This window comes from Pimephales promelas, chromosome 24 (genome assembly GCF_988280905.1).
Source record: "Pimephales promelas chromosome 24, fPimPro1.hap1.1, whole genome shotgun sequence".
Classification (NCBI taxonomy): Eukaryota; Metazoa; Chordata; class Actinopteri; order Cypriniformes; family Leuciscidae; genus Pimephales; species Pimephales promelas.
This window is the reverse complement of record NC_142792.1, coordinates 5,661,480-6,114,903: the sequence shown is the minus strand read 5'-3', so window position 1 is coordinate 6,114,903 and position 453,424 is coordinate 5,661,480. Positions and strand designations below refer to the sequence as shown.

The following is a 453,424-nucleotide window of genomic DNA, read 5'->3' as shown; positions in this document are numbered from 1 at the left end:
TGTGCCTCTTTCTTTAGAGGTTCTCAACCTTGTTGTGTTCATCTAAACCCTAAAGTGCAAAATTGGTTAACATAATACGCCATATGATTTTAAGTAATGGGCCAAATAAATTAAAGTCAGCATGAAATGGAAATTTGACGTATATCAAACAGCTTCTTAAACTATACTCTTGGATAGTTGCCGTTTGCTAGTAGAGTTCTGTGATGACTTATTTTTGCAGGCTAATCCAGAAGTTAGCATCACCCAATATATATATTTTTCCCATCTGATTTTGGATTATAGCAGAAAATAGCCTATTCTTCACAAATGAACAGAACTTCAATGAATTTTGAAACCTAAATGCAATCGCCTTCTATAAACAAACTATGTGGTTGCCTGACTCTTTCAGTCTTTGTTTAAAAACATTTTCCCTGAATGTTCAAGTTATAGTTATGATAGGCTATGAAAGCCAATAGATGACTTTACCTGTTCGGCTGGGGATGTTTAATGTCCCTGACAATTTCTGCAGTCCCATTTTACATATATTTTGTAGAATAAAACGTGAAAACACGACCTTATTTCAGTCAGGCTATTTAACCAAAACCCACTCACTGCATCCGAATATACTTTAATGGTAGGTGAAAACCATATAGTATGACCAAATTCATAGTAGGCTATGTGAAAAGTACCTGGATGACCTACGACCTCTGGCGAGATTCTGAAGTGTGCATTTGATAGACACTTACTGTCCCATAAGTCCATGGGAGAGGATTTGTGGATTGAGGTGAAGTGACACAACTGACGACGTATGTCAGATGATAGTGACAGCATGGCAGATGTTGTACGTCCAAATTTCATTCATACTTCACATTCATACTATGATTTTTAACAGTCGCAAAGTAAGTTTCAAATCAAATGTACGTAGTACTTACTAGGCTATATGCGATTTTGGACACAGCAATTGACTTAGTTTTGGCCTACAAAATTACATCATCCCTGCAGCACATTACTGTGATTTCATGCAAGCGGGAAGTTTATTGATGCGATAGATCTTTGCCAGGGAAACGGTTTGAAAACAGTAATTCTGTGTGCCAATTCACATAATATCCACCCTTAATAGTTTTCTAGATTAGTGATCAACCTAGATGATTAGTATATGAAATTGGGATGCAAAGATTATTTTTGCAATTCTGTTTGTTGTGTTTGGTACAGAAAATACAGGTCACCTTAGGTGTTACCACTTCTCACCTGAGATAACATTTTCTACAGTGAATTTTGTCCCCAAAATACCCCAAATGTTCCCAGCATGACAAAAGAAAGTGTCGGAAGCAATTACAATTAGCATTATTGCAACATAAAAAATATGATGATAGTGAAAAAGCGTGTGACTCTTGATGTACTGGTGGCTGAATAACTGATCAGTTGGAAAAATATGACCATCATCATATGAACAGGGTGAACGCGTGGGGTCACATTCAGTACAGCAATAGCATGACATTCACATTGCATATATAAAGCATAATTGTAACCCAAACCGGTGAGGTGTCTCTCCATGGCAGGGGCCAAAGAACTTCACCACACTAAATTCAGCTTTATTCAACCATCCATTATGTAATTACACTCACGCATACACACAGACACAAAGACTTGAGCAAATGATCGTCTAATTGGTGCGGAGCGGTTAACTGTATGTGTTGCTGTCCTTGTTGATTAGATTCTGTTTCAGTCTTTGCATCTGAATGTAATGTGTGAGGTGTTCGTGTGTTAGCGCATTAGCGAGGTGTCGGAACGAGGGGCCCATCAGCTCGTTAATGAGCAGAAACGCTAATCGTGTTTCACAGTGACACAAACGCAATTAAAACATCTGTACCGCGGCGACCTGATCTTGCACGTCTTTCTCTCCTTTCCCTTAATGCTAATGTTTTGCAAACAGAGAGTGAGAAGTTGACTGTTATTTTGACACCTGTCAATCATATTGGCTTAAAAGTCTTAATTCAGAGCAGTGATGTCTCACTTTTCATGACATAATAGCCAGTATGAAAGCTGCTGCCATGATGCTAAAATGTTTATATAGTGATGAAAATACTAATCAATACATTAGGATGCAAGCTTATAGCTATTGATAAGCATTTGTGGTCAAACACACTCAGCATGCAGAAAAGGCCTTTAACAACCCAAAGAAAGGCGCATGTCTCTGCAGGGGAGTGGGGTTTCTCATTTATTATGACAAATTAAACCAGCATTTAGATTATGATATCCTAAAGCTCAGAGACTCACACGCGCTGCCTCGCTCTCTCCGTCCCACCCACAGCCCTCCCTCATCCTCTCTAAAATGATGCATGGATAGTCGGCCCGGTGTTGTCCTTATGATGGATAGAGCACTTTGGGGAAAATTTCAGTTCACGACCACCCTTGAAGAGAAGCTTAAGTAAAACTCTCTTTAATATTGTAATGGAGAACAGAGAGAGAGAGAGAAGCACCCAAAATTAAACCCCTTTAGATGATCTAATGTATGCTATATGATATGAATGCCATGTAACTTTGAGAGGAGGATACGGGATGATTGATGCTCATTTTTGCTGTTTTCCAGGTTCACTGTATCCAGGAAAGAGATGCAGATTAGGACCGTCATAGTGTGGATTTCAGGTGATTTCTGTGGACAATGAGAAGTAATTATCATACTAAAGAGATATCAGACCACCTGCTGGTGTTTAATACACTTGGATGGCCTAACACAGACACATAGACCTTGATATTATAAAACCAGCGGCGATAAACAGGTCAGATGTCCATTTATATATCAGTGCTTTTTAAAATATAGACAAAAATTAAGTTAAGGTATCACACATTGTAGAAATTTGAATAGTGTAGAATGAAATGACAAACAGAGCGATTTTAAACCCACTACCATTGGCTCCAATATGACAATGAGATTGTAATGATATGATAATTGTATGGTAATCTGGTAAGGTTATTCAGAAGGGGAGGGGAGGTTTCTGACGGAGCAACTGTCAAAATGCCACACGTTATAAACATTAAAAAACACTAACTGAAATACATAGTGAAGGATAACACTGGATGAGACGGCTTCTATAACTCATAATTAGAAAATCAAATAATGCAAGCCAAGTAGGCTAACTAATAAACGGTTGCATTGTGATGAAGTGATAGCTTAGCCTACTTACAGACATTATCAAAATAAGAAGCATTAAATAGCTAACATGCCAAGACTGGCATAAACTGACAAATATACAGGACATAATAAAACTTCACTGTCCAGGAATAATAAATATCGAGTTATTCACAGTTTTGGGGGACGAGGGCTGGAAATGTATGTGTGCTGCTCTCTAGTGTTGAGTATTTGTTATTGCATCGACATCTACTTGTTTTACATAAGTTTTTTTCCCCCCACAGTAGTTTATTATGCCTATTAATTTTTTTTTACACCAATTAGACCTACGCCAGTCTCTCAACATCGTTTCCACCATATGTTGATACCACTTGAGTAGCGTTTTTTCATTACTTTCCAGCTTTTAATAAAAGTTTTTTACTTAAGGAAAACGTCAGCTTTTCCAATTATGATTCCAATTATCAAAAAGATTGAACCTATCATTAAGCTGTGATAAATAAAGATATAACCTGTTATAACTGATCTTCTTCTTTTAAATCTTTGACCTCTTCTTATATAAATTTAAATAGGCTATGCATTCTAAATAAATAAAAAAAAGGGATTGTTCAAATGAAGTGGTAAAATTAAATCCAAATAGCAGGTTTCAAACAGAAGCTATGTTGGTTTATGTTGGCCGGTTTTGTCCTTATGTTATTGTGACGTGTCTTTGGTCGGAGTGACTCAGCAGCTCTGGTGACGGTCAGTTGATGTGATTACAGACTTGAGGTCATTGTTTGTGCATGTTTGTTTATTAAATCAAATCAATTGCTGTTCTTCAGAGTAAGAAATATTTCTACAGCAACCTGAACCATCAAACTAAAATTTAGCACTGGCATTTAGCAATTTTGGTCTGCAACCAATCAATTCATATCCATCCATCCAGAAGCTGCATTTTGAGCCCTTCTTGTTCTTTCTGACAGTTTTAGCCTACATATCCGAGTTGATTCAGTCACTGATGATTGAAGTGGTGGAGGCCATCAACAACTCCTCCATGTTGAAAAATCTCACATTTGGCCAGAAGATCTAATTTAAATGATAAAATTGCAGCTTGATGTCAAGTTTCGTGATCACTATGATAGTGGTTCTAATTTTTCATAACAGTGACTTGATATGCTAATTTAGGTATGGGCAAAGGCATATTTTGTGTATGGTCATATTCATTTATGGGTAATTGAAGAGAAATCAATGGGTGCAGTATAAAAGCTATTACACTACATGACAGTAAATTTTATTCACTATTTGTTTTAGGGCTCATTTCCATTCACTGGTAAAACTGGTCTACCTATAAAAAAAAGTAAAAAAAAAAAAATACTATTTGATGATATTTTAAATATTTGTAAAAAAAAATGTGTTGGTTTAACTTAAAAAAATTAAGTAACCTGGTTACCTTAAGAAAAAGTGAGTTAATACAATGAAACTTAAAATAATAAGTTATCTGAACTAAATAAATAAAGAAAAAAATGTTGTGATAACAAATCTTGAAAAATTTTTTTACAGTGTAATCTCCATTCTGAGTCGCAAAGAAAGAAGTAGATTAATGCTCCACACTAGTGTGTTTACAGTAGCCTAGTCCAACCAAGCGAAATATCTAGCTAAATGAGAGTGTGTATATGTGTAGACTTCGACTGTTCATTTGCCACTCATGCCAGTTTCTTGACTACGCTGATTAGAAGCAGTATTCCTCAGCTGTCAGGCTGACTGAAAACAATCAAAGGCTCCATACCCCCAATCACCACAGCTCTCTCCCCGAGCGCCGCCGCCGCAATCAGCCGCTGATTAGGGAACCTGTCGCCCTTCTCCAGCCTGCAGCGGGGGTTAATTCCTGCGTCAGATGGTGTCGCAGAGGGCCACGCAGAGGGGAATGAGAACGTGAGCTGGATGATATTGGACGGATAAAGCCGCCTTGTCAATCACTTGGGATTCACTGTAAAGGCTCAAAGACTCTCTTCATCTCTCTCTTTCCCCCTCTCCAGGGCTGGGATAATCTATTTAAGCCAAATGTGTGGATGCACCAATTAAATCAGACACTGCTTGGAAATGTTTGCCTATTTTCAACACCTGAAAGCAATCTGATAACATGGTTGGATAAATAATGCATTTACCTTGCATTGCACATAACATATTGCATATTTTATTTCTCTACTGATTCTATTTTTTCATTGCTACTTTTACATATTTATCTTTTACATATTTTACATATTTTACATATTCATGTTTCTCCCCATAGCCAATATATAGATTTCTGTTATTTTGCTCTATTTTATTTTGTCTCTCTGCAGCTGAAAGAAACAACACTTAATGCGGTTTGTTTAGAAAAATAAACCGACTGATTTCACTAAATGATCGATTTGATCAATTGACTTTATCATTATATTAGAGAATTAGGCATAGTTATTGTGAATCGATAAAATAATATTATTTTATTTATGATTTATTTGGTTTATTTTTCTTAATTTCTTAATATGAAAAAAATGATTTACCACATTAAATAACATGTTAATAATGCAATCTTTCTCTGCACTGCACTGCGGGACTTTTATGATCAGCTTTTTATTAATATCTCATTAAGTAATTTATTAATTTCTCCAGGTTGATTGTGAATTATATCCTATACAATGACAATTAATTAAAAAAATAAAAAATAAAAGTGTGCTTTTGTACCAGTGTTGTAATGGGACACTGGGCGGAGATTAGTGTATCTGCGCATGTGCGGATGTGAGTCATTGTAAAGTTTCGTTTAGTTTAATCTCAGCTCAGTTGAGAACCCCACCGTTTTTGGATAAACCAGAAGCGGAAAACCAAGGTATGAATTTGTTTCATAACATATTTTATTTACCAAAGTGGAAAAGAGACACTAAAGCTTTCGGTTTAAGGTAAGTTTGTCCAGCCGTTATACAGATGCGTCTTGACGTCACTCATAGCATGTCGATGTATGAGTTTAGTGGAACGTTTTTGTTTGTTTTGGTGTTTGTTTACAATAACAAGGTGTGTTCACATGCTAACATGAGTCTAAATACATTTAGTTTAGTTGCTAGTTAGTAAATAAAGCAGGCTTTTATACTCAACCAGCGTTTAGATATGACAGTTCTGACATCAGCTGTCAGTTTGGCAACAGTTAGTTTCCACATCATAAAGAACTTGTTTTAGTCATGCAAAGTGTTGCTAAACTATGTCATAACACTAATCGGCCTACACTATTCACCCTGTTTGACAGACAGCCTATGCATGTGTGAGCTGTCTTAACTAAACTGACATATCTTAAAATATGTCCGTGTAATTGTTCTGTCTCAAGATGCACATTGTACAAAAGACAATGTACATTGTCTTTTTCTAAGGCAAGGCATGTTAAAAAAAAACTATTGAAATGTACTAATTGAACTAAGGCTTAATCCTGGCTTTATCTGAGCTATGTCTGTGAAACCAAGCCTATGGGAAGTTAATGTAACTGGTCTTTAGAGAAGTAGAAAGTAAGAAGTATAATCTTGCGTCCTTACATTAGGTGAAATTATTTAGTTATTTTCTAAAATTAAATCTCTGCTGAAATATGTTTTGCTTTCACATCTGTCGGTCTTCAAAGTTCCCTCAGACACATTGCAAACCAAAGAATTTCCCACTTCTGTTTTTGTTATTTGACACGCACAGTAGGATTGTGACTTGTTACTGTAAAGTGTTCTGGAGGTAGCTACACTATATATTTTTATTCAGTAATTTTGTCTTGTTCTCCAGTACCAATATCTAAACAACAAGGGGTCATTGGATGCCCATTTTCCACAAGTTGGGATGATTCTTTAGGGTCTTCATGTAAAGTTTGTAACATACTTTGGTTAAAATTCCTCAATGGTTGTGTAAATCAACAACTTATTTACCTCCTCAAAAACAGCTCTGTTCACAGCGACCCGTTTCAGTGTCTCTTTAAATGATGATGAGCAACTACTCACCCAACCCCTCTATCCCCAATCCCCAAGGGACGTGTTGACAAAAGACATGTAAAAACAGTGGGACAGTCTGTCAGTAGTTGTGGGCGGAGCATGAGCAATATGACATCATATTGCACAGAAAATATGAACGGCTTGATTATTGAGAGTGTTTAGGCTTTTTGTGAATAAAAGAAGGTGAATGGATTTTTTTTTTCATTGTATTCGTCTATGGTGGTTGTGTCCACAGACTGCAAAGACACCCTTATATGAAAACACCATAATGCATCCGATGGCCCCTTTAAATCAAGATACACTTATTTTGATTAAAACAAAACACAAATTTAATTCAAAGGGAAAAAACAAGATTTTCCATACCTCACTGACAGATATTTTTCCTATTTTTAAGCATAAACTCGCTTAATTTTGACCTAATATCTTAACTCTATATCATTGTCTTGATTATGTTTTTTTTGTTTTGTTTTATGTACATTTGTTAATCTGTTTTTTTGTTGTTGTTTAGAGCCACTTCAGAGTGAGTAAAACTCTTATGCATGACCACCGAACAGTGAAAACGCAGAGCAGTATGTAATGATATATGATTATATTCCTTGATTTAAACATGAGTCACCTGACCAAGTGAAAAAATCATCTAAAAGCAGAAGAAGAACTGTAGGAGGACATAGACTCCACAGACACAGGGTGGAGTGAAAAGGGGCTTAGATTATGACTAAGGATATAATGGTAGTACATTGAATCATTGTGATATCACATGACAACATAAGGTTCAAACGTTTATCATGAATACAGTCACCAGTAATCCACAATTTACAGCCTTATCATGTCCACAAAGCCCTCCAAACCTTTTTTGTGTAAATGGAACATAGTCATGTGATCTATTCTAGACCAAGGGGTTTTCAAATCTCAGGAGATCACCAGACCATTGTGTAATTCTGTTTTGTTTGCAATAAAGTTATAAAGGAGCCCCTCTAGAGTTTGAACTGAAGTGCATGCGACATTTCACGTCCTTGCATTGATTTGCCATTCACAACACTGAATGGAATCTCATGTGGCGGTACCAGTGATGATATGACTGAGAATAAGATGGCATGCTGTGATCTATTCTTGGTATATAGACCTTATTCAGAGCAGTGCCATGACAGGTATGAAAGTGAGGCTGTGTGGGATAGACTTACCGTGTTTCCAATGGCCGCTGTAAAAAGCTAAATAAAGCTCCTAGATTACTTACAATTTTCCACAGCTTATTTTGTCGTGAGTTTTTTGTCAACTAAAATTTCTTGGAAAGATATTTTTCCTGTGTTTCATGAGCAGAACAAAACGAAAACACATTAAATAACAGTACAGCCCATTGAAGAGACGCATGTCTATCCCTCACAGCCTCGCTTTCATTCTCATTAAAAATCAAAGATGGCGCTGCCGTCAATAAGGCGTATACTTTGTTCAGACTTACACCAGTTTACATTTAGAATAGTGTTCGAAACCAACCTGTGACAAACCACACTAGATAAAGTAATCTTCTCAATGTTCCTAGAAGCGAAAGCTCTTATTGTTCTGCGTTTTAATTTTGCTGCCCTACTGACTGGAATAGTTTACAGAAAGGACAGAAAATTTATGCAAATATGCTTATATTTGTTCAATCTTTTACAAAATTGGTCATTAGTGCTTTGAACAACTGCTTTTTTGTGTGTTTTTGTATATGTCTCTGAATGTAATGCATGTACAGCAATGGCCAAAAGTCAAGTTCGGACTTTGATAAAATTGACATCTTGATTTAAATATTAATAAAAATGAGTAAAAAAATTGCAATCCTCTAATGTAGTTGTGTTTGGAGTCAATTGTTTTATTTGTAATTTGTTAATTTAATTTTTGGCCAGGCTGTCCTACTAATAAATTACGAACGCATGCAAAAACAAGAAAGAACCAATATGAAATATTAATAACTCATTATATTGTAGTCAATATATGTTTTTTCCAGCGAGCTTTTTGTTTTTCTATGTATTTTTTTTGCACAGTAAAATCAAACCTGTTGCTGTAGTTTGCCTTTTTTGCCAAATAATTTTGTCAGAGAAGTACCTTAACCAAGTTTTTGGCTTTTTTTTAGTCTTTTGTTCTTCACTCATATTTAATGAAACTTGTTGAGGGTGTTTCTTTTCCTGGCATAGGTCATTGTAAATAAGAAACTGACTTGTCTGTATAAATGAAGGTGAACAAACAAACAATAGTCACCTGTGATGTTGATGGCATATGTGTGCCACTGAAACGGATCTTTTCAGAGACAGCAAAAAAGCTGTTTGTGTGCCCTGAAAAGAAATCCTTGTATGATTTGTATCTGTATCTACTCCAGATGGCCTCCACATGGTGGGGGCAGCTCTCTATGTCGGTGGATAATGGCACTGTCCATGTGGACAACAGTAGCTGTTTCAGTGCCACGCAGAGCACTGTGCTGAAGGGGGTGAATTTCGGAGGTGTACCCATCGTTCTAATGCTCGATTGTATAGTCTTCCTGGTAAGTTAGTTGGGATTCAGTTGACTTGCGCTGTTAGCGCCATCCAATTACATCTGCACCAACCAATCAAACCACATAATGCTGTGTATCATCCTGCAGGTGCTGCTATTGGTCTTCACTGTGATCAGAAGGAGACTGTGGGATTATGGGAGACTCGCTCTTGTTGCAGAGACCGAAGGGTATGTGACATTAAGGCAGTACTAGTTGCAACAGAAACATACAGTGCCATACTGTTACTATCGGAAACATAGTGTCTAAAAATGTATTGTGAAATAAAACGTTAAACTAGCTAATATTAGTATTTAAAAAGATTGCCGTTTCAGAGACTTCAGTAAACGACATTACCGTAGAATGACATCATCCGTATCCATTGAGGAGCCTGAGTACGAGAAGGTGAGTTTAGAACACATCATCCTCATTATGACATCATTCATGACATCATCAACATCTTCCTCATTTCCTGTAGGGTTGCTGCTCTTGGGTCACCTTTATCGTCAATATGGAGTAAGTGTTGTTATGTTTATACCCTGAATGCTTTTGCCTGTTGATATTGTCACTTATTCCTAATTTAAATAGGGAAGTGCACGTGGGTCTTAATAAAATAAACCGAGAAGTGAAACTGAAATTTGTGTGTGTGTGCAGTGAGTCTACAGTCCAGGAGAGATGTGGGGTGGATGCAGTACATTATCTGTCATTTCAGAAGCACTTGATCTCCCTGCTCTTGCTCATCTGTGTGCTGTCTGTGTCCGTCATCCTACCAGTCAACCTGTCCGGGGACCTGCTGGGTAGCTCGCTCATGCAATTACAAAAAAATTCAATATGGTCTCAAGAAGACTTCATACAGTAGCTTGGCTAATGGCTATGAACCCTAGTTTTCTTTGTCAGCAAAAGACTGACTTATAACTGTGTTCCAGGCAATGATCCATACAGTTTCGGGAGAACCACTATAGGGAATCTTAAGCAGGGGTATGTATTGTACTGTATGTGTCTATGCACATATGACTGCAGGTATCTGTGTGTGTGTCTATTTGAACTGTATTTTATATGATGTCTCCGCAGTGATAAGCTGCTTTGGCTGCACACTGTATTTGCTGTTTTATATCTCATGATCACGGTGGCCCTGCTGAGACGCCACACCTCTAAAATGAAGGGAACCAAGAGAGAGATAGTAAGCCACCCTGACATTTCTCTCTCATACACACACATACATGCTGGTTAGTGTCAGTCTAACCCTGGTTTATTTTTCCATAGGCCAGAAACACCCTGTTTGTGAGGTCTGTACCCACTGCAGCCAGCGATGAGAGTATAAAAACTCATTTTGTGTAAGTGGGATGACTTTTCCAATCTCTTTATTATTTTGAGCCATTCATCCAAACATCTTTTACATCCCATCTGTGTGTAAAGCATGATCTCAGCTTACATAATGTGGGTGGGTTGGACCTCAAAGGCAGCTTCTGACCAAAAGACTTATTGTTCAATTACAGTAATTGATTAACATTACAGATATGGATCATATTTAACAATAATAATAACAATATAATTTTGGCAGCAAATGGAATGTTCATTTGAGTGACCGATTGGTTCAAACAATGGTTTGAGTTGGGCCTGTAGTACCTGTTTGTCTGAGCAAAGTTAGACGGGGGATGTGGTTGAGAAAATTATGATTATTTTTGCAATTCTGCTTGGTGCCACTGATGTGGAAATCACTCAGTTAACTTAAGGTATTAACATGTCTTGATGTATATTTGTTTTCAGGGAGGCATACCCTACTTGTCAAGTGACTGAAGTTAACTTGTGTTATGACGTTGCCAAACTGATTGACCTGGACAGAAACAGGTGAGAGTGACAATTTGACTCAATATTATTTGTAGTTGTCCAAATATCTTATAGGACATACTCTCACTATGTCTAATAGTGTTATTTTAGTATCATTGAGATACCATTATAGTTTTTCTCGGAAGAGTTTGACATGTTAATGTGTTTGTTCTTGGCTGAATAGATATGCTACGCTGCTGATATTACGGCCAGGGCTCTGAACCGATTCAAGGAGTGAAAACTAAAAACTAAAAAAAAACTCAAAATTTTAACAGTCCAGTTTAATTGTTATGAAAAGAAATGCTAATTTGAAATGACCATTAACTGGTTAATACCAATATTTTATCGTTCTGTTTAATATTTTAATTTGGCAGTCACCCAATCATGATTTCAAATTATGTATTTTGTTCATGCATAATTTTTTCAACATCTTACTGGATGTTGTTTAATACATTCAGCAAAAGTCATAGCCATGATTAGATGGCAAATACCAGACTGATTCTTCTCAGTTCTTCAAATACATAAAACATTAGCCATTGCAAACATTGTGAAGAACCAGTTTCAAAGAACCAGTTCTTTATTTACCCTTGCACTGCAAACTGTCTCGAAACTGTGCAGGACTTCATTCACGATTGAGGCGGATGGAGCTCGGAAAGCATGCTGCAAACTGCTACATCAAACACTTGACCAACTACTTAAATGTAATGTTTTAAATACAGCAAGCTCATTGGCTACAGATGAAATGGGAACCAATCAGCTTGTGCCATTAGTAAATTATGCAATTGTTAGAAGATCGCAAGGATCTATCAGCCTGCTCCATCTAGAGTTACATGACGGACCTTGGTATTTATTTTAGTACATCAAGTTAAACTAAATGAAAATTGGCCATGCTTTTAATTTAAGATTGTTTTTAATATTAGTCAAATGTGGTAACCCTGGTATGATCATTCATATTTTAGTATTATAGTAAGAGTTCTATCATTAACTGTTTTGTTTGTGTATTTTTCTATTGTAATACTTTGTAACAGAAAACGGGCAGAAAACAACCTGCAGCATTACCGTAAGCTACTCGATCGCCAGGGACAACGTGGGGTCATCAACCCGCGCCCATGCAGCCACCTGTGCTGCTGCTGCCACTGTGAGGGGTGTGAAAAGGTGAGTACGACCATCATTAGCAGTGGCCTTGTTTTGACTTTGGGCATCTAAATAATGTGTGTGTTTGTGTGTAGGTTGATGCTATAGAGTTCTACAGCTCACAAGAAGCTGCTTTGATTGAGGAGGAAGATAAACTAAAGGAGAGTAGGCTGTCCCCTCTGGGCATGGCATTTGTCACCCTCCAAAATGAGTACATGGCCGCTTAGTAAGTGATTCACACTCAGACTCAACTGCCCATTTAAGGAAGCTATGCGTAAAAATTATGCCGGCTTAGAAGAATGTTTTTACCTGAATATATATAAGGCAGAATGAATTGCGATTATCCCGGAAAATAATCCCTACGATCGTGGATGGAGTCAAAGAAATCTTATTAATATAATTTTAGACCGAAGTATTTTCCAGTATAATTTCAGCTCATTTGGCTTTTAAACGTATGTCCTTTGTCTTTCTTCACAGTATTCTGAAAGATTTCAACGCTCTAGACTGTGGAGGCGGGACAAGGGGTGTGGTCGGAGAAGAAATGGGTGGGGGAATCACGTGCGGGTGTGGCCGAGAGCCTCAGCCGTCCTCTAAGAGTGCAGAGCTGAGGGTGCACAAATGGAAAGTGTATTACGCTCCTCACCCTAATAATATTTACTGGTATGTCCTATTATGCCTTTTCGGAGCAAAATATTTAATATTACAACCTGCTTGTTATAGACAATATAATACCCATTCACAATTCTGCTCATCATAATCTCACATTCTGTCTCTTTCAGGGAGAATTTGTCATTACGTGGGTGGCATTGGTGGCTACGCTGTGTGCTTCTGAATGTTTCACTCTTCTTCCTCCTCTTCTTCCTCACAACACCCTCCATCATCATCACCACCATGGACAAGTTTAATGTCACCAAGCCCATTCACTATCTGAACGTATGTGATTGAACACTGCACTTATAATGATGTATGTTTGCGCATAGATGGAGTTCAGTGCGTGTTTGAAAACGACTGTTTGTTGTTTTTGTAGAGTGCCGTTATAAGCCAGTTCTTTCCCACTCTTCTACTGTGGACCTTCTCTGCCCTGTTGCCCACTATAGTGTATTACTCTACACTGGGAGAATCTCACTGGACCAGGTAGTCATCAACACAGAAACACACACTCAAACTCAAACACGTTCACTCAGTAATGCGTGTCTTTCTGTGTGTGTAGGTCTAGTGAGAATATGAGCATGATGTACAAGCTCTACATATTTCTGATCTTCATGGTGTTGATTTTGCCATCACTGGGTCTCACCAGGTAAGAGCTCTTTAGATCTTTCTCCATATTTGTATACACACACTTTTTCTGTTTACTAACTAAGTTAAGGGTTGAGATGCACGATTAATTAATTTTGAAATGTCTCACTGTGGTTATCAACTATTTAATGTGATTTAATTAAAGGGGATATATGTACGATTTTTCATGTAACAAAAATAAAAAAAAACGAGACTTCCTAGGTTGTTTAATGAAGCCTGTAGAGTAGACTGATTTTTATGTGAAGGACTTACCGGGAACATTTATGTGACATTTGCTTGTGCTTCGGGGGAACCTCTCTTCCGTTTAATGACTCATGGAATGTTTAGGACAGTGTTTCCCAACCCTGTTCCTGGCGGCACACTTTGTCTCCCTAATCAAACACACCCGATTCAACCCATCAGCTCATTAACCCACCTGATTATGAGCTGATGGGTTGAATCAGGTGTGTTTGATAAGGGAGACAAAGAATACATGCAGTGTTGGTGTGCCGCCAGGAACAGGGTTGGGAAACGCTGGTTTAGGATAATGAGCTGTTCTATATGTTCTAAGGAAGAATGCAAAGAATTTAGTTAGTTAGTTCTAAGCAAAGAATGAAAAATAATTTCACCGGCATTGAATCATGTTCAGTCACTTGTACGTTATGAGTGTGACCACGAGCAATATGTTGTTGGCTGCAGTTCACTTAATGGCCACCTGTGTCGCTAATAACAATGGTTTCTGAATTCTGCATATAGTCCCTTTTAAATAAGAATACGAGCTGCCTTTTTCAGAGTGACGTGCAGCACTGGGTTCATCAACATTGATAGTGTTTTCATATTACTATTATTATATATTATTGTTATTTTTATTAATATTATTATTAGTAGTAGTAGTAGTAATATTAGGATTATTAGTATTATTTTCATAAATACTATTTTTTTTATTTCACAGTGAAATATTCCAATAGTAATATTACCAAATTTGTTAAATTAGCATATATTTAGCAAATTTGCAGCCCTGCTACAAGCACAGCAAACCTGGAGCTTTTATAAACATTGCATTTTTTGCTCTGTTGTGGATTACAGTCTAACTTAACGGTTTCATTGTTAACCTTAAAATGTCCATAAACTAATTCTTGATTAGTGTTTAATGGGTCTAAAATGTTCACAAAATCAGTATGTATTCAGATGCGCTCTCTTTCCACTCAGTCTGGACGTGTTCTTCCGCTGGTTGTTTGACAATTCGTCTGAGGGAAAGCTGAGGTTTGAGTGAGTATACTTGTGGTTTTATTCGCTCAAATCAGAATGATTTATTCCTTTTGTGACAAGCATCCTCTCTTTGTCTATCTCAGGTGTGTGTTTTTACCTGATCAGGGGGCGTTCTTTGTAAATTACGTGATCACAGCGGCTCTGGTGGGCACAGGCATGGAGCTGCTGAGGTTGCCAGGGTTACTGCTCTACATCGTGCGTCTGGCACTCGCCCATTCGGCTGCTGAGAGGAAATATGTTAAACAGGTCATTTTTTGACATCCATCCATCCCTTGAAACTGATTTAAAGAGAATTAACAGGAATGTGTTTCTGATCCACTTAATCTTGTCTCTCTGTAGAATCAGGCATACGAGTTTCAGTACGGGGCTATGTACGGATGGACTCTGTGTGTGTTCACGGTCATCATGGCGTACAGCATCACCTGTCCTGTCATCGTCCCTTTCGGTCTGATTTTTTTTTTCTTAAGGCCTGTACACATTATTAGTGTGTGTAACATTACATCAACATAAGTCAATGTTTGCAGGTCTGCTGTACTTGTTGCTGAAACACCTGGTGGACAAACACAACCTGTACTTCGCTTACCTGCCCGCCCGCCTTGACCGGCAAGTTCACCTGGGAGCTGTCAATCAAGCGTTGGCTGCACCAATCATATGCTTGATGTGGCTTTATTTTTTCTCTGTGCTCAGGACAGGTAACGTCCACTAACTGGCTGATTAAATCAATGTTTCTCAGGCGTTCTGTTTATCGTATTATTTTGTTTGATCCATAGTGTGTGTTTGTATATATTGACTGTTCACACAGGCTTCATGGCAGTCACGTCACTGTTCACACTAGTGGTTCTGTGCGTCACCATCTTTATCTGTATAAGCTACACTTGCTTTGGACACTTCAAATACCTCAGTCCCCACAACTACAACGTAAGCTGCTTTGTTCTCTATCAGAGTTTTGTCTGACTATTGTTATAGTTTCACCATCATTTAATAGTTATTAATAAACCACCCTCATTTAATCAATTAAACCACTTACATACACAAACAAAAATCTTTTTTTTTTTATCCCTACATTTCTCATGTTCTCTGTTTCCAAATTCAGATTTCTTATTGTACGCTATAAATATTGTTGGCTCTGTGATGTATTGCCTATTCTCCTCTACTGTAAGTTGCTTTGGATCAATACATCTGCAAAATGCACTTAATGTAATTGTGTATGTCTGTGATTCAGATTAAGGAGGAAGATGAAGACGCTGCATCATCATGTTCATCGGCAAGTTTCACATTTTTACATTATACATTATCACACATTTTGTTTTTAATTGATAGATTTCGTAATGACCAAAATCTTTCTTACTCTACGTAGGTGTATCTTCCTAAAGTTCTGAACCCAGACGCATCGTCTTCTGATGAGTGCAGCACTCGGCAATCTTACGGCACGACAGACACAAGCCCGCCTTTTCTCAGCACTGAGGAAGACTGTCCAGCCTCTGATATCTAACAACAATTATCAGTCTACATGTAGACTGATCCGACTGCCCTTTGGAGGAAATGGTTCTTGCCATATTGGCGTTTGGAGGTCAGTGGAGATGGAGGGGGATATACTTTTGAAAAAAATCACTCAAGCTTTTTTCTTTTTTTTTTTTCCCTCATGCACACTGAGAACAATGAGGAACGTTTAATCATAAACTGCCATATAACAAATGCAAAAGGAAGCTTTTTGGGAATAATTTCTTCTAACCAAAGAAAAACTCTGCCAATCAAACACGCTGTCCATACATTTCTACATCACAAAAGCAACTTTGCCAATGAGCACTTGCCAAGGAGTACAAATATAACTTGAGCAGATCAAAGCGCACATGAATCATGGCACTCGTGCCTTGTTGGAAACAACTTAACATACTTTATAACTGTAATTTGTGTGTGTGTGTGTGCATGCGCGAGAGAGAGAAGAATGTACATATTGATTGTTATTCTTAACGTTTTCTGTTTAAATCAAAGTTTTGTATACATATGTTAATATATTGATATTGATATTGAGCTCATGGCTCAGTGGCCGTTCATTAGTCATTCTATAATTTAGGGTACATTTCACATCAGCAAACATGTGTAAAAACAACATGCTTTCTCAATAAAACAGCTATTGGTTTCAGTTTATATAGGGTGTTTAGGTAGTAATATAGTAATATAGTTTTTGCGGACATTAATAAAATTGATATATTTTCTTATTTGAAAGAAAATTGAATTAAACTCAAATCTATTTTTCTAAGGTGTTTAGATTGTAGAAATACATTTTAACTCAATCTATTTTTCTAAGGTATTTAGATTGTAGAAATAAATTTAATATGGATGAACATTTTTTTATCCATTATTTTGAACTCGATGCCCCCTCTCCAAAATGTGGACATTGCAAAAACTGTGATTTAAGGGATACAAAGGCAATGTCAAGCACCTGAAAAACTGTATGCATAAAATATCGGTGTGACATTATAGTGTGCATTCTCTTAATGGACAAAATATGAAATGTCAAGAATTTTTTTTTTTTTTATCAGAGGACATGAAATGTACCCTAAATTGTAGAATGACCCATTTGTGTGTCTTGTGTATATATGGTTTATGAGGACACAAATGTGTATAATGACAGGTATTTCAACGTCAACATGGTTTATGGTTTACTTCCTGGGACCCCATAAATTGTGTGTGTGTGAAAGAATGAATAGAATGTATTTGGCTCATAAGTGGCTTTTTGAAGGCTTCATCACTAGGTGGCGGTGTTGCTTTCTGATTGTTCTTGGACTTAGAGCAATGGCATAATGTCAATTTCCAGAGAAAAAGAATTGTGCAAAGATTGAATTTACAGTAAGGCACTTAGAATGACGCAAACAGGGCAATGCATAAACCTTAAAATGCACACTGCTTCGAAAGTACAGCCTCAATACTTACGCATTCATGAGACTAGTGTGATATCACTTGCTATGTAAAGTTCAACTTAAGTGTCCTGACCACATAATGCCTGTAACTTTTGCATGATATCCGCAAGTATACCAGAAATAGACTGTTTACATGGAGCAAATTCTAGTTTGCAAATTCATACACCTAGAAAAGTGTTCCTGTGTCAAAGGATTATTCAGAAAACATTGATCAGAAACAGGGATTTGCTAAAAAAAGTTACATTTCTTCTTTTAACTGTAATGCAAAGGGAAGATGTTGTGTGTGTATATGAAGAGAAACTGTTTATATGGTTCCTGTGCATGTGTTTTAGTTCTGTATTAATTATATGATTGGAACAGAAACCCAATTGTTTGATCATTTAAACTGCTCAACCTCAAGTCTCATAGTCTTAAGCCTCAGATTTTCCTGGAAATGGATGAATGAATGTTCTCCACTCACACACTTGACACATTTGTCCTGACTGTAGTTTTCAGCTCATTAGTCAGGAAGGATAGAGCAAAATCGTCTTACTTTAACACCATAAACAGCCCACAAACTCGGTGGCCAGAGAGAGTGACCTGCTACGAACACCAGGATCAGTGTTCAAAACTCCATAACAGAAACTGATCTAATGACTGTGTGTGTCTGTCATTTGCAAACTTTTTTTCTTTTCTTTTTTCGAGGCAATGACAGCCAATAGTAAAGATTTCTTCCAGTGTTTTGCCTGTTGCCATTTAGGAAGGTCAGCTTATAAAGCAGGGTACCATCATGTTGAAAAGCTGGCTTCACTTTTAGGTTGCCAAATATGTTGTTGCACAGACAATTCGAAACTGAATAGTTAAGTTAAGCTTAAGCTTTAGCTTTGTGAAAGTCAAAAATCTAAGTTGCGATAGTATTTTCTTCCCTATTGAGATGTATGAGTGAAACGGCTTCTCGAATAAGAAAAATACATGGCGGTGCTTGATTCTGTCCATGCGGATTTGATTGGATGGTTCTAATTTGCTATTGGTCATCTCATGTGAGTGAGAGGCTGACCCGCCCTCATATCAGTAAACGCATCATCCGAGAGGAGAAGCGATGGGCACATGAATGGACAACTCATGTATAATCAACATTGCAATGTTCCATAATACAATAAGAATTGTCCATTTTTATATCATAGTGACTTTTTTTATAAGTTTTTTTTTTTCCTGGATTTGGGCGTGTAATAGGACGGATCTTTATACAAAACACTTTTTAAATCAAACATCACAGATCTTACACTACAGGTCACATTTTAGTGTTAAACCACATATGCACAATCATATACATGTCGTTTTACAACTTCAGTTCATTCTGTGTGAGCTAGAAATAACAGCATTTACAGTCTTTGACACCATGTTAAACCCTAATAGACTCTAATGCCAATATGAAACTTCAGAGAAAAGATGCATTTGAGTCAAACAAAGAATTTCGGTAATCGTTTATAAGGACCGAAAACATGCGGAGAGCAGGTCAAGTTTCACTGAATGGTGTTTGTTGGGGGCCTCAAGGTGGCAAAACTCCCAGACCAATGCATTCTGGTTATAAAGTAAGTCAAGTGTTGGCAGCTGAAGCCAATCTAGAAAACCCTTATTGCACCTCTACAATAGTGAAAACATCTGCTGGAGGCCTGGATGGAAATCAATGATTAAGAAAGTAAATAAACACTTTTTTATTATTAGTTTTGCTTGCTAAGACAAGCACCACTGTTACTATTCCTAATGATTATGGATTTAAACAAACCCATAATACTACATATAAACTTCACAATGTAACTCAACCATTGCTGTTTTTTTTTTGCCCTAATCATGAATGATAAATCACACTTTTTTTTTCTTCATATGACAAAAAAGGTAGGAAAAAGTTTCATTGAGGAGAGATTCAAGTTGTATAGAGACCATAGAAACCATATAGCAACACATTAGAAACAGTTTACAAATCATCATAGTGATATTTGTACAGAGAAAAACCTAAGAAAGTACTATTTCTTAATCCTGTAAACTGGGCTCTGGACAAGTGGACATGATATGGATTCTGTCATGTAGCTCTCTGTCATAGTTGAACATGCGCACACACACAAAAACACTGAATGGCTCATCTCCAGCTGTGTTTGGTCTTTGAAACTACAGGAACTACTTATTATTGCATTTGTATGTGATGTCTTGAAATAGCCCAAAGATGATTCACCCCTCCATTAACACAGACGAAGATGTTTCCTCCTCTCCTCCTCTTTTCAGATGGTGCACGCTCTTTTCAGAAGCCATGATTGATGCCGCCTCTGACCCCGTGACCCGGAGTACGTATGACTGATCTCTATGCCAGCCAACCACAAAGCCCGACGGCATTGATTTCCCCTTCTGATCCCTCCCTTTTGTCTGCTGGGATTATTCCCATGGCAACGCCGGTGGTCCGTAAGGTAACGTTCTCAGAGCCGAGAGTAATAGACCCTCGCCAAGCCCTGGGGGTAAACTTATTCCACTTCACCCAGACTTTAAGGGAAAACTAATAGCAAAGTTTTGTTTCCTTGCCAGACGTCTCTTAAGGTTTGCAGAGTTTACTCAGCGAAGAAACAGAGCCAGAAAGAAGAAGAAGAAAAAAAAACGAGAAAAGAAACTGAAGAATTAGAGGGAGAATTCCCAGATTGGGACATTTGCTCTATTATCTGATCGTCAGAATAAGGGATTGTTCACCAAAACCATTTCTGACTTGTTCTCTGTCATCATTTACTCAACTTTGTGTCATTGAATATGATTTTATTTCTAGTGGGGAAAAAACAGAATGGAGACAAGAACTGAGATGTCTCACTTTTTGTGAGTAACATTTTGAAACGTTTTTTTTTTTTTTTGCTCTCAATTCCCATCTATTTTTCCGTATATGGAAATGTGTCGATGGTTTTTACTGTTATCTGACAGCATGGTGCTCATGAAAGTCATGTGGAAGTCTTTTAAGGGCCATTCATTGACACAGAACACATTTTTGTGGCAAGGTCTAGAGACACGTTTTTTAAAAGTAGAAATTATTTTAGCTTTGTGTTATGAGAAGTCATGCACGAGACAATGCAAAAGATGTCAGCACACCGTTTAAATGCAGTTGTCTAGTGCATTTGCATTGAAAAACAATGAAAAACTAGGGCAGTGGAATGGAAATTTGTGTTGTGTGAACGGCTCCTTATGGTGCTTTTTGTTCGTTTGGAGCTTGACAACTTCTTTTACTTTTACTCCACATGACTTTCATGAGCACCATGTTGAAGATAACAGGAAACCATCGACACATTTCCATATACCGAAAAATAGATGGGATTTGAGAGCAAAAAAAAAAATGGAATGGAAATTATGTGACTTGTGTGAACGGCTCCTTATGGTGCTTTTTGTTCGTTTGGAGCTTGACAACTTCATTTACTTTTACTCCACAGAAAAAGGTGATCTGAATATTCTGAAAAACATCTTTTGTGTTCCACAGAAGAGAAGAACGTCATATGGGAACAATGTAAGGGTGAGTCAAGGAATTTTCATTTTTGGAAAAACTAACCCTGGTTCCACTGTAAAGAAAAAATGGTTTACTCTTATAGTAAACTGTAAAAAAAAATCTAAATAAAAACGGAAAAGGTAACTAGTAATTTCCTGTAACCCTAAAACACAATACAATGCATAATTTAAAACACACGGAAAACACCTGTGAATAATCTATATGGAATATTTCATCATATTAGCACAGTACATTTGACCCTATTTTACAGATAGTGTAAATAAAATAAGTTATAAGTATATAACTATAAGTTATAAGTATATAATATAAGCCCCTATACATAATTACTATAATAGCATACAAATAATGCTAAAAGGCTTTTGTATCCATGCCGGAGGCGTCTATTTACGTCAAAGTTGGGTCAAGCAGCAAAACCTAAACAGAAGTTAGTGCACCTTAATCGGTCATGTTGATTACTACCGACTGAGACTAGCATGAGACAAATCTTGTCCAAAGAATTGAAATCCAGACATCTTTACTTCATCTCCACCCTCATTTCTCTCTTCCTCTCCTCCTCATCCTCCCCTTCCTGTCTCAAATCTTCCCCCGTTCGTGGTCTTTCAGGAGGGCTTGCGCTTTGTGAGTTATAGCCCGAGGCGGGTGTGATGTTGTCGCCACTAATCTCCTGTGAATGAGGCTGTCCGTCTGTGTGCGTGTTGAACTTGTGTGCCGCTAACTCAACGGGGCCTTTGTGGCTAACCGTTCCTTGACAGCGCTGAAGTACCGTTCCTAATCACAGTAATGCAGACATACGAGTCTGCTAGTGCGCACACACACGGATCCGCTTTAAGAGAATAGAGAGTGCTAAGCACTTGACACCTGTAACGGATGTTGCTTGTCAAGGTTTTACCGTGCAGGAAAGCTTATAGCACACATGCAGTTTCCAACCTATTAATGTAAACCCAGATTTACGGTTCATCAGCTCCTGTAGGTAAATAACCTGTAGAAGAATAACAAAGTGCAGTAAACGGTAAAACTATTTGCGTTATACAAACCAGTGTGTATATTAGCCTATTATGATAATGAAATTCAAATAATATGATGACAATATAAACTGCTTAACTTGTAATAATAAATGTACTAAGTGTATGAAGTTAGAACCGCCACGATACTAACAATTTAATCCTTAAATTAAAAGGAAAATAAGAAATTATGTTTTTCCTAGAAAAAAAAAATTAAACTTTTTTTATTTATTGCATTGTATGCATTTATCTTCATGACAATTATGTAATTTCTATTTAGTGTAATGATTATTCTCATTACTGCAATACATTAATGCAAATCATCCTGGCCAGACACAATTATTAGATTTTTTTTTTAAATAGTTTTTAGTTTAATGCAGCATGAATCGAAAGCAGTTCAACAAATGCTGTCATGATGTATAAATACTTCACAAATTTATCTATATGTAAATTTGGGGATGAAATGTTCTTAATTGTTATTAAAATAGTCACAATACAAATAAATAAATAAATACAATTATTATTATTAATATATAAAACTATAATTGCCTAAATGTTTTGTTTCAATTTTGGGGTGAAATATGAATTTAGTGTAAGGGCAGTAAAACTAACTAACTTGAATAATAAATAGATATATATTTAAAATTATGATAATTTATATAATTATAAATAAACTTATGTCAATCTGATTAATCGTGATTAATCGCATTTAACTTTAAACATTTTATTTGTTTATATATATATATATATATATATATATGCACACACATGCACAGACATACAGTAGGCCTATATATAATATATATGTAAAAATATAATAATATATATTAACCTTATACAAACACAAAGTTTAATGTTAGATGCGATTAATCGACTTGACAGCACTAATAAAACTATCATTACTTTTTTTTCCATGATTTTGGGTTGAAATGTGACTTTGATAAGGTTTCTATAATGCATGTGCAAAAGCGAACTCAAACTTCCCTCGCTAGGCTCTGTTTGCTATCATCATGTGTTCACAACAGGCAGCTGACTTCTCCCGTCACCCAGGGCTGCTGTTAACAGCACAGTTCACACGTTCGGTGTGTGAAGCTGTTGGTATCACGCAGAGGGCATTAGGTCGCACAGAACACACATCCTGCCAGCTGTGTCAGATGCTTCCTGTTTGTCTCTCTCAACAGATGAAGAGCGACCGATCTGTTCATCACACATGCTAAGAAAAAATTATAAACATATATTTACATGATATTTTTAAAAAGAATATTATAAATCTATAATGTAAATATATTGCTATGTGAGCAATAAACTATTAATGTGTTTCTCAAAAGTTAATTTTCTAAGTAAGATATTTCAGTTTGTACCTCTAGTGAGCTGAGTGTCTATGAGTAGCTATAGCAACAGGCTACTAGGGCTTTTGTTTACCTTAGCAACCACAGAGTCACTGGAGAGACTGACGGTGATTAGCTTGCTAGCTGCAGCTTTCTAACAAGAAAAATAAATACATATTACTTAAATATTAATTTCAATTCTTTTGTAAATATATATTTGTCAGTGAATAGAGATGGACTCTGATTCTTTGCATTACTCTTTGGATTTAACTGCTGGTAATGGTTTGACTCTGAGCAGTGAGCAGAGAGCTGCTCTTCAAACCTCTCTGGTCATACTGAAGAGAAGTTACAAATTCAGCCGGGTTTTATTTTGGGGAAAGATTTTGGGGTTAAAATGTGACTATTTTATTGCTCAAGGTGTTGAAGAGGATGAAATGAAGGGAAAAAAGTCTTTGTACAGGTAAGAAATCATGCTTATTCTTTATATAACTGCTTGTTATTAACTCATTGTGATTGTGTATAATGCTGGGCTGTAACCACCATAGACATTTAGGGACATTTTAGATATACAAGTAAGAATGAATACATCCTTATTATTATTTGTTTTATTTATTTATTTATTTGTTTTTATTTATTCAATGAATAATTCCCCTTTAATACTTTAATTACTTAATGTTCGATACATGGTTGTGACCTTGCCTTAATGTGTTACAATTTCAATACAGTTCAATAGGTTTTATAACTCAATTCATTTTGTAGATATGATCTTTATATTAGGGCTGTACAAAAATTAATTGCGATTAATCGCATCCAAAATAAAAGTCTGTGTTTACATAATATATTTGTGTGTGCTGTATATAATTATTTTGTATATATAAATACACACACATGCATGTATATATTTAAGAAAATGTGTTATTCATATATAAAATATTTATATTTATATAATATAGATTATGTATTTTTATATATATACAGAATTTAAGCGCAAATAATTCTTAAATATATACATGCATGCATAGGTATTTATTTATACAAAATAATTATATACAGCACACACAAATATATTATGTGAAGAGAGACTTTTATTTTGGATGCGATTAATCGCAATTAATTTTTGCACAGCCCTACTTTATATATTAAATTAATTAAATATTTTATATATTTTAGTTTTGTAGTTTTTTCTCAATTCCATTATTTCTTTAATCTTTTTAGTGAGTTCTTTCTAAAATAATTTTTGATTCTGTTTGTCTGTCTTTCTATCTTTTTTAATCATTAAACAGTTTAAACTGCTTAGATTGGTACCTGCTGCCAAAAGCCACTGAGTCCATGACTGCAGACGTGGCATTAGCCGCACAGGGGCGATTCACGGGCGACCCGTCCCATGAGTACGAGCACACAGAGACACGCACTGAGGGAGAGGGGGACGAAGCCACGGAGGTAGAGGTCACGGTGAGAGGACTCGCGGACCATTGGAATACACGACACAGATGGGGCTATAATAAGCATGAGGAAACAGGAAAATAGATTCAGCTAAATTATTAAAAGCTCATCTTGGTTTATTTGGTGCATCTGCACTTCAAGATGGTGGCATGTTTGTGTCTTTTATAAAATGCAGATCTTACTTCGCTGATTTTTAGAAATCAAAGTATCTAAACATTTCGAGGGAAAGTAAAACACACGCACGCACACACAAAGCATGATGAATGTTGTGTTTATGTGGACGTGGTAATGTTTGGATGTAAAACAACTGTTATTATTTATGCGGTTTTCTGTTTATCCATGGTTTATAATGTAGTAAACATGGTAGATGGCAGGCGGCTTGTTGAATGTTTATAGAGCGACTAACATGGCTCCCTTTCTGCAGGTGAAAGTGAATGAGGCGAGTCGATTGGCCACGACCGTGTCAAACATCGATAGAGATGTGTCTGTAGTGCCACGCGGTGCATTTACAAAGAGTCCCAGTGGCAAAGTGCAGATGAACCGAAGCTTTGGAGGTATGCTTACAATCAAACCCTTAGAAGTGTTTGTATATGCTTTCCACCGGAAATCAGATGCAGCTGTGTGAATTTAAAACTAAAGTGAAATGAAATGTCACTTTGAAAAGTCACTTTCTTGTATCAGTCTTCAGTTTATCTCTTTATGTTGTCATTTATTTGAATGATCCGACCCCAGATCAGTTTTAAGTTTGGCACATGATCGCAGGTCTACATCCCACTGAAGCTGCGAAACTTCGCAACTACCTGCACTTTCGTGAACCGGTTAACCTGAAAAAGAAGTCCATCTTAGAAATGTCTGATCTGAACCCCGCTCTCGACTTCCTAGATCCTTTGAGTGAGGACATTCCCAAAGGTAATTAAAAGGAATGATCTTTCATTACCTTTATGTGGATGATTTATTCTTGATGCTGTTTTATTTCCAGGCACAATATTTTTTCTGAATGTCCTTGTGGAGGTTTCCAGTCCCCACCCTGTAATGAAACGTTGGCACTGAAGTCCGACCCCTCTTTTGCTTTAGACTTTATAATTCAAAGGTGAACAACACCTGTTAACACCACTATACTTTCCCAAAAATTATGCTGACATGAAAATTGCATTTAGGAAGTCTTAATAGTGGTGGGAAATATGAGGATGGTGCAAAAATCCTTCTGCAAAGCATCCCATGATCCCTGTTGCTGGATTTCCCTGTGTTAGTGACAGATATGATTTGGCAGCTGCCTAAGGCCGAGCGAAAGCCAAGGAGACATCTGGGGTGTTGTTCGGCAAACTATGATCCCATTGTTCTCTTTTCTTTCTGGGAAGAAGCGTTTGAGGGATTGCCATTTTCTACATCAATGATAAATTTCCCGTCTCATATATCTTGGTGTGTCTTCCTGCAATGTTTGTCATTTGGGAGTGAACTAACAAAGCAATTATTCAGAAAACTATTCGCCTGGCCATGTTGTTCTCCGCAAATGCAAGTCAGACATAAGCTTGCTGAAAGGTATTCGTCCAGCTCGCTTCATGAAGCAGACCACTACTGATTGTTTAACATCGAGTTCCTCAAGGAATATCTGGTTCTGCTGATCCTGAATCTTAACCAGATGGATTCAGATTTGTTTAACATACCGAGCAAAGCACTAGAACATCATTGAGCTTTCCTGAAAAACATGACTCTGGCATTTATGCCTCATAGAGCCCTCGGTGCAAGATTAATAGTGACCTCCTGCGAAATGTGACCTTAAAGTGTAAAGATAGTTGAGGTAGGAGAAGTCTGTGATCACCCATCAAGGCCTACGTGAGTTATAGGATAAAGAAGCATTTCCTCACAGGGAATATTGTTATCGGACTCCGATTTAGAAGCCAAATGCTGCTTTGTTGTTTCTCGGTCGAGTTTGAAGGCACAGTCACCCTACTGGAGACATGCCCAGACTTAGAAACATCTCAGCTGTTTCATTAAAGGAGGCGATCTGTCCTTTATCTCTCTCTCTCTAAGGTATAGCCCCTCACCTTTGTTTCGTCTTTAAAAACTGAAAAAGTAGAGCAGGTCTCAGACAGAAGGTATTTATCCGCCCTGCCTAACAGTTTTTCACTTTTTCCCCTTGACCAATCAGGTGGAAAAAAAACCAATCCCCTCTCAAGAAGTGCCAGAGGGGAACAGGTTCATCTGGACTTCTCAAATAGTGGGTAAAGGAGACTGGGAATGGCAGTGGTATTTACCGCTGCCCTCCTTCGGCTTCACTCGGGTTTCCTTGAATGTGGTCTGGACGAGGAAAAAGTTGTGAGACTTCTCAAGAACTTGGACAGGCAGAAATTTTTGTATAACCACATGGTTTTTAAACAAATATATAACATATTAAGCGAAATGGTTTTGTTCAGTGTTGATGGAAGTATCTTGTCTGATCTTGCCAGTCTTATCTAATATCTAATTTCTCGGACGAGAAAATCGAATTACCACACATTTTTCTCAAAAGCTTTTCTTACTAGCATAATGTCATGGTCGTGTATTTTGATGAGCTCTCTATAGAACTGCAGTCTGTTAAATATTTGGACTCATAATAAGTCGAAGAGTCACAATGGACATTTTTGTAGACTTTTGAGTGTTTTAGGTTAAACACTGTTAGCAGTTAATGTTCGGAGCTGCAGTTCAAACACAGACTTCATTGGCACGGGGCTTTGCGGTACTGGGCACGAGCCAATGTCGGCAGCTGGATACAGGGGCCACCCAGACAGAAAGACCCCAGAACGCCTCTTCTTTATACACTGCTGTGATGATAGTTATCCATAACTGAGCCAACTCTCTATCACACCACTTTCTTCTCCCGACTTTACTCTGCTGCTGTCACACTATCAGAGTCTGGATTCTGTCAATTGTTAGGTTTAATGGTTTAAAATTCAGGTTCAGTTTATGCAAAATGCTTTTTGCTCTTTGATCTTGCACAGTAGGATAATTCTAGTCATTTTTTTTTTCATACTTTGTTTGTTCTTCATGCAGGGTCATGGAGCCTGCAGCTTGAGCGGGGCGGCACTGTGTGTGTATTACGCAGTTTGCTCTGGTTGGGTCTCACCTCCTTCCATGTTCCTCAGACCCCTCAGCATGGGTACATCTACATGGGAGATGGACTTATAAACCTGGACCTGCCCTTCATGTTATAGCAGCCAAACTATCTCCTTGTTTTTGGTGCCACATTTTAAAGACAGCACAAGTTATTGTGTAATCAACTCTGTGGCCTTACATTCACTGTAATTTTCTTTCAGTCAAGAAAACATAAACACGTCAACATGTTTGGAAAGTTGGAGTTGCGTTGGTGTTTCAACCCTTAAAGCAGACACGAAAGTGTACCTTGCTTTCTCTCTGGCAGAAACACATGCACACTTAGTAACAGCTGCTATTGAGGTAAACAACCATTTTATTTGCACATCTGCCTTTCCAAATCAGACACTGGGAAGGGTAACCAAAATCAGAGGGATGAACAAAGATGTTTCAGTGCTCTCTGGTTCATCAATTTACAGTCTTTTTGAGGCAATGAACTACATGAAAAGGTGCAAATTCTTTGCCATTGATCCTCTCTGTCCCATAAAGGAAGTCACTGTTTCAATTGGGTAAACAGCTCTGTACATCATTGCTTTATGTACAGTGGTTTAGGGCCGTATCTGACGTTGTTTTTCAGGGCGGGATGTCCGACATTCATTCTCTTCTTACACCATTTCAGCCCTTTCTTGAAGATGGGCTTCACAGACTTCACAGAGTAACGTGTCAGATACCTGAAAAAGACCGTAAGAGACAGTTAGACTTGTGGGAGGCACCCAATATAAAAAAAGGCACAAGCAAATATGGCTCATCAAATGTGTGACATTATAAAGCGCTATTTGGTGCTGTTGTGGCATCTGAGGTGATCGTACCGGTTGAGAGGTGGGTTGGGTTTAGGTTTTGGAACATGGCCTTCAGGTAAGGGGGGTTTATGATCTGGTAGGAGACCTAGAAAAAAATAGTAGCTGACTTATTGTAATTATTAATATGTACATCAAAACAGATAAGGGTAGTGATGCTTAAATCAAGATATTTTTAAATGTTTGTTAAAGGGAAAGTGTATATCTGACTGGCTACCATAAAACCATTATAGATGTTGTATTACATCCATTTTATTGAAATTGACACTGACAACTGACTGTTTTCACACAACAAATAGGGTAACATCAGATTAAGTCCAATCTCTTAAATGAAAGTTCCAACTCACCTGCCCGATGGGCCATCTGTACACAAATTGCTATCTTGTTATGTTCCTGAGCACAGAGGCCTGTAATGCGCCGGGGAAGCATCCCGCCATCTGAACGAATGAACTGACTAAGTAACAGCACGTCCTGCATCATGTATGAGAATAAGAGAGACAAGTCTTAAAGATAATGAGATACAGGTAATGGTTTACACATGTGCAAGCACTTACGGTGTAGTTGTATTTGTTCTGCAGGTTCCATCTGTAGATAGGACAGGCAGCTTTGGGATTGGGAGGTTGTAGTTGTGCCGATGTAGGCTCTATAACACCTTCAATCTGAGAAAATAGTGAAAAAATATGCATTATATTTTAGGCCTGGTTTCACAGAGAGGGCTTAGATTAAGCCAGGATTAGGCCCGTGTTTTAGAGAAAACAAAACATTACTGGTTTGCATCTTGAGACAAAACAATGGCACTGACATATTTTAAGAAATGTCAGTGCAAATTGCTATCAGTAAAAACAGCTCAAAAATGCATTTTAGTTTGGGACTAGGCTTAAATCCCGTGTGTGAAACCGGGACTAGCATAATTGCTGGTTCAATCCAAAGAAGAGATGAGACAGACAGTTCTATTCTGGAAGCTTGAAGGACCATCATTGCAACTGGAATATTGTTTTGTTTATTTCATGATAAATTGCTTTCTAAAATGTGCATCTGGGACGCTACTTACAACTGTTGTTTTGCCCTCCTTGTTCTCCACCACTGTGAAACACAAAATGCACAAGAATTTATAACACCCCATGATGCAGCAGACATTCAGAATGACACAGAAGTAAACTTCTTGCTTTGATAGCATTAGAGAATGCAATTCAAAATGTAAAAACTGCTTTTATTTTGCATTCTTCTAATTTATAGGGTTGTTTTTTTTTTTTTTGGATAGAAATTATGTTAATCGGCAAAACTGCGTAAAACGTTAGGTTGATAAATCAACTTAATTTCTTTGTATTTTTATACGTCAACGTATTATTCTAATAACAACATGCATTCTGGAAAGTCTGTGCAAAACCCATTGATTATTTGATTAACTTAGTGGCTTAAAATTGTGTAGATAGAATGTTATGTCTTATGTCCTAGACGTAATAATATGTCTTTAAAATGTTCTATTGTATTTCAATTCAATAAACTTAATTGTTCTATTATATCGCAGATTTTCAAGATGCGCTCATGCTTTAAAGCAGCACTAAGTTAGATATAATTATAATATAATACATAAAGAGGACGATGCTATCATGTCTCGAAATCATACTCCAGTAAACTCACCATGTCTAAGTCCGCGACACGACACACTACCCAAAAAAGAGAACTGTGGTATCCTCTGAAATAAGCCCTTGTTGATGATATCGCTTTGGACGGACCTCAGCACTGTCCTTGCGGACTGCACAACACAGCGCGCCGCCATTATCAGACAGTCGTTTCCTGGTTAATTACGCATTTCCGCCTCCTTGTGAAACGTGAGTGGAGCGCCAGTGTTGTGTGGCGGCGTTTGGCGGTTAATGCAAATTCGTCATCCTAGGAAATAATTCATTAAGTAACTTAACGTCTTGTACTTTGTTTCTGAACGCTTTGTGAGGTGTGAATAACATTAATAAAACCCTGCTCCATTTCACTAGCTTTCGTTTTTAACTTACGCGGTTTATTTCATTTTACAGGAGTACCTTAAGCACCAGGTAAACACACGTTTAACAGTTAACGTTTTAAAACAATTAATTACTAAACTACATTTATTAAGATTAATTACGATCTTTTTGTGCAGATATGGCATTCATTACAGTTTGTCAAACTGACTGACGATGTATTTTCTGGGAGAACCATCTAGACGAGCAGATGTCAGTTAACTTAAAGGTAGGCTAAGTTAAGGTGAGTTGATGACTTGTAAACAGACTGTATTTTGTAAGTGTGGCATTATTTGACATTGCAATATATTTTTAATTCAAATTTATTGTATATTGCTTTAATGAGAAAAGAGAAAACTGAAATAAAAAAATAAAAACAGCTTAAACAGATTAGCAAAGGTAGATTTAGTAGAGGTACATTGCTTACATGTTTTACATTCACTGTGTTCAGAGAAACAGGTGTGGAGATACGAATAAGTTGACCACAATTACTGATAGCATTAGTAAGATTACTTTTATAATTTGATTTAAACACAGTAAGCTATAACCATGTGTAGCCCAGTTTTTGCTTTTGCAACAGTTAAAGACCTTGTGCTTATCATGAATTTAGTGGAGGCAAAATCTTCTGTAAGAGCAGATTTAGCTACAGTAACAGACGCTTACGTTAAGTTAAATATCTTATCTACTGTCTACTAGCACCACATGAATCAAGACAATTCAAAGAAATTAAAAAAGGTTAAGGTGAAGAATTAACTCGTTTTATCTGACTAGATATCTTTCAGGAGCAATAAACATTGTGCTGTGATTTGTATTCACAATAGAGTATAAAGGCACTTTGTGGTGATGCAGTGATTTATTCACATACTATCTGTCACCAGTCATGGACTTTTTAATTGTTATTTATTACAGTTTTATTTATTAGACTTTTTATTACAGTTACCAAACTGCACCTTCATAACTAGACTTAAGCATCCATCAATGTCTAAGTGAAAGTTCTGAAAGTCATTCATGAATTCAAATCAAGTTTTATGTAGTTTGATCTAGACAGATTGAAGTTGATTTACAGTGTTGCTTTCATTAAAACATCTCATATAAACTTACCAGAGATTTACAGATGTAAGATTGTCACTGTTTCTAATACTGGAAACAATTGTGTCTCTGAATGTTTTTGAATTGCTTTTTAATATGAATACTTTTCATAAATCGTATTAATTTGAATCCGACAGAGCAAAAAGGTTGGACTCAAATTACAGTTTAGGTATGAGGCAAGACTTCACTCTGAATTTATGGGGACTGTGTGGTCTGGAAATGCTTTTCTTCCAGATGTTTTCAGATTTTCACAGTGTGTAAAATTCATTGATTTGTATGCTTGGAGAGGGGAATAACCTCAAATATATCTACAGTGTCTTGATTGGAAATGATATAATAAATAAACATATAATATGTGTTGATATGAGACGTTTTTTAGACATTAAGCCTGAAGTGGAGTTTTAGTTTCAAACACCCTGAAGCAGTTAAACAATGATGTAGACAAACTGTAAAAATCCCTAACTACCTTCAGAAGACCTTCAGAAAAAATGACAGAGCTCAACGACACAGGAACATGTCCTGACATTCTCTTACAGTGTTTGAGATGCAGGTGTTTTGCCTTGAGTTTTTGTTATTTGATTGCGATTGTAGAATCTTTGCTGACCCCCTATGTCCCTCATGTAAACAGACTTTCACAAAACATGTAGATTAGGAGACAGTGAGACAGGCATTATGTGATTATGCATGTGGATGCTACATATATTGACATCAAGGAGTTTTCATTTTGTTCAGTTTTCTTTTTATTATAAGCTGAATTGTGTTGGTTGAAAAGAAAAACCTCTAGACAGAAAAGGCAGTCTTACTGATGGTAGGTGATAAAATGGCTCATAGATTTGCTCATCATCTTGGTGTAATCTCACAAAGAAAGGCCTTTTTGTGCGTTTGTAAAATTACGTAAAAAGCCTTCTCATTTATCTCTCCTCACTTTTAAGGGAACCGCGAATGCCTGACCACCTTATTCACAGTCCTTGGCAAATATCTCAGTAGTACTGATGGAAATGGATGTTAACAAAGTCGTCTCTTTAGTGAACAAGCACATAAATTCACACGGATAGTTATTGGCCATTACACTGGCGCCCCTTGATCTGGTGGACCTTTTGAATTTCTGGCAGCTTCGCTAAAGTTATTGGTGTGTTGAATAATAGGCTCCTCTTGTACTTTCACACAAAACAGTCGATTAGAGAGCTCTTATGGGGTTGTTGAAGCCCTCTGGTTGTTGTTATTATGTCTGTCCATCTTGATTTACTGATGTAGGTGATGTAGTGTGTATCACTGAAAGAGGGCAGATCTCTTAAAAATAAAGGGAACTTCGAAGAGATTTCACGCAAAGACTTTCAGATTCATGACGACATATCTTGGGAGCAGAATTTGAGGAAAATTGTGGGAAACCTTTTCAATAACCCCCCAATGCTGTTTAATGAGAGGAATCTTTTGAAAAACATAAAAGACTGGAAATAGTGTTTGTTGTTTAATAATACTTATATTATATTAGTATCGTGTGCCAAGTCCCGATTAGAGCCCGACCGATAAAGGATTTTGAAGGCCGATACCGATACAAATATTTTGGGTTTTAAAATCGGGTATTCCGATATATCGGCCGATATTTTTTTTGCATAAAATATTGTTGGATTTTACACATGTGTAAAAGAAAAGCTAACTTTTCTGCACAAGGTACGTTTGATACTTTTTCTCTATGTCTAAATGTTCACTCCTCGCAAGTATAACTTACATTTTACAATGCAGGGACTGTAACTAGAGATATGCTAGTTATAAATACAGTAATCATTACTTTCTTTAGGCAGAAAAAGTTCATTGTGGTTTCCAAGCTCATTAATGTTAACGTTAGCGGTCTTCCACTGATAATAGTGGTATTAGCTATAGCTTTGTGGTTAGCTAGTCTATGATGAGCCATAATTTAGCAATAGATGACATCATACTGCAAATTGTAAAACATACATTTTCAATATAACAGGCCAAGGAGAGATGATTGAAGCGTGTTTCATCTGTTTTTATTTTTTAAATATTTATTTATCGGCCATTATAGCCGCCGATACCGATATTTTGGAAAATGCCTAATATCGGCCGATAATATCGATCTGGCTCTAGTCCCGATGATATAAGAGCGTCTGTAACAGTAATGCAATCAGAATTGGGACATCTGTTAATCTTGAATTTCACCCATAATTTAAGAGCAGTAGTCAAAAGTTTGCCTATTTTGGGATCCAGAAAGTGATAGGGCTTTCTGATCATGTTTTTGTGTGTGTGTTGTGTTGGTTGTGTTGCACAAAGCAGGCTTTGTTTCTCCAAACTCATTCTTTTGGTCATTAACACTTCAGTGGTCACATTCCTTGACAAAAGAGCTGTACAAAAATGGCATGTAAAGTGTCTGACCATCTTCTCATGGGCTTTGATATTCAAATGAAATGTGTAACTCCCTAAATAGCATCTGATCCAAGTGTGGACTGATGGGGATAAATCAGATCACTTTCAGAAGATGAAAAGAATGCTTCTGACGTCCCTACAGACAGAGATGGAGGACAATGGCTCCATGTTGATTCAGTGTCACTGTGAGAAGTTATGGGTGTGCGCTGGAGGTTAGCACCACAGAAACATGTAGGGGGTGACGAGCTTGACTGCAGGAAGAGCCATGTAGAGGTCATAGACGATATGAAAGTGCTGATGCAGACAGTAACATTGCCTCGAGAATAAGAGCACTGGTCAGAAGGAAGTCATCCTTATCCTGTATTGTGGTCATAGATAAGCCATCCACAATATGAATACTATGCATTTGGATTTGTCTCGCTGTTTATGGATTGTGCTGTTTGACTGTTTGTATGCAGTCTAGTAAAAATACCAGTGCAAATACTCATGTAGGCTCACTGTCTGACTTTGGTATTTTCCAAATTACCCAAGTTGAAAAGCCCCTGTAATTCAATTAACCCTTCCTCACACCCTCCCTCCCTGCCCTTGCTCTCCATCACTCTCTCTCTCTCTTTTTCCCATTCCCTTTCTTCTCTGCTCCCACACTGAAGCCAGGCGGCTGGAGAGGCTCTGGGTGTACGTGCAGAGTGGCAGAGGCTCTACTCAAAGAATCAATGCGCTTTTGGAAAAGCCTCAGGAGATTCAGGCCTCTCCATGTCCCCGTTCTTTCTCTTTCTGCCCAGACTCTTCACATCCGCCAGCTTCTATCCTCATGTGCCCTTTTCATTCTCTCACTTCCTCTCTCTTTCTGTCTGTCTCCCTCTCTCCACCTTTCTCTAGTTCAGGCAAATATATGCGTACGCTTCGGCCCCATTAGCGTTAATGTCATGCAAGGTGCATCCAAGTCAACACAATGACTGATAGACTCCCGAGAGCTTGTAGTGCAGGAAAGGAAACATTCAGCTTTTTCTTTGTCTTTTACACTTTGTGATTGAGATTCAGTGTAGAGGAAATGTAAAGTTAGTTGATAAGTTGTTTCTACGACAGCTCTCTGACACACGGTGTAACGCATATCCTAATTCCTCGCTTAATTTTGTTCACTCCTTGCTGCCAAGCATTATATCAGTGAACAATATGATAGGCGACAGATAGTCGACCCTGACTCTAGGGCGATTTAGAGTCGAGGAATTGACTCTTTTGGAGGCGACTCCCCATCACTAAGTAAGCAATACATGACTCAGCCCCGCTTTTAAATGTGGTTGTCACTCCTGAAACTTTAAAGTGTGTATGGGCCCTTAGAGATATTGTGAGATATATGATTAACACCTAAATACTGAAAAAAAGGTTTAGAATATCTCTTCCCTGTTACTACTTCTTTTACACCATGCATGAATCTACTTTAACTCAGACTTTGAAATATATTTAGAGTAGGTGTTTGAGTTGCGATTCTCGTGACACCCCCTATGTCAAATGTGGCTTTCAGAGGGAATGAGCCCCTGCCATGAAGATGATATCACTTGTCGTTTTCTCACTGTCACTATCAGTCCTGTTCCCCTGTTGAATTATTTGCACGACCATGTGCGTATCATAATCCACCCACTGGCCGCTGGGTAGCTTTCAGTAATAAATGTGGCCCTGAAAAGTGTTTTGACATTTGAGTAGCACTAGATGAATTGCAATAGATAAAAAAAATATTAATGTAACATCTGCAAACAAAAAATGTGAGATATTATCTCCCAGATTTTTAAGTCTTAAGTGTCCAAATGCATTTCAGGATTATAGCCTGCATTACTTAACTGACTTGCTGTGGAAACCTCAGGTGTGTTTACCTTTTACTGTTGTGCTTAAACTGTCCAATAGGGGGTAGTATAATTGTTAGAGAAAAAGCTTGCGCTAAACATTGCATTGTGAAAATCTTTGACTGTCTACAGATTCATGTGGACTGGGAGATGTGCCAGATAGGAGACATTTGGGGAAAAAACTGAGTAATATTGCAATCATATATAATGTTTTTGAATTAACATAAGATACATTTTATTCTAAACACACTCCAAGAGAAGAGCTAGTCTAAACTATAAGTATCTTTAGCACTATAAAGGGAGTATGTGATGCTAGCCTGGAAAGTATGTGCTTCGATAAGAAATGTTCCTGTTGACAGGCTCATAAGTTAAAAGGTGAAATGTATGATTTTATTAATGCATCATTGTTCTTGTTATCCAGATGACCTTCTTTAGCCCCCAATTTATCATTCTTAAGTCAACACAATTAAAAAATCCTAGAAACAGTCTACAGTTTGTAAGCCTGAAGGACACTCCATTCACATAGTTACAGCGCATTGTGTGTGTCTAGGGGGGAATTCTGTGAAAAACCCCTATGCCCTGTTCTCTGCTCAGTTGGGGGTCATTCACTGTCAAAGACTTGAGACTGTCTCCTTCAGCTTCTCTGTCAGCGTAGAGAGGAAAAGCAGGTAATCAAGAGCTTCTTTAGTCTGAAGTATAGGCCTAATTAGAAGACACTCTTAAGAAATTTGAGGAAAAACAAGGTATTAAGCTACAAAGGTCAGATCCCATCATCTTAATGTACCTTTATGTGCACAGACAAACTGTAGGACGTTCTTCAGTATAGAAAGAATAACTTAAAAACATTTCAGTTTTTGTGAATCAATGTTATGAGATGACTTAAACATGTACTGGGAAGTAGGGCTGCACGATTATGACAAAAATCATAATTGTCGATTATTTCCTTGAAATTGTAATTGCGATTATTAATTACGATTATCACAATTTACATTGAATGATGTTTTGAACAGCTTTATGCCATTGTTCGAAGTGACTGCATGCAAATTGTTATATCAAAATAAAACAGCTGAAAACTCCTGAAAAACTTTCAATGCTTTTCTATGGTTTAAAGTAACACCAGTAACTTTTCCTCTTCGGTCGCCCTACTGGTTGGAAACGAAATTGTCCATTGCCGCTGTCGTAAATAATTTTGCCTACCGTCGCAAGCATGCACGCTCGCCGTTTATCCAGCACCGGCTTTAGAATGAACGATGTCCACAGACAAGGTAGAGTATGTTACATGAATTCATGAAAGGATGACCCAGACAGCAAACTGACATTGAATCAACGTGGAAACGACGTCTCTCATGACATTGAAACAACGTTGATTTTGCTCATCGAATTAACGTTGAACCAACGTCAGACGCGGCATTCTTCAAAGCTAAATGAAAATCGAAAATTGGTTTGCTTTCATAACGTTGAAACAACACGTTGATTTCAAGTTGATTTTCCGTTAGTTTTGAAAGAATGACGCGTCTGACGTTGGTTCAACGTTAATTCGATGAGCAAAACAATGTCAGATCAACGTTGTTTCGATGTCATATTTCCACGTTGATTCAATGTCAGTCTGCTATCTGGGGATGTATTGCGACATCAGAAACGAAGCAAACGAAATAATGACTATTGTAGTGCTTGATGTAAAGCAGTCGAATTTTGTACTGTGGTCGGGTTTCTACCTGAAACCCGAAGTTACATAGTGCCAGTAAAATTGATACAGACCTCGTCAGGCGACGGCAGAAGTGCCTTTCACCCTGTTACGACTTGATGAACCACTGATAAGATTTTGGAAACATTATTTTAAGTAAACAATGTTAGATAGTGTTGCTTTAATGCTAATTATAATTATAATGTTACACTAACTAAAATTAAAACAATGGGGAAAAAAACCCTTAAGATAAGCTGTAAAAAAACACATTTTAAGCACACAGAATAATGTAAGTGGACTTTTTATAATTGTGCCTTTGAACGATTACATAATTGTGGCATCCATAATTGTAATCGCGATTACAAATTCGATTAATTGTGCAGCCCTACTGGGAAGTATGTAAATCATCAGAGTTTGACATTAAAGCACAAATGGTTTACCTCACCTTTGGACACATTTTAACCGCTGAGCTAGTAATCATGTAAATGCAACTTGACTAACTACACTGATATTGGTCCTGATATTGTGTTACATACAAGAAGATGTAGTCATTGTTGAGACTAACTTCCGCCCACCAAGGGAGTTGTCCAACAAGAGCAGAAGATTGAAGAGTAGTTTTTTGAGATTCCCTGGGCTTGAGTTTTAGTATGCCACCTGTTCAATGTTTTCCTTTCAGTCATTGTGCAAATCTGCACAAATTTCTCTGCATCGTATGGACCATTAAACTTATACCAGGCTTCTGTGGGTACCCACCCTACATTGTGTATTTTCAGAGTTAGCCTCATGTTTTAAACCTTTTCGTGTATCAAGATATTTTGATAATATTAGTTTGAAGCACTGAGGGAAGACTGACATTGAGGTGAACCCTACTGTGTTCGGTCTGTGGGGTTTGTTTAGCTGCTTTTGAGGAAGAGGCGCAAGTATTTGGTTTTTCCTCTCTTGCATACTGCCTCCTAAGGATTTCTATCCATCCAAGCAAAGCTCAGTTGAAGCAGAACATTTTCTAGGACTAGACATTGCCAAGCGGTTGGCATCATGCTGCTTGAAGAATCTCCTTTATGTTTACTTTTCGTATTCGCTTTGGCAAGTGGTCTGCATCACTCCCTGGAGAAGTGCTATCCTATTTTATGCTATTCTGCACTTTTTGTCAAATCAGCTGGAAGTTCAAAGATCAACAGCAAGAGAACCTAGATTCTCATTTGAGCAGAAAAGCCAGACCTTTACTGAAATGCTTGAAGAAACGTGTCAATATTGTGATTAATAAACCTCCTGGAGTTTCCCCATGAACTAAGGTGACGGATAAGGAAAGTTGAGGAGTTTCTACTTCAAATGTGAATGTCAACCCCTGTCAGTGGTTGGGGCAGATGTCAGGCCTCAACACATGTGCTGAGGCGGTGCAGAGCTGATTAATCACCTTGTGAGGTAGCCAACATGTATAATAAGTTTGGAGTTTCTGCTATTCTCATACATACCATATCCTATCATAGAACCCCTCTGAATTCCTGTTTTAAGTTAATATTAAAATAAGTTACATTGGAAGTTTTAACTATGTGAAACGTTGGAGGAGATGGTGATTTCTTAAGTGTGTAAGAGTGTTTTTTTTTTGTTGGTCACCTCTCTGTGTGAAAGTCATTATTTATTTATTTTTTTCACTTAGCTGACCCTTCTGTAATAAAACCATACTGTAGATTTCTGTCCTGTAACAACTCTACGGTACCTTACTGCATTATGTAATAGCCTATAGGAGGAGAAAGGGAGAATGAAATCACAAGACTCCAGCATTAGCAAAACACAACCTTCAAAAAAATTGTAGAAACCAACATTTTTATTCACCTCCTCTCTGTCTCTTTACTTAGACACTAGTGTTTATGGTGGGAAGTGTTGGAGAACGCTACACATCAAAGAGATGAGCATGGCTTCGAACTCCTGCTCTCACATCTGCTTGAGCAACATGGGACAGAATCCTAAAGTATTTGGGAAAAATTGATGGGTGTGAAAGACTTTAAATCTACGTTTGGCACCGGCGATTCTCCTTTTCTGCTACGTTTTATCATCTTTCTACTTAATATAAAGTCCACTTTAAGTGAGTCTCCCCATGAGCAGTTGTTTGGATTTTGCCAGTGGACTTAAAGCTCTGACCTTATGAAGCATCTTTCCATGACAAGCAATAAAACACACCCCTGATGCATGACCCTGAAGAGCAGATGGATGGACGGATGCTTCACACAAAACCAACATGAGATTGTGTCTAAGAATGGATGGCTATTATTGTTACATCTGTTTCTGATCAATGTTCTGTCCATGGGACGTTAGCCTGACAGGAAGTGCTTAGCAGGAAAAAAGGGAGACCGTTGTTCTTAACTGTAAGGCAAGGCCCTCGACCTGTTTGCTCCGAACCAAGCTAGACCCCAATTTAACTCTCCTCGTTTCCATTGCAACTGGACTAGATGCTACAATGATATACAAAGGTATATTATGCAGGAAAACTGAAAACAGTTGATGGAATACAGTATATAGTGTTTAGGAGGAGGTTATATACAAGAAATGTGAAGAATTTAGTAGTGAACAAGGCTATTTGCTCCTAACTATAGCATATTACCATCTATTGGTTTCATAGAACTGTCTTGCTACTGAGAGACAGTTTGATTCACTGTTCTCAGTAACCCATAAAAGACAAACCATCAGTTACCACAGCTGTGCTGTACTGTCCAAAAGTCCAAGAGGGACTTCCTCCGTTCACATGAAGTCTGCTTTCCTCCCATAAGCCTGACAGGCTGTTGATTACTATATAGGGCTCATATGTTAACTGGCTCCCCTACCGGAGTAAGCATGGATCTGATTATGGGTAAGTGCGTTGAATAACCAGAAGCCTCTAGAGAGGTAGTTAATATGAAACAGACCTCTATACAATACCAACAAATCATGAAGAGGCCTGTCTCTTTGTGTGTGTGTGTGTCTCTGTGTGTGTGTGTATATATATATATATATATATATATATATATATATATATATATGTATATATACACAGTATAAATATATTTGCCTGTGACTATACTGTGTGTGCAATTAGAAAAGGTTTTACATGTCATTATTAGGTGTGAACTAGGATAAGTCCTGCTTTAGTGGTCTCACATCTCACATCATCTACTGGCTTTATTGGCTAAACTGGTTACCACAGTCATGGCCATGTCCTCTGGAGATGTCTTTGGGAACTTGTATGTGAGAGTTCTTTGGGAAATTTTTAATATGCCCAGTTTATTAAAAATATGTTGTTTACTTGTTTCTTTCAGAGCTGAAGCAACCAGACAGTCCAGAGCTTGCTAAAAACCTCTGAATCATCCTACAGAAATGGTGATAAATGTAAATGTAGATTTGACCATAATGCAGATCAATCTTTTGAGGAGTTTGGTCTTTATTAAAACGTTTTTATTTTAGCTAAACCATACTTCTCTTCATTATGGTGACCCTAAAAGACAGTTTTTTTGTGTATTAATCTACTAAAGATTCAGGTCTCTGAAGAAGCACAATCAGATGGGGTTATCATATCGCTACATAACTGCATAAAGTCTGAACTTCAGATAAAGATTAACTTTACATTTGCACTGGATATGCTTGGACCGGACATTTCCTCTCAGTTTGTCTTTTTGCTTGTTTATCTTGTTGGAGCCTATAAGGAGATTCGTTTTTACACTGGGAATGTTTGCTGAGTCCGAGCACGATTGTTCCTGGTGCTCCTTGCAGCGGTGGTCTGGTTTCACACTCAACTTGATTCTATCAAACCCTGGTGCACTTGTGTTTATCTTATGTCAATCCAAACACGCAAGACCCATGATAGAAAACAGAACGCGGGTTAAAGGTGTATCAGCGATTGTGGGTGACATCACTTCTGTTTGTGTTTGAAGCGAGATCCCAAACAAACCGAGTTAGCTCGCCCCTCCCACCTGTTTCGTGCATCATGAAAAAAACGATCATGCACGCGCATTTCTTAAAGTGACAAAAACACACTATATTCAGATTGACAGTCTACCTTAATGATGGCTCATTCTGCTGGGTAAGTCATTATAGTTGTTTTCTAACATAATTTTATAACCAAGGAAATATAATATCTGTTACAAACACTTTCAATATTTGTTATTTTAAAATAGGCTTTTTTTTTTACTTCGTATGCATGAACATTATGTTATCAACTACATAGCTAGCTTCCAGCTTTTCTCCCAGCTAACAGAATCATAATTTGTAATATAAATCGTAATGGAAACATAATGTCTCCTAATAAGACTTTTCCTGACAAAGAGAATTTCGAGTGTAAACCTCTGTCAATCCCCAATGAATTCCCTGTTATATCAGTGATGAAGAATGATATTGAAGCATTAATTTGAGTAGACAAGTTCAAGATTCATAAAACCACAACCTCTCTAGTGGTTTTGATATACGAGAAACCCACTTGGCTTCATGCCTATTAGATAAATCACAGACACATAAATTGCTGGGAGCTTTGCCAGAACGGGTTCAAATAACTTGCCAATCACAGACTGTCATTCAATTTGGGTCTTTATCACATAATATTTTTTCAGCACTGTATATTTTCTTTAATTAACAAGAAGATTTTTAACATTGACTATATCCTACTGAGGTTTCTCAACTTTCAGGGGTACGACCCTGTCTCCAATATATATCTTTAGATGCTGAACGTTCAACGTTCACTAGGGGACCTTTTATCCATGGACTATGATGCCATTCTCATCTTACCTTGTGCATATGAAAAAGCTTTGCCTTTCCATGTCTGGAGTGACCCCTAGTCTGAATCGTTTCTCACAGTAAGTTTGAACATGCTTGTAATGTCTTGTTTAGGAAGTAGGCTCAGTTCTTTGTTGGCTTGTGTGCACCGTTGGGTCTGGAGAACGAGGCCTCTGTTCTCTCTGGTCTTCCCTTTAGGAATGTCTGGCTAGAGGCACTGTGAAGGCCTGTAATCCTAGTATCCTGGCAGTGGAACGCATTGAAACTGCTCCAGATATTGCTAAGAAGCTTAAAAAACCCAGGCTGGAAATTCAATTACCTTTTCCTTCACTCTGGTGGTCACGTGAAAAGAAATCACTCTGAGTAATAACTTATTTTGTTCTATCATCGTGAATCTCCTGGGATGGCTTCCCCAAGTGCCCTTGGAGTTTCCTCTCTTCCCCTACATCCACAGCAAATAGCCTTTTTTTTTTTGGACCGTATGGCTGTTTTTCATGGATATTCTTCCATATCACTGTTCCATGCAATACCCATTAAGCCTTTCTAAATTTCAGTGCTCATTATCCACTCAAACTCCATATTTGTATATATTAAACATTTGTCCCGATAGATGTCCTCTTGTCAGGATGTAATGTCATGGTTTGTTTTAAGAAATTTCTTGCTTGATCCCTCAGGCTTGCTTGTTTTACAGAAAACAGACAGAAGGCAATTGGAATTCTTAGTGGATGAAGTACTGTTGGACGGGGACGCTGAATTACATTATAGCCATACTGCAACCATCTATTAAAAAGGAGAACAGGGTTCATGTTTAAATCTCAAAACAGATTTTTCTGTTCCTAATGTTCTAGTGATGATAATACCCCTGTTCAATTTCAGCAATAAGGCCTAGGAAAAAAACATCCAACTTTGGCCTAAATTTGCAATATCGCACACAGCAACCACATAGAAATCCAAAATAATCACTGCACTATTATGAGTTTATGCAGTATTTCAAAAGACTGAACATTTCTCCAATACTTTTTTATTCCTTGCTTAATGTTTTTGTCAATATTTAGCTGCCTTGCTAATGACAATATATTGGTATACGATATTAATGACTCTTTAAGACCAATGTTGAGAGCTGACAACTAGTTGATGTTACTCCATATTTTAAGCAGAACAACTGGATGAGACCATCCCATTTTTAAGAACTTTTCTCAGCTTCTGACTTTTGTTTCATTGGGAATGTTTTTTTTTATATTCTCTGTAGATAAAAGGGAAAAAGGTTTATTCTGAACCTGATAATGTGGAGGAGGGTTCACAGAGAACATTTTAGCTCAGTTCCCTTCAGAATATCATCAGTTTGCACGAGGAAATCTGGTCCTGTATAGACAAAGCAAACAAACAAAAAAATAAAAGCTAAATAAATTTAGCAGGCAAAGACGCAGCTCATCTTAAAACTGATTGATTTAAATTGTTGTTTTGATATATTTACAGATGTGATGTGAAATCAACGTAAATGTATGTACTTGATGGTTTTTATCCAAAAACTAGAAAGCTGACACTAATGCTTTTTTGAGGTTAACATACACATCTGGGTTTGGTTAAGAGTGGAGGTGTTTCCTCTGGGCCGTTCAGCTTTCTTTCACCTCTCGCCTTTCAGTGTCGTCGGACTTTACTCTCTACATGGTGCTACTCTGAAATATGACGCATCCATCGACATCTTAGGATTTATTCTTGGTTTATAGCTCCTCTGAGGCCCCTTATCCTTCACTTATCAGCTCATTTTTCTGTCTGCAGAGACCTAACACCCCTATTATCATCTAACACAGCACTCTAGGGTGATAAACAGACTATGGAGTTCATGTCTTGGTGATCGGCTCACGTGAATAGAGCCTGTGTTACCTGCTTACCCCTCAGGTTTCCAGAAGGTGATGCTAAATCTGGCCAAATGTGAGGTATGATGTCAGGAGAAAAGATGTTATCCAATGTTTCTGTCTGTCCAGTGTTCCTGTTGTGACGTTAGATCATTAAGCACATCTTGTTACTGTTGGGGTGCTACTAAAATATATCCTCTAAAAAAGACAGCTGTTAATGTACTGAGACAGATAGATAGCTACTGGTTATAAAATATGAGAAAAGTAACTTTTTCTCCGGAAGCAGGTTGTTAAATACTGAAGAGATGAAAAAGTTTGTCTGGCTGATTTACGGCAATTCTTAGCATATAAGCTACCAGGTTTCAATGCACAGATGAGTATGAGATGCACAGAAGTGGATGAGTTCAGAGAGAAAGACACATATTCTCAGTGTTATTTTTAATGAACTTTAAATGTTTAAAATTTTAAAAAGTTAATTTACTGTGGAGTAATGTATTAATGTAATAAAGTATGTTGCAGAATTGTCCCATTTGCATGCAAAGACTCCATATTTTCACTTTAAATGGTGCTGGTTCTCGTGTCAGAACCAGTGTATTTAACATAATATATCTCCCTGTTTTTGTGCTTTTTATGATTCGGCAAGTGTACGTATCCACTATGGGGAAAGTAGAGCTTTTCAATATTGTCAGTAAATAAATAGAAAAGTTAAGCTTGTAAATGATGGTGTAAATTCAGAAAGTATTATGATGCTCTGATTATGCTATCATTTTTTATATAAAGTGTCGTAGACACCCGGGCAATACAGCTGGGGATGAGTGCATCTTGATGAGTTTGATTGTGTTACTGTGAATGTTTGTGCATGTGTTTGAGACAGCTTTGTTTGTTTGCTTTTTTTCTCTCTTTCATTCCGTCTTTGTCTCTTGCTCTTTTTCGTTCCCTTATTTCCATAATAGGCCTTAAGGTTTAGGTCTAAAAATAGAGCCACCTGACCTAAAACACACAAACAAACATATTTAGGTAATGTTGCAAACACAGAAACTCATCATTCTGTCTAGCTTTTTCTGTTATTTACACACACACATATACAAAAGTGACAGTTCTAGTTTGCAATGGGGCACCAGGAAAGAATAGTGTGGTAGTGCCAGAACCCACTGATGTTAGTCAGACTGCAGAAATATCCATATACCTCAGACAGCAGACAGGGAGTTTGTGCCAAACCTCTCAGCCGAAAACACACATCCACACGCAAATAGTGACCTTAGAGAGGTTTAAACAAACTTACAAACATAAACACACTGAAATCCAAACAGGCAACCTCATTTGTGCACAATACGGTTGTTAAAGCGTTGCACGTATAGCCATCCAAGCTCACAAAGAAAGGCTGAGCAAAGGCCTCTGTGCTTTTCATCTCCAATGCTTTTACTCATTCATCTGACAAGCATGGAATTCAGTGTAGCAGTGTACATAATGGTGGTTTAAGGTGCAGTGTATGGTAGTGTCCAGACCACCATGCTCACTGTCCTCTCCACAGTCGGAGAGAGGCAAATTGTCGGTCGCTAATCCGCCTTAAAAGAGTGGAATCCTTAAGCAGCAGTCAGCTTTGATCCACACCCAGAGAGATAAAAGATTTTAAGCCAGACAACTGCTTTTACATTTTTTTTCCGCTTTCCTTGATGTGTTCTCTGTCCTTTCACTCATTTGTCACATCTTTTTTTTTTTTTTTGTCAAAATAACCTCACATGTGATAGAAAAGAGAGACCGGATGGCCTTGAGTACAAAGAACGGACCGATAGATGTCATTGATGTGAACGTTTGCATTATCAGAAACTCATCCTGCTTTGTGCTAAATGCCATTTGGGTTCATCCTTGTATTTTGCACCTGAACCAGACAACAGTGGACTGTGGCACCAACCTCAAAGAATTTACTGCAAAAGAAATAGAACATCTTTTTTTTACTAAAATGTTTAAAATGATGTGCACTTATGTGAGTTTTAAAATACTTGTTTCAATTGCTTGGTCCAAACCCAAGTTTGATTCCACCCACCTTCCGCTGCCCACTCAGGTCTTATTTCTAACAGTGTTATTGTTTTTTTTTTTTCAAACTACAGCATGATTGCACCTTCAATAGGAGCACCAACTGTTTATCACTTTAGTTGGCTAACAAGTTACTATTTTACTTGTCTTGTACAGAACAAGCAGAGAATGACTGAACTGTGAACTCAGGTGGCATTTGCTAGTGTTTACACTAAAACAAAGCGAACTCTGTCTTCACATCGGGTTTGCACTAAAACTGTTAAAGCCATCAGTGGACAAGAGATGTGAATACTACTCACTTGAGATTTGCTATTATTTACTTTCAGTTGTGTAATATTAATTAGTGAAAAATGTTTGAAAATAAAGTAATTCTGCATTGGATTTAAAACTTTTTGTGATGCTACATTCATAGCCATAGATGTCAGTTCAGGAGATGACTAAGGCTACTTAGTGTATCTGTTAAGTTAGAGATGACCTAGCTTAACATTTGATATATATATATATATATACTGGTGTCTTACTGAACTCAAAAAGAGATCTGAGCAAGGCATTGACTGATTTGTTGTACACACTCTTGCTTGAAAAGAGAACACCCAAATACACGGCTTGTAGAGGTTAAGGAGTACAGCTGGGAGCAGCTTACTGAGTAATTTATCTTTCAGCATAGTAATTAACCAAGAGAGGAATGAAAGCACAACTACCTTACTTCCCTTACTTCTCTCAACCCTCTTTCTCTCCTAACTACTGAGCTGCATTTCTTGCTCTCTTTATCTGAAGTATTTATCATATCAGACTTGTATATTATCCCTGGCAACTGCATGTGATTGTACACTGTGTGTGTATGTTGGCTCACAACTTATCTCTTCACTCTATGAATGACTACACAGGCACATACACACACTCCTGCTTGACTGAACTTCTTTCATTTGCAATACAGTCTGCCTTTAAAAAGATAAAAACAATGTTTTGAAAATTTTCAGTATTATTTTTATCTTCTCTAAGAAGATAGATATTTCTAAATTTCTTTCCTAGATATTTCTATTTATTTTAGTGTGAACTCTTATGTTTGAATAACCATCTGGATATAAGAACCTAAGATAAAACTCCTCACAGAAACCACTAACCTTCATATAAATATGATGCATGAAATCTGATTTGCTGCACGTACTTTGTCAATGTGACATCACTATGTTTTGTCATTTAGTTAGAAGAGCTGATGTTGTAAGTGTGATATCTGCATCATCACTGCAGGTGGAGGGGATCTCTGCATGTCAACTTTCTGATTCAGGGTGTATTTATAAGAGATACTTGGTAAACATTTGGTAATCTTGTGCAGGGCGATTTGGATACAGTTTGTTTTACAACTGGCTTTAGAAATAGTAATAGCTCTTGTAATTTCACAGTTATGGTTGATTGAACTGTGTGTGAGTAGAGAGGGACCTTTCCATTTAACAGCATAAATCCATCAGTCACACACAACTACAGATTAAAGCAATTATTCTAAACTCATTATGGTCACAATTTAACCTAATTTGGCTCCTTTCCAGTGATCTCAGAGATCACTGGCTCAAGGAGCTGATACAACCCAGTCTGTTCTTAATTAGATAGTCATCTAATTAGTCCACTTTAATTTGAGTTGCAAATTGCCTTGATCATTGTAAGTGTGATTATAGTATAGATTTATTGACTTTCTTAGCCATTTGTCATGTAGGCTATGTTTGTTAGCTTAAGAAATGGAGTGTGTAAATGTAATGTTTTTTTTTAATTTGGTTAAGTTGAGTAGTAAAATTGAGATTTTTTTTGTGTGTTTTTTGTATTATTTTAGTAAGTGCTGACAGGGAAGCACCTCAAATGGGATCTTTCTTGAAACCATATGACTTGGACTTAAGTGTCATGACTGCATCTCTATCAACTCCCATCAAAAATCTGACCACGTCTCCTCTAAAAAAACAATCCAGAGTGCAAGAAACAGAAAGAGTTTGATTGGGATGGGTGGGGCGTACAAGCAGAGCATTGCACTGACAATTAGACAACCAAAAGTAAGCTGAAATGAGAAACCAATACCAGCACAAATACAAAAGAGTTTTCTCAAACATATAGATTGGAAAAGTAAATGTTTGGAGAGAGAAGAAGGAAAATAAAGGTCAGGACCTGCTCAGTATTTACAGCTCCTCACAGTTGCCAGGGTACAAATCTCTTAATATGCATTCTCAGTGAATATATTTCTTAACATTTAGGCTAGTGAATGTCTTAGAAAGAGTGAAAGTGGAGAGAGGGGACATGAAATAAGAAAGTTCAGAAGATCAGAGAAAGTGTCCTGCAAGCCCCCTGCTATGGAGGAAATTAATGTTTGGGTTGTGACGGACGTGTAACTGAGAAGGGTGGTCAACTCTGACTCTTTATCGCCCCAGCACTGCATGGGATGTTGAATTAGATGGAGAAGAGTTAGTGTGTGTTTGTGTGTCTATATGCATATGGTATACTTATCCATTTGTTTCGGTGATCGTGCTAATTGCTGTTAAATGTGCCATTGCAGTGCACTCTTATCTCAAATATCACCATAGACTTAAAAGTTCAGCAAAAAATATACCAACATTGGTTTCGGGCCCAAATTGACTGAAACACCTATAATTACTCCACTCCACAGCAAAAAAAAATCTATCTGAGCTTTTTTTTTCTTTTTCTGAATTGCACCGAGCAGAGAAAAAATAAATATATATTTTATTATCAAAACAATAAATATGATAAACCACCCACAAGTGAAAATACAAATGTTGATCATCTCCCAACATGGTCTCATGTCTAGATCTGGGTTGATTAGATGGTAATCGTACAATCAGTTCTCGTAGTCAACATGTTGAATTCAGGAGAAATGGGCTGGAGTAGACTTTGACAAGGGCCAAATTGTTATGGCCTGACAAATAGTTCACAGTATTTCTGAAACGGCAAGGCTTATGGATTGGTCCTGGTCAGCAGTGACGAGAACCCACCGACAGTGGTCCGAGGAGAAACAAACCACAAACCGGTGACGGTGTTTAATGCATGAGGGCAAGGCTATGTCGTTTGGTCCTGACTGCAGAAGTCACAGAAATTTTCAATGATGGTTACAGGAGGATTGTGTCAAAATACATAGTACATCACTGCTGTGTATGAGGCTGCTTGAGCTGCAGACCTATGCCTATGATGTCCCCTACCGTCAAAAGGACGTCCAATGTGCATTCAAGTGTTGGAACTGGACCTTGGAGCAGTGGAAAAGGTTGTCTGGTTATATCAGTCCCGTTTGCTTTTGCATAATGTCATGGACGGCTGTGTACGTGTGCGCCATTCACCTTGGGTAAGTAATGCCAAAGGAAGATGACTGCTGGTAAAGGGAGTGTGATGCTTTGGGCAATGTTCTGCTGACTTCAAACAAAGTGTTCCCTGATGGCAGTGAGTGCATACATTGTTAAGGGATGGTTTGAGGGAAGAGTTCAAGGTGTTACCCTAACCTGCAAATTCCCCAGATCTCAATCTGATTGAGGATCTGTTGGATGTGCTGAATACTGCAGCTCCACCTCGAAACTTATAGGCAACTTAATGGTGCCAGATCCCACAGAACACCTTCAGTGGCCATGGTTTGGTGGGTCTCCTCTCTTTTTTTCGGTACAGAGATCAACAGCATTTTAGGCAGGTGGTTATAATGTTTTGTCTTATTGGTATATACTGAATAATTTGTTCAATACTAAATTTTTTTTTTTTTTTTAAATAGTTCAGTGTAAAATGTTTTGCCCAGAATCTTTGTGTGCAATGTATCTTTGTTTATTAGGGCTTTGGGCCAGTTTCAGAAAGGTGCTCCACCATACTGATTGTTAGATTAGCAACATGCTAATGTCAAACTCGTGCGTGGATGGAGTTGTTACCTATGTAGAATATGATTTTATTGTAAGTTGATGTGTAACATTTTATTGCACTACAAAGCTTGCTGCATTTTTTTAGGATGTGAAAATCAAAGAAAATATGAAATTGCCCAACTCATCAATTTTATTTTGACCAAAAGCACGTCACATTGTAATTGTCATTTTTGAGCGTTAGTATTGCAGTGAGCTTTTTTCCTTTCCTTTCCGTGCCTCAGTGTTTCGGTGATTGATTGAGTGGCAATTATAGTATAATGAATGAAGCTGTGACATTTCTGCTGTCTGCTTAGCAGCACAAACTCAGATGAGGATAGGAGCTGAACCCAGTGCACCATTTCTATTTTTCTCTCTTATCACCTGACATAATTACATTTTGAGTCCTAAAAATAGAGTCTGCAATGACCGGTCTTGTCCAGTATGTTGTTCTCTGTCTACACTTTTTAGTTGCACGTTTTTACCTTTGTCTTTGCTTGGCTATTTGGCTCTTTATATTTAAAACTTGTGCAAACAAGCAAAGCACAAGCACTATGGCCAAAGAAACCAGTCTGAGCTATATTTGAGAAACCAAAGAAAAAGGAATGAAAAAAAAGGATGACAAAAAGGAAAAAGAAAGGGAGGAATGGACAGGAAAACAAATTACTTGGCTGGGAGGGTTTAGAAGACATTCTAGGGTTTTTAGAAGAGGTTGCTACTGACAGTAGATTTCTGTTCTCAAGCAAAAAGAAATAGATAAGAAAAACGTAAATCACTTGTATCTCTTTTAACACTCTCGCATCAAAAATCATTGACTGTCTCCTATTTTAACATATTTTATTTTGTCACCATGACAGATATAATATATATATAAAGAAAGAAAGAAAAGTTTACATTAATGGGAAGAAAAAAAACTTTAAATGGTATAGAATCCATCATGGTAATATTCATTGTACTTCCTGTAAAAATATACTTTTTTCTAATTTTTACAGTAATGAGAATCAGAATTGACAATAGCTGCGTTTCCATTACCCTTCAAATTATGCAAATTGAAATTGAAAATTGAAAATACTCCCAATGGAAATATATCACCATATATATATGAAGAGTTCAGATGCAAAAGCCTCTAAGTGCCATTTGAAATTTTCTTCTAGAATGATAATTTTTATCAAGCTTGTATATTTAAGTTCAGTAATTTCACTTAAATGCCAATGACGATTATCATTTAAGTGAAATTACTGAACTTAAATATACAAGCTTGAGAAAAATTATCATTCTAGAAGAAATTTTCAAATGTCACTTAGAGGCTTTAGCATCTGAACTCTTCAAATAACTGCCATATATCGCAAAAGGTTTTTACGCTTGCATGAGGTGGTTTTTCAGGCAATTCGAAAAAGGAATATTTATGCAAAACTGCAATGGAATCATTTTTTTTATTTACAGGGCATCTGCTGTATGTATACACTATACAAGCTACTAGAGGCCCTATTGCATTGCACAACTGAAAAAAGGTTGATTTGTTCATCCTGAAATTCTGAATCCACAGTACCTCTGTGAAATCATGTACTATACCTCCCAGAAGTACGTGGCCTCTCCCAAATATATGAAGCTTTTCTTTGCCATTAATGCTTGGATAACATGCCTATGTCTCCTTCGATTAAAAAGATGTTGGTAAACCTATCAACATCCGTCGCCATGATTTTTGGAGTGACTTATCGTGACTTATAGGAAAAAAATGTTTTAGTCGCATAACATTGGTTAATAGAAACGCTGTTATTTCGCAATAGTATTTTCATCGACATTTAAAAAAAAATATTGCAAAATTTTTGTTCAATTCTGCAATGGAAACGTGGCTATGTGGTTAAAAACTTTGGAAGTAAATGTGCATACGTCATAATGCAAAAAACATTCACATGCTTCATTTTCATTACGCAAACTATGATTTATTTTTTTACTTCTTTGATTTTAGGGTGAAGTGTTTTCAGATTCACCAACGTGTTTCCATAGAGATGGTGATGACCTCAAGCAAGATAGAGGGAAATAAGAATGATGAGGGTGTCTAAAGATAATGAACTTTTTTAAGTGCCGTGCATTAACCGCAGGTCAGTGGAGTCTGACGCCGTGGAGGGGGGCTGCAGGAGACCAGTAGAGCTTTGTGGGGAGAAAAGGTCAAGGCCGGAACGGATGGAGATGATGGCGAAGGTCAAATGCTGGGGAGGAAAAGACAAACAAGGAAAAAAGGAGAAAGAGGGAGACAAACAGAGAGAGAGAGACTGAGAAGGATGGGTTGAAGATGGCCACTAAATCACTAAATGTGGTTACAAAGACATCAGCAGCTTTTTATGTTCCCATACAGTCTGTTCTTGTGTTTTTCTTTTGTGTTTGTGTGTGTGGATAATGGACGTACAAAGAGAGTTTACCAGAAAACAGAAAGGAGGTGATGCGTGCAATTTACTCTTTCCAAACAAGCAGGGTCTGGCATGAATCATATTTCCACTTTATTTGTGTTTTACATTAACTTAGACCGTAAGCTGTTTTATCACAGATCCACTGTATGTTCCCAGGAGTATTTGAGTATTATAGCTGGAGGAGACAAATTATCACACAGGAAAGTCAATCTGTTTATTTTATCAGCCTGTATATCAGCTCACACAAGATTGGCTTTGTGCTAGTTTAGTAGATACAGCAGATAGAAAGACATACTTAATCAAACCTCAAGGGAAAATAAGGACATGCAGGAAACGTGACCGGTTTAGACTAGCACAAATGCGCATGACAAACCTTTACACGCTGTGATAAAAGCGAGCCAATGAGGTATTATATATACATAGATAGCATGGCAAAAACCATGCCACGTGTATATGATGTGCCTGTAGTGTGTGTGTGCTTATGTGTGGTTTTATGGCTATAATTACATTAAATGACTGGAAAGGCCCATTTCCCCTACGCCTGCTTAACCCGGTGATTAAGACGGGTCATCGCTACTCACCCGTCAATACTCACACACAGCTCCATTTACACCAATCCTCAACAACACAAACGTTGTGTGATGGAGACTCACTCACTCATGCTTATTATCAGTTACTTTTGCACTATAGTTTCCAGTGCTGTCGATACTTATCTGCGATCACGTCTTTATCAGAGCGCTTTAACACACTCTAAGTTTCAGTTTACTGAGAAGTTTGTTGAGGCTGCTTCATGCTTCTCTTGGAGGAAAATTGTTTTAGAGGTAGCACAAGTTATCACGTTTAGATGAAAGATTACAAAGGAAAACTTTGCATTAAGAATGGTTTTCACGTTGACTTTAATGAGACATTTTAGGAATTTTAGAAATTTTCTATAAAACAGGTTCTAAACATGTGTTTTCATTTATGCTTTTGGTTGCCATATGACTAGCGTATTACAATAAAGTGAAATAACCCAACCCCCCAAACCCACCACCCTTGCAGTTTAACTGCGTTCGCACGAATGTGCTTTGATGTGGCTAACCCTAATGCAAACACACAAATCAGGGCCACAGAAAGTGTCTGCATTGCTGACAACAGCTTTCATTTGCTAATGGGCTTCTGACCCAGAACCAGGGCCCACCTGCCGCCCCAGGCAACCAGACAGCAGGCGCTGATGAGGTTCTTCAGGCCTGATTCTGGTTCTGCAACACTGATTCTGATGAGACTAGGGTTAAAACCAAACTGTTCAGATTGTTTCAGACAGTTTGTCATTATTGTTATATCAATTACATTGTGATTATAGCATGGATGACATGGTTTATTTCACACCGTTTATGTGTAGTCAATGTTTCCTATTCCTATCAATTTAATATTAAACAGGACAGATAAAAAGCTTACCAGATAAATGGTAAATTCGTTAGGCTAGCTATTGTGTTATATAAATGGACCCTTTCACCTCACCGCAATTTTTATTCCTGCTTTTTGTTAATCCAGTTTTTTTGGAAGGGAGTCTTTGGCCTTGATGCTCTTTCTCTTGTCTGTCTGCTTGTCTCTTTCTCTTCATTTTATCTAAACTCTTTGAACCCTTGTTATATTCTTCTCTGGATTAGTGCAGTCAGCTGTGTTTGGGTGAGAGTGTGAGAAAGTCAGGTTCAGTAGCGACTGAGTTCATCTCATCCCCCACACTATCTCTTTCCAGCCCTTTTCCGAACTTTGGCTTCCTGCCTATTAACCGTCACCTGTCTGCTTCGTACCATTCATAACTTGTGAAGTGCCTCAGGGAGCAAGAATGTGCCCATTCACAAGAGCTCTTGTGTCTTCTATTTATTCACATAGTGAATAAAATATAACCTTTTTTCCATCAATTTTCTCTAGTCATGGAATACAACACGATTTTGGCCTGAAACATCAACATGGTTGAGGTGGTTTCAGTACTGATTTTTGAGTTCTGTCTCTCAATTGCATAGTAGACCGTCTGCTATTTAAAACAGAGGTTTTGTGCATTTTTGTCTGTACCTCTCTGTGTTGTGTAAGCAGGACTGACGTGGCGTGAGTAAGGTGTGTGGTCAGAACCACTTCCAGTTGTTGTTGTGGTAGGATGTCGTCTTCTTGTAAACCAGACACTCTCTAAGCAAATATGTACATACACTTAGGTGTGTGTCCATTGGTTAAATACCTTCTTTAGCACTCTGTAGATTATGTTCTAAAGCACACACGTACCCTCTTGCACAAGTTTGTACATTGTTTAAATGCAAAACTCATCTTAATACCAGGTGTAAACAGGGCTTTTGTCGCAATGATCACATTGTATTTTTTTAAATCCAATATTCTATAGATTAATAATGTTTTATGTACTTTGTGTAAAAACAAAGTTTGATTTGACAATTATAATTAAGCAGATTTGCACTTTTTCACCCATTTCTACACAAATTTCACGGTTCTGTTCCTGACATGAATGAAGGATCAGCCTAAAAAGGAAGCATGAGGTTTTTCACACTTTGCTCTGTTATTTCAAACATGCATAGAAGGTTGTTGATGGAGGTCTGTTTTTGTGTGTTTAAGTGCGTGTGGTCGCGTGTTTGTGGTTTGCGGCTCACCTCAGTGGCTATCCGCCGAAAAGTGATCTCTCTATTGTCCTGAATATAGACATATAGAAAATTCCGAACTGTGTTAGAGAAAATTCCTGATATCTCGATATAAGCAGCAATGCAAAATTAAATTTTTAAATCTCTTGTTTCTAAATTTTTCCCCTGAGGACTCCTCTAGCAATTTTCAGAGAAAACTTTATTTTATTCGCCAAGACTCCAAAGTCTGTGATCAAAATCAGCGATTTAAATATGAAGATTTCCAGTCAAATTCTTCAGAAAGCAATTGATCTGTCTTGCATTATGTTTATACATTTATTAAATACCTTCTGAACGTCCTTTTTTTGTATACTGTATGTCAACATCTGTCTTTCTTTTATACATTTCTTTAATTATTTTAAGAACACATACTTTTATTAGTCTTATAGAAAGACTTTTATAGAGACTTTGAGGAGAAGAGACTAAAATAGTGACTTAAATGAGAGCATTGATGTGGCATTCAGGCAGAACCGTGGTATATCTGACTCCCAATCCTGGACTCTCCCCAGCACACTCTCTTTGATTACAACTTCTCAATGACAGCTTTCACCTCATTCTCATTTGTCCTCCCACACACACACACACATACACAGCAGAATGTCCCACAGAACAAACATTAAAAGTGGGTTAAGAGATGCATCTATCACATACTGCATGTGTGTGTGTGTGGGTGTTTGCAATTGTTGATTGTCTTTTTGTAGACATTAACTTTTGTTGTTATTTTCCCATCAGTTCAGAATTCATTCTTGTGATAACTTAGAGCTTTTTAGCTTGTGGATCAGATGTGGGTAAGAGAAATCTGATTCTTGATCAGTGGCTCCAGAGGATTCTCTGATTTCAGTGTCAAACGCAGGAAGAGCTCTCCGCTGTTCCTGCCAACCCAGGTGGTTTCCCACTGAAGAATCTCTTTGGCTCCTTCTGTTGGTCAGATAATATCACAGAGAAAATCAACTGACAATCTATTTACAACAGATTACAGATTCACAATGAATTAGGGTCTTGATTTCACCTTCACTCAAAATACAGCAAGAATAGCAACTCAGATAACCTGTTGTAGAACCCTGAACTTTAGTTTCGCAAGCAGTTTGCAAACCGTTTGTATTGTAGTAGATTATTCAAGGCATTTAGTTGTAACATTGAGCAAACCCCGCACTGACCGCATAAACTTCTCCCACACCGCTCCACATCCTGAATGTCTCCAGCACTGTAATGTAGTTTCCTGAATGGTCATTTGTCCACTTGGTTCCAACTGTCATAACATTTGACAAAAATGAATCAATATGGCAAAGGGGATGCCTATGATCGTAATCTCTGTACAGTCTCTCCTTCTCCTTAAAGTAGGGATGCACCGATCCACATTTTTTCACTTCCGATCCGATCCCGATACCCGACTTTGGATATCGGCCGATACCGATACTTTTCCGATACCAGAGCTGTGTTTGCTTTAATATTATTTATCATTATTGTTGATTTTATATGATGTTGAAATAAACTCCTCTCTACAGGCTAGGATGATATGTGCGTATGTATGTCAGTATATATATATTAAACAATAGATAGACAATTAAACAAAGATACACATTATACAGGCCTACACAGTGCTTTAATTTCAGGAAGGTCTACTAACATTATTCAGGTATGGTCTAAAAAGAATTATAATAAAGTAATCAAAAGTAAAATAGCACTGCAAAGCTTACCATAGATAGATTTATGCTTATTAGAGCTGAAGTAATTCATTCAAGAGCTGTGAGTGATTTTCTCTTTGCCTTTTTTTGTTGTTTGACTCTCAGTAATGTCGCAATCGTCACATTTATACTGCTGCCCCTTTAAGAACGAGTTCAGATTTCATATCTACTGATGCAGCATATTTTCTCCCAACTACTTCCATAACTACGTTCATTTTAGACATAAACGGTTTAAGTGTTAATATCCAAGCCGGTCGGTTTGACATTTTTCTTGTGCAGGCTACATTTGATCGTTTAGACGCGCATATGAAGCCCAGAGTATAATTTGCTTGTCTTGTTGAGGTCTGTTTCGGAGCGCGCGCGCGCATTGGGAACAGCATTTCTTGCGCAAATTTTGTGCTTTTAAGCTCTCTTTATTATTAAAAGTGTCCCGCAATTTACCAACAGCAGAGCCTGCATTTTACAACAATCACAGATCGTGCTGATTCTGTCTTAAAGTTTTAGTATTAAGGAGAAATGACAGCGCACCGCCGCGATGGGAAGAAAGTTGGCTAGACAGAATGCGGCTATTGTTTTTAATGTTTTTTTTACCTCAATATATTCTTTAATCTTTGGAAATCAGACTAATATCATAGATATAACCAGGCTACGTTTCCTCTGTCGTCACTCATTAAGCAGGGCTGTCGTGTTGTGCGTGCTGTGGGACTGCGTGAGAGATCTCTCTCTTTCTCTTCTGGACTGCGAATTGCAAACATGCATCACAGACAAATAGTTTAATTAATACGGCTTTGCAAACATTTCATTTTGCGGTCTTGCTCTGCTGCGGTGTTTCCAGTGTGAAGTATTTCCACACAGCGAACATGTTGGTAGCTCAATCCTATCCTGCTAGCTGGCTGCAAACTGCGGAATGGATTTCCTGAGTGGGGGTCTGTGTGTCTCATTGAGCCCTATTTTTTACAGTCTATGATTGAGCTGCACCTCCGTTCAGAATATCCATTCCACAGTTTGCAGCCAGCTATCAGACTAGCAGGCCCGGGGAATCCCTTTTGGAGTCATTTCAGCAGACAACGTTAAAGCGCAGACATGGATCATAAATATCGGATTTCTCCGCAGGTTGGATCGGAAAAATCCGATACGTGAATTACGCTGGTATCGGTCCCGATACCGATACTGGATCGGATCGGCCCCATCCCTACCTTAAAGGGATAGTTCACTTTGAAACTCAACAAACCTATATGGCCTTTAAAAGGTGCAATGTGTACTACTTTTATTTTGGTAGCAGATAATGCGGTAAGTGGGATGTTTGCTGACGTCCCTTCAAGGGTATCAGATGACGCTTTTCCACCGCTGGTACGGTTTGGTGTGGCTTAGTACAGTTCGGCGCGGCACGGTTCGGCTCGCTTCGCTTTTCCACTGCGTGGTACGACTCGGCTCGACACGGCACGGCTTGGTTCACTTTAGCTCGGTTGCTTTTCCACTGGAGTTAGTACCGCTTTAAAGTGGGTGGGATTATAGACTGATCGATAACAGCGGTGGCTGTTACTGGCTATTTAAATCTAGCGGGGTTATACAATGACGCTGGTACTGACGATTCTGTCTGACCAATCAGTGATCTGCAGTGTTTCACGTCACATTTAGTACCGGTACGGTATGCTTAGAACCTCAACAGACCAGGTACCATTAAAAGCGAGCCGAAGCGAGCCGTACCGTACCATGCAGTGGAAAAGCGCCAAACCGTGCCGTACCAAACCGTACCGTACCGTACCATGCAGTGGAAAAGCGCCAAGAGAGGATGGGTATCAGGGTCACTAGAACACACTAAGATGTCATACAGTGTGTTGAGCCTGATGAAGAAAAAGACTGACAAAGAGAAATGGACAAGGTGGAGAACAACTTGGCTCGAGAGATGAGGCAATTTGAGGAGTAAAATACAAACTAAGCACAGAGACTCTGAGTTAAAACAGATCTAAAACTACAGATCCCAAAGGGAATGGAGCTAAACTAATACATAGCCTGCAGGAGGGGGATGGGAATTTTACTTTCTGCTCACTTTCATACATCCTCCTCCTCCATCATCATAGCCTTTCATTCAAAAATAAAGCCAAAAAGACATTTTTGGATGTCACAACAGCCTTGTTTCTTATCTTATTCCTATAATTGTTAAAATGGCAACTGAGAAAGTAACCATGCTTTTTTTGGCTTCTGTCCCAGCATATGCTAATACACACAGAGCTGGTTTAACCCTGATCCTCTGCTTGATTTCTGGATTCATGGTGATTTTGTTCTGTACTATGTTTAATAGTCTCTACATTCTAGTCTTTGTCTGTGATCTGGTTCTATGAAACTGTTTGTTTTGAAAGTGTTTGTCAGAGAAGTCATACTTGACAGATTTTATGTGTTTCCTCAAGTCTTGAATCATTAAATATCTATGCTCTCCCCCATTGAAGACTGATTCCCTTGCCTCTACTCTGAGTAAAAGTGAATTTGGCTGGTTTGAGTCTACTCAAAACTTGTAAGCTCTGGCTGTGAGCTCTCAGATGAGTATTACGAGAAACCCATCATCGTGATGATGGGCCACCATGCACGAAGTTTTACCTCGTAAAGAGATCTGTCATTATAGTGGAAGATTTGCCCCAGGGGGTCTTCGCTTTCACTGCCGCTCTGGTGCTGGAGAGACAGAAGCGCCACACTGTACACACACGCACACACACACACACACACACACACACACACACAGGGGAAATTGGCCCCTGAAATGTGATACGTACTGTGAGGTAGGGCCATGATCTTTCTCTTTCACACCCCCCCACAATGAAACACAAATATATGTATAAAATCAAAAACCTTCACACATGAAACACTTCAGACTCCCACCTTCCCCATCCAACCATCCATGTCTTGTTGATCTTTAAGGCTTTAGGCTAAGAAATTCCACAAAACCACTCAAACAATCAACCCTCGCCTCGCACAAACACAGATCTTAAAAGAAACATCCGCACAATACTCTCAACCAAGTAGTCTCACCCATACACGCACCACTTTCAAACAAATACTAAAGCCTTATAAAGTATTTTAAAAAGCTTTGGCAATCACAGATGTTTTCTATAGTTTGGCTATGTCATTGTAGCATTTTTATAAAAGTATGTGTTTTTTTTGTATTTTTTTACAAGTTTCAAAATGATTTTATCCAAGTCCAAGTCTGCCTTAGTGCCAGAAGGAAAAGGAAAATAAAAAAGCGCTCATGTTTGTTTGCTTTAGAGCCTGAGCTGGTCTGATCAAATACTTTAAAGGAATTGTTGATCCAAAAATCTAAATTTTACTAACCCATATATCTTTCTGACCTGAATGACCTTCTTAATGTGAAAAGCAAAATAAGATTTGTAATGTGTTCACACTTCTCTTCACCATAAAATGAAAAAGCATATGAAGAGTTCAGATGCAAAAGCCATTTGAAATTTTCTTCTAGAATGATCATTTTTATCAAGCTTGTATATTTAAGTTCAGTGATTTCACTTAAATGGCAATGATGATTACCTATTAATTGTTATTTAAGTGAAATTACTGAAATTAAATATACAAGTTTGATAAAAATCATCATTCAAGAAGAAAATTTCAAATGGCATTTAGAGGCTTTTGCATCTGAACTCTTCATATGTTAACTAAAAAATCTGCCACAACCATAAAAGTGGGACTACAATTAGTGTGCCATATCTTCCAAATCTTCTAAGCCCATAAGAAGTATGAAGACTTGTCATCCCAGATTTTATGTCAGTCTAACCACTGTAAGACTTGTAAGTGATCTCCTATATGTTCTTTTTAAAAAAGGCGAATATTGACGTATGGTCAAAAGACCGGGTTGGTGTACCATGCATTGTGTGGGTGAATGATGCAAGAAATCATATTTTGGGGGGAATTTTTGCATTTAAAATGACAAAGACTGGAAAAATGCTGGAAAATTACTTAGTGTGACCATGACACATGGAGTAACAAGACATGCAGTTTTCCACTGGATAAATTGTCATTGTGGTCAGGGTGAGACATTGCATGTTATAAATCTTGTGAGTAATACTGCTAAAGGAGTTTTGGAGCTTATAACTTATTTTATATTTGCCTATCCATTCACAGACAAGACTCCTGTTCTCCTTCCTCATGTCTGCATTAGTATTTATCTCTTACTGTTGCTCCAATATACCTTCACCACCACATCAGAAGTCAAAGGTTATAGGCGTAACACCCTCATTCAATCAAGCAAAGAGGAATAAGGATTTTAGGAAGCATCATGTTTAGCTGCTCAGTCAGGCGTTTGACATTTTAGGCCAGCCTTGAATCCTGTCCCAGGAACAGACCCTTTTTTCAGGAGAGCAATGATGAGGCCTAACACTGTCAGGCGGCTATGACCCAAACCAGCGAGGGGTTACTAGCTTTACCTTCCGGAAGACGACAGAACCATAACTGGACCACAGGGTGTGTGTTTTGGACATACTGGTAACTCTTAATACCCAGAAATCTTTGCCAAAAAACTAGCAACCTTATTTTATACGCTTAAAAAAAAGTATCTCTCAATCCAAGTCTTGCGATGTGTATCCAGGAGCAGGTGAGGAATTTTGAATGCTTATATTTAAATTCATGTTTCCTTTTTGTTTTTCAACTTTTTGTGTGAACTGGGGATAAGTTCAACCCATAAAGCACTCCTGCAGTAATTATAAGCATCCACTTTTAAAGGAGCATTTCAATGTGTCATTCAAATTTGTTTGTTTTAAACGTGTCCCCTTTTTTCGGTTAGTGAAGTTGCTTGTGCATGGACAAATAATGACTGCATCTTTCCACAGTGGACTACATACCCTATCCTTCTGCCTTTCTAGGAAATTTCCATTTCTGTTTAATCATGCGCAGGTGCTATAAAATACAGTAAGAGCTTGTAATTTATACCCTATCACTCACACCAAACCACCCAAGCCGACTTTGTGGAGAAATGTTTTTGCTAAAAGTGTAGCCTCTCTGTGGAAATCTTGAGCTGAGGTACTTCTGATTTCTCGGAAATGTTCATGTGTTGTAATAAAATAGTGTTCATGAAGACCTGCCAGTTTACACGTAGCACAGAGTAAGAGACACACATGTACACTTTTGAAACATCTGCTGACTGTCACCTCATGGAGTGATAGTGCAGAGATGTTTGAGTGATTGGTACTCATCCCCTTTGAAGGTATCCAACAGATTGGATAAAGTTACAGATTGAAAACTTCCTTGTTTGAAGGCTTTACATCAAGGCCTGACTGCCGCCCCCTGCCATTTTTTTCCAAACGGCTATATCCATAAAGATCCTTTCAAGTGCCATATGGTTTGGTTTTGACATGCTAGGCTGTACAGAGAGCTAAGATATATGTTGAGTGTTTACACTTGATTGGTATTACATGCGGTTCTAGCATGTTGTCTCCCCGATGCCAACCTCCTGAATTTTCGATCTGTTGCACTGCAGGAACAAAAATACTCAAGGGGCCAATTTATCACTTTTGGACTACATCGGGTGTTTTGGAGTTTTTTTTACGGTTAGCAGATGAATCATTCCTCTTCTATTGATATGTCTTAAATATGAAGGGAGTGTCAGTATTTGCCATGTTTCTGGGAAAGCATTGATGGACATTCGATGTAGGGCTCTACTCTTAAAGGTTGCTTTCGGGTCGGGTAGATGTGCGCTACAACACTGCTGCGCACTTGCCACAGCTGGAGGGGTCGGGGGTCACTTGCTCTGCTATCAAAATGGCAGTGATTTATTGGCCATTTAAGTTTAATGACTAAATTCATCTGCTTTGTGTCCTGTCCAAGAATCTGTCAGTTCCTCGGATATTCTGATTAGCTCAGACGAGGTTTCTCATTGTGGAATACTCTGGAATACTCCTACAACTGAACCATGGGACTCAGAACTGCTCTAACTTTAAGCCACTTAAAGCAAGATCAGCATTTGAAACAGTAATTATCAAATACAAATGGTTGTTATGAACAAACATATCTACGTATGTCCATGTTCCAATTTTAATACTCACCATAGTGAATCAGGGTAAGACAAAAACACATTTTGGAAGGATTGATGGTGTATTGACTTAAACATTTTTGTTAATTTTGAACATAAAAAAGTTACATAGTGCACCTTTTATTGTTGAACGTACAAATAATCCAAATATGACCTATTCAAGTTGCCACTTGCAAGGTTAGTGACTAATCCCACTGGGTAAGGACTTCTAAAAAATTAGGTTAATATGCCACCTTCAGGGATGATGCAACCACATAATCAGGTTTCACGATGAACTTTTCACGATGATTTTATTTAGGAATATTCTGGGTTAAGTAAAAGTTAAGCTTTGTCAAGCCATATACCACAGAAACTAATTTCAACTAGTCCCTTGGTGCTTTGACCGTTATGTATTTACAAGGACTGTCTATGGTGCAAGCATACAACTGATGCTCTCAATAGAGCTTGTATTAAACGTGGAACACTTTGGAAAACGTTTTAATAATTTGATTAGTTTCAGAGTAAACCCTTGATGGCTGTGGAATATTTTAACAGATATGGAAGAAATTTCCCCCAATTCTTTTTCTGAATATTTGAGATGTGCTTTTACTGGAACACCAGTTCTTGCATTTAGGGTTGAGTCTAATCTGGACCTGGCCACGAGCCATTTCATTCCCCTCTGACACCGACCTGTGTGAGTGTGTGTGTGTGGAAGGGAGTGGTATGCAAGACTCGCCCCATACCTGAGTGAGTGATAGTGAAGTGTAATGGATTCTCTTTGTTAAGCACAGATCAAGAGCTGCTAGAGCTGAACACTAGACAGAACTATGAATGAACCAATGAAATCGAGTGTTAAATGCCACTCAAGAGAGAAATTGATTTTAAACAAATGCAAACTTCATGAAAATCAAACAATACACCTTTTCCAATACACATTTCCCTTTTTTTTTTTTGACTGCCTGTGTATGGAATGAATGGGGGAAATGTTGATGAAAATGTTGGTGGTCAGTCACTGTTGAAAGTACAGTCGTTTTTGATGATTTCCCCTCTGTGGGTCTGTGTTTGGGCACTGAATCTTTCTGGATGAGTAGGAGTGTGAACTTCATTAGTTTTGTCCTTTCTTTGTTTCTGCTGAGTTTGCATTGTTTCTAAAAGGTGGCAGTGGAGCTCATATCTGTCTTGTTATTTTTCAATTAAAATCTGACGTGCGAACTACACTAACAAAAAAAAAAAAAACAAATGTCGCTTTTCAGCACCTCCTACGTCAGCTTCTCTTTTTTAACTCGTTCTGTCCTGCTCTCTTCTGTCTTTTTTGTCTTATTTGAGTGTATCCACTTACTTCTTTCTCTGAGACTTCCTCCCACTCTTTCACCTTGCACTCAAGGTTTCCACTCAGACTAAACAGCTCTTACTGAGGTGTGTGTCCGTCTGAGTTTGTGACTTTCTGCAGTTGCTGAGACATGCTATTTGGTGAAGGATTTCTGTATGGCCAAGATATGCAATCAGGCTGTATCTAATGTACAGTATATTAAGACGCATTTGAACGTAATCTTAGTAATCTTACTCCAAGTGGCTTTCAATGCATGTTCAGGAACATGGGAGTGAAGTCCGGTGTTGCCAGATCTGGGGAGAAAACCAAGCAACCTAGTCTGACAATAACTTCTGTAATATTGCCTCACAAAAATAAGTCTACATCAGGGACCCTGTTAGTGTTAGAACTGTTAGTGGTTTCTGTTGATGTGGATGCTATGGATCAATGGGAATTGATTGATGTCGTTGATCTGATTTATTTTAGTATAAATTTACAAACAATCAGAAATGCTGGAAGTAAGCTCACACATTGAAACGCATGAATGCCCATATATTGATAAGCCCCAAAATTACTTTGAGTGGACATGGCAACACGGGGAAGCCCCTTACCCGTGCAATACGTGTAATGACAGGCAGATGGCGCCAATGCAACTCACAGTAAACCAAATGAGTCAAGAACTTCAAATTGTTGCTAAATAGAAGTTTTTGTTTTATTAAAAATTATTCTTAAAAGCAGAGGTTGAGATTCTTTTAGTCTCATGAACCGAGTGTCTAATCTAAGAGGATTTTATGTATTGGGATGAAAGAAGGGATCCTATTTGAAAGAAAATGCACATGAAAATCTATCTAGACAATTGCCTACGTGTGAAATTGTCACAGGAGGAAAACCCTTTTCTACAAAAAGACCACTTAATGTCCACTTAATGTAGCCTAATGGAAAAATAGGTGTGTGAAATTGTTTATGGAAGCAGAAAAAGGGATGTAAATTCGAGCGGGTCTCGCGCGCTGGCCGGACTGACCGCACATGTCCAGCGTGCGCTTGAAGCGAGTCCGTGCTTCATACGCGCTGGCGCGCGCGCACACCAGTACGTGGTGATGGACACACACACTTACACATGTGATCACGCCCTCATTACCTAGCACTCTTTCCGTTTTCCAAGCAACCTTGCATATGACCGAGAAGCCCAAAAGGGCGTCATCGCTCCCGTCATGTGATGCTGATGATATTCAAACTGGGATTACGCACACATAATGTAGACCGCTATGCCTCTGCACGTACGACCTATCATTACGCAGCGGATATTAGGGTACTTATTGATATATATAGCCTATAATACATTTTCAAAATGTTGAAATGTAATAAAGGAATAAATCAAGCCCTACTATTTGCCATATTTCATGCTGTTATTAAATAAAATGGGGGGACATCAAGGCTACTGAAATCCTTTTTTTCACTGATTGTTATATTATTGTTATAACTAGTGTAATGTGTATAATGAAATTGTAATAAAAAGGCAACATAATATATACTGTGTGTATATATATATATATATATATATATATATATATATATATATATATATATATATATATATATATATATATATATATATATATATATATATATATATATATATATATATATATATTAATTATTCATTGGTGGTCTCTGACTTTTGGATCAAACAGTAACGCATACAAATAGCAAATAAGGAATATGTCCAGTCATCCTTTATAAAAGTAAGCACTGTAGGGTGATCATAAATAGGTTTATTTTACTATAATGTGGGCTCACTATGGTCCCGCTTTTTATACAGCTACATAGAAAATAAATAAACGTAAAACGTTTGAATGTTATATTTTTAAGGCTAATTAAATCCTTTTTAAACAATTTAAAGTATTTAATTAGAACATACCCTGAACTACGACTTACTGCGACTATGGACAAAGCTTATTATTCAGAAATAGCCTATATTTGACCGATGAAAGACGCAATTGACCAATCGAAATCAATGATTTCAGAGAGCAACTTGCAATAAGAGGGATGACTCTTTGCTCATTTGATTAAACAGTATCCGTAATAACATAATTGATACCAGGCCAGCACTCTGTAATTAGAGAGTGAGATCTCTCGTTTAACAGAAGCTATAGGAGTTATCAATAAGCCCACATCTGCGCATTGAACTTAACTGAGACACTGACACCACTATAGCCACGCCCATCCCAGTGACTCGTCCAATGGCGTGAGTTTCAATCTCACTGCGGTGCAAGAACAGACCGACAGCTGAAGCTGTTCGTTAAAACCGGGGAACGGCGGCGTCCGTGATCATTCATAACGGCAAGGGGGAGAACTTGAGAATCAAGCTGACAAATCAAACAGGAAGCGGAATTAAAGCAGGGTTCATTCGTAGGGACTAGAAGTGCGCTTGGATATAGCATTCTCTCTTCGGCTTCTTTGTGTCCTCACTGGTATCACTGTATGGGCAATACTGAAAGTTTTATCAGCGAGTGAGTTTCTTATCCATTCTGCGTCCCTTTCCCAATGAACCCAACGCACTTGGAGACGGGCGGCAGGCTAAGCATGGGATTACTTTTGTGATGTGGATTGTAATAGCCTTGGAAGAAAAAATTGATCTACTTCTCAACAATGTGAGAGGACCTGCGTCCTGGATTCTCATATTTCTGGATATTCTGAAAATAATCGGCAACAGCTGAGAGACGTTATAACATATTTTCCGTGGGTCTCACGCTCTCTCAGGTGTCTGCATGCGTGTTGTGAGACCAACATGGGATTGTTGTTGCCCCTCTAGATCGGACCCCGTGTGAAGAAGAAGCCTTTACTCATGTCTAACTTGCTTTCTGAGACCTTTACCAATGCGTTTGCTAAAGTCCGCCTATCATCGGATAGGGTTTTAAAAAGAGTTATTCGCCTTATAAATTCAATCATGAACTTTGCCGTTGGCGTGCTGCAGTTATTTATTGTGACGCTTCTGTATTTTTCAGCTGTCAAGGTAAGTTTTATATCCCTTTGCATACATTTAGAGTAAGACGGTTGAATTTGAAATAGTGTTATTTCGAATGTAATGTCTGCGCCAATATTGGACGTCCTTGTGTTTCCCCTTGCGAGGTCATTGACCATGTTTTGCCAAGCTCTTCAAAATTACGCGAACAAGCCAATCTGATCATCCCACATTGAGCCATTTAACACTGTAGACAAGTTACAACCGGGGAAAGACGGATATATACGCAACCCAAGTTCATTCAACTGTTTGGAAGTTTGTTGTCGATTTTGGTCAAGGCCCTACCATAACCACCTTAGTGATATTATTACGCTTTAAAGGCGCAGCTACAGTATACAGTTCACCGCGCACCAACATATCCGGCCTCAGGAGACCACAATATGAAAGAGATATAAATCATTAGGTGTGATTTCAGCTTATTCAAAACTTTTTATATTCAAGGGCATGGATGAATACAAATAAACCTGCCAATCAGTTTGACAATCTGATGAAGTTTGTGCTTCTATCAATGGCATCATCTGAATCTCAGCCATTAAATCACAAGCTATGCTAAACCCATATCAAACCCCCCAAAAAGTTCAGCTGGTCTGTTAAAGTGAGTAAAAGGCTCAGCTGGAATGGGGGGGGGGGGGGGGGGGGGAAGCTTCATTGATAAGTGCACGTGCCTCCATGGAGCTTCTGCAAAATCTGAAGTGTGAGATCTGACATGTTCACAAGTCCCTAATGCAGAGTTCAAGGCCAGTTTTGATTTGATACTAGACTCGTGACAAAAGACTATCAAGGCCAAGTTTAAGTCAAGTCTCAGATCGTTCAAGGCCAAGTCTTAAGTCCCTTTTTAATACAGTTTTCTGTATACTACAGGTTAATACTATACATGTTGATATGTGCACTTGAGGAAAATAATCATTGAGAATCATTCTTTGTGATGGGCAACAATTATTATTATGATTATTAACTTTGAAAATGAAATAAGGTAATTTGTTGCATCATCCTAAAACTTGAGTAATGATGATGTGGTGAATAACTAGTCAAACCTGTTTGGACTCTTGATTATTGAACATATTTGTGAACAAATATGTATAACTGAATGCAGTCTTTAAAAATGAATTTCTTTCAAAAAGTTGTTGTTGTTTTGTTTTTTACTACAGAGTGCCTACATACCCAGGGAGGGAGGCAAAAGCACATATGACGGTGAGTTTCTGCTTGAACTCAATGGTGTCATCCAGAAACTGGACACATACAACGCCCTCTGGTGGATGGGTTAAGAGGGCAATGCTGTGCCTTCAATCACACTGTAACACACTGTAAAGCTTAAGATAAATTGTTGTATTTATTAGAAGCTCACGATCCAGTCTGGTTTGTATTACATCTTAACATACAAAATCTCAGAGGGATAATTTGGATCACGCATTGCCGAACTGCTCATTGCTCAATCTGTTAAGCCTAGAGAACAAGACTACACATTATTAAATTACAATACATTTGTGCTTTAATTCTTCATGTAAAAAAGAGACTCAAAAAGCTGTGCATATACACACAGGCTACTTTGGGGTCTACTTTTTAAGTAGGCCGAGTGCAACACAAGGAATGTACATGATTTAAATGGACACCCCTGTCAGTCACAAATTCCTAGAAGGGCTCCCTGATTTCCAAACTGCGTTGGCCATGAAAAAATTGTGCAACTCTTGGCCAAAAAGATCCTACGTTTTTGGGACACAAAACAAACAAACAAGTAATTGATTTTCCTCTTTTTTTCTCTAACTTGCAGTGGTGCCATTCATGGAGGTGTATAACAAGTCACTTTGTCGTCCTCGGGAGGTGCTGGTGGAAATTCAACAGGAATACCCCGATGACATAGAGCATATCTTTATACCGTCCTGTGTGGTTCTCACCCGCTGTGCTGGGTGCTGCAATGATGAGATGATGGAATGCGCCCCCACCGTCACATACAACATTACCTTGGAGGTCAGAGACCCCTAACTTCCAGACTGTTGCTCTCTTTTTCTCTCTATATTCTCCCACTATCTGTCTGAATCTTGTTAAGTCTACTTTTTGGAAACCCTACACTCTTCTACTTTGTCTCCCACATCCAAACCCTTTATCTCTCTGTTTTTGGCCAAGCTAACAGGGTTTTTTTCTGAATGAGAGTAGCCAATTTTTAGGTAGTGTTGAATGTAGTGTTTACTTAAAGGGATAGTTCACCCAGAAATGAAAATTGTCATAATTTACTCACCATTTATGAGTTTCTTTTCTTATGTTTAACACAAAAGAAGATATTTTAAAGAATCTTGGTAAGGACATACTTGCTTCTCAATGAAGTCAGGACGTCAATAGCTACCGTCAACTGTATTTTTACCAACATTCTTTAAAACATCTTCTTTTGATATGATATCAAAACGGTCATTTTTTAGCAAACTGTCCCTTTAACAATAACACTGCCTTATATGTCTAAGATGTGGTGTTTTAATGTTTGTCATTGTTTTTTTTTTTCCCGTAGATTAAAAGATTGAAACCACTCCGTCATCAAGGTGACTTTTTCATGAGTTTTTCAGAACACAGTGAATGCCAGTGCCGGTAAGAATCCTCATGTCTACACTCATACATACCTATAGCTACCTAAATGGGGATAAATGATTTCTTACCCATGAAAGAAAACCTTTTCCATTTAAAAAAAAAAAGTTTACTTTTGAAGACTTTACTACAAGAAAGCTTGTCCCTAGAGGATAAGCTTTTGGGGACACTTCTTAATGCCATCCATTATCTGCTCTATAATTGTATTTAATATAACTGAGGGGTGTTAGTGGATGTTTGTCTGTTGTTTTGTGCTCACAACAAACACTTAGGTAATGTCTCCCTATTTTTGTTGCTCTTTCAGGCTGAAAAAAGATCTTCCAGAGAAAAGAGAAAAGTGAGTGACATTGTTCTTGTGTGTGTGTGTGTTTGTATGTGCGTGTGTGTGCTTTTGCTCTTGCATTATTTTGTCATTTTCCCCTCCATCATTCTTGCATTCATTCTTGTTTCCTAATCTCTCTGGCTTTATCTCAATCACTCTTATCGCTCCACCTAGGTGTATTCCTTCTTGTTTTCCTTTTCTCCCTGATCCTTTCATCTAAGCTTGTTGCTTTTCATGTTACATAAAGCCATAAAATCTGATCGTGAGAGAACAGTGGAACTCTTTACAGGTGATTTAGATCTTGAAAATCGTTAGTTGCATCATTGTCGAACTGAAGCTAAACTAAAACTAGGACTGGGTGATTTAATGTATGCCTGATATCTGCTGGCAATATTGTAAATATCTCATGACAATCAGTTGTGATCACCTCTGATTCAACAATTTGTTCATCACTCAAAAGTAATATTGTGAAAGAAAAAAAAATACTAAGCTCTAGGCCTAGCACGAGACCAGAACTACTGCTTTTGTTTATCAGATGAACTGAGAAACTCTCTAACCCTTACTCCATTATCTGATCTCACTTCCTTTTTGATGCCTTCATGTCGTTGCACGTTGCTCTCTCAAGTGTAAATTCAGCCCCTCAGGTGTGTGAAGAGCTGCTTGAAAAGGTGTGTGAGTCTCGCCCTCTAGTTCAATGCCCTCGCCCTACATTCATCTCAGCGTCGGCTAAGCTCTGCTTTACGATTTGAGGTTCATTGAGGTAACGGAGAGATTTGTCATCTCTGAAGTGTCTTTACGTCCGGCGATAAGATAATGTTTTCAGGGTTTGTTTATGAGCCCGTTTCCATTCCTCAGAGATACTGCAGCGGTCAGTCAACCCCCTTGCCTTATGCCTCCCTCTCACCAGAGAATGTGGGCCGAAGTGTTTGAAAAGTTTACTGAAGTTGAGGGTGTTGATCTTGTGGCTGATGTGTTATGGGTCAGAGGTTATCTCTAGGGGTTTAAAAAGTTGAAATGCTTTCTGGTTCTGGTAAACAAGTGGCCCTTTGACACAGTGGCTGTTCTACGACAGCACCATGTCCACAGACACTGATGACAGTGATTGAATTTGATCTATGAAAAGAATGAATGTAATCGTAGAGAATAACCAGCCTGATTTGTCAAATTCAACTTCATAGTCTCGACGTTCTCGTTTGTAAGAGATGAAATGATTGATTAAATTAAACGTTTTCACATTGTTTTAGTGAATATTGCATATGTCGGCATTGAAAAACCCATGTGATCAACCAGTAATGCAAATAACCTTAGAGATCGCAGCACATCGGTTTGTACTCTGATTGCGAGATAGGGGAAAGTTCACATTCTTGCTGCCTGACGTGTCTGACGTGATATGCCAGGATTCTGAACGGTAAATGTAAGTGTATGTTGCTAATGCTGAGTGTTGATTTGCTGATTGATCACTCACTAATATAAGAGAGTTCAATCTCACCCGTAGACTTTTTGAATCAGCGTGTCTGTGTTTTGCACTAGCTAGGAATCCTGCTAACATTAGTGATGCTTTTGAAGATTTAATGCCTTGTTTATTTATTGAAAGTGCTTCGTGAGAGAGATTCTGAAATATTGGCGAATTTTCCCAGAGCCTGACTGGCTCTTTTTATTTCAAATTCATGACTAACGCCCCTGGAGTTTGCTGTCGTGTCGGGCACCAATACCAGAATAAGAAGAGAAAGATGTGTTTTAGTGGGACATGTTTACTGAGGTTTCCATCTGGATCATTTTAGCACTACGTTCATTGCAATCTGACTGTGTGGATGATTCTTTTGCAACAACTCCGATTCAGTTTTTGTTTTTCGATGTTGTTCTTTGTTTGTCATGTTCCCTTTTCCAGAAAACCCCGGAAGGGCAAAGGCCAAAAGCGAAAGAGAAAGAAAAACCGTGAAAAAAAGCGGGATTTGTACGTCACCTCTGCGTTCGCCTCCTCTCACCTGCACCTGAGTGTGGCAATCTTGGTCGTCAAATTAATTTGGGAGGAGGTTTTAGTCCTCCTTTAATCACTGTATTTCTGTCGGACGGTGTTAATTGCCATTAATCCATCAACTCCTCTGCCACTTAATTAAAACTGACCACGCCACAAAACCACATGCTCGATCTCTGCTCTCACAGAGCTTGCCTTACTAATGCAGAAGCACATGCTAAAACCATTACCATAAACAACGTGTGGCCAAATTGGATTTGTTTTTGCGAAAGGTACAAACAAGTAGAGTGCAATGCAAGAGTGACTGTCAACTTTTAGAGTCAGAAATGTTTTCCCATTCAGTCTCCTTAGGCATCTTTGTTAAAGCGTTCTAAGCCTTTAACCAAACCATTCAACTCCAAGATGAATCATAGGAATACAACCTTTGATTTGAACAAAGCAAGTATTTGGAAAGAAGTAGTCTCTTATTAGAGAGTGTATTATTCATTCCATGCGGCGTTGTGAATGATGTAATCCAAACAAGAGCCACAATACACTAACAAATCTGACAAGTCATTAATTGTAGGAATAAACCAAAATGTATACAGACGATACAATTTGACATGCAAAGAAATTACATATATTGGTTGTGGGTATGGAAAATCCTTGGATTTCGTCATTAGCAGTGCTTTATGGGAATGGACAGGCAGTGGCCTCAGATTTGTTCTCATTTCCAAGGTTGGTTCTCACGTTCTCTTATTGGAGGACCTTGCTTAATGATTGTGAGTAGTGCAGCACATTTCATGGTAAATCAGAAATGAAAAATTGCAAAAGCACCATCGCTTAACTTCCTCTGAGCTCAGGGTAGGTCTGTCTGTTTTTCAATGGGGGAATGAATGGGATTTCTATCTCTGGAGCCGCACCGTTGCGCTCTATAGTTTGTGCCGCAGGACTTAATAAATAAATGAAGCTCTATGATTGGAGGAGGCGAGCAGTGGTGAGGTAGCCGACATAAAAACTCACCTGACCCACTCAGCATGGCTTTCTGTTGATGGTACTAATTTGTTTTCACAATATTTCTGTTGAAATCACTACCTTGTTTGTGCCGCTTCCTGTTTTTGGAATGTGAATTATTGTTCTCACATTTTTTTATTGTATTATGACCATCCTCCTCACATTGTTCTGTCCTCTCTGACATATGAGAAGGATTGTGTGAGATGTTTTTTTTTTTAATTCATTGCATTGCTGTGAGTTTTGTTTTGTCATGCTGCGTGAGCTCTGCCGCACAGCATTACGAAAGTCAAACAGCCTGTTTACTTTGGTGCTTCTCCCAGTAATTGGAAAGTGAAATGTATTTCAAAGAAATGCGTACATGAGGACAATCTGCTCCTGTGAGACTGATGCTTTTGAGGTCAGTATTTTGCTGAGGGTTTGGGTTTTCATATAAAAAAAATAAATAAATAAATAAATAAATTAGATTTAAGGCCTGTCGAGACAAAGATCATGAAAGTATGTTTTTGTTTGCACCACAACTATTCACAATGAATTTATAACATTCTCTGAGAAGATTTGGTTTTCAAGTTTGGATGTAAAGTCTTATTGTGACTTAAAGGAGTAGTTCACTTAAAAAAACTTTTACTGATGATTTACTCACCCCCATGTCATCCAAGATGCTCACGTCTTTCTTTCTTCAGTCGAAAAGAAATTCAGGTTTTTGATGAAAACATTCCAGGATTTTCACCATATAATGGACTTCAATGGGAACCAAACGGTTCAAGGTTTCAGTGCAGCTTCAAAGGGCTTTAAACGACACCAGGCGATGAATAAGGGCCTTATCTGGGACTCTTCGAGTCATGACTCGAAAAAAGATTTGTTCATTTTGATGAGCGAGTTTGAACAGGAGAGTCACGAACGCACATCACAGAACAGAGCAAGACGAGCATTTGAGCTTATAAAACTTAAACTTTTTTATTTCTTTTTTTAAATGACCGATCGTTTCGCTAGATAAGAGCGAATTTATTTCTTAATTTATTTTTGACTGAAGAAAGAAAGACATGGACATCTTGGAAGACATGGGGGTGAGTAAATTTTCAGCAAAAGTTTTTTTAAAAGTGAACTACTCCTTTAATACTAAGAATGATGTGGTGCTCATGTAGGTATAAATCTGACATTTCCCTAACAGACCTTTTTCACACAATATTCCAGTACTTTTTTCCTGTCAAGAAAGTGGCCAAAGCACATAAATTGGTAAACTATAAGTCTTGTGCATGTTTTTCATGCCAATCGTTCTTTGAGTAAATAGGCCTTTACACTGTTGTGATTTTAAAGTGAGGTCAGGGTTAAATGTAGAATTCAGAATGTGGTTTTGATAAGCCTGTCCTCAGAGCAATATTGGCTTCAAACAAGGTCAGCTGGCACAAATGCGTGTGAATCTTAGAGTCCATCATTTCGTACTGTACTGATGATCCAACACTACAAGAAGCAATAAACTGAAACACTGGATTCGTATGCACTGTTCTCTCTCTGCCTTTTATTCCAGTATGCTTTTCTAAAATGGAAAGTTTGTGGTTGTTTTTATTGTTTTCTTGCATTAACTGAGCTTGCAGGTGCATGGCCACATCCTGCCTATAACTTTTTACACTCTCCAAACCCCCTCGGACCCTCAGAAGGTGTGAAACCGTGGTACCAGACCAGGGTGGCTCATAAAGTGTACTGCTTGACTCACCGAATGTCTTTGTGTGTATGTTTGGGTGAAAGTGTTTATTAATGGCCTTTACTATGTGTCAGCAGTAATCTCCCCCAATCCTTCTCCTCTTCTCGTTCTCTCACTCTTCAGTAGTCAGTGTGAGCCTTGCTGTTCTACATGCTCTGAAAGGAGAAGAAGGTTGTTTGTTCAAGACCCCGAGACGTGTCAGTGCTCCTGTAAACACTCTGAAGCCGACTGCAGGTCTAGACAACTAGAACTCAACGAAAGGACCTGCAGGTGTGTTTGTAAATCTACATTTTTCTTGTTTATCTACACATGTTAGTGCAAGACTGGCCTTCCTGTTTTTGTATTGTCATGTAAATCCCTTGACAAAAGTTGTGCTGTTCAGAGGTTGATCTTTTATTTAAAGCAACAATGTCATCACTTACTCATCGTCACATTGTTTCAAACCCTATGCTCCCTTAAAAGTGTCTGTTGCTGCTTCTTTAAATACAAGCTTTGTCTCAGATCTTTCTCCTAAACAACTGAAAGATATGTTGATGTATTAAAAGGTCTGGTAAACGTTGCATCTTAGTAAATCAGTGTACAGTTTGAGACATTGATGCACCTCTTCTGAAAATGAAGGAGACATATGTCAGAAGGAGCCTTTGTTTGGCAGGAACCTTGAGCAAAGGTTTAATCTTCTTCCTATCTATGATAAAGCAATTGAGATGTTATAGAAATTTCACTTGTGAATTTTCTACTTACTTTCCCAGATGTGACAAACCACGGAGGTGAACCGAACAGATTTCAGAATGGACTCTGACATGAAGGAATATTTCACCAATAATTCACAGCACTTTGAACTTTCAGCTTGAACTTTGGTCTCATTTTTCCATCACGGAGAATGAAGTGGGGGGTAAATAGTCAATGAAATGCTCTGTCTGTATATTTTCATGATTTTCACGTGTGTATTAAGCGAACCGAGAGACTGAAAGCACAGGATTTGATTTGCTGCTAAAGGGTCTAAAAGACCTACGTAAACGTTTCTGATCTTGGCTGGCATGCGTAAAGTCGTACTCGGAAGTCGTACTCAACGAAACGCATCACTGGATTGGGGTCTGCTGTGCATTTTTTTATGTGAATCTAAATGTAAACGAGCGCAAACAAAACATTTGGAGGACTGCAAAAGTGTGTCGGCGTCCATTACACGCTGTGGAATCATTCCTCCCAGTACGTGAACACTGAACACACTGAGTGTGTTTTTAGAAATGGACAAATGACTGGAGTTTTGGTGGTAGACCGAACTGATTCTGTCGGTGGAATGTCACACAGTGATGCCATGGAAACCTGCTGGGCGCTGTGGTAAATGTTTGCACCAGAGCTCAAGAGGATTTTGGTCATATTCACTCCTTAAAGGGATATTCATTTTTTGACATGTTTGGAAACCACTTTGAAAAGGGATAGTTCACCCAAAAATGAAAATTCTGTCATTCATTTCTCACCCTAATGTCGTTCCAAACGAGTAAGACTATCATTCATCTTCAGAAAACACAAATTAAGACGCTTCAAAAAGTTCATAAAGAGATTGTAAAAACGAATCCATATGAATCGAGTGGTTTAGTTCAAATTACCCAAAGTGCTTTATTTGATATTTAAATGTTCACATTTAAATATTGCGGAGGGACAGAAAGCTCTCAGATTTCATCAAAAAGATCTTCATTTGTGTTCCGAAAATGTCCAAAAGTCATGAACGATATGAGGGCGAATAAATGATGACAAAATTAAATATTTTGGGTGAACTATAGCTTTAAGATGACAATTCTGTGCTAGGTTTTTTTGTTGTCGTTCAGCTAGTTCTTAACTTTTAGTCCAAATCTATTCCCCCGAAAAAATTCAGTAATTTATGATTATTATTATTTTTTTGTTTTTGTTTTAGAATATTTTCAGTATTCTATCTCTTTGTATTTAATTTGACCTATTTATGTGCAGTGTTATGTTAAAATGGATCTTTTTTTTGTCTGCAAAGCTCCATGGCTGTCTGGAGAAAAAAAAGCTTTTCATCCTGTTTTATTTTCCATAGATGAACAGAGAAACATTCCTATAACTGATCAGTGAGTCATGTTGCCAACTGCCTTGACTTTGCCGCCTTACTGCAGATGTGTGTGTGTGTGTGTGTGCCGTGATCTCTAACAAACTGTGTATATGTGATTTTGTGTGTATACGAGGCTGGTGTTTGTGTGCGTGTATGTGAGTACGTTTTGGCGAAACAGTCTTGAAGAAACCGTCTTGATGTCATACGTATTGAATAACAATATAGCAGCCAAATGTAAATATAGGCCAAACTCATGTCACCTTTTACTTCTACTATAATAAGATCTAACAAGCTGAAACGGTTTACTCAAATGTGGTCTGGTTTGATTTGAGTTTTACAGTTTAAACATTATTTATTTACTCTATGTAAATATGTTGGATATTAACATCTTTTTGTGTCTGTGTAATGTAGTACAGCATATTTATTTTCAAATTATATTGCCCTTTTTCTATAAAATTGTGTTTGAAAACTTTCACAGTTTTGATGCGTCTGTACTGTGCGATAACGTGAAAACACCCCAAGATCATAATCTTGATTCTTTTATGAGTCCAGAAGCATCATTGCCATTCAGGAGCATGTATGATGTTAATTATTTTTGTAGACCAATCGCCTTCTGCAAATAATTTTGTCTCGATTGTATCCATACACACTGTACCGTATTGCATTGGCCACATCCCATGTTGGGTTTAACGTCAGGAAACTTTTCAATGAATCACTGCAGGTCAAGCGTCATGCCAAAATTATATTCATGTACTCATTTACATTTAATTTTTACTACACTTCACTCCATCTTGGCACTAGATGTTGCTTGCATTCCTGGAATAATTACTAAATTTCATGAAACATGTTTTAAAAAAATTTTTTAACAACTTTATGCACTTAAAAAAAATGCATTGAAATGCATATCAGTGTTAGGCCTTAAAACAATGCTTGATTTTTCTATTAGTTGTTTTAGAAGTTGCCTAAAGTTGCATCGCTCACAGATTACCTTTCAAAGCGATATTTTTATCCCGAATGTGTGTGTCCTCCACATGGTAGTTCATCCTCGGAGCACATTACCTAGAAATGTTTTGATCTGTTAAACTATAAAACATACAAATGTTAAACTAGCCATTACCATTCCAGACATTTCCCATATGTCTCGCTAAACCTGAGCCCACTGGTCCATGTGATCATCAGAAAGGCAGGCATCAGTAGATCAGTGTTAATGAGGCTTAGGTTTAAGAGCAGGTTGTGGAACTTTGTGTGTTTGTTTTGAAACAGCTGATTTTAGCCTGAGCGGCGCTCCACTAACACTAGATTAGCCAATATGTTTGACATAATATGAGCACGTGAAGCACTTAAGAGCAGCCGATTAACACTACCTATGAAATATAAGATAATCCTCATGCCACTCTCCCCCCACCTGCACAGGCCCCTCAGCTGCTTAAATACCCCAAGAATGTTGTAAGTGACTTAATCTGTGATTAGAGGAATTTTGGGTTGGCAGGTTCTCGTCTCCGGTGCAAATCATCATAGTGTTGGATCTGCCGGTGAACTTTACCCCATCAGTTTAACTTCGAGTTAAATGGCATGAACTGGAAGGTTGTAGGTTTAAATCCCAGATATTTCATGAATTTCTGCCAATCAGGAAATGGCCATGTTTCCTTCACTTGTAACTGATATAATTGACTGGATACTTCACTTAGTGCCACTGTTTGAAATATTTATAGGGCTGTCAAACGATTAATCGCGATTAATCGCATTCAAAATAAAAGTTTGTGTTTACATAATATTTGTTGGTGCACTGTGTTTAATTATTTTGTATATATATAAATACACGCATGCTTGAATATATTTAAGAAATATTTTCATGCATTTACTGTATGTAGATTTATATATAACTTATATATAGATATAAATATTTTATATATAAATAATATTTTTTCCTAAATATACGCATATGTATTTATATATATATACACAAAATAATTATACACAGTGCACCCACATATATTATGTAAACACAAACTTTTATTTTGGATGCGAGTAATCATTTGACAGCCCAAAATATTTAACTTAACTCTAAATGAATTTAATATTAAACCCCTTTTTTTATTTAGCCAATTTGCATGTCCTTGTACATTACTAACTGTTATTTTTTTCAGAATTTTTTCTGAAGGTTTTTTCTGTATAAGATACCACCTAAATCTTGCCTTTAATTGAAATTAAAATCATGGATTGTCTATGTACTTTCTGGCGATGTGCAACATTTGTATTTCCCCTCAATATCCATTAAGCCTTATGTAGTGAAATTTCGCCAATTTTAATTTTTTCACACAGTGTGTCCGTATTTAAAGGGGTAATTCCCCCAAAATGTTTAAATTCTCTATAATTTACTCACCCTCAAGTTGTTCCAAACCTGTATGAATTTCTTTCTTCTGCTGAACACAGAAGAAGATATTTTGATGAATGTCAGTAACCAAACAGTTGAAGGTCCCTATTGATTTCCATAGTATCCATTTACTATAGCTAAATTTGTTGTGCTCTTTCACATTACTAATCCGCTATCAATTCAAATTAAATGAACTCTAAACCTACTGTGACAGGGTTGAAATCATTTTGTTAGTTACTTTGCAAGGCTGTAACCACCTATTTTGCATAACCAAATCTGCACAATGCACAAATGCATCTATTAGGCTCTGTATCCTGAGAATGAGCTTAGATGTGGGATCAGATCCATTGGGACATATAGATCACAGTGCTGAGTCTTGAGCTCTTGATTTTATTGTTTATCAAGCGGTCATAAATTAGTGCCATGTGTAATTGTCATGTTGCTGAAAATAAACTGGAATTTACCCTCATTTCCAACAGTGTGGCGTGACCAAGGTCTGCGTCTTTGCAGTCCACACCCTGCTGTCTGTAGAGACGTGCACTCTGTCAGGAACATGCAATTGTCCAATGGCATCATTACTCATCTGTCCACGTCTCACACCTGTGTGTGAGAGCATCAGATTAGGTGCGTGCTCACCTACACATACTCCATTTGCATGTACAACCACCATTTAGTCATCAGTCTTATACAACACAGCAATATTTAACATTTTGTTGGCATCACTTAGGGTATGGAAATATCTTGGGAATGAATAAACAACCCATTTGAAATTTCCTTGCCAATCTTTTTTTTTTTAAGCGTTGTGGTTTGTATAAAAGCGGACTATGCTTTAGTCAAATGCACGTGTTACGGATTGTTCTCAGACAGAATGCATCTGATTCACTTAAGTTTGCTTGGAGATTATATAAAGTTTGTAAAGTGATGACATTTTGAATTTGACGAAACTCGGATATTTCAAATGTGATGATAGCATTACATTCTAAAATCAAATTCTGTGTAATTATGAGTTTGTATTCACTGTCGTAGAAGAAAGTAATGGATTATTCGGCAGTCTGAGTCAAAAGAGCTCACCCCCATGTCTTTGGTTCAGAGATATGGCCAGTTCAATTTATCATATGGTTGTTAGGGTAGTCTAAATGGTTGCTAGGGTGTGTTTTTCCCGCATAAACCTCGCTGTGGTCATGACAGTCAATGCGAGTCTCGTTTTCTGTTGGTTGTGCACGGAAATAAAAATATAACAATACAAAAACATTCCGATGCGTGATGCATTACATTTCCGTTTCCTGTGTAAATATGCTTATGCCACATTAAAAAGCTCTTTTGTCTGGGGGATAAACCATGGCAAAAAAAGATCAATACTTTCATCATTGAATCATACAATGTACAAAGAATGAGTCACTAAGGCTTTTCACTGTGCTTTACACTGGGTTTTAATGTTTCAATTGGTTTCAATGTTTTCACTGCACTTTACACTGGGGTTTAATGTCTTTCAAACCTGGATTTCAAAATCAGGTTAATCCAAGGGTTGGTCCTCCGACCTCCCAATTTTGTTTAAGAAGATAATTATTATGCATTTAGCTGATGTCAGACGGGGAGTTTTGGTCAAATGTGATCAAATGTCTGTGAAATTACTCCAGTGTGGATCTGATCATCTCTATGTGTGTCAGTTAGCGTTAAGTGTGTTGTCCAAGTCATGCTTATTTTCCCTCTGAACTTCCCTCTCCTTCCCCGTCTTTCTTACACCAAAGCTAAACGTAGTTTTTCTTGGATCACACAATTTTGGAAAAGTATAAACAACCATTGCACTCTCAATCAAAGTCCGCAAGACTAAACACACAGTCATCCACACACACAAAGACAAATTCTCTCATTTGCATTGAAATAAACACTCTGGAATTCTCTTGCATCCCTCTATACTTGTTGAATCTGTGATTTTTGACTTTAAACAATGCAAATGTGAGTCTTTAATGGGAATCCTGTGGGCTTTTTACTTGAAATTGTAAACTCGGTGTCATAAAGCCCTGGGTTATTTTAGAGTGTGTTCACACTTGGCATGTTTGATTCAATTAGAATGAACCCTGGTGCGAATGCTCTGAAGCGCATATCCCACCACACAGCGTTGTTTTAGATGTTCGGTAATTTGTGAATATTATCAAAATATATGTAATAAAAGCAGACCAATCAGTTTGTGAACATATCCCTATGTCTTTAGGTTTGGTATCTTTTGGTGCAGTGTAAAAATGCCAATGTGAACGCTTTGGTCTGAACCAAGCAACCAAACTATAAGTGTGAACACACTCTTATATTCCACACTTTGATACTTTTACTTTGGGTTTGTTTATCCTCCTGATCATTCAGGTTTCCAGATTTCACACTCTACGTGTGTAACCCTGGGTTAAACATCTAATTTGCATATTTATAAGGTTAATTTAAAATTTTTAAGAAGTGGTCCACCCGCTGTGGTTGGCTCTTAATCTTCTCAGATACAAAAAAGTATTTTTTTTTATCACTCTGGTAACCCAAATTAAACGAAGTGTGTGAAAGTCTTTGTTAGTGTGAATGAATATTTAATGACATCACTGAGACTGATTACTAGTGGTTGTTTGTTGCTAAAAAATAACTGCATCACTGCAAATATGGTTCTCTGGGTTAAAAGATATTAAGTGCGTTGTGAGAAGCCTGCTTAACTCATTGTGAGTTTGAACTATTTGGCTACGATATTACTTGAGAAAATAAGAAATGAGTTTGCTGGTCACGTCCCTATTTTATTAAAAACCTCACTCTCTCCTGAAAGTCTCATAAGCCTTTTTAGCTTCATAAGTTTTTGGATCTGTTTTAGGAATTAGTTTTTTTGTGTGTGTATTTGATTGACAGTTGGTAATATTGTGTGTGTGTTCTGACAGGAGTCTTTAGCACAGGCTTTTGTCTGTCATATCGTCTCTATTTCTTCTCGAGTGTGTGATGGAGTGTTAGCGAGTGATTAGTCTGTAGTGTTGCTAAGAGACCAGTTTAAAGCATTCCACACATTTTCCAATTATTCCTTCATTCCAGGCTGTTAAAATCATTGACATGTGATTAGTGTCTCTTCTGAGGGTTGAGCTGATCCCAGTGTTTGGGTGTTCCCACATTAAAAATGACGGAAAGCGTTTTAATAGGAAGCGGTTTTTTGTATGTTGTGGTTTTCATATACATGCTTTTATTAATTTCGATGAAGTATCTATTTATTGGTTGTTATAAAATTCATATTTAATACATTAGGGTAGCACTTCATTTTGATTGCCCATATGGTCCAGACATTCCATTAACTTTAGCAACTTCTAACTAACTAGGCCTACTATTTTTGACTAAAGATGTCATCTAGCCGTCATTAGAGTATTAGTTGACTGTTGCTTAATATCTGTTAACACTTTATTCTGATGCTCGCCAACAGATATCCCTCTAAATAAGTAACGTTGCAGTTTCTACATACATGTCAATTGACTAACTCTAACAGTCTACTATAGTCTGCTTATACTCTAATGAGAGTTAGTTGCAAAATTACTTATAATTAGTAGAATGTCAAAAGTGGACCATTAAAATAAAGTGTAACCAAACTTATTTTTATTTTTACATCTGGGAGAATGTAACTTCACATGTCCACATTGAAAGAAATATAATTGAAATTGACCATTTTAACTCTTTATCATTCACATTACTGTAATGCATCCAGATTTTGATAATTATTTTTGTTAATTATTCTAACAAATAGTATATAATAACATCATCCTGTCTAGACAGAGTGATTTAGAAAACAAATTAAAGTACAACCCTTTTTTGTGGTAATAATGTACATATTAAATATGTCATTGTATTTGCATTACAATAATGAGAATTGGGGGTATTCAACTGTAATGGAAAATGTTTAAAAAAAAACATAATGCTCCTAAACTTAGTTTCAAAGTACATTTATGCACCCAGGACATAGTTTTGTTTTCCTCATGAATCCTTTAGTTATTCGTGTATTGCTTATATTTTATTATTAACATAGAATTACACAATTACACATTAATTACATATTAATTACACAAGCTCCGAAGTGGCCTAATTTAGATTTTTATGGTGTTTTCCATGAAATAATCGGAGCTTATCTGAGGTGAGAGTGGCTTCCCACTCAACACTGATAGTATACTTTCATTTGCAGAGGGAAACACATTATCTTGTGCAGCAAGGAATCTAGGCTTGGGTGGTCAATGAGATGCAGTGAATCATTTTTCAGAGACCATCTGCAATGCATTTTTGTGTTATATATATGAAATGTGTTTAGCTGAAATAAAGTGTGTCGAATGTTAATGTATACTCACTGTGGTATACTCATATACAGGGCTGTACGAATGTTTACAGCATGCCATATTCAGTGTGCTGCTTCCTCACACAAAGGAACTGTATAGTGTGTGTGTGTTCCTACTTAAGCATAATATACTTTACTACACTCCTAATGTACTTTGCTTCATTTTTTTCATGAATAAATGAGTTTATTGATTATTGACAGGGAGTGAGAAGTTCAGGAATATCTTAAAGGGATAGTTTATCCCAAAATGAACTTTTTGTCAAGTACTTGAATTTGCATCAGGTTTGAACATGTTGATTTGCTGGGCGGAAGGTGAGTTGTTCAGCGAATCATGTTTTATGTGATTTCAGAAAACGTGACTTCACTTTTATGATGCTTTTTTTTTTTTGTCTTACAAGTCTATTTACTGCATCTTAGAAGGTCACTGCAACAACACACAGGTGTATGAGAACATGATGACTGAGTTTTAATTATGAGATTTGGTCAGTTATGCTAGTTAAACCATAGAAAGCCCAACTTGAAATATCAAATGGCTCAAGTGAACTGTGGGATAGAGACTGCGAGAAAGAACGGTCAGTCAGACGCATTGTCTGCATGTCTCTGGAGTCATACCGCAACTACAAGCATTTGTGTCCCTGTGACTCGAGGTCTGAGTGACAGGCCTTAATCTGCATCTGTGTGTGTTTATAAAGGTTATAAAGCGTTTTTGGTGGACGTCCAGGGTTCAGGTTATCTGTACGCTTCGAAACGGAGTGGTATGCGATCAGCTGCAGCGAGAGTTCACAGTATCTGATTTCTTCCAAGTGGAGAGACTAAACCAGAAAGGCTAAACGCATACAGATCTCCATCTCATTAGCCTTTGCTTTGTTGCTGTAATCATGTAGCACATTAAAAATAGATCAAAACAGATGGATGCACTTTAAAAAAATGTGACTTTACGGGACAGTTTGTCCTTAAACTATGTGTGTAAACGCACAAACTAGAAAGAGTATGTGGCCGCTATACAGATGTTTGCCTCACCTTTGCATGAGCAGAATCAAAGCGGAACTGCAACAGTGTAATAAATCAGCTCAAAGTATGTGACCCATATACTGACCTGACCTCAACACTTCACTGGCACTCTTTTACTGGCTGTTTCTGACTCTTTCCTTATCACACACTTCCCAGCACGCACAATTATGCTTTAAATGTTGTGACAAAGTGCAACATTTTTACCATAAAATGTTTTTTTTTTTTTTTTTTGTATGTATGAAATTAAAATGTTTGGTGATCCAAAAAATATCTCTTAATTGCTTTCATTTTCTGTCTTAACACAACTAAAAAAAATTGTCTTTATCAAAATTTACACAACACCAACTCTTATTAGCCTAAGCATTTTGACCGTTCATTTACACAACTGTGTTTTGGAGGCCTGAAAGCGCAAAGTTTTGCATACGGGTTTCAAAGTGAACGTTTTTGAAAACGATACCCTTAGCATCTCCATCTAAACGACAAAATCATGAATTTGTGAAAACAGTGACGTCATGTGCATGCATATTACAGTGCGTAGTGTTTCTTTGCAAAGTGACATCGCCAACTACAGGTCTGGCATGCATACAGCATTTTAAGTCGTTTCCGCGGATCTGTGCGAACGGGAGATCATTTTGATGAAGTTGTTTATCCTTAAACCATGTTTAGTATAATTTTGGTCTTGTTTTCTTTAACCATGTGTAGTTTTGTTAATGGTTTTCTAGGATAATGGCATGTCATGCATGTTGGCATCTGGCTAATTTGACTAGCTTCTTACAGTATGTGTGCCCAAAAAGGATTTTCTCCTCTGTTTCAAAAGCTGATAAGCCTGTTTATTTTGCTATCATAATTACACATCATTGTATGGTTATGTTGCTATGTATTATTATTACACAAGTATAAGTTTGTATGATTAGACACATTTTATTTGTATTTCTTAATTTAAATTTGAACTTAGGTGTATGTAATTTGTTCCTTTATTTTTATTATTATTGCATTTGAATTTTTGCATCCAGAGCAAAATGTAGTCGGCCCTACTTAAGGATCATTTATGTAATGTGGTGTGAAGTATCTCACCTCTAAAAAGCTGTCTAGATATGCTAACAAGATAATATAAAGGATTTTTAAAGCATAAATAAATCCCTTAGTATCAATTTGCTCTGATTTTATAATAAAATCTGTCGAGATGATGTTTTAAGTGAGTATTTTCACATTTTAATGTTGTATTTTTGGTTTTTAAGATTTATTTCCCCTTAAAATGATAACTTTTCACCGTTTGATCTTTGGTAATTTAAATGTTTAAACTGCTCATTGTCTTTTGCTTCAGTTTCTACTTTTAAAACATAACCTAACTGCAATCAAAATGTAACAGTGTCAAAATGTTTTGTATGTACACCACAGCAGCAACACAACTGCATTGTTTGCAATGTGTGTGTGTGTGTGTCTGTTACTTGCACCTGCTGTCGCTCTGACACACGGAGGAACTTGTGAATAACTTTCCCTTTTATTGCCATATCCTTTTGTTAGCATCCTCTCACCTCACCTTACTGACCTGTGACCCTTTTGTGTGCTGTGCTTAGGGACGCTGTCATCACCGTGGGCCTTAGAGATGGAAAAATGACAGAGCTATGCAGGGGGCCGAGAGTTTCTGGCTGTAACGTGACCCTGCAGATGCTTCAGTCATGCCTGCTATTAGAGGCCTTCGCATGGGCCTCAACCCCCTCCTCCAGGGTCTGGATGGCCTGACCACCACTGCTGGGGGTTTGGCCGGGAAGACGTGGGATGATCAAACAACACTGAGGTGAGTTATAACCTCTGGCAGACCATCACAGTGACTTGTGTGTATGTGTGTGTATATGTTGGGTAAAAGTGGCCTGATCTCATGTGTCATAGAAAAGGCTCAGAGAGAGAAGAGGGTGAGAGAGTAACAGAGAGGGACAGAAATAGGGGGATGGAGAGAGAGGGAATGTGTATAGATGTCACTGATGTTACCCTCACACAGCAGCAGAAGACAATTAAAACAAACTATAAATGAACGTACAGGAGTCACAGCACAGTTTTAAGAGTCGGTATCAGCTTTATGAACGGAACCGTAGTCAATAACTAAAGCCATCTGTTGCATCAACTGTAGCTCAAGGCGCACTCATCCTAATGTAAAGGCTTCTTTTTTACATTAGACATATCTAAACGTTCTTAAATGAGATACATTTACTTAGGAAGCAAAATTAGTTAACGTATTAAGTCTTATCTTCCAATGTCTTGTTAATGTTTCTGATTAAAGTTGAGTTATACTGTCAGTGTGCCAAAAATATATGCCATCTAGAGTTTCATAACAGACATTTGTAAATCTGCCAATGGGGTATAAAACAAAAGTAAAACTTGTTTTCCCCTTGAATTAAGTTTATTTTTCCTACCCCCATTGGTAGATCTACAAAGTTCTGTCATGAAACTCGGTCCTTAACTCAATCTGCTTGCAACCACATCGTTCTCTTTAGGGCACAGCTGATTGGTTCCTGCTGTATCATAAGCCAATGAGCTTTCAGCTCAACCTTCAAATATTCAAATATTTTCTGTAGCAGTTCCAGCTACACCTGTATAGATCTCCTACAGGGTTAATTGATGTACTCTATACTCTATATACAGCAGCATTTCTTACTTGCTCACAGCAGCATGTTGTGTGTGTATTGGCAGTAGCAAGTCCTCTACTTGTTTTTTACTCCATTTTTCTGTAGTGTATCCTCTCTCAGGTTCAGCAAATTGGCAGAAAATGTCTGAGAAGATGAAACTAGAACTATAGTTCTGAATAAAAATGTAAAATAATAACCATTATCATTATCTGTCACTGTGTAACTTTTATGCAGAGCTGCAACATCTGTCCCTGATAGAATTTGACACATGCACCTCCCTTAATGTGTGCATTTACTGTTAGATTGTGCTTAATTTTATTATGCATGTACATTTTTACCACTATTCAGTTTTCCCCCATTGATCAGTCTGCAGACTTCATCTGCTGCTTCTGTGGAAGGATTGCCTCTCTTGCTCTCTCATGGTTTCTCTCCCTCACAAATCTGATTTTCTATTTATATCCACGGCATCTCCACGTAGTGCCGGAACAGTGTGAGCCTTCCACTCATGCTCTGATATATTTTTCCCAAACACAGGCCAACATTCACTTACAGCATTAAACACACACACTCCTTTCTCTCATATTCGTATTTTTAAAATCTTGATTTTCTAGACTATTTATTTAATTCTACTTTAACACTCTAAAAAAAGCTGGTGTAGAATTTACTTAAACTTTTTACTTAGAAATTGCTAGGGAATTTTACAATTAATTACAAAGACACAAGTATCTTATGACCTTGAAGAAAGACTGAAAAATCACACTTTTTTTATATTTATATTTATATTTTTATAGTGTTGTAACTTTTTGTATTACTTTTGCTCATATATATATATATATATATATATATATATATATATAGAGAGAGCTAGTGATTTAAACAAAAAGTATGAAGTACTTTTCTTCGTATTAAACTTTTATGCAATGGATATGAATTGAAGGCGATCCAAGCCCTACAGACTATAAAACACCCTACTGACTAACTGACTAATTCTAACCATTCAGAAAACCCTGAATTGTGTTGGCGAGTTGCATCATGCAGCCCATCCAGATTTAATCATTTTTTCAGTTAATGATTTGCAAAATAATTTAAACTGTGAACTTTCCTTTCAAAAATGTTTCTGAGTGGTATTACACAATCTTTGGCATTTGCTACCATGATATAATAGTGTGTGTGTGTGTGTGGACATCACTTTGCCCACTGACAGAGGAAAAAAAAAGGCAAATGAAAAGAAGAGTTCTTGAAAGACTTTGAGTCAGTGTGGTTTCCCTGGTTGGTTTATAGAAGTATATATTAGTCTTCCTGTGGAAAAACCTATGCATACAAATGTCTTTTGCTGCCCTAAATAGAAATTTATGTAATTGTAGCTGTCACAGAGATGAAATATTTCCCATAGTTTCAAAGAGATCTAGAGAATCTGTCAACTTTTGAGCAAAGAGTCTGTCTACTTTTTCCTGCAGGATAGATCGAATAATACTACAATGCTTTGGCTTTTACATTGTAGAGGTTTGTAAAATGTTTTAGTTGGATGGGGTGCATTAAAAAAGCCCAAATAACTCAACCACCCTCCATAAATCTTTGGTGTGGTCATCCCATTTAATTTATTAGAGATGTCATGGGATTTAGATGAACACAATCCGCTTACGTTTATTACTGTATTGACTATTAACTAATTGCACAAATGGCCCAAATTACCCCATTTTTGATAGTTTTGATGGATGAGAGCAAATGCAAGGATTGACGCCAACTGAGCCATTTAGTTTGAAAAAGAAGCCAACTTAAATCTTAATGTTGGACGTTTTTGGATACTTAAAGGTGTTTTGAATGATCAATTTTGTTTTTCTTGGTATCCAAATCAAGTCTATGGCAAAGAATCTTGTGAGATGAACGATTACGCCTCCCTTAAAACATCACTTCCAGAAAGCCTTTGGTCAAACGTCAATAGAAGAATAATGAGTTGGTTTTGTGCGCCAAATATTAATTAAACGGAATCAGTGATGATCATTTGCTGAAGCCCAGAAAGCTATAGCTATAACAAAATCTGGACTATTTTAGACCATTTCCCGCCTTTCAGTTGCAACACAATGACACTTTAGGAGGGGAAACTGTACATTTACCAGGAATAGGGCAACAAAACTTGCCCTGTTATTTAAAATGAAACTTAGCACAAATTACATTACAAAATTTGTCTGCCTCATCCATCCCAGCATTCTCTGTATGCCTCTATTGAACAATACCAAAGGTGTCAGACACGCTAACACCTGAGAATAGAGACCGATCAGAAGTGATCTCATTAGACTCGTGCAAGCCGGGCTTGTGTGTTCAGTATAATGGCAGTAATGGATTTCAAACACGCCGCATTGCCCACGTTTGTTAGAAAAACACTGAGCCATTAAGGCCAGAGGGCCTGGCACAGCAAATATTTGGCCACGGATGAAGGTAAGGGTCATGTGATTGGTTTTATGGCACTCAGATTTTCCACATGTAACAATTACTTCAGAGCAGCATGTCACGTGGACCTGTAATTACTCCAAATTAAATGCTCTGCAAAGGCCAAACACTGGCCTGCGAAATCTTAAAGTCTCATCGAAACCTATTATAATTGAGCACATTATCTTACATGAGCGTGTTTCCCATCTGTTTGTGCAGTGATATTTGATAATGGAACCGAGTTTACTGTAAATAGTCATCATTGCTGAATTGAGAAAACATTGCATAACCTAAAAGTTAACTCTTTTTTTAAATTTGTATTCAAGTGTAGCTATGCCTAATAAAAATCACTGTAATTATAGGCTTCTATGTGAACATATTGACATCAAAGCTGTTGCATGAAACTAAAATGAGAAAATAAAAGTTGACTAGTGCACTTGCTCAGACATGTTTCTCATTGACACTTAATGGCATCACATATCAAATCGAGCCTGACTCTTATCATTTCCTTGAAAACAGGAAAATAAACTTAGGAAACGTCTTTAGTTTAGATAAAAAATCAAAACAAGTTGATTATCAATTTTATATGTGGCTGCTTTCTAGTCCAAGTTATATTCTGGTCTAGTCTATGGGATTTTTAGAGTACATTTACAAGAAAAGGCATGTCACTTTTTTCTAATTTCATGTTTAATTTAGCGGTACTTTGTAATTATTTGTGAAATTAACAAGCAAATTCCATTTTTTTATGTAGCATGGCTGTCCTCAATGAGCCACAAGATTTGAGGCATCATTTATTTCCATAACTTAACGTGTGGGAGTTTGAGAAATATAGTAATAGTGACGTTTGCCTTCGCAAACACTACTAAATGTTATGCCACAGATGCACTAGCAATGATAGGACAGCGTGGCATTCAACTACCAATTGGTTGGGAATGGATGTTTGGTAAGTCACGAATAGCCCACTAATGTCCCATTTTAACAAACCCTCCCCTGGTTGTTGACCGGTAGCCTAAACATAGCAAGGACGACGGACAGAAGCGCCCCTGAAGTTTCTAGGAAACGTGTGTTACTATCTTAAAATCAATACAGTAATGTGATAACACACCACTGGGTGGAAATCCTGCTTCAATATCACCACAACTTAAGTTGGCATTTTGAGTTTAATGCTAACGGCCAGTTCAACCGTGCTGATAAGACATGGCCAGATGCAGTTGAACAGTGGAAGTGACTGTGGCTTATCCTGTTCTGTTCAAATCTGTTAAGCTGACTCATGCGGTTGTACTCAGTTGATCTCATGCCAATGCTCTGGCACAAAGACTAGGAAATGTTCATCAGGGCTTCAAGAAGGCAACCTCCTGCTGTCTCTGTGGGTCTCAGATAAAGTAACATCGCCCTCCTGTGGCAAGATGCCAAAAGATCCATAAAACACAAACTTTGCACTTTTTTCTTTGTGGTTGGGTACGGTCGCAAGCTGCAGATCAGAAAAGTTAGCTTTGACCTGTCCCTGAGTTTGTAAAAACAACAAAAATATGTTTACAGTATTGCACTTATAATGCAAGTCTTGTGGGAAAGGCATTCAGGAGGCATTAACAGCAGAAAAGTTGTCGTATTTTTGTTAACAATATATTAACGCTTACATACAAACGTGTTATTTCAACTGTAAAATGTTTAATTCATCCTTTTTTGGGGGCTACTATTCTAGGATTTTTGTTGTTGTAGTGGAAAGAAGTCTCTTATGCTCATCATTTGATTAAAAATACAGTAAAAATAGTTATATTTTGAAATATTATTTTATTTAAAATGCAATTTCTTCCTGTGATGTCAGCTGGATTTGCTCCAGCCTTCAGTGTCACATGATCTTTCAGAAAATATTCTAATATGCAGATTTGGTTCTCAAAAAATTCTTATTATCAGTTGAAAACAGCTGTGCTGCTTAGTATTTTTGTGTAAACCATAATCTTTAAAAAAAAAAAAAAACTGGGTGTTTTGAACGTTCAGAGAACATTCAGAAATAATAATGGGTACTTAAAACGTTCATAACTTAAAGGGAACGTTAGCAAACCATTCTAAAAACAAGTTTTTTTATCAGCTGAAGAGCTTGTGTTGAACCTCAAACGTTCCACAAAATGCAACAACTTCAACTAAGTTTTTTTTTGTTGTAACATTTCAAGTTCAAAAGTGCTTTTTGCACTGCTATTCTTGAGTCCATGTGGTCCCAGGTGCACTAGCCGGGCCAGTCAGCCAAACTGTCCCCTGTGCAGATGTCCTCCATAAAGCAGGAAGGATGCTGGAACACATTCACGGGACACACGCCGTCAGCAGAATTATAGACTGCACACTTACACTAAACTCCACCTGGAAGTTATTAAACATTCCAAAAATATATTAGCTGTTAAATCTGACTTTGTCACACTAACTCTCGAGACATATTCATGTGGAATGAGACGGCAAACCGCCTCGCTCTCCCACTCAAACCAGATGGACAGTCTGGATGCTCGATGTGAAGCGATATAGGTAATACATTAACCTCTGACGAGCTCAGTGACATACACACTCTTATGTAACAACTCTTTTTCTCTCTCTCGCTGGTTAATATTTAGTGTGTTGTCCCTCAGAGGCTTAAGACGTAAAGGCTTCATCTCCTGTGATTCTGGACCTCCACCAGTCTATCTAAACACCACTCGTGTTTGGCTCAAAGTCACCTTGCTTACCCAAGCAGGGCTGTAAAAATAGGTCAGTGAAAAGTGCATAAAAAGCGCATAATTCACTATCAACATTTATTGCAGCCTTAACATAAAGACTTGCATGTGAGCAAGTGTAGAGAATTTTAAACAAGACACCATGTTGCTTAAAGACGTCTCTCTCTCTCTCTTCCTCTCAATGTACACATTCACTCTTAGAATTATGCACATAATACATTTGAGTATGTATGTAAGAAACAGTACGTGTTTGTTTACTCGCCTAACCAGAAGCTCTCTGGAGCAAAAGCCACAACAGTGATAAAATCAAGATAGCAGAGACATTTCACTCAAAAATAATCATGACAAATGTCATTGTTTTCTCACCCTATGTCATTCAAAGCGTGTGTGGAGAATATACGTATATATATATATATATATATATATATATAGATAGATAGATAGATAGATAGATAGATAGATAGATAGATAGATAGATAGATAGATAGATAGATAGATAGATAGATAGATAGATAGATAGATAGATAGATAGATAGATAGATAGATTTCAATCATTAATCAATGATCCTGATTGAGGTCTTTACCTCAAGAATAGCTTAAAATATAACATAAAGGGCTTGAAATATACCATAGAACTCATCTGGAATAGTTTATATGATATGGTACTAAATATGGTGTTTTTATAGTGGTTTTTTGGAGCTCAACAGCACTTATTTCTCTTTCATATATGGAAAAGAGAAGCGTGACTATTTCTCCTTTTATGATACTTTTATATTGGGGCTTTTTTGTCATTTGGGAGTTTGACCGCTCATCATTCACTTTCATTGTACTTTTATTACAGGAAGCTGTAACTAGAAGCTCCTAAACTAGAGAGCGCAGCGCTAGCAACACTAACATCAGGTTTAATTCCCAGGGAAACATATTGACGTGCAGCTTGAACATCTGCCAAATACGTATTTAATGTAAATATGAACAATATGCCCAGGATATTCTTCAGAAATGTGCCTTTTGAAAACTTTTTACGCATTTTGGCCGTTCATTTACACAACAATGGCATTTTGGCAGCTTGGAAATGCAAACCTTTGAAAACGTGTTTCATAGTGCAAGCTTTGGAAAACAATACAGTTATCACTTTTAATTTTTGTTTCCAATAAGTCATTTTAGTGCTTCAGCTTCGGTTGGTTGCCAAGTCAGCATTTCAAAAGTTTTTTTTTCATCTAATGTTTATATTTTCTTTTATTTCAGCTTCATTTCAGTTGAGAAAAAGTTATTTTTTTTCCAGTTTTAGTCAATGATGATAACCCTGGTGGGCTAGACTAGACATGATATAAAAATCTCTTTCAGAACTTGACGGGTTTACGAGTCCAGAAACGGACATGAAGTTGCCTTCAAGAATTTCACCTTTCCTACAACCTTGACCTACATGTCCTTTACTGACTAGAGAGCAGAATATCTCTGATGTAGATCATGTGTTCCTCGACTTGCGTTTGACAGGTGTGTGTCATCTGGTGAGGTCACAGGGACAGTGAAAGTGTTGTGTCAAGGTTTTAAAAACACATAATTGTGCACATGGTGAGTAGGGCATAGTGGGCTATTTAAAGCGCGACCAGGCCAGTCAGCAGATACTGGCCTTTATAGAACATCCTTTCACCTTTACCGTTCACATAAAGGATAAGAGTGATCACAAGCTGCTTGAGCGGCATTGAAAACTCAAGATTTATAGGAGAAACGCACCCTCACCACCTCCCGGACTATTCTGGCTTAGCGTCAGAAAAGATTTCTCTCCCTCGGTCTCACATGGCATGATAGGCAACAGTAGGCAAATAATTCATATTTACAGTAGGTTTTTGCAAGACAGGACCTGAAAGAGTTGAGTATAAACATTGATACGATTAATGCCTCCAACCACTCCCTTCTCCCGCAGGTTTTCCTGGCACTGGGAGATTCTGAGCAGATTCCCTAATTTTCCAACATAAACATTTATATTAAACACGCAGACAAGCCAAAAGCTGTCATCCCAGCGTGGGTGTTGACATGCGCACATACGCAGAAGACAAAGGAGGTTGTGTTTCTTATTTCTAAAGCTTCTGAAGTCTAAACGAGGAGTGGTGGATACACATTGTTCTCTATAATTAGCCATAATTCAGCACAACTGGGATGACTTACTGTCTAACAGCTGCCATTGATCAAACTTTTGAGTCACACTCACATACATGTACAGAATCACGTGCTGGTATCTGTGTATTTGAGTTACAGATGTGGGTTATCTTGTATCTCTGAGGATTTCTGAAGAATTGGAAGTGAATTCTGGGTGGAACTGGTAGGAGGATCAATCAAGGATTTTTAAACTTTCATTTCACCGCAGCAAATATGAAACATCTTGAAGGGTCTTCATCTTGTTTACAGGAGTGATAGCATGAGCTGTGAGAGTTTTGAGAGAAATAACCGTCATTGTGAAATCATCTGAGGGTACTAAGGCCTGTTCACACCAAGAACGATAATGGTAACTATATTAGCGTCCACAGCGATGCATAATATCGCTCTGGTTATCATAAGCATACACTGCAGTTTATGTTGTATGCCACTTAAAAGCAGGATGGTAATATATGCATATTACATATTTCTGCTAATTAATTACCTTTAGCTAGTAATACTAATATTATCATTTTTGATTAGCTTTTTTGAATCCAGAATTCTACAGATTTTCCATAAAAATCACAGAAATTTGAAAAATATGAAATATTTTATGAAAGAAATCCCACCGGTTGAGCTGAAACTGTAAGGACGTGTGAGGCAGAAAAGCAGCAATCATATAGATACAGAAAAGGGTCGTTGAACTCAAGATTTTAGGTTAAAGTTTATGTGACTTTCTTTTGCTTTTAGCGATAAAACTCCAGTACGTGACATGCTAAACTCTAATAGTCACACTGCACTTCTCAGAAGAATTTCATGTCAACGGGGTCTTAACTATATCGCACTGCACATTCAGTTTGGTCACGCTGGATCAGCTAAATGATGGACAAAAATACTGTCATTATGTGCATTGAATGAACTTTGACTTGCTCTTTTTACACACCCTTTCAAAGTCGCCCTCTCAGTTTCTTTCTTTCAATTCAAGTCCGTTTCTGCTTTTTGGCCCCAGACTACGTAACACGTCCTTACAAAGTCTTTCGTTCACTCTCTCTTTCCCAATTGGCCCATTTACAACTCTCTGCCATATCCTTTCAGTCTCTCTCTCTCTCTCTCTCTAGTCAGCTGACTGTCTGGCTCTCTGCCTCAGTGGCTGGCTTAGCTCAGCGCCGTGGTAACGTGCAGCTTGCCATGTCTGCTGTCGCTACGGGAACCAGCTGCAGTGAGAAACACAGCAAAGCTGGGTCAACATAGCCTGCCGCAGATTCATTCAGAAAATCTTCTGCCTGAACCAAATTTAATACTGAAGGTGTGTGAACAGAGTTTCTCACAGTTTCCTCACACAGGTGTTCATTAAATCCTTAAACCAAAGACAAGTTCCCTAATATCAGGTTTATTAACTGAAAGTGGTAAACAGTGGTTAAGAATCCAAGCTGCAACAAAGTACAATACGTGTCCTAATTTGTTCATTTAATAGGTTGTACATTGTGACTTATTTATTTATTTTTTATAAATATACTTTGGAATATTACTGGTCAAAATTTTAGAAAAGATGTTTTTTGTTGTTGTTTTTTTTAAGAACACTGTAAAAAAGTATAACCAACAACATATTTTTTTACATCGATTTAACTCATCCAAATACATTTTTATGTTATACAAGAATTCAACACATTTTCTGAGTAATTTCAGTTTAATATAATTTTAAGTTGAAATGACTTAAATATCCAAGTTGTACTTACAAATTTACAAATTCATTTACAGTAAAACAGTACAATAGTAAAATATTAGAACCAAAAATAACTCTTTTCAATTTAATATATTTTAAAATGCGTTATACTGATGTATCATGATTTCCACAAACAGTAAGCAGCAAATATCTGATAATAACAGCATTATCATAGCAGCAAATCAGCCAAATGATTCTGGAGTAATGAGGAAATCACAGGAATAAATTACATTTTTTCAAATTTATCCAAATAGTTATTTTAAATTGTAATAATATTTCAAAATACTGTATTTCTGATGACATGCAGTGTAGGTGAACATAAAAGACTTATTTTAAACACACACACACACACACAACAAAAATCTAATATATATATACATGATTCAGTCATTCAATGTCTAGAAGACATGAAGCCTTTTTTAACGAGTGAAAATAGCGTTGTTGAGAAGATTCATGAGCACCATGTGCCATCAGATGTATGATGTTACAGGTGTCTGGATGAATCTTCTCTTCTCACACATACTCCTCATCTTTTGTCAGATCAGATGCCCAACTGTTGTAAGAGCCTATCAATGTCAGAATCACCAGTTCCCAGACAGCCAGCTGGCATCCCCGTCTGCCAAGATGATGTTATACGGCTCCTCTTAGGAAACCTTCAAATTATGACCGTCTAAAAATGGGCTTCTCCTTCAGTCAGCTGCTGCCACATTGGCTTTTGTTTAGTCATTAAGCAAACGCTATTACAAACGGGGAATGCTTTAACACTAATGAGTGTTATTGAACTTTCTCAGCTCTTGTATTGCTCTGAAATCATGTCTTGGTAATGCGTCACGTCTCTGTGTAATAAATTTGCTGACAGGTCTGATCACAGAATGTTCTAATGCATCTGCTCAGTATCCAGATGACTTTACCACACTGTTTTTGTTCCAGTTATCACACCCATGCTTGCTTATGTCCGGTACACATTGTACGGTTTTGGGCTATTCTAGACAAATGTTGGGGGATCGTGGTGATATCTGTGGCTGTGGCTCCTAAACGGTGGTCCTGTGTGTCTTACTCTGAGAGAGATTCAAAGACGGCTGTTGTCACGGTCTTGCGACAAAAGATAGCCTGCAATAATTTTATGACGTGTCAAAAATTTAGCATGATCATTCAGTGTGTTTCCTGCTACAACCTCTACTGAGTCTATGAACTATAGCCAATAAAAACGCAACATGAAATGGCGTATTGATCAACGCGACACAACTAAGTTAGACACAACTAACCAAGTTGGCCTCTTTTCCCTTGCCATGTTCATATTCTCGCTTCCTCTTTAGTGTAAGTGTGCACAAATAATACTTGGTTTGTTCAGTTAACACAGACATGTGAGGATATGCCGTGAGCAGAAAAAAACTGATGCTTATATCATTTAAAATACACATTTTTATAAATAGTCAAGTCAAGTCACATTTATACATATATATATATTTATACATAAATACACATCACTTACCCTCATGTCATTCAAACCAGTAAGACTGCAGTTTGTTGTCAAAACACAAAAGAAATATTAAAAACTAAACTAAAAATTAATTCTAATATATGAGTCCCGGTGTTACTTTAGCTGTACAAAAACAGCCCATTATGGTGGTTGATATTGAAAACTGGTATTTCATATATTATTTTCATTTATTATCATATTCATAAACACACTGGTTTGTAGTGCAACAAGTTTTAGCGTTTACTGCACTTTGTTATTCTTATAGTTATTTAGGCCTACCTATTGTGGATAATGAATCAGAAGTCACAAAATGAGGTGGATGACAAGTATTATTTTAAGACGATCAATTTATATGGATTCATTTTACAATGCCTTTAAAACCTTTTTGCATCTTCTAACACCAGGAGGGTCAGAAATGTCTCAGGTTTCATTTTAAATGTTTTAACTTGTGATTCGAAAGATTAACCAAAGTCTTATAAGTTTGGAATGACACAAGGGTGAGAAAATGATGACAATTTTCTTTTTTGGGGGGCCGAACTATCCCTTTAACTCAAATTGGTGGTCTTCAGCTATTTTAGTATAATGATCGCTAATGATTAAATTTCTTGAATTTAAATCCAATCTAGTTCTTAAATCCAATTACACTTTGTAGCTTGCTTCTTTATACCGGTAGTCGATTTTCAGTAACGTCCGTTTTAAAGCTGCAACCAATAAGAGCTAGCCATTCATAAACAAAGCAAAGCAGTGACCAATCAGCATAATCCAGTAATGAAAAGAGCAAAGCAGCAACTAATCAGAATTAGGCATTAATCAAATAAGCAGCTCAGCACAGCTAGAGATAGGCTGACATACAAAGACACTGCTATATGTATGTGTGTAATAGATGTCTATTCTCAGCTACTGTGTATATACTTTGAGAAGCAGCACTCTCTCTCTCTCTGTCACACACACACACACACACGCATACATGTTGGTTGCAAAGTTTGTGTGGTGCCTCCCAGACAATCAGGTTATTTAAACAGCTTGACCTACAAATAGAAGGGCGCTCTCTCTCTCTCTCTCACACACACACACACACACTCGGGGTGAAGGGAGGTACTGGGATCAGAAAGGCTCTGCAGCTGTGGGTCTACGTGAGTCCTGGCAGGGACACACTCTCCCTCCCTCTATCGCTCTCTCCTTCCGCCCGCCCTCATTCCCTCCCTCCCTCCCTGGCATCTATTCCTTTATTCTCCTCTTTATTTTTCTGTCTAACACCTCCCCCTATCCCACATGAGACCTTGACAATGAGAGATGTTTCACTTTTTGCTCGATATCTGAGACGTGTGAAAGACAAGCAGAGGCATGGGAACCCGAATACACACACCAAACAGAAAGAGCAGAATTTCATTTTGCACAAAATGCAGTGATTGAAAGCACTATATTGGCAGAATAATCTCTTTTGGGAGACGTTTGTAATATAGAACAATACAAGAGAATAATCTAATAATGCATGAGAGTTTCTGTCTCTGCGGATGTTTCTTTATATAATGCATCCGGTCACACTGACCAACATTTAGTGTGTGTGACTGTGTGTGGATATCAGCTGTGTTTTTGCCCGATACACAGTGGCCATGAACCAGCCCTCTATTCCACGTTCCACCTGCTAGACATACATCACCAAGACCATCTGTGGCATTCTGCAACCTGCTTCCTCAACTCCACACAATAACACAGTGGGTTTGTTAGTTTGTTTCCTCGGCTCATGTGACTTTTACAAGCTAAATATTAGATTCCAGCCAAGGTCAGATGAAAAGACTCAATGGAGAGGGAGGAAAAACAGAGAGAATGAGAAAGTAAAGCAAGGAAGAGGGCAAGGAGGGCATGCAGTTTAAAACAATGCAGGTGATAAAATGATTACAGTAGAGAGGAGTGTTTTAGCAGTTAGGTCATCAGTATATGATGTGACACGCTCAATGCAAACTTGGTCTGTACTGCCACTTTGTGGTCGTAGGTAGTATAATATCTGATCATTTCTCTGTTTGGAAATTAGTTTTGACGTCACTTTGAAATATTATTTTTTTTATAACCCTGACTGTATTAAAAAAACAACAACATAGGCCTACACCTTTTGGATTTCTGGGTCAGTGATTGTGCCAAAAAATCAAAGTTTAAAATGTTAAAGTGTTTTAAATATTGGTTTTATCACCCCTTTATATTGAGAAATTCTTTGAAATTTCAAAAATACACCCAAATGTATTTCATGAAAGGAAAGTAAGTCTGATTTAGGCAAATGCTCAAAGGGCATGTTTATAACAGTACTGTCACTTTTGGTAAAATCAGAGAAGCAGGTAGATGGGTGTGAACCACATTTGCATGTTAATGGAATATTGGTGACTGTTTATTTTATAGTCTTAAACTCTAATTTAACATTCAAATTTAAAAGGTTTATGATTTTACATTTTGTCTGTTATTTTTTTTTAATTGAAAGTATTAGGTAGTTGTGTAACTCGCTTTATAAAACATGTGCATGAGCTTATGTATGTAATATCGCTGATGGACTGTTCACGCTAATTCGCATATTGCCTTGGCAAACGAAAAAAAATGTTTTTCACAATAAAACCCAATTCACAGTTTTATGTGAATGATTAGGCAGGATGTTTTTCATTTTGAAGAAAAAACTCTAGGCAACAACAACCATTAGTCAAAAGTAATGTGGACGCATATTTCGTATGTGTTTTGTGGCCTTATTTCAGAAACTTTCATTTTTAGTTTTCTCAATAACCACGCATAAACAATATTCTCTCAAAATACAAACATGTACATACATGTTGCTCTTATATTATGGTAGCCCTGTTTGTGCTAAATATAGTGTAATTTCACCTGTGCCATTAATATGTTTTTAAGCACCTGAAAAAAGCACAAACGTCACAGCATGTCAAAACATCTCAAGGACCCCCAAAACACCTTAGACCCCAGAGGGTTAAATAACATTAATATTTATATAATTAGAGATATCAGTTCTGCTGTTGTTCATAAATACCAGAAGTGATGTACAATGAGGATGTCATGTTGCCGCAAATCATCAGTCATCAGTGTCCAAATGTGTAGTGAGTGATCTAGGGTCCTTACTGTTCTTAACAGTGCCCGAAATTCATGTATAACGATTAAACACAAAACACTTGTATACTGCACTCCAGTGAAAATGTATCTTTTTCTTTTTTATTTATTTTTTTATGAGGGACCATAATGGCAGTTCTGACTCACTTTCCCTATGCAAGATAAAATATGAACAAAGAAAAAAAGTTTTATTAACTTAATACTCCTCAGATGTATCGTGTAGGTTGTTTTTTTTTTTTAGTTTAGTGTGCCATTTGCAATTTTTAAATCTGCTGTAAACTAATGACAGCATTTTAGATTCTATAGATGCACCGCACTTTTAAAAAAATGCAGACTGTTGATATGGTTCTTTCGTAACTTATTTAGCTAGGTATGTTTAGTGTTGAAAAAACATGCTCACATTAAATTGTTTTTTGATTAAATTAAAAAGCAATTAATGCTCCTCACAGTGTCTCCTATAATGTTCCTCACTAGTCTCCCGTCAGTGCTGAATTCTCTGGATCCAGGGGTGAAACTGTTTCTTCAGGACTGAGCATCACTTATCAGGTACATTTTGGATTCTTTACTGTGACTCGGTTCTGACTATGCAAGAAAATAGGGTTTTTTCCCGTTGTTTGTATTTTAAGAACATTATAGTTCCCTAGATGTGTCGTGTCTGGTAGTATTTCTTTCTTTTAAGAATGCAACTTTTAATACGTCGTAAATACAGTCATAACGACAGCACTTGTCATGTTTTGTACCCCCGCATACTAATCTCAAAGAAAAGTGCACAATCCTCGTACTTTTTCTGTGGTTTAAAATAATTTTTATTCTTAAATTTGTTGGTCGACATTATCTTTCCAATCTTTGATTTAGTGTTTTGGAGGGATTTATGAGAGTCTCAGCATTGCACTTTAGAACAATACTGGTACATCCAGCGACGGTCTCTGAAAAAAAAAAAGAAAAAGAAAAAGAAATCTGAAAATAATTTCTTTAAGTATTGTAATATGCAGTTTCACACATCATATTTCCTTCACCCTTTACACAGTCTACTTAAAACCTATATTCGAATGAACCGAATATTTAAGAGAGGAAAAAGAAGATTTTATTCTTCCTGAAAATATTATAACTCTGCTTCTTGAATTCTGAAACTATTCATTCTTATTGTGCAGCTGTCTAAAATCCTTAATTCTGATTGGTCAATCATGGCATTCTGCACTATATAATGACCACAGTCATTTCAATTGACCATGCTCTTGTATTTATTTGATAAGATGCCTCATAATACTCAGCCAGCCGGTCATTAACTCTTTCAGGTACTTCTGAAAGAGTTACCTGATTGATAACTCTTTATTTATTGATAATCACTATTACCCCTTACTTAACATTAACACAGTGTTCATGTCGTATTATTTTGAGGAGCTGAATACTTACTCTCCCATATTTGAATGGTAGCTTTCAGCACCCACTAGGTAGTTGTGGTTTGGCACGGTCCAGTGAAAGGCCTCATCAAAATAGTTCACATAAGTAGTCCACTCGCAGTGAGCAGTACACTCACTGTCACTTCTACAGCAGTGAAACTGCCACCTGTGTGGAAAAATGGTAATGACATCAGCTCCGGAGAACTTGTACAAAAAGTCAAAACCAGTCCAAAATCAGAGCTCACCGTCTGTCCTCATAGTAGTTGCTGTGGACGCTGCTCATTCCTGTCATGATGTGGCGTGGTGGACACTCAAAGTGTAGCAGTTGGTCAAAATCATTGGCGTAAGGGGACAAGAAACAGTCTGTAGCGGAGGTAAAGGTGTCTTTACAGCCAAACTCCCAAATCCTGTCCTCAGCTCCATCATCATGTTGGCTTTGATTTCATTATAGGCATGGAAACAGTGAGGGACATATTAATTATAACTTGATTGTTCTAATTATAAATAAGTACTAAAGTATTGTATTGTATTGTACTACTTTATTGTTCAGCCAAGGCTGGAACTTTTTCTTTGGTCTCACCAGACCTATAAAAACATCTCTATATACATAAAACATAAAACACATGTAAACCAATATTTCATTATGAAAATGTTACTATTGAAATGAGATACTCTTCTTCCTTTCCAAACCAAATATGACACTTTTAATCCTTACAGTTGTAACGTAATGCTGTTATTGTTTTCCACACTTTTTCTGGGGTTACAAGCTAAATAAATTGTACATAAATGATATTTTATGGTCAATAACATCCATAATTTTAGTGTTTGGGCAAAACTATTCATTAATCTGTATTTTTGTGGACTACAGTGGCCCATGATATTTTGACTTTTAATTTAATATTTTTACACAGATCTATACCTAATCTGAAGTACAATCTGCTATCTACTCACCTCTTTATGTAGGATATTGACTGTCCTGGAGGGCACTTAAAATCTAGAGGCTGATCATAGGTGTTTTCCCAGAGTAACTCTGTAGAGTTTGATTCAGAACAAACACTTAACAAGCTAATCTATTTATTTATAAAACAAATAGCCTTTCTTAAAGTTTCTCACCTTGTCCATTGGCCAAGAGACCTGTCAGCAGTAGAAAGAAAGCTGATCTCCTCATGGTGTTAATGTCACAGTACAAGACAACTTAAGACAAACCTACAGCTTTTATACAGACCTCAGGACTTTTGGTCACATACGGTCAGTTTGTTGCTTAACAAGTGGGATCCAGTCGTGTTTGAACAGGTGGGACTAATTGGACTATTTTAGGGGGGTTTCTCAGGAACAGACCTGCCGTCCTTGAAAAATAATCTTTACTTTGCAGAAATTTGTAGTTGTTTTTATTTGCCAGCACAGCCAGTATAAAAGCGCAGAAAGTAAGACTTTAAAAAAGGATCACCATTTAATTTAGAAATTTTACATTTATAAAGCACAAACATCAAGTTCAAGTTTATTTCGGGAAGACATGGCCACTTGGCCCGTTGTTTCACAGAATCACAATAGCATGGCAGATGCTCTTTTCTTCATTCCAGTCTCCATGCATACTCCGAATCACAAACATGTAACACATCAATACAAACATTACTAACAAGAGCGAGGTCACCCAAATATCTTACACAAGATATATTCAAAGTTAACTTCTAGTTAAAGTCAAGATTCTCTCTGCCATTGGTGTATTACTCCATCTGCCTGTTTCTATAGCTAAATGATGACCTGAGTATCTGAACAGGAACAGGGATCAGCTGTATCTCTTCTAGCATCAAGGACTTTCATTGTGAATATTTATTCAACTCTTTTTTTTTATAGAACTACCACGCATTATATATTTTTTCTCCTAATCACTGATTCAGAATAGATGTGAATGTTCTTTGAGCCTCCCAGGCTCTTTAAAAACCATAAATGTACAACAGAACTCTAATGCAAGAAACCCATGTTTTTATACCTACTTTATCTAATTGAAAAGCATGTTATAACATTTTCTTTGATAACGATGAATAGACATGGACACTAATTGTATCCAGTACATGATACATCTTTTCATATAGGTAATATAAAATACAAATCTACCTAGATTTACCAAAAGAGCTGCATTTCTCACACTTATACTGATACACAGGAGTTTTGTTTTGTTTTGTTTTTTTACAAAAAGATAACTGAACATTTTCAATACACTCCACTGGCTCAAAGGCATATCTCAGATCCATAATACATCATGGGAGCAACCATGTGGTCGAACAAATACAAAGCTTAGTTACAGCTAAAGCAAAAACGTCCCTGCCATTTCTGCTCCAAAATATCTTACAATTTATGCCAGGTCAAATTAAACTTATGCTATTGAAACCGGAGCTTCTTTTACATAGTTCAGCCAAAGTGACTTGCGTGTTGATTTTTTCATTTTGATCAGCCAGTATTTTATCGTCTGTTTAAAAATAGTGCATCATGCGCCTTTAGCAGTAAACAAGCAGAGCTCTTAAATATTAGGCTACCATTTTAGATAAGCAGAAAGGCAAATTTTACTATTTTAGTTTTGTGTTGGGTGCTTGATTAGAAACTTCCGTGTGTTTCCTAAGGAAATGCTTCCTCAGGGTTGCACTTGGAGAAGATAACTATTACCTCACATTATTTACTGAAAATTAAAATGTTTTATTAATAACAAATAATGAGACATTCATTAATAAAAAAAATAAGTGTGTTGTTAATTGTGCTAATCATGGCATATTCCATGTCAACTATCGCATTAAGTTAAATAAGTGATCGGTAAAGTAAATATATTGTCTACTGTCACACTGAAATCATAGCACTCAAATACAATGTTTTTGGGGTGCTTTTGGTTGCAGGTAAAATGGATTTAGCATATTCAAAGCGTTTAAGAAAGATAATTCACACAACCTTATGAGCTATGACAAACACACTAACATTGATTTACTTACAAAGTCATACAGTTTACATTCATTCCATTTTCTGTTCTCTCTCTCTCTCTGTAACACATTTATGGATATCAATGACATGAGATGTGTAGTTTGTGTATCTGCGACATCTCTCAGAGGGATGTTTCTTTAGGGTCTCTGATCTCTGTGGCGGGTGGCTGAAAGGATAGGATCTCTGTAAAAGTGTGACCTGCAAAGTGAGAGACAGAAACGACAATGAATCAGAACTAAGAATCGAGTTCTGGTTCTGCTGCCTCCGGCATTATTGCTCTTTATGAGCTTATTATCTCTCTTCATGTTTTTTCACACTTCTCCCAGCAACCAAACATATGTTCTAAATTCTAAATATGTTTTGCTAATGTTCCCGTTCAAGTGTTTATTTCTGAATGTTCTCTAAACGTTCAAAACACTGCAAAAAAAAGTAAATAAATACATTTCTTGATTATGCGAACATTAAGGGAAGATTCCAATTTATCATTTTGCAAACATGTTACTTTTGAATCTTCTCTAAAAATTTTGAAACAAGTATTTACATTTAAAAAATGTAAGACAATTATCCTAAATGCTTCAGAAAAAAAAAAAAAACATTCCATGAACATAACATTTTTGTGCTAACATTTTGAGAACATTATTAATGATCAGGTAACGTAGAAAAAACATTCTATTAACGTTTCTGGAAGAACGTTTCTTCATAACTTTGAGAGAAGCATGCCAGAACATTAGCCAAAATTCTAAGAACGTTCCATGTTTGCTGGGATTTATTCTTCCTTAACCTCAATGCAAAGATATGAAACCTAGCAATTCTCTTATTTTAGTTATTAACTGTCAAGACTTTATCTCATACGTTTCCATTGCTCCAGAGGCAGTTCTGTGTTGTCCATGGAGTGGTCATACGGCAGGGCCTCCGTCTCTTCCTCAGGTTCTCTGAACTCATTAAACAGCGGGAGCTCAAGCGCCTCTGCAGCGCTCACACGTTTCTCTGGATCCAGAACAAGCATCTGCTCCAGAGCACTCACCGCTAAAAAAAACACACACTTTACACAAAAAACTCTCAGATAAACCTTACAATTCACCCATAAGACTAGCTATGTTTCCATCCAAAGTTGCAAATTAAATTTAAAATATATGCAAATTCTGAATTTCGCACCGTTTCCATCGCCTATGTTAAGGAGAACAAAATCGTCCTCTGGGAAATTGGAGTAATATATAAATTGCTGCAATCGGGAAAGCCACTGTGGCTCTTTTTCCTACAACATAAATGACTTCATAGAGTGCACAGACAAATGTTATCTTGCATTCAAAGGCGGATATCTGGTGTTTGGGAACGCAGTCACAGTTCTGGGACGTCATTATACCCAAACATTTCAGAATGGTCAAACCAACATTTGAGATGCTGTGCCATGAAATTGCCACTGATTAGTCACAACCTTAGCTGAGGTAAAGCCAAGTACTTTGTGTGTGTGTTTTGAGGGATTTATTCTGTAAATGTATTTCCATTGTAGTTAATGCATGTTTTTTTTTATCAGCTACAATTGTCTGCTTTAACTGAGTGCATTTTCTTAAAAATGTGCAAAAAAAAAAAAAAAAAAAAACCCAACTATGTAGTGTTTATTTAAATGAAATTAAAATAGCTTACCCTTTGTGCTGGCTTTGAAGAAAAAGGTGTTTAAGTCTTTCTTTGGTACTTTAGGTAGACCTCTGATGTAGTTTTTGGCCTTTATGGATGGATTAAAAACAAAAAAAAGCATTGATTGTCCATTTCAATGTCTAAATGTATGTAAAGTAGTGTTTCTTTTGATCTGTTATACACTCACATCTTGGCTTTGTAGCTTCATAATGAAATCCGGTGCTGGCGTTCCTGTGATTTTCATGATCTCTCTTAGCTGGTCCAAGTCTACAAGTCTATGTCAAGGATTCAGTGAACGCATAGAGACAGTACAAGCCCTTTCTACTTTAAAACCTGTGTAATCTCTATTGTGGATAGTAGTAAAGCATTTTGGGAGAAAGCTATGTCAATTCAGTTGTTTGAAAATGGAAAAATGTGCCGTGAAAAAACAACATACTTTTTCCATTAAGTCATCAAATCATCCAAACACTTGCACGTGTGAAAGTAGAAATTGTTTCAGTTACATAATGAGGAAAAAGATACGGTCATTTCCTTTAAAAAGTGGCCTTCCAAGTAACATCTCCGCCATGATGCAGCCCACAGACCAGATATCAACTACAACAGAAAAAGAATGTTTGAATCACATCAGTCAATAAAAGTATTTACATCAAAAGTGAATGGGTGTTGCGTCCGAAATCTGGCATTTATAATGTCACACACTGTTTTCCGCCTACTAGTAGGGAAGAATGCGATTTCGAGTGCAGCCCAGGACTCTAGTGTGTCATTGTGATGACCTACAGTGCCATCTAGTGATTAGGGATGTAATAACTACACCTGTTTGTGAGTAGTGCATCCAGTTGAGGATAACCTCAGGTGCTCTGTACCAACGAGTCACCACATAACCCGTCATTTCTGAATCTGCCTGACGTGCGAGTCCAAAGTCCAGGATCTGAACACATTTTTTATACACATTTCAATATTTTTGAGGGGACCAATATTTGTAATCTTACATTAAAAACTCCAGCTTTTGAGGAAAGTTGTTGTAGACATTCTTCATTTATTGCACCATAGACCGAGTTGGTTTAATACCTTCAGCTCACAGTCCTGGTTCACTGCCAGATTTCCTGGTTTGAGATCCTGAGGAATGACAACCAAAGTACACATTTACAAAAAAACACCAGACTAATAATAAATCTAATTAGAAAATAAAGAGCTCCTGTTTATTACATATAAAGAAACATCAATACATTTTCTCAGAGAGGAGAAAAGAGAAGGGATGGACAGAGGATGAATGAATGTCAGGGTTGAATGAAGTGGTCACCCAACCCCCTCTGTGCATCTAATTAAACTCTCAGAGGTCACATACCCTGTGAATGATCCCGGCTGAATGAATGTACTGTGGGAAAAGACCAAGACGGAGAGATTTGTAGTCACCTCAAAACTATAAACAAGCACAGGGTGTTTCACAAATGTGATTGTGTCTAACCTTGAGACCCCTCAGTATCTGATAGACCAGAAACTGCACCCTGTCCTCGGATAGTCTCTCCATTTTCATCAGCTTTCCCAGATCAGTTCCCATAAACGGCATCACCAGGTAACTGAGAGAAAAAAGCCATTAGCTGCTGTTCCACTGTTATTAGTATTAGTCCTTTAATAAACGTTTGCTAATGTTAATTATTATTCTAAATGGTGCACTTTCTTAAAAAAAAAAGGTACAAAAGCAGTACCCTTTAAAAAGGTTCTAGGTCTACCTTTGGTACCATCACCTTTGAGGTGCACTCTTTAGTCACAAAGGTGTACCTTCTGAAAGCATACCACCCCAGAGACAACTTTATCTTGTAAAAATCCTATTTTGAAGTTTGTAGTTTGTAAAAGTGTACTGTAAAAATACTCACAAATCCTGAAATCTGTCCAACAAGATTTCCGAGGTAAAGACATCCAGAAGCCCAATAACCTGTCCAGTTAACAAAGTGATTATAAAAATCTGACTTTTCATAGAGATAGAGGCAAAAACAGGGGTAAGGAAAATAGTTAACCTACATTCTCATGTTTCATGTGCTTGAGGAGTCGTAGCTCTCTGTAAGCGCGTTTGGCGAACAGTCTGGACTGGAACGGCCGGTGGAGTTTCTTGATGGCCACACGCACTCCTGTCTTACGGTCAATGGCGGAACTTTGGACAGATTGAATGGAGGAAGATCAGTTCTTGATACATGTTCTTATACAACACTTTAGATACTGTGGTGTTAAAGTGCAGTGAAGTAGTCCCATCCATGGACATTATGTGGTCATTTTTCTACGTCTGAACCCTAAAATGTGGTCAGCAAAGAGGTTATGGATAAAGTGTAGTGCGCAACAGGTTCAATACACAATCTGAAACTTGAGCAACTTGGATAAGTGAAGAATCAAATGGAAAGCCATCTGAAGACCAACACAATGTCTTTAATTCGGCAACTTCTGCTTGTTAAACGCAGACAATGGCATCAGCAGGGAGGCTTTGTTGCGCAACCTCTTGTCTTGCAAAGAGAGAAAAGTTTTTCGAGGTTTCACAGTTTCGCCCAGATAAGCGTGAGGCCAGGAAGAGGAAGAAAACGGTTGGAATTATGACATAATTAAAAAAACAAGGCCAATCTATCAGCGTTTGTTCATTGCACAGCTTCCTTTAGAAATATCCTCATTTCTACAGAGTTACAGAGTCATTACTGCATTCTTTCAGCGTGTAAAGTCATTTTATCAGACTACGCTCGAGTTTGGGGGCTCCAAACAAAATGCATTTTCATAAAACTTTCTGCAGCTACAAAAATTTACTTTACAAGTTAGTGTAACAGAAGTTGCGTTCGCCTGAACTGAAGTAACCATAGCAACAATATGCCGCTCGAACGCATTCTTTTTAGAATATGGTTATTGGATGTGAAGAGCTATCCACAAGCGCAAGACGCACATTTGCACTAAATTCCGAAAACTATACGAAACATAAATTATTTTTAAAAGCCGACCCCTTGACATACATTGAATAATTCAGAAACTTTTAAATACTAACAATATACTTACCAGACCGTTCCGTATGCTCCGGTTCCTATCTGAATAAGATCTCTGTATCTTTCCGGCACGTCCCAAACGGTTCTGTTAATGTCCTGGCGATAAAATCCTGCCCTGGTTCGCACTGACATTCTCAGAGGTTGTTGAAAGTATATCTTTCTGCCCTTTTTTACGTTCTCATTTTTGATCGAGAATTTTGATTCAGAAGCTCTCACAGAAGAGCGCAAACGGAACGCAACTTGGTGGAGCAGTGGAAGATTTGGGGGCGGTTCAAAGTTTCCACAATTACGCGCTGGAGATACGCACTACAGCATTGTAAAGCTGCTTTTTCGGCACGTTATCTGATTTGTAAATGAGATTCAATCAACTGACTCCCTTTAGTTTTAAAATAGGCAACACGGTGCTAGTTTCAGGGAAAGAGTTAACAGTTTTTTTTATTATTTAGAGAGTGGGTGAGGGGAGGACATGCTGGTGGGACTGGTCGAACTCACAATGGGAGAAAGACACATCCAGTTCCACTGAAACTGCTGAAGGCAGTGGTTTAACTTTGTTTAAAAGGCATGCAGGAGACCAGGAGGAGGGTTGAGAATGAGATATTAGGGCAAAGTGCAAAGGACACATCAGGACATCTGAACAACACATCACAAATGTTACACTCTGTTTGTACCAAGTAGTTAGTGTAGTAAATGTATTTTAAACTATTACACATAGTAGCCTACTGTGCTGAAGACAGCTAGCTGTTGATAATGGTAATTTGCATTACAACATGTAAAGAATCCACACCCATTTAACTTCAGATGATGGTAACTAGTTTCATGACATCAACGTTTGTTGTCATTCAGGATCTTCCGAAACATGTTGAGAACATATTTAGAAATAAGTGCAACTTGTTTTACCACTTCCTGAAATGCAGTTTCCTATTTTGAAAAAAACAAGACACAGTCATTCCGTGTTAACATCTGCTGCGTTTACCCAAATACTTTTCAGTTATTGTGTAATTAATTTTAATAGAAAAAAAAGCGTCCAGAAGACTTTCTGAGAAAATTGCTTTCTCAAAAAAAAAAAAAAAAAAAAAAAAAATTAGGCTATATTATATTATATAAATTATTTTGGCCTTCATAAAGAGCTTTTGACCTTTTCAATTACCGTCACCCCTTCATTTCAAACCTTTTTGTCATTATTTTCATATATAAATTATTTAAAAATGTCTAAATTTGTATATATATTAAATATATAAATACAACAATATATATATTCATATTTTTTCACTTATATATTTTATATAAATAAAACAATATTTTATTGTTGCTCAATATCAATATTCTCATGTTTTTCACTTTTAAATGATAATGTCACAAATGTAAAAATAAATACATAAAACATCTTTGATGATCCTAGGAATAATGTTCTTTATGCAAATTATGTTACTTCTTTCTTTTTCATTTTGGGATGAAAATGACCCCTTGACATTTCTTGGCAGGTTTTGTGAGATTGACCCAAACATACAGTATGAATACAGTATTAACAACTGACTTATGGGGGAAAAGTGGATGTGGAAGCCTATTATATATTGCCATAAATGACATAAATCTGCCTACTGGCCCTTTAAATAACTTGAGAACAGTTTGAAACATTGTTTGTACAGCATGTATTTTTTTTAAACAAAACAACTCATTAATATTTTTACCTGACATGTGAATCAGTGTGATAACATGATGCGTTTGAGGTATGTTAAATTCAAAAAGCCTTGCAAATGCAAAATGAGTTAAGACAGATTGCGTAACTGATTTGATTGTATGCAGACTTTTGTACACTGATGCATATATAAACTTTAAGACACACATCCCACTCCGTCCAGTATTGTAAACATATTTATCTCCAGTGTGGCCTTCTCCTCCTTTTGCTAAATTTATTTTGGTCTTGTACGAAAGACACCATACCCTGCTTTCTCCTAGACACCTGTCTCACATCAAATATAAAAAACACTCAAAACACACAACTCTGCACACACACACACAACATGCACCTTGAAATATTAATACTTTTTTATGTTCCAACAATACCAGTCATGTTTTGCTCTTAATTAAATGGGTGAATGAACACACACCCACATACAGGAAGGGCGTCATGCCTTTTAAATACATTGTCATTGTCTCTGGTTGGACTGCAGTCTGTTCATATATGTCCATCAATCCTGTAATTCGTTTGTTTGAAGGACGGACAGTGGGGAGGTTGGATTGGATCTTCCTGGATTGTAGTTTTATTGTTCAACCTGAAGGCTTTCAGTTTTTTTGGGAGGATCTTTGAAACTGTTTACTTCTTCAAACACCAGCTCTGTGGAGGGAGAAAATAGACACGTACAGCTCTAAAATGTAAGTTAACTGTGTTGATCGTACATTACGACATGTCGATTTCAGCAGATCATGTTTACATTGATTTTCTGAATGAACAAATCGCTTCATCATGGCGGTGTTTAGTGTAACAACATGTAATGTAAGACTCCCTCTCACCCTTCCACTCCTCCAGTGTGCGATCCTTGCTCTCAGGGGTCTGATCGTACGGAGGGGCCTCCGGTTCATCTTCAGGATCGTGGTATTGGGAAAAGTACTGATGGCACAGTGCCTCACTGGCCGAGATCCTTCCGTCACAGTCTAACACCAGCATTTTCTTTAGCAGATCAACAGCTAAAGGGATAAAACAATTAGAACTTACTAATTTTTTAGAATCACATTTTTGGTAACATTTTATTTTAAGGTGACTTAATTACATATTACTAAATGTACTTACTATAGTAATAACAGTAACTAACCTTAAATCAAACCCTAACCATAATCACAACTCTATAGTAAGTACATGCACTTAATTAATATTACTCAGATTTGAGTAAGTACAATGTTACTACATCACCTTAAAATAAAGTATAACTACTTTTTTTTTTTTTTTTAAATAACATGTTAGCCTCACCAAGTGGATTTGCCCCTCTAAATATCTTCCCCAGGTCCTGCTGGGGCATGTGCGGAAGAGACTGGATATACTTCTGAGCCTGGGTGCATAATACAAAAAAATCAAGAGGTTAAACTCTGCTTTGAATTTCAGTTCATCTATCATCCATCAAGAACATGAATTCATTGTTAGTATTTATAAATGAAACCGATAACCGAACGATTTGTCTCTTCTCACATGTTCTGAGGAAATCTTCTTTAAAACGTCAGGGGTGGGAGTGCCTACCATCTCCATGATTCTCTTTAACTGATCAATATCTGAAGAAATCATGTTAAAGATTATACAGATCAGCATCGTATCCTTATTTAGATCCACCTAGATGTATTTTAATGAATGCATTGGACGTTAACAGTGAAACCAGGCCTAAAAAAGTCTTCATCCCAAGTTGCAACTGAAAGTGAAGTCTGGAATAGAAAGCGGATTTCTAGTTCCTGACAGTCAGCTTATAATGTAATTTGAACCACTTAGGCTGTGCTTCCCTCAGTTACCTTACAGGAAGCTAGCCTGGCTAACGTCAGACCCAAGACTTGGGTCTGGGAACCACATGTTCATTTGGTTTACGAATGCCCAAAGCTGTTTATTGGGTGCTAAGAATGTCTATCAAATGCGCCTCACAGCTCATAGCCAATCGTTTCGATTATACCAGATGACGTATGTAGAGCGACAGAAATTAGACAAGGAAGAAGACGATGGGTCAGAGATGGTAACTTCGCGTCTGCTGCCATGTTGGATCCATTGGTAAAAACAAACTGCTTCGGTGTGTCGCATAGACGTCGTCATCGTTTTGCTGCTCTTTCCCCGTTCTGTGATTGATTCCCTAGATGAGGGAAAATTTGGTCCATGGTATCCAGACTACAGCGTGAACAAAATCGTGCTGCGGCCGGCAAGGTAGTATGGGGAAACCCAGGCTAACAGGAAGCACAACTCACTCAAAAACCACACACATACACACGAAGAGACGGTCTAAGTGGCTCTCTTAATCGAAGGATACAATCGTTGCCAGGAAACAAAACCTTCCCCTTCAGAAGTTCACCCATGATGCATCCAACAGACCAGATATCCACTGTAAAACAGATATGTATAACCAACCAGTTGCACAGAATATAAAGACGTATGTATCTATGTATGTAATACATGTATGTATGTATGTTTCTAATCTATCTATCTATCTATCTATCTATCTATCTATCTATCTATCTATCTATCTATCTATCTATCTATCTATCTATCTATCTATCTATCTATCTATCTATCTATCTATCTATCTATCTATCTATCTATCTATCTATCTCATATATATATAGTTGCAGTTTTGTAAAGTACAAGCACTTGAGATTGAAGTGTTTTTAGGTTAAGCCCAGTTTACCTGTCTGGTTGTAATGCATCCAGTTGAGCATGATCTCGGGTGCTCTATACCAGCGAGTCGCCACGTAACCCGTCATTTCGTCATCTGTCTGCCTGGCTAATCCAAAATCCAGGATCTGACAGTTTTGATTCAAACAAATTAGAACCAGAGAAATGCATTGTGGTAATGCAGGAGCATTGTGCTTGCACTCACCCTGAGTTCACAATCTTCATTCACCGCTACATTGCTGGGCTTTAAGTCCTGCAGACATGCATATAAATTACAATTGTGACATATTGTGCATATTGTTAAAATATGAATTATGCCGTTGCATGTTGCCTGTACTAAACCCAAATATTTTCCATTATGCAATATTTTTTTTTAAAGACTCCAGCGGCCTGTAAAGTGGACGCTAAACAAAAACTGTGGAGTAAAGGAAAAGTACTCACTCTGTGGATCAGGCCAGCTGAGTGGATGTACTGTTTGTGAGGAGGTCAAGCCATGAGATAAAGACAAGAGTTTACGCTGCAATTCATAACTGATCATAACATCTGCTTGCTTCAGTTTATATATGTGTGTTTGTGGAAAAAAAAGAACGCAAAATGTACTTGCCTTAAGGCCCCGGAGAAGCTGATAGATGAGGAACTGTACGTGTTCATCTGACAGTCTTTGAAATTTGACAATGTTGTTGAGATCCGCTCCCATCAGGTTGGTCACAAGATAGCTATAGAGAGACAGAGTCTTAGCTTATATCCGATCGAAGCTTTTTAAATCATCTTTGCTTGCAAATGCAAAAGAATATTGTTTGATAACTGGTCAGCTGCAAGGGCAGATGGTTTTAATCAAATTAAATAGGCATTTTCAGCTCCCCTGACATCTGATAGGATTTTATGTGCTCTCAAATGCAGATAATTGACACTGGGCAGACACTCACACCTCATTGAATTCTTCAAGAGAAGCTGATGGGGTGAAAACATCCAGCAGTCCAATAACCTGGATGACAAGAGCAAATCACATGAGTGACACACAAGTGGCTCTAAACTTAAAGATAAATCTGAGAATGGTGTGGTTTGCAGGAATGGACATTTGGGATGTGTATATTTATATGTTTGCATGTGTTTTCGGAGGACTTACATTCTCATGCTTCATGTGTTTGAGCAGTCTCAGTTCTCTGTACGTTCTTCTGCTGTGGATGAGAGACTGGAAGGGTCTGGAGAGCTTCTTAACAGCCACTTTCTGACGAAGACGCACATCATATGCTGAGCTAGAGAATGAAAAAGTGTTATACAATGATTTGATCAAATTTAGAACTAATGTTTTTGCTGAGACAATCGTCATGAGAACAGGATTTTTGATATGACAACGCCGCGACTTGTACGTTCCTGTGTGACCTTTTAAAATGGTATTACTTCCTCATAGAGACCCTTATTACGCTGGCTCTTTATGAAAGCATTCGTATGTTCTTTATTGAACCACATGCCCAAGAGAAACATGTCGAACATGAGTGCAAGACACAGAAGGAATTAAAAGGTACATAGCAAAATTGACATTTGTCTCACCTTTCAGAGGCTCAGTTGAGACTGATTAGACATGCTAATTATTTCAATGTTTCAGAAGGGCAGCTGAAAAATTGAGCAAAAGTAATTGCGTCAGTGAATAATGTAAAAATTCCTGCTGTAACCCAGTACTTTTTTAATGTACTTTAGTATATTAAATTAAGTAAATCAATCCATATCTGTCTGGTCTACAGAACTTGATGGAATTCTTCAATATTCATCAATCAAAATGCGAGATGCAGTCCCTGAATTTTATATCTACAAATGAATCATGCAATATTTGTATTTTTTATTTTATTTATCTAATTTATTTTATTATTTTAGTGACACACTGAAGTCTACAAATGAATCGTGCAATATAGGTATTTCATTTCATTATTTTATTTTATGGCCATACTTAAATCTCTGACTCCGTTAAAGACATAGAGGTTAAAGACAAAAACACCCAACCCCCATTTGGGACGCTCCCATCCCTTGATTCAACCCTTCCACACACCAGGTCTGCCCTGCCCCCTTCCTTTAAAATAAATCAGCTCTGCTGTGAAGAAGTCAAATAATCACACAATAGATAGAGGCTTAACGTGAACAATGCAAATTCACAGCTCATTTGAGTAAGCGTTAGTGAGAGTGTGTGTAAAAGATTCTTGGGGTATGAAATGACAGACATTTAAATAAGGATTTTTGTTATATCTATATTCAAATTAAGAGATTACAAACATATCAGGTTTAACATGAATTAGGATGTTGTAACTAAAAGACTATTGCACTGTTGGTTTTGCATGCTTTATTAAAGCACAATGGGACAAGGCTTCTTCTTATTAATGAAAATACATAACAATAGCTTAATCAAGCCTCTCATGTCAGATGACACACTGAAATGTCTCTATAATCATATCCCCGGGCTGTTAGAAATAGCTGAAGTCGACATGGGATCCAATCAGCGGCAATTAAATCCTCTGTGTAAATCCATGCATCTTTTAATACGATAATGAAATAATTAGGTCTCAGGTGGTCTCAGGATGTTGTGGGGCATCTGCTTCACTGACAATGAAATGAGCTGCATCGCGTCATTTTTCAGAGCTGGCAAATCTCCCAACCAAACAGGAAGATAAACTGGTAATAGCTTCTGAAACATGATGCCATGTGATGCCCTCAAGCAGTGTTCTCCTCAGCTATTTTTTTCCCCTTCCAAATGCCTTTAGGTTTGGTATATTTGTTAGTTAGCTTCCATTTAACATTGTCAACCACAATGTCTTTCAGTACACTAATTTCAGCATCTGCCTGAAGTAAACAGGACCTGAAAGCCTGCAGCTTAAAATGACGAAGAGAATGTTGCTGTATAGATCAATATTCATCTATGTAGAATATTAGTGATATTGTGCCTCTTTAAGCCATTGTGTATTTTCTTTCTGTGATATCTTGACGCCATAATGAGTCAGACTGATTTTGACTAACTGAGCTCTTGTCGCAACAGTAGCTTGCAGATGTAATGCTGAGCGGAAATGGAAATGCCTGATTACACAACAATTGTGAAACTTGGTTTGCAAAAAAAAAAAGTTGGGAAGAGGAAGAGAAACATGTTCACTTGCAAACTTAATTTAGCATATTATACGGATGAGACATGGCTGAGTTGAGTATAAACTGACTGACATGTTCACAATATTTGCAATTAGTGTGGTGAAAATGGGAAGATACTGAAGCCAGAAGCTGCGTCACCATGGCAACCGTTTCAGTCAGTCACAGCACGAGGGAGGCTGGAGGGCTCTAATGTTGTAGTTGAGATGATACAGAGTGCAATGTAGATCTCTCAGAATGAGTGCATTATGTCAGGATGATATATCTGGATGTTTTCCCGTACAGATGGACATCAGATGCAGATGGGGGTGTGGCACTGGCAACTCCATGGTCTTGCTTTACCGGAACTGAATAGGCCTAGCATGTTGTCTAACTAGCAATATCGTCATATCAGATGAGTATGTTGAAAGGTTGTTTATACATCCTATCTAAACAGAATCTGATGCCTTAGTATGTGCTGAGTCTGTATATAAATACTACCTGCGAACACCTGTTTTCTTTCAGATCTGCATTTTTGTTCTTGATGGACTACAAGATACGTAATTTAGGTGTTGGTTCGGCATCACTTAGATTATTATTTTTTACTTATCTACTACAGACACGCCACATCAAGGACATTACATCTCCAGGAATGATTGACACATGTCAGTAAACAAAAGGAGCAGCAGCCTTCATCACATTAGAACCAAATATAAAGAGCAATGCTAACAAATATAATTTTCAATATTTTCCAGCCAGTGGTTAATTGTCATTGTGTAAAACGTAAGATTATTGTTTTCTCTTAAGATGCATGCCGGATGTTGTTTTGCAGGCTTTATTCCTGCCTCACCCTCTCCTCTTCTTGGAGGCTAAATTACGAATCTTACTATGACGAAGGCTAAGCTAGTTAATATTAATTTATTCACTCTGACGTTACTCGCTAACTTTCCTGGAAAGCCGAGAGGTAATATTCATGAACCACGCCGTCGACAGCGGTCTGAAGTCGTTTCAGCCAATCATAGGTTGCGTCGTTAATATTCATTAGCCAAACCTTACTCATAGTAGTGTTTGTAGAGTCGCCTGCTGGACTCACCATACGGAGCCATATGCCCCTGATCCAACCGGTGTGAGATTCTGGTATCGCTCTGGCACCTCCCAGACAGTCTTGTTTAGTTCTTGCCGGTAGAATCCCGGTCTTGTCGACATATCTTCCGTTTGAAAAAACGCTGTTTTATTGCAAAACTGTCGGGAACAATATTAACGCATCCGCATGCGAGATGTGCCTATGTGTGGAGGCAGCCGGCTTTAGTTCCTCTTCATCTACTTGCCAGAAATGGGAGGAACCGTCTGATTCGTGTGTGTGTGTGTGTGTGTGTGTGTGTGTGTGAGAGAGAGAGAGAGAGAGAGAGAGAGAGAGAGAGAGAGAGAGAGAGAGAGAGAGAGAGAGAGAGAGAGAGAGAGAGAGAGAGAGAGAGATGGGGAAACCCTTCGGGTTATCAAAAAGCATAGGCTATTATAATGAGCCTATTATTACAAAATAACAACTGTGTATGCCTACAACAAATCTTAAAATCATCTTTTAACCTACTTCATATCTTTAAATCAATTATCATCAACCAAATTATGCTATTTACATACAAAATTAAAACTGCTCAAGATTTATTTTGAAATAAAGGTTTATTAGAGTTCATCTCAATATAAACTATTACAATTGTATGAAAATATTCACAATGAAAAATATTAAAACCGCAAATAATTTGTTACAGGTTAATAGTAGAGAAACATTTCAAAAACATTATTTAAATAGTAATGAATTATGCATGGCACTAAAAACTTACTGCAATTAAATACATTTAAATGGGAATGGGTAACAAAGGAAAAGAAAACACACACAAAAATAAGCACAAGAATCTCAAATATTAACTTATGGGCACACAGAACTAACTTACTTTAATAAAGTTCATTAGCCATATAGATAATAAACTGTATAAACTATGACAAATCAAAGAAAAAAGATTTACATTTCCATGTAGAATATATCTTATATTAAGCCAGCTTTCCATCAACCATGCAGAAAGATTTAAAAATCATTGCATGCATTATTAAAGATTTAAGAGATAATACAAACAGAGAAATGTTTTATTTTGTAATTCAAATGCAAGTCCAAACCACCAAACAGGGCTGCATATTAAAATAACTTAAAATTAAATTAAAATAAAATAAAATAAAATAAATTAAAATTTGCTAATCAAAGCATCAGCAAACGACTCCAAACTTGGAAACAGCTCCGCCTAGTGTTTCATCCCTGATGAGACATGACAAAAGAGGCTTATTTTATAGATTGAGCATTGAGCATTTAGTTAAAGATGGACAAAACACAAAAAAAAAGAAAACTGTACGCACAGCTATGTATGATCAAAAGCACGGAGGCAGTGAAAAAGCCAATAACATACTGACCTGACAAATAAAAGGAAGTTGCTCATGGCAGCAAGCATCCACCCATCCAAACATATTTTCTCCCTTCCCAAGAAGTTTTCCACAAAACCTGCTCTCTAGGTCCACTGGAAATGTTTGATGCCATGATGTGTAGTCCACGTATGGCCCACCGGTCCACAGCCAGTGCGAACAAGTGAAGAGCATACTCCGTTCAAGCCCGATCCACACATTGGGGATTTCTTTTCCCCGCAGCATCTGTGTGATGTACTCTTGTGCTGTGGCATTTAAAATGTGCACCAAAGTCTGGTGGTGAATTCTGCAGTATCCTAATGCATCAATCCAGCTTTTTGACTCGTTGATATAGGTAAAGTGATCTGAAATAGACATGAAATTGAATCTCTGTCATTTTATTATGATATATTAATAAGGAAATATTCATATTTTGTTCATGGGCTTAACAATAACTTTTTTGTTCACCAGCCACTGTGGAAAATGGTTTTGCAAAATTACTAGCCACTCAGCATTGTCACTGGCCACAATTTTGACATCGAATACCATGTGGGAAAACTGCCAAATGGATATTTTTTAATATTACCTCATAATTTGGCAGTAGGTATATTAGGCTGCTGTCACTTTAAGACCGGCGTTATGCGCCACCATATTTGCCGGGTTGGTGGGTGTTAAAGTCAAGCTGTGTTTGTTTCTATAGTAACTGCTAAGTTGAACACGTGTCAAATATGGTAAAACACGTTGCTAGATGTTTAAAAATCGCTGGAAAAATGTTGGGAAATTGGTAAAATTTCACTTACAAGAGACGAAAGAGCTGGTGGAAGAAACAGCAGCTGCAGACTTCACTTCTGTTGTTGAGCTTGTTTTTGCTGTCGTTGAAGATAAATTGTCAACTTTTAAAGACAATAATGATACATTAGTTTGATTTTTAAAGAAGGACTTGTAATGGTACAGTGCAATGCCTGGTTCAGACTACAGTACACAATATTTTCTTCTATTACGGTAGTCATTGTGTCAGATTCTGCAATTTTGACTCCTAAATTCTCATTGTGTTGTAGACAAAAACATGTCAAACTAAACGTTGCTTCCAGACCAATCATCGCTTGCCATCTTTAACGATGTGTGTGATGTCATCGAGAATACGGAAATAGCAACTGAAGCACCATGTTAGTTTAATGCTAATTCCAGTGCTCACCACGTCGCTGTAGCGCCTCTAGTTTGAAGGTGAAGGTGACCGATGTCTTTTACGAATTACCACGACTCCCTCGGGCTGCCAAAATCGTGTGATATTGTGTAGTCTGAACCTGGCATACCTGGCATTTTTATTCATGTTTTTGACTCACATTGGCAGATGACACCAGCATCTTTATGATGATTACAGTTCTGGATGTCCCATCCATTCGATCTACATCTCTTTAGAGTAAGCTCATCCCCATTACAATTTACATTATTCATCCATATTGGTCCTGACCCGTTCCCAAAAAAAGCACCTTTTTTTGCCTCAATCGCATCCCCACATCCCATCTCTTTACACACCACTCTAGCATCTGACAGATCCCAGCCATTATCACACACTGTTCCCCATGTTCCATTATGGAGAACCTCCACTCGTCCAGAACAGGAGTTGGAACCATTCTGCAATTGAATTTTGGCTAACAAACAAAACAAAGTTAGTCTTATTCACATCATAGGACGATCCTGAATATCATTCTAAATATAAAAGAATAGCAGTCCACACCTCAACTATAACAATAACGGCACAACGAAACAATATTGTTGGAATCACTTTCAGAAAAGCCACTCAGAATGAATCCTGCGTTAAGTCACCTTAAATAAAAATTGACATTGCAGTGTTTATTAGAAACGATTTATCAATAAATTTTTTTATTCATGTGGCCTCTTAATCTTTAATCAAAATAAGAAACATCAAGAGACATTTTCTCCTCTCTAATGACGTTTACTGGCGTGAGGGCAGGGCAACCTGTCACTCTCATGAGATCGACCAATAGCATCCATAACCCTAAACATCCAGTCATCCTATCAATTCCTCATGGACAAAATCAAGGAATTTTTTCTTGTTTGCAAAGTCGTTTCACTCGGATATACAGTACATCACAATATGGAAGAAATCACAACTTCCATTTCATGCTAACTTTATAGAGCACTGCAGTGCAGTGAAGTAAACAGAATGTTATCGTTCTGTAGTTTTCATTATAGCTATATCATTCTTGGTGTGTATGGGCCTTAATAAGACGTTTCGTTTTTATTAATTTGTCATTAAAATCAACTGTTAGAAATGCTGCAGTGTTATTAAAGTATTAGATATTATAAGACAGTATTATTCACTTACCTCCACAGATAACACCAGCATCTTTTTTATGGATGCAGTCCTGTTGAAATCGTCCACTGAAAACACAGTCCCTCAGTGAAGACTCTGTTCCATTACATTTCACGTTATTAAACCACACATGTCCTGATCCTTCTCCGAAATAAGCAGCACTCTTTGCCTCTATCACATTCCCACAGCCCATCTCTCTACACACCACTGCAGCATCTGACAGACCCCAGCCATCATCACACACTGTTCCCCATATTCCATTGTGGCGCACCTCCACTCTTCCAGAACACGGATGACTGCCATTTCTCAATAAGACAGAAGCTAAAGCCATGGCAAAAGAAAATGAATGTATTTTTTATATTAATTAAAATGTATTTATTAGACAATGTCATATTAAAATTATTGTTTAAAGTTTAATGACTCACGTTGACAGATGACTCCAGCACCTTTATAATTACTGCAGGAGGCAGTTGCATTTGATCTGCATCTTTTTAAAGTAGATTCACTCCCAGTACATTGTACATTATTCAACCACATCGGTCCTGATCCCTGGCCAAAATAAGCATGACTTGCATCTACAACACTCCCACAACCCAGTTCTCTACACACCACTGTAGCATCTGCTGCATCCCAGTCATCATCACACACTGTTCCCCATATTCCATTATGGAGAACCTCCACTCGCCCAGAACAGGAGTTGTCTCCATTCACCAACCTGACAGATACTATCCATACAAATGATATAAAAACACTAATTAGTTTTTTTTTTTTTTTTTTTTTTGTGAATATTGGCCTTAATATTATTAAAACTATAAAAACTGTACACTTAAGTTTAGTGATTGTTTTTGGCTCACCAGTGCACGTGACTCCAGCATCTTTAGAATGTCCACAGTTGTGTATTCCCCATCCAATCGTCCTACAGTTCTTTAGTGAGGACTCAGTGCCAGCGCAGTTTACATCATCCATCCATATTGGCCCTGATCCTTGTCCAAAATAAGCAGCACTCTTTGCCTCTATCACATCCCCACATCCCATCTCTCTACACACCACTGCAGCATCTGACAGATCCCAGCCATCATCACACACTGTTCCCCATGTTCCATTATAGAGAACCTCCACTCGTCCAGAACAGGAGTTGTCACCCATTACCAATTTTACAGCTATTTTTCACACAAATAATATAAAGACACAAGTAAATTTGAGTTTTTCCGCACATATTTGTTTGCATTCAATTAATTGAAAAAGAGCAATGACACATGGCTTTCGAAAGAAAAAAGACTTTTGATTCAGGATTTATTGTATTTAACTCTCTTGGGTAATTTCTTAAACAAAGAATATGGACATTATTAAATTTGTGCTGCTTTGAACTATAAATGTTTTTAACTCACAGTTGCAGATGACTCCAGCATCTTTAGAATGTCCACAGTCGTGTGTTCCCCATCCTCTCGTCCTACAGTTCTTTAGTGAGGACTCGGTGCCAGCACAGTTTACATCATCCATCCATATCTGTCCTGATCCTTGTCCAAAATAAGCATCACTCTTTGCCTCTATCACATTCCCACAGCCCATCTCTCTACACACCACTGCAGCATCTGACAGATCCCAGCCATCATCACACACTGTTCCCCATGTTCCATTATAGAGAACCTCCACTCGTCCAGAACAGGAGTCACTGCCACCCACCAGTCTGACTTCTTCTGTAGTGGCAATTGTATAACCTATACATGCTATAGAGTCAAAGATCCAAATAATATTTTTTTTTTCAGTTGGCTATTACAGTTTTTTTTCAATTGCTTACACACTAAAATTAAAACTTTCCCACTATTAGCAAACCTTACACTCAAGGAGCAAAACACCGGCCTAGATTTGCACAATTGTAAGCACGTTGTCAGCTTCACCCTTTTTTCAAAACATTACACACAGTGATTTGTAAAACTCTACACACATTTTCACACCTTAGACACAGATAAGGATTGTGAGGTTACTTCCTTGTCATTACAAAGCCCCAGTTTGCCATTGACCACACTAATGAACGAATTGGATATTCACATCCACCAGGTGTGGAAGCACAGATGTGCTAATTTGAAAATGCAGCACTCAGGTGTGCTATAAAAGGCAGCAGGTGAGTCTTCAACAAAAAAAGAAGGCCCTAGAAGAAGAAAAAGAGTGAGAATAAGAGGGGGAGCTCAAAGAGGACATGGAGGAGGTAGAGGAGGAGGAGAAGGAGGAAGAGGTAGAGGATGAAGAACAGGAGAAAGAGGTATAGAGGAAGAGGAAAAGAAGGAGATATAGAAAGAGGCCTAGGTAGAGGAAGAGGTAGAGAATGACTTGAAAAGTTGATAGAACCTGAACAAAGAAGACGAGGACCAAATTTGACTCAAGAAATCCGTGCAACACTTATTGACCATGTTACCATGTTATCAACCATGGACTGACACTGATGGAAGCTGGACAAAGAGATCAACCAAATCTCTGGTTGATACTGTAACTGAATAGTTACAATATTCTTGTTGCTTTTACATTAGTTTTTCTTCAGAGTCCAAGTGTATGTACTTCATGCAGTAGTTGTAATTTGTTTACAGATATTATTTGTTTCATTGATTTCATTTTTGGTTAATTGCTGTAACTGATTATGCTAAGAAATACTCTAAGTATTGAAATAAATACTTGAAATTTTCAGTCTGCAGCATCAGTGTTGTGCAGTGCGTAAGTAAGTTTATATATTTGTGTACAATCTCCCTATATCTCAAACTAATCATGAAGAATGTTGTGAGTTTGTCACTTTTTTTCATTTTCATCTTTTTTTCAATTATCCCTTACATAACAATGTCTGGCCAAAAATCTAGCACATGCTATTTCCTACAAATATTACAAATGTGTTTTTTATTTATCACAGCAGTGTGAAACTGGCTGCAATAGTGTCTGATCATTGAGGATTGTGTTGGTTAAATGAAAACTAATAGCATTTTCACAAATATGTGTATATCTTTTGACTGAAGTGTGTATGTTTTGACAGAAGTGTGTCATTTTGCAAACAATCTAGGAATTATGCAAATTGAGTGTGGTGTTTGGATAATTGTCATTATATTTTGAAAAAAAGAACCTGGTTTTCAAAATTGCGTGTAAACAATTGAAAAAAAACTGTAAATAGTAAAAAAAAAAAAAAAAAGTAGAATGCATTTTTGGAATGCATATTGCTAAACATGTACCATGGACCAAGAATTGTTTCAGTGTGTATCATGAGTTCTCTTACCCAGAAGCAGAAAGAATTGCATAAACCACAGCATATCGTCTAGAAATATAATAGACATGTTATTCATGTTAATCCTTACACAAAACTTTCATTGCTTTGTCCTATTTTGTAAACTGCTTTCTCAATTAATAAGAATATCAGTCTACTGTATTTAATCTATAGCATTTTAATACACATTTTACACTGTCTAGACAAGCAACTGAATGCAAATTATGAGCATAAAATGTGTGGTTTATTCAAACAGACATAAATATGTAACATGATGAGGTTATACTTTATATCGATGGTCTACTTTAGACATTCTACTAAGTAACTTTGAAACTAGCAGTCATTAGAGTATTAGTAGATTGTCTGCTTAATATATATATATATACTTTATTTTGATGGTCACCAGCAGATATTCTACCGAATATAAGTATTTTTACATCAAGATAACGCATTCAACAAGAAACCTAACACAATATCCCTAACCAGACCCAACAGTCTATATCTACCATACACAAAACAGTGTATTGTCGAAAGACACATTTTAACATAACCCCTCTTATCTATCATCTAGATATAAGCATAGCCAGCTATATAAAATAAATTACAAAATAAAAAACAAGTAATTCAGTTTATAAACATCTAAAATATGATATTACTAATACCTGCTAAATGGTTCTCTTCTTCATTGGGTCTTTTGGAAAAGTGCTGAAGACATATGTTTCATCAGCTGATTTAAAAAAAAAAACAAATATATTTGTTAAACAAAATTTTACCCACTACTAACATGCTTGTTTACCATATAATTCCAAGATACAGCAGTTTGCATGATGTATGGCCTATTTTGTTTAGAAGATAAGATCAAACACTGAGCCTGTGTCTATGGAATTTTTTTTTTTACTTTGGAAAGTCATTACCATACAGCAGTATTGGGGAAATTATTCACTTCTAAAGTAAACAAACTGCATTTTAATGCTGCATGTTTTAAAACAAATTTTTGACCAACATCAACAAGTCAAAACTTTTGTTTCCATTTTAAAAAAATAAAGTAGTACTGCTGTTTACTTACTTTTGTTCTTTGGTTCCCATCATTTTATTTCATCACCCAATGAAGAAATGGAGAATCATTGTGCGATTTCTTGTTTAATCAGAAACTGTTTTGCCGAAAGCTTTGAAATATCAGTTTTAATTCAGTTGATGGAGCTAACAAAGTTGATTTTGAACATTTATCTTTAAATTAATTGTTAAGAAAGAGAATACATTTAAATGAATGGCACTATAGTAAATGTAAATGTGATGATGTCACCTCCTGAATTTTTCAGAATTTAATTGGTTGTAGAATGCAGTTGTCAATCAACTGTGTGCACAAAAGAGAAGTGTTTGTTGTCGAAGAATGAGTTGCTTTATAATTTAGAGATAGATGTTTGTTAATGGTCTTAAATACAATATTGTTGCGTATCGATGATGCATTATGAAATGAGCACTGAATTAAATATCTACTTCATAAATCAAATGAACCGGTTATTTTGTTAGATTTTGAAAAAATAACAATTCAATTCACGGTTACATTTTTACAATAACAGGGCATGAATGGGACGCTCAGAGGTTTCGGTTAAGCACTAGTATAGAAATGGTTTTGGGAGTTTCCGGTTAGAGAGAGAGGGTGTCCTAGCAGAAGGGTTTTATTCAGATTATTTCTGCATGTATGAAGTCAGGCTTTTCTCATAGGTGTGGTATAATGAAAAGAAAACTAAATACAATAGAAATTTGCCAGTATTACAGATAGCACAAATAATTTAGCTTACATATCTGAATTACACTGCAGAACATAAACAACTCAACAGTATCAAACTAGTTTCAATTTAACTTTACATGGACGTGGGTAGCATGCAATTCACACGAAAATATTGTTCAAATAACTATTTGAACTAGTACATGTCACGGATAACAGTAACTGAAAACACAGAATATAAAAGTTCGAACAGCATAGAATGTAAAACAGATAAATACTTTTTACTGTAATCAATCACTCACGGAAGTAATAAACATCAAAGGCATGTGCCTTATCCACTGTGCCATCACCACCCCAGACACCACACCCAAATACAAACGTTTTGCCTTATTTTTATTTATTATATTTAGCTGCAAATAATGACAGTTGATTATTTTGCGGAATCTGTAAAATAGGCTTTTTATCTCCTGAACATGATGCTCCTCAGTGTTGTGTGAGTCCACAGCAAAGACGTCTGAAGCACTTGCTGTACTGCTGCCTGACCTGGGCAAGAATGAGATGAGAGGAGCTTAGCAAATTCATTATGAGATCAATTTAACCAGCTAACCATGTTTAATTGTAAAGTAGAAAAATAATAATTAAGCGCCTAGTTCACTTTAATGTAAATTAAAATCATGAAAAATAAGAAATGTGCTCACTGCTACAGTAGTATGACATGAATGAGCTCATGACCCAAAATGGAATTTGTTTATCTCAGTTTACATAAGGCCAAACAAAGCGGTTTTGGTTTTGCCTTGGTTTGGTTTTGATTTTCACTTTGTAGTGACATTTATAAGGTTTGCTTTTGGCCAAGCATTATGCTAATGTTTCACATTGTGACATTTGAGGAAGTAATATCTGGACTTCGATAGAGGGGTTTTAGGCAGGTTTCAAGGTCTTAGATAGAACAAATCTGTTTTTTGGGATACCATGAGCTTTGTAACTTTGCAGATGCACAAAAGAAAAGGAAAACCTTAAAAACCATCAATTGACCCCATGAAGAGAATAGATTTGCATTTTCAGAAGTAATTGTTTTGGAGACAGAACGTGAAATGTTTTTTCCTATGGAGCTGAATGATTCAATGGCTGAACTCATTACTGAGGACAAAATGGAAAACAGCTTGTCTGGCCTAAAAGTTTGAAGTATAGTTTTCAAGCTTGGAGACAATTTTAGTTTTTTGACAGTTGGAGTTTGAAGATTGAAATGGAAGGGCAAAAGCAACTTTTATAGTCGTTCATATTCAGTTTTAAAATGGAATATGACAGTAAATTGAGTGATGTCTGACCTCATTATTCAGGACACAATAGATCAGGAAGATGAAGGTTCCCTGCTGGGAGTTTAAGATTAGGAAGAGGATTTCCAGCTCTTTACTGCCGTTAATGAAGAAACCCAGAATCCAGGAGCAACCAAGAACCACAAACTGAGCCAGTGTTTTAAATGCAATAATCCTGCACAGAAAGAAGTTAATGTGTCCCTATTGAATAATATATATTTATATTTCCTCTGAAGTGTTAAATCTGAATGTGTGATACTTGGTTTGTTTCATCTGTGAAATTTCTGCGTTCAGATTTTTGAGAGTTGAGTTCAGTCTGATGATGATGCTGATGAAGAGAATCATGTTCATCTGAAAAGTAAAGAGGTAAAAAAAAATTACTTGTATTCTCTTTAATATATAAAATAAAATAAAAAAATAAAAAAAATGTGCTTACTGATAGAATGACACCAACAGGACCCAGAAAACTCCAGATAAAACCTTTATCGATTTTAATCCAACAGCTGTTTAGAGGAAAACATAATTATAATAACTGAATGAATTTAGTGTTGAATAATAAAATATTAAGATTTGAATCTCGACTGTGATGTTCTTACAGCTCGTGTAATAATGTATTTTTATCAGATAGCAGAAATGTCACAAGCATCTTTATTTTCATTACTTAAAAACTTAAAAATAAACCAACAACTCACTGCTGGCTGCCGTAGCCTTCCGGAAACAGCCCGACAGACACGCTCACCACAACCAGAGCAACCGTATATCCAATTAAACAAATGAATCCATTGCTAAGCACCTCCATCTTTTTGGAGCTGATCCGTGATAGGTTCATCACGCGGATGAAGAGCAGCACCGCTTCAATGAACATCCACACAAAGCCAGAGAGAAAGAGGAAGTGCAGAACACCTGATATGACAGCACACAGCACCTGGAGAGCATGAGAGGCGGTTATGATGGTTCTCAGTGAGGGTGTGCAGAGCCGTTGGGCTCCTTCGTCATTCTCACCTGCTGAGGGCGTATGAGGCTCAGGAACTGTTGTGTGAGCAGGAACAGAAGGTGAGCCAACAGTAGGGTTATGCAAATGTTGACTCGAGCCACATTATTCACTCCAGGACTCCACTGACAGAGGGCAAAGGTCAACAGGGCCAAACTGAAGAACACCAGCCCAACGATCACACACACCAAATTTAACAGCTCCAGCAGTGAGTCGCTCTAAGAAAACAGTGCAGAATATGAGTGCCAAATCTGAGCAATGTTGACCATCTACTATACGTAGATTGCATTTGAATTCTGCTAGTGCGTTTACTGTTTCAATCTTTGAAGGAGGTTTTTCTGGTTCTGGTTTTTCTGGCGGGTTTAATTGCATTATGAGAGCGAATGTCGACAGATGAACACAGGAACACACTGTGAAACTGCTGTTGGTCTTTAAAACAGAACAACCATCTACAACCCATTCACTGACATTCCAGTAAACACAGGACAGAGAACCATTAGGGTCGAGCTCCTGCAAAAAGAAGAAAGAACATGCTGAAAATATTACACCACTGAATATTAGATGTTGTCAGGCTTGGACGAAAACACATTTCAGTCTCTCACTCTAATGTGTTTGAGGGTGAAGTTGACTGGTTTGGTGAGTTCGGTTTTGGTGGTTTTGGGAAGAGTTGCTGAGATCACGGTGGACATCATCGTTTTAGTTGTGTTGTTTGATGTGTTGAAGAAGTCGGCCTTCAATAGATTCTCCATTTTGTTGTAGCTCAAGAACGCCACAGAAGCTGATTCTGTGTGACAGAAACAGAAGCTTACACACCCTTTGGTAAAACAACTTGGGAAAAAAATGGTATGACATCTCTTTCTGTGATTATTTTAAAAGTTTAAACAAATTAAAATATTTCGAATACTTTCATCGTTGTTCTCTGCGATCCCAATGAGATCGATCTCCATAGAAGATGTTGTTGTGTCAAGTCGAGGTATTTTATCTAAGGTGACTTTTGGTCCAACCATGAAGACTTGTCCCTCTGATTAAAAAAAAAATAGAAGCAGTTGTGGGCTATATTTATTTATTGCAAATTTTTAATAAAAGACCAAATCAGTCAATTTGCACAAATGACAAATCAAATTAATATTCATTATTGTTGGGTCTTCATCTCTGATTGTTTGAACCAAAATGTCCTTAAAAACAAATGCGGTTGTTTATTATTACCATAAACTGCACTGATTTTCTGTTTTTATCGTTTGAGTGTTTCTTAAATGTTGTGAATTTTGATTGCCGGATGCTCAAGGCAGCAAAAATTCACAAAGCAAAAAGATTTTTCAAGATTAGTGTTTTTTTAGGACATTTCTACCAAATGAATTTGCACCAGAATACTGTCATTGACTTCAAAAACAAAAGATAACGCCAGTTTTTTTTTTCTGTTCTCAGTTACATCTCTGTACAATTATAGTTACTGTAGCTGCATTAATCGTTGTTGCTGTCTGCCACCTGTGATCTGCCACTGCTCTCTGCTCTATATACAGTGAAGTCCATGATATATAGTTTGAGATTCATCAATAATTGTTTCTCCACTCACCAACGGCAGCAAGAGTAAAACTGACATTGTCACTTGTGTTTGTCGGCTTCACCAATGCAGATACAAGGTTCTCACTGATTTTTAACATGCGGTTTCCATTGGAGGCTAGTTCAGTTTGGTTGGCTGATGATGATATCTCTAAAATATTCTCTGAAGCATTGAAGGCCATGGTCAAATAGCTGGTTACTACCTAATTGATTGAGACAGTTATAAATGTCAATAGAGCGAGTCAATAAGACATAACTGTCAATCAATCGACACATATTTGATTATTTTATCCTTTTTTCTATTTAAGACTTACAGCCACAGAAAGCTGCCCTTGCGCTGAAATGTTCTCCATCTGCTTAAGAAAATCATCCAAACATCCTCCCAAGTTCTGACCCTGAAATCACAATTGAGCTTTAAACTCTATAAAACTGACTCTTGTGATTTTAATCATGTTTTGCAAACAAAATGTAGTTTGTGCAGAGAACCATCCAGAATAAATAGATGCAACTACAATGCAGAAACTCAACTTACATCACATAGTGGTATAATTAAACCTGAAATAACAGAAAAATAGTTTGAATTAATCATTTTTCTTTGCATAGCACATGGACATTACACTTACTGTAAACTTAATGGCTCTTTCTGCATTATATTAAACATTGCATAAGCATTAGTTTCATGTCATAGAAGGGAAAAGAGGCTCTCGAGCGCCCATAAACATCACATCCTTTTGATTTTCCCTGGAGAAAGGTCTCGAGTCCTTCACATAAAAATCGATCTGCTTTCATTTTTTTTATTTGACAAACTAGAAAGTTGGGGAGGTCTCGTTGTTACAGTTTTGTTACAAGCTGTTCACACATTGGGAACAAACAAAATGCTTAATACATAAATATGCTTACACATAGCATCTATAAACACAGTATAGATTAGTAGCAATGAGAATGAAAAAAGTAACACTTAAAAATAAACTAATGCGGCCATTAATGTTGTTGGCAGTGGATGAGCCAGAGAGATCAGACTACATTACCAGCAGAGGTTGTCCCTGGTCTGACTGTTGTACCGGTGCTGCTGATGTTAGTAACAGCTGAAAAAATAATGACTGATGAATAATGATGAATAAAAAAAACAATGAATCAACAAACAAAAAAATAATACTGAAGCGTACAAAGGTCACATGTATATTTTCCAGCACAGTATATGAAATAATGGCCACTGTTCGCTCAAAATTCCTAAGTCAGTAAGGCACTGACAAATCAATTGCTTGGGCCCCAAATTATTCTGACAAAATTTAAAAGCCAGTTCTAGTCCTTAATGTTTGAACCCCATTACGTTAAAAAGCTTGATAAATGCAGATGAGTTCTTTCAACAAAAATAATAACTGATGCGGTCATGATAGTGGTTGGCAGTGGATGAGCCAGAGGGATCAGACTACATTACCAGCAGAGGTTGTCCCTGGTCTGACTGTTGTACCGGTGCTGCTGATGTTAGTAACAGCTGAAAAAATAATGACCGATGAATAACAATGAATCAGCAAACAAACAAGTAATACTGGAGCATACAAAGGGCACATGTAAATATACTTTCCAGCACAGTATATCAAATAATGGGCACTGTTGACTCATAAAAATTCCTGAGTCAGTAGGGCACTGACAAATCCATTGCTTGGGCACCAAATTATTCTGACAAAATTTAAAAGCCAGTTCCAGTCCTCGTGTTTGAACCCCAATACATTAAGAAGCTTGATAAATGCAGATGAGTTCTTTCAACAAAAATGATAAATGCTATCTAGCCTAAATGGATATGTGGATAAAATGGATATAATAAAGCTGTTCATTCTCTTGCCGTTTACTATCAGATGAGTTTTATGAGGATGGACTAGTAACGTAACGTATTAGTAACGTATTAATGCATACATTTTCAGCTTCTAAATTTGTTTTGAGTGTTTTATAAAAGCGTTTATAAAAGTAATAAGGAACCGTTTTATGAAAGTAATAGGGAACTGGAGGTGTGCTGTATTATGATTACAGTCATGGTTGAATGGTGTTGTTGGGCATGACACAAAGATGAGTGCATGCTTGACCCCTTCAGCCACGACTGTATTCACAATACAGCAAAGCATCATGAAACATCATGTAAGAAACAAACACTCTGTCTACAACGAACGTCAGCGTCTTTCTTATAAACCCATCCACTGGGTCCATTTTTTGACACGAAGCACCACAACTGTTTGAGCTAGGCTGTCTACACCGGACACATCAAAGTAAACCTTATAAACTGATACATTTGCCTTTCTGAATGGGTGCATTGTATAGCGAGTAACATCGCAATGCCCCTTTCGCTTTGACGTGTTCATGACCCGTTTAATCTTTCAAGGTCTAAATGCAGCCAAATTTGGCTTGCGGTCCTGTACCCGAAACTGAATGTCTTTTCCCATGTAATGCATCAGCCATGGTCCCACCCTCTGCCTTAGCCTGTTACAGTATACACACCCCAAACTCTCGCTATAGGTAGAGCTAAAGTTACTGACGGACCTGAGCGGACTGCTCTCAATGTTTTGATGGTGCCTAGGGGACTCGATGTTTACCCTTTTGGGGGAGATATACCCATGAACGGCATACTTATAGTAGTCAAGGGACAATAAACTGGGTTTGAAGAATATTTTAACATTAAAAAAAACATACCGTTACTTCCACTTTAAATTCTTTGAATATTTTGACTCACATTGGCAGATAACTCCAGAATGTTGTTGGTGGCTACAGTTGTTTACTCCCCATCCACTTGATGAACAATTTTTCAGTGTAGATTCATTGCCAGCACATTGAACATCATCCATCCATATTGGCCCTGATCCTTGTCCAAAATAAGGACCTCTTTTAGCTTCTATCACATCCCCACAGCCCATCTCTCTACACACCACTGCAGCATCTGACAGATCCCAGCCATCATCACACACTGTTCCCCATATTCCATTATAGAGAACCTCCACTCGTCCAGAACAGGAGTCACTGCCATTTACCAACCTAATAAGGGCTAACATAAAAAAGAGTAAAGGGATCAGAAATGTTTATCTATATTCAGTAAATGCAATATTTATGTAGCTTTCATCCACCTTCACAGATGACTCCAGCGTCTTCAGAATGTTCACAGTTGTGTGTTCCCCATCCTCTCGTCCTACAGTTCTTTAGTGAGGACTCAGTGCCAGCACAGTTTACCTCATCCATCCATATCTGTCCTGATCCTTCTCCAAAATATGCTAAACTCTTTGCTTCGCTAGCATTCCCACAGCCCATCTCTCTACACACCACTGCAGCATCTGACAGACCCCAGCCATCATCACACACTGTTCCCCATATTCCATTATAGAGAACCTCCACTCGTCCAGAACAGGAGTCAATGCCGTTCACTAGTCTGATGTCACTGCCAATAGTGACTGTTGTGCAGCCTGTACATGTTAGAGTCACAGATTCAGATTCATTTTTCTATAAGCTCGTAAATCAGAAAATATTATTGGTCATCAGACTAATAATATGTTGAGTGTATAATCTATGTTTTAATTTTTGTATATTGGTCTCCTTACCCAGAAGCAGAAAGAGTTGCACAGACCACATCATATTGGCTGTAAATATAAATTTCACATTAGATAATTTGGTTCTTAAATATCAGCATGAATGAAAGCATGAAAGAAGCATCTGCTAGCACTTTAAACAATAATAATAATATCACACAAACGCAATATTTGCATAAACATTTTATTTTAAAGTTTCCTTGTTACAGTGAGTAATTAAAAGTAATATTAATTAACAACATGTAGGGTTAAGATTAGGGTTGGGTTTAGGGTTAGTTTTTTATGCATCATTTATTGTTATTAATGGAGCAAGCACATGTAACATGTAACAAAGACAGTGTAAAATATAGTTTCACGAATCTTTTTTATTATTATTTCATACGATGGGCAATAATTAGCCTTTGTAAAATTACTCTAAAACATGGTCAGTGTACATGTAAGACAAAAAATATTTTTTAAATAATATTTGAAACAGCCCATCACATGAATGCAAAAGCACATAGAAAACACCGATGATATGGTAGTACCTGGTTAGATGGTCGTCTGTGATTTCCTCTTCAACTAGGATTGAGTCTGTTTGAAAAGTGATGTGGACGTTTGACAGTTGCACTGACTCACTGGCATCCAAACAGACTCATATAAATATGAAATTACATTTAATTGTGTGCATCTTTGTGCTTCTCCCAGTAAATAACACTGGTATCAAAATTTGATAAACAAAACATCTAGGAATTCATACAGGAATATGCAAAAGTCTGTGGGATGTAATTTGTTTCTAGGGACATATAATACAAGTTATTAATTTACAGACTCTGAACTTTTTGGCTTGCTTTGTGAGCGTGTTTTTAACACTCAAGTGAATGGGATCATTTTCCAATACCTGAAATGTGAAGGAACTGTGTTTGTTGCATCTAAACTCATGCATATGAAGTTGTCTGGTATGATGGGTTGGCCAGGGTGTCCATGGAAATACAAACAAATCAAGGGTTTCAGTAGTCAAGAATTTTGACACGTTGTTTTCATATGGTTTGCATGTCTTTCTAAAAAAGAAAATTCCATGAAACTTGCCCATCAAAATGACATCTTCAAGGTATTTTTATATTTGAGCATTCCACTATTTCCCACGTTTGAGTGCATTCACTCGTGGCTAATTGAATCAACCACCTCCTGAGCATTTAATAGTTCTCAGTGACTCTGAAAGACGGACTGTTATTAGAGCTTTCTTTCTTATGCTCATCATTGTCATGTATTGTCATCTTAAGGGAGGAGTCGAGAAGGCAAGGTGATTCCACATACAAATACAATCACCTGGAAACATCCTTAACTTGATCTCACACCATCACGGAGACGAAGACACTTCCGAAAGGTCTGACATAACAGGTTAAAGACATCTAATAATAATTGCCTTTTTATTAGATGCTGACAGTTGTTGTACTTAAAGTTGATTTAATGTGCCTCAAATGTTTTTTGCCCCTTAATCTTTTTTGTAATACTAAATTATTCAACTGGCTGTAAATTGAATTCTGCTATTAAGATGCTAAACCAAAACATAAAAAAACGTTTGTTGCCTAAAAAATAAATGTGTTTTTTTTTTTTTTTTTTTTTTTGCAAAAGTATTTTTTTTTTTTGTGGCAGAAACTACTTTTAACCACTTAACTGTCACCGTCCCACAGGTGGGACGTTTGCCACTATATATTTAAAACAATAATATCTTAGTAAATACTTTAAATAATATTGACAAACTATATATCATTTGAAAGCTTACAATCTCTAGTTTCCATATTTGGTGACTGATTTTCAAAATATATTACAGAGGAGCCATAATTTATCAATATAAAACAAGAATATTTTCATACTCATAAGGCGTGTTCAGACCTTTATTTTAAAATAGCAGTAAACATGAAAAATCATGAAAAAATGGTAGATACCTCAGTTTGTTTTCATGCCAAAAGTTCAAAAGATAGAATCCATTCAATTATTTTGGAAAAAAAAGGTCTGAAAACTTTGAAATATCAAGAAAAAAATAATAAATTCACCATTTGTGACGTGGCAGCTAGCTATGACTTACATGCGTGTTCTTTGTATGTGTTTCTTAGAGGTTCAATTCATATCAAAATCTGCCAAACTTCCCATACTACTTCTGAATAGGATCTCTACTTCAGAAATTGTATGAAAATTGTGAAAATAATAGTTCATATCACTCAAAACACGAATGGAAATGCAGGCGCCCTTATATGGGCAGTAATGGAGTCTGATTGTGCCCTAGTGAAAAAGTTTGGTACTGCGCTCAAACAAAATCTTACTGAAAGCTCATTTTTTGAGATATCAACCTAAAATTTGAAACACAACTTGTTCATATTTTTGGCTTTGATCTTTCTGACATTTTAGAGTAGCCCAGGTTTTGAAAATATATATTTTATGTAAAATATTAATAATTAATATTTTTACATTGTACATTTCCATAAACTCAAACTTCTATAACTTTTTTTCTGTTTCACTTTCTTAATTTATTTCACTTCTACAAAAATCTGCCAAATGTCTTCTTTAAAACAAGACCAATCATATGTCTATATTCCAAAGCATTCTTGAATTACAACCATTTAAGTTCGAAATGTGCATTTTCATGTCTATTCAAAAAAGGGGGGGTGACAGTTAACAGGTTAAACAATAGAACAGGTCCTTGAAGTTGACTTTTTCTTGTTTATAGGACAAAACAGTCAAATTATTAATTTTGTATTTCTTTCAGGCACAATGTTACAATCCTTGTGGCTCATTCTCATGCTGGGTATGAAGAAACATGCAGACATAATCACTCTTTGTATAAAGTTAAAATAAAGTTGTCAAAAAACACCATTCTTTACTTTAAAACTTTTGTAATTCATTGTGAAATTGCAATGTCAAAGTGAATTGTTTCTGCACCACATTTTTTTTTTTTTCAGGAAAGATTTAAATGATTGTTATGGGTTTGTGTGATGCATTTTATAATTCATCCAGATTTCGGAAATGGACCTTCAGTCGAAGCTTTTCTGAGGTTGATGAATGGTATCGACTCCTGTTCTGGACGAGTGGAGGTTCTCTATAATGGAATATGGGGAACAGTGTGTGATGATGGCTGGGATCTGTCAGATGCTGCAGTGGTGTGTAGAGAGATGGGCTGTGGGAATGTAATAGAGGCAAAGAGTTTTGCTTATTTTGGACAGGGATCAGGACAGATATGGATGGATGATGTAAACTGTGCTGGCACCGAGTCCTCACTAAAGAACTGTACGACAATTGGATGGGGAACACACAACTGTGTGCATTCTGAAGACGCTGGAGTCATCTGTGAAGGTGGATGAAAGCTACACAAATATTGCATTTACTGAATATAGATAAACATTTCTGATCCCTTTACTCTTTTTTATTAGCCATTATTAGGTTGGTAAATGGCATTGACTCCTGTTCTGGACGAGTGGAGGTTCTCTATAATGGAACATGGGGAACCGTGTGTGATGACGGCTGGGATCTGTCAGATGCTGCAGTGGTGTGTAAAGAACTGGACTGTGGGAGTGTGATAGAGGCAAAAAGTGCTGCTTATTTTGGACAAGGTTTAGGACCTGTATGGATAAGTGATGCACAATGTACTGGGATTGAGGCCTCATTGATGAACTGTACATCAACAAGATGGGGAATACAGACCTGTGGACATTTAAAAGATGCTGGAGCCACTTGTAATAGTGAGTAAAAAAGCTCAAACAGTGACAGTGTTATTGCATATATTTAGTGTTTTATATAAAAGCTCGATGTTAAACAAAAAATAAGCAATTCTTGGATGATAAATTGCATTTACAAAGAGGTTTTGACTTTTAGAAAAAAATAAATTGGTGCATTCTGTTGTCTATAAGAGTGCAAGGGTTTATGTGTAAAACCTTTCTTTCAACAGATGTGAAGCTGGTGAATGGTGTCAGTGAATGTGACGGAAGAGTTCAGATTCGCCATCGTGAGCAGTGGGGAGCAGTGTGTTACACTGGTTGGGATCTACAAGATGCTACAGTGTTGTGTCAAGAGCTGGACTGTGGAGAAATTGCAGAGCCAAAGGCGTATGTGGGTCCCTCAGTCGAGAAAACATTGATGAATAATGTTATCTGTACGGGAAATGAGCGGAGTGTGAGGGACTGTCCTTTTACTGAATGGGATGTGGGCAGTTGTTTGGATACGCTTCATGCGGGAGTTTTTTGCCAAAGTAAGATCATCTTACATGTGAACTTCCTCAAACGATATAGCTTAAAGTCACGATGAACTCAAAATGGAAGTCCTAATTTTAACTGAATATCGCAGAATCTATTATAAATAGTTTAACAGTGTACATCGTTATTATTATTTTTTTTAAGGATTAGGTCATTTACCTCTCACGTTCTCTTGTGTTTTCCTGGCAAATGCAATGAAAAGATGCCATAATGACACACCGTTCATCTTTTAAAGCCCCCATCAATGTTTTACTTCACAGAAACTGTGAAACGAGTTGTGGTGAGGATTATGGTGAAGGCCAAGGTTGAATTCAATGTCAATGACCCACAAATCAAGAAGGATCTTTTGGACAAGGTGAGGTGCATATGCTTAATAACTGTGATGTGTAACTTGAGTGTTTTCTTACTAAGATTTCACCGCATTTCACAGATAAGGAAAGTGGTGCAAATGACAGGGAAGTATAGTGTGAACTGGAGAACACAGTCTGATGGGCAGGTATTTCAGAAACAGAAAACAGCCACAGGTATGTAAACTGAATGATGTTGCACTGCTTATTTATGTAATATTATATAATTGAGATTGTAATTATATACCTGTTATATTCACAGGACCTTTTTGAAAGACAGAAAAGCATGAAAACACAGACTCTAACCCTAATTATGATAAAGTAGTGCTATTTTCTCTGTTGCTTCCCTGTCTTATTATCAAAAGTCATAAAAAAATGTGGTAGGTGGGGCCCAAGTAACATCAAGTGCTAGTCAGTCAAATCAGACCTTCCCACATAATTTGCCTGAGAAAGAAATGCCTTATGAAAGTGCTGACTTATATTTACAGCTCTTTCAAACATTAGAATAATGAATATTATATTATGTGGAAATGAAATGTGTATATAATGTGCGGTTGCTTCCTGGTGTCAGAGAGACCAAAGTGAAAAAAAAGTAGAAGATTTTAACATTTATTTACGAGAATTGTACTTTCTGTGACACGATTAATCGATTTTAGATACATTTATTTAATAAGATGTAACACAATATAAATTAATACATATTACAGAATTTAAATATTTTAGGTTATGTTAGGTTGTGTTGTAAAATACATTGCATCAGAAATCAAATAAACATGAACTTGTACAGAAAATCAAAGTTTTACATTTTTATTTTCCTTTCACCTCCAACCAATGACAATGGCCTTCAAAATGATGTCAAAACTTCACTGACTTTGACCTGCTGCAACCTAAACAATGATGTTCTTTATATTATCCTTGACAGTTTACAAACTCTTCTAAAATGTCTTCATCGTCTGGATGATTCTGCAAGAACTGCTGTTCTCTTGAATTGGTCATGAAAGGTAATTTCTTAAGCGGCTCCTGTGGAAATAACAGATACGGAAACTTGTTACTATTTGAATAAAAATGATGTGTTCAAGTTACATCTTTAAAATCATTCAGAAGGAGTTTACAAACCTGTTAGGGATCAAATAATTTCTTTTCCTGAAACACTTGCCCATTCGGCTGAGTTCTCCACTGGACAGAGAAATTTCCATTCTTTTTGACCTCATTTTTAATCTGCACAATTCAGACGAACGAGACCACAGACTCTCAATGGCAACAATAGAAAAGTGAAAGAAAAGAAAAGCTAATTGAATTAGGAAAATTCATTACTTTGTCTAGTAGTTTTGTCAGTTGTGAAGGATCATTGGGATTAACAGAGTCAGCGTTCACCTTTATCCGGAGCACATTTCTAATCTCTGTAAAAAAGATAGCAGATCTTAATATGGTATTATGCTCATTCCCCAAGATAACTGAACCGTGCATTTCTTTTCAGAATGTGGTTTTATGTTTGTTGTTATTTCATGTTATTTCATGTTATTATGTCATATGGTTTAAGTGAATCATTTTATGTTTAATATAGGCATTTTCTTAGTTAATATTTGCAAATTCAGAGACCAGATTCTGCTTTGGTCATGGACGCACCTTTGCAAATGATTCCTGCATCATATGCATGAATACATTGATGGTTTCCCCACCCACCAAATTGACAGTTCCTGAGGTTTGACTCGTCTCCTCTGCATCTGAGGGAATCCATCCATATCGGCCCCGTGCCGGCCCCAAAATGGGCATTTGGCAAGGGCTGTACGTTTCCACCACAGCCCAGCTCTCTACATAGTACTAAACCATCTGCGATATCCCAGCTGTTGTGGCACACTGTTCCCCACTGGCCGTCATGAAACACCTCCACTGTGCCCTGACAGGAGTTGTTCCCGTTCACCAACCTGACCTCTAGAAATAAGTCAGAAGAGTCCCTGATCTGTCTCTGTGTTAATAACAGCTGTGTTAATGTCCATCTGACCATGATAAGTCAATGCATTTGGGTAAGACTTTATTTCACATAGTTACTATAGTAATAATTATGGGCAACTAAACCTGAACCACAGCCTAATCTTGAAATCAAGTTATGTCATCCTGAAACAATATGCTGTTAAGTATTATTGCTCAGTACCTAAACACTGTAACATCACCTTAAGATAAGTGTTACCTGTATTTGTAACATAATTTAACACAGTTTTTTCGCTAATACTTTATTTTGATGGCCCTCTTTACACATTTTGTTGACTATAATTGTGATTTTTGAACAGTAAATAGACCCCTAATTAATGTTATAAAATGGTGATCTGGCTTTTCACAGACTATGATGATGCAGTTCCAGTTCTTAACATTGTAAAATAAAAATCTATGTACATTTATAACACTATACTTTGCGCTTAATTGCCTTAGCATTAAATTATGGAAAACTGGTGAGTGTTTCTAATACAATGGGTGAGAGTTTTTGTTCACCACTATTAAAATGTATCCAACTATGATGACTTCAGCTTCTGAAATGTGAAAAGGGCCCACACATGGGTATATATTTTGGAAACGTATACATGTTTAAAAAATCAAATAATTAAAAAAGTAAGAAAATGCAGTCAGAAAGTTCTTAGACATCTAGTTTACCTCGGCAGATGACACCTGCATCCTGCTTGTGCTCACAGTTGTGTTTTCCCCATTGATTTGATGGACAGTGCTTCACTGAGTCCTCCTTGCCTGAACATCTCACATCATCAATCCATATTGGTCCTACACCACTTCCGAAATAACCATCTGTCTTTACCTCTACCGGACTTCCACAGCCCAGCTCTCTACAGACAACCTGAGCGTGATTCATATCCCATATGTCTCCACAAACAGTTCCCCACTGATTGTCAATAAGAACCTCCACCCTTCCAGAACAACTGCTGCCTCCATCTGCCAATCTCACTTCTGGAAGACCGAGTAAGTACACATCTCAGATAACATACAAATATATACTGTTTACATTTTATATTTTATACATTTCAGGTCAGAGCTGGTTGTCACTTGTTTAAATGTACAATTTATAAATTATTTAATTAATAATATGATGGCCAAAACACATTTTCCATGTTTGCTTTGTTTAAATTGGTTAAAAATGATGCATTAGGTTCCCATTGTGAACAGCTATTGTGACACAAAAGGTTCAAAACGGACCCTTTTCACTGTGATGGTGTGTTTACAGGGTTATTAACACTGTATATCTAGCAAAAGTGGAAGTTTTTTATATTTTCCTTTAAAACCATTTTACTAACTTGGCATTACCAGTCAAATGGTTTCAGCGGCATTTCTCTTTTCTGACCAAGATAATACTTTTTTATCCTCTTTTAGAAAGTCAGAGAAAAGCTATATGTTGTACTTTCCATTCGCCAAAATAGAATTTTACCCAACTATGATGACTTCTGCTTCTGAAGAACTACAGAAATGTGAAAATGTCCATAAGCTTTTAGTCAAGACTAAAGTTTAGAGTCAGAATCAAACCCACGCTGAGAGGGAAAAAAGTGACAACTAGCGCTGAAATGGTCAAACATGGTCTTATTTTTTTCTTGTACAAATAAATAAAGCATAAATAAGCACATTTGTTCAATTCAAACCCCTTCCTGATTGAATTTACCTCCGCAGGCGACTCCTGCATCCTGAGAATGTGTACAGAGGCTGTTTACCGAGGCAGCGCACTCCTTCAGTGAGGACTCACTCCCGCTACACGCTAAACTATCCATCAATATGTTACCTGAACCGATCCCGAAATAAGCTCCAGGGTATGTCTGTATAAGAGGACCACAGCCAAGCTCTCGACACAGCACAAGACCGTCCAGTAAATCCCAATTGGTATGACAAACTGTGCCCCAATCTCCACTATAACGAACCTGTACTGTGCCACGACAAACGTTTAGGCCGTTTACCAGTTTGACCTCTGAAAGGAGAATAATTCAGATGAATTTGACATGCAATCTTGACGTAATAATTGTAGTTCCCAGAGTTTGTCGTTCACACTTACCTCTGCAGACGACTCCTGCGTCATCGTTGTGTGTAAACTTTTTATTCGTGTTTATCCCTGAAATACATTTTTTCAGAGAGGGTTCAGTCCCAGCACATTTGGTATCATACATCCATATACTACCTGAACCCTTCTTAAAAAAGGATCCAGCCGCGACACTCAGCGCACTCCCACAAGAGGCCTGTTTGCAGATCACATCTCCGCCCAACAGATTCCAGCCGTAGTTGTTAACAGTTCCCCACCCTTGACCATCATAGAGGACCTCCACCCTCCCGGAGCAAGTGTTTTCTCCATCCATAAGCATAACCTCTAAAGAAGAGACAGGGGGACGCATGTGAGAAAAATGCACTATCAGCAGTAGCAATGTGCACTCAAAAAATCTGTTAGAAATGAGATTGAAAAGCCTTCACTTCATTTGATCCAAATGAGCTTGATCAGAATGATTGGGGTGGTGAATACCTGAAATACCTTTGATTGAATATGATATTCTATTTCAGATTCTAAAATACCGTAAGCACACGTTTACCAGATTATTTTTTATGAGATCGTTGCTTATGAATGTCCAATTGTTTATTTATGTACTTCGAACTGCTCAGTGGAGACTACTTCTGATATATTTGTCAGAATTTGCAGCTAACACTAACCTCATGAGTTCATGAGTATGCTCTTATCTCGTTAGTTGATTCATTGAACATGCTCCTCCCGTGTTAATCAGGGTAATTATCTAAATGTGCCCCAAAAACCATTATTTGTGTGAACAGGACATTTCCAGACTCACACCTGTAAGTATGCGTTTGTCAATCCCCAAAACTTACAACTGTGAACGTAGCATTGGATTGACAAAAAATAGTGCATGTAATCATAAAGTGCTTTAATTTCAGATTCAAGTGGGCGTACCTACCTGAACAGGTGAGTCCAGCATCATCCGCATGTGTACAGGTACTGACTCCCCAACCGCTAAACACACAATCTTTCAGTGAAGTTTCTCTGCCCCTGCAGGCGATGCCATCCATCCATACTTTACCCGACCCCTGTTTGAAAAAAGCATTGTTGTATAAAGCCACTGGTTTTCCACAGCCACGTTCTGCGCACGCCACCAATGCGTCCATGAGATCCCAGTGGGTGTCACAGACCGTTCCCCACTCTCTGTTGTGGAAAATCTCCACTCTCCCTGAACACATGCCACTGCCATCTCGAAACTTTATGGTGGCTGTGGAAGTGAAAATGAAATGTTATGCCAGTTCTTTCACTTTTTTTGTTGGCAACTTTAACGTCTATGGAACCTTTCCAATGCACAAAATGTTCTTTAATATTGGAAATTGGCATCAATGGAACCTTTAACGTCTATTGAACCTTTCCATTACACTAAATGTTCTTTTAATCTTTAATAATAATAAAAAAAATATTAAAATATTCTCCACATGAAAGGTTCTTTAGGGGACCCAAAATGGTTCTCCTTTTGCATCGCCTTTGAAATCTCCCTTTTGGTACCTTTATTTTTAGGAGTGTTGGAATGATATATTATTTAGACAATAACGTGAATGTCACCTACAGTCACAGACAACTCCAGCGTCTTTCGTGTGGTCACACGCATCGGTGTGGTTATCCCAATCGCAGTCGAGCACCGAGCTCTCATTCCCGAAACAGTTCAGGTCGTCTGTGAGTATTGGTCCCGAACCCTCGCCATACAAATCACCAGAGTGTATGGATATGAGAGGACCACAACCTGCTTCCATGCAGATCATTTGGCCTTCGACTTCATCCAGCCCTTCGTAACAAATGGTGCCCCAGTTGTCCCTATAAATCTCAACCCTTCCAGAACAGCCCTTAACACCATTCACCAACTTCACCACAGCGCCACTAGTTGTACTGGTTAAACTGGATGTACTGACGGCTGCATTTTCTACGTAGTCTGATTGAAAAATACAAAAAGTTTAGGGGAGTCACATACACAATGTGTATTAATTATTAAATAGAAGTATTTGCACGCGTATATGCGTGTGTCTCACCGAGAAGCAAAACGAAGCTTAGAAAGTACAGCATTGTGACTGAAAAGAGACAAAATTTATTGTGCCAATCAGCAGCAAAACAAGACAAACATTTTTTATGACAATAGTTCAATTCGAATTTCTTACAACTACTGTAGTATATCATATCAAATATTAATTTAATTTGATTATTAAATTATAAAACATTATATTAAATGATTCCTCACAATATATGCCCCTTCATGTTAAAAAGAGACCTGCAAATCATGGGGTTATTTTTAAATATCAAAGTCATTCAACAACAAACTGACAGTACCACAAAACGAAGCTTGAAAAAAAATGATGTTCAACAAACAATCACTGCAAATAAACAAAAAGAAAATAAGTAAGGCATACAAACCTTCGGATGTCACTCGTCTGGTGCTCAGAGGATGACTGAACATTTGTTTAGAGGTGTAAGAGAGCTTTGTGAACAGAAAGCAGCATATGAAGCAACTTGAGCCTCCTTCACAGACGACAGTACAGTAAGCAAATATGCTCAAAATAACACACACAATGCCAGAGAGGAGCCAATCTCCATGTTGCCAGTTGACGACTCTGAGGAAGGCATGTTAATTGAAGTTAACTATGTGAAGGGGGGTGCAAAAGTGTTTTTTAATTGTACATATTACAAACTACTCCAAACACTGAACATGAACACAATGCAACAGAGTAAACAACAAGGAATTTTTTTTTAAATGCTAAAACGCATATCATTGGTTCTGATAATTTCTTGCCTCGCGTCTTATGAGCAGGACAGCCATTTGGCAGTCAAATCTTGATTTAACTATTCAAATAGGGCAAGAAAAACCAAGAAAGCTTGCAAACGTGCTCTTTGGTGTTACAAGACAATGCAAATAAGCATCTTTAAAAAAAAAACTCCAGGCTGGAAACGTGTTTTCTTATATAACAGAACTAAACCTGGACATTCAGGTTAAAAGACACTTCAATATTACACCCATTTTAATATTGCAGTTTTTTTCAAATGCTTACACACAAAATCCTTACTTATCACACTGAAACCTGACACTAGAAACATCAGAATCACACAACAAATCTGCAAAACCTTTTAGTAATTCTCTGCCTTCCACTTTTCGACTACACTCAGCTAGGACCCCTGAGTCCGTAGCACCAAGCGCCATCCCATAATTCCACCGTCCACGAACCCACTATTTTTATAACGGCATAAATGCTACGTGGGATGTCCGGTCTAGAGACTCCATTTTTTCACTCAGGTCTAAGTCTCATGGCCCTCTATCAGTATCCAGAGTTTCGAGAAGAATGGAGAAACTCAAAATTTCGACCCGAAAAAAACGACAGGGGTACCCCTTGTTGACTTTTTCGGTGCAAAGAAAAGTTTCTCTGATTTTCTCGAAACTCTGGATTCTGATAGAGGGCCATGAGACTTAGACCTGAGTGAAAAAATTGAGTCTCTAGACCCTTCCAGAGCTGAGATATGGACATCCCACGTAGCATTTATGCCATTATAAAAATAGTGGGTTCGCGGACGGTGGAATTTTGGGATAGCGCTTGGTGCTACGGATCCCGGGGTTCCTGCTGAGTGCAGTAAAATAGTTTTTATCATGACAGGAACTTTAGTTAAAATGTCTATCAAATATACTACCTGAAACCCCATTAAAAGTGCATCTATCCATCATAAAAGTGCATCTATCCATAAAAAATATATTAATATAAAATATTTAAAATATTCATATTTAAGTTGCGCTTTAGATTTAAGTCAAATCCATATGTTATTTTGGCCTGAAGTTATTTTACTTTAGAAAGTTTTAAATATGGATATTTTTCTTACATCTCCATCTTCCTCATTACTCCACATAAAGTCAACATGTTAGTTAACAAGTCAACAGCTATATGTTCAAGCACTGTATATTCTGCACATGAAAAAGTTTCAAAAATTTATCGGTACTGTGATATATATATATATATATATATTTTATAAAAGAAATTTCAATCAGCATTACTGAAAATGTGACTTTAGTAACAGGCTTTCAAACACATTTAAAAAAATCCTGATTTAAACGTGCAATTCTACAGTCGATTTTCAACTTTAATTAATAAGTTCAATCTTACTATTTTACATACAAACTATGAAATACTGGCAAAAATATATACAAAATGTAAAATGTTGCTTGCTTCTGTGTTTGGAGTGAAGTGCTGCCATGCTTCTCTTCAATGTAGAGTTTTTTTATATAATTACTACATGCAGAGCTTTACTGGCATTTGATTGGATGACAAACGTCCAATCTCATGGACTTCAGGCTTTAAACTAGGTGAAATGCTCCAGAAGTTAAAAAAAAGGGGGGCTGACATGTGATGTCCATTGTAAGGGACACAGGGTCTGAATGATTTGAATGTCTTTATATAACATTTCTGCTTGTTCTTTAAATGCCTCACAATGTGCTGTGCTTCAAATGGCCTTCAGCAACTTTAATGTCATTTGTCATTGTCATATTTTTCCTCAGTATTTGCACAGTTGCACACTTGTATAGTTTTCAAGGGAAACCAATGCAAATCTCTCCCTGACATACATTTGTCTTGGTTTTCTTTTTCTTGCCATGTACATAAAGCACTGACAAAGACCAAGCTTGTAACAACTCCACTCATAAACATTCAAATTTAGCTCACAGAGGTTTGCATAAGGGCATCATATGTATGTCCAAGTAACGTCTGCATGATGCTGACACATATAAAACGGTCATAGTATGTAAACCTTAAATGCTTAAGCATTTGATGAAATGCATCATCATAACCTTAAATAAAAAATTCAATTTAATCTACATAGTTTTTCATTTTATGTAAGGATGTAAGATCAGCAGATTTAAAACAGATTCTTAAAACAGAATTTGTTATCCTGCAGTATTAAGAAAAGACTAAATACTCTATACCGTTTGTTTCAAACAGCAGTACTGTTGTAAATACCTCATGACATGACTTCTCTACAGGGGTGTCTAGGCAAATAAATATGGACAAGTTGGAGTATAACCACAAGTGCTCAGGGTTCATTTGAGACATAGCCACACTGGTTCCCTCCGGATTTTCCTATTGGGGTTTTATAATGTATTTTACACACTCACACACTCCACACATTCTTTTCTTGGCTACTTATTTAGAAATTCACGTTTTCCATATGGGTGTGTAATTTACATTGAACGAAACGTTAGCGTTGTATTCGGTTTACCACAATTTTACTCATAAATTTAAAACCACCATTATAAAACCCATAGGGAAATGTCGAGGGAACCAGCTGTCACTGACTTCTTGTGAATTGATTATGTCTCTTATTTATGCATGTATATTTATTTGAACAAAATATGACATGGACCACAACAACAATGCACAAAGGAACTATACAGTCTATTTATTTTCTAAATTATAAAGCACATGGTAATTTACTGTTTACATGGCTATGTAATTATAGCAAATAAAAAGAAATCTAGACGTTATTGCTTCTGCATATATGATAATCTACTTTGATATCAGGTCAGCAACAAACTTTTAACAGTGTTTTTAATTAATTTGATTAATTAGTTTGTGTTGCTCTTGTGGGGAATACACGTTTACATCACACAAGTAGAAATTTCAAGTTCATTAGACTCGATTCACAGTGATGTAATTAACACAAATCACCACAGGAGGGCGAACTATTCTAAATTGGTTACACTTGATTTGAAATTCTGTAATTCTCACAAATCACCACAGGAGGACGAACTATTCTAAGTTGATTTTACTTGATTTAAAATGCTGTAATTCTAACAAATAACCACAGGAGGGCGTACTATTCTAAGTTGATTATACTTGATTTGAAATGCTGTAGTTCTCACTAATCACCACAGGAGGGCGAACTATTCTTAGTTGGTTATCCTTGATTTGAAAAGCTGTAATTCTCACAAATCACCACAGGAGGGCGAACTATTCTAGGTTGATTTTACTTGATTTGAAATGCTGTAATTCTCACAAATCACCACAGGAGGGCGAACTATTCTAGGTTGATTTTACTTCATTTGAAATGCTGTAATTCTCACTAATCACCACAGGAGGGCGAACTCTTCTAAGTTGGTTATACTTGATTTGAAAAGCTGTAATTCTCACAAATCACCACAGGAGGGCAAACTATTCTAAGTTGATTTTACTTGATTTGAAATGCTGTAATTCTCACAAATAACCACAGGAGGGCGAACTATTCTAAGCTGGTTATACTTGATTTGAATTGCTGTAATTCTCACAAATCACCACAGGAGGGCAAACTATTCTAAGTTGGTTATACTTGATTTGAAATGCTGTAATTCTCACTAATCACCACAGGAGGGCGAACTATTCTAAGTTGGTTATACTTGATTTGAATTGCTGTAATTCTCACAAATAACCACAGGAGGGGAAACTATTCTAAGTTGGTTATACTTGATTTAAAAATGCTGTAATTCTCACTAATCACCACAGGAGGGCGAACTATTCTAAGTTGATTTTTACTTCATTTGAAATGCTGTAATTCTCACAAATAACCACAGGAGGGTGAACTATTCTAAGATGATTATACTGGATTAGAAATGCAAAGTGAATAAAAAGATTTTTGTATTTTTCAACAAAAGACCTAACCAACCATGAGCACTACACAATCTCATACAGAGGATCATTGTTTGCTTTTGGGTGTGACAATATTGGTTGAAATCCAGCAGGTTTAAAAGTTTCTTTAAACTTACAACTTGTGTACATTTTTTTGCACTACGAACAAGATAAGATTATAAAGCACATGTTTTACTTTAAACTCAGTGGTTCAATGGATATATACATGCCTTGAATCACAACACTGCAATAGGGTCTGTGTATCATCAGGTCGTTTGATTTCCAATTTGAAATGAAATAAGCAGAAATTAGAAAATTGCACCTTTATTCGTTTAAAAAAACAAAAACAAACAAAAAACAGGAAAAAAAGAGATTTTGGCTTGTTTTTATATATTTTAGTTCTAAATGACCTTAAAAAACATCATAGCATCACAACGTCATAGCATCACAACATCATAACATCATAGAATCACAGCATTTCAGTGGATAGCTGTCTCTTTTTCAAACTGGAAAGTCTTTGTTCAATCCCCATATTTGCTAAAGTTATTCATCATTTAACTGCACACAAAGCTCTCAAACCTGTTGAAAATGCTCATCATCTCCACTGTCTCAGTGGCTCAGGAGATAAAGCATTGCATTTCAATCACAGTGTTCTGAGTTCAAATCACACTATTGCTGACTTTCACTTGTTCTCATTAGACAAGGAGTCCCCAAAACCAGTTGTTGTAAAATCCATGGTTGAGTGGATAAACACTCTCTGAGGACAACACTGTGATGAAAACATGGGTTCAACTCTCACTTTAACTGCTTTATTGGAAACTCTCAGGATAACACTGAAATATAAGTTCCAGCACATGTCTTGAAAGATATCTGTGGCTCACAGGTAAGAGCGCTGCCTCACGGGTTCAGAGGTCTCTGTGATGGGAGTGTGTGTGAGCAGCAGGTGCTTGAAGGAGAAGGAAACCAGTACAGTCTCCAATGGTGTAATTCACACAAATCACCACAGGAGGGTGACACTCTTTTATTTTTATTACAATTGATTTGCAATGGTGTAATTCACACAAATCAGGGCGCAACACTTATGTTTTTAGACTTGATTTGCAACGGTGTAATTCACACAAATCACCACAGGAGGGCGACACTCTTTTATGTTTATTACACTTGATTTGCAACGGTGTAATTCACACAAATCACCACAGGAGGGCGAAACATTTTTAAGTTTATTTAGACTCGATTTGCAACGGTGTAATTCACACAAATCACCACAGGAGGGCGAAACACTTTTACATTCATTGGACTTATATTGTTTTGTTGTTTTTATTTGCAAATATATCTATTTGAATTTTGAACCGAAGACAGGACGGAACATAGTGTAAATAGTTCTGTTTGGAAGTTCTTATGTTTTTCTCCTCTCACCCTCTTACAGAAGTGTAGCGCATTTACACTACCTCGTTAGACGATGTAGTTTACATAGATCTCCGCTGATGGGTTAAGTTGATTCGCGGGAATAAGACTGAATTTGCAAGGCCTACAATCACCGCATGAGGGGGCAACACTTTTATATTTATTAGAATTGAGGTGCAATGGTCTAATTCACACAAATCACCAAAGGAGGGAAACACTCTTTTATGTTTATTACACTTGATTTGCAACGGTGTAATTCACACAAATCACCACTGGAGGGTGACACTCTTTTAAGTTTATTACACTTGATTTGCAATGGTGTAATTCACACACATCACCACAGGAGGGTGCAGCACTCATGTTTTTTAGACTCGATTTGCAACGGTGTAATTCACACAAATCACCACAGGAGGGCGAAACACTTTTACATTCATTGGACTTATATTGTTTTGTTGTTTTTATTTGCTAATATATCTATTTGAATTTTGAACAGAAGACAGGACGGAACATAGTGTAAATAGTTCTGTTTGGAAGTTCTTATGTTTTTCTCCTCTCACCCTCTTACAGAAGTGTAGCGCAAATAAATACAAATACACTAAAATATGTACTATGTATATAAAAAATATGTATGTACTATGTATATAAAATATGTATATGTATATAAATATGTAAATACACTAGCTCGTTAGACGGAGTTTACAAAAGTCTCCGCAGGTGGGTTAAGCTGATTTGCGCTAATAAGACTGAATTTGTTAGGCCTAAAATCACAGCATGAGGGGGCAACACTTTTATGTTCATAAGACTTGACTTGCAATGGTGTAATTCACAGAAATCACCACTGAGGGTCTACACTCTTTTATGTTTATTACACTTCATTTGCAATGGTGTAATTCACACAAATCACTGCAGGAGGGTGACACTCTTTCATGTTTATTACGCTTGATTTGAAACGGTGTAATTCACACAAATCACCACAGGAGGGCAAAACATTTTTAAGTTTATTTAGACTCGATTTGCGACGATGTAATTCAGACAAATCACCACAGGAGGGCGCAACACTTTTCTGTTTATTAGACTTGATTTGCATCATTTTAATTCACAAAAATCACCACAGGAGGGCGAAACACTTTTATGTTTATTTAGACTCGATTTGCAATGGTGTAATTCACACAAATCACCACAGGAGGGCGAAACACTTTTACATTCATTGGACTTATATTGTTTTGTTGTTTTTATTTGCAAATATATCTATTTGAATTTTGAACAGAAGACAGGACGGAACATAGATAGTGTAAATAGTTCTTTTTGGAAGTTATTATGTTTTTCGCCTCGCACCCTCTCACAGAAATGTAGCGCATTTACACTAGCTCGTTAGACGATGTAGTTCACAAAGATCTCCGCAGATGGGTTAAGCTGATTTGCGGTAATAAGACTGAATTTGCAAGGCCTAAAATCACCGCATGAGGGGGCAACACTTTTATGTTTATTAAAATTGAGGTGCAAATTGAGGCAAATTGAAATTGAGGTGAAAATTTGTGTCTAATTCACACAAATCACCACAGGAGGGCTACACTCTTTTATGTTTATTACACTTGATTTGCAATGGTGTAATTCACACAAATCACCACAGGAGGGTGACACTCTTTTAAGTTTATTACACTTGATTTGCAATGGTGTAATTCACACAAATCACCACTGGAGGGAAACACTCTTTTATGTTTATTACACTTGATTTGCAACGGTGTAATTCACACAAATCACCACAGGAGGGCGACACTCTTTTAAGTTTATTACACTTGATTTGCAATGGTGTAATTCACACACATCACCACAGGAGGGCGCAACACTCATGTTTTTTAGACTCGATTTGCAACGGTGTAATTCACACAAATCACCACAGGAGGGCGACACTCTTTTATGTTTATTACACTTGATTTGCAACGGTGTAATTCACACAAATCACCACAGGAGGGCGACCCCGTTTATTACACTTGATTTGCAATGGTGTAATTCACACAAATCACCACAGGAGGGAGAAATATTTCTAAGTTTATTTAGACTCTATTTGCAACGATGTAATTCACACAAATCACCACAGGAGGGCGCAACACTTTAATGTTTATTAGACTTCGTTTGCGTCAGTGTAATTCACACAAATCACCACAGGAGGGCGACCCTCTTTTATGTTTATTACACTTGATTTGCAATGGTGTAATTCACACAAATCACCACAGGAGGGAGAAATATTTCTAAGTTTATTTAGACTCGATTTGCAACGATGTAATTCACACAAATCACCACCACAGGAGGGCACAACACTTTAATGTTTATTAGACTTCGTTTGCGTCAGTGTAATTCACAGAAATCATCACAGGAGGGCGAAGCATTTTTAAGTTTATTTAGACTCGATTTGCAACGGTGTAATTCACACAAATCACCACAGGGGGGCGAAACACTTTTATGTTTATTTAGACTCGATTTGCAATGGTTTAATTCACACAAATCACCACCACAGGAGGGCGAAACACTTTTACATTCATTGGACTTATATTGTTTTGGTGTTTTTATTTGCAAATATATCTATTTGAATTTTGAACAGAAGACAGGACGGAACATGGATAGTGTAAATAGTTCTGTTTGGAAGTTCGTTTTTCTCCTCTCACCCTCTTACAGAAGTGTAGCGCATTTACACTAGCTCGTTAGACGATGTACTAGTTCACGAAGATCTCGGCATGTGGATTAAGCCGATTTGCGGTAATGTCACCACAAGAAGGTGAAACACTTTTGTGTTAATTAAGACTCGATTTGCAACCGTGTAATTCAGACAAATCACCATAGGAGGGCAAAGTATTTTAAGTTTATTTAGACTCTATTTGCAAAGGTGTAGTTCACACAAATCACCACATGAGGACATTTTTATTTACCAAAAATTGACGGATAAGAGTGGAAGAGCCAGTGGTTTAGTGGTCTGAGCGTTAGATCTTGGCGTGGGCAATCCAGGTTCAAATCTCTCTTACGGTGTTTAGTTTCATTGGTTTTTCAACAAAAAAAAAGACAAAATTACCAAAAATTGATGAGTAAGAGTGGAAGTGCTGGTGGCTTAGTGGTCTGAGCGGTAGATCTTGTTGTGGGCAACCCAGGTTCGAGTCTCTCTCTTGTGGTGTTTAGTTTCATTGGTTTTTCAACAAATAAAAAAGACAAAATTACCAAAAATTGATGAGTAAGAGTGGAAGTGCTGGTGGCTTAGTGGTCTGAGTGGTAGAGCTTGTTGTGGGCAACCCAGGTTCGAGTCTCTCTCTTGTGGTGTTTAGTTTCATTGGTTTATCAACAAATAAAAAAGACAAAATTACCAAAAATTGGTGAGTAAGAGTGGAAGTGCTGGTGGCTCAGTGGTCTGAGTGTTTGATCTTGGTGTGGGCAACCCAGGTTCAAATCTCTCTCTTGTGGTGTTTAGCTTCAATGGTTTTTCAACAAATAAAAAAGACAAAATTACCAAAAATTCATAAGTAAGAGTGGAAGTACCAGTGGCTCAGTGGTCTGAGCATGTCCTCCTGGGGTCAGAAGGATCTGGGTTCAAACCCCAGCCTGGTATGTGAAGCATGGTTGCGTGAAGGACATCCAGTCGTGAGCTGTGACAAGCTGCAAAACTGAGCGGATCAGGTCATGACCAGGATGAGAGAAGGCAGGACACGAAGGGGGGAGTACATATCCCAACCGCTCCCCCTGGGACTTCCAAGACAATCTCGAGCAGCGGTTATGTAAAAGGAGTCCAAATTTTCGAAAAATTACTTGTAAAATTTTTCCCAAAAAAGCCTAAGTCAACATTTTGGGCGTGGCTTATGGACACTCCTCCCTTTTGGGCGTGGCTTATGGACACTCCTCCCTTTTGGGCGTGGCTTATGGACACTACCCCTTTTGGGCGTGGCTTATGGCCACTCCCCTTTACTGTTGATTGTACCTGCACTCCATCAAGGTTCAAATCTCAGCTGTTGCTTTCTCTGGGGAAACCAACCAGCACTTGAAAGGCGTTCCCACTTACACACATGCTGAAAAATTCAGACTACAAATACATTAATAAACTGGATTTGTAATGAGGAAATCTTAACTGGTCTGTTTTATCTTGGCAATCATTAAACTGCAAATCAGTCACAGCTTGTCCAAATTAATAGACAAACTAAACCACGTGGGCCACACATCATCTGAATAATTAGTTAATTGACTGATCAACAGAGTCAGTAACAGCAGGTGTTGATGTTTAGAAAGCCAAGATCAGCTGGAAATCATGAACAGCACACAAATGTCACATTTACCATTTTATTGGACACAAACTGGAGTAGATCATTGTCAAAAACATGCCAGTTCAAAACAGAAACAGGTTGAGTCAGGAAAAGGCTCAGATGCATAACAGTTCGGCGGTTGCTCCTCTCAAAATACTCCATGCAAAGTCACTCACTGCTTTTCCTCATGACCTCCAGCAGCTCAAACCAAGAGATCCCTACAAACAGACGGCAGTGAGACAATCAGAAACACTTCAAATTTCACTAATAACTTCCCCTAGGAAGCTACAAATCTCAGAAAGAAACAAAGTGATTGTTTATAGAATAAATATAGATCATAGGAGGTGAAAACGCATGCTCATTTTATGAGCAATTAAACCAATGCAACAGCATCTGTAAGATATCAATCAAGCTACAAAATAGAATTAAATGTCACTTTGATGTTAATCCAAAACAACAAGTTAACATACAGACTCCTTCTACGAGCTATACAAGTATTTTACAAACCTGTTCCAAGAGCCACACCAACATTGCACACCCCTCGACATCTTTCTTATCTGACCCATATATGTCTGGTTTTGGAGTCTCTACTAACGAGCTGATGAGTCGATTCAGGTGTGATTGATTAGGAAGAGTTGGAAAATGTGTTGTGTTTAACCACTGCACCATCGTGGCTTTCACAATATCATCTGTTGTTTGGTGCAGTTTGTTGGATGTGCATTTTAACATAGGCAATCTAAGATTCAAACGCAACCATTTATTTATTGAACTCTTTTGAGTTTATTGAGGGCTTTGTTTTCTGTGATAAAAATATTAGCAACTGTGGGATTTGGACCAAGAACTGAATGAAAGACAAACGATTAGCCACTGAGCCACGGCATTTGTGATGTTTGATATGGTTCATTGTGGTTGTTTTTTTAGTTTAGCAACAGCATTCATTAAAACAACAATTTATTGTTCAGCTGCTAGAGCGTTTTTTTACAGGGTTGGAGATAAACACAGGAAAGTGGCTCGTCAGGAGCAGGATTAGGGACTTTTTTTTTTAAATCTCTTTCCTCTTCATGCTGTTTTCATATATTAATGCAGATACACTTAGTGTCCACAAGGTGGGGTACATGAACACATTAATCTGGTCTCTGGTTTCATGCACACATGCCTGCTCTCCATCCAGGATTCTCCAAACACTTGTCCTATGTAGAGAAGCTGGAGTCTGTCTGAAGGCAGAGAAACACAGGACACTGTGTCTGTTATATTAGGCAGTAAAAAGCGCCCATTAGACACATTTATAGTCAGCTGTTTTACCACAATAATAATATTTTATCCCAAATATTAAACAATCTTTACTATAAATGTAAAATCAGTGTAATTTTTGTGTTTTTGAGTCTGTAAAAGCGAGTCTCGCTCCTCCATTCATAACATCCATACCTCACGAGCGTCCAGAGATCCAGAGACAACATGGTTCCTCATCACGTGACAGACAGACGAAGATCCAGCCAAGATTGCATAGTCTATGCAGCATAGATATATACAGCATAGAATACAGTATACAGCACAGCTGTGCATATATCTATGCTGCATTTATCTATTCATTTTTTTTATTTATCATTCATTTTATTTATCATTTATCTATTTATAAATATCTATTTATATATATTTATCTATAAATATATCTATTTATCAAGTCTCGAATTCTCGAGACTTGGCGCCCCCAGGTTTCAGCGTCATTAGTGCATAGACATATGCAGCATAGATATAGCACAGCATAGACTATGCACTTATGACGCTGGAACCTGGGGGCGTCAAGTCCCCGAAAGACCATTTATCAGTCCAACATCCAACATCAGTCTTTATTTTATTAGTGCAAAGAGACACAAAGTTGATTCAGCTTCAGATTGATTATATTACAAAGCGTCGCACATACTTTGACAATGAGACAATGACTTTGTGTAGTTTTGGCAGCAGATTCGTGCAGCACTTATAGTCAATCTTGGCTGGATCTTCGTCTGTCTGTCACGTGATGAGGAACCATGTTGTCTCTGGATCTCTGGACGCTCGTGAGGTATGGATGTTATGAATGGAGGAGCGAGACTCGCTTTTACAGACTCAAAAACACAAAAATTACACTGATTTTACATTTATAGTAAAGATTGTTTAATATTTGGGATAAAATATTATTATTGTGGTAAAACAGCTGACTATAAATGTGTCTAATGGGCGCTTTTTACTGCCTAATATAACAGACACAGTGTCCTGTGTTTCTCTGCCTTCAGACAGACTCCAGCTTCTCTACATAGGACAAGTGTTTGGAGAATCCTGGATGGAGAGCAGGCATGTGTGCATGAAACCAGAGACCAGATTAATGTGTTCATGTACCCCACCTTGTGGACACTAAGTGTATCTGCATTAATATATGAAAACAGCATGAAGAGGAAAGAGATTTAAAAAAAAAAGTCCCTAATCCTGCTCCTGACGAGCCACTTTCCTGTGTTTATCTCCAACCCTGTAAAAAAACGCTCTAGCAGCTGAACAATAAATTGTTGTTTTAATGAATGCTGTTGCTAAACTAAAAAAACAACCACAATGAACCATATCAAACATCACAAATGCCGTGGCTCAGTGGCTAATCGTTTGTCTTTCATTCAGTTCTTGGTCCAAATCCCACAGTTGCTAATATTTTTATCACAGAAAACAAAGCCCTCAATAAACTCAAAAGAGTTCAATAAATAAATGGTTGCGTTTGAATCTTAGATTGCCTATGTTAAAATGCACATCCAACAAACTGCACCAAACAACAGATGATATTGTGAAAGCCACGATGGTGCAGTGGTTAAACACAACACATTTTCCAACTCTTCCTAATCAATCACACCTGAATCGACTCATCAGCTCGTTAGTAGAGACTCCAAAACCAGACATATATGGGTCAGATAAGAAAGATGTCGAGGGGTGTGCAATGTTGGTGTGGCTCTTGGAACAGGTTTGTAAAATACTTGTATAGCTCGTAGAAGGAGTCTGTATGTTAACTTGTTGTTTTGGATTAACATCAAAGTGACATTTAATTCTATTTTGTAGCTTGATTGATATCTTACAGATGCTGTTGCATTGGTTTAATTGCTCATAAAATGAGCATGCGTTTTCACCTCCTATGATCTATATTTATTCTATAAACAATCACTTTGTTTCTTTCTGAGATTTGTAGCTTCCTTGGGGAAGTTCTTAGTGAAATTTGAAGTGTTTCTGATTGTCTCACTGCCGTCTGTTTGTAGGGATCTCTTGGTTTGAGCTGCTGGAGGTCATGAGGAAAAGCAGTGAGTGACTTTGCATGGAGTATTTTGAGAGGAGCAACCGCCGAACTGTTATGCATCTGAGCCTTTTCCTGACTCAACCTGTTTCTGTTTTGAACTGGCATGTTTTTGACAATGATCTACTCCAGTTTGTGTCCAATAAAATGGTAAATGTGACATTTGTGTGCTGTTCATGATTTCCAGCTGATCTTGGCTTTCTAAACATCAACACCTGCTGTTACTGACTCTGTTGATCAGTCAATTAACTAATTATTCAGATGATGTGTGGCCCACGTGGTTTAGTTTGTCTATTAATTTGGACAAGCTGTGACTGATTTGCAGTTTAATGATTGCCAAGATAAAACAGACCAGTTAAGATTTCCTCATTACAAATCCAGTTTATTAATGTATTTGTAGTCTGAATTTTTCAGCATGTGTGTAAGTGGGAACGCCTTTCAAGTGCTGGTTGGTTTCCCCAGAGAAAGCAACAGCTGAGATTTGAACCTTGATGGAGTGCAGGTACAATCAACAGTAAAGGGGAGTGGCCATAAGCCACGCCCAAAAGGGGGAGTGTCCATAAGCCACGCCCAAAAGGGGAGTGTCCATAAGCCACGCCCAAAAGGGAGGAGTGTCCATAAGCCACGCCCAAAATGTTGACTTAGGCTTTTTGGGAAAAATTTTACAAGTAATTTTTCGAAAATTTGGACTCCTTTTACATAACCGCTGCTCGAGATTGTCTTGGAAGTCCCAGGGGGAGCGGTTGGGATATGTACTCCCCCCTTCGTGTCCTGCCTTCTCTCATCCTGGTCATGACCTGATCCGCTCAGTTTTGCAGCTTGTCACAGCTCACGACTGGATGTCCTTCACGCAACCATGCTTCACATACCAGGCTGGGGTTTGAATCCAGATCCTTCTGACCCCAGGAGGACATGCTCAGACCACTGAGCCACTGGTACTTCCACTCTTACTTATGAATTTTTGGTAATTTTGTCTTTTTTATTTGTTGAAAAACCATTGAAGCTAAACACCACAAGAGAGAGATTTGAACCTGGGTTGCCCACACCAAGATCAAACACTCAGACCACTGAGCCACCAGCACTTCTATTCTTACTCACCAATTTTTGGTAATTTTGTCTTTTTTATTTGTTGATAAACCAATGAAACTAAACACCACAAGAGAGAGACTCGAACCTGGGTTGCCCACAACAAGCTCTACCGCTCAGACCACTAAGCCACCAGCACTTCCACTCTTACTCATCAATTTTTGGTAATTTTGTCTTTTTTATTTGTTGAAAAACCAATGAAACTAAACACCACAAGAGAGAGACTCGAACCTGGGTTGCCCACAACAAGATCTACCGCTCAGACCACTAAGCCACCAGCACTTCCACTCTTACTCATCAATTTTTGGTAATTTTGTCTTTTTTATTTGTTGAAAAAACAATGAAACTAAACACCGCAAGAGAGAGATTTGAACCTGGATTGCCCACAACAAGATCTACCGCTCAGACCACTAAGCCACCAGCACTTCCACTCTTACTCATCAATTTTTGGTAATTTTGTCTTTTTTATTTGTTGAAAAACCAATGAAACTAAACACCGTAAGAGAGATTTGAACCTGGATTGCCCACGCCAAGATCTAACGCTCAGACCACTAAACCACTGGCTCTTCCACTCTTATCCGTCAATTTTTGGTAAATAAAAATGTCCTCATGTGGTGATTTGTGTGAATTACACCTTTGCAAATAGAGTCTAAATAAACTTAAAATACTTTGCCCTCCTATGGTGATTTGTCTGAATTACACCGTTGCAAATCGAGTCTTAATTAACACAAAAGTGTTTCACCTTCTTGTGGTGACATTACCGCAAATCGGCTTAATCCACATGCCGAGATCTTCGTGAACTAGTACATCGTCTAACGAGCTAGTGTAAATGCGCTACACTTCTGTAAGAGGGTGAGAGGAGAAAAACGAACTTCCAAACAGAACTATTTACACTATCCATGTTCCGTCCTGTCTTCTGTTCAAAATTCAAATAGATATATTTGCAAATAAAAACACCAAAACAATATAAGTCCAATGAATGTAAAAGTGTTTCGCCCTCCTGTGGTGGTGATTTGTGTGAATTAAACCATTGCAAATCGAGTCTAAATAAACATAAAAGTGTTTCGCCCCCCTGTGGTGATTTGTGTGAATTACACCGTTGCAAATCGAGTCTAAATAAACTTAAAAATGCTTCGCCCTCCTGTGATGATTTCTGTGAATTACACTGACGCAAACGAAGTCTAATAAACATTAAAGTGTTGTGCCCTCCTGTGGTGGTGATTTGTGTGAATTACATCGTTGCAAATCGAGTCTAAATAAACTTAGAAATATTTCTCCCTCCTGTGGTGATTTGTGTGAATTACACCATTGCAAATCAAGTGTAATAAACATAAAAGAGGGTCGCCCTCCTGTGGTGATTTGTGTGAATTACACTGACGCAAACGAAGTCTAATAAACATTAAAGTGTTGCGCCCTCCTGTGGTGATTTGTGTGAATTACATCGTTGCAAATAGAGTCTAAATAAACTTAGAAATATTTCTCCCTCCTGTGGTGATTTGTGTGAATTACACCATTGCAAATCAAGTGTAATAAACGGGGTCGCCCTCCTGTGGTGATTTGTGTGAATTACACCGTTGCAAATCAAGTGTAATAAACATAAAAGAGTGTCGCCCTCCTGTGGTGATTTGTGTGAATTACACCGTTGCAAATCGAGTCTAAAAAACATGAGTGTTGCGCCCTCCTGTGGTGATGTGTGTGAATTACACCATTGCAAATCAAGTGTAATAAACTTAAAAGAGTGTCGCCCTCCTGTGGTGATTTGTGTGAATTACACCGTTGCAAATAAAGTGTAATAAACATAAAAGAGTGTTTCCCTCCAGTGGTGATTTGTGTGAATTACACCATTGCAAATAAAGTGTAATAAACATAAAAGAGTGTCACCCTCCTGTGGTGATTTGTGTGAATTACACCATTGCAAATCAAGTCTAAATAAACTTAAAAATGTTTTGCCCTCCTGTGGTGATTTGTGTGAATTACACCGTTTCAAATCAAGCGTAATAAACATGAAAGAGTGTCACCCTCCTGCAGTGATTTGTGTGAATTACACCATTGCAAATCAAATGTAATAAACATAAAAGAGTGTAGACCCTCAGTGGTGATTTCTGTCAATTACACCATTGCAAGTCAAGTCTTATAAACATAAAAGTGTTGCCCCCTCATGCGGTGATTTTAGGCCTAACAAATTCAGTCTTATTACCGCAAATCAGCTTAACCCATCTGCGGAGATTTTTGTAAATTACATCGTCTAACGAGCTAGTGTAAATGCGCTACACTTCTGTAAGAGGGTGAGAGGAGAAAAACATAAGAACTTCCAAACAGAACTATTTACACTATCTATGTTCCGTCCTGTCTTCTGTTCAAAATTCAAATAGATATATTTGCAAATAAAAACAACAAAACAATATAAGTCCAATGAATGTAAAAGTGTTTCGCCCTCCTGTGGTGATTTGTGTGAATTACACCGTTGTAAATCGAGTCTAAGTAAACTTACAAACGTTTCGCCCTCCTATGGTGATTTGTGTGAATTACACCGTTGCAAATCGAGTCTAAATAAACATAAAAGTGTTTCGCCCTCCTGTGGTGATTTTTGTGAATTAAAATGATGCAAATCAAGTCTAATAAACAGAGAAGTGTTGCGCCCTCCTGTGGTGATTTGTGTGAATTACATCGTCGCAAATCGAGTCTAAATAAACTTAAAAATGGTTTGCCCTCCTGTGGTGATTTGTGTGAATTACACCGTTTCAAATCAAGCGTAATAAACATGAAAGAGTGTCACCCTCCTGCAGTGATTGTGTGAATTACACCATTGCAAATCAAGTGTAATAAACATAAAAGAGTGTAGACCTTCAGTGGTGATTTCTGTGAATTACACCATTGCAAGTCAAGTCTTATAAACATAAAAGTGTTGCCCCCTCATGCGGTGATTTTAGGCCTAACAAATTCAGTCTTATTACCGCAAATCAGCTTAACCCATCTGCAGAGATCTTTGTAAACCACATCGTCTAACGAGCTAGTGTAAATGCGCTACACTTCTGTAAGAGGGTGAGAGGAGAAAAACATAAGAACTTCCAAACAGAACTATTTACACTATCTACGTTCCGTCCTGTCTTCTGTTCAAAATTCAAATAGATATATTTGCAAATAAAAACAACAAAACAATATAAGTCCAATGAATGTAAAAGTGTTTTGCCCTCCTGTGGTGATTTGTGTGAATTACACCGTTGCAAATCGAGTCTAAAAAACATGAGTGTTGCGCCCTCCTGTGGTGATGTGTGTGAATTACACCATTGCAAATCAAGTGTAATAAACTTAAAAAGAGTGTCACCCTCCTGTGGTAATTTGTGTGAATTACACCGTTGCAAATCAAGTGTAATAAACATAAAAGAGTGTTTCCCTCCAGTGGTGATTTGTGTGAATTACACCATTGCAAATCAAGTGTAATAAACATAAAAGAGTGTATCCCTCCTTTGGTGATTTGTGTGAATTAGACCATTGCACCTCAATTCTAATAAACATAAAAGCGTTGCCCCCTCATGCGGAGCTTTTAGGCCTTGCAAATTCACTCTTATTACCGCAAATCAGCTTAATCTGCGGACATCTATGTAAACCACATCGTCTAACGAGATAGTGTAAATGCGCTACACTTCTGTAAGAGGGTGAGAGGAGAAAAACATAAGAACTTCCAAACGGAACTATTTACACTATCTATGTTCCGTCCTGTCTTCTGTTCAAAATTCAAATAGATATATTTGCAAATAAAAACAACAAAACAATATAAGTCCAATGAATGTAAAAGTGTTTCGCCCTCCTGTGGTGATTTGTGTGAATTACACCGTTGCAAATAGAGTCTAAATAAACATAAAAGTGTTTCGCCCTCTTGTGGTCATTTGTGTGAATTACACAGTTGCAAATCGAGTCTAAATAAACGTAAAAATGTTTCGCCCTCCTGTGGTGATTTGTGTGAATTAAACCGTTGCAAATCGAGTCTAAATAAACTTAAAAATGTTTCGCCCTCCTGTTGTGATTTGTGTATTACACCGTTGCAAATTGAGTCTAAATAAACATAAAAGTGTTTCGCCCTCCTGTGGTGATTTGTGTGTATTACACCGTTGCAAATTGAGTCTAAATAAACTTAAAAATGTTTCATCCTCCTGTGGTGATTTGTGTGAATTACACTGATGCAAATCAAGTCTAATAAACATAAAAGTGTTTCTCCCTCCTGTGGTGATTTGTGGGAATTACACCGTTGCAAATCAAGTTTAATAAACATAAAAGAGGGTCGCCCTCCTGTGGTGATTTGTGTGAATTACACCATTGCAAATCAAGCGTAATAAACATAAAAGAGTGTCGCCCTCCTGTGGTGATTTGTGTGAATTACACCGTTGCAAATCGAGTGTAAAAAAACATAAAAGTGTTTCGCCCTCCTGTGGTGATTTGTGTGCATTACACCGTTGCAAATTGAGTCAAAATAAACTTAAAAATGTTTCATCCTCCTGTGGTGATTTGTGTGAATTACACTGATGCAAATCAAGTTTAATAAACATAAAAAAGGGTCGCCCTCCTGTGGTAATTTGTGTGAATTACACCATTGCAAATCAAGCGTAATAAACATAAAAGAGTGTCGCCCTCCTGTGGTGATTTGTGTGAATTACACCGTTGCAAATCGAGTGTAAAAACATAAGTGTTGCGGCCTGATTTGTGTGAATTACACCATTACATATCAAGTGTAATAAACTTAAATGAGTGTCACCCTCCTGCGGTGATTTGTGTGAATTACACCGTTGCAAATCAAGTGTAATAAACATAAAAGAGTGTCGCCCTCCTGTGGTGATTTGTGTGAATTACGCCATTGCAAATCAAGTGTAATAAACATATAAGAGGGTCGCCCTCCTGTGGTGATTTGTGTGAATTACACCATTGCAAATCAAGTGTAATAAACATAAAAGAGTGTCGCCCTCCTGTGGTGATTTGTGTGAATTACACCGTTGCAAATCAAGTGTAATAAACATAAAAGAGTGTCGCCCTCCTGTGGTGATTTGTGTGAATTACGCCATTGCAAATCAAGTGTAATAAACTTAAAAATGTTTCGCCCTCCTGTGGTGATTTGTTTGAATTACACCGTTGCAAATCGAGTCTAAATAAACATAAAAGTGTTTCGCCCTCTTGTGGTGATTTGTTTGAATTACACCGTTGCAAATCGAGTCTAAATAAACATAAAAATGTTTCGCCCTCCTGTGGTGATTTGTGTGAATTAAACCGTTGCAAATCGAGTCTAAATAAACTTAAAAATGTTTCGCCCTCCTGTTGTGATTTGTGTATTACACCGTTGCAAATTGAGTCTAAATAAACATAAAAGTGTTTCGCCCTCCTGTGGTGATTTGTGTGTATTACACCGTTGCAAATTGAGTCTAAATAAACTTAAAAATGTTTCATCCTCCTGTGGTGATTTGTGTGAATTACACTGATGCAAATCAAGTCTAATAAACATAAAAGTGTTTCTCCCTCCTGTGGTGATTTGTGGGAATTACACCGTTGCAAATCAAGTTTAATAAACATAAAAGAGGGTCGCCCTCCTGTGGTGATTTGTGTGAATTACACCATTGCAAATCAAGCGTAATAAACATAAAAGAGTGTCGCCCTCCTGTGGTGATTTGTGTGAATTACACCGTTGCAAATCGAGTGTAAAAAAACATAAAAGTGTTTCGCCCTCCTGTGGTGATTTGTGTGCATTACACCGTTGCAAATTGAGTCAAAATAAACTTAAAAATGTTTCATCCTCCTGTGGTGATTTGTGTGAATTACACTGATGCAAATCAAGTTTAATAAACATAAAAAAGGGTCGCCCTCCTGTGGTAATTTGTGTGAATTACACCATTGCAAATCAAGCGTAATAAACATAAAAGAGTGTCGCCCTCCTGTGGTGATTTGTGTGAATTACACCGTTGCAAATCGAGTGTAAAAACATAAGTGTTGCGGCCTGATTTGTGTGAATTACACCATTACATATCAAGTGTAATAAACTTAAATGAGTGTCACCCTCCTGCGGTGATTTGTGTGAATTACACCGTTGCAAATCAAGTGTAATAAACATAAAAGAGTGTCGCCCTCCTGTGGTGATTTGTGTGAATTACGCCATTGCAAATCAAGTGTAATAAACATATAAGAGGGTCGCCCTCCTGTGGTGATTTGTGTGAATTACACCATTGCAAATCAAGTGTAATAAACATAAAAGAGTGTCGCCCTCCTGTGGTGATTTGTGTGAATTACACCGTTGCAAATCAAGTGTAATAAACATAAAAGAGTGTCGCCCTCCTGTGGTGATTTGTGTGAATTACGCCATTGCAAATCAAGTGTAATAAACTTAAAAATGTTTCGCCCTCCTGTGGTGATTTGTTTGAATTACACCGTTGCAAATCGAGTCTAAATAAACATAAAAGTGTTTCGCCCTCTTGTGGTGATTTGTTTGAATTACACCGTTGCAAATCGAGTCTAAATAAACATAAAACTGTTTCGCCCTCCTGTGGTGATTTGTGTGAATTAAACCGTTGCAATTGTGGGACATGTATAAATCCCACAGATGCTATCTTTAAAAGCCTGAGCCTAAGTTACTTCATACACATGCATTAGATACAAGCTCAGTGGCGCAGAAAAAAATTGTTTGCGTCTTAAAGAGGTAGTCTGGTCTTTCATGTTTATGAATGTATATTTAATAGAAGAACAGAGGACAAGAAAATCACGCCAGAAGAAAAATTGTCTCTCACACACACACACACACTGGCAATGAGATCTGTTACTCAAAGTAACGATTATTAACTCCATTTATAATTTATTAAAGACTCTTACATCAATTTGCCACATTCACTTACAGTGCAGTCTGTACAAATACAACTAATTAGTGTACATATAAAAAAATGTGGTAGTGCTTTATTTGGCATGGATCATCATAGGTAGTTTCATTTACACAGCACCATAATTTATACAAAACAATGAGAATATAAAAATCAAGAAATTATATGCAAGACAAACCCAGTAGTAAAATAAACATAATGAACATATAATGAGGTGCCATATATAACACTGTTTGGATGGAGAGAGCACAAATTATTCTTACAGTGCTCCACAACAACTTGTCATATAATCTCAGAAAAGAGTGTGACAAATAACAAGATGAAATGAAGCGTTAAAAACCAGCACCATTTAATGAGTGACATGTCTAGTGTGGGTGACGATAAAGTCACCAAGGACACTTTGAATGTGTGTATTGTGCTGTAGTGCTACATGAGGACAAAAAAGAGGTGACTCACTGCTTTCTCAAGAACATAGACATCCTCCTGTTTAACACATGATGCCACAGAGATAAATAAATAACCAGTGGAGTATTAACACATGAACTCTAAAATGACCCAACCACTTTTCAAGAGGGAATCAGGATCCTGCCTCAGAATCAGGGCAGGGGTACCTCACAACCTCATGAAGTGAACATATTTACATAAAAATGTAACATTTCCACAGTTAGACACAGTGAGTGACCATATAAATAAATATTGATCATTTCAAAATAGTATATAGCCTATGTTAGTTATGCAGACATTATACATAAAGTGTGCTTCAGTTATTGGAGAAGATATCATTATTTCATTCCATTACCAAAGGAAGCCCACCATTCCATAATCACATATATATCTATATTTACAAGAATTCCTTACAGAACAGGAACGGCAGACCCTCAGTGCTTTAAACATTTGTATGTCGATCGTAAGCCACAGTAATTTTGTCGGTTTAATAAGAAACAAAAGTCCTATGATCAGCACAGTAAGATCACTGGGCCTGTAGCAGCCCTTCCCACTGAATAGGTTGGGAGAACACCTCCCTTTCAAGCCACATCTCGTAGCTGTAATGGAAGTCTTCGGGCAGGTCGACGCGCTGACCTAGAACGCTTTGGAGGCAATTGTCCACTGGCGTAAACTCGTTGTTCTGATTCTTATCGTAACGCCGGGTGTTGAATTTCTCGATGCTCTCGCGCAGTGCACACTCCTCAGCCTGAAAGTCCCACGGCCGAGCGTCGATATCTGGGAAAAGAGAAGGAAATATAGGAGCATTTGAAAGCTATGACACACAGTATGTATTACATATGAGAACAGGTAAGGTAATATTCAAGTAAAGCCGGGCTCAGACTACAGGAGTTTTTATATCTTAACCGATTGTGAAATCTGGTTGCATTATGCACATGAAGAGAATATTCACAGATTTTCTTCTTCCAAATCTCAAAACCAAAAATTGTGGCATACCTCACAGTACAAGACATTCTTAAGACTAACATGCCATATTTAGCACCTCACGGGGAAGCGGATGTAAACCAGATGGATACCGTGTCGCGGCAACTGGCTGTAGACATTATATGAGTAGACATTATAAAGGAAGCCGTGTTCTTGACACATTTCGACCAGCCGTACTCCATCTCCGTTGTCCACCGCACCAGTACATCTGCTTGTCGTTTCGCGGTTCTCCATTTCAAAAGTTCCGTCACTTAATAATCTGGAACATTGGAACTGCCGATGCAATGAATGTGATTTTTTTCTCTGAATGTCGTGAGGAGTAAATCGGGCACAAATCGTCCTGAAACTCCTGTAGTCTGAGCCCGTCTTAAGTTCAAACCCTAAAAGGATAATCCAGAATTTTCTCTCAAAAAAATCTAGTCCTCCTCAGAGCACAATGATTATTGGGAATGGCGAAGCTGAAAATGACACTTGGACATACTACATTCGCCATGTTGTCACTGTCATGTGAACTACAGTGTCAGTTGTGTTTGAAAAACTATGTATTCGGACATCCTACTCTGTTGGCACACTGTTTTTCGCACTCTAAAGTTTAGGGAAGTATTTAAATTTTGAATACAGAGAATGACTCATGAATCATGATTCACTATGATTTATGTTCAAGGCTCCCTTAAGTTAAGTGTCTTGCTCAGTGGCCCTGTTCTGTTCCATGACCCTGAAGTAAAAATCAAACCCGATTTTTACCATTCCCATACGCCCAGTCGTCATTGAGCCGATGTCTGACTTTTTGGTAGATGGCGGACATGGTTTTCATGTTACTCTTTCTCCACTGGCGCCCCAGATACTTGGTCTGGATCTTGAGGAGTTTGAGAACATAGAGCTGCATCATGGCCTGTTTGACCTTGAGTGCCCTCTTCAGGATGGGAGCAGATTTGAACACCACAAGCATCTGTAAAGGAAAGACAACCAACAAAAACCAATGTAAATCGTACACAAAACCATTCATATGAATGCAACAATTTACAAAGAAATTCATTGACATTTTGTGAAGGAGGTATAGATATCTCTAGTAATCATTGAAATGTATCTTTTCTTTCTTTCACCATAGTTCTCGAGTGTTTCCACTTGGTGATTTTGTTTAGGATCCTCAGTAGGTTGATGCAGGAGAAGAGATTACGCCAGCAAAACTGATTACTGTCACCAGCTTCCTGTTTACACACACAGACACACATTCACCGTCTTCACAACATTCAAATTGATATCTTTATCTTTTCAGTCACCTATAAATTATTATCTGGAGTTTAAGTAAAAAAAAAACCTGACAAAATAAAAGCAGTGTTTTGTATAATTACCAGGCTTTCAGCTGTGAGATCAGGCATTTCATGAACCACACAATGTGGGAAATCCAGGGCACAAATGCTGCCATCAGAAAACACAATATGTTTTTTTTAAAAACAAATTACGGACACAGGAGTTGATTTAAATGAGCTCAGATCTAAATGTCTACCTGTTTTTGGCACTGATGTAAGACATAATGTTCTGGTTGAAGAATTTTAGGATGAGGGGGATGCAGTTGGCAAACACCAGGTGCTGAGCCACATAATCAAACTATTCGGGATGTAAAAATAAACATTCAGTGCATCATGTTCATAAATAATGTACTTCTTCAGCATATGAACACTACATTTTAATATAAGGAGGAATGGCCATTTAAATCCAGTGTGTTACATAGATAGAGAGGAAGTCAGTTTGATCCATAATATCTATAATTAACTGCCAACTTCTCTGGTTCACACATGAGCTTTCATTAGGCTTTCATTTGTAAGGCATTCATCTGAGATTCTGAAGAGTGATTTGTCTCCTCCAGTTGTTACGGTAGTCATTTATCACAGCTTTAGATGTCAATGTTCAAAGAGCTACCCAGAATTAATTGTACATCAGTTGAGCGGGATATATCAGTGGATCAGCAAAGTTGTTTAATCTGAGCAAATGAGTGATTGGGTAATTGAAATGGAAAGACAAGGAAAAGAGGTGCGTGACTGCCTTCAGTAGATGATTCAGTGCTGTATGAAGATGGGATCCTTTTAGTCAAGTGTGAGAAGGGATAAACTGTTATAAAACTCTTCCCACTTCAGTGCTATTTATCACCGCTTCCATTCTCCACCAATAGAGGGCGACACTTAAAAAAACACCCACGCTCATTTTTCATAATTTGTCACGCTCATCATACAGGATGAGTCGGAACTGTGCTGGCAAGACACTTTGTTCTTGTACCCTGCTAATATTTTTCAATTATCTGCTGTATGCGGGGAGAAATCCTCAGATTTCTTAGCATCCGAGTGGGTTTTACTGGTCGAGCTGAAGGAGATCTAAATCCTCTCTTTAGTTTGAAATATTTGTCTTACTGATGCATTTATAGTATCTTTTTTTAGTTTAAGAGCTTTTCTCATTGTAGTTGTCTTGAGATCAATGGTGCTTTAACGTCAAGTGCAGGAAATCAGAGAGACACAAGCAGAGAAAGGAGTGGAAAATAAAGAGAGAGAGTCTGACCTGGTAAATGTGGTTGAGTTTGAAGTGTTTGAGCAGCAGTAGCAAGAGAGCTGAAATCGCTTTGACGATAATCTCCTTGTGTCTGTTCACATCAATGCCCAGCTTCATGCTCTGGAGGACGGTGATTCTGTTTCACACACAAACATGGTAAATGTTTGCCGTGCGTCTAAAACAAACTGCACTGATCTGCACCATTTTAGTCTCCGTTGTGTGTGCGTTTGTGTGTAGACTTACGGCATCTCCTCTGGCAGAACGTCGGCTAGGATGTTGATTGAATCGGTCTTTGCTTTGGAGGTTGGAGCTGCAGCCAGAAGCAGCTTCAAAAGAGCAATCTACAAAGAGAATAACATTAGTGCAACACTCCTACCTGGTTTGTCTGAATAGTTGCATGCATTTAGCACTATACTGTTACCAAATGCTATGCATAATGCAATATTGGGAATAAACGTGTTTTTGGACAATTGGTATATTAAACAAATTCAGGTTTCATTTTATTGAAATATTAGAGTCAGTGGTTTTTACAGAGGGGAATTCTCTTTATATCATTCCATAAATCAGAAAATACTGTCAACAGCCAAAAGGAAAACATAAAAGTAAAAACTGTCAGAACATAGATAGGAAGTTTGCTGTAAGTAAATACTACTGAAGTGGATAATTCTGACTCATTTTGAGAAAATGGCCTTTAAACATATATTTTTTTAAATTTAAATCAACAGATGTAAATAATAGATAAAGCACAATAAAATAAACACTTAGAAGTTTTTTCTTATGTATAAAATAGCCCAAATTCTCAAAACTGACCAGTGCACCACCTGTAGAGTCTGGCCTTAAAGATAAAAGATAGAACTGTAAAATATTATCAGAAATGAAATGATCAAAAACACACTCAGATGCTTGTGAATATGTACGGTAACTAGAATGTTTGTGTAAAACTCAGTTAGAAAGATGAAGTGTAGGGGACACTTACAACATACTGTGAGAGGCTGGGCAACATTCCCAAATATAGAATCTCTGCAGGTGTTTCTTCCACCTCCTCCTCACCCTAGCCAATCAAAAGAGACAATTCGGATTAACAGCTTAATGGACCAGTAATAAATGCACAAGAACTTGAGTCACTTACCATAGTCATGGGGCACTGCTGCAGCTCCTCCTCTCTCTTGATCTGGACCTCCGCTATGGAGACATACTTGTGCTTGAGAGAGAAAGGGATCAGTGAGAGAGAATTGCCATGGTGACCAAGGATGGATATCACAAACTGTGATTGGCCGAAAGAGCCCCAACAGAGCACGCATTATACTACTGGATTCACATCAATGCATATCTGTGGCAGAACAGCTGGTAAACCCAACAGATTTAATCCACTTATGGAGTATCAAAAGAAAATTAGTATTCATGCATATTTATAGAAATGTTCAAACCATCTTTGTTAAAGAAAACCTATTACTTTTCTCAAAAATCTTGATTTTGTTTTTGGGGTCTGCTACAATAGGTTTCCATGCTTGATTTTTTGATTTTTCACATATTTGACATTGTTGCAGCAACTCGCTTCCCAGTCTGTCAGTAACGCTCTGTTTAGGTAAGAGTAAGAGCACAACGTGCTCTGATTGGTCACCTGGAGCAGTGTGTTGTGATTGGTCAAACGCTTTGAGCGTGTTTGGGAAATGTCCCGCCCTTTACCAGAACAGCGAGTTTTAACCCACTACTAACTAACTCAACCAGGCCCTGCCCCTTTATTCTGCATTTGCCTTGGGTGGGAATTATTTAAATGAGGAATATTGTGACGTGTTCGTTCTCAGAATCAAGAAAACTCAAGACTACAATGGAGGCGTTTCAGCAAGAAACAGTGAGCACTGATATGAGTGACTTCATAAATTTGCAGACATTTTTCATGCTCAAACAGCAACATTACACACTAAAGAAAGGACATAATAGCCCCCCTATAATCCTCAGCTGTCTAGAAGAACTCTAGTAAACAAAAATGTTTCCATGCTCACCTGTTTCAGAGTCTTTACACTCTCATGTATGGGCCGGGGTAACCCAACCAGAGTGTCAGTGTCACTAAAATAACATCAGAAAGAACAAATACACAGTGTAAAACAGAAACAGCAGAGTTTCATACTGATTTAATGCTAATGAGGTGACCTGTATTATAGGTTATCATAGATTTGTAACCTCAGTGGAGGAGCTTTAGCCCAGGTGAACTGATCAAAGACTCACTTTCCCAAGGTGAAGCCGATAAATTTATTTCTGCTGGTCTCCAGAAAGTGCTCGATGTCTTTCTCTCTGTGGAAGGAAGACGAGAATGGACTACATGAGGAGTAGGTTTGGCTATTAACAGATCGCATAGTTTAGGACAGGACTGCTACCAACAGACATCAAAAAGATCAACGTAAAGGCATCCCTTCAGGACAGTCATCTTCATGCTAACCTCTTTAAATTGCTGCAACCCCCCTCTACTACCCTGTCCTTCTCATCTTCATGCAGCGGCGCAGCTCAGCGTTACAATTCACAGGTAAATACGGTACTGCATGATGACTAATCAAGAGGATTTGGTCAATTGTGACTGTCAGCTTTCACTGTTCTAAATTCATCTCTTTTTCATTCCTCAATGTTTCCCCATCTGTCTCTGTCCACAAATGCATTGTTTAAGCCAGACATTCTGAAGCCTGTATTTCTAGCACAGAAGCTGAAGTAGATTTCTAGGCAGTTAGACGAGTGCAATGTGAGGTTGTTGCATCATAGGTAAGTCGCTAACATTATCTTTTGGAGCTCAGGAGTTTTTCCAAGCATATGTCACCAACTGTTTAAGTGAAAATGAACGGCAGGTAATATCAAACTTGGTGACTGTTTTGAAACCAGCGGAAAAAGCCTTGAGTTTATGGTCATTCTGGCCATCCTGTAGAGTCAAATTTGAAGGAAAGATCTTGTACGCTACCTGACTTTGGGGGCCCAGGGCAGGCCCTTGGGGAAGGACACTCTCTCAGTCGGGGGCCGCAGCGGTGGTGGTGGCGGTGGCGGTTGGATGATGACGTCTCTGTCGAGAGGGTCGACCTCTCCCTCGATGCCACTGTCCACGTCCTCTGGGTCATCTTCCTCATCCCGGGCATCATCGTTCTTGAAAGGGTCCCGTTCGTTGTAAGTGTCGAGGCTGTCCTGCTTGACCAGGGGCTGCAAGAGAAGAAGAAAGAGATTCATATCAAGTTGCAAATGTGCAAATTTACCCTGGACCCTGATACCGAGTCTCATTTATAAGGTGTAAAGGCCATAACACACCATACCGACATTGGTGACGAAAGGCTATTGTGTTGTCGCCTAGCGGCGGCTGCACCTGGACCAAAATGCTACACTTGAACACACCCGACAGACACTCACCGATGGCCGACCGCTTGGCGTGTCATAATTTGAAAATCAAGTTTTCATTTGGCATCCTTTTTACGTAAAACAAAATGTCAACTGTCCGAACTGAAACATCCTGAATGAGAGGTTTCAAATGTTTACGGTCACTGAACGAGACTCACATAAGGGTCACCCACTTACTTGAGGTAATTTTTCATTGTTTAGTCTTCAGATTACATTCCCCATCCATTAGTTAGAAGTTTATCGCTGAAACTTACCGTTCCGTAAACCTGCAAATGATAAGCGTCACAAAATCCTTGACACAATTGTGGGGACTCGTACATTCTAGATACAACACGGCAACTCCTTTTTCAACATTCCTGTGCAGATTCAGTTCAACTAAGGCACAAAAAACAAGTTCTTTACATCTCTAGTGTTGTGCAAACGGATGAATGGCAAGATTCAGAGCAAGCATCAGGCATGAGGTGCATTAGTGGAGCGTCATCCTTTGTTCCAGTGCAGTCAATGTATGAGTGTGTCTGTGGGCGGTGCTGAGGCCATGAGCAAAGGTGACTCAGCTGTGATTGGTTGCCTATGAGAAGAAGCCATTCTGCTAGCTAGTGAGAGCCGCAGTGTCTATGTGGATTTCATTGACTGAGAATGTGTGGAAAGATGTGCAAATGGAAAGATAGGAGGAGGAGAGAGAGTTTTGCTAATGTCCGGTAGCCATGGTCAGCTGTATTTCTCAGAACCCTTCCCTTCCCCAAATCAAGTTTGAAAGGAAAAACAAATTGCTGTGAAGGAAAAGAGAGTGGAAGAGTGCAAGGCCAGCCCACAACAAAGAAAATGCACAAAAGGGGTTTAGGGTAAAGACCTGTTTCTTGGCATATGGACTGTCTCCTTCCAAGCTATCAACAAAGGCACTCTGTAGGGACACAAGGAAGAGACGGGAATGAGCCAACAGGAAAACCAAAACCCAGAGAGAAAAGGGCAGAAAGGAGTAGAGAGGGAGACAGAGGAAAGTCAAAAACTGTGCACTGCAAAAAAGAGATTTTCTTACACATCAGTTTTGTCTCAAATATCTAGACATTCTTAAATCAAGATATATTTACTTCTTAGGATCAACATTAAAGGGAAAGTTCACACTCATGTCGTTCCAAACCCGTAAGGCTTTCGTTCATCTTCAGAACACATATCAATATTTTTTGATGAAATCTGAGAGCTTTCTGTCCCTCCATTGTCAGCTACGCAACTGAAACTTTGATGCTTTAAAAAGTTCATAGATAGACTAATCCATAATGAATTAAGTGGTTTAGTCCAAATCTTTAGAAGAGACATGATGGCTTTATAAAATGAACAGATTATTCACATATAAACATTGATCAGTGTACATAAACAGATGCTCAACCGAACCTGAACAGACCTCTTACGGAAGCTCAAACGTGCTGCCTAACACAAGAATGAACGTCATTGGTTTTCGCACGTCAAGCCAACATGTTTGAGCTTCTGTTTACCACAAATGATGTGTGTGTTGATACATGTTTATATGTGAATAGAAGCCTAAATTCAATCTGTTCATCATATAAAGCGATCGAGTCTCTTCAGAAAATTTGGACTAAAACCGCTCACTTCATATGGATTCATTTTACAATCTCTTTATGAACTTTTTGAAGCATCAAGTAAGTAGTTGCGTAGATGTCAGTGAAGTAGGGACAGAAAGCTCTCAGATTTCATCAAAAAGATCTTCGAAGATGAACGAAAGTCTTATGGGTTTGGAACAACATAAGGGGGAGTAATTAATGACAGAATTTTCATTTTTGGGTGAACTATCCATGATGTAAGCCAGTTTATACTTTTTTGATTATTATTGTTAAAATGTAACTGTAAAATAATATTAACTGTAAAATTATTTCAGAATACAAGACTTAATTTCTTAATGTCATTTTGCTTCTACGGTAAATGTTTCTTGCTTTAAGAATGCTTAAATATTTGTACTGGAAAAATAATAAATAAATAAAAATTGTGATTGGTCCACAGTGTTGTGCAGACAGGCCATGTTGTACATCGCTAAATTTCACTCTCATTGTGACATCACCGTTGCAATGTCAGAGTGTCTTTAAGGGCAGGAGTGTGGTAAAACACAGGCAAGTAGTCCATTTTGTGTTTATTTAAAAGGTTGTGTAAGTTTTTTAGGCTGGGTTGGCCATTATATTAGTATAAATAGGTAGCATGGATCAGATTTCTTTTGTGTGTTTTGTATTTCACATAGTGATTGTATAGGTTTATGCACATGAGTGGTTGTGTGTACTGTGTAGTGAGCTCAACTCATGCTGGCACAGTGACTGTACTTCTTCACATGGTTTCTGCTTGAGCAACTGCTTTGAAAGCTGTGTGTTTGTCGTGTGCTTCTCGTACCCTGCGGCTCCTGCGTCCTCTCTTCTGCTGCTGCTGTTGCTCGATGAGCTCCATGGCCGAGGCTGGAGGTGAGGCGGCTCGCATGTTTCGCACGACCTTAATGCTGTCCTCAGGGAGCGGCGGCAGGTTGAATTGCTCTCTCATCCTCACCTTCATCTCCTGCAGCTCCTCGAAACCTCCCAGTGTGAACTGAGGTGCACGTCAACACACAGACACAGAGATCAATAGACCGAGCACTTTAGAGATGGAAGCAGGTCTGTTATTGACTTGATTTAGACTTGAAACAGTCCATGATAGACACAATGTTAGTATTATTAAACCCCTTTTCTATCTGATAGAATAGAATAGAATTAATCTAGAAGTGAAATGTAATAAAATAGAATATAATTTAGCATAACAGAAAAAGCAGTGATTGATGTGTGGAATAGAATAGAATAGAATAGAATAGAATAGAATAGAATAGAATAGAATAGAATAGAATAGAAAACAATACAAAATAAGTAGAAATCTATAAGAGAAATTCAATCAAATTAAATATAATAGTATAACAGAATAGCATAGAATGAGCAGTGATTAATCTGTGGAATAGAATATAATTAATCTATAAGTGAAATGGAATAAAATATAATGCAACTTAGCATAACAGAATAAGCAGTGATTGATGTGTGGAATAGAATAGAATAGAATAGAATAGAATAGAATAGAATAGAAATCTATAAGTGAAATTCAATCAAATTGAATATAATAGTATAACAGAATAGCATAGAATGAGCAATGATTAATCTGTGGAATAGAATAGAGTTAATCTATAAGTGAAATGGAATAAAATAGAATATAATTTAGCATAACAGAAAAAGCAGTGATTAATTTGTGGAATAGAATATAATTAATCTATAAGTGAAATGGAAAAAAATATAATGTAACTTAGAATAACAGAATAAGCAGTGATTGATGGAATAGAATAGAATAGAATAGAATAGAATAGAATAGAATAGAATAGAATAGAATAGAATAGAATAGTGGAATAGAATAGAATAGAAAATATATAAGTGAAATGCAATCATACTGAATATAATAGTATAACAGAATAGCATAGAATGAGCAGTGATTAATCTGTGGAATGGAATAGAATTTATCTATAAGTGAAATGGAATAAAATATAATGTAACTTAGCATTACAATAAGCAGTGATTGATGTGTGGAATAGAATAGAATAGAATAGAATAGAATAGAATAGAATAGAATAGAATAGAAGTAGTAATATAGAAGTGAAATGGAATGAAATAGAATGTAACAGAATAGCATAGAATAGGCAGTAATTAATGTGTAGAACAGAATTGAATATAATAGAAGTAATCTATAAGTGAAATGCAATCAAATTGAATATGACTGCATAACAGAGTAGCATAGAATGAGCAGGGATTTATGTGCGGAATAGACCAAAGACAAGTGAAATAGACAAGTTTTAATACAAATTGGAACATATTTTATAGTAATTCTGATGTGTGTATATTGAGACTAACCAGTATGGTCTTCCACAGTAAGAGCAGCACTTTCTTCATGGGGAAATGGGGCGCATTCATACTGCAGAACTTGGTTACCATGGTGAAGAGGAGGAGGGCAAAAGGCTCTCCGTTATAAAGGGGTGAACCTGAGAGGAGGAGGGAGGTTAATCACTGCACCATAGAGAAGGTCAACAGCCAACCACTGCCAACACAACACACACACACACACACTATATTCAGTATATCTGTAAAACTTAAGGACACAGTTCTTTCTCACCCAACTCTGTTTTGAAGGCCTCTCTGGCTGCCTTCCTCTCGGGACTGTCACCCTCCATTTCCACACGAATGGTCTCAACCATCAGATACATGATGCTCAGAAGAACCCTTCAGAACAATGCAAATCCCTTTACTTTCAATCAGAGTGATTGTGCGTAAGAGTGTGTGTATTAGTGAGAGAGAGAGAGTCATTGTTTATTGTGACCAAAGGCAAGTATTTTCCTTTTATAATCAGCTAATGCAGCAGCTTTACTTCTTACAGGAAAACAACATTCAGGTCTCAATTACGTTTGCTTGGAGAGAGCGGATATGTTGGCTGCATATGAGGCTGCAGTCAGAAAGATCTGAGGCTGCCTCAGTAAATCTGAGAAGTGGATTGTGGGTTGGGTGAAAAGAAGTCATGTTGTGAGAGAGCGTATGAATGTCTGTGAAAGAAGAAAATGATATCCCAGTGGACATCTTACCTGAGTTCAGTGCTGTCTGCCAGCGAAATGGCTGGCTTTCTTACCGCGGTGCTGCACGCCTGGTTATTACTGGAGGAAAAGGGAACAATAGTAATTCAAAATAGCACTCTACGGACATCCTTACATAACATCTGCATCAAAAGACTCATTACAAACAGCCAATGGTTTTATTACGCCACAAAATAAATGAGTTTGTGAGAGGCAAACAGGGCATGTGGTCTAATGTCTTGCTTTCATTCTGCAGCACAAATACTTATTGCACCTGACAAGCTGTCAACCTTGATCATTTGAATATGTTGTGCTTGGCCAAATATGAATCAATGCTCAGAGAAGCTGGAGGGCTAAATGTACGGCATCATAAACAGCAGAAGACGCAGCGGTACGGCCTCCCTGAGCACAGTTCTGCTGTGTGGGCTGATGGGACAATGGTACAAATACATAAAATCCGCCAGGCAGGGGCTTGAAAGAGGAGAGGCATGGTGGCCAGGCTGTCTTTGAAGAACAGAAGGACACTCTGAGGCTCTCTGAACACAAGAGCAGGAGGAAACGGAGAGAGACGGCGGGGGTGCAGGAAATAAAGACAGCAGGTATGAGAGTGATACACAAAAGAATTGTGCCTTTTTGATCTTGCTTTGATGCTTATATTAACTTCATAAGAATATGAACCAAATCCTATGGTAGTTAACATTTAATATATGAAACATTATAAGCCAGTTTATCATCTGAATTGTGCTGCGGGAAAAAAGCTACGTTCACCAGGGAGGGACACAGTCAGATTGTTATATTAATAGTATTATATTATTTTATTCAGTGTTATTTTAGTATTATTTGTAAATATATATATATATTGTATTATATATATTGAATTATTAATAGCTTTTATTTAGGTTTCAATTTAATTTAAGTTTTAGTCATTTTATTATGTGCTTTTTTCATTTTATTATTTTTTAGCAATTTCTTTTTAGCTTGAGTTCATTTAAAAGTTATAAATGTACATCTAATCTTTATATTTGATTTAGCTTTACTTCATTTATATTCTTAATAGTTTTAGTTTATCAATACCAGCACTGATTATATTATATTATGAAATGTTTATTGTTGTATATTAATGTCTGAAGATTTGTCTAATAAAAATTAGGATATGTGAATATAAAATCACTTTTTTATCATTTCATTTCTAAATGTTTCATAGGTTTTTTAATTATTATGAAGCTTTTTCTAAGAAATATAAATTTAAGCAACATTTTTTTTATTAGCCTCTAAATCATGTGCAAAGTGCTTACTTTGTTTTGCATTTCTATCCTGAATACCATTAAAAATTGTTTACCGGTATTTTAAATTATTACTAAATGTAATAATAAAATACATACAGCCTTATTCACTATTGCAACTTATCTGCGTTTTTTTTTTTTTTTTTGTCTCAACAACACAATTTTGACCCGGTGAGATTTATAATCAGGTATCAACTCCAGGCCGTTGCTATGATGTTACTAATGCGTTCTTTGCACATTGGTTTTTGAGTTGTTTTTTAGGGTGTTCTGGGTAGTTGTAAAGTATGTGCAATACTAAGAGAGATATCTGATATCACTGGTATCACTCTCTTAATGGAATAGAAAGATCCATTAACATGGAAGTGTCCTTAATGTGGATAATTAGAGAAATAGAGAACTGGCTCGCTGTGCCGCCCAGGCAGCTGCTACCATACACAGCGGGCATTAAGAAACAGAAAAGGAAAAGGTGTACGGCTCATTAGGACAGCACACAGGAGAACTGCAGAAATACACATCCCCTTAAACACTGTTTCACACACGCAGTCATGACTGAGCCATTTCTAACCTGCTCCCTCAGGAGAAAGAGAATAAAAATAGAAGCACTGTTAAACACTTCCCTCTCTGTCGGTCTCTTTCAATAATTCAGTCTTTCCCTGCCTGAAGCAGATGGTCTGGCCTCAGACACAGATCTCTACAGAGAGACTGAGGCATTTTGGGAAATGAAGACACTCACTCTATCTCCATGCTGAGGAGCTCCAGCAGAGCCGTGAAGATGCCCATGTCGTAGAGGAGGAAGACGTTGTGTCGAGACCAGTAGAGGACGTCTGTCTCTGTGTCACACTCGTCAAACACACCTTAATACACACAGAGAAGCAAGAAAAAATTTTTGCTATTATTTTCATGCCAATTAAGCAGGTTTAAGTGCAAATTTTCATCAGTGTCAGTTTCATTCATATTTTGGAATTAGCTTATTTTTATGATAATATTTTCTATTTAGGATGAATTTATTTTCAATTTCAGTTTTAGTTTGTATTTCCCATTAATCATTTTAGTGCTTAAACTTGTTTCAGTTTATTGCCACATTTCTAATATTAGTCAACATTTCTAATATTACTCAACAAATAAAAGTTTAACAAATGTTTACATCTTATTCTATTTCAGTTATATTTTAATTAACAGGAATGTTTTTAGTATTTTTAGTTAAAAATAATTGATTAAGAAGTTTTGAATCTTTTATAATACTTTTACTAAAAACAAATAGGCTACTGAAATACAATATTTTTTAATATAAATATTAATTAGTTAAAGGCCGTACAACAAATGAAATAATACGTCATTGTTAAAGTAATGAGAATTGGGGGGATACGTGCTTAATGAAAATATATTAAGTTGCTGTTGAAAAATATTTTAAGGGCTCTGATATACAGTACTGTGCAAAAGTCTTAGGCACGTTAGTATTTTCACCAAAAATAAATAAAAAAGCCATTTACTTCTTTTGCTGTAGTGAGTCAGTAGAAAATATCAAATAAATATTTTTGAAAAAATGTTTTGTATGCACAAGGAGTCTGACAACAGCCGGTATGATCCACACGGAGATCTGATCTCACCATCATCAAATTCATCAATTATTACATGAAAAAACTGAGAGACTAAATCCAGACTAGTTTCACCAATTGCACTGTGGTTGCATGTGCTATATTCGTACCTTGGGCCAAATAGAGGATGGCCCGGGCTACTTTGAGCCTCTTGTCCCGATCGGTGACCTCCAGAGCATCCAGCAATCTCATGACATACGCCCTCTGCTCATCCAAACTTAACATCATCCACCTCCGACCCTTCACTGAGAGCAGAGGACAGAAGAATCAAATCCCTGTCCATGTTGATCATTTCTGTCATTCATCTTCCACCACCCATTCTGGTTCATTTCTCACATGTGAGAAAGATTAGTCAGGATTTGTGTTGCTCAAACATCCGTGAGAGGGGCGGCACATACTTGTTCACTTCACTGACCTTTCTTCTCATAAATGTTCCTCAACTATATATACCAGAGGGGGATTAATGAATGCAAATTACTGTACAAACCTTCCTGGTTTGAAAATGCACTTGGTAAAACATTTACTATATGCTTATTAGAGAGTTTGTGTGTCAGATTTTTGCTGTAAAGTCTTCAGTGAAAGGAATGTGTAAAATTAAATCCCCGAGGTCATTCATCTGACACTGAAAGATTAACATTTGATTTCTGATGGGAATGATTTTGATGTTCGAGTATTATAGAAATGTTTGCTGCAAACTCAGTATTTTTGTCTCATTTTCCAGCACTGATGTTTAAATATTCTTGAATCAAGACAAATTTACTTAAGAAGCAAAATTAAAAAAATAAATAAATAAAGATTCCCTGAAAAATGCATCAATTTTTGCTTAAAATAAGAAAATATAGTTTTCGCTTTGAATCCAGTGTATTTTTCTGACTACATTGGCGGTTTTTAAAATTATTTTAAGCATAAACATTTTTCATAAAAAGACTTAAACGGGTCATGAACTGCATTCTTAAATTTATAATGTTCTCTGAAGTCCACATAATTTTACATAAAAACATCCTAATTTAAAACTAATATAGGCTTGTTTCTATCCTGTTTTTGAGCCTCTCTTTTAAACTGGGAAGTAAATGCCCACTGCTATGATTGGGTAACAGTTTTGTATATTATAATAATTGTCAACGTCCCTGTTACACATGTGGAATAGTTTTGAAAATTTTCCATGTTGAAAAATGGCAACAAAATTCAGCCATACACTTTTAAGCCAGAGATCCCGAATCAGAAGACAATATACAAAAAAAAAGAAACATATATTTTACTGTTATTTAATACTACATGACATAAATCGGTCGTCAGGGCTAAAGAGTCAATGATGTAGGCGTTGTACTTTTACATCATACTGAGATGCAATTTTCTGAGCCTGGTTTCAGTAATAGGGAGGCATTTATCTCTGAAACTTACCAGACATTTTTATAGGACATGATTGACCTTTTATATGGCAAAAGATCAAGGAAAATTTGATTTCTCAATTCATAACCCCTTTAAGTCACTTTGCTTCTCAAGTAAATGTATCTTGATTTAAGAATGTTGAGATATTTGTACTGGAGAACAAGACACAACTACTAAGAAACAAAATCATTTATTGCAGTGCATTTCAAATGGGAATAGTTTTAAATGACCAATTTTCTTGTAAGTGCCTGAGAGAGGGTGGAAAATTAAACTCATAAGTGGACAAAAACAAAAACAAATGGCCACTTTGGATGGCAGCAACTTTCAAAAGTATGAATGTGTCTTGTAAACGACTCCAACATGTGACATGAAGTCGGCGCACACAAACGCTAACGTCACGTGGGTGATCCAGACACTTTTTTCCATTCAGTAGAGACTGGAGTGCCAAGGCATACACACACAGAGAGAGAGAGGTCTGGTGAGGTGAGATTGTGCACACAGCAGGCAGGGTAAAGCCTGAGGCTACATAGACACATCGTCACTACATAAACATTCATTAAACTTCTCATTTTCTCACAGAAAAACAACTGTGGAATTTTGCTGAGGCTTTATTTCTGTTCTCGTTCAGACACAGGTGGAAATGAAGCTTCGGCCAGTTGCATAAACATAGCCAATAGGTTAAGACAGTGTTTTAAGATCTAGCATGACCACTAGCAGTTAGTCAAGGGGTATTCAGGTTTACTTTTCAGTATCATATTATGCCAATCTATGTTTTATGTAACTAATTTTAAAACGTTTATGAAAAAACTTGTAAGACTAGTCTTAGCGTTTTACGCAACCTGCACTCCAAGCAGTTTCTTCCAATTACATGCAATTTGAGCACAAAAATCTTAAACACTATGATGTTAGTGTGTTAGATGCAATAACAAATAAAGATCTGTATGTTAATCTGTGTTTGAGAACACAAAGTTTCTAGTGAATGCAACAGCATTAAAATATGTATTTTCCTTCCATCTCATATTTATTTTCCATCACCATGTACCTTTAGACCTCCGTAGGATAATGCTTAAAACATAAAAAAACTATTTTCCAAAGTGGGAAGAACCCATTTTAAAAATCTTTGGATATTTATTGCATGAAAAAAATATATAAAAATAAATATATTTGTATTTTTTGCAGTGCATTATAGAAACATATGACTTATACTTTTAGCTATAATATAACACGGGCTACATTACCATGATTCTTGAAGTCTTCCTCAAAGTAATCCCTGTTTAGACTGAACTCTGGTTCCTCTGTGTAGCTGTACAGCTCTGTGTGAAAGAGACAAAAAAAAAGTTTTTTTAATAGAAAACAAGCACATAACATGGGCTTTCCATATTAAAATACATTCATTAAACATTACTTGACATGTTGTGCATTACATGGCAATTAAAAAGCACTATAATGAGTCTTTAGACAGAGAGGCTCAAACTGTCCCTAAATACTATAGTAACAAGCATCTACAGCAAATAACATTTACAAATTATAATATTGTATAATAATACTTGGTAACACTTTTTCAACATGCCTAACAATAAGTATCTTTGCACCTAAATGTCAACTAGCAGACTGTCCACATTAATATTTTCTAACCCTTTATTTTGATGCTACACCAACAGAAATTCTATATAAAGTAACTTTGCAAGTACATGTCAACCAATACCAATACTCAAAGTTAAGTGGCATGTAGTTGCAAATTAATAAAAGTTAGTTGGTGTGTAGTTGCAAAGCTATTGGAATGTCTAAAGTGGACTATTGAAAACAAGTGTAACCTAATACTTTATATTCTGCCACATTTAGCATAATTAAAGGCATTAGTAAATATAATGCACATCTGTTCTTCAATGAATTCTATTTTTATATTAAATCTACGTTTAAACTCTTGCAACATCTGAAACTGTTTCCATTTGTTATTTAAATACATCATTGTAAAAGGATGTATTTAAATCACCCTAAATCACCCGAATTCAGTGATTGTTCACCCAGATTTGTGTGACTGACCTGAGAGCTCAGCAGTGAAGCCATCTGTGTCCCCATATTCAAACTCCAGGTTGGGGGACTCCATGGACCCCTGCGAACCAGAAGCAAACAATAACTGCACTGCTACAACAGAAAGTGTCACATGTCTAACATCCTGGAGCACCTACCAGCTGTATTTCAGGTCTTTCCACTATTTCATCAGCATGTGCTTTTCCCTGTAATTATGCAAATGTAGCTGACACACTACTCTAGTACTTCAACAACTACAGAGTGGGAAATGTAAAGGAAATTTACACATGCGCACACATACACAATGACAGTGAGCATTTCCATCAGTGCAGTAACTCAGTAGCCACAAAGATCGAAATATGAAGAGGCACCACTGTATAAGTGAAAAGTCACAATTAAAGCCACACGTTGCATCTCAATTCACATTCTCAATTGTGACAAGGATTTAAGCATCTCAGATTATAAAAAGCTTGTTAAGGGTGACTGGATGCTATGCAATTTTGGTCGAATTTGTAAGTTAGCATCTGTAATAAGCTTTTTGGGTCTATACTGTTTAAGCCCCTGCAGAGTTTGTAGAGTCCTTCAAGGCGTCTTGGAGGGGTGAGTCGCAACATCTAGCTACAGGGGTGCCTCAGGGCTCAGTGCTTGGACCACTTCTCTTCTCCATCTACATGACAAAACTAGTATCTGACATTCAGAAACATGGCTTGTCCTATCACTGCTATCCTGATGACAGACAACTCTATCTCTAATTCTATCCAGATGATCCAAAAGTAGCTGCTCGCTTCTCAGCCTGCCTGATAGACATTTCTTGCTGGATGAAGGACGACCACCTTCAACTCAACTTTGTCAAAACAGAACTGCTTGTGGTTTTGGCCAACCCATCTTCTCCATTCAGGTAGGCTCATGAACCATAACTGCATCAAAGCCCAACTAAACCAAAACACAGTGCAATGGAAACAGCAGAATTGATCAGGACCAAAAAGCAAAAGATGCCTGTTAATATTCATCGTTTAATATTCATAACTTTTTTAATGCAGCCATATACAGTGATCCACCCGTGTATTTTGCATTGTGGCTTTTTCACAGCGTGGTGTTACATTTATATTAGACTTATCCCATAATTGTCACTCTGAAGCTCGATTTTGGAGGCATCTGACCTAAAAAAAAACATTACAACTGAGTCACCCACTATTATGCTTTTTGACAAACCTCAGATTTGCTTTGCTTCCTTTTGACCAATGGACTCTTTTTGCCACCCACCCATACAGACCAGCGTTGTCCACATCTTTTCACAATGATTCTGAAAGAGCTCTTGATATTGGTGGACTCAGCTACAGAGTTCAAGACCTGAGATCATTTTCAAAATGATTGTTGACCTCGCTCTACTTTCTCATTGAGTGCTTTTACAGTAGCCTGCTCTTTACTTTGACAGCTGAAAATACATCGATGACTTTACTAGCAGAGGCCAATCGAGGAAACATAAAATAAGTCCCCTCAGGGTTATTATAGTTAACTAAAGCTATTAAAACAGTTTAATTAAATAAATAATAATAATAAAATAAAAAACAGAAATGGGATGTTGAAAATTAGAAATGTTGTCTTTGCAATAAACTGAAATATGTATAGGTTGAAGCACTAAAATCATTAATTGGAAATAAATAAAAACTAAAACTAACTGAAACTAAAACTAAAGTAAAAATAATTTAAACTTAAATAGCAATTTAAAAAATAATAATAAAATGGCAAAATAAATAAATAAATGCCTTAAACCTTATTAGCAAAATATTTGTTTTTAAAACCAATAAAATGATTTTAAAAAAAATTAAATGTCTAAAATAAAAACTAAACTGAACATGAATAAATCAAACCCAAATAGCAATATAACAATGAATAAAATGACAAAAGTATAAAAATATATAAATAAAAGCTCATTTAAAATATGAATAAAATTCAAATTAAAACAAACAAAAAAACTAAAATAATTGGTCCGTATCAGTCCAATTGTTTTTCATCTGTGTAAATTAGTGATTAGAAATAAAGCAAAATTTCAACTTTAAATGTATAAAGCATTATTGGCAAAAAATGTATATTGGATCTGAGAAATCATCATAATCATGTATGCATGCAGTTGTACACACAAAACAATTATTTCTAATGTTTACCCTCTCCTCTCTTTCTCTAGTCAAAGACATGTGTGGCACAGTCAGGGGCATTTTATTTTGGACCTCAGGAGCAGATGGCATTGATACTCCTGGTTAAAGACCCTGACTGAGAACTGTGTGGGAGATACACAGAGAGAGAGAGACATGGCTTTCCTTTTGATGGCGTTACAGACACCTTCCCTAAATGTTATAATCCCACTCCGATCTCCCAGAAGCAGAACTCTCATGTCTAACCCAAACCAATGCCAGATACTGATGGTTTAGAAAACATGACAGGTCAAGGGCCAAAACATCTGATACAAAGGCAAACTGTAGATAGACGAGAACAACATCCTATAAACAAAATACACATTTATGCAGTGAATCATGCACTCTAAAAAATGCTGGGTTGTTTCAACCTAATTTTGGGTAAAATATGGACAAACCCAAACGTTGGGTTAAAAATGTAATTAAAAAAAATAACCCAATGGCTGGGTATGTCCATATTTTACCCAAAATTGGGTTGAAACAACCCAGCATTTTTTAGAGTGTGACACGGATTACTCAGACACAAAAAGTATCAAATATGATACATCAGTCTTTTGATTAATATTTATCTTTATTTTTATTATTGTATTGCCCCCAACTACTTTGATCATAAAACTAAGCATTTAAATATATATTTTTAAAAAATACATGTTATTGGCAGATATAGAGTGGTCACTGATATTTAGTTTAATCAGTACAAAAACCCACTTTGCTCCTTTTAAATATAAGATTTTTTGAATAAACGTTTTAAAAAAAGATTTTTCTGTCCTATTCCATGTCAGGCTTTACAGGGTTAAAATTCCATTTTTTATTTATATTTTGAGTATATTGTCATAAATTTCAACAAAGCATCAAAGCCCAACCAAACCATAACAAGGAGCAACCGAACAAGAGTTGCATGCGAAAACAAACTGGAATAATCTGTAAATCTCAAATCTCAAAACAGGGCTGCAATGTGGTTCCCTGTGCAAGCATTAACCTACTGGACCAAAAACCAAAAGATGCCAGTCAATATTAATCATTTAATATTCATAACTTATTTTATGCAGCCAGATACAATAATTCACCACTAATATTAACATGCAATTATCATAAGTCCAACAGAGGTTCCCATCCAGTATATTCAGATCACTCACATATGACCCATGAGTTTCATTCCTCGTCATAAACTCCAGCCATGCACATCATTTTAAGGCTTTTTGTGTACATTCAAACCGCCTCCCCACCGCTGTCCTAGAAAATCTCTGCTGCAGGAGTAAAACACGCTCTAATTCATCTAAAAAAAAGCCAACAACAACAACAAAAACCCCGCCACATTCAATATGCTCAAAGATCACGGCTGAGGAATTCATTACCATAACTTCACTAGGCTGGACAGATTCCAGCACAATATGTGTTACTGTCCTTGAAGACTGAATATGCCCTGCGCAGTGCCGAATTGAGACTCAAATATGCATTTGCTTGCTTTTATTTTTAATGACTGATAAATAATAAGTTCATATGTTGGAAAGAGCAATTTTAATGACTTATAAATAATTGGATGGATGGATGGATGGATCTTTTAAATAAATGTAATGAAAATAAGTAATTGACCAGCATATTGTATTACAAATAAATTCAACAAAGTCTATTGACCCCTTTAAAGCCCAATATCCCAATAAATATTTTATAATATTAGGCTATATCGACCAAACTGTTTTTTATTATCTAAACAGTTTGGTCGATATAGCCTAATTTTATATATATACACATCATATATTTTATACATATATATATCTATATATCATAATGCATTTGGAATGTATGCCCACTAACAATGATGGTTTAATGTGATGTAGGCTATACACATGATTAAGACCCTTCATGTTTCCCCTTCAAAGGCATGCACATGAAAAGCATGTATACCCAATAAAACCATCAGCCAGTCACACCATATCAAATTCCTACGGAGAAGGTATTTTTAGCACCATGCATGTTTCTAAAATAACAGCTCGAGGCATTTAAAAGCCCCCAGCAACAAGATACACACACACCCCTCTACCCCTGCAAACTGTCAGTGTGCTCGGATTACCTCCGAATCCTTCAGCTGATGGCTGAACCCATCTCGCTCTTGAGCCAGAGACTTCTGTCTGTTACTGTTAGAATCATTAAGTAAAGGTACCTCCATATCGTCGGTCTGCTGCATCTGTCAGGCTGAGGATGTGTTCGCCGCACGGAAAAACAGTCACACTGGAACATACGCTGCTGGATTCCACGCTCCGAGTTATCTCCGGCCCCGCCGCTCTGATTGGCTGCTGACGCAACGCCTGCGGTGAGCCACGCCCACAACGCACTTGACCACGAAAATGCAGGTGCTACTATTGCATTACAGTGCACACATGATATGACACTATTTGGACCATTTTAAAAACAAAAGCGCAAATAACTTATGTATTTTTTAGGTATTTCCTTACTTAAACGTTGTAATTTACCCCTGGTATAAATTGTTTTCTCATATACATAGATGTTTTCATAAATTTGTTGTGAGTTGTAGGCATATGTTTTTACGAATTTAGTGTATATTCTGGTGATTCAAAAAAAACAACAACAAAAAAACAAAAACAAAAAAACAAAAAGAGAGCACATCACAATGAATGGTTTTCCACTGAAAAACTATAGGCTAATCATAATTCTCTTATAAATGTAGGCCTATACTAATTTTAATAAATGTTTATTTTGCCTTTAATTTGACATAAACCCTGCAACAATGAATGTTAATATCTTGTGTTTCTATTCATTATCTGGGAGTGTGTGTTTTTAAATAAAATAAAATATATATTATATTTTTGGATTGTTTGTTTTTGTTGTTTTCTTTTTTTGGTTAGAAAAGTGATTTTTTTTTGGTTTTGCTTGGATTTTTTTTGTTTTGTTTTGTAACACCCCAGTGCATATGCTTGTGTCGCTTATTAGTTAATGATGTATTAATTATTAGTTATTAATGTAAAATACATAAAGACATAAATAAAACCAGCCAATCTAAGAACGACATGGCCTTTAGAGAGTGTTCAAGATGTGGTCAAACAAAGTGCTATTATTCAGATTGAGGAACAGAAAGAACACTGGGTTTTCTTCTTCACTGAAAGAGCCACATTGTGATGTTTTTGACAAGAGAGTAATATAACGTTGAGAGGAAGGGGACACGGCATGGTGGTGTAAACAATTGGCTTCAATACAATGGACATTTTAATTTGAAAGTGTAAAACTTTGACTTAGCATGACACCATTTTTAACAAAGAAATGGGGAAAAAATGTAGGCCTATGCGTTAATTTACACAACAAAAAAAAAAACGGGGATATTTCTCTAAATACCCGGCTATGTCTAAATGTAGCATATCTTGCACGCTGCAACTTTCCCCCTCATTTTTAAGGGTTTACACAAAGATGTAGGCCAATAGATGGTCCTCGCTGCAGAACACGAAATCCAGGGGGAGGAGTTGGATCCACATCCAACTCCTACCAACTTATATATGCCCAATCCTACCCATCTCCACCCCATGACCCTAACCCCACCCCTAATCCTATACCCATCTGCACCCCCTGATCCCTAACCCCACCCTTAATCCTACCCATCTCCACCCCTTACATCTGGATCCAAGTCCGCCCCCTGGATCTCGTGTAGGCTTCACTTGTAAAGAAACACTCGTAATAGTCGGCCTATCACTTTTTTGTAGTTTACACAGAGACAATAAAAAATGCACTTTAAATAATTAATATTCAGAAGTCCAGGCCCCCAAAACGGCACTGTCGTAAATTAGCGGCCAAAACAAAAATTTTTGTTTTTAGTTCCATTTTATTTTCATGGAGTAGGCTATCTAAACACCCCCTCTGTCATAGCCTACAGGTCAGAATGAAGACATTCAACAGCAGCCGTCTTTGTAAGTGCACTGGGGGAAAACAACTAAAAAGGCTAACATAAATTAACTGGTTTTGATTAAGTCAAAAATATAATTTAACATTTTGTGTGTTAAATCAGATAGAAAGCTCTTTAAGGTAAAATTGGCAAGTTAGCCAACATTGTGTTTGTTCATGTAGCCTGAGGGTGTGAGTGGCAACAGCAGCTGTTCTCGTTTTTGCACCCCCCCCCCTCCCCCCTCAATGTCCAGAAATATACAAAGTGACTAAGCTCACCAAGAATAACAACAGCTTTAAAATACCTTATTTTTAGGTATCAACCATGTCAAAATTTAGGCCTATTTTTCCTAAAGGCATCATAACAGCTTCCCCACTTTTCACTGGGATGCCCACAGCATTTAAAATCCCCTAAATGACAGTCTTTCTAAATTAGGCTTGGCTAATTACTCCCATCCATCTCAAACACTTTCAGGAAATTAAAGAAAGCAGAAGCTGAACGCTTGTCTACAAACAAGCAGTCTCCTCTTCACATAAAATGAACGGATGGAGTCTAAAGCTTACAATGGAAAGGAATTCAGAGTGCGCAATAATCAAATAATCCATTTAAGCATATCAAAAAAGTTTTCAATAATAACATTTCAGGAATTAGATCAAATAATATGTGTAGAAGTATTTCCTGAATGGGTCATTCTTTATTGCTTTCAGCATTTGTGTAACCTTTTTAAACACCCCTTTACAAAATAGGGACTTTGTGCTTTTTGTGAATTAGTTCTGGTATTAAAAAACATCAATGAACAATCGAGTCAAACATGGATATGACACCAATACACTGCATTAAAAAAAAGGATTTTCTTGATATTTTTGTCTTCTAGTATACAAACATCTAAACATTTTTAAATCAAGATAGCCCACATTTACACTTGAGAAGCAAAAGGACTAAATATAGTCTCTTTTTCTGATTAATGGATAAATATTAAGCGAGTTATGATTAATAAATTGCTAGTGGGGTAAGAAAATTATGGCAGATATTTTGATTATTTTATTCAAAACCTCACTTGATTTTGATACTTATAAGACTAATTATTCATACTGTTAATCAAGACAAAAATACTGAGTAAGATTAGGATATTGCTTAGTGAAACAAAAAATACCGCAGTCGGTATACTTGCAAAAAAAAGATTACACTGGTGATTTTTATTTTTGTTCCTCAGGATTACAGATTATTGCTCATCTACCATCACTTGCCATATTTAAACATTGTTGACAACTCATCATTAAAGACTTTCTTGTTTGTAGTGAAAATTTACAACAATAAATAGAGATGTTCTAGCGTCTTAAATGTCAACGCTCGTTCTCCATAAGAGGTGCTGGTGTTGATCCCATGCACTCCATGTGATTTTAAAACCATCCTGAAAAATCGTCGGCAAAACCCAGGCCTGGAACCACCATCTCCTGCCACACTGTCTGCAGCAAAGACCCCGGTTTGTCCACACGAGCCTCTTAAACATTGCAATGCACGCATGCACAACACACACACACATAACCTCAAAAAAAAAAAAAAAAAAATAGATTTAAGACAATGGGTTGAACACATTTTAACAAGACGTGTACACTAACTGATGTGCTTTAGTACAGAGATTGTGTGTTAAGCAGATAGAGAATGTGATAGGATGATTATTGAAAATATAGGGTGTATCGATACATTTACAGATTTAATACGACGTTCTGAACACAAACTACCGAAGCAGCACAAACTAACAACATATGAACAATCATTTAACCCCTCTTGTGTTTGTAGAGAAAGCACAAGTTTGTGAGAGAACGTAACACTGTTAAGGGTTTTGTAAAGTGTCACTGCAAAAATGATCTTACTCAGTAGTTTTGTCTTACCAGTAAAAATATTCTTAAATCACAATACATTTTATTGAGAAGCAAAATAAACATTTGCTTTCCTGAAAAATGGATTAAACCAAATTACCATTATTTACATGTATACCATGCATTTGGGCCGTTTAGACCCAGAAGAGGGAAGTTCGAAAAATTAGACTGTTGGCCTCCAGTTAGTTCGCGAAATGTAACGGCGCAGCGCTTCTGTGCTTTACGTCACACGTAGGCTCACTATTGGCCAACGCTGGTCATGTGTGTGATGTGTGTTGTACAACCCAGAAGCGCTGCTCAGTTACACGACGTGAACTCACTTGAGGCCCACAGAGAAGGAAATGAATAGCTGAATAAAGTCGTTATTTTTGTTAGTTTTTGACACAAATAGTAATCTCGTCGCTTGAAAAAATTCGAGATTGAGCCAATGGAATCACTTGGACTATAAATTCGAGATTGAGCCAATGGAATCACTTGGACTATTTTAACAATGTCTTTAACAACTTTTCTGGGCTGGCAAGTTTCAATCCCTTAGAAGCCTATGGAGGAGTGATCCAGCTCTCAGATTTATTCAAAAACATCTTAATTTGTGTTCTGAAGAAGAGCAAACGTCTTACCAGGTTGGGACAACAAAAGAGTGAATAATTACTGACAGAATTTTCATTTTGGTGTGAACTGACATCCTGATCCTGACAGTAGTTTTTTAACGCCAAAATAGGGTTTGCGCTGGCACAAGCTGTTAGTAAAGTCCCTTTGCTTCTCAAGTGAATATATCTTGATTTCAGAATGTTTCAATATTTGTTGAAAATCCTGAGTAAGAAAATCATTATTTGCAGTATGATATAAAGCAGCCTAATTTTTGAAATGCCCCAGGAACAGTAACGTGATGTTTGATATCATAACAAGGACCATAATTACTAGTAGGACAAACATTACCAGCCAATTGACACCTACAACATATGACAGTCCTGAGTGAAGGAAAATGATGCCACATTAAACAGGAAACAGGTAAAAAGTCATTTAGATTCCCTTTATGACAAACACGGATGGCAAAAAAGAGATAAATATCTGCCATAAAGATTTTCAGAAATATAGTAAAATATAGGTCCCAATTTTATTAGATTTGAATATCCCAGTCATAAAGGCAGCTTTTGCTCTACAGGCCTGCAAACAGCAAAGCTTTCCTTCAATCCTCTGAAATGAGTACACAGTTGGTCTTGGCTTCATTTAACACACACACATCTCTCTCTCCCATTGAGGACCTGGAAAGAAACTCGGTACCGGATTAACTGTACATTTGGTATCTCATTGATATAGGCTCTACTTCACAGTATATAAAACAAGGGTTTCATTAAATTTCATATTACACTAGAGTATCATAACATTTAATTGCTTATTTTTTATAATGATAGACAGAGGATGAGTTCATAGGAACAAAAGATGATGGCAGAAGGAAAAGATAAAAAAAAAAATAGTATAAATATCCTAATATACACCCCTGTGATAACACAGCCTGATGAGTTTCAGCACTAACATGGATAGATTTGTGAATGCGCATAGTTTGAGCATTTCCATCTCAAACATCAATACTGACATTCTTAAAAACTGGAAACAGCATGTTGCTTTTGGGAGCGAAATTTGAAATGCTAATGCCTCAGCCAATGAGCTTCCAGTCTATATGAACGGTGGGGATAAGCCCCGCCCCCAAATCGTTCACAATCCAGTTAAATTTCAACAGATTTTATTTAGAACCAAGAGAGCGCAAAATGTTAAAATCTGCTGTAAAAATTATGGTAATACAAGTTTAAAAAAAAAAAACAAAAAAAAAAACAACAAAAGTATAGTGTGATCAGCTAAAATAAACGATTTCAAGCCCAGTGCCTGACTGTATTCTGTCCCACCCCCCATTTTTTATATAAAGAAAAAAATCATGTAGAAAACAAGAGGACAGGGAACAAGCAGGTGGGCATGTCCAAGACTAAATCATCAGGTATGATTGAACATTTTCTTTTTTTTTTCCTCTTTACCGGAACTTATAGTTAAACAATAAAAAGTTCTCTAAATGGATTACGTACAACTAACACATGAAGCTAAGAAAAGATGAAACGGTGAAATCTCCATGAAAACGTCGCTAGGTTGCACCACTGGCAGTAGCAGCTCATAAAAGGTTAGCCATGTTATTCTAGCGTAAAATAAATAAATACTGCCGTAGCGCTAATTAGCCACGCCCTTCCCTCTCAACCAATCAGATCAGGACTTCTCCCTCCCCTTCAAAGGCAGGCTGTGACACACAGCTCTGTCTCGCCTTCGTCTGTATGAATTTATGGAGTCTTGGTAATTTCTTTAGTCTTCGTTTTCCATCTGTAAATGGATCTAGTACCTAAAAAATAAAACATAACAAATGGTTAATATCAGACAGATTGAGGAGTTTTCAAAGTGCCCCTATTATGCTATTTTAAAAGGTTCCTAATTATGTTTTGGAGTCTCCTACAATAAGCTTACAAGCATCCAAGGTCGAAACACACTCTCAATAATATACATCACAGCTTCAGCTCTTTTCTCAGTGTGTGAAATCACTCGATAAAAGATTGGGTCTCTCTAAACCCCTCTTTCCGATAGCCTACTCTGCTCTGATTGGTCAGACAGCCCAATCTGTTTTGATTGGTCTACTCTGTCCTGAATGGTCAGAGGGCCCAATCTGTGGTCTGATTGGTCTACTGCTTACAGCACGTCTTGGAAACAAATCTCCCATCCTATATCTTAATTTCAGCTCCAGATCTTCCTCAGCACTTGATACACAGTGAAACGAACAGTAACGATGGTGTCAGTTTTACTGTATCAATCTCATAATTTCGAAGTGCATGCAAAGTGGATTTGCTTTCGTAGATGTTGTTCACGGGCAGCCAATGAGGAATATGCGTAGCTATGTAACAGGAAGTGAGACTGGAATTGCTGACGACTCGTTTCCGATTGGTTCTTTCTTTTAGGAGACAATAACTTAATTTGTCATGCACTTTGATCTTGAAATCTTTCCAGACCTTTTACATTCACCAACAGCTCTATTACACACAGCATAGTGTGTAATATTTAAAAAAAGCATAACAGGGGCATAATACATTTTAAAAATCAAACTATTTTAACAAGCAGTCGCTGACCTGTAGTAGTTTGGCTTAAAGGGTCCGTTCTTGTTCAAGCCAAGGTATTTGGCCTGTTCGTCAGACAGTTCAGTCAAGTGTGCATCAAACGTAGGGAGATGAAGGCTGGCCACGTACTCATCTGCAAAAACAGCAGTTTAGTATTTCAAATTGTGCATCAAGACACATCAATATCACTTGCACTTCATGCTCACTATTATGTTATTCATTAAAAAAAAATGCTATTTAATGCTAATTTTTAATGCTATTTCAAATGCTATTCATCATTTAAAAAAATGCTATTTAAACAGTTTTTTACTTCCAATGCAAAGATTGAGACAACATCTACAGTACACTAATCTGGCTAATAGAGCATTTTAGTCTTGTTTATTTTAAATTTTAGTCGAAAATCCAAAGATGCTTTGGCTTCACTTTTCAGGACTTGTGCTGCACGCTTGGAGTGGACAAGTAGCGTTTGGAAAATGCTAGTGTGGACAGAGCGCTTTGAAATGAAAAGTTTTCAAATGTATCCGGACTAATGTAGTCGTAGCCTCAGAGAATCAAGAAAATCTCAGAAAAGTGAGTTTAACTGAATATAATATCTTTCCACCTCTTCTTAACCCTTGTGTTGTGTTCGGGTCATTTTTGACCGGGAGCACCACAAGTTTTATAGGGTTTTGAAAACAACACAAGAGTTAAAGAAGCAGTTTGGAATTCAATCTCATATATTTGCGTTTCTGTGATGAAGAGCAATAGAAAGGATGGGAAATGACAGAACAGTGCAGTCTGCAGTGCTAAGTAGCAGCCGTTTGTGACAGCATGACCTATTTTCAGCTGTCTCCTGCTCCTCGGGGTCTATGCAGGATCCTACAATCGCTTGACTCTCTACACTGTGTGCCGCAGAAAACACTGAATCTTTCAACAGGCTGAAAACATCCGTGCACGGCACCGACCAAACCAATTACAGCGATTACAAGCCTAGATAGACATAATATTAACACAACCCTTGAGGATTTCACTCAATTACTGGGTTTACTGCATGCGACACTTGTCTTAATGGAAGATAAGCAGCGCAGAAGTCTCAAATAGTTTAATTCAGGTCATGCATAAACATTTAGAAATGGTTTTTTTTTCTTTTTTGTCTATAATTCATACCCATTTTCTTAGGCAGCAGATAGACGTCCTGTTTGTAGCGGCCTTCAGGAGCATTGTACAGCTCTATCAGAGCCAGAGCCTGGGGTAAAAGGAGCAAGAAATCAGTCACCATGACAACAGCAAGGCTGTGACACACACACATTTTAAGTGCCTGGGGTTCATACTCTCACACAGCACACGTGAGAAACCCATTCTCTGATTGCAACATGAGTCAAATTCTCCTTTCTCAGACATTATGCATTTAATAAAGTCATTTGTGCAAATTTTCAGTCTTTTTCTCTCTTCTCACCTGGGTAGTAGCCGTGATGGACAGCACAAAGGTAGGAACCGTGGAGCAGCTCAGGTTTAGGAGGCGACCCTGGAAATATACATATATATTTGGACCATTTAAGACTTTAAAATGCTTACAAACTCTGTTTTTTAGAAATATTTTAAGCTTTTCTTTTTTTATTCTATATAACGCCTGTGTAACACACTCTGAATAACCACTGATGAAATAAACTTGCCTACACAGGCATACATCCTGGATATTTAGCAACGTAGACGCATTTATATGTAGAGACATTTACAACAATAAAAGTTGACATTATGAAGATGTACTTAAAGTGCTCCTATTATGTTAACGGTTCCTAAAATCTCATATGTATACATCTCACAGTCTCATAAAATACAATTACATGCATCCAAGTACAAAAAACACTTTCATTTTCTGAATTTTCTCATTGCAGCATCAACTCTTTTCTCAGTGTCTGAAACGGTTTGGTAAAAGTATTCAGTCTCTCTAAACCCCTCCTTTTATGAGATCCTACTCTGCTTTATAACACACTACATATGAAAGGCAAAAACCTGAGAAAGAATAATAGGGGGAGTTTATATCAAAAATTTCCGATCTCAAACCTCCGCCAGCAACACTATTCTCTTTCCATCAGGCCAGATCACATGGTCCACCTGCGATCTCACCCGCTCCCAGGTCAATTCAGGGGTCCGCAGACTGGCCTGAAAAGTTGTAGGAAATGTGTTAAAGAATAAGGTGCACAAAACAAAAACACTCCCTCAGTATTAACCATGTGCACTATCAGACGTTATCAAATAAACGTGAGTTAGAGCAGTTTTCTCACCACATCAATCTCAGTATTGGAGTGGCCCATGTTGCAGACGATACAGCCGTTCTTCATGCGGTCCATGTACTCTCTTACAACCACATTTTTATTGCCTATGGACATTACACACAATAAGAATGAGATGAATGTAAATGAGAAACATATTTAGTTGATGAAGGGAGCTTTGGGAATGAGATTGATCTGATATGACTCAAAGCGCCACATCATCCTGGGAGTCTCTTGTTCTTCACCTCCATAGAACAACTAAATGGACCAAGAAGTCAAAATGCAATTACGGTATTAAAAGTAATTTCATCCACAAGTGCAACGCTGCCTACAGATTAAACTGTCATTCAGGTTTGACTCTTGAATTGCCTTGTTACATCTTACAGGAGAGGTTGAATCCAGTCAATATGTAAAATAATAATATTAATTTATTTTGGAAGACGAAAGGAGAATCTGTAAAGTATGTTCATTTTTACATAGCCTGGTTAAAACCAGACCATTCTCAGTTGTAACTGAGTTATGGTCTGGCAAAGCGTCATAGACAAATCATTTCCAGAGGGGCGTCAGCAATGGAAATAAAACCAATCAGAGCGATGAAGGAGATGACGTATGCAGAGCGGCGGCCGGCGGAAAAACATCTGAGTGTTGTTCTTTGCTCGGTCTTTAACAGTGGAGTGATGTTCGACGGCGGCGTCCATCTTTGTAATGTAGGCTACAAAATTTGCTTCAAAATCCCAGCGCTGTCGTCATCGTGTAAAGCCCGCCCCAACGTTTCCGATTGGTGTCGCGATTTCGACGGCAAATCTAAATTTCAGAGCAACTTTCAGAGCAAATCTAAATTTGCCAGAAGTTTTCTGGGGTTTCCCAGGCTAATTTTTACATGTAATAACTTTTAAGTAGATACAATTTTCATTTTTAGGTAACTTTTCATAATTTGTTTCCTCAAATAATCAGCCAAACAGAATAATAATCACCATGCAAACATTTAAAGTTTACAACAATCAAAATCGGATCTAAAAATACCTGTGCAGGTGATGACGATGTCGACTTGTCGGATGACTTCGGTGAGTTTTACCAGCCTGAAGCCGTCCATGCTGTGTGATGACAAATATGAATTAGAGACTGTAGTCTTTATAAAGAGTAAAACAATAAAGACTAACCATGAAACTGAATGCTGAATAAGAACTTTGCTGTCAATTCAACAGAAAACTGATAGCTGTGGAAACAGTGATTATAGAAATGTTACAATGTTTAGGAAAGTACTGTACTACGATAATATCAAACAGGTAAGCAATAATGCTGAAAACACAGTCCTGGAGAGCCATTCACCACTCAAATGCTGGTTCACAAGCATTTACACATTAGTATGACATAAGTGTAATCCAATAGCATCTAGTAAAGGACATCACTGCTGATTCAGTGAAAGTGACTTCATACTCACCAGGCCTGTAGAGCACAGATGGGGTCAATCTCAGTGACGTAGACGATGGAGCCCATTGCTTTGAGAGCAGCACAGCAGCCTTTTCCCACCTTACACACACAAAGACCAACAAAGTAATTATTCAGAACAAAAAAGTTGAAAGAAAATATTTATAAAAGCACACATGGACTCAATTTGATTGACACACACAGGACATGATCAACATTTTTTGTTGCACCAGGAAAAACATTTGAATTAAGCAATCAGGTTGACTTTCCTATTAGAAATCAAAAGAAACACATTTAGAGGTAGAGTCCTCTAGTGGCCATATCTGGTACGCGTTTAATAATGCAGTAATGCAGCAATGCAGTGGAGGCGTGGCCACCAAAAATGATTGACAGAAGGAACTGAATCAGCAGACAGAACTGCAGAATGGTTTTAAAATGGTTGAGGCTTAAATAATTGGGCAAATTGCATTTTAAATGTAAAATTTAAAAAATAATTTATAGATTTTGCAGAGCTGGACATGTTAAATACCAGTCATTGGAATAAATGGATTTAAATTATTTTACATATAATGCAAAGCAAATTCTGAACGCATCTCTCCGGAGGTTCTCATAGGAAACTGTTATTAGTTGGAAATAATTGCTGTTTATTTATCTCACCTCTCCATATCCACAAATCACCACCTGCTTCCCTCCAAACATCACATCTGTGGTTCTCTTTAGACTTGAACACAAAACAGAAACATGCTTAAAGTTAAGTTAAAAATGCAACAAAACAAAAAAAAAGCATAGGACCTCTTTAACCATATTGACTGGGAAATTTTTTTTTGAGTTAGACTTGGTAACTGTTCCTAACCCTAAGCCTTAACAAGAGACATACCCATCCAAGATAGACTCCCGGCAGCAGTACAGGTTGTCAAATTTCTGCTTGGTCACTGAATCGTTAACATTCATCGCAGGAACACACAACTTGCCCGCTTTTGACAACTGGTATAGCCTGGTAAAAACAAATTAATATGAGAACAGCTTAGCAAGAAAACACCACAAAAAAATTCTGAAGAATCCATGATGGTAATAAATATTAATTAATAATGATATAATAAATATATAACACTACCGGTCAAAAGTCTGGAATAAATTGTAATTTTTTAAGATTTTAATATTTAATATTTAGATATAAAGCATTTACTACTGATAATAATACAAACTATTATTAATAATTGATCACTAATAATAATAGAGCAGCAAAACACCATATATTAAAATCACAGGAATAAATTACATTTTAAAATATATTAAAATAGAATAAAGATAGTTTTAATGTTTTTTGATATCTTGCCTTTCTAAAATATTATACTTTCATCAACGTTCCACTACTTGCCACTAGATGGAGACATCGCTATTTGATATGGAAAAACAATTGAGGTCCCCACATTGTTCATTATATGTTATATGTTAAATCTTAAGTTTTGACTTGATCCATACCAAATGTCAAAAATGTAACACTATTTCAATGTATTTAACAAATCAAAGTCTTTTCCCAAATGTAATCACCTGTGAACTCCAGTGACACTCTCCTCTACGATGCCTTTGATCTTTTTGAACATGTTGGGATATTTCTTATAAATCCAGTGGGTCAAATCCCCTCCATCATCTAAAATCTACAAGGCATAAGCTGTTGAGACACTGAACACTCATAATGTTTCATAGTCTAGTTGTAGGTGTATATAGTCCAGTTACCACTTACCATGTTGGGCTGCCAACCCTCCACGTTAACACAGCGATCGATGCACCACCAGAAGTCATCCTCTGATTCGCCCTTCCAGGCAAACACTGAGAAACCTGCCAGACACGACACACAGGAGTTAATCAGGACAGAAAAGTATACAACAGAATAGGTAGGAAACAAGAATAAGAAAGAAAAGATTTACCTCCCTCAGCCAGAGCGGCTGCTACCTCGTTTTGAGTGGAGTAGATGTTACAGGCGGCCCACCTGCACTGAGCACCGAGAGCAGAGAGAGTCTCCATCAGTACCTGCAAACACACACACACACACATTATTGAAATTACTGGAGCCTTAGGATTTCTGTGATGTAAAAAACGCGGACAGCAGACACTTCACTTTTTACGTCGCCATGATAAATCTTTTTTTTTTACTTATAGTAATGACATAGATTATTTTTAAATATTATTTTAATGTTTCTTGAGGTTCACTTAAAATGCTAATAAAGTTTGTTTTCCACAGCAAAAAAACAAAACAAATACATTTGTTGAAAAACGATGATTTGTAACCCTCATTACGACCCTCTGTCTGAAAAGGCACGGCTCCTTTAAGGCTTGTCGGTAAACAACCACTGTTATGATCGGCTAATGTCATTGCATATGAAACCATATCAATGCCCACTCACTATTGTGAGTAAATGTTTTGAAAACATCCATGTAGAACCACCATTTACAGACAAAGCATTATGAAATCATTTGAGCTTAGTTTACAAACCCAAAATGCTCCAAAAAAACATAATTCTCCGACGCAATCCGGGACACCAATAAAATAAAACATCCACTTTTTTCTGACACTGGGATCCTTCTAAAGTCTGTACAGAGCAATGGCAAATGAGGTGGCAAAATGATTTCTTATGTCATGAAAGAAATATGTTTCTTATACAATTTAATTATATTAAAACTACTTGATAACAAATTTTTATTAAGTTACATATCCAGAAAAGAAAAAAAGAAAAAGTAAAACACAATTTGAAAAATTTAATAAAACGGTCCCTATGAAATACAAATGTCAATTTGTGGTCAAAAAAATTACCATTATTTTTATCTCTTACAATGTACTCATATAGACAATAAAAATGTTCCTAAATTGGGAAAATAATGTCCCAAAAGGTGTTAGAGTTAGGATTAAGGTGTTGGAATTATAGTGTAATTAAATATAATTAGTTTAATTTAAGAACAAATTAAGTCAACATGAGGTCTTCAAGTATTTGGTGTATTATCGTGTGTGTGTGTGTGTGTGTACAGACACTCACAGCAGTCTGTGCAGTGATGTGGGTACAACCCACAATTTTTGCTCCAGCCAATGGCTTCTCTCCCTGAGCCCTCTTCCTCAAAGCCATGAGAGCAGGCATCTCTACAGTACAAAAATACCCACACAAGTCATTAACACATCATGCCTATAATATTAAAATAAACATGCTAACATCCTTGATTATATAGAAAGAGTTTTAAACCTCCAAGACAGGCTGTGTGTGAGTGCACAATGGGAGTATTTGGTCATGTGGTTACAGGGGCTGAAGGGGGCGCCCTGCTGTGAACATATGGCCTCTCACCATCACAGGAAGAACATCAAAACATGCTTCGCTTGATCTCACACAAACACACACTTTGACTTCACACATAAACAAATACCAACGGCTTAATATATTGACAGGCCTGCGGACAACGGCATTGCACAAACAGCCGTCATGCTCGTAAAAACAGTTATAGCTTGTCGGCACGTGTAAATATTAATGCACACAGGGCCCCTCTCACCTTGCTCTGCGATCTCGATCTCCCTGCGTCCGAAGTCGGCTTGTTTGATGTTCTTTATGCAGAAGTCTCCATTGCCCTTGGAGTTCTTCTGCTGCTTATCGCGGGGAGATGTCTCGTCATCGGAGCTGTCCGTGTACGAGGCGGCTGAAGAAGGGAATATGTATGTAATGGAATGTAGATTTTATGTCCCCTCCTCCCCTCCTAAACTCTTCTCTGTGTTATCAATGTAATCCTTCTAAAGAGCCTGAGAAGCCACACAGGAATGCCTTTGTTCACATGACTCACTACATTCGACCCTGAACGTGTGGTAAAACCTAATTTTATGTACAGTAGCCCACCTTACTGAGGTTTATCAGGGCATGGCCATTTGAGTCTACAGTTTGTTTTGGTGTTTGAACAATGTCGTACCTGAGCTGTAACTGTCTGTAGAAGACTGTGAGATGGAGCGAGACAAAGACCTGCGGCCGATCTTGGTGGGACGTTTGTTGAACTCCTGCTTCTGGTCTGCGAACTGGATCTGTCATGACAAAAAAGGGTGGAGGTCAGGATAAGAGAGAGAGAAAGTTCAAGGTGAAATATCTAAAAGCTACTGAATTGTAAAAAAAAGAAGAAAAAAATTAAACTGTTAAAATTGGGGGTGTCAAACGATTTTACATAATACATAATATATGTGGGTGTACTGTGTATAATTATTTATATATATATATATATATATATATATATAAATACACACACATGCTTGTATATATTTAAGAAATATTTTCAAGTATATACTGTATATAGATTTATATTATATATAACTATAAAAATTGTATATATAAATATTTTTTTCTTAAATATACATGCATGTGTATGTATTTATATATATATACACACAATAATTATACACAGTGCACCCACATATATTATGTAAACACAAACTTTTATTTTGGATGCGAATAATCGCGATTAAACGTTTGACAGCCCTGATTAAAAATAATAATATCTCTAAAAATAATTACATACATACGAAAATGTTATGTTGAATTTTCTTATATAGATTTATACATAAATTACTTTTTGAATTTTCTGTGAATTTTCAATATCATTGCAGTCTTCGGCCTCACATGACCTTTCCGAAATCATTCTAATATGCTGATTTGCTGCTCAAGAAACATTTGCCCAATACAGTTGTGCTGTTTAATATTTTTGTCCTTACTGTCACATTTGAACAATTTAATGCATGCTTTCAGTACAAAATATTAAAATGTACTTTAGCTAAAGTTGTTGTTTTTGTTGTTAGTACATACATGCTGAGGTTGGATTTCACCCCCAGATTGATCTTTGAACTGTTTTCTGAGATGTAATACTCTGGATAATGCTTAACAGTGTGCCTATTACCACAGGAAGTGTCAAATTATTCTGTAAACAATGGCCAGTCTGAACACAATGCTACAATTCACATATTAAGCGAAATACAGGGAATTAGCCTTTCCTCGCCAAGTGAGAATTAAATCATTTAAATCAAGATCCAGTCCTAATCTTTAAAACACTTTGACCTACTTCCTTTTGCCCCCAAGTTAGGCAGTGATAATAATTTCATTATCATAAACCTCGACAACTGCACCAGCATCCTTCATCAGTGTTGTCTACCACCACTAAGCTACTCTCAATGAAAGTCTGGAAAGGCAGCGGAAACCATCGAGAGCTCATCGTAGACTTGTAGATAAACTGCACTACTATTAATGGCCCGGCAGCTGCAGGAGAACGCTGCATGAATCGTGAGAGGATTACGGCGTGATGCAGTCATCTCATGTTGACTTTATTATCTGACTCAACAGCAAACCTCAAATCCCCCACTCCATTAAGAGATTTTTAAAAGCACGACTGTTACATAACCTTGTGCCATATCGGTGTTCAATCAACCATGTACTGAGTGATCGCAGCCAGTGATTAATCTTCAGGCTTTAGGTTGAGGCTATAGGAAGTACTGTTGTCAGGATGGATGGATGGCTTTCAGACCATGATTAAAACACAGTTATGCAGACGAGTGTAAGGCTTTGACTCACAAACCTTAATTCACACAAACGCATCGTTGTGCCCCGAAAGCACTTCAATGCGGTTGTCACTCGCAGGGGTTCTGCAACAATAACCCAACAGAGAAACAAACACCCACAGACTCCGTGAAGTTCAATTTGGCACCCGTTTATCTCATCGCTTGGCACAAAGGGCCAAAGGACCAAACTGGAAGGACTCTCACAAATCACATACTCATAGGAAAAACATGATGCTAATCCGATAAGAGAAAGCTCAGGATGCATTTTCAGTGAGAAATATGTGGCAAAACCACATTTTCAGGATACACACATCCTAAACCACACCTCTGTTCCAAACCTTCATATCTGACTTGGTAATAATTGTGAGTCGAGTCCACACTCATTTTCAGACCTGTAGATTGTTTGCTTTGTTCAAAAAAAAAAAAGCTTAAATTGTTAGAATATTGTATTTTTTTCTTGGTTCAGAAGCTTCAAAACATACCAGAACGAAACAAATATAGCTTTCATTCCCACTCTAAATTATATCTTTTATAATTAGAGTGGGAATGACTGCTTTGTCCGGGTAGCATTCTAGCTTCAAATCCATTTTAAGATGAAAAGGTGCTTTGCAGTAAGAGCTCATCCAGAGAATCACACGCCGCTGCTTCTTCCGCAACACATTTTCCATTATGAATTATGATACTGCTTTGTTTGTTGGGTCCGAATGTTTTCTCCTTTTCAATTGGGCCAAGACCAGCTTGTTCAAGCGATCTCAGACCGATTATTTTGGTACAGATGGAGGCTTGATTATGATTACAGTGTTCATATATGCCTAAATCAGGGGTCTCTAAACCTACACACTCGGGATCATTAGAAACATCAGGCAGGTGTGTTGGAGCTAAATCAGCCAGAAAGTTGGCCTCCAGGAGCAGGATTGGACACCCCTGGCCTAAATAAACCCAACTAGAGAGAAAATGCTCCATGTTCTGCAACAAACGAGTCAGGTGTGAAAGCGGCCTGAACTTGAATTTGCACTGGAAATTCTAAAAAGGTTCAACGATGCTGAGAAGAGATTGGTTTGGAGCCCACGTCACTTTCAAAAGAAGACAAACACTGCCCCCTGCTAATCCATGCTGAGCACACAGATGGCTCGGGACTATTTTCATTCCAGAAGGTTAAGCTTACAGCCCCCAGGAAAGCATGAAGACCTCCCCTCTTACCTTTCTAACTGAGGGCTCAAAGAGCTCACCATCCTTCTTTTTCTTCAGCATGACAGCGAGGGAAGCGAGGAGCGACAGAAAGAAACAGTGCTAAAAGCGAAGGGACTGGCACAGAGGAAGTGGACTTGTATACCAGCTTTACGCGTGGCCAGTCTAAACTGATTCCATGGCCTGTGCAGCACAATGCGAGACTGTTTCCCTTCGGGGGGGTTTGTGCATCTATCTTTTAATTGTTATTTGTTTAGAGGCTGGAGCGAATCTGGTTCGAGTTGGCAAAATGTGCATGTGTGTGTGTTTGTGGAGACTTTTAGGGGTGGTGGTTTAGGGGGTGATTAATGCGTCTAATGCTCAAGATAACGAAACATGCCAAGGACACACTCACACACCACCACCACTGGCCTTGACAAAGGGCTCTTTGTGTTTTCCTGGTCACCAGGAGGAAACTGTTCGGATGTACTGGAGGGACAATTACTCCGGCATGTTCTTGAGTTCTTTAACCTCAACTTTATGGCTAACATGGTCGAAAGTTTAACTCGATTATCCACTTTCGGCCTCTAATAAGTAAAATATGCCAAGAATTTACACTTCAACATAGATGTTTTATGCAGATAGATGTTTTATGATGATCCAATCATAAAAACAGAGGCTTAGATGAGCTGAAGGTCGTTCTGTAATCTTGTGTGTTCGACCATACACCAAATACATTATTCCCCACCGCAACGCCTCGACTGTCATTTTGCTTTTTTATAGAAATAAAAACCATTCAGTTGGACAACAAATGCTTAAATTATAAACTGAAACATCTGCTCTTTCAGTCACAAGAAAATGTCCTCACCATGACACCTGACTCACTCTTCCTTTGTGAACTGAAGTATTAGAAGTGTGGTTTGAAAACATCTTCCCAGTATGACTTCATACCTTTCCCACAGACCTGGATCACACATTGCTTTATCTAGGGAGTTTAGAAGTCAAATATTTGAGAACAATTATCAGCCTTTTGTGGGTTGGTGCACTCTGGCTATGAAAAAAAAGTTACACAACAGAATGGACTAAATACACTTAAAGCCTTAAATCGAGCTTAAACAGTAGTTTTTGACACTATCAAGGTCATGGGTTCATTTCCCAGGGTAAGAAAGAGGTCATCACACGTCAATACACCACCCATCCCACTTTCAAAACACATGATCTTACCCTGATTTAATATGCTAAGCCTATTATAAGTGTTTATATTTTAGACCTAGTGGGATGGCTTTCACAATAAATTGTGCACATCAATTGTGCAATTCCCATTTAAACTGGTTATATATCTTTAGCCTAGTAGTGAATGTTTTATGAGCATTAGGGCAACCATATTCATCCGCACAGTTATGCAGAACCGAAGCACAACAAAAATAAATGTTCTTCCGCATAATGCAAGACTAGAGGGCCAAAAGCCCCTTTCACAAAGAGATCCCGGAAAATACATGGAAAATGTGTTACGGGATTTGTCCCGGGATCGTTTGATTTTGGTTCATTCACACTGCCAGTGATTTTCCGGAATTTGTGAGTGCATTCATTCACACACCCGTAAACCCGTCAGGATGTGTAACGTACGCGCCGAAAACGTTGCGTTAACAAAATGGCAGCTAATCAGGCACTAATTCACCACGTACTGTTCCACAAAGCTGGCGAACGATCTCAGCTTCAGCACGGATAGTAAGGAGCTCCCTGGTCTATGCTACATTCCAGTTTGCAGACATTTTTTCGTTCTTCGTTGATGACGGACACAAAATTTCTTCTAAGAGCAACAGAGTCGCACGATAACTATATCATTGCGATGGCACGTGCGCCATCACTACGCCACACCCCTTACGGCATTGGTCCTGGCTTTTGTACACAAAGGGTGCGTTACGGGACTGATCCCAGCAATGTTACTAAGTCCCCATCCCGACATCAATCCCCGGGACGTGTTTGCGTTCACACAGAAGCAAATTTTTTATAGCAATTTCAACACGCTGTGTGGAGGGGCTACAGTGTACCTTTAAGTCGCTTTGTATGAAAGAACATACCTAATGCATAAATGTAAATGTCCATACTGAACATTATTTTAAGTCCAGAAACATACTACAGGTTTATGCTTGGTGCAGCATCTCATGTCACAACTTGCAGCATTGCATTATACTGCCGTCTTAGTAGACACAGTTCTGCTTAAGACATTGCAAGTGTAATAAAGAGAAGAGATCTGTGCTTTTGCATTAGGCTTGTTCCTAATATGACACTGCCTGTGGTCTAAGTTCAGTGTAAGGGCAGCTAGTTTATTTTGAGAACTAGGATAATCATATCCTGAAACAGAGCATTTTGTGTCATTGTCCTCTTTTAAAATGATGCTGAATATTTTGCCCCCAAAAAAAGAAGTATTTTAATCTTTCAGAGGTAATATGAATGGGTTTATGTATTAAACGGGAGGCAAAAAGCTCCATTTCTGAGAATGACACAAAGATTGTACGTTACCGGAGGAGAGATTCAGGCCACATGAGCAGCGCTTCCATGAAAAAAAAAAGATCACTTACGTAAGAAAGAGAAAGAACTAGAGAAAAAAGAGAGACATTCGCATCACATTAACGGTACATTTCAGTGACACTGCTGAGAGCTGATGATTAAAGATCTGAGTGGGGGGGGGGGGGGGGGGGTCATGTTTCATGAATGGATGTCCAAGTGTTCACAGTCCAGCTCTAGCATGGTTTTTCACGGTGAGAGCTTCCACAGTGAATGTAAACACAGCCGTGCTGCAGGGAGCTGATGACTTCGTCGCTCATTTATAAAAATGCTGAATTACTTTAAGATAATCATTAGGCTGTGGCTTTGTTCTAAACCCTAGTAAGGTGCCTGCTGAGATTACATAAAGCATCCATCAGAAGAAAATATAAACATTACTAAAAAGACTTTAGATTAAGGCGCATGAGGGATACATATTCCCGTATAAACCTGGTGTTTTATTCCATCTCGATTTCCAACACTTCTGTCCTGAATGATTCCTTTGAGGGGAAAGGGAAATATACGCTTGCACAATTTACATGTGAATGCGACCGGAGATGACGGAAAAACATACGGAGAGCATCAGCTTTCGTTGGTGAGAACATTGTGCTTGGAAATGCTTTTCGTCATTCAAACTATACTTAGGTCTTCGACCGACAAAGTTTTAGACCCAGTTTACACCTGTGTTTATTTTTGCTGCTCGAGAATAATTTCTTATTATCAATGCTGACAGTTGTGCTGCTTAGTACTTTTGTGAAAACCATGAAAAAATATGTATTTGATTAATACAAAGATAAAAAGAACAGAATTTAAGGTGTAATGGAAATATTTTAAATGAAATGACATTATAAATGACTACCGTCATGTTTGATCAATTTATTGAACGCACTCTTGATGAATAAAACTATTAAATTCTTTCAAATAAATAAATACATGTAAATACTGACCCCAAATCGACCGACTCAGTGGCACTATATAAATTTAAATTAACAATGCTTCACAAAGAAAAAAAAATCTACAGCATGTAGCAGATACCAAAAACAAACTGCTTTATCTTGCTCTATACATTATAGATGTGTGCTAATTTTTATGCAAATAAAAATTGAATAAAGAATGCAAAGCGACATGCAGTCATGGCTTAAATTTTCAGTTCCAGTCCTTGAATAAATGTGGACACAGAAAAGGAGCCAAAATAGAAGCCGGCTCATCCATGACCCTGCAGTGACTCTTTTAGATTCCAGTCTCAATGATGAAAGTCATGGCTGGTGTGCTAGGGGGTTTTTGTATTTAGACTGTTGTGGTACAAGTTGGTAATTGCACTGGGATAATGGTGGCACTTGGCACTGAAAAGAATAATTTTGTTATATTATGCACAACTATTGAGAGGAGAAAAAGACTTGAGTTTAGGCCTGTATTTGATCTCCTAGACTTTGAACACAGAACTCTCTGCAGGGTAAAGCTGCAAGCAACGGTTAAAAAAAAATCTGAGACAATAAACAAGGACACTTGTAATGGAAATTTCCTGAGATATGATAGTCTAGAATTCACTGCAGGACAAAAGGTTGCACATGCACACACATTCTTACATAATCGCAGTACGGAACAAGGACGTTTATCACCAGGGATGTCAGAACCGATGGACTTGTTCTGTGCAGAAAGAATGCCAACAGGAGAGAAGAAACCGGTATTGCTGCTGAGTGGAGAATCATTTTACAGGATAAGATAGGCTAAACATTTACTCTAGAAGATAACTGACGAACCATAACACATGAACCATACAAAACGGTAGTGCTCTCTGACTACGCCAAACGGCAGAAAAATGTAACATACTTGAAGACAACCAGACATACTTTGCTCCTATACACACCATAATGGTGTCACTTGAGTGTCAAAAATCGAAAATTGATTGAAAGCTTTTCCTGCTGAAGAGAGCAATGAGTTAAAGCTCTCTGGAGGAGGGAAAATCATCTTTTTCCTCACCGGAGCGTTTCATTACAGGGCGACAGCAACGTCAGCCTGTGGTCCGGAACATCTCTGGAGAATCATTAAATTTGTTCTCTGTGGAAAGATGTGCGCACAGAAATTCACAAGTAATTGTTTTGTCGTGTGTTTTGTCGAGTGCTGCAGCCTGAAGAATATAACTCATTACAACAAAATAGAACATAATTTAACATGCATGAACTGAAAAATAATTTAAAATATACATTTTAAAACATAACATGCATTACCTGAAAGATGTGTACCTGAATGCATTTTAAATTGCTTTTCAAAAAAGCGTCTGCATGCCAAATGCATATGTAATAAAAAGTGTTACTGAATTTTATATAAGCAACATTTATTTTGGCAACATTATATCTCCACCATCTCTGATTTAGGCGAGTAGCAAAAAATGCATTTCAGTTTGGTAAAAAACAGATTCATAAAGTCATTTCTTCATTCATTTAAGTACAAACATGTCGTTAAATATAACATTTGTTGGTGGCATACACTACTGCATCAATAACTAAGATCTTAAGAACTTAAGTCACATGTTCTTTGCATATGCTTTAATTGTTTAAAGCTTAATACCTTTTCAGTAACAAACACTGATCTGGGACTGTGCTTTCTCACTTCATACAGTCACGTTCATTCCTAATCCACAAACTTTACAAGCCATTTAAGTGGCTCCCATAGCAACTACACTTTACAGTCATAACAGAAAGGGTTTGGAGTATTAAGGATAACGTGGGTAATGTGATACAACACAGTACCCCGCTCTGACTAATGACGCCACCAGAAATGAGAGAACCTAATGCAACAGACACCGAGGATCATCTCAGGGCACTTAACCTGAGAAGAGCTTTTGCGACGACCATTTACATGACTCAAATAGTAAATCAGACAAATTAGCTCCAGGCAAAAGTCTAAATTGGGAAAGTTTTTCCAACTAAATGTTTTAAATGTAAAGAGAGGACCTATAATGCATTGTTTACATGTTCAACTTTCTTTAGTGTGTGTTTGAGCATGAAAAGGGTCTGTAAAGTTACAAAGCACAAAGTCACTCCAAACTAAAGAGAATTATTCTCTATATCAGTGCACACGGTTTCTGAACTGCACTGTCAGGAACAAAAATGTCACAATATTCTTCATTTAAATAATTCCTGCCCAAGACATATACAAATGTCTTCAGTCCTGGTTAAGTTAGGGCCGGTTCACAGAGCTCATTTTTGCTATTAAAAATTTGAGATGCAGGTCAGTGGAATGAAAAAAGAGCAGGTCAAGAATTGTGTTTTTTAAAGTTGAACTTTTAACTTGAGTGCCGTGTTTATAGAATGCCGTGTCATGCGCTAGACGTCCATCTAGTGTGTGTTTAAATTGAAAAACAGAGGGAAAGTAGCGCTTAATGGTAATATGCATTCGGTGTTAACGGCCCCATGGTTGGTAGAGTGTTGAAACTCAGTTATGGTAAGGGGCGGGACATTTCCCAAAGTACACACTCTAAGGTCTTGACCAATCACAACACACTGGTCCAGCTGACCAATCAGAGCACATTGTACTTTCATAAGGAGGGGCTTCATGGATACAGGAACTAAATGGGGCAGCATTTCTCAAAAGCATCGTGACCCAAGTTGATTGCCTGGGAAGAGAGGTGCTGCAACAATGTAAAACTAGTTGTTTTTTTGTTTGTTTTTACATTCGAGCATGAAGACCTATTCTATAGAGGGCACAACTAGGTCCGCTTTAATTTAATGGCATGGACTTAACAGAAGGTACACAGATACTATCCATAATTCAAGAACACATTTCAAACAGATAATCCAACACTAGCAATCGTGTGGCAAAGAAGACTGGAAGGTGTGACAGGTAATTCGCTTCCTGCTCGCATGATGAACCACATTGTGGGACACGTGCGCTCAAGTGTTCGGCATCCAACACGTAATGTACCTGAAAGATTTGATTACCATTTCTTGAAATTCAGCCCTTCCCTTTTTCTTCGTATCCTTCAGCCACAAAATAATAGGATTGTATTCTTACAAGGGCAATATATCAATGGGCTTGGCAAGGAGTTTGACCTTTTCTTACAATGAAGTGTTGAAAAGCACTCAAGCGGTGTAAACCATCTAAACTTTATGTGGTTCTCTACATAGGTATACCTCTTCATAAAGTTGTTTCTTGCACTCTACCTCCTGTAAAGTTAATGGCTAATACACAAACACATGGTTTCATCACATCAAAACAATGAAGAGGGGTCTAATAAATGTCTCTCTTGTTCTGTGAATGCATAAAAGCAATCCACCTACGCAAGGAGCTCAGCTGCAAAAGGTTAGGGGGTGGTCAGATACCCCATGGCCAAATTCAGATGCTTTCTGGAGGAGCCATTTGATACCACGTCCTGTTATTAACAAAGACGTCTGAGACAAGTGCCTCTGGATATTGAGATTCAACTGTACTGGAGGAGGAAAAATAGGAAGTGCAGAAATTTCAATACCAGCCTACATAATATGTTGCTCTCATGCCCTCTCCTATATAGTAGGTTCTTAAAACACCCAGAGTGAAAGTTGTGGTTGTAATTGTGAACCCAAAAAGCTGCAGAGAACACACCCTCACAAACATGCTAGAGTAATAAAACCCTATAATGTGTGGACCAAAAACAGATTTTTTTTTGTTATAAGAGGCAATAAAAACAACTTTGTGCATCAAAACCACTCCTTTCCTGCATGGCAAAAAAAAAAAAAAAAAAAAAAAAAAATCCACAGCTGAATGTAACATTTTTGACAAGCCAAACATGAACGTCTTTGATTAAATGTAATTTAAGCCCTGAAATAAACATAATGAACTTCCAGAAAATACTTATAATGAACAACAAAAAAGCATTTAGAAAGTCCCCAGCATATTTAATAATTACCCAAAAAAAAAAAAAAAAAAAAAAAAAAAAAAATCGAACATAGTTCACCCCTCATGCATGTTATTACATCCGTCAATAACTTAGGCTGGCTGTCGTTTGGAATATTTTAACTAAAAACATGGGCATAACACACTCATCACTTCTCTGAATCAATAATTACCTTAAGTCTGTTTTCAAATCCACATAATTTAAATATCACAACATCAATGTCTGTCAAAATATAATGTGCGCAATACACGGAAGTATTTACGCGAAGCATAGGTCCAGCAAATCACACATTTCCTGGGAAACCCACACTACTTGATGTTTTGATAATGTCATCGCTTTCCAAGAAGAGGAAGAAAATGGAGGCCTGTGTGGCTTCATATACGTATATACTGTATATAGAGAGAGATTTTATATAACAATTTATGAACATTCCCTAGGCTAATACGGTTACAAACTGATGTGTAAATTAGACTGTCTACAGGAACACCAAAGTAGATCATGAAAGGAGATCATATCAAAAGCACAGGTAGTCCACTTGAAGGGCTCGTATTCAGGAACAGCCGACAAAAATGATCCTTTGGACTTTAATTGAAGCAGGCGGTCTCTCTCTGAGTGTTCTCCCACCAGTATGAACCTGTTCCCGCAAGCCTACTCTAGAAATTTCCCTGTTTCGCAGGCAGTGACGAGCAGCAATGATTGTCTAGAGGTCCTTGGATAAAAGGCTTCTATTTATGTGCCAGATGGTGGTGTTCTGACTAGGCACAAACAGAGAGAGTGAGTGCGATGTTCTCTCCGTTCTCTTCGTATTTGGGTTAAACGCAGACTGTCAACATGTTCTTTCACAGTGTGCTTATTTTGAAAAGATGAGGCAAAAGAAGAAAATAGAAAATCATCCTGAATACCGGTAATATTCTGAAATGAGAAAAAAAAATGTGGCCTCTAGAGGCAAGGAAAGGGGCAGATCTAAAATTAAGACTTTTTTTTACCAGGTAATTGTTGCATCCATTTTTTTTGCCAGCCTTAAATTCATGTTCAGCTGTAGAATAAATCTAAATGTCTGTGAGCAGCTGTTATTTACTGCAATGAAAAACATGTTACCTCCAAGGCTCTATAAGAGTCCTTCAAAACATCTGGAAACTGGATGTCTAGATTCAGCTGGTAATTTATATATAGTATATAAACAGTCTGTTACTCCGATGCAAATTCAACATTTGCATGTATTCTTACAAAATAGTTCAAAAGCAACAATTTTGGACAATTTCAGGAATGCTAACTTTCTCCAGCCATTATGGACCTGCTTGCTACAAGCAGAGTAATGAGTTTGTATCTTTTATCACTGAATTTTATAATGTTGCAGCAGTGGTTTGATATTGTATAACATTATATTTAACCATACACAGACACACCATAATCTTATTGTCATCTGTTATGCATTGATAAAGAGCGAGACAAAGAAACAAGCAATTTACTGATGAGATAAGATCTGCCTGTCTTTACTGTTCACCAACAACCATGAATTCAATAAATGAAGGTCCCCTAGCAAACAACACCACCCATCTGACTTCACTCTGACCGACAAACGGAAACAGTTTGAGTTTGGTGAACACGAACACAGATGCACAAAGCCATTCTGAGCTTGTTAGATATTCCACTTATCCTGTTAAACTGTTATCTTAAATCAAGTGCATCATTAACTCCGCAGTTGCAGGAAAAACAACGTTTCAAGACTTAGGCCTACTTGCATGCATTATTTAGCAATATCATCAGGAACTAAAAAGGTTTATGGAATCTATGCCATCAACACTGTGATATAAGATACAAAAAACCCTTATGTGTCGCAAAATCAGTCACAAGTAGCACGGGTATTTTTGTGGCAAAAGCCAACTATACATTATATGGGTAAAAAAATATAGATTTTTCTTTTATGCAAAAAATCATTAGGATACTTTTTTGTAAATTTCCTAGTACTGTAAATAGAAAACATTTATTTTTGTGAGTGAATACAGCACAAACGCGAACATAAATGGACAACTTTAAAGGCGATTTTCTCAATGTTTTGGATTTGCAACCTCAGATTCCATATTTTCAAATAGTTTTATCTCGGACAAATATTGCCCTATTCAAACAAACCATACATCAATGGAAATCTTATTTAATAAGCTTTCAGATTATAGATCTCAGACCAATGTGACTGGTTTTGTGGTCTGGGGTCAAATATGGCAATTGCTATTATCAAAAGAGACAATGTTATAGCTGGGGCCGAGAAACTTTTTCCAGGAAATGGAATAATAGGCATAATACATGATAATAGAGATAAAACTGTACAAGAAAAAAGGGAACGTACGAAGGCTAAACTTATGATCAGGATACATTTTGGGTCCATTTTCAATCCCATCCACTAGTAATTTTGGGATGAAACAATTAATAATTGTAGCCTAATGGGGACTAGTAGCCAATGATACAGCCTCTAATATATTCAGCTAAAACTCTCAGTGTATCAGGGCCTCTGCCTCATAGGCATATCACATGATAAATGGAGATAAAACTGCAAGAAAAAAGGGAACATACGAAGGCTAAACTTATGATCAGGATACATTTTGGGTCCATTTTAAATCACATCAGCTAGTAATTTTGATGAAAAAAAATGAATAATTGTAGCCTAATGGGGACTAGCAGACTAATATATTCAGCTAAAGCTCTCAGTGTATCAGGGCCTCCGCCTCGCTAATTTTGGCTAGAGAGCAGATGGTGGCGTCCTTTTTAGGATCATCAATGTGTCTGGAGCTTAATAATTCCTGCTACTCCACGTTAGGAACAAACAGCAGTTCAGCACTGAAAGTGAGAGTAGAAACTGAGGCAATTACTTCAAATGAATTACTCAAACCAGTTACCGATTCATAATTCATAAGACAGCAAAACAAGCCAAATATACCAACACCAAAAGAAAAAAACACTAAAAAGCACAGACATATGCAACAGGCGTGCTTAGATTCGGCATGTTTACAAAAGCCTGAATTTTATTCAGATATATCCACGGTATTATCTAATCTCAACCTCTAAGAGGAAGAAAGCATCAAATCTGCAGTGATGCAGAAGAGGAAGAACCTCGCTACTGGGGCCCAAGACGAGCGTGACAGCGCAACAAGACCCTCAAGCCGAAAAACTCGGAAAGCGAAGCCCTGCTGCACTGATTTATCAACTCTGGCATACGAGTAGTACATGCAACAATTATGAGTCTAGGCTAACTGCAACTGCTTGATGCCGTTATTGGCATGAGGAGAACCAATGTCATGGTTTAGCATTAAGCTTGTTACCTGTATGCTGAGTCTGAATCTCATTGCAGCTTTTCCCCATGATGCACTGCACCTCTGACACATTACCAAAGAAATAGGGAGGGGGCATGGGAAAGGATGACAGCATGGCCTTTGATGTTCATTGAAAGCAAATCAACAATGAACTACTCAATCGACCCACAAATTCAACTCTGAGGTCATGTCAGCTCTGGGTCATTGGCTGATTGAGGTCAATGAAGCCACACACTCTTCTGGTAATGAAACTCTGCTCAAAACACTGTGCAATCAGACTGACTGCAACGTCCAGAACGTTCTGTACAGAGATGTTTGGTACCAAATGTGTAACCTCCTGAAAGAGTAACAAGCCACAGCAACAAAGTATTTTCAACCCAGTACAAGATCAGAGGCATTAACTGGCCTTCACTGCTTTGATCCGGAGAGGTGGTTGTGGTCCGAAAGAAAAACGATGGACTGCAATTTAGGAATACATACCCACTACAAAGGAAGTCCAGTGTATGCTGAAATTGTAGGATTGTGTGGACAGACTGCTGCAAATAGATATTTCACTCAACCAAACATGCAATTAAGAACAACACTATTCCATAAAAGTCATTGTCATAAACGTTTGTCTCATTTCTGGCAGAATATTAAGAGAGGGAACCATTTATTTGTGCTAAAGTTGCAAAGACTTTGCAATCCATAACGTTTTCAGCTGCATATCAGCATTCGCAGCGCAAGACATTTGACCAACGGAGGACGCACTGATTGATCTCTTGGCCAATTTCAAGAATGCACAAAAATGTAAAACTTGCATGAGTCCAAAGAACTTTTGCACGCTTTAGAGAAGGGCTTCTCAATCCACTTTCAGCAAGTGTTTCTAGTTCCTACTCTTTCTAGTAATCCTGAAGACCTTGATTAGCTTGTTCAGGGGGTGTTTGATTAGGGTTGGAGCTAATCTCTGCAGGAAAGTGGAACTTGAGGGCCAGAGTTGAGAACCCCTGCTCTAGTGAATGAATGGACAAAAAAGGACTTGACGTCAGACCAGCACAGATGGTGATGGTTAACTTGACAGGTTATCTTCTGAAAAATGCAACACAATGTTTTTAGGCAAGGCTAAGACCACTAAAATCAGGGTAACTTGCACAAATGATGCCAAGCATTTCAACAGCTGTGATCTGAGGTTTGTATTATTTTTTGAGCTGGTAGAACGAAAAAGGAAGAGAGATGAGGGTGGCCTTTCTTACTCTTTTGTGAGAGTCTTTTGTGATGCAGCAGTTTTTGAACACAATGAAGGGTCTTTGTGAGGGGCTGTGCAGGGGTCTAGGGTACATTCTTTAGCCGAGGATCCTGCATGTGTGTCCATTTCATGGTCAACTAATTGAAAAACCTGAGGCCCTTTGCATAGCAGGCCAATGTGGACACCATCAGAAATCATCTACTTAACTTCAGCAGTATAAATCAATCGAGTGAGTCGTCTCATCACTTGTGAACTGAAAGCAAATTTGGTCAATGGAGAAGCTTTTGTTCATTCATTCACATTCCTGGCTAACGCCTGACTGGTGGCTTAATGTTTCACTTGCACAATTGATGCAAATTTACTCCTTAGTTCAACAACGTTGCAAATCTGAATTCATTCAGTGAGCAAATGTATAAACCATTGGGATTAAAATGTTCTTACGGGATTTTATTTCACAATCTCTCTAAAGTAAAGCTTACCGTATACTGTTAAGCAAAAAGCAAGAATAAATAACCAACTGCCATGTACGCAGCTTGGACCTGGTGTTCCTACAATCAGACAACAGCTGGCTGCCTCCAAAAGATTTGCTTCCATGATGCCTATTTTGACTTTTCTAGCCCTGCTATTCTAAAGCAAAAAGCATGACATCAAGACACGGATTTAGCTCAATCGGCTCATCAAGCCAGAAACTGTTTTCTCTTATGCAGGTTTGCTGGGAAATGGAAGCAACATATGGTTGCACATCTCCAAATGCACAATCTGAGAAAGTAAAACAAAATGTTTGTACCCAGTGCTTGACCGGTTCACTAGCATTTTGTGAATAAAAATGTGTGTGTGCAAATTGTAAAATGTTTTTAGGAGCACGTGTGGATTTTAAAATATCCCTGCGGGTCCTGGAAATGTGCTTAATTTATGAAATGAAGGTCATTCAAAGTTTTAAATATCTTAAACGGTACATAAAATGTCTAAATTGACATTTTAAGAGGTCTTAAATTTGGGGATGTAAAAACAGAAACCGTGAATCATGTCATTATTAAACTTAAAAAGGCAGGTATTTAATTAAAAGTGAGCACTGCATGTTTCAATTCAAAACACTACGCTGTTGCGCGTTCGAAAGACCCGACAGTTCATTGCTTATTATCTACTGTTGATGAATTATGACAATGTTTAATTGATGTTTTTTTTTTTATTGTAACATTTTGACGCATGTAAAACGGCCTTTTGAACAAGAAAAAAAATGTAGGATGGGACTTGAGTTTGTGGGAAAATTGGGACCAAAGGGGATATTGACTGGATGGTTGGACTGGATCTCATGTGAGTGAAAGGATCCCCCGCCATCACGCCAGTTAACACATCATCAGAAAAGCGAAGGTGCTGCAAGAGGGAAGAATTTTTAAATGAAATTTTACGAGGAACATGAACACAAAATTATAAGAATGTGCATAGATATTGAATAACGCATTGATAATAAATATGGGAATATTCAACAAAAAAATAGGAAATGTCTATTTTGATTTCATGGGGACTATAGCACATTCAATATATGGATTTTGCTAGTATTGACAAAATCTGTTTATGCACATTGCACAGACACAGTTTAAAGTAGACAAGAACTGCACGATATATCATTTTAGCATGTGTTGTGATGTGCGTAAAACACTATTTTAATTGTTCTTTGTGCTCCTAAATTTTTCATCTCTGGAACACATGTAAAGCCCTGATATGCACAAAAAAGAACAGGAGAGACAGAGAAAGTAAAAGCGGGAGAGAGAAATCTGTTCCACATCCTCCTGCAGAAGCAGCAGTGAGCTGGCACAGTTGTGTTTGTTTGGCTGGCTGGCTCTCACCGTTGCCTCCGCAATACACAGCCTCATTAAGACACTTGAGAAGACTCTGGGTGATTTCAGGTGAACGAATCCTGCTGCGGTGTGGTTAGGGTAGCCTGAGGAAAAAAACTCTCAGCTGTGCCCTTTAAAGTGTTAGCTGGTCCCGGTTGAAGTGCACCATTAGGGTTGATGCCAAGGACACCAACTCATGGGTGAGTGTTTGAGAGCAAGAGAAGATGATTCAGTGAGCGCACCGTTATCAGTATTCTGCTCAAAACATGCAGTTCAATGTACAAAGCTTCAGCCTCCATGACCACCATGTAAACGCCACTTACCTGAGAGCACGTCTGTTTAATCACAAGTGTGGTGTTTTTTCTTAAGCTCTTAAAAGACAATAAGTAAGTAGCATAAACAAGCCTCGCTGGAGGCATGCTATCATTCTCACATGAATCCAAGTTAGGAGTGCAGAAGGTGCAGGTTCAACGTGTATGTCTCCCAGGTTCCATTCCACCATTTATCAGTCTCCAAACTTCACACCATAGTGAGAAATATTTTCCTGTCAACTGCGCGCTGAAATCTCAGGACACGTCCTGTGAGCAATGATGAGGAGCAAACTGGAACGGAGTAGTTTGAGTCTCCACCGATACGTTTACATGCATCCAAGGTCAAAAACACTTTTTATTTTCTCATAATATACACCGCACATCACCGACCTCATTTCTCAAAGATGATTTGTTTGAATATTCGAAACGCTATAGTGTACTTGTTTTAAATTAATATTACTCATTACAAGGATATCTAAAAATAAAGAGTAACCCTTACATTTAGGGTAATATCTTTATTTCAATGAACAAAAACTATTTGAATACTTTTGGCTAACAATAGCAACACCGCTTAGCTGAAGAAAGTAGCAGCAGCCGGTCTCCACAAGCCCCATCTTGACCGGTAGGCTATATATGATACACATGAGGCCTACTTTCTGTGAAAATCACAGGTCAAATGGAAAATAGTCTGCATCGCTCTGAAACACAACTTTCCCTTATCTCATCAGTCTGAATCTAATCACAAACCTTATTAAGGCTACACCATTGCATACTATTAACTGTAACTAATCCTACTCTATAAATAAATCACCTATATATAACTTACTGGAACATTCCCCCAGTTTGTACCACACGTAACAAACTGGTCACGTACAGGGCTTCCCCCATATCTGCATCACGTATTAAGCCTGTTAGGTCTAAGCATCCTGGGAACCATAGCTTAGTGACATAACGTCACTCACAACAGTGCAAGGTATGCACAAATCTCAAGCCTGATGCCAGAGTAACACCAGCTATTAGCACCCCGTTTCCCCTCAACACCCTCAAATCCAGTCGTGTGAATTTTCACCGAGATCACAACGATCCTGAGTCCAACTACAGGCCATTTGCACCTACATGATGTGGTGACAGACAGGCATGGATTAGAGAGACATGTCACTGCCCTCCCCCTCATCTCGCCACTTTACACAAGCTACAGTGTTGTGACGTAGCACATTTATGGGGGAACAGCAAGCATGCTTTACGTTTTTTCTTCTTCTTAGAAACAGGGCAGATAAAGTCAGTGCACTGGCATCACGCCAGCACATTTAGGATAAATGAGAGGCATAAGAGTCTCTCTTCAGATCATCTAAACATGCTATGGTTTATCATCAGTCACTGTCCAGTTTATACTTATAGGAAACTTCTAATATCACAGTTGATATTCAGCCAACAGTGTGCACTTTGTTTGGGCAAAAAACAAGTCGCTGTTGGGATTTAAATAGACAAATAGTTAATAGTCTATAATATTGCAGTGATTATTATGTTTATTTTGGAGAGTGTATCTTCAGAAGATTTTAGGATTTTTTTTTTTTTCAAATAAAAAAATGGGATGAATATATAATGAATATAAAGACCACATTTGCCATTCTTATGTCATGTTATGGCTATTTCTGCATCAAATCCTTGGCTAAATATTTTTTCTTTATCAAAAACTTTATCCTTGAACTGTACACCATCTTCTGTTTGCCAGCTAAGATAAGATAATAAAGATATTCTTTTATTGATAAGAGATTCATTAAGAGAACAGTCTGCTCTAAATCCTTTCAAGGAACGGCCAAGGCAGATAAGAGTAAAATCTAAGAGAACCGGCGAACACATACCCACATTCCCACTGACACATAATAGAAGACTGACATTTCTGAAGTTATAATATCACACTATCCAATTAAAGAGAACCAAAAGTAGCCCATGTTTGAAGAGAGACAAAGTCTGACATTGCTTTTGAACTGGGAACAGAAATTGCATTTCTTTATTTCAGAAAGTCAAATGGCAGATTGGCATGATGCCATGTCAATGAGGACACATGGGAAAAGCAACCTAATCATAATAGAAAACTCAAACATCGACCATTTTAATGGCCTTGCTCCAGTATTCTTAACTTCAACAAATGCCACAAAACTGACTTGCATACACTCAAACAATACCTTTCTCCTCTTTGAAAGTGAAAAGCAAACTAGATATTTATGTTTACATGCCAAACATCGACAGAGAAAGCACTGAGTAATGTAGCATAAGACAACAGTTTTTAATTATAACCAACAGCAAAATCAATTCATAGCTAATCACAACATACAAGATAAATACCCCACAGTGATTTTATTAATAGGAAATAACCATATCACTAGTATACTTTAATAAAGAAACTTGGGTAACACGTCAAAATCACTCATAACAAACATCATTACATTAAATATGGCTTCTATCAAACAATACCTTTAAAGCGCAACAAAAAATGAAATGGCTACATTCCTGCTGAGACTTATCTAACGTTAAAACATTACCCAATGTTTGCGACTGACCTAATTTTTAAAGTTATTATAAAAGTGTTGTACACCGTATGTTTGGGACCTGAATGTTTTGCCCCGGATAAAACGCATGCAGCGCCACGACACACGCACTGCGGGTCTTTCAATCATTAGAAACAATCACTCACGCGCTCAAAATCAACGTGATCAGATCAAAAACCAACGGAAAGTACTCAGTAGATCTGTCAATGAGCATCCTCTGACAGCTATGAGGTAAAATTGATGTGAATTTACAGCTGTTACCTTGCTAGTTTAGGTCCGATAGGCCAGAATTATAGCCGCACAACGACACACGGCAGCGGATGAACGGTACAAAACGAGCTCCATAACAGTTCACGTTAACTTACCTTTTTCATTCGCGGTGCCTCGGCCACGGTGCCGTCGCAGTTGACAAACGCATCGCCACCGTTCTGTTGCTGGTCCGGCCGCTTCATCGCGGACGCCTGCGGCATCTTCACGGGGTTCGGAGCGGCGGTCACCGGGCTCGGATCCCCCGTCGTGGCCGCTGCTGCTGGTGACGAAGTTGAGTTATTTTCACTCTTCTTCTCCTCTGCCTTGGGTGTCAGTGGAGATATGGTGGGGAGAGAGTCTTTACCGGCCACGTCTTTTAATTCGACCTCGGCCATTTTCACTGCCACAGCCTGGACTGACATCGCTGCGAACCGCACGGTGCTTCTTTTTCCAATACAGAGAGAAGCGACACACGAACGGATACGCACGGTGGGATGACGCTCGGCGCTAAGCATCATGGGACATGAAGTTCACGTTACCATAGCGTCTACTACGCATAACGTTGCGCATGGTTAATAATAATGCACGAACTACAGTAATAATGATTTTTTTCCAGGAGATTGACTTCTTAACTTAAACTTTGTAACAGAAATCTTTCAAAAACGACATTATATAATCATCTTATAATAAAATATATATTAGTATTATACTTCTAAGACTTATTATACCTATTTACCATTAAAAGGATCACTACCATCCAGTGGTAAACCAAAGGAATAGAGTTCAAGGCTACACAGAGTGATAAATAAAAAAACATTGCTGGGCATTTATTAAATTGAAAACCAAAGACAAAATTGGAAGCTCATTTCATTTCAAGTTTCACTTCACGATAGAAAAAACAAACATAACCACTTGTTGCTCATGTAATTTGGCACTAAAGATCAGGATCACCTATCCACCAAGCTCTTCTGTACATTGTCAAAGTAATCGTGAGGAGAAATAAGAAAAGCCCTTCATTGAGAGCAAGATATTAAACATCATTACACCAAAAGTAAATTTGTCTTATGATTGTATGGTTGTAACAGGTGTTTACTCATACAGAAAAGAAAGGGTGAAGAAAAACTACCAGTAACTACTTTTTAAAAATCATAACTCCTGCAGTGGCCAACCACTCTGACTAGCCTGGAAGAATTTACATTCATGTAGAACTACATTGTCTTTCCAGTGGAACAAGGGTCTGTTTTGACTCTCAGCGTCAAAGTTTAAAACATTTTCTTCAGCTAAAACGACTTTCTGTGCTTAATCTATATTTGCATCAAGTTTGCAAGTACAATGCATCACAAAAACATTCAACATCACAAGAATGTAAAGGTTAAAAAAGTCTATCACATCTCAAGGCTTGTGCAGTGTTTTGCTCCAAGCGGCAAACATGACCATCTCATTCCCCAAAGATCCAGAGTACATTCACTCCTGATAGACCGAGATTCACTCTCCTGAAAAAAAAAGGGTGGAAAAGGTTTCATCTATTTCACACTTCAATGCAACTACATAATCAAAATAAGAACAACTTCTAGGCATAAAATTCCTTAAAACCAAGCAGATCACACATAACATGATGGATCTAAACTCACCCCAGCATGCCAGACTCCTTGGTTTTGATAATGTAGAGGAACATGAGGATGGTGTGAAACAAGTTATTTCTGCCCTGTGAGAGAGGGGGGGAAGAAAGCATAAGTCACAAGAACAGAAGAGTTCCTTCACTGTGAATATGGTTGGAGAGTATCAACTCACCTTGGGTAAGCTGTAGACGTGTCCCTGGTAGACGAGCTGAAAATGAGGAGGGTTTGTGCTACTTTGATGGATGCAGAACAGGTTCTCATTGGACACGTCTGTTAGAAATGCACACATAAAAATGTCACATTTTACATTGTCACAGCACCTCTTCCCAGTCTGTCAGTACAGCTAGGTTTAGTTTCTGTCTCTGTGAAGCCCTCCTTCTGAAAAGTGCAATGTGCTCTGATTGGTATTGTGATTGAGTATGTTTGGGAAATGTCCCACATCTTACCATAACTGCAAGTTTCAACTCCCTACTAACTTAACCAGGCCTTGCACCTTTTTTGTGTATGCCTTGGGCAGGAATTATTTAATATATAATATGTAATATATTGTGAATATAATATTGTAATAGTATTAGTTCAGGGAGTTCAATGCACACTGATATAGAGAAGAACTCCCTTTGGAGGGACATTGTGCTTTGGAACTTGGAGAACTTTTCATGTTCAAAAAGCAACATTACACACTAAAGCTAGTTGAACAAGTATAATAAAACACTTATTCTTTAAAAATGCAGCACATTGTCTGAATATACCTGGTTTATCTGGTGTCTGTACAAAATGCTGGGACGTAAAGGTTTTTCCGTCAGGATACTTAGGATGTGGCGGGAGCCGTGAGTCCAGGTATGTACACAGCACATGCATCAGGATCTGATGAGCACAGAAGTGTTTGTGTAAAGTGTATTTGTATCATTACAAATATTATTGATCTCCTCTAAACTGTAATAAATTGGTAATGCAACAATGAAATGCTGCAATTGTTTGGAAGAACACACAGCAGAGTCTGTCGGAAGGTCTGTGTCCCATTTGCGGTTTTTCAGATCTCCTCCTCCGTTCCAGCGGAAAGAGCTCATGCAGCCACTGTGGGCTAGTTCTGCAAGACAAGAGCAGTGATACACAGATGAACACACAGGGGCATCATCCCCGTTCATGATATTGGACTACGTCAAGTCGAAATATTTAGAATATTTATTTAAGCTCAATTGATAATATCAGTGAATTGTGTATTCAGCTCACCCTTGATTCTCTCCACAAGATACTCCTGGTTTGGTGTGACGTCCAGATACTGTACGATGGCATTGAGGGTGGGAATTGCAGAGGCTTTGACCACGGCGGCCTGTTTGAGACTGCTGATACTGGCCTCTTCATGAAACAAGGAAAACAGAAGTGAGACATAATGAAGTAAGCTCAGACTTTTACAATTCAACATCTTTGGAAGAAAAGATGATTACCTCCGATCTGTAGCTCAGGGCAGCCTATCCTCCTGAGCTGACTGTTGACGGAGTCCATCTCTCGGACCAGATGAACTAGAATGGTGTCATTTATCCACTGCAATAAGTCAACAGAGAAAAAGAGGATGGAAATTTTGGACAATTGATGGTGGACGATTGCTGGATTTTTTTTGACAATTTAGGATGGATGTAAATTTTAGACAATTTATGATGGACGGATGTAAATTTTGGACAATTTATGATGGACGGATGGAAAGTTTGGACAATTTAGGATGAACAGATGGATGGAAATTTGGACAATTTAGGATGGAAATAGTTACACTATATGGATGGACGCAAATGTTGGACAATTTATGATGGACAAATGGATGTAAATTTGGACAATTTATGATGTACAGTTTTATGAAAATTTTGGACAATTTAGGATGGACGGATTGATGGATTTTTTTTACAATTAAGGATGGATGTACATTTTAGACAATTTATGATGAATAGATGGAAATTTTGGACAATTTATGATGGAAGGATGGAAAGTTTGGACAATTTATGATGAATAGTTGGAAATTTTGGACAATTTCTGATGGACGGATGGAAAGTTTGGACAATTTAGGATGATCGGATGGATGGAAATTTGGACAATTTATGATGGACGGATAGATGAAAATTTGGAACAATTTAGGATGGAAATAGTTACACTATATGGATGGATGTAAATTTTGGACAATTTCTGATGGACAAATGGATGTAAATGTGGACAATTTATGATGGACAGATTAATGAAAATTTTGGACAATTTAGGATGGACTGACAAATGGAAATTTTGGGCAATCAGAATGGAAAGATGGAAATTTTAGACAATTTAGGATGAATGGAAACTTTTGGATGGATAGATAGATGAATGACAATTTAGGATGGATGGATGGAAATTTTTCAAAATTTAGGATGGACGGACTCACATTTCTCAGCTTAGCAGTCCAGCTGTCAATATTATCCGTCACCACACGACTTGTTGTGATTCTTGCCCAGACCTGTAATAAATCCTCTTTACTTTAAAACACTAAAGATTTTTTTTTGACATGAATATAAACAAAAGCCTTAAACAAAGATGCTTTGAAATTTTACTATTACTTTCATCCTCACCTCTTCAGCAGCTTGTTTGGAGCCCAGCTCTGTCTCGTCTTTATTGGCAGATGGTGCCTGTGAACGGCAGGCCGGCTGGTATTGAAACTTCCTCAGGCTCTGTGCGTAATCCCCCACTGAACGACTGTAGTTCCAAAACGATGGACTGTGTCTTGGAGATGTTGACTCTGGACTTCCTAAATAAAAAATATTGCAATGCCGAAGTCTTAAAACAGCTACAGTTTGATTCAACACCTTTATGTGCATCCAGGCCTCTTACCCAATTGACTGCGGTGGCTTTTCTCCTCCTCCGTACGCAAAAACTTCTCCAAAGTCTTTAGGTCATCGATGTAGTCCTCCTTACCCCCGGGTGAATTAAAGACGGATGGGGATGTGCGGTAACGAGCACGGAGACTGGTGCTTTCTGCCGGCCCGAGGTTGCTTGGGTAAGGAGAAGAACTCGGACTATAATTCAGCACCTACAGATATAAAAAGTAGAAAGGGAAATGCAGTGGGTGCATGAACAGAATAAAATATTGACAACACAATTTTAAAGAAGCATTTCATAATACTCAACCTTGCCAAATGCCATGGAGGGTGAAAAGGGTCCTCCTGCTGAAGAAGGGCTGCTCAGAGGTGGACTGAACCCAGAGACACAGCTGGGGGAAAACTTGGGGCTGGTGCTTGAGGGTCGAGCAGGACTGAAGCTGAGTACATTCTGTCCCTGCAGGGGCGATGACTGGACTGATACAGGGGCTTCTTTTTTCTCTTGTTTCTGAGGTGGAGAGGCTTGAATCCCTATTAAAATCATTGTTATTATGCATTTGAACGTTGTATTTCTTCCTTGAATTATACTGTTATATATTGAAAAATATTTGCAACTTTGATTTATTATATTCATCCCATTATTTGTAATGTCCATGTGCTCTAATAGTCTGTAAGCCGTTTCACTCAGTCACATGTGTCACGATAGGAAAGAAATGACTATTGCAACTTCCGTTCCATCTCAACTTTAAATCAATTCATTATAGACATATGCAAGAATTAACTATATCTGTTGTCTTTGCATTGATATGAGAAATAAGAATTATGCATGATTTTTTTTTTACCTAAAACACGTTCTTACAGCTTCCAAATAACTCACCTGAGCCCCGGAGTCCAAGAAGTTGATGCTGTTCTGGACTAACGGCGATCATGGTTGGGGCCATAGTGTACTTGAAATACTTCCAAAAGTCAAAAAGCGCATTGAGACTGAACACGGAAGCCAAGGCAAGTTCTGTTCAAGAAAACCATAGTTAGATTAAATGAAATATACTAAATGATGGTCCATCACATGAGGATGATCATATTTAGGTGTCTGTGGCATCTAAAGGGTTGAAAAATCGTGTACTAGATCACTGACACCCTTTGAGATAGATATTATTATATACTTACTTACCAATATACCAGATGGGCCAGTAAGTTATGTTGTAGTATCTGCTAAGAAGCTTTCCAGACCTAAAAGATAAGGTGACTTGGTTACATGTGGTTCAGAAGACGTATCAGATTAGGGGCTATATCTCTTAACATGTATGACTATGAACTCACATCTCTGTATAGATCATCCCAGCCAGAGACATATTTAGCACAGCCCATGCCAGGACAACCTGCCGTGCCTGTTCCTCCCTCCTAAGCTTTATGGTCTTGTCGATGAGGGAGATCATGCCTTCCTTTGATGGGGTCATATCTGCACTAGATCCTCTTCTACACCATAAGTTCTTGAAATAATACAGAAAATATAAACAGGCTTTAACAAAAGGAACATAATGAATATCTAGGCATCTGAACGACTGAAGACTGCAGTGTTTTGTGACTTAAGGCAAATAAAACTATACAATTGAGAATGTGACACCATGGTCCATGTTAACGAGTTGTAATGGTGAGTTACATTATGAGCATTAAGCAATGAATGTGCACTTGTAAAATACTTCCCTAGCATACTCTACACTGGAGAACTCAGGCGACAATAAACAAAACACGAAAGAATATATAGGTTTCATGGGTAAACTGCAAACTCTGTTTAAATGTGTCTGATACATACTTCCTCTCAATCAGTCCTGCACATAGGTCCTGCATGAACGCGGTAAAGTAGAAAGAGTGAAAACAGCAGCAAATAAATTATTTTTGAATAACATTTCAAAATAAAAGTCTCTTAACGTGAGAAAATGGACTCAAGACTGTTGCAGCTCCAAACCAGACAGAAACCAGTTTGTAAATTCCAGGATTCCAGGTAAACCAGATATTCTCAGAATGGTTTGAATATATTATCTTTAATATATTATCTACATGAGGATTTTCTTAAATTATTATTTATTTAGTCAGAAAGGAGCAATTGATTTTCTTCATATAAATTATAAAAAAAAATCATATGCTGTTCTAAATAATAAAAATGTATTCATATCTATTTTAAATATTTACAATATTATATTTAGAAGTTAAAAGCATAGTTCACCCAAAATGAAAATTTTGTCATCATTTTACTCACCCTCGTGTTCTTCCCGTATGAGTTTTTTTTTTCTTCTGTTGAACACAAAATAAGATACTTTAAATTATGTTAGTAATCAGACAATTGACTGAACCCATTGACTTCCATGGTATTTTTTTTCAACTATGGAAGTTAATGGGTGCTGTCAACTGTCTGATTAACAACATTTAAAATATCTTATTTTGTGTTCAACAGAAAAAAAATAAACTGTGAGTACCGGTAAGTAAAAAAAAAAAAAAAAAAAAAAAGTGAGTACCGGTAAGTAAAAACACATTTTTGGATGAACTATTCCTTTAAAAGCAAATCTGGCTGATAAATTATGCAACAAAGTCCCTGCAAATCCGGGTTTAAACACCAGAGGTCAGCAAGACACTGTGAAAACCATTATGCCCTTATGAAAATAGGTACAACTTTCAGTCTTGCTTCACAGATTTGATAAAGATGGAGACCATTAGGCTTTACCTGGAGTAAAGGAGAGCTGACATCTCTGATTTTATCATTTGTAAAAATCTAAAAAACTTTTTCCATTCTAAAGAAACTTTTATGCAAAGGAAAGGTTCTATGGATATTAAAGCTCTGGATCCATAGATGCCAATAAAAAACAGTTTGTTACAGCACATGTGAGTGTGTGTGTGTGTGTGTGTGTGTGTGTGTGTGTGTGTGATGACATCATACGCGTCTGAGTTATTGCCTCTGTAATTGGCCAGTTTCCTTCATCATCAGCGTGGAACACACAAGTGGAGCCAGACACATGCTCATAGGGATTTTCCAGAAAGACGAGGGGCCCAGTTTCAGGGATGCTTAGGAGCTAGGGCTGAAAACGACTGTAAATGTCACAAATGAATGAAGGGCCTCAACCCAAAATGCAATCTGATCCAGTGCGCCCCTGGGCAGAGCCGTTTGATCTGCTTCACATTCCACATCCAATAGCCAAGACAACAAACGTTACACCATCTCTATGTTCTGACATTATCAGAACCATTTTCACATTATGTTAAGAGCTGCTTTGTTTTGTGTGTGTGTGTGTGTGTGTGTGTGTGTGTGTGTGTGTGCGTTTTGAAGGTCTTGCTGTCGCTTCCTGACATGATGATCCAATGCATCCAAATGCTAATTTCTCAACAGAAGTGCTTTTAGAATTGCCTTTTTAAGTTAATATATTGTACACCCTTAAGATATTTGGCATGATAATCTGGAGCCTATCAAGGGACGTCTTTTGCAAACTATAATGTTTTCCCTGATGGATCACTGAGGTCTAAACTATGTTTTAATGATCATTTGTCTTTATAGAGCTGTCACCAGTGTTATTTTAGCTTTTATTTTCTTTCTGTTTGGTAAGGGTTAGTATAAGTTGACAGTATAAGTTGCTAAGTCGAATATCTGTTGGGGAGCATCAGAATAAATTGTTAGCTGCATTAAGCAGGCAGTATGATAATACTCTAATGACTGCTATAGGCATGTAGTTGCAAAGTTGATACGTTTTCTAACTATAATAACCATGGCTGGCTGCATCACTGCCTAATTGAAAGGCATCTGTGTGCTTTTTTCCTCAAGATTAGTCTTGCATGCCAACACTGTGATGAATCCAGTCAGCAGAGCTCAGAGAACTATTGCTTCCATGACTTGTGCCAAAAGAGTCGTGTGTAACACAGAGCCGTTAATGTTTCACGTTGATTTGACTGCAGCACTGTCCTGAATCAATGTGCAATCGCAGCACACCACATTACCTCACTGTAGCAACATTTGCCAGTCTTTATCGGCATCTGTTGGTTTGTTTAGCAGATGGACACTGTATTGGCCAGTGATGTCATTCAGTTTACCATGGGAAAGAGCAGAATAAGCTTTGCAAATTTGCTAGTAAATTCTAAAAACTCTTGTTTTTTGCTACTAACTTGCCCTTTAACCATATCCCAGAATTCCATGCAGGGCATCCTGGCTGTGAAACTGATGATGTGGTGAATGCAATTCCATTGTGGAATATGCAGTCAAAATTAGATTCTAATCTAAATGAGAGCATACCATTAACCCTTATCGTACGGAAAATTGTCTGACTGACAAATTCTGAATGGGACTGAATACGCTGACATGTCTAAAATATAATGCAAACATGCATATTGTGTTGTTAACCCAAATATCTGTGGCAGGTTTGTGAGCTAAATAATGAACTGATTCACACAGTTCTTTAATATGCTGAATCATCATTGCTCAAACTTAATTCATATAACGAGGCATTAATATAACCCGTGGAAATGATTTCTAATAAGCAAGTCAGTTTTGCCTGTTAATAAGTGTTGGGAGTAACGAATTACAAGTAACGTTTAATGTGTAATCAGATTATGTTCATTATTATGTAATGAGGAGCCTAACTAATTACTTTTAAATTTAAATATTACACATTTTTTAGGTAATGCATATTACTTTCAGTTATAGTCAAAACTACTGAAATAAACGTATATCTCTTCTTCATAACAATTATAATAAAACACATTAACCTCAACTTAAAAAAAAAGAGTTGTACAGAAAATTGTTTTAATAACTTGGGATCCAAATGCAGTATAAAGTTTATAGACAAAATAACAGAAATAAATCCAGTCAAGATAAACTGAAAACTTTTTATGTGTTTAACCAGTCATTTACATACAAATGACGTTTTGGAGAACTTTTGAAAAAAAAATTCAAATACGTTTTCAAAAAAAATAAAAAAATAACGTTCTCATATCCGTGTCAACAACAAAAACGCGAATTTGTAAAAATGGTGACGTCATGCGGATTAAGTGTTCAGGTACGTTTCTTTACAAACTGGCATCATCTCTTTAGAAAGTGATGAATATATCTGTTGAGGAAGCAATTACATATATGGAACTTGTATATCCGGAACCGGCTGGAGAATTTGATCCCAGGGGAGGTCACCACAGTCCTGGGAAGAGCCGTCCCAAGATCAGGGAAATCTCTCTTCTTTGCTATTCTTCCCTCTCCCTCTCATATACAGTATGAGTAGGTCAGTGCAGGCCAGTTTTCACATACATACAAGTAACAATTGAAGAGCATCTCTGCTGCTCCTCGCCGAATCAGTCGCTGCTGGGAAGGGTCAAGAACCTCCTCTGGCTTGACCCTGCGGAGAAGGTCAAAAGAGATTTTCCAAGGGGCATCAGTTATTATTAGACTATCCGTGAAGATAAACTCAAGCAATCTATGTGGGAATTAATTATTTGAGGAAACAGTCATTCTCATCAGTTCTCCATTTATGCTGATTTTCTTCAGTGGTGCTGTAATATGAATATGTTGTGGAGGAATAACACATAGGCTACAGAATAACTCAAAGCTCTATGCCAAAAAAACTGCAGTATTTTTTCACTGAATCATGGGAAAATCAGATCTGCCCATGCTGGAATGGGAATTCTATTCTTGGAGAGTAGGATGGGCACTGTGGAACCCAATGTGAACATCTGTTTTTGAAGTGACACTTTTGGATGTTTTTGCTGGTTATGGCGCACACTCAGAGACCTTGTTCCAGACCGGTTATTATAGTTAACTGAAGGACAAGATTTTTTGTTTTCATATATTATGTTTGGCTTGATACAAAGCCAAAATACTGATCTACAAATTAAGCTTCTTTTTCTTCTTCTGATGAGACAAAATTGAGTCATCGGTTTTAAACCACCAAACTCGGGTCAGATCTTCAAACTGGTCTGACTCGAGTTGATAGCTTATACTTTTTCTAATGGATTGGACTTAAGGTTTTAAACGATCAAAAACACGAAGAATCCCATGGACTTTAATCAGAGGGGTCAACACTTTTGTTTTGTCCTAAAACTAGAAGCATGCAAAATCATGAGAGTAATGTGCTAATTTGTGCTAGCAATGTGGTAAAACAGCAACGTGTTAAAACATACAATGTGTTAAAACATGCTAGCAACATATTAACAATTGGTAAGACATGTTAGTAACATAATTCATGCTAGCAACACAATAAAAAAAGCTTGCAACATGTTAATTCATGCTAGCAATGTGGTTAAACATGCTACAAACATGTTAGAAAAAGGCAAAATAATGCTAAAACTTGTTAGCAACATGATAATATGCTAGAAACCTTATACAACATGCAGAAAAGGCTTTGTCAAGCCAACATAAAAGTTGGTCCCAACAAACTTTCTAGTTTGTTTTAACTTGGACCTGGATTAGTGCATACGTGTCATTTTTTTAATCTTCACAACGGAAAAACATGAATGCTCCGGCCAATTACATTTAAAGATCAATCCCCTGTGAAGTTCATATGCGGGCAAAGGACATGGTCATCAACTCCTCATCTTGATCTCGGTCTTGTAATGCCATTTCCTGCAGATAACGCTGGAATGTTTAAATAGAATGAGAACTTATGTAATCATCTTGACAAAACCCAATACATAGATATGAATTGGAATGTTAGCAGGTAATAAATAAACAAAAGGTGATTGCGAGTGTTCTCAATCTATAAGAAAGACAAAAGAAAAAGAAAAGAAAAAAGACCCCAAACATATATTTTTGTATACTGTATATAAATGTACTATTGTAAATATTTTGAACTTTATTAAATATGTTTGAATGAGGAATGTTTTAATTGTTCTGTGTTTTGTGTTGTTTCTTTGTACAACAAAAATGAATAGAAATAATTGTCCAAAAAGTTGATCTAAAGAACCCTTTCCCACTAAATTCCCTTTTGTGTAATGGAAAGTTTCTATGGACTCTAAAGGTTCTTCATATAACCATCAACGCCAATAAAAAGCCTTTATTTGTAACAGTGTATACAGTCAGTGTCAATGTGGAGATGTTCAAAACTAACACCGTCTTCTTCCTTATTTGGATGAAACAGCACATAAGTCAGAATTCGCTCCGCTATGCCTTCATGTAAAATGCTCTCTTGAATCCGGGAGTGGTGACAGGCCTCTTGGTTTGTGGCTGCATGCCGTCAGCAAAGTCCAAGGATTCTGCAGTAGAATTCAATAAAGCAATAAGCCAATCAGGAGAATTAAAGCTAAAGCTCTTGCGGGCTCACAGAGGGCCCTTTATGTAGAGGAAAGCCTTTATGTGAGGACCTCCTCTCCATCACACACAGCGCTGGGCTGAGACACATACACTACCCTCTGTGTCAACCTCTGCTGTTTAGCATTGATTGACCATGATATCTGTGACTAATCAGAGGTTTGCTTTGATCTGCGCACAGTTTAGAAAACAACTTCTTGGTTTTTGAATGTCAGTCTCTTCCTGGTCATTTCCTTTTTGTCCTTCAGTCAAGTGCTGTTTATTGTGAGACTAAATTCCAAAGTAGTGTTGAAAACCAATCAGCTTGCTTGTTACAATGGGACCACACCCACAAAGAAGTCTGTGACTAATCAAATCTTTCCAGCTGTACTGTATCCTTCATGTTCCAGACACAAGTGGGGCCTCTGCTTAGAAAGTGAACTTTACATGAGTGCAAACCAGACACTCTAGTTTAGTTCGTTTTAAATTGGTTTGGTCCGGATGGAGATTCAATGCTTATTATGTTGTCTAAAAGACATAATGGCCCAGTTGCAAATGCAATGCAAGGCTTATTGAGCCAGGATTAGGCCTTAGTTCAATGATGTACCTTAGAAGAAAACATTACTGGTGTGCATCTTGAGACAAAAGAAAAGCACTGACATATTTTAAGATATGTGACATGTCAGTGCAAGTATACTTTCAGTTAAGACAACCCATCATGCATTTTAGTCTGGGATTAGGCTTAAGCCAAACTGTTAAACTACACATCTAGTTCGCATTGTTTCCTCATAACACGTGTGAGTTTCTTCCTCAGTTTGGAGATTCAGGATGTGATCTCATTCTCCAGAAATCCAGGCTAAGTGACTCTTTGCTTATGACTGAAGGCAGGCTTCCCTTTATACTGTACTGTATGGTCACCCCACCCTTTTGTCTCTCTCTAAACCAATAGAGGCGCGTAATGTCCATAAAGATGGACTAAATATTGCTTTCATTGTTCACCAACAAAACAAATGATTTTATTCATACAGGTTACAATATTTAGATTCACATTTAATTCAATATCACATTTAGAACAAACATCTATAAAATGTATTTATTTTATGGTTATATTTTTATTTTGCCAATCAAAATTTTGTTAAATAAAAGATACCCAGGAAATAAAAACAATGTTTTGCAAACGTTCCCATTAAGTTATTTTTTTTGTTTTGCTTTTTTTTTTAAATGTTTTTTTCTTAGTTACGGAAAACATTTTATTCTGCAAAAATGATTGGATTGTTACTTTTGAATGTACTGGAATGAGTACGCCTAGTAACATATAAAAAAAACATTAGACAAACGTCCAACTAAAACGTTTCGATGTATAAATAACAGTCTAACCTATTTGAATCAGTGTATTTAAACGAATCGGGTTGAGTGAATGATTCAGTGATTCAATGACTCACTCACTCATAACCACTGTCAGTCACCGGTCTCGAACGTGATTGAGCATTTGAAAGAATCGGTTGAATAAAATAAAAATAAAGAATACTTACAGTTGCATAAAAATGCATTCAATCCATGCTTTGCACAGCTACATGTCATGTCATGTTTGAGATATTCTTATAGGAAGCCTGGTCTACACCTGAATGAAGGGTGAGTTTTATGTAAAAGATTAATAACTTAACCTGATACACAATAATTTATGCAATTTTATATGTTTTTTATGTTTTTTATTTTATAAGTTTCATCCGTGCATTGTTCAACTGGTCGAGGTTGATATGATTAAGTAATAAGAAACACTTAGAGAGAAATGAGTTATTACACTGTTGAAGATGTAATGCAATAGTAGCTAGTAATTAAATTTTTTTAACGAATTTACCAACTGCTGATGCAATAAGACGATAATAAAGTAAGATCTACATTACATCTAACCTGTTTCAGACAAGAGACAAACAGTCTGTCTCTCTCTGTGGTCTACTGGCAGAACCGGCATGCAGCAGGAATCTTTGGATCAAGGTAATTTCATGCTTCTACACATTTTCCCAGGCAGCAGAGCATTCCTTTACCTTTGTGCCATTGTAAAGTGTGATGTGGGTTGACATGTTGTCATAAGACACAGACATACGTGAACGAACACACACACACACACACACACACACACTCAATTTTAACAAACACTTATACAAAAAACGGTTCAATACAAGGAGAAATGTCTTAAATGATGGCTAATACTTTGATGTTTATGGGGTTTTTGTTTATTTGAGATAAAATATGTTTACGAGCTGTTTAATTCATAAAAAAATTGTAATCAAAACGAATCAATTAAAACTAAATCCAGTAAACGATCCCATGCCCAAGAGTGACAGTTTAATCTTTTAACTGAACAAATTTTTTCTCCCTCATTAGATCTGCATTTGTTGAGACAGGTTTCTTATCGAATCTAAACTCACACTGTTGTGGTTTAAAGCATTTTCCAAAAAAATCTGATACTCTGATACTGTCATGGTGTGGGTTCTGTCATGATTCCTGTCTGTGTTCTCCTTTTTGGTAACTAGTCTCCCCAGGTTTTTTTAGATTGGTGGACTTGATGGACTGAGGCTCGGGCCAATCTCATAAGTGTCCATGCAAGCCTCCCCAGGACTCAAAACGTAACCCAAAATGTGACTGAGGGTATGTGAAACACATTTCTCTGGCTTGACAAAAATTTGATGATCAGCCAGTCACTGCAGTCACAGTACCACATGGATGGGGAATAAGTCAGAACATGTACACAGAGTGTATTTTATTCAGAGTGTTTACAACAATGAACTTATTAATAATCATGTCCTTAAAAGTCTCATTCATGAAGGACTGGAATACTGCAGGTGCATCAGAAAGCCCAAAAGGCATGACCAGATACTCATAATGGCCTGTGTTGGTGATGAAGGCAGTCTTCCATTCGCCCCCCTCACGAACACGAATGAGAATGTTAGCACTGCGCTAGTCTAACTTGGTGAATATTGCATGGGCTCTTAAGCTGAGAGATCGCTTCCACTGAGAGTGCAGGGCAAAATATAGAGAACACTGAAGCAAAGACCCGGGGTGCTGTCGAACTTCTCAGGAAGTGAAAGACAGGGATTTCCAGCCATAGAAACAGGCATTTGAGGGCTTGAGGGAATGGGAGGAGCGGGTGCAGTAGTACTGGTTGAAGTCGCCGCTGAAGTGGCTGACTGTTGGAGAAGATGGCCTAAAACCTCATCTATGACAACCGATAAACGGGCAAGCTGTAGGTAAGCTGTGCTCACTTAACATTGGTGCCTGAGATGTCAGTGGAACGTGCACCCGAGGATCTGCTGGATGCAATTTTGGTGAAGTCTTCTGTAATGATGAAGTTTCAGGAATCTCATGTGGATCCATGTGCAGTGTTTAATGAAACAGCAGGCAGAAAACAGTATAGGAATACAGGGTCAGTTAACAGGGTTAGGCAGGTAGTCCAGACAAGGCAAACAAATCCAAAAAATAAAGCAAATGGAAAAACCACAAGAGAGTCCAAGTATACACAGAGAAATCCGATACAAAGTAAAATGCTCAGAGTTGTGTCCAAAAGGAAGAACAAGACTTCACAAGGCAAGTGTGTGGGCTATTTATAGCCAGACCAATGAACGTGATGGAGTTCAGGTGTGTTTGTGACCCGGAAGTCAGTACTCAGGTGGCGGCTCCCTCCTGTGGTGCACTGGTGGTATTACAGAGGGAGGTCCCGGTTTGACACATCACCTGTCACAGACTGTTATGATCAAATAATTAATGAATACATGTTGGTTTGTGGGTTGGCAGCTTATCATTTAACTGTGGTTTCATCTCTCAGAGCTGTAACACATGGTCAATTTGTCAGTAATTTCTCACCCACCAACATCTGCTGTATGGTGAAAGACAGACATACAGGTGCAGGGAAGTTATTTATCTGGGTGACCAGACATTTCAGCATGTTTTTATAGCACAAGCTAAAATTTTGCCAATTTAAGCTCTTTTCTTTTCTAAATGGCTATTGTTATTACACGTTTATGTAAACCAACAAGCAACCTGTCACTTCCCCCTTTGACAGCTCTGTCTTTGTGTCATTTTTGTGTCTATAGCTTTCTATAACCTTTAAAATTAGCATTAATGGTAACACTAGTGAATATACAAATGGGGTAATCAAATTCAGCAGTAAATGGTATGTGAGTGAGTAAAATGAGTTGGACATGTGCATCAGCACGTGAGGGGAAATAATATTCAGAGAAAAAAAAATCACATCATGTCATGCATGTAAAAAAAAAAAAAAAAAAAAAAAAAAAAAACTAATGTCTCTTCCGGGACCTGTTTCAATACACTCACTGAATGTATGTTTGCACAATGTGGTTGAGTAGTGATTAATAAAAGATTGGCTAGAATGCCATGCATGTGCCATGGCTGGGCAGGAAGGAGAGAACATGAGCTTATTTTTTGCAACGTGAATTGAGGAGGAGGGACCGACATTGCCTTTTGGGTGGTCATTCAGTCATTGGAGTTGATCTGCAGTCTGTAGTTCAGAAAGAAAGACTCGTGCCTGGGATTGCAGCCTCCGTGATGTAAAAAGTGAAAGTTTTAACAGTGCAGACGACTTATTGATGCCTAAAGATCACCATAGTCCTTGCACAGGCACAGCCACATGCAGCTGGAACTGTGAGGTGGTTATATTAGAAAGCCTATAACACCGAGAACAGCTCAAACATGGAACTTTTTTGCTTGGAAAAGGACACAATCATGCGAGCTCAGAGAGATCCAAACATCTACTGCGATGAAAGAGTATTGCAAAGTCTTTTAACAGTGGAGGACAGATATGTTCCACAGGGACCCTATTTTAAACGTGTCCAGAAAGATATTCAGCCTTTTATGAGGCGGATGGTCGCGACGTGGATGCTGGAGGTTTGTAGTTAAAGGTTTATTTATGGAAAGTGTTTGATTGGAGTGTGTAAAGACTATTCAAAAAGTATTATGTAATGTAGATTATGTTGGCAAGAATCTGAAGTAGCTAGCTGGACTTTGGCAGACAGTCAAAGTCAAGAACCATTTCTCAAGTAGGCTAGTCAAACTAAAAAAAAAAAATAAAAAAAAAAACATTAGCCCACACCTGTATGCATAGCATAGCCTATATATATTTGTATGTAGGCAGCATATGTGTAATCCATTCATCGATGTGCAAATATTGGAAAGGAAAGTTTGATCGAGAAATCAGCAGGAAATGCAACTCCACACTCCGCGATAGCTTAAATTAAATGTCATTTTAATATTGATCGCTTTTGTGTATTTTTTCAAGGCATGCCTTATTGGACAGACGAGGGTCTGTGCTTTATTTACATGTGCATGTTCAATGGTTTTTTGCATTTGTGTAATTTTTGTGAATTTTTTAAATAGCCTCTGAGTTGTTTGTGCGAAAGTGCAACCATCTTGAGAATCGTCGATTTTCGTTTTACAGTAAATCAATGCAACGCAATAGTCGATATATTTTAATTAGAGAGACACATATATGTGGGATGTTATATGCTGTCATTGATATTAACTGATATCATATTTTTTATTTTTTTTTATTTTTTTTTACCGTGACGAATCACCAAAGCAGTCATGTGTGGGCGTCATTTGGTTTCGAAGCACACCCGGCTTGAAATGAATGAAGATCTTTACCACTGGAAAGTTCCTCTTTCTCATGAAAAGAGTTACAGTATGAACATATTGTAGTGACAAACTGTAGGCTACCAACCTAATACATAAAGTTGAATTCATATAGCTTATTGGCTACACGGAGTAAGAAAGTATAGGCCTTGCTATACATTAAACGTAATAATGTTCCAAATACAGTAAAGCTAAAAATGGAATAGTCTATGAAAAGAACATAAAGGCCTGTTTGAAGAGTATAACAATATTTAAAATAAAGAAGTTGTTCAATGCACACTAAGCATTTGCCAGACTGTCTAAATTGTGAATTAATTCTGTCCGTGTCCCTGTAGGTTTGTGAAGAGGAGAAATGTGAAGAGGACATCTTTCCATTGGCAATGAACTACCTGGACAGGTTTTTAGCTGCAGTTCCTACAAGAAAATGTTTCTTGCAGCTTTTAGGGGCCGTTTGTCTCTTCCTGGCTTCAAAATTAAAAGCATGCCAGTCGCTGTCGGCCAGGAAGCTCTGCATGTACACGGACAACTCTATTACATCTCAACAACTGCTGGTAAGAGCTGCTGATGGCCGTGACGACAGCAAGAAGTCATCCATCTGTTGTGTTATTCTATATTATTCAAACCCCAGATTGAAAATATAATAGATTTTATATTAAATAGCCATAGTTTGTGAGCTTCTGATTCATCATATTTTTATTATTGTAAAAATTAGTAAATTTAGAGCTTCCTTTGCCACATAATTGTTGTTTTGACATTGAACAGTCTTCTGGTTTGAGCTAAGATGAAACGCTCTTGTGATTTTGGCCTCTGTGACTGGAGTGAGGGAATGGTTCTCATGCATACACTCTTAAAACAACGTTCTTTATTGGCATCTACAGTTCCATAATGAACCCTTAACATCCATGAAATCTTTCCATTACACAAAAGGTACTTGATAGTGAAAAAATGTTCTTTAGGTTATTAAAAATGCTCTTCACACTTCTTCACACTAAGAAAAAATGGTTCTTTAGGGAACCCAAAATGGTTCATCTATGGCATCAGTGTGAAACCCCCCTTTTGGAACCTTTAATTTTAAGAGTGTTGACTGGCTAAGAGACGTTGATAAAACCCTGGTAAAGTCTAAATTGAGATGATCTCTTGATGATCGATTTGGATGTTATGTGTGTTTATCAACCGAGGAAGAGAGAGAGAGAGAGAGAGAGAGAGAGAGAGAGACAACAGGAAGGAAGGTAAATTAAGTCAACTGTTATAACAAAAAGGTTTGCCATAAATTGCAGTGGTAATTTTAGTACCAACACAGATTCTTAGTAGATTTAAGCATCCTTAGGAGCTGTTGTCTGTAGGAGTCTTCACCTTGGTGATTTGGTGTCGCTTTCAGGGACTGTCCCCCACTTTCAAACTCTCTCTTCACTCATCAACACACACACACACACACACACACACAATAAGGGTGGAGAGCTTCTCACTTTGGGCTGTTCTTCCCCTCGTGTCTTTGCTCTTGAGAGTTTCTCAGAAAGCAGCTTCAGCAGGGCGAAGCAAAGCCAGCCGTGTACGTGCGAGGAAGGAAGTTGAGCGTGTGCATGGAATGCTCCTTCATTGGTGGTTGAGATCAAAGACAAGGGGCGGAGCTTTACATTATGACCTGATTCATTTTAAAACTATGACGTCCCTTGGGCAAGAAAGATCGATATTTAAAAAGCAACTTGACTCAGTGTTCCTGTTTTGACGAATCACAAGTTGGGGAATGTGTTGAGTGACACAATGATAGACACAACCTAGACATTTTAAGGCCCATTACATTGTGTGTTAATGCAATACATATTTTTGCATTTTAAAATCTTTCTGTCTGGATTAAGTATAGCATGTAAGTTTGCAGTTGCCCAGTTGAAACATTAGGGGGCAATAAAACAGACCACAGTAAGGGGTTTAATGGGCTTTATGCCCAGCTGCACTACTTCCTGAACTTCAGCCAGCTCCTTGTTTCCTGTCTGCAATTATTGGCCAAATTGATTAATCCAGGTGTGCCTGACATCAGTTGTCATGGCAACAATAATCAGACACACCTGAATTAATCAATTTGGCCAATAATGGCAGACAGGAAACAAGAAGCTGGCTGAAGTTCAGGAAGTAGTGCAGCTGGGCATAAAGCCAATTCAGTCAGATCTATGAGTCAGATACAGTTCAATTGACAAACAAGGCAGAAGTGATAGTATCAGATATTGATACTATGGTACTGAAATAGTAAACTATGAATACTGAATAAATATGGTACTGACATAATACATTAATTTCCAAACTTAGGTTCGGGAGGAGTCTAAACATTCAGTCCTGTCAATTATCATTATGAGCGAGCATAGGCCTACTATATAAGCAGCCCTCCTCCAGTAAATTACCTCTATCCTCTTATGTGCAATTCCATCATAGGTTTTTTTAATTCGGGTTCGACCCTCCTCCAAGGACAGCAAGCCAAGTTAGTTTACCTTGTAACCTTTAAGGTTGAATGGGCAGACGAACTAGTGACACCATGGTATTTATATCATATAGTTTGTGTAATCATTTGCAGACCTGTTGGACTTAATGACAGTAAAGTTCATATACATTGTAAAAGGGGATTTTTCAAATAAAACAGGTTATTGGAGTATGTTTTCCAAGAAAATGTTTTCCATTTCAGTCTTTTCACTGAATTTCATGTTTAATTCAATTACTTTGTCGTTTCTTTGAAATTACTAGACATTACTAGGTCCACATGGAATCTGGCTGCAAAATGTTGCATGACATTGTATACACATATATGTGTGTGTAGATATATATATATTTATGTATTGCATGCATGACATGATATAGCAGATCTAGGCAGATGGAGATGGGAGAGGTGGAGGGTTTCAGATGAACTCTGATAGCAAGCAGTCTCATTGGCTGTAAAATCAGCAAAGGCCAATCGGATTGTGCCGAAATTTTGAATAAGACCATCCTCAAGCCATCTGGGTGTGTTCGTATAAGTAATAACTAAAACTTTCTGCATCTTGTATCCATGTATAGTGGGAAATGTAATCTCTGAATGTTATCCTGCCAATCATATTCATTATCTTTTATTCTGTTTTTGCCTCTGTTGGAGTGGGAGTTGGTGGTTCTAAGTAAATTAAAATGGAACCTGGCTGCCATCACCCCTCTTGATTTCATCGAACACATCCTGCACAAACTGCCCTTCCCCGAAGACAGACAGACGCTGATCCGCAAACACGCGCAAACCTTCATCGCCCTCTGTGCAACAGGTAGGAGCTGAGTGACATTGACAGCATTCATCAAAAACTGATTGGCTGAATGTGAATCTACATGTTAGAAATGTATGATGTGAATGTGTTTGATGATTTTGGCCTTGATATTTGCGTCTATAAAAGTGTTGTATATTTAACTGGGTGTGTTTCTGCGGCCCTGCATCTGTTCAAGAGGCGGAGGCCTGAACATGAGCCAAGCAAACATGAGAAGAGCTTTTTTGAGCTATTGCAAATGTTTTTGTCGTTGGGTTTAACAATTTTCTCAAGTTAGGAATGTTGGTTTTCTGCACAGCTGCTAAACTGCGGCAGTCACTCGAGTGTAGTGTTTATTCAGGGATGACTGTTGCATCCTCTGCATCTGAAAAAAAGCAGCACGATAACTCCAACAAAGCAGATGAAACGAATGACTTCCAGCACAGAATAGAGGAGGCTTTCCTCTCCAACTGAAAACCGAGGGCCCGTTCTCAGGATCTCAAGACAGAGGAAGAGGGGGAGTAGTTCCTGGAACCTCAAAGCCCTCTGAGAGATGAAGGAAGGGAGGGAGGAAGATGGGGTGGGAGGAGAAGGAAGGCTCTCCTCATTTTCCATTCGCAGCTGTAGGAGGATTTAAGCGAGGTAGTGATGTTAAAACAGGTCTGAAACCGGAGAGCGTGTGAATGTCAGGTTAAGGTTTGTGTGGAATTCAAAACAGATGTAAGATGCCGTAAGACCTCCTCATTCAGACACCACAGATTGCATAATCAGATCTGTTTCTTTGGAATTTATTTTGAAGTTTCTCTTAGGTGAGTAATGTTTTCGGGAGTTTACTGACCTGGTCACTAATGTTTCGGGATGTGCGCGTGTTTGTTTTTTCCTCAGATCACAGCTTCACCATGTACCCTCCCTCCATGATCGCCACAGGATGTGTGGGGGCAGCAGTATGTGGCCTCCAGCCCAACCAGAGCAACCAAAATCTGTGGGGGGACAATCTGATGGAGCTGCTGGCTAAAATCACCCACACTGAGGTGGTAAGTGTCCCAACATCTTCATACTAAAAATAATTGAAACAAAAACTCAGTAATTACAATGCTACATAGTTTAACTACCTTTTGAGATATAGTTTAACCCAGGTTAAACTAAAGTTTATTTGCTTAGTTGTACTGTAATCTATTCATTCTGTAACTATAAAACAGCTGCACTACTTTCTGTTTCTGAACAGGATTTAAAGGGGTCATGATATGGATTTTTTATTTAAATTAATTCATGTTCCTTTTTTATAGCAAAAACAAAAAACAAATGCATATGTGGAGTGGAAAAACAATCCATTTTAGGAGGAAATCTGTCATAAATCTGTCATAAATGTATGACCTATCTGTCATAAATTATACATTTTTAAGGGGTGGCTCATTTAAGTTTTGTCAATAAACAGCCACTGTTATGATTGGCTAATGTCATTGCATAGGAAACAGCATCAATACCCACTCGATGAAAACATCATCCACATCAAACCAAATTTTTCTTATCTTTCATCAAAAGTTCCTTTACAAACTCTTCATTACACTGCGCCTTGTTGACAAAACAACCTGCAGTCAAATTCTCTGAACAAACCTATAATCCTCAGACGCAATCCATGATGGCATTAACACTAAACCATCCACTTGTTCCTGATGCTGGTATCCTTCTGAAGTCTCGACAGAAATGAGCAATTGGATGCATCAAAGCAAACGTTCCTTTATGCATTCATTTACTCTTCCACTTGTCCTGTTGTCGGCAGACTCAAGCACATGGAGTGCGTGAGTAACTGTATACTGTATCCAGTGTAGACAGCGACAGTGATTGTAATGGTTTTTATTTGCTTTTGACGCAACGTGACGCTCACGATCAGTGTAGACAAGTGTCAGCTGTTAAGCGACTGAACGCCAGTGGGCAGGACCTATTTGCCCGTGTGATGTCGCAGATCCTGCAATATCAAAACGAGTCGAGTCGTTGGAGCTTGATTAAATAAATGCTTTGTTTATAATGAGGAGGACGTTTTAAGCTATGAAACTTGAATTAAATGTATAAAGACCTATTATATGTCAAAAGATCAAGGCAAATTACAGTTTACAATTGAGTGTCCATAACAACTGATGACTGGCGGGAAACTAAGACAAAGAAACTCATATGACTGATGAAAACAAACTGAAAGTCCATGAAAACAGAAACTTAGAACAAACAAAATGGCGTGCATGTGACAGTCATAATTACAACAGAAAATATCTATCCTATATATGGGGGGCCTTCGAATATTCTGTACAGTGGGAGTAAAAAGTTTGAGATCCACTTCTCTAGAAAGTATGTATTGAACATTATTGGACATGTTGGTCTTTCAAGTGAAAGACTGTACGCTTTTAATGTGTACAAGTCCATTTTTCTTGAGAGACAAATTGTGGGCATAGCCTACATGTGCTTGTGCAGGACATTCATGCATGACTGTATGGAAATTGAGAAATGTAATTTTATGAATGAATGTTAGTGTGTGTTCAATGCAACGATGGCGGTGTGTTTTCAGAGCTGCATACTTGTGGCGAGACACAGGCCTCTCAACCACATCTGTGGATTAAAACACACACACACACACACACACACTCACTCATGCTCTGACACAAATGTACACATCTTGCCTTCAGGCTGTTTTGAAAGTCTCACAGTAAAACTTTTTTGAATTGGACCCAGAGAGTGAACGCCCCATTTAAGCTCCTCACAAACACTCATATGGCTGAACACATTCTTTGTCTTTCCTCAATGTAATGTGTTAAGTTTTTAATCTGAAGTTCTGGAAAAAAACACCACATGCCTCCATTAGCAACCATTCCTTCCTGTGCCTGTAGTTGTCTAGACAACAGGGCCTGTTGTGTCCTTCATTTTGTGAACAGCCTATCAGGTTTTAATTATCCTGACAAAGACAAGAGTTTGATATTGGATCATTTCATTAGACCTCCCACTTTACTGCAGAAAGAGGCAGGCAGAAGAAGACAAAGTCTTATTGTTTGATAGTACATGGTCCTTTTTAACCTATCGACATAAAGCCTAAACCAGTTTGCAACTCAATTTTGGCTAAGAACTGCCAACTTAAGGTGCGGTTACATTAGCAATATTTTGGCATTCAATTTCACTACACTATTGTCTCTTGTCAGTAGTGTAGTGATGTAGGCATTCACACAGAAGTCACTTTTTAAACCAGGCAATTTACTATCAATTTTCACAAAAGAGTGAAAATTTCAGACCATTTTTTTTCAGTGTAGTTAATAACAGAAATGCTTTCCTCTGATAAACTTTACATTCTTTGGCAAAAGTATTGCTTTCACCCTAGAAACTTTACATTCTCTTACAAACGTTTTGCTTTCCCCCGAGAAACTTTACATTCTCTCTCAAAAGTATTACTCCCCCCCCCCCCCCCCCCCCCCGAGAAACTTTACGTTCTCTCACAAAAGTATTGCTTTCCCCCCCGAGAAACTTTACGTTCTCTCTCAAAAGTATTACTCCCCCCCCCCCCCCCGAGAAACTTTACGTTCTCTCTCAAAAGTATTGCTTTCCCCCCCGAGAAACTTTACGTTCTCTCTCAAAAGTATTACTCCCCCCCCCCCCCGAGAAACTTTACGTTCTCTCTCAAAAGTATTGCTTTCCCCCCCGAGAAACTTTACGTTCTCTCTCAAAAGTATTACTCCCCCCCCCCCCCCCCCCGAGAAACTTTACGTTCTCTCTCAAAAGTATTACTCCCCCCCCCCCCCCCGAGAAACTTTACATTCTCTCTCAAAAGTATTACTCCCCCCCCCCCCCCCCCGAGAAACTTTACGTTCTCTCACAAAAGTATTGCTTTCCCCCCGAGAAACTTTACGTTCTCTCTCAAAAGTATTACTCCCCCCCCCCCCCCCCGAGAAACTTTACGTTCTCTCTCAAAAGTATTGCTTTCCCCCCCGAGAAACTTTACGTTCTCTCTCAAAAGTATTACTCCCCCCCCCCCCCCGAGAAACTTTACGTTCTCTCTCAAAAGTATTGCTTTCCCCCCCGAGAAACTTTACGTTCTCTCTCAAAAGTATTACTCCACCCCCCCCCCCCCCCCCCGAGAAACTTTACGTTCTCTCTCAAAAGTATTGCTTTCCCCCTCTCTCTGAAAAATATTGCTTTTCCCCCAATAAACTTTACGTTCTTTGGCAAAGGTATTGCTTTCCTCCAAGAAACTTTACGCTATCTCGAAAAAGATTTTCTTTCCATGCAGTGCGTTTGAGGATGAAACTAGTATAGTCAGAGAAGGACTTTGGTATTGTGCTTAAGTTGGTTTCTACTTCTTTCCTTCTATTTCTTCTAGGACTGTCTGAAGTCATGTCAAGAGCAGATTGAGCAGTTACTGACCAGCAGCCTGAAAGAAAGTCAACAACAACAGGACGGCAGAGCCAACAACAAAGGGACCCAATCTCAGAACCTGTCCTGCACCCCTACAGATGTCCGTGATGTCAATTTATGATGTCAGTTCCTGATCCCAACCACCTCACCTACTCAGCCTACAAATGATTCAGTTATTATTGTATTACTGTATTTAAGTTTTATTTCAAAGCCACGTAAGGTGACTGTGACGTCATGGTCAAATGCGCATAAAATACAAACACAAGCTTGACGTTTTATTAAGGAGCAAAGCAGCTGCTGCTGCCGTCTCATATCTGCAGGCGGGGGCCTTTTACATACTTGAATTTAAATTGATTCGGCCTCAAACCATGATTAAATAATGCAGTATGTGGTATATTGCTTAACAAAGAGCACACATCTGTATTGGCTATTAAATGCAACTTTATCTATTAATACTATTGATATTTTATAATAATAAGGACAATATTACATTATTATTAAGAATGTTATGCTTTATAAAACGAATACATTATTTACGATATAAAGTTTATATCGTATAGAATGTATTGCTTTAGTAATTCCCAGGGGTTGTTTTTTATATACTAGGTAATTTAGGGTGCATCCAGATGTGATCCCACGGAAAGCTATTCTAGACGGAGACATCCATCTGTTTTTTCAGAGGGATCAGTTTGCTTATCATCAAGATATTAATACAATGATCTGATGAGTTACTTCTTGGGTATGAGTAACTCCATTAGCATAGGATTTATTTACAGATGAATGTAATTGCATGCAATAAGCATATGAATATGTTAAATGGTTTCTATTCATGCATGGTGACCATCACAGCTCCATGAGGACACAGGACGGTTTTAGATAGACTAAGTATGTAGTGAACGTGAAGTAAATGTGAGGGAGGCAAGGAAGAAAAGAGGTGAACACAGATTGAAAGATTTTGCACGTGATTGAAATATGAAAGGTTTTAGACAGAGGGTTTCTGAAACGATCTAATCGTCGGATGAATAAAATGTGCTTTTGACATTTAAAAACACCATCACATGTGAGTCAGAGACACTCGCTATGCTGAATGGATTTATGGTGGTTTAATGATTTGGGAGTTTTAAAATCCTTCCTAGCAAAAACATGATACAAATGCACTTTGAGATATCACCTCTCGCTGGTTATCTGTGCTATACAAGAGGAGGGCATGGGTTTTTTTTTTTTTTTTTTTTGGCATTGTTTTTTTTTTTTTTTTTTTTTAAGTTATTTTTGTTTTGGGGCTGGTTTCCCATATTAGGTGTGCTTGCGGGTTATAGTTTTAATTTTAGACCAACAAATTCAGACCGTAAACTGATCTAACAGTCAGCAACTGCCATAGAAATGGTTTGGTTTGACATGCCAAGATTAGTTGTTGTTGTTAGTTTTTTTTTTTTTAGTTGTGTTAAATTCATGTCAGCATAGATAGGAGATCATCAAATTTCATTAAATCACTTTATTTTATTTGTCTGTTTTATTTTATTTTGTCATCTACTTGAACTTTCTCATTTATAGGAAGAAGATATTTGGAAACATTATGGCAATTTTCTTTCTCTTTCTTCATTAGTTTGTTCTTGCACTTTTGAAAATTGATTTCTTAAGTCAGTTCTCTTTATATTAGTGGGCCTAAACGTAACTCAGAGGTCTGAGGTGTTTACTTAAAATATAACGTGTTGTGACCAATGTTCCATTCCTACACATGTATGCAAATGAACTCTACGTTTATGCTCAGTTTGATAATGAGTTTTTTTTAAACAATGTTCAGGTTTTTTAATAATTTTCACTGAGTTCCTGTGCTATCATATCCCTATGTTAATTTTGTGGTTTTTTTTTCTCCCAGTTCCTTTATTTCTGTGTAAATGTTTAAACTTGTGTTCCAGTGCTGCTAAAAGAAAAAGAAAAATGAAAAAAGAGCTATTGCATACCTTCAGTTTTCATGTTGCTGCTATATCACAGGATCATTGAAAGTGTTTTCATTGTGGCTGCTTGTCTGTTTTCTGTTTGCATTTACACTGTCATTTATTTTACTGCAGACGGACCTTTAACATGCATGTAAGTGTTACTTTCAAATCTGCATGAACAGTCTTGCCTCATTTGTTCAATGCTGTCTGACTTGACTTTTGTCTTACTTCTTTCCCTAGCTATTATATTAATATGTGTTATGAAACGTGTTTTAAAACGCCTTAATTGCTTTCAAATAATGTTCCTGCCCACAGTCGAATTACCTCACAGTACTTCAGTCAAGAGTATATGGAGGAGAAGTAGGATTAAAAAGGGTATTCGGACCTCTTTAACCAGCAAGTTACCCTAAGACTTAAGTTACAGGTTAAGCCTTCAACTTATTTTATTAACTTGTCTGTTATCAAACATATATAAATGTACTTACCAGGATGTAAGACCGGGGCAACACATTGTTTAGATACGAGATATTTTTATTTTATTTTGTTTAAATTATTTTGAAGCAGCCATCTGTTAAAAGTTCCACATGCAAACAAATCCAAAGAAGTGGCATTTCAGCAATACCATAATTTCTCCCTTTTTATCTGTAAGTTTGAATATTTACCTCATTTTGGCCTATCACACATTAAATTCAATAAATATCAATTTGAATAAAACTGAGCAGTTTTATGTTTTGTTTTGTTATTTGCGAATACCACTGTAGACAAGTAGGGGCCGAATGGCGCCCTTCTGTGGTGATTTATATGACTTACAGCCACAGGAGAACGCTGTAGTGTAGCCTATTATATAAATAATCAATATATATGGTGTGGTGAGTGTTCCCTCGCGTGGTGAGTTTTGACAATTACACAACATGAATTTCAAAATAGACGGATGTTTCTCAGTAATATTGTTCAGTGTACTTTATTTATTTAGTTTGGCTACTCTTTTTTTAAGATTCTTGCAAACGTTTATCAAATACTTTTTTATTTATTTTGATGGCAGGAATACATTTGATTTTAAATCCCGATTTGAATTTGAATGCAAACGTTTGACACATTATTATAGTTATTTTGCAAGGCCAGGGGTTTACAAAACAAAATAATTTACAGAAGTTACAATTTCCAAACTGATTACAGCTGTACAAAAGCAGGAACAGATATTAGAAAGCAACATTTGCAACTGGTAGTAAAAAACAAAACAACGTAGCAGTGCACTTCTCACAAATCACCACAGGAGGACGACACACTTCCATTCATTTAAGTGACGTCATTTATTTGCAACACTTTGACTCATGAACCAGGAAGAACCTATGGGAAGAACATCTGTCAGTTTACGGGTTTACTGTCTATGACATGGTCATACATTTCATCTACTCTTGCAAATCTGTATTATGCTGACATTTGCATTAACGATCGTCCGACAGTAAGTGAGCGCTTGTGTATTCTGTATGTTTGCTTTTGTTGTACATGCATATAAATGTTTATGATTTCTTATAGGGTAGAGCACTACATCTGTTATGCTTATACGCATCACTAATTTTTTCATAGAATGCCTTATATGGCATATAGTCAACGCTGTGATCGGACGTTTTATCTGTAATGACCTCTGCATGACATGGCATGTGACCTGTCCCTTTGAAGTGATTGAAGACTATTTATTATGTGCTCTTGTTTCCTAGTGGGGAAACGCAATACAACAGAGATAAATTGCTTCAAGGTAAGTAAATACACGTCTATCACATGTATTGTTAATGCTTATAGGGCCTACGTCAGTGATTAAAATTGGTGGATGCCACGAACACCCGCGACCATCTTCAATCTTTAAAAAAAACATGCAAAGTTTTACATAATGGTATGCAACACCAAGTGTATAGAACTATAGATTATACTAGAGTTATTTGCTATTTAATTTATCTATTTTTATTTTAATATTGTAATCTATTATACAATACGTTTATTTATTTATTGTTTTATTTATTTATTAATTTTTTTTACTTTTTCTCTAAACATTTTCACGGACCCCCTAACCTTCTCCTTGCGATGACCCCTGCTCAAGATGTGCTGTAGACCTTTTTGGTATGTGGATGAATGTTTTTTTTTTTTTTTTTTTTTTTTTTTTGTCAAATGTGTAGGTCAGGGAATTGACACACCACTGTCAGAGACGGGACATAAGCAGGCGGCCGCAGCTGGCCAGTACCTCAAAGATCTGCATTTCACCAATGTCTTTGTCAGTAACCTGCAAAGAGCCATCCAGGTGTGTGTGTGTGTGAGTGTGACTGCAACTGTTAAATTTTGTGAGTGATTTATCCATCATGTAAAATGTAACTTCTTCTCCTTCTCAAGACAGCTGAAATCATTTTAGGAAACAACCTTCATTCTTCTGCGACTGAGATGATATTGGATCCTCTTCTCAGAGAGAGGGTGAGTGTCTATCTTAGCCAAGATTCGAGATTTGTCATACATTTGGTCAGCTGCTTATACTGTGCATTAAATATATAAATATTTGATATATATTAATGAAAAGATTAACATCAGAAATAATAATGAACAAGATACGGTAAGTAATAATATTAATATAACAAAATAGCATCTCTTCAATTTGGTATTCCATAGAATTGCTGTTGTGTTAGTTCAAATGCACATGTGTGATGTATTGGTCAGGGTTTCGGGGTGGCAGAGGGAAGACCAAAGGAACATCTGAAGAACATGGCAAACGCAGCGGGTCAGGCATGCCGAGATTACACACCTCCCGGCGGAGAGACGCTGGAACAGGTAGAAATTGAGCCTTTCTCTAGGAAAACCAGTCTTGAATGTTGCCAAATATGATGCCACCTAAATCAGCTTAGCTTAAACACTGAATTTGGAGCAGCTGGCTGTTTTGAAAGTACTTTGTGAAGTACACAAGTTGGGAAAAATAACGTTTTTATTGAGCAAACACACAGTAATATTGTGAAATATATTATTACAATCTAAAACAACTGTAATATATTTTAAAATGTAATTTATTTCATGTGATCAAAGCTGGATTTTCAGCATTACACCAGGTCCCCTTTAAAAAAAAACATTTGAACTTTTAAACTGTAGAATACATAACTATAAAATGTACTATTTAGTCACTTTCACTGTATTTTTTCCAAGAGCGTAGTAACTGCTGACTGATTAGATTAAATACTCTGACAGAAGAAACTGTTTCTGTGTTTGTCCAGGTAAAGACACGCTTCAAGAAGTTCCTCAAATCCTTATATCAGCGCATGTTAGAGGAACACGGCTCATCTGACCAGTGTTCTGCATCCAGCTCTGGACCATCAGAACCAGAACAGCCTGTCATTGCTGGACTAGCCAGTGACGGGGTCCACAACGCACCCGTCCATGCTCTGATCGTTAGTCACGGGGCGTTTATTCGTGTGTCTGTGCGTCACCTAGTAGAGGACCTGCAGTGCTGTCTGCCAGCCGGCCTGAAGATGAACCAGGTGTTCTCCCCGTGCCCGAACACTGGCATCAGCAGGTTCATCATCACCCTCCGCGGAGAGGAGAGCGCCCGCATCCAGTGTGTCTTTATCAACAGAAAAGACCACCTGGATGATGTCAAAAACACTGATTAACAGTATTATGTGACCGTTTGGTTTATCTGGCATGGCCAGTGTTGTTATTTATTGCTCCTTAGACATTCAACGACTGAAGCGAAAAGCACAGATAAGTGTGTGTGATTTGATTTTATTGTGTAAATTATTTAACTGCAGTGATTTATTTATCCCGTCCCCTGACTGAACGCAAACAATCGTAAGACGTCTTTTCGATGTTCTCCGTTATATAAGCACTTTATACTCGCACTACTGTGGTTTTGGCCTCTAGAATGCTGCAGACTTCATGCGTACTGAACATATATATTCATTTATATGCAATAAAGAGATTCAGAGAAATGTAAAGCTAAGAAGGTTTGATTTTTCTTTACATTTGTGGTTAAATCTTATCTTGACAGTTTACTGTGTAATTTATGTGCACAGAAAATGTCAAATCTTGTGTAAATAAAGCATCATGTAAAGTGGCTATATGTAAACAATGTAATGTATTAATTGCTTTTTCATTGCCAATGTGTGAACAACTATGTAAACGACTCGGTTTGCCCGGAAATCAGAAGAAATTGACGTTTTTGCCATTGAGATATTCTTTCTGAAAACGTCGCTCAGCAGTGTTGAAGGTATATCGCTGCGAGGGTATTTCCTACTTAACTTTGACGTGAGTATATTAGAGCATTCATTGAATCATTTTCATAGTTGCTAACGGTTTCTGAAATCATTAATTGTATTTTATATTTCCAGGTTGAATGTTAAATGTGAGTTGTGAGATGCCAGGTATGTGAGATCAGGTATGTAAACATGTTACACTCTTAGGGGGAAAAAAAGATTAATTGGGGCTATTTGCTTTGAAGAACACATGTCAAAAAGGTTATAAGGAGAAACGGCTTAAATTATTGCATTTACTTGCATGTTTAACAGGTTATTTTTATTTTTTTCTGATGAAAAAGTATGTTTGCAAGCTGTTTAATTTATAAAACTAAATACAACGCTTTAGATTACAGCCCGGAATGCGATTTTATTTTACAATGTAAATTCTAATGTACCTATAACGTACTTACAATGTAAGTATAAGGGAATAATATTTTAAGGTTATACTTTATTTTGATGGTCCCTTTTGAACATTCTGTTGACTTTGCAACTACATGTCAACTTATTCCGTCCCTGTCTACCAATACTCTATACACTCTAGTGAGAATTAGTAGACCTGTAGGTGCAACGTTTACAACTGAATGTGTTAACCATCCAAATAAAGTGAAACCTATTTTAAGTTTGGGGAATGTTGGATGGGAATTGTTGTATCAGTAGAATAAGTAACCCATAGTTCTATAATACTTACAGTATAAATATTTATTTAATTCTGGTTGTTATCCCTTTATTCCCCAAACTTTACATATTGTTCCCTTATACATGTAAGTACTTTATAATTATAATTCCAGAACTGTAAATTCCTCTTAATTACACAGTACTTTTCGGGCTGTAATCTAAAGCGTTACCCAAATAACATATGAATTAAAACAAAATCCATTAAGGTGTCTTTCAAATACACCAAAAATACCACATTCTGCCATAAGGCCATTTTGAGATTGTGTTTGGAGATTTGTGGTTCGTTGTTGTGTTTAATTGGTCTGTGTTATGTCATCCAGTAGATGGCGCTGTGTTACTGACCTCTGAAGGAGAGATGGGCAAACCTGCTGATGGAGAGAAGAGCAGGACACGTCTCCGCTGCCGCCCACTCCAACAGGAAACTATCACCATCTTTGGTCCCTTATTTTCTCCCTGCCGACCGGCAAAGGAAACTTAGTGATCTTCTAAGGGTTGTCATTTTCCTGCCGGTAAGTGGGCGGCAGTTTGGTTGAGTTGGTCACGCAGGGGACCTGGACGGCTCAAATGTACCGACGTCCTACAATCCAAGCAGACGATAGACTAGTCTGTGGCCACACATTCTTCAACTCCTACAGAAGCTCCTAAAATATCTGCTCAGACAAATCATATTTACATTTTCTTACACACACACACACACACACACACATGCTGCTGCATGAGTCATCGTGACCCATCAAAGCATCTTCAGGTATGTCATTGTACAATTTGTATACGTGCACAACCTGTAACGTTGCTGAAAAACAGATGTTACTTCTTTAGACAGAAAAATGCCACTTCTAAATAAAACCAGCAGTTTTATTTAGTTTCCACACAGTTTAGACACCCAAACAAAGTCACATGCTCACAATGTTTTGTTCCGTTGCAGTCCCACTTAACCCACTTGACCAACTGGTTTGCTGGTTGTCAATATGACAGCAGATCAAACCAGACCATGAAAACCAGATAACAAAACCACATTGCACACTTTTTCAATTGTGTAATCCTAAATTTATATGTAGGCTTTTTGAAATAGACTCATTTTACAACCCCCCCAGAGTTAAACAGTTGACTTTTACCGTTTTCGAATCCATTCAGCAATTTTTTTGGTCTCATTGACTTCCATAGTATATTTAGGTCTGGTTACTGATATTCTTGAATGGCTGAATGGATTCGATAACGGTAAAACTCAATAACTCTGGGGGTCGTAAAATGAGCCTATTTCCAAAAAAAAGTGAGTATCCTTTTAACTACAATGCAAAAACACTTAGCATTTTTTGTCTTGTTTTTCTTTTCAAATATCTAAAAAAAAAAAAAAAAAGCTAAATCAAGATTTACTTTTACTTTACATTTGGGTTACAATAATAAGCCTTGTTTTCTGAAAAAAATCATAATAAATGTATTGAGTTAAATACCTGTCAGTTAAGAAAAAGAGGCTGCTTAATTCAGAGGGAAACCAAGATTATCTTTCCCTATTTTTAATCTTTAAAATAAATAAATAAGATACCTCAAGTAATTTTGCTTCTCAAGTAAACTACTAGTACTAAGTAAGAAAATCTATATTTTTCTCAGTTTATTCATTTACAGAACTGACTTCTATTGTCTTTATTAAATTAATAAAATTCAATTATAACTGGCATGACATGAGGAAATGTTTTACTTCTCAAGCAGGGTGGATTCTGATTGGCTGTCATTATTTTATTGTTCATAAAATCGTTTGGAAAGTGATTCCAACTATATTGTTTCCCTGTGCCATTATCATTATAGTTGTGGTGTGGGCTCTTCTATTCTTTTATATTTTGAAATATTTTTAGAACTATATCTTTATAGTTATCGTTAACTCTGAGGAAACTGAATGGGACCTTTTACACCTCTTTGACCTGAAGAAGTAGTAATTACTCTCTTGCCGTCAGTCTGAGCCTTGTTGGTGAAACTCCCCTATATTACCATCTCTGAAAGCAGAGTTTATAGTTCTTAATTTCTGCTATTTCTGCTGTATAGTCCATAGTGATATTTGAGCCTCAGTGGTTTGATGACACAGCACAGCAACACTCTCAGGGGACCTGTGAAATGAACAATCAATAGCGTTTGCTTAGCACCTTCATTAATCACATACTGAAAGACTAATGGAGCATAAAGAGGTGCAGAAACCACATCATCCTACTACTAATTAGATCAGAATCCCATTTTTGTTGGAATATGAATTTGTAATGATGTTAATTCCCATTTTATTTCCAGAACTGTGAGCGGTGTTTATCTTGAATATCAAACTAAGAAAAAGGGCTGAAGGATGTAAGGTATAACATCCTGTCTGATGGCATGATGGAGGACGTGGTGGTGAGGAGAAGTATTTATAGAGCGACTTTTGAAGGGTGCATGCTAATGCTGAGCTCTTCAGCACATTTCCAGCTCATAATTAGAGCTGTTTAATTTGCAGGTACTGATTGTACTTCCTGTGCTCTCTATAAAAGGCCCCAAGGGCTGGACCAGGCTTTTGGATATCCGCTTTTTGAGGGCTGTGGAACGCTCCGGTGCTCCTGTAACCCAGGAATTGCTCGAGGTCAGTTTTCCCCTGAAACAAACCGCAGTGTGGCCACACTGGATTGTGCCACAGACCATGGTGGGGGCATTGTGGGTAGAGAAAGCTAGCGGTGCATTGTGTTCCGGAGTTTATTTTCCCTCGGTGTCTCTAAACGGTTGCTTTTGAAGACTTTTTTTATGCAGGACACGGACTGCTGTGCGGCCTGTCTGCTAATTGCCTTGATAAGAGAGAGAGGCTGTGGTTTTGTGTGTGTAGGTGTGAGAGGATGTAAAAACAAGTTGCAAATTCAAATTGAGTGCAAATTCCAAATTTTCTCCTTTTTAACTCTTGGTTAAAGGGCTTTAAAACATCCTGCAAGGTTCATAGCTTAAAATATCCTCCTCATTATAAACTGCATTTATTTAATCAAGCTCCAAAAGCGGCTTGTTTGTATATTGTGGGATCTGTGATGTCATATGGGCAAAGGCATTTGCATATGTATGTACACCGTAGACCCCGCCTTTCTGGGAGCCTACTCTGCTCTGATTGGTCAGATTTACAGTTACAGTTTACAGTTATGCATTTGGCAGACGCTTTTATCCAAAGCAACTCAAATTGCATTTCATGGTACACATTTAAAGTCTTATCAGTTCTTGCTTTGAAAAAAAATGGACCAAACAGCTATATTACACACTGCATGAATGCTTAATATTCAAAAAAAGCATTATAAAAATTGGCAACCCTTGCAATCACAATAAATAATATATTTGAGTCAGGGCTGTCAAACGATTAATCACATCCAAAATAAAAGTTTGTGTTTACATAATATAAGTGGGTGCACTGTGTATAATTATTTTATATATATATAAATACACACACATGCATGCATATTTAAGAAAAAAATATATATATATATATATAATATAAATTATATACAAATCTATATACAGTACATACATGAAAATATTTTTGAAATATATACAAGCATGTGTGTGTATTTATATATATAAAATAATTATACACAGTGCACCCACATGTAAACACAAACTTTTATTTTGGATGTGATTAATCACAATTAATTGTTTGACAGCCCTAATTTGAATTGAAATAATAATAATATATTAATATTATTATTATTATTGTTCTGTGTGAAGTATCAGTAGCTCCACAATAGCAATTGCGGTGTCATATTCACACACCGGATCCAGTCTGCAGATTGGATTCAATAATCTACTTTTATCAGTGGAATGTGTTTGAGCTTCCTTAATTTAATTATTTAAGTTTCCTGACTCATTTTTGCTTGGCTGGGAAATAAAAAAAAGAAATAAGATGGAAATTTACTCTTTTAGTTGACTAGAGAATGCCTGATTGCCTTTATAACTTTTTTATAATATTGATTTTCCAAGCAACTCTGAAGTTTTCTGTTGTTGCATTCTGAAAAGTTTAATGTATATATTTTATATTTGTCTAGGACATCTATTGGATAAGTTTTTCCATATTTCTGCTGGGTGTGATCTGTGCAAGATGCCATGCCAAAATGAGTGACAACGTCCCAGTGCTGCAATGCAGTAAATTAATAGCGGTTTCACTGGACAGAATCTCCGCACTTTACACCAGCAGAGGGCGATAGCGGTGATGAAAGGTACCTAAATCAATCCTGTTGTGCAAACATGTCTATTAAAGGCTACACCAGATCTTCAAGCTCACACACGTTCTTCTAGCCTATAAAACAGGATAGAATAATATAAATAGAGAAAACTAACTAAAAGATTACAGAAATACATTCTAATACTACTAATGTTGGTGCTTTTGTTTTCCCATCAAAAATGAAGATCATTGGGTTTTTTAATTAAGGAAATTATTAAACTTTCAGGAGGCTACTATGTTCTCTTTATTGTTGTCTTAATTGAATATTTTGAAGTAGAAGGCATTCTGTCATGCCTGGCGTTAGGGCAAGGCAACTTGTCACTTTTGTGTTGTTTGAGAAGCCGTTTCACATTCGGATAGGGGGGGAGAAGACTATCGCAACTCTTTTCCCCCCCTCAGTAGCCCCTATGGAAAAGCTGTTTTTGTCTCGGACACTAATTTCAAAGACACTAAAAAGAAAAAGAAAAGAATGTGAAATAATCCAACTGTTGCTATTACAAAGTCTGTTGCTCCATCTAGAGTCATTGTGACCTTTTTATGGCTTTATATAATTCAAGAGCTGTTTTGGTTTGGCAAATCTTAATGATGATCTAGAGAGCGTTATCTTTAATGATGATTAATGAATGCACTCCAGTTACTGTCTCCGTAATGAGATATTTATTATGTAAATGATTGCTGCTGCTGCAGTGACTATTGGCACTGGGACAGAATCGGTGTCGTGGATGAGACACTCCCCTCGCTCCCTTTGTGTGTGTGGCCTGGTAAACCCTGCCTACATTATGGGGACACAAAGTTGGCAATATCTGAAATCCTTGTCTTTATGGGGACGTTTTTTGGTCCCCATAAGGAAAACATTTTTTAGTACCAAGTGATGTTTTTGAAAATGTAAAAATACAGAAAGTTTTCTGTGATTTTATTCCGTTTGTACAGTATAAAAATCATTATGTCCATAAAACATGAAAACGCAACATGTGTGTGTGTGTGTGTGTCCCATCATCAAACAAATGCCCCTGGTCTACTCATCTGCCCACCAAAGCCGCGACCACTTGTCCTTTGGTGCAGTTGGTCCCTCTATTGCTGAAATGACAGAATGGAAAGAGATGGATACACCCATCACACCCGCATCAGAGTCGGCAACACCATTCTCGTCTGTAGGGAGTGAGAATGTGTAAAGTGGCGTAAGGATGTCTAACTGAATGCCTTTCATTCCAGGGCTGGGCAGTGGGAGCCGGGTGCTGGTGTAGAGTTCAAGGGAATGCTGGGGGAACGCTGGGGTTGCGTCTTGCTGACTCAGCAGAAACCCTCCGCTGACATCATTCTGCTTTTCCTTTATTGTTTGCCAGACCGAAATGCTCCAAAAGATAAATTGCCTAAACTGGTCACTTTAGTGCAGCCTGTTTCTGTGCAAACAAGTTATTCCGACAGGATCTGTGAACTTAGTAGCAATGCTGGTTAAAATTTGTTTTGTCAAACTTTTTCCCAAATTTGTTTGAACTTTCTTAAAATGTAAGTAATTACATTTTAATTATGTATTGGCATACATAGCCAGGTTAAACAAATTTGGGAAAAAGCTTTTTATTTATTTATTTTTTTTTAGAAAATTTCGACCTACCCCACCTTTAAGATGTGGGCTGTTGCGCCTGACTCTGTGCACTGAACCGTGATGTCTGTATATATACAGACATCTTATATTATACTTATATTAGGGGTTGTTATGGTAGGGATGTTGCGGTACATTGTATTCGTCCCTTTTTTCATCTATTGAAATATCAATTGATTATTTATAACACAATATCTCATAATCGTGCGTCTGACTAGATCAGAGTGCATGTGAGGACGATCCATACTCAACGCCTGATGTCACGCTGAGACTCACACAGTGACTCATATAATGAATGTTGAGAGGTGAGATTGAATAAAATGACTCTGCACTTTTCCGCTCACGAGAAAAAGAAGCAGACAGCATCAGGCTGTTCAGAGAAACAACAGCGCAAAAAGCTTAAACACTGGAAAATAATCAGGATTCTGAACTCGATCAGCAGAAGTAAAGTGACCTTTGTTTTTAAGGTGGACAGAAATTTTACCTGAGTCATTGTGCTGTGAGTTTCAGCTGTGCTAATAGTGTGCGCAGAGCTGAGCTCCTGCTCTCTGCAGGGGTCAGATGTTCTCTCTTGAGTTCTTGTCAGCTCATGAACACACTGTGCTTTTAGTGCTGTTCTTGCAGCTCGGCCTGGCACACAAAATCCCTGCCACAAGGGGAACTTCACCACTGCAGAAACCACTTTACATCACTGGGATATGAGAAAAGTTACTTTTAAAAGTAATTCATTACAATATTGCGTCACTCCATAAAAATGAACTAATAGTTGCTTTTTATGGAAAGTAATGCGTTACATTACTTTTGCGTTACTTTTCCACACCTGGGTGGGCTTGCTTGGTTTTTTTTAATAACAACAAAACATTTGTCTGTTTTCTATGTTTTGCAAATGTAAAGGCCAATCCAAAGCCTGAAGGAAATGCAAATTGACACCTGTTCTGTAGTTAAAATAAACCAGACATTCTGGATTGAAGAAGAATAGGATTTAGGAGAAGAAAGTTCAACACGCTTACTTCAGCAATACAAATTGTAAACCAATTAAACACAAATGTAATGTTTATCTTTAGTCATTTTTGCTTATATGGTTGATATGGACGTTTTATTATCTTAAAATGTCTTATAAAAACAATTTTCAACATTCATAATAATATTTTAATATTTTGTGGAAACAGTGATCCATTTAAAAATATTATAAATAATAATGATGTTTTTTTTTGTTGAATAATTTCATTCCTTTCAAAAAAATCTTGCTGATCCCAAACTTTCGAATAGTGTAATGTAAGTGATGTATAACCTAAATAATTTTATATAAAATTCCTCATATGTGTGTGTGTGTGTACATATACATTTACACCTATTGTGTTTAACCTGTAGCGTTTCGTAGCTGCCAATTTGTATATATTTGTGAAGTAATATTTACAAAAAATTGCTCCAATCAACCAGTTGTGATAAAATCCATTATTTCACACCAGTCTGGTTTCTGAGCGGCTTTTTTGTGCTTTTTAAGAAAAATAAAAGGTGAACTGAAGGCGGCCGTGCCACTTTTCAATGTTGAATTATTGATCAGCTGTGTCAGCAAGATCACAGGCCTGACTCATATCCATCTCTGCCATTCCACTGGACACTTTAACAGACTGCCAGCTTTACTTTCAGCAGAGTGCCATCACGCAGATTGTTCTAGTCCCTGAGCTCACAGCTCGTTTTTTTTAATGAACGGCTGGATGAATAGATATTAAAGTGGAGCATATGCTGCTGCAAGAGAATGCCATTTGGGCGGCGTGTTAAATGTTAAACGTCCGCTGATGCTCCTGATCTCATGCGTGAGTAATTCTCTCCTGGATTTCAGTGGCTCTCCTCAGCTGTCATTTCAATACCACCTAAACCCATGTTAATAAAAATCTAATTGAAAGGGTTTGAAACCACAGATCCAGTTACCGGGTTTGTGACAACCCCGCCTTGCACAAGGCCCTGTGGAGTTACTATATTCTTCAAAACAATTATATTCGAAAGTGTTTGTTTGTGTCTGTATGTGCCATGTTCTGCCTCTTAACAATTTTCACAAACACCATTAGAAGCTGTTGGACGTCATTCATTAATCAAAGCTTCTGCTTTTTCCTCAGAGAAATGATTGAGTGAGTCACAGGCTGTTGAATCCTATCCCAGGTAAACTGAAGCTGATGTGCAGCAGATGATTGGGTGCGGCGTAATCTGTCTGAACTTGAGAGGTAATGACAGCTGAATGCAACTCTCACACGTTTCTGCTTTGATCTTAGTTTTGCTCTGTTATCAACATGGACGTGTGGAAATCATATGAATTGTGCCACGGGGTGGGTTTGCTGTGCAGTGCACCAGCTTTAATGCAATGCAACCAGATTTATATAGGGTATTAAAAGAGCCTTATGATTGTGTTCCTGGAAAAATCGACTTTTTTTTACACATGCATAGACATCACTGATGCTGATTATTGTAACATTGAATGCTGGTCTGCTCATGTTGGTGCCGAGGGAGTCAGAAGGATTTGGGTTTTTTACTGATTTTAGAATTCTTTGCTAATTAGACGGTCACTTTTGTCAAGATGTGTGACAGCTGATGACTACTCGGCGATAAATGTTCAAGTCATGACTTTTAATTTTATTGCTACACACTGCAGTTCTTCTTAGAGCAATTAACCTGAATGACAGCTGTCAATCTTAAAGGATTCTATTAAGGTCACCATGAAATCAAAACTGGCTATTCGTTGTTTTTTTTATGGAATAGGCGATGGGAGTATTTATTGTAAAAGATTTGTCTGTGCACATTATCATTATTTTTTTTAATGAATGTGCCCTCCTAATCTTTAATCAAAATAACTTCTCATCCCTCTTGACAACCTGTCTTATTTGACTTAATGGTTTTGCCAACAACAGCGCCTCCCCAAGCGTCATCCATTCGGTGTTCGCTGTACTCGATGCGCACCTGGGGAGCCGCGTAGCGAAGCGCAGCATCAGCTGACGTACGGACATTGCGCGCGGTCCGAACATTCGTGAAGGTGCGTTTTCTCAGCATCATCACCGTGACATCAAGAGACAGGCAGCCTCCCGGAAAATAAAACCATCACGCTGCACGAGACGAGGGGACGTTGTGTGATCGGCAAGCGTTGAGGGAGCGCAATATTCTGGAATTGGTTCGTTGTGTAAACTTCCTGCACAAACAGCCTGGGATGTGACAGACAGGGGTGCCATTGCTCTCCGATGACAAGTGGACTGTTTTTACACCATCCTTCTAAATAAGGAAGCAGGGCTGTCAGACATATGACCACCGTCCCGATTTGGGCGCTGCCAGAGTGCCCATCGCATCCCATGATCGCGCACAAGCCGTCCAATAAGGCTCAGCGTGCGACCCCCATTTCACACGTGGAGTGACAGCAGCGTCCCATCATCATCAGACCGGCCAGTTCTTCTCGCCGCTTGCAACTTTCTCTCTTTCTCTCTCTCTCCCTCTCTCTTCTGCCTCCCCTCCCCAATATGATGTCATGTAAGGGTGGATTCTTGAGGTGAGATAGAGATTTTGATGAGTGGCATTCTCCACGACACGAGGCTTCGGAGCTGCAAAACATGATCATCACCTTCTCCACCTCAAGTTGTGTCTCTGCGCTCTCTGCCCGTTCTTCTGCTGCTCTCATCTCGGGCCACCGTCGTATGCCCGAAGTCCTGACCTGCCTCGCTAAATTAAGCCTGCACCACCATGCCGAGGGAAGAAAAACTAGAAGAGGGGTATTTTTAGTGCCATTAATTTTGACCACGTGCCCCGAAGGTAAACCCGATGGCCATTGCGCAAAGGTTCCTCATCAGTATGTCCTGCGAGGCCAACGCGCAACACTGGCCAAGGACTGCCGTTCTGCTCTTGGGATTGCTCCTAGTTGGGATTGTGTCCTCCAGTCCGCTTCCGAGTAGGACTAACAGGACAACTTTATTGGAGAAGCGATGGGAGAGCCTGTTCTCCCGCTCCGTGCTGGGGATCTCTGGAGAGAGACCGGAGCCAAACTGGGAGAATGACTATTTGCTGGGCATCAAAAGAGTGCGGAGGCTGTACTGCAATGTAGGCATCGGGTTTCATCTTCAGGTCCTCCCTGACGGCAAGATAAACGGTGTACATAATGAGAACCAGTACAGTGAGTTCATGGAATAATGCAATCATTAATTGCGCATATCCTCCGTATTCTCTATAGGCGACACTTGCGGTGTGCTTGCACTGCCCGCTGTCTTTGGAGGCGAAGACAAATCTATTAAAACACACCGTATCCATTAGTGCTAAATATCTGCGCGGGCTTAAACATGACATGAATGCTGGGACGGATTTAGATGGCAACTTATTTTTACACCGGCTCCTTGAGCGGCCCAGAAGCGCTTAGAACATGCACTCAAAGTGTGAGGGATGTTCATCTTTTGGCAATAATGTAGGCTAGTAGCCTAGTGGCGCGAGAGGCCATTTGCGCATCCACAATTGGCACCTGCAGAGGTTCCACCCACCGCATGCCTTGTTGTTCTGAGTCACGCGGAGCCGCTTTGTTGTGTGTAACATGCTTGTTCTGTTTGATCAGGTCTCATAGAGATCTCCACTGTGGCCAGAGGAGTGGTTAGCCTGTACGGAGTGAAAAGCAAGCTGTTTGTCGCAATGAATAGCAGAGGAAGGTTGTACGGAACGGTAGGTGTGCGCAACTATTTCCCTTCATTCTGCCTGCTGCCAATACGACGAGGCTTTGCATCCCCTACGACAGAGTGTGTGTGTGTGTGTGTGCGTGTGTGTGCGCGTGTGCGTGTGCGTGTGCGCGCGCGCGCGTTAAACAGGTGATGCTTCCATTGTGCGTTTTCAAGTAATTGATGATCCATGCATTTGGCTCGTACCCAACCCGACTAATAATAGTGTTTACGGCGTGCATGGATGTGTGCTGCATTCATTTTTTCATGCATTATAAATATAATGTGCTCTGGTTTGTTGACGTTTGCAACTGCTGCACGGCTTTTGCAAATTATTATTAAACGAATTTCAGGGTGCATTAGATCCAGGCACAGCGCCAAAGCAGCTTGCAAGCACTAACAAAAGGTTTATAATTACTTGCATTAAGCCTATAAACAAACACCTCATTCTTTTTATTCGCTGGTAGTTGTAATATAGATCAGGTTATTACTCAGACTTGTAATGTGTAAGCCTAAATGCAGTTTTCATCTATATTTCATCTAAGAACTCTCAATGACAGCATAAATTAAAATGTGTGTGGAGCTGCTTGCATTTACACAATGATGTTGTTTTGAATTGTTAATAGCTGGGGTGGTTATTATTTGTCATATGCATTTAATTCTTTACACTTATAAAGTGTAGGCTATCCCATGTTTGAAAAGAAAATGCCATATGAGCACATGACATGACAGCTCTGTCCAAAAACTGCTGAGTGTTTGAAGAGCATCTCCTGGAGAAGCAGAGATAAAGTAGACTGTTCCACAGGCCAGCCTAGCAGTCCTCAGTAAAATAATTAATTGATTTTTACTTAAAAGACCTGTTTGGGATTAGTATATGAGGTTAATACTTAAGGTTAATGGTTTTCTTGTAGTCATGTTGAACCAGACTAAAGTTTAAAGTTTCTTTGCTTTTGTGTGCATTTTCACAATATGTTATCAATTTAGCTAGTGTTAAGCAAAATCAAGCCATGATAATTTGAGAATTAGATCTGTTTGTACTGTCAGATCTAATTAAACTCGTTTCTGTTTATTGCCAAGGCAACAAATTAATTACTCACCCTTGAGTCTTTCCAAACTCGTTCATCTTCCAAACACAAATGAAGATCTTTTTGATGAAATATGAGAGCTTTCAGTCCCTCCATTGACAGCTACGCAACTACTTGATGCTTAAAAATATGCATAAAGATATCATAAAACGAATCCATATAAATCGATTGATTTAGTCCAAATTTTCTGAAGAGACACGATTGCTTTATGAACAGATTTAATTTAGACGTCATTGGTTTTCGCACATCAGGGGACGTCCTTGAGCTTCTGTTTACCACAACTGATGTGTGCATTGTGTATAAAAGCCTAAATTCAATCTGTTCATCATATAAAGCGATCATGTCTCTTCAGAAAATTTGGACTAAACCGCTCAAAGTTTGTCATTAATTTGATTTTAAAAATTTGCATCTGACCGAATGCTGGCATTCACATCCCTTCTCTTGTCCTCCTTTCAGGCTACCTTTAAAGATGAATGCAAGTTCAAGGAGACCCTGCTGCCAAATAACTACAATGCCTACGAGTCCTCCATTTACAAGGGATTCTACGTCGCTCTCAGCAAACACGGCCGAGTGAAGCGAGGCAACAAGGCCACCACCTCCATGACGGTCACCCACTTCCTCCCTCGAATATGAGCAGACTCTTGCAATAGTTCTTCATTTGCACTGGTCTCCCCGAGAGATCTGAAAACTGACACACGAACATTTAAAGGAACTGCAAGAATATCACCAAAATAGTACTTATTCTTTTTTTATATGTATATTTGGATAGGCCAGCTTTTTATCAGAATCTCTGAATATGCTATCCGTCGCTGCTTCTTTCTTTTATTTATATATATATATAAACAAACATATATATATTGACTATGGATGTGGAGGCTCCCCAGCCTTCCTTTCCCTAGTCAGGTGCTTGCCAAGAATTGAACAGACTCTGGGATGGATGATGGAAGTCCTCCTCTGCTTTTTACAGTTCTCGGCTTATTACCTCATTTAAATGGATGCATGAAGTTACGCAGAGACGAACGCTTGTTTATTTTTAGTTCTGTCTGAGCCGACACAAGCATAACGAGTCCTTATTTTTGTATCTTTGACAGTTGTTTTGTTGTTTTTCCTCATGCTGTAGGGTTGTGTGAGCACTTAAAAGAAAGCAGATCTCTCCTGCTGCATGTTGCGCTGAGGTGCCTTGGCATTCCCGCACACCGCCCCTTTAACATGCATGCTCTGAACGCCCCGGGGCGTCAGAAATAGGGCTGATATGTTAGCCAGGGCCCCGCGGGGACTCTCCCACAAAGGCCCCGAAGAGGGGAGAGGGGGAGGGGTGTGCATCTCTGCTTTATTTTACCTTTCTCTAATCAGAGAACGACGTATGAGGTGCGAGAGTGACTCATGAAGAGGCTGCGTTCAGAATCGTCTGCTGTCGTGATCTTTTCTAGCAGAAGCCCTGTTGGAGCTTTGAGGCTGTACGTTTTATTTGGACTCGAATTTCTTATGTTTTTGCAATTGAAACTTTTTTTATAAAGAAAACGGGGGTGGGGGTAGGGGGGGACAACACGAAAAAATGTGAAATCTACAGGGGAACTGATGCAAGCGCACATTGAAAATGGCTGGTTCAATTATACTATTGCTTATCACAGGTTTGCCTGAACAAAAGGAGCACTTGAAAATAAGCTTTAAGCATTGCTGTGAATGAGAACGTCTTCTAAACCAATGAAAATGCTGTAAATACTGACTGTGCACTGAAGAAGCCAGTAGCCCTGAGCTTTTGTCGCTTGTTGCTAAAGGCACACTGCCGTCAATGATGGCATCTGATTCAAGGGAATACGTGCAGTATATATTTATTTATTTTTGCTTCTGGTGTGTGAGTGTATGTGTGCGCGCACCTGTCCATGTGGATGCCTGTTTGTGCGTGCGTGCGTGTGTGTGTGTGAATCCTGGTAGAGGAGGACAGTGGAGCCTGGACTCTTTCCTGTTGCTGCAGAGGCACTGCAGTGGCACCCGTTACTGCTGCTCTATGCAAATGTAATTACAGGGTAGACGCTGTGGCATCCAAACTGAGGGACGCTCACTGTTTTTTTATGATTTTGGTTCGCCTGCATTTGTTCGCATCAGTTTCTGTCACCAAATGTTGCCCCATCGTTAAGGCAAGAACATTGTTTTTTCACAGGTCAATGTTGAGATTTTGGGCTATTTGGATTTCCTGTGTTGTTTTGGACTAAGAATGCATCTAAAATAGACGTTACATTTGATCTATTTGTGCCTGTTGATTTCACTTACAATACTTTTTTACTATTGCTAGTGGACAGACATAGCAATATGCCTAAAGGCTGTGAGGTGTTTCTCCACTTCAGCAGGACTTTACAGCCCAAAGTATACTGCACGAACGCAGGCGCTCTAGAAAGTTTCATCTTTGTCCAGTGTCAGTGCTATTTTTCTCCTGAAGTTATGACCGATTAACAATGTCTTTGTATTCTTTTAAACTAAAGGTGTGGCCATCTCTTAACCCCCTCACACAAGCGCTTGTCAATGCGGGCATCTGTTGTTGTTGAAGTCTCCGGTATTCTGTAGTTGTTGTTTCGTCTCTTTGGTTTCGTTTTTTTATACTGTGAAACAACGGCCGGGCCATTGTTGCAACCTTTTGGGACAACTGATTAGTGCAAAACAAATTCAATGCACATGTGCAACTGGTTACAAAAGTCGGACAGAATGCTTACTATTGTGGTGACGAAAAAGTGTAAAAATAAAAATAGCAGTTTTAGCTTAAAGTGTTCCCAGCAACTTGTCGTAATTGCATTTTTACTTTATGATGAGTAATCCTGGGAACATATTGAACTAAAATGGCTTGCCATAAACAAAAAGTATACGTTTTATTCCTAACTGTATTCTGAAGGTTTTTACAAAGGGTTTCGGTCATATATAGTTTGCCTGATTTTATTCAGAAAAACATGGTGAAAATATTTTTTGATAAAAAAGATGTACAAAATCCCCTCTGTAAAAACCTTTATCTCTAATACGTCAACAAAATGGCTTAATCCAGTTTATCTGAAAGTTAAAAACATGTCACCAGCTTGGGAAGTGAAATCTGTTCGTTATTTTTTCCCTATTCACCTTGGCTGTCTTGCCTTAAAGGGAAATCAAAAGGAATGACACTATTTTAGAAAGACTTATGGGACACCATGGCCTGGTTGTTTGTTCAATCTGTTTGAAGTATGTGAGTCCTCGTGGGTGGGGGTGGAATACCTGAGCAGAGGCCCCGCTGTTGACGTCCCTCTCGCACAGACAGTCTTGTAAAAGCCACGGTGTCCAGAAGCCTTGAGATTCCTGTAGTGCAAGGGTTCTTTCCGGTTTTCCATCCAACTTTAGTCCAAGGTCGTAGCTATGCACAAGAGTTGAACAGGTCGAAAATGCCCGACCAAGGTCTCGTTTCCTTTTCTCATTATTCCAATATCACTTAATACAAGTCCATTATTGTGTGATAGCATTTATTTGGATCCTGATATCTTTCTTTTTTTATGATTCATTTTTGATGTTTTTGATATGATAGGAGATGCGAAGTGGGGGAGAGAGGGAGGGGGAAGGGATCAGGAAAGGTCCGTGAGCCGGGACTCAAACTCGGGTCTCCCGGGCCGAAGCACGGTATATATGTCGGCACGAGGCTATTGATACCAACATATCCTGGGTTCTTTCCTGCTCCTCACAATCATCCATTTACTTTACTATCCCAGTTCCTGGTCTGTGCACGATTTATTGGTCTACATTATTCCAAATATCCACTCAAATTCATCAGAAAAACAGGTTCATGTTTACTTTAAGAATCTGGCTTTGTGATTTTATCTCCAATCACCACGAACCAGCCAAATCCAACACAATTTCTATTAGTGATTATCCATTAGTGAAATGACCTTATTTGGGTTATTAAAGTGCCCCATATGCAAATTTAATGGTTCCTCTTTTTGTTTTGGAGATTCCTGCAAACAAGTTTACATGCATCCAAGGTCAAAAAACACTTTAATTTTCTCATTATATACATTTCAGCATCACCTCATTCCCCCCAATTTCAAAACGGTTAATTCGAAGATTCATTCTCTCTAAACCCCTCCTTTCCGAGAGCCTGCTCTGCTCTGATTGGTCAGATGGCCCAGTCTGTTGTGATTTAGTACTCTGCTCTGATTGGTCAGACGGCCCAGTCTGTTGTGATTAGTCTACTCTACTTTGATTGGTCAGATGGCCCAGTCTGTTGTGATTGGTCCACTGTTGGAAACGGCCATTACTATATCTAAATTTCATCTCCGGAGGCATCCTCAGCTATTGATGCACAGTGAAACATACAGTAACGATGGCGTCGGTTTTACTGTATAAATTCGAGCCTGAGTCCTCATCCTTTGGAAGTTTATGCTAAGTGGATTTGCTTTCACAGCACAAAAAATATCATCTTCTCGACAGGATGACAAAATAAACCAAACTCCACTCTCAGCTACATATAGCAGTGTTTTAGGGCAGGTCAATGTAGATGTCGTTCACAGGCAGCCAATAATGACCATAGGCTCGAATTATGCAAATTTGTTACATGGATATTTAACATGAAGTGAGACGAATTAATGACGACTTGTTTCATGCAGTTCAGAATCGATTCTTTCTTTTGGAAGACAGTAACTTTACTTGTCATGCACTGTAATCTTTAAAACTTTGTAGAGCCTTTACATTGACAAACAGCTGTATTAAATAAAGCATAAAAGGTAATATTTAAAAAAAAAAAAAAAAAAAAAAGCATAATGGGACACCTTAAAAATTGAACTGGCTCCTTCCTAGCGCAGTGATATCAGGACAGACCTCTGCAGGACTGACGCAATACTTTAGGGAGACAAAAATGCCTAATAATTTCTTGCCTATGCCACGCTGCTTGTTCTGTGGTCTCATCTGTTAAAAGATGTTAAAGGCATTCAGTCATTACTTGTACATTAGCAAATCTCTTCAGTTTTTTCTGCTGTGCCATTGAGGACTGTATTTAGCTGATGTGCCTCAGAATTCAAATCACTGTGAGTCTACAAAAACAATAAAACACCTTTAAGACATAAATGTCACTATTTAATAGCTTTTCATACACATTTAATGATGTCAGTGGATAAGCTAACATTTTGGCTTCATTAGAACCTTATTTTAAGATGATTCAATAAAGATCAAGGAATAATCGGTTTAGCAAACTATACTGCATGGTCAACCTATAAATCTATTTTAATACAGTATGTCTTCTGAATGTGTTGTAATATCTTGAGCACTAATGAAGCGTTGAGAATAGGGGAGTGAAATCAGGGAGTGTGTCCTCATTGTGACAACAGAAGAAAAGGTTCTATATAGAACCTTAAAGGATTCTGTAAGCGCTTATAGAACCTTTTAGGGGTTCCATCGTGGATTATTTTATGAATGTTTTAATTCATTTTCAATTACATTTTTTTTAAATGAAACAACATACTTTATCACTACAAAAATATTAAAATAACACATTAATTATGAAAGTATTATGCAGTCATTTAAGAAATTTCTCTTTTTATAGAAGTTTTTTGGCTTTAAAATTGAGTCAAGAACCCTAGGGTTTTATATAGAACCCCACTGAGCCTTTTTTTTCTATGGCTGAAGAATGAGCGATGTGCGTGAACATTTGGGAATCGGAGCCTTCTCATCTGCTGATGTATGTCGCTTGGATTTATAGCAACAGCTGTAAAAATGTTTATTGGGCATAGAATATAGACACCAGCTTCCTGGTACACTCTCCTAACGCTCATGAGAAAAACGTATGTGCATGAATGACTGCAAGCTGTCACCGTCTGAATCCTCCTCGCATATGGAGGGAGGCTTTCAGGAAGCACTGGGCATTAGAATGGGATGCCAGTTCTTGGCTTTGCAGTGTTTTTGTTTTGAAATGGCTTTTGTGTGGCTGATCCTGTTACAGTGAGAGGATAGACCCCGATGTCTGAGGGGGGTCATTATTCATTCAGAGTGATTTCTGCATTTTTTTTATTTTTTATCTTTTTTTGACACTAGCACATTACATAGGCTACTACAATACATAAGCCACTTCAATTTGTTAAAGGGTAAACAGACAAATTAGATAAAGGAAAATAAGAAAGGATATGAGTCCAAATCTGCCATGGGATAATTAAATGTAACAATTCATGTAAAAAAATGTATATTTTATTGGAAAATGAAACAAAATTGTATCAAAAACCTTGAACAATGGTCACTAACTCGGGTGAAATTTTCAATTGGATTGGTGTTTATTCTCTGTAGCATGCAGTGTGACGTATTTCACTTCATTCTCTGATCATTCCCATTCAATTTCAGTGAGGGAAGAACAAATACACTCACATGTGTAATGTATTCTGTACATTATTGTCTCTGACAGACAGCATTGAAGCCGCTCATGCTGCCCTTTTCTTCTTTGTAGTCAAAACATCCGGTAGGCTAGTGTGGGTTTTCCAGAAAATGCGTGACTCGCTGGACCTCTGCTTCTACTACAGTGTAGTGTGCACATTATTTTTTGACAGACATTGATGTCGGGGTATTCAAATGATGTGGATTTGAAAACAGATGAATTGTAAGCCTATACTATTTATTCAGTGAAGTGATTGATGCCCATGAGTGTGTTATGTCCATATTTTTAGTTAGAATTTTCTAACCGACAGCCAGCAAGCTATTGACGGACGTGATAATGTGCACGAGGGGTGTTTGGGTTATTATAAACGTGCTGGAGACGTTCAAAATGCTTTTTGTGTTCATTATACTTATTTTACTGAATGAAGTTTATTTTGTAATTCAGAGACTGACATGTTTGTCTTGTCCAAAATGTTTCATTCAGCTGTCGCAAATTCATTGACTTCTGAAAACCAAGTTCTTTTTTTTTTTTTTTTTTTAACAGGAAAAGAGGGATTTTGATGCACAAAGTTATTTTTATTGTCTCATATAAGAAAAATATTTTATTTAAACCAATGAAAATGCAGATCCTATTGTAAATATTTGTTAGAAATTACTTGTTCCATTATTACCCCTTAGCAGGTTTTGACACACACACACACACATATATATATATATATATATGTGTGTGTGTGTGTGTGTGTGTATGTATGTATATACACACACACACACACACATTGGTACAATCCAGGATTTTGTGTGGCTGTTTTGTTTTTCTGTCCGCTCCTCTTTGTAAACACATCTCTCACCCTTGCCTTAGTTAAGATTTCCTGCAATGATTTTTGACAGAAAACTGAGGACATAATCATGTGTTTCTAAAAACAAACGCTGACGCTGTGTATAAGATTTATTGAAAAATATTTTTTTCCTTTACTTTTCTACGTATGTGCTGTGCACAGCAGTTTAATCATGTTCCAGATGTTAATAAAACTATTTCTTTTTTTCTTCTTTTTTCATATATGTGTGTATTTGTTTCACATTTTAATTATGCTCAAAGTAGCACGTACAGTGAGCAGTCAGAACTGATTCTTTTCTAGAAATAATTGCCACTCCAGTCATGCTGTCAGGATGTCACACTCATACAGGATCATTTATACAACATGAAACAGTTCAATAAACTAATCGCAAGTATTCATAAACTTCTTCCCTGTCATGGTTATTTGAATTTTTGTCTGATTTAAGCTTGAGAGTTATACAATATATCTGTGTGCGTGTGTGTGTGTGTATGTATGTATATATATATATATATATATATATATATATATATATATATATATATATATATATATATATATATATATATATACATATGTGTGTGTGTGTGTGTGTGTGTGTGTGTGTGAATGTTAGTATGGAATGTTTACTTTTTTAGATTTAATTACTTGCCATTATCCGTGCCTAGCTAGTTCCTTTTTCTTCACAAATTGTTCCTGTTTCTTTTCTATTTTTGGAATTATAATAAAATATAAAAGAATAAAGTATTTAAGGAATGAAAATATGATAAAGAATAATATAAAGAATAACAAGTTTAAGTATTAGACTGCACTGTATGACCAAAAGTGATATCTGGGGGGATATTAGTTATTATGACCCTACAATTTTGATTTGAATAAATCATCAAAATATGAAGATATTTTAAATATGAGGGAGGAACAAAACACTAAGGTTATCTGACAAAATTATTTGGCAAAAAATGGAAAAAAGAGGCAAACTACAGGTTTTATTTTCCTATTTTACATAAAACATATAAAGGAAAAAGCATGCATTGACCCCAACATAATCAGTTAGCCTATTAATGTGTTTTTGGCAAGTTTTTTTTCTTTTCTTTGTATGACCAAAAATGATGTCCGCACATTTTGTCATGTTTCATTGCGTTTTCATAAAACACACACACAAAAGAATCCAAAGCCAAGCAATGGTCATAAAATCTTTACGAAATTCAAAAAATGTTTAACAAAGGAACACAGTTTAAATTTTCTCAGGCCCGACATCAATTTTGGCCACTTCTGTTGCTGTAATGAAAAAATCGTTGTATTCTTTTATGATTATTGTTGTTGTTATATCTTTATATTCTCTACACATGCAGTTATGTTCATGTTTGCACCATCTGAATCGGTCCCTGTTCTGTTCGTGAATGAAGCACAAGTTCCCTCTGCTGGTCAACACGAGGAAGTTTGGGGTCATATACTGCATTTACATTACATTTACATTTATTCATTTAGCAGACGCTTTTATCCACAGCGACTTAAAAATCCCCGTTCAGCCTACTGATCGTGCAGAGAAGTCAATTCATAGGTTAGAGAATCTCTATTTAAATAAACGCAAGCCTATACATCTTAACAGTTGAGAAACATTTGGAGGCCACTAAATGATGCAAAATAACTACTGATATGAGCCGAGAGGTACTTTGTCTCTTTATATCCCGTGAGTTAAGACACATAGAACGTCAAATTTGTGGCAAATTGACAAACCAATAATGGTTTGCATGTCAATTACCTCCATAACAAGGTGGACATGTTGAAGCCACCCCCTCACATCCTCTGGCTCTGGGGGCGAGTGTTGCGTAAAGGTTGGCGAGGAGTGGCACAGGATGCGTTTAAATAGCCACGCTCACAAACTTTTACGCATCACAACCTCTTCAGCTCTGCACACTGGTTTTACGCACCGATACTCTGCGCTCTGTGAAGATGCGTTGCGCACTTTCCAACCTGCACATGCTGCACTCATCTGTCCTTGCGCTGTGGTTCACAGCTTTCCAGGGCTTCAGACCTGCGGATGCTGCCCCCAACCCTTCTCCTCTCCTGGGCTCCAACTGGGGGAACCCGCGGAGATTCATCCACCTTCAGACAACTTCAGACTTAAACAACTTCTACTTGGAGATCAGTCCGAACGGACATGTGCGCAAAACTACAAACCGGGGGTCCTTCAGTGAGTATACCCTATACCTGCTGTTTTTTCATAGGCATAAAGATGATGCCACCGATACTTAATACCAGTAAAATAAAAGTCAAACTACACCAGTCTGAGCAATTTTTTTTTTCATATGAAACACTGTCCTTTATATCTCCACAGTTTAATCTTATTTAAATCCTGATTTCAACAGGTGTAATTTTATTGAAGGCAGAGAGCAGAGACCGTCTGGCAATATTTGGAGTGAAAAGCAACCGATTTTTGTGCATGGACGCAGGAGGGGCCCTTTTTACATCTGTAAGTTTTTAATCAAATACATTTGAAAAGGGTGAAAAAGAAAAAAAAGTATAAAAAGTAAGGCTAATCTTGTGTAAGTTACACACAGAGATCATTATTAATAGCTATAAGGCCTGTTCACACCAAGGATCAGAACTATAACGAGAACTATAAAGATTTTGTGCTGAAAATCGTTCCAATAAAAGAATAACACACCACAACTAAACATAATGGCACAGAGAAAAGATAGTTGGAATCACTTACAGAACAAATTGTCCTCTACGGGCCATCATCAGCCCCAGAAAGTTTATTATTTAAATGTATGTACATTTCTAAATTGCATTATACCTTTGCATGAAATTACAATAGTTCTAACACAGCTTTGAGGGTATAGCCTTTGTTTTTCAGCCGCTGTGGGAGTGACGGTAAAATTTTGACATCTCTCTATTTTTTCCCCTCTTTTGAAAGTTGCGAAACACTATTGTGGAGTTTTTCTTTTTTGTTATTTGAGCAAATGGGAACATGAAAAACATGTTTAATGTAGTCTCTCATTCACCACTAGAAGTTTACCCTACTATGATGACTTCTGCTTGTGAGAAACCCGGGAATGTGGCAACGGTCAATTGTTATCGTTATAGTTTATGTTATAGTTCTTGGTGTGAATGGCCCTTATACCTCTTGGTACATAACAATAGCCATGACACTTTGCCTTCTTTGGATTTGTTATTTTACTATTGGTATATTTCTGTATGTCTTTAGACGGTCTGCAATAAAGAAGATTGTCTTTTTCACCACAAACTTTTGGAGAACAATCGTGACGTGTACTACTCCACCAAGCATGGCGTACTGCTTAACCTGGATGGGGCAAAACAGGTGTTCATAGCTGGACAAAACCTCCCTCAGTCATCTCTCTTCTTATCAGAGAAGAACACTGTCCCACTGGAGCGCCTGCAGCACCGGGAGCGGAGGAACCGTCAGGTGAATCCGTCAGACCCACTGAACGCGCTCCGGTACGGAGAGGAGTCAGACTCCAGAGCTGCTCAAGAGGACGATGCGGACTTGGACTTTGAGCCATCAGAGGGACAAAACATCTCCAGAGAAACCCTAGTTTCCCCATCCGATGATGACCCTTGGGACCTTCTTCACGACTCAAGCCCCGGCAGTCCCCGGATTTCAGCAATTGTCGGATAGACCATCTCGATCCTCCAGGTGACTGTGGACCCGCCAACGTATGAGTGTGACTCCATATTTTCATCAATGGTCATAAATAAATCTTTTAAAGGACATATATTAAAAATCACATAGATCTGCAGAATCTTTAGGCTGTTTAATATCTCCATCCCACCAAATCTGAAGAACCTGCGTTGTTGTTTTTTTTTCACCTGCCCCCATGAATTTGTCTTTGGTGCTGGACACCACCCGTGGATAACAATTAACCAAGAAAGTATTTATTTATTTAAGTAATTACATATGTTTTATTTATGGTATTTATATGGATGCTTTAAAATTTATGTTAGATGTGCAGGGAAATGTTATAGGCAATACCCGTTTTACTCGTTTTTATTAAATAAAAGTTTTTTTCATGATTAAAGAAAATATGTTCTGTGATTTATTTGTGTCTTATTCATCTTGCAGTAAAGTACGCTCGTTTTTTACATTTATTTATTTGAATGTGCATTAAACAGTAAGCTATGACATAAACAGGCATTTTCAAAGATGAAAAGAATGAGGAAAAAAGAAAAATAATCTTTGCAAAAAAGCGAGTTAATTTGGATAATATCATCTGTTTATCACCTTTTGGTTACAGGACTGTGAGATTTGTTTGACTGAACTTGTCCCTCAGTGGAAAGCTATCTGGTTTAACATCTCAGGTTCCTGTCATTAGAGGGGAATAATGAACACTCAGAATCAATCTGAAATCTGAGTCTCCAAGAATAAACCTTTCCACATTCTGTTTTGTTTCCAATGTCAAAGGCTGCACTTTGGTTATTTTTGGAAGGAAAGGCCTTAGAGAGAGCCCTTTAGGTTACACTATGACCTGGTTACAGTATGTTAAAGCTGTACTAGAAAGAGGATTTAGATTTTGTAGCTGATTTGAGAGCAGCATGTTTTGAAAAATGACATTTTACAGTTTCTTATGTAAAATTTAAAAAAAAGAAATTTGAGTTACGCAATTCATAAGAAATATGTAGTAGGATACATTTTTATTTTACTCAATAGAAGTTTCTGATGTAGGGCCTAAAATTTCAAGTCTTAATGGTTGGTTCAATCTAAATCTGCATATTGCAATATAGTCTATCATTATCTCAAACTTTTTATTCATTTATTTATTACCAAAATAGCCTATATTCTGTGAAGTAATCCTAAACTATTTGAAATCCTTTACTAAGAGAGGATGTAACATTATATATTTTAAATCAGCAAAGAATCATCAGGTTATTAACATCTAACAAAAATATCTAATTATTATTATTATTATTTATTATTATTATTATTATTATTATTATTATTATTATTATTATTATTATTATTATTATTAAGATTTACAAATACACCAAGGTGGTACATTATGATAAACATCAAAAATAAATAAGTAAAATCTAAATATAGAGATGAAAAAACTTTTTTTTCGTGTGACGTGATCTCCGCGTCCACGCTTAGAATCGTATCCGCAGATTCAACATTTAAAAAAACGCACAAAGCTCGTGCACCTTTGAAACAAGTTTCGTCGAGGTTTTAAGACCATATAATAATTGGAAAATACTATTATATTTTAATCACTTAATTTGTGTTGAACTGGAAACACAACAGTAGACACGCTTGTAGTGAATTGCAAATTCGTATATTCAGGTAGATTTCCGTAGTTTGTTTTCAGGCGGGACTGTGCCTCTGCTGCTCACAAAACAAAATGACACAAATACAGACGTTCTAATATCGCCACTTATATTTTTTACTTGAACAATAGCTATCACGAAAGGTAACTTAGTAGAAAAACACGGTAGTAGTGTCAGTGTTCATAGCGCTTTAAAGTGCGATTTTATTCTCTTTTATCACAAAATTATGGACAGACCTTCTAGGTGCGTATTAACGTTATATAACGTTTAATGAGTTAATCAGTGCCTTAGATTAGTGTTGTCTTGTCACTTTCCATATATGCTTGCATCTTGACAGCTGTCTTTGTCTTTCGTAATGACCTGATACTTACTGATATTTTCATAATCAATCACCTTGAGTTCATATATCTGGAAAGGCAGTGTCCTCGTTGATGCAAACTGTGTTTTCTACCTGTCATCAGAAATAGGAAAGCTGTTAACTACTCAGTCTTCCAAGACGATGATGGTGAGACATCTGATTTGCTTTAAGGATATCACTTTAAAATCACTTAGAACCTATAAAGATGTTTCCATGATCTATGTGACAGATGAGGACTTTACCTGTGTGAAACCTCCTCCCAAAAAAGCTCGAACGGCTGTTTCGGAGAGAAACCACAAGACTACAAGTGCATCTCCAAATGAAGTTGTTATTCTCACCAGCCCAGGAAGCAGGAAGAGGTTACAAAAAGCTTTTTTTTTTGCCTTTTCAAAACACATTTCACTCACAGAAAAGTATTAATGTACCACAGTCCAATGAGTGTATGTAATGACACCATTGACCCTTTACTGTTGTGTTATTTCAGGGCATCTCTGGATGATAAACTTTATGACAGAGATTTGGAGACAGCTCTAACATTGTCATTGCTAAGCTCTCCAAGAACACAAGATGGAGAGCCTACAACCAAAACAGGTGAATATTCTGCTGGTCTAAGTACTAATTTCCTTCATTTGAGAAGTGCAAAGCTGTATTTTACTGTTATTTATTGTCTTTTTGTGTTCTGCAGATGATTGTGATGTGTCTCAGCCTAATCAATGTTCTCCACCTGTTCTGATACACTGTAGTGCTGATGCCAGCCATATAGGTAACAACAAAATTGTGTCTTTTTACTGGTCACAAACTGATTATCTCTTCTCTTCTGTATTTTTATGATTATTTGTACATATTTATGCAACATCATTCGACATTTCCATGCAGAAACCTTTGTCTATTCTCTAAATAAAACTCCGTGCTTGATTTTGTACAGTAGATGATAGTCATCCCCATCCAGATCTTCCTCCTGTGCTGTCAAATTGTTGCATTGATGGCAGAAGTTTAGGTAATGCAGGCTTGTCATTATACAGATATGAACAATTGATGTTAACAAAATTGAAATTTCAAAGGGTAAAAAAAAAGAGAACAAACGTTATATTTTCTATGCATGTGTGCCTATCATGTGTTTATTATTGTCTTTGTTTTCAGGGCTGAATTTGATCAGCTTGGATGCCTCCCCTACCAATGTTTCCAAACAGACTGATGCCTCAAAAGAACAGAAAAAACCACTAAAGGAGAAGGACAACAAAGTTGATGAGGACTACCAGCCGCAAAACACACCAGGTAATCTGAGGACCTTCACTTAATTAATGAGGCCATATTATGTATTTTTACAAAGGCTTAAAGGTGGTTTTGGGGGTCTAATAGAGCATGTTTTCATGCTGGAATGTAAAAATCGCATGTTTGACATTGTTGTAGCACCTCTTTTTCCAGTCAGTCAGTAACTCTCTGTTTAGGTCCTGTCTTTATGAAGCTCCTCCTTTTGAAAAGCACAATGTGCTCTGATTGGTCGACTGGACCAGTGTGTTGTGATTGGTCAACCACTTTGAGTGTGTTTGGGAAATGTCACACTCCTTACCATGACTGCAAGTTTCAACACACTTCTAACTAACTGAAGCAGGACTTGTTCCTTTATTTTGCGTATGCTTTGGACAGGAATTATTTAAATGGGGAATATTGTGACTTTTTTCATGCTCAAACAGCAAAGTTACACAATAGAGAAAGTTGAACATATTAAAAGCTTAGTAGATACTTTTTAAAGTTACATGGACCTGGACTGGCCTCTGATGCGCATGTTTTCAGTGTTTTCATGATGAAATTTAATCCTACTGATTCAAAATGTGGGCATTTATTTATGGTTGTTCCGGTTGCAGATTCGGAGAGTGATGCAGACTTCACTGAAGAAGATGAAAGTGAAGACGAGACATTCACGGTGAAGAAGATAAAGGTGGTGAAACTAAAGACAGAAAAAAAAGCACCACCTCCTGTGAAGGACAAGAAGGAAAAGAAAGACAAAAAGCCCACGAAAGCCCCATATGCCTCAAAAGCTAAAACCCCAGGTACTTTTTTCTGCTCTTAAGAGTGTGTTCACACTTGTAGTTAGTTTCTCTTGGTTCTTTTGGTCTGGACCAAAAGAGAAAATCATACATTTAGTCCTGGTTCACACTGTCATTTTTAACACCAAAACTAAAGGTACAAAAAAAAAAATATTTTGTGCAAAACTTAGTCATTTTTTTTTTTAACACTGAACCTAAAGATACAAAACAAAAAACAGCTTTTCTAACATATATTTTGCGACAAAACTTACAGAACATCCAAAACAATGCTGTGTGCTGGGCTAAATGCGCTCATTGTATGTGTATACATGGTATTTTTACCAGCTGAGAACTCGTGAAGAGTTTGTGTGAGGGAGTCAAAATAGTGCAAGGAATCCCTCCGTCACACACCCAAACAGAGATCTGCTGCAAGTAGACAGCATTTCTGATGCCTATACTGAACTGTAAAGAGTAGCATTTTCTCTCCTATGATGAGAAAAAAAGGTATGCTTGAGTATTCTGTCCTTTTTAGGGGTCGCATCTTGTGACATGAGGTCCTGGTCCTGGTTTTGGCTGGTTTAGATGGCTTTGGTCTTTGCTGCGTTCATATTTCTGTCGAACTGTACCAGAGTTCGTTTGGAAGTGGAGCGAGATCCACCTTTTCATGGGTCTTAGTCCACTTGTCTGGTGAACAGAACAATCGCACCAGAGTTCATTTCAATTGAACCAAACCTGCCAAGTGTAAAAATCCTACATTTTACCGTCCAATGAAAGACGTGCCATACTAACATCTCTCTCTTTTTGACAGCTCCCAGCCCAGCGATCTGTCGGAGTCCAGCTGCTCCTGTGTCTGGACTGAAGAAGACACCAAATACTCCACCTATCTCTAAACCTGCTCTCTGCTCCAGTCCTGCAGGGGGCAAATTGCCCAAGTGGAATCCCCCTGGTGAGACTACAGGCTGAAATCATCAATGCAAAGATTTTTTGCCTGGCAAAAAAAGGAAAAACTGCTGTATTTGTGGTCCTGTTGTAAATTCTTTCTAAATCCATTTCCAGGTCTGGTTGGCCGGAGTCCCGGTGCGTCTCAGAATGCACCTATGAAATCTCCTGGACAGGGCCTGCGTTTAGGACTTTCCCGTCGGGCTCCAATCAAACCCCTTCACCAAAATGCTGCTGTGAACTAAACAGACTAGTTTTAAAGAGACTATATAATGAGAAGCTGGACATCTTTAGGTTTCCATGGCAGAGAAAAAAATGGTAAGAAGTCTATTTTCAAAGTACTGAAATTTGTCCAGAATTTTAAGGCCTTTCAACACTTACTTACTGTAAGAAATACATTACTTGCAGAAGGAAGTAAATTAATTTTTGTTGTCAGTGTAATATTTTTAAATGTCTTTTGTGTGGTGTGTTTTAGCTCTGTAAATATGCACTTTTTGATAAACATTAAAGACTGTGTAATATGCTAAAATCTGAATTTGCTCACTCGTTTTCATTCACTCCCTGAAGTTATATATATATATATATATATATATATATATAATGTAGGGAATAGTGAATGAGGGTATGGGGGCGATTTCAGAGCGCCTGTCTTAAGTGAACGCTCAAGCCATGTCTCCCTCTTGTTGCCAAAACAAGCCATTAATAAGGGAGAGGGAAACAAACAAACAAAACAAACAAGGGAATCTGGGGTGGAGAATATACGCCTATATTCTTTGAAAGTTGAATTGAATGTGCTATGCAAATAAAACTGAAAACCAGCTCACTGACTAGCTGCCATCAAAGTCTTTAAAGGTAATTGATTGCCTATGTAAATTGTAAGAAATCTTGTTTGCAGAGGCAGGGTCTTTCTTCATAAATTAGGTCACAACACTGGAAGTCAACTCTTTCTATAAGTAAGCCTTTCAATGCTGCAGGTTTTGTGAATACTCAAAACTGCAACAGGTGATAATCTCTTTAGGAATACTCTCTCTGTGTGCCTATTCTGACTTAAAATAAAATATCTGACTTTTCCTAGTTTGGTGAACTTTATGTGGGTGTTTCTCAATAAAACAATTACATAAAATAGTTCTTGGTGTAACAAGTGCCTTCTGTAATAATTTAGGCTAAATCAAAATCAATCAAAAACACATGGCATGAGAAAATTAATTTAAAGGTCTTATGTCAGACTGGTTCATTTTGCTGAATGACATCATTGAGGTTAAGTGTTTAACCAGGATTCAATATCCTGGTCTCCTCCTTCCCAAGATTAATGTGATCATGTTTGGCATCACAAAATCTAACATGGGCTGTGCCCACAGACTAACAGGTAACCGGAGGCAGGATAACATCTTGATTTTGCTTTTCTGATCATCATGAGAGTTAGCTGTCTGAAGAGTTTGTTTCCAGTCTTGTTTGTCGCTGTGGTGTTTCTCTATATAAGTTCTGTAAAGTGGAAAATCCAAACTCAAGAGAAGCAGCTTCACCAAGTCCAGCAGAATTTCTCGTTACACAGCGCACTTCTCCTCAACAAGCTGGACAAACTGGAGGCTCATTTATACGCTGTTGGTGAGTTTCTAATATGCTTTGTAATGAAATGTGACAAAAATGATTTGTTTATCTGTTTTAAATATTACCCTTTAAATTACACAATACAATACTAAATGATTTCAACTGAATTATGAGATGTAATGGATTGTATTTTTATTAACACAGAACTACAAGCAAAATGAACATTTACGTGGACATTTATAGAGCTTTTTAAAATACACAACAATACAGAACAGCTTTAAACAGACTGTAGGAAACTTTCATTTCCCAAATACTTTTGTGATAATCCTTCTGGCTATACAGTGTGTGAAGATCGAATGAAAATATCTTCATAGCTGTGTTAACAATGTTGAATGAACTGTAAGGTTAAATATTTTGAGAGACAGCGGGGTTTTTTTAGGTCCATCCTGGATTAACCAATTAGACTCAAATAGATGCAGTGTCTTTTGCTGTATATAAAGTTAAATCTGTAATTGATTCATATTGTTTGTGCAGTCAATTTTTTTCTTGAGGCCTCGATGATGCAGTCAGGTCATGAACCGTGGAGGCTGAGGAACTCTGAAAAACACACAAACATGCTGTAACACATGTCCAACATTATTTAGTAAACACAGAAAGAGAAAGTATCCTGTCAATTGTATCCTAACCAGGGGTGTTACTGGACCCCTGTGGAAGAGCAGTATATTGTCCATGATGAAGTGCATACTTCAGTGTTTCCCAACCCTGTTCCTGGCGGCACACCAACACTGCGTGTATTCTTTGTCTCCTCAATCAAACACACCTGATTCAACTCATCAGCTCATTAACCCATCTGATTATGAGCTGATGAGTTGAATCAGGTGTGTTTCGTAAGGGAGACAAAGAATACGCGCAGTGTTGGTGTGCCGCCAGGAACAGGGTTGGGAAACACTGGCATACTTCATCATGGACAACAAACTTTTTTATTGTGTATGCGTCCATTTTTAATGCAGTAGATATAGGCTACAAGGATTTTTTTTGTTTGAAATTAAGTTTGGTGGCCCTGGGACCTCGTTCAGAGGCCGAAAAAGGCCCATCCGTGAAACCGCTATGCCTTTTTAATGGCCCGTGGCGTAGGGATGGGACGATAACCGGTTTCACGATAAACCGTGATAAAATGTACTGACGGTTAGTATTATCGTTTAAAATTTAATTATCATTAAAACCGTGTTTGATTATCGTGATTTTAATAACTCACTGAATCCTGTCGGCCAGTCTGACGCAGGCGCGCAGCACGCAATATTTTTTTAAATTACTATTCGAGAAGGAACGGTGGAAGGCAGTGACTGTGCTCAGGAGATTTTTCAGCCTTTTAAGAGGACCAAATCTGAGGTGTGGTCATATTTTGGGTTTTACAAAAAACTATTAAAAATAACTTTTGGAAATAACAATCACAGTCCTGGACAGTGAGTGAGCTTACACATTAAGATAATATCGGATTTTCTCCAGTCATGGTTAAAAAACAAGCTAACAATCCTTGCTAACTAGCGTTAGTGAAGTGGCCAGACGGATCTTTCTGCCTCCACCTAAGCTCCGCCCACAAAAAAACGTCACCATGTTTACCAACTGTAAAAGGGTCTATAGAATCTTGCTTAAAAACTGCATAGAGAGGCTTGTTTTATTTGTTGTTTGTTGATTTTCAATTATAAAACTTGTTGAAATGTTTTCAGTGTGAGCATCAGTTCTTTTTGAGCACTTTCATAAATTTTTAACAAAACCGTGATAATATTGATAATCACGATTATTTTGGACACTATAATCGTGATATGAAATTTTCATACCGTCCCATCCCTACCCGTGGGACAGCCCCTGTATGCAGACGCAGGGTCGTGGTAACTTGGGATATCCGATTCCAACTCTCTAGGGGCCCCTGACGCAGGGCCCCGAAGCATGGAACTCTAGGGCCTTTGCTAAAAATCGCCCCTCACCCTTCATCAAATCATTTAAGAGTTTATTTTTATTCGCATATAAAACGAAATATTTTTATTCGCAAGGTCAAAGAAGGGGCCGTGAGTTAGGGTTAGCGTAAGGGTTAGGGTTAGAGGCTGACAATGTTTTGACTTCGCTCAAGAGCCTGGCGCTTTCAGTATGTCGCTCGGGGAGGGCCCAATGGTCAGCTTGCTGAATTTGGAGCCCCTGGGACATTTCTCCAAAATTCTACTCGCCCATTAAATTAATGTATTTTTCATAGTGGTTGGCGGCACACCAACACTGCGCGTATTCTTTGTCTCCCTTACGAAACACACCTGATTCAACTCATCAGCTCATAATCAGATGGGTTAATGAGCTGATGAGTTGAATCAGGTGTGTTTGAGGAGACAAAGAATACACGCAGTGTTGGTGTGCCGCCAGGAACAGGGTTGGGAAACACTGAAGTATGCACTTCATCATGGACAATATACTGCTCTTCCACAGGGGTCCAGTAACACCCCTGGTTAGGATACAATTGACAGGATACTTTCTCTTTCTGTGTTTACTAAATAATGTTGGACATGTGTTACAGCATGTTTGTGTGTTTTTCAGAGTTCCTCAGCCTCCACGGTTCATGACCTGACTGCATCATCGAGGCCTCAAGAAAAAAATTGACTGCACAAACAATATGAATCAATTACAGATTTAACTTTATATACAGCAAAAGACACTGCATCTATTTGAGTCTAATTGGTTAATCCAGGATGGACCTAAAAAAACCCCGCTGTCTCTCAAAATATTTAACCTTACAGTTCATTCAACATTGTTAACACAGCTATGAAGATATTTTCATTCGATCTTCACACACTGTATAGCCAGAAGGATTATCACAAAAGTATTTGGGAAATGAAAGTTTCCTACAGTCTGTTTAAAGCTGTTCTGTATTGTTGTGTATTTTAAAAAGCTCTATAAATGTCCATGTAAATGTTCATTTTGCTTGTAGTTCTGTGTTAATAAAAATACAATCCATTACATCTCATAATTCAGTTGAAATCATTTAGTATTGTATTGTGTAATTTAATCAGATGTCATTTTTATAGCCTGTAAGTTTTGGTTCACTAATTTTATTGCATTGGATGCTATTGTATTGTATGATGTTCTGTTTTAAGAAATAATTATGACAAATCATATGAATTAGAACACAAAATGACATGAATGTAATTTTAAAAAATGTTGTTAAATAACAAATAACTTAACGTTGCAAAAAACACCTGAAAATGCTATTTCTTTCACGAATCAGGATAAAAAATAAAATTATGATATGAATAAAGTTTGATAATGATTACATTATACGATTTGTGATTCAGTAATTTTTATTACACTGTCCTGTAATCAAGGCTAGACAAACAATTCATATTATATGAATTAGAACACAAAATGACATGAATGTAATTTAAAAAAAAGTATTATGCTTTATTGTTTAAGAACAAATAACTTAACGTTGCAAAACATACCTGAAAATGCTATTTCTTTCATTAATCAGGATAAAAAAATAAAATTATGAATAAAGTTTGATAATGATTACATTACGATTTGTGATTCAGTAATTTGTGTTACACTGTCCTGTAATCAAGGCTAGACAAACAATTCAAATTATCAACATCGCACTGATTATTAACCCCTTAACTGTCACCCCCCCTTTTTGAGAATGGGGGTTAAATGCTCTATTCACACTTAAATGGTTGTAATTCAAGAATGCCTTGGAATATATACCCAAGTTTGGTCTTGTTTTAAAGAAAACACTCAGCAGATTATTGCTGAAGTGAAAACACTTCAAAAAATGAAAGTATGAAAAAGTTATGGAAGTTTTAATTCACAGTAAATCAAATATACTGTACTATATATTTTTTATTTTATATAAAATATATATTTTACAAAATATTTTTACTCTAAAATTACTATAAAATCAAAGCCATAAATCTAACCAAGTTATGTTCCAAATTTGAAGTTGATATCACAAAAGTTGAAGTTCCCATGAGATTTTGTTTAGGCGTAGTACCAAAAATAGCCACCGGGTGCCATTGAATTCCATTGAATATAGTTGTGTACATTCTGCCTTAATAAATTAATACAGTTCTGTCCAAAAATCAATTTTGTTACAAAATTTGGAACCTTGAGACTCAGACCTTTCTGACAATATGTGTTTTGTCAAGATTAGAAAAGGTTTTGATCATAAATTATGAAATATAAGGATGCCAAAAAGGGGAGGAGCCTCATAAAATAAGTACCGTTTCTATGGTAACGCAACATTCAATTATGAAATGGTTTTCACAGGATGAATTCTGAGTTTATAAGCTTTCAAATGATACCTAATTTATGATAACTACTAAAATATGTGATATAATAAAAAAAGGTGATAAAAAATATTATTATATTTTAGAGGATAATATATACATATATATTATAATTTTAGAGGATAATGTTATACTATAATTTTTATTTTTTGATGAAAAATACTAGATTATATGTTTTATTATGAACTTTTAGCATAAAAACAGAAGTTTCAATGATTAAAAGTGGGTGCATCAACTTTTTGTGACAAAGGTCAGACCTCCTGTTATGATGCAGATTTTTTTAGGTGCACTCTTGTCATAAATTCATTAATTACTCTTCCTACATAATTTTTAACACAAAACAGGGGTCGAATATTTAATTAGAAGTCTTAGACCTTTCCAAAAATATATAATTTGTCATAATTAGATTAGGATTTAATAGAAATATAGTGAAGTAAAGTTAGGCGTCCCGGTACCAGGACGGTGACAGTTAAGGGGTTAAGACAAAAACAGTAAACATTATAATTGCATTTCGAATACGGTAAGGCAGTATAAACTGCGGTAAATCTCAGCTAGCACGAATCATCGGATAAATGCTATGCTACTAAGCTAAAAACACTAAAAACGAGAAATGTTTAAATGTACAATCTACAGCTTCGGTTATATACTAGTATATGAAACATATAAGTTTAATATAAGTTATAAGTTTAAAACCTGGTTTAATAATAACATTATTCTAGTATCCCAACTATTAAACGATCATGGCTTATTGCTGAATTATTCTGAATTCCTTCGCATTTTTGGCATTTCGATCACCCCAAGAGTTCGCAATTGTTGGATGCCATCCCTTCTGGTATCTTAACTCTCTTAAAAGGGACTGGAAAACCTCTTTACCTACCAGCTTTGGACCCTAAGTTAACCTCAGTTGGTAATATTTGTTTCGCAATCACAACGAGGAATAATAATAAGAATATTCGCTCTTTATTCCAGAGAGATGTCACATGCATCCCTAACGTTGTTCCCTATTGGTCTAACTTTGTTGATAACCTGAATTGGGGGATTATTTGGACCCTTCCTTACAAATACCTCCTTACAAATAAAGTAAGAGAAATCACTTTCAAAATGATAGGTATTATCCTGCTAAGCAATATCTTCTAAGGTTTAAGCTTGACATTTGTGTTGACTGCTCTTTATAGTTCCTGAAACAATGGTACACCTGTTCTGGCAATGTCCCTACACCATCAGTTTCTGGAAAGATCTGGCCCGAAATATTTCTGTTAAACTCATTGCTGATTTTTCTTTGTTATGGGGGGATGTGCTGTTTGGTCTCCATGTTGACAAAGGTAAAAAACAGAAAGAAATATACTTAATTAATCTATTGATCATTTTAGGAAAATATCATATTCACAAAGCCAAATTTAGTAATTCAAAACCTTCCTTTATTGCTTTTGGTAAAGAGACAGAACAGTACATCAAATCCATTTATGATTCACAAAATAAGAAGGCTGCTAAAACCATTCAGTTATGCTCTATCTTTAATGTAGTTTATTTGAAGCTTCCCCTGGCTCTGTTTTTGTTTAAGTTTGTGTTTTCTGTATTAATGACTTTATTTGTGTCTTACTGTTTGTATTGTTAAGATTTAATAAAAAAAAAAAAACGGATCACGACATCACTTCCTGTACACTATGACCCCAGCTTGTGTCGCATGTAGTGACGTCAGAAGCTGCGTCGTTTGACTCATAAAATAGGTTTGACTCGCACTTGACTCCCATCTGCTATATGTTCCTTATCATTATTGTCTTTTTACAATTGCTTCATTTTATAATTTCTTTCTCGTTTATACACTCGCAAATACACACACATTCACACACACACACACACACCCCCCCACACACACACACACACACACGTGGGCGCATGCGCGCAACGTTATGTCAATATGAAAGTACACGGACGCACCCATAGACATAATTATGTCTATGGACGCACCGAGTTCCGTCTGCTCATCGCCTTTATTTATTTATTTTATATTTATTTTATTATTAATTGTTCCGACAGGGTCTATTTAATTTATATTCTAACCAATTCAATGTTCAACCAATATTCAAAAGCAAAATGTTATCTGTTTGACCACAAATGTAATTGAATATTTTACATATGGCATTTTACTCCCTTTTTTGAATGAGTGTATCTTAAAAACTAATTGATGTAAACAGTTCAAATCAATTCTGTATAGTTTTAAACCGTTTCATGCACATTTTTCTCTTTGACAAGTTTGAGGTTGACATTTATCTTTTTTTTTGTATTGAATAAAATATGTAGAATTTTTTTTTTTTAAAAAAAAAATGTTTTTCTTTTTGTTTATTGCACTTTTGAGATATTTATCTAGGTACTATTGATTTATTACAAACATAGCCTTCAAGAAAGTAGAGAAAGTGAGGATTATTTTGATGTATGGCATATGAAAATGCTCAAAAGAATGACAGCACAGCATGTAAAAATAGAAAGATATACTCTGGTGGAACTGTTCTATGGCAGGTCATAAAGGGTTAAGCACTCTTTAAAGTTGTCAGGAAACCAAAATTGATTTATTTTAATTCACTCAAAAATGGAAATTCATAACTCAACCTTATGTCATTCAAACCTATATGTTTTTATTTTCTTCTGTGGAACATAAAATAAGATATTTCTGTCTGTCTGCCTGCCTGTCTTGATATATATGCAATGCATCATGCAAAGGTTTTCCATCAGCAATGCAATTTAGTGCTTTAAAAAAATGAAGCCAGCTGTTACTATGCCACTAGGGAAATCTCTTTTTAAATGATTTTTTTTTTTAATTTCTGAGAAAAATAACACTAATTGTCATACACAATATTATTTAAATCACTGTTTTGAAGAAACTTGGTTGGATTGTATTCAAGTCATTAAAGTGATTGTAGACAATGATTTTAAAATAGATCAAACAACAGAAATCTGTTAATATGAGCTTTAAGGTTTCAATTCTAACAAATTTTATTGACGTACACAAACGTTTTTGCAGAAGAGAAAAGCCTCAAAATAAGAAATGAACAGAAACCTGCAAAGAAGCTGTTTCCAAACTCGTATCTCTTCATGAAATGGACTGTGGAACTTTCTGAGGACGACCAGAGGAAGGCTGAGGATCTCTTTCAGAAATACGGCTATAATGCCTTCCTCAGTGACCAGATCCCTCTGGACCGGGAGCTGCCGGACACCCGAGACCACAGGTGAGTTTCGAACGTTCATGGAAATGCTTTGACGTTCTTGATGGATTCATCAATTTTCCTTTTGTCATTGTTCTGTAGATGCATTGGCCGTGAATATCCGAACAATCTGCCCACCATCAGCGTGGTACTGATTTATCTGGATGAGGCTCTGTCTGTCATTCAAAGAGCCATTTGCAGCATCATCAACAGAACTCCAGCCCACCTGCTCAAAGAGATCATACTGGTGGACGACCACAGCACAAATGGTTTCTTTCTCTCAAAACCTCATCAAATCCTGTAGTCTCAGATGCATATTGTAAAACACACTGAGCTAGTCATTCTGGATGTATGTATTCCATAGAAGAGCTGAAGACAAAGCTGAATGTTTATGTCAGCTCCATCAATGAGAAGCACCCAGGCTTCAAAAGTTGAAGTTTTATAAGCTCAAATGGTCACCTTGCTTTGTTCTCTGATGCGCGTTCGTGACTCTCCTGTTCTCCAGGAGTCCCTCCGTAATGGGAATACTTGTGGTTGATCGTCTGTTCTTCGGTGAGATTGGGACTCTGGATGGAGGGATGCAGGTGTACGGAGGAGAGAATGTTGAACTAGGAATTCGGGTAAAGCACATGATCATTCTACTGATTTATATTATATTATATTAAACTCTATATGTTATACTATATTCAGTGTTGCTTTTTCTCGGGCTCAGGTGTGGCTGTGTGGAGGAAGTATAGAAATTGTTCCCTGCTCTAAAGTTGCCCACATTGAAAGAGCACACAAACCCTACATGCCTGACCTTAGTAAAGTTATGAAGAGAAATGCCCTCAGAGTGGCAGAAGTTTGGATGGACGAATACAAAAAAAATGTCCACATCGCCTGGGGTGTCCCCATACAGGTAGATCTCATGAAATGATTCAGTCACTCAAATTCTGGATGTTCAAAACCAGTTTTAGGAGTCTTGATGTATCGATTTTGAGGTTTGAAATGTTAAATTGCCTTGGATCTTCATTAGATTTATGATATTTTTCTCTCCTTTTCCCACAGAACCATGGGGTAGACATTGGTGATGTTTCAGAGAGAAAGAGACTGAGAGAGAGGCTGAAATGCAAACCATTCAAATGGTATCTGGAAAATGTCTATACGGCATTAAATCCTAGGAATGATTTACTTGGTTATGGAGTGGTGAGTGACATATGATTCTATGAACTGCTGCCATCTGAGCGACGATACTGCCTTCCTCTATTTACCAAAAATAGATCTAAATCTTCATTTGTGCCTCAAGCAATTAAAGGGTTAGTTCACCCAAAAATGAAAATTAAGTCATTAATTACTCACCCACATGCTGTTCCAACCCCGTAAGACCTTCGTTCATCTTCGGAACACAAATAAAGATATTTTTGGTTGAATCTGAGAGCTGGATCAGTCCTAGATAGACTGCCTAAGGGACTGGCTCTTGACGGCCCATAAAGTCATTAAAGAAAAGGTTTAAATATTCCATGTGCCTACAGCGGCTCACTTATAAGTTTATCAAGCGACGGGACTACTTTTTGTGTGAAAAAAACATAAATAACGACTTTATTCGACTATTCCATTACTTCCTTATGGGCGCATGCGCGAGAACTGAGACGAGGACGTTCTCCTTCGTCTACTTCTTGTTACCGGCTGCTCCGCTTAGGAGTTTTACCGCCACCTACCGTATAAAATGATGATCCATATATAAGGCGCTCCGGATTATAAGGAACACTGTCGTTTTTTGAGAAGATTAAAGGCTTTTAAGTGCACCTTGTAGTACGGAAAATACGCTAATTGAAAAGCGTATGTACAGCGCGCATCTTCCTCTGCTTGTAAACAGAAAGTTTTGCGCTTCCAGCTATATCAGCACATCATCTTATACGGTAGGGGGCGGTAAAAGCAGCCCGTAAGAGCAGCCGGTAACAAAAAGTAGACGAATGAGAACGTCCTCGTCTCAGTTCTCGCGCATGCGCCCATAAGGAAGTAATGGAATAGTGGAATAAAGTCGTTATTTATGTTTTTTCCGCACAAAAAGTAGTCTCACTTGATAAACTTATAAGTGAGCCGCTGTAGGCACATGGAATATTTAAACCTTTTCTTTAATGACTTTATGGGCCGTCAAGAGCCAGTCCCTTAGGCAGTCTATGTAGGACTGATCCAGCTCTCAGATTCAATCAAAAATATCTTTATTTGTGTTCCGAAGATGAACGAAGGTCTTACGGGGTTGGTAGAGCATGGGGGTGAGTAATTAATGACTTAATTTTCATTTTTGGGTGAACTAACCCTTTAAGTTTTTAAATACGATAGTAAGGTGTTGGGGTATGGGTAATTATGTGTTAAGTGTATTAGTGTGTGTTTACCAGTATCTTCAAAGGTTCTTAATGAGGGAGGTATGATGTAATGCCTACTTGATAGTCTATCAAACTGTCTTCATAGTTCATATGGGGACAAATAAAGAGATTGATTGAATGAACAAATGAATGAGTTTTAAATGAGAGAGGTTTAATATAACACCCTTTTTATCTCCACAGCTGATTAATGATCTGCAAACAAGTTTATGTTTAGATAAGGGACCATCTGAGAAGAACACTCCCATTTTATATCCATGTCATTTCTTGACCTCCCAGGTATAATCCCTAATCTGTATTTTTTTTTTTTTAGGAATATTTGAGAATATTTTATACTTTAATCTCTTCTCACACAGGTATTTTACTATACGGCAAGTGGTGAGATACTTGCTGATCCCCTGCCGACCCTTTTACATGATCGGAAGCGCTGTCTAATTGATCCCGGCTCAGGCAGGTTTCCGGAGCTGTCCTGGTGTTCAGACACTGAAAAACAAAAACACATGTACTGGGACTTCAAACAGGTGAACAAACCCCAAATACTGAGAGAATACTGTGGTATATCTCAATTCGCAATATATTTCATTGTATGAAAATAATTTCTTCATCTTGTTTGATTTTCAGGGACAGGCCATTCAGAACAGAGACACCAAACGCTGTCTGGAGGTCAGTGCTGAGCAGAACGTACAAAACGTTTTTATTCAGGAATGCAGAAACCAGCACTGGAGGATAAAACAAGTAATTCAGGATTTTTGAAACTCAACATATAACATATAATAACAGCTGACATGTTGGAGCACATTGGAGAAACAAAAATGTGAATGCAGCTATAAACTGAAAGAAAAATGGCACAAAAACATTTTATCTGATGAGAAATAAAAAAGAGGATTAGAGAGAAAAACAATGATTTTCAGAGTTATAAATGACAAAATAATTACAGTTTATTTATTTTTTGGCCAAGTCGTGCATCCCTATGTACATAATATTAAAAAAATAAAAACTTTTCACTAACATTCCCATTAAGTTGGCAAAATGTTATTTCTGAATGTTCTCTGAACATAGACAATAAGGGAACATTCCATTTTATTAAATTGGAAACATTATGGGAAGGTTACTTTTGAATGTTCTCAAAACATTCCGTAACATTTAAAATATGTTAGACGAACATCCAACCAAAATGGGTAACAGTCAAATTTTATTTTGATGGTTCACTTCTACTAACTAAACTGTAACTTTGCAACAATATGTCAACTAACTCCCATTAAAGTGTTAGACTTGTTAGGGTTAGTTGAATAAGTTGACATGTAGTTGCAAAGTTATTCTAATCAGTAGAATAGTGGAACCCTAAAACGATGTATAAATGTTTTTGTGCTCACGTTTTGAGAAATCTATTAAAGACCAGAGAACTTTGAACAAATGTTATATTAACATTACTGGAAGAACGTTTGTTCAACGCTTTGTGAGAACCTTGCCAGAATGTTAGCCAAAGGATTGATACATTTTCCTGTTAGCTCGGTAATGATAATAAAATAATACTCCTCTTCTGTTTTTCATGGTTATGAATTATCTGCTACGAACTTATTCCACTTTTCCTGCCATATCGTCAAAGCTTTGTCCTGTAGTTGTGGTGACAAAGAACTGTACCTGTTAAAAAGGGGGGAAATGCAACCTTAAACTCATCTTCTACATAACTGAAATTATGTCTCAAATGAAAGTGTATGAATAAATCTGGACCTGATTGAATTCATCGCTAGCTCCTTCAGAGTGCCCAGGTTTGCACTTAGTCCTCCAATACCCACAAAGGCCTGGTAGAAATCATAGGAGAGCCCAGTGGTCCCGAATAAGGTGGGATCATCAGAACTCACCACTATGGGATGACCTTCTGACATTAGTGTCGCAGCGGGGTGGTTTCGCAGATCTGAGACTAGCTTTAGCACCTGGAGAAAACAAAACATAGTTTATTTTACCAGAAACACTATAATTCTGCTAAGTCTGTCCAAATAACGTTTTTAATCACACGATGCGAAGTACAAAAAAATTATACCTGGTTGGAAATGGGACACAATTCCACTGCCACCCCTCTCGTTCTGGAGAGCTGCTTGGCCAGAGGATGATGTACCAACGCAAAGCCATGTCCAATGCGGCTGGTGTTGAACAACAAAGCGTCTAAAACGTTCCTGTCCACATCCGTACCATCCAAATCTAAAAGCAAACACCCATAGTCTAATGTGGCGAACTCCGAGACAAGGTAGAGATGGATCAAATGCAGATGTTTATTAAAGTAATGGCAAAATAGTGATGGGGTCTTTCGAAACCTTTGAGGAAAATTTGTTTCAAAATTCGCACCAGTGATTCGGGGCGAGTATTTGTGTTTGTGATTTCAAAAAGCTTCTCTCATCACTTTATCAAAATACAATTAACTCAGAAACTGGAAAACGCAAGACAAGGTTCTCCTTTTTGGAGATTGTTGATTGTTCTCAAACCTAATTGTGTTTGAGAACATCAACAAACAGCTATAGAAAGACAAGGCCTGACAGACAACATGGACTAAGTACAAATACTGACCTGTTTCTCCAGCATGGAAAAAGAAAGGTAGTTGTGTTTCCATCTCTGAAATGAGTGACAAGGCTTCTCGGAAATACCAGATAGATCTTCCTGTGTCTTCACGACCTACCTACAGCAATAAATTGATCAAATCAGAGAAAAGTAATACTATTGTTACGTGCTGGGGTCCTGATCAAGCCCAACAATTTCCGTGTGAAGAACCTAAGCATACTTTTAAAAATAACTATGGATTTTAGCCTAATTTAGGTCAAGGGTGAGATTACCAGGTCAAATCCAGCGACCATGTCTGGATATTTTCGCTGCATTTCAATGGTCTCTTGCACTGCCCACTTCACTTGATATGCATAAAGATTCCTGTGTGTGCATTCAGATCAGCAGAAAAGTATATTAAACCTTCTGTCAAAACAAAATCCTAGGCAATATAAATCATCTTTTTGAACGGAGAGTTCACTAAAATGTTTCTTTCAACTTTGCATTCATTAATGGCATTTCTTTGCTTTTAGAATTACATCATGATGTTTTAAGGAAGCATTTTTATTCATAATCTCATCCATAATCAGATATGTCACCCCTTTAGTCTAATGCTATCATAATTTACAAAATTTGTGTATATTTTTTAAACAATAATCATTAAAGTGACTGAATGAAATTATTGTAAAAAAAGAGCATTTTAAAACACAAAACTGAACATACACGCTTACATCAGAAGTAATATTTAATTATGATTTTTGAATGGTTGGTAAATGTATTTGGATTAAAACAGGAAAGGGAACAGAGCATAAAAATTGAATGCGATGTAGTTTTACCTGTGGACAGTGAAAATTATACGAGTTCCAATGAAGTCTGGATGTTTTGCTCTGAACAGCTCAGTGATGTTTCTGTAGACCTCCAGAGACCACGCTCTGTCATGAGTAGTGCCATCCAGTTCATACGCCTAAACATAAAATCATTATAGTTTGTTTTCAGGACAGTAAAAAATAAACATGGTTTTCAGGATTTTAATTTAGACAAGGGTTGTCCATGGATTTGCTTACTGTACATGACCAGTCTGTAAGGGACAGTATTTGAAGTGCCCCTGTTGTGCTGTTTTGATATTAACGTTTATGTAATGTGTAATATGGCTGTTGCCTGTTTCTGAATCCAAAAGGTCAGCAAAGTTTCAAAGATCAAAGTTATTGTCTCCCAAAAGAAAGAGCGATTCTGAACTGCAAGTCGTCAATAATTACAGTCTAACTTCCTACATGAACTTATGTAGGTTTGGAACAAATTTGCCTATGATTTTTATTGGCTGCCAAATGGTTGGTTCGTGCTCTTCCAAAGGATCAGGACTTGCACTGAAATGGATAGGGTAAAACTGATGCCAGTGTTACTGTTCGCATCACTGTGTATCAAGTGCTGAGGAAGAGCCAGAGCTTAAATTCAGATATAGTAATGGTCGATTTGTTTCCGACACGCTATAAGCAGTAGACCAATCACAATAGACTGGGCCGTCTGACCAATCAGAGCAATCAGAACACAGCGTCCTAAATTGCTAACTGTTGGTAGTGGAACTACATTTGTTTTTAAACTTACTCCGTGACCGATAAAAAAGTATGTTCTATATAGTACAAATGTGTAATATGAATGAAATTCTGACTTCTTTTCATTGTCATGTGACCCACAGCATTGCATCACGTCACTTCCAGTCACATATCCTCTCCCGTAGCCTCATAGGATATAAAGTCGAATGTACATTTCAGAATCTGGGTATTTTTCACCTACTCTTGAATGCTTTGAATTTGGACATACTACTTGGCTCACATACTGTTTTTCATATACTGTATATAATAGAAGTACGAAGTAGGCATATTCTTACTTGGCATGAGTCCTTTATCACGGCAAGGTGATGCTGCATTGTATTTTGTGAGAAAATGAAAGCCTTTTTTGGACTTAAATGATTGTAGGAGACCTCCAAAACAAAATTAAAACATGCAATCTGTTCGCAAATTAGTTATTTTTCATCCAAGAGATTAGACACTGTATAAACTTAATATTGTAATGTGGTTTAACAGTCGCAAACCTTGGACTGTCCAACCCTCAGCTCCACGTACATGATGTTGTCTTTGTAAAGCTCCGTCAGAGCCTCGTAAATGTAGTCGTTAAAAACAGGTGCATAGTAGATCAGCCCAGACAGAGCCATAAAAATCTTCTCGAACCTGTCCCACGCTGCATCTTGTGTTGGATAAGACGTCTCCGGGTCTTCCGTGAAGAGTGTAAGATTCCGCATTAAACTGAGAAATTGAATTCATGTTATTAGTCTATTTTCAGTTTGTTGGTTTTGGAACTGGTTATGATTAAATATGAATATTTTAGGGGACACACACACACACACACACAGTGCTGCCGTTGATTATTGCTATTGATGTAGATTAATGTTGCTGATACCACTGCTATTTTTGTACCAGTGGTTATTTTATGCCTGATGTTGAAATAGGTTTGATCACCTGTTATCGAAGGCAGTGACATCACTGAGGCTGGCCCTCAGCAGGTCTAGCCGTTTCCAGACAAAGCATCCAAAACGTGGAAATGGCATAGAAGTAGAGAAAAGGAACTTCAGTGACCCGTCCCACGTGAAGCAGATATAGCAATGAGGCCTGTATGTCGCATTCAGCACCAGCCATTCCACACTCACCATAGCGGAGTTGTGGATGTGAAGGGCAGCACCTGTAAGGCACAGAGTCATTTTGTCATCTGAAGGACAGATGTGCCCCAAATTGTTTTATTTATTTTTTCAAACCATTTCAGTGATTTCATTAGTCATGTCAATCACACGTCCCAAACATATAACCAGTTTTTACCCTTTGGCATTTTCTGTAGTAGTTTGAAGACAGGGCTATTTTGCACGACGTGCCGCACTTTGAAGAAGTGATTGGCCGGTGGGAAAGGTGAATAAACCATTTCCTTTAGCTTTAGCTGGTGTAGGATTGAATCCAACTTCAGTTCAGCAGGAGTGAGCTCCACACTGCCCCCTACTTGCTGGGAGATCTCCTGCTTCAGCATTAGATCCCTCTGATGGGGGTCTGGCATTGGATTACACTCTCTGATACACTGTAACATCAGCACGATCAGAGATGTCCTGCTGAAGATACACCAGAAGAGATGCCTCATGCTCGTACAGAGATCCTGAGACAAGAGAGAGTGATATTTCTATGCTTGTTATTTTTTTTTAAGCGATTTGTCTTTATCCAATGTGTCTGATGGCTTCATTTTGTAAACCATTTCACTTTGCATTGGATATGATTGTGTTGATACAAAATTAAATGCTGACTAAACTAAAAGCTTGAAGTTCATAGCTGCAATCTGGAGATTCTCTTACGCATCTTGCTAAATATTTAAATCAAATTGTTTTCTTATTTGAATGGTTTGGATGCAAGTATTAACTTGTCTATTTTTTGCCCTTTTCCTATTTTAACGTCTCAATCAAAGGTCAGGACAATAATCTAATGTCAACTTAATTTATTTGCAGTCATTCTGTGAAATGCATAAAAGGGTCTAAATTCACTTGCTGCTGCATTTTAACTCGCTTTGTTCTCGCTTTGAACATCCATTTTATTAATAAACAATAAGCATTATTATTACTTCGTACTTTATCAAAATGTAACCTACATCATAATTATCATTATATCCAACACAGGTTATGTTCGATCTCACTATTTCCTTAGTATGGTTAATATTATTTTAATATGGTTGCTTGACCCTTAACCTTTACAGTAATCAAATAACTGACATTTCTAAAAATCTAATAAAGAAAACCTCAGCAATAAGAAAACAGCATTCCTTAAAATATTACTATTGATTATAAATAACAAAGAACTCCTTACCTTCAAGTTTATTTCACTCATTAGTCCCTTTTTGTTCCCTGCTATTTGTCTTACGTTCAGAGAGCATGCATTTCAGCTGCCTTGTTTCTGCATGTTAAGTTCCTCAATCTGGAGGACAGCGAATGTGACGACAATAGAGCATGTGACATACTGTGAAATCTTAAATGACTCGTAGAATAAGAGCCTTCTCATTATGACATTCCTCAAATGACTGACATTTACCCATTTACCATCCACACAATAGAATCATTAGACATAGACAGTGGGAGAAGATCTGGTCTATATTGTTTTTCATTATGTCATTTTCACATCAATATAATCTTTGCAGTGTTAACAGACACGTTTGGTTCTGATATACAAGTCATGCTCTGCACCACAGTAAAGGACAGCGAATAAAATTCAACTCAATAGATTGTAATAGTCAACTCTGTGTCACCATTTTGTGGGATGTTCAAGATGTAGTTGTCATCTAAATGGTTCTCAGGTTCTGTTTGCAATCTAATGAGAGCTTTGGAATTTCTACACAAGTTTTTAACGTTTCTGTAAACATAAACATGTTATATTCCAGCTGCATTCGGAATCAAACACAAGATGTTCAGGACCGGAGATCCAGCAGCCAATCAAAACGCTATATTTTACAGCAATATTGAATCACCACATACAGAACACACACATAGACATGATATTTTCTTAAATACAGACACAGGAATGGAGTCATTAACATCAGATTGAAAATAAAATACATCAAACAATGGCGTTCCACCGTGGTTCTAAAAGGGTTCCTCTAGGAATGAGAATCAGTCCATGAACTTGCGATTCTGGTTTGCACCAAACAGGACAACTCGGATTTCAGGCATCATCTGAAAAGAAATCAAAACCAAATCAAAATTCTACCATTTATTTAACCCTGCTTCTCAGTGTTAAGTAATCAGATTACATTTTTCAAGTAACTAGTCAAATAATGCACAAGTTACTTTTTCAAATAAGTAACGCAAGTTACTTTGTCACATTTATTGTCTGACACCTTTTCCTGTCACCATGTTGAGAGAAATTGGTGGTAAAATGCAGAAGCCTTGTGATATTGCAGTTCGAAAATAAATGTGAACATGCATTCATTCATCTCACTTGCACAAAAACAGATTCAGTACTCCTGAAAATGAATAAAAACAGTAAATTATTTAGTAAACCTGAAAATAATTCAAAATTCATCCATTTATTCCCACTTGGGATGCCCCGAACTGAACTTAAGTGTTATTTTTATTTCTTATGCAAGATATTTTTGTTTCTAATGTATATGTTGTGATTATTTTAACTCCTTTTCTATGTAAAGCACTTTGAATTACCACTGTGTATGTAATGTACTATATAAATACACTTGCCTTGCCTTTATTTACCAATGTCTTTGCTGCTGACAACGATGATCCAATTCAACCATAAGCTTTAAACATCACATTTGTGTTAAATTGTTTTGTTTTTATTGCTAAAGTAAGAATATTTAACTTTTTTCTCCTGCATGTGAAAGGGCCTTGACGTTTGCCAAAAATATAACTTTTTTTGTTTGTTATTAAAAAACAAAAATCTAAGCCCAGCTCAGGTGAAAAAAAAGTAATGCAAAAGTAACGTAACATTACTTTCCAATAATAATAACCAAGTAACACAATTAGTTACTTTTTTAGGGAGTAACAATATTATAACACTTTACTTTTTAAAGTAACTTTTAATAATCTTCTCAGCCCAAATGCTGCATACCTGTTGTGCCATGAGGTCCAGCCTGCTCTCCAGAGTGTTGGACACTTTGATCCTCCCATCAGCATTATACAGCTCAATACCACCAGAGCTACACAGAAAACACACACACACATCCATTACAAAGATAAAAAAGAGAGCTAAAATTGTTTAGGCTAATTTTATAAATGAGGAACTGCTCAGGAAGCGTAGGTGCTCACATTTCTGGAGAGAGGAAGTTGTCCTGGTCAATGCGCACTTCAAGATTGTCCTTCACAGCTGCCTTGTAGATGGGGATGTTTCTCTGCACAGCAGCCTAACAAAACATTTTTAAGTCGCTTTGAAATAAAAGTGTCTGCTAAATGAAAAAAAAAATGGAAATGTTTTTTTTATATTCCTATGTTTTTTCAGTTTCCTATGTTTTTTTATATTCCTAAGTGTTTTTTTTATATCAGTAGCTGTGTTTCCATCCAAAGTTGCAAATTTAGCTTCAGCGCAAAATTGGAATATCACATAAAAAAATTCTATTTGGTATTTAATAATGTTTTAGTTATTTAGTACATCAAGTTAAACTAAATAAAAATGAGAAATGTTGTCTTATTGTTGTCATATTTTTGTTTCAGATAAAGTTTATTTTATTTAGGTTTTTTTTATGGTTTTAGTTGTCATTGAATATACATCCACAGACCTGCACTATGCCTACGTCCTGTTTGCGGCAACGGATGGTCACTTTGGGTTCCAGGAGTTGGTAAAAACCCTGAAAAAATGAGAATATTAGATCATAAAACTCACAGAAAGTCTTTGACAGAGCTGATTTGCTACACCATGTATTATTTATTGCTCACCTGCAGGATGAGTCCATCCATCAAAGCAGCGTATCTGGATGGATCTCTGGCTACATTCGCTAGTCGTTGACGTGCGTCGTTTAGCAAATCCTAAAGAGCACAGAATTCAAACTGCTGTATAAACAGACAACAGAAACTCGGACCCAATGTTTTGTTTATTTTGTTAAAGGTTTAATGTGCCACAAAAGAGAACATGAACTAACCGAAATCATGTCATCACGGGCCTTCAGGACCTTCAGCCTGGCCTGGTTCATTAGGTTGGACATTTGACTGTGGAGAGGAAGCAAACAATTTAAACATTATTAGGGACAAATAATTCACAATCAGATTATTTCATAAATATCCAAATGATCTGAAACCGCTTTACAACATGATACGCTTGTTTGAGTAACAGATTTTGAGGAAACTGGGAATTTCCATGATTTGGCCATCAAATGGCTTAGGTTAGAGGAAGTCGCACTCACATTTTCTTCTGCTGTTCGATCTGCTTCTCCTTCTTCTCATAATACTCCATAATCTTCAGGCGCTGGGTCTGAACCAGCCGACCTTTCTCAATGTTGAACTCCTCCTCTGCCTGCAGGGGGGTCACTCATCATATCAGTATATTACATCATTTCCACTATAGCATTGTATTGTTCTAAATTAATGGAATAATTTAAAGCTAAACAAAACTGACCTTTGCATCAATCTCCTCTGCTTTTTCATTGGCTTCCTGCTCAATGAAAGCCATCATGTGCTTGATCTGGAAGAAATGGAAAATGATAGGAGAACAATTTAATATCAATGGGGAAAAGGCTTTTATGGAACCTGAAATCAGTGTAAATCAGAATGAAACTGTAAATGCAGGCACATGCATTTTCTTTATCAAAACAAATAATCCTAAATATGACTAAACAAGTTTACAGTAGCTGCCTCTCTGACCTCATCACATGAATGTGGAATGTGTCCGTCTAGTGTGTGTGTGTGTGTGTGTGTGTGTGTGTGTGTGTGTGTGTGTGTTTAGTGGGTTTCATAAATGCTATTACTATGCAGAACATCCTACATCTTCATATTTTGCATCATCTGCATTCTGTATCTTGTGATACATATGATTTGATATTATTTCATCACACCACTTTGATGTATTTGCCTTTGGGATGATTGATTTAATTTTACCTTATTGATCCATTATGCATATGTGCGTGTTTTCATATACAACAATTCACTTTAATACACCCATTAAATGCATTCATATAAATTCACTGTTAGATAGGTCTCGTGATGCTAGCGCGTGTCTAATGAATAAATGACGAACAACCTTGAAGGCCACATCGTCTTGTTATATCACGATGCTCCTGTCAGGCTCGTCAAAAAACAATGCATTTAGCAAAGCACTGAATGATTACTCTTTCTATAATGTTATGCTGTAATGAAGATTAAATGATGCATTTGAACGCGTTTTCACCTGCTTCTGGACGTCGGCATCGCTGAGCGCCATGACTGCTGCTGCTGCTACTGTAAGAGGATTTTAAACTCCACCGACAGAAAAAGCTCGCGTCGCGGCAAAGGAGAGACGTTTTATATTTATGAAGACGTTCGAATATTTTTGGAAAAGCCTAAAGATTTAAAAACGAACAAAATTGTATGAAAGTGGTCGATCGTGACTGTGTCAGAGTCGTGAAAATAGACTGGAAGGATCAGCTGATTCTCAGTCAACGATGACACATACGTCACATGACGCGTGTTTCTTCTCCGGGAACCAATCAGATCACAGTGCGCGTGTAGGGCTTTTTATTTTGAACCTTCGACAAAATAATTAATAATAAAATCAAACCATTTCACCCAAAAGTTTGAAATGATAAAATAGCACACATAAGATGAAATAGAAAATGGACAATTGAATAATGAAACATTTGGACACATTTTGGTTGTCTGCGATAGGACTCAAGGGGAACTGATTTCATAAATCATTTAAAAAAAGTGATTAAATTCTGCTGAAGGTCATTATGAAGGTTTAATTATGAAAAACCCCAACAAAAAATAACAGCAACCTTTATCACAAGGTAGAATCTATTCTAACTTTTTTAAACAAACACATGTCAAGCTAACAGGACTACATGTCCTTGAAAGTAGGGCAGATTGAACAATGTGTCATGGACCAGAATAAGGTTAATGGGCCGATATGAGTTTTTACCACTTTGCCATGTCCGCATGAGTCGGACAGATGTAATGGGATAGGGGGTGGGATATAGGGGACAGCCAAAGGGAGGTGCTGAATAGCATTCTGTTGCAGTAAAGCCCATAAGCTCCAGTGACCCCTCCTCTGTATTTATTCAAGCCTCAGTCTGCATTCATTTCCTGACTAAACTCTATGCTCAGACAAGGTAAGATCTGTTTTCAATAGCTCCTCTTAGAGAATATCAAATGACATATACAGGGGTGTATTCTCCTGTCTCTAACAGAAAAGTGAATGACAAAATAGTCCATGTGTTGCTTGGACTTATTTGTTGCTTCATATCAATTATATAAATTTCCCATATGGGTAGTAAGAGAATCTAACAGGTACATCTGAAGTGCTATAAGTTGCTATAGCATCTTTTCTATCACAGTTTTATAGGCTATTTATGTTTTATATGAGGATAGTATTTTATTAACTGCCTTGTTACAGAAGGACCTTCAGCCACACTTTACTAATTATTCCTGCTGGTTTGAAGAGGTTCATACAAAAGTATAACATGTGTCATTTTCCTCTTGTGATGAAACAGTCGGAAACTGTTTCTCATTCTGTCCACTGGGTCACGTTCAGCCATCTCTTCTGCCCTCAAATTTAAAATGCTACACCATGTATTTCTTGCACATCTGATCCCTTTATGCACTTTGACCTTTGATCTTAGTTTACTATCTCTTCACAATCCGACTGTTGACGCTGCAGATGTTTTCACTGTGCCGTGACTGAAGCGGCGCTGCTGGTTCAAGCTCGAACTGCTGTTCCCATCATGTTATGTCCTTCATTAATGGGATTGGACACTAAATTAATGGCAGTAGTGTGTCGGTGGGAGATTTATGAGTTTAGACATCGATTAATCTGACAAAGTGAATAAAAATTTGGTCCTAAAAGAGTAAGATATGACCTGAACCATGATCATGTCATGCCATGTGAAATATCTGACATGTGAACAGTTGGAGATATATATATAGGCATAGCCAGTCAGATATGCGCTTACTGGCCTATACATAGATCAGAACATGACAACAGACAAGGATGTTTGTAATTCTTTGTAATTTGTCATGGACACAAATCAGATCTGGTAAATACTCCTGGCCCCCATTTATTTCTTTGCTCATGTTTTGTTCAATTTGGTTTGGTCTCTTTTTCACAACAAATTACGTACACCATCTACATGAATTAATTCTGTCTATTATCTTTAGGACTCACTGAAGACAGAACCTGTGAACTTTAGTCATATTTTAAGAGGGGATTTTCAAAAAGATCTTCCATCCTGTCTGCGGACCGGCAGTTTGCGGGTCCCGACCCTCCCCGGGATCTAACCTCAAGCCTGGAGGAGAGCAGCAGTGGTTCGGGCCGCTGGCAGACAGCAGGTCTGGCTGAGTCCTGGACGTCTGTTAGCGACATGGAGACAGAGCTCAGAAGTCTAGAAACCAGTGAGATGGTTCTAGTTCAAGAGGACCACAGCGAGAACCACTCCTCCACCTCTGACATCATCCACTTAGAGGCGGAGCTCCACGAGAGGGCGGAGTCAGATGATGAAGAAGACCTTCAGAGCGATAGGGAGCTGGCGGGGATTGGATCTGCTGCAGAATCAGATCTCAAGCCTCCACAGACAGGGGAACTGATGTGTGCGGAGGAAATTGAGACAGAGGTGGATTCTGAGCCATTTTTCACTCACACCCGTCTTCTGTCCGAGCCGTTAGATTTCACGATGGGATCTCTTTCCGTACCTGAAATCATGTCACAGGTTTTAGATGATCTCCCACACTCTGCAGTCACACTGTCAGAGGAGTCTCGTACTTCTGAATCTAGTAATGAGCCTAGCGTGTCTCAAGACCACACAACGTCATCTTCGGAAGAGGTTGTTTCAAAGGCAGACCTGCTTGCCACCTCGACCTTTGAACTCCCGGCGCTGCTAGTTAGTGTCGGCGCCCTGGTGGCGGTAGTGGGAGCACTTACTTATAAATTGATTAGAAAGTAGCAGGACTGTATATCTCTAGCTTCAACATTGTAGGCCTAGTCTACAACAATTCAACAAATTGTATTATTGAAATACAGTGTTTTTGAATATTATAGATTGTCTTATTTTGTTTTATTTAGACACACATTCAAATACATCCAGGACTGTCACACATCTGGAACATGACATCATCCTGATTATCAAAAGATAAATACATTACAGTGTTTGCTGTAGGCTACTGTCTTAAATTTATGCTGCTTTTGATGAAAATAATTGTTGGACAGTAAATAAAAAATAATAAAAATATTACAGATAATTATTGTGTATTGTTAGGATTATTCGTGATTTTCTGCTTAAATGTGTGCTTTTTTTATTTATTTATTCATTTAGATTTTGACTAAAATGTGTTTTTTCTAAGTGCAATGTCCATCGCATTTGAGGATCGTTATCAATTTTTTTTCTTACTAACATTCGGATATTAAAATTGATTAAAATTGAATTAAACGTCAATAATAAAAGAACTAGATACTAGATTAGTTCTATATTATCATCTCAGTAGATGATATATATCAAGAGTTCAGATGCAAAAGCCTCTAAATGCCATTTGAAATTTTCTTCTTTAATGATGATTTTTGTCGAACTTGTATATTTAAGTTCAGTAATTTCACTTAAATAACAATTAATAGGTAATTATCATTGCCATTTAAGTGAAATCACTGAACTTAAATATACAAGCTTGACAAAAATCATCATTAAAGAAGAAAATTTCAAATGGCATTTAGAGGCTTTTGCATCTGAACTCTTCACATATATATCTCAGTCAGTCCTCACATGAAATGTCACCCTCCGACAGCAGGTGGCAGTATAAATCTGGTAATAGACAAAGAGCGACAAGCAAGAGAGTGATGAGTAAAAGAATTGTGTGCGGAAGTGTCGTATACTATTCCATGTATGATTTCTCTTCGCTCAATTCTTCAGACCTTCCAAAATGAGTAAATCAAGGACGACGAAGAAAGAGAAAATAAGTGTGGCAAGCGAGGTAATGTCATGTCACATGTCATGTGTATGAAAACATGTGTATAGCCATAGAGCAATTATTCTGTATGTATGTATAAGTTCTAACATCTGTTTTCATATTGAAATTATGCTTTTTTTGCTCTCTTTAGATTGACCGCATTGAAGAGCGGAAATCATACTGTAAAAACAACCTGGAAAGGTCAGAGTTCAGACAGAGAAAAGAACAACTCACGGACAGTGAAAGGTGGTTATGACAATATGATGATAAACATTGCTGTGCTTCAGACATATGCTGCTTAATCTACTGTACAAACGAGTCTTTTCATGTACTGCCAGGCTCGCCCTTGAAGATGAGATGACCATAATGAATATCAGAATACAGAATTATGGTGAGTCACTTTTATGGAAAGATTAGGGGTCAGCCTGACAATGAAAATTTAGTCCAGGGTAGTGGAATATTAAGTAGCCGTGGAATCAAAATTAATAATAATAATAGATATTTTTTTAGGAATATTGCAATATTTATTTGAAATGATAAATTTACATGATTTATCCATCCACATTTTATTTTATTTTTTTTCATGTTTCTCCTAATCTTTAAAATTCCCCTACCTCTTCTCTGACGACCTGTTTACTGGCGTGAGGGCGGGACAATCTGTCACTCAAATGAGCTCGACCAGTAGCAAATAACAACCATCCAAACAATTCCTGATGAACTAAATCAAGTCCTACCCTACTTTTTTTAGTTTGTTTCACGTGGATACACATCAAAATAGGAAATAAATCACAAAAATGTCTTGATTCATTGCGTCATTTGGTATTGAAACAAGTTTTGGGACGAGAAGTGATGTCATATTTGTTTTTTCTTCAGAAAAGGAGCTGCAGGTACTGAGAGGAGAGAACAGGAAGAACATGATGCTGTCCGTCGCTCTGTTAGCCATCAGTGCTCTTTTCTACTACACATTCATATATTAAAGAGGTATTTTCTGCCATGCCAAACACTGACTGAGAAAGAGCTATGGGGAGACTCAAAATCCATTCGTAACATCAGTGTCCTTTCATTGGTTTGTTCAGTGATTGTGGATCTGTCATTGTCGCTTTAGCCATGAATACATTGTGCCATCTTCATCTTGGCTTCGGCATCTTGGATTATCTGAACACTGCTTTATGTTTGCCGTGTAACAGCGTGACATTAGATGCTAGCGCATCAGAGAGAGAGAGACACACAGATTGGGGATTAAATGTATCTTTATATGATTTAACTTTTTGGGAGCTCTTATGAACTTTACCAGATCACAATTTCAATGTAAGCATATACATTTACCCAATAATGACATGGTGGCGTTTCTCTCCAGATCACTGTTTATTGCCTTTCAACAGGACTAACATGCACAAAGGTGGGAGGGACAAAGGGTGTTATTCCATCCAAAAATAAAATTTATCAACAAAATGTTCAATTGAAATAAAAAACAGCCATCAATAAAATGCAATACTGTCCCATTAAACTGCTGTTTGTCCCTTTGATATCCTTGATACTTGCAGCAAACACTCTCTTGCAAAGTTGCATACAACAAAACATCGGGCAGCCAGTTCTATTCAGTCCTGTTTTGAGACTGGCTGATGAACTTGCTGCTGATAGAATCTGTTCTGGCTCAATGGCGTCCCCCTTTACACAACAAAGGAATTACATGCTGTGATATTATATTGTACGTACAAGCAGGACTCGACCGGCTCAGACAGTGTCTTTTGATGGACACAGACCTTTGTACAAATGGGATTCACTAACTAGCCATGTAGTATGCAAAGTAAACTTCTGACATAACTAAAATATATTCAACCTTTTTTTTTATCTCAAAATAAAGACTAAGGATATTCAAAACAATCTGTAATTTAAAATGTTCTAAAATGCATATTTATCGTCATTAAATGGTCACATGTCGCATGTAACTCACAATCAATACAGATACGAAAAAAAGAATAAAATCAGGGCATTGATAAAAAGAAACAGTGCGTAAAACACGTTGATATTGGTCCCACAGAAGTTATTCCATGGTCAAAAGATGACTAATACTCGACTGATGATGACACGTACCGGCCCAGTGATATTTACCACAGCAAAAAAACATTTTCCACAGAAAACGTCACACATTTGATTTGATTTCCCACGGAAAGCGAGCCAGGAAAAATGAATGCACATCTATCATTAAGAGACCCGCAGATGCACGTTCAAGAATGCATCGCCCATTACTCTTCATAGTATTTTTCTTTTTTTTTAAATATATAGATCTGAAGTAATTGAGAACATTGAAATACAAACACACGTACACACATGTATTTAGTCACGTTCACGGTTTGTGCTACAACAACAGACAGAAAGGGAGGGAGGGAAAGAGAGAGAGAGAAAGAAGGAGAGGGTCTGGAGGCCCTGAATGTGATGAATGGAAGAGAGTACACACGTCTGATTCATCGGGGCTGCACAATAAGTGTGACAACTGCAACAGAGAAAAAAAAAAGAGGTTTTAGTACTTTATATGCGTATGTATTTGTGTGTATATATTACATAAATATGATTATTGGAGTAATCTGATAATATTTTTAGTAAAAAATAGACCTACGTGAACAAAAGCCTTCGGTTCAAATAAGGTATCAAAAGCATGAAATGTTATGTTTTGATTGAACAACTATTAAAATACATAATACAAAATGCGAACAATCTACTTATGTACATTATGCCTGCAGAGGGCGCCAATAGCCTGGTGATTGTTAGTGTTACACTTTAAACGTGATCAAATCCTTGAAATTCTTTAAAATGTCCGCCTAATCTTTAATATTTGGCCACTTTCTTATGATATAAATGCTACAGCCAGCGTCATTTCTTGAACAAGAACATGTGGACATCAAATCATTCAAACTCAGAGGGTTTTAACTTCTTAAATTGCATATTTAACATATTGATGTATTTCCTGTGTCAACGTAGGTTTATAAATGATTTACGATACAAATCGGGTGAAAAGACGCATGTTACATTCCCAGATGCAACAATTCGCTTCAATTGCACTTTGCTATATAATGATTTTTTATTTTTTTATTTTATATATCGTGCAGCAGCCTTAGAAAATGGTCTAATAATACGGTCAATATAATGCAAGCACTGTAAAAGGTTTTGCCACAAACTCATCTCGATCGTACTGGTGTCATGAGACAAGCTTTTCACCTTTTTTCCCCGAGAAATATTGTCACGTTTTAATATCACTCCTTAAATATTGATTGATCACTCTATATTGATTACATTTTGATCTGTGTTCCCCTGATTATTACGGCCCCAGATGCCACTGTTTTCATGTAACTCACGTTTTTACAACTACAGTCTTAATATAATATTAAAAACGAGATGCATCAGATGCAGAACAAAATTTCCGCTTGCGTCTCATTCTGTTTCCTATTGTTTCACATCTGCTATAGCTGTAGTTAAACTTACACCAGCTGCTCATCTACATGAAGTCTTTGATATTGAGGTCAGCGAGAGGATCTTTAGAAGGTGGAGGCTTCCTGGGACTCTGAGCCATTCCCGGAGACATCTGTGGGGGTAACGCACACATGACGGGAGCAATAATTAAGTACGTGTGTCTGCATTTCTTGTCTAAATGACTATTATAATGCCTTAGTGAAAAATTCAACTGCATTCATGTCTAAAATACCGGTTGTCCAGGGGCTCCTGCTGCCGGAAACTGTGGCCTCATCATTGGTTGTTGGGAGGCCATCATCGGTGAGCCAGGCATCATGGGAGAAGCTCCTGCTCCAGGCTGTGAATCACAGAGAGACACGGTAAGAGAAACGAACACAAACGCCTTCACACACATACACTTAAACACACACTCTTACCATGCCAAATGGTGATGGGGATCCCATGACAGGACACACCCCAAGAGGGGGATTCTAAGCGAGTGGGAGGGATGGGGGGGAAAGGTTAACACCAAACACAGAACAGGACAACACCTGAACAAAAGGACTCTACGACATACAGAAGGGAATCTGCACAGTGCACAAACTGGGATGGTGGTTAACAATTTGGGATGTACATGCATATATGTTTAGTATTATAGTAATAATAAAATAAAAACAAAGAGAAGAGAAGAGAAGGAAGCGACTGTCAAACAAAAACAGGTCTGAAGCTCTTAAGCGAGACTGAATCTGAAGCTACTGTTTGGCTTTTTCACACTTTACACAAACGATTAAGATTATGAATATAATTATATATTCCAGTGACAACTCCTGATACAGTATTTATTCATCTTAACATTTGTTAATAATAAACTAGTAATAACAATGTAATAATAACAGATACAACTTTTGATTTAAAAATGTATTAGCACATTTTTAAATTAACATGAACTAAGATTGATAAATGCTTTAGAAGTATATTTTATTTGTTAGTTCGTGTTATTTAATACAGTAAACGTTGACAAATGGAACCTTATTGTAAAGTGTTACCAGAAGATGTTGAAATAAGAAATGTACAGCTGACATTTCAAGAGTTTCCATATTTCAACCCTAAGTTTCATATATGAGAAAGCTCCGCCTCTTAAGTCCTGCTCATTCAGCTGATAGAGGGAGAAAGGGAAGCTTGTGATTGGCTCCACGCCATGCTGCTCAAAGCCATGCTCCACCCCCATGCTCCACTTCTACAGTACAACACAACATTTACCATGGCAACGCCCCAGCTAGGGGTGGGTACCTGCGCTTGCCAGTTCGCCCCTCCTGCTGCTTCACCCCTGAGACAGAAACAGAAGAGGAATAGATACACAAATATGTATTTAAGGGGGCAAGAAAATATGGTGAAATCGAGAGTTGAACGTTACTGTATCTTACGGTTTCTGGTTCCCCATTGTCAAATCTGAAAGCACAGACAGAGAAATATACAATTTTAGATTCTTATAATTGTTTGCTCTTACACTCTTAAAAATAAAGGTTCCAAAGAGTTCAAGGTGTCAAGAACCATTGAGGTTTCATTGGAACCATTCATTTGAACCTTTCAATGAACAGTTCTTAAAATAACCATTTTTATTATTCTAAGGAACCTTTTCCACTATAAAAAAATCCCTTTTGTTTAATGGAAAGGTTCTATTTCCATTAAATATTTCGAGGAGTCCTTAAAATAACCATTTTTGTATGAAGAACACGATGAACCTCTTTCCACTGTACCCCAATGGTTCTTCTGCGAGAACAAAACCCTTTGTAACCTTTATTTTGGAGTACACCTTATAAAAAATGGATTGGAACGTACTGCTGGCCATGTTGGCCATAGCTGAGTCCAGGTTTCCTCCCATGGGTTTGACCGGTGAGTTGGTCATGGGTGACGCCCCTGATCCCTGGGGAGCCATAGCTGGCATGAGCATATCACCCATTCCATCAAAAGCTTAAGGGAGAGGGAAGAGTGAGACAACACAGTGAGCTTATTTTTCAGTAATAATAAGAAAAAGGGGAGCTAAACTGAATGCTAACAACCCTCATGCAGGGTATATCGCTATGGCAACCAGTACAAGAAAAATCTTAACCCTGTGTCTACACCAGACACAATGCGACATTATAATCAGTGATGTTGACTTCACTGGATGTGGCGCGACGCGACAAATTCCTGATGGTAAAATGATTCCCCATTCTATTCTGACGTACTTCAAGTGCTCTCGCTTCTTCTGATATTAACAACAAATGGATTTGCAATGGTCGCTTTGTCACATCCAGTGGGGCACAACAACGGTATGGTCCGGTGTAGGCATGGGCTGTGTCCGAAATCGCCCCCTATACCCTTAAATAGGCCACTATTTGAAGGAACAGCCATTTGTAGTGGTGGATGTTATTGAGTGCTCTCATTCAATCTCATAATTCACCGCAATAACGAGTCTACACTCAACGGCTAGAGAATAACCATAATGCACTGTGAGGGTCAGGCCAGATGAATTCCCGCGTCTCACCAGAAGATGGCGCTCATTGTTATGTGGCTACATAATATCATACAGGTATAAATTACTTTTTAATTGATTATCAATTTTTTAAATTAAGGTTTATACATACTAGTTTCCATGATAGAGTTCTAGATGAACCTTCTGGTACTTTCAAATGATTATTAAATGGCAAGTGCAAACTATGCAAAAGCGACAGGCCTTACGACGCACTCAGTGTCGTTTTCATTCACTCCTTCAAGTGTAGTATATATTAGTGGAGAAATGCAGGGAATAGTGAATGAGGGTACAGGGGGTGATTTCGAACACAGCTATGGTGTAAGAATGAGAGCAGGAAGAAAGAGAGCTGAGCGCCATCAAGACACACCATGACTACACACACACACACACTGACACATTAAACATTAATTCAATCATTTAACAGCTTTGAAACACCTGTAGTGTTAGACTTGTTTCACACAGCATGCATGAAAAGCTTGCTGTGCTTTTATATTGAGTGACACTACAAACTACGGCTCAATACTGAAAATAATATTTTCTTCTCACGGGTTTTTATCATAAAAAATGCTTTTGTGTGCATGGAATCAAGCCTGACATTCTTCTTTTTTCAAAAAATGGGTGATTAATTCCCTCCATTATTATATGCTGCTATATTGCAAAATATAGTGTTGATAAATAGCTTCATATTGCATTTTCAATATATTTTCTGCCCACTAAACAGCAAAAATAGGCTCAGCGTCGTAACCTTTTAATATGGGCACCGGTAACAGTATGCGCCACTGCTTACGCATGCGTTGTGAAACAAGCCTAAAATAACCTACATTTTAGTGTAGAGCTTTTACTAAGCACTGATTTTTAATAATAAACATTTCAACCATTAGTTTCTATTGTTAATGCACAGGATCTAACACTGGAGATCTTTGCAAACCATCAAAACTTTCATTCATTCATTCATTCACTGCTTGATTAGCAGTCTTTCAGTTTTCTGTGGTGCAGCAATGCATTGTGGGATTGCAGCTGGTGTAGGAGCATCAGAACTCACCAGTAGCACAGGAGGAAGCAAGCAATGACCCAAGAGCCAGATGGATGGGAAGAGATATGGAAAATGAAGAAAAAAATAATAAAAAGAGGGAATATAAAACAGTGGAAGAAGTAATAGAAGAAGAACATACGAAAGAGAACATGATCAGGAAGAGGAAAGTGTCGTCAAGCAGAAGGTACATCAGATGAGCACAAAAGAGAGTGAGTGAGTGAATAAGAGAAAAGAGAGAGCAGAATTAAGCAGCAAGGCATTGGGAAGAAGGCTTTCTCAGTCCATGTAGAGCTGAGATGAACATAAACGCCACGCATGAAAGAAACAGATGGAAACACGGATCTCATCTCAACATGTCGGTATCACCACGACACAGCTGAGATGTAACGTGTCTAGACGTGTAATATACATCAGGCACACACACACATCACTAAACTGACAACAAGACACATAAAAACACCTCTGCTATTTTAAAATGACACATACACCCAGAAGAAAAATGTTGATATATATAAACAAATAAATCATAGCTTAATTTGGGTTCTCAGTTTTGATTCATTGGAAAAAAATTGGATTACATAAATAAATTGCAAATCTGAGCACTTCTGAAACTCGTGAGACAATGAAATGGGCGTGACTCTTAAAAGTGGACGAATGTGAGTTTTCAAGAGTGGGGTTTAAGCGGACTAAATGATTGGAGAAGACCTGCATACAACACCAGAGAGAAGTCTTCACCAGGTATGACATTTTGATTAACCTTTAAAATTAAACATCCTGTATGCATGGACAAATTGTTTTTACAATAACATGTATTTCAGAAAATAGGATTTTCATTTTAATGCTGACTATTGGTGCATGATTTGCTCACCATCTCATTGCTATCGTTGAGAAACTACTGAGATCTGATTTGGGATTTGTCTTTCCTAAGGGTGTGAAAACATGCTGCAGTTTCCATGCTATGGACTATGAAGATTGTAAACGTGAATGTTTTGAACACCAGACAAAACGACATGAAGAAAGAACAAAGAAATCAGGGCTGCGGGTTACGTACCCGACATCAGATCTCCACCTGTGGATGCTGCGGCTGGTTTGGCCTCACCAGCACCCGCCGATTCTGATCCATCCACGCAGCATGAGGGTAAAAAAGTGAGCAGGTGAGTGAGCCAAAGCCATTACACTGAGAGTCAAGCCCAAAGAGAGAGAAAGAGAGAGATTGTTATCACCCAGCTAACAGAACTTGTACAAACATTCTTATAGTAACGTTAATAGAATGTTATCTGGTCTTTAATTACATTCTCAAAACATTAGCCCAAGAATCTTATTTATACAGCATTTATGATTTTTTAACATTTTAGTTCATCTATACTACTTATTAGTTTCAGATGATTTAGAGAACATTCAATCGTAACGTTTCCATAATGTTTGCATAAAAACATATCCTTAAAGTTGTCTCTAACATTCACACAACCAAGAAAAAGTAAAAACATTTAAAAGGGCTATATAAAGAATTCAGTAACCCTTGTTATTAGTGACACCGGTGGGCATAAAGTGAACTGCAGCCACAACTTATTGCTTGAATACATGTAATGTACAAGAGACTGAAAGGGATTCAAGGCCCGACATACTCACTAATCTTCGCTTAGAACTAAAAAGAAGTTGGAAATACCTTTTACAGCGATTTACTGTTAACGAACAGCTCCTGAGAGTGATGTGCATGTGCGACGTAAATATGTCACAACAAAAAAGACATCGGTGAGAAAACAGCAGTTAAGAAAGCATCTGATCATAGTGATGTTGATATGTTTGCCCAAGCTCTGCAATTTACCAACATCATGTCAACAGATAATTACACTGTCATGATAGTTTGATTATGAAGTATATTTGAGACTTTATATCTGTCTATGTGAGACTGTAGTTTGAATTAATCCCTTTCTTTGCATGACACATTGACATTACAGTACATAATAGCTTTTTCTGCATTATCCTGAACATAAGTATGATGTATAAGCATTCATTTAGTATCATAGAACTGAAGGATCTTGGCAGCGCAAGTAAATGTCACATCCTTTTGATTTTCCCAGCAAAAACCTCTTGAGTCCTTTTCATTAAAATCAGAAAAATTATTCATTTAATTCATTAAAATAAAAAAAAAACCACAAGTTTTGTAAAAAACAAAAAACAAAAAAAAAACAAACAATAAATACATTAAAATTCTTACATATAGCCCCTTTAAAAAACTGCAATGTCCATTTAAAAATAATGTTTTCATTCACTTGTTGTTAGCAAAACGTTCTTAGAACATTTGTGTTTATAAATACAACCCACAAATGTGTTAAGAACCACAAAAGCACACACATACACCTTATTTAAATCTTTTCACTTCCTGTCAGGTCAGGGAATCTCTCACAACTGCTGTCTGGTGTCCATCAACCATCAGAACAGCTATATTTGCCAATAACAGAATCCATAGCAACCACCTGAGCAAAACATGCAAATCAAACCATTGCAAATCATGCACACTGGGGTTGTTACCAACCCCCAAACAGGTCCAGATTTGCCCCGCTGTCTGGCCAGCTCATGGGGGCAGATAGAGCAGCGGGAGGAGGGTGAAACACATCTGGAGCACAGGAACGAGTTTAGTTGGCATCTGAAGTCTTACTCGTTTAACATCCATTATTTGAAGAGTACCTTTATGCATCTATCTATGTAAAAGGAAGACTAAAATATCACAACTAAACCCATAAGGTGCATCAGTTTTAGGTCAGAACCCGTTTACTTTATCGATAAAGACTGAGAAGAAGCCCAAGGGTGCAAGTGAAAATAAAAACGTCTCTAAGTGGAGATTATGTACCTAGTGGGTCTTGGGAGACATTTCAAGAAAAACACAGACAGAGAGATAGAAGGAGTGAACGAATGCCTGAGGGAGTGTGTCGACTGCCCTAGGAGAGAAGCATTTTTGGCTCACCTTGAGCAGTCAAGGACAGAATGGAGAATAAAAAAAGTACAAGCGAGGCAAGGAATGAGTGGATGGATGTAGTGCTGTGTGTACCTGCTGAAAACAGGTCTAGACTGGGGTTAGGGTCTGTTTTGGGAACTGATGAATCTGGCATGGGATGAAAAAAATCTAAAGACAAAAAATAAATAATATTAATAATACACAACACAAATCAAACCAATCAAAATCTAGTTGGGAGAGATACGATTTTCATGGGACATGCTAAATTTCTGGCCTAAGGGGTTTACCAGCAAATAGGTCTATCGTCGGTGCTGGGGAAGCAGTGTGGGCTACATCGCTAGTGGTGGTGGAGACAGATGCCGGGCCAGTAGAGGGCGCCACTGAGCTAAAGAGAGCGTTACTGTCATCTACTGGCTGCAGGGAGAACAGGTCCAACTGAAGGGAGTTATAAGCAGAACCAGCCGCTGGAGCGAAGGGATCTATACCGGGAGAAGAGGGTGAGCGAAAAACATCTTCAAGGCTCTGAGACTGTTGTTATTTATTAGATCCACCTTATTTTGCAAAGCGGGAATAAGCTAGTGCGAGACTTCTGATTCATTAGCATCTACACTAATAACAAAAATATATGTCTAAGAATGTTTTGCTAACGTTCTCATTAAGTGAGAAAAAACTTGAGTGTTCAGAACTTTTTTTTCTTGTTTGCACGAATGTTGAATTTGATAATTCTTCAAACATTCCAAACATATACGTTCCACATTCAACGTTTGACGAATATCCAACTAAAATTTTTGTGAAGATTTTGTACTAATATTTTCAGAAAATTATTTAAGACCAGCTAACTTGAATGAACTTTCTATTAACGTTTCCAGAGGAACATTTGTTCATAAATTTGAGAAAACCTTTCACGTTTGCCAAGGGTCTGAGAATGTTAATTTAATAACTAGATAGAAGAATAACAAAGTGCAATATTGCACCAATGTGTATGTGTTTATGATTACAATAATTAAGTTTTTAATAAAATTAACTGGACGCGAATGACACTGGAAGCCTCGCACATTTAAGTTACAAATAGCCGCACCTGCTCTTACATTAAAATAAGATGGATAAAGTCAACCTGAGGACGAATCTTCAGAGAAGGAAGAATGAGAAAGAAAATTGGAAGAACTCTCCTCTCTCTGTGTAAGTTAGAGCTGATTATTCTGTCAGACACGCTGAGTGTTGCGCGGCTAACAAGTCGACATCTGCTTCTGTCCCCCAGAGAACCGAACTTCAACGTTCAAAGACTATTGCCCTAGCAACACAGATCTCCACGGCAACACCGATGCCAGTTCAGAAAACTCAACATTGACCAGAAGAGGCTTCATTAGGGAAGAGCCTGCAGAAGAGGCTCAATGTGGGTTTTAAAAGTGGTAAATGAAAACAATCACAAGAAAACACACTCTCTCTTTCTCTTTCACACATATATGCGCTTGAACTGTTGCCACCCACCAGTTGCCGCGGTGCCATCGGCAGCAGAAGTGGGCGTGGCTGCTGTGGCCCCGCCCTCTGCAGCAGCAGCTGTTTCAGCCGCAGGGGCCGCAAACACATCTGGAGTACCGCACACAAGGGCCAAAGGGTCGACGTATAATGGCCAAAGAAAAGGATGAGAGGAGAAGAGGAAATAGAGAGAGTAGACAGCATAGAGAGAAAGAAACGACAAGACTTCAGTGTCATGCAAAGTCCGGAATAAAAAAACGTTTGCATTTGACATATTTTAAATGATGTCCTAAATACTTCAAATAACTTGCACTCCTAAAAAATAACATCTAAATTAACATCCATGGAAAATTTTCGTTGCACAAAATGTTCAAGTTTCTTTGAGAAACCAAAAAATGGTCGCTCTGTAAACACCGTTTTGGAACCGTTATTTTCAAGAGTGCACTATATAATAATTCTGACCAATTTTGTTAACTCATTTTTATTTTAGTAACATGACATGATTTCCAGAATATTCAACCATACAAAAGTAGGATTGAACTTCATCATATCATTAAATCATTATTAAATTTGTAAGATTTTAGAATGGCTGCATTCCTCTCAAAATATTTACTAAATATCTATTGATTAACATTAACTAATAGCACATTCGGCCATGCAATCATTGAGTTATTTCACAGGTTGTTTTCTTTTTAACTCTTTCCACGCCATTGGCTTTGCGTGTTTTCACTGTTATAAGATAGGGGGCGTTATTACGCATCTTCTGAAAGACTACTGAATCTCCAGATCAAAACACAGGGAAAAAAAAAAGGAGCAGAAACAAGAGATAAAAGCATTGCTTATGCATGTTGTAGTCTTTGAAAAAAACAACAACTTGATTTTCTTAGCTTTTTGTTCAAAATGATGCTACCCACATTCAAGTGTTGTTAAAAAAAGAACACATGAAGCTAGAACAGCTATATAAAAATACTTGACTTGACTTGACTCTTCTTATTCAGGTATTCTTACAACAAAATATTCTGGGGGCCATGACATGTTTGTGAAAGATTATCAAAAATGCAGGCCGTAGCTGGTAACTTTTTTTAGAAAACGCTGGTGTGGAAAGAGTTAGCATAACTTTTTCTTTGAGCATGTATTAGAAAGCAAAATGTGTCAGTTTTAATTTGCTCACTTTAAAATGTTTTGCATTCTCTGAATGTAAAACTGCAACTGAAAACCTGATTAAACTTACTGTGCAGTCTGCAAATGCAGCTACACATAAGAATAATCAAATGATTACAATTCATGTGTGTAATTTTAATACACAAGAAGTTGTGGAGCATTGATGGCAAACAAATGTCAAATAAAAACTGCAGCATGGACGATATAAAGCAGAAAAGGAAATGAGAAGCTCTAGATTTCTACTCTACTGCAGAGGGAAATGGAGTGTTGATGACTACAGACTTCACAAATCACAAATGAAACACCGCAAACTGTGATTTTGATCTGATCTTTAATCTCTGTGCTGAGATGTTCCTCTGTTTCAGAATGTGGCACAGCCTTTACATCTTCTTAAGGAAGAAACCTCACTACTGACCTCCGAGGAGATCGGCTGAGCTGGAGGAAGCAGCGGAAGGAGGAGGAGCCAATGAAACGGCTGCCTCAGCGGCTGTGGGCGTGGCTGAGGAGTTGGAGTCTACGGCAAGGGTTGGGTCAGGAAGGAGAGTCTCTGAAGTAAGGGAACCCATTTCTGCATAGCCACGCCCCCAGCGGACCGATATAAACGCAACGTAAATAAACAGATAACCAGGAAAGGAACCAAAGAAGAGGGCAAAAGCATAAGAGAGAAAGAGAGAGAGAGAAAAATTCCACTGAGCAAAGACTGAGGGATTGACACAGAGATGTGAAATGGATTCTCACTCTAAAAGGGCTTCAGGAGACTAGGTTTGTCACATATAGGACTGTCATATGGTCATTTTAAATTTCCCAGATGAGCTATAACAAGTGTACAAAATGTTTAATAAAATGCATGAGACATTTAACACATTGAATCACATGAAAACACATCTAACATAAAATGAAAAGCCAGCAACGCTTACCTGACCCAAGCAGATCTGATGTGACAGCGGCCCATCAGAGACAGAAAAAGAGATCAAATTGAGTCATGCATTCATTAAGAGTTTAAAATGAGAAATGTAAAACAGGTGCTTTAAGGTGGGACGTTTATGTGTTAAAGGTCTGGTTTTGGGTTTTGTTCTTGGCAGTCTGTCATATTATGTTATGGAGCAATATGAAGTTAAAATAGCTGATGTCATTCATTGTTTAATCAGGCAGCCTGATGGTTTTCTTGCTGGATGACCTGTTTCACTCTAAAATATGTCACATTACGGAAATGAAATGGGTTGTGAATGCTTTTCATGTTGATAAGATCAATTGTGATCATACATATTTTATGGTTTCATATTAAAGTAACCCAATTTGAGCACGCTGGCACATATACTCCAACATCTTTGAGTCAGACCTCAGCATAGCCATGCATCTGAGCTTACTTCTTCGCAAAGGTCTTTTTAATTATTATTATTTTTTTTTAGTTTCGGGTTTTGGTTTGGTCTGGAAATTTACATGTTCACATGCTGAGTATGTGTGTGTGTTTGAACTGTACCTCCCCAAGATGTGGGAGCAGCCGATGCTCCTCCTGCAGAAGGTCCGGAGGAAGACAACGGGTCCAGATCGAGAAGAGAACTACGGTAAGATAGAGACACACACTTTAATAAACATGAAAACTGTACGATCAGATAATATCTTGTGTTCTGATTAGCATTTTATCCAACAGGAAGTGAGTCACTGGGTCACTCACTCAGTGGCAGTTTCGGCAGCTGGCGTGGCCTCGGAGCGTGGCGGCTCCAAAGTTGGGACGGCAGCAGCAGATTTGGCGGGAGTGGAGGTTGGAGACACGTTATTGGTGGGTGATCCCTAAAACATAACACAGAGCTGCAAGTTAAGCATATGTGTGAGATCCGTGAACAAAATCAAAACGATAATCAAATGAAGTGCCCACTTACCTTTGTGGGTGACCTGAAGGACACAAACAGAGACATTGAGATGATTTTATATAAAAAGAACAAAAGTGATAAAAATTTCGATGAGATTATTTAAAACATACTCACCCTTCCCTGAACAAACCATTGCAGGAGGAGGAAAAGAACATAAATTAGTATTCATATTTACTTAGTTCGAGACCTTCTATTTCTTGTCCAAGGAGACGTACATTACAATAACTGCAAAGACAAGCCACTATTTTCCTATAAATCAACATTCCAATCAACCAATCAGATACTGTATGAGGGACATTTTCAAATTTAGACAATTTTTACATTAGTAACAAGCATCTAAATCAGTGTTGTTTACCTCTCATTTCACCTATGATTTAATGTATAAGTTAAGGGTAAGGTTAAGTATAGGAGTAGGGAACGGGTTAGGACTGTGTTTTTGGACAGGGATGTTGTTTCAGAATCAACTTAACATGTTTCACTTGGCAAAATCACGGTAACCAGCCATGTGCCCTGCTCAGGCTTCTCTATCAAATCTAGCATGCAGCATTTGATTTACAAGTTCAGAGTTACTTTCTATCTGACATTTAAAGTGATTTAGAAATGAGTTCAGGGGTCCCGTACCCTTTCTTCCCTTCTAGACTGTTCATATGTGTCTCCAGAGATTCCAGAATACTGGTGGGAGCCTGAGAACAGCAAAATAAAACATACACACACACACACACACATGATAAGCAGTATAAAAACCATCAGAGCACATTTGATGTCAATAATTCTCAAGGTTTCACAGCAAATTCAAACACACATCAAAACCAGCTGAAAACCTTTACTCAAACCACTCCTCACAGCACTGCAAAATCAGCGCACTGCACAAACTGTGGGACGGAACTGGACTTCAGTGCATTGCTTTACCCGGCTTCTGAACAAAAAGGCTATTCGCAAAGTGACCTTTTCATTTTTGAGAGAGCATCAAGCCACGTTTCTTTATTTAGCACTTTATACAATCCGGACAATCCAGTCCGAATGCATAGTATTCATAAAAAAGCAGACCTACTACTTCCGAATTCCTCATTCGAGGGACACTTTACTATCCCATGTGGGCATGGTAAAAGCAATGCACTGAGATGCATAATGCGTCCCATATCAGTCAACATGGTTACCGGCTCTTCGTTGAGGCTGTCTTTAAAGGGACAGTCTTCATTGTCTGAATCTGCCATGTCGGCAACTACGCCTGGATGCAGACACTGAGAATTCCCATGGGAGAGCGATTTAATCATGATGCTTGGTTAGGATAGATGAAAAGCTCTTTCACACTCACACCAGCTTTACTTCATTATCTTAAAAGGAAGACAACCAGTGCTCTAAAGTTTTCACAATCCATTGACATCAAGGAATCGATTCTTGACCTGATTCTAAAATAAATTAAGAGCTACACTGAAGCGACAAGCCCATAAATGTGCATACATGAAAGGACGAATGTTTGGGAATATGACAGAGTACAATAGTAACTTACATAAGAGATGTCAGGGATGTCATTCTTATCCACTCCTATTTGCTGCAACAGAAACGCAATAATCATATTCTAAGTGAATTGGTATTCTGTAAATAAATTTGACTTTAAATGTCTCTTCTTTTGGCCTTACCTCAGCAATTTTCATGAACTCTGCAATTTTGGTCACCCGGGTCAGAAATTTCTTATAAATCTCCAGAGAATCCTTGCATTCAGACTTCTTCATTTTGAAATATTTCTCTGTAGAACCAAAAAAACAACAACATTGTTTCAGGAAAACTCATTTTTTTTCTTAATTTCTGCATTAATTAAGCCTTGTAATGCAACTTATAATGCATTATATTGTCGTAATGCAGTTATAATGTATTATAATACTCATCTATTCATTGAAAACACTTTTAGAAAATAGAATGCAATAAAACACTTAACAAACAACCAATTGTCAATGTAACCAGACGAATCTGCACATATTAAAATGTTAAAATATAGTAAAATGTATTAGATTGAGATCATCTGTATTCAATTATTTGTCACATGCCTAATAAATTGATGATGCCGTCATTGTAGGAGGCAAAGAGCTTTATCAGATCCTTAAAGAGAAGCAAGAATGCTGCGTTTATGATGCCGTTGTTCAAGTCTTTAGGATGAACCTGGGGAGAGAAAAAAGTACATTTAAAACATGCGAAGTATGGACTAATAATGATAGGTCCCAGATGTTACTCACGTCAAACTCAAGCAGTGTGTCCACTTGAGTCTGCAGGGCAGGCATGGCCTTCAAGAGCTTGTCAGGAGCCATAGTCCTCATCACACCCTCAGCTCTGATTGCACACACACAAACACACACAGGAGTAACAGCTGATTCCTGAGAAAGCATCCGTTATTTCGCTCTAACTCAGAGATGACATTCCCTTTGTGATCTGTAAATGTTACAACTCTGGGAGTAAAGTGTGAAGCGTTTCTAACAGCATCAAAATGTACCCTGATGAAATATTGAATAACTTGGAGTAAGTAGTGTCTAAATGTTGCCTTCTATTCCCAGAATCAATCGACATACCCCTTTTTAACTCGAGTGAAGTCGAAGGCCATCGCGCGGTAAGCATATGCCTTCTCATTCAAGTACCGTGCATATCGCCTGATGAATGTCGACATGTCATAGCCTTGGAGACAGAAAAGATATAAACAGCCATAGTTGATCAAATTTATATAGGATTTAATGGATCACACTTCATGGAATTAGTAAGTTAAATGATGGACATTGAACTCGGACACAAAAGTATACAAACTCACCATGGGAGCCTGTTTTGTCAATAAAGTTGCTGAGATTAAACAGGGAAGTTCGGGAGGCCAAATACTGGATGAATCTCTGCAGGGATTTAAAAAGGACAAATCTTGAAACACACAGTATTTATTTTATTATTTTATTTGACCAAAATGCCTTACAAAGCGAATGCAATACATGCAATTTTCATATTCTCAAAACGCCTAATGAACTCTGAACTTGATAAAAGCAAATGCAGTCCTGCATGCAGTTTTCTTCTCTAATGTCAAATGAAACTAGTAAATACATCTGTAAGATTGAGTTTACACTTGATAAAAAGGAATAACGTTTAAAACCGTAATTTATTGCCTCACCTCATTGCCGTAGATGCTGATGTGGTGAGTCGTGATCAGAGCTTTGAACACGACCACCCAGCTGGCATTAGTGGATCTCTCAAATAGTGTGTCAGCCATCTGAGGGATGTTCACGTTTGTCTCGTTGGTGGCTGAGATCAGATCTGCACACAAAACACACACACATTTAACACCGCAACGCTACGTACTGCAATGTGAATGAAGAGTTTAGCATTATTACTATCAGCTGACAGACAAGTGGAAAAATTCATAACATGCAATTGCATTTAGATGCAAGAAACAGTCCCCCAGAGACAAACAACATTATCCTGTGCATTTTTCCTGCATGTAACCACATTGTGCCACCAGCTATCACCCTGTAGCTTAGCTTCAGTGGGCAACCAGTCTTGAGCAGGGTTAAGCCTGGATGGGAGACCTCCTGGAAAAACTATTGGGTTGCTCCTGGAAGAGGTGTTAGTGAGGCCATTAGGGAGTGCTGCTCACACTGTGATCTATGTGACCTAACCATAGACTGGAAAAAAAAAATGGACGTAGTGTTCACGACGTTACCCGTAGGTAGCCCAAAGTTGGCAGAGCCATTCATTGCCATCTTGGCAGCACGTTAAATCGCGCCGCTCTCGGATAACAGGAAATAGGCAAAGAGGCGGGACGTGGGTGGAGCTGAGGTGCCTGGTTTGCAGCAGACAAATGGCTAGTAGTGACAGCTGTGATAATGCATCTGTCACTCAAGTGGCCACGCCCTTAATTATGCAGAACTTTAAGGATTAATACAATTTAAACTAATGAGTTATAAAAAGATTCACCCCCCTCACAGTTGTCATGAAGGGCAAAATTAGCTATATAGACCAAAAACTATTTTTGTACTAGGCTGTAAACACATTTATTTCTGCAGCAAAGTTGGGCATTTTAACATGGGGGATATATGGAATTGACTCCCTTTTGGAGCCTGTCTCTAGCAGCCAGTCAATGAATTGCAGTTTAAGTCACTTGAAGCCATGTTGGGCTGCTCGGTCCTAACACCCCAGGATAGTGACGGGGACACTATCTTGTCAAAAAAACAGCATCCTTCGGATGAGATTTAAACCAAGGTGTCCAGTTCACGTTCATACAGACAGTATTCGAAATGCTACAGTAAATTGCTGTTTGAATGGGATATTTCGAGACCTTATTGTCAATCCCAAAAACTGACAGTGACTGACACACAAAATAAACTTCATTCAGACTGAATATCAGTATACAGTCTCAAGCAACTACTGAAAAAGTAGCAAATTTTACCCTCAAAACCAAAGACATAAAATAAAAGTTTTTATAAAGAAATAAAACTTGTTTGGGACCATTAAGATTTCTTGCATTATGACATTGTCCTTAAATACTTTATACTCATTTTACTTATTACCCAGTGATAATTCTCATTACTGTAATCCGATTTAAACTGGAATCAGAATTAAAAGCACTTATAATTTAAATGATGCATCATTCTTCCGTTGGGAAATCTGGTGGAAATGTGATTAACTGTCATGAAAATAATGTAACAAATGCAAAACAAATCCCAATAGTCCTAAAACAGGATTGATTTACTTTAAACAAAATCGAAGTTGCTTTTGTTTCTTTGGATTTGGGAGTGCAATATGTCCCTGGCATATGCATAGGTTTGATTTTGAAATTGGTGGGTACGGGGACATCAATATATAAATATATTTTAACTTTTGATTGAAATTATTGCTAGGGATATATCAGAGTCACTGGATATTGGTAGGGACACGTCCCTAGCGTCCTTACTAAATTCTACGCCCCTGCCTGACAGACTTCCCGACAGGAGATTGTCTTAAATTCCATATAGTGCTGTGCTCAGGGTGCCAATATGTTAGCCATGGCTGCTAGAGAGCACACTGCGGTGGAGTTAAGAAGCCAAGAATAGTCCAGATTAGAACACACTGAGATGCAGTGCAAGTGGTGTTAACGCTAGTGTAATTTGTTGCTATGTAACGTCACTATATATTGATATATATGGCATAGCAGTCCCTGTTTTGGGAGTCTGTACATATAGTTTATGAGTATGTGAGCAGGTGCAGCTCATTGGGATTATGGAATTGCTCATGTGACCGGATTACAGACGGTGTAAATACAGACACATTGCAAACACCACACACGCACCATATGCGTGAACACATGACTATAGGCTACTCTTTCAATCAGTTGCTTTGGTCTCCAAACAAAAGCATCTAAAAAAGACAGTGATAGCTTTAATATTTAAATAATATTCTATGAAGCAGCACATCAACATTGACAAAAAAAGACCACATTGAATGAACAATCTGCGACTTTCTTGCTGTCTTGAGACTTTTTTAATTCAAAGCAAATGCTGGCTCTGAATTGGACCCTTTCTGCAAAACTGATACCATGTCATCATGATGTCACTGACTCACCCCTCCCCCTTCCCCAATAATCTACTTCAGTTTCCATGACAACCTCACCACCACCCCTCAAGCCTTCCAATTCAACAGACAAATGGCTGGAGTTATGGGATAAAAACTCAACAAACACATTTCTCGTCACAAAACTCCTGATACTACAAAAGTAAAACAAGTTTGTGTGTGTAGACAGGCCAACAATGCTAAACCTTGCCAAGACAAAGCAGATTTATGAATCACTGGATTTTGGGAGTGCCTGTGAATTCACACATGTGATTCCCTGGTGAAGGGATCGCTGATATTTACACACAACAAGATTCCCCAGCTTGCATACCAGTGTCCTCACCTTTGGCTTTGTAAATAATACATGCATGCTTTGGCTGATCGATTTATAATTCAGAAGGCCTTCTCCTGCAGGACACAGAGCTCGAGGGCGACACGAAGATGCTTTTGCCTCTCCGTCTTGTTTAAATGCTGTTGATTTCCTTCTGTCTTCCCTTTTACTGTCTCTCCCTCTCAGTTCCAGACCACACCACCCACATAAAGACACTTCAGGGTATGTTCTGCTGTCAGTTAAATGCAATCAGCTACACACACTGGCACACTTCTTAGATTATAAGCTCCTTATATTACATGCACACTAAAAGGCAGGTTTTCCATTGAACCTGAATTCCACAGAATTGCAAGTAGTAGCAAACAACCTCGTTGAGCACAAGCCATGCATATACACAGCTTCGTTATTCTACGCATTGGACTGTGCTGTGGTGCTGAAATGGACAGCGCCAGGTCTGAGTGAGACTGAACGCGTTGAGGAATGAGGGTGAGTCAAAAATGTCTCACTTACAATCCAGGTGCTTCTTCTTGGGCGCCATCACCTCGTGCGTGGTGGCTTTGCAAACGGCACGAGCCACCTCGGATCCGGTGAGCTGGTACTGCGCCGCGGCGATGCGATCCGTCAGAGTCTGTCCCGACATTTTCTCCCGGTAGCGTCGACAACCACCTCAAGAATCAACTTCAGGGGGAAGGACAGTCGAAATGCATATGATATTCGCCGACAGAAAAGGAGACGGAATCCAAGGTGGCTCTACGTAAACTGACAATGTCGATTTCTCCTTTTGGTTTCCAACCAGAGCGCCTGAAACGACGTATTCAAAAGCACAAAAATATATGTTTGAAGTTTATTTCTATAAAATTTGGTCGATGTAGGCGTCTATGCATGGGTTGGTTTCAGCACCATGGATAATGCTCCTATTACGTAACGCCCTACGCCGAGCTATTTTCTGGCTCTTGTGGGAAATAAATAATCAAATTAATACGGTAAACTGTCACCTTTAATTAATATTTTTTTTTTATTTAAAAAAACAAACATCGAACCCAAATGACGGGGCGTTTTACGTTGAACCGTTTTTTTTTTTCAATGGAATGAATAAAACAAACGCGTAAAAACGAGTTGAAAAAACGTTCCGCTGATTAATCCACTATAAACCTGTTCGGGATTCCGGAGCCTCGGTATTTTTCGGTCAAAGCCCGTGTGTCCTTCCCGTCCTCTCGGATGATGATGATGTTAATGATGACGTGTCTTTTTCAAGCCTTTTCAAGGGCGAGAGTATGAAGACAATTAATTGTTCGCGTTTCACTGATATATCGTGTAGATCTTGGATATTTATTTGCTTATTTTTCTGGTAATGCAGGTTAAGGTCCTGCCTTATCGGTTGTCGGTGGACCTGGTCAGGTGACGCATAACGGGCTCTTAAAGGGAAGCGGCGTCAAGCTGTCACGCGCCTTTAAGGGGTCTGTGCGCGTTCACGGTTCATCTGTCTGCATTCTGCTCCCTGAGCACAGTACATTCTCTGTCACGAGCTTTAAGTGAAATTAGCTGAATGGAGGAGAGTCACACACTTATTATATGTTTGGACTTTCTTGTGTTGTTATTTTTATATGTGCTCTGTGAACAGGCTATACGCATAAGCTATATTTCCTTTCAGTTCGTCAAGCTATACACTAGGGACTGAACACAATCAGCAGCTTCATCATTCGACCCCAAGGTGGAGACACTTCAACACTACTGATTCTAATTTTAGGTTCCCTTTCGAGATCGGTCGTATTGCATAGGCATAGTGGCGAACATTGAACATTTAAAACTCAGTGTAGCTGCACAGCGAGCACAGAGAGTGTCTAGCTCACTCATTGGCTGTGCTGGAGGAACTGCATACCCAATGGTGAGGTGCTTCTGACGCGTGAACCAATCAGGCGACTGCTCGCCAACGCATGTCAGAGACCGCCAAAATGAGCCGAGCTTATTGCTATTAGAGAGCCCGAATTCACCATTATTGCAGATTTTCTCGACACTTCACATCTCTGACTCCTCTGAAGCATTCGCCATGGAAACAAGCCAGACAGCTAGAGTGAGCCTTGCAAACAGCGGACAGTTCCTTCAACTCAGCTCAAAGCCGATTCTCTTCTGTTGGTGCTTTCATGTGGCTATCTGACGGAAAAAAGCTATACGTGGTGGTGGAAGCCATAGCAGCCTACCATGCTCCTGTGGCTGGCCAATCACTTGGGAGAAACGACCTTGTCGTTCGCTTTCTCAAAGGCGCCAGGAGGATGAATCCCTCCAGGCCTCCATCTATACCAGCCTGGGACCTCTCTACGGTCCTTGGGGTCCTGAAGGGTCCCCTATTCGAGCCACTACATTCAACTTTGGGAGATTTGCAGGCTCTCTCTGTGAGCCCTTCCTGCTTGGTGTTTGGGGTTGGTGACTCCAGAGTCACACTCAAACCGAGACATGGCTATGTACCTAAAGCGCTCTCAACTCCGATCAGAGTGCAGGTGATCACATTATTAGCTCTTATCGCAATCTGTCAGGGTTTTTCACTTCAGTCGGTTTAAACCTGGTGAATTTGGGCTCTCTTATAGCCATAAGCTCCGCCCATTTTGGTGGAGACGCCTCGCCATTGGGTGTGCAGTAGCAGCCAAGGGGTGAGCTAGACACTCTCTGTTTTCGTTGTGCAGCTGCACTTAAATATAGGCTTCAGTATTCTCGAGGAAAGGAGTTCCCCACTGTGTATAGCTATGCAATACTCGTTCCCTACTCTCAGGTAATCGAAGTTACATTAGTAACCGAGTATGTTTTCAACTTTTCAACTGCCACAACAATTTAGTTTATCTACTGTACTTTTTTACCAAGGAGACAATCGTGTCAGGGAAAAGCATGACTGACATAAAATTATTTTCAAAAAATGTAGCTAGGCTATATAATATATTGAACAACTAGTTTAACATTTTAGCATTTTAAACATGATTTGATTGCAAATTATTATAAAAGCATGATTGACATTTAAAGCTGACATTGACATTTAAATATTCTAGTAAGGTTCTCTGAAAGTTGTGAACAAAACAGGAACGTTAAAGGAATAGTTCTAGCAAAATTTTGTTATCATTTACTTACTCTCAAGCTGTTCCAAAGACAAAAGAAGATATTTTGAACGTTGTCGGTAACTAGACTGTGTGGACGGCACCCATTGACTTCCATAGTATTTTCTTCCTACATAATATTGTGCGTATATATATTGTGTGTGTGTGTTTCAAATTTTATATAAAATCTTCTGCGAGATTAGGATTTAAAACATTTTCTGCTGCCACCAGCACTTTTGAGAGTGTGTCAAATCATACTTTTGAAAGAGAATTGTGTGATTCCTTCTGTATTAAAATATTTATTATTAAAGGAACTATTTGTGATTTATTAACTAGGACATTTTAATTCTGAATTATTTTTCTGTTAGAGAGAAAAATGCGAGAAATCTTCTTATACTTTAAAGGCACCATGAAATCAAAACGGACAGTTCTCTTTTTTGTGGAATATTGTAGTATTTATTATAAATTATTTATCAGTGTACATAATTGCTTTTAAATTCATGTGCCCTCATAATCTTTATTCACATTATCTTCCCCTCCCTCTTGCAGTATCTCTTCCTCTCTGATGACATGTTTATTGGTGTGAGGGCGGGACAACCTGTCACTCACATGAGATCGACCAATAACAAATGCTATAAATTCCTGATGGAAAAAAAGTCCCACGCTAAATTTTTTCTTGTTCGAAAAGTTATTTCACTCAGATATATGTCAAAATCAGGAAGACTATCTCAACTTCTGTTTCCGTTTTGTGAAGTTATAGTCATGACCCATTTTAACCAGTATGTTTAATTTTTTTAGTAATTTTTTTTATCATTTCAGTACTACAAAGCCCAATTCACTTTTCATCTGAGCAACCCCTTTCTTCACTTTCTGCCGACGCAGTTGCTTCAGAAGGTCGGCTGGGGTCATGTGTCTCTTTACTTCTGTCCTTCAGTTCCTCGAACATTCTACTAAAGTGCCTGATGCTTTGCTTCAGCTCCCGCAGTTCTCTTTGAATTCCCTCCAGGATGTCAAGTTTTGACAGTTTCCTGTCAATTGAGGCCAGATGTCCCTGATCGTTCTCATTGATGCCTGAACTCTCACAGTTTATTGTTTTCATGCTGCTGCATTTCTCCTGCCACACCATCTCAAAATAAGAATCGATGAATGCCTCCAGCTCCTCAATGTTACTGTCACCACATTGGTCAATTAGGTTCTGCAGGCTCTCTGATTGGACAAAATCCATAAAGGCTCTTTCTTTTGCAGTTTGAGCTGTGCAAGGTGTATTGTTGCAGTAATATGGAAGGGCTGGCCCACAAAACTTTTCCTCCTGTGATTCACTCCTGAATAATCGTTGTATATTCATTGGTTGCTCAGTTGGTGAAACATGGCGCGCAGTAAGAGAGCCTGCTTCAAGTCCATCTGTCCTATTCACACCAATCCATGGTTCATTTGGGTGAAACCATTCGGAGCTGTTGAGCACCACTACTAGTCCTCGATGAAGGTTTCTGGGTAACGAGGTCCGACATAATCGGACACTCCTGCAGGCCAGTGATTCTTCATTTTGCGAACGGCTGGAATCGGTGATGGTAATTCTCGGATCACTGGATGTAGAGATCCCAAACATTTGATGCTCTCCTGTAATGTCAGTGTAACCCAATACAAAAAGAGTTATAAACACTTTAAATATTCAATACCAGAATCATGCAACCTAATGATTTAAATGCAGAAATACTATATGCAATAAACTATGGAAGCTTAAAGAAAAAAAAAATCGTTCACTCAAAATTGTGAGATTTTCGATCGCAAGTTATAAAAGTCAGAATTGAGAGATAATAATTGAGAAAAAGAGCCATACTTGTGAGATTAAAGTCACAATTACTTTTTTTCCAGTGGTGAAAACAAGCTTTCATAATATACTAAGGAGAAATAATGGGGGGGGGGGGGGGGGGAATAACTCACCATGAATGTTTGTAGAGCTTCTAAGTAGTGTTTGCGCTTCCCCAATCTGTATCCTTTCTCTCAACCTCAATTCGCCATGTAGTAGAGGTTGTTTAATGATCCCTTGATTTTCTGCACTGTTTAGCACCTGCTCTAACACCATCTCCTCTATCTTCTGCATCAGTTCTGCGACCTGAGTGCCATTGTCTTTCACCTTGTTGTTGAAAACCTGGTATATATTTCCGCATTTCTCCACCAGTGTCTGAAGTGCATCTCCTTCACTTTCAATGTACTCCTCAATGCTAACATCACCGAGCCAGTCTCCATTCGTGAACAACACAATGGTGCTGCTCCATGCTTTCCCTCCCAGAACATGCAGATGGTCCTGAGCTGCTTTCAGGTTCTTTAGCATAAATGAGGAACTGGCATTGACAACCAGCAGGATGATGCAGATCCCTCTGGCTGAACCAAAAACCCAGTCATGGAGAAGTTTTCTGCTGAAGTCTGCATTATCTGGATACTCAGTTGTCCAGCCTGTTGTGTCAATGACCTCAACCTTTGTGTTGTTGAACATAACCGTTCCTCTAATGGGTTTTTGGCTGTCAGCCTCTTGTCCATCATTATCCAAAATGCAGCATGCAGATGATGTCTTACCAGAGTGCTTGCCGCCCAGGAGGAAAACTCTTATGGCTGAAGGCAATCGCACCTGATCTGTTAAGAGGAAGAAAACAAATCTTAAAGGGTTAGGTCTGTCATCATTTACTCACCCTTATGTTGTTCCAAACCCATAAGACTTAGAACTATATTTTGAATGAAATTAGATTCTAAAATCAGTAAAGATTAAATTAGGATTAGATCTTCGCACTATTAAAAGTTCAAAAGTTCACGCAACTAAAACTTTGAAGATCCAAAAAGGTCATAAAGGCATAGTTTAGTGAAGTCTGAGGGGTTTACTTAACTTCATTTATTCATATGGTTTAGTTTTAAAATTCCTTTGTTCTTTTTTTTTGGATCTTTTTTGATTTTTTGGTTGCAAAACCTCTCAGGTTTCATAAACAATATCTTAATTTGTGTTTCAAAGGTTAACCAAAGTCTTATGAGTTAGAATGAGCGTGAACTTTTTTGATTTAAAAAATCAATACATCAATCCTTCTTCTAAAACGCATTTTTGTCTTATGCTGATATACTATGGTAAACCTATTACACAAGTGGCTTTCACAGGAAATGATTTACATACACTTTGACGTGTGTATGTGTATGGTATGTGAGTAGTAGGTTAGTTGTCACAACGAGCAAGAAAGGTTGACATGGAGTAGCTAAATCTTCAACCTCCAGAGAATCACCCGTTTAAAACAAATGCCAACATTGCATAATTCATACTCAAATTTTGTATCACAGTCTAATTTAATAGATGATTCTGGGAGAAAACATTCCTCACTTACTCTTAAAAGCTCTCAAGCTTTCTCTTCTTCTGAGCACAATTTCACGCCGTAGCTTCGCCATGTCTTCCTGTACTTTCCGCTTTCTCTCAATCTCTTTAAAAAGACTCTCATCTGTTTGAAAGTGTCTCACGCAATTTCCTGATATCATCTCCTTTATCTTCTCCAGTAGCTCTGTTGTCTGGAACTTATTCCCAAGGCTTTTGTTGTTTAGCACATGGTAGCGGTCTCCACATCTCTCCACGAGCCACTGAAGGGCCTTTCCTTCGCTTTCAATGTACTGCTCAATGGTTGTGTCACCAAGCCAGTCACCAAAGGTGAACAGCACTATAGAGTGATTCCAGACGTCCTTACCAACAAGCTCTACATGCTCTTCAATGGCTCTCCTGTAGATCTCTGTGAATGACCTGTCCAACCGCACCACCAAAAGGAAAGCATGGGGACCGGGTGGACACAAATAAACACTGTTGGCGATTTCTTGTCTGTCAAAAGCTGAAGAATCCTGGGTAAAGTAGTTCATCCACCAGCCAGGTGTGTCCACCACTGTGACCTCTCTTTCCAACATTGTGAACGTTTTCTTCATGCACCGCGTGGTCCGCTTCTTTGCTGTAAAGCTTAGGTCACTTCCTGCTGCTAGAATGCTGTTTCCTGTCGAGCTCTTCCCTGAGCCCTTTGCTCCAAGCAGGACGAGTCTTATGTTATGGTGATGAGATGAGTGCACTGAAGGGAGGAAGAAAAACAATTCAGTTTTACAATAAAATGCAACTGATAAAATACTGTAAAGTCACATTTACTTATATAGCACTTGATACAAATACTAAACACTGGTAATCTTGTAAAATGCATAGTTTAAGGGTTCTCTCAAAGTTATGAACTAAACATGAACATTAACAAAACAAATTTTGTTAGCTTGGTTAGTGTCATTACCCAGCTCAGTTTAATTTCCTACATTTAGATAAATCGATAATATTACATAATTGTCTTTTAATGGCACATTTATTGTTTTAGTGTATCTTATTTTAAAACTCACCCTTCAGAGTAGATCTCTGTTTCTGTATCTTCATTAGTCTTTGATGAGCCTTGAGCTCCACTTCCCTCTTCATATCCTCTATCTCCTGTAAAGCCTTTACATCCATTTCAAAATGTTGTCTTTCATTTTCTGCAACCATCTTGTCGATTTTTCCCATCAGTTCCATTACTTGGGTCGTATTGCATGTTTTCTGTGTATCAAGAACATGAAACCTGCCACTGCATTTCTTCAGGAGCCACTGGAGGGGTTTACCTGATGCATGAACAAGATCCTCAAATGAGTTTTTGCTTTTTGTGAACAGCACCAGAACGTGACTCCAAACCTTATCTCTGAAGAGCTCAAGATGCTTTTCTATGGCTCTCCTTCGCTTTTCTATGAACACAGAGTCTGTTTTCACCACCAGGAGAAAGACATGAGGCCCTGGGAGACTCAGACAGACGCTGTGTTTGATTTCTCTCCTGACCAGCTCTGGTGTGTCTTGTGCTGAGAAGTCACACCACCAACCTGGGGTATCCACCACCGTCACACTTCTCCCTTGTACTTCGGCTGTTCTTTTTAGGCAAGTGGTCCGTTCATGGAGGACAAACTCTTCTTGGTTTAAGATAGCATTTCCCACTAAGCTCTTTCCAGAATTTCGGCCTCCAAGTAGGATGATCCTCAACTCGAACAGATGCTGCACATTCCCTTGATTAAGAGACAAGTGTGATATATTTTCAATGTTTTAGATTAGAAGACATTATATTATTCAGAACTCAGATTAATGCAGCGAACAGAGATGTTCTTAGAACTTTAGCTAAAATTAAATTCATGAACAAACATTCTTCAAAAAACTTTAATAGAATGTTTGGTCAGTTATCTGATCTTTAAAAACGTTCTCAAAGAACGTTAGCACAAAAACGTTATTTTTGAACATTCAGAAAGAGTGTTTTTATAACTTAATGGGAGCGATAGACAAACATTCTTGGAACATATTTTTTCATCTTCCAAAATGCACATGTTATGCAGTGCTTCTATTGTCCCCAAGTCTTTGCAGATTAATAATTCAAGAAAAAGACAAGACTGTGAGACGAGAAGAAGTTAAAATATAACCTGAAATTACACATTAAAGTTTATGCAAATACTTATACATAAAGACATACCCAATATGACCCACAGCTGGAACATGCACTTCACTAAAATATACAAATACTGACTCAAATGGTGAGTACTTACAGTACCATGGTATAAATATAAAAACCTGTGTGGTACATGTCACGAATCACCCCCCACTTCCCCCCAATTAATTATTGTGAACATTGTCTGTGAAGACATTTGTAAAAAAAAAAAAAGATTAAATATGAAATTTACAAAAAACTTACTTTGATCCTGTGAAGTTCCTTTTAGAGCCATAATAGGTCATAAAGATGTTTTATATATTCAAAAACACAATTCATCTGTATTGGCTCGCATGTTAAAAAACTCCTGTATTTTTTTATTGTAATTTTCCAGTGGAAAAGTGCAACACAAGTGAATCATCGTTAGGTGTGTATTGGAACAAGTGTAACGTCAACCTTTTCCATGGGTCCAAAGTTTAGTGAAATACCAAAATGCCACTCCTTCATACACAACAGAGCCATATAATTTTTGAGGTTATGCTTATTCTTTTTAATCAGATCTCTCCCCCCAAATGTCTTGCTCTGAAAAAAGAAATATGAAAGCTATTCCATTGTAGAATTACTATTGCATTTATTATTGTCACTGTCATCATGATATCATGAATTTACTAACCGAACTAGTTTTATCTTTGTTATGTTACATTTTGATTGTTTCAGAGAGACTGATCACAGAGAGAAGGGCAACGTTCACAACAATTACAGCTTAAACCAAATACCACAAACAATCAGCAAATCTGAGTGTCTTCCTCAAGTGAGTGACGAAATACAATACAAACAGAAAAACACAGATAAGCTTGATCATGCACTCCATAAGGCAAGAGGTCAAGAAACTGAGGGAAAGCAACAAAAAATCTGAGGTATGAAGACAGGAGATATTCATTTGGAGAGACCAGGAAAGGCCACAAGGGAAATAACCAGAAACTTGAGGGGAGAATCAGAGAGGAAACCAGGAGTAGCTCATGACACATTTGCGGAAAAACAAAACACATTGATTGAGAGGACAGAATCGACACTGATGGTGAGACAGGGTTTAAACTCCTGAGATTTTTATTTATCTACATGCATGCCAACTTTTCTCTTTCCTCAAAGACCCCATGAACTATTGGTATACTATAGGCTACAGTAGATCTTGAAACAATGATGTGCTACTAGCTAATCAGTTGCAAGTTGCATTAAGGAAAGGACATTCTCATTCTAAAGAGCATTTTATTGGACAATAATCTTTGTAGTGCAGGATGAGTCATCAACATTTTTGGTCCATTTGTTTTGGTAGGCTACACTATCATCGCCATTGCATGGATCTTTTTTGTATTCCTTTCTAAAACATAAAATATAGCCTAATAGGGTTTTTCTTAGATAATTTTAAACCATATTTAAAACCTATATGGCCTATTCTGTTAATGACATTTGACCCCGTTTTATAAAATCAAGTGATTGAGTTTAATTGTACATAAATATACATTTCTTTTAAGTTTGCTTCTAATTTAATGGCAAACTACATGAAAATCTAGATAATGGAGAGATTTTTCAAATTATCATCCATAACAAAATTTCAAATCAGCTCTGACAAGCCGTTCCCTCTCTTCTTCGCGCCATCAGCACACCGGAAATTGTCATCGCCCCATTTCCCCCTGGTGACTGTCACTTCCGTATGATCGTATTAAGCAACACGCCGCTGTGCGACATACTCACGTACACACACAATAAAGTCCAAACTGCTCTTAAAACACGGATTTACCACACCGAGATGCATATCAAAACAGGTATGTGTCGTCTTTAAATTGTATTTGGCTTGATTTGGATGTTAAATTGCGGGAGCGTCTTGCAATATGAAGTTAAGTTGTTGGTGCTCGAGCGGGACGGAATGAGCTCTCGAGACTTATGAAACTTTATTTCTGGATCTTTCCGAGGTCACTAAAATCTTTCGTTGTTGTGGTTTATATTTTTTAATGATCTGATTAGAAATAGTAGTGAAGTAGTGGCTGTTATTTAAACTGAAGCTTCGGGTTTGTTCAGCTGAAGGCGGTTGTTATGGGCGCTAAATATCCAAACATAAGCGGCCTGGTGTTAGCGTTAGCAATGTCGACACACTTAAACATTTAAACGTTTCTGATGATATTTTGACTAATATTTTACTATATTTTAGTTGGTTAGACTTACAAAGCCGTTTATTTAGTCATTTTAGCCTATATCAAATGTGTGCCAATGTCTGCGTGTTAGTGTCGTATCCAGAACAGTGCTGTAAAAACGTGTATCCAAAACGTCACTATCTGTAATGAAATGTTATTAATAAACGTATAAGTTAGTAGAAAATATTTTACTGAGCTGTCCTAGTTTTTCCGGTTAGTCCTTTCTGAGTTTGAAGATGTGTGAAGGAGGCGACTGATAGAAATTTCTAGTTACTTCTTGCTACGGCTCACTGATTCAAGACTCATTACTTTGCTTGGGACATTTGTTTGCTTTCCTCCCATGCACTGGTTTTAAGATTTATGTTACACCATAACACACTTATTAATGTAATGGAATTTTGCAATATATTAATGTAATGGAAATTGTTAGGGTTTGATTTGATCAAATTAACATTAGATTCAAACTCAATATTTTGGACAACTGAATGTTTCCATCAGTTTCATGATTGAATAATTGGATTTGATTAATTCTTTAGGTACTTGGGAGTCAAACAATGCAGTGTGCGAGTCCGACCCCTTGTGTGATCCGGCTGTCCTAGTGTCACCCCCTAAATCAGAACCACAGATCCGAAACCGTCGCCTCTCTCCCGGCTCTGGCAGCTGCGGAGGGGGAGGAGGGGGCTGTTCCTCTGGGATGGATAAACGTCAAGCCTCACCAAGTAGCCTGGAAGGTTCACTTAATGGCGTGGGCCACACCCAGACCTTCATAGCGAGCCGCGATAGAGAGCGTCGCACCCAGAATAAAGCAAGAAGCTTTCGACGAGACGGCCCGAGAGTGGGGCCACGTTCAGATGAGAGACACTCCAGAACCGGTCTGAAAGAACGATGGGTGGACAACAGCTTGTCTTTGCTTAAACCTCCACCTGCTTTCCCTGTGAAAGACAGCCCTGCCAAACTGCAGCCGGCCGTCAGCTACGCCTCCAAGGTGAAGGCAGGAGGAGGTTCTGTTGGGGCGGCAGAAGAGCCACCTGGAATTGGGGTTTTGCTGCAGAACCAGTGGGGACTGAGTTTCATCAGCGACGGCCCAGAAGCAGATGTTCCCCAGGAGAAGAGTCCGGTTGTCCATCCAGTAGCTGGAGAGGTAACTGTTAAACCCTCAGAGTCTCTGCCCAGTCAGGTCCAGAGAGGCTCTGAGAGTTCAGAGGAGCTGCTGCTTAGCTGTCGCCACTTGGAAGAAGCCTTGGAGTATCACACACAAGGTAAGACCCATACAGTTGTGGTTACACAAGGCATTGAGGTTTGTCTAATATCACTATGCTTTATCTCACTGATTCTTTTCTATTAATCCGCAGAATGGAACGCAATATTATGGCAACAAAAACAAGGTTGGTGTCTTAAATTTCATTTAGTGGTCGACCGATATATATATATATTTTTTTTTTTTTGACGGCAAATGCTGACACCTTAGAGCAGGGATAATATATATGACCGTGAAGCTGAACTTTCTTGTCTGCACCAACTGTTACACAAAGAGTAAATATTTTTATGCAGTCTACAGATTGAGTTTGCAAGATTTGTTAAAGGTTTATTCGATTTTCAAAAGCTTGTTTAAATCATAATTGCATATTTGCTGAAATGGTGGGTAATTATTACAGCATTTGCATCTGTTACCAACTATAGAAAAGAATGGAAGGTTAGACTTTTTGCATATAACATCTACTTTCTTTGTTTAACAGTTCTTTTATAATAATGTATTGTACAGAACTGTTAGACAGACAGTAAACCAATGAAAACTGGAGCTAATGGCTCGTTTCCACTGAGCGGGACGGTAAACCCTGATCCGGTCTTCTGGTGATAGTCTGGAATGGATCTCACAGCCTGTATCAAATTTTCATAAGTCTTTATAAATAAACAACAGATTTGAGCTTTGAACAAGTACATTCTAGCCTGAAAAACTGGTAACTACATTTCTTGGCACAGTAACAACAATAGTAGTATATTTCAACTGTATATTAAAAAATGGTGTCATCCAATCCACATTCTGCAGTGAGTCTAGCTCCACCCTTTAAGTGCCCTACCGCTGTGCTAGGTACCCCAATGGAAACGTACCGAAAAAGGGGTATGGTTTAGCATTTTTCAATTGATAACTTTTGACAGTGGCAACAGAAATAACTGCGTACCGCACCATTGAAAGGAAATGAGCCCTAAGACACTCTGCGTTTGTCAAAATAAAAGTACCACTTCCGACACATTAGCAAAACAGAAAACGTACCTGCCCAAGCCAGTAATTATAAATGCCAAATATTGGCTGATTTGGTTGGTTATATCGGTTTACCACTATTATTAATATCCATGAAAGAGATCATTTTCAGATTGCCATTAACAGACTCTCTTTGTTTTTCAGACCCTAGAAAAGTTGTTTGGTACAAGAATGCCCTGGAGTCGCCCGCCTAGCACACACTAACACAGCTTCACAAACACACACATACGCGACACACCCCGCACTCAGGTTATCGTCCCTTCAACATTTCTACCGAGACACTTTGGACTTGTTCCCCTTTGAAGGTCAATGTCTTGGACTTCTCGGTTGCCTTACAACAGAGTCTGCCTCAGGCGTAGAGTCCCTCTGCATACCTCTGTCATTTTAATGGTGGAGGATTGTCTCTTTTAAGGAAAAAAAAGCGTTATCAAGCTGCAATTTTATTTCAGTGAACTGCAGTTTTACAGTTAAGAAATCCCTTTTATTCCTCCCTTGTTCCTACGTGTGTGCGAGTGGTTAAGTCAAGCACTTTCTGACCTGTAGTTGAACACGTCATCCCTTTCTCTAATGACTGAGCTTGTTTTTAGAACCAAATCCAGAATGTCTTTTTCATCAGTCTTCCCTCCCACAATAATCCCTTTCTTCCCACAAAAAATTGTTCTCATGAAGTTTACAGAGGTGCAGCTGGCACGTTATGGCAGCACCTTCAAATGTCTATTGGTCTTAATGCTGTTTTTTAATATATATATTTCACCCAGATTGAATGTCGGTCATGAATCCTAATAGGAATCCGTTGCTGTGTATGACCTCAATTTTTTTTTTTTTTTTTTTTGGAAACATACAAATAATTTACACTGGAAGGTGTTCAGAGATTTAATCGAACAGTGTTGCATAATAAAAATGAATAAACTTGTTAAAATATTCCATGGTCTTCTGGTTTTTGTACATTCCAGAAATGTATCTGAAATAATATAATGGATATTTAGTATTTTAGGAACCCATTTGTACTTGTAAACCGCTTGTCTGCATGGGTTGTAATAAAAAGTGATGAATCTCTGACCTATCAAGGCATGGACTCGTTGGACTGTGTTTCTGGCACCAAGACTGAAGCAGCAGATCCTTCAAGTGCTGTAAGTTGCGAAGTGGACCCACAGTTGGGGAATTTGGAGGCCAGGGCAACATCTTGAACTCTTAATCATGTTCTTCAAACCATTCCTGAACTATGTATGCAGAGTTCATTATCCTGCTGAAGGAGGCCACTTCTATCAGGGAACACCATCGTTATGAAAGGTTTTTCTTGGTCTGCAACAATTTTTTAGGTATTTGGGATGTCATATTTAAATCCAGATAAATGTCCATGGTTTCCCAGCAGAACATTGCCCAGTGCATTAAACTCCCTCCAAGGTCTTGTTGTCGTACCACAGTGCATCCTGGTGCCATCACTTCCCCAGGTAAACAGCATACACTGCCGTCCATGTGATGTAAAAGAAAACGGGACTCATCGGCCCAGGCAACGTTTTTTCTGCTGCTCTGAGGCCTAGCTCTGACCCTCGCATTCCCATTGTGGGTGCTTTTGATGGTGGACGGGGACCATCCTAGGCATTCTGATTGGTGTAAGTTTTTGATAAAATTCATCCCATAACCATCACTAAAATTTACTTTCTGTTGGCTTTGACCAGATGGGATAGCCTTAGTTGCCCTCGTGCATCGATGAGCCTTGGGTGCCCAATACTGTCACTGGTTTGTGGTTTGTCCCGCCTTGGAACAATGCTGAAACCCACAAGCCTTGCTGTTTCATAAATACGACCCAGTCGCCTTGCCATCACAATTTAACCCTTGACAAAGTCACTCATATCTTTATTCCCATGATTGCAAGAATTGATTGTTTGCTTACCATCTAATCTACCCAGACTTTAATATCTGGCATTGTTTGGAGATGATCGACGATATTTACTTCACCTGCTATGACTAGTCACAACGTTTTGTATTAAATAAGGCGTCTTTGCTGATTCACCACCACCAGTATTTAATGATGCCATATTGCCCATTGCCCAATGATATTGATGCATGATTGTAAGTAATGTATAATGCTTTTATACAGCAAAATACATCATGCTATCAAATGATTTGAGCTGTAGGTCAATGTTTGTTTTGGTTTATTGTTGGTACCTAGTTATAAGTACATAGTATGTACAACAGAACTGTAAAATACTTTTTCTATCAATGGTGTGAAAATGAATATTGAATTATGGGATCATGGACTTTATTGAAAAAAAGGAATTACAATTTGACATTTAGTGCAAATTATATTGATAAGTAATCAGTTGCAGCAAAAACATCAGTCTCGCCATGTGACCTCTACTTCATCTGTTCTGTACCTGTGGAACACAATCGAATGCTAATGAATAATCACAGTCACGGTTTAACAAGAGAAACAACTGCTATCTTGGATCTATATTTAATCTCAGCATCCAATGGAAAAATCAGTAGCCTAATGACAAAACAGCACTGTTATCTTTTATGGGAAGCAAAAAACATGCACAAAGCAAAGCGTTTTATCAACCGAATGCCTAGCTTCAGGATGTGATGGTTATTTGTTAAGTTGTTTACCTTTGTGTAATCCAGGAGTCTGACAGCTCTGTGACGTGACCCGAGCGGAACATTTCCCAACCGGCCTGTGCAATCATTGCTCCATTGTCTATACAAAACCTGAAGGCACATTATCACATGAAGAGATTTACAACCATGACACTGACTCAGTGTAATGAGAACAAGCTATCAGGAGGTCTTTCATCAGTGACATCCCCAAAGAAGGCGATCCTTTCTCACCTTTCATCCGTGGCAAATATTCGAGCACCTCTCTCCTTACACATGACCGCCATCATCTCCTGCAGACGCATGTTACCTACAAAACAGCACACATTCAGATGCAATGCAGAGACCCAGTGCTGCAATGAGTCTAAACACATATGTAGCTCTTACAGCCGACTCCACCGACGATCAGAACCTCCTGAGAGCCGCAGTGAGCCATGGCTCTTTCTGTGATCTCCACCAGCATAGCGAACAGAGTCTCCTGTCAATCACATGCTATTATTTGTCACTTCTCATAATCATAAATTAATGTGTATCTTTTGGAAGCATGATGGGCAGAGGTTCAAATACGCACTTGTAGGGAGAAACACAAATCCTCAGGTGTGCACTGACCTGTACTCAACATTTTGTGAGCAGCGTCCTGTATATGAACAAAATTATCAAGGGAAAATAAGAACTGCAAACAGAATTTTAAGAAACAAAAGAAATGCTTCTCTCAGCCATTCATCTCACCTCTATATAAGACAAAATCCCAGAAAATGACACATCCATACCCTTCACCGTATATGGCAGCTCTATAAACTTGGTTCCCCTTAAGAAAGCATATATACATTTACATAAATCAACCAAGTGCTTTTACACAATTTGGATATTTAATGCGTGTACATGAACCATTAAAGTGCATGGAAACTTACTTCTTTGCCATCTGTTCAATGTTGTATCCAGGACTTGGATCATTTGATATCTGTGAATACAGGTAAAATCTTATAATTACACAAACCAAATCATCAAAATATATTTTTCAATCCTCCTACATGGTTATCAACCAAACAAACATAAGATTCTGCATATGTGTTTTGAGGTTTATTAAACACTGACCTTGATGACCCTGGCAAAGCGGTCCAGGCAGTTTCCCACAGCAATGTCGATAGTTTCTCCAAATATTCTGTAACGTTTTTCAGAATAGGCAATAACCTGAAGAGAATTGCAATGTAATGAAATGAAGAAGGATATAACACTGACTTGTCTTCACTTGATATTATAGTATATGTTATATAATAAAGTATATATTATACTAATTTTAAAAAACAAATGTTTTGTTCAATGTGTAAGACTTTTCAATTCTTGCCTGAGTATTTCCTCCGCTCACATATAGTACAGTGGGGTTTTGGGCATTGGTGATCAAACGGCCCATTTCTATGTGCCCAATACAGTGGTTCACCCCTAGCAATGGCTTGCCCCACAACTGGGCGACTGTCCTGGCCACAACTGCCACTGTCACCAGAGGGGCCCCCATTCCTGGCCCTGTGCAACAGAGATATTTGATGAGCGGAGTAGTGTGGAAAAATGCACAGTATTCTACGGGTAAGTGAAACCATTCACCTTTAGTGTATGCCACACAGTCAATCTCTGCAGATTTCAGCCCAGCTTCATCAAGCGCCTCCTGGAGGACAGTGAGAATCACACTGCGATGGTGTTTGGCCGTCTCGCCAGGTAGGAACCCTGAGAAGATCATAAGAAAGCAATAATAAAATAGTACTAAGAAATCATGGTGGCACATTTTATATAAAATGACACTGTTCACTGGTGAGGTCTGATGAGCTCACCTTGGCCAGGTGGGGTGATGTACGTGCGCCTGGGGTTTGACAGAACTTCCCCATCTCTGATGATACCCACACCAATCTTATTAGCACTGCCTTCAAATCCAATCACCACTGTCATGGTGTCTTCTTTGAGAATGAAACAGGAATTATTTGATTAAATGATTCACAAAAGTGCTCTTCTTATATTGTGAATGCAATATTAAATGAACAGGTTTAACATATACACTTAAACTTGATTTTATATGTTATATGAATGGAGTTTAATTTATTCTGCTGATGTCTGGCTGTCAGCTATGTGGCGCGTGCCGTTCAATAAAAGAGTCTGTCATTAATAATATTGATTAAGATACCGGGATTATCATAGGTTTGGTTAATTATACTAATGCATGTACTAAAAATAATTATATATAGAATTCTGACTTGCTTAATCTCTTAATTTCCACATCTTCTTCACACTTACCACACTCTCGTTGGCAGCAAGACCATAACAACAGTTAAAAGGACTTTCACAATATGCCTAGATGAAATTGATAGATATATTTGTGGGATAATATTTATTTAAGCAATATGAATGTATTTAAAATAAAAAAAAATTTAAACAAAAAAATCTTTCTAATATCCTGAAAGTTAATCTATGGTATTCATTTGTTTAAATGCTTGTTTTAGTCAGGCAATATCGCGGACACCTCTTAATGGGGAGCGTGAGCCTCATGCACGATGCAAAAAAGCGTCGTGCCAGTCTGTGTAGAGTAATTCATAGTCCTGCTCAGATTGAGCTCTCAGTGTAATCTCAACTAAAGATTAAAGTGTTTGGTAAGAAAGAGCTATCTTTATATAATACAATGCAAATTTACTAAAAATTACATTAAAATTAATGTAAACATGTCCAACATCTGAGCGTGCGAGAAGTTGGTTCTTATTGTTTCATTCATTCAGGCCGCATTTTGTGGCCAATTTATCGAATGTTAAGTCAATTTTATAATTTATGTTCGTTCGTTATTTCAGCACACTGCAAGCACATGCATTTTAGTTTATGTAAGTTTTATGATTGCTTGTGTTCGAATTAATTACGTTCTTACGGTCTTTGTTGTAGACTGTTGCATAGCTTGCAGAGCACGATGCATTGAACATTTACACATTCCATTGCGCATGTCCTCTCTTGTAGGTGTACGTGTGTGTGCCGTCAGTTTCTTTCGTGTGTGTGGTCTTAAAACAACTGTAAACATGCCCAAAAGAGCCAAGAAGAACGAGGAAGCTGTGGATGGGGAGACTGGCAATGGAACTGGTACAGTGTTTTAAAACCTATATAAGAAAAAGAGCTGGCATCCTTTACAGATTACATCAGATAACATTAACATTTCTGTCACAGCACCTGCAAAGAAAGAGAAAAAGGGGAAAGAGCCAGAGGTCCCAATTCTGTATGAAGATCCTCCAGACAAGATGACCAGTAAAGATGACCGTGCAGCCAACATGAAAATCACCTCCTGGAATGTGGATGGTCTGCGGGCATGGGTCAAAAAGAATGGCCTTGATGTAAGAGATCACATGCATTCAACATTCAAAGTGCCCCTGTAATGCTAATTTTAAGGTTCATAATTTTGTTTTTGAGTCTCCTTCAATAGATTTTCATGCATCCAAGATCAAAAAGCACCCGAACTTTTTTTCTCACGTTTTTTTCAGTCTCTAAACCCTTCAGTCTCTAAACCCTTCACCTGACCCCACCCTTAAATCCTACCCTCACTTTGTGTGGAAAAATCAGGTAACGTGGTCATAAACACCCCTCTGTTTATGGCCTCGTCCACTGATCTGGTAACTCCTATTAGGCCCTGTCCCAAATGGCACCCTAAGTACTTGTGGTCTTCCTACGAGTCTGCACTTTTGTGACATAACTTTCAAAGTCTGCTGTGGATCTCGCATCAGTGCTTATCGAGGGGGCATATCGACTGCAAAGGGGGTGTTCTCACACACCCTTCTGAGACCTAAAATGCAAAATGGGACACCCTACACTACGGTATCACGGACACGCACACGCGGCAGCCATTGTAACACAAGAATGAAAGTGCATATGAAGTGTGCCATTTGGGACAGGGCGGTTACTGTCCTGCAGACACCTATATTTGGAGTGGCCCAGTCTGTTGTGATTGGTCTACTCGCTCGCTTGCTTTAGTCCTCATTTGTAAGTCGCTTTGGAAAAAGGCGTCTACTAAATGTTTCTGGCAGTTCAGAATTGGTTTTTTTCGTTTGGGAGACAATAACTCAATTTATCTGCCCTTAGATCTTTGAAACTTTGCTGCGCTTTTATATTCGTAAACAGTTTTATGCCACACTACATGATAGGTAATATCTGAAAAAGTGTAAAAGGGACACTTTGACAATTGTTTTACAATTGTTGTTTTTTTTTATGTTTGTTATGGTCCTTCTTGAACACTCTAACCCATCTCTGTCTCTTTATTTTGCATTTGTGTTAGTCTGTTAATATGGACTATTTTCCCCTCCTTTGTTGTCTGCTTGCAGTGGGTACGTAAGGAAGACCCAGACGTGCTGTGTCTGCAGGAAACCAAGTGTGCTGAGAAAGCCCTGCCTTCTGAGATCACTGAAATGCCCGAGTATCCACACAAGTATTGGGCTGGATCAGAGGATAAAGAGGGTTACAGTGGAGTGGCCATGCTCTGCAAGACTGAACCCCTCAGTGTCACCTATGGTATTGGTAAGTGTTACAAGGGATGTTATTCTTGGAAAAAAACATAGATATTTTTTGTAGTATTAGGGATTGTCCATCAAAAAAATCAAAATTCTCAAAAATTGAAAGCCATTTCAAACCTGTATGTATTTATTTTTTTCTGGGTAATGTAAAAATATATTTTGAAGATACAATGGAACTCAATGGGAACTGAAACTTAACTGAAACGGTTAATAAACTGAACTGCATGCGTTTTCTTAGTTCCTTAGTTTTCTGGAAGCTTAATATCTCTTTCTGCTTGAAAATAGGTAAAGAGGAACATGATAAAGAGGGCCGAGTTATCACTGCTGAGTTTCCATCTTTCTTCCTGGTCACGGCGTATGTGCCCAATGCCAGCCGTGGTTTGGTGCGTCTGGACTACCGCAAGACCTGGGACGTGGATTTCCGGGCTTACCTTGTCAGCTTGGACCAGCGCAAGCCCCTGGTGCTGTGTGGCGATCTGAATGTGGCCCACCAAGAGATCGATCTTAAAAACCCCAAGGGTAACCGCAAGAATGCAGGCTTCACCCCCGAGGAGCGTGAGGGCTTCACTCAGCTTCTTGAGGCCGGTTTCACCGACAGTTTCCGGGAACTGTATCCGGAGCAAGCCAATGCCTACACCTTCTGGACCTACATGATGAACTCTCGAGCCAAAAACGTCGGCTGGCGTTTGGACTACTTTGTGTTGTCGGCTGCATTGCTTCCGGGTCTGTGTGACAGCAAGATCCGAAACACGGCCATGGGAAGTGACCACTGTCCTATTACCCTGTATTTGGCTGTGTAGGTGAGGTTTCTCAGGGCCACAACCAATCAGTTCCATAAAGAGAGTTAACATATTAGTGCTTTATGCATATACACAGAAGGGTCTAGTCAGTCCTATTAGTCCTAGATTAGCATTTTCTTTCTAAATACCAAATACATGTTCAATTATAGGAATATGTGTGCTGCAAACAAATGTTAAAAAAGTCATAGTTGGTTAATCAAATTGTCTTGTAGGTTTGCAGATTTGGTTCAATATGCTATTATTGCTCTCTTGAAATCAGATTGATAGATTGTTTTGACACTAAAATGTTTTGAAAAATTCCTGTTCTCTAAATGACAACACCCTGCCATATTACATACATCTCAGTGCTGATAATAACATGTTTTGAAGCTTGTAAAGTACCTTGATTTACGACGATGTATGATGTGAAATTATGTTTTTGGATTTTGTCTTTGGTGCTATTTTAACCATTGGATTTTACAAGACTCCCAACTTAGTGAACTTAGTTGTAGTTAAATCTTACATATATCACAAAGATTTGAAATAAAGTAGTTTATATATAAAAAAGAGTAAGTCTCTGATCTTTTTTTTTTTTTTTTTTAAGTTGTATAATTCTAGTTAAAGTCATTAACAAACATTAAAGTACAACGAGCAGTAGTAAAAATTACATTAAAGTTATAAAATTTTAGTTGAATACAATACAACTTTCAACATTTATAGTGTTTTCCAATCTTTAGTGCCATAATGTTAAATAATAATTTAATTAGATTAACTTGATTCTTAAGCAACGGAGGGATTTAAACTGCAGACTGCTGAATTATATCACTCATGAACGGCAATTACGTCACACGACGTTCGCCAATGGCAGGCGTTGACGTTGCTTATGAATATTAATAAGAACACGTGATGGAGCAACTTTGGTATGATCAAATTAAGTATTCATGAGCTAAATCCATGGCCACGTCCTTCATAATAAAAGCCCCTCGGTTTTTCTATTTTCTAAATATGAACATATAAATCCAGAATGTTTCTGAACTCCTTGTCCCAGACCGGTTTAGATGAAACCACGTTAATTGTAAAAAAGCATACAAAACAATCGCGAGTCGAAAGAATGGTTTGGATGCTGGGTTTGTGAGATGGCCTGCGCAAAACTAGCATAATGTGGTTTTGCACCACCAGAGGGAGAACTCGAACTACACCGTAGACCAGACCAAAGCGGATTAGACCGGAATCTGTGTCGTTCAGTCCAGTGTTTTGAAACGAACGAAATGGTCAGGTGGAAAGCCACTCGAAATTAAAAAGTATTCCGTTTTATAGCGCATTTCTTGTAAATTATGTTACACTCCTTTTTATAATATTAATTTCAAGATTTTTTAAAGTTGATTGAAGTTGTAAACAATGGAAGCCTTGTGGACAAAAATCGAAGGTGAGTAATAATTGTCTTTTTGGAGTAACGTTTGATTATAATTATTTATTTAAAAATGGCAATGCAATTAAAAAATAGGTTAATTTAAATCCAGACTATAAAGTCAAAATTGGTTCCTAATGGTCTTGTTTTTTTTGTGTTTTTTTTTTATTTTTTATTTTTGTTTTATCAGACCCTCTTTCATTGATTAGCTTCATGGTTCCACCCTTGAGGTTACTGTCTGCAGCCATGTGGCAGGTGACAGAACAGAGACAGGTGAAGCACTATAGGATGCTGGAGGAGTTTGTAATCATGGTGACAGAGACTGTGCCAGAGCTTCTAAATGACCATCAAAGAGCTCAGCTTATACTTGGCTTAAGAGCAAGGGTACGAAATGTCACAGTACACAAAAACATAACATTGATGATCCCCTATGTAAAAGATGAATGGCTTTTCAGTTTCTAAAGAGGACAGTGGTTTCAGTATTGTATCTGTTATTTTGCACAGCGTCTTCTGGAGCTGTGTCGTGGTCAACATCAGGTCAACCTGGAAGAAATTCAGCTGCACATAGATCGAATCCGTGCTCCTGTCAACCGTGATGAGGTCAGTGAGGTCAAATCATCTGGAAGTTGTTGATAACGTTTGTGCTAAGATTAAAATTCAAGCATATTTCTGCAGGTTGTTGATGAAGATATGGAGGAATCTGAGGCTTGCTTCTTGGACCTCATTCGGACTCTTATCAGCAACCCTGAAGAGAGGGAGCATTTCTTCAAGGTTACAAAAACATAAAAATGGTCACACAACTCACTTGGTATTTGCTCTTTTTCTTCCTGTGCAATGAATTTTTTTTTTCAACCCATTGGAATTAACAGAACATTTTCCCAGATGAATACGGACCCAAGTTTGACAAAACCCTACAGGAACTTATGGAAGATTTCCTCCTACAGCTGGACCAGATGATTTCAGTCCCAGACCTTTCAGAGGTATCAAGAAACATCAGTAAAGAGGAACACTTTACAGTGTTATTTCTCTTACCATTGGTTTGATTTTGTCCTTTAGACGGTTTCTTGGCTCAGGGCCTGTCCGTCTCTTCTGGAGGAATGCATTCATTCAGTTTCGGTCCCGAAGCAAATGAAGACTCTGCTTGAACGACACAGAGCTAATGGAAATCTTCAGGACAATGGTAGAAGTATTTACGTTAAACAGTGCCATATCTATGTGAAAGATTATATCAGATGCATTTGCATTTTGTGAATACAAGAAACAACTGTGACGGTTTCAGTCAGTCAGTTGTAAATCAAATGGCTTATGCAGTCAAAATGACAATAGAACCGTTTCACTAATGAAACCGGAATTACAAAGGGACAGTTTCATTAAGGTGACAGTAACTAAACTTTAAAAATACAATCAAAAATGCAACAAAGCACTTAATTTAAAAAAAATTATGTATTCTGCCTTACTACTTTAATTACTCTCACCAGAAGCATTTTTGTTCAGCTTTATTACTTGTGTATCACGTCCATCCGAAACCTGGATTTGTAATTTGAGGTTTAATTTGTCTCTTTGTTGCAGCTCATAACAGCTTTACATTTTCATCGCAATCTCTCCCTCCGCTGGTTCGAGTCGTCATATCCAGCGATCACACAGAATCTGGCGACCCCTCCGAATCGGGAGCTGATTTTGATGGTCAAGACAAAGATTATTGCCACACTGATCTGGATACGCCCAGCTGCAAGTCTAAAAAGAGAAAATTCACAATAGATACAGAGGAGAGAGAAGATGAAGAGGATGACAATGATCAAAACTGGCCAATCATGGGTGCCCTATCTAGAGAAAAAAGGAACAGATATGGTGACGGCTCTATTGGTGAAGAGCTGAATCAGACACACACCAAAAAAACCTCGAAAAAATCCTCTAAAAGGAAAAGAGACGACAGTGCAGAAGTGTCCAGAGAGTTTACATTTATCAATCATTTGGGGGCATACACAGGTCAGTTCATTTTAAAGAGGACCTATTATGCTTTTTTATGCTTTCAACTTTCTTTAGTGTGTAATGTTGCTGTTTGAGCATGCAAAATGTCTGAAAAGTTACAAATTCACTCCAAAGGGAGTTTTTCTCTATATCAGTGCACACTGTTTCTGAACTGAAACTCAAGACTTTGTAAAAGGCCATGATAGTTCCTCTTCAAATCTTCACTTTCAATTCCACTGTTTTCATTTATAAGGGGTGCATGCTAAGGTTTCATGCAAAGTATTACACTTTAGCTTCTACCCACAGCACCTTAGCATCATGATGACTTTAGCTTGTGCCAGCACTGCTAAAAATCTAGTTTAATAATGATAATATGAGCAACTGAGCTGATTTACATGCTTTTTTGCTTTATTTACCTAGAAGAATCTTCCTACCAGACCTCTGATGCTTCAAAAGTTCCTTGGTCAGAGGAAGAAACGTTCTGCCTCATTGACATATGGGGGAAAGACAGCGTCCAGCGAAGTCTAAAAGACTGTGCCCGCAACCGACACATTTTTAACCTCATCTCTAAGAAGATGTTCGAGAGAGGGTTTACCAGAACAGCAGAGCAGTGTCACACCAGGATAAAACGCTTAAAAATGAGCTTTCGACAATGCCATGAAAACACGTGAGTTAATTCAGAAAGTGTTATTTTAGGTTTTGTTTTGTTATAGTATATTAATGTAGCTATCTTTTTACTTTTATATTTTAATTTTATTTAAGTTTTATTTATTTCTAGTAAATGATGTTAGTGCTTATACCGAAAATTTCAGTTTTTTGTCAAGGCGACATTTCTAATTTCCCTTTAGTTTGTTTTTTTAACTAATTTTTATATTTTATTTTATTTCAATTAAAATAAATGTTTTTAATAGTGTTATTTAAAGATAAAAACCCTGATTTGAAGTTGACATGAAATCAAAATAGACTGTGTGTACTATCTTAATGAATGTTTTTGGTTTTATCGTGAATGTTATTTAATGATTAAAAAAAATACTTTAGGGCCATCCATTTTGCAACAAATCATTTTGTGTATAGTAAAAAAAAAAATCTTTTTACATTAGACAGACATGACATCCACTACAGTTTAAAAGTTTGGGGTCTGTCAGATTATATATATATATATATATATACATATACATATACATATATACATTTTTTCAAGATGTTAAATCTTTTATCTTTCAGTAAAGAAACATTTCATAATGTTACAAAAATTCTATTTAAAATAAATTGTTTTTTTAGAACTTTTTATTCATTAAATGATCCTGAAAAAAATTGTCACTGTTTCCATAAAAATATGAAGCCACAACTGTAAGAAATGTTTCTTAAGCAACAAATGAGCATATTAAAATGTTTTTCTGAAGGATCATGTGACACAGAAGACTGGCGTAATGTTGCTGAATATTCATCTTTGCATCGCAGAAATATATTACATTTTAAAATACATTCAAATAGAAAACATTTCTTTTAAATTGTAATGGAATTTCATTGCCATTTTTACTGTATTTTTGATCAAATAAATGCAACCCTACCGATTCCAAACTTTTAAACAGTAGTGTGTATAAATCTTTGAAATGTAAGAAACCTTTAAAACTGAATTCTGTTTTTGTTTCTTTAATTATATCTGATCTGAATCTGTGCTTGTTTGTCAGTGTGAGAGGAGAAAGACCGGAATGGAAGTTCTATAATGTTCTGGAGAAAATTTTCTGCCGGAAAGACTCTACAGAACAGGAAGAGAGTCTCAATGATGTCACCATTCCAGAAGAATCCTCAGGACAGCAGGCAGAAGACGACACTGATTGGGATGTTCTTGGTCACGTCGGACTAGAGGGTACTAACATTTTCTGCACATAACGTATGAGCTATATTAGACTTGCTGTATTATTGACCGAAGTTTCACTTACACCCTCTCAAGGCACCAGGAATATCCCATGGACAGACCTGGAGACGCAAACCCTCATCAGGATCTGGGGAGAAGACAAAACCCAGCGGGAGCTGCGAGGAGTTCTCCAGAACGGACACATCTTTGCCATGATCTCCAAAAAGATGGCCGCTCGCGGTTACGTCCGAACAGCAGAGCAATGTCAAAGTAGAGTGAAAAGACTGAAGCTGTGCTTCAAACAGTCTCACGAGAGTAAACAGTGAGTGCTTTAGCATCTTCGACATCATAGTTAAAGAGATAGTTCACCCCAAAATTAAAATTCTATCATTAATTACTTACCCTCATGTCGTTCCAAAATTTAATCTGTTTATCATATAAAGCGATTGAGTCTCATCAGAAAATTTAGACTAAACCGCTCAATTCATATGGATTAGTTTTACTATCTCTTTATGAAGTGTCAAAGTGTCAGTGGCTTAGCTGTCAATGGATGGATTGAAATTTAATCAAAATGAAATCTTTATTTTTGGGTGAACTAACCTTTTAACCAGTTTCTGATTTCTGAATTTCTGGAAAAGCAAAACCCAGCTGACAAGAGAATCTAGTAGTGAATATAATTTAATTTACAGAGCACTGTTGTATTATTTTAAATAACTGAACGTGCTATTCTTTAATTCTTTTTGCAGCACCGAGGGAAAAGAGCAAGTTGAATTCAAATTCTATAAACAGATGGAGAGAATTATGGCTAATGAAGAGTCATGCTCATCACAGATCAAAGAGGAGGGGACTACGGACATCGAATACCAGGTGTACAAATACCAGGAAATAGGTATCTGTTCGGTCATGCTACTCTCCTGTAGATTATTGCTTTGTAATACACTACTGTTTGTGTGCTGTTAATGTTTGAGGTCAGTTAGAATGATATAATGATATAATTGTCAAAAAAATCTCTAATACATGTGTTTCATGTCCTCCAATGATTAACCTGCACAGAAACCACAATGAACTGCATGGATGATAGAAAGAAGGTCGCCTGGTCCGATGCAGAGACGCTGATTCTCCTACAGTTATGGGGTAATGAACAGGTCCAGCAGAACCTTCAGCGTTGCCCTCACAACGGCCCCATCTACTCAGAGATCTCTGAGAAGCTGAACGCTCACGGATACCTGCGCTCCGCTGAGCAGTGCCATACCAGAATCAAACGACTCAAAATCAGCTACAGGCAGTGCAAGGACAGCATCAGGTCAGTGGCCGACAGCATGTATGTTATGCAGCACCAAATAAGAGAGCAATCACATTAGCACATCATTTGTGAATATATCCTGAACACTAAATATCATTTTTAATGTAATGTGCATATCATTTCAGTGTGTTTTTTTTTTTATTCCTTTCTGTGCAGTTCACCTGAATCTGAACGTGTAGAATTTAAATTCTATGACCTGATGGAAGACATTTTTCAAAAGAAAGCTTCATCCAAAGTGTCAGAAGATAATGAACCCAACAATGACATGAAATCAGGTAATTTTAGTAAATGGGTCCTGTTATGTTTTTGTACATGTTCAACTTTCTTTAGTGTGTAATGTTGCTGTTTGAGCATGAAAACGGTCTGGAAAGTTGCAAAGGGAGTTCTTCTCTGGATCAGTTGATCTGGATTATTTTTTATAATACCTAATACCCATTTCTAATAATCCAGTTGAAAATAACATGTTTCGTTCTGTCAGACACCTGCAGCAGGGTGGACCAGACAGCATCCTGGTCAGACTCTGAAACTGTTGCTCTATTAGACATTTGGGCAGAAGATGAGGTGCAGGAAGCCCTGAGAGGATCTGTCCATAACGGCCACGTGTTTGCTGATATAGCAGAGAAACTGAACAGTCGGGGATTCTTCAAAACACCAGAGCAATGCAGATGGAAGATCAAGAACCTGACAAAGAATTTCCGACAATGTTACGAAAGGAAAAAGTGAGTTTGGCTTTATTTTTGCTTGTTGACTTTGAAAATAAAATGGATGGAAAGTGTTTTATTTTTATCTGAGGTTTAATAATGTCCTCCATATTGTTCTCATCTAGATGTGGCATAGAGAATATAGATTGTAAATACTATGATAAACTGGAGCAGGTTCTTGGTGATGAGGCCTTTTCCATGGATGTCTTTGATGAACATGATCAGGATGCAGGTTTGTGACTTTGAAGGTTATGTGTTTGTTCGTTCACTCATTCACTCATGAATTATGAATTCTGGTTTAAATTTAGGAGATTTAACTTTCTTTCTTTTTTTTTTTTTACTTTGGATGTATTTAAACCAATTGTAGGAGACTCCAAAACAAAATAAGTAATCTTTAAAATAGCGTAATACAGCATTTACGCTATGAATAGAATGAGTGTTTTGGGGTTTTTTTCCATTACGGTAATGGGAATTGTGCTTAACTATCTTGACAATACTGTCACAATGAATAAAATTGAATTGGCTTAATTTTCTTTAAGCAAAATGCATTATTTCTTATTTCTCTCTTTTAACTTTAAACCTTTCATCCACTTGTTCTTCCTCAGAATACCAGCAGGCAGCCATGCTAGCCGTATCTGAATCGGGCAGGAAGATGACCTGGTCCGACCGGGAGACGCAGGCCCTGCTGGATATCTGGGGTGATGCCCGTGTGCAGCACAGCCTCATGTCCTGCCCGAAAAACAGGCACATATACAGATATATTTCAAAGAGAATGATGGCACTGGGTTTCAACAGAACGGGTGTCCAATGCCACTCACGTGTAAAAAGACTCAAGTCCCAGTTTTACTACGATGGGTGAGTGAGTTGAAGTCTGTGACGACTAGTTCTTAAAGGTTATGTTCAGAATTGAATAGTTGTGTACTGTTTACTGCACAGCATAAATGCATAGTGTGTGCTATTCTGAACATAGAGGTATACTATTTTCAATACCATTTCTACTTTTTAATTTGTTTTTTTAGCAGGGAGGAGTGTAAATTCTATGATCAACTGGAGCAGATTATTTTAAAGGACAGAACATCTGATGACCAGGACGTCAGTGATCTGGAATCCATAACCGATTCTGATTCAGGTTTCAGTCTGAAAATTGATCAATTCTTTTCTTTTTTTTATCTAATAAATCTAAATATACGTCACATCACGTCATAATCCAGATACAATTGAAATCTTTTAGTTTCAAAAAGTTTCTTGTTCAAACTGAAATGTTGGAACAAGCTTAAAGGGGCTGTATGTCAGAAGTTTGATGTATTTAATTATTATTATTTATTGCTAATGTGTGAACGGCTTGTGACGAAACTTTTAAAAAATGAGACCTTCCTAGGATGTCTAAATTTTATGTCATCTTTACAAGAATGTAATATGAAGATTGTGCAAATTAACTCTTTCCCCACCAGCATTTTTTTTGTTGCACATACTAGTATAGACGTGTGTGTCATCGTACTTCCATTTACAGTCAACACTACAACACAGAAAAGGAAATGCATTCACTTTGGAGAGCATGATTTCAGTGTGGATGGAAGGTATAAGATGCGTTTTCAAATGTATCCGGATTAGTGTAGATGTACCCATAGTTTCCCTTTCTAACTGGGATCTCTTCATGACACCAAAAAGTTTGAATATAATTTGTGTAGATATGTAGGTGATGCATCTGGCCCATTGAAATGTGTTTGTGTGTCTAGACTCTTTAGCTCTCTCCAAACCTCCGACTGTGGACGGGCCGAAGCTGGCATGGGGTGACAGTGAGACACACACGCTTATATCCATCTGGGGGAGCGACCCTATCCAGGAAAGGCTGAAAGGTTGCGTCAAACGCAAACCTGTTTTCCAGCAAATCGCACTGGTCATGGCTGAGAAGGGCTACAGCAGGACAGATGAACAGTGTCGCTCCAGGATTAAAAGACTGAAGGCCAGTTACCGCCAGTGTCTTGATAATTACAGGTAGATACAACAACTTTGACCTCAAAAATGGAATATCGAAATATACTAATTAAATGTAAGAATTATATGTATATATATATATTTTTTCCCTTTTCTCAACCCATAGAAATGAAGGGGAGCAGGTGGAGTGGAAGTTCTTCAAGCAGCTAAATAAAATATTCGAGAAGTACCCTCTAGATGAGACTGAAACCACCACGGCTAAGGAGCCAGAGACGGTTGGGAGAAAAAACCCTAGCAGATCTGCAAAAGCACAGAGATCAAGGTGATTCTGAACTGCAAATATGTTGTCCTGATTTGATCCAAAAGAAACCGCAAAAATAATGTGTGCAGAGGCATCAAACTACAAATGGAGAATGAGGAGAACGTATTTTAACATTGAAAATGTACATACTTCACATTTATTATGTCAAGTGTATATGGGGGGAAAAAAAATCATCAGGAAATATACACTACCGTTTAAAAGGTTTGGGTAAAGAAATTAAGTCTTCTTATTCAACAGTGACACATTAATCAAAAATGACAGTATAGACAAGGACTTCTATTTAAAACAAATGCTGTTCTTTTGAATTTTCTACTCAAAGAATCCTGAAAATAAATTATCCCAGTTTACAGAAAACTAGCAGCACAACCGTTTTCAAGATTGATGATAATCAGCATATCAGAATGATTTCTAGAGGATCATGTGACACTGAAAGTTTGCATCACATGAATTAATTAGCCTACATTGAAAGATGCTTTCAAATAGTAGAAAATAGGTATTTTACATTTGAATGTAGGAAATTTTTATTTCACAATATTAGTTTTTAGAATATTTTTCATGAAAGACAATGCATACTCATTTCAGACTTATTTAAAAACTTTGAACGGTAGTGTATGTTTGAGAGCACATTTTACTTGTTGATCAACCATATTTTGTTACTGCACTCTCTCTGTCTGACTATGTTACACTTGTGCCCCTGAATTACCTCTGGAGGGAGAGACACTCAAATTCTCCTGTATATCTAAGCTTAGGAATATAGATCAGATCTGATGGAGGTATTTTCTTTCATGTGGACTGTGGAGTATGGATTAAGGACAAACACAAACCTTTAATTGTCTGAAATCCAAGCAACATAAATGCAGGACCTTAGATGTTCGGGTTCTCTCTGAACTCTGCATTCGTATATATATATGTACATCTGAAAGACATTTGCCTAATGGTGCTATTGTCATGTTTTCACAGGGTAAAATCTAACACTGAAATGTAATTAGTTTCAGCTGCTTGGCAGCTTCAATAGTGTGGGGATGGGATGGCAGTTTTGTTTTTGCATAGCAAGAAGCGAACTGCATCCTGAAGCCACAGTTCTATTACTGAATAATTAACAGAAAGTAGCAACAAGAATTAGAAAAACCAAGTCTGAATTTGTAACAAATAGCCCTTGTCTGAAGTATTTTAGAATATAATGAAATAACTGGATGGAATTCTTCCTGGTGCAGACTAATTTCTCATCTGAATGCATAATCTTTCCAAAAAAAGAAACTTCCAGAAAATGGATTTGTATTGTATATTTGTAACATAAAAAGAAACAAATTTGTGCTACATGAAAAAAAAACACTGAAAAAATTTCCGTTTTGTACAAAAGCATCTGCTTTTAAATTACATTTGCGAGATTTAACAAATTTGAATATATATATAAACAAATGTAAGTTAGTGTTACACAGGATGATGCCAAAGGTCATTGCCTAAATTTAATCTCCATATAAGTGTGTACCCAATGTGTATTGGCATTAGCCAAATTAATGGGTTAAATTAAAATTCTGTCATAATTTACTCACCCTCATGTCGTTCCAAACCTGTCAGATTTTCACTCATCATCAAAACAATAATGAAGATATTTTATTCCAATCTGAGAGATTTCTGTCCTTCCATTGACAGCTACACAACTACCCCTTTGACGGTCAAAAAAATCACCAGTAAGTAAATAAAAGCCTTAATTAAATCTGTTCACTGAATACTCATGAATACTCTGGAGTCATATGGATTAGTTTTACGATCTCTTTATGAACTTTTTGAAGCGTTAAAATTGTAGCTACATGGAATGTCAATGGAGGGACAGAAATAACTGATTTAATAAAAATATCTTTGTCTTTTGAAGATGAACGACAGGTTATCTTTTTTAAGTTGAACTAACCTTTAAGATCCGAGTCAGTAAAGTAAGTTTGTGAACAAATACACATTGCATTGCTCAGCGATCGTGAAAGAGTGGACAGTGTTATTGTTACAGCTCTTCCAGACAATATTCTGGAGTGAGTTTATCCAATATGCTTCTAAATTGTCCAAGGTGGACAACCATTTGGAATTGTTGTTTTTTTGTTGTTTTGAGTTTTAAATCTCAAATTGATTCTGTTCTTAGGCGTTTTACTGTGCAATAAACAGATTATTTATTTGTTTGTTTGTTGAAATGACTTGACCAGCATGATTAAGACATCACAATGGCTATGACAACAAGCCTTCTTGATTGAAGAACTCAACTGTTAACTTAAATTTATCCAACTATGTAAAGTACGAATTTATAAAGTATCTCCATGTGCAGTTTCAAATATGGGTTGCATAAACAAACAAGCATGGTTTGAAAAACAAAACATTACCTTTTTAAAGTAATTATCATCTGATATGAAATTATCTAGTCATTTTAAATCTGCAGATTCGCATGTTCAGTCAAGGGCTTTTGGGTTGTAGTTTTACCCGACCACGGGTTTGGTCGTAGTTTCTTCTGCGATTGCTTCGCTCGCTCAAGTGAATTCTCTCATGCTTCTTCAGAGGCCCAGCGAACTTAAAGCTCCTCCCGCAATGGGAGCACTGCCACGGCCGCTCACCTGTGTGGCTGAGCATGTGGTTCTTCAGGTGAGACGAGTGCTTGTAAGTCTTTCCACATCTTTCACAGGTGAACGGCCGCTCGCCCGTGTGCACGCGTTCATGTCTCTTCATGTTCCCTATCTGAGAGAAGGCTTTTCCACAAATCTTGCATCGGAACGGGCGTTCCCCCGTGTGTATGCGCAGGTGGCACCTAAGCATCTCAGGTCCCGCAAACGTCTTGTGACAAAGGGTGCACGGGATCTTGACCCGGGGTCGCTCGTGGTTGCGCTGGTGCTTCTTCAAGTCGAACATGTAGACAAAGGACTTGCCGCAGATTGAACACAAGTACTGGCGCTCTCCTGCATGATAACCTTTGTGTCTTCGGAGGAGGCTGGCATAGATGAAACTCTTCCCGCACTGGTTACACTGGTACGAGCGCTCCATGGAATGGTAACGGACGTGGATGGACAGCTTAAATGCAGTCGGGAAGCTCTTTTCGCAGTGAGGACACTGGTGCAGGTTTTCTGAGGTGTGGCATTCACGGTGAATCTTCAAGTATGAGCCCTGGGAGAAGCTCTTTCCACAGATGGTACACTTGTATGGTTTTTCGCCAGTGTGTACACGGATGTGCTTGATGAGGTCCGCCTTTTTGCGGAAGGTCTTGACGCACTGCAAGCATTTGAAAGGTCTGGCGAGTGAGTGTGTTTTGATGTGATTCGTCAGGAAGCTGAGGCACCTGAAACTTTTGCCACAGTCTGAACACTGGAACGGCCGCTCGCCAGTGTGTGTGCGCATGTGATTCCTCAGCAAGCACTCAAAACGGAACTCTTTGTGACACTCGGGACATGTGTGTCTTTTCTCTTCCTGCGTTGTATTGGACTCAGAAGAAGCGGCCGCTGCCTTTTTGGAAAGAGCGGCTCGAGGTGGACTGCTCTTTCTGTGAATGATGGACTTTACAGATGGTGGTCTTTCAATGACAGGAACGTAGATCGTCTCCTCCCTCACAATCTCAACAGGAGTTGGAGGCAAAACTGGTAGTGAGGCACCCTTTCCAGTTAACTCTGAGATCCACTGCTCTAAGCTGACTTGCCTCACGCCAGACGTTTCCACCATCTCGGATTGTTCTAGGAACTGCAGTTGAGTCGTCTCCTCTCCCTCGTTCTCAAACTCTGACACCACCACAGCAGAGCCATCGGCGGTGAGGTAGATCTGCTGGACTTCACAGATGCCTGAGTCTTTCTCTTCACAAAGTGCCTCTTCTTGTTGGAAACCATCCTCTGCTTCTTCAGTGTCAGCTATCGCTGTAAACTCCTCGCTTTCAACTAAAGGCTCAGCTTCTTCTGTGTAACTCTGAGATGGGCTCATTATGGCAATGGCTGCGTGATCAGATTCTGATTGGTTCTCTGTGGCTTCTGATTCAATGATAATTGTCTCTTGAGCAATGGAAGTGGGGGGTTCCTCGCCTTCAATGGTAAGGGCAGACGAGACGAGAGTTTCTTGTACGATTGGATGAGGCAAACAAACTACTTCAGCTGTAGAAGGGATGGACACTGTATAGACCAAAAGGAAAAAGAACTCCTTGTAAAAGCATTTTAATATTTTCTAATAATACCATTAAAACGAATACAACTTTGTGTTTGTGGATATATCTCACAAAAACATTTTCAGGTCACAATTTAAGTTAAAGTTGCAGTAAGCAATGTTTAAGAAATGCTGTTGAAAGTGGATCGGACCGAGCACCACAACACACTTGCCAATCAGCAGTAGGGGGTGAATACACTCACGATGGGGGAGAAGAGAGAGTAAGAGGGAGATTTGAAGAAAGACTGTAAAAAGAGAGATGGCTGAGAGACATTAAAACAAAAAAATTCAGAGGAATATATCTGGAAAAGGACAGGTCATGCTATATCACCCAAATTTATTCTAGAAAAGCTTTTCAGAGCTGGAGAGACCGGGAAGAACTGAAACGGACGCCACGGTTGCATTTTTTTCTACTCCATTTGTGAGTAACATTGGTTTAACATTTTTTTTTTTAGAAATTGCTTACTGCCCCTTTAAAATAATAAAGTTATATATTAATTAAATATCTCAGTGTTTAATTCAATTATTCAATACATGCCAAAGGTCATGTACAGTAGCAAAAGTAAAGCTTACTTTCAGTGATAACTCCCGGAGATTGCTCATTGTTTTTTGCATGCAATCTTCTGGTTTTGAAGTGCTGGAGCACATCTTTAATCTCCACTGGATCTGAGAGTGGCTGCACAATCTCCTCCATCATCGAGAGGCCACCACAAAGCCGTGAGGCTGTCTGAGAGAGTCATCAGATTTCAGATCAGAGTAATCTTGAACTTAAAAAAAAAATGTAAGCATGGCTGACAATGAACAGAATGTTTTACATTCTATGTATAATTTTAATTATGCAATCTTTGAATGATGACGGACCTCTTTAAGGTTGGGTACTGGCAGCAGATCCTCTACTCGAGACAGGAACTCCCATGCAAGGCTCTGTAATACGGCATCATATCCTGAACCATATTCTACAGGGAAGACATGCTGAAGACAGAGAAACAGAGGTGAAATATGGGAAAAACTATTTTCATGCATGATTTATTTCACAGAAATAATTTAAAAAATGTATTATTGAAAAGCAAAAAAACCTGGATGAAATTCTCTTTCTTTTCTGTGTCCTCTAAAATGCCGTGGATCATTCTAATGAATTTGTTATTGATGATTTGACTTTCCACATCTTTCCACTGCATCAAAGACAAACAAGACACTTTTTTGCAACAACTTGTTGAAATAGAATTTCTGTGTATGGTTAGTGCAATTACAAATAAAAAACCCTCTTACTTTATGTGTGAGATTTCTAAGAGAATCAAGATGTGCCTGAATGACCCACAGATCTGGCAATTTATCTTTCAAGCAAAGCTCCAAGATCACCTAAAAGAGAAAAATCTGTGTTACATGTGTGTGTGTGTGTGTGTGTGTGTGTGTGTGTGTGTGTGTGTGTGTGTGTATATATATATATAGAGAGAGAGAGAGAGAGAGAGAGAGAGAGAGAGAGAGAGAGATTTTGCTCAAAAAAGATTGACCTTTTTACGCAGGTGAAAGATAAGTTTATTAACCAGACTTCGACTCATGATGTCTGGAACGGTCTCTGTCACCAGCATTACAAATTGCTCCAGCTTCCCGTATTGTGTCACATTACGACGCTGGATAACCTGCCATAGAAACGCTGACATCAGCCGAAGAGGTGGCACAACCAGACGCAGGGCAGAGAGAGGGAGAGCTTGAGGGGAAAAAGAGGAGAATAAAGTTGGTGCATTTAAATGTAAGGTGAGTTATATTATCAGTAGATAATATAAAGAGATCTTGTAAAATTTCTTAAATCTTAAAAGTTGTGTTGCACTAAATTGAAATTCGAATGTATAAGTCGTATGTTTCAAAGAATTATTGTTCTTAGGAAGAAGTAAACTTAAAACTTTACATGCACAATGAAAACTTTAAATTTACTAATCAAACTTAACTAAAACAACTTCAAGTTTATTTTAATGACTACATTCAACTTGTAATTAATAATATAAATAGAACTATAATCAGAAAATGTATTTTAACTGTCATTATTCATAATTAACACTATTTATAACAACTTCTCAACAATAATAGAGTTGCAGTAATTGCAAATGAAAAAACAAATAAGAACTTTCATTTACCAGGCCCTTCTTTAAAAATATAAACAAGTGTGTTTTTAGTTGTGGTGTGTGAGTGAGTGAGTAACTTTAATAGGATTGGTTGTGCTAGCTTCACTCTCTTAGCATTTAGCTCACAAGCTAAAAAATACTCACCCTCCTCGCGACTCTCTACGTTAAGGATCTCCATTATTTAAGGTTAGAATAAATCTATATTTGTATTTTAATCAAAATCAACACTTTATGTTATTGAATCAAACCATAATAGCTGCTAAACCCAACGGCGAATGCTTGTCGTGAAGTTGACCGAAGCAACGAACAACAACGCGCGAGCGGGATACCGGAAGTAGCAGGAAGTTAGTCTTTATTCCGCGTGTTTTTTATGTTTGGACCTCAATGGTTTGGACAGGCACGACACCGCATCAGGTCTGGCGGATACAGTGTCCTACGTTGCCACCTGTTTTAAAAAAGTTGTCCATTTATATCTTTGCAAGTGATTAAATTATACAATGCAAAACAGATGTTACGTAAAGCCCAGCTTTGTCCAACATGGAATTAACACAAGTGTAAGTACCATCAAACAGTGTAACAGCAAATGCACACAAAAAAATTTTAAGACAAGAGGACATTGGGTGCATATTTCAGATTTACTGATAAAAGAACTTGATAACTTAAATCAATAACTTGATTTCAAAGGAGTTGTAAGATACAGTACCTGTAGTTATAATGAAAACATTCATTAGAATTGGTAAAGAGTCTCCAATCAACCACAATATTATCTTCTCTCACCTGTTCTGTTCCCTCACTTTTTGGAGAGCCCATCATTGCCTTTTACTGACAGTTGTCTTTTTTGAGAAGCACCTCTATTCATAAACACATTAATTTGAGGAATAAACATAAATTCCTCCTGTGGAATGATGTTAATGGCGAAGAAGGATGGTGCACTAGAAAAGGGGAGTCACGTTTCTTAAGCTTTTTCAAACGTCTGTTGAGCGAGATACTGCTCTATTAATATAGCCTATTTATAAATTTGAATTATCATCACCATTAAATGGGGATACTGAGTGTTTCCTCAGTGTGAATCTTTATGTGTGCATGCAAAAGGTCAAAGTCAGGCCGGTGTGTGACCAAGTGTGAAGGATAAACAAAAATATCAACTGTTGATTCATTTTAAAATCTTTTTGTTTACATATATATTATTGAACTGTTAATTGGGTAAGGTAAGTTGTTTGTCTAAACTAAATATCTTACAAAATTGTTCTTAATTTTTTTAGAAATTTATTATTATTATTATTTTTTTTTTATTGAATGGATCATGTAATTTTGCTGTAAGCTGTCAAAAGAGAGAATTGCTTGTTGCTTGAGGATGTTACATACCTGAGTAGTGAGGCCTGTTTATTTTGTATTTTGCAGTTTTACATGGTTTGAATGAACTGGAGTACATGGACCACATCAGTAGAAAAAAGTAAAGGTATGCAAATCTTCCCTCTTATGCTTTTGCTTAAATGCTTCAAATATGTTATTTAGACAAATATATAAATAACGCCTATCAATCAATATATACTTAAAATAAAACAAATGGTATTAATTGTAATTAAATTAAACTCTATTACATTTTATGCATTACATGTATAATTATGTAAAATGAATTATGTATTATAAATTATTTTTTTGCGAGCAGATAGTGAGGGAAAAGCAGCCTACAAGTCAGCATACAAGGGAACACTTTCAAAGCTGTTTATTTATTTATTTTTTTATCCCAGAGAATGTGACAATCAATATATAAAATATGTCCTTGAATATACACAAACACACATACCATAGCATGAATGAGTAGTGCTGAATATCTATAAGATTTAATCTAAAACTAATCAATATCAGTGTTGTAAAGACATTGGATTAAGGCCACACATCAATCAGAATAGACATTTATGATCCTGAGCGGGGGCTCCTGCACCCGCAGAAGGAGATCAGGGTGGCGTGGGTTAACAGCATCATAGCCATATAATCACCAAACCTCCCTCCCCCCACATATTGTGAGACGCAGTACAGGCAGACGGCCACTGCAGCACCAAGAGAATGTAAGAAATGTCGCAAATTAACATCGAAATACTGCAGAGAGAGGGCGGAAAAGCTGCAGACGAAGATAAGTGTGCCACGCGTTCATCTAAAGACGATTTATGGTGGAATGAGGGGGTGAATAGGCGCTGATGGGTTGATGACCAGCCATAAAGCATAGGAGAGAGCAATGAGGAAGGATCTATTCAAGTGAGGAGAAACAAAGGGAGGAGTAAAAGAGAGAGAGAGTGAAATGGTGGTAGATAAAGACGGCGCCATGAGCCCTGCACCGCCTTACGACTCGCTGCCAGCTCGGGCAAGTCCCTGCCGTACAAAGGAGTGGGAGCGAGAGTTGCACGCTGCTCAAAGACCTTCTCCTCTACGACTGGCTCCGTCCTCTGTTTCCCGTCGGCCTTCAGCACTGCCTGGCTATCTGCTCTCAACCTCCCAAGATTACGCTGACCAGCAGCAACGTCTTTCGTTATCGCTGTGCTCAGAGGCCTCGCTGGCGCCCCCTGTGCCTGCAGTTGGAGCTGCCCCACCGTGCTGCCGGGTGGTGGGAGTCATGCCCTTGCTGCGCCTTGCGCTCCTGGTTTTCAGCTTCCTTTTTTGGGCAGCAGGCCTTGCGATCTTCACCCTGGGCATATGGGCGCAGGCTTCGTTATCCGACTATATGCTACTATCGGCGAACCGCTACCCTAACGCGCCCATCATCTTGTTAGGCACAGGTGCTTCGGTGACCGCCTGGGGTTTTTTAGGATGCTTGGGAGTGGCTGCCAACCTTCCTTACCTTCTGCGGGTCTATGGCTTCTTCCAGTTGGTCACACTCATAGGTGGACTTGCGGCAGGTCTCTCAGGGCTCTTCTACAGGGAGGACATCGCTGAAGGTTTCCGTAGCGGACTTCAGAAAGCTGTATTGGACTATGGAGAAGATGAGGGCCGCGCAGATGCGCTTGACAGCCTTCAGAGGGCGCTGGAGTGCTGTGGCGCTGAGGGTTGGCGTGATTGGCTAATGTCCGATTGGGCTATCCAAGATGCTGTGTTCTTAACAGGAAGTTTGGGGAATGATTCCTCCGCTGTGTCTTTACCAGACAGTTGCTGCATAAAACGCAAAGGCTGCCGTAACAGACCGTTGCCAGAGAATGGAGGCAGGAACATCGAGCTAGCAGGGATTCATACTCACGGTTGTTTCCGCAAAGTCTTCAGCTTGGTAAATGACAACGTCTTTCACATTGCAGCAACAGTCCTGGGCCTTGCTTTCATACAGGTGGCAGGTATAGCCCTTGCATGTTTGCTTGCCAATCATCTTTTGCCCAGACCGCAAAGACAAGCCCGTTGAAATAAAAAGCATTGTGAATTCCCTTTGCCTGAGCTTTTGGATTACTTGCTGTAGTGTCTTGAGTTTAGATCAGTTTATAAGGTAGAAACCAGTCAATGTTTTATGGAAAAATGAAAAAAAAAAAAAAAATCCAAAATATTGCAAATGTTTAGGTAGAGCGTCATTTAATTATTTGCATTCTTTGATTGCATGACTCTAAATGTTTGCGATCTTGTCTAGTACTTATGCAAAGTAAAACAAAGTCAAGAGTTTTATGATATGATTGTTGAATTGTATCTCTTTGATGTTTGTAGTCATTCAGTTTTATTCGATTATTGATTAATGTATTAAAAAGTTAGAAATGGTCTATATGCCTTGTTTAATATGTATTCTTTAAATTTTTTTTCTATTAACAACCCATTAGAAATGTTACACTTGTAGACTCCATGGTGTTTCATTCATTAAGGTTTCTAAACTCTTTTCCTATTGAATGCTTCACCGACAGATACTTGTAATTTTACATTGATTCTATAAATATTGTCTCTTAAATGAAAAAAACTAAACAAAAATATGACTGCTTTCTAAAAAATGAATGTATAATAACAACATAGAATTCATAATTGTGAATTGTTGCTTGCAACCCATTTCATTTAATATTCTGAAATGAAAAATATGCATGGCAGAATGTGTTTTTTAATTTATTGGAACTGATTGGATCCTAAAAAAAAAAAGTGCATTACGTTTAATGGAACCAGATGGAATGTAAGTTTAAGAAGCACCAAATAAAAATAAATGAAAATAATATGAGAAAATAAAAATAACATATTTCAACTCAGCTGACCTTGAATGTGTCTGTCATGGAAAAAAAAAAAAGTTAAGCAACTGCAACTATTTACTTTGTTGACTTGTTCCACTTTTGAAACCATGTATGCACACTGCACAGCTTCATCTGTGGTACATTTTATAGTTTATGTTTTGATTCCCCAAAGGTAGCTGACCGAACCACAATCTGCCATTTCAAACGCTTATTTATGAGGGTCTGTATTTCTTTATCACACCCCTGGCTGCTGCAATTACAAGCAAGTGATAAATCATTGGAATCTGGGTCAGGCACTCTCTCTTTAATGACCTGCCACATTGTGGATTGAAAGCCACCTTAACCTGCGAACAACTATTAGATCCTTCAGACGACTAATTGTAAAACGTATTAAGCTACAGTAGAGATACTGCAGACGTTAATAGGAAATAAAATATTTGAGATAGATGAACATAGGATGGATTTTGTTGTGGTTTTTAAGCTATATGTGTGTGTGCTTGTTGCTGTCATCTACCGTCTGCTCATGGTACCACTGTTGGCTCTTTGTATCTACCTTTGTTTGGATCTCAAAGATGAAGAAGCTAGGAATAAATGGAACTTTGAAAACTCAGGCAGATGGAAAAGTCTTCAAAAAGACCATGAATTGCACCCTGACATTATGGTAAGACTTTAGCACAACTTTAAAACTGATTCATTTTGAATTTAATATTTTCCACAATAAAAAAAATACAGTGATGTTGGTTTTTCAGGTCATTGCTGGTATGCAGAGAAGAAAACAAGGATAATCTAATAGGTTCTAAGAAAGTATCTTTGTGTCATCATATCTTAACTTGTATTTAACTTGTACTATAACCAATATTTACATGTAATTTATACAGTAATCTTGATATATCCAATATTGTGCATATATGAACTTGTCTAGACTTTTATAATTGCACAAAGGCAATTAGTCTAGTTTTCAATTTGATTGAATTCCATTCTATTTTATTTAAAACATGAATCAGATTCAGACCATTGTAGAGTTACTAACTAAATAACTTGTCTTTGTTATCAGGGTGATAATTTCCTAGTGAGTGTCCATGTTGTGACTGTTACCATTGTACTCTAGGTATGGTATCATGTTACCATATTTAGCTACTTATTCCAGTTGTATTGTTGTTGAAACAAGAATGAGTCTTTCCACCCATGTCATGATAGCACTGTTGAGAAGCATCAAGGCTTGATGAGGTGGTGCCTCATTTGTCATAAATCACACACCAAAGTATTTTCAGGATACTTAGGCTATATATTCAGACTGTAGGCAAAACAGATTTTTTCAAACTCAGATATTTTCAGGCAGACTGTCTGAACTATTAATTGCTAGTGATCGAATTAGATTTGTGTGTCCAAACATAACCAACCTATCTGCATGGGTTGCTTTGGAAATGACATAGGCATACCCATGTATGTGACAAGGCTTTCAAAACAGATGCAGGAAAAATGGTGCATCATCTTGGCCCTGTCGAGTTGTTGTGCAGAACTCATCCGTCACCATCACACAGAAAAATGCTGAAATCTTTTGGACTCACCACTGTATGAATATTTTTGGAATTTCTGTCACAGGTTTTGATGTTATAATTGTGTCGCGGAGTGAATTCTAATTTGAGTAGTTTTTTTGCTGTCCGGACATTAAAAACCCCATCTGGATAAGCCCAAAAATCCGATTTTTTCCCCCGACTATCTTAACATGGCCTTAGTTGTTTTGTTAACCATTTGCAATGGGTAATGACCTGAGACAGACATGCACATGCATTTAGCAGGAAAAGCAATATTCCTATAAAAAAAACAACAACAACAACAGGGTGCAACATGCACAATTACAGAAACTAGACTTTTATCTGAGACATGGCTTCAGAAGACATGTAATCAAGCACACAAGACTTATTATGATGCTGCTTTGTTGTCTATTTTGGAGCTTGGCAGACAGTCCTAAAGAATGACGGATTATATCTGAAAGGTAAATATTCAAAAGCTTCACAGTTTGCATCATGTTAAATGGGGCCTTACAGAGAAATTAGGGAGGAACTACTTATTTAAACAACCAAACAAAATGCAAACAACGAACTGCCTTTTGTGTAGTGCTAAGCAAGTGTTATCTGTTTGCAAGAGCATACGTTTGAACAGAATCATAATTTCTGCAAACACCAAATAATGCAGACAAGTTGAAAGGGATAATATCTGAGAGACAGAGTGATTGCAACCAACTTTTTTTTTAATACCATGGGCCGGGACTCATGAAATGTAAATGAATGTGATCAACACCTCGTAGTTTATTTTGTTTAACCTGTTTGCATCCTTACGTCACTGCTTCCTCAAGTGCAAATTACTAACCGGAGTATATGCTGTACATATATAGCCTATGTAAAATACACTAAAAAGGTGTGATTGGGTCGTCTGAAGGGAGGAGACGTAAGGTTGTACCTCTAAATAAAAACACTATATAAATTGCCAGCATGCAAACTTATGTTTCAGACAGAGAAAGAATACAGAAGCATACATGGGACACTTCAAAAGGTTTAAACCGTTAGACATATTTTGAACTTTCTGACTTTATTCTGCTGCTTCTATTTCTGTGCTAAAAGAATGAATGTTAATGTTTATTTATTTGTCCTATCTCAAAGTGTGATTGATTTTTAGGTATGATTCTCTATAACATGTCTAGTAGTAATACAAATCATTTTCATTTTGACAATATAGGATGGTAATACTGATCTGTCAACTTAACATGCTTTTTGAGAAAAAAAAAAAAAATCAGTTCAATTAGACCACTAATAACTGTCAAAAAATGGTCCGATTCATTTGGTTTTATATTTAGTCATTAGGACGTATAAGACACTACCTATAACATTATTCAGTGCAAATACTCTGATATATCTTTTAGTTTTAACATTTTTTTCTTAGTTTCTTTTCAGCAGCAGTGCTGTGCACCAAATGGCTCATTTTACTACAAGGTATAAAAGCTCAAACACAGATACATGAACTACCTTTTTAGCTGTTGCCCTATAAAACTGCGTAACATATTTGTGATCCTCTGTGCTTTTTCTCAGTTCTGGGAAATTCCACATTAAGCAAGGCTGATTCAGTCAGACTAGTTGATGGCAGCAGCTCCTGTTCTGGACGAGTGCAGGTTCTCAGTTTTGGAGTATGGGGATTGGTGTGTTATGAAGGCTGGGATTTGTTAGACGCAAATGTGGTGTGTAGAGAATTGGGCTGTGGGGATGCTAAAGAGGTGAAGACGGCCGCATATTTTGGGCCGAGCTCAGAACAAGTATGGATAAATGAGGCGAAATGTGTTGGGATTGAATCCTCACTGACAGAATGTCCAACGGGTTCAACGAATTGGATAGACAGCGCATGTGCCTTGTATGCTGGAGTCATCTGTCAGCGTGAGTAAAAAACAATATTTTTAATTGTATATCTAATCATGCTCTATATTATCACACTTCTTTTCTTTTTTTTAATGCGTCTCCTCAGTAAGAACGAGGCTGGTGAGTGGCTTCAACTCCTGTTCTGGACGAGTGGAGGTTCTCTATAATGGAACATGGGGAACAGTGTGTGATGATGACTGGGATCTGTCAGATGCTGCAGTGGTGTGTAGAGAGATGGGCTGTGGGGATGTGATAGAGGCAAAGAGTGATGCTTATTTTGGAGAAGGTTTTGGAGAAATATGGATGGACGATGTGAACTGCTCTGAAACTGATCATGCATTGAGCAAATGTGATTTTCAGCCGTGGGGAGAGCATAACTGTGACCATTCAGAAGATGCTGGAGTCATCTGTCAGTGTAAGTGAACCACTGCAATTAACTGCCTTTTGTATTGTATTTATTTCAGTGTTTGTAATTTAACAAAAGTCAATATGATTGTAATTGCTTGTCATAAGTGTTTTGTTTTCTTTTGCATCAGCCCTAATGAGGTTGGTTGACGACATTGACTCTTGTTCCGGAAGAGTGGAGGTTCTCCATAACGGAATATGGGGATCAGTGTGTAATAATGGCTGGGATCTGTCTGATGGTGCAGTGGTGTGTAGAGAGATGGGCTGTGGGGACATTAAACAATTAACCGCTTATTTTTTTGGAGCCACATCAAGACAAATATGGATGGACGATGTAAACTGTACTGGGGAAGAAGTAGCACTGAGCACATGTGCATTTCAGGGATGGGGAACACATGACTGTAAATTTGCAGACCACGCTGGAGTCATCTGCAGTCGTGAGTTGCAAACCGCCAATTCCAGTTAAAGGAATAGTTCACTCAAAATTGATACTGTCATTTTTTGAGGGGTTGCTCACTGCAGAGCCCATGGGTGGAGCATTGGTTATGTTAAAGACACACCCCCAAACCGTAGCCATATGGATAAACCTATTTGGCTTAATATCCACCTCTTAGTTGCACAGAAGTGGACTAGCTAGTCAAAAAGTATTTGACCCTGCAGTGAGCACCACTTGCATTGTGTGCTCACCCTCATGCCATTCCAAGCCTCTATGCAGTTATTTGCTTTAAATCTTTCTTTTGAGAATTTTTTTTTCATTTGACCTAAGTCAGGATAGCGCCATATTTATTTTTTTGATAGGAATGAAAAGAAGGCTTTGAGGAGTAGAATACAGTTCAATAAATTGTACTGCTGTTAAATAAAAAAAACTTTCAGTAGACCAAAACTCCATGAAACAGTTTTAAAACATTGGAGTTTAGAAAATTATGTGATCTAAGACCTTTAGCCCATTGTATGAACTGTATTCCTTATCCCTCACAGCATACTTTGTCTGCCTTCAATTCATCTGCAATATGGCATCTAACTCAACTAATGTCTATGAAGGCATCATACAAGTAAATAAGACAGAATTTACATTTCTGTGCAATTTATTATGTTAGCAGATTAGTGCATATTCTCAGGTGCAATGTTATGTAACCTATGCTACGCTAAAATCAAGATCTGAAAAGCTCTTAGTGAATGAGTAAATTAATTAGACCGAGTATTAGCATCACCACTTTTTGTAATTGTTTTTTTTTTTGTTCTTTTTATCAGTGTGGTGTAAAGTGTAAAAAATATCTTATAAATATTAGTAGATTATAAGCCGTGCATGCATTTGTGTTTAATCTATATTGCATTCTATAAATAAATTCTACATCAGTAAATTAATTTTTTTTATCTTATTCCGGTAGAAATGGTTTGAAAACTAAAGTAATATTATTTTTATATAATAATACATTTTCCTAGTACAAGAATATAATCCATAATTTGACAGATTTGATTTATTATAAAGAAAAAAGAAATTCTAACCTAACTTTGCATCTTTTATGCTACTCTTTAGCGTTATCTATCACATATGGTGACCCTGACCCTGGCCAGGACTTACACTCGCGTATGAAAGTGCTGTTGAGGTTTGAGGTGAAAACTGACTCCGAATTCAACCTAAATGATCCTGGAACCATGAGTAAACTCTTGGAGGAGGTGAGAGAAGTGGAGTAACAACGAGCTGCATCTTTCGTTACTTTTTGCTGTCATCCACTGACTGCTCATGTTACTATTGTTCACTCACAGATGGGGAAGAAGTTACAAATAAGCGGACCTTTCTCACTGACTTTAAAAACTCAGCCAGATGGAAAAGTGTTCCAGAACGTCTCCCAGAAAAAGAAAGTTCCATAACATTCTGGATAATATTTTTTAATTAAATTGCAATAGTTTCATTTCACATGTACAAAATGCAGGTTGCCAATTATTTAACTGTATTTAACTGTTATCTAACAAATTAAAAATATATAATTATTTTTGTATGTGTTACATGCTTTAAAATGTTGACTTTTATGTTACTAATGTAGTTGACTGCCTTACAGGCAAATGCACCCATCAATATAGTCACCAATATTGCAAAACAAATTAATATCCCTCAATTATTGAAGTCATTAAAATGGCAAAAGATGTCAGCCTTTGTGTATATGCTTTATAATCATGTCCTGCATGTTTTTGTTTTAATAGCCACACAGTTTAAAATAAAAGCCAGCTTTCCATCAATCTAAAGATTGAGATAAATTTGTTATCATTTGGTTGTAACCAAAAACCATCTTTTAGGCAAATTTACATCTGGTACATTGCTTTTTCAGCACAACTGACATTCTGAAATGTTCTAGGGGGTGTTGGTTCTTGGTCTGAAGAGTCTAGGGTCAAATCTCACTCTTGGCAATCCCCCACCCCTTGGTCATGCATTGCACCACTGACACCCATCACAGACACTCAGCTGGGATCTAACCAGCAACCTCTGAATCCGTGAGGCAGCACTCTTACCTGAGAGCCACAGATCTCTTCTCAGTTCTTGTGAAGGAACTTATATTTCACTGTTATCCTGAGTGTTTCCAATAAAACCGTTAAAGTGAGATTAGAATCCGTGTCTTCATTACTGCCTTGCCTTTCATCCTAAAGTGTGTTTTAATCCACTCGCCTATTCTGGATTTCACGACAATAGCTGGTTTTCAGGACTCCTTGTCTAATGAGTTAAATTGAAAGTCAGCAATAGTGGATTTGAACTCCAGGCACTGCAGTTGAAACTCAACACTTTGTCTCCTGAGCCACTGAGACTGCTGAGGTGATGAGCGTTTTCAACAGGTTTGATCCAGAGTTTTCTGTTAAATGATAAATAACTTCAGTGAATGTGGGATTTGAACCAGGACTTGCTGATTTATAAGGGGGTCAACTATCCACTGACCCTGTGATGCAATGACAATCATTTAAATTTGTAGTTCATCCTCACCCATGTTTAAGCTGGCTAAAAGATGGTCATCGTTGATTGATAACATATCGACTCATCAACTGCAAGATTGTTTGTGTATTTATTGCTGTATTTTTTTATTATTATTTTTTTTGTAATTCACACAAATCACCACTGGAGGGCGAAACACTTTTATGTTTATTTATTTAGCAGGCCTCACTGTCAGAGCGACTCCTTTGGGTCCTTGGCAACATTGACGCTTGTTGATGACAGACGCTACAACATGTGCAGATGACAGGCACACAACTGGACATATTTCAGCAAATACACCGACATAAAGTCCGATAACATGCGGGAATTGAGTGTCATTTAACTTCTCGGTAAGTAACTTTGGACATAAATTTGTAAAATGATATCGTGACGCTTAATGTTTTGTATAATTATATTTTTTCGCTGATGCATCGTTCTGCTGAAATGTCATCATAGCAGGGCTCGTCAGTGTAATGTTCATGGTGTCTGTAAACTAAATGTTGTTTAAGCTTGTTATGAAAGCATTTGTGTCTTCTACAAAAAGCGAAAAACTCATTTTTAATCAGAATGATAAGGAATGTTGTTTTTTGTGTGTTGTTATTGTAGTCTTACTGTAGGTAATATACTGGATTGATGTTTGTTAATAGAGTCAGTTGCTCTGATGTTTCTGCTGCTTCAGTGATAATGATTTACTTCTAATGAAAACCATCATACATACAGTACAGAACAAAACAGGGTTAAACCGTGTGCAGGAAACCAGCCTTTTAGGATTACTGTACATTTAAAACCTAAGCTTGTCATATGATCTCTTGTTTATTTTTGTTACATGTCATTGCACATAATACTTCTATGCAAACTAAATATAGCTCATCCCTAATTTCTCCTCAGCAAACGTATACAAACACACTCGGATTTTTCGAAATATAATTTAAAAATTATTATGAATAACATTAATAAAGAAAAAAATACTAAAAAACATTAAGCAATACAATTTTTGTTTTCAATTATTCGTGTTTATTTGAAGGAAAGTACACCTTAATTTGAATTGAATTAAAAGATTATTATTGATACAGCCTTACTGAACTATACTATATTAATATAATAGTTATATATTTTCACACTGTACAACTTTAGACTTTTAATTTATTCCATTTCCTTCTATTGATTAGTCTTTAGACTAACTTTCACATTCTCATTTATAGATGTAGAATATATAATATAGAGTATTTCTAAAACTATCTTTTTAATCTTTAAAAAAAAAAAAATCTTTTTTTTCATGTCTTTCCTTACAGAAGGAATGTGTTTGGACCATTACATCCAGTCATCAGAAGCAGAGCTGTGGGACGTGTGGACAGACATTGACTGTAATGATGGACTTCTGCTGATGGACAGGTATGTACATGCTTATGTTTTACTGTACTAAACATGTAGGTTCCCATCATTTTCTTTTTGAAGGGCCTCCCCCTTTGAAAAGCAAATGATGGGAACCTAAGCGGGTGGGGAAGGGACGAGGAGGCGAAATTTTTATATAAAAAAAAATTTTTTTTTCCTTGTTTCCAAAAAGCATAACCCCTGCTGCTGACTGTCCCGGAAGCTCCGGGGGGAGACCGTACTGGTATCCCCCTCCTTTGGGCGCGCCACTCACACAACATCCACTCCTATCGCGGAGATCTGGCTGGGATCAAACCAGCAACCTCTGAACCCGTGAGGCAGCGCTCTTACCTGTGAGCCACAGCTCTCTTGCTGATGATGTGCTGGAACTTATATTTCACTGTTATCCTGAGAGTTTCCAATAAAGCAGTTAAAGTGAGATTTGAATCTGTGTCTTCATCAGTCTTGTTCTCAGAGAGTGTGTGTTTATCCACTCGCCCATCATGGATTTCACATTGACGGCTGGTTTTTGGGGCTCCTTGTCTAATGAGAACTATTGAAAGTCAGCAATAGTGGGACTTGAACTCAGGACGCTGTGATGGAAACTCAACTCTTTCTCTCCTGAGCCACTGAGTCTGCTGAGATGAAGAGCATTTTTAACCGGTTTGATCCAGAGTTTTGTGTTAAATGATGAATAACTTTAACAAACATGGATCTGAAACAGGACTTTCTGGTTGGTAAGGTTGACAACTATACGCTGAGCCTGTGAGTCAATTATGTTGTTTTAGATTTCAAGTTTAAAGTTCTTAGCGTATGTAAAAGATTATCGTCATTGATTAATAATTCATTGACTACTCAGATCTATTCTTATAAAAAAAAAAATTTATTTTTAAGTTATTCTTTGTATCAACTGTATCAGTGTGTGTGTGTGTGTGTGTGTGTGTGTGTGTGTGTGTGTGTGTGTGTGTGTGTTGTGAATTGTGTTGTCCTATCGTCTTTCTATATAAATGCAAAAAAAGTCAGATCTAAAATTATTTTAGCCCTCCTGTGGTGATTTGTATGAATCACACCGTTGCAAATAAAGTCTAAAAAACTGTGCCCTCCTGTGGTGATTTGTGTGAATTACATATAGAGAGTAAAAGAAAAGTGATGATTTGTGTGAATTACACCGTTGCAAACCGAGTCCGATCGAGTCAAATAAACATAAGTGTTTCGCCCTCCTGTGGTGATTTATGTGAATTACACCGCTGCAAATTTCTTCTGTCCTCTCTGTTCTGTCCTTCTGTTAAAATACATACATACATAACGTTACACACACACACATACATACATGCAAAAAAACTAGGCTTTCTCATTCAAAAGCAAATCATTATTTTCTGCACCACAGAGCTTGTCAAACATGTTGCTGCTGCAATTTTACAGGAACTTTAATCCAAAGTCTCAGATGTGATAGACCAACGCCACTTTTGCGTCATCGAAGGGTGAGTTCAAATCACACTATTGCTGACTTTCACTTGTTCTCATTAGACAAGGAGTCCCCAAAACCAGTTGTTGTTGTAAAATCCATGGTTGAGTGGATAAACAGTCTCTGAGGACAAGACTGTGATGAAAACATGGGTTCAACTCTCACTTTAACTGCTTTATTGGAAACTCTCAGGATAACACTGAAATATAAGTTCCAGCACATGTCTTGAAAGATATCTGTGGCTCACAGGTAAGAGCGCTGCCTCACGGGTTCAGAGGTATCTGTGATGGGAGTGTGTGTGAGCAGCAGGTGCTTGAAGGAGAAGGAAACCAGTACAGTCTCCAATGGTGTAATTCACACAAATCACCACAGGAGGGTGACACTCTTTTATTTTTATTACAATTGATTTGCAATGGTGTAATTCACACAAATCAGGGCGCAACACTTATGTTTTAGACTTGATTTGCAACGGTGTAATTCACACAAATCACCACAGGAGGGCGACACTATTTTATGTTTATTACACTTGATTTGCAACGGTGTAATTCACACAAATCACCACAGGAGGGCGAAACATTTCTAAGTTTATTTAGACTCGATTTGCAACTGTGTAATTCACACAAATGACCACAAGAGGGCGAAACACTTTTATGTTCATTTAGACTCGATTTGCAACGGTGTAATTCACACAAATCACCACAGGAGGGCGAAACACTTTTACATTCATTGGACTTATATTGTTTTGTTGTTTTTATTTGCAAATATATCTATTTGAATTTTGAACAGAAGACAGGACGGAACATAGATAGTGTAAATAGTTCTGTTTGGAAGTTCTTATGTTTTTCTCCTCTCACCCTCTTACAGAAGTGTAGCGCATTTACACTAGGTCGTTAGACGATGTAGTTTACATAGATCTCCGCTGATGGGTTAAGCTGATTCTTGGGAATAAGACTGAATTCGCAAGGCCTACAATCACCACATGAGGGGGCAACTCTTTTATATTTATTAGAATTGAGGTGCAATGGTCTAATTCACACAAATCACCAAAGGAGGGATACACTCTTTTATGTTTTATACACTTGATTTGCAATGGCGTAATTCACACAAATCACCAAAGGAGGGATACACTCTTTTAAGTTTATTACACTTGATTTGCAATGGTGTAATTCACACAAATCACCACAGGAGGGTGACACTCTTTTAAGTTTATTACACTTGATTTGCAATGGTGTAATTCACACAAATCACCACAGGAGGGTGACACTCTTTTAAGTTTATTACACTTGATTTGCAATGGTGTAATTCACACAAATCACCACTGGAGGGAAACACTCTTTTATGTTTATTAGACTTGATTTGCAATGGTGTAATTCACACAAATCACCACAGGAGGGTGACACTCTTTTAAGTTTATTACACTTGATTTGCAATGGTGTAATTCACACACATCACCACAGGAGGGCGCAGCACTCATGTTTTTTAGACTCGATTTGCAACGGTGTAATTCACACAAATCACCACAGGAGGGCGAAACACTTTTACATTCATTGGACTTATATTGTTTTGTTGTTTTTATTTGCAAATATATCTATTTGAATTTTGAACAGAAGACAGGACGGATAGTGTAAATAGTTCTGTTTGGAAGTTCTTATGTTTTTCTCCTCTCACCCTCTTACAGAAGTGTAGCGCATTTACACTAGCTCGTTAGACGATGTAGTTTACAAAAAATCTCCGCAGGTGGGTTAAGCTGATTTGCGGTAATAAGACTGAGTTTGTTAGGCCTAAAATCACCGCATGAGGGGGCAACACTTTTATGTTTATAAGACTTGACTTGCAATGGTGTAATTCACAGAAATCACCACTGAGGGTCTACACTCTTTTATGTTTATTACATTTGATTTGCAATGGTGTAATTCACACAAATCACTGCAGGAGGGTGACACTCTTTCATGTTTATTACGCTTGATTTGAAACGGTGTTATTCACACAAATCACCACAGGAGGGCAAAACATTTTTATGTTTATTTAGACTCGATTTGCAACGGTGTAATTCACACAAATCACCATAGGAGGGCGAAACGTTTGTAAGTTTATTTAGACTCGATTTGCGACGATGTAATTCACACAAATCACCACAGGAGGGCGCAACACTTTTCTGTTTATTAGACTTGATTTGCATCATTTTAATTCACACAAATCACCACAGAGGGCGACCCTCTTTTATGTTTATTAAACTTGATTTGCAATGGTTTAATTCACACAAATCACCACAGGAGGGCGACCCCCGTTTTACATTCTTTGGACTTATATTGTTTTGGTGTTTTTATTTGCAAATATATCTATTTGAATTTTGAACAGAAGACAGGACGGAACATAGATAGTGTAAATAGTTCTGTTTGGAAGTTCGTTTTTCTCCTCTCACCCTCTTACAGAAGTGTAGCGCATTTACACTAGCTCGTTAGACGATGTAATTCACGAAGATCTCGGCAGGTGGGTTAAGCCGATTTGCGGTAATGTCATCACAAGAAGGTGAAACACTTTTGTGTTTATTTAGACTCGATTTGCAACCGTGTAATTCAGACAAATCACCATAGGTGGGCAAAATATTTTTAAGTTTATTTGGACTCTATTTGCAAAGGTGTAATTCACACAAATCACCACATGAGGACATTTTTATTTACCAAAAATTGACAGATAAGAGTGGAAGAGCCAGTGGCTTAGTGGTCTGAGCGGTAGATCTTGATGTGGGCAACCCAGGTTCGAGTCTCTCTCTTGTGGTGTTTAGTTTCATTGGTTTTTCAACAAATAAAAAAGACAAAATTACCAAAAATTGATGAGTAAGAGTGGAAGTGCTGGTGGCTTAGTGGTCTGACCGTTAGAGCTTGTTGTGGGCAACCCAGGTTCGAGTCTCTCTCTTGTGGTGTTTAGTTTCATTGGTTTATCAACAAATAAAAAAGACAAAATTACCAAAAATTGATGAGTAAGAGTAGAAGTGCTGGTGGCTCAGTGGTCTGAGTGTTTGATCTTGGTGTGGGCAACCCAGGTTCAAATCTCTCTCTTGTGGTGTTTAGCTTCAATGGTTTTTCAACAAATAAAAAAGACAAAATTACCAAAAATTCATAAGTAAGAGTGGAAGTACCAGTGGCTCAGTGGTCTGAGCATGTCCTCCTGGGGTCAGAAGGATCTGGGTTCAAACCCCAGCCTGGTATGTGAAGCATGGTTGCGTGAAGGACATCCAGTCGTGAGCTGTGACAAGCTGCAAAACTGAGCGGATCAGGTCATGACCAGGATGAGAGAAGGCAGGACACGAAGGGGGGAGTACATATCCCAACCGCTCCCCCTGGGACTTCCAAGACAATCTCGAGCAGCGGTTATGTAAAAGAAGTCCAAATTTTCAAAAAATTACTTATAAAATTTTTCCCAAAAAGCCTAAGTCAACATTTTGGGCATGGCTTATGGACACTCCTCCCTTTTGGGCGTGGCTTATGGACACTCCCCCCATGTGGGCGTGGCTTATGGCCACTCCCCTTTACTGTTGATTGTACCTGCACTCCATCAAGGTTCAAATCTCAGCTGTTGCTTTCTCTGGGGAAACCAACCAGCACTTGAAAGGCGTTCCCACTTACACACATGCTGAAAAATTCAGACTACAAATACATTAATAAACTGGATTTGTAATGAGGAAATCTTAACTGGTCTGTTTTATCTTGGCAATCATTAAACTGCAAATCAGTCACAGCTTGTCCAAATTAATAGACAAACTAAACCACGTGGGCCACACATCATCTGAATAATTAGTTAATTGACTGATCAACAGAGTCAGTAACAGGAGGTGTTGATGTTTAGAAAGCCAAGATCAGCTGGAAATCATGAACAGCACACAAATGTCACATTTACCATTTTATTGGACACAAACTGGAGTAGATCATTGTCAAAAACATGCCAGTTCAAAACAGAAACAGGTTGAGTCAGGAAAAGGCTCAGATGCATAACAGTTCGGCGGTTGCTCCTCTCAAAATACTCCATGCAAAGTCACTCACTGCTTTTCCTCATGACCTCCAGCAGCTCAAACCAAGAGATCCCTACAAACAGACGGCAGTGAGACAATCAGAAACACTTCAAATTTCACTAATAACTTCCCCTAGGAAGCTACAAATCTCAGAAAGAAACAAAGTGATTGTTTATAGAATAAATACAGATCATAGGAGGTGAAAACGCATGCTCATTTTATGAGCAATTAAACCAATGCAACAGCATCTGTAAGATATCAATCAAGCTACAAAATAGAATTAAATGTCACTTTGATGTCAATCCAAAACAACAAGTTAACATACAGACTCCTTCTACGAGCTATACAAGTATTTTACAAGTATTTTGCAAGTATTTTACAAGTATTTTACAAATATTTTACAAGTATTTTACAAGTATTTTACAAACCTGTTCCAAGAGCCACACCAACATTGCACACCCTCGACGTCTTTCTTATCTGACCCATATATGTCTGGTTTTGGAGTCTCTACTAACGAGCTGATGAGTCGATTCAGGTGTGATTGATTAGGAAGAGTTGGAAAATGTGTTGTGTTGGGGTTCCTCCAGCTATTTTACCTGCAAGTGACGTGTGTTTAACCACTGCACCATCGTGGCTTTCACAATATCATCTGTTGTTTGGTGCAGTTTGTTGGATATGCATTTTAACATAGGCAATCTAAGATTCAAACGCAACCATTTATTTATTGAACTCTTTTGAGTTTATTGAGGGCTTTGTTTTCTGTGATAAAAATATTAGCAACTGTGGGATTTGGACCAAGAACTGAATGAAAGACAAACGATTAGCCACTGAGCCACGGCATTTGTGATGTTTGATATGGTTCATTGTGGTTGTTTTTTTAGTTTAGCAACAGCATTCATTAAAACAACAATTTATTGTTCAGCTGCTAGAGCGGTTTTTTACAGGGTTGGAGATAAACTCAGGAAAGTGGCTCGTCAGGAGCAGGATTAGGGACTTTTTTTTAAATCTCTTTCCTCTTCATGCTGTTTTCATATATTAATGCAGATACACTTAGTGTCCACAAGGTGGGGTACATGAACACATTAATCTGGTCTCTGGTTTCATGCACACATGCCTGCTCTCCATCCAGGATTCTCCAAACACTTGTCCTATGTAGAGAAGCTGGAGTCTGTCTGAAGGCAGAAAAAACCGCTCTAGCAGCTGAACAATAAATTGTTGTTTTGATGAATGCTGTTGCTAAACTAAAAAAACAACCACAATGAACCATATCAAACATCACAAATGCCGTGGCTCAGTGGCTAATCATTTGTCTTTCATTCAGTTCTTGGTCCAAATCCCACAGTTGCTAATATTTTTATCACAGAAAACAAAGCCCTCAATAAACTCAAAAGAGTTCAATAAATAAATGGTTGCGTTTGAATCTTAGATTGCCTATGTTAAAATGCATATCCAACAAACTGCACCAAACAACAGATGATATTGTGAAAGCCACGATGGTTCAGTGGTTAAACACAACACATTTTCCAACTCTTCCTAATCAATCACACCTGAATCGACTCATCAGCTCGTCAGTAGAGACTCCAAAACCAGACATATATGGGTCAGATAAGAAAGATGTCGAGGGGTGTGCAATGTTGGTGTGGCTCTTGGAACAGGTTTGTAAAATACTTGTATAGCTCGTAGAAGGAGTCTGTATGTTAACTTGTTGTTTTGGATTAACATCAAAGTGACATTTAATTCTATTTTGTAGCTTGATTGATATCTTACAGATGCTGTTGCATTGGTTTAATTGCTCATAAAATGAGCATGCGTTTTCACCTCCTATGATCTATATTTATTCTATAAACAATCACTTTGTTTCTTTCTGAGATTTGTAGCTTCCTAGGGGAAGTTATTAGTGAAATTTGAAGTGTTTCTGATCGTCTCACTGCTGTCTGTTTGTAGGGATCTCTTGGTTTGAGCTGCTGGAGGTCATGAGGAAAAGCAGTGAGTGACTTTGCATGGAGTATTTTGAGAGGAGCAACCGCCGAACTGTTATGCATCTGAGCCTTTTCCTGACTCAACCTGTTTCTGTTTTGAACTGGCATGTTTTTGACAATGATCTACTTAAGTTCGTGTCCAATAAAATGGTAAATGTGACATTTGTGTGCTGTTCATGATTTCCAGCTGATCTTGGCTTTCTAAACATCAACACCTCCTGTTACTGACTCTGTTGCTCAGTCAATTAACTAATTATTCAGATGATGTGTGGCCCACGTGGTTTAGTTTGTCTATTAATTTGGACAAGCTGTGACTGATTTGCAATTTAATGATTGCCAAGATAAAACAGACCAGTTAAGATTTCCTCATTACAAATCCAGTTTATTAATGTATTTGTAGTCTGAATTTTTCAGCATGTGTGTAAGTGGGAATGCCTTTCAAGTGCTGGTTGGTTTCCCCAGAGAAAGCAACAGCTGAGATTTGAACCTTGATGGAGTGCAGGTACAATCAACAGTAAAGGGGAGTGGCCATGACAAAAGGGGGAGTGTCCATAAGCCACGCCCAAAAGGGGGGGAGTGTCCATAAGCCACGCCCAAAAGGGAGGAGTGTCCATAAGCCATGCCCAAAATGTTGACTTAGGCTTTTTGGGAAAAATTTTATAAGTAATTTTTTGAAAATTTGGACTTCTTTTACATAACCGCTGCTCGAGATTGTCTTGGAAGTCCCAGGGGGAGCGGTTGGGATATGTACTCCCCCCTTCGTGTCCTGCCTTCTCTCATCCTGGTCATGACCTGATCCGCTCAGTTTTGCAGCTTGTCACAGCTCACGACTGGATGTCCTTCACGCAACCATGCTTCACATACCAGGCTGGGGTTTGAACCCAGATCCTTCTGACCCCAGGAGGACATGCTCAGACCACTGAGCCACTGGTACTTCCACTCTTACTTATGAATTTTTGGTAATTTTGTCTTTTTTATTTGTTGAAAAACCATTGAAGCTAAACACCACAAGAGAGAGATTTGAACCTGGGTTGCCCACACCAAGATCAAACACTCAGACCACTGAGCCACCAGCACTTCTACTCTTACTCACCAATTTTTGGTAATTTTGTCTTTTTTATTTGTTGAAAAACCAATGAAACTAAACACCACAAGAGAGAGACTCGAACCTGGGTTGCCCACAACAAGCTCTACCGCTCAGACCACTAAGCCAACAGCACTTCCACTCTTACTCATCAATTTTTGGTAATTTTGTCTTTTTTATTTGTTGAAAAAACAATGAAACTAAACACCGCAAGAGAGATTTGAACCTGGATTGCCCACGCCAAGATCTAACGCTCAGACCACTAAGCCACTGGCTCTTCCACTCTTATCTGTCAATTTTTGGTAAATAAAAATGTCTTCATGTGGTGATTTGTGTGAATTACACCTTTGCAAATAGAGTCTAAGTAAACTTAAAAATATTTTGCCCTCCTATGGTGAATTGTCTGAATTACACCGTTGCAAATCGACTCGAGTCTAAATAAACACAAAAGTGTTTCACCTTCTTGTGGTGACATTACTGCAAATCGGCTTAACCCACCTGCCGAGATCTTCGTGAACTACATCGTCTAACGAGCTAGTGTAAATGCGCTACACTTCTGTAAGAGGGTGAGAGGAGAAAAACGAACTTCCAAACAGAACTATTTACACTATCTATGTTCCGTCCTGTCTTCTGTTCAAAATTCAAATAGATATATTTGCAAATAAAAACACCAAAACAATATAAGTCCAATGAATGTAAAAGTGTTTCGCCCTCCTGTGGTGGTGATTTGTGTGAATTAAACCATTGCAAATCGAGTCTAAATAAACATAAAAGTGTTTCGCCCCCCTGTGGTGATTTGTGTGAATTACACCGTTGCAAATCGAGTCTAAATAAACTTAAAAATGTTTCGCCCTCCTGTGATGATTTCTGTGAATTACACTGACGCAAACGAAGTCTAATAAACATTAAAGTGTTGTGCCCTCCTGTGGTGGTGATTTGTGTGAATTACATCGTTGCAAATCGAGTCTAAATAAACTTAGAAATATTTCTCCCTCCTGTGGTGATTTGTGTGAATTACACCATTGCAAATCAAGTGTAATAAACATAAAAGAGGGTCGCCCTCCTGTGGTGATTTGTGTGAATTACACTGACGCAAACGAAGTCTAATAAACATTAAAGTGTTGCGCCCTCCTGTGGGTGATTTGTGTGAATTACATCGTTGCAAATAGAGTCTAAATAAACTTAGAAATATTTCTCCCTCCTGTGGTGATTTGTGTGAATTACACCATTGCAAATCAAGTGTAATAAACGGGGTCGCCCTCCTGTGGTGATTTGTGTGAATTACACCGTTGCAAATCAAGTGTAATAAACATAAAAGAGTGTTGCCCTCCTGTGGTGATTTGTGTGAATTACACCGTTGCAAATCGAGTCTAAAAAACATGAGTGTTGCGCCCTCCTGTGGTGATGTGTGTGAATTACACCATTGCAAATCAAGTGTAATAAACTTAAAAGAGTGTCGCCCTCCTGTGGTGATTTGTGTGAATTACAACGTTGCAAATCAAGTGTAATAAACATAAAAGAGTGTCGCCCTCCTGTGGTGATTTGTGTGAATTACACCGTTGCAAATCGAGTCTAAAAAACATGAGTGTTGCGCCCTCCTGTGGTGATGTGTGTGAATTACACCATTGCAAATCAAGTGTAATAAACTTAAAAGAGTGTCGCCCTCCTGTGGTAATTTGTGTGAATTACACCGTTTCAAATCAAGCGTAATAAACATGAAAGAGTGTCACCCTCCTGCAGTGATTTGTGTGAATTACACCATTGCAAATCAAGTGTAATAAACATAAAAGAGTGTAGACCCTCAGTGGTGATTTCTGTAAATTACACCATTGCAAGTCAAGTCTTATGAACATAAAAGTGTTGCCCCCTCATGCGGTGATTTTAGGCCTAACAAATTCAGTCTTTTTACCGCAAATCAGCTTAACCCACCTGCGGAGACTTTTGTAAACTCCGTCTAACGAGCTAGTGTAAATGCGCTACACTTCTGTAAGAGGGTGAGAGGAGAAAAACATAAGAACTTCCAAACAGAACTATTTACACTATCTATGTTCCGTCCTGTCTTCTGTTCAAAATTCAAATAGATATATTTGCAAATAAAAACAACAAAACAATATAAGTCCAATGAATGTAAAAGTGTTTCGCCCTCCTGTGGTGATTTGTGTGAATTACACCGTTGCAAATCGAGTCTAAAAAACATGAGTGCTGCGCCCTCCTGTGGTGATGTGTGTGAATTACCTAGTGTAGCGGATGGAAAACTGCGCTTCAGTTTCAATTTGACGAGTCTTTATTTTATTAGTGCAAAGAGACACAAAGTTGATTCAGCTTCAGATTGATTATATTACAAAGCGTCGCACATACTTTGACAATGAGACAATGACTTTGTGTAGTTTTGGCAGCAGATTCGTGCAGCACTTATAGTCAATCTTGGCTGGATCTTCGTCTGTCTGTCACGTGATGAGGAACCATGTTGTGAGGAGCACGTGAGTCTCTGGATCTCTGGACGCTCGTGAGGTATGGATGTTGTGAATGGAGGAGCGAGACTCGCTTTTACAGACTCAAAAACACAAAAATTATACTGATTTTACATTTATAGTAAAGATTGTTTAATATTTGGGATAAAATATTATTATTGTGGTAAAACAGCTGACTATAAATGTGTCTAATGGCCGCTTTTTACTGCCTAATATAACAGACACAGTGTCCTGTGTTTCTCTGCCTTCAGACAGACTCCAGCTTCTCTACATAGGACAAGTGTTTGGAGAATCCTGGATGGAGAGCAGGCATGTGTGCATGAAACCAGAGACCAGATTAATGTGTTCATGTACCCCACCTTGTGGACACTAAGTGTATCTGCATTAATATATGAAAACAGCATGAAGAGGAAAGAGATTTAAAAAAAAGTCCCTAATCCTGCTCCTGACGAGCCACTTTCCTGAGTTTATCTCCAACCCTGTAAAAAAACGCTCTAGCAGCTGAACAATAAATTGTTGTTTTAATGAATGCTGTTGCTAAACTAAAAAAACAACCACAATGAACCATATCAAACATCACAAATGCCGTGGCTCAGTGGCTAATCGTTTGTCTTTCATTCAGTTCTTGGTCCAAATCCCACAGTTGCTAATATTTTTATCACAGAAAACAAAGCCCTCAATAAACTCAAAAGAGTTCAATAAATAAATGGTTGCGTTTGAATCTTAGATTGCCTATGTTAAAATGCATATCCAACAAACTGCACCAAACAACAGATGATATTGTGAAAGCCACGATGGTGCAGTGGTTAAACACACGTCACTTGCAGGTAAAATAGCTGGAGGAACCCCAACACAACACATTTTCCAACTCTTCCTAATCAATCACACCTGAATCGACTCATCAGCTCGTTAGTAGAGACTCCAAAACCAGACATATATGGGTCAGATAAGAAAGACGTCGAGGCCGGGTGTGCAATGTTGGTGTGGCTCTTGGAACAGGTTTGTAAAATACTTGCAAAATACTTGCAAAATACTTGCAAAATACTTGTATAGCTCGTAGAAGGAGTCTGTATGTTAACTTGTTGTTTTGGATTGACATCAAAGTGACATTTAATTCTATTTTGTAGCTTGATTGATATCTTACAGATGCTGTTGCATTGGTTTAATTGCTCATAAAATGAGCATGTGTTTTCACCTCCTATGATCTTTATTTATTCTATAAACAATCACTTTGTTTCTTTCTGAGATTTGTAGCTTCCTAGGGGAAGTTATTAGTGAAATTTGAAGTGTTTCTGATTGTCTCACTGCTGTCTGTTTGTAGGGATCTCTTGGTTTGAGCTGCTGGAGGTCATGAGGAAAAGCAGTGAGTGACTTTGCATGGAGTATTTTGAGAGGAGCAACCGCCGAACTGTTATGCATCTGAGCCTTTTCCTGACTCAACCTGTTTCTGTTTTGAACTGGCATGTTTTTGACAATGATCTACTCCAGTTTGTGTCCAATAAAATGGTAAATGTGACATTTGTGTGCTGTTCATGATTTCCAGCTGATCTTGGCTTTCTAAACATCAACACCTGCTGTTACTGACTCTGTTGATCAGTCAATTAACTAATTATTCAGATGATGTGTGGTTTAGTTTGTCTATTAATTTGGACAAGCTGTGACTGATTTACAATTTAATGATTGCCAAGATAAAACAGACCAGTTAAGATTTCCTCATTACAAATCCAGTTTATTAATGTATTTGTAGTCTGAATTTTTCAGCATGTGTGTAAGTGGGAACGCCTTTCAAGTGCTGGTTGGTTTCCCCATGAAAGCAACAGCTGAGATTTGAACCTTGATGGAGTGCAGGTACAATCAACAGTAAAGGGGAGTGGCCATGACAAAAGGGGGGGAGTGTCCATAAGCCACGCCCAAAAGGGAGGAGTGTCCATAAGCAACGCCCAAAATGTTGACTTAGGCTTTTTTGGGAAAAATTTTACAAGTAATTTTTTGAAAATTTGGACTCCTTTTACATAACCGCTGCTTGAGATTGTCTTGAAAGTCCCAGGGGGAGCGGTTTGGATATGTACTCCCCCCTTCGTGTCCTGCCTTCTCTCATCCTGGTCATGACCTGATCCGCTCAGTTTTGCAGCTTGTCACAGCTCACGACTGGATGTCCTTCACGCAACCATGCTTCACATACCAGGCTGGGGTTTGAACCCAGATCCTTCTGACCCCAGGAGGACATGCTCAGACCACTGAGCCACTGGTACTTCCACTCTTACTTAAGAATTTTTGGTAATTTTGTCTTTTTTATTTGTTGAAAAACCATTGAAGCTAAACACGACAAGAGAGAGAGACTCGAACCTGGGTTGCCCACACCAAGATCAAACACTCAGACCACTGAGCCACTGGTACTTCCACTCTTACTTATGAATTTTTGGTAATTTTGTCTTTTTTATTTGTTGAAAAACCATTGAAGCTAAACACCACAAGAGAGAGACTCGAACCTGGGTTGCCCACGCCAAGATCAAACACTCAGACCACTGAGCCACTGGTACTTCCACTCTTACTTATGAATTTTTGGTAATTTTGTCTTTTTTATTTGTTGATAAACCAATGAAACTAAACACCACAAGAGAGAGACTTGAACCTGGGTTGCCCACAACAAGCTCTACCGCTCAGACCACTAAGCCACCAGCACTTCCACTCTTACTCATCAATTTTTGGTAATTTTGTCTTTTTTATTTGTTGAAAAACCAATGAAACTAAACACCACAAGAGAGAGATTTGAACCTGGATTGCCCACGCCAAGATCTAACGGTCAGACCACTAAGCCACTGGCTCTTCCACTCTTATCTGTCAATTTTTGGTAAATAAAAATGTCCTCATGTGGTGATTTGTGTGAATTACACCTTTGCAAATAGAGTCTAAATAAAATTAAAAATATTTTGCCCACCTATGGTGATTTGTCTGAATTACACCGTTGCAAATCGAGTCTAAATAAACACAAAAGTGTTTCACCTTCTTGTGATGACATTACCGCAAATCGGCTTAACCCACCTGCCGAGATCTTCGTGAATTACATCGTCTAACGAGCTAGTGTAAATGCGCTACACTTCTGTAAGAGGGTGAGAGGAGAAAAACGAACTTCCAAACAGAACTATTTACACTATCTATGTTCCGTCCTGTCTTCTGTTCAAAATTCAAATAGATATATTTGCAAATAAAAACACCAAAACAATATAAGTCCAAAGAATGTAAAACGGGGGTCGCCCTCCTGTGGTGATTTGTGTGAATTAAACCATTGCAAATCAAGTTTAATAAACATAAAAGAGGGTCGCCCTCTGTGGTGATTTGTGTGAATTAAAATGATGCAAATCAAGTCTAATAAACAGAAAAGTGTTGCGCCCTCCTGTGGTGATTTGTGTGAATTACATCGTCGCAAATCGAGTCTAAATAAACTTACAAACGTTTCGCCCTCCTGTGGTGATTTGTGTGAATTACACCGTTGCAAATCGAGTCTAAATAAACATAAAAATGTTTTGCCCTCCTGTGGTGATTTGTGTGAATTACACCGTTTCAAATCAAGCGTAATAAACATGAAAGAGTGTCACCCTCCTGCAGTGATTTGTGTGAATTACACCATTGCAAGTCAAGTCTTATGAACATAAAAGTGTTGCCCCCTCATGCGGTGATTTTAGGCCTAACAAATTCAGTCTTATTACCGCAAATCAGCTTAACCCACCTGCGGAGATTTTTGTAAACTAAATCCTCTAACGAGCTAGTGTAAATGCGCTACACTTCTGTAAGAGGGTGAGAGGAGAAAAACATAAGAACTTCCAAACAGAACTATTTACACTATCTATGTTCCGTCCTGTCTTCTGTTCAAAATTCAAATAGATATATTTGCAAATAAAAACAACAAAACAATATAAGTCCAATGAATGTAAAAGTGTTTCGCCCTCCTGTGGTGATGTGTGTGAATTACACCATTGCAAATCAAGTGTAATAAACTTAAAAGAGTGTCACCCTCCTGTGGTGATTTGTGTGAATTACACCATTGCAAATCAAGTGTAATAAACATAAAAGAGTGTTTCCCTCCAGTGGTGATTTGTGTGAATTACACCATTGCAAATCAAGTGTATAAAACATAAAAGAGTGTATCCCTCCTTTGGTGATTTGTGTGAATTACACCATTGCACCTCAATTCTAATAAATATAAAAGAGTTTCCCCCTCATGTGGTGATTGTAGGCCTTGCGAATTCAGTCTTATTCCCGAGAATCAGCTTAACCCATCAGCGGAGATCTATGTAAACTACATCGTCTAACGAGGTAGTGTAAATGCGCTACACTTCTGTAAGAGGGTGTAATTCACACAAATCACCACAGGAGGGCACAGTTTTTTAGACTTTATTTGCAACGGTGTGATTCATACAAATCACCACAGGAGGGCTAAAATAATTTTAGATCTGACTTTTTTTGCATTTATATAGAAAGACGATAGGACAACACAATTCACAACACACACACACACACACACTGATACAGTTGATACAAAGAATAACTTAAAATTAAAAACATTTTTTTATAAGAATAGATCTCAATGAATCAATGAATTATTAATCAATGACGATAATCTTTTACATACGCTAAGAACTTTAAACTTGAAATCTAAAACAACATAATTGACTCACAGGCTCAGCGTATAGTTGTCAACCTTACCAACCAGAAAGTCCTGTTTCAGATCCATGTTTGTTAAAGTTATTCATCATTTAACACAAAACTCTGGATCAAACCGGTTGAAAATGCTCTTCATCTCAGCAGACTCAGTGGCTCAGGAGAGAAAGAGTTGAGTTTCCATCACAGCGTCCTGAGTTCAAGTCCCACTATTGCTGACTTTCAATAGTTCTCATTAGACAAGGAGCCCAAAAAACCAGCTGTCAACGTGAAATCCATGATGGGCGAGCGGATAAACACACACTCTCTGAGGACAACACTGACGAAGACACAGGTTTGAATCTCACTTTAACTGCTTTATTGGAAACTCTCAGGATAACAGTGAAATATAAGTTCCAGCACATCATCAGCAAGAGAGCTGTGGCTCACAGGTAAGAGCGCTGCCTCACGGGTTCAGAGGTTGCTGGTTCGATCTCAGCCGGGTCTCTGCAATATGAGTGTGTGAATATATACGCACAAAGGCTTTCCTTTAGTAAATGAGATATGAGCGTAAAATTGATGTGATTATATAAAAACAAAGTGGCCAAAACACCAGATCTCAGTGTGAAAGCCACAGTGGTGCAGTGGCTTAACACACGTTCTCGTCTGATGGGTTGGACTGGAGAGATGGGTTCGATCCCCACCTCAGCATGATTTATTGTAAAATCACAGGACTCGAAGAGTGAAATATAAGTTCCAGCACATGTATCAGCAAGAGATCTGTGGCTCACAGGTAAGAGCGCTGCCTCACAGGTTCAGAGGTTGCTGGTTCGATCCCAGCCAGATCTCCGCGATACGAGTGAATGCTGTATGTGTGAAGGGGCGGGGATGATTTGGGTCCCCCCCCCCCCGAGCCCCGCCACAATGTACAGCAGGGGTTATGCTTTTTTTTATACAATGAAAATTAGCTGTCTAAAAATTTTGCCCCGCCGTCCCTTCCCCACCTATTTAGGTTCCCATCATTTGCTTTTTAAAGGGGTCACCCTCCAAAAAGAAAATGATGGGAACCTACATGTTTAGTACAGTAAAACATAAGCATGTACATACCTGTCCATCAGCAGAAGTCCATCATTACAGTCAATGTCTGTCCACACGTCCCACAGCTCTGCTTCTGATGACTGGATGTAATGGTCCAAACACATTCCTTCTGTAAGGAAAGACATGAAAAAAAAGATTTTTTTTTTTTAAAGATTAAAAAGATAGTTTTAGAAATACTCTATATTATATACATCTATAAATGAGAATGTGAAAGTTAGTCTAAAGACTAATCAATAGAAGGAAATGGAATAAATTAAAAGTCTAAAGTTGTACAGTGTGAAAATATATAACTATTATATTAATATAGTATAGTTCAGTAAGGCTGTATCAATAATAATCTTTTAATTCAATTCAAATTAGGTGTACTTTCCTTCAAATAAACACGAATAATTGAAAACAAAAATTGTATTGCTTAATGTTATTTTTTGTATTTTTTTTTTCTTTATTAATGTTATTCATAATAATTATATTTTGGGAAATCAGAGTGTGTTTTTGTATGTGTTTGTTGAGGAGAGATTAGGGATGAGCTATAGTTTAGTTTGCATAGAAGTATTGTGTGCAATGACACATCAATGTAACACAAAAATAAACAAGAAATCTCTTGACAAAATAAGTCAAGTCAAGTCACATTTATTTATATAGCGCTTTTCACAATACAGATTGTATCAAAGCAGCTTCACACTGATAACATGAAAGTAGCACAACACAGATCAACAACATTGCTAAACAGTAAATAATCCCATCTGAGCAAGCTCAAAGCAAGCCAAAAGCAAGGCGACAATAAAATAACTGGAGTAGCTTCCGTGATTCAACCATAATTGGGACTAAATCCTAAAAGGCTGGTTTCCTGCACACGGTTTTAACCCTGTTCTGTTCTGTTCTGGACTGTATGTATGATGGTTTTCATTAGAAGTAAAATCACTTGAGCTCTACACAAGCATGAAGCAGCAGAAACATCAGAGAAACTGACTCTATTAACAAACATCAATCCAGTATATTACCTACAGTACTACAATAACATGAACACACACAAAAAACAGCATTCCTTAACATTCTGATTATAAATGTAAAGCAACACCCAATTAATTTGCTTGTCTAAAGGTCTGAGAGTGAGTTCAGAAAAATAAGAGTTTTTTATAGAAGACGCGAATGCTTTCATAACAAGCTTTAAAAACATTTAGTTTACAGACACCATGAACATTTTTTTTTTTTTTTTGCACTGACGAGCCCTGCTATGATGACATTTCAGCAGAACGATGCATCAGTGAAAAATATAATTATACAAAACATTAAGCGTCACGATATCATTTTACAAAAGAAAATTAACTTTATGTCCAAAGTTACTTACCGAGAAGTTAAATGACACTCAATTCCACATGTTATCGGACTGTATGTCGGTTTATTTGCTGAAATATGTCCAGTTGTGTGCCTGTCATCTGCACATGTTGTAGCGTCTGTCATCAACAAGCGTCAGTGTTGCCAAGGACCCAAAGGAGTCGCTCTGACAGTGAGGCCCGCTCACGCCGCCTAGTGGAGCGGATGAAAACTGCGCTTCGGTTTCTGTCATTCTGATAAATAAACATAAAAGTGTTGCGCCCTCCTGTGGTGATTTGTGTGAATTACACCTTTCCAAATCGAGTCTAATAAATATAAAACTGTTGCTCCCTCCTGTGGTGATTTGTGTGAATTACACCATTGCAAATCGATTAGAAAAAGTGTTTCGCCCTCATGTGTTGATTTGTGTGAATTACACCATTGCAAATCGAGTCTAATAATCATAAAAGTTCCAGATCAGGTAATAATTACCTGACCTGGAGGGCAGGCGGGGTATGACACATCTTCCAGTCATTTCCTTTTATTTATCGTTTATGATGATTTTTATTGTTTTCCTTGTATGGAAGTAATGTTAGGGTTATTTTGAAAATGTCTGCTCATGATTGAATCTGCATCATTTGAGTTACATGCACAAAATGTTTTGTTACACTTATGTGGGAAAAAATATTCCAAACCATTGGAAAAAAACAAAAACAAGTTGTAACATATATACAAACAATCACACAAATGGCCATTAACAACTTTATTATCAAACTCAAACTGACATACATAACTTGCAAATAACATTTGTTTTGTATGTTTATTTTTTCAAATGAACTTTGCCACATTTTATGCAAAGCAATCCAACACACCAGCCTGTGTGATTTCCAGCCTATTTGTCCAATAACCCAATATTTTGGAAAAGAACTAACCCCGGCCTTCATGCAATGAGCTGCAAGTGGACAAATCCCACCTGCAATCTATTGAGTGGGGATTCAGACAGTTTAATTTTTGATGGACATTTCAAATCAAGTTCCTGACATGATGAAAACCATGCATCTGCACTCAGCTAGGGCCCCTGAGTCCGTAGCACCAAGTGCCATCCCATAATTCCACCGTCCACGAATCCACTATTTTTATCATGGCATAAATGCTACGTGGGATGTCCATATCTCAAGTCTGGAAGGGTCTAGAGCCTCCATTTTTGCACTCATGTCTAAGTCTCATGGCCCTCTATCAGAATCCAGAGTTTCGAGAAGATTGGAGAAACTCAAAATTTCGACCCAAAAAAACCTGTCGACTTTTTAGGTGCAAAAAAAAAAGTTTCTTTGATCTTCTTGAAACTCTGGATTCTGATTGAGGGCCATGAGTGTAAAAATGGAGGCTCTAGACCCTTCCAGAGCTGAGATATGGACATCACATTGCATAATCAGTTCTGCAGATGCAGAATCGAATAGCAGAAATCGCTACTATAAAATGAACCATGGTTTTAAAACACTAACCTTAGTTTACCATGCTGTTTGTTTTACCAATAATGAGGTTATAGCTACAAATGATAGCCACTTAGTACTACACTTTTACTAGTAAAACCATGGTTAACTAAAGAAACGTTAGTCACAAAAACAGATAAAACAGACACCCCTCGTTGTGTTTATGCTTCTTTTTAAAATGATATTAAATGAACATAAGTATATAAAATTACATCTAACCGCATGTAGGCTACGTTTCATTTCAAAGACGGGAGGACAGTACATTTTGAAGACTCTGGCATAATCCCGTTTTCCTCGGGTTTCCTCCGTTTTAATCTACACAACCGGAAATGGACAATCATCCTTGCGTCAAATGCGGAACTTATGCGTGCATATATATAGCCCATTGTCGTAAAGGGGTGATGACAAGGCCCAGCTACAAGTATTGTATCTTTAGAGCTTTTGTTGTTCCTCTTGAGCCGTGTGGTTTGATCAGGGTTTGATCTTATTTCAATAAAGAGTCGCACATGTACTTCTTTTCACGTGGTACCCGTCTCTTTCCTCAGGGCATGGTCAGGGAGAACTAGTCAATCATTTGAGACTACTACACATACACACTAGCCTGGCCTTAGGTTGCGTCTAGATTATAGGCAACAAATACATGCGTGTGTGTGTCTGTGTGTTTATTCTGTTACATATAAAATATACTAAAAAAGAATAGTAATAATGTGTACAAACATACAATAAGACAAAACAAATTCTGTTTGTTTATTATATTGTTAATTCTTATTAACTTTTTATATTCTTTCTAATTTTAGACTATTTACTATTTAAATTCAGGGAATGTTCCTGTAACTCAAATCTGAATGTCACTCTAAAGTCTTACTGAATGACCAGCAGGAATCTGGTTATTCTTACATGTACTGAAAGAGAGCAGATTCATGGAGGGTTACAGCAAAAAAAGATCCTGGGCCGACCTGAAAAGCCAGTTGTGGATGAGACCCATTCTCCCATGAGCCGTCACTAAGACAACCCCAGATAAACAACAGCTCACAACAAAAGACCTCACAGAGGGGACACATTGGAGAGGAACGGCAACTCTCTGGCAGGACATGCCTTTGGGTAGCTGAATGCAAAATCACGTTAAATGAGTTTAAAATAGGAAAACTTCAATGCATTGACAAGGGGAAGTTCAGAGTATTTCTGTTTTCGAGTGCATTCAAGCGTCCAACTATTGTGTGAGAGGAAGGCACTCAATGATGGTAAGAAATGTTTCACTTCCTTCAATGTTGTACATTTTCATTAAGGACCAAAAGATATATATATATATATATATATATATATATATATATTTTTTTTTTTTAATGATTTCTTTCCCCAAATCTCATAATATGAACTTCATAGCCTTCAGGCACTAAGAAGAAGTCAAAACCTCAAAGTGCCAGACCTGCAACAAAGAGCAAAGGAAAGCGCTCTTCCAAGAAGAGGTCTGTCAGTGCCAAATCCACAAAGACAAGTGTGGATATTTTGAGTCCAGCAGCCATGGAGAATATCTACTACATCTCCCATAATGCAGTGGACTGCTTGGAGTTCAGAGGATTTGGCTGGCCTGGGGCCACCAAGAAGAAAGGAAAAAAGGGCAAAAAACAAAAAAGCAAAAAATGACATGTAGATTTGTGCCAATTAAACCTTAATTATGCATGTATGCATTACTGTTCAAAAATTTTAGATTAGTAATTAAGTTAATTACTAAAGTTAATTACTTTTAAAAGAAGTCTCTTATGCTCACCAAGGTTAAATTAATTTGATCCAAAATACAGCAAAAACAGTAATATTGTGAAATATTTTTACAATAAAAAAAACATTTGTTAGTTGAACATTTGTTACCCAACAACATCTGTTAATTACAAAAGCTTTCCATTTCAGATAAATGCTGTTGTTTTGAACTTTCTATTCATCAAATAATCCTGAAAAAAAGACAAATTGTTCACAACCATTTTCAACATTAAAAAGAAATGTTTCTTAAGCAGAAAATCAGCATTTTAGACTGATTTCTGAAGGATCATGTGACACTGAAGATTGGAAAAATGATGCGGAATAAATAAAAATTAAAAAATATATTAAAATTGAAAACACTAATCTTACATTTTAAAAAAATTCACAATATTCCTGTTTTTTTTTTTATCAAATAAATGCAGCCTTGGTTAGCATAAGAGACTTCTTTCAAAAGAAGTAAGTAGTAAGAAATCTTACCGACCAAAAACTTTTGAACGGTAGTAGTGTAAAGTGTCAATTCTTCAAACTGTCAGTTGTTTTCACCTTTCTTTTTGGATTATCCTATTATATAAAAATTGCAATCTAATAAATGTGTATTCCTTCAAACTGGTTTTCAGAAACTATATTAAAAGGTGTTTTAACACAAGCTACACTTAGGCTCGGTTTACACCTGGTATTAAGATTCAGTGTTTGGAAGTGGACAAAAGAGATGGATTAAAACACCAGGTGTAAACAAGAACATCAGTGGATCGGAACACAAGTAAACCAGGGAGTTTAAAAATAAGCATCTACTCAAGAGAGTATGCCATTTCGGATGCAGCCGACACCCCATCTGGTTAGTGCACGTCCCGTAATGTTTACGCATTAAGTGAGTAGGCGATAATGTTTCGACTACCTCTGAAAGTGGACAAGCTCAAAGCGTTTGACACCTGTATTTAGCGGCGTCCAAAATGCATATTAATACCAGGTGTAAACAGAGACTTAACCAGATAAAAACGCAAATCATTGGGTTTCCTTAAAATAAATAAATAACTACCATTGGTCAATTAGTTATCAACTTTATTGGTAATTTACTAGGTGTTACTATACTGTCTCTCTAGACACGAATATAGGTACATAAAATAAGCTACATAAAACGTTACAAAAGTATATCAGACGCTTTTAAGTACATTCAAAGAGGCAAATGAACATTAGTCGAGACACCAAAGTAATTAAAAGCAGCCTCTAGCGCAATTCATTATTACACTCAGTGCATAAACGACATGTAACAGTTTGAGTGTTTGACTAATGCTGGGCTTTGTTAGAAGTTTATCAGAGTGATTTTGCAAATACATACATTCTCCACCACCCCACACACACACACACACACTCAGATAAATACAGAGCAGAAAACAGGCTGTTGGGGTAAGGGCAGCTCATACGATGTCCCGGGTTCGTCGGATGGCGCAGCACAGCAGCATGCTGAAGATCATGCCAAAGATCTGCCAACCAAAAAGACACGGGTTAATATCTGACACCAGTGTGACAAGAATCTCCTCAGGTGACCATGCACAAGAGCATCTACTCACCATGATCACCCCAATGCCAATCCCAACTCCTCCGATCACTTGAAGCCTGGATGTGAAGCTCTCCTCAATAGCACTTGGGCAGCTCTGGAGCAGAAACAAAAGGGGTGAATATGATACACGGGAAAAACACAACATATAACCGAAGAGATTAAAGATTATTTATTGAGTTCCTGGTACCGTTGTGACAATGATTTCCAATCCCTCCTTTTTGGGACAGATATCATTTACTGCATCAGTCGGCAGTCCTGTTTTTCCACAGCAGTTCAACTAAACAATAGCACACAGAAAAACGTCAGTCAGATTAAAGTTAAACTTTGTCCTGCATTGGTTTGGACAAACCATAAAAATGAACTCACTCCATAGTGAATTGCTCGCAGTGTTTCCCTCAGCGCTTCCTGATTAGTGTTTTTGTAGTTGTCAAATGTCTGCTTGTAGAAATCCTGGATATCAGTCACAACCTGAGAAGGAAGAGGGAAAGAAAGGGGACCCACTGTGAGAAAATTAAAGGGGTCATGAACTGGCTTTTTACATTTTTTTATATTGTTGTCTGAGGTCAACTTATGACGTACGCTTGGTTTTTACATTAAAAAACATCAAATGAATAAGTAATAGGCTGTTTTCTACCCTAGATTTAAGCCCAGCTCAAAAAAGCTCGGTTTTTATGGGCGTCTCGCACTGAAGACTTGGAAGAAAACACTCACTGCTGTGATTGGATAACAGTTTTGCATATAATGAGTTTCACTCTCGTTCCGGTTTGTCATCACGGGGTGTTATTTAGCTATGCGTGTAATGCTCGAATCGGTGGGCGGGGCTAAACTGGCCGTGTTGAAGTAGGTGTTGATCTTCTGCGGGGGTGGTGTTTTATCCTCTTTGAGGTCATAGTTCCCCACTTTGAAAAATGAGTCCTTTGCTAAGCCTGGTGTCAATAAAAGCTTTTATTGTACCAACAAGGACGTTTTCAGTTCTGAAACTTACAGGGCATTCTTATAATATCTTCGATGTCTCTTAATGTCAAAAGCTCAAGGAAAATTAGATTTCTCAGTTCATACCCTTTAACAGGTAACAGGAGAAAAAGAGTATGAATGTCACCCACCTTTTCCTTATTAGACAATCCCCAGATTCCAGCGGCCACCTCTGCAGCAAAAATGACGAGCAGGAACACAAAGAACTGGAGGCAGCAAGAAAAAGGGAGAGATGAGGTGAACAAGGACATCAGCAAAAAGCAATTAAAACAAAAACATTTTCATTTCTTGACAAAGACGCTCTAACGTGCATGTGAGTTTTCATTCGGTCTGTTCAAAATATCCATTAAAAAAAACATGGATTGTGACAGTCAGCGATATTAAATAAAAATCTAAAAATGAACCTACATACAGATACTAATAATGACAAATTTCCCTGTGCATAGACATGAATGTTTTCAAGAGGTTGGAGTAATGGGCGTGACGGAAGTTCTTTATCACAGGTCGCAAAAGTGGTCTGTCAGGGTGCGGGTAGGGTTACCTTTCGGCACGGCCCTTAAATGCATCAAAATCAAATGCACTTTTTACCTGGTACCCGTTGTATCCTAAAGGGTACTTTACACAACAATGTACTAAAAACATGTTTTTGAAAAGTTTTGCGCACAGATCCCAGTTTACATGGATCAGCGACTAAACTGTATTCTGCCGTCATGTCACTTTGTAATAAACACTATGCACCTATAGACTGAACACGTAATACAAAAAAAAAAATAATAATAATGTATTGACATCATGACATCACCACTTTCATAAATTCGCTTTTTTTGTAGTTTACATGGAGACGATAATGGTATCGTTGTAAAGAAAATTGTATTATTTTCATAAGTTCTCTGTTTGTTTGTTGATGTTGCGTAAACACTTCGAATATGAAAGTAAAAACTAAATCTTTTTGTTTTGTGCTGTAGAAGAATGTGGGAAGACTCACCATTCCCAGCATGCATGACGATTCTTTTATTGCTCCACAGCAGCCGAGGAACCCGACCACCATCATCACGGCACCTGCCACAATGAGGATATAGACCCCTGAGGACAGACAAAGACAGAATCTCTCTTATTCCCCTGTACCATTGCGTTCATCTCACGTCTTTGGCTGGAAAAAATACTTGAAATCAGACACAAATTTTGCTTAATGTATAGATGGTAACTTTTTCCTTTAGCTACAGAAAAAGAGTTATCAGAAAAAGATATGCAAAGAAAAATGCAAAAAACAAAATTCCATGCAAATGTTTTGTCATGTATCCATGAGGCCAATCGACACCACACAGATAAACACCAACAAACAACAAGTCGGCTGTTGGATTTAGAATTTTATAAAAAATAACTCATGTTCACACTGTCCCAACAGACACCGACAAACGTGGATTGAACATGTTCAGTCGGGTGAAAACAAACCCTGACCAATGCTATCAGAAACCGACGGGTGCCACACACACTGATCTGCTAAAACCCAACAAATGTACCCGTTTGATGGCGTTTGTTGAAACGGCGTGAATTGGCCTGTAGACTAAAACACCAGTCTACTAGCTGCTCTTCTGAACAGTCTGTCAGGAGGATGTTTGGAATTCCAGGACTGCTTTCGGGAAACCTCTGGCAGATAGGCTATTTGGACACTTTCCCACTGAGTTTATTATGTTTTTACATCTGTGGAGGCGAGAATTCTTCTTACAGCTCTTGAGGAAAGTAAACCAAGCAAAACAAAAGGAGGTGGGATGGGAGCAAACAATGCGGGTTCTGTTGGTGAGGAGGAGAAAGGCATCTCTGTGAGGGATGATGGCAAGGGGCAGAGAGCGGACATCGTGTGGACCAAAGCCAGCCTCCTCCAAAACAGCACTGCCATTATAGCTCAACAAACCTGACTCTTAAAAAACAAACACGCAGACAGAAACCCAACATCCTGCTCTCTACAGTATATTTAGGTTGTTTTCCCCCGTCAAAAACTGTGCTATGTTTTATAAGGGTGGTGGTTTGTGGTTTAAAGTTCTAGTTGCTGCTTAGGGTTGTTGCTTTGTGGTCTTTATCTGCAAGAAATTTTATCTTTGGGTCTTTCCTAAAAACAAACATAGCATAGAAGAATAGATGGAGTGCTTTGAATTTTTGACGCGTTTTGTAGTCGCCATGCCATTTGCGTTGCTTTAAGAACTGGATTGTACAGTGAACGTTCAATGACCGTGTCAGGGTGATGTCGTTGTTATGCACAACTGTTCAGAATCATTTATAAATATTAGTCTCTTAAGCTTAACAATGCTGCATTCATTTGATCAATTACAGTAAAACATTCAAATTCAGTTGCAAATTTGCATATTAGAATGATTTCTGAAGGATCATGTGACACTGAAGATCATGCTGAAAAATCAGCTTTGCCATCACAGAATACATTATATTATAAAATAGAAAATATTTCTTTAATATTTCATAAATGTACTGGTTTTTTGACTGTATTTTTGATCAAATAAGCTTTGGTGAGCACAAGAGACTTCTTTCAAAAACATAAAAAAACAAAACAGGAATACATACATATTCTGATCAACTATAGAGAAGCCAAAACAACTCGTCCCACTTCAGACTCATGAATGGCCTTTCATTCGCTTCTTTATAATCATAGTGTTCACATGACAGATGGTCTGGTTCATGGAAATAGGTGTGGCTGGTTTCCATGACTACCATTTTACCTCATTCCTAAACATCAACTTACAAAGACCTGAACATGTAGGTGACTAAGGAAGCATGTCCGATCGTGGTGTCGGGAGATTAAGGTGGATTTCTGATTCACTGAGATATTAAGAACTGAGGAATCTAGCTTGGGAATGGCCAAATCTCACCTGTGAGGAACACAGATGGGGAATCTGGAGCAGTAAAGAGTTCTTTAGTTCTTTCATCGAAACGCAGCCAGAGACCAACAGCTAAAACTCCTGTACCTGCGAGCTGTGGGAACAAACAAAACATTTGAACATATCCTATTAAAAGTTGAGTTTGAACAATGGCCAAATCACAAAAAAAAAGTCTGCATGGTGCTACATGAAAACAAAGACATTGGCAAACTGAGTCACAACATAGAAGAAATATGCATGACAAGCATGACATCATTTACAAGGGCAGAGTACAGGAAGTCAGGTTCCTTTTTACTCTTTTTGAATGTTAACAATTCAACAGGCCTTATGGAACCACACAGGCATTCAACCTGATATTCTTGCTAGACTGCATTGAGAAAGAGATATGCAAAGTTATGCTGAACCAACTCTAATCTCTCTTGACTATAACCCCAGAAATTCACAGTAATGTGGCTTCCATGAATGAGTAACATGTAGGAACAAGAACGATTACAATCTTGTACATGTTCTCACAGCCAAAAGTTAATCAACAGCCCACATTCACAAACTTTACAGTCAAAACAGATAAAAAAGCACCACACCTATGTAGTTCATATTTCATTGTTGTGCAAATGGAATAGTAGGTTAAACTTTTCATTCTCCAACAACCTTGTAATTTGCACAAACGTTGCATCAGTGTGTTTCAGTGCTTTGACCAATGGCATATTGAATCATGAGAAACAAACCAAACAAGTTAAACCTGATTATACTATCGAACCCCCCCCCTCCCCTCCCCTCTACACACACACACACACACACACACACACACACACACACACACACACACACACACACACGTTGTAATCCTCCACTTTTTTTCTGTTTTGGAAAATGCAGTCACAGATATAAGTTCTGAGTCACAGTGAGTCACAGCCAGGGGTGTGGATCTTGTCCCTCAAAGCTTCCAAAACTGATCCCGTCTTTTTCCACCCACACACATACACAATAGGAGTTACCAATGGGAGGATATAGTGTTTGCTAGTGTGCTCACTCACCACAAAGATTAAGACCAGGCCCAAATACCAAGGCCACTTTAAGACTAGATAATTGCTACAGACCAAATCCTATTTTTGCTGTGTTATCGGTAAAGTCGCATATTTTAGAGGTCTGCATCTAACATGTGTGCAATGTTAAAGCATTGTAGGCTACATTCAAGCTAAAATGCCAATCAATGATTTTCTGAAACCATTTTCAGTCTTCAATGGGCTAAAATAAAAGTCATTAACACATTGGCCTATGTTTAACCAAAGATTGGTTAATGGTAGACAAACCTACATATTATAAACTAGAATCTATATCAAGATTGTATGAGTTTATGTTAAGAAACACACAGCTCTCAAAGAGCAAAGTTTGTCAAACACTATGTCCAATCAGGCAAGCAAACAAACAAACAAAGTAGGACATGAAAACAAGCAACTAACAAACTCTTATGTCCTCACCACATCACATTCAAGCCACATTTACATTTTTGTGTTAAAATGTTTCCATTTTACTCTACAAACACATTTGAATTAGCATGTACTCATGTAATGATGAAAAAATACCTACCCAGAAGATGAAGTTGAAGATAAAGAGCAAGTATTTGATACACTGAAACCCACCAGCAGCAGCCATGACTAAAAAGTTAGAGCTGTTTTAAGAGTAAACACCCGATACTGAGCACCTGAAACGTGCTTCTGTCCCACCTTAAAACAGGCAAGTGAAAAAAAAAAAAAAAAAACAGCAGGCCGCACCCTCCTACCTAGTGTTTGCCAGAAGGAAAAAAAGGAGGGGCAAAACCATTTTAGCTGAACTAAAAACTGAACTAACACAATTCAGTAGCGTATAAATGGAGTTAAAAAAAAGTATAAAAGATCTATATTGTGCTTTAGTTGCCAAAATGGCATCAACACAAGCTGATCAGGTTTTACTTTTCATGTAACTCGAGTTGTCCCTCAGGAACACTGGGAAGTCAGAACACAGATATTGTCCCTTTGCTTGACACTTTTAAGTGGAGAGATGGGCTAGAAATTGAGAGAGCACATTAACCCTATAAAGCCTGCTGTATCCTATTTTTGATGCATGAATTTATAAGGCCTCTAAAATCAAAACATTGCTGAAAAACCTGTTCTGCGCCCTGATTGATAGTTTATTCCTTTATACTAAGTAAAAGGCATTTTCTAAAAATATCCACAACATCTTTTTGCTGTGGAATCTTTAATGATTTTTTGTTTACTTGATTATCCATGCATAATATTTTAGAAAAATCATGTTAAAATGTAATTAAGAAATATGATACAACAGGCTTCTGACAGAGGAAAGTTTATTTGTTCATCTCTCAATCATCATTGTATTTTATTTTGCCTCCACAATTAACAATACAGACCTTGATCATAAACTAAACATTAAATATCATCTTACTATGATATATTAGGAGATATAGAGTGAAGACTGTATTTTATGTAACGTCATTGATTTACACGACAAGCTATCAAATACAATTGTTTTTTTACTCCTCAAGTATGAGTTTCATATTCTCGCTATATCATATTATTTGAGCCATAAAAGCCTAATCAATTTATTGAAATTTTATTGAAAAGATTTCTGGTACAGGATATGCAATCCTCTATTCCAGAAACAAATATATTTATACACATAATTTCACATTTTAACATTTTATAAATAATACATTAATTTCATAAATTGAAGTTTTCCTAAATATCCTAATTAAATTACATTAGTTACTGTCAAGCTTTAATTATACATCTTTTGACAGGCAAAATGCAGCCAACCGGAATTAATAGAAGGGGAACACACAACTTCTTCTGGAAGTTAATTCCATGATTTTACCGCACGGAGTGTAAAAAATTTATTTTTCTTTTCAGACAGGCATGATCTAGAGTAAAGTTTGAAAGAGTTCCCTCGTGTCTCGTACCTATTGTTCCACAACTGAAAGATAGGTCAACTATTACATTGTATATTCCCTGTAAAGTTTATATACCTGAATCATATCTCCTCTATCTCTCCTAAATTTAAGAATTGTTAAACATAATTCCCTCAATCTATCTTTATATGTCATATTTATGGTAAAAATATATCCTTACTTACATTTTGAAAAGTTCTTCTAATTATTGCAGTCATAGATGTTGCTTTTCAGAAATAGATGTTGCTTTTCAATAGATGTTGCTTTGCATAGATGTTGCTTGCTTTTCAGAAACTTTTTTTCAGAAATATGTGAGTGGAATTCAAGTGAACCATCCAACACAACACCTACATCCCTCTCCTCATATGCTATGCAGAATTAACCACTCCCCAACTGCATAATTGGCTAAAATGTCCTTTTTTTCACCAATATGTAAATATTTACACTTTTCAGGATTCATCTTTAATAGCCACTGGTCACACCATTTGCTCATGCTACATAGATCTTCTTGAAAATGGGCTCGGACAGTGTCACTTCGTTATTATTCTGAAAATATTAGTGTCAGAGTGTATCATATCTCGTAGATCGTTTGTATATATTACAAATAGAACAGGGCCCAAGACTGATCCCTGTGGGACCCCAGATGTCACCGGCTTCCAATCTGAGGCAGCACTTTTCACTACCTGTTGATTTCTATTGTGCAAAAACTATCCAATAAATAACTCTGTTGTCTAAACAGTAGGATTTTAACTTAGTAGTAGTCTTTTATGTGGGACAGTATCGAAATAAAAAAAAAAAAAAAAAAACATAGTTAAGAGAACAAACAATGGCAGAAGTACCAGCTGGTGTTAGCTTATTAATATTAATTAGGGCGTGCTGATGTTGTTAACCCTCCTGGACTCGGAGACGATCACGTAATCTAAGGGTAGTTGGGAAGTTATAACTCGATTCGCATTTTTTATTTTGAGAAACAACCACACAAAGAGGTTCAACTTTTCATTAAGTTGTCTATGGGAATACTTAGGCTATTATGAAAAATGTACTCGCCAACAGATCAACGCAATTTGCGATCACATATCAATTTTTTGTTTTCACCAATCAAGATCCGAACATCACATTACATAATCAATATTAATACGTTAGTCTTCGCCATAGTAGCCTAGGATGAACGGCTTTTCGAAATGACCTAGGTACACAATCAATGACAAATAAATACAGCACAAATAAATATCAGCCTTTATCTTCGCCGCGCCTTTTATGTTTAATAATAAAAAGTATTATTTATGAAGCATGTACAAAGACGGTTATGGTTAGGCTGCCCCCCCCCCCCCCCCCCCCCCACATAAATAAACATCCAGGAGTGAACTGTATTAAACTCACCCAAAATATGAAATTGAAGCCGAATATGGCGTATTTTATGCACTGCTCAGCACTGGACAGACCGGACTTCATGTTGATCCAGGTTATAAGTAAACAGCAACAAATATTTTTGTTGTTCTCATATGTTTAAATTCCCAAAGGTCTGTGTGTGTCCTGTTGCTCGTGACTGGTGCTCAATGCTGCTACCCTGAGGGGGAATGACTGTTTATAACGGTTAACACCCACCTCTCACATGAGGAAGGGACAAGAGTCTGTCACATTCACTTCTTTCTTTCTTTCTTTCTTTCTTTCTTTCTTTCTTTCTTTCTTTCTTTCTTTCTTTCTTTCTTTCTTTCTTTCTTTCTTTCTTTCTTTCTTTCTTTTATAGTTGTTTATATATATAAACTTATTATATAAGTTTTTTTTATATATAATTTTATATATATAATTTTATTTTTTATTTCAAGTAACCAAAATGTTTGTTTTTTTTTTTTTTTTTAGTTTTAGTTATGATAACTCTGATTACAGCAGGCCAAATTGATCAAAAACCTGCCTTAAGTTTCTCATGAAAAAACCACAGATGACTCTTTCCTCTTTTAGCGATGATCTAATCCTTGTTGGAAGTCACATGACATGACATATCAGCTTAGTCAATCATGGTTTCTTGTTCAAAAACTGTACTAAATCCCCAGATCCCCTGGTTTAAATATGTTACAGCATTTCACACAACATGGCATTTGCGGAAAAGGCTGAAAATGCAGATAATTAACATGCACTGCTACCTTACGCAATGATTACTCACGACTTCTTCCACACACTGAACGTTTTCAGCTCTGTTTACAAAGTCTGTCCTCTGTTTAATTATAGAAGTTCTATGGTTTGATGGATTTTTCCTAAAGCTAGTGGTGCCAGCTTTGTGGAGAGGGGAGTACATGCTTGTGAGGATGAGATTTTTGTTGAGGAACAATGCAACCCATTGTCATGGTCAGAGTGTTGTGACACCCATCCATCTCTGCCTGTGATGCTTGTCACCCACAGCAACCACAAAACAATGACTGTCAATCACACTGACTCTTCGGAATATTTGAGCAGCAGTTATGGAATGAAATCAAATTGAATGTCTATTTACTTCACAGAGCCCTTGTCAAGAAGGCAGATGGCGTAGAACTGAGTCACAATGTTTCTCACCTCAGCATATCAGATGCTCATTAAATTCAATGGTCTTGGCACACAGATGATTAATTCCCTGCAGACACAAGACCTGTTTGACCTCAGAGTGACATTTCACCGGTAATTTCATTTTGTGGTGGGCTGCCGAGTCAACAATGCCTGGTTTTGTTAACACTTAAAATCAAACCGTTATTTCATGGAATGTGTGCACATTTTCACATGTTGTGCAAAGAGATGACCACATATAATCTGCGTCACAGAGAATCACCAAACATCCTCCTATTGCTAAAAAAAAAAAACAATTGCATATGTTTTTAAGGGTTTTTAGTCAGTCTGTGGTCTGGCATAACCTTTCACACCAGTGTTGCCAAATTTACAGTTTTTCCATGTTCCACTTCCCTCAACATCTCAACTTCCAACTCATGCTTTATTTTTCTTATAATGTATTTGAATGATGTTTTAAAACGTTGTGCACTACCAAATAAGGTTCTTTATTTGCGTCTACGGTTCTATGAAGAATCTTTACATTTAAATCTGTGGCATGACTGTGAAAATCACCTTTTTGTAACCTTTATTTACTGTACTGTGGATATTTATATTATGTAAGCATTTCCTTGACTTCCTCAACTGAATTTGAACTATAGCTCTTTCTGAAAGAGAGAAATGAGAGAGGGGGGACTGGGAAAGGCCTTATGTGAAAGGATCGCTCTCTTCAAAACAACTCTGTATTCATACTGGCACAAAGACAATAGGGGTCTCTTCTGAGTGCAGGGCATTGGAGGATAGTGGTGGCAAGGATGCCATCTTGTGGTTCTCAAACAGGCTAGTTTGTCAATACACATTCAGGAAAACTGATCAATTTAACAAGAACATAACTTTAACCACAAGATGGCGCTAATGTCACATCAATATCCATATTCTCAACCCTCTTGGTGCTCAGATGGTCTCCGTTCCAATATTCTCCACAAACATGTAAATTCACTGTCTATGTTGGTTTTCCTGTTCACTGTTGACTTTGATCAATAACTTGCCTTAACCTCCCACCGAGAATGGATTAAGATAAATACATACATGTAAAAATGATGGCTTCATAGTGCAAATCCCTCCTTTTCCAGTGCTACATCTCTCCCAAATGTACCAGACCTGTGTGAGTAAAGTAAAGCATATATATCTATAAGTCAAAGGTGTAAAATGAATGAGAGCTTCAAAGCTGATTTAAGAGGCAGGCTTTTGAAGAGTTAAACGTGACATATTCCCCATTCCTGTTTCCAAGAGGAAATCAACCAAATCGAGAGCAGTTGTGTGGGTGAGCTTTTGAGGGGTATAAGAACCGCTTCTGAATGGAGGAAATTCCACGTCTCCTCACTGATCTGAATGTGTGGAGTTCCTATAGACCTATATATAGAATGTAACTTGGCAACACGAAAAGCATGTGATTTATGTGTTCAAAATGGATGTTTCACTGGTGTCCTATATGAAACAGCAACCCATTAAAAGCTGCTGCGGGCCTAACATTTTAGTTTGCAATTTATTAGGGCAGTGTAAGCCAAAATAAACACTTCAAGAAACCAATAATGGCTTCACTGTAACATTTCCACAAAAAAAGAGCAATCACAACTTCAGTTTTTAAATAGATCATATGGTGGAACTGGATGGTGGGCTTTTTTCACCTATGACAGAAGGTATACTGAAAATTAGCTAAAGTTTGGCACTTTCATAAGCCCTGCGTCTCTCCAGCAGTCATGGTATTAAATTAAGCCTGGCCAAAGCCTGGTGAGGATTTTGTGCCTTCACAGTCTCTAATCGCCCCATACCTGATTGTGTGTTGGTCTCCGGCGACATGGCTGTGAATGGATCCTGTTCGTATGTTGGTAAGTCATGACAAACCCTGTCCACAGATAATTGGCTATACACAAGCTTTTAAAACTTAGTTAGGAAGCGCACCAGTATTTTTATATACATATAGGCTATATATATTTATAGAAACATGTTGTTTTGCATAAAATATAACTTTGTTTTGATTAGATGTGTTATTGGTGTTGAATTAAATGTGTAATGTAATGGGTATTAATTGTGATTAAAACTTTACTGTTTCCCATCAACAGAGGTGAATAACTGTGTTCTGAATGGAGTCAGGACTGCCTTGAGTGAGTCGTCCTCTATTTGCAGTGACATAAGGGAAATATCCGAAACTGAAGTTATGAAATCCACCAGCTGCACCTTTGATGATCCGTTTGACTCCATTGAAGAGTCTTGGCATCATGTGAGTAGCCTTCTGAACATGTATATGTGGCAAATAAATTCAGTTTTTGTGTGTTATGTGTTTGTAGATGTACTTCAAAGAAATAAAATGTCAGGGCCTAAAGAATGTCTGTATTATAAGGGTAATGGGGTTGGGTACAACCACTAAATAACAACAAACACCACAAAACTTTCCTAATCACCTGTTGGTCGCTGTGATGCGAATGGGAAAAGTTGACTATGAGGTCAACATATGCAATCATAAAAAAAAAAACTGAGGTAATGTGATACTTGGAAAATGGGTAACACTTTAGAATACGGTTCCTTCGTTAATGAATAACTACACAAGAACTAATGAGTAACACAATATTAACAATCTAGTAACTATTATTAACTAACAAGAAACTCTGATTAACGAACTAGTAAGTAATAGCGCACAGACGAAAGTGGTAGTTCACTATTAAGTAATCAATAACTACTATTTTTTTAATACTTCCCAGAGAACTACTGAAAAAGTTTATTAACAATCTAGTAACTACTATTAACTAAAATAAACTCTTATTAACGAATTAGTAAGTAATAGCTCACAGATGAAAGTGTTACTAAATACTTCTGTGGGAGTTACTAATTATTTGGATTCGTATTATAAAGTGAAGATCATTGGAACTAACTAGTAATTACTCAAGTATTACTAAAGACATTTTCTAAAAGTGACTAAAGTTCACCAAAAAACTCAAACATTTGCACAAATCATGACTAGATCATGTAGTAACACTTGAGTAATTACTAGTTAGTTCCAATGATCTTCACTTTATAATACGGATCCAAATAATTAGTAATTCCCACAGAAGTATCTAGTAACACTTTCATCTATGAGCTATTACTTACTAATTATTTGGATTCGTATTATAAAGTGAAGATCATTGGAACTAACTAGTAATTACTCAAGTGTTACTAAAGACATTTTCTAAAAGTTACTAAAGTTCAGCAAAAATCTCAAACATTTGCACAAATCATGACTAGATCATGTAGTAACACTTGAGTAATTACTAGTTAGTTCCAATGATCTTCACTTTATAATACGGATCCAAATAATTAGTAATTCCCACAGAAGTATCTAGTAACACTTTCATCTGTGAGCTATTACTTACTAATTCGTTAATAAGAGTTTCTTTTAGTTAATAGTAGTTACTAGATTATTAATAAACTTTTTCAGTAGTTCTCTGGGAAGTATTAAAGAATAGTAGTTATTGTAGTGAACTACCACGTCGTCTGTGCACTATTACTTACTAGTTCGTTAATCAGAGTTTCTTGTTAGTTAATAATAGTTACTAGATTGTTAATATTGTGTTACTCATTAGTTCTTGTGTAGTTATTCATTAACGAAGGAACCGTATTCTAAAGTGTTACCGGAAAATGTAATCAGTTTTAAAGTGTGGCATTTTTTGTTATTGTTGCTAGTTTGAATCCATGCAGTTATCTTAATAGTTAATAATTTTACACTGCTGTAATGTAATGCATGATGACCAGCTACAACAAAATACTTTTCTTGAGTGAGGGGAATAGATTTGTTGCAAAGTGGAGCGAAAATGCAATGGGGATTAATTTATGAAATATGTCTATACTCCAAGATTCTTCCTAAAAGCAGGACAAGCAGGAGATTGAACATTTGTTGTTATGAAATGGAAAATCTTGCTATCTCAAAAGTTTAAGCACTAAGTGTCAAATTCTGCTTGACCACTAGAAATTATATCCATACTATTTTCCACTAAATCCCTTTTAATTATTATTATTATTTACTCACAACAGCCTTAACAAATATGTCTTACTCCATCAAACAAAAAACTCATTTTTTCTTCATGTTGAAGCAGCCACATTGTGCTTATGGGAGCATTTAGCCCCACTGAATTCTTTGTATTAAGCTTTAAATCACCACGCTATTTTGTAGAGAACGATTTATGCATTAATCGGATGTGCGCAGAATTTTTTGAACCTGTTGGCGACCATATTTACGCAGGCGCGCAATCCCCTCCGGCGCGTAATGATGCGCTCTGGCGCTTGGAGACGCGCAGGTATATTCCTTCAGGGACAATTAGTCAGTGCCAAATCATAAGTTTCTGTGGAGATGCGTTCTGTTGTGCGTGAAGCAAATCTTTGCGCTTCCCAGTCAACGATGCCAAAACCCGACAGACGGATGGATTTCATGCTTTGCGAGATCGATGGATAAACAGAGGGAAAGATGGATGGTGCCGTCTCTGTAGGGTGACATCAGAAACGGGCATGCCACCAGAAACACACACAATTTTCCGGGAACGCCGAGGAACTGTTGCCGTCGTTTCATCTTGTTTTTGTGTTTTTCTTTAAGTGTGACAACATGGTGCAGACAAGTGACAACAAGATACATGTGAGTATGCTTTTAATTTCTCGAGAATAGTGCTACTAGAATACCTGTAGCAATATGCAAGCAGGTTAGCTTTAGTTTTAAAGCCAGTAAATTGAATGGAGGATAACCCAGAAATAAACTGCATCAATAACTGTGAAGTGTCCATTGCCTTCACTCTTTCAATCTAAATTGTATTGAGAGCAGCCAAATTAAGAAGCAATAGTCTGACCTACATCTATCCTCACCATACTCCCCCCCCCCCTCCCTTTCTTCTGAGTTGAATTTGATATGCACACACACTGCTGATGAACACTGAGCCTGGGTACATTGTATTCTCCTCTCACCTGTTCAGGTGGCCAATAGCCTGATGGACGTGGACCAGGACCCTCGCAAACGGCTGTACTTTGCTGACGGCCGAAGGAAAGTGGACTATGTGCTGGTGTACCACTACCGAAAACGTTCCTTCGTCAGGGGGTCTCCTAATCAACACAGACTGTCCACTATCTCCAATGGTAGTTATCCTTTAGGAGTGGAGGAAAAAGATCCAGTGGGAGGGAAGGATGAACCTGTGGAGGTGGTGGTGGACGTTGGACCACCAGACCCCGCCGATGGGGAGAAAATCATGATCCGAGAGGAGTTCGAGGGCAATTTAAAACAGGCTGGGCTGGAAATTGAGCGTGATAAAGAGGTGTGTGGAAGCTGAATAGATATCATTTTTGGTGTACAGTGGAATATTACATGCAAGTATATGCCTTAATCCGAGAATGAATTATTTTTGCTATAGCCAGATGTGTCTAATTGCATTTTTGATCTCTGGTGCTGATTTTACAGAAAGCTGTTGCTTTAGATCAGTTGAGTTGTGCCTGATCAATACAATATTAGTCAGGAACTTTCTCTCATAGTCATACATTTTAGGAAATAAGAGCTTGACTGTGCAGAGGGGACTCTAATTTGGTTTCCTAAAGATTGTTTACTTAATAGTCTTTGCAATGTTTGTAAGTCCTAATACGCAACTTAATATTGGATTGAGCTACCATTTCACAGGGCATCAGACCAACTTGGGAGTCATCCACGTATTATTGTTTTGTTAGCCATTCATTTTAAAGATCAGCCATTATGTAGTAATTGGACTGAATTCGTATGGTATTAGTAATGGTCCCCAGGTGAACTCTTCTTTATCTGTTGCTAGGGAGCTTATATTGTCTCTGGGGGATTACATGAATTCTCCTAATCTTTTGGTTAAAAAGCTAGTTGAAATCTCTCTTGTAGACTATGACAGAAAATACTTTATTATTGTGTGTCTCTGTGATTGTTTTGTACTGTGTGTCTTCATCTGTAGGGTGATTAGACTTGTGGTGTGAAGCCAAGTTAGATTATCAGGCTGGTAATAGTAGTGATTGTCTACTCTCTCACAGAAGAGCTGTGAACCGGCCTTTGACAGCACACTGAGTTAACTGTACCCTAGCCTGAAAGGGACCAAATTTCTGCTCTAAATTTAACGGTTTGCTATTTGTCATTGTTGTAAATGATAGATTCCCCATTTTCTAACACTGGCTTAATCATCTGAGTTTTTCAGAATATTCAGAATTGGCTTTTACAAACAGCTTTTTAGCATGTAAACTTTTTTATTATCAAAACCTTAAGGTAGCCTATTAAACAATGCACTCTATAGCATAATTTCCCTTGGGAAACCTGGTAAGGCGGAAAGATGTACCTGTTGTGAAAAGCTTTGTCATGATTACTTTCATCATCTTCATTATCATGATCACTGAACCCTATTCAACACTGTTCTCCTGCTTTGTTCGATCACCATCATTACATAATGTTTTGCCCCGGCGGTTCTTTCGAGGTGTGCTCTGTGACCGCTGCAAATACCTGCAGTCAGACACTCTGAATTATTCAGCCGGTAACTGAAGTTTGATTGCAGGCAGCCTGAACAGGGACAGCGGGTCAAGTCACACATTAACCATGTCTCACCTGCGGTCTTCCTTTTACCTCGACACATGGTTAGAGTTTACTATCACTCCGGCGGATACACCGTCTCGGATAACTTCAGGAGTTTTAGAAAAGGCTAGTTTGGGTTTATTGTTTCATGCGGGAGCTGTCTGGTGGACCGACTTAATTGGGAGTGAAGTTTTGTTTTGAATATCTTCAATGCTCAAGGGGACGTCACTGCCGCAGGTATTATGTTTCAGGGGCAGCGTGTTTGTTTGTCTTAACAGCCCCGTTCTGATGGATAACATTGGCTTTCTATGGAGGCAATAAATATACAAGTTTAAAAACAACAAAACCAGAGGGAAAATGTGGTGAGAAGGCTTGTCAAGTAGTTTATTGCTATTTGGCATCAGCTGTGTTCTCCTTTTTCAATGGTGGGAATGCATTTACAGACATACCTCTTATCCTCTCTAGGTGTGTTATGAGCATTATTGCTGTTAATAACAACAAATTTAAACAACATAATCATGTACACAAGTCTGTCATGTAAAGTCTAGTGTCACATCCTTGATGTTGGGGTGATTAGACTTTCTATGATGACTGGGATTTGTTTTCCTTAAAAGCTATATGCTGAACCTACATTTAACATTATATATTTGCTTTATGTGGCACAATTTCAGATATTCAAGCGGTTTCTAGAGTAGATGCCAGTCTTCTCTGATTATCTATCTGTGTCTGTAAATCTTACGAAATTAAACCAATCACGTGTTGAAACGCTTCTGTGTTACTGGAGAAAATGATGGGATAATCTCACTAGAGTTACAGCATGCACAAGAGACTTTTATCTGAACAGTGTCTTTTCCCTGTAGACCTAATATCTGTTCACAAGTCTTTAAAGTAGTTCACTTTAAAAAAAACTTTTGCTGATAATTTACTCACCCCCATGTCATCCAAGATATCCATGTCATTCGTTCTTCAGTCGAAAAGAAATTAAGGTTTTTGATGAAAACATTCCAGGATTTTTCTCCATGGAACCAAACGGTTCATGGTCCAAAAGACAGTTTCAGCGCAAACTGCAAATTGTTCAATGGGCTTTAAATGATTTCAGACGATGAATAAGGGTCTTATCAAGAGAAATGATCACTCATTTAAAAAAAATAAATAACGAAGTTTAAGTTTTACAAGCTCAAATGGTCACCTTGCTCTGTTCTGTGATGGGACTCGTTCAACTCGTTCATTACGTTCGTTGAATGAACCAAATGACACGAAAAAAAATTTGTTAATTTTGATAAACAAGTTTGAACAGGAGAGTAACGAACACGCATCACAGAATAGAGCAAGGCGAGCATAAAAACTTAAACTTTTTTTTTTTTTTTTACTGAGTGATCGTTTCACTTGATAGGACCCTTATTTATCATCTGAAATTGTTTAAAGCCCTTTGAACAGTTTGCAGTTTGCACTGAAACTGTCTTTTGGACCTTGAACCGAGAAAAATCCTGGAATGTTTTCATCAAAAACCTTAATTTCTTTTCGACTGAAGAAAGAATGACATGGATATCTTGGATGACATGGGGATGAGTAAATTACTAGCAAAAGTTTTTTTTAAAAGTGAACTACTCCTTTAATTTGAGTCGAGACTATTTGTGAATTAAGTGCCTCTTCAGTTTGAATCTCAGGCTAGAGTTTGCATCTCTGGTATGAGCCATGTAATCTCAGGATTCTGTCCATTCAGAGATGTTGTTTCTCGACTCTTTATTTGAGTTAATTACGCCAAATGTCAAATGCAGGGCTCACCCTGCCATGAAGAGCCCTTTCCGCTCATGGGTCTTTGGGAGCCCCTCAAAATGTCAGTCGCAGCCGGTTTCTGTAGCGATGGCTCCCACTCAGTCTGTGCTCAAATCGACCTAATTGCCTTACCCTGCTGAGATGAAGTACTAATTGGAATATCTTATCCTAATTAACCTTCTCAGATCCACATGTTATTTTTATCTCTCCTTTGTGGGTGTGTGTGTGTGGAGGGGCAGAAAAAAAACAGCTGTGGTGTTGGAACGCAGGGGACGGTGAGGATGTCCTCAGGTTTCCATCATCTCTTTTTGTCTCATCACTCTCATTTCATCTCAATGTCTCTTTCAGTTTCATCTTGCTTTCTTCTTAACTCATGCTTCTCTAGATGGCATGGCTGACCACTGTCAGACAGATACAGTTACTTTCATCTCTGTGTGGGCACGACGTAGCTTCAGTATTGGATTTCATGGCTACAACTTGCAAAAAGAGATCATTTCAATACCCCCCAAGTTTATGTAATATATATAGTCCCTCTTTAGGGACTCTCAGATGGGCTCGATGACAATCTGCCACTCTTTTGACATCGATACTTCTAATCTGGGTTATTTTCAGTTTATGTGTTTGCTGTCGATTAGCACCGGCAATAATTTCCACAGTATGTTTAAACAAATGAAAAATGCTTTTTATAGATAGCCAGGAAGCAAGTGGGCAGCACTCCAAATTGGTGTTTAAAATATGCAATTGAATCTAGAAACTAGGATAGCTTCACCTAAAAGAGACAATTTAGACATCCTTGTAGTTCAGGTAATGTATTTATGTGTTTTAACCTTAAATTCCATGACCCAAAAAGAAGAATGCGTAAAGGGCCTGTATGTCCGTTGTTTTCCTGTTTTCCATCTAATGAAATCATTTAAGAATTTGCACAAATACAAAAATGTTACCTTTAGGCTTAACAGCTTGTCACTGGGAACATCTCACTAAAGGAACATCTTTGTACCTTATTTACCCCTAAAGGTTCTTAGAAGTACCCCAAGAGTAGGCTGCATATTACAACTCTAAGGTACTAATGTGCATATTTTAGGGGTAGATAAGGTACAATGTCGTCCCTTTAAGGGTACTGCCCCATGCAGTGACCAGCTGCATGGGACAGTACAATTTTACAGTTAACACAGTTAAGCTATATGCCAACATACTGCGGTAAGTCAAAGTTTATCTTGTCTTTATTGTCCTCAACCAAACTTATGCTTTAAGATTTTTTTGGTTTCTCTGAGTGTAATGTTTTATTTGTATGTCAAGACCTTTCTCTTCGATTCTTTCCCCAGAGCAAGACTCATGGTCAGGCTTTCATCCGGCTACATGCACCTTGGCAGGTGTTGAGCAGAGAGGCAGAGTTTCTCAAGATCAAGGTGCCCACCAAAAAGGTAGGATACAGCTGAGCTTTCTCTTATTTTCAAGACAGACACGAGTCCCTTTGGGATGTCCTTGTGGAGCCCTCAGAAGTCCCTGCATGCGTGTCTCTGATGTACGTAAGGGAGAGAGGGAAAAGCACAAACGAATAATGCTGATTGATGATCTGAGGCTTTGCTGCTGATTTTGACTGACAATTTTGTCTCTTGTTTAGAGTTACGAGTTGAGGGAAGATAAAGGTCTGGCTGCCACCATGAACGAACTGTGGCGGAAGTTAAATCAACCGTTCCAGCCCAAAGTACCACATCAGGAGCAAGAGCAAAGCCGCACCAAGTTCCTCTCTCACTGTTTTTCCCGGGACAAGCTCCACCTGTGAGAGCCTGGCGTGGTTGGGGTGATGTGGGGTTAAATGTCATCTGGGGCCACATGGGATTTTCTTCCTTTCTTAGAGGACTTGACAGGATTTGTTTGATTGCCAAAGGCAGCTGTGTAACTCATGGATGTCTCATCGCTATTTTTGGCCTTTTTGCAGGTACAACATCACCTCGAAGGACACCTTCTTCGACAATGCCACAAGGGGCCGAATAGTGAGTCTGTTTTGCTTTGCTCATGAAAATCCTGTTCATTCAGAATGGTACAATTTGATACGTGTTCTTTGGTTGTTGAAAAGAGAAGATGATATACAAGAGGGAACAAAAGTTATTTGCTAGCAGCAGGGGATTGCCGTCTCTAGGCACAGTTCTAGGAAACCAATTCCACCGGGAGTTTTCCAGGAACAATTTACAGGTTTATTGTTTGCTTGTATCTCCCTCACTCTTTCTCTTTCTTGCCGTCTGCCTCAGGTGTATGAAATCCTCAGACGCACCGCCTGTGCACGGACCTGCCAAACCATGGGTTAGTAATACATTAATCCATACGGACTAGTGTTCAGGGAATCCTCAGGATATTCAGGGCCAGAATGTGAGCTTTGGAAGTTGGGACAGGGTGCAACACAAGCCCATGCCATATGCTCCCTTGGACAAAGCCACAAAGCAGACGGACCACCGGGGGCTGTTGGGAGATCGAGGCTATCCGGCAGAAGGGATGACTTGGTGCTCTCTTCAGTTACCCCTCCCTTTCTTTCTGTCTGTCTCTCAGACTTTCTCTTACTCGGTTTCATACAAACTGAGTAAATTGGGTCATAAAGTTCTGGGATTGGGATCCCAATTGAAGCCGGGTCCATTGAGGTGGAAAGAGGGGGGCAGTGGGTAGTGGTCTTTCCAGCTTGTTGCTGGGGAGCTACTTTATTAATTGTGGGCTAATCACCAGAGCGTACGTGTCGTTCCTTTGAGGACTGATTAATTACTTTGATTAAAACCTGTGTTCTACATGTCAGCTTTCTTCCGCCTCCAGGACTCAATGAAGTTGGGTCACTTTAAAGTCATAGCAGTCAATCATTAATCCCACAGATGATGTTGAGTATTTTAAGGTGCTCCCTTTTTTGCCTTGCAGGTATCTCCACTCTGATAGCTAACGGGGTTTATGATTCAGCATTCCCACTGCACGATGTGAGTTGTTTTTTTTCTGGATTCCTCTGCTTTACTTTCTCTCTCCTGTCAGGTTGATTTGTAATGTTTTTTTGTATGATTACAGGGAGACTTTCGCCCCACTGGACAAGCCGAGGGGAAGAACGACAGACAGGTATGCTGCTATTGCGTTGCATTTTTTTTTTCAATGAATCCGAAGGAAGAACATGGTCAAATTCTGTATTTTTTGTACCCTTTTCAGCTGTTACATGATGAGTGGGCAAGATACGGTGCTTTTTACAAGTATCAGCCTGTTGATCTTATCAGGTAACTGTCAAAACACTTTGACGCATTGCTTTAGATCAGAAATGCCCAAATCCACGCCTGGAGTGTCTGTGTTGACATCACAAATTATCAAATCACTACACTCTACAAAATTCTGGGTTCTTTTAACCCAACTTTGGGTCAAATATGGACAAACTCCAACATTCGGTTAAAAATGTAACCCAATGGCTGAGTTTGTCCATATTTGACCCAAAATTGGGTTAAAACAACCCAGCATTTTTTGGAGTGTAGAAAGGGCGAAAATAAGGTTGGTAAAAAATGTATTTTCTTTATGCATATCTTCAATTGTAATTACATTTTTGAACTTTATTTTAAGTTTCCATTGGAATGTAGAGAATACAAGCGACTTTGATTTTAAAAATACATTGAAATATAATATAGTTGGATATAATGCAGCTCTTACCTTTGGCCCATAGCCTTTAATCAGGTTTGACTTTAAAACAGTTGGCACCTCTGCTTTTAGATTGATATTTCATTGATGCAACATACAATCCCATGTGTAACCTTTAGGAAGTACTTTGGGGAGAAGATAGGTCTCTACTTTGCCTGGCTTGGTGTCTATACTCAGCTACTGATGCCTGCATCTGTGGTGGGCATCATCGTGTTCTTCTACGGCTGGGCCACAGTGGAAACAAACATACCTAGGTATGTGCCAGTAAAGCCCACCGAGAGCTGGGCACGGGTCCCTGATGTGGGTGGGCACACGATATCTGCCAGGTTGAGAGTAACTATCTGTGATTATTATATTCCACTGATAATACAAGGAACACAGTTCTGGTGTTTATTTTGTTGCATCTTATTCACAGAATTAATTTATGCTAGAATTGCAAGTGTTTTAAGAATGTGCTCAGTATGCTTTTGTGACTGAAACATCTCAGGGGAGCACAGGAATATTATGATCCTTTTTAATGTCAGTACTTACGTGAGTACACGGTGAACCAGACGATTTTATTTTTGAGACCACAGTGTTTCTGTCCAGTGCAGTCACAATATATAATGGGCTGTAATGAATTTATTTTGTTGGACTGTTGCATGGCTGTGTCTAATTTTGTGTGTTTCTGCCAGCCAGGAGATGTGTGATGAGGATCAGAACTTCACTATGTGTCCCCTCTGTGATCGGGCATGTGATTACTGGCATCTGAGCACAGCGTGTGGCACAGCGCGTGCCAGCCATCTCTTTGACAACCCAGCCACCGTGTTTTTTGCCATCTTCATGTCACTCTGGGGTACGACCTAAAAATCCCTTTAGTTTCATTATCTCAATGTCTATTGTTTTTTTCCATCATTGACACTTGATAAGTCTGACTCTCATATGAGTACAATTCATACATCAGCATTAACTTACGGGTTAACTGATTAAAAACGTGATTAAAAACAGCAAAAAGTGGCCTTACAAATCAGTATATTGTCTAAAATGCCTATTTTTAAATGCATCTTGACCCAAACTTTCCATTCACCTGCACTCTGTCTTTGTTTTTAAACACTAAAATGACGGCCCTTGGGTATTAGCCATTTTTATATATTATTTACTTGAAGAGCTACCTCAGATCTGTTTTTCAGTCCTATTGAATATGAGACCAGTTCAAGCGGTTAGCATTAACATGCAGAAGTGCAGCAGTCTCCATAGTGATGGAGTTGAAGAGATGTTGAATGGCCAGAGAGTAGTGTTACCTCTTTCTGTCACCGCCTGATTCCCCGCACGGGCCTGGCTGATGGAGGCATTGTGAAACCGCTCAATTCCTGACATTGACCCATCTTTGGCACCTGCGTGGGGTAGCAGAAGCTATACATTATTACTCATACAGAGACCCCCAGTAGAATGTATAGAAACTGCATCTGTTCATATGTAGGCACTGAGATGTATTAATTAGTCATCCAATACTGTTTCAAAGCAAACACACACTGTTTAGGTCTTTATTGTGAAGATTTAAAGGCATAGCTCGCCCAAAAAAATTCTGTCAGCTTTCTGTCACATCGTTCGAAACTCGTTTGAATTTCTTTCGTCATTGTGAATTTTTAGGGAATATTCTATGCTTTACTTATATCTACTGTATAGTTTTTAAGAAATCAAAGTCAATGAAGACTGGGGCTGTCACAAGGAGAAACACAGTGATCTATGAAAAAGATTCTCAACAAATAACAACTTAAATTTTGGTCTGTATTAAATAGTGCACATGACAAATGGATTCCTTTATAGGATGGAAAAGAGCATTGTGCACATTCTGCTAAAAATCTCTTTTTGTGTTTGACTGAAGAAAAAAACAACAATCATGCATATTTGGAACGCTATGAAAGCTGGTAAATAATGACAGAATTACAAATCATAAATAGTGATTCCACGGGATGGAAACGTGTTATCTCTGTTCAAATATTTAATCTAGCATGAACTAAACCCAGGATGTCAAAATAACTTACGTTACGTGTTGGCAGTCAGAAGATGGTACTGGTTACATCCACAGCACTCCTATAAGGCTTGCTTTTTTATTATTATTAACACAACTTAAAACTGAGTTTTCATTAGCAGGCACATCTCAGTACTTCACCACAATGGTAATCCTCCTGAAAACCACCAATATTACAAGTACTCTTTTAAATACTAACACAATAGAGTATTAAACAGTAAAAAGTCTTCCCATTTTCTGATCACACAAAAAAATGCGTAAAATAACACTTTATTTTATATTTACTCTCTCTAGCCAGCCCAATGCAAAGCATGATGGGAAGTGGAAGTCATGTTCCCAGTTTTATAATGCTACTTTAACACAACCAAAAATGATGTTGTTGAACAAAATTCGTTGAACATGATGAAATATGAAACTAATTATTTTTGATTAACTTGTTTTATTTAATTAAATTGAACAAGCAGATTAATTCATTTGAAGTGTCCCTTTTATGGTTTTGTAGATGAGATGTGATGTGCCCCTTATAAATCATCTTTTGCTTCTCTTTTCCCTTAAGTGTCTTTTTTTTTTTTTGTCAGCACTCATTTGCTGTATTCCTCATCTCTCTCTCTCTTTAGCGGCCATGTTTCTAGAGCACTGGAAGCGCAGACAGATCAGTTTGAACTATAGTTGGGATCTGACAGGCATGGAGGAGGAGGAGGTACGTTCTCACACGTACACAATCACATTATGTTACTCACTAGTATTTGCATGTGTGGATTACAGCGCAGTGGCCATGAGCTGATTTCAATGACAGTGTTTTTTTTGACACTGACCGACTGAAAATGACTAATGCTGACTGTTATGCGACACAATGGTGGCGCCTCTATCCAATGGTATTAAAGTTTATCCCCCAACGCTGTGTGTGAATGTCCTCATGTGTTCTCGGCCAAAAATGGACTCACCAATATGTTAACTTGTTGTTTCTCTGAATGCAATCTTTCCCGCCAGGAAAAAGCGAAGGTTTGAGTTTTATGTTTGAAACTCTCTTCTTGCATACTGCTCTTTGAGATGTTGAGTCTGACTTTGCGTTGTGTCCTTGTGTTGCCCTGGATTTTTTTTTACCTGTTTGAATGGTTTGACACTCCTCTACCTGCAGCAGTCCACTGGGTTTCACAAAGAGTAGAAAGCAATTGCCTCTTTGTCCTTCTCTCTTTAGGAGCATCCCAGACCGAAATACGAAACAATACTCCTTCAGAAGAGGCAGAGTAAGAAGAAAAATAAGAAGAACAAAAATGAGGTGGGCAGGATTTTTTTTTTCATGCTTTATGCATAATGCAGGCATTTCATTAATGGCTGAGTTAAAAAGATCTAAATATATTTCCTTTTGGCTCCTGGCTAAGGAGCAATATGCAAATGCTTTATTGAAAAGAGTCAAAAAGGGAACAGCCATGGTTGTAGGGGCAGAGATCAGGGGGTGCCAAATGCCGTGAGCCTTCCCATCATGCACGGCACTGGCCTGAAGCATTTGGCACCGGCGCTTTCGGGGCTCGTAGGCTGCACTTTGCGTTGGTGATGCCCAAGAAAAAAGAATGATCTGGTCTGGTTTATGGAAAACCAAGATTTGCATTGTTAGCTAGAGTTTTGCCCTCTGTCGCCAGCGATTGTGTGACGGTTAAGATCTGTGTGTTCCAGCCTGAGAGAGTTGTGGACGAGAGCGGGGAACTGGGGAAGGACAAATGGAGGCAGAGGTTACTGTCAGCCATGGCAGCTGGGAATCCGGTAAATGGTGCTCTCTCTTTCTCTCTCTATCTCATTCTCGCCTCAGTCTCTCCAGAGCCTTGTTTCCACCTGCTTGTGTTATAGTTTCTATATAAAACTCCCTAGTTGTGAGATTGGAAGGTTTTGAACTGTAATGCTGTGTGACAGCATCCTAACCCAGCAATCCAACTCTGTCTTCATTTTGAAAGTTTGTTGCGCTGTCTACAGGCAAAAACATTGTTTCCTCATGCGCAGGCCAGTTTTGAGTTTTCGGGCTATTTGGCTTTTCATAATGTGTGGTTTGAAAAGAAATCCTCTAAAATGAACTTTTATATGTTTATTACGGTATTTGCGCCAGAACATTTGAATCAAAATACTTATATTTAAAGGCTGTTTCCTCAAGTTTTTCCCTCATGCACTGAGCCAGAAACCTCCACTTTAGTAGCACTAACCAAACTTTCCACTTGTATTCCTATCTATGTTCTGAGGGTTTTTACTGGGGTGCTTGTTCATATTTCATTTGCGTGACACATATACAACAAGCCTGTTCTGTAAATGTATGCAAATTAGTGCATATTTAATTGGATAATGCCTAATTTGCATATTTATATGCATAAGTTTGAAGCATGAGGTTTACACACCGGTCTGTTATTGTAGGGACATCGACGTTACATTTTCATGCCCCTAAACATAACGTGGAACAAAACTAACCACTGTGATTGATTGATTTACATGTCAGTCATATGACCTCTGGGCGGTCATTAGCCAATGAAAGCTGCTATGGAGTCTGGACTTTCTGCCGGCAGTCTACCACTTTGTCTGTGGCTGGCCAATTTGAGCGACGAGAACATAAATTAATAATAAAAATTCGAGTAAATATCTGTTAATCCTCCATGTGGTTGCTATTTACATCTCATATCATTTGTAAACTCTTCTACCATGGCAATGACTGACGTATTTGTATAAGGCCTACATTCCAAAGAGCTCTGTTATCAGCCCTACATTGGACAATGATCCAAAGCAAAGAGAACCCGTTTGACCCGACATTGGAAAAGCAACTCATTAGATAATTGTTTTATAATTACCATTTCCTGTCAATAACTTTGAAAGAATAACTTACACTCATGCACAGCACTTTTAGTGAAAGAATTTGAGTCCCTTTTAATTTGCAAATGGCCCATGTGTCTGTCAGAGGGGCTCAGCTGGGTGGGGTGGTCACAACGGGGTCGTTGGCATGAGAAATACGGCCGTCTCTCACTCCTGTAATCCTCTTGCTGTAGGACGTGCATGTCGGGCTAATACAATTAGATCTCATCAGCTCGCTCTTTCGGTTTCACGTTACCCGACATTAGTCACGTCCAGATAACATTAAAGGTCAAGTGTGCTTGTGAGCTGTTGTTTAGTAGTAAATGCACTGCAGGTCACTATAAAAACATATGCTCAGTAAGTAAATATGTTGTCCAGGAAGGTCTCATTACATCATACTGATCACACGTAAGGTGTGACCCTCAGAGATTTGAGCGTTTCGATCGGAAAATGTAGGTTGCGCTCGTTAGTTTGACATCATTTGTGGCCGTTGTCATGCATGAAGTGTAATTGGGCAAATAAGCCAAATAAATAAGACTTGTTTGTTGAGACATGACGTGGCTTTTAAACAGGTACACCAGCATCCGTAGCCTTGTTCCTCTGTGTGTGTGTGTGTGTGTGTGTGTGTGTGTGTGTGTGTGTGTGTGTGTGTGTGTGTGTGTGTGTGTGTGTGTGTGGTGTTACGAGTCCAACTGTGTTAGTAGTTCAAGCTTCTTAAGGTTTCCCAGGGTTTGTAGAACATTAATTCTGGTTTAAAATCAAGCCTGGATTCACTGTGGGGTTTGCTGCCTTAAAGATTATTTTTTAAAAATAAAAAAATCTATTCAATCCGTTGGGAATTAAAATGTTTACAAGGCTGCTACAATGAGGGCTTACAGGGGCTTACATAAAAGTCACTGGACTGGATTTGCTAAAAGTTCTTGGCACCAAATCCTAGATACAGATAGACAAAAGAAATAAATTAAAGGCAGTCGATAGCAAGTAAATATGATATCATATGTCAGATCTATCTTTCCATGATGACATGTAAATAAAACTGAATATCCATAAAACGAGATACATTTAATTGTGAAGCAAAACTATTTAAGTCTTGTTTTCAGTATTGTTTGTCCTTGTATATGCAAATTGGCAATGTTCTTTATATTGTAAGCATAAATATCTATTATTATACTAAAATCTAAATAAGAAAACAAGCTTTTTATGCAATTTTGGTCATCAATAAATGGTGTATCTTGTAAAAAAATATCTTTTGGAAAGTGTTAGTGGAAACGTGTTTTTTTTTATTATTCATTATTATTATTATAAAATCAGTTTGATTTGGCAAGTATTGTGTATAAGCAGTGAAAGATAATTAAAGAGACATGTTTTTCTTTCATTCCCGTGGTAAAGGTTCAGCAATAATTTGTTCTGCTTTCATCTTGCATCTATATTCCTTATTAAAACTTGTTTAGTACAGGAGAGATGCATGCGGCATACTTTTGGACAGATTTAGTGACCTTTGACCTAATGTGTAGCCTATTTTTTTGTGTCCAAAAGTCACAGATTTAAATTTGTCACTTGCATTATGGCTCTTTTCCCTCATTCTTATGTTTAGCTACTCTGCCCCAGATATCATGGCCTACGGTCAGTCCTGACCTAGATGTTCTGCAGAACCTGAAATCGAGACCATACATCCTAATGACTTAATTCAAAACACCCTGGACTTAGATATGTAGTGTTCTTATAATCAAATCAGCATTGGCGGTTTAGGTTGTTGCGAACGGAGCAGTTTTTACTTAATCTTTATGTGGGTGATAAACAATCAGTAGTTCAGATATTATCCAGCACATATTCACTGTAGAGCAAATAAGCAGCAGTCACCAGGGTCCAGTTTGATGCTTATCAGTTTCTGACCGCTTTCTGTAAGCGATGTTGTGGTGGATAGGTTGTAAAAACTACTACACACAGGATTTCGCGACTGAGTGTTGATAGACCTCCTCGTGTTTCTCACAGCTCATTTGTTTTGCCGCAAAGCCCCAAAAACTCTTGGAATAAACCAATAAATACTGGAGAGGAAGTATGTCTTGCAGACTCATTTAAGAGTGACAGTTTGTGGTGACTGCGAAGAGAGCGGATGATGAAAGGTATTACGTTAAGGGAGTAAAAAGAATGTGCCTGCTTATTTTTCTTCACACGCTTGCAGAGTATGTTTATTATTTGTTAATGTATGAAGTTTTCAATGAGAGATTAGAGACTTGCTGTGCAAGTTTAAGAGACGATAATTCGATTCAGTGCAGTTTGCTACACAGTCAGACCAGCAGAGAGCACTAGACTCCAGTGCGTTTTGCATTTATGCAAGCGTCCTTCCATAAGCCGGGCTGAACGCCAAACCTCTGAATTAAGCAAAGTCCTCACATCTCCATGGAGACACGGGACGGGGACACTCGAATCCCACTCCCTCTTACGCTCGGTTGGGTTTGCCCTTATCTTCGGCTCGTTAAAAGCCTTCATCGCATAACTATGTCATCTTGGCAGCTATCTTTAGGACACATTGGTGACGTTTGTTAATAAAATGCAGCACACTCTTTGCGATACTAATTTTAGAACAAAATGTTTTCATCGCCTTCAGAAGCAAAGTAAGGGAACATTCCTTATTATCTTTGAGCAGGAGAGTTGCAGTTGCTTTCTGAAAGTGTGCATCTGGCTCGGTAGGAGAAGATAAAATGATTGACCTCTGGCTGGGCTGTTATTTGTGCTTTTCCAATGCAGATGGATTTTTTTTTACATTCTGCCTTTAGTTCTATTCACTCTGGGTAAAAAGGCCTAAAACTTTCTTTGGCTAAAATATTAAGACATTAAGATTAAGATTAAAATATTAAGATTAAGTAGTAGCAAGTAAACATCTGTGTATTGTGCTTTCATTCAGATTTACCTTGCCCTAAATGTCCTGTAAAAACAACCTTTATACACTGAAACAAACTATATGAACAATAAGTTTAATTTTACCTCATTAAAGTTAAGCAATTTCAACTTTTTTACAAGTTATAAAAGATTCAACTCATTTTTAAAATCAGTTTAACGTGAAAGTTGAAATGACTTAAACTTCCAAGTTGATTGTACTTTATTGAAAATTTAAGGCAGCAACACTTTTTTTTTAATTTTATTAGTGTCTGATCATGCTGATATTGAAGTCTGAGTAGGAAGTTTGCAACATTTAATACACAGTGTTGCATAATTGAACTGTGTTTCAAATGTCATTCGTCCTATATACAGCCTGGTGTGTTCCTGCACAAGCCATTTATTAGAAAGATAATGATCTGAACTTCTGAAGCATGTAGGTTTCTTTGCGTATAATCCTGCTCTGGTGGTCTTCTCCGATCAGAGCAGAGAGCTGGAAGGAGATGAGAGTGTATTTTAAAGGGATTTCAATGTGTCATATGGGGCTCACATCAGATTATTCCCTTCAGTACCCGACGCCCCAAAGCCGCTCTTTAATGGACCTTCACCTCTTTTCTCGCTCATGAAGACCATAGAAGCTATTTTCGTCAGTCCACCAGTCTGAAAAATTCACTAGTAGGCTGTGCGTGTGTATTTCTAAGAAAAATTCAATCCTTTCTGTAATGTTTCGGTAAAGCCGAGTGTGTGGCGGCTTACATGTTCTAGGTTGCTAGCGTGGGCGCTGGTGTGGTTCCGGTTCTTGTTCTCTCTCATCTCTGGCTTATACAGTATGCTTGCAGGGTGGGGGTTGAGAGAACGGGGCGTACAGTGACGTCAATGTGAACACGGCATCTCTGCAGAGCGACATATGGCATGGAGGAAATCCCCACACTGGTGATCCTGTCACTAATTTCCCAAAGGGCTTAGTTGGGATGCTTGTGTGTCGTCCGCGTTTGTGAGAGAGCGTGTGGTGACCACGCGCTAACAAAACCTGAGCCCATTGATATTTTTATGTCTGCTGGGCAGATCAGTGTGGGTGATGGCAGGTTGACTTGAAGTCTCATCAATGAAGAGATCATCCCATTACAAAAGTTGCAGATGTGTAGCTTTTACATACACCCTTACAAATATAGGTTCCAAAGGGGTGTTTTGCAGCAATGCCAAAGAAAAAAACATTTGGGTTTCACTTCCGCAAATAATCTTTCAGTGACCAGGACTTAAAAGAACCACTATTTTCTTGATGTGAAGAACATTAACAATCAAAAAAATTTGTAATAATAATAATGAGTTCGATCAAATTTTTAGTCTTTGAGAACATTTTTGAGCATTTCTATTTGTTTTATGTAAATGTTAGCTGTAGATATCACAACTTCTGTGCAAAGATGAGTTTACTTTTCTTTATCTTGTTGTCTTTTGAGTAATTTCTGCAGACATCTCTAGACAGCCAAAATGAAAGACAAAGAAAGTTGCACAGCATCTTGACTTATCCTTAAGGAAGCGATATTCTCCATCCGACAGCTGTTGTACACAGAGGTAGAGCCCAACCCACTCTACAGTCACTGAGCTGTTGAATTAATCCACTGATCTATATCCAATAAATAACAGGCAGACAAAGGCTGCTGTCCTCCGCCCATATCACGCATTCACATAATCACATGTGAACCATCCTTGCCACTTTATCAACCTCTTTTGTCACAATATCTTTGAGTTTAGTTCAGGAACAATGATACTGACACTCTACTTTGGTTGCAGTTTAGTCACATTTTATATGAAACCAATCAATTAAATCTTCTGGGTTTTCAAAGGCTGAAACAACATTGAATAAAATTAAATTTGGATTTTTTAAAAAAAACATTTTTACATTTACATTTTATGCACTTGCCATATGCTTTTATCGAAAGTGACGTATTGCATTCAAGGTAAACATTTTTTCAGTTCATGCATTCCCTTTTTATATACTAAAGTATATTTTTACATACAGTAGTTTTATTGTGCCAAATAGCTTAACTGAGAATTGTTTGTATCCATTTGTTTCACTTAAAGGTATAGTTCATCCAAAAATGAAAATTCTGTTCCAAGAAGTTGTTCCAAACCTGTATTAATAACCAAACAGCTGATGGTCACCATTAACTTCAATAATCTGGAGAACAAAAAATTACTTTGGAAGACAATGGGGCCAATCAACTGTTTGGTCACCCATATTCTTCAAAATAGGTTCAGCAGAAGAAAGAAATTCTTGTTGTGCAAGAACAACTTGAGGGCGAGTAATTATGACAGAGTTTTCATTTTAGGTCGAACTATCCCTTTAAGTATCATTTCTCAGTTCTTCTCTGACAAATCAAATCTGCAATTTAAAAATAAAAGGTGTTAATTATTTAAAAACGATGCCACCTGTCCTCTTCCTTCCTCTCTCTTTTTGTTTTTACAGTTTTCATAATGTGGTTGATTACATAAATAATGAATGCCATTCCTCTGCATTCTTTTGTCAGGCATCGTTTGTTATTGTTATTTATTGCTAAGCTTGCACGGGATCTGCGGCTGCGGAAATCCACAGAAAGATCCACAGATTTCAGCGGAATTCAAATGGCCCACATTTATAAATGTTTTATATATTTACATCCGTGTTCATCCATCACATTTACATCCATTTAGTGATTTTCCTTCACAAATCTGCACAGAAAATGAGACCAAATGTGTAGATAAAATAAAGAAGTGTGAAGTCTGCACACTGAAAGGTACTGCTGCTCCAAAAATGTATTAAAAAGCAACATTTCGACCCTCAGGTCTTCATCAGGCACAATGTGCCTACACTATTCAAAGTACTTGTGGCAGCTCAAAGCATATTTGTGGTTACAGCTTGTACGCTCAACACTGTTGCACTTGTGCCAAATACAGCGATACTTTCCATTAACTTCACAAAATAGTGTGACCATACACAGTTTCGCATTTTAAGAGGCGATTGCAGCCTGTCACCAAATAACATCATGCCTCTTAAGGAAGAGTAAGCAATCGGTGAGACCACAGACCTGCAGTAATGCCTCTCATTACAGGGTGAGGGCTTGTGAACTGAGTCTGTGGATCACAATTGCGTGACCCACATTCATTATTCTGGAGACCCTAAAGCTGTGGCATCTCGAAGGCTGTGCCTGGTTACACTTTCCAAGTTCTTGGGTGCCAGGGTTTATTCATGCATTGTGCTAGGTGGTGCTGTTTGCCTCATAATGAGTCTAATTGCAGGAGGTAGATATCTGATGTGTCTGTTTCCACTAGTACCATGCAAAACCCTATAAATCTCCATTTCTCAACAAATAGCTAGACAGCAACATTGGCACGGTTCCACTGCCAAGCCAGACTCTAATTCTGCAGCATTGAATATATCCTGCACAGATCCCAGAATGCATGCAACAAAGTTGAAAATGTTTTATTCATTACTGAATAGTATCAGAAATAGTTCCATCTATCCCCAAAGATGTTGATCCAGGAACATGTACTTGGTGAAATGACATTCACCATCTGCTTTGTGTTCCATTTTAGAGAATGGAGCCATTAGCTTAGCAGCATTTCAGATGGGACCACTTTGGCAAGTTTGCTTGAGTTTATTGAACACAATTTATCTTTGGTGGTATGGTTCCTTATGGGTTGCTCCCTAATTAATGGCATGCAAAGCTTTAGCATTAACCCCCCCTATGGAACCATTGGCTTGAGCAATATACAGATAATTAAGACAGTTAGTAATGTCCTTAAGCCGTGGTTTAACATGTAGATAAACTGTAGCTTGTATACGTAGCTTGCTATGAGGAAGGGTGTGTCTCTCATGATGATGTCCGTAACAAAAAAGACGACAGCCAAAGGGTGCACAGAAAAATGCTTGATACTTATAGCGGTCAGGGTGGGGGGGTTGCGAGCAGTTTAAGCATATTTCCCAGGCAGCCTATGCCTACGTGGCCTGTGAACTGACGCTGTGCTCGATTATAACCTCAACTTGTTTTAGAATCAACAGCGAACAAATGAACGTTGAACATTAAATCAATCACTTTTGAGGTTAGACAATAGCTACAGGCGAAGTAGAGAAAACTAGATGTGCACTTGTTACTTTAAAAAATTTTCTCAGTAGGTTTGTCAAACACGATTATAATGGGATTTTGCCATTACATTTTTTATGACTTGAAAGACGTGCACATAAGCTGCCTCTTAACATTCCTGTGGCCTGCTAATTAATCTCGCTCTCTTCCTCAGAACTTAAGCTGAATCCATTTTTACGCTGTTTGTAACATGCATTCCTAAGAGGAACATATGCTTTGACTACTGTCGAAATTTTGGGGACTAATCTCGGTGGGAAAAGACCACCCTCATTCCACTGCTGCCTCTTGTTTTTGGCTTGATGAGGATTTTGATCTAAATGCAAAGCAGGCACTCAAGTTGTTTTAGTCACTGAAATAGGTCTTCCGTGTTGGCCGGATGTTTTGGAGATGTGATCTATCACTTGAATGTACGGAATGTACAGTACTCGCTCTAGAGGAAGGCCAGGTGTTAATGGCCGCCTTAATGTTGTCATGTTTTTACAAGTGGGCAGCTGAATTATTCCTCCTTATAGGCTAGAGTTGAGTCACTCTAAAAGCAACTCAAAAGTAAAGAGGCAAAGCTCCAAGGAAAACAGAAACACACACATTCAATCAGTGAACTGCATGCATGCTTCCATTAGTAACCTTAAATGTCTCTCTCCCTTCACAGACTGGACACGAGAAGTTAACATGGAGGGACAGGCTGCCTGGATATTTCATCAACATTTCCTCCATTCTGTTCATGGTAACTCTTGAAAATAGTTTCAATTTATGGTCATTTCCATTAAAACCAAATATATTTGCACTTTAGTACATTTAAAATATTTTAAATTGAAATTTTCGAATAACACACAACAATACAAATTAATCATCTATTTTGATGCTACCACATCAAAACAAGTCTTAAAATGTACAATAAAGTAAAACTACAAGTTTTCTATTTAATTCATTTGTGACTCTGGATCACAAATCCAGTCACAAAGGACAGTTTTTTTCAATTGAGAGCAAATTAAAGCTTTCCATTTCATCCTAAAAAGAAAGTCTTATCCTTCCTGTCTGATGCAATGGTTTCTTGCCCTTATTTTATTTCTCATCCATTGCTTCTTGTTCCTCTCTGCCTGTAGTTTGGAGTGACGTGCTCTGCCGTGTTCAGTGTCATCATTTACCGCATCACCATCTCCGCCCTCATGGCAATGAGCCCAGACCCAGATGTCAAGTCTAACGTCCGAGTGACCGTCACGGCCACCGCCGTCATCATCAACCTGGTGGTCATCCTCATTCTAGACGAGATCTACGGCATGGTGGCTGCCTGGCTCACAGAACTGGGTGAGATTTGACCACCCATATTACAGCCTCTGTATTGTTGATGTGCATCACCTTTAGTCAACTTATCTATTTTTTTACATGTCCTTCTTCCCCTATTCGCTCACCCACACGGCATGAATCTTTGATTTAAACCACTCCAGGAATGTTGGAGAAACTTTTCTTGTCAGTTAGCCATCACCGAGATTTCCTTAAGAGACGTTTTAATAAATGAGAGTCTCTGGGGAAATGCAGGGAAGGAAGGAAAAGGAGAAAACATGTGTTATCATCTCGTGAATAAGACATAGATTTCCCCGTACTTCTTTGATTTTTACTCACCCTAATGCTTTAACCTACTTCCAAACCCATTCATTCATGCTTGAATATGTTTTACCAAACTTTGAATTTGGGCTCTTTCTCGAGCCTATTAATGAAATATGAATTTATTGCCAAAACCAATGTGGCACTGCCTGTAATCTGTTGTGGCAGATGAAGATTTAGGAAACACCAGAAAACATGTAATTCCCGCCCAAACGCAACCATACCAGCTTTTGTAATTGTCTGCAGTTTATCCACATATTTGTCTAAATCCCAAATAATTTAATCAATGTGTCTGCAGAGATCCCTAAAACAGAGACCAACTTTGAGGAGCGTCTGATTCTGAAGGCTTTCCTCCTGAAGTTCATGAATGCCTATGCACCCATCTTCTACGTGGCCTTCTTTAAAGGGAGGTAGGTGGTTCAATCAAGTTCAACCCCAAAAACAGAAAGAGAAAAACGCACAAACACGAACTTCTGGTAAATGTGAAGAAACATCTGGCTTCAAATAAGGCAGGCATGTGACCCTTGACACTTCCTTTCTTGGGTTGAGATATATCCTGTGACCCTTATTCATGGGTTTTTTACAGGTTTGCAGGCCGCCCCGGTGACTACGTTTATGTCTTCAATGACTACCGCATGGAAGAGGTAAGTACGGTTTGTCTTTTGTTGCATCCTTTTTGATGATTAGCACTACAACACCATGTTCAATGTTAGGGCTGCATTGAAACGGCTAAGGAAGCAATTTATCTCCACAAATGGTCCAACCATCCTCGCTTGTAATGAGAAACATTTATTAAAAGTTTTCCACCAAAATAAAAGTGGTTTAAGGTTTGAAAATGACGCAAGGAAGACAGCCATAAATGGTAACACTTTACTTGAAGGGGTGTGCATAAGACTAACATGACATCTTCATAATCATGACATGACACATGTTATGAATAAGAAGGAAGTTTTATGCATGTTTGTGACAACTGTTATCAAGTGTCTTTCGCTCAATTATGACATTTTTTAAGCAAATATGACATTCTTTGAGATGTCTTGTTTATGACAACTTGACAAAGTCAGAGTCTTTGTCATGACAACTTGACATTACTAAGACAACACAACCTGTCATAAACATGACATAGCAGATTAATGGACTATATGCACGCATAAGTTCCGCATTTGACGCAAGGATGCTCGTCAGATCCCGGTTGGGGAGATTAAAGCGGAGGAAAACCGAGGAAAACGGGATTATGGCGGAGTCTTCAAAATTTACTGTCCTCCCGTCTTTGAAACGAAACTTTCATACGTTTAGATGTAATTTTATATATAGTATTGTTTATTTAATAGAATTTTAAAAAGAAGCATAAACACAACGAGGGGTGTCTGTTTTGTCTGTTTTTGTGACTAACGTTTCTTTACTATACCCATGGAGTATAAAATTCAATATAAATTCTCAGGATTGCATTGGACTCTATGATAGGCGGAAGTTATCGAGCATCCTTAATCCTTCACCGGAAATATGCATAGAGCCCATTACCAAACTTAAGAAACCACCTAGCTTTATTGGTTAACATTACATTAAACTGTCAGGTGTTGGTTTTGACATTGGCTGTCATGAAGCCATTATAACATTTTAATGACAAAATATATTCATGACACAGTTATAATGGCCTCATGACAGCCAATGTCAAAACCTACCACATGACTGTTTAACTTACTTTAATGTCAAGATGTCATAACAAAGACATTTTAAACAATGTCATTATTGAGCGAAAGACACTTGATGACAATTGTCATAAACATGCATAACCCCTATTTCATATTCATGATGACATATGTCAAGGTGTCATGCCAGTCTTATGCACACCCCTTCAAGTAAAGTGTTACCCCATAAATAGTAGCATTGTAATTTTCAAGTTGGACTGTAAAATAAAATAATAATAATAATTGTGCAACTTTATTCAACATCATGACTCTGTCGTAATATATTTTATCTTTTCTTTCCAGTGTGCTCCTGGCGGCTGTCTAATTGAACTCTGCATCCAGCTCAGTATCATCATGTTGGGGAAGCAGCTTATTCAAAATAACATCTTTGAGATTGGCATTCCGTAGGTTCCCGCTCCTCTCAGTGGATCTCATAAAACATGCTCTACCACTAAACAAAATAGCTTTTCAATCTGGAAACTTTAGAAAGATCATTCCTTCAGATAAACAGTAACGTACTGCTCCTGCCAAAGTAGGTTATAGTACAGCAAATCCTGAGATTGTAAGGTGGGCTTCTCTCAAACTGCCTACTCCAATCCCTGCATGACTTTCTGTCTTATTTTGCTGTTTTTTATCTTTCTTTAATTCATTTTAATCTCTCTTTGCACACGGGCAAACTTGCTTGCATGCCCGTCCTTGTACTCTAATAGACTGGATTCCTGTCTCATTTCTCATGTTTGCACAAGCGCCGCACCACGTCATTAATGAACAAGTTAAAATGCAAATCACCGTGACTGATATTTGGGTGTTATATTAAGTAATGTCTGTACTTGCAGAGCATGTAAACACAGAGAGATAAATCATCACACGTATCTTGAGTATGTGGTATGCATGCATGCATTAATACTTGTGCATATGGAACGATTGCAAAAATCTGGGACGAGATTTCCCCTGGGTGGCTGAAAGGACCTCTGAGTCGTGGACTTCCATTCTGTGGAAATCCCTTTTTAACCTATTATTTCTGCTCGTCCTTCACAAGTACACCAGCTACAGCTCATTCTTTGTGTTATTTTTTCTCTATATCCATTTCATTTCCACACAGATCTCTTTGATATGTGCAATTCTGAAACACAGTTTTTTTGCGAGTTATCTGATAAACATGAGTACTTTTTATTTATGATTCATCATATGACTACATATTTTATCTCAACCTCTATCTCTATTGTCATGCATTTTGGTCCATTTACATAAACTCACTCGACTCATTGAAAGTAAAAGTGGCCAGAAACACTCAAGGCACCTGCCTTTTGTTTCTTGTGGCATGCAACCAAAATACGTCTTCTTTACGGACTACAACAGCAACTCAACGTGAGTTGATTGACAGCAGAGTAGCAAGAGTTCAGATCAGCTCAGTTTTTCCTCTTTCTTGTCTTGTTTGCCCTCACTCTAGTTGTAAACCGTGTGTGAACATGTATAAAGTCTGCGCCTACAAGTCTTTGGCATGTTCCACAAAATTGTCATTGCAGTTGACCTTTCTATCATCCTGTTTCACCTCTGAGGTTGTTCAGATTGCTGAGAAGAACTAAGTAGTTAATTTAAGAATGCAAATAAAAAAAGCAATACGGCCCATGAGGGGAGAACAATGTCAAACCCATTCTCCCGTGAAGTTCTATAAATACTCGCCTTGAATTTCTTTTTTTCGGGGAGAACGCACAGAAGTGGTCTTTGGTGGAAACGTACCACGACGACTCGAGATCCCTGACCTACTTAATAGATCTAATCTCCCCACAGACAATGCCATCCCACAATATTACACTAACGTGCATGCTAAAAACAGAGCCTTGTATGTTTAAAAGGGTGCTTCATCTTTTTTTTTAGGTCGGTTTTAGTTGACCAGTCGTTTTCCACCAGTAGGGGTTTGCGTGTCATTCTAGCACATTCCCAAATGCAAATTCATTCCAACAGCTGGTAAACGAGAGCTTTATCACGGATGGAGGAAAGCACTTATGATACAAAGGCGAGCATTAAAAAGTAATGTGCTGGAAAAGGCTGTAGTTTTGAAGACTAAATAATGCAGCAGATGCAGGGTTTTATTGGGAGTGTTAATAGGCTATAGACGGATGGGCCACACGGACCATTTCGTCCACTATATTTGGCCAGTCCAACGTGAGCTGTCATGCTCCCGCACTTGTTCTCCTGATGAGGACTCTCCAAACACAAAGGTTTGAACACAGAGCGATGCCTGTGCACTTTTTGACTGGGGTCAAAGTATGTTGTGGTTGTGATTGCATGGCATGTTTGCTTGGTGCTTTTAGGGTGAAATATATCCAGTGACATTGAGCTTTTGAATTTTACAACTTGGGTCATTATATCAATTTACCTTGTTTTTAAAACCCAACTTTTCTTTGCTGAAATCCCAAACTGTTTAATAAGAAGTTTACGAGAGAAGTTGTATTTATATGTGGAATAGCTCCAAACACAGTTATTTAGTGTCACCACCAACTGATGAACGTCCTGTGATCTCCACTGGCTCTTTTAGGTACTGTCTGGTGTTTTTGAGTTGTAACAGAAACATGTAGGACCTACAGTCATGCTGTTTGTGTTCTTGGTTTTTAGCATTGAATTGAGAGATTTAATGTGCTAGAACGTTCTGTATGGCTCGACTAATCGACAGATTTGCTGTATAGATTTGCATTCTTTTTGCTTTTATTCTTTTCCACGTAACCAAGCTGGAACAGACAGCCTTGTGTCTGTGTGGGTTGAAGTAAAAAACAAAACAAGTGAACAGATGTGTACAATAATTAGATTTCCAGAGAGTTCTTTTGAGTCTTCTACGTACAGTATGTGTATATCAAATTAACTGTTCTGTCTCCTGTATGCCCCTGGTTTCATGATTAATTGGTTTATTAACCAATTAATCATGAAACATCTGACCAAGTTCATTCTCATGCTATCACTGAACTGATTCACTTAAAGGAATAGAGTGCAACAGTTGGGTTCTTGAAGTAAAAACTCCATTCATTTTCTCCATAGGGAAACTGACTTTTAACTTATAACTTTTAAAGACAGACCTACTGTGAGCTACAAGGGGAATTTGCTTCTGTTCAAACCATCATCCTGCATTATTTCAACTTACTTTTAAAATAATATTGTTTGACAGTGGAATTCGGGGTGACAAACTACAGTACATTAGCCACGATGCTGTACAGACAATTAGACCAATCATAGAGTAGAGATCAGCAAAACTCCACCCACTCACTGTGAATGACGTTCCTGAGTCAATCTCACACCGCTCTCAAAAATACTTAAATATTTGTATATATACTCAATATATTCAAACACAGTCAATCATAAATTGTCCTACCAGTTGCGTCTTTGAATGATCAGGAGCTGTAATCATAGGATCCTTTTCCAGGAATAAATGAGAGAACCAACTGAACTCTCTACAAACATTTAAATGCCATGCTCTCTCTGTGGGTGTGCAGGCAAATATAGTCCCAAAAGCTACTTCCCCAAAAGTTGGTTCCACCAACTTTTGTTGCATGGATACCCCCTGTAGTTTGGGAGTGCTCTGTACAACTACAGCAAAGTAACCCTGAATTGACACAACAAATATATATATATATATATATATATATATATATATATATATATATATGCATATTTTGCAATAAACTTAAAAGGTATTAATCTTCTATATACAATTAACATTTTAAAATGAATAGTTGTATGGTTTATTTATTTATTTATTTACTGTTTATTTGAATAGGGACAGATACAAAAAAACATCGATTATTACATAAAGAACAATCCGATGCCTGTATCATAGTGTTTATAGCCAAGGCTAATTCGCAACACCAGTCCCTAGAAGGGCTTTTAACAATCAAAAAGGAGAGGTTCTCCATTGTTTTTAATTTGATTGTGCTGCCATGCATCATGGGATTGTAGTTCTTTCTTTCACTAAAGCCATTAAGTACACAGTCTTGCACCTTTTTATTTTTGTCTGATTTTCAAATGCTTTTTTTTTTTGCTTCAAAGTTTGTAATGTTATGATTAACCTTGAAGTTGGTTGCCTTGGTCCATGGCTTATAATGCTTTAACAAAGACTTTTTAAACACCCCTATGGTAAAAATGAATGCAAAAAAATACCTCCTGAAGCAATGCCGCTGAAAAAGTAAGCATGCACTGCTGCACTCTATTTAAATCAAGTTAAAGCTCAGAAGCCACAAGCAAGTTTAATATGATGTTATAAGAACAATTTTCTAAAAAATAATTAGTGATGTTTGCCCGTTCTAAGGCGTTCTGTGTCGTATAGCCTATATACACAGTATATATCACACAAATATATACGTTTTCTGTGTGACTTTACATATAGCCAAAATAATACCTCCTCAAGTAAGTTTGTAGCACAAGAAAAGTGCAGTCACTTTGGTTTTGAAAAAAAAAAAAAAACATCCAGCTCTATTTATGAGCAATAAAAGTTCAGTAAAAACAAACAAAGCATACATCTTGTTGATGAGCCATGTGTTTGCATAAAATTCATATGCAGTTCTTAGAAACAAACCTGACACTTGACTCACTATCAAATCTGGGATCATGTTGGCTGCAAGGTCAAGTTTATAGCAACGGTTTGTGTGTTTACATTCTGTCTCTCTCTCTTTCTCCCTCTCATTTCCCGCTTTAGGAAGCTGAAGAAGCTGTGCCGCACGCTAAAGGATAAGGAGCGGGACCCCAAGGAGATTGTGGAGCAGCCGGGTCGCCGCCAACAATGGCATCTGGACTATGACCTGGAGCCTTTTGACGGACTCACACCTGAATACATGGAGATGAGTGAGTGAAACTCAACTGTGTAAAAGCGAAAGTAGAGCGTCCTCAGGGTGAAGTGCGGTGAAAAAACATCTGGTTACTTTAACTTGTCCCCTTCGGTGGGAATTTGTTGTCAGAGGAATGCTTTGGTCTTTGGATTTAACACGCACCAGAGTTTCACGAAAGATGCTAAAACTCTGTTATTAGAGTTTCTTAACAGTTTAAAGGGTAACAACTATGAATGAGCTCGTGAATTAGACCAATAGCCCCTGCATTTGTTTTACATCTGTGTTTAAAACCGGGAAAGGGCCTACATTCGCTAACATGTGGCTTGCAGTGATACACAACTTGTTTGAGTGTTTATGTGACAGTGTCTGCAAAAGATCTGAATGCCTAGTAAACATATGAAAAACAATCTAAACTTGCATTTATACAACCCAGTTGTGCAGAGAACGCAAGACACCGGCCGATGTTTCATGACACATTTGCAAAAAATAGTTTTCTTTCAACAAGTTTGAAACAGCTCTGTATTAAAGGAGAACTCCGGTTAATTTTAACATTGAGCTCATTTTTTTGTACATCTGGAGTGCTGTCAGTACAGACAAAAACGACAAAAATCTGTGTTGCCTACACCGTGTTATCCTCTTTTTAAAATTCGCACCCTGTTGACTTCAATGGGGCATATTCTAAACCTGCTTTAGGCCTCTTAACATCCTTAATTTGCCATTACGAGTGCACAGCCATATGAGTCGTGTTATTAAGAGTGACCACAGTCAATCTGACTGCAGTAGATGTGAAAGATATGAATAAAAATGATTTTAATTCAGCCAGCTCACATACCTCTCTTTGCTTCCTGTTTTCGGTCGAAGCCCACAGTAGTCGATTGTCGAGTTCACGTGCGCGATCATTGGTGAATATCATCTGTAAAAAATTGAATATCATTGGTATCATTGGTAAAACAATTAGCTCAAAGTTAAAATTGACCGGAGTTCTCCTTTAAACAATTTTTTTGTTTTGTTTTTCTTTTATGTATTTTGCTATATAAATATTTAATACAGGTACACAACACTATCTTCTGTGATAATCTGCCGAGTTTATTATGGTTCCCTATGATTATTGTTGATTGAGTGGTTTGATGTGGGACGGTTTAGTCCCTGGAGTGCCTGCGAGTTGCATAACAGTCTTTCAGCGACATATGCGTGAGAAAACCTGTCTTTTCTCAAAAATGCATGGATGCTTTGATCCACTGCCAAGTAAAACTATGTAAAAGCACTTATGAGACTCTTTGAATCAAAGAAACAATTGGGGAGAAATTGAAGATGAACTTAGGACCTAATAACACTGGTGGGAGATCAACACCTACACACTGTAAAAGATATTCTCAGTGAGAGCAGGAGAATGAGACTCAGTCATATGGATGTTTATGTAGGATACCCTCAAGCCTGATCTCTCTCAAACCATTGTTTGGTTGCTGCACAGAAAAAAAAAACCATGTGTCAATCAAGCCAAAGAAGGAAATGCAGTTTCCCACAAGGCTTATGTTCCATGTGTTGTTGATTGACAAATAATGACCTTGGGGTTTGACACCCGTGCTGGTAATGTTAGAAGTCAGAATGATAGTTTGTTTCTAGAAAAATTACCATATCACATTAGTAGTGGTTTTCCCATTGTAATAATTATTTAATCTATATGTGAACATATTGTATAAGGATATTTAGTAAGACTTTAATTTAGGGTCTGATTCTCACTATGAACTAGTTGCTTATTATCATGCTTATTACTAGGATATTGGCTGTTTATTAGTGCTTATAAAGCACATATTAATGTCTTATCATACATATCCTATCCTATAAGCTTAACAAATACCTTACTAACTATTAATAAGCATTACTTAGGATTTTATTGAGGCAAATCATAGTTAATAGTTAGGACTCGACAGTTATATTTTCAAAATCTTAAAGGGTTAGTTCACCCAAAAATGAAAATTAAGTCATTAATTACTCACCCCCATGCTGTACCAACCCAGTAAGACCTTCGTTCATCTTCGGAACACAAATGAAGATATTTTTGATAAAATTTGAGAGCTGTATAACTACCACATTGGCTCCCTAAGGGACTGGCTCTTGACAGCCCAGAAAGTCAATGAAGAAAATGTTGAAATATTCCATGTGACTACCGTGGCTCAACTATATGTTTATCAAGCGACGAGAATACTTTTTGTGCGAAAAAACAAACAAAAATAACGACTTTATTCGACTATTCCTTTTCTTCCTTGTTGGCCTGAAACGAGACTTCCTTAGATTTCCACGACGCATGCGCGAGAACTGAACTGAGGTAGTTGAAAGAGATCGCAATTCTCGCGCATGCGTCGTGGAAATCTAAGGAAGTCTCGTTTCAGGCCAACAAGGAAGAAAAGGAATAGTCGAATAAAGTCGTAATTTTTGTTTGTTTTTTCGCACAAAAAGTATTCTCGTCGCTTGATAAACATATAGTTGAGCCACGGTAGTCACTTGGGATATTTAAACATTTTCTTCATTGACTTTCTGGGCCGTCAAGAGCCAGTCCCTTAGGCAGCCAATGTGGTAGTTATACAGCTCTCAAATTTAATCAAAAACATCTTCATTTGTGTTCCGAAGACGAACGAAGGTCTTACGGGGTTGGTACAGCATGGGGGTGAGTAATTAATGACTTAATTTTCATTTTTGGGTGAACTAACCCTTTAATACCTGGTTACAGACTGCAGTCATGAGAACTGCATTCTAACGCACATCAATCAAACTCTAGTTTGTAATCCAAATGTCTCCGCATGTAATCTCCATGTTTGTTTGTTTTCCATTCTGCAGTCATTCAGTTTGGTTTTGTGTCGCTCTTTGTGGCCTCATTCCCGCTGGCTCCGCTTTTCGCCCTCTTAAACAATATCATCGAGATCCGCCTCGACGCCAAGAAGTTTGTCACTGAGCTTCGCAGGCCAGATGCCGTGAGGGCCAAAGATATTGGTGAAAATCTCATATCAATATTTACACCACAACAATTCACTATTGCATTCTAAATCAGACTCACTCCTGGATCTACTAAACCTCTGAATTGAAATTTTTCCTCACAGGTATCTGGTACAACATCTTGAGTGGTTTGGGAAAGTTCTCAGTCATCATCAATGTGAGTTTCTTTTATATAACTCTGCTGCTTGCCATATGCTAGTCATATAAATCATTTTAATGGAATGTTTATTATATACAGGGATTCATATAGACCCCAGGGTTTATCCTCTTATTGTTTAGATAAATGAACAAGATTATTTAGACTTATATGCATGGGTTCACATTATTCATGGAAGAAATCGATTCATGTCACAATTTATGTTCTAGCATTGCACGGATGTTCTCTCAACCCTACGGTTTGCTTCATGCATGTCTCAAAATTAAATGCTAAACCCCAAGCAGATTTGTTTTAATAGATGCGATGTTCCCAAAATGAGAAGTAAGCCTTATGGCAAACCTGGTAAAGGTCTTTCAGCTTCTCTTTGACCTTTCTTTAAGGAAACCATAATTACTCAGCAGCACAACATCTGATTCAGTCCAGCTGTGCTGTTCTTTTAAAAATCAAGTATTCGTTTAATGTTACAGCTATAAACTGGCTCTTTTATCCAATTAAATGACACCTATTATCAAAGATACCGCACTGCATGTGTTCCATAGTGGTCTGATTCTGAAGATTTAAGTTTGTTGAAGGTTTAAGTTTGCATTGTTAAAATCACAGTTGTATGTGTAAATGAACAATGTTTACTCTTACTCTGTGTTACCAGGACCAATAAATTCCTGTAATTTTGTCAGCAAAAGTCTGCTGGGTGATGCAAAACATGTCATTCGGTGGACTATTGACAGCAACAGGGCTTTTGTGAAAACTACAGACCGACAGATTCTTTCAGTTTCAGTTTTTCCGTTTGGCCCTGTTCATTATCATCGAGTTTGAAAAGGTTTTTCAGCTTTTCTGTCACGACCTTCTCTCCAGATTGATGATTATTTGCAGCCTTTAGCCACTGTTTTCATTTACTGGAAACCCCAAAATAACTCACTCCCACTAAACATTGGAACTCTTGCACCCTGGAGTAATGCAAGTCTATACATTGTGGCTAAAAGTTTGCAAAGTAGTATTTCCTACTCAAGCAATGACTCTCGTTAAGCCTATTCAATAGGAGCAGACTGTTAGTGGCCTTGAATGGCAACATGCCCAGTGCATTATGGGAAGTTTTACTATTAATAAAACGAAAGACAACAGCCCTATTTCTCTTTTTTTCACCTTTCTACCACACAGGCAGCCAAGTTTAGCCAATTTGTCATGGGTAAATTATGTCTTTAATGAGACTTGCTTGTTCGCAATTAAATTACAGATTCTTTTATCATTTCAGGCTTTTGTCATCTCCTTCACATCAGATTTCATCCCTCGCCTGGTCTACCAGTACATATACAGCGAGACAGGGACCATGCACGGCTTCATCAACCACACGCTCTCTTACTTTAATGTCAGCAACTTTAAACCTGGAACTGTGCCTTCAGTCTCCAGTCTCGGCAAAGACATTACAGTCTGCAGGTATGAAAAAAAATCGAACAATTTATTGAACATCCATTGCCAACCACAAAACCGTGAACATTATCATCAGTAATTAGTTCAAAACTAAAGAGTATTTGTAGCCAACCTAAACAAGCACTGATTGATCACATCAAAGTGGTTCTTCGTAGGACAGTACACAGACCATAAAGAGCCGTAGCACCTTGTAAATCGTATATGAAATAAACATATGTCTGAACATACTGATCCAAGATTCTTCATCAAATTTTTCCACACCTTTACAGACCAGGTTAGTCAGGCTATCCAGATGTATTTAGTTCAATGGTGAATTACGAAGAACTGGATCAATCGACTTAATGTGAATTGGAAGTGTAGCTTGTCAGTTCTTTAGTAAGCCGAAAGCACAAATCCACCAATATATTGAACAAACAGACACGCACATGCGATTCTTTGGAAATCTACTACACTGTCAGAGGATTCTTGTGAGCCTGGTAATGAATAGACTTCTGCAGAATTTGGCTGTCGTTCACATAAACTTTTTGTTTCATTTTATAGTTAATAGTTTGCAATAAGGACTAATTTGTTAACATTAGCTAACGTATATTTAATAGATATTTTTAAAAAATCAGTGTTAGTTAATGAAAATACAATTGTTTGTGTTAGTTCACAGTGCAACTAACGTTAACAAATACAACTTTTAATTTAAAAAATGTATTAACAAACATTGAAATTACCATTAAGACTAGTAAATGTAAGTATTGTTCATTGTTAGTTTATGGTAACTAATGTAGTTAACTAATGTTACCAGATATTTAGCTACAACTAATAATGCATTTTACAATAATCTGTTCCACAGAATTCTGCAGATTTTCCTCCACTGTCAAAGCAGAAAATGTGGAAAATCGTGCACAGATTCCACGTGGGCCTTAATGCGAGAAAAAAAAAAAAGTTTTCTAATGAAGCCAGTGCTGTTTGCTTGTGTTGATAATGATAGTAATTCTGTTCATCGTTTCTCTGGAAAGATTTATCTTTTGTTAAGATCGTAAAAACAAACAGCATTTAACCCTCACGCCCAAATCATATCCGGCAGCAGAATGGAAGAAAGAGAGATGGAGAGAAACTTCTTGATGGGACTGACGTGTGAGATCTCACCACTGCTTCGATTATCTCGGGCGGCCTTCACAACACAGATCAGACGCATGTCAAGAAAAGTGCTTTTATCAGAACCTGTCTGCTTTTCTGCTCCAAGCAGTTGAGAACGAGATTACGCTCGTTTGTTGGTGGACAGCTACTTGGACCAAAGAGAAGTGGTAATCTGATGTCTGGGTTCCTTTGACCCTCAGTCTGTTTGTGAAGAGGACAGATAGATGGAGAGGGAGCAAGAGAGCAAGCTTGTCAGTGTTCTAAAATAGAGTTGGGGAACAAATCAAGTTTTTACTGCACCATATTTGCCCTTTCTGGACCAGTATAACCAAACAAGGACTTCACCCCAAGAACCGTGTCTTTACTGTAGATGAAGCTATCTGACTGTCTGAGGAAATCAAAACCATGCAGTCTAACACATTCCACGTAGATTACTGTATATGGCCATGAAAACAACGTCTTTAGTACGTTATTAAAGACTCACAGTTTACTTTTCATAATTCAATAGAGGAAATCAAAACATTTGGGAACAGCCTGGTCTAATGAATAACGCCAATCAAAATATGACCAAGAACGTCTCCTCCTACCACAACTATATTATTTAATTGCACCTTTGTGGTTGTGGTTTTAAACGATTTAAAAGTAACAGTTGTCAGTGTCAAAACCACATGCACAATTAAATAGTTAAGGATGCAGTTCCTTCTTTTGCACTTTAAAATATCTTCATCATAATTAATTAATGCTGCTGTGTTGTTTTGCCCTTTGTGGCCTTCAAGAAGCATGTGTTGAGCATGTGTTTTAAATTTTCTGTTTCTTTTTATTGCAAACCACGCTGGAGATGAATTAACCTAGAAAGACTTGGAATGCCTGTTCTTTTTTCATTTCAGATACAAGGACTACAGAGAACCGCCATGGTCGACTGAGGCGTACCAGTTCTCTAAACAGTACTGGTCGGTTCTAGCTGCTCGGTTAGGTTTCGTTATATTGTTCCAGGTACGAACAACTATTTTACCATTATGCCCAAATCTGCAAGCTCTTAAAACATCCAACAGTTTGACCCGGCAAACGCCAGGAAAAAAAAAAAAAAAAAAAAAGAGTATGAATGGAGGAACATAAATGTAAAAGCCACACAATACCTCAGCAATCTCATATTGCTGAGGTATTGTGTGGCTTTTACATTTACGTTCTTCCGTTCAACCACATATAAATGATGCAGCCTTTGCACGTTAGGAAAAATAGTCTATATTGTATGGCGGTCAGAATAAGTGCTGTAACTCATTAGAAATGTCGTGCAGTCAGCATTTGTGGGTGGAAACTAATTCTATTGAAATGCAATTAAACATTAAGTTCAGTCCAAAATGAAATGTCATTCAACTTCAGCATTGTTTCAAAGTACATAGTGACCAAGGCTGTGAAGCTGCTAGAGGGGCTAGAAAATAAATAACAACAATATATCGTCTCCTGTTCCCCACCCATGAATGTATATATAAACGTACGTGTTCTTCCACTCCTCCAGAACCTGGTGATAACCATGAGCATGCTGGTGGCCTGGGTCATCCCGGACGTGCCCAAAAACATCAGCGAGCAGCTTAAGAAGGAGAAGACTCTTCTGGTGGACGTCTTCCTAAACGAGGAAAAGGAGAAGTTGCAGCTGATCCAGAGCCTGTTCTCTAAAGATTTGACCCAAGAGCAGCAGGATGAGGTGCAGGTGTCGGATCAGACCTCGCTGCCCCTTCAGGAAACCCACCCTGGACCGGTCCTTTCCGCCCCGTCCCCGGGCTCCACAGCTCCCCGCACCCGTCCCCGAGCTGCAAGCTTCAGCCAATTCACCCGCCAGATGTCCATGTCTCCCCGCAGCGACATCACCCAGCACACGGCCGTGTGAAGGAGGTCGGGCGAGAGAAGACGAGTGTACCGGTGGAGCGTGTTTAACAGTGCCTGAGCGCTTGGTTTTGAGGATTTGCCGAAGTTTGAGGCTCTGTGTTGAGAGTTTTGGGAATCAGGTGTTGTCACTCCTTTTGGTCTCTGAGCTGTATGTCTGAATGCCTGTCTACAGGCTCCACGTCTGGTTTTTAAACACACAGATGTTCCTAGCGTTTTAAGGGACATCTGACACTTGAGCTTCAATAGGACCGCTTGCAGATGCAGTTCATTCCATATGCATTGGCGTTCGTTGAGCGCAGGAACACGAGCGGGTCTCACATCCTCTTGGAACGTTTTTCTCCTTGACCTGTTCTTGAACGAGGATGTTTGTCGGGACAAACTCACAAAGAGCAGCACACATTTGGTGACGTTGCGTAATCTGTACATGCTGTCCAAATGCAAACTGCTTTGCACATTGTCCACGAGATGTAGCATATAACGGCAAATAATAACCCTTCATTTTCTCAGGTAACAGCGCCACTGTAGGCTGTATTTGTTCTCATCAATTGGGTGAATAAAGACTATGATGCGTGTTAGTAAGTTAAGGTGCAAAGAACACAATTACGATGTGGTAATGCGACGTATCCTGTAAAATGTGTGGCGTTTTGTCTTTTTAACGTCCCAGCCCTCTCATAATGTATCACATTAAGGCAATGTGTAATTAAACTCAAGTTTGTCAATCCATATATTTATGCTACGCCTCCTTCTGATAAACTGTGGGGCTGTAGATTGGGATCACACATAGCATTCGCTGTATTTATGATTGTGGAGCAGCTGGTCTTTTTGTGCCATGTCATCTGTAATCATCCCATGAATTTGCCGTCACTGGTGTGGGAAGGTTGAAGGGGGGTTACTGTCATCCAGGGAGGAAACATGGATAGATGTTGTGTGCCAACATCTGGCCATCAAGTCATCATTCACTATGCCTCATAGGACTTAATACTCATGCAAGAAGAATAAATATTTAATCCCAATTATGCGCTTGTGGATTTTCTTTCTCCCCTCAAGGCATTGTGCTACGAGTCCCGCGGGGTCAATTCACTTGTGTTCCTGACTTCTAGCAGCTGCGCATGTTGTTTGTAATACCCTGATGATGCTTAACAAAGCTAGCTTTACCCAGTAGACACTGCTTCTCTATTCTCTTTTTCAGATTTACCACGGCAGGATTTTGATCTTTTTTTGTGTGTTTTCACCCCAGAGCCACATTTGACTTATCCCCGAGGTCTGGACTTTACAATTCAAGAGGATTAAGATCTTGGCATTTACCATGAAGTCTATCCTATGTGCTTTATAGTGTCATTACAAAACCAGGCTGAAAGATATACACAAATATTTGTATTTCCCAGAGCTTAAAAGGCATAAGATATGAGCAAAAGTTAAGCAGCTCAAGTCCAGAGGACTGCCACCGAGCAACTCACCAGCCCAGCTTGAATGGCCATCTCATTTGACGGGTATGGTTGAGGCGTGTTTTTTCACCCCCTTCGGCCTCTACTGGTTGCTACGTAGATGAAAGTTGGACAGGCTGATACGGCAGTCTGAGTTGACAACTCACACTAGATAAATCCAACATCAGGCAAAAACAAAATAAGTTCATTAAGTGATGCAATGTTTGAAATACCTTTTTTGTTATCAGAAATTATTACTGAGACAAGTTTTCAATTATTAGCTTTTAAAAATGTACTGATATGACTTAAGTCTTTATGAGTAAGTGTACATGACTTGAAACATACATAAACATATACAATTCAAAATTTGCTAAGGGGTTATTAAATGTAACAAATCGTGTCATAAAAATCATCTGTAAAGTTTATTACATCAGAATATGAAAGTAAAAATTGGAGGGACTCGTCTCAAGAACACTCATTTAACAGTTCATCTATTGCCAAAAAGATAAGCCAAGTATAGACAATTATTGAAAACATCCAGTAGTGTGGGTATCCAGGAAATGCGTGACTCGCTGGACCTCTGCTTTGAGTAGCCTAGCTAAATGTGTAGCATGTGCACGTTTTTTTTTTTTGACAGACATCGATGTTGTGATATTTTAAATGATGTGGATTTGAAAGCAGATGGACCCTAAGGTAATAATTATTTATTTCTTAGCTGCCAAGTATTCAGTGAAGTGATTGATGCCCAAGGGTGTGCGGTTTTACTCAAGATAACGTTAACTTAAAAGGAGCGAGCAAAGATTAGCATAACCAATGTCCCTCACATGTGCAGATTGATATTTAAACGTTTTATATTTTTTCTTTTTCACAGTAACGTTTAGATATTTAAATGGAATAAAACGCCAGTAACAAAGTGAACTAGGTAGGTTAGCTGATTACCTTAAAAATCCATAGATATCCTGACGGCCGTTGACACTTTTCTCTGAAAAGCGGATGCGATGAGACCCGTTTTCCGGTTTGGTCACGTGGCGTTCGGCATAAAGAAACGCTTTTTTGCACAGTTAGTTACTTATTTTCTGGAAATTAGTTATTTTGTTTCTCAGAGACTGACTTGTTTGGCTTGTCAAAAACGTATGATGGAGGTTTTGATGAACAAAGTTGTTTTAATTGTCTCTAATAACAAAAGGCTTTTATTTTAAACCCATAAAAATTCAGTAAAATCACTTTTTAATACTGTTGCTACCTGAATAGTATATTAATTTCTTTAATATAAGAAGGCCTAATATAATAAGTAATTTCTATATTTTTTTAATATTACTTGCACCACATAGCCTACACTGTAATACTTTTTAAAGGTCTGAGATATTTTGCAAATGTATTTTAATTTCTAAAAAGGAATCATAACAATAAACATAGGCTATATTATGGGAAAAATATGAAAATATGAAGCTACACTATTTGTTGCAAAATCAGGCAAACAATAACAAGCAAGCTTTTGACCTACATCCATTGGCTCTTCCAATGTTGATGTAATACTCTTGGCTTCATTAAACAAAAAAGATGACAAGACCTCTTTCAAAATGAAATAAAATCTTGACGAAAAATCAGATTGGAGTTCTTAGGGTTTTAAGGTTTAATAACGGTTTTCAAGTGCGTGTACTCTTGCACAATCACAATTCAACTTGCTGCATGCTGCCGGCCGGATGGAAGTATCTTGTTTGTATGTAATCTTCTCCAAAGCCTTTATTCATCACACACAGCAGTGAAACAAGAGCAGGGACAGATTTACCGGGTAATTAGGATTGGTTCTCTGTGTCTTACTGATTGGTGAGCAAATGTTCTCTATTTTGGTTATGCATAACATCCGCCTACACAGCGTAGTATTAGTTACATCAGTGATATTGTGGTTGTGATTGACTGCAACGTATTCTCGCTCTAGTTGAAGACACGCAATGCCGTGCTGGTACATGGTAGGATTGTGATGTCAGAGGCTGGTTTCTGAATTAAACATCGGCACATGGGGATGAGAAAGGAACCTGGAATGAGATCTGTGACAAACCTGAATCTCTCTCTCCCACAGGGCATTCCTTCTTAGGGTGAGATGACGCACAGGGTGGTCACTTAAAATGCTGGAGTCAATGCATTGTTAATGTGCGGAGGATTTTTGATAAGCCTAACTGAAGCACAGCATCACTAAATTAACAGAGGACACCTGCAGAGTTTCAAAATTCCCAGGCTACATGCGTGTTTTCTGGATAATTATGCTTTGCATGCACATTTCCACTGTTAAGCTATTGTGTTTTCTTATACAACTTTTTTGCTCGATGCAC

The 453,424-nt window shown here is 37.9% G+C and overlaps 39 protein-coding genes and 4 long non-coding RNA genes across 74 annotated transcripts; 22 read left to right on the top strand and 21 right to left on the bottom strand.

Annotated features, from left to right (window-relative positions):
* The first annotated feature begins 5,821 nt into the window (after nucleotides 1-5,821).
* On the top strand, nucleotides 5,822-21,494 carry tmem63a (transmembrane protein 63A). Of its 5 annotated transcripts, XR_005622194.2 has the most exons (26): nucleotides 5,822-5,951; nucleotides 9,428-9,589; nucleotides 9,689-9,768; nucleotides 9,913-9,982; nucleotides 10,056-10,093; nucleotides 10,232-10,374; nucleotides 10,504-10,555; nucleotides 10,649-10,757; nucleotides 10,841-10,911; nucleotides 11,345-11,425; nucleotides 12,433-12,559; nucleotides 12,634-12,764; nucleotides 13,016-13,198; nucleotides 13,318-13,471; nucleotides 13,566-13,672; nucleotides 13,749-13,835; nucleotides 15,023-15,082; nucleotides 15,166-15,328; nucleotides 15,422-15,527; nucleotides 15,607-15,774; nucleotides 15,885-16,000; nucleotides 16,305-16,346; nucleotides 16,440-16,652; nucleotides 20,263-20,441; nucleotides 20,557-20,835; nucleotides 21,438-21,492. XR_005622194.2 is itself a non-coding variant. In XM_039667699.2 (24 exons), exons 3-24 carry the CDS (start codon nucleotides 9,428-9,430, stop codon nucleotides 16,572-16,574), a joined length of 2,385 nt encoding a protein of 794 aa, XP_039523633.2. In that variant the 5' UTR covers nucleotides 5,877-5,951; nucleotides 7,586-7,646; the 3' UTR covers nucleotides 16,575-18,366. The 5 variants fall into 5 exon arrangements, 3 of the variants coding, with proteins under 3 accessions (XP_039523632.2, XP_039523633.2, XP_088982865.1); XR_005622193.2 differs by having other exon boundaries at nucleotides 20,263-20,835; nucleotides 21,438-21,494; XM_039667699.2 differs by lacking the exons at nucleotides 20,263-20,441; nucleotides 20,557-20,835; nucleotides 21,438-21,492 and adding an exon at nucleotides 7,586-7,646 and having other exon boundaries at nucleotides 5,877-5,951; nucleotides 16,440-18,366.
* A 46-nt stretch (nucleotides 21,495-21,540) lies between these two features.
* Nucleotides 21,541-28,611, top strand: rsph9 (radial spoke head component 9). Of its 2 annotated transcripts, none has more exons than XM_089126740.1 (5): nucleotides 21,541-24,300; nucleotides 25,124-25,292; nucleotides 25,708-25,837; nucleotides 26,046-26,192; nucleotides 27,433-28,307. In XM_089126740.1, exons 1-5 carry the CDS (start codon nucleotides 24,074-24,076, stop codon nucleotides 27,507-27,509), a joined length of 750 nt encoding a protein of 249 aa, XP_088982866.1. In that variant the 5' UTR covers nucleotides 21,541-24,073; the 3' UTR covers nucleotides 27,510-28,307. The 2 variants fall into 2 exon arrangements, with proteins under 2 accessions (XP_088982866.1, XP_039523750.1); XM_039667816.2 differs by lacking the exon at nucleotides 27,433-28,307 and adding an exon at nucleotides 28,314-28,611 and having other exon boundaries at nucleotides 21,544-24,300.
* Nucleotides 28,612-28,710: 99 nt separating this feature from the next.
* mrps18a (mitochondrial ribosomal protein S18A) lies at nucleotides 28,711-31,025 on the bottom strand. The gene is made up of 6 exons (XM_039667837.2): nucleotides 30,851-31,025; nucleotides 30,261-30,292; nucleotides 29,764-29,868; nucleotides 29,557-29,680; nucleotides 29,222-29,297; nucleotides 28,711-29,083 (listed from the first exon to the last, which is right to left on the bottom strand). Exons 1-6 carry the CDS (start codon nucleotides 30,987-30,989, stop codon nucleotides 28,939-28,941), a joined length of 621 nt encoding a protein of 206 aa, XP_039523771.2. The 5' UTR covers nucleotides 30,990-31,025; the 3' UTR covers nucleotides 28,711-28,938.
* Nucleotides 31,026-67,081: 36,056 nt separating this feature from the next.
* Nucleotides 67,082-77,884, top strand: vegfab (vascular endothelial growth factor Ab). Of its 4 annotated transcripts, none has more exons than XM_089126737.1 (8): nucleotides 67,082-67,774; nucleotides 68,932-68,974; nucleotides 69,552-69,748; nucleotides 70,281-70,357; nucleotides 70,659-70,691; nucleotides 72,565-72,630; nucleotides 75,470-75,613; nucleotides 76,093-77,884. In XM_089126737.1, exons 1-8 carry the CDS (start codon nucleotides 67,607-67,609, stop codon nucleotides 76,112-76,114), a joined length of 750 nt encoding a protein of 249 aa, XP_088982863.1. In that variant the 5' UTR covers nucleotides 67,082-67,606; the 3' UTR covers nucleotides 76,115-77,884. The 4 variants fall into 4 exon arrangements, with proteins under 4 accessions (XP_088982863.1, XP_039523760.1, XP_088982864.1 ...); XM_039667826.2 differs by having other exon boundaries at nucleotides 75,467-75,613; XM_089126738.1 differs by lacking the exon at nucleotides 72,565-72,630 and having other exon boundaries at nucleotides 67,085-67,774.
* A 1,522-nt stretch (nucleotides 77,885-79,406) lies between these two features.
* On the top strand, nucleotides 79,407-101,884 carry LOC120476737 (uncharacterized). The gene is made up of 3 exons (XR_016149821.1): nucleotides 79,407-80,409; nucleotides 86,701-86,921; nucleotides 101,783-101,884. It is a non-coding gene; the product is annotated as an uncharacterized LOC120476737 (long non-coding RNA).
* A 765-nt stretch (nucleotides 101,885-102,649) lies between these two features.
* Nucleotides 102,650-103,952, bottom strand: LOC120476668 (hemagglutinin/amebocyte aggregation factor). The gene is made up of 4 exons (XM_089127228.1): nucleotides 103,822-103,952; nucleotides 103,660-103,738; nucleotides 102,954-103,142; nucleotides 102,650-102,874 (listed from the first exon to the last, which is right to left on the bottom strand). The coding sequence occupies exons 1-4, from the start codon at nucleotides 103,874-103,876 to the stop codon at nucleotides 102,718-102,720; spliced, it is 480 nt and encodes a 159-aa protein (XP_088983354.1). The 5' UTR covers nucleotides 103,877-103,952; the 3' UTR covers nucleotides 102,650-102,717.
* Nucleotides 103,953-104,133: 181 nt separating this feature from the next.
* On the bottom strand, nucleotides 104,134-110,602 carry mapk12b (mitogen-activated protein kinase 12b). Its single transcript, XM_039667777.2, has 12 exons — nucleotides 110,338-110,602; nucleotides 109,330-109,459; nucleotides 109,185-109,243; nucleotides 108,776-108,887; nucleotides 108,656-108,685; nucleotides 108,379-108,426; nucleotides 108,124-108,238; nucleotides 107,833-107,904; nucleotides 107,498-107,577; nucleotides 107,320-107,398; nucleotides 106,528-106,701; nucleotides 104,134-105,873 (listed from the first exon to the last, which is right to left on the bottom strand). Exons 1-12 carry the CDS (start codon nucleotides 110,454-110,456, stop codon nucleotides 105,797-105,799), a joined length of 1,095 nt encoding a protein of 364 aa, XP_039523711.2. The 5' UTR covers nucleotides 110,457-110,602; the 3' UTR covers nucleotides 104,134-105,796.
* Nucleotides 110,603-111,958: 1,356 nt separating this feature from the next.
* mapk11 (mitogen-activated protein kinase 11) lies at nucleotides 111,959-119,134 on the bottom strand. Its single transcript, XM_039667778.2, has 12 exons — nucleotides 118,877-119,134; nucleotides 115,808-115,937; nucleotides 115,608-115,666; nucleotides 115,286-115,397; nucleotides 115,123-115,152; nucleotides 114,887-114,934; nucleotides 114,695-114,809; nucleotides 114,320-114,391; nucleotides 113,506-113,585; nucleotides 113,290-113,368; nucleotides 112,836-113,009; nucleotides 111,959-112,659 (listed from the first exon to the last, which is right to left on the bottom strand). Exons 1-12 carry the CDS (start codon nucleotides 118,987-118,989, stop codon nucleotides 112,586-112,588), a joined length of 1,086 nt encoding a protein of 361 aa, XP_039523712.2. The 5' UTR covers nucleotides 118,990-119,134; the 3' UTR covers nucleotides 111,959-112,585.
* Nucleotides 114,325-143,344, top strand: LOC120476623 (scavenger receptor cysteine-rich domain-containing group B protein). Of its 6 annotated transcripts, XR_016150120.1 has the most exons (11): nucleotides 135,602-136,332; nucleotides 137,713-137,751; nucleotides 137,961-138,037; nucleotides 138,167-138,296; nucleotides 138,374-138,682; nucleotides 138,889-139,188; nucleotides 139,453-139,547; nucleotides 139,623-139,716; nucleotides 140,462-140,540; nucleotides 142,362-142,503; nucleotides 143,203-143,344. XR_016150120.1 is itself a non-coding variant. In XM_089127215.1 (8 exons), the coding sequence occupies exons 2-8, from the start codon at nucleotides 137,718-137,720 to the stop codon at nucleotides 140,476-140,478; spliced, it is 1,185 nt and encodes a 394-aa protein (XP_088983341.1). In that variant the 5' UTR covers nucleotides 135,603-136,332; nucleotides 137,713-137,717; the 3' UTR covers nucleotides 140,479-140,600. The 6 variants fall into 6 exon arrangements, 2 of the variants coding, with proteins under 2 accessions (XP_088983341.1, XP_088983342.1); XR_016150119.1 differs by lacking the exon at nucleotides 135,602-136,332 and adding an exon at nucleotides 114,325-114,439 and having other exon boundaries at nucleotides 137,961-138,296; nucleotides 143,203-143,342; XR_016150118.1 differs by having other exon boundaries at nucleotides 135,602-136,346; nucleotides 137,961-138,296; nucleotides 143,203-143,342.
* Nucleotides 119,164-126,517, bottom strand: LOC120476745 (scavenger receptor cysteine-rich domain-containing protein DMBT1). 3 transcript variants are annotated; one of them, XM_089127213.1, is made up of 9 exons: nucleotides 126,470-126,517; nucleotides 125,820-125,858; nucleotides 123,955-124,293; nucleotides 122,992-123,726; nucleotides 122,579-122,887; nucleotides 121,572-121,880; nucleotides 121,029-121,121; nucleotides 120,241-120,593; nucleotides 119,164-120,088 (listed from the first exon to the last, which is right to left on the bottom strand). In XM_089127213.1, exons 2-9 carry the CDS (start codon nucleotides 125,851-125,853, stop codon nucleotides 120,083-120,085), a joined length of 2,178 nt encoding a protein of 725 aa, XP_088983339.1. In that variant the 5' UTR covers nucleotides 125,854-125,858; nucleotides 126,470-126,517; the 3' UTR covers nucleotides 119,164-120,082. The 3 variants fall into 3 exon arrangements, with proteins under 3 accessions (XP_088983339.1, XP_088983338.1, XP_088983340.1); XM_089127214.1 differs by lacking the exon at nucleotides 119,164-120,088 and having other exon boundaries at nucleotides 120,097-120,593; nucleotides 122,992-123,291; nucleotides 123,421-123,726; XM_089127212.1 differs by lacking the exon at nucleotides 119,164-120,088 and having other exon boundaries at nucleotides 120,096-120,593.
* On the bottom strand, nucleotides 127,586-131,753 carry LOC120476604 (adhesion G protein-coupled receptor E3). Its single transcript, XM_089127315.1, is given in 12 exon segments — nucleotides 127,586-128,039; nucleotides 128,041-128,079; nucleotides 128,862-129,024; nucleotides 129,109-129,200; nucleotides 129,286-129,352; nucleotides 129,542-129,774; nucleotides 129,852-130,060; nucleotides 130,194-130,350; nucleotides 130,443-130,624; nucleotides 130,745-130,861; nucleotides 131,414-131,603; nucleotides 131,715-131,753. Coding segments are annotated over 12 exon segments (1,701 nt in total). The 3' UTR covers nucleotides 127,586-127,826.
* On the bottom strand, nucleotides 132,825-134,841 carry LOC148965155 (scavenger receptor cysteine-rich domain-containing group B protein). The gene is made up of 3 exons (XM_089127314.1): nucleotides 134,511-134,841; nucleotides 134,123-134,431; nucleotides 132,825-132,895 (listed from the first exon to the last, which is right to left on the bottom strand). The coding sequence occupies exons 1-3, from the start codon at nucleotides 134,689-134,691 to the stop codon at nucleotides 132,825-132,827; spliced, it is 561 nt and encodes a 186-aa protein (XP_088983440.1). The 5' UTR covers nucleotides 134,692-134,841.
* LOC148965154 (scavenger receptor cysteine-rich type 1 protein M130) lies at nucleotides 140,627-145,621 on the bottom strand. Its single transcript, XM_089127313.1, has 9 exons — nucleotides 145,588-145,621; nucleotides 145,131-145,490; nucleotides 144,480-144,788; nucleotides 143,579-143,887; nucleotides 143,195-143,494; nucleotides 142,186-142,491; nucleotides 141,166-141,471; nucleotides 140,854-140,939; nucleotides 140,627-140,757 (listed from the first exon to the last, which is right to left on the bottom strand). Exons 1-9 carry the CDS (start codon nucleotides 145,619-145,621, stop codon nucleotides 140,659-140,661), a joined length of 2,109 nt encoding a protein of 702 aa, XP_088983439.1. The 3' UTR covers nucleotides 140,627-140,658.
* Nucleotides 145,622-167,054: 21,433 nt separating this feature from the next.
* Nucleotides 167,055-189,833, bottom strand: strip2 (striatin interacting protein 2). Of its 3 annotated transcripts, none has more exons than XM_039667696.2 (22): nucleotides 189,716-189,833; nucleotides 185,375-185,444; nucleotides 184,570-184,644; nucleotides 182,053-182,187; nucleotides 181,081-181,201; nucleotides 179,077-179,145; nucleotides 178,614-178,720; nucleotides 178,355-178,482; nucleotides 176,832-177,020; nucleotides 175,291-175,341; nucleotides 174,016-174,248; nucleotides 173,298-173,363; nucleotides 173,075-173,138; nucleotides 172,201-172,272; nucleotides 172,048-172,122; nucleotides 171,315-171,412; nucleotides 171,081-171,207; nucleotides 170,038-170,138; nucleotides 169,883-169,949; nucleotides 169,634-169,738; nucleotides 169,275-169,479; nucleotides 167,055-168,323 (listed from the first exon to the last, which is right to left on the bottom strand). In XM_039667696.2, the coding sequence occupies exons 1-22, from the start codon at nucleotides 189,737-189,739 to the stop codon at nucleotides 168,073-168,075; spliced, it is 2,433 nt and encodes an 810-aa protein (XP_039523630.2). In that variant the 5' UTR covers nucleotides 189,740-189,833; the 3' UTR covers nucleotides 167,055-168,072. The 3 variants fall into 3 exon arrangements, with proteins under 3 accessions (XP_039523630.2, XP_039523628.2, XP_039523629.2); XM_039667694.2 differs by having other exon boundaries at nucleotides 189,626-189,810; XM_039667695.2 differs by lacking the exon at nucleotides 175,291-175,341 and having other exon boundaries at nucleotides 189,626-189,809.
* Nucleotides 189,834-192,607: 2,774 nt separating this feature from the next.
* On the bottom strand, nucleotides 192,608-224,312 carry ahcyl2b (adenosylhomocysteinase like 2b). The gene is made up of 17 exons (XM_039667713.2): nucleotides 223,896-224,312; nucleotides 204,089-204,197; nucleotides 203,681-203,824; nucleotides 203,179-203,279; nucleotides 202,075-202,177; nucleotides 201,891-201,985; nucleotides 201,698-201,804; nucleotides 201,024-201,140; nucleotides 200,804-200,867; nucleotides 200,160-200,248; nucleotides 199,742-199,812; nucleotides 198,731-198,825; nucleotides 198,510-198,608; nucleotides 197,902-197,970; nucleotides 197,613-197,691; nucleotides 196,479-196,599; nucleotides 192,608-195,703 (listed from the first exon to the last, which is right to left on the bottom strand). The coding sequence occupies exons 1-17, from the start codon at nucleotides 224,295-224,297 to the stop codon at nucleotides 195,697-195,699; spliced, it is 1,872 nt and encodes a 623-aa protein (XP_039523647.2). The 5' UTR covers nucleotides 224,298-224,312; the 3' UTR covers nucleotides 192,608-195,696.
* A 266-nt stretch (nucleotides 224,313-224,578) lies between these two features.
* tmem209 (transmembrane protein 209) lies at nucleotides 224,579-230,120 on the bottom strand. Its single transcript, XM_039667734.2, has 15 exons — nucleotides 230,043-230,120; nucleotides 229,550-229,719; nucleotides 229,401-229,459; nucleotides 229,107-229,238; nucleotides 228,540-228,760; nucleotides 228,243-228,441; nucleotides 227,984-228,159; nucleotides 227,800-227,871; nucleotides 226,844-226,940; nucleotides 226,629-226,754; nucleotides 226,388-226,485; nucleotides 226,148-226,262; nucleotides 225,571-225,668; nucleotides 225,411-225,484; nucleotides 224,579-225,272 (listed from the first exon to the last, which is right to left on the bottom strand). The coding sequence occupies exons 2-15, from the start codon at nucleotides 229,684-229,686 to the stop codon at nucleotides 225,218-225,220; spliced, it is 1,659 nt and encodes a 552-aa protein (XP_039523668.1). The 5' UTR covers nucleotides 229,687-229,719; nucleotides 230,043-230,120; the 3' UTR covers nucleotides 224,579-225,217.
* A 9,702-nt stretch (nucleotides 230,121-239,822) lies between these two features.
* ccnd2b (cyclin D2, b) lies at nucleotides 239,823-250,902 on the top strand. The gene is made up of 5 exons (XM_089127224.1): nucleotides 239,823-240,383; nucleotides 241,463-241,679; nucleotides 244,241-244,399; nucleotides 245,261-245,409; nucleotides 248,730-250,902. The coding sequence occupies exons 1-5, from the start codon at nucleotides 240,189-240,191 to the stop codon at nucleotides 248,883-248,885; spliced, it is 876 nt and encodes a 291-aa protein (XP_088983350.1). The 5' UTR covers nucleotides 239,823-240,188; the 3' UTR covers nucleotides 248,886-250,902.
* Nucleotides 250,903-252,024: 1,122 nt separating this feature from the next.
* tigarb (TP53 induced glycolysis regulatory phosphatase b) lies at nucleotides 252,025-255,321 on the top strand. The gene is made up of 6 exons (XM_089127225.1): nucleotides 252,025-252,163; nucleotides 252,420-252,457; nucleotides 252,873-252,994; nucleotides 253,084-253,161; nucleotides 253,402-253,512; nucleotides 253,947-255,321. Exons 1-6 carry the CDS (start codon nucleotides 252,132-252,134, stop codon nucleotides 254,340-254,342), a joined length of 777 nt encoding a protein of 258 aa, XP_088983351.1. The 5' UTR covers nucleotides 252,025-252,131; the 3' UTR covers nucleotides 254,343-255,321.
* Nucleotides 255,322-264,370: 9,049 nt separating this feature from the next.
* fgf6b (fibroblast growth factor 6b) lies at nucleotides 264,371-274,808 on the top strand. The gene is made up of 3 exons (XM_039667836.2): nucleotides 264,371-265,592; nucleotides 266,022-266,125; nucleotides 267,660-274,808. The coding sequence occupies exons 1-3, from the start codon at nucleotides 265,244-265,246 to the stop codon at nucleotides 267,834-267,836; spliced, it is 630 nt and encodes a 209-aa protein (XP_039523770.1). The 5' UTR covers nucleotides 264,371-265,243; the 3' UTR covers nucleotides 267,837-274,808.
* Nucleotides 274,809-276,352: 1,544 nt separating this feature from the next.
* On the top strand, nucleotides 276,353-278,299 carry fgf23 (fibroblast growth factor 23). The gene is made up of 3 exons (XM_039667823.2): nucleotides 276,353-276,593; nucleotides 276,769-276,872; nucleotides 277,611-278,299. The coding sequence occupies exons 1-3, from the start codon at nucleotides 276,353-276,355 to the stop codon at nucleotides 278,040-278,042; spliced, it is 777 nt and encodes a 258-aa protein (XP_039523757.2). The 3' UTR covers nucleotides 278,043-278,299.
* Nucleotides 278,300-279,707: 1,408 nt separating this feature from the next.
* On the top strand, nucleotides 279,708-284,134 carry rad51ap1 (RAD51 associated protein 1). Its single transcript, XM_089127226.1, has 10 exons — nucleotides 279,708-279,928; nucleotides 280,147-280,190; nucleotides 280,273-280,402; nucleotides 280,528-280,649; nucleotides 280,729-280,806; nucleotides 280,969-281,040; nucleotides 281,184-281,318; nucleotides 281,909-282,094; nucleotides 282,879-283,016; nucleotides 283,127-284,134. Exons 1-10 carry the CDS (start codon nucleotides 279,912-279,914, stop codon nucleotides 283,252-283,254), a joined length of 1,050 nt encoding a protein of 349 aa, XP_088983352.1. The 5' UTR covers nucleotides 279,708-279,911; the 3' UTR covers nucleotides 283,255-284,134.
* A 145-nt stretch (nucleotides 284,135-284,279) lies between these two features.
* LOC120476592 (putative polypeptide N-acetylgalactosaminyltransferase 8) lies at nucleotides 284,280-295,195 on the top strand. The gene is made up of 10 exons (XM_089127312.1): nucleotides 284,280-284,614; nucleotides 291,899-292,103; nucleotides 292,182-292,348; nucleotides 292,444-292,509; nucleotides 292,560-292,699; nucleotides 292,792-292,977; nucleotides 293,127-293,264; nucleotides 294,626-294,721; nucleotides 294,799-294,963; nucleotides 295,064-295,195. Exons 1-10 carry the CDS (start codon nucleotides 284,422-284,424, stop codon nucleotides 295,193-295,195), a joined length of 1,488 nt encoding a protein of 495 aa, XP_088983438.1. The 5' UTR covers nucleotides 284,280-284,421.
* A 406-nt stretch (nucleotides 295,196-295,601) lies between these two features.
* Nucleotides 295,602-300,967, bottom strand: ada2b (adenosine deaminase 2b). The gene is made up of 10 exons (XM_039667737.2): nucleotides 300,865-300,967; nucleotides 299,842-300,166; nucleotides 299,488-299,707; nucleotides 299,064-299,274; nucleotides 297,811-297,938; nucleotides 297,268-297,358; nucleotides 297,005-297,113; nucleotides 296,484-296,641; nucleotides 296,174-296,376; nucleotides 295,602-296,083 (listed from the first exon to the last, which is right to left on the bottom strand). The coding sequence occupies exons 1-10, from the start codon at nucleotides 300,883-300,885 to the stop codon at nucleotides 295,996-295,998; spliced, it is 1,554 nt and encodes a 517-aa protein (XP_039523671.2). The 5' UTR covers nucleotides 300,886-300,967; the 3' UTR covers nucleotides 295,602-295,995.
* Nucleotides 300,968-301,124: 157 nt separating this feature from the next.
* On the bottom strand, nucleotides 301,125-305,139 carry atp6v1e1b (ATPase H+ transporting V1 subunit E1b). Its single transcript, XM_039667833.2, has 9 exons — nucleotides 304,879-305,139; nucleotides 304,111-304,176; nucleotides 303,899-304,008; nucleotides 303,638-303,704; nucleotides 303,435-303,524; nucleotides 303,278-303,346; nucleotides 302,811-302,905; nucleotides 302,614-302,701; nucleotides 301,125-301,724 (listed from the first exon to the last, which is right to left on the bottom strand). The coding sequence occupies exons 1-9, from the start codon at nucleotides 304,909-304,911 to the stop codon at nucleotides 301,662-301,664; spliced, it is 681 nt and encodes a 226-aa protein (XP_039523767.2). The 5' UTR covers nucleotides 304,912-305,139; the 3' UTR covers nucleotides 301,125-301,661.
* Nucleotides 305,140-305,647: 508 nt separating this feature from the next.
* Nucleotides 305,648-307,919, top strand: LOC120476665 (uncharacterized). Its single transcript, XM_039667843.2, has 2 exons — nucleotides 305,648-305,797; nucleotides 306,843-307,919. The coding sequence occupies exon 2, from the start codon at nucleotides 307,046-307,048 to the stop codon at nucleotides 307,622-307,624; it is 579 nt and encodes a 192-aa protein (XP_039523777.2). The 5' UTR covers nucleotides 305,648-305,797; nucleotides 306,843-307,045; the 3' UTR covers nucleotides 307,625-307,919.
* A 561-nt stretch (nucleotides 307,920-308,480) lies between these two features.
* On the top strand, nucleotides 308,481-312,218 carry ccdc167 (coiled-coil domain containing 167). 2 transcript variants are annotated; one of them, XM_039667869.2, is made up of 5 exons: nucleotides 308,481-308,642; nucleotides 308,770-308,864; nucleotides 308,957-309,009; nucleotides 309,492-309,599; nucleotides 312,083-312,218. In XM_039667869.2, the coding sequence occupies exons 1-4, from the start codon at nucleotides 308,592-308,594 to the stop codon at nucleotides 309,593-309,595; spliced, it is 303 nt and encodes a 100-aa protein (XP_039523803.2). In that variant the 5' UTR covers nucleotides 308,481-308,591; the 3' UTR covers nucleotides 309,596-309,599; nucleotides 312,083-312,218. The 2 variants fall into 2 exon arrangements, with proteins under 2 accessions (XP_039523803.2, XP_039523802.2); XM_039667868.2 differs by lacking the exon at nucleotides 312,083-312,218 and having other exon boundaries at nucleotides 309,492-310,464.
* On the bottom strand, nucleotides 309,965-323,296 carry LOC120476591 (clathrin coat assembly protein AP180). 6 transcript variants are annotated; one of them, XM_089127217.1, is made up of 13 exons: nucleotides 323,087-323,296; nucleotides 322,882-322,997; nucleotides 322,687-322,766; nucleotides 322,124-322,138; nucleotides 321,622-321,774; nucleotides 320,058-320,156; nucleotides 316,665-316,727; nucleotides 313,905-314,036; nucleotides 313,490-313,514; nucleotides 313,326-313,392; nucleotides 312,319-312,423; nucleotides 312,099-312,198; nucleotides 309,965-311,112 (listed from the first exon to the last, which is right to left on the bottom strand). In XM_089127217.1, exons 1-12 carry the CDS (start codon nucleotides 323,120-323,122, stop codon nucleotides 312,112-312,114), a joined length of 978 nt encoding a protein of 325 aa, XP_088983343.1. In that variant the 5' UTR covers nucleotides 323,123-323,296; the 3' UTR covers nucleotides 309,965-311,112; nucleotides 312,099-312,111. The 6 variants fall into 6 exon arrangements, with proteins under 6 accessions (XP_088983343.1, XP_088983344.1, XP_088983345.1 ...); XM_089127218.1 differs by having other exon boundaries at nucleotides 313,356-313,392; XM_089127219.1 differs by having other exon boundaries at nucleotides 313,905-314,003.
* On the bottom strand, nucleotides 316,734-319,103 carry LOC148965153 (uncharacterized; the record flags this gene model as incomplete). Its single annotated transcript, XM_089127227.1, is given in 4 exon segments — nucleotides 316,734-318,130; nucleotides 318,133-318,230; nucleotides 318,663-318,737; nucleotides 318,857-319,103. Coding segments are annotated over 4 exon segments (495 nt in total), but the record flags the coding sequence as incomplete, so codon positions are not given.
* Nucleotides 323,297-323,646: 350 nt separating the features above from the next.
* Nucleotides 323,647-329,762, bottom strand: LOC148965152 (clathrin coat assembly protein AP180-like). Its single transcript, XM_089127223.1, has 9 exons — nucleotides 329,472-329,762; nucleotides 326,217-326,359; nucleotides 325,872-325,947; nucleotides 325,639-325,741; nucleotides 325,309-325,402; nucleotides 325,123-325,234; nucleotides 324,718-324,824; nucleotides 324,588-324,629; nucleotides 323,647-323,760 (listed from the first exon to the last, which is right to left on the bottom strand). Exons 1-9 carry the CDS (start codon nucleotides 329,599-329,601, stop codon nucleotides 323,662-323,664), a joined length of 906 nt encoding a protein of 301 aa, XP_088983349.1. The 5' UTR covers nucleotides 329,602-329,762; the 3' UTR covers nucleotides 323,647-323,661.
* A 2,726-nt stretch (nucleotides 329,763-332,488) lies between these two features.
* Nucleotides 332,489-337,975, bottom strand: LOC120476575 (GTPase IMAP family member 8). Its single transcript, XM_039667690.2, has 5 exons — nucleotides 337,789-337,975; nucleotides 336,431-337,114; nucleotides 335,404-336,120; nucleotides 333,983-334,672; nucleotides 332,489-333,658 (listed from the first exon to the last, which is right to left on the bottom strand). Exons 1-5 carry the CDS (start codon nucleotides 337,817-337,819, stop codon nucleotides 332,877-332,879), a joined length of 2,904 nt encoding a protein of 967 aa, XP_039523624.2. The 5' UTR covers nucleotides 337,820-337,975; the 3' UTR covers nucleotides 332,489-332,876.
* Nucleotides 337,976-339,188: 1,213 nt separating this feature from the next.
* On the top strand, nucleotides 339,189-342,897 carry LOC120476644 (uncharacterized). The gene is made up of 4 exons (XM_039667808.2): nucleotides 339,189-339,347; nucleotides 340,250-340,972; nucleotides 341,066-341,098; nucleotides 342,118-342,897. Exons 1-4 carry the CDS (start codon nucleotides 339,236-339,238, stop codon nucleotides 342,165-342,167), a joined length of 918 nt encoding a protein of 305 aa, XP_039523742.1. The 5' UTR covers nucleotides 339,189-339,235; the 3' UTR covers nucleotides 342,168-342,897.
* Nucleotides 342,898-344,221: 1,324 nt separating this feature from the next.
* On the bottom strand, nucleotides 344,222-346,905 carry osgep (O-sialoglycoprotein endopeptidase). Of its 2 annotated transcripts, none has more exons than XM_039667800.2 (12): nucleotides 346,849-346,905; nucleotides 346,392-346,514; nucleotides 346,168-346,287; nucleotides 345,914-346,089; nucleotides 345,664-345,759; nucleotides 345,480-345,529; nucleotides 345,298-345,376; nucleotides 345,140-345,205; nucleotides 344,956-345,046; nucleotides 344,803-344,878; nucleotides 344,584-344,682; nucleotides 344,222-344,351 (listed from the first exon to the last, which is right to left on the bottom strand). In XM_039667800.2, the coding sequence occupies exons 2-12, from the start codon at nucleotides 346,504-346,506 to the stop codon at nucleotides 344,312-344,314; spliced, it is 1,008 nt and encodes a 335-aa protein (XP_039523734.2). In that variant the 5' UTR covers nucleotides 346,507-346,514; nucleotides 346,849-346,905; the 3' UTR covers nucleotides 344,222-344,311. The 2 variants fall into 2 exon arrangements, with proteins under 2 accessions (XP_039523734.2, XP_039523735.2); XM_039667801.2 differs by having other exon boundaries at nucleotides 346,392-346,511; nucleotides 346,849-346,882.
* Nucleotides 346,906-347,048: 143 nt separating this feature from the next.
* Nucleotides 347,049-350,439, top strand: apex1 (apurinic/apyrimidinic endodeoxyribonuclease 1). The gene is made up of 5 exons (XM_039667805.2): nucleotides 347,049-347,201; nucleotides 347,554-347,673; nucleotides 347,758-347,921; nucleotides 348,903-349,095; nucleotides 349,377-350,439. The coding sequence occupies exons 2-5, from the start codon at nucleotides 347,613-347,615 to the stop codon at nucleotides 349,889-349,891; spliced, it is 933 nt and encodes a 310-aa protein (XP_039523739.1). The 5' UTR covers nucleotides 347,049-347,201; nucleotides 347,554-347,612; the 3' UTR covers nucleotides 349,892-350,439.
* A 520-nt stretch (nucleotides 350,440-350,959) lies between these two features.
* On the top strand, nucleotides 350,960-361,533 carry LOC120476567 (uncharacterized). 3 transcript variants are annotated; one of them, XM_089127211.1, is made up of 19 exons: nucleotides 350,960-351,296; nucleotides 351,469-351,662; nucleotides 351,783-351,878; nucleotides 351,954-352,049; nucleotides 352,148-352,258; nucleotides 352,335-352,458; nucleotides 352,848-353,264; nucleotides 353,667-353,913; nucleotides 354,938-355,116; nucleotides 355,201-355,426; nucleotides 355,851-355,993; nucleotides 356,158-356,407; nucleotides 356,564-356,682; nucleotides 356,886-357,126; nucleotides 357,234-357,340; nucleotides 357,714-357,963; nucleotides 358,131-358,237; nucleotides 358,845-359,103; nucleotides 359,210-361,533. In XM_089127211.1, exons 1-19 carry the CDS (start codon nucleotides 351,269-351,271, stop codon nucleotides 359,367-359,369), a joined length of 3,354 nt encoding a protein of 1,117 aa, XP_088983337.1. In that variant the 5' UTR covers nucleotides 350,960-351,268; the 3' UTR covers nucleotides 359,370-361,533. The 3 variants fall into 3 exon arrangements, with proteins under 3 accessions (XP_088983337.1, XP_039523596.2, XP_039523595.2); XM_039667662.2 differs by having other exon boundaries at nucleotides 350,962-351,296; nucleotides 353,670-353,913; nucleotides 358,128-358,237; XM_039667661.2 differs by having other exon boundaries at nucleotides 350,964-351,296; nucleotides 358,128-358,237.
* Nucleotides 360,420-365,973, bottom strand: LOC120476581 (uncharacterized). Its single transcript, XM_039667702.2, has 7 exons — nucleotides 365,785-365,973; nucleotides 365,032-365,228; nucleotides 364,790-364,879; nucleotides 364,597-364,692; nucleotides 364,382-364,492; nucleotides 364,094-364,247; nucleotides 360,420-363,489 (listed from the first exon to the last, which is right to left on the bottom strand). The coding sequence occupies exons 1-7, from the start codon at nucleotides 365,816-365,818 to the stop codon at nucleotides 361,802-361,804; spliced, it is 2,370 nt and encodes a 789-aa protein (XP_039523636.1). The 5' UTR covers nucleotides 365,819-365,973; the 3' UTR covers nucleotides 360,420-361,801.
* On the top strand, nucleotides 365,223-376,215 carry LOC120476609 (CD5 antigen-like). Of its 3 annotated transcripts, none has more exons than XM_039667751.2 (9): nucleotides 365,223-365,270; nucleotides 367,042-367,099; nucleotides 370,394-370,482; nucleotides 372,762-372,811; nucleotides 372,908-373,246; nucleotides 373,335-373,643; nucleotides 373,765-374,070; nucleotides 375,171-375,310; nucleotides 375,401-376,215. In XM_039667751.2, exons 3-9 carry the CDS (start codon nucleotides 370,394-370,396, stop codon nucleotides 375,503-375,505), a joined length of 1,338 nt encoding a protein of 445 aa, XP_039523685.2. In that variant the 5' UTR covers nucleotides 365,223-365,270; nucleotides 367,042-367,099; the 3' UTR covers nucleotides 375,506-376,215. The 3 variants fall into 3 exon arrangements, with proteins under 3 accessions (XP_039523685.2, XP_039523684.2, XP_039523686.2); XM_039667750.2 differs by having other exon boundaries at nucleotides 365,223-365,275; XM_039667752.2 differs by lacking the exon at nucleotides 365,223-365,270 and adding an exon at nucleotides 366,016-366,194.
* On the top strand, nucleotides 367,124-370,385 carry LOC120476630 (tetraspanin-7). Its single transcript, XM_039667783.2, has one exon. It carries the CDS (start codon nucleotides 367,940-367,942, stop codon nucleotides 369,023-369,025), a length of 1,086 nt encoding a protein of 361 aa, XP_039523717.2. The 5' UTR covers nucleotides 367,124-367,939; the 3' UTR covers nucleotides 369,026-370,385.
* A 570-nt stretch (nucleotides 376,216-376,785) lies between the features above and the next one.
* On the top strand, nucleotides 376,786-379,061 carry LOC120476695 (uncharacterized). The gene is made up of 3 exons (XR_016150168.1): nucleotides 376,786-376,942; nucleotides 377,885-377,984; nucleotides 378,157-379,061. It is a non-coding gene; the product is annotated as an uncharacterized LOC120476695 (long non-coding RNA).
* A 9,127-nt stretch (nucleotides 379,062-388,188) lies between these two features.
* On the top strand, nucleotides 388,189-390,487 carry LOC148965151 (uncharacterized). The gene is made up of 2 exons (XR_016150169.1): nucleotides 388,189-389,011; nucleotides 389,223-390,487. It is a non-coding gene; the product is annotated as an uncharacterized LOC148965151 (long non-coding RNA).
* A 7,952-nt stretch (nucleotides 390,488-398,439) lies between these two features.
* smkr1 (small lysine rich protein 1) lies at nucleotides 398,440-399,872 on the top strand. The gene is made up of 2 exons (XM_039667872.2): nucleotides 398,440-398,752; nucleotides 398,895-399,872. The coding sequence occupies exons 1-2, from the start codon at nucleotides 398,747-398,749 to the stop codon at nucleotides 399,153-399,155; spliced, it is 267 nt and encodes an 88-aa protein (XP_039523806.1). The 5' UTR covers nucleotides 398,440-398,746; the 3' UTR covers nucleotides 399,156-399,872.
* A 436-nt stretch (nucleotides 399,873-400,308) lies between these two features.
* cd9b (CD9 molecule b) lies at nucleotides 400,309-409,191 on the bottom strand. 2 transcript variants are annotated; one of them, XM_039667828.2, is made up of 8 exons: nucleotides 409,006-409,191; nucleotides 404,676-404,778; nucleotides 402,782-402,879; nucleotides 401,928-402,002; nucleotides 401,191-401,292; nucleotides 401,012-401,101; nucleotides 400,835-400,918; nucleotides 400,309-400,747 (listed from the first exon to the last, which is right to left on the bottom strand). In XM_039667828.2, exons 1-8 carry the CDS (start codon nucleotides 409,075-409,077, stop codon nucleotides 400,682-400,684), a joined length of 690 nt encoding a protein of 229 aa, XP_039523762.1. In that variant the 5' UTR covers nucleotides 409,078-409,191; the 3' UTR covers nucleotides 400,309-400,681. The 2 variants fall into 2 exon arrangements, with proteins under 2 accessions (XP_039523762.1, XP_039523763.1); XM_039667829.2 differs by lacking the exon at nucleotides 409,006-409,191 and adding an exon at nucleotides 406,272-406,431.
* Nucleotides 409,192-414,386: 5,195 nt separating this feature from the next.
* On the top strand, nucleotides 414,387-450,683 carry ano2b (anoctamin 2b). Of its 3 annotated transcripts, XM_039667665.2 has the most exons (25): nucleotides 414,387-414,799; nucleotides 415,131-415,466; nucleotides 419,821-419,919; nucleotides 420,120-420,277; nucleotides 420,438-420,492; nucleotides 420,748-420,799; nucleotides 421,397-421,452; nucleotides 421,538-421,585; nucleotides 421,673-421,737; nucleotides 422,266-422,400; nucleotides 422,821-422,981; nucleotides 424,775-424,857; nucleotides 425,356-425,436; nucleotides 425,832-425,918; nucleotides 434,631-434,705; nucleotides 435,085-435,286; nucleotides 435,882-435,993; nucleotides 436,170-436,227; nucleotides 437,575-437,675; nucleotides 441,956-442,101; nucleotides 444,921-445,073; nucleotides 445,181-445,233; nucleotides 446,483-446,664; nucleotides 448,674-448,779; nucleotides 449,303-450,683. In XM_039667665.2, exons 1-25 carry the CDS (start codon nucleotides 414,770-414,772, stop codon nucleotides 449,669-449,671), a joined length of 3,003 nt encoding a protein of 1,000 aa, XP_039523599.2. In that variant the 5' UTR covers nucleotides 414,387-414,769; the 3' UTR covers nucleotides 449,672-450,683. The 3 variants fall into 3 exon arrangements, with proteins under 3 accessions (XP_039523599.2, XP_039523600.2, XP_039523601.2); XM_039667666.2 differs by lacking the exon at nucleotides 425,832-425,918 and having other exon boundaries at nucleotides 414,388-414,799; XM_039667667.2 differs by lacking the exons at nucleotides 414,387-414,799; nucleotides 415,131-415,466 and adding an exon at nucleotides 416,806-416,959.
* LOC148965150 (uncharacterized) lies at nucleotides 435,280-451,258 on the bottom strand. The gene is made up of 3 exons (XR_016149784.1): nucleotides 451,128-451,258; nucleotides 442,918-442,998; nucleotides 435,280-435,503 (listed from the first exon to the last, which is right to left on the bottom strand). It is a non-coding gene; the product is annotated as an uncharacterized LOC148965150 (long non-coding RNA).
* Nucleotides 451,259-453,424: the final 2,166 nt, after the last annotated feature.

What these genes read in the sequence shown, in the direction of transcription:
- fgf6b (XM_039667836.2), top strand. Translation starts at nt 265,244, where the DNA reads ATGGCCATTGCGCAAAGGTTCCTCATCAGTATGTCCTGCGAGGCCAAC. An exon ending in ACATAATGAGAACCAGTACA is followed by an intron (nt 265,593 to 266,021) that starts GTGAGTTCATGG and finishes CTGTTTGATCAG; the next exon opens with GTCTCATAGAGATCTCCACT. An exon ending in GAGGAAGGTTGTACGGAACG is followed by an intron (nt 266,126 to 267,659) that starts GTAGGTGTGCGC and finishes TCCTCCTTTCAG; the next exon opens with GCTACCTTTAAAGATGAATG.
- tmem209 (XM_039667734.2), bottom strand. Translation starts at nt 229,686, where the DNA reads ATGACCCCATCAAAGGAAGGCATGATCTCCCTCATCGACAAGACCATA. An exon ending in CCAAACAAGCTGCTGAAGAG is followed by an intron (nt 227,872 to 227,983) that starts GTGAGGATGAAA and finishes GATTTATTACAG; the next exon opens with GTCTGGGCAAGAATCACAAC. An exon ending in TCTTGTGGAGAGAATCAAGG is followed by an intron (nt 226,486 to 226,628) that starts GTGAGCTGAATA and finishes CTTGTCTTGCAG; the next exon opens with AACTAGCCCACAGTGGCTGC.
- LOC120476581 (XM_039667702.2), bottom strand. Translation starts at nt 365,818, where the DNA reads ATGGAGATCCTTAACGTAGAGAGTCGCGAGGAGG. An exon ending in AGAAAGAGAATTTCATCCAG is followed by an intron (nt 364,493 to 364,596) that starts GTTTTTTTGCTT and finishes CTCTGTCTTCAG; the next exon opens with CATGTCTTCCCTGTAGAATA. An exon ending in TCCGGGAGTTATCACTGAAA is followed by an intron (nt 363,490 to 364,093) that starts GTAAGCTTTACT and finishes TGGTCTATACAG; the next exon opens with TGTCCATCCCTTCTACAGCT.
- osgep (XM_039667800.2), bottom strand. Translation starts at nt 346,506, where the DNA reads ATGACAGTGGTGATTGGATTTGAAGGCAGTGCTAATAAGATTGGTGTG. An exon ending in ATTGAACAGATGGCAAAGAA is followed by an intron (nt 345,377 to 345,479) that starts GTAAGTTTCCAT and finishes TGCTTTCTTAAG; the next exon opens with GGGAACCAAGTTTATAGAGC. An exon ending in ATATTTGCCACGGATGAAAG is followed by an intron (nt 344,683 to 344,802) that starts GTGAGAAAGGAT and finishes ATGTGCCTTCAG; the next exon opens with GTTTTGTATAGACAATGGAG.
- atp6v1e1b (XM_039667833.2), bottom strand. Translation starts at nt 304,911, where the DNA reads ATGGCGCTCAGCGATGCCGACGTCCAGAAGCAG. An exon ending in CAGAGGAGATTGATGCAAAG is followed by an intron (nt 304,009 to 304,110) that starts GTCAGTTTTGTT and finishes ACCCCCCTGCAG; the next exon opens with GCAGAGGAGGAGTTCAACAT. An exon ending in CCCGTGATGACATGATTTCG is followed by an intron (nt 303,525 to 303,637) that starts GTTAGTTCATGT and finishes TGTGCTCTTTAG; the next exon opens with GATTTGCTAAACGACGCACG.
- LOC120476644 (XM_039667808.2), top strand. Translation starts at nt 339,236, where the DNA reads ATGATCGTATTAAGCAACACGCCGCTGTGCGACATACTCACGTACACA. An exon ending in CTTGGAGTATCACACACAAG is followed by an intron (nt 340,973 to 341,065) that starts GTAAGACCCATA and finishes ATTAATCCGCAG; the next exon opens with AATGGAACGCAATATTATGG. An exon ending in ATTATGGCAACAAAAACAAG is followed by an intron (nt 341,099 to 342,117) that starts GTTGGTGTCTTA and finishes TTTGTTTTTCAG; the next exon opens with ACCCTAGAAAAGTTGTTTGG.
- strip2 (XM_039667694.2), bottom strand. Translation starts at nt 189,739, where the DNA reads ATGCAGCAGACCGACGATATGGAGGTACCTTTACTTAATGATTCTAAC. An exon ending in CCCTGGGCCCCCAAAGTCAG is followed by an intron (nt 173,364 to 174,015) that starts GTAGCGTACAAG and finishes TTCCTTCCACAG; the next exon opens with AGAGAAAGACATCGAGCACT. An exon ending in ATCGGCTTCACCTTGGGAAA is followed by an intron (nt 173,139 to 173,297) that starts GTGAGTCTTTGA and finishes ATGTTATTTTAG; the next exon opens with TGACACTGACACTCTGGTTG.
- LOC120476591 (XM_089127217.1), bottom strand. Translation starts at nt 323,122, where the DNA reads ATGTCTCTGTTTGTGTCCTTCAGGTCACCCACAAAG. An exon ending in CTCAGCCGATCTCCTCGGAG is followed by an intron (nt 320,157 to 321,621) that starts GTCAGTAGTGAG and finishes GCGGTACTCCAG; the next exon opens with ATGTGTTTGCGGCCCCTGCG. An exon ending in CAGGAGCCCCTGGACAACCG is followed by an intron (nt 312,199 to 312,318) that starts GTATTTTAGACA and finishes TTACCCCCACAG; the next exon opens with ATGTCTCCGGGAATGGCTCA.
- LOC120476665 (XM_039667843.2), top strand. Translation starts at nt 307,046, where the DNA reads ATGGAGACAGAGCTCAGAAGTCTAGAAACCAGTGAGATGGTTCTAGTT.
- ahcyl2b (XM_039667713.2), bottom strand. Translation starts at nt 224,297, where the DNA reads ATGATGCTTAGCGCCGAGCGTCATCCCACCGTGCGTATCCGTTCGTGT. An exon ending in AGGGTTGGCAGCCCAACATG is followed by an intron (nt 201,805 to 201,890) that starts GTAAGTGGTAAC and finishes TATGCCTTGTAG; the next exon opens with ATTTTAGATGATGGAGGGGA. An exon ending in TGATTTGTGGATATGGAGAG is followed by an intron (nt 200,249 to 200,803) that starts GTGAGATAAATA and finishes TGTGTGTGTAAG; the next exon opens with GTGGGAAAAGGCTGCTGTGC.
- vegfab (XM_039667826.2), top strand. Translation starts at nt 67,607, where the DNA reads ATGTCTAACTTGCTTTCTGAGACCTTTACCAATGCGTTTGCTAAAGTC. An exon ending in CTTCCAGAGAAAAGAGAAAA is followed by an intron (nt 70,692 to 72,564) that starts GTGAGTGACATT and finishes TCCCTTTTCCAG; the next exon opens with AAAACCCCGGAAGGGCAAAG. An exon ending in CTCAACGAAAGGACCTGCAG is followed by an intron (nt 75,614 to 76,092) that starts GTGTGTTTGTAA and finishes TTACTTTCCCAG; the next exon opens with ATGTGACAAACCACGGAGGT.
- LOC120476623 (XM_089127215.1), top strand. Translation starts at nt 137,718, where the DNA reads ATGTTACAATCCTTGTGGCTCATTCTCATGCTGG. An exon ending in CGCTGGAGTCATCTGTGAAG is followed by an intron (nt 138,297 to 138,373) that starts GTGGATGAAAGC and finishes CTTTTTTATTAG; the next exon opens with CCATTATTAGGTTGGTAAAT. An exon ending in AGAAGGATCTTTTGGACAAG is followed by an intron (nt 139,548 to 139,622) that starts GTGAGGTGCATA and finishes CGCATTTCACAG; the next exon opens with ATAAGGAAAGTGGTGCAAAT.
- rad51ap1 (XM_089127226.1), top strand. An exon ending in CATTGATGGCAGAAGTTTAG is followed by an intron (nt 281,041 to 281,183) that starts GTAATGCAGGCT and finishes CTTTGTTTTCAG; the next exon opens with GGCTGAATTTGATCAGCTTG. An exon ending in GCCCAAGTGGAATCCCCCTG is followed by an intron (nt 283,017 to 283,126) that starts GTGAGACTACAG and finishes ATCCATTTCCAG; the next exon opens with GTCTGGTTGGCCGGAGTCCC.
- LOC120476745 (XM_089127212.1), bottom strand. Translation starts at nt 125,853, where the DNA reads ATGCTGTGGTTTATGCAATTCTTTCTGCTTCTGG. An exon ending in GCAATTCTTTCTGCTTCTGG is followed by an intron (nt 124,294 to 125,819) that starts GTAAGAGAACTC and finishes TTGACTCTATAG; the next exon opens with CATGTATAGGTTATACAATT. An exon ending in TGCTGGAGTCATCTGTCAAC is followed by an intron (nt 122,888 to 122,991) that starts GTGAGTCATTAA and finishes CCATGGCTTTAG; the next exon opens with CTTCTGTCTTATTGAGAAAT.
- mapk11 (XM_039667778.2), bottom strand. Translation starts at nt 118,989, where the DNA reads ATGTCGACAAGACCGGGATTCTACCGGCAAGAACTAAACAAGACTGTC. An exon ending in CAGCTGGCCTGATCCACAGA is followed by an intron (nt 114,935 to 115,122) that starts GTGAGTACTTTT and finishes GCATGTCTGCAG; the next exon opens with GACTTAAAGCCCAGCAATGT. An exon ending in GATGCATTACAACCAGACAG is followed by an intron (nt 114,392 to 114,694) that starts GTAAACTGGGCT and finishes TCTGTTTTACAG; the next exon opens with TGGATATCTGGTCTGTTGGA.
- tigarb (XM_089127225.1), top strand. Translation starts at nt 252,132, where the DNA reads ATGCTGACATTTGCATTAACGATCGTCCGACA. An exon ending in GCATTAACGATCGTCCGACA is followed by an intron (nt 252,164 to 252,419) that starts GTAAGTGAGCGC and finishes CTTGTTTCCTAG; the next exon opens with TGGGGAAACGCAATACAACA. An exon ending in CAGAGATAAATTGCTTCAAG is followed by an intron (nt 252,458 to 252,872) that starts GTAAGTAAATAC and finishes TCAAATGTGTAG; the next exon opens with GTCAGGGAATTGACACACCA.
- ano2b (XM_039667665.2), top strand. Translation starts at nt 414,770, where the DNA reads ATGGTGCAGACAAGTGACAACAAGATACAT. An exon ending in ATGCCACAAGGGGCCGAATA is followed by an intron (nt 420,493 to 420,747) that starts GTGAGTCTGTTT and finishes CGTCTGCCTCAG; the next exon opens with GTGTATGAAATCCTCAGACG. An exon ending in CAGCATTCCCACTGCACGAT is followed by an intron (nt 421,453 to 421,537) that starts GTGAGTTGTTTT and finishes GTATGATTACAG; the next exon opens with GGAGACTTTCGCCCCACTGG.
- LOC120476630 (XM_039667783.2), top strand. Translation starts at nt 367,940, where the DNA reads ATGGTGGTAGATAAAGACGGCGCCATGAGCCCTGCACCGCCTTACGAC.
- fgf23 (XM_039667823.2), top strand. Translation starts at nt 276,353, where the DNA reads ATGCGTTGCGCACTTTCCAACCTGCACATGCTGCACTCATCTGTCCTT. An exon ending in TACAAACCGGGGGTCCTTCA is followed by an intron (nt 276,594 to 276,768) that starts GTGAGTATACCC and finishes TGATTTCAACAG; the next exon opens with GTGTAATTTTATTGAAGGCA. An exon ending in GAGGGGCCCTTTTTACATCT is followed by an intron (nt 276,873 to 277,610) that starts GTAAGTTTTTAA and finishes GTATGTCTTTAG; the next exon opens with ACGGTCTGCAATAAAGAAGA.
- LOC120476592 (XM_089127312.1), top strand. Translation starts at nt 284,422, where the DNA reads ATGAGAGTTAGCTGTCTGAAGAGTTTGTTTCCAGTCTTGTTTGTCGCT. An exon ending in GGACGACCACAGCACAAATG is followed by an intron (nt 292,349 to 292,443) that starts GTTTCTTTCTCT and finishes TGTATTCCATAG; the next exon opens with AAGAGCTGAAGACAAAGCTG. An exon ending in CCTGGGGTGTCCCCATACAG is followed by an intron (nt 292,978 to 293,126) that starts GTAGATCTCATG and finishes CTTTTCCCACAG; the next exon opens with AACCATGGGGTAGACATTGG.
- LOC120476575 (XM_039667690.2), bottom strand. Translation starts at nt 337,819, where the DNA reads ATGGCTCTAAAAGGAACTTCACAGGATCAAA. An exon ending in AGGAACTTCACAGGATCAAA is followed by an intron (nt 337,115 to 337,788) that starts GTAAGTTTTTTG and finishes CTCTTAATCAAG; the next exon opens with GGAATGTGCAGCATCTGTTC. An exon ending in ACAGAGATCTACTCTGAAGG is followed by an intron (nt 336,121 to 336,430) that starts GTGAGTTTTAAA and finishes TCCTCCCTTCAG; the next exon opens with TGCACTCATCTCATCACCAT.
- LOC120476567 (XM_039667661.2), top strand. Translation starts at nt 351,269, where the DNA reads ATGGAAGCCTTGTGGACAAAAATCGAAG. An exon ending in TGGTCACGTCGGACTAGAGG is followed by an intron (nt 355,117 to 355,200) that starts GTACTAACATTT and finishes CACCCTCTCAAG; the next exon opens with GCACCAGGAATATCCCATGG. An exon ending in CAGTGTCTTGATAATTACAG is followed by an intron (nt 359,104 to 359,209) that starts GTAGATACAACA and finishes CTCAACCCATAG; the next exon opens with AAATGAAGGGGAGCAGGTGG.
- mrps18a (XM_039667837.2), bottom strand. Translation starts at nt 30,989, where the DNA reads ATGGCGGCGCGCTGTGTTGTGCAGTCCGCAAGGACAGTGCTGAGGTCC. An exon ending in GTGTCGCGGACTTAGACATG is followed by an intron (nt 30,293 to 30,850) that starts GTGAGTTTACTG and finishes TGTGTTTCACAG; the next exon opens with TGGTGGAGAACAAGGAGGGC. An exon ending in ACAGATGGCCCATCGGGCAG is followed by an intron (nt 29,298 to 29,556) that starts GTGAGTTGGAAC and finishes ATTTTTTTCTAG; the next exon opens with GTCTCCTACCAGATCATAAA.
- LOC148965152 (XM_089127223.1), bottom strand. Translation starts at nt 329,601, where the DNA reads ATGTCGGGACAGACTCTGACGGATCGCATCGCCGCGGCGCAGTACCAG. An exon ending in TCAGCATCTACGGCAATGAG is followed by an intron (nt 325,948 to 326,216) that starts GTGAGGCAATAA and finishes AAATCCCTGCAG; the next exon opens with AGATTCATCCAGTATTTGGC. An exon ending in CGGCATCATCAATTTATTAG is followed by an intron (nt 324,825 to 325,122) that starts GCATGTGACAAA and finishes TTGGTTCTACAG; the next exon opens with AGAAATATTTCAAAATGAAG.
- ccnd2b (XM_089127224.1), top strand. Translation starts at nt 240,189, where the DNA reads ATGGAACTTTTTTGCTTGGAAAAGGACACAATCATGCGAGCTCAGAGA. An exon ending in TCGCGACGTGGATGCTGGAG is followed by an intron (nt 240,384 to 241,462) that starts GTTTGTAGTTAA and finishes GTGTCCCTGTAG; the next exon opens with GTTTGTGAAGAGGAGAAATG. An exon ending in AAATCACCCACACTGAGGTG is followed by an intron (nt 245,410 to 248,729) that starts GTAAGTGTCCCA and finishes TATTTCTTCTAG; the next exon opens with GACTGTCTGAAGTCATGTCA.
- mapk12b (XM_039667777.2), bottom strand. Translation starts at nt 110,456, where the DNA reads ATGTCAGTGCGAACCAGGGCAGGATTTTATCGCCAGGACATTAACAGA. An exon ending in ACCAGGACTGTGAGCTGAAG is followed by an intron (nt 108,239 to 108,378) that starts GTATTAAACCAA and finishes AAATGTGTTCAG; the next exon opens with ATCCTGGACTTTGGACTCGC. An exon ending in CTTCAAAGCCAGCACAAAGG is followed by an intron (nt 106,702 to 107,319) that starts GTAAGCTATTTT and finishes TGTTTTTTTTAG; the next exon opens with CGGTGAGTGCTCTGGAGCAG.
- LOC148965155 (XM_089127314.1), bottom strand. Translation starts at nt 134,691, where the DNA reads ATGGGCTGTGGGAATGCTAGCGAAGCAAAGAGTTTAGCATATTTTGGA. An exon ending in CGCTGGAGTCATCTGTGAAG is followed by an intron (nt 134,432 to 134,510) that starts GTGGATGAAAGC and finishes TTTTTATGTTAG; the next exon opens with CCCTTATTAGGTTGGTAAAT. An exon ending in TTCTGGAGTTATCTGCCAAT is followed by an intron (nt 132,896 to 134,122) that starts GTGAGTCAAAAT and finishes TTATTTTTTCAG; the next exon opens with CTGTTACTAACATCAGCAGC.
- ada2b (XM_039667737.2), bottom strand. Translation starts at nt 300,885, where the DNA reads ATGAGTGAAATAAACTTGAAG. An exon ending in TGGTCGCTGGATTTGACCTG is followed by an intron (nt 297,114 to 297,267) that starts GTAATCTCACCC and finishes TTATTGCTGTAG; the next exon opens with GTAGGTCGTGAAGACACAGG. An exon ending in TTTCCATGCTGGAGAAACAG is followed by an intron (nt 296,642 to 297,004) that starts GTCAGTATTTGT and finishes GTTTGCTTTTAG; the next exon opens with ATTTGGATGGTACGGATGTG.
- apex1 (XM_039667805.2), top strand. Translation starts at nt 347,613, where the DNA reads ATGCCCAAAAGAGCCAAGAAGAACGAGGAAGCTGTGGATGGGGAGACT. An exon ending in GGAGACTGGCAATGGAACTG is followed by an intron (nt 347,674 to 347,757) that starts GTACAGTGTTTT and finishes TTTCTGTCACAG; the next exon opens with CACCTGCAAAGAAAGAGAAA. An exon ending in CAGTGTCACCTATGGTATTG is followed by an intron (nt 349,096 to 349,376) that starts GTAAGTGTTACA and finishes GCTTGAAAATAG; the next exon opens with GTAAAGAGGAACATGATAAA.
- cd9b (XM_039667828.2), bottom strand. Translation starts at nt 409,077, where the DNA reads ATGAAGTCCGGTCTGTCCAGTGCTGAGCAGTGCATAAAATACGCCATA. An exon ending in CCCATCTGTGTTCCTCACAG is followed by an intron (nt 402,880 to 404,675) that starts GTGAGATTTGGC and finishes GTCTGTCCTCAG; the next exon opens with GGGTCTATATCCTCATTGTG. An exon ending in GATTGTCTAATAAGGAAAAG is followed by an intron (nt 401,293 to 401,927) that starts GTGGGTGACATT and finishes CTTCCTTCTCAG; the next exon opens with GTTGTGACTGATATCCAGGA.
- LOC148965154 (XM_089127313.1), bottom strand. Translation starts at nt 145,621, where the DNA reads ATGCTGTACTTTCTAAGCTTCGTTTTGCTTCTCG. An exon ending in TGCTGGACTCACCTGTTCAG is followed by an intron (nt 143,888 to 144,479) that starts GTAGGTACGCCC and finishes TCTCTTCTTTAG; the next exon opens with AGGTTATGCTTATGGATGGA. An exon ending in TGCAGGTGTCATCTGCCGAG is followed by an intron (nt 141,472 to 142,185) that starts GTAAACTAGATG and finishes ACTTATTTCTAG; the next exon opens with AGGTCAGGTTGGTGAACGGG.
- tmem63a (XM_039667698.2), top strand. Translation starts at nt 9,428, where the DNA reads ATGGCCTCCACATGGTGGGGGCAGCTCTCTATGTCGGTGGATAATGGC. An exon ending in AGGAGCCTGAGTACGAGAAG is followed by an intron (nt 9,983 to 10,055) that starts GTGAGTTTAGAA and finishes CATTTCCTGTAG; the next exon opens with GGTTGCTGCTCTTGGGTCAC. An exon ending in ACCTTTATCGTCAATATGGA is followed by an intron (nt 10,094 to 10,231) that starts GTAAGTGTTGTT and finishes GTGTGTGTGCAG; the next exon opens with TGAGTCTACAGTCCAGGAGA.
- rsph9 (XM_039667816.2), top strand. Translation starts at nt 24,074, where the DNA reads ATGGACTCTGATTCTTTGCATTACTCTTTGGATTTAACTGCTGGTAAT. An exon ending in GGAAAAAAGTCTTTGTACAG is followed by an intron (nt 24,301 to 25,123) that starts GTAAGAAATCAT and finishes ATCATTAAACAG; the next exon opens with TTTAAACTGCTTAGATTGGT. An exon ending in CCACGGAGGTAGAGGTCACG is followed by an intron (nt 25,293 to 25,707) that starts GTGAGAGGACTC and finishes CCCTTTCTGCAG; the next exon opens with GTGAAAGTGAATGAGGCGAG.
- LOC120476609 (XM_039667751.2), top strand. Translation starts at nt 370,394, where the DNA reads ATGAAGAAGCTAGGAATAAATGGAACTTTGAAAACTCAGGCAGATGGA. An exon ending in AATTGCACCCTGACATTATG is followed by an intron (nt 370,483 to 372,761) that starts GTAAGACTTTAG and finishes TTTTTTTCTTAG; the next exon opens with TTTCTTTTCAGCAGCAGTGC. An exon ending in ATGGCTCATTTTACTACAAG is followed by an intron (nt 372,812 to 372,907) that starts GTATAAAAGCTC and finishes GCTTTTTCTCAG; the next exon opens with TTCTGGGAAATTCCACATTA.
- LOC120476668 (XM_089127228.1), bottom strand. Translation starts at nt 103,876, where the DNA reads ATGAGGAGATCAGCTTTCTTTCTACTGCTGACAGGTCTCTTGGCCAAT. An exon ending in TCTCTTGGCCAATGGACAAG is followed by an intron (nt 103,739 to 103,821) that starts GTGAGAAACTTT and finishes CAAACTCTACAG; the next exon opens with AGTTACTCTGGGAAAACACC. An exon ending in TCAATATCCTACATAAAGAG is followed by an intron (nt 103,143 to 103,659) that starts GTGAGTAGATAG and finishes ATGAAATCAAAG; the next exon opens with CCAACATGATGATGGAGCTG.
- ccdc167 (XM_039667869.2), top strand. Translation starts at nt 308,592, where the DNA reads ATGAGTAAATCAAGGACGACGAAGAAAGAGAAAATAAGTGTGGCAAGC. An exon ending in CAACTCACGGACAGTGAAAG is followed by an intron (nt 308,865 to 308,956) that starts GTGGTTATGACA and finishes ATGTACTGCCAG; the next exon opens with GCTCGCCCTTGAAGATGAGA. An exon ending in TATCAGAATACAGAATTATG is followed by an intron (nt 309,010 to 309,491) that starts GTGAGTCACTTT and finishes TTTTTTCTTCAG; the next exon opens with AAAAGGAGCTGCAGGTACTG.